Source organism: Schistocerca piceifrons, chromosome 2 (assembly GCF_021461385.2).
Source record: "Schistocerca piceifrons isolate TAMUIC-IGC-003096 chromosome 2, iqSchPice1.1, whole genome shotgun sequence".
In the NCBI taxonomy this organism is placed as follows: Eukaryota; Metazoa; Arthropoda; class Insecta; order Orthoptera; family Acrididae; genus Schistocerca; species Schistocerca piceifrons.
In genome coordinates, this window is record NC_060139.1 from 859,714,470 (window position 1) to 860,291,185 (window position 576,716).

The 576,716-nt window shown below is 39.7% G+C and overlaps 1 protein-coding gene across 1 annotated transcript; it reads right to left on the minus strand.

The window, feature by feature from the left end:
* Positions 1–40,166: 40,166 nt before the first annotated feature.
* LOC124775938 (NFX1-type zinc finger-containing protein 1-like) lies at positions 40,167–386,988 on the minus strand. The gene is made up of 17 exons (XM_047250783.1): positions 385,222–386,988; positions 384,938–385,056; positions 377,495–377,814; positions 349,031–349,114; positions 348,472–348,743; positions 311,750–311,893; positions 297,335–297,528; positions 275,165–275,183; positions 263,883–264,139; positions 241,568–241,883; positions 237,002–237,259; positions 189,042–189,270; positions 173,972–174,137; positions 153,908–154,019; positions 143,548–143,765; positions 130,025–130,299; positions 40,167–40,891 (listed from the first exon to the last, which is right to left on the minus strand). Exons 1-17 carry the CDS (start codon positions 386,986–386,988, stop codon positions 40,167–40,169), a joined length of 5,475 nt encoding a protein of 1,824 aa, XP_047106739.1.
* Between the last annotated feature and the right edge of the window lie 189,728 nt (positions 386,989–576,716).

Here is a 576,716-nt window from a genome sequence, read left to right on the forward strand (position 1 = left end):
TGCTGAAAGTCATCACACGCTTCCTAGCGTAAATAATTGTGCAGTTAATAGCAAGTCAGACAACCAGTAGTGTAAAATACTCTAGCCAAGTAGAATCATAAAGAACGGGACATTTGAGCGTCCCCAAAAAAGCTTTCGGGACAGCGAGACATTTTGGTAAAAAACGGGACTGTCCCGGGAAAAACGAGACGAATGGACACCCTAACCTAGGATCTCCTACAGGGTTGTAGCGTGGTGGAAGAAGGTGAACAGCAGGTTGCAACTAAGGAGCTTGCTAAGGTGCAGAGACTGGCCTGCTTAGCATAACAGGTGGAATTTGCAACACACCAACTGCTGGGATGGAAACCATGCAGGATATGCCTCCATTACACCTTTGGGTCAAAATGGAGGCAGCAGCTGGTGCATACAGACTCAAAACTGGTAAAAACTGGATCTCATTGGGATATCCAGAATCGCACACTAAAACAGTGAGGTAAATATAGGAATGGTTGGGGAAATGCTGGACGACTACATAATAACCTCCAACTGCTTCAACAAGCCTTACAACATAATAATTGGAAGCACAGAACAGTGAGAAAAAACATTTCGACACCGTACTGGGGACATTGTCTGGTTCATTGGTGGGTCAAAATCAGACCTAGGCGCTGGGGCTGGGGTGTACAGGGTTCAGTCAAGACTGGAGGGCATCATCTGTCTAGGAAAACTGGCCTCAGTATTCCAAGCCGGAATCATTGCAATCAGGGCATGTGTGGAGGAGAATATGCTTAGGTGCTATAAGGACCATAGCATCTACATCTATTCAGACAGCCAGGCAGCCCTGAAATCATTGGCAGAAGGTCTAAGATTGTTGCAGAATGTGACAGGGTCCTGGTGGAGCTAGGGGGAAGCAATAGGGTAAACCTAGTGTGGGTTCCTGGCCACTCAGGGATCGGTGGCAATGAACAAGCTCAGGTTGGCCATGGTGGGAAAAAGACTCCATTCATTGGACCAGAACCTGTCCCGACAATCACCAAGGCTACGATCGAACTAAAACTATGGAACTGGCTCAGAAGACAGCATTCAGAATACTGGAACAACGTCTATAAGAAAAACGAAGCAAGGTAATGATGCCAAAGCCATGTTTTAAAAGAAGCTCTGTAATCCTGGGCTTGCCGGCCGCGGTGGTCTAGCGGTTCTGGCGCTGCAGTCCGGAACCGCGGGACTGCTACGGTCGCAGGTTCGAATCCTGCCTCGGGCATGGGTGCGTGTGATGTCCTTAGGTTAGTTAGGTTTAAGTAGTTCTAAGTTCTAGGGGACTTATGACCTAAGATGTTGAGTCCCATAGTGCTCAGAGCCATTTTTTGTAATCCTGGGCTTGTACAAGAAAGAGATTAAACTCATGGCTGGGACTTATGACAGGCCATGGGAATTTAAAAAAACGCCTACATACAATGGGTATAACGGAAGAAGACCCTAAATGTAGGATATGTGATGAGAGTGAAGAAACTGCATCACACCTATAATTCGAATGCACTGCATTGGAGTGCAAAAGACACAGAATTTTTGGGGCAACTAGACCTGAAGAAATTGTGTCTAACAGAAAACTGGTAAAGGGACTTCTTGCATAACTGAAGGGCATTGGTTGGCTTTTCTAGGTATACAGGGAGCAATACCGCACAATAAACTCGGTTTTGGTGCGAGCAGTGGCTGGTTAGACCAAAGCTGTTTTAGTTGGCTTCCCTGCTAAAATCAAATCAAATCCACCCTGGGAATGGGGAACAATCCATTTCTCCAATTTCCATGTTGCAAAAACGTCACACCATTTTACGAACTTATTTTCATCCTGATGAAAAATGAAAACTACTGATTTCAATTTTGCATGATTTTTTTTAGTTCCAAAATGTTTCTCAATCGATTTTGAAGAAAATAAGCATTAAAAAAAGACAAAAAAAGTTTTTCTCACAAATTGTAGTGTCAGATCTTACCTTCTTAATAAATCATTTACCACAGACATTGTGAAATGATGCTATATGTCAAGCATGCGCACTTCATTTACAAATCTAGGAACCGATCACTATGTTTTAGAGCATACATCACTGTGTGTGAAATATAGCTGAAAGTACAAAAAGAGTTTTTGAAATGGTAGTGACACTTTATTAAATGGACCAGTGACATAATCAAAAGCCACTGGAGTTCGCACAGGTTTAGCCTCTTGTTGGAGAGTTTTAATAGAGGTTTCTTGTGATAGAACTGATCCAAAAATCTTCATATATGAATCTGTCAGCCTGATGCTGTTCATAATAAATGAAATGAAATGATAATATGACATTGATAGCCGGGAATCCCCACCTGGGGAAGTTGAGCTGCCAAGTGCATATCTTTTCAAGTGACGCCACATGGGGCAACTCGCGTGTCGAAGATAATGAAATGATGGTGATGACAACACAACACCCAGTCCCCAATTGGAGAAAATCCCTGAATTCACCAGGAATCAAAACCAGGCCTGCTGCTGCTTGGCAGTCAGACGGGCTGACTATTCAGCTAAGGGGGCAGACTTGTTCATAATAATAGTTATTTATTCAGTCTTGAAGGTCACCTATGTTTACATGAGAAAAATGAGTTTCCCGATTTTCTTGCTATAAACAATATAGGTCATTAAACTGTAAAAAATACTGTATGTAAAAAGAGCACAGCTACTTCAACTTCTGGAGTTAGATTTTCGGTAGAGATTCTTATTTTCCTTTGGATTTGCATGTTTTATTCAGCACGGTATAAATAATTATCTAAATATATTCACAATTGCAATTATAAACAACCATCAGCTGTAGAATAGAATGACGAAAATGAACATTAGTGCTGGAGAAGGACTCGAACCTGGATTTCCTGCTTATCGCGAGCGACTGACTTACCATCTGGCTATCCAAGCACGACTGGCAGCCAGATCAAAACTTCCATGTCTTCAACCACATGTTTACAACCAGTACTTGTACGTCCATTATGTATATTCCCAAACAGGTGAGACATTTTACTTGAAAGTCGCTTGCCTGGTGTCGGTGAATAAATAAGGTATGGCAGGAACTTCGCATCGTAATTCAGAATAATACAGACACTGCAATATTGTATTGATCCGCCAACACTGAGCAAGTGACTTTGGGCAATGCAATATCATGTTGATTCACCAACACTGGGCAAGCAACTTTGGGCACTGCAATATTGTACTGATCTGCTCACACCGAGCAAGTGACTTTGGTCACTGCAATATCGTATTGATTCGCTGACACCGGGAAGTGACTTTGGACACTGCAATATTGTATTGATACGCCAGCATTGGCAAGCGACTTTCAAGTAAAATATCTTCCCTGTACAGGAATATACATAATGGATTTACGAGTACAGATTGTAGACACTTGGTTGAAGACTTACGGAAGTTTGGGTCTGGCTGTGAAATGTTCCAGCACTCCCTGGTGAACAAAAGCCTGCACATGTTGTGCGTGATGTCACAACAAGGTGACAGCAATAGTCTGTGGAAGCTTGTAAACATCAAGATGCCCATTATTGTGTCGTAATTTAGCTCATTCGTGGGTGGAGTTACCGTGTGTTAAACATGAATTCTCTTTGTTTTCTTGGTCTACAGTAGACTGGATGGTTTGTGTGTGCCCTGTCAAGTCTCATTTTTGTTATAATGCTGTTCTGTTGTTGTGTGCTGAACTGTGGAGGCAACTATGATAGAGGCCCAAAAGTTTCTGTATTTAAATTTCCAGAGGACGAAGAAATGAGGAAAAAATGCTTACGAAGAATTCACAGGAATCACTTTACTGATGCTCCAGGTTCAAGGATGAGTATTTGTTTTGTTTAAGTTTTTAAAAGAATTTAATTCTAATGAGAATCTGGGACTACTGAAGAATGGGATACAACCCGTCGGCTTTGACCAGTGACATCAGAATTTACCAGAAATCATTTGTTAGACAGATTTAACAGCAAAGAAAGAGAAAACAGATGGTAGAGGTATATTGTGGCCAGAAGTCAACTGAAGTATGGGATACAAATTTTACAATTGTTGTCTTTTTTGCCTGCGCTACCACTAATAGTCTGGCCTTAAGTAGATAGTATTACTACTGAAGGAGCAAAGATCTACATACATGATATTTGTATCTCATACTTCAGTTGACCTATGTAGCTCAATTGAAGAATAGGATACTACTGCTAAGGAAAACGAGGAAATCGAAGTACGTTACATTGGCAACTTGTACCTCACTTCAACTACGTGAAGATGGAAGAAGATGACACACATAATTTATTTATTTATTTTTGCCTTCGATGCTAATAATCTAATTGAAAGTTATCATAGTCTTGCTAGCAACGACAAGAAAACCAACTGCAGTGAAATTTGTATCCCATTCTTTAGTTGACCTATAGAGGTCAGCTGAAGAATAGAACATTAGTACTACCGAATGGGAAATAACAACATTTATAACGTGCATAGTCTGTACTTCAATTGACTTGTGTTCGTCAACTGAAGAATAGGATACTTGTGCTACTGAAGGCGAAAAATAGTGCCACACAGAACATTTGGAAATTTGTTATAAGGTCTTATGGCACCAAACTGCTGAGGTCATCAGTTCCTAAGCTTACGCACTATTTAATCTAACTTAAGCTAACTTACACTAAGGACAACACACACACCCATGCCCAGGGAGGACTCGAACCTCCAACTGAGGGAACTGCGTGGACCGTGACAAGACGCCTCAGACCGCACGGTTACCCTGGGCTGCAGAACATTTGTATCCTGGTCTTCAGTTGACCTATATTGGTAAATCACATCACTGTTAGATATATTGCTTCTTTCGTCTAGCTACCACCAGTATCCCGTACTCCTCCGCAAAAAACGAAGCTCGCCTAGAAAGACATCAACAAAAATTACATACCCACATATGCAAGAAACACTAAACATTACAAACACACACACACACACACACACACACACACACACACACACACACATTCATATCAGTGAAATGAAGTTAAAACAAAATCCATAGAAGAAAATTATGTAACATGAAAATGAAGAAAGACGGATAAACCCCAAGAAATCCAAACCAATATTTTAACCGTCTTGACCAACCCCACACTTCTCCTTAATTATCAGTTAGCCCCCATCCCAATCTGAAATTAACTAACAAATTCTGGATGATACATTTTCCCAACAAGGTTAAGGAAACACTTAAACGGGCAATATGTATTGGGTACACTACACCTCCATGAATATTCATCTAAGTGACTCTATAATGTCGAAATCCACCATTTCCCCCTCCCTACAACAAATTTTATGGCTGACCAATAAACTTCTACACTATTGGTACAAGCCCCAGTTGATGAAGATCTGAATTCAATCTTATGATTAACAACAAGATGCTTAAAACCCCTAGTCCTCAAATCCCTATATGAAGAAAAACCATTGGAAATAACTACGGAACCCTCTGCAACACTATCTTTAATTAATTTCACCAAAACTTCTTTGATTCGATTAGGAACTACTTTAAAAATTACATCATCACATTCTAGACTTGAAATTACAGCCCCCCAAACCCATAATCGTACTGCAGGTTCCTCCTGCCTACAATGGGCGCACACTTACACAACATTCATGCACTCACAGCCAAACAGGATACCTCAAATACCAACAGTATGTAATTTTATGATATCCCTCAAGGCGAGCTTAGATTTCTCGAACCATATTCCTCGTCTAATTGAGTGCCATAACTGATCCTTGCAACACCTCCATAGGAATAAGTCGTGAGTACAACGAGCAGACACACTTAGCAGGCGCATATGTTCGCTGCATTAATGACATCGAATGTAATTGGCAACAAGACCAGATATTTGTAAAAATCAATTGGTTCCCATCATGTCTACGCCCATAGCCTCCTTTAAGTCATCCAGATTCAATGGAATAGATAAATCCAAACCTACAAACAAAAATGAAAAACTAAAAATTCTCCTAAAATAAAAAAAAAAAAAAACTATTCGTCCAAATTATATCAAACTCACTAAGAATGAAATCAAGTACTGAATGAATTGCAAAAAAACCCATTATTTAAATCAATGCACACAAAAGAAATTTTATGCAATGTCTAGCGCTACCTTTTAAAACCACATTCATTTTTTTCAATGTGCAATAATGGCGCTTATCCACAGTAGACAACCCGTTTATTATCTATGGCCTGAAAGTAAACACATAATATCTATGAGCAACCTATGGCGTCATTGGTCAAAGCCGATGGGATATATGCCATGCTTCAGTAGATCCAGAAAAATAGTTATTTGTGCATTGTAAGATCAGAAACATTTTTCACTCAACATTAAGCCCAAAATTACTAACAGGGATTTTTTTTTTACAGGCAGCTTACTGAAAGTTTGGGTCTACTGAAGCATGGGATGCAACGTGTTGACTTTGACCAATGTTTTTCATGTGCATTGTTTGTGGGGAACATATAAGAATAGGGGGCCATTGGGGAGGGGAGAGGGGTGGGGGGGTGCTATAGTCAAAATCGATGAGTCACATTTTGGCTAAAGAATTTCAGATAGATGTTCAGTGCCCTATCTTTTCTTCATTAAGTATGAAATTAAATTGTTGGTAAGTAATTGTGTGCGCAGGTTTCTGCTAATATACAGCATGTAAGTGGCAACGTTTAAGCTTTGTTAACACTGTAAGTTTTTGTGTATGAATTGACTGTGAACTAGTAGTTACACAAAGGTTCACAAATACTCCATAAAAGCAGTATCCTTTAAAATAGTTCTTAGTTATACAGGTTACAGAAAGGTTTTGATAGCTACACAGATCCACAACTTGTAGTAATTATATTACTTTCTTTCACAATAGGTTCTGTAGAGACTAGTGCTCTCTCCTCACTCTCTCTCTCTCTCTATGTGTGTTTTTCTCTTCCTAGTGAATTCATGAATATGTCGCTACACCAGATTTCTGAGATTCATGTTAACAAACCATAAACATTTGTATTATCACCATCATTAATTTATAGCATTTGAGCACTTCACAATACCAAATACCTTTAATATATTATGAAACAAGTTCACTTCTTTCCTCTTCCAGCTGTTGTTATTTGTTCTCTTGAATTTATTGCCGTTGTGCATTGGCGTATGTTCCACATCCCCCCCCCCCCCCCCCCCCCCCCCAATGTTATTTTGCAATGAGAGGATTGTTGTGTTTTTACAGCTTTACAGCAGGACACTAACTTTATATAGGACATATAGCAATTTTGATAAATCTATTATTTGTGCATTTCCCATTATTTATTCATTCATATTTACAGGTATGCCATGTCCACTTTCAGAAAGATGATGTTCTGTGGGAAACACAAATTTGGGATGAAAGAACAGGACAATTATTATGCGCTTCCCTCCAGCATCCACATTTGGAGCCTACTTATGAAAAGAAGACAGCAGACGTGAAGGGCCAGACGAGAAAAAGTTTAGGTTAGAAAATGAACAGCTAGCAGCAGCACTACAGCATAGTTTGTGTACTAAAAAAGCCTACGATGAAGCTTTCAGCTACCTGAAGAATTACTGTTATGTGCCATGGAAGTGGAATTGTCCTATGGGTGGAGTGTAAGTGAAAGGAAGAATGAGTTCATGTATTTTTTGATCACAAGAAACCCAGATCATTGATATCTCATTCTGTTGTTGTAGATTTAGATTTAAATCTTTCATTCAAGAATAAATTGCAGCTTAAGGTATTAGGAAATAGGTCTTCTCCTAGATCAGTAAATAATATATAAGAAATTGTGAGTCTGTTGCAAGAGTTTTCAGACATAGATCCTAGGTGATCAGAAAGCTGCATAGAGAATATAGTGGCCATAGTGACAGAGAGTTTAGGAGTGCTAAAAAGTAAAGGGGAGGTGTGTGAAAAGGAAATGTTGGAATTTATGTCTGAACAAATTAAGCTTTTAAATATCAAAAAATTTAATCGTAGGTTTCGTTCCACATTCATGATATTTTGTTGTTTATTGCTTTCTATTTCTTCTCATACCTGTAAGTTTGTATGTAACAATTCATTACTGAAAATGCCCCGTCTAAGTACCCAATGTAAAATATGCAGCAGTTATAATGTAAACCCATCACATAAAAAGTTTGGGGAAAAATGTGTGGCTTAAAATGAAAAATGAAGACAGAGATATGTTCTAGCCTCAGTTTCCAGTCAGAGAGGAACTGGAACAAAATAAGTATACAGTAGCTTCTTTTAAAACACTAGAAAAAACTTTGACACACATTACAGTTCTATTGTTAGATATGATCATACACTTACTCTGAAATCACTTTGCCCTACATCATTAGAGAAACAGAACATGAAGCTAGTGCTACAAATATTCAATCAGCATATTTCAGAGGGCCTTGAGGTAGCTAGCAGTAAATTCAGTTTGCAATATGGGTCATCAACAGCTGAGTTCATTAGAATAATATCAAGATGGTTTGAGGTAATGAATGCCAAATCAGTGTTTCAAGGGAAACACAAGCAAAATCCATGTATAGATCCATTAACAACTGATCAATCAGGCACTGTTTTGAACATTATTGTTTATACTTATGTTGTCATAAGCATATTATTTAAAGATCATGAACAATATTTTCTTTCCTGGCAATCAACGTGCTACTGCATCTCCAATATCACTTTCTACTATCAAAGAAACTGACATTCTATTATTTGATGGATTTTGCTCCAATGGACATTCATCTCTCACAATAGTGAAAAATGTTGTTTGGGTTGGTATCAACATATTTTTGAATAACTATTGTAAAAAAAATTAACGGCAACAAAATTTCAAAGAATACCCAGTGAAAACTGTGAACTCTTTCTAATTAATTGTTCCACTTAACATAAATAGAACTTACTATGTGAAATTGTTCTTTTGCATTTACCTTAGTTACATACGTGTAGCAATGAAACAATCTATTTCAGACATGTATTGTTATGTCACTGGTGCAGAGTGATAAATAAATAATTTCCTATCATAATGTTTCCTGTCTTTCAGTTTGCATTAGTTTATATAGTACAAGATGAGAAACAAAAAATAAAATTTCTCCCTAATGTACTTACATTTTCTTTAAATTTACTTTACTGGCATATTACATATTTGATTCTGTATTCAACAACAGAGGCACCTCTGTAAAAGGTGTGTCAGATAGATCTCTGAAAACTGGCTTTATAATGTCCTTAGCAGCTTACAACCAGTAGTGCCATTTATGAACTTCCTTGAAATCAATACAATTTTTCCACCCACTGCACTGTTATTTTGATGGTACATTTGTCTCAACAAATCAGCAGGAAAAATTCCATGCCTGTGTGCCTAGCTGTTACCAAACGAAAAATCTTTAGCTTGTCCATTATTATATATTTCAATAGAGACTACACTCTTTCAGGTATTAAATAACTCTGGCATCAATCACAATTTGCTTTTGACTTTTAATATGCATTGAAATGAGGTAAGCATTCTTTTTTTCATCATAATTTCATTAACCCTTTGTTAACTGTGCTGGGATTCCATATACCCTAGTTGATATATTTCTCAACATTGCCATGGGATGACACATAATTTGTTCTTGAACACTTGAGCAGCTTACTTTTATAAACTTAGTGGTATTATAGAAGTAAATGTCAATTAGTTTGGTTTGTGGTGGAAGACAGAGGTGTTTTTTTGTTTGTCCATTATCTAGTAAATCTTTTCTGAATTTACCTTGCGCCTTTTTTGATGAACAAGCATAAAGTGTGTTTAACTATGGTGTCAATGTAAAGATTATATTATGACATAGCTCAATCTGTTACCATAACCTTTATTTGGCTTTAATATTTGTTGTCTTCGCCAACTCTCAGTTGAATTCTCTCTCTTCATAACCTAGACCATGGGCTACACTACACAACTAAGGTTGGGGGGGTGGGGGGGGGGGGGGGGGGGGGAGAGTTAAATATTATACATCACTCTCTAGTCAAACATATCAGTACTACTGGGTAAAGCAAAAAGTATAAAATTTCCTTGCAGCAAACTAGCTTCTGCTTTCATTTCTTCAACTGTAGATAAGTTATACACCCACAGCATGAGACAAAATTCTTAGAACAAGGTGTGGACGTCAGTCAACAGATGACACATGAAAATTATCATTATAATGCTTAAATGCAACTTTTAGTTGTTACTTGTGAAAACTGTGATGTCTTGCTTATTAATATTTGTAAAAGATACATGACTTCTTGCCCACCTCTAGCGGGCGGGAAAGGTTTTTCAATAATGAAGAAGACAAGTAATGAACATGGTTTGTACTAAATATTATGTGTAAGCTAATTATACAACTACAACGAGGACAATATGAGTTTATTCATTATTGCTCTTGCTTTTGTCAATGAGAGCATTAAGGAAAAGAAACCATTCCGTCTTCATAACTATCAGAGGCAAGGAAGTGAAATTTTTATAGATAATCAGTGATTTGATCTTATCTATAACATAATTTGAAAATATATACTGAAATACAGTTAGCCTACAGAAAAAAAGCGAATTTGGTGAAATTTATGAAGTAGACCTGTCATAACTTTCTGGAAAAAACAAACATATGCAGCTTGAAGAAGGGGGCATTTGAATGGAGACTTGTTTCTGCAGAGGAGGCTATTCAAACGGTGAAGAACAATAACTTCAATTACTCTTCTTTTTGCCACCTTAAGATTACTGCATTTAAAAGAAGTTTTTCACCATCATTTTTTGCTTGTATTTAAAAAGCATTTTCTGTGTTCACTGGTGTTTTCTCTTTTTACACATTTTGAAGTCCACTGCTTTTACCTGCGTTGTTAGAGGAAGTTAGACTTGGAAAAAAAAAAAAAAAAAAAAAAAAAAAAAAAAAAAAAAAACAACAACAAGTTTGCACATTTACTTTTAGTGATTTCTCGGCTTTCACAAACTCGCTTTTTTTACTTTTTTGGCGATCAGTCATGATTAACGGGAAATTTGGTTCGAGTTCCAGTCTGACACAAATTTTCATGGTCGTCATTCCATTCTACAGCTGATAGTTGTTCATATATGCAGTTGCGAATACATTTAATGTATTTCATAATGGCTGTAGTTGCTGCAGTGCCTGTTCGTTTATATGTGCACGTTTGTCCAAAGGAACTTTGCATCGTCATTCAGAATAACACAGACACTGCAATATCATATAAATAGTATACCTAATTCAGTTCTGAGAAAGCTAGCAAATTTTGTATTGTGGGCATACACAGCTGTAGAATTGTGCCATGAATAAGACTGCTTCAGCTGTATGATAAATCGTTATTTATGATACAACTAGTTTCACAATGTTAGAGTCACATCTTCAGGGATACATACTAGGGTTGACTGAAAAGTAATGCCTCCTCCTTTATAACTCTTCAACAGTTGGCAGCATTGGTATGTGGCAGGTACTGTCTTATTCCGTAGCCTCTTTTCTATAGCTCCAGTTGGCGGGAAGCCTTAACACTGGACGGTTGTGTTGTTACAGTGTAAAGTGTGGAACCCTGAGCAGACGGTCAGTCAATGCAATTTAAGCAACGTGCAGTCATTGAATTCTTGGCAGCAGAAGGTGTCGCCCCAAAGGAGATTCATAGGAGAATGAAAGCAGTTCATGGTGATTGTGTTGATGTGAGTACTGTGTGTCATTGGGTGAGTAAGTTTAAAGATCTTGAGGCGGAAACATCTGACCTGCATGACAAAAAAAGAGTTGGATGTCCTGTGACAGCAAGCACTGAGTTTCAGAAGCAAAATGTTGACAGATTGATTCAGGATGATCATTGTTATCACTCAGAGAGAAATTGCATGGACAATTGGCATTTCACAAGAACATATGAGTCACATTATTGCTTTGCGTGGCTATCGGAAGATTTGTGCACGATGGGTACCCCAGATGGTGACTCCTGAAATGATAGCGCACAGACTTGAAATTTGCCAGGAACTCCTCTCGTGTTACGAGAATGAAGGTGATGCCTTTCTCCATTCAATCATGGGACATCATTATGCTTCTGATGGAGATATTGAGAGAACTGTGTTTGCAGAAACAGAAGGTCAACTTCTTCCGTGACGGCTTCACAAAACTTGTTCATCGTTGGCAGAAATGTATCCAATTGGCTGGTGATTATGTGGAAAAGTGAATATTGGTAATTATAGATCACATTCTAAGGATTATTTCTGCGTTTTATTTATTAAAATATTCCCATACACACCCAATTAACGAAGGTGGAGGCATTACTTTTCATTTAACCTTTGTATTTACTTCATAATTACATAAAATGGTAATCAATACATGACCCAACATTCTTTGTCCAATTGTGATAAAATGTTTAATTGTCAAGAGGTTGGTAGTTCCATTTAAGATAGGGCAGAATGCAGGGAACATCATCCCAATACAGGAAATTTAAGCTGTAATGTAGTTGTGACAACAAGTCTGTAGTGACCACCTAGGGAAATTGAGCTGAAACCAGTCCGGCATGTAAAATACGGCTTCAGGCGTAAAATTAGTTTTGCTTTATTTCAGTTTCACGTAAGTTAACTATCAAAATTTTACTGGCCCAGTGGCAAAGTTTTATCATGGAATCTGCTCAAGAAGTATGCAAGTAAACAAAATCTGAAAGGCGTAACTTTGACACTGTTGGACAATTGCAGGTAGAAAGTAGAATACTGTTAACACATTTTCTAAAGAATTTTTATTGTGTTTACAGTAGAAATCTGGCTGTTTGCTTATGTTAATTAAGTAATTCCTTTTTCTTTTACAGAACAGGTTTGAGATTGTGAAGAATTGTATAGCTGCCTAAATGTTATTTCAAAACTACTACAGAATCCCCGTGCCAATCAGGTTACTGCAAGTGCCAAGAAAATCCAGTTGATCATCTCTGCAATTAAAACGAAAGAGGGCACTGTGTACACTGACCTATGCGAACAATTGAAAGCTGATTCAAATGTGACAGTTCTTTGTCGCAAAGGTTGCGTATCAACATATACGTCAAAATGGCATATCACAACGTTTATAAAACACAAAGTTGTGGGAGAGTCTGGGTGTGAAACACTGGAAGAACATCGCTGTTCCAAACTACCAGGTTTTGATTGCCTTCAAGAAAGGGACAGCAAACATCTTGTTGTAATAATAAACATCATGAGCGGCAGTGTTGCATCTTCGTCACTTAATATGGGCCAAGCAGTTTCCAACGGAAGGCAGTAGATGCAGACATTCGAAGAAACATGGCCAGGAGAGTTTCACAATTCCATTCCAAAAAAGGATGTAATGCTGTTTGTCATGAAGAAAAAAGTGAAGGTCGGTACAGAGTTTGTTTTCAACACAGCATTGATTTACTCAAGGGTGACTGTCTTGATGTCTTCTTGATTAATTTATGTTGCAGGCTTGTTGCACCACAAACTGGCACCCTTCCACATCTCCCTCTTCAGAGATTAAGGATGGATGAGATTCACTAGCAAATCAAAGTTGAAAGAACTGAGACACTTTTGTCATCTCTGAATGCATTTATTGTAGATGGGTATTCTGGCAATCACTTGGCTTACAAATAGGACAAAAGATTACTCATTTTGTAGAAACTAGAAAGCAAGTCCAAATGTCAGTTCACTCTGTATACAGCTCTCACACCATAGCAGGTACTACTGAACATGACTGAAAACAAATTGCAAGTAATTATGATCCTATGCAAACATCTGTCTGACAGGTGCCTTTCTATCAAAGAGGCCCACAAGCTCATTCTCACTAGTAAAGATTATGTGCCTATTGAAGTAACAGACAGAGAATCAAAGCCAAGAATACACTTGTACATTTAACATGAGGAAGTAGATTTTAGAACTGCTCCACAGGCATTACAGCTAACAAAGGAGACTGTATGAGTAAGTGATCACATTAAGGTAATATCAGATGACACTAATATGTTAGCTCTTCTGCTTCACTACTATGCTGAGAATTTAACTGCAAGCAAGATAACCATGGAACGAAGCAGCCTGAGAAAGACGTCTATTGATGATGGAGCAACAGCATTGAATCATGCTGATATTTGCACCAACCTCCTTACAGCGCACACACACACACACACTCTTATCTGGATATGATATTTTTGGGAGCTTTCATGAAACAGGGAAAAAGAAAGCAGCTCAGAAGTTGAAATAGGGTTATTCATCTTTGGATACCCTAACATCAGATCTATCGGACATAATCAGAGAAGTGACTGCTGTTATTGCACCATGCTACAGTCCCAAAGTAAAAGAGGGTATGTCCAATATGCAAATTTTTGTTTGAAGTACAAAAATTGCAAAACCGAGAATCTGATCTGCTTCCAAATCGGAATTGTTGCCCCCAATGAATGAAGCCTTCCATGAGCAACTTAAACGAGCACACCTACTGTGTGAAATTTGGAAATCTGCAATTGATGAATGACCAGCCCTGTTGGATCCTCTAAAATATGGATGTAGTCCTGAAGAAGTGTCAAAAGTTTAATTTCCGTGGACACTACTGGATATCATATCCGTAGCTCTGGCAGACACGTAGCTCTGGCAGACACGTAGCTCTGGCAGATACTGTTCTGACGAATTGATGTGGGTGCTCCCAGAGGTCTCTATGCAGTGCAATGGTGCTGCAGAAAAGTGCATCTGTTCAGTATTTTGCGGTTGTACTGGTGATAGAAACTGCGCAATATGTTCACAAAAAAATCCAACTTGACTGATACGTCAGATGATGAAAGCATTTATGATGGTGATGAAAGTGATTGAACATTTACCAACTCACCCTGAAATATCAGTTGGACCAAAATATGTTATGGGAATACAATATCAGAAAAAAATCTTTTGATCTAATTTTTAATATTGTATTTAATTCCAATGTATTTCATGTTTTCTTTCTGTTTTTGGTATTTTATAGCTATAATAATTTGTCCAGCAGAGCCGAAGTTTCACCTGTCAAATATTGTTTTCACATTTTTCACTAAGATGCCATCATAACATGTTGAATGTAAGTGATTTCCACCTCAGAGGGAATTCTTTAAATCTACCACCAGGCTATCTTTTCACATGAGGGACATGCCCTGCTGTAGCAGGGAAAAGAAGTAATAAGTGGAAAAATGCTGCTATTGGAGCACAATATGCTCTTGTTCATTAAAAGGCATTAACTGAACAGTGGTGTACCAGCTGCCCCATTCTAGCTTCCTCAGCACCTTTAAAAGTTTTCATTAATACTTTGATTTGCAAACATATTTACAATTTTTTATGCTGAGACAGGAGACAGTCACAGTGGGAAAGAGACAGAAAAGTGATAATACTGGAAGATAGTAGACAGTGTTTGTGTATAGAAAGAATGGAGGAGACAACGGCAGTATGAGAAAAAGAGAGGGACACAGTGACAATGGAACATAGTTGACAGTAACAGAACAGTGCTAGGAAAAGAGTGAAGGAGACAGTGCTAGTGGGAGAGGAATAGATATATGGAGAAAGTGGAAGTGGGTGAGAGCCAGTGATAATGAGAGACAGAGTTTATGATAATGAAGAAGAAAGGGATAGTGACAGTGAGGAGAAAAAACAGCAGTGGGAAAGAAGGAACGAGATAGTAGCAGTAAGAGAGAGTAAGTAACAATGACAGTGAGACGCCAGTAGCAGAGCAATATAAAGGAGACTGGCTGTGGGACAGTGACAAAGAGACACACATTGATAATGACAATGAATTGGGCTGAATGAGTGAGTGAGAATGGGCAAGTGGAAACAGCTAGGTATAAGCGACTTACTGCGATGGGCTAGTGGGCATGAGAGAGTTACAGTTAGGGAGCTTCTGGGTGTAAGATGTTAACGGTTAATTTGGTGGGAGGAGACCAAACTGCGAGGTAATCAGTCTCATTGGATTAGGGAAGGATGGGGAAGGAAGTCAGCCATGCCCTTTCAAAGGGCATTTAGGGAAATCACAGAAAACCTAAATCCAGATGGCTGGATGCAGGATTGAACCGTCGTCCGCCTGAGTGCAAGTCCAGTGTGCTAGCCACTGTGCCACCTCACACAGTGTGAGATATAAGTTGCTTGTGAAACAGAGCATGAAGATGTTTGCATCCCAAAATTTTTGGGAAAATTTTTAAAGGTGCTGAGGAAGGCAGAATGAGGCAGCTGGTACCCCACTTTTCAGTCGGTGTCTTTTAAACAGAAGCAAATTTGTCTTTTTTGTGCTCCAACAGAAGCATTTTTCCACTGATTGTAGTAATTTACCTCAATTTTTGTTAAGTACATAATTTATTAAACTTTAGTAACAATTTATTAAATATATGATCATTTTTGGTTTAACACGATCTCAGTGCACATTTTAGTTTACTGTGAGTAGATTTGAATATATGGGGCAAAGGTGACATTACCTCAATTTTTTGAAGAAAATTAAAGGCATAAACAGTTTCTATAATATGATAACACCACATTGATTCAGTCACACGAGGGATAGATACTAAAAAAGATATTATAGCCCTATTACAGTTTACCAACACTTTGTCTTACGACGTTTTTTCCTTGGGCTGTATATGGTAATTCTTTCCTATTGTTAATTTTTGGTGCAAGCTATTGCTACTTTTAAGAATTTTCAAATACTTTTTTATGTTTGTTGGATGGTGATTCTGTGCCATATGTGGTACACAAATGTTATGTGGGAACCATTACTTTTTAATGCCCTTAGATGTTGAGTACTTCTGCTTCTGAAGTTCCTACATTTTTAGCCCATATATAAAGATTGTCTACAATTGCCGGTTAATTGGTAGATCCCGGATTGGTTATACACTCAGGTGACAAAAGTCATGGGATACTTCCTAATATTGTGTCAAAACTCCTTTCAACAAGTCTTTGGAAAACCCCTGCATATTGAGCCGTCCATAGTTGCGAAGGTGTTGCCAGTGCAGGGTTTTGTGCATGAATTGATCTCTCAATTACACTCCTGGAAATTGAAATAAGAACACCGTGAATTCATTGTCCCAGGAAGGGGAAACTTTATTGACACATTCCTGGGGTCAGATACATCACATGATCACACTGACAGAACCACAGGCACATAGACACAAGCAACAGAGCATGCACAATGTCGGCACTAGTACAGTGTATATCCACCTTTCGCAGCAATGCAGGCTGCTATTCTCCCATGGAGACGATCGTAGAGATGCTGGATGTAGTCCTGTGGAACGGCTTGCCATGCCATTTCCACCTGGCGCCTCAGTTGGACCAGCGTTCATGCTGGACGTGCAGACTGCGTGAGACGACGCTTCATCCAGTCCCAAACATGCTCAATGGGGGACAGATCCGGAGATCTTGCTGGCCAGGGTAGTTGACTTACACCTTCTAGAGCACGTTGGGTGGCACGGGATACATGCGGACGTGCATTGTCCTGTTGGAACAGCAAGTTCCCTTGCCGGTCTAGGAATGGTAGAACGATGGGTTCGATGACGGTTTGGATGTACCGTGCACTATTCAGTGTCCCCTCGACGATCACCAGTGGTGTACGGCCAGTGTAGGAGATCGCTCCCCACACCATGATGCCGGGTGTTGGCCCTGTGTGCCTCGGTCGTATGCAGTCCTGATTGTGGCGCTCACCTGCACGGCGCCAAACACGCATACGACCATCATTGGCACCAAGGCAGAAGCGACTCTCATCGCTGAAGGCGACACGTCTCCATTCGTCCCTCCATTCATGCCTGTCGCGACACCACTGGAGGCGGGCTGCACAATGTTGGGGCGTGAGCGGAAGGCGGCCTAACGGTGTGCGGGACCGTAGCCCAGCTTCATGGAGACGGTTGCGAATGGTCCTCGCCGATACCCCAGGAGCAACAGTGTCCCTAATTTGCTGGGAAGTGGCGGTGCGGTCCCCTACGGCACTGCGTAGGATCCTAGGACAAGGGAGGGGATCCCAACTCCAAATATGTGTGAGAATTAATGAGAGTTACTGCAGAACCAGCGTCCACTTGCATGCGAATGTCTTTATCCAGAACACAAACAGTAACAAACAACTTATTTGTTTGAGAAAGCACACAGTTAACATCCATGTCCGATACCTCGTCCTCAGGAACTTTAGGGGACTGACACACAGAACCACTGTGGCCTTTTTTCCTACATGAAGTACACGTGGCCCAACGTTTTGGACACGCGGCCCTGTCATGCTGTACAAAACAATGTGGACAAGAAGGAAGTGCGGAACGAACCGGCTTCTGTGGTTGCTGTTTTCGCTGCGATCGTTGCGGCCCAACGTGATGTTGTTTATGTGAGTGAACCGCCGCCACATCTTCGTTCTCCTGTGAAACAGGCAAATTGTCCGTGTTGAAAGTTGACTGTACAGTGCCTACATCACACCATGCGTCTATTTGCGCGCCAGCAGCGTGACACTCTTCAAAGGATTGAGCGATGCTTAGAACTTCCGACAACGATGGGTTTGGCAGTTGTAGGGCACATTGCCGAACTTCTTTATCAGGAGCAAGCCGTAGAACAGCATCCCTAACCATTGAATCAGCATAAGACTCATGATGAGTGTCCGTGACAAACTGACATTTCCTACTCAGACCGTGTAGTTCAGCCACCCAAGCCCGGTACGATTGATGGGGCTGTTTACGACACCGGTAGAATGCCACGCGGGCGGCAACGACATGGGTGTTTTTTCGGTAATAGTTAGACAATAAGTCACACATTTCTTGGAAGGACAGAGAGGCAGGTTCCCGCAGAGGCGCTAACTGAGATAGCAGCTGATAGATCCGTGGGGAAATCAAAGATAGAAATAACGACTTACACATAGGAGCGTCGATAACGCCGAAAGCCAAGAAGTGTTGCCGCAAACGCTTCTCATAATCCTCCCTATCTTCAGAGGTCTCGTCGTAAGGAGGGAATGGAGGTGGAGAAGGGGAAGACAGACGATGAGTAAGCGACATCGACAATGCCTGAATAGCAGCCGTCAGCTGTGTTTGTTGTTCAATGAGCGCTTGCATAAGCTGTTCCATTTCTGCCCCGTCACGAACACACAAATCCGCAACGCAGTGAAAATATCCAACCTCGTCGCCAAAAAGTGCTATAACCTTTAATCACCAATAATTGCGTGGATATTCAAACACACTCACTTAGAAACAATAGCTCATTACATGATAACAACTCAGTATCTCTTGTTCGACTGCCATGCCGTGACATGCGGCTGGTGCCGTTTGTAGCTAGGTGGCGCTCCCGCGCTCAGTCGAGTTGCGGAGCGCCTCTATCGCCGTTTGCGCGTACTGTCATGGTGGCACTGTTAAATGTCATGGCACTGTCACAACATGCATGCAAATTTTCAAAACTGATGTAGGTTCTGGAAATTTATCCTGAAAGTTTATGAGATGTACTACACCAATTCTATTACTTTTACTTAAATTCAGCTGATTTTCCTCCACAAAATCATACAGACAGAAAAACATCTCCTAGTAGTTCTGCTCCATCTGCCCAAGTTTTCTATTAAACGCAAGCACTCTCTTGTTTAGAAAGATGATAACGCTACTTTGGTTATGAAGTGACATGTTAAGATCATTCAGTTTCTCAAAAACGTCACCCAAGTGACAAAACATTAGAGGCCTTTTTCATGCAGAAACTGAGCCACAAGTGTGGGACTGCTGTTCAATTGGGAAAGGCGAAGTTCATATTGCAGCTCCACATTGCGACAAAGAACTTTACCATGAGGCAACCAGTATACCTCCGAAAGTGCTATAGAAATTAACCATGAGTAGAACCCATTTCCTCGCAAAGAATGGAAAATAGCCTGCTGTTTAAAGTGAGTGATTTCACCAAATTTACAACAGTGACTACATCACTGACTTTCTGTTGTACTACTTTAGAAGCCATTGGCTCCCTGTGTATCACACAATGTGTGAATTTTACAGAAGGAGAAACAGCACACACTCTTGTTATGAATTATTTTTAGTTGCATTTAGTGCTGCTACTCAATCAGTATATACCCCAACACAATTTGTCTATGTCAGATTATTGTCAACAAAACAGGAATTCACATGAAAGACAATATCTTCACACTTAGTCCTACCTTCTAGAGCTTTACAAAACAGAAGTCTTCACGCATTTACTTTTTATAGCAGTAGCGTACAAACACAAGGCACTGGGAAAGATTTTTGATATCAACGCTGTCATCAAGTTGCGGTGTGAATTTTGGGCTGATGAAAACGTGGAAGCAATTTATTTTTCATGTCAGTCACTATTGCATCAATACAACCGGCCATAGTATCATGTGAGAGTGGTATTGGCTTCAGACTCATGCCAAACTTTTCGCCTTGCATGATTTTAACAGCTGTGGGAGGATGTAATTTCTTGACAATAATACATGCTGATTTGAAGGATACCTCTAGGGATGTTCCTACACCTTCCTTAGCAACTGATACTTTTTGTTTTTTGTTTTTAGCGATCTGACATTATCTTTTTGTTGTTGCTCACGACACTTAAAAGTTTGCAAAGTTGTATTAACATGGCCTGCACGTTTTGTCTGCAGGTATCTCTTTAGTTTTACAGACCTCAAGCTATCATTAGTTCAAATTCCCAAACAAACAACACATTGTGGTCCATTCTCATTGCTCAAAAGAATGCTGGTAAAGCCTACTGTCAGATAATCGACTTGATATTTACGCACTTGGGCTCTGCATTTAGAACTAATGTTTCTGGTAGGATTGGGAAAAACATGAAAGAAGAGTGTACTTCAATTAAATTTGAATCTTTTTCCTTATTAGAACTATATACTTTCAAAGGAGATGATCAACTCAATGAAACACTTCCCTGGGATCTCTTGTTGCCACTGAGAATCAGCCACTCATGAACGGGAAAGGCAGAACTTGTATCACTTTCTTTTGAATTGTTAAACCAACTGAACACGAGCTAGTACTGAACTTCTAGCTATCTCACTGCCTTTGAGCTGACTGGAAGCCTAGCTGAAATCGCGAGGAAAGTCAAAATGGCTGTAAATAACCATCTATTCTTGTAGTCAGTGCTGCAAGGAAGTGGCAGTCATGTTGTCAAGCAGCTTATTGTCATTAGTGACTATTAAATGTTTGGGAAGTGGCTAACCCTGGGGATATGTGATGAGATTTGATTCATCCCTTTCCCGCTTACAGGATCTACTGCTCAGATCTTGTGAAATACAACAGCAAATTAACAATGGGTCAGCTAGCTAACTTGGTCCATAGAAATGAGAATCTGATGCTAGCATGATTTGTTCACCGGAAATCTTTTTCTTACATAATATGAAATACATATATTTCAATGAAAGCCAGTGCTCCCCCCCACACACACACTGAGGGCAGCTGTCTAGGGTTGAACCAATAGGGTTACAAGCACAGGAGAGGTAGTGCAGGCGATGTTGCGCTATTAAAAGGTAACTGTGTCAGTCATCTGCTGACATAGCCCATTAATGCCAAATTTCACCACACTGTTGTAACGAATTCGTTCATCGCACATCCCACAATAATTTCAGTGGTTATTTCACACAGTGTTGGTTGTTCATTACCACTGACAACTCTACACAAACGCCGCTACTCTCGGTCATTACTTGAATACCGTTGGCCACTGCATTGTTCATGGGGAAAGGTGATGCCTGAAATTTGGTATTCTCGGCACACTCTTGACACTGCGGATCTCAGAATATTGAATTCCCTAATGATTTCCAAAATGGAAGTCCTATGCGTCTTAACTCCAACTACCATTCCGCATCAAAATTCTATTATTTCCCATCATGTGACTATAATCACATTGGAAACCTTTTCACATGAATCACCCGGATACAAACGACACCTCTGCCAATGCACTGTCCTTTTATACTCTGTGTACGCGATACTGTCGCCATCTGGATATGTGTGTTTACCAGTGTTAGTGTTTTGTCTTTCAAGTTCTGTATTTTGCTATTGATTCTGTATGCTATGTTGAGAACCATCCTTTTAGTATGTTTTGCTACCCTGTGTATTTTGTTGTTGTATGTGTTATCTGTTGCTTATTTTCTGCTGATTTGTTGTGTAGTGTACTGTGTCTGTTGCCATAGCATAAATATGTCTCAGTTACGTAACAATATGTCATTAGCTATATATGCAAACCAACACAAAAAAGTTGAACCTTAATTATCATTCCTTTATATGTACAACTTTAAGCTGAAATTCCAATGTTGTCATCTCTTCATAATTTTCAGGCTGGACAAGAAAACAATACCACTGAAAATAGAAAAAAAGTGCTGAAATATGTTTGGGTAAAGAAAAACTAAACAAACATTGTCTTGCATATGGTGGACTCTCTCTCCAATTTTTCTCAGCCAGCACAGAATGAAAGAAGTGCATCAGCATCCCAAAAGCAATTATCAATAAAATAGTTCGTGAATTTGATTAGTCACAATATGTTAAAAATAAAAATTTCTCATGGCACATCTTCAAAAACAGGGAGTCATCTTATACTCAGGGTTGTCTTATAGTCAGGTAAATACAGAAACCCTATTTTTGCTGCTACATTTAGAAAATGATTGGTTACAATACTTGTAACCTGCAGATTATCAGGTACATTATTATCATTTAGTTTAATTGTTGCAGTATCTTTTACATGAACCGGTTGTCCTGTCTCCTGTTTCACAATATGCTATTTAGTTTTAATCTTGTTATTTGTATTATTAACATCCATCAGGGTGCACACATTTATGGACGTTTCAAGGAGTTTCCCCAATAGTATGAATAATAGAGTAAGATTCCACACATATAGCGGATTATGATCAGTGATGGATGTTGTACAAGAGCACATGAACTCCCCAACTTTTGACACCTTGCGCAGATTTATTGGTTATTTTTCTTTGAATGCTGTTAAACATAAAGTAGATGAGGTAATCTGTAATACATGGCACTAAATATATCGTGCTACGCTACATTGCAACTTCACACTTAGTGAAACCTGACATCAGGGCCACAGGCACATTTTAAGTTGTGCATGTTTTGAGGAGCTTTTGCACAAGCGCAACTGGCATGACATAATTGCCTTGATGGCCAAATACATACAGATTTGATAAACAACATGCTCAGTTCACAGCCTCAGCTAGCCCTTACTACTCAACTTGAAGTTTACGTCAGTGCCACCAGGTAGCACCACACTGCAGCAGCCTTTCATTCCCATTTGTCTGGAATAATTCCGTTTCGTGGTAGCACATTCCTCAGGTATGTCAATTCACTCACTGTTTAGTAAAATTAGACCAGAAATCAGTATACCTTGTAGTTACACTGAATGAGATATTTAATATTAAGTTACGGATTTTATCATACGGTAATCCTTTTGAGGTGCTGAAAACTATTAAAGCATATCATTCTCAATTGTGATACTGCAGCATTTATTCATGCTTCTGAGATCTGATGACCTAATGGTGGGTCTGGTTTATCTATTCTGTAGACCTACATTGTGAAAAGCTGTTTCACTGGTTTCTCTGATAGTCACTTAAATGTAGATTTGAAGACGGTGTGCTTTTAGCCCTTATGGTTTTTAGCACCTCATCTGTAATCTAGTCAAGTGATCTTGTTGATAGATAGTGCTACTTGAATTTCGTAATTTCCGCAAATGGTAATTTGTCTTTGGAGTTGTCTACTGTGCAGGAATTGGTTTTCTTTCTTGTGCAGTCTCAACATGAACTGTTGAGTCTGTTTTTAAAACATGAACTCTATTGAATCTGTTTTTAACTGCTAACAGAAAAGAAAATTACCAGGAAAAATTAGCTACAAAGGAACTAGGGTCTCCCCGATCAGATATGTTGTCTGAGAAAGTGACGAAATCAAATAAGTGTGACTACAAGTTGTTTGCCATATATATTTCCATACGTTTCCCCAACAAATTTTGAGATCTCAAGGTAAGTAAGTACATAAGTTGGAAAAAAAAGTAAGGACTTCCGTATTTCTAAACGTGTGACCAAAATCTTAAACACTAAAATACACTTCTTTTGTAATGAACTATTTTTAAATGGATAAAGCAAACCAGATGGTATACATGTTTCATTAAGATCACTGATATTACTTTGTTTCAATAAAACAAAACACATTTGGTGACAAAAATACACATTTCATTGGAGATGCAAGACAGATTTAAAATACCTTACTGGTTTCAGAAACAACCTCAAAGAAAAAGTAGGCCTCTTGATAGAAGTGTATAAGGCAGGGAAGTTTTGTGTCAACCAACACCATAGGTGACCGCCAATAAAATGTTGGTTCTATTATGTTTGTTATTGTTGGCTATTACCCACTGTGTTATGTCTTATTCTACAGGTATTGTATGGTTTTTCTTTCAAGAAATATGTGAGTACATAGCGTACAAACTGCCTGTGACTGCCACAATTTTCTTCTTCTTATCATCCATACTTTCTACTATATAAACTACTTTCAAAGTTACAAAATTTACTAGAATAAATAAAGCATCTATAAAACACCACACTGTATAATGTACTTGCAGTGAGACAGTCCCAATTCCTGAAATCCATTGCCTATGGCCTCTGGCCTGCCAAGAAGCACCAGAGTTCTGAGTCCATCGTCAAACCATAAAAATCCACCACATTACACCACAAACAAACAGACCTGGCCTGCTGGCAGATCTGTGAGACTAGATCTGACGAGCAGGGTGTGTACACTTGTGTTGCCACATAGTCACATGTCACAGACATCATGCTGGTGAAATGAGACTGGTTAAGGGAGGAGAAGGGAAAAGAGAGGTAGGAAGTGACAATAGGTTATAGAAGAAGTAGGAATAGGACTTTCTCAGAGAGTGTTGTTGTGAATGTGGAAAACAGATTTGATCTGTTGTCACAGTTGGAGCCGACCGCAGTGGCCGAAGCAGTTCTAGGTGCTTCAGTCCGGAACCGCGCAACTGCTACGGTCACAGGTTGGAATCCTGCCTCGGTCATGGATGTGTGTGATGTCCTTAGGTTAGTTAGGTTTAAGTAATTCTAAGTTCTAGGGGACTGATGATCTCAGATGTTAAGTCCCTTAGTGCTCAGAGCCATTTGAATTTGAATCACAGTTGGAAACTGATGAGCCACAAGCAGATGTAGGAATAGACAAGGACACAACAAAAAACTTTCAAAAAGTGTTTATAAAAGTAAGAAGTCACAAAAAATTGTGAAAAGGAAGAAATTTTTGTTGTTAGGTATTTCACATGGTAGAGGTGTTGACCAAATATTGCAGCACGAACTAGGGTCAGGTTACCACGTCACAAGATTTTTTAAGCCTAGTGCAAGTCTGGGTCGGGTGATAAGAGGATGTAGGTTCACTTTGCAAAGACTTCACAAAGGAAGACACCATGATAATAGTGGGTGGGGTGGGCAACAGTACAGATAGGAACCCTAATTATTCAACTGAGAGTTACCTAGGAAAGATAGCTTCAGCAACAAGACATACTGGTGTTGGGCTTGTGTTTGTCATGAGGTGCCATGATCAGCCTCATTTAAACTCTTCTGTTAGGGGAGTTAATTTAGAGGTGGAAAGGATGCTTGGATCAGGTATTGGGTCTCATACCAGTGTGGTTGCTGTTGACTATCAGTAGGTGGGACTATGCTAGGCATAGCCTCACCTCAGCAGGAAAGGGAAGGGAAAATTGTCTGGACTAATAACAACGTAAGGGGAGCACTAGCACAAGTGGTAAAGTACCAGTTGTTACAAGTGACAGAACAGCAGTTTTTTTGGAATAGTGTGGGGGAAAAAAAAAAGATGTTCAGAGACAGGCTGAAAGCAAATTTTAATGTACACAATTCATGCAGACAGTTTCTGATTGAAACTAAAGATACTCAAAAAATGACAGGACAGTTACGTTCATCCAGTTGTAATACAGCCAGCGTACAAAATCAGTTATGTTTATTGTTCTGGCATAACCACAAGTGTCAGAACGAAGACGAAGAACAGAAAACCAGAGAAGGCGCTTAGGAAACGTCTGCCAATAGCCTGCTGACAAGGACTGAGCCACACCAGGAACACCCCCTGCGAAAAGTGAATATAAACGCTGCTCCTGCCAGCCTTGTCCACTCAGATCGGACTCAGTAGCGCAGTCTTCGTTCTGGCACTTGTGGTTATGCCAGAACAATAAACATAACTGATTTTGTACACTGGCTGAGTTACAACTGGATGAACGTAACTGTCCTGTCATTTTTTGAGTATCTTTAGTTTCAATCAGAAGCTGTCTGCATGAATTGTGTACATTAAAATGATGTGAGTCAACTTGCCTGAACATTTCATATAACACAGGACACTGAATTATATTGCATGTTGCCCATCATTTGCCATTCTGTAAATACAAGTTAAGTACTGTCATTCTGCTTTATAGAAATAAAACTACTAATGTTATTTGTTTGAATTGTTGTATAGCATTCGAGAACACAGCATCCTATAGGCATCCTATAGGCACCCTATAAGTGATGAGTGGGCAAGATCCAACACTTGTTGCATCAAAATATCTGAGGACTATGCGGTAAGCTTAATGAGTTGCTTATTTGTGGTGAAGAGTTAGAGTTGAGCAAACCGGCTGATATAATCTGCCTCGCTGAACATCATGTGACCACTGGTATAGGTATGTTAAATGTTACAGGATTCAAGTTAGATTCTTACTTCTGTAGAGAAAATATGGAGAAAGGAGTTATCACATTTGTCAGAAACTGTTTTGATTTCAAGAACACTGATATTAATAAATTTTGATCACAGTAGCTCTTAGCAGCTTGCACAACAATAGTAGTATTTCACAATAACTCCTTTATAATAGTAAGTATATACAGATCACCTTCATGAAATTTTAACCTCTTCATAAAAAACCTGGAAGCTCTGTTGCCCCACCTCACAGTCAAACCACAAGGAAATAATGGTTGATGGTGATTTTAAAGTGGATTTATTGAAAAGCTCTGTCAATGAAAAATTATTGCAATCAGTAACACAGTCATTCAATTTAGTTCCTACTGTGAACTTTGCAACCAGGATGTGTGAATGCTCTGAGACTGCTACTGATAATATCTTTGTAGACAAATCTAGGGAAAAAAAGTCATATCACAAAACCAATAGTAAATAGGCTACCTGATCATGACATGCAGCATCTTGTGTTAAATGTTGAAATTTGTCAGGATAAAAAAAAATCTATTAAATCTGAGTACAGGAACGTTATAAACAGTCAAAAATTGAGAAATTCAAGAAATTGCTCAGAGACATTAACTGCAAAGATGTTTACAATACTTCTGAAAGTGTTTCTGAAGAAGAGAAATTTGTTAACATCGCTTTCCTTGCCATTGCCAGTCTACATTTTATATCCTCTCTACTTCGACCATCATCAGTTATTTTGCTCCCCAAATAGCAAAACTCCTTTACTACTTTAAGTGTCTCATTTCCTAATCTAATTCCCTCATCATCACCCGACTTAACTCGACTACATTCCATTATCCTCGTTTTGCTTTTGTTGATGTTTCATCTTATATCCTCCTTTCAAGACACTGCCCATTCCGTTGAACTGCTCCTCCATAGAAGAAATATTAGTTAGATTTTCCAGGTTTTAGGCTGCAGGGTGGTGGTGGTGGTGGTGAATACATGGCCAGTCTGAAACTTCCTGGCAGATTAAAAATGTGTGCCGGACCGAGCCTCGAACTCGGGACAGTTTTAATCTGCTAGGAGGTTTCATATCAGCGCACACTCCGCTGCGGAGTGAAAATATCATTCTAAGTTTGTTTTGTTTGCAGAAGATACAAATACTGAAATAAGTAGCAAGTCAAGTACAGATTTAGAAATATCTGCTAATCAAATTTTCACTGACGTTAATAAGTGGTTTAAAGCTAATTCTTTGTCATTAAACTTTGAGAAGACCCACTATATCCAGTTCAGAACCAATAAGAGATATCCTTCCAGCATGTGCATAACATAGGAAGAATGCAGATCGAAGAGGCTGACAGTGTTAAATTTCTGGGTTTGCAACTCAATCATAAATTAATTTGGGAAGGGCACATCACAGAATTGCTGAAATGCCTAAACAAAACTGTATTTGCAATGAGAATGAAGTCATATGTAGGAGATATAAATATAAAAAAAAACTTGCATACTTTGGTTGCTTTCATTCCATTATCTCATACAGGATCATATTCAGAGGTAAATAATCAAACCAAGCAAAACTTTTTAGCATGCAAAAGTGTGTAATAAGAATCATTTGTGGTGTAAATTCAAGAATATCATGTAGAAATGTGTTCAAGGAACTATGTATTCTAACCATTGCTTCTCAGTATACTTATTTATTCCTTAATAAAATTTGTTGCAAGTAATATATCTCGATTTCCAACCAGTAGCTCAATACATAGTATCAATACTAGGAATAAGAACAATCTACATAAAGACCTAATATCACTTGCCTTGGTCCAAAAAGCTGTCCAATATTCAGGAACACACATATTCAATAAATTGCCAGCAACCATTAAAAACTTGGTTTGAGATAAATCACAGTTTAAACAGAGTTAGAAAGATTTTTTGATAAGCAACTCCTTCTACTCTATACATGAATATCTTAACAGGGACTGTTAGACCATATTAAATAAAAATGTGTGTTAAATTTCACTTTTGACAGGACTTGGTCACAGCAATCAAGATGAGATATTTTGTGCATGATAAATTTATCAAAAGTGCATAAAATGTTTCATTAATTGCATTAATTCTGTAAATATTAGCAGTTCCAGTTTACTGTGATGTATTCAACTACACTCCTGGAAATGGAAAAAAGAACACATTGACAGCGGTGTGTCAGACCCACCATACTTGCTCCGGACACTGCAAGAGGGCTGTACAAGCAATGATCACACGCACGGCACAGCGGACACACCAGGAACCGCGGTGTTGGCCGTCGAATGGCGCTAGCTGCGCAGCATTGGTGCACCGCCGCCGTCAGTGTCAGCCAGTTTGCCGTGGCATACGGAGCTCCATCGCAGTCTTTAACACTGGTAGCATGCCGCGACAGCGTGAACGCGAACCGTATGTGCAGTTGACGGACTTTGAGCGAGGGCGTATAGTGGGCATGCGGGAGGCCGGGTGGACGTACCGCCGAATTGCTCAACACGTGGGGCGTGAGGTCTCCACAGTACATCGATGTTGTCGCCAGTGGTCGGCGGAAGGTGCACGTGCCCGTCGACCTGGGACCGGACCGCAGCGACGCACGGATGCACGCCAAGACCGTAGGATCCTACGCAGTGCCGTAGGGGACCACACCGCCACTTCCCAGCAAATTAGGGACACTGTTGCTCCTGGGGTATCGGCGAGGACCATTCGCAACCGTCTCCATGAAGCTGGGCTACGGTCCCGCACACCGTTAGGCCGTCTTCCGCTCACGCCCCAACATCGTGCAGCCCGCCTCCAGTGGTGTCGCGACAGGCGTGAATGGAGGGACGAATGGAGACGTGTCGTCTTCAGCGATGAGAATCGCTTCTGCCTTGGTGCCAATGATGGTCGTATGCGTGTTTGGCGCCGTGCAGGTGAGTGCCACAGTCAGGACTGCATACGACCAAGGCACACAGGGCCAACACCCGGCATCATGGTGTGGGGAGCGATCTCCTACACTGGCCGTACACCACTGGTGATCGTCGAGGGGACACTGAATAGTGCACGGTACATCCAAACCGTCATCGAACCCATCGTTCTACCATTCCTAGACTGGCAAGGGAACTTGCTGTTCCAACAGGACAATGCACGTCCGCATGTATCCCGTGCCACCCAACGTGCTCTAGAAGGTGTAAGTCAACTACCCTGGCCAGCAAGATCTCCGGATCTGTCCCCCATTGAGCATGTTTGGGACTGGATGAAGCGTCGTCTCACGCAGTCTGCACGTCCAGTACGAACGCTGGTCCAACTGAGGCTCCAGGTGGAAATGGCATGGCAAGCCGTTCCACAGGACTACATCCAGCATCTCTACGATCGTCTCCATGGGAGAATAGCAGCCTGCATTGCTGCGAAAGGTGGATATACACAGTACTAGTGCCGACATTGTGCATGCTCTGTTGCCTGTGTCTATGTGCCTGTGGTTCTGTCAGTGTGATCATGTGATGTATCTGACCCCAGGAATGTGTCAATAAAGTTTCCCCTTCCTGGGACAATGAATTCACGGTGTTCTTATTTCAATTTCCAGGAGTGTATTTTGACAATCTCCTGACAAATGACCAGGGTATTAAGTATTGTATTCAAATGTTTTATGTTAAACTTTCTGAAATGTTCCACACGCACCAGAATCATCTCATTTTTTGGGTCTATAGAACAAAACTGAATCCAATCCAATCTAATCTGTGATGATAAATCCATGCAACAGATAATGTGCACAAATACTCTGAGAATAAATACTAATCAGGGTAGGTAGCAACTCATCGTAAAGATGATTGCTGAGCCATAAACAGGTATGTGGGAAAGACAATCACACACTCACAACTAAATTTTTGGCCACAGCCTTTGTCGGAAAATGAGAGTACACACAAACACACACTTTCACACAATCACTCAGACACAGCTCATGCACACATCACCTCCACCTCCAACTGCTGCGTCAACTGTCTCTGAGAATCAGATCCAAATGAACGACTCCTCACATCTCCCTGCCTCTCGTTGGCAGCTGCTAGGCTAGTGGCACAAAGTGGTGGCAACACTGATTGCAGGCTGTGGGGAGTGGCAGAAAATGAAGAAACAGTAAGAATGAGCAAGTAGGGAAGTGGCACATGTACTCAGCTGCATCCAGCCAGAAACAATGCATGCATCTCATCTCAGTAAATAAACGATTTCATCTACTGAGACAAAAATGAAATTTTTTTTCAGTGTTTTTTTTTTTCTTTTCCATATTTCCCTGATTTCTCTGACACATTTGAAATTCCCTGATTTCCAGAACTTGTGGCAACCCTGGAACATTTAACAAAGAAGTGTATAAGAAGTATAAGTTGTTGATTGATTGATTCTATTTCATGTTCCATAGGTCCAACTGTGTTGCGTTCACAAGTATGTGGAACAAGTCAGTTTTTTTACAAATACAATATGATAATCTTATAGCATATACAGACATTTGTTTCTCTCTCTTTTTCTGTTTTTATAAAGAACTGAATAAAGCTGGTATTACTGGAACTCAATGAGAGACCATTATCCTTGAGACAATTAAGCACATCTGAGAGTATGTGATTAATGGGTTCCTCAAGATTACTATCTGTTCTACTGCTCATAAAAATTGTGGTGTCATCAGCAAAATAAAGCAAATTTACACGGCAGGCTTGTACATGATGATAGATCTTTTATAATAATAAATAATAGTAGCCCCAGAATTGAGCCCTGAGGCACTCCACACACAATGGAATTCCATTCAGAATGTGCAGAAACACCACATACTCCACCTGAGCTTTTCAAAACAGCTTTTTGTTTTCTGTCTTGTAGAGACAACTGTAGCCAATCACCTGAAACATCACTTATTCCTACTAATTCTGCTTTTTGCAAGAGAATGTGGTGATCAACACCATCAAATGCTTTAGACAAATCACAGAAGACACCATTTTAGATGAAATAAACCAGTAGTATTCAATTGTGATCAATTTATAGAAAGAGTGTACCACAAACCCAAAAATGTGTTAAATCACGCAGGCTGAAATCATCCTTTGGAGAATTAACATAGAAAAGCAGTAAAATGAGAGTCCATTATAAGGACACTGGATTCATGTTAGAACCAAAAGCTATATTTTAATTGTATAGTAACCAACAGAAATAATTAAAGTATTATTAATGATGTATACTTCATGAAATTTCATGATTAAAACTGAAATATATTAACATTTTAATTATTTGAAAAATGTAGTCATGATTTGTAAAGCTAAAATCTATAACCAATTTTTTGAAGGCATATAAATTTCAAGTGTAAGTTCAATTTAAACAATATGTTAAGTGCTCACTTAATTGCTGTCTTATAAAAGGACCAGTGCCTGTAACTGTGATGTCATCTGCTCTTCGACAATCAGCAAGTTAAATAATAGAAATATAGCCACTAAAAGCTGGTTACTTTTTATCCTTCGTACATGAGATTTTAATCCCTTTAGTTATCCATGGCTTACTTATTTTGTTTTAAGTGGACTTTCTGGATAACTTTTTAGAAAAGCTAATTTCAAATATTGACATAAAGTTTGCTAAGGATTATGCTGAATTTCATATTAGCAGCTATTTCTAAATGTACCATATCCCATACCATCATCCTTACCTTATTCTTAAAACATTGAACCATATTCTCACTGCCTTGTGTGAACATGTCTCAAACAGCTGTAAGGTGCTACAGTTTTTATTGCCATGAACTATGTATCATAATCAAATAGTGAATAATTGTTACACATAAATTGTTTCAAGAATGTCCTCAAGATTTTGCTGTGCATGAATTGGAAAAATTCACTACTGAAATCAGATCAAAACAGCCAAATAATGACTCTAATTCATATTTCCTGTCAGAATATTTAAAAGGACTTACATTGAAATCTACACAAATTACAAGGTGTACAACTTTGCTTCCGAAGTTTGCCGACAGGTGGCGACAATGGTAAGTAGCGGTCGAAAGAAACAGATCGCAGACATCAGGCAGTTGGCTAGGACCTTGGTCAACATAACCTCATTCAAACATTAGTTGATTTGTGTCTGCATCATGAAGTTGTTCTTGATTGAAAATGTCAGTTTACGAGCCTAATTCTTGTCATTTGCGGGATATGTTACTGTTTTGTTTTAATATGAAGAAAACAGCGGCTGAGTCTCATCGAATGCTCTCAAGTATGTATGGTAAGGACTATTAGTGAAAGAACGTGTCGTGAGTGGTTTCAACGCTTCAAGGACGGTGACTTTAATGTCGTAGACTGGCATAGTGGTGGAAGAGAATATTTTCGAAGATGTCGAATTGGAGACATTGCTGAGTGAAGACTTGCGTCAAACTCAAGAAGAATTGGCACGATTAGTGGGAGTGATATAGCACGCCACTTCAAAACGTCTCAAGGCTATGGGCATGATTCAGAAAGAAGGAACTTGGGACCCGTGTGAGCTGAAACCAAGAAACGTTGAACGGTGTTTGTGAACATTTGCTTCAGAGGCAAAAATGGAAGGGATTTCTGCATCGCATTGTGACTTAGGACCAAAAATGGGTTCATTATGATAACCCTAAACGCAGAAAATCATGGAGATAGCCCAGCCATGCTTCCACGCCGACGGCCAAACCGAATATTCACAGCTCCAAGATCTCGTTCTGCATTTGGGGGGACCAGCTTGGTGTCATGTACTATGAGGTGTTACAACCAAGTGAAACAATCACGGGTGCTTGTTATCGAACACAATTAATGCATTTGAGCAGAGCATGAAAAGACAAATGGCCGCAATACAGCGAGAGGCACGACAAAGTGATATTGCAGCATGACAACGCTTCGCCCCACGTTGCAAAAGAGGTCAAAACATACTTGGAAACATTAAAATGGGAAGTCCTATCCCACCCGCCGTATTCTCAAGACATTGCTCCCTCTGACTATCACCTGTTTAGATCAATGGCACATGGGCTGACAGACCAACAGTTCCGATCTAATGAAGAAGTCACAAATTGGATTGATTCTTGGATCGTTTGAAAAGATGAACAATTTTTTCGATGCGGGATTCATACACTGCCCAAAAGATGGGTGAAAGTATTGGCCAGCAATTGAAAATACTTTGAATGATACACATGTAACCAATTTGTTTCATTAAAGCCTCAAATGTTGGGGAAAAAATGGCGGAAGCAAAGTTGAACACCTTGTATTAAGTGTTTCTCCTTGTCTGACAGGTAGGTCAATAATGCAGCTACATTTCACTTAAATATTAGAAAGTTTAAATCAAACAATGGAAGATCCAGGATGGAATAGTCAAAGACTGTCAGACAAGCTTTTGGCCTTCAAAGGAATCAGACAAAACAAACACACACACAAACAAACAAACACACACACACACACACACACACACACACACACACATCCACACACACACGAGACCACAGTCTCTGGCAGCTGAGGCCACACTGGCACGGCCGGACAAAAGACAACTTGTCTAGTGCAGTGGTAATTTTATTTATTGTACAGACCAACCTGTAGAGAACATTAAGTGAATACCATCACTTTCACATAAATTAAACAGTTTAAGCAGTGCAAGCCAGGAAAGTTCTAAAGAGGCACAAAAATATTATTTTTTTCCATATTTAATTAACGTTTGGACTGGCATCTCATGGCAATGATGGGAGCTGTGTGCTACTGTCTGCCCTTTTTGCCCTGAATTAGTCTATCTACACTCATGCTCATAAATTAAGGATAATTGCAGAATGTGGTGCCACACAATGTGGCATTACACAAAACTGGCACTAATAGCATAGGCACATAGGGAACACACACGGCACAGATCTGCAAGTCCACAGTATTGGAGATAAGTTCAGAAAACCGCCCTGAAACACATGTGGTACAAAATGCATGTACCCCAACATCAATATGGGATATGACCACCATGCACATGTACACAGGCCGCACAACGGGTTTGCATACTCTGGATCAGGTGGTCGAGCAGCAGCTGGAGTATAGCCTCCCATACTTGCACCAGTGCCTGTCAGAGCTCCTGAAGTGTCCTAGGGGTTTTGAAGACGTGCAGCGATACATTGACAGAGAGCATCCCAGATGTGCTCGAGGGGTTTAGGTCTGGAGAACATTGTAATTCTGTCAGAGACAGCAAAGGACTTGGAAGAGCAGTTGAATGGAATGGACAGTGTCTTGAGAGGAGTATATAAGATGAACATCAACAAAAGCAAAACGAGGATAATGGAATGTGGTAGAATTAAGTCGGGTGATGCTGAGGGAATTAGATTAGGAAATGAGACACTTAAAGTAGTAAAGGAGTTTTGTTATTTGGGGAGTAAAATAGCTGATGGTGGTCGAAGTAGAGAGGATATAAAATGTAGATTGGCAATGGCAAGGAAAGCGTTTCTGAAGAAGAGAAATTTGTTAACATCGAGTATAGATTTAAGTGTCAGGGAGTCTTTTCTGAAAGTATTTGTATGGAGTGTAGCCATATATGGAAGTGAAACATGGACGATAAATAGTTTGGACAAGAAGAGAATAGAAGCTTTCGAAATGTGGTGCTACAGAAGAATGCTGAAGATTAGATGGGTAGATCACATAACTAATGAGGAAGTATTGAATAGGATTGGGGAGAAGAGAAGTTTGTGGCACAACTTGACCAGAAGAAGGGATCGGTTGGTAGGACATGTTCTGAGGCATCAAGGGATCACCAATTTAGTATTGGAGTGCAGCGTGGAGGGTAAAAATCGTAGAGGGAGGCCAAGAGATGAATACACTAAGCAGATTCAGAAGGATGTAGGTTGCAGTAGGTACTGGGAGATGAAGAACCTTGCACAGGATAGAGTAGCATGGAGAGCTGCATCAAACCAGTCTCAGGACTGAAGACCACAACAACAACAACAACAACAGGCAGGCCACTCCATTCACCTGATATCTTCTAAGTACTCCTCCATGATGGCAGCTCGGTGGGACTGTGCGTTATCATCCATCAGGAGGAAGGTGGGACCCACTGCATCATGAAAAGGTGGACATACTGGTGCAAAATGACGTCCCAATATACCTGGCCTGTTACAGTTCCTCTGTCAAAACCATGCAGGGGTGTATGTGCACCAATCATAATCCCAGCCCACACCGTCAAACCATGACGTCCACACAGGTCTTCTTGTGGCATTGTACACTGTGGATGTCCCGTACTGTAGTGCCTGGATACGTTTCCTGTCTGCTGGAATCGTTGGCATAATCTTGAGATCACCCTTTGTGGCACAGGGAGGGCCCACGGTATGACATGCTGTGTTTGACCAGCGTCCAGTCGCACTAGTATTCTACCCCCCATAACGTCATCAATATGTGTTCTTTGACCCATTTTCAACACTTAGTCATTATTAGCACATTTGAAAATGTCTGCACACTTACTCTCTGCACCATACTCTTGACATGCACCAACACACCTCTGTGTATGTGGACTGCTGCCAGTGCCATTGTGCGACCACTGCAGGTCAAATGCCCCACATGGTCATACTCTGAGGTGATTTAAACCCGCAAACCATCCACCAGAGCATTGTTTCACCATGTATCAGCATTATCCTTAATTTATGAGCATGAGTGTATTAATGAAAACCACATCAAAATCCTTACAGCACCTCCTGAGATTAGCTTGAATACACAGACAGAAACCACAGCAGGAGACTTAATTTATAATCTGCATTGAAGAAGAAAATATGTACAGAAGTATAGAGTCTGGTAATAATTATTTTGAATGGCTCAATGGCCTAGTGCAAGTCTTTCACCACTTCATGTACATACTGGACAACACTGACTTCATCCATCAAATTGCATGGGCAGCACAAAATTTGTGAACCTCAGAACAGTAAATGACAATAAGCCACACAATGGAGTAAATGGAGTCTCAGGATGAGAGGACAACCACCACTGCCATGTGGAGCAGCAAAGATCAAGTATTCACTCACATCATCGTAATAATCACAGAAAGATAAACAATGTGATGGAAACCACTCATATTGTTCTGCAAACAAGACGATTACAGTTGTGGCATGAAAACAAATATGAGCCAGGCTATCAAAAAATGAACACTGATGTGAGCAACGGATGTTGAACTGTGAACCAGGAGTGACAATAACTGAACCACTTTACTAGTGAAAGCCGCGTCCAAAGCCCTACCATAATTCCTGAGATTAGCCTTCCCCTAAAGACTGAAAAAACGTTCTGGGGTACTTTAATTTATAATCTGAATGGGTGATTTCAAATTCTGAAATTCATTCCTAGATGGCAATGGCACTGTTTTCAAAGCAGCAGGGAACTTCAGTTCATCACAGTTAGTCAATTTGTATAAAATATTTATACACATTAGACACAAACCTTCCTTGTAAATCAGTCCATCTATTAGTGAGAATTGTATCAAAACCATTTCCTGATATTAGCCTGTACATTCAGAGAGAACTGCAGTAAGGGACTTCAGGATTGTTCGGACTGTGTCTACAATCATACAATGTGTCAGTATACTTAACCTGTTTGGAGCATGTTTTACATCTGTTCCTCACAACATGTTTTTTCCCTGCAATTAGTCCCCCACTTTTGCACAAAGTGTGTTTTATTATGAGATCTCTCTTCCACATCTCTTGGAATTTGCAATGGAACAAATAGTCCCTTTATTATTTTTATTCTACAGGGTGTTTCAAAAAGAACTTTGCAACTTTAAAAACTCATATAAATTTATTGAAAGAAGAAATAGAGCTGGTTTTAGTGTTATTTTGTAGGGAAACACATGAAGTTTTTTTACCTTAAACTAAAGATATTGTATTTGGTTTCCATTGGTTGTCGTGCACACATCCCATCGAAAGTGAATTTCTTCCAAAACTCACTGTAGCATTGCAGATGTAACTTGCTCAGTGGCAGTGTACAAACACGATATAAAAATTGAGTTGTGTCAGGTCTGGGGAATGTGGGGGCCATGCAACTGGTGCATCATGGCCAATCTGGCCAATCCACTGACTTGGAAACAGGTCACTGAGAAAATCCCAGATGTCTTCCAGATAGTGGGGTGGTGCACCATCTTGCATGGAGTAAACATTTCGTTTTTGGTCATCCTCACTGGTCTGTGTTATTAAAAATTGTTGTAACATATCCATGTACACTACCCCGTTGATGGTTCTCTCATGGGGGGTGGGGGGTGGGAAAAAAAGGGGGGGGGGGGTGTGTGCCATGAACTTTGTTTTTCCTCAATGCCCAACAAACATTCAGTTTTGGGCTATCACAAAAACGTTGCAATAGTTGATGTGGATGTATGGAAATTATGCTGAACTGTTGTTGCCAACTTCGACAAATCTAAACAAACAGCTAGCACGCTCAGGTCCTGTGAAGGCAGCCATCTTTAACACTAGCGCTCCTTACGGTGCAAATCGACACTAGTGAACTATGCGAGACAAAACTTGATTAATTTCCCTACAAATTGACACTACAATCACCTCTGTAAGTACTATGAAATAATTTACATGAATTTTCAAAGTTGTGAAGTCCTTTTTCAAACACCCTGTATAATCACAATACAGCATCATTTAATTCCCCGAGTATTTGTTGTATAGCTGAGAATTAAAGAGGTAGCATGTCAGTTAAGTGGGAGAACAGTGTTTTTAGGCCAGCGGACAGTCTTTTGTTCACATAAAGAACATGACAGCATCTGTTAATGCCTATCAATCCTAGAGATACTCATGTTGTATTTGAGAATTGGCAGCAGTTGTGAGATTGCTTGCTGGCTTGGATTTGATGCTTGTACTATTATATTATGAAATAGTGTGGATGTGTAACTAAACTCTCATCCAGCCTTCCATTTTCTGATCATCACACCTTGTGAATAGCAAGAAATTGTGTTTCCTTTACTCAGTTTTGTAGGTACAACTTATTTAGGAATGTTCCTACTAAAACCTTAGTGTGCTAGTGGAATGCATTTTCTGACTCAATAAGGTTTTAGCTAAGGCAAAGCTATTGTAATAATTGTTCACATAAATATGAAAGCCAGCAAATACTTTGTCCTCAAACAAATGTAAAACAACCTAGTCAATATCAGATTTTCACGCCATATTGTCAAGCATCCCTGTGTACATAACGAACTAATTCATAAAACTATCCATATTGTTCAGCATGTGCATTCTGATGCTATATTTATGCCTTTTGTTTTGTATACGTTGTCTAAAGGACAATCTCCCCTTCCAAAGAATCAATCAATGATTCATCTAAAGATAGGTATCTTCCTGAGTATACACTTGAAACATTCTGTTGTTAAAATAATTTAGAATAAGCTATATTTTGTATAATCGATCATCTAGTTTTGGATGTCTTGGCAGCATATTTTTTGCAAAATGTAAAGAGCATAAGATGATCATTTATATCAATCTTTTCATGCTCATCGTTATTCTTCTACTTTGAAACAGTGGATGTATCTTCCAACTGTCCTGTGATCAGATGGATTTCACATTATACACAGGTAATGAAATACCCAAGACGACAAGCATTTATTCTATACTAACAGGTTTTCAGCTACAAATCTTAGACCCAGCCCCCATAATATTGCTCAGAAATATATTGACATTGTTGTCATACATTTCATCAACTATACATTACAGTATGTGTTTTGTAAACAGTAGCTTAAGGAAATCCATTGGTATACTGCTAGTAGGATGAATAAGTAAAAATTCTGATTTTCTTAAACAGGTGATAACACATGTCATGTGGTGCATCATCATGCCAAGTCTCATCTGTTTCACTAGCTTCTGCAAGCATTGGTTCTTCATAATCAACAAATTCATCATCATTTTCACCCTTACCTTCTGATTCTGGATAATTGCAAAATATATCTGAAAGAACTGGTACCATACTATCATCACCAAGGTAAGCTTCTGCATTTTCAAGATTCTAAACACCCTTTATCTTTGATCTCAAAATCACTAAGTAACTGATCACCAACAATTTTTTTTATTCTTCCTACTCTTTTTAGCATTATAGGCCCTGGCACTAGTTCACCACTGTTCCTGGAGACTTTCTTGCTAGTAAAAACATCTGTTGAAGCTAGACTGAACAATTTGCCTCTGGATTTGCATACTTACAAGCAACCTCTGCAGAAATGCTTATAACCATTAGCAGCAGTGGGCTGGTGGCTCATGCTGATGTTTCCCGAATGGATTATGGAGTACACAAAATAGTATATCTTTTAGTTTTTTTTAAGATTAGTACAAGTGTTTGATTTTCACTTGGTAGTAAACATTGTGTAAACAGTGGCACAGTATGCATCACATACAGTGAAGGTAAAGACATTAGTTGGAATCTAATAAACTATTTACATTCACTGCACAATGATCAAAATAAATGAAGTATTGAGCAAGTGGCTTTATTTAATCCTGGAACAAACTGCAGTTTACACAGTATAAAAAAAGGGAACACTTGTAACATGAACATTCACACTGACACAGTTTTCTGTAATGATTGAATCTGTGCATAGGCTTCTAACAACATAATCTGCATTAACCATACATAAATAAAGTTTATGCACACACATATACACACTCCTAAAAAAGTGTTCACATATTAGGATAAGCTGGACGTGCTGACCCATCAAGTTCCCCAGCATGACGATTGCCCGTATGTAGCCGATAGCCTACACCACCAATTGTAGCTTTGCAATCTGGACATCTTCCTTCATGTACTGCTCCTCCACAGTTTCCAATAACATAGTAATGTCCATTTTGGCATTTGAACCAGTGACCAGATCGTTCACCTACTGCTTTCACAACTTCTCTCCTTATTCTTTCAATATCTCCAGTGATGACCTTCAACTGTTTGTTCAGTTTTTCCAAAACTTCTTTCAGTTTCTGGTCCTGTATAGGTGTATATCTTTCAATAGATTTTACTTCTTGCACAGCTTTCTTGTGTAAATCCATAACAACACCATCAGATTGGGATGTTTTGAAACTGTCGCTGCTCTCAATACTACGGAACTGAGCTACTCTCATAAATCTGTTTATTTCTAAATTAAAATCATTTACCTCCTGTTGGCTCATGTTTGTATTCCTTGTTCTCATCAAATAAATCAGCCTGTCAAATTGCTTCATAAGTTTTTTACATGGTTCTCCATTCAAAGCTTTATGAAAGATGTTCATGGTTTCGAGAAGTTTTGAGACAAACTCTACTTTAATGGATAATGAGTCAAGGCCCGTTTTTGAAAGGAAGATTTGTCTTTTCCTCCGTACATTTTGTAGGTTAGAATGCAGTAATGTTAGCATCTCCTGTATTTCAGTACTTTCTCCTGTAAAATCAATACAAGTCATTACACAAAATAGAGAAACAGAATTAAATATATATATCATATAGAAAACTCTTGCACAATAAAATAGTAAATTTTGAGAACACAATTCAAACAGGCTACATTAAATCAATGGTAGACATTGTGCACTTGAAACAGTACTCACCCAGGTCAAAAGGCTTTATCAGCAGTGTTGAAAAAATACTCTGAATGCGAAGGAATTTCTGGAGCCCTCTTTGATGGCATTGTTTACATAAAGCTATATGCAGCTTTGGCAATTAAAAACACAAACTTTCGGCAAAAGCTGTGTGTGTGTGTGTGTGTGTGTGTGTGTGTGTGTGCGCGCGCGCTTGTGGGAGGGAGGGGATGGGGGGAAGGAAGGAGTTTATCTACTATAGCCTCCACCAGCACTAAGGCATTTATAACTAGCAACCAACTTCTTCATTCCATTCACATAAAAAATCTGTCACCTAAATTTGCAAACTACTGCAGAATGATCTTTTTGGCATCTGTTGTTACATTGGAAATGGCTGATAAAACAGAAGTAAAAACTGTTGGACATTTGGAGCATTTGCAGCCATTTTATGTGGTGAGATCTTTTGTTTGTTTTGCCATACGTGAATGCACACTGAAACAAACAAAAAAATCCTTTACTGAGCTTGCCACAGCTTATGTTTTTGATTGCTTTATGTCCTTTAGTTAAGGTCTCATAACATATCTCATAAATGATTGTGTTACAGTGGGGCAAAAATTAACAAGCAATGCCCTGCCTATCCCAAAACATGGTGTGCAAGCTGAAATGATGTGCTCTAACTTCACATTTTTTGTGATGTTGGATGTGACCATTTTGTGGGCCTAGATGATAGAGTAACATGAGCCACACATTTAGTCTTCAGTGACTGTGTGGATTGAAAATTCATTACCTTCATTACTGTAGCACTCACAGAAATTCTGTGCATCAGTTATTCAACTCATTTTGTTCAGCTCAGTCAGCATTATCAGCATGAGTACAACATCTGTTAGTTTAATTACTCTGTGAGAATTCTATAAAAAACATCTGTATGTTACAGCATCCAGAGGAAACTCATTAGAGAATGATGAAATCACCAAGTTTCTATATTCTTGAACTTATTCATCGACTTTCTGCAGCAAGTCTTAAATGATGACAGTTGCAGTTTATCATTAACATTTGTTTGGATATCTTTAAATACTCTAAATCAGTGGTCACCACACTTCTTTGCTCAAGAGCCAATACTGACATTGTGGATGGCATCTCGGGTCTCATACTGTATTAACCTTATCATGAATAGGTAACCTACATAAATTAGCATGTTATGAGCTCCCAATTGACTAGCTATAGAAAGGGCACAATAAGTTGTCCCCTGGCTCCAAGTACTGATCATTAAAAGATGACATCATTCTGAACACTTCATACCGACTGTTCTCTGTTTCGGATTGCTCCCACCCTCAGTGATCCAAAGCTGAGGCACTTTGATTGCCTGACAGTGTGGTGTTGTCCTGTCTCTATGACTGGATGATTTAACTGATTAATAACTGTAATAGTACCTACATTTAAATGCATTACGCAATATGAGACACAATCACAAATGTTTACAAGATTTTGAGAGGCACACAGGTCTGTGAGTTGTCAGTACTGGAATACAAACTGTAAAACTTCCCCCTCCCACATCCTCTAAGCCTGCAGTGGCCACACTACTTACCTCATTGATCTGAAGTAAGTGGCCAACATTACTCAGCTGACTTCAGGAACAGGAATTAAAGTTAAGTGCATCTAAAAACAATACTGTCCTTGTAAGTATTTTTGTTTGTTAATGAGCAGGAAAACTATACTATTAAGAAGCTCTTAATGTTTGTTGATGTTACTAGATTAAGTTGTTAGCTGTTGGATGCATATAATTATAAAATACGGCACACAAATGCATATAATTGTAAAATACAGCACACAATCGCAGACCACCTGAATACTGCGATTCGGAGCCACATGCAGCCCATAGGTCGCAGTTCAGTGACCACTGCTGCAACTCATTTCTTTTACCATTCCAGCACTCATAAACTGTATTGTCAATACATCTTGGCTGATTTTATTTCTTTTGCACATATAAGACAAATCACTGTATGTATTTCACACTCTGCAGGATTTTCGCCTTACCTAAGGCATTTTAAAGAAGCATAAACAAAAACAAAAATGAATGCTTCCATTATGGCATCTTAGGGTAGCTAACAGATGCAAGTACCCAGTGCACATCTGGCAACCATAGAGATTAATCTAAAAAGGTGCTAGTTTAATAAAACAATCCGTGTATTTTCTTGGTACAACTTTATCCCCAGGTAACTGTGTACACAAGCTAACAGTGTCAAACAGTAAGCCATTATCACAATTATTTGAACATGTTTCTCTCTGGTTACGTCAGAATAATTCCAATACCACAATTAAAAGTCACATAAAAAGGAAAGTCTTGAGGTATATAGCAGTCCAAAGATGTAGTTAGTTTCAGGGAGAGGGGAGGGGGTATTGTATGAGTACAATAGCCATTTCATCAAAGTTCCTATCTCATCAGCTGGTTCATGCTCATACCATGATGGCAAAGAAATCAGGATAATTTGATAATTTATTAATAATCGTATTGCAGAAACACTGTTAATTAACCTCAACATATTAATAAGATTTAATGTCTCTGATTGAGGTGCTAATACGTACAAGGCATTTCAATCATTACAGAATTACACATGCATTATACATACTTCAAACATAGTGCTCAAACAGAAATTTTGAAATGGTCATGGGAATTTGCTACCACCAAGCTTGATGTAAGAAATGCAGATTAGATGAAACACCCATTTACTGCTGATGCTGCTGTTGTGTACAGTAAGGTGTCAAAGTTGAGAGACTGTAGGAAGATACAAGGTGACTTAGACAAAATTTCCAGTTAGTGTAATGAGTGGCAGCTAGCCCTAAATGTGGAAAAAAGTATGTTAATGCCAATGAGCAGGCAGATCAAACATGTTGTGCTTGGATACAGTATTACAAGTGTCCTGCTTGACAGAGTCAAGTATTTAAATGCATGGGTGCAACGTTGCAAAGCGATACAAGATTTAACAAGCATGTGAGAACTGTGGTAGGGAAGGCCAATGATCGACTTTGGGTTCTTGGGAAAATTTTAGGAAAGAGTGGTTCACCTTTAAAGGAGACTGTATATATATGATGCTAGTGTGATCTATTCTTGAGAACTGCTCAAGTGTTTGGGACCTATACTGCTCAGATTAAAGGAAGACACTGAAGCAATACAGAGGCTGGCTGCTAGATTTGTTACCGGTAGGTTTGAACAACATGTGTTATGGAGATGCTTTGGGAACTCAAACGGAAATCCCTGGAGGGAAGGCAATGTTCTTTTCCTGTCACCAACATACACTGTACATAAGGACCACAAAGATAAGATACAAGGAACTGGAGCTCATATGGAGGGATATAGACAGTCATTTTCCCCTCACTCTATTTGCGAGTGGAACAGGAAAGGAAATGACTAGTAGTGGTACAGGGTACCCTCCACCACACACCATACAGTGGCTTGTGGAGTATCTATGTAGATGTAGATGTAGAAATACTTGAAGACAAGGGCATCTTTAAAAAGCCACAGTAATTATTACATCAACATTGTAAGAAAACTCGTGCCATATTACAGCCATTCAATAATGCAAGAGAAGTGCTTGAAGCCAAGAAATATCTTAAAATTCAGTTTGTTTTGTTGCGAGAATATAAAATTAAAAGTCATTGCAATGCAGGACTTGATGAAACAAACGGATGTTTCGATAAAATAGTTTTCATGTTTGGTACACACTGTGTGCCCAGCAAATGCAAACTGAACTTACTTGCATATATACCATGTGCAGTGTCAGTGGCATTTGATAGTTTTGTTTAACTTTGGTATTATTATGAAACTAGAGTTTCTCCCAACATATAAAACGTTCAAATAAATGATTTGAGTGCAGCCGAGTGATATCTTTGAAAACCACCGATATTTTGACAGGTGCACACCCCGTCACTTTCAAGGAACAAACAGAACAAGATAGTGTTGTACAAAAAAAATTATAACCTCAGTATATGGTGCACATGCTCAAACACAACACACACACACACACACACACACACACACACACACACACACCATAAGCACTACTGCCACCACACTACCAAAGATTACGAATGTCATAAGTTATTAATACAGAATATTAATCACCAACAAGTGAGTAAGTGGCATCAACCATTGACCTGGGAGACAGCAAGATTCCATGTATAATTTACGCCATAACATCTCTATTTATAAAGTCACTTGGTGGTTTAATTTCAAATGCTTTTTTAATAATGCTATCACAATAAGAAGTAAATGTCGGAATTTTTGTGTTGTTATATACCACAGGATGACCAGTGCCAAGGGAGTGCTCTCCAACAGCAGATTTGCTCGGCTGTTGTAAGCATGTGTAATGCTTATGCCAGTACAATGGTCTCCAGTGGACCTGATGGTCTGACCAATTAATGATTTGTCACAATTTCATTGGCAATGTAGTTGCCCCATCTGGAGGAGACCATCCAATGTCTGTCTTGCTGAGTGGCCACACCTTTGAGGTAGGCTGTTGGTTAAGCATGATATGTGGAGGAATGTTGTCTTGCAAGTGACAGGAAAATAACAGATATGGCAGACATATGCCTTATGCAAACAGATCATCTTTTACAGTCCCTTAAAGGGCCCAGTCCAAACCTGTTGGAAATGGCACCAGTGTAAGGCATAAATGCCTTAGACTTATGCGCCATGTTGTTATTTTCATACTCACCTGATTCACGGTTGGTCAGTAGCACAATGTGGGTCCGATCTGTCTTTCACTGCAACCATTCTGGTGTAATATGACTTCAAGGTGGGCTAACTCAGCTGACAAACTTTCAGGATCTGAGATGATGTGGGCCCTATGAACCATGGTTCAAAGTCTGATGGTGACAATCAACTTAAAAATTCAAATTATATGTAAAAATAAAGATGCTGTTACTTACCAAACAAAAGCGTTGGTATGCTGACAGGAGACAATAAAAAACACACAAACACACACACAAATTTCAAGCTTTCACAACCCAAGGTTGCTTCCTCAGGAAAGAGGGAAGGAGAGGGAAAGACGAAAGGATGTGGGTTTTAAGGGAGAGGGTAAGGAGTCATTCCAATCCCGGGAGTGGAAAGACTTACCTTAGGGGGAAAAAGGGACAGGTATACACTTGCGAGCGCGCGCAGACACACACACACACACACACACACACACACACACACACACACACACATCCATCCGCACATATACAGAGACAAGCAAACATTGTAAAGGCAAAGAATTTAGGCAGAGATGTCAGTCAAGGCGGAAGTACAGAGGCAAAGATGATGTTGAGTGACAAGTGATGTACGAGGGGCGGCAACTTGAAATTAGCGGAGGTTTAGGCCAGGTGGGTAACGGGAAGAGAGGATATATTGAAGGGCAAGTTCCCATCTCCTGAGTTCTCATAGGTTGGTGTCAGAGGGAAGTATCCAGATAACCCGGATGGTGTAACACTGTGTCAAGATGTGCTGGCCGCGCACCAAGGCATGTTTAGCCACAGGGTGATCCTCATTACCAACAAACACTGTCTGCCTGCATCCGTTCATGCGAATGGACAGTTTGTTGCTGGTCATTAACACATCAAAAGCTTCACAGTGTAGGCATGTCAGTTGGTAAATCACGTGAGTGCTTTTACATGTACACCTTCCGGGTTACAGGACTGGAGTAGGTGGTGGTGGGAAGGTGCATGGGACAGGTCTTACACCGGGGGCACTTACAAGGGTAGGAGCCAGAGGGTAGGGAAGGTGTTTTGGGGATTTCATAGGGATGTACCAAGAGGTTACGAAGGTTAGGTGGACGGCAGAAAGACACTCTTGGTGGAGTGGGGAGGATTTCATGAAGGATGGATCTCATTTCAGGGCAGGATTTAAGGGAGTCGTATCCCTGCTGGAGAGCCACATTCAGAGTCTGATCCAGTCGCGGAAAGTATCCTGTCACAAGTGGGGCACTTTTGGGGTTCTTCTTTGGGAGGTTCTGGGTTTGAGGGGATGAGGAAGTGGCTCTAGCTATTTGCTTCTGTACTAGGTCGGGAAGGTAGTTGGGGGATGCGAAAGCTGTTTTCAGGTTGTTGGTGTAATGGTCCTCTCTTCCCATTACCCACCTGGCCTAAACCTCCGCTAATTTCAAGTTGCCGCCCCTCGTACATCACTTGTCACTCAACAACATCTTTGCCTCTGTACGTCCACCTCAACTGACATCTCTGCCTAAACTCTTTGCCTTTACAATGTCTGCTTGTGTCTGCATATGTGTTGATGGATGTGTGTGTGTGTGTGTGTGTGTGTGTGTGTGTGTGTGTGTGCAAGTGTATACCTGTCCCATTTTCCCCCTAAGGTAAGTCTTTCCGCTCCCGGGATTGGAATGACTCCTTACCCTCTCCCTTAAAACCCACATCCTTTCGTCTTTCCCTCTCCTTCCCTCTTTCCTGACGAAGCAACCTTGGGTTGCGAAAGCTTGAAATTTGTGTGTGTGTTTGTGTGTTTTTTATTGTCTCCTGTCAACATACTAACGCTTTCATTTGGTAAGTAACAGCATCTTTATTTTTAGATATATTTTTCCCATGTGGAATGTTTCCCTCTATTATATTCGTAAAAATACAAATTCGTTAGAATTGGCTTACTATAAATGGTATGTACCAAGGTACAATCAACCTTCCTCCTGATCAACACATCAATGAATAGAAGGCAGTCATCTTTTTCCACCTCCATCCTGAAGTGAATCTATGGGTGGACTGCATCATGATGTTCTAAAAGGTTGTTTAGTTCCAATTCCATGAAGCCAAACAAAAGTATCATCTACATACCTGAAAAAGTGCACAGGTTTCAATCCTGCCATTCTACGGCTTATTCCTTGAAATCTTCTATACACAGATTGGCAATAACAGGTGAGAAAGTGCTGCCTGTCATTAACTACATACGTCTGTTCACAAAACCGGTCATTTAATCAAAAGTAAATGTAAGTCAACACATGCCAAAACAGGTTCATCAATACAACACTAAACCTACACTCAATAAACTGTAAGACAGATGAATGCAAGCGAAGACAGAGACCAAATCTAAACATACTAAAATATCAGTCATTCAAATGCAATCCTTCTAATCGACATAAGAAATCTTCTGAGATCTTCATGTTCTGCACGCACTATCCTATTAATGTGCTCAACATAGTAGTAAGGTGTTTTGCTACACAGTATGTGGGAGAACCATTGTTAACGACATTAGGGCTAAGAGGTATCCATTCCTTGTGGAGCTTTGTAAGGCCATATAATCTAGAGGAGGCAGCACAATAAGATTTAAGGACCTTGATTGTCCCTTGTGACAAGAAACCTTTTCTCCAGAGTATGTTAGTCTTCCTCTCAACACTTTTTGTTGGCTCAGTGCTTTGTGTGTAATGCCCTGGATCAGATCATGAGCACTCTACCTTTTTAATGTAACACCACTTGTCTAACACAACTGTACACCGCCCTTGCCCCAGATAAAATAACTTTAGTGCCCCACCAGAGATCATCACGATGGAGGCAGATGAACTGGTGTGGGTAGCACAGTGGTGTATGTAGTGTGGAAACCTGCACATAATAGGGGCAGACCCCACTGACAGGAGTTTTTACCAGCAGATGGCAGTAAGCTGACTGGGGCAGTGCTGGTGCTGAGTTCAACCACCACGGACCTCACTTTTCACTTCGTGCCAAATGTTGTTACCAAGTGCTCAGTCGTGAACTGCATACTGAGGTTATAAATTTCTTTGCACGGGAAAAATTGCTGGCTACTGATCTGTCAAAGGCAGTAGACTTTGTAAATTACAATATCCTATTATGTAAATTAGAACGATATGGTGTAACAGGAAACAAAAATTATTGGAACACACAATGTTCTATCTTAGGGCCCTTATTTTTTCTTGTGTGTACCAATGATCTTTCAACAGTAATATTTCTGTTTTCTTTTTTTTTAATGGATGACACAAAAAATGCAATAAATACAAAGTCAAGTATAATCTTAAAAAGATTGACTAATGAAATTTTCATGGACATTAATAATTGGGTCCTAGCCAATTTTTTGTCACTAAACATTGAACGAACACATTACATAAAGTTTACAACTCGTAAGAGGTTTCCTGACAGTACATACCCAAAAAATGACAAGAAACAGACAGAAGATGTTGATAGTATTGATTCTTGGATTTAGAACTTCATAATAAATTCAATGTGACGAGTATACCACAGAGCTGCTGAAGCACCTAAACAAATCTCTATTTGCAATGTGAATGTTGTCAGACATAGGTGATACAAAAATAAAAAAGCCAGCATACTATGCTTACTTTCATTCCATAATGTCATATGCGATGATTATTTGGGGTGACTCATCAAGCCAAGCTACAGTTTTCCACATCCAAAATATTTGTAATAAGAGTTAGCTATGGTGTGAACTCAAGAATATGCTGCTGAGGCCTGTTTAGGGAAATAGCAATACTAACTACTGCTTTCCCATATACAGTGTGTGGACAAAAATATGTAAACACCACACATATAACACATATCTTGCCTAATACCATGTACGAAATCTGTTGTCATCCTAAACAGCTTCTAGTCATCTCTGAATGGATAAATACAGGACCTACATGGTTTTCGAGGGAACTGTATACCATTCCTCCTGCACATTAGTGACAAGTTGAGGTAACAATAATGGAGGTGGATCGTGATCGCATGCCCTTCTCTCCAATGTAGACCACAAAGGCTCAGTAACATTTAGATCTGTGACTGCAGTGACGGGAAATAAGACAATTCATCCTCATGCATATAAAGCCAGTCCTGGCCAATGTGAAGCATGTGAACATGGGTTCTGTCATCTTGAAACACAGCATCACTATTGTGGGACAAACATGGTGGTGTTATAGTGTAGTCATGTTTTTCAAGGAGGGGCCTTGCACACCTTGTTGTTTTTCAAGGCACTATCACAGCACAGGGCTCTAAACTGATGTTTGAAGCACCTTCTTGCTTCCACTGTTGAAGAGCAATTCAGGAATGGTGACTGCATCTTAAACACGTTTGACCACCTATTCATAATGCACAGCCTGTGGAGGAGTGGTTACATGACAATAACATCCCTGTAATGGACTGGCCTGCACAGAGTCCTGACCTGAATCCTATAGAACACCTTTGGGATGTTTTGGAACCCTGACTTCGTGCCAGGCCTTACTAAGCAACATCAATACCTCTCCTCAGTGTAGCACTCCATGAAGAATCGACTGCCATTCCCCAAGAAACCTTCCAGAACCTGACTGAACATATACCAGCGAGAACCTGACTAAATGTATACCAGTGAGAGTGGAAGCTATCATCAAGGCTAAGGGTGGGCCAACACCACATTGAATTCCAGCATTACCGATGGAGGGTACCACGAACTTGTAAGTCATTTTCAGCCACGTGTCTGGATACTTTTGATCACGTAGTGTATGAGGACGCAGGATGTCTGTGATGCACCACTGTGTTATCAGTCCCCTCAGTCATCACCAGCCATGACCTGAAACCACGTCTGATGGCTCCTCACACCACAACTCCAGGAGTGACACCATTCCAAAATATAGCAACAATGGGACATCTCTGCAGGTCACTGCCATACTCGTCAATGACGAGTACCACATTGCATCCCTGAACACTGTTCTTTTTGTTGCTATTGTGATCTTCAATCTGAAGACTGGTTTGATGCAGCTCTTCAAGCTACTCTATCCTGCACAAGCCTTAACAACTCTGAATAACTACTGCAACTTACATCCTTCTGAATTTGCTTGCTGTATTAATCTCTTGGTCTTCCTCTACAATTTTTACCCTCCACGATTTCCTTCCAGTACTAAACTGGTAATCCCTTGATGTCTCAGAATGTGTCCTATCAACTAATCCATTCTTGTAGTCAGGTTGTGCCACAAATTTCTTTTCTCCCCAATTCTATTCCATACCTCCTCATTAGTAACACAATCAACCCACCTAATGTTCAGCATTCTTCTGTAGCACCACAATTTAAAAGCTTCTATTCTCTTTTTGTCTAAACTGTTTGATGTGCATGTTTCACTTCCATAAATGGCTAAACTCCATCAAATACTTGCAGAAATGACTTCCTGACTTAAATCTATATTTGACGTTACCATATTTCTCTTCTTCAGAAACACTTTCCTTGCCATTGGCAGTCTATATTTTATATTGCTTCTACTTCAGCTTTCATCAGTTATTTTGCTGCCCAAATAGCAAAACTTGCCTACTAATTTAAGTGTCATATTTCCTAATTTAATTCCCTCAGCATCACCTGATTTAATACAACAACATTCTGTTATCCTTGTTTCACTTTTGTTGATGTTCATATTATATCCTGCTTTAAAGACACTGTCCATTGTGTTCAACTACTTTTCCAAGTCGTTCACAGTCTCTGAAAGAATTAAAATGTCACTGGCACACCTTTAAGTTTTTATTTCTTCTGACTGAACTTTAATTCCTACTGCAAATTTTTATTTTGTTTCCTTTACTGCTTGCTCAGTGTACACACTGAATAACACTGCGGGCAGGCTACAACCATACCTCACTCCCTACTCAACAACTGTTTCCCTTTTGTGTCCCTTGCTTCTTATAACTGCCGGTCCGCCACCATAGCTGAGTGGACAGCGCACCGGCTTGACACGCCGGAGGGCCTGGGTTCAATTCCTGGCTGGGTTGGAGGTTTTCTCTGCTCAGGGACTGGGTGTTTCTGTCATCTTCATCATCCTCACCAACACGCAAGTCGCTGAAGTGGTGTCACCTCAAAAGACTTGCACCAGGCACTCAGGTCTACCCACTGGGAGGCCCTTGCCACATGACAACCCATTTCATTTATAACTGCCATCTGGTTACTGTAAATGTTGTATGTAGCCTTTCGCTCCCTGTATTATACCCCTGCTATCTTCAGAATTTCAAAGAGAATATTCCAGTCAACATTGTCAAAAGCTTTCCCTAAGTCTACAAATGTAGGTTTGCCTTTCCTTAACCTATCTCCTAATATAAGTCGTAAGGTCAGTATCGCCTCACATGTTCCTACATTCCAAATTGATCTTCCACAAGGTCAGCTTCTATCAATTTTTCCATTCTCCTATAAAGAATTCATGCTAGTATTTTGAAACCACGACTTACGAGTATGCTGAACACTATGTGATGTCATTCATCAGCAGTCCATGCCTCGTAGTCACAACATCGCTCCAAATGCAGCCCTTTGTGTTGTGCTGTTATCAGTAAGGTATGTAGTTTTTAACAGTTGAGTGTTGGATTCTGAGAACTATGTCATCAGAAGTGCCAGCCAACTGCAGAGTAAGAAGCTATTAATCGATGGAGTTCGTCCAGGTGGCAATCATAGCCATTACAGTTCTAGTGAAGGAACATCAGACTGGGATCTGAGAGAGAAGTGAATGGGAAACGGGAGTATTAATTAGTTTGCTGTTGAGTCATGTTCTACCTGAATGTGAGTCTTCATCGCTGTTCGTGAGCTTGATTGCTGGGGGCACAGGAGAGGTGGGTGCGTAGGTGGGTAGGGGGGGGGGGGGGGGGTGATGGAATGGGGGCCCCAGAACACCAGAATTAGATTTAACCTTCGATTTATCCTTCTTGTTCCTGTAAGGTTTTGACTTCTGTGAGAATTTCCCTGCCTTGTCTTCTGGGACAAAAGAAGACCACTCTTTCCTATGACCTGTACCATGTCACTAGTTGGTGGTAGATTGCTGGTCTGTTTCATCCTGGGGAGGGGAGGGGGGGAAGGGGGCACTTGGCAGGTGTCTTCTTCCCTAATGATGGCAGAAGAGAATAAGGCATACCCGGCTGCACCAATGGCGTGGATACCACCAGTGTTGTGGGTTTAGGGCTGGAGGGAGTTGGCTGGGGCCAGGAGCTGCTGTTTGAGACCTCATCATCACACTAGGTATGGATTCTGACACAGTGCTTGCAAATTTAGGCATCGTATTAAGCAGGTGTAGTTGCTCCAACTTTTTCTTATCTTGTTCAGACAAGCAATCAAGTGTTTTATATTCCTCGATTTTGTTTTCCTCATGTTGGTGCACGATGGATTGGAAATCTGGGAAGTTTACACACGCAGGGGGCTGTTCACAAGGGTTGGCCTCATGTGTTGTCCTTCCACACACTCAACAAGTAGCCTCATTAACGCAACAAGAGAACATGTGTCCAAACCCCTGTACCTACAACATCTCATAAGAGGCAGAAAATATAGTCTGATATCATACCTGGAAACCATGATCTTCACTTTCTGAGGTAAAACATTAAGACTAGGATGGAAGGTCCAGTGCCCACCCTGTTATTCTTAGGTGCTCTCTGGAACACAGCAAACAATATGGGCTCTATGCCACTCTAGGTTAGCACAGAGTTCTGCATCTGTTCGTAGCATCAGGTCCCAATGCGAGATGGCACCTTGAATCCTGTTGAGTTTGTTATGAAGTGACACTTGAACTGTTATATCCCCAAGCTTGTCACATGCCTGAAGTAGTTAGCATTAGCATTCAATATTTCAATCAACAAAGGTCCATTTCTCATCTTCTCTACTGCAGCGACTTTTCCAAACTGATCTTTAATATTTCCAATGAAAAAAAGTGGCTTCATTGTTGCAAAAGGTCCTCTGACAGTTCTGAAGGATGCCAAAAACTGCTCAAACTGTCCACCTCCATTTCTCCTTGCTTGACTCTCATCCCATGCCATGACCAAAGAAGAACATACCACCATGTAGTAAGCCTCTCCATTAAAAACTTGTGTTATATGCACTGAGACAGCCATGCTTGTACGGCCACCAATATGTGTGAATTTGTTCAGTTTCATTGCGGATCATCTGCTCTGTTGCTTCTCACTCTGAATGGAGGTTCTTCCCATTGGCACCAGTCCACCACAACAAAGGCTACCTAGCATACTAGCTATTGCCTGCAATCCCTGTGCCTCAGATTGAACATGCACCTGCTCCTCGGCATACGTTGGGATGTTACAACTAATGAATTAGTAGTGCGATCCCTCTGCATTGATAGGGGGCAACACTGGTGATGATACGTGAAGACACCCGTTTCCCCACTTCATGACAGATTGGCTACCTCTATGGATTTTGTGTGTGAACCTAAATCCATTGAAATAGTAGGTGCAGAAGATCACGGTGCATGACAGACAGATTATGCACCACATAAGGTGCTCTTCCTCAAATGGCCCACTCTTCTACAAAATTTCGAAAAGTTTATGCAAACCCTAAAATGTTATGCCAAAGAGTTTGAAGGAAAGGTGAAATGAGCAAAAAATTGGATGAGTAATCACCATAAAAAAGTCTCCTCTTAGCTGCCTCTTATGACAGAAGGTATAACTGTAAGTCTATTATAGCTCTGACACCGCAGGGGGAAGAAATGGGTAAGATTAGCTACGTTACGGTAATAAGATGACTCCCTGATCCCCATCCTTCTTCCTATGGGCAAAATCACATTAGGTACTTACTGGACTAGAAAGAGATAACTGACATAAGGCAGTGCGAAACAAGGTTTAAAGACTGTTCCTGTGCCTCATAGCACTGAGCCAGTGAACACAGTGTAAGTATAGAAAGGGAAAAAAGAAAACACCTAAACATATAGGTTACTTGATAATATTTTCTCCAGACTAGAATAGGTGAATGTAAAGTGTAAAAGAATTGTAAATATATTAGTGCTTTTGTTATAGCCAGTTGCTCAAGCAGGAATCTAGTGGGCCACATTATTTCTAGAAGGGAGGAAATGTAACAGTACAAGCCTAGAAGGGAACCTGTTGGTATCTTCAGGCCACGAGCTACAACCAGCCACTGCACCATTTCTCCACACTGTCAGGTTCTTGAATAACAACCAAGTTTTCTGGGCAATAACCAGCCTTTACAAAATTGTCATGACACTGAAGTATGTGGTAGCACACATCTTCTGCATTAAGATGCCCCTCTGGTCACAGATGTACCCTGGGTCGGCCAAGTAGGTCACTGGGACTGCTCCAGCCATCAGTCTCGGTTTTCATCACCCAGTGCAACACACCCAACTGTCGTGTCGCCAGGTGACCAGGCTGCCACACTGGAAGCCTTCATCTGGCTGCTGCCATGAGCCAACCGAGCTGTGGGGCTATGACTGCCACCATCATCTCAGCATTGCTGAGTAAGAGTACTGCTTCCCAGAAGTGTGTGCAAACTCCAAGGACATCCTCTGCACCCACTCCACAAATCCAGTGAAACCATGGGTCGATGTCAGGCTGTGCCCAGGAGGAGGGTGCACATCTGTTAAAGCTTAATGTAATAATAAAGAATTCACATGTTCACAGATTGTTTGCTGCTGCCATGCAAAATGGACTACTGTCTCCCTCACCTGGTATCCTAAGGTGGGAGAGCTGAATGCCTACTGATTAACCCAAAACAGGGCTCTTCCAATCCTCCATAATGACCACTGCCACACCCAGATGGTAAAGAGTCATTGCACGTTTACTACAGCAATATCCATCTTAGTAGTGATGATCACTATGTTACACCTATACAGAGCTGCTCAACTCATGAGGGGACCATCAGAAGTGTAAATAATGGTTTTTGATAGGTCTCGGATATGTTGTAGAGGGACATTCGATGAGTATGACGCTATCCGCTTTTGTAACAACGGGCTTTGGTTTTTGAGAAAATTGATTTTGAAGCTCACTGCGTGCCATAATACACGCAATGTTAGCCACGTTCCAACCAAGTGAGCGTGGAGCAGCGGTTAAGGCCTACAGCTACCACACTAGAGGTACCGTGTTCGGGTCCTTTCCGTGTTTTTGCATCTTTTAATTAGAATAGTCTCACATTTTTCCATTTTATTTTACAGAATATCAACAAACAGTGTATGTGCATTGTGTGACATTACTACGAAATATTCAATTTTGCCATAGTAGTTGAATTTTCACATCATTATTACAAAATGTTACTCGCTATCGCCTGCATCACTTGCTATGCCACAACAGAAATCCGTATGATATTTGTCATAAAAGCAACCGAAAGACAATGTTTTACAGCACCAATCACATTTCATAGAAGCTACTGTCTTGCAGGCACAGAGTTTTTAAGAACAATACTGAAAAACGTTGTTCATTTACATTCAAAAAGGTTTCTCTTTTATCCGTTAACTTTGGTGCGGACCCTGCATATTTGATCGTATTCGAAACAGCAGGTGTCCTGAACTGATGCAAAATTAATGAGTGTAGTTTTATGGAATTGTCCCTAGACGTGATCGCTCTGATGGTCTTCAACAAATCGGGAGCATTCTGAATTTTCTTCGTGAAAATTTTAACCTTTCAGTAAAAATATATGTCACAAGTGGAGTAACTTTGGTCAGATAACTTTACAGTGTAGGTGTACACTTTCCTCTCATCCATGAAGATGTGATTGTATACAGTCAGATCAGTCTGCCCTCCTCACATACAATGATATACAGAAATTTTTCCTGTTCCACATACGGAAGAATCACAGATTTTAAAAAGTTTTCATACACCAGTTTTGTGAACTTTCATGCAGGACACAATTACATTTTTAAATTTGAGCATTAATACATCCACTCTTTTCTGAATATTAGGGCCAAATTGTCCCAATGGTTTCTGCATACATAAACAAAGTATGGGATCACCTTTCCTGTTACAGTTAAGAATGTACTATCCTATGTACATATGGCTTATCCTGTTTAAATCTTTTCTCTGCATGAGAACAGTTCTCACCCCTTTCTCTAAGAAGGATGTATTGTATGTTAATTGATATTGACAGCCCGTTTGATCGTGTTGATTATGTAGTCGAGGTTAAAATTACCGATAATTATTTTCCTTTGTGTGCAGAATTCTTCCACAGCTACTAATACTTCATCCATCATTGCACATTCTTTGGAACTGATGAACTTCATAATCTTCCTTTGCCTGATTTTATGCTTTCGTTTCAATCGTTCGACCCAATCTGAGCTGGCCTCGAAATTAAAGGTGTCTGATAAAAGTGGAACAGCAGCATTCATCGCCCACTGCTGTAAAGTTCTGGTTGTCACCTGCTCATGGAAGAAATTATATTATTTTCACAAGCCAGTCTCTTTCTTACAATGTATTTGCCATATATTTTGATACGATTTATCAGTTCCAAATTCTGTCTCACTTCGACGAACTGTTCATATGGCTCACGATTGATTGTGTTCCACTTATCGTGGTGAGTTACACCTCGTGTCACATCCTCTTTCCTTTGATATAGCATTGATTTATGTTTTAACTGAGAGACGCAGTGGGAATGCAAACTCTTTAGGCTCCATTTCAGATGAGCTACTGCAAGAGCAACTGCTCATTCTTTATAGGACAGAGGTACGTAATCATCTGGTTCACGTGCGAATTCATTGGCGATGAAATCGCCACCTCCCTCTAGTCCTGTATACGACAAAGTAGGTAGTTTTATATTATGTCACTTTGTTTGCAAGAAAGGGAACACCCACACGAAAGTGAAACTTAGCACTTCATATTCAACGATCCATCTCTCGGCCAACAGGTCTTGTATTGCGATACATATCTCATTGCCAATTGCAACTGAATTTGCAGAAATCGTGCTCGACGGTGTATTTGTTAGAAGATTTAAATCACGAAGGAACTTTTTGGCGTATTTGATGACGTTAGTGATTTCGTCCCTTGATTGTTCATTCAAATTCTCTACCTCTGATGTATCTTCTTCTGGCTGCACTCCTGTACTCACACTTGGGTCGTCCATTTCACTGTATTCTTTGAACATGCACAGCACTAACAGCACATTGCGAGCAATGGACGTTGAAGACAAATGCAAACTGGCAGTTCAGGAGCTAGGTCGCTGCTGTTTGTTTGACCATGGCGATACATGTTCATAATACACAGTGGACTGTCCATGCGAACTCTGTGTATCATCAAATTATATTGCCGTAGCCAAATAAAAGGAGCTCACCATGGTGATACACTGTCACAAGACACAGAGTTCACATGGGATGTTCGCACAGACAGTCCACTTTCTGTTTGACCAAGCCTACACAATTTAAACTTCTTAATAAGTTCACACAATGTATACTGTCTGTTGATATTCTGTAAAATAAAATGGAAAAACGTTCGACTATTCTGATTTACAAAAAAGCAAAAACACGTAATGGACCCAAACACAGTACCTTCAGCATGGTAACTGTAGACCTTAACTGCTGCACCACACTCACTTGGTTGTATTATGGCTAATGTTACATGTATTAAAGTGCACAGTGATCTTCGAATTCAATTTTCTCAAAAACCAAGGCCTGTTGATAAAAGAGCAGATAGCCTCATACTCAGGACATGTCCCTCAATAACATATCCGAGGCCCTTCAAAATCCATTATTTATATTTCTGATGGTCCCATTGTCATATGTGGCTGGCCTGAATCCTGATGGTGAAAGGAATTCCTACCACTAGTATTTTGACAAGGAACGGCAGAAGAGTCACTGAACACCAGGTTTTGTATCACTGTCTGGGACAAAATTCAAAACCTCCATGCAGTATCAGATGGAGTGAGCACATGTTGCACTGTTGATAGTGATCCACTCTTTGGATGGGATGTTAAGCTAAATGGACCTCTAGCTGTTATTTGATACGAGTAGGCTATATGCCTGCCCCAGGTTTCACCCTCTCCTTTCTCTCACTATCATACTGCATTACATCACACAACACACACACACACACACACACACACACACACACACACACACACACACACACACGTGCGCGCACACACGAGGAAAGGCCTCACTGTGTGTGGAAGAAGAAAATCCTTTGTGATCAGGTGGCTGGAACCTACCCCTCAGTGTCTCCCAGTCAACAATGCCATATTACTTTCTTCTATTTACTAAAAATTAGCATGGGTAACTAAAAAGTCAAGGAAAGTTCTTACACAAACAAACAAAGGTTAATCTTGTTACAAAATTAGCAATGAATTTGGCAGTGGTAATGTGCCCAAAACTATGTGGAATGGAAGTGAAGACTAGGGATGTAAAAGTAATAACTATGTTTTGAATCATATTCTAACATGACTATTTATCCAGCTGTCCTTCAAGTAGAATTAAAATGCACAGTTCCAGAAACTTTAGAGGTAGTGAGGGATAAGTAATGCACTTGATGGCATGTGTAAAGTATAGGTATTATCCCAGTGTGGAAAAGACTATATGAGAAGAAGCATAATTTTCTATGGGATATGAACTTGATACTAATAACAAGAATTATCTGAAGTGGTCCATCATTGACAGCAGAGCTAATATGAGGCTAAATAATCATTCCGTGTGTTTTATTAGAGTATATTTCATAAAAGAGAATAACAACAATGTTTATGCAAACGAGTAGCCCAGATGCTAAAGCTGCTAAATGCCTTTTTAATTGATTTTGCGTTGAGAACACGACTGTACAGATTTCTTCAGCGTCTATACTATGAAATAGGTTTCAGGGTGCAAAACCTGCTATAAACCACTGAAATTGGCTGTAGAAAATTATGTTTGGTTGCAAAGGCCGCTAAATGGCCAGCATTTGCAATGCTGTGTGATGTCTAGATGCAAGGAATACCACCTAACATAAGACTTACATTCAAAGCTACCTTTCACTTTGTTACAATACAAGGGATTCAGAGTTAGGTTGAATGCGCTGCAGTGAATGCGTATGCAACAATGAAGCTCTCACTGCTCACGCATTTTTGAAGTACACGCCTGTCAAGCACAGATCAGCTGATGAGTAGGATGTTTGTTGATGTATTTGCGTGAGTGTTTTGAAGAAAATAACTGATTTTGTGGACAGTTAAATGCAGAAGATGGTGCAAATAAAGTTGGAGCAATTGAAACAATAGGTATCCTGCAAGAATCAAATCCATCACTGTAGTTGCAAGTGACCAGAATGAGACTTAGGGTGACAGTCCCTCCTGGAAAAGGAAGAGGTGTCCTGATCAGTGGAAAAGAAATGGTTCCAAAACAAAAATGTAAGAACATGAAAAGTATTATTAAGGCAATGTTATGCCATGAATACTGTTTCGACACTAACTATTATGCTGAACATGGAAGGATTGGTGAAAGTTATTGGTAACTAGCTTTTCGAGATTCAAAAAGCCAAAAAATTGTGTTCACAAAAAGGAAAAAACAAGAAGATTTGTCTAGTTCATGGAGGGCTCTTCTACAACTCTGAAGCTGGAGATGGGATTAGCATCCTGAAGACGAGAAAAAATTTCCACAAAGGAAACGACCAAACACCAATCACAGCTGGTGTAAAACTTGAAGATGTCAAAAAAGGTTTTGGAGCTCCATTTTGGTGAAGACTGGGTGACCAACAACAAACTCAGATCCTACACCGAGGTGTTATATGAGCAGGAAGGCACTCCTTGAGTCGCTCCTGCCGCTGCCAGAGATGATTTTGAGTTGATGAGCAGGGTTGAGGTCGATGTCACTTGAAAGCTATTTTCAGCTAATTTAATTTTATAGAATTTTTTGTCACTGGTTTAACAAAGATGCAACTTTTCACCTATTTTATTATTTTCTAAAATTTTGGTGATGTTTTACTAAGACGCAATTTGGAGCTTATTTTATTTTCTGTAATACCTTGTGATGTCAAAAACACAATGGTGTATTTTTTTTTTTTTTTTTAAACTTAATGTCGAACATTCATATCTGTTCTCTTTCTGATGTTAAGTAAGTCAGCTTTCCCTGGTAAAATAATGTCACCTTCGTATTTTTATATGCCGATTTTGGAGACTGTTCAGACTTTTCTTTAAATAAAATTCCACCTTTCTGTCATTCCTAACATATCACCAGATAGTGGGTTTTGCAACCAAATGTTTGATTTGTAATTAGATCCATACACTTGCAAAACCCGCTAACTGCATAAATCAAGGGCAAAAACCACAAAGTCAATATTTCACTTAAGATTTTAACATATAAAACATAATCGCAGATTTCAGTCATCAATACCATCCAATTAATTATTTTTTACCTTTTTTTTGGAAAAGAAATGAAGTCTTTAACTTTGATAGTTTTTTTGCGATTATCTCAGTTTCACTTATCATGCAATTAGCGTCTTTTGCATCTGGGCTACTCAAACATTCTAAGCTCTAACTCAAATTGTACAAGTGATTGAGCATCGGTGAAGTTTTCAAAAGACATTGTTGAATAAAAATGATGTAGGCTGTTTCTTACAGTAAAATGTGACTTTGACACAGGTCAGTAAACTTGCTTTGATGCTCATGCAGCCTGTAGATCACTTACTGTATTTTACAACTAGTAGTTTTTGGGCTTATCTGTGGAGGCATTTTAATGGATATTAGTTTTTGTAATTACTCAGAATGAACACAGTAAAAGCACACTGCAACCCAATAACATGATTATTATTTTACAACAAAGCTATCAGTGTCCTACCCCTCACAATAGCTTGCGATTCACCAGTTTTTCATGTCTCTTTTTTTTAATGGTAGAAGGCTTGTGAAGAACACACACAGTCATTTAACATCAAGAGAATTGGTTTAGGTAAATGGAACATGAATTATGATGATGGATATAAATTGTGGTGTAATATGTTGTTCCACCTCTTTCTTACAATCAGATGAAAGATGTTTGAGTAAAAATGTTGTTTAGATAGTTAGCATGTCAAGAGCTTTCCACTGTGTGCGCACTTATTTTATAAATGTACAGGGATGTAGCGAGATGCACGAGCACAGGACATCACCATGCTTACACTACACTTGTTCGTCCTCTGTTAGAATATTGCTGCGCGGTGTGGGATCCTTACCAGGTGGGATTGATGGAGGACATCGAAATGGTGCAAAAAAGGGCAGCTCATTTTGTATTATCACGTAGTAGGGGAGAGAGTGTAGCAGATATGATACGCGAGTTGGTAGGAAGTCATTAAAGCAAAGACGTTTTTCGTCACGGCGAGATCTATTTACAAAATTTCAGTCACCAGCTTTCTCTTCCGAATGCGAAAATATTTTGTTGAGCCCAACCTACATAGGTAGGAATGATCGTCAAAATAAAATAAGAGAAATAAGAGCTCGAACAGCAAGGTTTAGATGTTCGTTTTTCCTGCGTGCTGTTCGGGAGTGGAATGGTAGAGAGATAGTATGATTGTGGTTCGATGAACCCTCTGCCAAGCACTTAAATGTGAATTGCAGAGTAATCGTGTAGATGTAGATATAGATGTGATTGGGCATCTCCACCTGATGCGAAGGGGTCATTTATGATTTGGTGTCTTAGCTTGGCAGCATTTTGGAGGGCAGAGAACAAGAGGCACTGTGTACAATGACAATGACCAGAAACAATTTAAATAAGCAAGAGAAATGTCATTCTATTCTGTTCTGCTTTGAGATTCAGTTCAGTGATGTCTTCTGGTTAATAAGATACCTGTCTGCCAAACGTTGTATTTGTTACATAAGATAGTTAGTTGATGTAGATGTGAGATCTCTTACAGCCATCGACCCTCTGCAGCTGGAGAAGAAGTCACACACTTATCATGAAGAGCATCAGGATGACATCATTAGTGAAGTTGTTGACTCATTTATAACCTGTAAGTCGAGTCGTACACTTTATTTTGGCAACTGTGACAGGATATAAGAGATCTTGAAATAAGAGAGCTTTTGTGACAGTAAAAAGAACTTTCAATAAATACTAGAAGAACATATGACATTGCCTAGAGCAACACAAGTAAACAGTGAAGAAGAGGCATGTACACAGTGTTATCTAATGTAATTACAATATTTAAGTAGGAGTAATTCCATGATTTGTTAAACAACAAATACACGTGAATTATCACAACAGAAGGGATAAATGAAATAAGATGACCACAGCAACCAGGTCTGCAAGAAGAAATATTTACATGTCAAAATAACATTCAAAAAATTAGTCAAGAAGTATTACATTGATGAAACGGAAGATTTCAGTATGCTGATTCTCTGAAAGCAACTATGCAGCAGCTGACCAATGCAACAGCAATGCGGCGGCTTTGCTTCGCAGGGCAGCAACCAGTTAGCTAACTATGGGATAACTGCACAGCTGCTGGTTGCGACATTACTTCACCCATGCACAACACGGTGGCAGGATGTGTTGTGTCCAGTTAGGTAAGCTGTAAACAACACCAAGCAAAAATTTTTTTGTAGTGATCTGCTTTTGAAGTGTTGTTGATATACATTCTACTGATTCTTCGAGTTGGTATCAAAACAGAATCACAGGATTCCAGTGTTCTTTGTGTGTGTGTAGATGTCATTATTGTATGCCACCTGCTGCCAACAGCATGGAAAGCAGTTTAGCAGAAAGGTTTGAAAAACAAAAAACTAGTTGAACTGTCCAACAACATTAGAACACAAGCAGAAAAATTAGATAAGTTAGACAAAATGTCTAGTAAAATTACTACCCACAGCCAGGCATTAGATGAGGTATCTACAAAAGTAGATAAAATTTCTAAATTAAAAGAAACCTAAGGAGTTGCTGACTGAAATAGAAAAACAATGAAACTTAGTTAGTAAGGAGGTTTGAAAACAGTTTTAAGAGGGAGACGACAAGATGAAACATAGAGCGGAACTGTTCGCCCGAGAATTCAAAACTATACACTTACGTCTCAGAAACACAAAGCTGAGTGGGATCATTACAACACATTATAGGTTTTGGCAAAGTAATAGGTATCCCAAACATTTTGACTAGTTTGTGAGAGTTGGCTGAAAAAAGGTATAAGAGAAAGAAGACAAATTCTTTGGGCAATACTGTGAAACATCAGAATGAAATTCAAAAGCTGTGGCAAGCCTTACAAAAGACACAACAAGAATTAAGTGAAAGGGTGGCTGTAAGTAACATCTGGTTACCAAATGATGTAGTACAGGAACTTCAATTTAGAAGTAGTTTGGGTTCATGTAAACATTATCTGAAGTTTAAACCTGATCATGAAGAACATATTACTTACTTTCAGTGAGTATATTCTAGATCATTACCTAAGTGGGAAGATCAGAAGACAACAGACTTTGCACTTAGTTATTTGGTGGGGGACGCAGCTGAATGGGGGACAGCTCATACAGAGGATTTTAAATACTGGTATGATTTTCAAGGGGAATTTAAGAATAAATATTGGTCCTCTAGTTCAGAATCGTTAGGCCTGAAATACCATAATAGTTTTTGGGCTAATTATAAGGATTACACTAATTGGCATTTAACTAGTTCTAAATATTTACTGGTAGATAACACAATAGAAGAAGCATGCCTTGTGAAGACATCAGTATACTGCTGACCACATTATGCATGGAACGAAATTTGGTGTAGTGGATGAACAACTGTTAGTGATTTGTTGACCTGGGTGTTAAGGGTAAGACACATTGAATAAAGAATGTAAAAAAGATGTCCAGGGAGAGAACTGGGGCAATACTGATACAGAAGGTAAACGTTTTCCCAACTATCTTGCAAGAAAGGTGGAAGCTAATTCACTCACAAGAGGATGGAAGGAACAACACACAGTTGTGAGCATTTATACAAAATGCAGCCAACAATGATAGGGGTAATACAATACCTATGAACACATCTATCGCCAATAATGGGGCACTAAAAGGAAATTATCCCATTATTATAATGGAAAACACTGAATGTCCTGGGACAGGGGATATGATTCAGAACATGACTATACAATCACAGGCACATAAATCGAAAAGTCTATAGCCGTTTCCCCAACAATACCTATGTAAGAATGGTTACTAGAAGAAAATCAGTAAACTGAGGAAGACCAACCAAAACCCATAATAGTTGGTGAAATATATGGAAAGAAAGCAGGTACTTTTTATAGATTAAGGCACTGAGATTTTTCTGATCTCACAGGAGTTTTTACAAACAATGAGAAATAAAGACCTGTGGCCTATACTGGCTATTCCAGGTGCATACACCACAGGCATTTCTGGAAGTAAAGTTAAGTTAATTATACAAGAAACATACATACCTATAAGTATACGAAATTGTTAATTTACACAAACTTTACTGATGGTACAAAATGCTAATTCACAAATATTATTTGGTGTGCATTGGTTAATGAAGTATAAAGTGACTTTAGACTTTGATGCAGCATTATTGTTTTGGAAAAATGATGATTGTCAGACAATACTACCTTTCAAGGCGAATCCAGCAATGGGTAAAAAAGACACTTTGGTATACAATATATGTTTAATTGCAAATGAGACATTGATGAGCCAGGAAGAACCTGCATCTAGTATGCAGATTAATAACAGCCAAATGTATAGTACAGCTTATGAATCTATCCTCTTAGGGGAGAAGTAAAAAACAGAATAATACAATATTCTATGAAAATGTATACACCGGTCTTCCCTGATAAACTGTGAGCAATATGTGATTACATTTGTCATTTTAAAATAAAAGATAAAATAAAGATGTCTTTTGTAAGCCCTATCCTCCATCTTTAAGTTTACAACCAGCAGTACAAGAAGAAATATATAACATTACAGAAAATAAAATTACTGCACTAAGCCAAGTGTCTGCAACAATCCGTTGTTAGCTGTTAAAAAAGCCAGCAGTAGGGTATGATAGGGTATGGCTGGTCTGAAATGCGTGTACTCTACACATGCATGTAGAAACCAAAAGAGGTAGACAAACCAAATATTTCAGTTCAATCAATCTGACAGCTGGGTACGAGCAAGTAAAATAACATGAAAATTCGAAATGTTATACAGTTTTCTTGTTTGATGGAAAGTCATACCAAAAAGTGCTACGTCTTGGCCTAAATATTTCAATTTCAGTATGTATCCGAGCCTTAGGTGAAGGCTTGGGGAAAGAATTATTACATGCTCTAATTATCTATGTAGATGACGTATTATTGGGATTCAAAATGGATCTAACACCCAGATACTGGGAAGTAAAACTACGTGAAAATTCATAATGTTATACAGCTTTCTTGTTTGCTGTAAAGTCATATCAATTAAAAGTGCCACCTTTTGGCCTAAATATTTCAGCTACAGTATTTATCCAAGCCTCGTGTGAAGCTCTGGAGAAAGAGTTATTGCAGGAACTACTTGTCTATGTATATGACATCTTATTAGTATCCAAAACTTGTGTTGAGCATTGTATCTTACTAACAAAAACTCTACAGAAGTTCTATGAGAAAGGTATTACTATTAAGTTAGTCAAGTCTCATTCTGGCAGGGAGAAACTGTTGTTATTAGGACATATAGTAGCAATACATGGCATTAAACTGGATCCAGACAGGATAGGAACCATAAAAAGAGTGTCCTGAACCTCAAAACGTAAAACAATTATGGTCGTTTCTCAGATTAGCTGGATTTGATCATTGACATGTGCAGGGTCTGGTAATGAACAATCCATGACTGTTATCAGTATTAACACTAAGATCTAAATCGATGTGTGCTGGTAATGAACAATCCATGACTGTTATCAGTATTAACACTACGATCTAAATCGACGTGGGATGAGGGAGCAGACGAAGTTTTTATGGATATTAAAGAAGCACTAATGAATGTAAGGCTCAATTACAACACATAGCTTGGGTCATTCAACACTTCATTTTGGCTACCAAGAAGCATAGAAGCATGCTAAAGACATAACCAAAATGGAGATGCGATCGTTGAAGAACCTTGTAATCATAAACTGAAAAGCCTGAAGTAAGAAATATACATGCACAAGCATTGTAATATGAAACTATAAAATTAAGTATGATTTTAATAAAGCTTAATCATGTGATACATTAAGGTCCACTTCTTCCTCGCAATCAGACACAAGATGTTCATGTAGAAACATTGCTTAGGAAATTAGCATTTAGGAAACTTTCCACTGTGCATGTGATGGTTTGATAAATGTACAGTGTTGGCATCAGATGCACAAGCACAGAACATCACCAAGGCGAAACGGCAATTGGGTGTCTCCACCTGCTATGAAGGGACTGTTTATGCCTTGGTATCAAGGCTTGGTGGTGTTGTGGAAGGCAGAGAATAAGAGGCACAGCTTACAATGACAATGCCCAGAAACAGTTGAAAGAAGCTGAAGCGAAATGTCATTCTCTTAAGTTCTGAGATCCAGATCAGGGAGGTTCTGATTAATAGCAGAACTGTTCACCAAAAAGTGTTGTATTTCTTACATAAGAGCAACAAAATACAGAAGCATTTTTTAAAATGCAGTTACATCATTTTTTAGTGAGTGGGTGTAGATGTGAGGTCTCTTACAGCCCTCAACCTCTGCAGCTGGAGAAGTCACACAGTACAAGGAGTGGCAATGCATAGCAGTTCCACAGCTTTAAGAAGCTACGAGATGGCAACCATAAGAAAATAACTAAGGTAAAAGTTACCATGAAGAGCACCACCGTGACAGATTATTAGTGAAGTTATTGACTCCATTACAACCCTTACCTTCTAGTCATAACGCTTAAAACTGTATTTGTTGCCAACAATAGTTGGCTTATGTTGTAGCTAGAGCCTGGATTTTTATGTAATGACTTGTGCTTTTTCTTCCATGTATGCGAAACGTGTAAATAAGAACAGTAAATGTTCACAAATAATGTTGCCCGCAGTGATAATTTTTTCATATTTTGCTACAATTCCATATTTTTACAAATTTTAACTTATGCTACATGAAGTTATATCTAACTGCTTTTTTACCCTTCTTCATATTTTCCATCCACTCAGTAGGCTGCTCCCTTGGAAAAATAACCAAATCCAATCTACCATAAAAGTTGAAGATAAGGGATAAATTATCGTTCAAAATCATGTTCTAGTGCAATAAAACATGGTTAATTGGACCTTGACTTGGATTATGAGGCATGTACTTCTGCTTAACTTTGTAAGATTCAGAATTTCAGTTCTTAAAAGAAATGTAGATACAATAACATTACTGTGTGTAGCATTGTAGCAGCCATTATTTCTAGTAAAGGGCTTTTTATGCTGCCAAGATTGGCAGTGCGACAAATGAAAGACTGGCAGTCTGAAGTTTTCCAACTAATATAGCTTCCACTGATTCAAAATCATAAGTATGTACACTAAGAAAAGTTTGCTAAATAGTACTTCTTAAGAGTTCATGACTATTTGTGTTCTTGATGCCTCCTGCTGCAACGAATTATTATATAAATTGCAATCTTGATGGACAACACTTTTGCCATTGATGGAGAAGTTGTTCTATGTCAAGTGTGCAATACGTAGACTGGGTGTTCTATGAAGTTCCTACTTTAGCAAGACATCCATTGAAGAAACAATGGATGTGTGTGGACATTTCACTGACAATTGCATTGTTGGCAAACTCAAAAGTGAAGATTACTGATTTCCTGCAGAATGTTAAAACACACAAATTATTCAACAGCAGCTAGTTTTATGAATGACAGTCTTAAAGTGTAGAGGACTGAGGGAATTCAGTAAGAAAAAGTTCTAGTCATGCACTCAGATACTGCGGCCTAGAACCTGAAGGCAGCATCTGCCCCACCCGTATTCTATCTGCTCTTAATCTGTTTCATCTGTTTGCCCCACACACTGTCACATATCACCAAAGAGGTATCCAGGAGAAAATAAAAGTAATGTCACCTATCAAGAAAGTGTTTCTCAAACACCCACATCATGTGTTGCTCAATAGATAACTGTTCCGAATTAAGAATTGCCACCTGTGTTTACCCTAATGAAGTGAGGTGTACGGATTGAAGCTGTTAGTTTTATAATGAATTTTTGAAGCTATGAAATCTGTGACTGACTCATTTACAACAGTCTTCAGTTTCAAACAAGAGGCTCAAAATGCTTTCACTGAACCTATGATCAAAAATGTTCTGCATACATCCAAAGCAACTTTGACTTCTTTGCCAGCTTCAATAAAGAACTAGTATATATAAGGTTCCTTTTGAAGAAGTTGTTCGAAATTGCTAAGATTGACAAATGCAAGTTGACTGACATTATAATAGGTAATGAACAAAGGATTGTGAATAACATTGATGCTGTTCTGACAAGAAGTCCAGGCTACTCACTTTTGCTACTATCTGCCACGTGGGGGAGAAGAAGATGCTCCAATGGAGATCTTTCCAGAAATATTTCATATCCTAAAACTTGTACCATGACTGTCTTGTGATGTGGAGTGATCATTTCCCTCCAACAGAAACATTCCTTCTGATCGGTGACATTCCATGATTGTGGAGAATTTGGAGGTGTACTTGGCTTTTGTAAAAAAAAGTTAGGGTTACACATTATTGCCATGTGAAGAACAGCTTATAACAGGAGTTTGTACACCATGCCCACCTAGTGCACAACTCGATGAATCACTCATACTGCACCGTGTAGCGGAATTATCCGTAGTTCACTGACACCAATTTTAAGCATCTAAAGTTTGGTTTACAATGGAGCAAATGGAAGTGAATACGTGCAAATGAGCAAATGCAGAAAATTCACTACCATTCGGTTGTATACGGGTAGAAACGTTTATACTGGAGGGAATGGAATAGAACACAAGACAGCCAACATTGCTTATGAATGCTGTGTTATTAGTTTTTGGAGCTAATATTTGGCATACATGATACAACCCCATGTTGTTAGAGCCACAACATGAAATGTTGCTATTCAGTGAGGATTTTGCATGGCGAGCACACTGCCCTTGACGGAGTATGGAAAATGGAACAGGGAAGGAAGAATTTAAGTGTCTCAATTTGTACGGAAGCCTTATGTGCATGGAATCATGCACGTTACCAGAAATGCATCTCCATCTCTCCTTAGCACTGGTTCAAAATTGCTTATATGTCGGCTGCCATTTTTCCCTGGCTTTTCATTACCACTGATGGGAAATTTACTAACAGAACACTAATTAGTGACGTTGAGCAACATTTCAAGACCTGACGCAGCTAGCATTTCTACTATGCATGAAAGGTCTAATGGTCATATCCCCCCCCCCCCCCCCTCCTCCTCCTCCTCAGACCACAACTTTTTCACTATGATTTTTAGCCAAGCATTGATTCTCACAGATGGTGGAGTGGCCACGAAAGACGTGTGCTTCAGATTCCATGTTAACCTTCAGGTCTCTATTTTCCGATTAGGTGACTGGGGAAGGTTAGCGACATATAAGTAGCTGCAGTGACGTGCAGTTTAAAGACCTGCAAGAGGTCTATCGGGTACACCAGACAGAATTTTCTTTTGCTTGTGCTTGTTACCTTGTGTGCTCTGGTGAAAATTTGGCTTAAACTATACAAGCATTTTTTTTGAATAACTTCATATCAACAATTCAATTCTTGCACACGTAACTCTAATAACAGTGGCTGGCAGAGAAAATAAAATCATGGCAGTGTTTTATGTCACAGATGGCTTGCTTCAACGAGGACTTGTAATTTGTTGAAATGAAATGTGTCCTGCAGTACCACATTTTATAACAATTCCTGTAGGCCATTCCATATAATAATGTGCGAATGTTGTGCATTTGATTATTCCCTATAGTCATCACAAAAATGCGAAGTGTCTATTGAATGACAAAAACAGACATTTTTCTTGCACCAGGCACACCGGACAAAAGAAAAAGTAATGCAGTTAGGCACTTCGCAGTAACCAATAGTTTTATTTAGACAGAACTGGGATGGAATCAGAAACGGTCCCAGCCGTTGTTCTGCATACTGTGCTCCATACCACGTGTACTTGATCAAATTCATGAAACATGGCAATGAAAACTGGTAATGTGAAAATGACTGGAGCTTAAGAATAATGTTCCACTGATAATCCTGAAATGAGAGAGAAGTATGGAAATTATGTTGTCTGATAATTTCCTGAAAAATACTTTCCACTGTTGAGCGAGAAAAATTCTTTATCGATAGGTTGAATCGCACTAGTTGTTCCAGGCGGAATCCACATTACATCTACAGAGTCTTCACTGTCCTCCAGAAAAACAGAGGTGTTGCTATGTCCAGACCATGAATCCAATCTTTCCAATTTTTACAGATTTTGATATGTCGATTACAAGATTTTTGCAACTAAACAGTCTATTTTTTTATTTTTGGTCCCTATTTGCCTTGCTGTTCTTGAAGACATATAAGGAGCGGCAGACACAGTAAACCATTCATACTTATCACTGGCATTATTGTATATGAATGTGTCGCATTCCTTGATTGGGCAACCAACTCTGTCTTTTTGTTCACCCCGAAATGATAAAGTACAGTGTGCATTTTCACGAAACCTGACTGACCAGCTTTATCAACAGCAGTTGCAGGGATAACACCAAGTTTTGTCTTTATCTCAGCTATGAATTTCTCTACAGCAATGTCTATCACTGGCAGCTGCTTTACACAATTACGTGACGTAAACTTGGAAATTTTGCGACTTCCTAGTCTGTATGATTTCTTGACCCTGTGTAGCCAGGTCAACGAAGCTTGGAAATTAGCAATGTTCATGTCAGATGCAATTCAGAGGGCCCAGTCCCATAGATCTCCACCGGTAATGGTGCATAGCCTCTCACGAGCTGTTCTAAATTTTTCGAACAGATTTTCATTCAGATAGTTTTGAGTTTCCGTTTGGCGCATATTTCTTACTTCATGTAATTCATTCTTCCATTTACACAGTCCACGCTCCAATTGTATGAAACGAAAACACCTCTGCACACTGCTTAACTTCAAGTGTTTTTTTCCCTCCTTCATTTAACCAATATTTCACTGCCTTTTCTTTGCCGTTGAAAGCTGTTGCAGTAAGTGTTTTTTTTTTTTTAAGGCTTGGAAGGTGGTGTTCTTCTAGGAATTCGGCAATTTTCAGCTTTTTTTTTTTTTTTTTTTTTTTTTTTTTTTTTTTTTTTTTTTTTTTTTTTAAAGAAATAATACTTGCAGTATCTCTCAGCAGCTAAAATTTTGCCAGTGCATTTCTTTTATTGTCTTCTTCCTGTACAAAAAATTTCACGATAGGTTTTGACATGTCTTACTGGACCATTCCCTTGTTCGTAATTTCAGTGACAATGGACGTTTTAGACAATAAATGACATGTAAAATAATTTTCTTTTAATACCGCAGTTTAGATTTTCAAAATAAAAAATTAAGTAAAGTAAAATGTAGCTTCTTAATACACTTTTAATGTTTCTGGTATGTTTAAGCACATTAAGATAATATAGTAGGCTATGGTGTAATTCAGAATTTGATTTCTGTTAAAATTATTGTCTTATGTTGAATGCTTAATAAAATATTTTCTTACATATTGCACCAAATTTCATTACATAAATATGTACATAGTTTTTGTGTTGGCATTACATAAAAATCCATGCTCTAACAGTATTCATAAGACAGGGCAGTAAATATTACACGAAAACATATTCCTAGTCTCTCCTCATGTTTCTAGTGCAATGCTATGTAACATTAGCATTGGACACTCTGTTTCATACCGTTAGCACCACCATTTTCAACTAGCATTGGACCGCTCATGTTTCTGTATCACCTTCGGTTTACTACCATAGCACTTGTGTCTGGAAATCCATTATCATCCTTATTAGTATCACCAACACCTTTAATCTCACTTCTGAATGGTGTACTTATAAACAAAGTCATGGAATGGCTATAGGCACCTGCATCTACCAAACTCTTATGGGTTATTGTGAAATCCTAGGATCATAAGTTTAAGAGTCATTAACAATAACTTTCTGATTTGATGAACAGGGAAATAGTACCATCATTATTCCTTTAGAGGACTGACATTCCATTTCACTGTTTTACTTTATGCTGCCCAGTGATCAGTTATTCATAAAATAAACAACATTCCAATGGCTCTTTAAAAACTTCTGTAAACATCAGATTTATCACGGGGTGCCCCCCCCCCCTCCCCCTCAAAAGAGATAAGTCTATGTTTAATGCAAAATATTTTTTGGCTGTTTGTCTGTGGGCTAGGCAACAATAATGCGCTTCTGGCTTGATGAGTTGCAGAAAAGATTCTAGTTCAGTAACAGGAAATGTCACAGGGATTAGTGAGTGAAGAACTGCTCCAGAATGCAGCTGGGGTGTGCCGAGTTTAATACAAGACACAAAAGAAAGACCCTGCACAAAGAAGAAGGGGAAAACACTAACAGAGAATGACCATTTCCAAATATAGGCAGAAATTACCAAAGTAATGGCAGTCTCCTCATTTACATGCTGGCACAGCCACAGTTTGTTGATCACAAGCACAGTGTAAAATGAAATAATTGCAAAGATAAGTGCACATTCCAGTTTTGCATCATGTAAATTATGAGGCTGACAAAGTTGTGAATTTTTCCAAGTGTAGCTTTTAAATCAGATGCATGACAAATATATGTTACATTTTTGGAAGAACACTGTTAAAATGAAGTTCATGGTAGTTATGCTAAAGAGATGTAATAAGCACTTACGCAGATAATGCTGATTAAAAACAGTTTCCTTTTAGTATTTAGATAAGTAATGGATATACTTTCATATACCATATTTTATTAATTAATTTCACAAGTTTGGCATGAAAGGAAGGTAATATAAATAATTGATTAAATATCCAAATCATTCACGTTTTTGTGTGACTTAAAACTTAATCTTCAAATCTACTTCAAATGTCAAAACTAAAACATTACATTTATCATGCTTGTGAAAAGTGTCCAGTTTTAAACCAAGCATGGCAAACCATTAGAGATATGCATTTTTGTCATTGCCAAAAATTCATAATTATTTATACACAGCAGATTTGTTGTTTGGCCTGGTTTGGCATAGGCATAGGGATTATACAGGGACCCTCAACAAATATAGTAAATGAATCTTTCACATCAGGGACATTTCCAGAGCAGTTAAAACAGGCAAGAGTTCTAACTTTGCTTAAGAAAGGTAATGCAAAAGACATAGAAAATTACCGAACCATTTCCCTGCTGTCAGCATCCTCAAAAATAATAGAAGCAATTATGAAAGTCAGATTAATGAATTACCTGAACAAATACAATCTTTTAAACGAAGCACAGTTAGGTTTCCGAAGTGGCATAAATACAGAGTCAGCCATAGTAGAATTCACAAAAGTTGTACTTGATGCTCTTGATAAAGATGAGTGTGTCACAGACATATTTTTGGATCTTTCTAAGGTGTCTGATACAGTCGACCACAAGATTCTATTAAATTAGACGCATTATGAATAAGAGGGGTAGCTAATGACTGGTTTCGATCACACCTTAACAGATAGGGTACAAAGATTAGAGATAACACACACTTCAAATAGATCTAAACATTTAGTAAAACACTTATCAGAATCAAAATACATTAATATAGGGGTTCCACAAGGTAGCATATTAGGACCAATACTGTTCCTGATATACATCAATGACTTTCCCAGTAGTGTTACTCATGGAGGAAGAATCCTCTTCACTGATGGCAGCAATATTATAGTCACTGAGAAAACGAGAGCACTCCTTGTCAAAAAAGCAAATGAAACTCTCAAGGAAGTTTATGATTGGTCAATAAGCAATAAAGTGACATTGAACATAAAGAAAACTAATGCCATTAATTTCAGTTTGAAGAGGAAAAATGACCATGTTAAATTAAATGTAGATGGCACCTGTATAGACTGTGTAACAAATGCAAAATTTCTAGGAATGAATATTGATTCTCAGTTGAAGTGGTGCAAACACACAAAGGTACTTGCAAACAGAATGTCATCAGCATGTTATGCCCTTAGAATCCTATCATCAGTGTGTAACATGCAGTGTCTTTTAGTTACATATTATTCATATGTACACTCAGTTCTTAGCTATGGCATTCTTTTTTGGGGAACAAATGCAAAAATATGAACACATTTTTCAAACTCCAGAAAAGAGCCATAAGAATTATAACCGAAAATACTAGTTGAGCTCATTGTAAAGATCTGTTCAAAACACTATGGATTTTAACAGCTCCATATCAACACATTTACTTGTCAGTTGTATACATCAAAAATAACATTGGTAATTACTGCACAAACAGCTTTGCCATGACCATGTAATGAAATCCTAAACTCAGATTGGAATGTATACCGCAGAGACAGGCTGGACAGTGAAGGGGGAGGCGTGTTTATAGCGATAAGAGGTGTAATAGTATCGAAGGAAATTGACGGAGATCCGAAATGTGAAATAATTTGGGTGAAGGTCATGGTTAAAGCAGGCTCAGACATGGTAATTGGATGTCTCTATAGGCCCCCTGGCTCAGCAGCTGTTGTGGCTGAGCACCTCAAGGATAATTTGGATAATATTTCGAGTAGATTTCCCCACCATGTTATAGTTCTGGGTGGAGATTTTAATTTGCCGGATTTAGACTGGGAGATTCAAACGTTCATAACGGGTGGCAGGGACAAAGAATCCAGTGAAATTTTTTAAAGTGCTTTATCTGAAAACTACCTTGAGCAGTTAAACAGAGAACCGACTCGTGGCGATAACATATTAGACCTTCTGGTGACAAACAGACCCGAACTATTTGAAACAGTTAACGCAGAACAGGGAATCAGCGATCATAAAGCGGTTACTGCATTGATGATTTCAGCCATAAATAGAAATATTAAAAAAAGGTAGGAAGATTTTTCTGTTTAGCAAAAGTGACAAAAAGCAGATTACAGAGTACCTGACGGCTCAACACAAAAGTTTCGTCTCAAGTACAGATAGTGTTGAGGATCAGTGGACAAAGTTCAAAACCATCGTACAATATGCGTTAGATGAGTATGTGCCAAGCAAGATCGTAAGAGATGGAAAAGAGCCACTGTGGTACAACAACCGAATTAGGAAACTGGTGCGGAAGCAAAGGGAACTTCACAGCAAACATAAACATAGCCAAAGCCTTGCAGACAAACAAAAATTACGCGAAGCAAAATGTAGTGTGAGGAGGGCTATGCGAGAGGCGTTCAATGAATTTGAAAGTAAAGTTCTATGTACTGACTTGGCAGAAAATCCTAAGAAATTTTGGTCTAATGTCAAAACGATAGGTGGCTCAAAACAAAATGTCCAGACACTCTGTGACCAAAATGGTACTGAAACAGAGGATGACAGACTAAAGGCCGAAACACTAAATGTCTTTTTCCAAAGCTGTTTCACAGAGGAAGACTGCACTGTAGTTCCTTCTCTAGATTGTCGCACAGATGACAAAATGGTAGATATCGAAATAGACGACAGAGGGACAGAGAAACAATTAAAATCGCTCAAAAGAGGAAAGGCTGCTGGACCTGATGGGATACCAGTTCGATTGTACACAGAGTACGCGAAGGAACTTGCCCCACTTCTTGCAGCTGTGTACCGTAGGTCTCTAAAAGAGCGTAGCGTTCCAAAGGATTGAAAAAGGGCACAGGTCATCCCTGTTTTCAAGAAGGGATGTCGAACAGATGTGCAGAACTATAGACCTATATCTCTAACGTTGATCAGTTGTAGAATTTTGGAACACGTATTATGTTCAAGTATAATGACTTTTCTGGAGACTAGAAATCTACTCTATAGGAATCAGCATGGGTTTCGAAAAAGACGGTTGTGTGAAACCCAGCTCGCGCTATTCATGCACGAGACTCAGAGAGCCATAGACACGGGTTCACAGGTAGATGCCGTTTTTCTTGACTCCCACAAGGCGTTCGATACAGTTCCCCACAGTCGTTTAATGAACAAAGTAAGAGCATATGGACTATCAGACCAATTGCGTCATTGGATTGAAGAGTTCCTAGATAACAGAACGCAGCATGTCATTCTCAATGGAGAGAAGTCTTCCGAAGTGAGAGTGATTTCAGGTGTGCCGCAGGGGAGTTGCTATTCACAATATACATAAATGACCTTGTGGATGACATCGGAATTTCACTGAGGCTTTTTGCGGATGATGCTGTGGTATATCGAGAGGTTGTAACAATGGAAAATTGTACTGAAATGCAGGAGGATCTGCAACGAATTGACGCATGGTGCAGGGAATGGCAATTGAATCTCATTGTAGACAAGTGTAATGTGCTGCGGATACATAGAAAGAAAGATCCTTTATCATTTATCTACAATATAGCATGTCAACAACTGGAAGCAGTTAATTCCATAAATTATCTGGGAGTAGGCATTAGGAGTGATTTAAAATGGAATGATCATATAAAGTTGATCGTCGGTAAAGCAGATGCCAGACTGAGATTCATTGGAAGAATCCTAAGGAAATACAATCCGAAAACAAAGGGAGTAGGTTACAGTACACTTGTTCACCCACTGCTTGAATACCGCTCAACAGTGTGGGATCCGTACCAGATAGGGTTGATAGAAGAGATAGAGAAGATCCAACGGAGAGCAGCACGCTTTGTTACAGGATCATTTAGTAATCGCGAAAGCGTTATGGAGATGATAGATAAACTCCAGTGGAAGACTCTGCAGGAGAGACACTCAGTAGCTCGGTACGGGCTTTTGTTAAAAGTTTCGAGAACATACCTTCACCGAAGAGTCAAGCAGTATATTGCTCCCACCTACGTATATCTCGCGAAGAGACCATGAGGATAAAATCAGAGAGATTAGAGCCCACACAGAAGCATACCGACAATCCTTCTTTCCACGAACAATATGAGACTGGAATAGAAGGGAGAACCGATAGAGGTGCTCAGGGTACCCTCTGCCACACACCGTCAGGTGGCTTGCGGAGTATGGATGTAGATGTAGAGACAGACTCAACTTACATTTACCAAGAAAAAATAAACATAAAACTCAAAACAGCATTTTCTACCAAGGAATAAAACTGTGCAATAAATTACTAAAAGAGATTATAGAAATTGCAAAAATATGCTTATTTAAAAAGGCAGTTAAAAAGTACCTGTTATGCAATACATTTTATACATTGAAGGATTACTTAGATAAAACAAGAGTAGGGGTTTGATAAAAAAATGTAATACAAATAAATAATAATAATAATGATGATTATAAAACATCCAACATTCCACATAACACCTTCACTTTATGTTTTTTCCCTCCTTCTTTCCTTTCTAGAACTACTTACCCCCACACTATGCACGAACACCTCTACCTCTTTCTGAGCTCAACATCTCACTCATGATGGAGGGATGCTGACTCAGTTTTTCAGGATAGCAAATGGGAAGTTGTGGTAAAGAAAATGGCCCAGAGATCAACAGTGTGTGTGTGTGTGTGTGTGTGTGTGTGTTCTGAGTAAAGTGTTACGAAACAATGTGTGTATAGTGTGTGAAGTGACTGACAGTGAGATATGAGTGAACAGTGTGGCATTACATTATTTAATAAGTTATTTGTAAGAAAAGTATTGTATACCAGGAGTAAATCTAATGATTGTCTCTTAACTTGAATTCTGTAAATATATGTGTATACAAATTAGCTTATTTTAAATTGATCTAACCTGGTAAATACTTTGACATGTCCTATATTCTTGTAAAAAGAAATCTAAGGTTGAATTAAGCTGCTACTACTACTACTACTATGTAAGATAAGCTTCCTCTTCTGGCTCCTAATAGCAACTCCATCTTTGCTTATTAAAACTTCAGTTTGGTCTAGAAGATTGCTCCCAGCCACCATTTCTAAATTCATGGTGTGTCTAGAAACTACATAAAAATCTGTTGCAATTTTCCCATTACCAGTCTTCTGTAAAATACCCTTATGGAGAGATCACGTTTTTCCCAAATCCTGTCAAGACTACACCTGCATCCTGCAGTCTTGGGAGCTTTCACCATCTCAGAAAAAACTTGTCATAATGAATTAAGTTGACTGTCACAGTTAATTAAAGTCTCCATCTCTCAGTTACTTATTTGTATATTTTTAAATTTACAGCTGTTAATAAGCTTTTTAACAGTGTTTGCATTCATTGTATTCTTTTGATTGTTCTTCTTCTTCTTCATACATTCAGATGAGATATGGCCAAACTCACTGAAATTGAAGCATCTCTTTCCCTTGCTCTTGTGGCTTTAAAAAAAAATTCCAGGTATGGGGAGCAAGATGGTGCCAATAAGCTCTTGATAAACTAATGGTGACCACACCGTAGGGGGCAGAGCAACAGCATACCCCAATAATGACTTTCTTCCCTCTCACCTGAGCTATAGAGCTATATACCAGCCATAAGCAGTAGTTTAGCCTCAGTTTTACACATTGATAATTTATATGGAATAATATTCATATACACTGAAGAGCCAAAAAACTGGTATACCTGCCTAATATCGTGTAGGGCCCCCCGGAAGCACAGGGAAGTGCCGCAATGTGATGTGATAGGAACTCGACTACTGTTTGAAGTAGTGCTGGAGGGAACTGACACCACGAATCCTGCAGCGCTGTCCATAAATCCATAAGAGTACAAAGGGGTGGAGATCTCTACTGAACCGTATGTTGCAAGGCATCCTGGATATGCTCAATAATGTTCACGGCTGGAGAGTTTGGTGGCTAGTGGAAGCATTTAAACTCAAGAAGAGTGTTCCTGGAGCCACTGTGTAGCAATTCTTGACATGTGGGGTGTCACACTGTCCTGCTGGAATTGCCCAAGGCTGTCGGAATGCACATTGGACATAAGTGGATGCAGGTGATCTGACAGGATGCTTACATACCTGTCAGCTGTCAAGAGTCTTATCTAGACGTATCAGGTTCCCATATCACTCCAACCCACACCATTACAGAGCCTCCACCAACTTTAACAATGCCCTGCTGACATGCAGAGTCCATGGATTCATGAGGTTGCCTCCACACCAGTACATGTCTGTCTGCTCAATACAATTTGAAAGACACTCTTCCGACCAGGTAACATGTTTTCAGTCATCAACAATCCAATGTTAGTGTTGATGGGTCCAGGTGAGGCCTAAAGCTTTGCGTCGTGCAGAGATCACAGGTACATGAGTGGGCCTTCGGCTCCGAAAGCCCATATAGATAATGTTTCATTGAATGCACAATGACACTTGTTCATGGCCCAGCACTGAAATCTGCAGCAATTTTCGGAAGGGTTGCACTTTTGTCACATTCAACGATTCTCTTCAGTCTTTTCTGGTCCTGTTCTTGCAGGATCTTTTTCCAGCCGCGGCGATGTCAAAGATTTGATGTTTTACCAGATTCCTGATAGTCACGGTACACTCGTGAAACGGCCATAGGAGAAAATCCCCACTTCATCGCTACCTTGGAGATACTGTGCCCCATTGCTTGAGCACCGACTATAAAACCATGTTCAAAATCACTTAAATCTTGATAACCTGCCATTGTAGCAGCAGTAACCGATGTAACATTGCCAACTGCAGTGCCATATTCCGCTTGTTTACATATCTCTGTATTTGAATACGCATGCCTATACTAGTTTCTTTGGCACTTCAGTGTAATTACACTCTGAAATACACTGAAGGAAAAAAGTTTTAAAACCAGAAAATAATTAATGTATAGTAATGACATTTCAGAAATACATTTGCTAGGCAATATATTTAAGTGATCAACATCGCAGGTTAATGTAAGTGTGATATCAAGCCTTTGCAGTTGTGAAATTATGATACATTAAGAATGTTGAACGCAAGCATGCAAATATGCTTGCATTGTGTTGCACAGGTACCAAATGTCAGTTTGTGGGATGGAGTTCCACGCCTGTTGTACTTGGTCAGTACATACAGAGATGGTTAGCACTGATTGTGTATGATGCCAGAGTTGTCATCCAATGATATCCCATATGTGCTTGATTGGAGACAGATTTGGCAATCGAGCAGGCCTAGGCAACATGTTGACACTCTGTAGAGCATTGTGGTTTACAACAGCAGTATGTGGGTGAGTATTATTCTGTTGGAAAACACCCCCTTTGATTACTGTTCATGAATGGCAGCACAACACATCGATTCACCAGACCAACATACAAATTTGCAGTCAGGGCATGTGGGATCAGGGCAGTGTTCCAGCTGTCATATGAAATCGCACACCAGACTCCAGGAGTACGTCCAATATGTCTAGCATGCAGACAGATTGTTTGCAGGTCCTCAACTAGCCTCCTCCTATCCAACACAAGGTAATCCAGATTTCATCAAAAAACACAATAGATCTCCATCCTGTCCTCCAATGATCTCTTGCCTGGCATCACTGAAGTCACAAATGGCAGTGGTTTGGAGCCAGTGGAATGCATGTTACAGGGTGTCTGTCCTTGAAGTAACTGATTTATGACAGTTCATTGTGTCAATGTGGAGCTGACTGCTGAAATTGCTGCTGCAGATGCCGTATGAAACATCAGAACCCCACACCAAGCACAATGGTCTTCCCTCTGCGTATTGCTATGTGGCAATATGGACCGTGGTCTTTCTGCAACCACACATTCTCATGGCCACCACTGCCAGCAATCGTGTACAGTGATTACATTCCTGACAAGTCTTTCAGCAATATTGCAGAAGGAACATCCAGCTTCTTGTAACCCTATTACACGACCTTATTCAAACTCAGTGACGTGTTGATAATGGTGCCTTTGTCACCTTAAAGGCATCCTTTACTAACATAGACTCACCAAGTCCAATCTCAAAGGCAACTAATGCTCATGACTGTTACAGCATGTATTTAAAGCATACCTGATTGGCATCCTCATAGTGGCACATCTTTTAGATGTAGAAACATGCCTACCAACTTTCGTTTATGTCACACTACTTCTTCTTGGTGTTGTAATTTTTTTCTGTCAGTGCATCAAGTATTTTAAAATTTGCGATTTATAAAACTCAATAGCATTAAACTTCAATACATGGTTAAAAATGAACAAATCCTTGAGATTTTATGAAATTACTGCAGTTCCCTGAGACTTCCCAAGTTTCTCCAGGTAAAATGTAATTACCTGATTCTCTCAAGCATTTCCAATTTCTTCTGAAAATGTTCCAAAAATATACTCTTGTAGAGATCTAATGGTTTTATTTGACACAAGGGTTACATTTTATTTACTTTTCTGATGTCGGATATTTCTCATTTTGTCTCAAGATTTAAAATTTTTCCTTGCTTTTCTCTGTTGCTGGTAGTCGTCATTAAATTGTGAACTCCCATCATGCATCCAAAATCAACACAACTACAAATCACAATGTCATTGTAGGCAAAACGTTGCTCAGAAAAGTTTTTCATAAATGTCACAAATTAGGTGTCATCACTGGTTCAAGTGAAACCCACATGAGCAACCAAAAACTGTAGGAAAGATGGTTCCAACTTGCAAGTAGAACTATTTATTATTCTCACAGAAACAGTTGGCAGCTCGTGGTTTTGCGATTAGCATCATGGACAACCATCCCACTTCCACATTACTAAAATGCAATCGCAGAACCTAGTACCAGTTGTATCAAAGCAGCAACAAAAATTCAATTTTCAATATTTTGCATAATTGAAGATCTTTGTGCAGGAAGGGGTATAAACCACATTTGTAATGCTGTGTAAGGGGGAAAAAAAATTCCGCCTCTTCTGGTAGACAGAGAAATCCCATGCACGTATACCAGTCTCTATAAGCTTTAGAATATTATTCATTGTATTACTTTGGTGGAAGAAAGGGTTAAATACTGGAGATATCCCTGTTTTGCTCCAACATAGTTTTATGAACTTTCACAGTCAGGCATCAAGTAACTGTTGATGTGATGAAAGCACATTTCCAGATCAGTTAACAGAAAGATGGGGACAAATAGTGATGAATTTACTGATTTTACGAATTCTGGAAGAAATGGACAGTGACTGACCCAGGAAAGTGTGCAAACAGAATGGTAAGAAAGGATGAGAAATCCAAGTGCTTGGAAGAAAAATATTGCTAAATTTGCGGTGATCATGCAAAAGCCTATATTAGATACAAATGAAAGATAATGCCAGGACCAACACCAGCTAACAACTGTAAATATAATGAGAAATCTCTGAGTAGCCTTAGTTAGTGATACTTGTAGCAAGAGGAAGAGTTAAATGCGGTGAAAGATTCCATGAGGTTTCGGTTGTGGATCAAAAAATAGTATGCGTTCAAATTTTTAGCGTAATTAAATAGTATTCCATAACATATGTGCTCTTTACTCAACTAGATAACATGGAGGTAGTATATATAGTTTCTTTTTTATGTTAGAGGTGGTTCAAGTGAAAATGAGCTTGGCAAGATGGGGTTTTGTTTGCTGTTGGCTAGAAGAGAGTCAAAAGGATTGCAAGCCATATTGCTAGCAATTTAACCTCTACAAGTGGCGGCAGGAGAAAACATAACAGAGCAAATGGTACTCCAGAAAATATAGAACAGCAGATTGACAGCCATATCAGGAGCTTTCCAAGGCAGTCTTCACATTATAGCAGGAATAAGAGCACCAAGTATTCTCTCTCTCCATTATTAAATATATTACTGAAGTACATGATGTACCTGAAAACGTACAAATCTGAAGTGTACCAAATACAGGAAAAGCGACAGGAAACTCAGCCCATCATGGGTTACAATTTTTATCACAGACATTTCCAAAACAACTTTAATTATACATTTGGATGTCCCCAAACAGACACATGCAAGATAGGTGATACACTACAAATCAGATTATTGGGACAACAATGGAAGATGAAAAGTAGAAATTAAAAGCTGAAAATCTGGGACATTTAACTTAAGCAGAAGTGTTTTATATAGACATTAAAGAAAAAACAAATGAAGCTGAAACAAATAAATATATAGACACACTCTTATTTGACTATCAGCAAAATATGCCATTGCCTAAGCAAACTATGACACTGCCTAAATTGCCATCCTCTGATGCCTTTTCTTCTCATCAGACCTGAATGTTTAATCCTTGTGTTTCTTCAGCAAGACATAAACTATTCAGCTTTATCTGTATGATTGAATTGAATTGAATTTTATTTGATCCTGTAAGATTACATTGTGTACAGTAAATGTACATGTAATATAGGACATGTCAAAGTATTAACATTCATTATCACTTATTTTTCTACACCTTTAGCTTACATTTTTACATCACTGATAATGAATAACAATATGTACAAATTTAATGGCATAAGTATTCTGCAACACTGTAAAACTCTTTTTCAATGAGATAGTCTTTAAGTTTCTTTGGAAAGTCATTGTGAAGTACACTATCCTGCAGGTTTTTGGGCAGACTTCTTAGTAGTCTGATACCAGAGTACTGGGATTCTTTTTCTAGCATTGCCAGTCGGTGGGGTATGCTCCATACTTCATTCTTCCTTCTTGTATTGTGGGTGTGTACACTAGCATTTGTAATCCAGTCCTCACTACCTTTTGTGATGTACATTATTGTTTTGTATATATACAATGATGAAAAAGTTAAGATACCTAAATTCTTGAAACAGTTTCTGCACGTTTCAGAGGTCTTTCTTCTTAAAATGGTCCCAATTGCTTTTTTTTTTTGTAATTTGAACACTCGTTTTGTCTCTTGTTTGTTTGAGTTTCCCCACACAGTCACTCCATACTGTAAGTATGGTTCGAAAAGTCCATGATACACTGTACACAGTATGTTTTTTCCATTTCAGTTCATTATCCACAAGAATATCTAAGAATCTAGCAGATTCTACTTCTTCCAGCCTTGTTCCATCAACCTCTAAATCCATGTCTACAGCCTTTTCCTCGTTTTTAAAAACTGCGTACATAGTCTTTTTTAGATTTATAACCAGTTCATGCCCCCCCATGAACCATGGACCTTGCCGTTGGTGGGGAGGCTTGTGTGCCTCAGCGATACAGATAGCCGTACCATAGGTGCAAACACAACGGAGGGGTATCTGTTGAGAGGCCAGACAAACGTGTGGTTCCTGAAGAGGGGCAGCAGCCTTTTCAGTAGTTGCAGGGGCAACAGTCTGGATGATTGACTGATCTGGCCTTGTAACAATAACCAAAACGGCCTTGCTGTGCTGGTACTGCGAACGGCTGAAAGCAAGGGGAAACTATAGCCGTAATTTTTCCCGAGGGCATGCAGCTTTACTGTATGATTAAATGATGATGGCGTCCTGTTGGGTAAAATATTCCGGAGGTAAAATAGTCCCCCATTCGGATCTCCGGGCGGGGACTACTCAAGAGGACATCGTTATCAGGAGAAAGAAAACTGGCGTTCTACGGATCGGAGCATGGAATGTCAGATCCCTTAATCGGGCAGGTAGGTTAGAAAATTTAAAAAGGGAAATGGATAGGTTGAAGTTAGATATAGTGGGAATTAGTGAAGTTCGGTGGCAGGAGGAACAAGACTTCTGGTCAGGTGACTACAGGGTTATAAACACAAAATCAAATAGGGGTAATGCAGGAGTAGGTTTAATAATGAATAGGAAAATAGGAATGTGGGTAAGCTACTACAAACAGCATAGTGAACGCATTATTGTGGCCAAGATAGATACGAAGCCCACACCTACTACAGTAGTACAAGTTTATATGCCAACTAGCTCTGCAGATGACGAAGAAATTGAAGAAATGTATGATGAAATAAAAGAAGTTATTCAGATTGTGAAGGGAGACGAAAATTTAATAGTCATGGGTGACTGGAATTCGAGTGTAGGAAAAGGGAGAGAAGGAAACATAGTAGGTGAATATGGATTGGGGGACAGAAATGAAAGAGGAAGCCGCCTTGTAGAATTTTGCACAGAGCACAACATAATCATAACTAACACTTGGTTTAAGAATCATGAAAGAAGGTTGTATACATGGAAGAACCCTGGAGATACTAAAAGGTATCAGATAGATTATATAATGGTAAGACTGAGATTTAGGAACCAGGTTTTAAATTGTAAGACATTTCCAGGGGCAGATGTGGACTCTGACCACAATCTATTGGTTATGACCTGTAGATTAAAACTGAAGAAACTGCAAAAAGGTGGGAATTTAAGGAGATGGGACCTGGATAAACTAAAAGAACCAGAGGTTGTACAAAGATTCAGGGAGAGCATAAGGGAGCAATTGACAGGAATGGGGGAAATAAATACAGTAGAAGAAGAATGGGTAGCTTTGAGGGATGAAGTAGTGAAGGCAGCAGAGGATCAAGTAGGTAAAAAGACGAGGGCTAGTAGAAATCCTTGGGTAACAGAAGAAATACTGAATTTAATTGATGAAAGGAGAAAATATAAAAATGCAGTAAGTGAAACAGGCAAAAAGGAATACAAACGTCTCAAAAATGAGATCGACAGGAAGTGCAAAATGGCTAAGCAGGGATGGCTAGAGGACAAATGTAAGGATGTAGAGGCCTATCTCACTAGGGGTAAGATAGATACCGCCTACAGGAAAATTAAAGAGACCTTTGGAGATAAGAGAATGACTTGTATGAATATCAAGAGCTCAGATGGAAACCCAGTTCTAAGCAAAGAAGGGAAAGCAGAAAGGTGGAAGGAGTATATAGAGGGTCTATACAAGGGCGATGTACTTGAGGACAATATTATGGAAATGGAAGAGGATGTAGATGAAGATGAAATGGGAGATATGATACTGCATGAAGAGTTTGACAGAGCACTGAAAGACCTGAGTCGAAACAAGGCCCCAGGAGTAGACAATATTCCATTGGAACTACTGACGGCCGTGGGAGAGCCAGTCCTGACAAAACTCTACCATCTGGTGAGCAAGATGTATGAAACAGGCGAAATACCCTCAGACTTCAAGAAGAATATAATAATCCCAATCCCAAAGAAAGCAGGTGTTGACAGATGTGAAAATTACCGAACTATCAGCTTAATAAGTCACAGCTGCAAAATACTAACACGAATTATTTACAGACGAATGGAAAAACTAGTAGAAGCCAACCTCGGGGAAGATCAGTTTGGATTCCGTAGAAACACTGGAACACGTGAGGCAATACTGACCTTACGACTTATCTTAGAAGAAAGATTAAGGAAAGGCAAATCTACGTTTCTAGCATTTGTAGACTTAGAGAAAGCTTTTGACAATGTTGACTGGAATACTCTCTTTCAAATTCTAAAGGTGGCAGGGGTAAAATACAGGGAGCGAAAGGCTATTTACAATTTGTACAGAAACCAGATGGCAGTTATAAGAGTCGAGGGACATGAAAGGGAAGCAGTGGTTGGGAAGGGAGTAAGACAGGGTTGTAGCCTCTCCCTGATGTTGTTCAATCTGTATATTGAGCAAGCAGTAAAGGAAACAAAAGAAAAATTAGGAGTAGGTATTAAAATTCATGGAGAAGAAATAAAAACTTTGAGGTTCGCCGATGACATTGTAATTATGTCAGAGACAGCAAAGGACTTGGAAGAGCAGATGAACGGAATGGATGGTGTCTTGAAGGGAGGATATAAGATGAACATCAACAAAAGCAAAACGAGGATAATGGAATGTAGTCGAATTAAGTCGGGTGATGTTGAGGGTATTAGATTAGGAAATGAGGCACTTAAAGTAGTAAAGGAGTTTTGCTATTTGGGGAGCAAAATAACTGATGATGGTCGAAGTAGAGAGGATATAAAATGTAGGCTGGCAATGGCAAGGAAAGCGTTTCTGAAGAAGAGAAATTTGTTAACATCCAGTATTGATTTAAGTGTCAGGAAGTCATTTCTGAAAGTATTCGTATGGAGTGTAGCCATATATGGAAGTGAAACATGGACGATAAATAGTTTGGACAAGAAGAGAATAGAACCTTTCGAAATGTGGTGCTACAGAAGAATGCTGAAGATTAGATGGGTAGATCACATAACTAATGAGGAAGTATTGAATAGGATTGGGGAGAAGAGAAGTTTGTGGCACAACTTGACCAGAAGAAGGGATCGGTTGGTAGGACATGTTCTGAGGCATCAAGGGATCACCAATTTAGTATTGGAGGGCAGCGTGGAGGGTAAAAATCGTAGAGGGAGACCAAGAGATGAATACACTAAGCAGATTCAGAAGGATGTAGGTTGCAGTAGGTACTGGGAGATGAAAAAGCTTGCACAGGATAGAGTAGCATGGAGAGCTGCATCAAACCAGTCTCAGGACTGAAGACCACAACAACAACAACAACAACCAGTTCATTTTCCAACAGCCATTGAGCTGTGACATTTGCAGATATGTATGCTCTTCTTTCAAGCTGTTCCATATTTTGGTCACTATTTAGTATTGTCATGTCATCAGCATACAATATTTTCTTTTCTTCCTCCTCAACACCTATATCATTAAAAAACACATTAAATAACAATGGCTCCATTACCGAACCCTGCGGCACTCTATATTTGATGGGTTTGGTTTCTGATTGGTACGAGTTCCCTAATGATACATACTGCTTGCGGTTGCACAAGTATGATTTTATCCATTCACCTGGTTGCCCCCGAATGCCATAGTTGCTTAATTTTTGTATCAGCATTTCATGGTCAATGGTGTCAAATGCCTTTGAAAGATCCAGAAACATTGCAGAGACAACCTTTTTCTCATCTAAGGACTGTAAAATGTATTCTGTTAGACTGGCAATTGCTGATTATGTAGATTTACCCTTTCTGAAACCATGTTGTGAGGGTATGAGAATGTTATGTTTGTCCAAATAGTTAACTAATCTGGTATACATAAGCATTTCTAGGATTTTTGAGAAACCTGATATCAGTGAAACTGGTCTATAGTTGTTGGGATCATTCTTATACCCTTTCTTGTACACTGGCACTACCTTCATTAACTTCAGTTTTTCTGGAAAAATTGCATCTCTGAAAGAACAGTTTGCTATGATCAGCACTGGTGTTATTATCTCCTCACATACCAGCTTTATTACATGATTTGATATTTCATCATCACCAGCTGATTTCTTGGACTTCAGTTTCTGTATAGTTTTCCGCAATTCGTCTTCCGTGACTGGTCTTAAGAACATAGTACTGCATGATCTTTTTGGTACCTTAATACCCTTCTGTTTTTGACTATTTCTTTCCAATTTTAAGTTTTCTACTACACTGATATAGTTATTATTCAGTGCGTTTGCTATTTCCATACCATCTGTGACCACTGTGTTGTCTATTTTAATTGATCTAGTACCTTCTTCTTTGTTTGACCCATCTTTTTCCTTTCTTTCAGCATTGATTGCATTCCAAGCTGCCTTTGCCTTGTTTTTTGAGTTCGCTATGGTGGTGTCAATTGCTCTTGCTTTGGCTTCTCTTATTGTTTTTCTATGCTTCTTTTTTAACATTTTATAGTTTTCAGCTTCGCCCATCTGTCTCACATCCTGAAGCTTCCTTTGCTGTTCTAGTATTTCACTGGTAATCCAGTGTGTTTGATCTTGCTGCCTTTCTTGTCTCTTTACTTTGGGAAATGCTATGTTAAAATGGTACTTCATTGTTGAAATAGATGCATCATATTTTTCGTTTACACTCTGGGCCTGTAGGGTTTCATTCCAGGTTTCCTTACTTAACATTGTTCTAAAGATGTTGATATTTTGTTCACTGATGATCCTAATTTCTTTGGTTGTTTGTTTTGGTTCTGATACTGTGTCATTACTTCTGCAAAAGCTGATTAGTTGTCCATGATGATCAGATATTTCTGTATGAACTACATGTGACTCATAGTTACACATATTAGTAATTACGTTGTCAATAACTGTCTCACTTTGTGAAGTCACTCTTGTTGGTGCAGTTATTGTTACTTTCATGTTATGCTGTATTAACAATTCTTCAAAATCCTGTCTTATTTTGTGTCTTTTCCCATTTCAATGTTGAAGTCTCCACATATAATAAGATTTTTCTTCATATTCATTCTCAATAAACTAGCAATTTTTTTCAGAAAGTTGCTAATATTGCCACATGGTGACCTGTACACACAAAACACTATAAAATCCTCTGCCACTATACCAGTAACTTCAAAGCCTTTTTCTCTAGCTATGGGCAATGTAGCAGCTTCACTGTTTACATTCTTTGATAGAGTTCCTATTTTAATATATATACAAACGCCACCTCCCTTATATTTAGATCTGCAGAAGTAACTAGCTAGATTGGAGACCTTTATTGAAACATTATGTATTTTACTTTCAGTTAGTCCATGTTCACTTATGCATAATATGTCTGGTCTTACTTCACTCAGGAGTACTTCTGCTTCTAATTTTTTGTTACCAAAGTATTGAATATTTTGATGAAGTACTTTTATGTAATTTTTCTTTCGTTGGTTTACATGTTGTGAGCTGTATTCTGGGGCAAATTCTTTAGTATCGTCTTTTTTTTTTGTATAGTGCTTATATTTTTCTTTTCCAGTTAGAGTGTATGATTTTTCACCCCCTTCAGGCCATATTAGTTTCCCTTGCTTCTAATGATTTTGCAGACATCTGCAAACATTCTGCTGAACGTTACAGACCCCAGTCTATTTAAATGCAAGTCATTCTTTGCTAGTGAGTTTTCACATAGGAATTTGTTTGGGTCTATAAAAATTGCCCCAAGATGATCACATTGTTCTTTAAGAGCACAGTTTATTTTGGCTATATATTTTTCACTCACCGATTCTGTTTATGATTCCACTAAGTATCAGCCAAGATCCTGCATACATATTTCTTGCAGAACGAATCATGTTTCTTGTTTCGTTTGCCATTTCTTCCTCACTGCTGCTCCTTAACAAATTCGTTCCAACATGTATAAACACCCCTTTATAGTTATGTCTGGTTTCAGAATCTGGTTCTGTAGTATGTCTTGCATTTACCATATTTTTAAAATGTTTACCGAGTTGTTGCGTTCTAATTCCAGGTCGTACGTCGATCTTGCAATTGGGGACAGCGATATTCTTCAGCAGTGAATCGCCAATTACTAAAAAGTCATTTTCCTTTTGTTGCGTATCTGTCGCCTTGTTTTTGCTTTCGCTGTATGTCACCACCTTCCATTTATATTTATCTTCTGGTTTTTGGCTTACTGAGTTTACTGAGACATCAAAGGGAACACTTGAAATGTTGTTGGTTTTTAAAGTCTGATCAGTCACTCGTATTTTCGCGATCTTCTTGCTTTTCCGTTTGATAGCTTTTACACACAACCGACTTCTTTTCTTGTATTAATGTATTGTTATCTTTCTTGATGGTCGAAAGTTTGGTTTTTAGTGCCTCAATGTCACTTTGTAGTGACTTTATAATTTCGTTTTTTGTATGAACTGCACTTACAAGATCGGTCGTTTCGTCACGTAAACAACTGTGACATGTCCACGGAAAATCATCGCTGATGAACTTTAGGTTTACTTTCGTGCACTTTTCGTGTAACCAGTAGTTGCAGTTGATACAAAGAATACCCTTCATCACACGCTTTTCACATTCTCTACACGAAGAACTGTTCGTTTTTTGCCTTTTTACCAAGAGAGAAGCGTCACTACACTTTCCTATCAGTGCCATCTTGAACAGTGTGCATGGAAAAGAAAGGATCAAATGAAGTGATTTCTTTTTAAAAATACTAATTTGTTAATGTGCTGGAACCATCTATTAAGACTCCCAACACTTTTACAGATAGTTGCAGTGCACAAAATAAAAATTAGGCTGTGGTAAAGTATATTTCTGCCTGCATAAGGCAGCTAGGTTGGAAAATTTAAAAAGGGAAATTGATAGGTTGAAGTTAACAACGAACGAAAATACAGATTCCCATTTGCCGAAAGGCAAACATGTCAGGTTGCAGACAGGCGCAATTAAAAGACACTCACATATAGCTTTCAGCCGCAGCCTTCATCACTGAAAGACAAAGGCAAAGACACACACACACACACACACACACACACACACATACACACAACAAACAAGATGCCTTGTGCACACACAACTGCCAACTCCAGCATCTCAGGCCAGAATGCAACATCACATGGGATGCAAGCAGCAATCTAGAGAGAGTGGGGAAGAGGGAGGGGATAGGATAATAGTGTACATGTGGGAAGAGAGAGACAATAGCTGTCTGGTGGAGTGTGTATGGACTAGACTGCCAACAGCCACAGCATCAGGAGGTTGTGGGGCAGGGAGGTGGGGGAAAAAGGAGCAAAAAAGGAGAGGAGCGGGGAAAGATGAGCGGATGTGTTGGCAGAGGGCTGCAAATGAACCGCATGAGAAATGACAATGGAGAGGAGATGATAGGACTGAGGAGGTTGAAACTGTTGGATGGAGGGTGTGGGGACAGTATGTTACTGTAGGTTAGGTCAGGATCATTATAGGAGTGGAGAATGTGTCATAAGGACAACACCCATCTGCGCATTTTGGAAAAGCTGGTGTGGAGGGGAGGATCCAGATGGCTTGGATAGTGAAGCAGCCATTGGAATCAAGTGTGTTATGTTCAGCTGCATGCTGTGCCACAGTGTAGTCTACTTTGCTCTTGCCCCCTGTTTGGCGATGGCCTTTCATCCCGGTGGACAACTGGTTGGTAGTCATACCAGTGTAAAACGCTGTGCAATGATTGCAGCAGAGCTGGTAAATGACGTGGCTGGTTTCAAAGATGGCCCAACCCCTGATAGGGTAGAGTAAACCTGTGACATGACTGGAATAGGAAGTACTGGGTGGTTGGATTGGACAGGTTTTGCCCTCATGATTACCTATCATCGTGCCCTGAAATGAGGGACATCCTAGCTGAGAGTGGTGTTCCATCGCCCACTCAACCACCACAAGATCCTAGACCATCCCTATGCCACTCCCAAACCCACCCCCTTGCCCAAAGGATCATATCCCTGTGGAAGATGCAGGTGCAAAACCTGCCCAATCCACCCACCCAGCACTTTCTATTCAAGTCCTGTAACAGGTATATTATGCCCCACCAGGGGCTACGCCACATGTGAAGGCAGCCAAGTCCTTTAACTGTTCTGCTGCAATTATTGTGCAGTGTTTTATATTGACATGACTACCAATCAGCTGTCCACCAGGATGAAAGGCCACCACCAAACTGTGGCCTAGAGCAAAGTAGACTACCCTGTAGGTGGCGCAGCATGCCGCTGAACATTTAATTGAGTGCTTCACTACCACAGCCATCTGGAGCCTCCCCCCCCCCCCCCCCTCCCTCACCAGTTTTTCTGAACTGCACAGATGGGAGTTATCCTTACAACACATTCTCCACTCCCGTAATTATCCCGGCCTCAACCTGTGGCAACATACTTTCCCCACACCCTCCACCCAACAGTTTCCACCCCCTCTGTCCTACCATCTCCTCCCCATTCTCATCTCCCACCTTGCTTATTTGCAACCCTCTGACAATGTGTTCGTCTGTCTTTCCCCTCTTGCCTCCTTTCTTGGTCCTTTTTTCCTCCACCTCCCTCCCCCATAACCTCCTGACACTGTGCCTGATGGCAGTCTAGTCCCTGTACGGTCCACCAGACAGTGTTCGTCTCTCTCCCTGCCTGTACACTACTATCCCTTCCCTTTACCCACCCCCTACAGATTGCTGCTTGCAGCCCACATGATGTTGCACTCCAGCCCCAGATGCTGGAGTTGGCAGTTGTGTGTTTTCCTGACGTAGGCTGTGGTCAAAAGCTACATGTGAGTGTCTTTTCACTGTGCTTGTCTGCAGCCTGACACGTCTTTTTTACTGTAAGTAGCAGTTTGTCTTTTCCTACATTGTTGATGTTCCTGCCTGGAGTTCCCATTGTTTGATTGGTTGAAGTTAGATATAATGAGAATTAAAACTCAGTGGCAGCAGAAACAGGACTTCTGGTCACGTGAATACAGGGTTATAAATACCAAATTAAACAGGGGTAATTCAGGAGTTGTTTTAATAATGAATAAGAAAATATGAATGCAGGTAAGTTAAAATGAACATCGTACTGAATGCAGTATCATAGCCAAGATATACAAGAATTCCACAACCACCACAGTAGTACAAGTTTATATGCCAACTAGCTCTGCAGATAATGAAGAAGTTGAAGAAACATGACGAGATAAAAGAAATTATTCAGATAGTTGAGGGAGATTGTGTTTGGGGAATGGAATTCAATAGTATAGGAAAAATTGTAGGTGAAAATGGACTGTGGGAAAGGAATGAGAGGAAACTGCCTGGTACAATTCTGCACAGCGCATAATTTGATCATTGCTAACACTTTGTTTAAGAATCATGAAAGAAGGTGGTATATGTGGAACTGACCTGGGACACCAGAAAGTTCCAGTTGAGTATATAACAATAAGACAGAGATTTCAGAAGCAGATTTTAAATTGTAAGACATTTCCAGGGACACATGTGGGCACTGACCAGAATTTATTGATTATGAACTGCAGATTACAACTGAAAAATTGTAAAACGGTGGGAAATTAAGGCTATGGGACCTGGATAAGTTGAAAGAACCAGAGATGGTTGTGAGTTTCTGAGGGAGCATTGGACAATGATTGACCAGAAGAGGGGTAAAGATTACGGTAGAAGACAAATGGGTAGCTTTGAGAGATGAAATAAGAAGGCAGCTGATAGTCAAATAGGTAAAAAGACAAGACGTAGTAGAAATCCTTGGATGACACAGGAGATACTGAATTTAATTGATTTGAGGAGAAAATATAAACATGCAGCAAATGAAACAGGCGAGGGAAAATACAAACATCTAAAAATTGAGATTGACAGGAAGTGCAAAATAGCTAAGTATGAATGGCCGGACAAAAAATGTAAGAATTTAGCATCAGATTTCACTAGGGTACAGATAGGTACTGCCTACTGGAAAATTAAAGAGGTCTTTGGAGAAATGAAAAGCAGCTGTATGAACACCAAGAGCTCAGATGGAAAACCAGTCCTAAGCACAGAAGGGAAAGCTGAAAGGTGGAAGGAGTATATGGAGTGTCTATACAAGGAAGATAAACTTGCAGGCAATATTACAGAAATGGGAAAGGGATGTACATGAAGATAGGATGGGGAATATGATACTACAAGAAGAATTTGACAGAGCAGTTGAGACAAAGCCACAGGAGTAGACGACACTCTGTCAGACATAATGATAATCTTGGAAGGGCCAGCCATGACAAAACTCTTCCATCTGGTGTGCAAGGTACCTGAGACAGGTAAAATACCCTCAGACTTCAAGAAGAATGTAGTAATTCCAATTCTAAGGAATGCAGGTGCTGACACATATGAATATTACCAGACTACCAATGAATTCTTTACAGAAGAATGGAAAAACTGGTAGAAACCAGCTTGAGGGACTAGGATATAGTTGTAGGTAAACAACTAGAATTCTCTCAGATACAGATTTATTAGCACTTTGCTTCTACACAGATACAAGTCCGGAGGCTAACTGCCGTTAGTGGCCAACATCCTGCCCAAAGCCCTCTCCTCAAAGATAGCACACTTATACACTGAACAAATACCGATATTTATGGCGCTCTACGCCACATAGCCCCCTTCTCCCCCTGCACAGTATGGAGTACGTCCCTGTGAATGGGGGGGATGAGAAGTTAGGAAGGTAACGTATAGTTCTTCCGCATCAGGCGGAAGTGGCCGACTGGTAGGAGACCGGAGGGTGAAACCCGGTACGTCGATGGCGAAGTCAGCAAGCGATGCCGGCGGCTGAAGACGACGTCCCATCCTGGAGTGGAGGTGTAGCACTTTGTCAGCAGGCAGGCGGAGAATCACCTTGCCAGAAGTCCTAACAAAGGCACGTAAATTGCAACACGCAGCACTTCTGCTCAATTTAAAGTGGCGCACCACATGAGTTTCTGCACTTCCTCCCTCAACATTGTCACACGCAAGTACCACACACATGGTATCGCCATCTACGACAACAGATAATTTATGTATGTCATCAGGGTGTACACGTGTTGTGAATTCTTGGGTGGCATCTGTACGAGCAATGGCAGGGAGGCAGGGAGGTGTGGAAAAGCCATGGCAGCGGGAAGCATCTGCTAAGAGGGGGGGTGGACTGTGCAGCGACAACCTCGGGCAATCAGCTGACGGACGAGGGAGCGTAGCGTGGATTGAATGGCGTGACAAAGAGCTGTCACACGAAGATGGTAACACAACGGTAGAATACGAGTGGTTGGCAGTTCAACTGCGAGGGCTGTGAGGAGTGAAACTCTGAAAAGATTGGCCACTCGAATTAGATGAACACGGAGAAGAAGCAGTGCTCGTCAGAGAAGCACGCTGTGGAGAATCAATACCCGAATGTATGGTATGAGAAGATGGATGGCCGCTCGAAGCAGGATTGGGAGAAATGGGGGCAGACTCAGCGAGGTTCACCTGAGGCTCAATGAAAGCTGGTTCCACTCGGTTGAGTGAGACCGTGGTTACAGAGTCTTTTATGAGGAGATCCATGTTATTCTCGGAGCGTTTGACGACCTTGTAAGGACCTGTGTAGGGCGACTGAAGTGGGGCTTTGATTGAGTCATCTCTGAGAAACACGTACTCACAAGAGTCTAGCGTGCGCAGTACGTACAAGCGCGGAGGTGTATGAGTAGCCGGAGGTGGCGGCTGAATTTTGCTGCAGTGCAAGCGCACTCGCTCGAGAAGTGAAGGGAGTTCAGAGGGCCGTGGAAGCGGGGTGGGAGTGACTAATTCTCCAGGCAAAACCAGGGGTTGGCCATACACAAACTCGGCTACGGAACCCTTCAGGTCTTCCTTGAAAGTCGCATGAAGGCCAAGAAGCACGAAGGGCAGTGCTTCTGTCCATAGTGAGTCACGGCAATGCAAGGCAGACTTTAAGGTGCGATGCCATCGCTTGACAAGCCCACTGCTTTGGGGGTGGTATGCAGAAGTATGAATTTTGACAATACCACACATTTTGCAAAAGCCAGAGAAAACTGAAGACTCGAATTGTCGTCCCTGGTCAGTGGTGAGGTAAACAGGTGAGCCAAATCTAGATATCCACGAATCTAAGAATGCTCGACTTACTGTGTCAGAGGTAATGTTCGGAATAGGCACAGCCTCAGCCCACCGAGTCATCCTGGCAATAGCTGTAAACAAGTAACAGAAACCCTCGGAGGGGGCCAAAGAGCCTACGAGGTCCACATGAACATTGTGAAACTGGCCTGGCGGTTGGGCAAAACAGCCAAGGGGTGGGAAAGTGTGCCTGGAAACTTTTTTCTGTTGACACAACACTCGTGCCCTGGCCCAAGACTGACAGTCGTGGCGCATGTCTCTCCAGACAAACCGTTCAGCTACCAGACGGGTGGAAGCTTTGACACCGGGGTGTGCTAATGTGTGTAATTTGTCAAAGACCTGGCGTTGAAGGGGCTTAGGAATGAATGGCCACAATGTACCAGTCGATTCATCACACCACACTATGTCAGATATGCCAGGGAAAGTAAAGCGTACCGGTTGGAGAGAGGAGCTGTGGTCTGAAATTAACTGCATGGTATCGGGGTCTGCCGATTGCAACCGAGGTAGGTCCGTTAAGTCAATTAAGGTTGTGACAGCACTAATGCGCGAGAGAAAATCAGCAAACAAATTGTCTGCTCCTCGGATGTAGCGAATGTCTTTTGTAAATTGCAAGATGTAATCGATGTGACGAAAGCGTCGTGGGGGCGGATCAGCCGCAGGATTTTTTATGGCAGGAACCAACGGCTTGTGATCAGTGAGCACAAAGAAATCTCGTCCCTCAACATCAGTTCTGAAGTGTCTTATGGCCTCGTAAACTGCAAGTAACTCTCTGTCGAATGCTGAGTATTTCTTCTGCGCGTTGTTTAGCTTTTTTGAGAAAAATTGCAGGGGGGTCGTAAAATCATTGTATATGTGACTCAGTACTGCGCCGACAGCATTGTCACTAGCGTCAGTAGTGATAAACATTGTGGCGTCCGCACATGGGTGAGCAATAGTGGCAGCGGAGCCCAACAGCTGTTTGAGTTTGTTAAATGCTTTATCCATGTCTGATGTCCATGGGACCTGGCGGGTGCCAGAAGTTTGTGGGCCAGCGAGAGTATCTGTGAGAGGAGCCTGCACCGCAGAAGTGGCTGGCAAATTTTTACGGTAATAATTAACTGTTCCGATGAACCTGCATAATTCCCTATAGGTCTGGGGGTGTGGCATCTCAAGGACAGGCTTGATCTTGTCCTGCGGTGGTGTCAGACCGTCCGACAACACAACATAACTTAGGAATGTGACGGATGACTGGTGCAATTGAGTCTTTTTATTGTTCAGTTCAATACCAGCGGCTGCTAAAATATCTGTCATGACTTGAACACGCTCCTCACTCTGTTCCAAAGTAGAAGCAAAAACCAATATGTCGTCCATGTATACAAAAGAAAAGTCTAAGAGGGGATAAGGTTTGATTGATGAAACGCTGCCACGTTTAGCAGGCGTTTTTCAACCCAAACGGCATAAATTTGTATTGAAACAGCCCGAAGGGAGTGGTTATGGCAGTCTTTTCAATATCCTCCGGAGCCATAGGAATCTGATGAAATGCGTGCTTACAGTCCAAAACAGAGAAGTACTTTGCACCTGCGAGCGCATGATTGAAGTCCGCAATATGTGGGACCGGGTATTTATCAATGATGGTGTGGGCACTTAAATGCCTATAGTCTCCGACCATACGCCAAGTACCGTCTTTCTTTTGGTCAAACAGGATAGGATTAACCAAGCAACCGGAAGAAGGTTTAATCATTCCCTTTTGTAACAGATCATCTAATTGTTCTTTTGCAATTTTCATAAATTCCGGCTTGAGGCGGCATGGGTGTTGCGATATGGGCGGCCCATCGGTTAGACGTAACTGATGAACTGTGCCATTAGTGATTACTGCAATACGTGATGCGGCACGACAGTCAGATGTCCGTGAAGCGGAGCAGGCAGTGGCGGACGGGCAAAGCGGTGGTGCTGGGGACACGGAAGTACAGGTGTGCCAACTGCTCGCAGGCTGCGTAAAGGCCGCACGCGTGTTAACATGGGTGAGGTTGGTACACTGGTTCTTGGTAGCGGGCCATGCCGCTACGAGCGCTGTAGGCACGAGTGGGCGTGGCCGAACAGCAGATGGCCGTAGTTCATTGCCACGAGCTTGGGAAGTTAATTGTCCATTTGGAACGCAAGGAGCATGAGCACTCGGGCATACACTGTCATTACAAGAGGGGGTGCTGACACAGTTTACAGAGTTCACAACATTGTCATTAACGTGCGCGGGCACAGGAACACCAGATTGGCACAGACTGACCTTGTCTGTATCCGACGAATCGTCTGCTTGTAGTGTCGCGAGGCGTTGTGTGGAGGCCAACTCGTGGTGTATGTTGCGGAGATGCAGCAGCATTTCCATACGTTCCATCTGCAACTTCGAAGACTTGGCGCACTCCACTAGCCACTTGTTTGTCCAAGATTGCAGCTCCAAGGATAGGTTTAAACACTTCTTAGCACAGCACACATGTTTGGTGTTAGCCGAACTGTCACTCAGCAGAGCGAAATGAATGTATTTGTTTAGTGGGGGGTAAAACACAGTATTTTGCACAAAATCTAGTGACAACTGATAGTGCTTGAGGAAATCAATTCAGAGAATAGGTTCTTCAATTGTTGATACTAAAAATGTCCACTCCAGGCTGCACTAGGGGGGAAGGTTTCACTGTATACAGAGTAGAACCCGAACACTGTAGGGTAGACAAGTTCACTGCACGAAGCACTGTTTTGTGTGGTTGCACTTTATTGGTTGCTAGGCGAACTGGCAGCAAAGAGGCGTCTGCGCCAGTGTCTACTAGAAAACATACACCTGATTGTAAATCGTGAACATAGACTCAACCACACTACTGTTGTTGTCCGAAACGGAATGCAACGTTGGATGGTGCCCGTTGTTTACATCACAGGAGGTGGCACTGTAGCCTACCTGCGGTTGGAGTTTGGGTAACAACAAGGTGACTGGCATCTGCGAGCTTGCTCCCCGAATCTAGCGTGGAAGAAACAGTAAGGTTGGGCGGGCCTGTGCTCCTGTGAGTAGTTGCTAGGTGACGGAGTATGTGACCCAGAGTCTCCCACAGAGGCCGATGCACTGTCGTTGCGGGGAGTTGAAGGTGCAGGCAGGGCGGCTAGTTTAACAAACTTGTTATTAGCAGCACCAGAGAAGGGCGTGGTGTCAGAAAGCTTCTTAGTGCAGTCACATCCAGAATGCAGTGCACGGAGCTCACGTTGCCTGGCAGAGTATGCTCTGTCGGCGGTGCGTAAACGTTCATTTACTGCCCTATCTTCATACGCAGAGATTGCAGTCTAGACAGGCAAAGGCAGCTTTTCCGTCCCGATTTCTGCGAGCGTGTCATCAGACATAGCTTGCTCATCGACGAGAAGACGAATGCACCGCTACAGCTGGGACGGAGACCTGTTGCCAAGATGCTCTTCGTAGATAAGCTGTCGGATGTTTTCTCTCTTGGTTTTTGAGATGTGCTCCAGTATCGTCTTTTTCGCCACAGCATACTTCCCTGCTAGGGGGGTGGGGGTGCTTTGACCAGATTGTAAATTAAATTGATGCAGTCATGAAGATGGTTCATGAGGCAGGCGAAGCGTGCGTCGTCGTCCAAAGCACAGACATTGAATGTTTGCTCAACCAGGTTAAACCAAAACTCCAGGTGAGCGGGTTTGAAGTCTGGTAGTTTCGGCAGATTCGGTGCTGCAGTCACTGCGGAGGTGCGCCTATTTCTTCGGACGGAAGTAGAGCATGCAGAAGATAGCGAGTCCGAATTATTGGCGTCCCGTAATGCGGGTATCGCGAAATTCATTTGACGCCGGGGGGCAGCTGAGAAGCAACGGACGCTCGAACAGTGTGAGAATTGTAGTCAAAATGTGCATTCTCATTGACGTGGTAGCTCGGAGAGAAGCCACAAGTACGTAAGTAGGCCGGTGAATGTCCGTTATGAACACTGTATTCACTTGACCGTGAGTGGTGGGGCTGGTTGTAGATGTCCGAGTAATTACTGTCCAGCACAGAATTGTTGATTTGATTAGAAGCAACACAAGGATCCCACACATGTCCACTAGGATGCACATTCAGTGTGATATTTGCTGTTTGGCGAGCATTGAGCACCTGTTGACTAGCCGGCACGGAAGGATACACATGTGGCAGGAACTGATTCGAGTTTGAATTTACAACTGGATTTTGCAAAGTAGCAAAACTTCGCTCGACGCCATGAACTGTATTGAATTGTGCGTTTGACACAGGAGTAGAAATGTTCCGAACAACACTCTGTGGAGAACACGTGGAAAGGTCTAGGCTAACAAAGCCAGAGTCCGCGACCATTGGCGGTTGGCAGAAACTGGCGGCACTCGATGAATTCCACTGCAGGTTCAAGCTGAAGGATTCTGAAGAGTCTTGTGGCATGTCCACTACGACGGCAGGAGTGCTGGAGAGATGTTGCTGAAATCCGGGCGGCGGTGAGTGCTGAAAGGCCATTGTCTGAAGCTGAACAACGGCCCTCGCGATCGTGAAGAAAACCAACGCAGAAGGCGCGTAAATAACCTTCGGGCGGTAACTCGGACGTGTATTACACAAAAAATGGGGTCACCAGTGAGGGGATAGGATATAGTTGTAGGTAAACAACTAGAATTCTCTCAGATACAGATTTATTAGCACTTCACTTCTACACAGATAAAAGTCCGGAGGCCAGCTGCCATTAGTGGCCAACATCCTGCCCAAAGCCCTCTCCTCAAAGATAGCACACTTATACACTGAACAAATATCGATATTTATGGTGCTCTACGCCACAAGATTTTGAGAAGATCTGTTTGGATTCTGGAGAAATGTGGGCACATGCAAGGCAATACTGACCCTACGACTTATCTTAGATGATAGATTAGAAATGCCAAACCTACGTTTATGGCATTTTTAGACTTAGAGAATACTTTAGACAATGTTGACTGGAATACTCTTTTTGAAATTCTACAGGTAACAGGGGTAAAATCAGGGAACGAAAGGTTGTTTATAACTTGTACAGAAACCAGGCGGCAGTCATAAGAGTCGAGGGACATGAAAGTGAAGTAGTGATTGAGAAGGGAGTGAGACAGGGTTGCAGCTTATCCCCAAAATTATTCAATCTGTATATCGAGCAATGAATCAAGGAAACCAAAGAAAAATTTGGAGAAGGAAATAGAGCTCAAGGAGACGAAATAAAAACTTTTAGGTTTGCCGATGACATTGTAATTCTGTCGGAGACAATAAAGGACTTGGAAGAGCAGCAGAATGGAATGGACAATGTCTTGAAAGGTGGATATAAGACGAACACCAACAAATGCAAGACAAAGATAATGGAATGCAGTCGAATTAAATCAGGTGACGTTGAAGAAATTAGATTAGGAAATGAGACACATACAGTGGTAGAAGTGTTTTACTACTTGGGGAGTAAAATGACCTATGATGGCCGAAGGATATAAAATGTAGGTTGACAATGGCCAAAAAAAGCATATCTGAAGAAGAGAAATTTGTTAACATTGAATATAGACTTAAATGTTAGGTAATGAGGAGGTACTGAATAGAATTGGGAAGAAAAGAAATTTGTGGCACAACCTGACTAGAAGAATGAATCTGTTGATACAACACATTCTGATACATCAAGGGATCACTCATTTAGAACTGGAGGGAAGTGTGTGTGTGTGCGTGTGTGTGTGTGTGTGTGTGTGTGTGTGTGTGTGTGTGGGGGGGGGGGGGGGGGGGGGTGTTAAATTGGTAAAGGAAGATTGAGAGATGAATACAGTAAGCATATTCAGAGGGTGTAATTTGCAGTAGTTATTCAGAGATGAAAAGGCTTGCACAGGTTAGAGTAGCGCGGCGAGCTGCATCAAACCAGTCTTCGGATTGAAGACCACAACAAGAAGCATGGGGAGATTTGAAAATGTACACTGATTTCCAGAACTAGGCCATAGCTTCCTGCCTTGCAATGGATGTTTTGAATTACACTGAACAAACTTAGGGAAAAAGGAATGAATTTATATACCTGAAGCATATAAAAAAAAAACTGGTTAAGAAAATGTTGTTAATGAAGTTCAGGGTCACTGATGTTGAACAGGGTCATTTTCAAAACTATGTCAGTTAGCTAAAGCTAAAATTCCTTAAAAGTATGAAGAGAAGGATGAATAAAAAATTCAATGTATCTAGATATCATGTGTTCTGCAATTCAAGTGCATCAGATGCCTTGCTATGTTGTGACCACCGGAGTGGACTGCACTATGAAGAGTTTTATTTGATGAAGTCTGCACCACAAATAACACTCACTGCAAAGCCTGTGTATAACAGTAGGCATCCTGTTAAAGATGCCAAACTCAAGAGTACAATGAAACTAGAACGGAAGATGGAAGAATGACTGTTCTGGCTGTACATAGCTGTCAATAAGAAATGTTCTTTCGCCTCTGTGTGGTGTGCTTCATTGATGACCCTTACTTTGGATTAGGACTCAATTGTGGTTTCAATGTGACAGTGTTTGGAGGAGATCCCAGTTATATCACAATCTGTACATCACAATGGCTTCAATTGGCAACATGAAGGCCATTGCCTATATCGACAGGAACTGGAATACAAGCGGTACATCTTTCCTAAGATCTCTATGTTCAGCAAACAGCAGTAAGTCAGCTACTCATAAGGCATTCATTGGTGTTATCGGAGATGTTGGTCAGGATCCAATAAAACTGCAAAATGCAATAGCTGGGATTACATGTTGAGTTTGATAAACAAGTACTTTTATTTGGACAGTATGTCATCAGTGGTTTGAAAACAATGAAGAAAAGCTCAATAGTTGGGACAAATTCCACAATGATTTGAAGAAAAGATTTGGTGACAATCAACAGTAAACCCACTTAGCAGAAATGTACCACAATCTTCTGGTAAAGGATGTCACAAAATAATAAGTCATCATGTGGTGCCAGAGCATTGAGGAAATGCAACAAAAAGGCAGATGAAATGGTCAGCTCCCAAACGTGGTCTCTATGGTTGTCACGGAAGACCACCATAACCTTACTTCTCCCATATACCAGGTAGTAAGAGAAGACATACAGTAGTGTATGGCAGCCAGAAATGTAAGACCAAGTATACAAGAGACAGCAGGCAAGAATGTCGAACCCATATGTCAGGAGGTGAAAGAGAATAATGAAGAAGAGGTGTATTGATCTTTGGCATCCATCTGCATCACTATCTGAACACACCTTGAAGAATGGACTAGGGCAAGTCAGTCTTATTGTGCCACTATTAAATGACATCCCAGCATCTAACCAACGCAGGTAGATGCAAGTCGCACACAAACTAGGATGCCCCAACAGAAGAAAAACCACTGCTCTGTTTTCACTGTAGACACATTATACACTACTGCAGAGAAAGAAAACAGGTGTTCAGTGACTATTATGCAGCCAGATGTTAACCATCACAATAGCCTTATAGATGCCAGTCACCTGCAAATGATTATAGTCGACATATAAGCCAAAACTCATTGGTGTCTTATTGGACGAGGTCGCTCCCCAACATGCCATAGCCATTCCCCATTGCCGTACAGATATACCAGCTGCTTGCCTAGGCATCAAAATCAGGAAAACTAAGTGAGGCAACCATCTATGAAGGTGAGGCCGCCACAGACGGAAATCCTCAATAGATGACAGTTAATAAGGTGACACGAAATCTCACCAGTATCTTTATCAATCGCCAACCAGTCCAGGTGCTAGTGAGCTTCCTTTTCTGCAACACTGAATGCTTACCGACACATCGACAGTCAATCAGTCAGGGCAATAGCTGACTCAGCTTCCTACTTTTCTGTAATGTTGAATGCTTATCCTCACCAGCTAATGATGTTCCGTGATACAAAAGCAATTGTGCTGACGGTTGTGAATGGTAAATACATCCAGGCAATAGGAACATGTATTGCAAGAATAACTATCAATGACAGAACACGGCCTTTTGAATCTGTCACTTTAACAGAATGCCGTCGTGTTATTCTTGGGTGTGACTTCTTTTCAAGTGTCGAAGTGTTCACACATTGTGCAACATCAGTACTTCAGATTGGTAAAGCTATTCCAACAATCACATATAAATAAGATTGCTAAGGGCAGTTGTTTGACTTTGAAGACATTGTCCTGCCACCATCAATAAGAAGCATTTCAGTCCAGTCACCAATTGAGATGAACAGTTAAACTGTGAAGCTTCTGTCAACTGCAAAAAGTTACTCAGACTCACTAAAGGATTCTACATGCCATCGCAGGTCATAAGCACTACATATAGTCAAGGAAAACTTTGGATCACTGTCATGAGTTGCCACAGCTCATCCCTAAAGGTTTGTGCTTAGGGACAGTCAAACCATTCTAGGAAAGGCAGATGTAGGGAAAAATTGCAAAGAAATTAAAATTTCTTTTATTCTCTAATTTATTAGATTGATTCTTTAAGAATAACAATACAAAGTTTCATAATCAAATTCTGTTTAGAAATATGTTTTAAAAAAGTTTTCTTGGGCATTTGCACCTTCCATGCCCCTTCTTTCTAGGCTGTGATACACACCTTCTCTACATTTGAAATTTTTTGTAAGTTAATTTTTCGTTCACACAATCTAAACAAAGTAACTGCAGATGAATCTATAAGGCTGTGAGAAAGATTATCTTTGCTTGTTCCTTTGTTTATAATGTGTTTTTTTAATAGCATATGCTACAAACTTATTTCAGTTTTTAGTTCTATACAAACTTATTTCAGTTTTTAGTTTTGCATATATCAACCTATTTTGCTCGAAATGGGTCATAACAGTGGATGCATATTCAAAAAAAATGAGGAAACAGTGAATATTGCGTGTAACAGGTACAGAAAATTTAAATACCAGTGTTACAAATGCTGCTCCTAAGTGTGAAGAACAATTTTCGACAAAGTCACTGAGTTCATTGAAGAAGAAAATTAGTAAAGGAATTGATGATGCTGTGTACGGTGCCAAAGATGATTTTTCCAGTAGATTTAGGGTAACTGACTTAGGAATACTTGTCCTTATGATTAACGTTTCACGTGCATGTGGTAATTGTGGGTAAAAGGGCCTTAGACTGTATGATGACAGTGACAGAACTGGCATTGTAAGTAATATAAATATTTTGCGTAAATTTTGTGAATATGATGTTCAGTTCAAGGCTTCTGCTCTCCACAGGAAGATGTACGAGCGACTACAAGATTTTCTTATGCCACGAGATGCTTAAGTGTAGGCAGAGAAGGCACAAATTTGCTTTGTGGTTTGATGAACAGTGACTAGACTCAGTGATTACAACAGAACACTCCTCAGCGCTCTTGAAGTTGAGTGCAAGGAGGACATAAAAGCAGCTAATGAGGAAGCTGTAGATATTAACAACGAAGGGGAAGAAGGACACTGTGTAGTAAAGACCAGTCTGTGCATCTATTGTGATGGGACCTGGATGAAGAGGGGCCATACATCACTTCACGGCATATCATATGTCATTAGAGTGGATACAGGGAAAATCTTAGACTTCCAAGTAATGAGTAAATATTACTCTCAGTGTGACACAAGAAAAAACAATGATGACAGTGAAAAATAAAGGTGGCAGCAGGAACACCAGAGAATGTCTAGCAAGAATTACCAGGTGTCAAGTTGTGGGATGGGAAAAAGCTGGGATGAAACTAATATTCCAAAATTCATCTGAACAATTTGGTGTTAGGATGTGAAGTGTCTAGGTGATGGAGATTCCAGTGCTTTCAAGACTGCCTTGGAGAGCAATCCTTATGGCTCAAAAACTATAATTGAAAAACTAGAATGTGTAAGGGCATGTTCAAAAATGAGTTCAAAAACGAATGAGAGGTAGACTTCTCAGACTGAAGAAAGCAATGAAAGGTAAGAAACTAGAAGATAGAAAGCCACTGGGAGGTGTTAAACAGACAGACACGGAAATTCACACTTTACAAATATATTATGGAAAATGTATCAGGGATAACTTAAATAGTGTGAAAACAATGCAACAAGCCATATTGTGTGAACAATATTCTTTCACAAACTTTCCACAGATGATAATCCCCAACATTCCCTTTGTGACAAATCATGGTGCAACCATCTTCAGGCAGAAGCCAGTGGAAAGCCGTACACCCACAAACATGGTTTGCCACTTGCTGTTTTAGATGTTACAAAACCAATTTTCAGGTACCTAGTCAACCCTGTACTGCTGAAAAAATGCGTACCTGGGAAAACACAGAATACAAATGAGAGCTAAAATCACCTTATATGTATGTGTTGTCCAAAAAGCAATATTCGTTTCCTCAATTGTTGTGAAGATATCTGCATTTGATGCCTGTCTAGTGTCCAATAGTGGAAGTACTTGAAGAGCCTAAGCTTCCATCCAGGTGCATTCTCACTGAAAATACTCAAAAAGATTGATGAAGTGTGAAAGGACAAACCTCAGCCAGCGGAAGAAAAAATGCAAAAGTTGGCTAGGCAAAGGACGCAGAAGAAGAGATTACTCCAGGAAGATGAGGAAGAGAATAAAGATTATTGATATCAGCATTAGTCACTAGACATATAGCAATATTGTCAAAAATTGGAATAACACAGAACTGAAAAATTAATATCAAAGCAACTATGACCGCAAACAAAAATTTGTTCCACGTGATTTATTAGCCTCTTATGCAGATGTAAACTGTGAAATTCCAGTTTATTGCTGGATTAGCTTACAAGAAAAGGTACAATGGTAATTAAAAATTCAAATTCTTATAAAATGTATGTCGAAGCGTATTTTCCAACAAAAATGACACAGGATATCAAGCATTATGCTGTACATAATAATCTCAAGTCTTAGTAGTTTCACTGTAATATTTTTGGAGATATAGATGTTCAAGTACACAAATGCATTTTGCCCTACGTCTGTCTTTAATGTCATCGACAAAGAATTGTTCTCCATTACCAGGACGCTACCACTGAAATGCCAACAGGATCTGGGCTCACTAAGGAACAATGTCAGCAAGTAATAGTCATTTTGTGTCAGTTTTTGGATGTTCTTAAATCTATAGTGGTGAAGGAACAAACAAGTGGCCCACAATAAAACATTGTATGAATACTGAGGATCATCCACCAATTAGTCAGCACTAATACAGTATAGCTATCTAAGCGACTGATAATCCAGGAGGATGTAGAGAATATGTTGCAAGATGATGTCGTTGACCCTTCAGAGAATCCTTGGTCCTCTCCGACGGTCCTTCTGAAGAAGAATGATGGTACATGGTGTTTCTGCATTGGCTATTGACAGATGAAAACAATCACGAAGAAAGATGTATATCCATTGCCATGCATTTATGACAGCCTGGACTGCTTGAAAGAATCAAAGTTTTTATCTATTGTGGACATGCAGTCAAGTTACTGACAAATTGAGGCTGAGAAAGGCAACTGAGAAAAAACTGCTTCATAATTCCTGATGGGCCTCTATGAGTTACAATTATGCCAATTTGGCTGTGCAACGCTCCAGCCCCCTTTGAATGTATGATGGACAATCTGCCTTGACACCTTAATGTAAATGTGCCTTTACTATCTGATGAGTTTGTCATTTTTTGAAGACATTTGAAGAACATCCAAGCCAACTTTAAAACCATGCTAAAGTGTGCTCAGATTTTACGTCTCCACCCGAATCTGAGAAAGTGCTTCTTCATCACACAAGAAATAAAATTTTGGGACACCTAGTGAATGGTGATGGAGTCCTACTGCAAGGAGATGCAAATTTTCCTGGAACAAGGCAGAACAACGAGTTGAAACTGACGGATAGCTACCTGCACTGATTACTTCACCCGCTATGCTGTCACCAAAGCTGTGCCGGATGAGGAAGCACTGGAAATTGTGAAGTTCCTCGTAGAAGACATCATTTTGAACCACAGAGCATTTCATGTGATGATCTCTGTTCATGGAAAAGTTTACCAGCCAAGATTTGCATGACAAATAATTTCAAGTTGCAACATAATTCACAGGATGAAAACTGCCTACCACACAGCACAAATGAATGGCCTTACAGAATGATTTATTGAGACTTGGCAGATATGCTCTCAATGTATGCTGATGTCAAACAGAGAGATTGGGATGCAATACTTTCCGTCAAGACATCCGCATACAACACAGTGTAGCAAGACAATACAGGTTTCACACCATTCTTTCTGCTCCATGTTTGTGAGGCTGAAATGACAATGGATACACTGTTCTCATTTCAACCAGATGATACTCAGGATGAATACATGGAACAACCTGATTGCCAGGACTGAAGAAGCAAGGGAATGGACCTTGGCTGCCCTGAAGAAAGGCCAAGAGAGCTATAACGCTAAAATCCGCCGAGTGAGACACACCTTGGGAGACAATATGGATTGTTATGCCCGTGGAGAACTGGTACTATCAGAAAAGCTACTAAAGTGTTACTTTGGGCCATACTGTATCCTTTGTCACTTGTCGGAAACTCACATAAGAAGTCGGGAATTATGACTCTTCATCAAGAAGACAAAAGTGTGGAGATGTCATTCATGTTCTCCATATGAAGCACTGCTATAGTTTAGAGGTTATTGGTATTAGCACAAAATAGACATATTTTGAAGAGATTATTTCTTTTTGTGCCATATTTAAGTATTTGCCTTACAAAACCGTTAATTAAGGCCACTTTTTTGCACATGTGATTTGCATTCCTTAATTTTGTTCATTAGCCTTTGTGTTCCAACTTCCTCTTCTACTTACTGTGTTCCGTCTCACTTTCAATCTTCAGTTTTTCTTCTCTTCAGTTCATCTGCTAGCAGTAGCATCAATTTCATTCTTTTCATGAGTTTATTTGTTATTATGCTGCAGATAATCTTCATATTTATTGCCAACATAGCAAAAATGTTGAAAAAGACATGTACTGGCTATCTCTTCCATACAATCTTTGTAGTATTTTTTATGGGTCGTTTGGTTAGTAACATTAACTCTGTACTTCGTGCTGTTACAGAAAGAAACAATTTCTTCTTTCTTTCTTTGCTTCAGCAAGCAAAGTATACATGAGTATCATTCTTGTTTTTCTTTCCTTGATATATATTCAATCAGTGACAGGATTGTGGTGAAGTATACTTCAATGTTTAAGTTTTTCACCACAGCGTAACAACGCCAGCCACATGTGCTGGTGAAACGTCAGAAAAATCATCAAACAAATATCAGCTGAAGAACCTGAGACAGAAGCCAAAAGGGCGTTTGTCATCAAGTGATTTACTGTAAACTTTGCACCCTTTTGAACTAAGGCACTCGTGAGCTGTCAGGCCAATAAACCAGTGACAGCTCATAGGTACACAAGCTGACTGTCAACAAATTTTAAAATTCAGATAAATATAAGAGTCCAAAATTAATAGAATCTGCTGTATAACAGTTATGCTTATCAACACATTTATACAACTTGAGCCACTTTCAATAGTACTAATAATATTAATATGCATAACTTGTCTGAAAAAAAAGGAAGAATTTTTTTTGTGGAATTTTGTGGTTTTGTACATTATTAAGTACAGTTTATGGCAAGAATGAAACAATGTTTAAGCTTTCACTACTCTCTGTTTCACATTTTTGTATAAGTGGGAGTTTTATTGCTTTTTTATTTTTTCGGACAAATATACAAGATCCCTAAGCCATGTATTAGCTAACGAATTAACTTCCAGTCTGAAAATCGCACATTCTTATGTTGCATCAACATAACAACTTACACTTATTATACACTTCCCTGTTAAAGGTTTGCTTGTAGTCACGCTTATTTGATTATGTCAATACCTCAGACAACAGATCTGATCTCAAATGCCCTGTTTTCTTTGTGGCTAATTTTTCCTGGTAATTTTCTTTTCTGTTAGTGCTTAATACAGGTTCTACACAGTTCATGTGACACTCCACAGGAAATCTGATTTGTGCATAGTAGAAAACCAATCCCAAACACAACCTGCTGTTTGCAGAAATGACTAAATTTTAGTAGTACTGTCTACCAACAAGGTCCATTGAGTAGAATACAAATAAGGCGCTGACAAGGGAAACTCCCAATTGCAACAGTTCAAGAAGTACAATAAAGAGAAGCTGTGAAGAAATGTAGCGTCCTGGTTTAAGTTATTACGGTATATGACTACCATGTGGCCGAGCTGTGCTCAAACCCTCCTTGTGCATTTTCTTATTTTTATACAACATGATGAACTGTCCATCTGGTCACTGAAATGCTCTTTCACTTTCTGTAGTCTTGGCAGTTGTCATACTATACATTGGTTACATCCATACAAACACCCACACCGAGCATATCTCACTCACTTACCGGTTGTACAAATTAGATGTGTCGATAAGACATTCCTATCATATGAAACATGTACTGTCACTAATGTCGTGTATGACACTCCAGGTGTGTTTTCTGGTGGAGGGCTCGTTCCACTTGTCACCTTGTCATCAACCGTTTGCAGTCCCCATTCGAAAGCCACTTCCTTTAGGCTTCTAACAGAGTAGTTGTGCAGACTCAACTGTCATTATAGGTCTTTACCTTACACCTTGCTGTTGCAAATGGATGTTACACCATGACACAGACACAAATTTGAATAAAGCGAACAGCAGAAAAAAAAGAGAAGAAAGAAATTTGCATGAGGCAGGTCTGAACATTGCAACCACAACACCACTTGTCTACATGGTTTCTCTATATTGCACTTCTTATTTTTGGAACGTTCACTGTTTCTATTTTGCTTTTTTTCACAGCCCAGTACACTTTCTTCCTCTTTTCATGCTTGATCTGTGTTCAGATTTTGATGGGTTGTCCACTGGGTCATCTTACCACTGTGGTCTGAAAGTGCTGTGATGGGGAGTTTTCCTTGTGAGAGCCATTAGGCTGAAAAGGACACCATCTTCGACCCCCAACATTTAAAAGAATATCAGAGCAGCCAGTGAGACACCTTTTCATGAATTTTCAGATATTCGTACAATGTGGGCTTACAGTACAGATAAATCCGACCCACCATAAGATCAAGAGATGTCAGAAGCATGAACAAATGCTACTCTCACAATTGACGATGATGAGCTTTTTGGTTCTCAGTGCCTCAGATGAATTACTCTAGGATAAAATCCAAAACTTAATGTACAATATATCTTAATATGAATCCCACAAAATACATTTTTATATCAGTATAATTACAACATATACTGAAGACTGATCTAATTTTACTATACAGTGAGTGAATTCATCTGTGGAGTGTGCTACTGCCTAGCGTGATTTATGCCAGGCGAACGTACATAAAAGTCTGCTGCAGTGTGCTACCACCTCGTGGCATTGACATAAACTTGTAGTTCAGTGGTAAGGGCTAGCAGTGCTTGCAGTAAACCATGCGCATTGTTTATCAAATCCGTATGTATTTGGCCTGAAAGGCAATTACGTCATGTCAGTTGCACATGCACAGATGCTTTGTAAAACGTGCACAAGTGAACGTGTGCTCATGACCGTGATACCAAGTTTCACCAAATCTAGAGGCGCAATAAGTAGCAGAGCGAAGTAGATTTAGTGCCATGTATTTCAGTTTACTGCATCTATATTACGTTTTACAGTATTCAAAGAAAAATAACCAATAAATCCTCAAAGTGTCGAAAGTTAGTGCATTCACATGGATTCTTTCATAGCAGTCGCCAATGCCGATGACACAGGTCTGCGTTGAAAAAATTGTTTCAAATTTTTATAGTAATTCTTATAGTATTAGTTATGCTGCATACAAAAAAATTGTGAAAAAATTCCATCACCCTTTGTTTACCCACAAATCACACAAGAGGATTTTTACTTTTAAGGTGTTTTTAACATACATACAAACTGTAACCTCCCAGTCACACCTAAATAAAAACTTTAAAATATAACATTTTTAGCCTAATAAATTAATTTGCAAATGTAATTAGTCTAAATTTAGGCTGCCATCATGAGACAGCCCTTCTTTTGTTAAAAAAAGTGTACAATAAAACTGGTAGAATCCAGTTCATACTAGATTTTTGCCAGTATGCTGTCTGTGTCAGTACCCCTTCCAGGCTTCCTCCTTCCCCATCCACCCACTATCTACTCTCTACTTCAAGGTCAAGCTACTGTCAGTGTGGATGTAACCTCTCTGCTGAGCATATTTCCATTGTTTCTTCATTGAAGAAAATTTAGTTGTGTGTTTATAATGGCTTCCAGAGGTTGTGTGAACTCTCCTGATTGTTTCGGGTATATTTTTGGGACTTATACTGTTAAAATGCAACAGGGAAACATCTGTGATTTTGTTAAAAAGATATACTCTGCCTACTTTGGTATGAAACTGGGTGGTCAAGGCAAATCATGGGCTCCTCACAAAGTGTGTTCTGTGTGTGTGTGTGTGTAGAACAACTGAGACAATGGTTTCACGGTAAGAAGAAATCATTTAGTTTTGCAATACCTATGATTTGGAGATAACCCAAAAAATCACAACAAAGACTGTTATCTTTGCTCTTGCTTTGTGCAAGGTTTTAATTTGAAAAATAAAATGGAGATTTGGCATCCAAACATTCTCTATGTGCCCTATTCCTCATAGGCTTCATTTTCCCATACCTTGTCCTCCAGATATACTTGAAAACAGAAACTGATGTTGATCAGTTGTCTCAAGGCAGTGATGATGATGACAATGGTGGCGGCTATGAGTGACCCCCCCCCCCCCCCCCCCTCCACCAACAAAGAGGCAAAACTCTTCAAAAGTTAGAAGTAAATTATTTGGTTAGACACTTAGGTCTTCCAGAGGATTCAGCCGAGGTTTTAGGGTCAAGGTTGATAGAAAAAGGGTTTTGCCTGCTGGAGCATCCTTTCCTTGGTACAGGAGTAGAGAAAAAGAGTTTGTGCCTTTTTTCTCTCAAGTGGGTGACCTCTTCTCTTGTACTAATGTTGCTGGGTCGATGGAGGCATTAAATATCAAATACAAACCCAATGAATGGAGACTTTTCATTGATTCTTTCAAACGAAGCCTGAAAGTTTTTCTTCTGCACAATGGCAGCATACCAGTAGGACATTCAGTTCATTTGAAAGAATGTTATGAGAACCTTGAATTGGTCCTTAACAAGCTTAAGTACACTGATCATAAGTGGACCACTTGTGGGGACCTGAAAGTGACCTCTATGCTACTTGACCAACAGAGTGGCTACGCAAAGTTCCCCTGCTTCCTCTTTGAACGGGACAGCTGTGATAGTAAACATAAAACAGAATGGCCAGTAACAAAAATTTTGGTTCCTGGAGTTTAGAATGTTGAGAAGTGAGTTTAGAGGATCCTAATAAGATTTTACTTCCACCACTTCATATCAAGTTGGGACTGATGAAACAATTCGCTGAAGCATTGTCTAAAGAAGGAGAGTGTTTTAGCTACCTTTGTGAGTAATTTCCTGGCTTCTCTGAGGCAAAACTTAAAGGAGGAGTATTTGTTGGACCTGATATAAGAAAACTTCTGAAGGATGAAAACTTCAAGTTGGAAATGGAAAACCAGGGAAGGAAAGCAAGGAAATCTTTTAAAGAAGTGGTAACCAGCTTTGTTGGAAGTAAAAAAGACCCGATCTACAAGAATACTGCTGTCGATCTGTTAACTAACTACAAACTGCTGGACTGCAACATGAATATTAAAGATCATTTCCTTCATTCTCATCTGGACTATTTTTCGGAAAACCTTGGAGCTGTCAGTGAAGAACAAGGACACGATTCCATCAAGGCAGAAAAGAAATGGAACAAAGATGTCACGGGCACTGAGATATGAACATGGTGACTGATTACTGTTGGGTGTTAAAAAGAGAAAATTCTCAACTCCACAGCAGGAGGAAAAAAAAACAGTTTGGGAGGAAAAAGGAAATGTTACTACATGATGGCTGATTACTGTTGGGTATTAAAAAGAGAAAATTCTCAACTCCACGGCTGGAAAAGTACATAAAACAGTTTGGAAGGAAAAAGGAAATGTTACTACAAAGATTTGTAATAGTGTTGTAATAAAGCTTTATTAACTTTTCTTAATCTATGTTTAAGATTAACCTATGTTTAATGCAGTTTAATTACACTGTACACAAATAATACTTATATAAAAATGGCCTTTTAGGATTTTTCCTAGAAGTCTTACCTCTTTTTGTAGACAAACCTTAAATTTAAAAAAATCACAATATCATTTCTGAAATCAAAAACTACAGAAAAATCATTTATCAAAACAAAAACTTTTTTTGCAAATTTGTGTAATCTTTACAAACAACTAGTCAAATAATCTGTTGTAACTTCCTATGATTTATCTGGAGAAAGAGAAGCCCTTTTGACTCAGCAAAAGAAAAAATCAATAGACTGGTGATGTAGGGAAGAACTAGCTCCTTAGTTACTGTTAACGTGGATCTGATATCAAACGAAGACTCCCTAATTAAAAGACAAATCAAGAAGGGTGTAGCCAATTATCAGCAGCATACTCTTCTGCCACTGTCACATTATTTCCCTGTGTGGGCACAGAGATAACCAGGATTTGTATCACAGTAGTAACATAAAACATTCTATTTGAGATTATGAAGCAAGAAAAATTTTAGTGCAGAAAAAACAGTTTTGATTCTCACATAAATTATTTATCATCACTACAGTTACAAACTCTAATGATGAGCAAAACAAGACCAGTAGAATGTAATCCGGTTTTTCATCATTTATAGATATTGTAACTTTGTCAAATCGGGCGCATAAAAAATCTTGTTTCATTTCCTTTTTCGTTCATTTAATAGCATTATGCCATTCCACAAGGTTGATGATTTCATGTTGCCAAGAAACAGTGTTATAAAGCACTGGAAAATTGCAGGAAAATTTGATAATACAAATGGAACTTTCTTGAACTAGACCTGCCCTGATGTGTTACAAACAAATTAAACTTTCAACTTTCCTCTTCAACATCAATGTGAAAAAATCAATTTGTACAAAACACACAGAAATCCTATGGTTTATCTATAAGATCTTGTATAAGGGACAATGGGTAGCAATGTTTTACTTTAATTTTGTTTAGTTCTCTGTAGTTTATACAGATATGATGCTCCCCAGTTTTCATTTTTTTCAACCAACATGTCTAGCATATTCAGATGAACTTGAATCAATTGTTCCTCAACCATGCCATACCTGGACTTGGTTATCAACTGATGATCTTCTGTGTCTGTTGTATACTGGTAGTTGTTCTTTCCCAACACTCTTTATTCTGACACTGGAGGTTTTCTGAATATAATGGTGTGTAATTAATCACTAAGTCTTCAATATGTTCCTTTATTTCATTGGTATTTCTGGTTTGTCTGCCATACAGGTATGCATGGGCTGTACTTCCCTTTCTGGCTTCCTAATTGTAATTCTGTACTTGTTCATTAAAACTTCATTTAGCTCTAAATTCATATATATCAATTTTCACAATCAGTCTCAAAAGCACCTATAAAATACCCTTGTGGAGAGAGGAAGCTTGTCCCAAATTTTGTAAAGATTACATCTATATCCTTCAGTCTTGGAGCATCCATAGTGTAACTGATATTATATACCTCTCTAATGCAACAAGTAAAATAATGTAAGAAATTTTTTTATAAATTATTGCAACCAGGAAACCTAATACTTGAGTTTGCATGAAAAAAGATACAAAAGTAACATTAAGAGTAATAAGAATAATGTTATTTAAAAACAAAGAATACTGTGTAATTTTATGTAAGCTCTGTACTAGTTGTATATAAGCTATAACTTAGAAAAGTCTTGTTTTTATTCGTGTTTTTATGTCTTCTCTAGATGACTTGTGTAAGTGTGGATTCTCTTAAAGTGGAAAAATATATGTATAAAAAGGGACTTCGTATTATTCTTTTACAAGAATTAATCATCTACGAATGACCAAGAGATGCTCACTTTTTCATGCACTTAACGCTGACTAGCTTTACCATGGCATATTAAAAAGAAGACTGAAATTATTATTACATCTTTAAGTGAGAAAATTAACTAATCTTTTCATGTAGTAAAAATTGGTAGAATTTTAAACCCTAAATAATCAAGATAGTGTGGGAGTTCTTTCACTAAAGTGCAAGAAAAAGTAGTTAATGTAATAATATTTGATTAGAGACTTCTATTCTCATGCCCATGGCAACAAGAACATGCATGTTCCTTGATCTGGCTCATGATAGATTTAAATGTTATTTTTTAATTTTAGCTGTGGGTCAGTGATAACTAAATACTGGGGACCTTTCACAAGAAAGCAAGTAATAAGTTAACAAGAAGGACAAATAAATGTAGGTGCCCTTCATTTTTATGATGTTCCTTCAAAGTGGCACTATACTGCAATAAGAAAAGTATTATGCATTCACCAGGCCATTTCATAATAGTACTGAATAAATCCCAAGAACATAAGGTAACTTAATAAAGGTCTTGTCAGAGTAAATTAAGTTCACTGTCACAGTCAGTTAGGACCTTTACCTGTCATTTACATATTTGGACACCTTTAGATTTGTTGTTGTTGTTGTTGTGGTCTTCAGTCCTGAGACTGGTTTGATGCAGCTCTCCATTTCAGGAAATTGTTAGTAATGAATGTACTGTGTCTGTAGCTACCGATAATTTTTTAGGCAAAAGTTTAGATCTGTCTCTAATTCCAAAGAAATGACGATTTTTCACCAGAATGTGGGAGGACTTGGTAATAAAGTAAATGACATTACTGTTCTGTTAGAGGAACCACAAGGAATAAAAGATACTGATGTATTATGTTTTAGTGAACATCATGTGAAGGATACTGAAAGGTTGCAACTAAGTGGTTACTGTCAGGCAACGCATTACTCTAGAACCATCATGGAAAAAGGTGGAGTGGTAATTTATGTAAAAAACAACATATCTTACAATGCATTAGATTTAAAGAGCCATTGTATAGAGCAACAAATTGAAGTATGTGGTGTTGAGATTACTGTAAATGACTTCACGGCTGTAGTGTTAGCACTGTATAGATCTCCCTCAGGGAATTTGAATGTATTTCTTAAGCACTTAGATTCTTTATTATCCATTCTGTACTCAAAGTCCAAGAACTTGATAATTACTGGTGACTTTAATGTTGATTTCCTAAATGAGAGCAATAGTAAAGCTGATTTAGTACATTTAATGGAGTCTTATAATCTGATGGCAATAGTAGATTTCCCAACTAGGATTACTGTTAACAGTAAAAGTCTGATAGATAATATATTTATAGATAAGTCTACATGGAATGAGATCACTGTACATCCAATCACTGGCCTTTCTGATCATGGTGGTCAATTGCTTAGGCTCAATTACATCAGTGTGTGCAACAGTTCCGAGCATTCTTGGAAATCTTTTAGAATAATAAATGAACAGGGCCTTAAAAAATTCAATGATAGCCTAAAAGAGATAGACTGGAGCCGAGTTTATAGGGAAACAGATGTAAACAAAAAGTACAATTCATTTTTAAATGAATTCATGTCTGTATTTGAGTCCATCTTTCCCAAAAAAGTAGTTAGAAATAGTCATATAGGCAATGCCAAGAAGTCTTGGATCACTACAGGGATAATAACATCTTGTAGAACAAAGAGGATGTTATACAGTTCTCTCAGGACTTGTAATGATCCAAAGAAACGACAACACTACAAACTTTACTGTAGCATTCTCAAGAAGGTTATAAATAAATCTAAAAGTATGTGCATAAAATCAGAAATTGAAAGCTCAGAAAATAAAATTAAAACTATATGGAATGTAATAAAGAGGGAAACTGGCAGGACAACAGGGAACATGTCTCAGGTAGAGATTAATACAGGGGACAGTATCATAAAGAAACCTGAGTTGGTTGCAGAAATATTTAATAACCACTTTTTGAGAGCAGCAGAGAAGACAGGCTGTAATGGTTCTATGGAAGAATCATTGTCCTTCTTACAGAAAGCTATTAGCAACAGAATCCCACAGTTATCCTTACCTCCAGTTACTGTAAGCGAAGTCATAAAAGTAATTAGATCATTAAAAAATAAAAATTCTGCTGGTGTGGACAATATTTCTAGTAAAATACTGAAACACTGTTATAAATTTGTTAGTCCCGTCTTATGCAACATATTCAATGCATCCCTACAAGATGGGATTGTCCCTGACAGACTTAAGTAGGCTGTAGTGATTCCTCTCTTTAAAAAAGGGGATAAAAGCATTGTTACAAACTATCGCCCAATATCCCTATTAACTACCTTCTCGAAAATTCTAGAAAAACTCATGCACAGGAGGATTGTAGACCATCTCAACATCCACAGTATCTTAAGCAAAAATCAGTTTGGGTTTCGTGCCGGTCTTTGTACTGAACAGGCAATATTCTCTTTCAGCAACCAAGTTTTGGAAGCCATTAACAAAAAAATGTCTCCAGTGGGTATTTTTTGTGATCTTACGAAAGCCTTTGACTGTGTAAACCACCAGATTCTTTGGAAAAAGGCAGAATACTATGGTTTAGGTGGTACTGTTGGCTTGTGGCTACAATCATATCTACAGGATCGGAAGCAGACTGTAATGCTAAATGGCTCTTCTGGAGAACCTGCCTCGTCTGAATGGGGCACGATAACGTGTGGTGTGCCTCAAGGCTCCGTTTTGGGCCCACTGCTTTTCCTCATCTTTATTAATGATCTTCCTCTTTGTTCTGAGACAAACAGCAAATTTACCCTGTTTGCCGATGATACCACAATTCTAATTGACGATTTGATTGATCATGATCTTGAAAAAACTACAAATACTGTTTTTAATGACATCTTAAATTGGTTCTCCTCAAATGGTCTCTCGCTCAATGCAGATAAAACTCATTATATGAGGTTCCATACATCACAAAGTAATCCCGATGAAATTAACATAAAATGTAGAGATCAACCAATACAGAAAGTTGAAGACACAAAATTCCTGGGTGCTTACATAGACAGTAAATGTAATTGGTCGGTTCACATTCTTCATCTATGTAAAAAACTTAGCTCGGCAACATTTGCATTACGGGTAATTTCTTCAGTGGCTGAAGTTGACACTATTAAGGTTGCCTACTTTGGCTACTTCCACTCATTGATGTCATATGCTATCATATTCTGGGGGAACCAACCACTTGCAAAAAAAGTTTTCACCATCCAAAAAAAAGCAATCAGAATAATGTGTGGGGTCCATCAAAGACACTCTTGCAGGCACTTGTTTCGGAAGATAGGTATCCTAATAACTGCCTCACAGTATATTTTTTCCTTGCTGACCTTTGTGTGCAAAAATTATTCCATCTATCAAGACAACAGTAAATTCCATGGTTATAATACCAGAAACAAAAACAATCTACATTTAGAAATGAAACGTCTCACTCTGGTACAAAAAGGAGTTTACTATGCCAGCATTAAGCTGTTCAATGCTCTACCACTACATATCAAATGTGTTCATACAGAACTGCCAAAATTTAAACAAGTTCTCAAAGATTACCTGACAGAGAAATCTTATTATACTGTGGATGAATACCTGAAAGAAAATGTATACCATCACTAAACTTATTGTGTCTAGAAGTAGTTCAATTGATTTTATTGTGCATTTGGGCATTAGCGCACTTTTTGTAACAACAGATTGGCTGTACATGTATTTACTCTTGTAGGTCTAATATCTGATTTAACTTTGTGCTCTTATCTTTAACCTTTATTTGAAACTCCTTTTTCTGTCAAATGGTAGTTATGTTATCTAGCTGACATTGTATCTGTTACTTTATTTATAGTATGTCTTACTTAAACTATGTACAATTTTCCATTGAATTGCCCTTGTATTTATTGTAAGTTTAAATTGAAACCTGTACAATTTGACACGTTCCATATCCTTGTGATTGACTCACTAACTGGATCTACGGAACAAGAAATAAATAAATAAATAAATAAATCTGTCCTGTGCAAGCTTCTTCATCTCCCAGTACCTACTGCAACCTACATCCTTCTGAATCCGCTTAGTGTATTCATCTCTTGGTCTCCCTCTACGATTTTTACCCTCCATGCTGCCCTCCAAAGCTAAACTGGTGATCCCTTGATGCCTCAGAACACGTCCTACCAACTGATCCCTCCTTCTAGTCAAGTTGTGCCACAAACACCTCTTCTCCCCAATCCTATTCAATACCTCCTCATTAGTTATGTGATCTACCCATCTAATCTTCAGCATTCTTCTGTAGCACCACATTTTGAAAGCTTCTATTCTCTTTTTGTCCAAACTATTTATCGTCCATGTTTCACTTCCATACACGGCTACACTCCATACAAATACTTTTAGAAACGAGTTCCTGACGTTTAAATCTATACTCAATGTTAACAAATTTCTCTTCTTCAGGAACGCTTTCCTTGCCATTGCCAGTCTACATTTTATATCCTCTCTACTTCGACCATCATCAGTTATTTTGCTCCCCAAATAGCAAAACTCCTTTACTACTTTAAGTGTCTCATTTCCTAATCTAATTCCCTCAGCATCACCCGACTTAATTCGACTACATTCCATTATCCTCGTTTTGCTTTTGTTGATGTTCATCTTATATCCTCCTTTCAAGATGCTGTCCATTCCATTCAACTGCTCTTCCACGTCCTTTGCTGTCTCTGACAGAATTACAATGTCATTGGCGAACCTCAAAGTTTTTATTTCTTTTCCATGGATTTTAATTTGTTTTGTTTCCTTCACTGCTTGCTCAATATACAGATTGAATAACATCGGGGAGAGGCTACAACCCTGTCTCACCCCCTTCTCAACCACTGCTTCCCTTTTGTGCCCCTCGACTCTTATAACTGCCATCTGGTTTCTGTACAAATTGTAAATAGCCTTTCGCTCCCTGTATTTTACCCCTGCCACCTTCAGAATTTGAAAGAGAGTATTCCAGTCAAATTGTCATAAGCTTTCTCTAAGTCTACAAATGTTAGAAACGTAGGTTTGCCTTTTCTTAATCTAGCTTCTAAGATAAGTCGTAGGGTCAGCATTGCCTCACGTGTTCCAATATTTCTATGGAATCCAAACTGACCTTCTCCAAGGTCGGCTTCTACAAGTTTTTCCATTCGTCTGTAAAGAATTCGCATTAGTATTTTGCAGCCGTAACTTATTAAACTGATAGTTCGGTAATTTTCATATCTGTCAACACCTGCTTTCTTTGGGATTGGAATTATTATATTCTTCTTGAAGTCTGAGGGTATTTTGCCTGTCTCATATATCTTGCTCACCAGATGGTAGAGTTTTGTCAGGACAGGCTGTCCCAAGGCTGTCAGTAGTTCTAATGGAATGTTGTCTACTCCTGGGGCCTTGTTTCAACTCAGGTCTGTCAGTGCTCTGTCAAACTCTTCACGCAGTATCATATCTCCCATTTCATCTTCATCTACATCCTCTTCCATTTCCATAATATTGTCCTCAAGCACATCGCCCTTGTATAGACTGTCTATATACTCCTTCCACCTTTCTGCTTTCCCTTCTTTGCTTAGAACTGGGTTTCCATCTGAGCTCTTGATATCCATACAAGTGGTTTTCTTTTCTCCAAAGGTCTTTTTAATTTTCCTGTAGGCAGTATCTATCTTACCCCTAGTGAGATAAGCCTCCACATCCTTACATTTGTCCTCTAGCCATCCCTACTTAGCCATTTTGCACTTCTTGTCGATCTCATTTTTGAGACGTTTGTATTCCTTTTTGCCTGCTTCATTTACTGCATTTTTATATTTTCTCCTTTCATCAATTAAATTCAATATTTCTTCTGTTACCCAAGGATTTCTATTAGCCCTCATCTTTGTACCTACTTGATCCTCTGCAGCCTTCACTACTTCATCCCTCAAAGCTACCCATTCTTCTTCTACTGTATTTCTTTCCCCCATTCCTGTAAGTTGTTGCCTTATGCTCTCCCTGAAACTCTGTACAACCTCTGGTTTAGTCAGTTTATCCAGGTCCCATCTCCTTAAATTCCCATCTTTTTGCAGTTTCTTCAGTTTTAATCTACAATTCAAACGAATAGATTGTGGTCAGAGTCCACATCTGCCCCTGGAAATGTTTTACAATTTAAAACCTGGTTCCTAAATCTCTGTCTTACTATTATATAATCTATCTGAAACCTGTCAGTATCTCTAGGCTTCTTCCATGTATACAATCTTCTTTTATGATTCTTGAACCAAGTGTTCACTATGATTAACTTGCGCTCTGTGCAAAATTCTACTGGACGGCTTCCTCTTTCATTTCTTAACCCCAATCCATAATCACCTACTACATTTCCTTCTCTCCCTTTTCCCACTACCGAATTCCAATCACCCATGACTATTAAATTTTCGTCTCCCTTCACTATCTGAATAATTTCTTTTATTTCATCATACATTTCTTCAATTTCTTCATCATCTGCAGAGATAGTTGGCATATAAACTTGTACTACTGTAGTATGTGTGGGCTTCATGTCTATCTTCGCCACAATAATGCGTTCACTACACTGTTTGTAGTAGCTTACCCGAACTCCTATTTTTTTTATTCATTATTAAACCTACTCCTGCATTACCCCTATTTGATTTTGTATCTATATCCCTGTATTTGCCTGACCGAAAGTCTTGTTCCTCCTTCCACCGAACTTCACTAATTCCCACTATATCTATCCATTTCCGTTTTTAAATTTTCTAACCTACCTGCCTGATTAAGAGATCCGACATCCCACACTCCGACCCGTAGAACGCCAGTTTTATTTCTCCGTAGAACGCCAGTTTTATTTCTCCTGATAACGATGTCCTCTTGAGTAGTCCCTGCCCGGAGATCCGAATGGGGGACTATTTTACCTCCGGAATATTTTACCCAAGAGGACACCATCATCATTTAACCATACAGTAAAGTTGCATGTCCTTGGGAAAAATTACGGCTGTAGTTTCCCCTTGCTTTCAGCAGTTTTACAATTGTTAATAGTACTCTTACCAGATTATCAATTTATTGTCAACTTTTGATTATTATTCTCCTTCATGCACTGAGACGAGATAAGGCCAAACTTGTTGCAATTCAAGTGGCTTTTCTGTGCTCTTGTGGCTGCAATTACTTGACTTGTGGCCATAGGCACCACAGTTGAAACACTTTCTGTTTGGATCAATATGTGTGGTTTTAGTGCTTCTGTTACATGAGTCTTTAGTACCTTTGTCATTGGAGTTTCTGAAATTTTAAATCCTGTAATTTTAACTATTTCTTTTTGGCATCTCCTTTGTAATGCCTCATGTTTTCCTTCAAGTCTTTCACATTCCCAGCACTATAAAGCAGAAATTTTGGGCCTGTTACTTTTTATCCTGTCTCTCAAGTACTGAAATAAAGGGTGAATACCAACAACAGCACAGCTGGTAACATCAATAAGAGAAAATATTCTTAAAGAGAGACTTCTTACTTCTTCTTTTGTCTAGACAGCAGTTTGTGGACCTCTGCTGCACTTGTGTTTATGCTGAATTCTTCTTGCAAAGCTTTCTTCTGTGCAGCCCTAATATAAGACCTTTCATGCACTGAATAAAAAGCTTAGCAAAACCTTTCTACATTAATTAATTTTTATTTTAAAAATTCGATTTTCTTTCATCACAAGCTCCAGTATTTATGTGGACATCCTTCACTGCCACTAAGTGACTGAAGAGAACCCTAACGTCATGAAACCAGAGAGGAAAACTACATTGATTCTGCGAATGTGATGAGAACTGTGCTTCCCTTTAAATAACTTGTTCCTGCATTGTAGCAATATTATGAGAAGGAAAGTTACTACTCACCATATAGCGGAGATGCTGAGTCGCAGATAGGTACAACAAAAAGACTTTCACACTTAAAACTTCCGGCCAATGGCCTTCATCAATAATACACACACACACACACACACACACACACACACACACACATTCATGTAAATACAACTCACACACGACTGCAACCTCAGGCAACTGAAACCACACTGCAAGCAGCAGCACCAGTGCATGATGGGAGTGGTGACTGGGTGGGGATAAGGAGGAGGCTGCGGCAGGGAGGGGGAGGGATAGTACGGTGGGGATGGCGCACAGTGAAGTGCTGCAGATTAGGCAGGGGACAGGGGAGAGGAAGGGGAGGAGAGGTGGGGGAAGGAGCGGAAAAGGAGAAAATAAATTAAAAAATAAAAAGAAAAGGACTGGGTGTGGTAGTTAATGAGGGGTGGCTTGGGGGCAGTGGGGGTGGATCAAGATTGGATGGAGGAGTGAACTGAGTTAAGCTTGGTCTTGTCTTGGTCTTAGGTTGAGTCTGATTGATAGGGTTGGTAGCGAAAAAGTGTTTCCACTGTAGCAACTAGGAGAAGGAGAGAAGGTCTTTTAACAAGTCCTGTATGATTGAATTTGGGAGTGGGCAAAAGGCGAGGCCTTTGGAAAGGGCTGACATTTCTGTGAGGCAAGGCTTCTGGAGGAAAGGTTCATGACTGTGTTGCAGGTCTGTTTACGTTCTGGATTCTATGTGGTGGTGGGAGTGAGTTTTGGAGGGTGGGGTAAGTGTAGTAGGTCTGTGAAACAGGGTTTGTCAGCTATGAGGGGGTGCTGGGGAGGATTGGAGGTTGTTGTAGAGGTGGCGACCAATGGTACTCCAAGGCGGGAGAAGGAAGTGAGCAGGATGGAAAGCTTTTTGAAGTGGTGGAATTCATGTTGCTCAAGATCCTGCAGGGCAAGAGTTTCAATTTGTGTTATGGGTTTGAGGAATTTGGGATGAACATGCTGCCAAACATGATATCCTTGATTTCAAGGGCTGCTTCACAGCTTGTGCCGTATGGATCCTTCCCACCAACACCTGCTTTTCTGAATTGCACAGGTGGGAACTTTCCCTGCAATAAATCCTACAATCCCATAACCCTCCTGGCCTTAACCTTCGTTAGTCGCTGTCCTCACCCATCCAGCCCCTTCCCTGCTCCCATTCCAGCACTATACAGCTGTCATTCCGCCACCAAACACAGTCTTTTTATTTTTTAATTTATTTCTCTCCTTTTCTGCTATTTCCCTCCGCCCCCCCCCCCCTCCCCACCACTCCCCTGCCCTCTGCCTAACCTGCAGCAATTCACTGCCATCCCCACCACACTATCCCTCCCCATCCCCACCCCAGCCTCCACCTTACTCCCTTCCAGATGCCACTCCCATCAAGCACTGGTGCTGCTGCTCCCAGTGAGGTTTCAGTTGCCTGAGACTGCAGTCGCGTGTGTGAGGTGCATGTGCTGGTGTGTGTGTGTTTATTGTTGACAAAGGCATTGGCTGAAAGATTTAAGTGTGAAAGTCTTTTTGTTGTGCCCATCTACAACTCAGCATCTCCGCTATATGGTGAATAGCAACTGTCCTCAGATAATATTGTTACATTCCATCCTGGATTTTCCATTGTTCCGGAATTGGGTTTTTTTGTCTTTTCCAACAAACTCAATCTTTATCAGTACCCATTTGGACTGGATCATCATCTTCATCATGAACATGATCACTCTCTTTACATTCTATGGTGTCTTTAGTTCTCAATAAGTTTTTCTGTGTTCTACAATTAATAACAAAATTCAGATGCCATTTCATTTTTCGTCCTACTACCTTTACAATACAAAATACATCGCAAATTTCTGTGAACTTAATTTCTGTAAATGACTCTTCAATGAATGATTTCTTAGCTTAAAGTTCCCCAGCTTTTAATTACAACTAAAACCAGAATATTCTCTTTAGCATTCTGTCATCTGTAAATGTTTTGAAAATTAAATTATCTAAAGATTTAAGGGCTTTTAGTAGTACAGAGGCTATATTTCTATTAACTTTTCAATTTCCTCTGATACTTCCATCTGCAGATACATTTTATTGTTTCACTTTTCGGTATGTTTCAAAAACCCCAAATGAATATGTTATAATGACCAAAATTAGTGCATAGGTAAACCTGTGATTGCGAGTTCCAACTCAGTGTTCCATGTTTAATTTGTTTAGTCTAATTTGTTTCATCATTATGAGTTGGGAGAAGTCAGCAAGTTTCATGCTGATATGGTGCACTACCAACTGCTGTGGAACGAACATTGTAAGAAAATTGTAAATTGTTTTGTTTGCTGTCAGCACTGGGCATGCATAAATGCTGACACATTTTAGGAGAACTTCATCACAATTTGCAATGAGAAAGTGAATGTTATCTCAAAATTTGTGTTTCATCATCATGGAGATTTTGCCACTAATATCTTCCAACATGATATTATATCAAGAAAATAATACATAGTGCAATGACTTTATGCCTAATGAGTTGTATATGTGGGGAAAAAAGGATATTACTTTCATGCCAAATGGGAATTTTTTGTAACAGAAAAAGTGGCACATGCATTTGTTTATTGCATCAAGCTACTATTGCATTTGTGAAATATCTGTGCACCCAAGTGTCAAACCGAGTTTCAATCATACAATGAACTGAGAAAAGAAAAAAAATTAAGGAACTTAGTATCCGTTAAGTTTTCAGCAAAATCTGTTCACAAAACCAGCTGTCAAATGTGTTGTTGCCACTCTTGCTTCTTACTGTGTCTTGAATGTATTGCCAAAAGGAGGAAATACTTTAATGAGGGTGAATTCGGAGATAAAAATTTCAAGGTGCTGCTGAAGAGTTGTTTCAGAATGTCAAAAACAAGTCTGAAATCATGGATGCCAATGAATCCCTTCAACTTTCATCAAGGACAATCACAAGAAGAGTTGAAAACAATGTCCAATGATGTTTTTTCTTTATTGAAAATTTACTTGGATGAGTGTTGTTATTTTGCAATGTAATTAGATAAGTCCTATGATGCAACAGGCACTGCTCAGTTGCCAGCTTTTGTAAGGATGATTTTTTATAATTTTATTGTCAAGGAAGAACCTTTGAAAGTAAATTCTTTGGAAAGAGGAGAAGATACTTTTTTTACTGTGAAGCAGCTCATCTTATCTGAGAAAATAACTATCTACAAGTTTGTTTGCCAAAGAGATGAAAGTTTTCAGCAGTTTATAACATACCACTATATTTTACACCAACAGTCTCTGTGGGTAAAGTTTCTTCTCCACAATCTTTTACTGGCTATCAAACTGTTTTTGCAAGGACTAGAAGAGAATAGTCTGTTAGCTTATACTGCAGATCCTTTCCAGCTTATGAATTTTGTGTCTTATCTGAAAACCTTAATGGTTAAATTTGAAATTTCAAGCTAATGCAAATGTATTGCTGATATGATATTTGAAGCAAATTCTTTGAGAAATACCCTATATTAGTTAATGTTGCACTTACAATAAAGGCTTTCTTTACTTCTAGTTACCTTTGTGAATCATTAGTTTCATAGATGAATTTATTAAAAATAAGTGCAGAACAAAGCTGACAGGTGAATGCCTGAATTCCTGTAATTGACCGTGTAACAAGTTATATACCAAATACCAAGGACAATGTTAACAGAACATCTATGAGGTTTCACATTAGCGCTGCCTTAAATGATGTAAGATAGTTCTTATGCTACGAACATAAGAATATATTTGTAAAATATTGTGAAATAAAATTCTCATGTTTAATACAAATAGTGAAGATATGAAACGTTTATGGTTAAATGGTTGTTTAACAGTATCATAAAATTACAAATGTAGCAATTATTGTACTTTTATAAGAAATTGAGCACTTTGATACATTGATATGGAACAGTAGATTGCAATGCCTTTGTGGCTACCTACCCTTGGACTAAATTGTACTGTTATATTGGATAAAATAAATTTGTAAAGCATTATAAATCACTTAAAGTAATACAAAATATTTAAAAGCATCAAATTTAGTACATAATACAACTTTGGCAGTTCTTGTAATACAATCAGAATAAAGCTATAGGGAAACCCAGTGTGTTAGTAAGACAGTAATTTTACTTACTGGACAATCCTGATAACAGTACAGGTTACTATTAAGGAATCAAGCATTAGAGGCCACCTGATTTCAAACATACAGTCATAAAATTCTCCTCAAAGCTGTAGAAAGTCAACATTTACTTTGTGTCTATTTTTACTCAACATAGTAATCAGTTTCATGAGACTTTAATGAGTTATGATTGCAGTACCTATATTCCAGCCAAATGCGCTAACTTTTAAGCAAACACACAAATCCTACAACATGCTAGTTTCTGGTTTTCATTTTACGTCCTTTATTTTGAGCTAATCTTAATTTGAGCCCATTTTGTGTTATAGACAAAATCTTTTCTTTTCTATCCCTATTAACAAAGATGTAAGGCACTTTTCAATGGTTATTATTTGCTATATCAGGAATTAAACTTACTGGTCTCTTGGAGGGGACTGAATATGACTATAATGTCATGTATATCATATTACCTACAGTGACAATCATACAAGGGATATCCATAATAAGCTGGATACTTGGTGATTTGCCCCCCCCCCCCCTCCCTCCCCGGCACCTGCCCACCTCGTCCCTAGAAGAAGACAGGGACTGTTGCCCTTCTTGAATTTCTACTGGTAGACCCATATGTCTCAGAGTGTATTTAAAAAACATACAAGCCACTTTGACTATATTGTCTTTTTAACAGTATTAATGTTCACTCAAGACTTATAAACGCAAAGTAGAAAAAAAGAATATGAAATTCATAGTACCATATTTAATACACTATAAGATGCCCTTTTTTCTTTGAAAAATTGCCTCCAAAATCCAGATTCATCTCATGCTTGAAATTAATATAAGAATGTACAGTGTTTGATTTAAAATTCCCACCAGTTTTAAAAATGGCCATATATTCAATGCTGCGGAAACCTATCTCTATCTGGCAACACTGGTTCAACTGGAGCAGCAGTGCACCGATGCAACGAAAATGAGTTGCGAGGATTCACAAGCTTGCTGATGATGTCTCCCTTCTGCCCAACTGTCACAAGCCTATGATGCATCATTGCATTCGACAGTGCCAGTGAACTTGAATTGAAAGTTAGCTATGTTATTTGTAACAGTGCAATATTTCTGTTAGTAGCTAGCTTCCTAACAGAAAAAAATAAAAGGTGTTCATATGATGCGGGCTATAAATTGAAACTAATAGCATATACAGAAGAACATGGAAACCTCTTGGAGTCTCGATAAATAAACCATTTAAAGTGAATATGAGAGAGGAATGGAACAGCTGGATGATGAATGAAACCAAACATGAATTCACGCTGAAGGGAGCTTTAAAACACCCTGCAATCAAACAAGTATGTCAGTGGATAAAACGGCCATGGTCTAGAGTGAGAGAAGACATTACTGTTAAATCTTTCAAGAAGTGCAACATAAGTAATGCCCTCGATGGCAGTGAAGACCATCTTACATATGAAGAGGACAACAAAGAGGAACAAGAAGAAAATTCAGATGATGATTTTCAGGGATTTTAAAGATCAGTTCAGTTTTATAAGCTAAGAATTTTTTTAGTCTCGCTTTGCAATCTAAAAATAAAAATGGTAAAAAAGTTACTTAAAAAATTGGGAAGTGTATATAAGAAGCTCAATACACATAAAAATAAACCACTGCAATCAATATTTCAGTACTTACGTCTTACTATGTGTGGAACAACTATTCCTTTCAATGTAGTATTCAGTTGTTCCCTCTTTGCATCATTATCTTTCAGATTACCAAAGACTTTTTTCTTTATATTTTGGATGTCAATATATGAAATTTTCAAATAATTTAAGAATCGCAAGGTTCTCTTTATTGATGTTTTACAAAGCGGGCAGCTTTTGAGACCTATTTCAACGTTTTGCTGTTTCAACCACTCATCCAATGCCTTAGACTCGATAGTATGTTTGCAATCCTCCAGATACACAAATCTGAAATCACAAAATATTACTGGTGCTTTTTAAAAAAGATTTTCAAAAAGAATTTAGTAAAAAAAATCTCAACTAATATAGTGACATGAATGATAGCTTCTAACAATGTAGCCTGCATCTAATCTACAATGTTAAACTAGTGTTAAAGCACTCTTGCAAAAATTCTATTATGTTTTAATACTATGGATATTTGTCATTCACGGCCAACTTGGGATAACTACATTGGCACTTTTCTAATTATCAGAAACTATTTCTTTGGGATGGGAAACACAGAGGTATTAAAATTTACATGACAGTACCCACATCAGTCATCACTGCAAATCTTTTAGGGATTTGGTCTAGACATAAAACTTGTAAATGTCATTGGAATGATCATTAAGAGTACCAGATCAAAAATTAGATTTTGAGGTGATATGTCTGAAAAATTCAAAATCTGAACCAGCCTCTGACAGGAGATGGACAGGCCGTAGCTGCACTTTGGAGAAAGTAATGTGAAACTTGAGTAGTAAGAAATGCCAACCAAATACCAAGATTGGAAGAAATACCAAACTTAATTGTATAGGATTTGGAGATAACCCTGCACTACTGACAAATAATGTGGAGGAGGCTAAACTTCACATTGTAATACTTGAAACAATAACACATAAATGATGCCAGCCTTCAAAGTTGAAACATCATCTGCTCAACTGAACATTAACAAAGAAATTAAGACTCTTAACACGTTGAAATACTTTGGTGAAATCAAAACCTGGAGCTTGAACAAGAGGGGCTCAACAGAGAGTTGAACAACTAAATTGTAAAAGCACAAAAAAGCATCTGGCCAACCTACAAGAAAAAATCTCTGTCACTGAACACCATATTCAAAAATGACTACTCCATTATAAAGCCTGAAGCAATGTATGCAAGCGAAACACTATTCAAGTTAAACACTAAATCAACAGCAAATAAACTACAGATGGGAGACAAGAATCATCAGAAATGCCATCCACAAAAAAACACCAAATAGATGGGCGATGAAGATTGCTACATAACAAAGTGATGTATCGGGAAAGTGAGTCAGTAACAGATACCATGCAAAAAGGAAAGGATACCACTTTCTTCCATACATAAAGATTACCAGAAACCAGGCTAGCAAAACAACTATTCAACTTCTTGTGAAAAAATGAAATTACAAATAATTGGTTCAAAGAGGAAAAAAGATGGTTTAGAAGAGTTGAATATAACAATGCAACCAACTGTAAACTGGGAAGGCAAGATGATTATAAAGTAAGGGCAGAGAATGATGAGGTTTAGGGAGCAGAGATGAAGCAGAAAAGCCAAATCTCTAATTGTAATATTTAAGTGTATATGGACTTATTCAAGTGCTCCAACATGGTTGTAAACTACATATAAAATGAATCTTCAGCTGCAAATTTACTGTAACATTTTCTACTGTTTAGTTAGTCAAGTAAAAAGAATGTTTTTGATAGGGAAATAGATTCTCATGTACACAATAGGTTGCCTGTGTGTCATAAAACAAAGGAATACAACAGAGTGCTAGCCCGTGGCTCTGACATGTGCATCAAGTCATTTTCCCCCAAGGATTATTGTCTGTGCCACCAACTGAGTGAACTTTCTAGGCACATGTCCCTTCACCTCATTACAGTTAGAAAAATATTTCCCACAGTTGTGACTAGTGCTTCCTTATGGTGGTTTCCAAAAACAAAATGCCATGTACAACAAACAGTGCTAATTTGCATTTTTTCATTCAGTTTGGTTCCTGGTTTCCTAAAAATGAATAAATGCACTGAGATGGCAACTAATATATTTTGTCCACCACTTTCACTGCATTCATTTGGTAGTGTGAGTGTGTGTGTATGTGTGTGTGTGTGTGTGTGTGTGTGTGTGTGTATGGGGGGGGGGGGAGGCTGTTTTTCAATGGTCATCAATCATCTTCATTTATACTCCGCAAGCCACCCAACAGTGTGTGGCGGAGGGCACTTTACGTGCCACTGTCATTACCTCCCTTTTCGGTTCCAGTTGCGTATGGTTCGCGGGGAAGAACAACTGTCTGAAAGCCTCCGTGCGCGCTCGAATCTCTCTAATTTTACATTCGTGATCACCTCGGGAGGTATAAGTAGGGGGAAGCAATATATTCGATACCTCATCCAGAAACGCACCCTCTCGAAACTGGCGAGCAAGCTACACCGCGACGCAGAGCGCCTCTCTTGCAGAGTCTGCCACTTGAGTTTGCTAAGCATCTCTGTAACGCTATCACGGTTACCAAATAACCCTGTGAAGAAACGTGCCACTCTTCTTTGGATCTTCTCTATCTCCTCCGTCAACCCGATCTGGTACGGATCCCACACTGATGAGCAATACTCAAGTACAGGTCGAATGAGTGTTTTGTAAGCCACCTCCTTTGTTGATGGACTACATTTTCTAAGGACTCTCCCAATGAATCTCAACCTGGTAACCGCCTTACCAACAATTAATTTTATATGATCATTCCACTTCAAATCGTTCCGCACACATAGTCCCAGATATTTTACAGAAGTAACTGCTACCAGTGTTTGTTCCGCTATCATATAATCTATCTGTCCAATCATCACCTTAACAGCCCCTTGCATTAATTTAATCGCAAACTTCTCACACCCGTCTCCTAGGTGGTCTTCCATGTTTCCTTCACTCAGCTCATGTCCATTCTGTCGTGGTGCATCCGCTTATGCCACCACCATAGCTGCAGAGTTCATATTTTGCACCTCCAGTGAGAGACCACAATGTGTGTGCCTGTTTTGCTTGGTGCCAGCAGTGGCAACAGCTGGGTGGACCCAGCAGCCTGCTGCCAGTGTGGTCCAACTCTCTCTTGCATCATCCGCGTACTTTGAAGGTTCAACTTGGTGATTACGGCTGTTCTGTAATTTTGCTGTAATGAACTGGCCACTTACTGGACTTGGGCTGGACTGTTCTTTCCGTGTTTAACGTCCACATGCATGTGTAACTCTGATACTAAGTAACAGTAGCTGTATTTTCCAGTGTACTTATTTGTTGTAATAGAAACTGTACATACTATAGTTTTTGGCCATGGAGTTTTTCTTCATATCTGCAAGTACAATGAATGCAATGTTGGTTCATTTGTTACAACAGCAGCAGATTGAACAGCAACGAGAGCAGTTTAGGGTTGCTTCACAAGTTGGTTATGAGATTGCAGGTTATCTTAGTTGAGGAGGTCCTGGCTATTGCTTAGGCATTTGAAGTGTCACAGGCTATGACTGAACAGCTTGAAGACATACTGGATGTAGTGGAATTGTGTTCAGTACCACAACAATGGTGTAGTTCACAGACTACCACGTCATTTTCTTCAGATCCACACCATTCGCAATTGGCCTGACTATGGCTCTTCCCAGTATCATTTCTGAACACATGCCCATAGTCAAAGTCTTCCCAGTGTGAGGCCTGCCATAAACATGCATATTTGGCAGCCATCTGTCATGGCTGCTCGCTTGAACAGTTTTCAGATGTGTAGTTCCTGGAAGTTCACAGTGTCACACCCGTGCATAGCCAAGAGTTCAGTGTTCCCAGTAAGATTAATCCTACTTTGCTCATTCAGCAACAGCCATTCCATTTCCAGGTCAATACCACGGCCTCTGGTGTTTGGTTGTTGTGATTAGCGAATTCCTGCTCAAAGCCAGTTCCTGATTGATAATGAGTGTCAGCATATTACATGGGTGGTCATGTTTTTGGCTGTCAACAGGGAGATGTCTGAAAACTGTTTGGTCAGTTTCTGGGTTTTCAATTGAGGATGTTGTGCATCTCGTTTCCAACTTCATACTGTTACAAGGGTTGGACAACCTATGTCACAAGTCTGGCTCTCTGTTTTTGCTGGGATTGGGTGCTGCAATAAAACTATGGGGCCCATACCACCCTTAAACCAATTGTCAGTCCCAAATTTAGTTGTGATATGCCTATTCCATTTGCTCTGCAGCTGTCAAGGAAATACGGAACAGACTACAAGACCTGGGCCTCACTGAATCCATTACTCCTAGCCAGTGGGCTATGCTGCCGGTTGTTATTCAAAAGCCTCAAGGGGGCCTTTGTGCAGGAATTTTAAGTCCACCATTAATAACCAATCAGTAGTAGATTGCTATCCTATTTCCCACCCTGAAGAAATACTCGCTAAACTGGTGGATACGCAGTTTTTTTGTACAATTGAATTGGCGGAGGCATACCTGTAGATTCAGCTGGATTCCACCTCTTCGCATATTATGGTTAACACTCCCTTCAGTTTGTATCATTATATAAGCCCACCATTCATCATTGCGAGTGCTCCCACTGTTTTCCAGAGACTTTTTAGAAAAGTTTACACAAGACGTTCCACTTTGTGCAAACTATCTTGATGACATTATCCAATTGTTTTTGTGCGAAGTCAGTTATTATTCATAATTTCTCCCTAATACAGCAGATATAAGTCATTCATTGAACAAGTTGCATAAAAAAGGTGTTCTTTTTGTTCAGTCAGCGATTGTGAGAGAGTATTACTAAAGACATCGCCATGCCTCGGCACCTTTACACTGGGTAAACCACTTGTCCTTACCACAGATACTCCCCAATATGGAGCTGTGGTGGTTTTGGCTCACAGAAGCACTGACAGCTCAGAACAGCCTATCGCATATGCTTCCAAATCGCTGACAGCCACTCAACGCAATCATACTCTGATATAAAAGGAAACTTTAGCCATCATGTATGCAGTCTGTCAGTTCAATGTTTTCCTGTGTGGCAACATATTCCATCTCATCACCGACAATATGCTACTTGTGGCACTACATAAAAAGTAAAATCGTACAGCATGAGTGGCTAGGAGGCCCCGAAGGGCAAGTTCAGCTTTCTAATTGGAAAACTTATTCCTATCCTTCATGCCAGCAGACACCTTTCCATCATGATGTATTGGAAGCATATCTGTGCAGGTGACTGTAGTGTGTGTGTGTGTGTGTGTGTGTGTGTGTGTGTGTGTGTGTGGAGTGTAATGTCATGTTCTTTTTGGAGATGATGATAGAAGGGAGAGGGTGAAACTCAATGATGACAGTTAGCCTGCCCGTGCTGAACAGCACCAAGGGGCCACTGAGCTTAATGTTCCCCTCTGATGGATGGATCACCATCAACAGTGTCACATGCCCTCGTGACACACAGTGAGAGGTTTGGAATTTAATCAAAGACATTGGTGCAAAGACAAGTGATGGGGGACTTTACGCCACCAACCCTCCTGTCTCCTCTGCCTTAAAAGCAAAAGGAAAATTGTCAACAGCACATGGCTAACCTGGACAGTCACCCATCCAAGTACTAGCCATGCTCGACAATGCTTAATTTTAGTGATATGACGGGGGCCAGTGTTTCATATTTGGCACATGTGGCACTATTTTGTCCACTGTTTGTGGCTACCTGACAGGACCATGCAATGACTCCAATGTTTGGCTTTGTTTTTGAGTACGTATCACTATGAAATTCCTCACAGATCCACAACACAGCATGTTAGTGTGGATGCATTGTTGCACCAGCCTATGAGATCCCATCCTGCCTTTGAGATATCTGAAGTTGTCCATTTTCAGATTGAGGCTCAATTGCAGCATGTGGTGGACAGACTTCCAGTGATGGCCTATTGTGTAGCACAAGACACCTGGCAAGACTCTATGGCCTGACAGGTGGTTGATTTTGAGTGCAATGGTTGACCAAAGTGCTTGAACACCAAGGAGCCTCTTCCATTCTCCATGTATTTCTCCTCTGCCATTGGCTGTCAGTAGTTGTTGGCACTCTCCTCCTTATCACCAACACAGGTGTCCCACAGATTATCATCCAGTCCTGTGGGCTTGTATCTTTACTCTTTTACACCAAGGCCATTAGGGGATGACCTGCCATCACACGGCATTTTGTTTACTGATCTAGCATCCATTAAGACGATCATCTGTGAATGAAAACAGTGCACAGAACAGTAAGTGCCACAGCCATGAACTTCCACTCCACAGTCCGTACTGAGTCAGCCTTGGGACCATGTTCACAATGATATTGTGAGCCCCTTGCATCATTCCATAAAGTTGGTGGTGGTTGACACATACTACAATACCCATATGTGCTGTGCATACCCTCTACCAACACAGAAGATACCGTATGGAGTCTCAGGTCTTTGTGATTGAGAGTTGTCTTTTAGATTAGATTAGATTTGATTTACTTTCATTCCAATTGATCCGTAGTGAGGAGGTGCTCCAGGATGTGGACCATGTCAGAAAAACAACAATACACGACAAATATTTACAACTAAAACAAGTAAGCTAATGTACCATTCCACAGGTCCCAAGTGGAATGATCGTCATTTTTTAATGAACACTAAGAGTCATTTTACAAATACTAATGCACTGAATTTAAAATAAAAAAGTTTTTTATTTATTTATAAGGTAATAAACATGTAATACAACTACTTTGATACTTATTTACAATGAACACATTACTGCACTGAAATGGTGCAGAAGTTAGATTATACTTACACACACACACAAATTTTGAATGAACACATTACTGCACTGAAATTGTGCAGAAGTTATGTTGTACTTATATACAAATCAGTTGGTTTTACTAAGAAACTCATCAATGGAGTAGAAGGAGTTGGCCACCAATAAATCCTTTAGGCTTCTCTTAAACTGAATTTCATTGGTTGTTAAACTTTTTATGGCTGCTGGCAAGTTATTGAATATATGTGTTCCTGAATAATGCACACCTTTTTGTACAAGACTAAGTGACTTTAAATCCTTGTGAAGATTATTCTTATTTCTAGTATTGATTCCATGAATTGAGCTGTTGGTTTGAAAAAGTGATATATTTTTAATGACAAATTTCATTAAGGAATAAATATATTGGGAAGAAGTAGTTAGTATCCCTAGTTCCCTGAACAGGCTTCTGCAGGATGTTCTTGAGTTCACACCACATATAACTCTTACTGCACGTTTTTGTGCCCGGAAAACTTTAGCTTGGCTTGATGAATTACCCCAAAAAATAATCCCATATGACATTATGGAATGAAAGTAAGCATAGTATGCCAGCTTTTTCATTTTTATATCGCCTATGTCTGACAAAATTCGCATTGCAAACAGAGATTTGTTAAGACGCTTCAGCAGTTCTGTGGTGTGCTCCTCCCAGTTGAATTTATTATCAAGCTGTAATCCCAAGAATTTAACACTGTCCACTTCTTCTATCTTCTTGTCATCATATGTTAGACATATACTCTTGGGACATCCCTTACAAGTTCTGAACTGCATGTAGTGTGTTTTTTCAAAGTTTAGCAACAAAGAATTGGCTAGGAACCAGTGATTAATGTCCACAAATATTTTATTGGCTGATCTTTCTAAGACTACACTTGATTTGCTATTTATTGCAATGTTTGTATCATCGGCAAACAAAACAAACTTGGCATCTGGTAATGCCTGGACGATCATCCCCTGTAGTGGCCTGCAGTTCACATCACCAGTGTTCTGAGACTTCCAGCCTCAAAATGTATTGCCCATCTCACATCTGCGCTGTTTCACCCATGGTTGAGTGGCAAGGTAGTGTATACGGTGTACATTTCTAAGACACAGTTACAAATGTGCTTGTCAGACTATGCATTGCTTTTGTTTTTTAACACCTGCAGGAACACACCATTGCACGGCTGAAGCCTGGCAGAGTCCCCCCATGGCTGACAGCCCCAGATTCTGTTGCACCTGTCTAGCCCTACACCACAGCCCGAAATAAGCATGCAACTTTGTGATATGCCCCAGTCAACACTGTCTGAGTGCATACTTTCAGTTGGCAGTCTGGATGGGCACCAGCGATCGTTTGAATGATTTACAAATTTTGAATGTTTACTGTAAACACCACAGAGATGTCGCTGTCCTCCCATCAGGACCAGCTGCATCCTTGATGAGTTATCAACCAGCTGCTAGTGTCACCCCACACCCAGGGCCAGATACCACAGGGGCACATCCAATACATGTGCTGTTGGGCACTGGCAAAATTGACATGTGCCTGCCAGTCACGTCAAGCCCTCAGTTGATGTCTGACAGCAATTGTCTGGATGTCATCATCCCACAGGATCACGCTGTGGCCCTTCCCCAATTACCGCTGTCCCGCCCTCGCCACTGACAGTACAGTTCTAGGCCAACAACATGTGTGGGGTCTTTTATACGCCTGGTTCCCTATATACTGCAGGCCACTTCTGGCCATATGCTGTGCCAGGCTGGAGAAAGTTGATGTGAGTTCCCACAGTGGCTATGCCTCTTTGGATGCTTACAATCCAATGTCCAATGGAGGTGAACATTGTCAATATGCAGCTGCTGCTGCTGCTGTCCCAATGTCTCCTGTGTGGACCTAGTGGTCTCTTCAGCTGTGCCAGTCTGTATGCAGCATTAGTCCTGCCTGTTTGGTCTCCTGTCTTTTCCCACTGACACCTGCAGCACAGATCACAGAAGGGGAGGAGAGAGATGGTGGTACATCCACTTATATCGCCACCACAGCTGCAGAGTTTGTATTTGGCACTGCTGGCAAGGGATGAAAATGGGAGTGCCTTCTTCAATTGCTGCCAGCACCGCTGCATGTTGAGTAGATGCAGCTGCACACCAGCAGCGTGGGCCTGCTCTCCCATGTTGTTCATGTTCCATAAAGGTTCAACTTGCCGATTAGGACTACTGCATGATTTTACTACAATGAATTTTACTGGTTACCCGATTGGGCACGGATTGTTCTTCCTCTGTTTAATGTCCATTTGTTAAGTCACTGTGATTGTATTACCCTGTGCACTTGGCTGTTGTAATAAGAACTGCAGATACCACACATTCATAGATAATTTTTGGCCATCGGTTATCACCCACTCCTCACTTCACCCATCACTCACTTCTGACATGTTGCACTATGGAAATGCAACAACTTCTTTGAAAGTCTTCTGATGCACCTTTACCCACTACCATGTTTGTCATCTTTTTTGAGTGTTATTCATGTAGTTTCCTGAACATGTAAATGGAGTTGTCTTTGTCTCCTGCTATCACGACCTGGTCTTCGCTGAAGAGGCGAGTATGCAATATTTCTTGTCCTACACAGATTTCCATTCCACCTCATTTCTTCTTCCAATTTTGTAAAACTTCTTTAAGTCAATACTAATGACCACCCTTGCCTTAGACCCACATTTATGGAGAATTCTAGGGATATTTTGTTACCTACCTTAACCATACAGTTGCAACTCTCACACAAGCTCTTATTGACAGAATATACTACCGACACCAAAATTCTGCATTGCTACCCAAAATTCACTTAGTGCCCCTGTATCATATGCCTTCTGCTGATCGATAAATTTTAAGTGAACCATCATTACCCTTGCTAGCCTCGTTTTGATCGGGTGTTTAATGAGTGAATATGCCATCTGTACATCAGTGTCCCACTCTAAACCCATTTTGCTTCTGCAATTCTGTTATTTGTGCTTCTATTAATAATGCTAATTCCTCTATAATTTGCAAAATCACATTGGTTTTCTTTTTTAAATATGGATGAAGCAATCGCCTTTTTCCATTCATTTGGCAGTTTCTCAACTTTTAAACATCTACTAAATATTACTGAAACTGCTGAGGAGACTACCTTTAAGGTCTACCACAGCTTCATTTCCAAGATTGTAGCTTTCCTACCTTTCATTTGTTGAGAGAGCTTTACTTACATCTGCTGAGTCTACAAGTGTGTTTGCTCCGTTTTATGATGAGTTAACATGATGGTTTTCATAACCGGCTATGAATTCTGCCCTACTTTTGATTAGAAGATTTTGTAATAGGTTGTCCACTCCTCAGTAGAGATACGACTCATTCCTCCAATGTCTTTATGTCGTGTTCACATTCCTCTGATTAACTTTGATGCTTTATCAACTTTTGTGTTTCCTCCTTCTAGGTTGATATCTTGGCATCTCTCTCCCTAGTACTCACTTTTACCCTTGGATTTATTTATATCAGCATAAATACTGTAGTGTAACACAGTATATAAATGAAACAAATTTTAAGACAATTTTATGGAAATGGGAGAGGTGATTCTGTGAGGACAATTTGACAGTAATTGTAGCAGCTGTGTTGAAACAGGGGAATCAGACATGGTTGCAGCCTAACCACCAATGTTATTCCATCTTTACCTTGGACAAGTAGTAAAAAAAACCAAGGGCAATTTTGGAAAGAGAAATAAGATTCAGGGAGAAGGAATAAAAACTTTGCGATTTGCTGATGACACTGTCACTCTATCAGAAATGGCAAACGACTTGTTTAGTTGAATAGAATAGGTAAAGTTTTGAACACAAATCAGTGTAACTGAAATAAATAGGGGGATGATGAGAGAATTAAACTAGGAAATGAGACAGTAACAGTAGTAGATGAGTTCTGCTATTCGAGCACCAAAATAACTGATGATGGTCGAAGTAGAGAGGATATTAGATGCAGTATGGCAATAGCAAGTGAAGTATTTTTTTTAAATGAAAAATTTGCTGACATCAAATATAAATTAAACTTTGGAAAGTTTCTCCTGGAAGTGTCTGTCTGGAATGCAGCATTGTATGGAAGTGCAATGAGGAGAATAAGCACTACTGACAAGAGTATAATAGAAGCTTCAGTAATATGGTGTAACAGAAAAATTCTGAAGATTAAATGGATAAATTAAGTAACTAATGAAAAGATATAGAATCAAATTGGAGAAAAAAATAGATTTATGGCACAACTTGAATAAAGGAACGGTTAGTGTGAAAGGACACATCTGGGGCATTAAGAATCATTAATTTGGTAATGGAGGACAAACTTGGGGGGGGGGGGTTGCAAAAATTTAAAAAGAAAGACAAAAGTTGAGTACAGTAAGCAGGTCATGATGAATGTAGGTCACAGTAGTTATGCACAGATGAGCAGACTTCAACAGAGTTGACTAGCAAAGAGAACTCTGAAGATGGCTGAACGTTATACGGCCGAAATATTAGAAGAAGAAGGAGATTTCTTGCGGCTGCACACCCGAAACTTAATGGAACTGCGTAAAACTAGTCTTTAGACTGAAGATCATAAGGACAACATACCAGACCTAGTCTTAGGATGGACCCCACCTCCAGTCACACATCAATCATGAACCCTGTGTCACGTGTGGAAAGTGTCAGTAGATTTCTTGAATCTATTTCACATGCACTGTGCTTTTTTGTGCAAAACTATTTCTTACTGCATTTCATGTCAGCTTTATGATAATATTTTGAGCAATTTCATTCCTTTTCATGTTTCAAGTGACTAATTTTTGTCTTGTGATCCCGTAAATTATCAGTGCATGCTGGTGAGCTGTGACTAGAGTTCATGTAAACCATTAATCACTATCAGTTTTGTTCCCCATAAATCTCCTGAGTAGAGTAGTGACTGCTTCCTGACCCATAATAGATGCAATAATGTGATTCTAGAGAACATTTTTTTTTTTTAAATTTAGTAGTTGCCTAGTTGCATATTATTAATTATATGCACTTATTAATGATAAACACTTGAAGAGAGACAAAGAAATGCAGATGGTCGCATTTCACATTTGTCATCTAGCACTCACCATTGGCACTAATCAGAACCAGTGAATTTTTCCTTAGTATTTTTACAACAATAAAACAATTGTATTTTTTATCTGTTTTATTTCAGTTCATCTAGCATAAAAACAAAGAAACAACTTAAAGTTGCTGATGTGCTGACAACAGGCATGGTAACACCAATAACTAATTGAAAACATAGGAAATTGTGGCACTGAAAATGGAAATGCAATGTGGCTAGGCCCTCCTGTCGGGTAGACTGTTCGCCTGGTGTAAGTCTTTCGAGTTGACGCCACTTCAGCGACTTGCGTGTCGATGGGGATGAAATGATGATGATAAGGACAACACAACACCCAGTCCCCGAGCGGAGAAAATCTCTGACCCAGCCGGTAATCGAACCGCACCATTAGGTATGACATTCTGTCGCGCTGACCACTCAGCTACCAGGGGTGGACAATTGTGGCACTGAAACCATTACACACTGACCAAGCTCCACATGTGATGGATTCTTGTCCAAAGTTTGAGATATTCTCTGTGGTAAAAGGCTCTGAAACTACTGAGAGAGATGATTTTGAGCCAACAATATCTTCAGTTGCATGGAAATGATGACATAAAATATAGTAAATTTCAACAGCAAGAAGGTAATAGGGTATTACAACATTTAGCTTTGCAATCTTCAATACATCAATAAAATTTTAATCATATAAGGCTACTTTCACTGCAGAGTCACCAAACTACTCGGTGAAGTTCTCTAAGTTTCAGTTTCACCCAAATCATATATTAACTGGTCCCAACTGTGATTAAAGCATTTCCGGATAGTTAATATTAATACTTTTCCTTCAGTTTTACCACCAAAGAGCTGACAGACAAGACAGAAGAGGTCACGAGCACTTAGGAAATGCCTGTTTCCATCATTCAGCTTACAACCTCTATAATACGTGAAGCCGCTTTCCTGAACAATTTTACTGGGTGGTAGGATCTCTCTCTCTCTCTCTCTCTCTCTCTCTCTCTCTCTCTCTCTCTCTCTCAGATGCAATGTGTTTTGACAAAAGATAAGCCCAGTTAGTTTTCAGCTCTTTCATCACATTGAGGTAGGATCTTTCTCTCAGAAGCTATGTTTTTTGACAAAAGAAACACCCAGAGTTTGTTTTCAGCTCTTTCATCAAAGTATTAAAGATGCACAACATAACAGTGAATATTAAATTACCAGACTTCACAGTTCCAAAATTAATTCCAAAAGGCTGATTCATTTTCAAAATGAAGTCTATATACAATGGTAGTAAAATTTATCATTGTTGTTGTTGTATTCGGTCCTGAGACTGGTTTGATGCAGCTCTCCATGTTACTCTATCCTGTGCAAGCTTCTTCATCTCCCAGTACTTACTGCAACCTACATCCTTCTGAATCTGCTTAGTTTATTCATCTCTTGGTCTCCCTCTACGATTTTTACCCTCCACGCTGCCCTCCAATGCTAAATTTGTGATCCCCTCATGCCTCAGAACATGTCCTACCAACCGGTCCCTTCTTCTTGTCAAGTGGTGCCACAAAATCCTCTTTTCCCCAATTCTATTCAATACTTCCTCATTTATCATTACAAAAATTATTAAAAAAATTAATAATAAAACAAAGAAGTAAAAAATACTTCATTCTTTTCACAGAATACAAAATATGAAATTCCATATCGAAAAATATACCTGGCATCCTCTTCATCTTCTGAGCCAAAGAAAATTGTTGTTAATTCTTCTTCATTACAAATTCTACATAAAGGAGGGCATGGTTCACCACAGAAGCCAACACAATCATGGCCACATTTAAGCTTTTTCTCGCATGGTTCATAACATGGAGAACGATTACAAAGCTCATAGCAAAGCTTTGTGCATCGGATATGTTTACAGCGCCATTCACACGGTTCCTGAAATTTAATACACATGGTTTTAAAATGATTACTGACATACTGTAGAACAATTTACTTTCTTCTCTGTACTGTATTATCAATTCAAATATTCAGTGACATGCTTCAAAATAAATATGGCGCAACATGAATATCTTAATGGAGATAGCATGTCCATCAATTTTTATCAATACCGAGTGCTCGCTGGTCCCTACCTCCCCTATACAGAGCCCCTACTTACTCCTGAGGTGCCACATTCATCAAATAGACAAGCAAAGATACATTTCTTGCAGAGGAGTCACTATCCATTGGAGGGAATATACTTGAGGCATCTTTGACTTCTCTGGGACATGACTCAGCATTTCACCCAACATACCAGTTTGAAGCAGCCTCCAACCCCTTGACATCAGTCAGTATGATTTCCAGCAACTTACAAACAGCAATCAAATCATTCCATGTTCTAAACCAGTATTCTAAATGGGGCTGCATTATTACTGGCTCAATATTTATCTGAACACCAAAAAATTAACTTTAAATTAGCCTCACTCATATTATTTTAATTGCAACATCTGTTCCACTTGAGCAATTGCAGGTTCCCTAAAGTATCTAAAGCTAATAACACTCAAGTAAGTTGTTTGTATAAACAACAATTGAAAAAAACTCAAAAAATTGCAGGTATTTTTTAAGGAGACAATGGGTCTTGAACATTTGTTGAGGTTATGCTCACTAAGCGACTCATGTAACAGTGTCCAGAACAGTGCTAATGTATGAAAAATGTCCACAACATACATTACTGTTTAAGCAAGCAACTAAATTAAACATTATGTGTCAGTAATAGTATGTGCAAAATACAATAATACAATGCAGCAGTTGAATTCATAAGAACTAAGTTTACACAACAATCATATAATTTCAATCACCGATTTAACTGAATTTCATTAAAAGGTTACCGTTTTTACAGTGTCATTCTTTCTTGCCGTATAAATAACATTTAAAATATGTGATGCCATTACTGAATTTTGCTTTTCTGGAATGTTCAACAATTACTCCAATGAAGAGTGAATGTACTGCTATTCAGCAAAATGGCCGAACCAACGTTCATGATGAAGAGCAGTGTGGGCACCCGAATGCATCATATCCGGATGGAACATTCACTCACTACATTGTTTCCGTACACTTCGAACACTTCACGATAAATTTCTATAGGTTTTAGGCTTTTTGCCAACAACAACCGTATCACAGACCACACCTCACAACTGGCAGGATTTTTTATTGCAGCGCACAGAGCAAATGAAATTTTGACAGAAAAGTTTGGCCAGACTGCTACACTATTAAGGCCTAGTTACAGAGTCCCTGGCTAGCAGCTGCTAAAGTTCTATTCTAGAAGTAGTGTGGAAAATGTGTTGCACGAACAGATAATAACACCTAACTGGAGAATAAATGCAGGATAACTAATCTGGTGATTGTGGCAGTGTTACTGAAGTTAACCAGAGAATAAGTTTTGACACTGGCAGGAATAGTTACAGAATTTGTGATGACAAGATTGTCAGAAAGAGGAAGGAGAAGAAACGGGGACACAAACAAATTACGGAAGAATATGATAATTCCAAATTTATATAAAAATTTCGTACTACTAATTTCGACCTCATGCTTCAGAAGCTAGAGAGTATGAATGAAACGTGAAACTATTTCCTAACATAAAACTTTTTGCTTGTAGTAGGCCTAATAGGCATTTGATATTGGTACTTCGTGAATTATAATCTGTTGTGTTATAAAAATGACAATTTGTGCCAAAACAGTCTCGTTTATTTGGTGTGTGTAACAATTGCTGCAATATTAGGTGGGTTTATTTCGTTTTATCTAGCAGAAAGTGACAAAACACATGTAATCAGATCAAAAAACAACACTAGTCTTGGGCACCATTTGTATTAACAGCTTCTCTAGTATTGCTGTTGTTGTTGTGGTCTTCAGTCCTGAGACTGGTTTCATGCAGCTCTCCATGGTACTCTATCCTGTGCAAGCCTCTTCATCTCCCAGTACCTACTGCAACCTACATCCTTCTGAATCTGCTTAGTGTATTCATCTCTTGGTCTCCCTCTACGATTTTTACCCTCCATGCTGCCCTCCAGTGCTAAATTGGCGATCCCTTGATGCCTCAGAACATGTCCTACCAACCGATCCCTTCTTCTAGTCAAGTTGTGCCACAAACTCACCTTCTCCCCAATTAGATTCAATAACTCCTCATTAGTTATGTGATCTACCCACCTACTCTTCAGCATTCTTCTGTAGCACCACATTTTGAAAGCTTCTATTCTCTTCTTGTCTAAACTATTTATCGTCCATATTTCACATCCATACATAGCCACACTCCATACAAATACTTTCAGAAACGAGTTCCTGACACTTAAATCAATACTCGATGTTAACAGATTTCTCTTCTTCAGAAACGCTTTCCTTGCCATTGCCAATCTACATTTTATATCCTCTCTACTTCGACCATCATCGGGTTTCTTGCTGCTCAAATAGCAAAACTCCTTTACTACTTTAAGTGTCTCATTTCCTAATCTAATTCCTGCAGCATCACCCGACTTAATTCGACTTCATTCCATTATGCTCGTTTTGCTTTTGTTGATGTTCATCTTATACCCTCCTTTCAAGACACTGTCCATTCCGTTCAACTGCTCTTCCAAGCCCTTTGCTGTCCCTGACAGAATTACAATGTCATCGGTGGACCTCAAAGTTTTTATTTCTTCTCCATGGATTTTAATACCTACTCCGCACTTTTCTTTTGTTTCCTCTACTGCTTGCTCAATATACAGATTGAATGGCATCGGGGAGAGGCTACAACCCTGTCTCACTCTCTTCCCAACCACTGCTTCCCTTTCATGCCCCTCGACTCTTGTAACTGCCATCTGGTTTCTGTACAAATTGTAAATAGCCTTCCGCTCCCTGTATTTTACCCCTGCCACCTTTAGAATTTGAAAGAGAGTATTGCAGTCAACATTGTCAAAAGCTTTCTCTAAGTCTACAAATGCTAGAAATGTAGGTTTACCTTTCCTTAATCTAGCTTCTAAGATAAGTCGTAGAGTCAGTATTGCCTCGAGTGTTCCAACATTTATATGGAATCCAAACTGATCTTCCCCGAGGTCGGCTTCTACCAGTTTTTCCATTCGTCTGTAAAGAATTCGCGTTAGTATTTTGCAGCTGTGGCTTATTAAACTGATAGTTCGGTAATTTTCATATCTGTCAACACCTGCTTTCTTTGGGATTGGAATTATTATATTCTTCCTGAAGTCTGAGGGAATTTCGCCTGTCTCATAGATCTTGCTCACCAGATGGTAGAGTTTTGTCATGACTGGCTCTCCCAAGGCGATCAGTAGTTCTAATGGAATGTTATCTACTCCCGGGGCCTTGTTTCGACTTAGGTCTTTCAGTGCTCTGTCAAACTCGCCCATTTCATCTTCATCTACCTCCCCTTCCATTTCCATAATATTGTCCTCAAGAACATCGCCCCTGTATAGACCCTCTACATACTCCTTCCACCTTTCTGCTTTCCCTTCTTTGCTTAGAACTGGGTTTCCATCTGAGCTCTTGATATTCATGTAAGTGGTTCTCTTTTCTCCAAAGGTCTCTTTAATTTTCCTGTAGGCAGTATCTATCTTACCCCTAGTGAGATAAGCCTCTACATCCTTACATTTCTCCTGTAGCCATCCCTGCTTAGCCATTTTGCACTTCCTGCCGATCTCGTTTTTGGGACATTTGTATTATTTTTTGCCTGCTTCACTTTCTGCATTTTTGTATTTTCTCCTTTCATCAATTAAATTCAGTATCTCTTCTGTTACCCAAGGATTTCTACTAGCCCTCGTCTTTTTACCTACTTGATCCTCTGCTGCCTTCACTATTTTATTCCTCAAAGCTGCCCATTCTTCTTCTACTGTATTTCTTTCCCCCATTCCTGTCAATTGTTCCCTTATGCTCTCCCTGAAACTCTGTACAACCTCTGGTTCTTTCAGTTTATCCAGGTCCCATCTTCTTAAATTCCCACCTTTTTGCAGTTTCTTTAGTTTTAATCTACAGTTCATAACCAATAGAGTGTGGTCAGAGTCCACATCTGCCCCTGGAAATGTCTTACAATTTAAAATCTGGTTCCTAAATCTGTGTCTTACCATTATATAATCTATCTGAAACCTTTTAGTATCTCCAGGGTTCTTCCATGTATACAATCTTCTATCATGATTCTTGAACCAAGTGTTAGCTATGATTAGGTTATACTCTGTGCAAAATTCTACCAGGCGGCTTCCTCTTTCATTTCTTAGCCCCAATCCATATTCACCTACTACGTTTCCTTCTCTTCCTTTTCCTACTGTCGAATTCCAGTCACTCATGACTACTAAATTTTCATCTCCCTTCACTACCTGGATAATTTCTTTTATTTCATCATACATTTCTTCAATTTCTTCATCATCTGCAGAGCTAGCTGGCATATAAACTTGTACTACTGTAGTAGCCATGGGCTTTGTGTCTATCTTGGCTACAATAATGCGTTCACTATGCTGTTTGTAGTAGCTTACCTGAACTCTTATTTTTTTATTCATTATTAAAACTACTCCTGCATTACCCCTATTTGACTTTGTATTTATAACCCTGTATTCACCTGACCAAAATTCTTGTTCCTCCTGCCACCGAACTTCACTAATTCCCACTATATCTAACTTTAACCTACCCATTTCCGTTTTTAAATTTTCTAACCTACCTGCCCGATTAAGGGATCTGACATTCCATGCTCTGATCCGTAGAATGCCAGTTTTCTTTCTCCTGATAACAACGTCCTCTTGAGCAGTCCCCGCCCGGAGATCCGAATGGGGGACTATTTTACCTCCAGAATATTTTACCCAAGAGGACGCCATCATCATTTAACCATACAGTAAAGCTGCATGCCCTCAGGAAAAATTATGGCTGTAGTCTCCCCTTGCTTTCAACCGTTCGCAGAGCCAGCACAGCAAGGCCATTTTGGTTATTGTTACAAGGCCAGATCAGTCAATCATCCAGACTGTTGCCCCTGCAACTACTGAAAAGGCTGCTGCCCCTCTCCAGGAACCACACGTTTGCCTGGCCTCTCAACAGATACCCCTCCGTTGTGGTTGCACCTACGGTACGGCTATGTGTATCATTGAGGCACGCAAGCCTCCCCACCAACGGCAAGGTCCAAGGTTCATGGGGGGGGGGGGGGTCTCTAGTATCAGACAACGACATTTTGTTTTTTCATGTAACAAAACGTGCCGAACTTTGATGAGGTAATAGATTCTTTCGCAGAGAGAAAAGTATGCCACATAAAGCTGTGGCAAGATTAGAGAGGAAAAAAAGCTAGGACTTAAAGATTGAAGAAATGTATGCTGTCTTGCTTGTCTCTTGTCTTTACTTGTTTTATGTATCCTATATTTAATTTTATGTCACAAAAAACAGCAAGTTATTAGCTAATAGGCAGTAAAGACTGCAAATTTTATGAAGAGTTCTTGTTCCGCCGGTTACAAATAATCCCATCCAGTATTAATTGCGAGATTTTTTTTAAAGAGGAGCAGGATGTCAAACAGGCCGACTGGGAACAGGAGAGGCACCACAGGAGATTTTAATTTCCACTGGCCTGAATATAGTTTGATGGCATCCATTACAATTACACGTTTGAATTCCACAGAGTGAAATACAGAGGCGTGCGATGGAAGAATGCTGTGTGAAGAGGCATGGCACTGCACTTCGGCACACTTACGACCAAATAACATGTCTTACGTTCCATCGAACACGAATGTTTTATGTATCAGACTCTTCAGAAAGATGTGCGCTACAAAATTAAGATATTTTTGAAAAGTCGATTTTGAAAATTTTTGGCATCCTACCTAAAACGCTCGAGGGAGGAGCAGCGCCACTATCTAACATCACCATGGTTCAGAAATAACATAGATCCAGAGCTGATGCACAGAGCATTCTGAGTTGTAGTGGGGAAGTGGTAGTCCCCACAAGGCCCGTGTTTACGTTAAGTGGTTTTGCTGTTTCCTCTTCATTTGTTGCTCTCAGGTCAAACGAAAAGAAAACGGATTTCTGTGGCTGGGAGCTATCAAGTGAATTAAAATACATTCACATAATTATGGAAGAGTCTCCTCGGTGTATGGGACCTCATCACCATCATCATCATCATCATCATCATCATCATCATCATCATCATCATCATCTTGGACAGTTCCAGCCACTGGCTGGGTCTGTCGGGAACACAAGCCTCTCCATCGTGTTCTGTCTTTCCACCATTCCCCCTCTTCCACCTTTGTCCAGTTCTCTCCTCTTCTCGTCACACATTCCTTCACTCCCTTCACCCATCTATCTCTTGGTCTTCCTCTGGGCCTCTTCCCCTCCAGTTGCAGATCAAACATCCTCTTTGGAATTCTTCCCTCGTCCATTCTCTTCATGTGTCCATACCACTGCAGTCTTGATTTTTCTATCCTGTCCTGTACTGGTTCCTCCTTTAGTCTTTCCCTCACATACACATTTCGCAATCTGTCTCGTCTTGTTACACTCAACCTGCTCCTCTGGAACTTCTTTTCACTAGCCTGTATTATACTTTTGTCGCTTTTGTGCATTACCCATGTCTCACTTCCGTATGCCAATATGGGGACAAAGTAAGTTCGGTATATAATTCCCTTGGATTTCTGTGGCACCTCCTTGCTCCAAATAAGCCCCCTAATGCATTTGTAGAACTGCCCTGCTTTTCTGCACCTTTCATTCATTTCCATTGCGTTTCCCCCCTTACTTTCAATCATGCTTCCCAGGTACTTGAAGTTCTCTACCACTTGTAGTTTTTCCCCTCCACAAGTTATATCCACATTTGGCCTATTCTTCTTCCTTGTTGTGACAATTATTTCACTTTTCTTTGCAGAGAAATGCATTCCATATTGAGCTGCCGTTGCCTCCCATGCATCTAACTGCTCTTGCACCTCCTTATCACAATTTCCCCATAACATCAGGTCATCGGCAAAAAGCACTGCTTTCATTTTATGATCTCCAATTGCATCTGATACTTGCTGTAGGATTTCATCCATAACAATAATAAACAATAAAGGCGAAAGTGCACTTCCCCGTCGCAGCCCATTTTCCAGCTTGAACCATGCAGTACGTTCCCTCCCCACTTTCACACAACTCTCACTTCCCTCATACGTTTTTCTGACTTTTCGTGTTATCTCTCCATCTATCCCTTTTGCGTTCAGCACATCTCAGAGCTTGTCCCTACAGATACTGTCATACGCCTTCTCAATATCTAAAAAGGCCATGATTAAGTCCTTCCCGTACTCATAGTGCCTTTCCTGCAGTTGCCTTACCGCAAATATGAGGTCTGTTGTTGATCTTCCTGGTCTGCAACCGTACTGCTCCTCTTGCAGTCTACTTTCAATACTGCTTCTTATTCTCTTCTCCAGGATCTTCTCATAGATTTTTCCACAGTGGCATAGCAGGGTGATTCCTCTGTAGTTCTCACATCTCCTTTTATCCCCTTTCTTGAAGATCGGGACTATAATTCCTTTCTTCCAATCCTCAGGAATTCTGTTCTCCTTCCACACCACCCTCAGCACTCTGTATAGCCACTGGGTTCCTACTTCTCCTGCTGCTCGTATCATATCCACTGTTACTTCATCCCAACCTGGTGCCTTGCCCCTTTTCATCCTCTTTATGGCTTCTTCCACTTCATTCCAAGTTAGATCATCAATTTCCCCACTATTATAATCGTCTGCAGCCTTAGGCTCTCCAACGCTGTTAGTTACCCGCTTGGCGGCATTCAACAGATCTTCAAAGTACTCCTTCCAAATCTTTTTGAGCTCATACATTTCCTCCACAACTCTTCCATTATTATCCATGATCCTCAGGCACTCGCTTCTGTCGTTCCTCTTATTTCTTACCATGGTGTAAAGTACTTTTTTGTTCCCTTCACTGTCCTCTTCTAACATTCTTGTCCATTTTTCCATCCACTTCTTCTTCTCCGCCCTTACTATGGTCTGTGCCGCTTTCTTGCTTTCCTTATATTTTACCCTAGCTTCCTCTGTTCGGGTCTGGAACCATTCTCTGAAGGCTTTGTTCTTTCGAAGTACTGCCTCTTTACATGTGTTGTTCCACCATGGGGTTTCCTTACTTCTCCTCTTTGTGCTAGTTCTTCCGCACACAGTCTCAGCTGCCTCAACTAGAGCCCTCTTAAAATCTCCCCACTCTTCTTCCACTGTTCTCTGATCTTCCTTTGGCAGCTTCTTCCTGACCAGTGTCTGGTACTGGGTCCTCCGTTCATCCTCTTTCAGCATCCATGTCTTCAACCTTTTCTCCCGTATATCTGTTGCCCTCCTATCTTTTTTCTCTCTCAGGGTGGCTACCAACAGCCGATGGTCACTGTCTAAGGCCTCAGATGGAATGACCTTAACATCTATGAGGCTGCTCATCATCTGCCTATCCACTAGTACATTCATCAAAATATGTTATTAGTTTCAGATTTTAGTTTCCGATTTTATTTTGTTTCCACCTTTCTGACAGTCAAGCGTTAATCGCCTTGCAGAGCAAAGAAGTTATTTTTGTCGGTTTTTAAAGAAATTTGACTTTTGTTAATCTTTTCCGCTGAGGCAGTCATTTCAACTGTTCGCTATATTTCAAGTTCACGTTTTCATCTTCTAGAACGTATGGCATTATGCCATAATAAAGAACCAAACATGAGATAATACAGTACTGATACTCCAAGAAAATTTAAATCAGAATCTGGACATACGAATGTGCACTTTAAGCCTAATTATGCATTTTAGTATGGTCCACAAAATTCCCATGCTCTTGGAGTATCCTCTAATGTCTTGTTTCTTTTGTACCACAATGTAAGATGTTTTAATGTTTTAGACATACAAACATACGGGCTTCCTGTGCCATCGTAGCTGCGCAAGCACAGCGACACCTGTTACCTGGCGCACTCTGGCAACTGCCGAAGCGAATCTATTTCTAACAGGTTGCTGGAAAATATTCTGAATGGTTGTTTGAAAAGCATTACTTTCAAAGTAAATTTCCTTTTACGCAAGATGAACTCTGTGCATGAATGTCCGATGAAAAACTTAAATCACAGAGCGTTTGACTCTCATTCAAAAGTCAAATCTTCGAAGATGACCATTTAGAATATTTTAGAGCCCAGAAGATCAGACATTTGTATTGTTGTTATAAATTTTACTGTCACATTTGTGTGATGTATCTTAAAGTATAACACGTGCAAAAAATATCAACATTATGTATGAAAGCTTAGCTACTCTTACAGCTTATTAATGTTAGTGACCACATTTATACATCTACATGGTTACTCTGCAATTCATACTTAACTGCCAGGCAGAGGCAAAACTATGTATATTAATTTAAACCATTACCTTTTCCTATTTGTGTGTATGTGATACTTAACGAGTGATGTTGCTATTGGTTGACTACATCAAGTGTCCTATGCTCTGAATATCCGTTGTCATTGACTGGCAAGATCGCTTGACATGAGCTGCAACTGGCTTACAAAAGTGCATTGCAATCTCGATTTTGAATTCGAATTTATACTTTTGTAATACGAAAATATGCAGTGTACATGTTGCTGCACATCAGACAACTTTCCAAAATGGGTTTTTCCCCAAGTTTCATTTTCTAAAGTGCCGGGAAATTCTATGCCAGTGTATAAAACCACAACCATTGAAAGGATTGATAAGTTTTACAGTTCTATGAAAGAGTATAGTGTTACTTAACACACAAAGAGTGTATTTTCATCCAGGAGAAAGTGTATTTTTAACCGAGAAATCCGGGAATTTTTTTTCTTCGTCCACGTATACACCCTGAAAAATGGTACAAACTTTAGATACTAACTGTTACGACTGTTTCTGACAGAGAGAGAGAGAGAGAGAGAGAGAGAGAGAGAGAGAGAGAGAGAGAGAGAGAGAGAGAGAGAGAGAGAGTGTGTGTGTGTGTGTGTGTGTGTGTGTGTGTGTGTGTGTCCGTCCACATGCACGTTTCTAAGAGAGGAAGAGACATTGGACATAGTTAGGTATAAAAGTCATTCGGATTTTAAAAATTGCAATTGTCAAGAATGGTACACACTTTAGTAACTAACTGTTAGCACTGCTTCTGACAATACTTACCCTGCAGGGTGTACAAGGAACACCGCATTTCAAACTGCAACGTGAATGCTTGCATCGATATTCGCACTTCTGCTTACAAGGCGGGCAACTTTTTGCACAATCAACATTGCAGCTGTAAGTAAAAAGACAACTCATTCAATGGACATATTATGACAAACTGTAATATTACAGCCATAAATACAAACAAAGTTTTATTTATATACAAATAATGATTGAACAACCATGAGAAAGATATTGTCAAAAGTCAAACAAAAATGAATGAAAACTTCGCTAGCTCTCAGATGAATCACTTTTTGTAGAATGAATTTGTTTTATTTCTGTATATGATTACAAAATCATTAGGTCCTTAGACCACCAGTTTCAATCAGCAATTACCATCTTCAGATCTGTTTTAAAACATGCCCTAATGTAATAGAAATGCTTTAAAACATCAGAAGATGCTCATCGCTGACCAAAACTGGTAGTCTAAGGAGCTAACAATTTTGTGGTTATAAGACAGAAATAAAACAAATTTATTCTACACTTTCTGGACCACAGTTCTATTTGTGACCATGTTGCAGCTTGTGAATCCTTTTTGAGTTAGAGTGTGTGCGCGCACGCACCCATCCACCCCCCCCCCCCCCCCCCCCCCACCCACACACACACACACTGGTGAACTGCAGTCCTCACATTCCGAATTTAGATGGCACAATGTAGATGTGTGTGTGTGCGTGTGTGTGCGGACACATGCATGTATGTGTGCGTATCTGTATGCATACTTTAGGTCAGAAAATGATTCATCTGAAAGCTAGCGAAGTTATCATTCTTTATGGTGTGCCTACTTTCACTAGGTGGTGAGTTGTTAGCTTCACTTCTAAATTATCTCCACTCAGCCAGAATTTTCCTTACCATATTTAAAAAGATATTTAACTCATTAATGTAGCTTAAAAAAAAACGAAAATCCAAATTTCAGTGTAGATTGCGGAATACTGATAGTGCTAACTCATGAAATAAAGCAAGTAGCTATAAGGCTGCTGCAAGTAATAGGTGGTGGAATAATCATTCATAATTTGTATAAAAAGATAACAGTGAAGTATTCAACAACAGAAAATAACTATGAAGCACAACAGAATGAGATGCAAATACACTTACCATTAAATTCATGAAATAGCTACATGCCTGACGATGTAACACTCAAATTAGTATCAGATGGTAATTATTTCCCTTTTCCAGGAAAGTGTTTCTTGCTATTACAAGTCTGAATTTTATTTCTTCCTTACTTTAACCATCGTAAGTTATCTTGGTCCACAAACAGCAAAACACATCTTCAACTGTTGTTCAGCATCTCATTTTTTAACCTAATTCCCTCAGCACTGCCTGACTTAATTTGACTACATTCCATTATTCGTGTTTTACTTTTGCTGAGGTTCATACAATATTCTCTTCTAAACACATTAACCACACAGTTAAACTTAGCTTCCAACTCCTTTGCCATGCCTGATACAAATACACACTCATCATGAAATATCAATGCTTTTATTTTTTCTCTGTGAACTTTAATTTCTTTTCTAAATTTATCTTTGTTTCCAATTATTATTTGCCCAAGGTACAGATTGAATAACATTGGGGATAGGCTACAACTCTGCTTTACTTATTACTGCCTCATTTTCACCTGTTCAACTCTTATAACTGCATTCTGGTTGTAGATAAGCTTTCACTCTCTATATTTTATCCACGCTAATCTCAGTATTTAATGGTGTGTAATTGACACAGTAATATGTAGCATATCAGTAGGTATTTTTCGTATCTGCTATGAGGCAGAGATGATGTTAATTGGGATGTTTATTTAACCCTTGAACTGAAACATAGCCTGAGAGACCTTTAAGGGTTTTTTAAATGTTCCCTGTCACATCACTGTTCTGTTCGTCACTATCTCTTCCACAGTACCTTCTCACTGTCAAATCATGTACACAACAGAAGCATTTTAGAGATGAAACTTTCAGAGTGGTTGCCAGAGAGCAGTAATGAATCTGAGGTGGAAAATGATTACCCAGATGCTGATTCTGACGTTATAATTACCTAAGCAAGAGAAGATTATTAGAGAAGAAAAAACAATAACAACCGGCTCATAATAAGTGAGAGTAGTAGTGATGATGATGATGATGATGATGATAACTGTGACAATACTGGAAGATGAACAAGAAATAATTGTTGAGAACACACATGGAAAACAGGTGGCATGCCAGATAAAAGAAATAATGATTTTGTGTGGAAAACACTAGAACCAACAAAAACACCAAGCCATAACATAGTGAGACAATAAGCTGGACTGACGAGTGAAGCTACTAACTTAGGTAATCTCAACATTCCTGCAATCTTGAGTGTTTGTTTGAACAAGCTATGATTGACAGTGTTGTTTGGCATACAAATAATAAACTTTTGTCAGTGAGAACCAATCTGAATGACACAATGAACTAACTATTGTAACACCATTTCTGTAGAAACTCATGCCCTTTTTTTGGTGTGGTAATGTTTGCATCCATCTTGAAATCTGAATATGAAATGTGATCTCTCCACTTGCCAAGGACTGACTGAAAGCCCAATATTTAGAACGACATCTGTCAAACAGTTTGATATATTGATCAACTGCCTACGGTTTGATGGTTATACCAAAAGTAAGGTGAGGCAACAAGTGACTGTGAAAACAAAGATGATGTGACTTACGAAACAAAAGTGCCGGCAGGTCGATAGACACACAAACAAACACAAACATATACACAAAATTCAAGCTTTCCCAACAAACGGTTGCTTCATCAGGAAAGAGGGAAGGAGAGGGAAAGACGAAAGGATGTGGGTTTTAAGGGACAGGGTAAGGAGTTATTCCAATCCCGGGAGCGGAAAGACTTACCTTAGGGGTAAAAAGGACAGGTGTACACTCGCACACACACACACACACACACACACACACACACACACACATATCCATCTGTACATACACAGACACAAGCAAACATTTGTAAAGGCAAAGAGTTTGGGGAATACAAAGTGAAACTACTTGCAAAAACAGAAAGAGAAAATAAGATGACAGGAAAGATTTCGAAATGCAACAGTGACAATAACAAACGTAATTGTTGGGTTCAAATTAATGATATGAACATAATAGAGGGAAACATTCCACGGTGGAAAAATATATCTAAAAACAAAGATGATGTGACTTACCAAACGAAAGTGCTGGCAGGTCTCTGTTACTTAGTTTTTCACTCTTATTACGTCATACATGACGTTTAGGCAGTAATCCCTGTCTTGCATATTATCCTGTCTTTCAGCTTTAAGCTCTCAGGTTTTCAAACCTCATATGATGCGGTCCCCAACAATCGGTCTTTCCTTCTCATCTCGTGTGATGTCTCCCTTGACTCACAGTTTTGGGTGACTTTCCTAAAGTCTACCTCTTTTTCCTAGACCTCTCCAGCCTTTTCCTTCACCCCTCTTCCTTCCCCATCAGCCCTTCTGCCTGAAGAATGAGCCACCGGCTCCAAATGCTTGCCTACTTACAACTCTCTTTTAGGTGTGTGTTCTGCCACCGCTTGGTGAGTAGATTTTTTATTTATCCAATTAAATTATTACCTTAAGGTTTGGAAGATTTGATTAATGGTGAGGCAACACACGACCTTCACTTTAAAGCCCTAATTGGAGTAAATTTCATTAGATTAAAAATACAATACCACCATTGTTAACTATTAGCCATCAGTTTTATCATGCATTTCACTATGTATAACACTCTTCCAGCCATATTGTGTAAACTCTGTGCATTGAGATTGTAAGATGAATATACATACAGATTTGAGTTTGAACAGTTTCAGGAGACTTACAAAAGGATATGGAAAAAAATTATCTTTCGACATAATCAAGTTACTAGTATTAACTGAAACATTTCCAACACAGATAATCTTACATTCACTCCTAAAGCAATCAAATTATTATTCTGCACAAGGTTTACACTATCATGGCACTATACAGTAATATTTTAATCACCAAAATCTTTCTCTAAATCTAGAAATGTAATAAATATAGGAAGTTTGTGTGGGTGTGGCCACAATCTCCAGCAAGAATATGCCTTCTTCTATCTGCAACCTATATTTATATACATGTGGGACACCTTTCACCTTTTACTTTAAACCATCTTCAGGAGATTTAATATGGAATAATACAGTTTTTGTACATGCAATACTTACAGGTCAAAAAACAATTCACACCATAATTGTTACATTAATAAATTATTACTTACACTTATTCTTTTTTTTGTCCTTAAAACACTGACACATTTTCATGTCCCAATGATATTCTTATCTTGTAGCTTTCATATTTCCTAAGCTAACTGCTGTGGAACATTACTATTGGTGGAATGCAGATTTAATAGGGGTCAGAAAGTGGATAAAGAGTTTTAGGGGTTTGGATGATTGGACATTTGGTTTAGAGGTTATATGGGGAGGATCAGGTATGAGCAAGAGGAAAGGCATTATTCTGACGATTGTCTGATGGAGTGTTAATCTACATTTTACCTATTAAGACAAATATTGAGTTGTTTGTTGTGTACACCTTGTCATTCAAAAGGGTTTCTCTTCAGCTTTTTTTTTTAATATGATATATATTTTTTGGACCACCTTTACTTGACAAACAACTCACTATTCACAATCGTAGATGAAATAGGTCCGGTAAGTAGTGGTTGAAAGAAACAGATCGCAGATGTCAGGCAGTTAGTTTGGACCTCGGTTAACATAACCTCATTCAAACATTTGTGTATGCATCATAAAGATGTTCTTGGTCGAAAATGTCAGTTTATGGGCCTAATTCTCGTCATTTGCAGGAGGTGTTAATGTTTTATTTCAATATGAAGAAAACAGCAGCTGAGTCTCATTGAATGCTCTGAAGTACATATGGTAAGGATGCTATTAGTGAAAGAACATGTAGTGAGTGGCTTCAACGCTTCAAGAATGGTGATTTTAACATCGTAGACCAGCATAGTGGTGGAAGAGAGAATGTTTTCGAAGATGAAGAATTAGAGACTTTGCTGGGTGAAGACTTGCATCAAACTCAAGAAGAGTTGGTGCAATTTGTGGGAGTGACACAGCAAGCCATTTCAAAATGTCTCAAGGCTATTGGAACGATTCAGAAATAAGGAACTTGGGTCCCGTGTGAGCTGAAACCACGAGACGTTGAAGGGCATTTGTGTGTTTGTGAACAGATGTTTCAGAGGCAAAACCGGAAGGGATTTCTGTATCACATTGTGATCGGGAATGAAAAATGGGTTCATTACGATACCCCTAAATGCAAAAAATCATGGAGATATCCTGGCCATGCTTCCATGTCAACGGGCACACCGAATATTCACGAATCCAAGATCATGCTCTGCATCTGGTGGGACCAACTTGGCGTTGTGTACTATGAGGTGTTAAAACCAAATGAAACAATCACAGTTGCTCGTTATTGAATGAAATTAATGCGTTTGAGCAGAGCATTAAAAGACAAATGGCCGCAATACAGTGAGAGGCACGATAAAGTGATTTTGCAGCACAACGCTCGATCCCACATTGCAAAAGGGGTCAGAACGTACTTGGAAATGTTAAAATATGAAGTCCTACCCCAACTGCTGTATTCTACAGACATTGCTCCCTCTGACTATCACCTGTTTAGGTCAATGGCACATGGGCTAGCTGATCAACACTTCCAATCTCATGAAGAAGTCACGAATTGGATCGATTCATGGATAGCTTCAAAAGATGACCATTTTTTTCGATGCAGGACTCGTACACTGCCCCAAAGATGGGAGAAAGTAGTGGCCAGTGATGGAAAATACTTTGAATGATGCATGTGTAACCAATTTGTTTCATTAAAGCCTCAAATGTTGGGGAAAAATGGCAGAAGCAAAGTTGTACACCTTGTAAGTTGTGAACTGTTTTAGAGTTGTATGACGTCATGTCCCCCCTACTGGCCACCAGTATCCCTGGTAAAAGGTGACAGTTATATTATATTCTTCAATACTTATCAAATTTGCTGGTTTTTGAAGTGTAAACAGAGTATAATAAATGCCTCTATAAGTAACAACACTGCCTATCTTCAGTATCAGTTTCTGATGTAAACAATAGGACCATTTCATCACAGCAGCATACTGTGAGAACAAATATTTTCTCTTGTTTCTATCTCTGAAGATTCTCACCTGATAGAATGATCTCCATTCCAGACGCAGCACTACCACTGTCACTCTAGTCTGTGTAATTTCCTTGATAAATGGTTTGCTTGGTACAACCAGTTCACTGTTGGGTATTCTTTAAGACACACCCCATCTTTCCTTACGCTGATAGCTTCAAAGGAACATTCACTGTTTGGTATTCTTTAAGACATGCCCCATCTTTCCTTACGCTGATAGCTTCAAAGGAATACTCCCCCCCACCATTAACCATGGATCTTGCCAATGTGTGGCGGCCTGTGTGCCTCAATGGTACAGATAGCTGTAACATAGGTGCAGCCATCACAGAGAGGTACCTATGGAGACCAGACTAATAGTGAATGCATTACTGTAACCAATTTACACATACACACAAAACCAACACCCACCAAATTATTACACGTTTGTATGCATAATAGCTCCAAAGATGATTAAGAGGTTGAATGAGGTAAAATAAGTTATTCAGATAGTTAAGGGAGACCGAACTATCAGTTTAATAAATCACAGCTGCAAAATACTAACACAAATTCTTTACAGACGAATGGAAAAACTAGTAGAAGCCGACCTCGGGGAAGATCAGTTTGGATTCCATAGAAATGTTGGAACACGTGAGGCAATACTGACTCTACGACTTATCTTGGAAGAAAGATTAAGGAAAGGCAAACCTACGTTTTTAGCATTTGCAGACTTAAGAGAAAGCTTTTGACAATGTTGACTGGAATACTCTCTTTCAAATACTGAAGGTGGCAGGGGTAAAATACAGGGAGCAAAAGGCTATTTACAATTTGTACAGAAATCAGATGGCAGTTACAAGAGTCGAGGGGCATGAAAGGGAAGCAGTGGTTGGGAAGAGAGTGAGACAGGGTTGTAACCTCTCCCCGATGCTATTCAATCTGTATATTGAGCAAGCAGTAGAGGAAACAAAAGAAAAGTGCGGAGTAGGTATTAAAATCCATGGAGAAGAAATAAAAACTTTGACGTCCACCGATGACATTGTAATTCTGTCAGGGACAGCAAAGGGCTTGGAAGAGCAGTTGAACGGAATGGACAGTGTCTTGAAAGGAGGGTATAAGATGAACATCAACAAAGGCAAAACGAGGATAATGGAATGTAGTCGAGTTAGATCGCGTGATGCTGAGGGAATTAGATTAGGAAATGAGACACTTAAAGTAGTAAAGGAGTTTTGCTATTTGAGCAGCAAAATAACTGATGATGGTCGAAGTAAAGAGGATATAAAATGTAGATTGGCAATGGACAGGAAATCGTTTCTGAAGAAGAGAAATTTGTTAACATCGAGTATTGATTTAAGTGTCAGGGAGTCTTTTCTGAAAGTATTTGTATGGAGTGTAGCCATGTATGGAAGTGAAACATGGTCGATAAATAGTTTAGACAAGAAGAGAATAGAAGCTATCAAGATGTGGTGCTACAGAAGAATGCTGAAGATTAGATGGGTAGATCACGTAACTAATGATGAGGTATTGAATAGAATTGGGGAGAAGATGAGTTTGTGGCACAACTTGACTAGAAGAAGGGATCGGTTGGTAGGACATGTTCTGAGGCATCAAGAATTTAATACTGGAGCGCAGCGTGGAGGGTAAAAATCGTAGAGGGAGACCAAGAGATGAAACACTAAGCAGATTCAGAAGGCTGTAGGCTGCAGTAGGTACTGGGAGATGAAGAAGCTTGCACAGGATAGAGTACCACGGAGAGCTGCATCAAACCAGTCTCAGGAATGAAGACCACAACAACAACAACAACAACAACTAGGGAGATGAAACTTTAATTATAATGGGAGACCAGTATTTGATAGTACATAAGAGACAAGAAAGAAAAATATCAGAACATGTACTGATGGGAAAGGAATCATAGAATTTCCCACAGAGCTTAATTTAATCATAGCTAATATTTGGTTTAAGAATCATGTAACAAGGATGTATATGTGGAAAAGACCTTTAGACACTGGAAGGTATCATGTGAATTATACAGGGTGTACATGAAGTCTGGGAACACTTTCAATTGTTTATTGCACAAGAAACAAACATTAAACAGCAATCACACATATGCCATGTTGAAGAGAAACCCCGAAAGTTATTTTTCATGTATACCGCCACAGCATAGTTTGGTAATTTGCCGCTAGTCAGCACTAGTCGCAAGGCGAGTTCAGGTGTGGAGTGAGCTTTCTGTGTGTTGGAGTTCGACAACAACAAGTGTGATACAACTGTGCAATGGATGTTTAGAACGAAGTATGGTAAGAAGCCATCAACAAGGAAGGCCATTTACTACTGGCACAACAGATTCATTACAATGGGTTGCTTGTGCCCGGCAAAGACAAGCGGACGTCCCAATGTGATTGAAGTGCATGTGGAATGCGAACGAGAGCACTGTAACTGGATATTCCTACTTGGACAGTGGCTGATGCCTCAAATTGCAATCAGACTCTCCATTCGTCTTTCAGCAGGATGGGTCTCCACCCCATTTTCATCGTGAAGTTCGTGGATGCCTGAACACGGAGCTGCCAAATGCTACAGAAGGGGACGGCTGTTTCATGAAATGGGCTCCCCCATCACCAGATCTCACTTTTTTCTGTGTAGACACATTAAAGATCTGTTATATGTACCGTCTCTACCAAGAGATGTAGCAGAGCTCCGGGAGAGAACACGGGAAGCGACTGCCACAGTCGATGGTGCCCTCCTAGGACGGGTATGGCAAGAATTCGATTACTGTATTGACGTCTGCTGGGTCACTCATGGTTCGCATATCAAATGTTTGTAAAAAAAAAAAAAAAAAAAACTTCAGAGTTTCTCTTCAAAATGCAATATGTATGACATCTGTACAATGTTTAATTCTTGTGCAATAAATAATTGAAAGTGTTCCCGGCCTTTATGTGCACCCTGTATAATGGTAAGACAAAGATTCTGAAACCAAATTCTAAACTAAAAGACATTTGCAGGAGCAGATGAGGGCACCAAACATAATTTATTAGTTATGAACTGCAGATTAAAACTGGAGAAACTGCAAAAAGACAGGACATTAATAATGATAGAACCTGAATAAATTGAAGGAGCCACAGGTTGTTGTGAGTTTCAGAGGGAGCATTAGGCAATGCTCAACTGAAATGGGAAAGGAATACAATAGAAGACAAATGGGTAGCGTTCAAAGATGAAATGGGAAAGACAGTAGAGGATCAAATAGGAAAAAGACAGGGCCTAGTAGAAATATTTGGATCACAGAGACGATATTGAATTTAACTTATGAAAGCAGTAAATGTAAAAATGCAATTAACTGAGCAGGTGAAGAGGAATACAGGCTTCTAAAAAATGAAATTGACAAAAAGTGCATAAGTAGGAATGGTTAGAGGACAAACATAAGGTCGCAGCTTACAAGTTATCGGAATGTTAGATGCCACCTACAGTAACCCCCCCCCCCTACACTATTCAGCAGTCTGACCCAAAAAGTGTAAAATACAGGAAAGCACAGGAAACACAACAAGCTGTAGATTTTGTGCCAATTATTCTCTGCTACTATTTTAACCAGTAATGTGTTACAAAATTTTATTTACTGCCATTTTTTTAATGATTATCAATAATGAATCTCACATTAGGACGTGAATATCTTTTTAATGTGGTTTCACAGAAGACTTTTGCTTATTTACACCATTGGACATGATCAGAACAAAGAAGGAAACACCCATGATTACCGTGAAGGTGGTGGCTGAGTGCTAACACAGCACTCAGCCACAGCCATTGTGATAATCAGAAGGCAGTGGCTGAATGCTGACACACGCAAATGCGAGTGCAGGTTTGCCTCTTCATTTGGGTCATGTCCAATGGTGTACAAACACTGAAGAAAAAGTCTTTTGTGAAACCACATTAAAAAGATATTTGTGTTCCAATGTCAGACTTATTATTGATAATCATTATAAAATTATGGTAAATAAAACCTGTAACACAATATTGGTTAAAACACTGAAGATGGTAGTCTTTGCAAACAGAGAAGAATAGACACAAAATCTACAGTTTGTTGCTCACAAGGAGGTCACTCAGTTCAGGGATATCCTAGGCAAGAAAGAAGGCAGAAATTTTCATCATGTTACGTGGCCTCTTGACGAAGAATGTTTATGTCTGACATCAGGTCGTATGAACCTAAGGCTGTGCACCTAGTATTGGTTAGGGTACTTCACAAGGAGGTAACAACAATTCCTGAAAGCACATTATATGGACAGCCATCTCCAAAAGATGTGTTTATTTGTATAAATGACTGTGAAATTAAATTAAAGCCGACATAATACATCACAGTGAGCAGAAGGAAGGTTGCTACTTGAGCCACTACCATCAGATCGTTATTATCATGAATGCAGTGACTCAGCATACTTTTCCACCATTCCAAACAATGTGAACCTGTAATACAGGTGGCTGTGACTCAACACACCAACACGTGTTTTCTGCTTTGATCCAAGGAATGACTTTGAGCAGGAATATATGATTCAATTTTAGCAGAAATCTGTATGAAGATCGATGTTAAAGGTCATGATAACATCAAAGAAAACTTAAAGTGTGAGGAACGTTGTAACATGGAAGTGTTAATGATGGGAAAGCATTATATTGAGAGAACATGAATTCTGTTGGGACTGACCAAAATAAACTTAAAAAACAAGAAAACATAAAATGATGTAATTAAAAAATAGGTTTTTACTGTATAGGAAAATTAAAGGGACCTTTGGAGAAATGGAAAGCACTTATAAACTTATATGAGTATCTAGAGCTCAGATGGCAAAGTAGTATTTAAGCAAATAAGGGAAAGCTGGAAGGTGGAAGCAATATACAAGAGCTATAAAAGGGATATGAACTTGAAGGCAGTATTACGGAAGAGGAAATAGGTGAAGGTATGAGAAGCATATGTCAGAACACTTGAAGACCTAAGCCAAAACGCACACATGAAGTAAATGGTATTCCCTCAGAGGTACTGAGAATTCTGGGAGAGCAAGTCATGAACACATACTCCACCAGGTATGCAAGATATACAAGAAAGGCAAAATACTCTCAGATATAAAGAAGAATGTAATAATTCAAATTCTGCAAAAGGCAGGTGCTGACAGTAGTGAATATTACTGAATGTCACAAACTACCAACATAAATTATTTAAAGAAAATAGTGGGAAAATTGTAGAGGCCGACTTCAGGGAAGATCTGTTTGGGTTCCAGTGAAATGTTGGAACAAACAAGATAAAAATGACTCTCAAAGCAGTGGCAGGAGAATACACATTCAAAAAAAGGAATTATGTATGTAACCTTTCAGAGCCACTGGCTCCTTCTTCTGGCAGAAGGGTTGAAGGAGGAGGAAGATGGGTGTAGGAAAAGGACTGGAGAGGTTTAGGAAAAGGGTTTACAGTTTGGAAAAGTCCCCAAATGCTGGGTCAGGGGAGACTTACCAGATAGGATGAGAAGGAAAAATTGATTTCTGGGGACTGCAATGGATGAGATTTGAAAACCTGAAAGCTTAAAGTGGACAAAAGGGTAATACACAAGCTAAGTGCATTGTATGTGATAGAGGTGGGAGGGGGACAGCAAAAAATAGGCAGGTCAGAAAATGAAAGACATAGAAAACTAAAATGGAGTGAAGAATGGTGTAGTTACTGTGAAGAAATGCCAAGACGGAAGAAATTAATGTAAATGGAGGCCAGGTGGGTGGCAAGAACCAAGGACACGCAGTTCCCACTTGTGGAGTTATGAGAAACTGGTGTCTGGAGGAAGAATCCAGATGCCACAGGCCCCGAGATCACAATTGTTATGTTGTAGAGCATGCTTTGTAACAGGATATTGTGTACCACCAGTACACACCATCTGCCAATGGCCATCCACCCTAACCGACAACTTGGTGGTGCTTACACTGATGTAAAAGGCTGAACAGTTTAAGAATGGTTAGTATATGACATGTGTCATTTCCCAGGTGTCCACCACTGAACAGTTTAAGAATGGCTGGTATATGACATGTGTCATTTCCCAGGTGTTCACCACTGTAGCTGAGTGGACAGCATGCCGGCTTGTCATGCCGGGGGCCTGGGTTCGATTCCCGGCTGGGTTTGAGATTTTCTCCGCTCAGGGACTGGGTGGCTGTGCCGTCTTTATCATCATCATTTCATCCTCATCGATGCGCAAGTAGCCAAAGTGGCATCAACTCAAAAGACTTGCACCAGGCACTCGGGTCTACCCACTTGGAGGCCCTCGCCACACGACATATCATTTTCATTTCACAGGTGGCTCTCCCTTTGATGGTATATGTTTTGCCAGTAACAGGGCTGGTATAGGTGGTGGTAAGAGTGCGCATAGGGCAAATCTTGCAGTGGGGATGGCCACAGGGGTAGGAGCCTTAGGGTAGGGACATGAGTGCAGAAGTAGCTTAGGGCCTGACAAGGATACTGCAGAGATTGGGAGGACGACATAAAGCTATTCTAGGTGTGCTGGCAAAAACTCAAGACAGAATGGACCTAATTTCAGGGCTTGATTTTTAGGAAGTCATGGCCTTGTCAATGTAGCTGATTAACACATTCGAGACCATGATAATACTGAGTGACAAGCAGTGTACTCCTAAGTTGTTTTTTTGGAGGGATCAGCAGTACCAGGATTGGATGTGATGGCCTGGGAAATCTGCTTTTGAGATAGGCTGGTGGTATAATTATGTCCAGTGAAGGCTGAGGTGATATGTGTTCTCCTGCTGCCACTTGGTGAGTAGATTTTTTTATCTATCCAATTACATTATATTATACTGACAAAAAATTATTATTTACATTGTTATAATAATGACTCTGGAACTTTTCTTGGAAGATAGGTTAAATAAAAGAAAAATCTATGTTTTAGCTTATAAATTTAGAGAAAGTTTTTGAGCATGTTGTGTGAAATACACACTTTGAAATTCTTAAAGCCCTGGGATAAAAGTACAGGGAGCAAAAAGTTGTGTACAGATTTTACAGAAACCAGATGGCAGTTATAATAGTTGAAGCTCATTAAAAAGAAACAGTAATTAAGAAGGGAATGAGACAGGTTGTGGCGGTTTCTTGATGTTATTCAATCTATACACTGAGAAAACTGTAAATTAAGTCAAGGAAAATAATGGAAAGGGATATAAAAACTTTGACGGGATTATAGTGTCATCAGCAAATCTCAGAGATGGCAAAAGACTTTAAAGAATAGCGAACAGGATGGACAGTGACTTGGGAAAGGGTATAAGGTGAAAATCTACAAAAGTAAAATGAGAGTAATGGAATGTAGTTGAATTAAGCATACAATTTAAATTAGGAAATGATACACTAAAAGTAGTAGATGTGTTTTGCTACTTGGTCTGTAAAATAACAGATGACACCGAAACTAAGAGACAATATAAAATGCATGAAAAAGAGAAGACTTGTTAACACAGAATATAAATTCTCATAATGTTAAGAAGTATTTTCTTTACGCATTTGGAGTATAGCCTTGGACAGAAGAGAAATGTGTATGTTAAACACCTCAGACAAGAAGAGAACTGAAGCTTCTGAAAAGTGGTCCTACAGAAGAATGTCGAAGATTACATGGGCAGATCAAATAACTAATTAGGAGGTACTGATTGGGGTAGGGGTTAATAATAATAATAATAATAATAATAATAATAATAGTAAAAGAATAAAAGAAAAAATAGGCCTCCGGTATGTTCTGCCAGTCGTAAAAGGCTGAAAAGAACAAACCACTAATAGGGCTAACCCCCATTTTAGTGTGATTAGTTGGTTCAGGACAGAACTAATGAAGCCTCGGACAAGAGCTGTCGTGGTCGGGGACGATGCTTGAACCCTATGCCCATCAACAATGGTAACGACACTGCTAGCCACACGGAAAATGACTTAAATCCAAATAGAGGTGTTTTGAAGGATATGCTCCCTGCAACCACTCTAGTAGGAAAACAAAGACAGAGGATGAGATGGTTAGATGAAGTTAACCGACACCTCATGTTCTGTTATTACCAAACAACAAACTTAGGAACCAACACAACTGGATACAGATCACAAGTATACACAACATTTATTACCAGATACCCAGAATTAAAATTTTTAACAGAACAATGACTAGCTGATCAGATCCGTGTAATAATAAAAAATAACAGGATACCCCAGTCAGAATTAGAAAACATCAAACAACAAGTAAAACAAATACTGGAACAAAATAATGTGCAATCAGAAGAAGAAGAAAATACAGTAATGGACTCAAACATCCCAGAGCAAACAAACAAAGAACAATACGCATCAATTAAACAATCAGACGAAAACGAAATCTTAAGACGGCCACCAGAACAAGCACAAATAGAACACGAAGTGACACACATGTTAGATATAGAAGAAAAATTTCAGCCAACATATATAGAAAACAAAGACACAAATACAGACATTAGGCCGTTCTTGCATAGACCACCAAATAACCCACAAGTCGAAACAACAATAACAACTATCAACACAATCATACACAGTAAAATAAATGAAAATACAACTATGAAAGAGTTACAGCTACTGGTTTATATAGGAGCACTCACTACACTAATTATACACACTAGGCAGAGTTCAGAACAAACCAACACACAGAAAAAACCCACAAAACCAGCATGGCAACACAGGCTACAGATCAGAATAGAAAAACTGAGAAAAGACATGGACAACTAACACAATTTATAAGAAATGAAATATCGGACAAGAAATGAAAAAGGTTAGGTAAAATCTCACAACAAGAAGCGATAGAGCAATTAGATGAAAAGAAGCAGAAATTACAGGCATTGGCCAAACGACTTAGAAGATACAAAAAATGTGAAAATAGAAGGAAACAAAACCAAACATTCAACACAAACCAAAAGAAATTTTATCAGACAATAAATAACACACATTAATATAGACAACCCACCAAACATAGCAGACATGGAACACTTCTGGAGCAACATATGGTGAAACCTGGTACAACATAACAGACGTGCACGGTGGGTACAAGCAGAAACAAACACATACAAGATGCCTGAAGTGATAATTTTGCAACATGAAGTCACCCGAGCAATTAATTCTACGCATAATTGGAAAGCCCCTGGAAAAGATAAAATAGCAAATTTCTGGCTAAAGAAGTTCACCTCAACACATTCACATCTAACTAAATTATTTAACATATCTAAAAACAAAGATGATGTGACTTACCAAACGAAAGCACTGTTGATAGACACACAAACATACACACAAAATTCAAGCTTTCACAACCAACGGTTGCTTCATCAGGAAAGAGGGAAGGAGAGGGAAAGACGAAAGGATTTGGGTTTTAAGGTAGAGGGTAAGGAGTCATTCCAATCCCGGGAGCGGAAAGACTTACGGGGAAAAAAAGGACAGGTATACACTCGCGCGCCCGCACACACACACACACACACACACACACACACACACACACACATCCATCCGCACATACACAGACACAAGCAGACATTTAACAGTTACATTGCAGACCCATACACATTCCCTGATACACTTACACATAGAATAACTTATCTGAAACCTAAAGATCAAGCAGACACAGCAAACCTAGCTAAATATCACCCCATAACATGCCTACCAACAATATACAAAATATTAACTTCAGTCATTACACAAAAATTAATGACACATACAACACAGAACAAAATTATAAATGAAGAACAAAAAGGCTGTTGCAAAGGAGCACGAGGATGTAAAGAGCAGCTGATAATAGATGCAGAGGTGACATATCAAGCTAAAACTAAACAAAGGTCGCTACACTACGCATACATTGATTACCAAAAAGCTTTTGATAGTGTACCCCACTCATGGTTACTACAAATATTGGAAATATACTGGTTCTGCCTTGCTCTGAACCCACTATCCAACATGCTAAACAATACAAATTATGGATACAATATTACTGGAACATATCCACACAAAATCACACATTTGCTATACATAGATGATCTAAAACTACTGGCAGCAACAAATCAACGATTCAACCAATTACTAAAGATAACAGAAGTATTCAGCAATGATATAAATATGGCTTTTGGAACAGACAAATGTAAGAAAAATAGCATAGTCAAGGGAAAACACACTAAACAAGAAGATTACATATTGGATAACCACGACTGCATAGAAGCGATGGAAAAAACAGATGCCTATAAATATCTAGGACACAGACCTAGAAGCACTCAATACACTTACACGATCACAATGCCACAAATATAGAATACATCACTTACATTCAGCAACAGAAAGATTCACATTAAGCAGAAAGGAAGGAGGAAGGGGATTTATCGACATAAAAAACCTACATTATGGATATCAATATAATAGAGGGAAACATTCCACGTGGGAAAAATTATATATAAAAACAAAGATGAGGTGACTTACCGAACGAAAGCGCTGGCAGGTCGATAGACACACAAACAAACACAAACATACACACAAAATTCAAGCTTTCGCAACAAACTGCTGCCTCATCAGGAAAGAGAGAAGGAGAGGGAAAGACGAAAGGATGTGGGTTTTAAAATGTTTCCTGATGAGGCAACAGTTTGTTGCAAAAGCTTGAATTTTGTGTTTGTTTGTGTGTCTATCGACCTACATTATGGACAGGCAGACAATTTAAGGAAATCTTTATAGAACGAGCAGAAACTACCAAAAAGACACAAAGCAATCACTCATATAAATGCATCGGCTACACCATTGCAATTTCATAACCACTTCTACAACCCTTCAGATCACTTAACATCAACAGATACGAAGAAAGTAAATTGGAAAATCGAAACACTACATGGCAAGCACCCGTATCATCTAACACAGCCACACATCGATCAAGGCGCATCCAACACATGGCTAAGGAAAGGCAATATATACAGTGAGACGGAAGGATTCATGATTGCAATACAGGATCAAACAATAAACACCAGATATTACAGCAAGCATATTATTAAAGATCCCTATACCACAAGAGATAAATGCAGACTTTGCAAACAACAAATAGAAACAGTAGATCACATCACAAGCGGATGTACAATACTAGCAAATACAGAATACCCCAGAAGACATGACAATGTAGCAAAAATAATACATCAACCGCTTGCCTTACAACATAAACTTACAAAACAACACGTTCCCACATACAAGTATGCACCACAAAGTGTACTGGAGAATGATGAATTCAAATTATACTGGAACAGAACCATTATAACAGATAAAACAACACCACATAACAAACCTGACATCATACTCACCAATAAAAAGAAGAAATTAACACAACTAATCGAAATATCCATACCCAATACAACAAATATACAGAAGAAAACAGGAGAAAAAATTGAAAAATACATCCAACTGGCTGAGGAAGTCAAACACATGTGGCATCAGTATAAAGTTGACATTATACCAATTATACTATCAACTACAGGAGTCATACCACACAATATCCACCAGTACATCAATGCAATACAGCTACATCCAAACTTATATATACAACTACAGAAATCCGTAATCATTGATACATGTTCAATTACCCGAAAGTTCCTAAATGCAATGTAACATATACCGTACAGTTAAAAAGGAAGTCACGCATGATCAAGGTCCGCGTCACTTTCCATTTTTAGCCAGATGTAACGTCTGAGAAAAGAAAGAAATAATAATAATAATTGTTACAGTATGACTAAAAGAAGGGATCGGTTTAGAACTCATCCAGAGGCATCAAGGGGTCATAAATATTGTAATGGACGGAAGTGTGGTGAGTAAAAATTGTAGAGGGACACCAATGCTGGAATCCAGGACACAGGTTCAAATAGATGTGGAATGCAGTATTTACAGAGGAGAGAAGTGCCTCATACAAGTGTGGATAACTGCTTCAAACCAGTCTAAAGACTGAACACCACCACCAAAACAACAACATCAACTGGCCACAAACAGGATTATGGCACACAATGTTCATAATGATGTATGTGTTCTGTATCTCCTGTCAGATTTATTTTTAAATGGCAAAAACAGTAACTGTCCTCAACTTCTGTCGACTGGTAGGATAACTTTTTTCACAATTTGGAAAATTTATTCTTAAATAAACTGCATTATTAATGGTCATCAGTTATATATCAAATCTTACCACATGAAAATCTGTGTATTACAAAACAACTGTTAGTTATTGACACTGAGCTGACTGATTCTTCATATAACCAATTATCAACTCTGTTTTGTGGGAAAGGGAGTACTGCTGGGAAGCTATCAGCTTAATGGAACAAATCTATGCTCACATACAACAAATCTACTCTGTCAAAGTCTAATAAAGTCAGTTTTAATGGCTTCAAAGAATCGCCTCATGTACCCACAATTCAGTAAGTTGTTACAACCAACAGTTGTAAGAATGTGATATTTATTACCTTTTTTAGGTTGCAAGATGTAAAACACTTGATATGATAAGTTACAAACTCTGTAGCTTATCAATATATTAAATATGCAAAAGAGATAATAAATATTAAATCCTTGAAGATACTGACTGTAGCAACTCACTGTTCTGTGGGTATATGAGGTGTCACTTTTAAGCCACTGACAGCCTTAACGGGCTCTGGCAGAGTGAATTTGTTGTAAGCAAGCATATCATTGTTCCTCTTGACGGAATACTTTAGAACAGTGATGCATTCTGTCTGCAATTCAGATTTAAGAGTTCTCTAACATTATATCAAAAGTATTTTGACATGTTCTATTTGAACTAATGTAGTGTATCTCTACTGTAATTTTACAAGTCAGTAGGTCTCTTATTTCTTGCATGGGCAAGGTTTAAGCAATTGTGCAGAAAGTGCCTTGCTTTTCAACATTATTTCACTTGGTCGGCACATAGATCGCCCTGAAGTAATTTTTTTTGGTACTGCTGTGATCCAAGATCTTCGAAATATACAAAAACACTGCTACTGCCAATAGTGATAAGTGGACCATACACAAAGTTAATTTTAAAAGAGCTGGTGGCAATAATCAGCTACAAGTTCATACTTACCAAACCCAGACCCAGAAACAATTATTAGCCCCGTAAGTTGTTCACCATTTAGCAACACTCATGGTAACATATGTAGCTTCATGATATATATATATATATAAAATCTCCTTGCTGTGAGAGAGCGTGCATGAACCAGGTTTTAACAGATTCCTCTAAGCTGTTCTATTACCTTTGCTCAGTCATACATTTTTTCTGCTCTGAGGTACAAAAATACAGTTTGATGAAAAGAAATATTCACAGATTGAGTTATTGCACTGATCCATCAATACAACCTTTTTCTTCACTGCCATATGCCAAGAATAGTTCCCTCTCGTTAAAAGACAAAACTAGCTTTGATTTTGTTTTCTTTATCCTGTTATTTGATTAAAAGACTACAATTTTAGGAATCGGAATCGTTTATCGTAGGAGTGAGTTGGGTTGGGTTGGGTTGTTTCGGGGAGAAGACCAGTCAGCGAGGTCATCGGTCTTATCGGATTAGGGAAGGACAGTGAAGGAAGACGGCCGTGCCCTTTAAAAGGAACCATCCCGGCATTTGCCTAGAGTGATTTAGGGAAATCACGGAAAACCTAAATCAGGATGGCCGGACACAGGATTGAACTGTCGTCCTCCCGAATGCGAGTCCTGTGTGCTAGCCACTGCGCCACCTCGCTCGATCGTAAGAGTGACACACTCCATGAAAATTACTTTAATGGGCCTACACAATATTCAACAGCAAAGTCTGCTAAATTTAATACTAATTCCTTCCAGAAACTGAGGTTCAATTCCACATTTTATTAAATATCATAGTTCTTGGTTTTCTATATTTATCATCAAACAGTAAAAAATATGGGCCACATAATAAACATACCCGTGTCCACATATTTGCAGACGACCACACTTTTCCTGGCATGGCAAATGTAAACGACCTTGATGGCATTTACCACAAGTCCCAGCACAGATGTGTTCACATTCCAGGACTTCCCCACAAGCCATTTCACACCTCGATAACAACTTGGCACTGTATGGTGATAATCCTGAAATTAAAGTAATGATAATATCTGAGAAAATGAATCAAAAGAACAAAGAAACAACAAGACTTGGATGACAAGGTTGTGCAAATGAATTCATAGGACATTCACGAAACACTAAGAACTGAAATTTTGCATTGTGGCTACACGAAAGCCATTGAGTAATGATTTAAAATATCCACAATGATTTTCCTTGTTAATCCGATTCTGCGCTGAGGTTGCTATGCATGCCTGTGTGATGGCACTTGGCTCTGTGATAAGCTGGTTTGAATTCTGCTCATGGGAAATTTTCATTGGCAGTATTTTGTTGGTAAGTGGAGGAGTAGTATTGGCATAAAGTTCCTGATCGCAAGTCTTTGCATCAATGGTTTGGATTTAAGTTCCAAATCTTTCCACATTATCTCATGAAGTGAGGCATGTGATATTGTTGATTGTGATCCATCTGTCAGATGGAGACATTAAGCTCAGTGGCCCCTTGGTGCTGTTTGAGAGAAGTAGGTTATGTGCTGGTACTGAATTTCACTCTCTCCCTTCGTTTCTTCCATAACAACGGTGCCCTGTACAAGCATTAATCACAGTCATCCATATGTTACAGGTACACACTTGACACTTTGTAACAAGTTTGAGGAAGGCAACAGCAAAACACCTCCGCAAGGACCTTATGTGAATCCATGATGCAGGATTCCAGCATCTGGTGCCCAATGCTTAATCCATGAGTATGTGACACTCTTTGGCTTCTGATTGTTCTACTTAATTGCATATCAAACAAGCCAATTAAAGTATCAAAATTCAGCAGGAAGAAAAAAATAGTAATGCTGTCATACAGGAAGTATGTGTCATAAGGACAGCATGTGGTTCTACAAACCAACAGGGGCAACCATACAGTAACAAATTTGTAACACCAGCCTTCATCTACAATTTCCTCGTAATTGGCCAATGAACTTTTCCCAGTTTTTACACTAAAATACTGCACACTTACAAATCTTAACAAAGGGTTGCATCTTTTGTTCTATGGATCCTATTAATGAATCATTCCAACTGTAAAAACAAAGCATAGCCCAAAAAATTCAGGAAGCTGAAATCATCAAAAGCTCCCCAAAAAATACTTTTTGGCATTTATAATAATGTCCAAACTGTTTCCTAACACATATTTGTTATACAGATTAATCAAGATTCTAATGAAAATGCTTGTAGTAATACTGAAAACATAAGTTCATTTCTTACAATAATAACAAGAACAACAGGAATACTGTTGTTGCTAACTGGTTCTTTGTGTGTGTAATGGCTTTGTGACTACATGATGATGCGAGTTATTCATAAAAGTGTCTCATGTTCATTTCAACCACTGAAATATTTCGTATACAGGACACTGACAAAGCTTATGTAGTAGCTACTAATTACAAATAGCCCCCAAAGCACTCTTGTCAGACACAAACAGTAGTTTGTTAAATTGTTTTCTATATACAGCACAAGATAACATATTCTTTGAACATTCTCTGGTTTTACAAGGAAAATATTTTCACACATGATCCATTACTAATTTCCTTTTGCAAATTTGTTGAGATTTAAGCAACAGATACTTTTTTTATAGGTTGGATTTGTATGACTACCTGTGTGGTACCAGATCCTCCACAAACACTTTTCAGAGAATTCCCGAATTTAATTTTGGTCACACAGTAGAGTAGAAATAAATACTGATGACCATAGAAGAGCCTTACATGCCTGAGTCCACCAAATACAACTGAAGTATGACACAACAGTGGTAGTCTGATAAATGATTTTTAAACATCAACAGCCATCCACCGAGTGTGCAACTCATTCCAAGGTGGAACTTTCGTTTTTATAGAGCTTTTGAAGTATTTCATGGTTATTTATTTAATTTTGTCAAGTTAGGTCAATATGTTATAGTGATGGCTGTCTTAAGAGTCTCCTGCTCATACAAAATAAACTGAGGTAGACCCAACTAATGTCTTGTTAATCAGCTGTAAAACTCAGGATCTTTAAATTATGTGAGAAAGATATGTGTTATGACTTGAGTCCTATGAATGTTTAACTTCCTTTCACCAGTTATTACAAATGGTGCTCTGATGTTGGTTGTTATCTGAATTTATGCACCTGCAGTTTGATCTGATGTGAGACTACAACAAATTTTCTGACGATTGAAATGGGAAGGGAATGTTAAAACCTTAATGTTCCAGTTTGTGGTTGAAAGTTTGCACCATTAATGCCTTGCTGTCCACTGTCTGCTACAGTGCCTAGTACTGAAATTTACAACTTATGACCCTTTTTTTGGGAGTTGCACGGTTCACATTGGTAGCAGAGTTCTTATTATATGAGTGGGATCTTGTAATGTTTGTGCCATCCTCACGATAATGATAATCAGTTCACTTCTGGAAGCAGATCAAAGAAATCCCTAGGCATTCTGATGCATTACTGTCTTTATCTACAATCCATCACACTATTCAAAAGTACATTTTGTAATTTCATCTGACCATCCATCATCTGTTACGTTTTTGTCTCATTCTTTCCCTATTTTTTGAAACCCCGCAAAGAAGTTCCATATCTATCTGCCAGCCATTTGCCTGGTTACATGTCTCACCATCCACCATTTAAGTTTCATTACAGTCACAATTAAATGTAACAGTACAATTTGCTTTCTGATAACAGTGCTTTGTTTTCAGTATCTCATAGAACTTTGTATTATAAAACTCTCCACTGCTCATTAAGCAACACTCAATTTTGGAAGTTTTCACACATAAAGCCAATGTCTCCTTACAATGAGCAAACACTGCTAATATGTACTAATTATAAACTCTCTTTTTCAGATTAATTCATTCATTTACCATGTACAGTACATCCCATCAAGAAGGGGAAGCTTCAGGGATGTGGAATGAGTCAAAGAACTAATAAAAAAACTGTCACTATACTTAGTGCTATTCACACTTATGCTAATTGAATAAGTCAGTAAGAAAGCTGCTACTGTGAAAAAACCTAATGTTGCATCAGTTTTATCCTAAGTGATATAACAACCACTGCTACTTGGGGTGCAGCTAGAAGAACTTCTCCATCCCTGAATCTAGATATTTAGATAATGTGTAAAAAAAAAGTGCCTAATGAAGTCCATTTTTATTTTTATTATTTTTAACGGGCAGATTTTCCCAATTTCTTGCTTTATGTTAGACATGAGTCTGTGGAACATCTTACCACTCCATTCTCAACCTTGGACAAGGATACAAAATATACATGAAAATTATTTTTGTATCTTGTATTGTGACTGTATATATCACCGTTCAGGCCTGGTAGTTTAGTGGTAAAGTGCATGCCTGAAAGCTGAGAGGCATAGGATCTAATCCATGATGGATCAAAGATTTTTCAGTCCGCATTTTAACCTAGTCTTCGCCTTTCAACAAAGTGAGGGGTTACCAGAAACAACATATGTTTTGGAATCTCCAGTTGGATAAGTGGGGTAGCTTAGGGACATGCAAATTGCCAAAGTGGAGTCCAATAAAAGATTTGCACTAGGCCATTGAGCCACACGGAATTATTATCATTATAGCTGAAATTGACTTCTGTAATCAGTAACTCATACCATTAAGGAGAAAAACCAGTGCCACAAAAAAAAAAAAAACTAGTGCACCTGAAAGATGACATTGATTTTGATCTGATGAAGGCACATGCCACTTGGAGGATAACAGATGCAGAGTCCATGCAGGATAAGGTTGCCGATGCACAGTGACCAATTTTCATCCAAAGCACTTGGCGAGTTCATCATTTGTTCAGGAGGGGAGATCAACAATGTTTGCAACATTTTGGCCAATCAGCGATGACAGAATTGAAGAGCAAGCCCTGCAATCTTTCTCAAATGATTTTACAGATATTATTAGCTAAAAAAATTATTTTTGCATTACTTATAGTTTCAGATATCAGGTTCTTGATGATGTGACCATCACTTTGTTAACTGTCATAGTTACTGTGATATTTACATGTGAGTAAGACACTGAGAGAAATTTGAAAAATTTTGCAGTTAGTGCATATTACATAATATGTTACTGTGTATGAAATTTAGCTAATACATCAAATTTTTCTTTACACTTGGGTGGAGCTCTCCATCTGTCACCAAGCTCAAGAAAATTGATCTGCTGTTGTACACTCATTTGCGATCATGCGGGCTCATGAATCAGCCAAATTGAAATATCCACAACATTTCTCACATTTCATAAATGATTTGAGATATCAAAAAGAGATTTTGGAAAATGACAGCACACAAAGAGGAAAGCATTATGCCATATGTTTATTATGCAAAACTTCATTATCTAACGCGTTATTCCACTAACTATAGACTTTTTTCAATGAAAGAATGTAATTTTAAAGGGCCATCAATAGCTGGTGAAATGAGAAATGCTAAGGGTTTGGGAACAACGTAAGTGAAGAAATTACATTAATTAAACAAACACTGTTTTTTAGCCTTGTTTCACAATTCATTATTAATGTTATTGCACAACCTAGGTTTCGGTTTATAAGCCCATTTTCAAATACATTACTGATTCCTGATTCCCAAAGATGATAACGCACAATTAAACATGATGACAAAGCAAAGATAATCATCTCAACTCCTTAAGGTATCAATCCATTGCTTAATGTACAATTACATCCATGACCATTTTTAACAAATTACAAACATTAGTGCACACTTACCAATTACACTACAATGATCGGGCTAAAGTCATCGTGCATCAGTCAAGAGCTTTTTAAACATGATGGACTGGCACCCAAAGTTTTGCTTCTATCCTGGGGCTGTGATCTCATCTAAAAGAGGTGAATAATTGAATTGGGTTTGCTCGTTTAATAATAGGTGTGGGATATACACATCTGTTTTTTAATTTCTAAAATTTCTAATTGGTTGAGTTTGGCCCTCTTTTCCTCTGTGCGTAGGACTTGTTCATCTATTGTGTATCTGTGGTTATTGTTCAGGGAACGTTCTGCAAAGGCTGAATCAGGCTTCTTCAATCTCCAAGCTTTTGTGGTGTTCTTTAAGCTTGGTGCAGATTACCCTCCCCGTCTGTCCAACGTAGCAAGACTAACACTATCGGCATGTGATTTTATAAACCCCACTTTTTGTGATAGCTGGTTGGTCGTCTTTTGCATTGAACAAGAAACTACGTATTGTCTGATGGGCATAGAAAACCTCAGAGAAAGCCTTTGCCTTCAAGATGTTACTTATGCTATTTGATGTTTTCCCTATAAAAGGTAATTTGCACCATTTCTTTTCCCATATGTCTTGTGTTTCTCATTGTGTACAGTAGGGACCTGGCGTGCTTCTTCTTACCCAAAATTTTATCAATGATGTTGGGGTCAAATTCACATAATAATGAATTCATCTTTAAATGTAATTATTTCATGTTCTCCACATGCACTGTTGCAACAATAAATCTTGAGATAACTGAAAACCTCTAAGAGGGTGTACTAATTTCTTTCAGTTGTGCATATCAGGATATGAGTGTAAGAATGTCACGATCTTTAACATCTATGGTTACTGCACAGCTACAATGCTGCTGTCATGCAGCGTGTCGAACAACCTACTCTGTGATTCTGCAATGGACTCAGCTCCAATCGCAAACTGGGCTACTTTCAAGCCACACTAATCCAACCAGTTGGATTCATGTAGCCTCTCTTTGGCCAAGATGTCATCTGTGATATGCACGAATTCATTCACTCCAGGCCTCATGCAGCCAGCTGCATTGCCTTACAACTCACCTACTGCGCATCAAGTTGTGCCATGTGTGGAGCCAAACTGCACTGCTGTTCTTCCTCTATGGATGTCACCATAGCAACCTACTGGACTGGGGGCTCATCTCATCATTTAGATCAACCAAAGCATGTGGTTCACCACTGTGGAAAGCATTTTTATTTCGAATGTCATCTGTGACAGCACAAAGTTCATGACACAGGTTACTCACTTGGTTGAGTACATGGATGCAATCAGCGATATCAGCCTTGCACCACCCTTGACCAATAAATACACAGCTATTAAAACAGAACTCCTCTACTGTCTCTTCTGAAGGTACAAGCATACGGAATAGGTTCACAGATATGTGAGTGGCTCAAAGACTTTTTAAGGAGTACGTTGTCCTTGACGGCGAGAGTTCACCAGAGACAAGGGTGTCATCAGGAGTGCCCCAGGGAAGTGTGATAGGACCAATGTTGTTCTCTTTATACACAAATGATTTGGCAGATGGGGTGGGCAGCAATTTGCAGTTGTCTGCTGATAATGCTGTAGTGTACTCTAAGCTGTTGAAGTTGTGTGACTATAGAAGGATACAAGATGACTAACACAAAATTTCTAGTAGGTGTGATGTATGGCAGCTAGCTCTAAATGTAGAAAAATGTAAGTTAATGCAGATGAATGGGAAAAACAAAGCCATAATGTTTGGATACAGCATTAATAGTGTCCTGCATGACACAGTCACGTTGTTTAAATATCTGTATGCAAAGCAATATGAAATGAAAGAAGCATTTCATGACTGTGGTAGGGAAGGTGAAAACTTTGTTTTTTTGGGAAAAGTTTAGGAAAGTGTGGTTCATCTGTAAAGGAGCTTGCATATAGGACAGGATCCATACCAAATCAGATTATAGGAAAACATTGAAACAATTTAGAGGTGGGCTGCTAGATTTGTACATGAGTGTTACAGAGATGCTTCAGGAACTGAAATGGGAATCGCTTGAGGGTAGGCAATGTTGTATTCGAGGAGCAGTACTGAGACAATTTAGAGAGCCAGCATTTAAAGCTGACTGACTTGTTCAGGTTGTGCCAGAGCAATGTGCTGCGCACTTGCTGCTGTTAGATCGTTTCATTTTTCAGTGTTTTCTGCTGGCTTAAGCTGTTATTATGGCCTAGAGTATCTTTTTCTGATGTTTGCATGTCAGCTACAGCACCTTTTCTAGTTAAATAGCACATATGACATGTGAAGTTGTCACAATATTTCTCTGCTGTGAAGACGATCAATGCTTGAAACTGGTTGTGAATAAACATATTGTAAGACAGCACAGTGTGTGCCCTGCACTTCTCCAAGTGTTAGCATTTACTTAGACACTGAAGGGACATCATTTAGTTCCAATATGATGCCTGTATAGGAGTTTAAACTGACTGTAAATCACTCTCTGGACATGTATGTAATGAGTAAGTGGATGAAGAACAAAACCACAGTAGTTTAATAAGAAAATTTGGAAAATGCTGAAAAGATAAAGGCCAGGTGTGAGCAGGACTCACACCCTGAGGGTTCCCCACAAACTTAATTATTTATACAAACAGTTCATCCATTCTGTGAATTGAGAATCCTATCGAATTTTGCCTGTTATAAGCACTGGTGCTCACAAGATATTCATCCCCCAGGGATTTCAAGGCTTTTGAGAATGTTTTAACTTCAAGTTTGAAGTCAGATAACAAATGACATTGACAGAATTACAAATTAACATTTTTTCCCTTTTCTTGTGATTTGAATCCTGGTTTACTGCTAAATTTCAAGTTTCTAGGCCAACAGTAAGTGCCCTATATGCTTTAATGAGTGAGTTTGCGAGTATCAAACTACATGACATAAATGCACAATAGCACTGACTTACATGCTTAACTTTTTTACACCACCAAAGAACCATAGACCTCAGTAGGTGACATAAATTTCAACTTCATCTTAGAAGCTTACATTTAATACATTGCCAAGGGACTATATACTTTAGTATGTGACATTCAGTTCAACTTGATATGTCTATCTGTTCCTGGAAAAAGGAGGGGGGAGGGTTATGGCTTAACAGACTGATAACAAATGACAGAAAACATTTTTAATTACAGATTCACAAGGTTTGGATTTTTTACTTTACTTGAGCAGTGAAATCTTACTTCTTGCCAAATTTAAAGATTCTAGATAATGGAAAGTACCCAATGGGTTTTAATGAGTGACTTAGCAAGGATCAAAATATGTGACATAAATGGCCATATCTTTTGGTTGCACTGACTTAGAACCTTACATTTATTACACTGCCAAGGTACCACAGATCTTAGAATGTGACATTAATTTCAATATTTCATTCTAAATAAAGACACACATCAATCTCTTTCAGATGTATGGTGAACATGTAATAAAGTCCAACTGTAGTTCCAAGTAGTTGGAATACTGATTTTGAAGACATTGGTGCCGAATCAAGTTTTCAGAAGATTTCATCTAGCATGGAGTTCGACAATTAATACAACTCAGATATGTAGTTTATTATTAACATATGTATTATACACCAAACTCTCACAACCTCTTGCCTCCCTCTCGATATCAGTGACCCTTTCCCAACCTACCCTCCCACACCCAGCCACCTTTCTTTTGTCACCCATTCCGTCTGAAACAGCCCTTCACTGCAGTAACTGCAGAACTGCAGTCCCAGCACAATGTATTCAGCCATCACAATGTAGCATTACAGGTGTGTGCATGTATGTGTGCACTCTAGTGTAGAAAAAGATTTTTCCAAAAGCTAGCAAAGTTTTCAGTCTTGTTTACATGCCTATTGATGACACAGCACCTTCACAAATTGGTGAGTTGTTAACCTTAACTCTACACAAAATAAATCTCTACTTATTTTCTTGCAACAACAAACACAATAATATTTCCAAGTGCAGTCCCAGCAACTATATAAATAAGGTTGGTTGAACAGAATGGATAGTGTATTCGAAAGATGTTATAATGAACATTGTCAACATAAGTAAGACAAGGGTAATGGAGTGTAGTCAAATTAATTCACATGATGTAATAGGAATTTGTTTGAGAAAGACAGCACTAATAGTAGTAGAGAAGGTTTGCTATTTGGCATGCAAAAAGGTACGAGTAAACTTGTTGTTTCATTCAAGATTATTTTTGTGTACTGAGAATTTTAATTGTCCTATTACACTAGTTGATAAATTTAAACTTTTTTCCTGCATCTGGTTTGTAAATGGGTGTATTTACCTAATTTTGGGGTGCTGAATATACTGGTAAAACCAGTTTTTCTCTGTGACACCACATTTCCTAGATACACAGCAGAATAAAAAAAAAAAAAAAAAAAAGGTAATAGCGACAATGGACACCATTAAGTCAAACAAAAATACACATTCAGAACGTTTGAAATCAATACTATTTTGTATGTATATATGGACATGATGCCAATAAAAGGTCCAAATTAGTTCTGAAGATATTTTCACTTTTAATCGTCTTTGGTTTTTTAAAAATGCGATGACAGAGCTCTTGTTTTTTTGCTGTTTCATCACTCTCCCCAGCAGTAGTCACCCAACGTCAAAGGGTTCCAATGGCCTTAGTAACAGTGTTCCATGGTAAGAATGTGTTTGTGAAAGTATTCACCATGCTCATTGCTTATGGCTCCCAAATTTTCTGGGAAGAAATGAAGGTAAGAGTGAAAAAAGTGAATTTTAACAGACATTCTACACCCCATGTTCTTATAGTTGTCCAACAAATCATTCACAATGGTAACATAGTTTTTGTCTTTTCTGTTATCCAAAAAGCCCTTCAAAATTGCTTTAAAAGAAGATCAAGCAGCTAACTGGATCTATGAGTTTGGTATCAAAGGTTGGATCTTTCAGCAATTTTCTTATTTGTGGTCCAACAAATATTCCCTCTTTCAGCTTTGCCTCAATTTGTGAAACTTTTCTTTTAAGAGATTGAAGGACTCATCTTCATTATCCAAAGCTTTTACAAAGTTCTTGATAAGGCCCAACTTGGTATGAAGGGGAGGAAAATGATTTTATCGAGCTCAACCAATGGGGTATTGTTCACATTTATGTTTCCAGGAACATATGACTTCCTTATAGGCCATTCCTTGACTGTATAGTGGTTCTTGGTGTCACAGCTGTCCCAAAGACACAAAAAGCGGCAGTATTCACGAATCCAGCCAGTAAACCTGTAAGAAGCGCTACAACTTTTAATCACAGCAAAACTTATATTTGATTCCTCTAGCAGCAAAGGCATGGTTTCGTAAGTTTCTATCATTGCTACTGCGTAAGCCAAAGGTATCAATGGAAATGCATTGCCATTATGCAGTAGTACCACTTTCAACCTGGTTTTACTGGAGCCAATAAATAGTCGCCACACCTGTGAATTATGCTGTACACCTAGCTGCATCATCAGACCACTGACATCTCTACATACACACATTGAATTCTGCATATCAAAATATTGAGTGGAGGATGCACCTCTTGGTCTGAAACAGGAAATTTTTGTCCCTGGAGGTAGAAGGTTCCGTTGTTGCAGTCTCGACTCAAAGAGTTCGGCTTGCTGTTTTGAAAGTTTTAGATCGTGAACCAAATTGTTCAATTCCTTTTGATTAAAGAGCTGAGGCAAACTGTTATGATATTGAGGGCAGTACTCTTCTATATGTTCACTACTTTCTGATTCACTTGACATTGAATTTCCCACACTCATAACAAAAGTTGTCGGGGTGTTTAGACAGCAACGAGATTTACTAGTTGCCATTTTTCTTAGTGCAAGTTTTAAACACAATAAGTTTGCACTGTCTTTCGCAGGAAACACTCACTGAGGATGTTTTTCACACCACTGGATTACCACATCAACCACTTACTGACAATTTGTGCATCTTCTAGCACTCCTCTGCAAATCAAAAACAAACAATTCAACATCAAAGCAGAAGAACAGTAAAAAGTGAAATACTGAATACAAAAAACAAAAACCCTATAAAAACTCAAAAATGGTGTGTGGTAGAACACTTTGAAAGGTATATTCGGACTAAACACGAAAATACATAGTAATTGATGTATCACATCCCAGATGCAAAATGGTTGTTGACTAGTGTTATTTTCCTTGGGGATCATGTGATATTACTTTTGTTTCTTTTGTACATTTGCTATCCATTGTAATGAGGTGGTTTCCATCAGTAAGAACTGTTCCAGGCAGTCAAATATCAACTGACATATTTCTTATGACTGTGTCTCATTTACCACTCGAGACGTGATGCACTCCTCCTCAATGGGAGTCTACCCTATCTTTCTTCTCCTGGGATATACCAATTAACTTTCTGACATATATTTCATATGTTTCCAATAATTTTTCTATGGAAAGAGGGATTTTAATCATTGATTACTTGTAGTTGTGAATGATGACAGCTGCCAGAGACAATCATATGCATTTGGCACCACAGAATGAATGGCAGTGACTTGTACACAGCCCTGGACAAATCTACATTGTGGGCCCCTCGAGCCTTCTAAGCAGTGATCAGGGTTTCAGCTCTAGTGATGTCACCCACAGATGGAGGATGAAACATCAGTGAAGAGTTTTGTGTACTGACCACAGCCTCTTGCACTAAAAATTTTAAGATATTCACCACTATCTATTAGGATTTCAACTACCTTTTATGTCTTAGTACCAGGTGTGGCTGACTGCACTCTATGACAGACATGATGATGATGTGGCATGGAGTGTCATACATGCACAAGTAAGAAGAGTGCAGACCATTTACAATATTTGGTCTGGCCCAACATTAGCTTTTCGAATGCAGGTTGCGTTGATAGACTGTGATGTTGATTGGTGGTGTAGCCTGATATATAGCTTTTTTGAAAGGTGGCTGGCTGGGAGCTGCAGAGTACATCAAACACTTCAGTTAATTCAACAAATTTGCATTTAAAATTCAAATGTCTCTAAGCACTATGGGACTTGACATCAGAGGTCATCAGTCCCCTAGACTTAGAACTACTTAAACCTAACTAACCTAAGGACATCACACACATCTATGCCCAAGTCAGGATTCGAACCTGCGACCATAGCAGCAGTGCGGTTCCGGACTGAAGCGCCTAGAACTGCTTGGCCACAGCGGCTGACGTTGCATTTAAAGCTGATTATATGCATGGATACCAAGGTCTGATATTCTTCGATGGCTTGAAGTCCAACATTGAACATCAACAAAGGTTTTCATTCCCTGGCTTGGACATCAATCTACATCTACATCTACATGGTTACTCTGCAATTCACACTGAAGTGCCTGGCAGAGGGTTCATTTAACCATTTTCATACTACTTCTATACCATTCCACTCTCAAATGGCATGTGGGAAAAAGGAACACCTAAATCTTTCCGTGTGAGCGCTGATTTCTCTTATTTTATTATGATGATCATTTCTCCCTACGTAGGTGGGTGTCAACAAAATATTTTCACATTTGGAAGAGAAAGTTGGTGATTGAAATTTCGTAAATAGATCTCGCTGCAAAGAAGACCACCTTTGTTTCAGTGACTGCCACCCCAACTCGCATATCATATCACTGACACTCACCCCCCTATTGCGTGATAACATGAAACGAGCTGCTCTTCTTTGCACTTTTTCGATGTCCTCTGTCAATCCTACCTGGTTAGGATCCCACACTATTCTTTGTTTAGTGCCAACTGCCACTTTTCGCACTATACAAAAATTCTCTCTAGATCATTTTTAATTGGAATTGATCATTTGATGATTTTACTAGATGGTAAATTACAGCATCACCTGCAAACAATCTAAGGGCACTGCTCAGATTATCACCTAGTAGATCACTTATGTAGATGTAGACGTAGAAATTTCATAAGTTGGTGTAGATTTGTTAAAATGTAAAAACCAGTTGGAAACCAATATCTTCAAAATAAAACAGGTTAAAATGAAATTTTTTTGTCATAGTCCCATTCCATCAACATGAATGTCCCATTTCAACACCTGAAGAAATTATGTGAATAAAACACGTAAGATTATATAAAACTGTTAATACTGATTTGAATACTGACTCATACTTATCAAGCACACAAGATTTCAGAGTCCAGTTGGATGTAATGTCACATGATTTTTTTTACAATGGATGTAATGTCACATAATTTTTTTACTATGTTACTGCATATGCATTTTATGTCCTGTGTGCATCCCATCTGCCATCCGCCTATTTTTACTTATTTATGAACTACTATACAACATTTCTATAATTTTATGTTACTAAAATTATATTTATGACTATCTCATTTTATGGCCACAGAAAGAGAATCCCTGTTTCAATAGCAATTCGATCTTGAAATGTGAAACATGTTAAACTGTTATGTGTATATGCACGTTAGATCACATGGAATGACAGAGATGGTCCACATTTCCTGAGATTTGTTGCAATTAATCTCAGTGTGGCACCTGCCTTAAATCACTCTAAACATATACTCTCAGTTATTTAATGGAGATTACTATTTATAGGGATTATTGAACAACTTTGTAATCAAACAATGGATCTGTCCATTCGTTTATATGCAAAACATTAATATTTGTCTATAGTGAAAGTCAACTGCCAGTCTGTACTGGAAGCACTGACTGTCTGCCAGTCTTTCTACACTTCATTACTATTTTATAGTATTGTGACTGCTCCATACATAAAAGCATTATCTACAAACAGTACCATGGAGGTTGTCCTGTAATACACTCTGGGACATGCTCAAGGTTACTTAAGCTACTTAAGGTTTGTCTCAGTTAAGAATGAAATGTTCTGTTCTATTTGCAAGAAACTCTTTGATCCAGTCAAAAGGCTGGTTTGATATTGTGTATGCTTGTTTTTTTGTTCATTAGGTTGTAGTACGGAACTGTGTTGAACACCTTCCTCAAGCCCCAGAACACGGCATCAACCTGGGCATCAGTACCTATAGCATGCTGTATTTTGTTGATGAACAGAGCAAATTAGGTTTCTCACAATTGTTGTTTGTGGAATCCATGCTGATTCATGCAGAAGAAATCTCATAATATGTGAGCATGAAGTGTGTTCCAAAATACTACAACAGACTTAAATCAGTGGTATAAGACTACAGTTGCTTACATCTCAGTCTGAAGACCTTTCCTGAAAATAGTAATGACATGTGAATTTTTCCATTTACTTGATATGCTTTGTTCCTCTAGCAACATAAAATAAGAATACTGCAAGAAGAAGAGCAAGTTCTTTCGTGTACTCTATGTAGAATCTTCTTCATACCCATCAGGTACAGTTGCTTCTTCCTGTTATACCACTACCACTTACCTTCATATCTGACAATGTTGTGATCATGCAATAACTGGAAGGAGAGATCACAGCATTATCCTTCTCAAAAAAATTACCCTAATTACAGTGTGCCCACAGGTACTGCTTAAGCAGTCATTCTCTCAAAGTCCCTTTATATGAATGGATAGGAAGAAACCTTAAGAAACGTTGGAGACTGGCAACTTAGAAGAATATTGGAACTAGGAAACTGGCCATTAGTGCTTTTATTTAAAGCATTACTTGATGTATCCTCAAGAACAACACACTCTAAAAGAAGGGCTGAGTTTCAAGATTTATTCCTCCAAAATAATTCTAGAAATTGAAAACAGAAGGGAGAACCAGTCAAGGGGCAGGTCACAGTACGTCTGCACATTTTCCTCATATGAAATGAGTCCAGTTTTCAAATGAGGTGACTTGCGCATTGAGAAAATAGTGGCCTGGTGCCATCTTTTTAACATAAGTTGGGGCCTGAGCTGTGCTTGATCTCCAAAGTGTTAATTCATTGTGCCACAGAACGTATCTTCGGCCATGTGCTCCACACAGGTTTGTAGAGTGTAGGTATTGATGGAGAGTCCCTTCTGATCTTAATGGAAAGAACTGGGTCAGATTGGTAAATAGTGAGTCACAGCAATAATGGAAAGGTTAAAAAGACAATAACTCCACTTCATTTATAGGACTGCTGCTGACTGAATAAGTGCTGACTGCCTTTCCAATAGCATTAAATAAATATTTAGTAGACTTATGAAGTATTTATAAGATACTTTTTACAATTTTCCATAGATCACTATGTAAAACTTTTACAACTATGTGTAAAGCTGTTGTAAATAACTGTGGACCCAAATTTATACACTATTGAAATATTTATCATACCTTTGCTTCTCAGATAACATGGAATTTCAACAGCATGACCACATACTGGTCTAATATGACTGTGTACAAGTTCCTCACACTGTGAAGTGCATGGATTGCGGCACATGCTCTTACAATGATGTCCACATGGGAGAAGTCTTTTGCAAGTCTTTCTACACATATTACGTGTGGGTTCTTTAGAACATTCTGCAAGAACTTCATGTCCACAGTCTGGAATAACTTTTTGTACCTGTAAGAAGAAATCAATCCTTCTTATTCACTACATCAGATGATAATTAGTCATTTTCAGTAGAATACAGTTTATAAGACACCAAACAAGAAACATGAATTGTCCCATTGAGTCTGTAAGAGATGAAGGACATATGTGTTACTTCTTTTTCAACAATAACAGTTTTACAAATAGGGGATGAGCACATAATATTTTAACAGCTTTGCAGTGGAGTAAACAGATAGGTAGAATGGCATAACTCTAGCAACTCTGAACTCAAAAAATTCTCAAAATAAGGGACCTAATTTCCAAGGCTTTCACACAACATGTGTTGATAAAAAAAAGACTCTTAAGGAACAAGTCAGAGTTTTTCAGCCACAAACATAACTGATATTCATTTTTTACATACAGTAAGATTCAACCATTAATTAAAATTTCTATTTAGTAAAAATGAACGACATCATATCATTTTGCTTCCTGGATCAATACAAATTCAGTCTCACAGTTATCTTAAAAATGTAAATTATTTTATGTTTCCCTCTAGAAATCACAATTCTAATACAGTTTCATTTGAACATTTGTTTGTCAACATAGCCTAGATCTGACTTACAGCTTTCAAAATTAGGAAGCAATTAACACTCACTAGGAATCAAAAGAGTAAAAATAAACAGTGCGAAAATTAAAGCATGTGGTTAATTGCATAAGAAACTCTCTGCAGCAACTATTAATTAGGTGATCTCTTTTGATAAGATATGTTTGGAGAGTTTTCCCCTCAGATAATATGATTCACTAAGGTCACCCCCCCCCCCCCCTTTCCATCTGAAATATGTCAGAGAATTCATATACAATTAATTACTGCAATGGTTGACAAATGCATAATTTATGGCATTTAATCAATAGCAGGCCGATTTCTTATTGGCTTCTAACAAACAGTTCAACAAATAACAAACTCTTAAAAGTAAGTTAAAAACTAATCACAATGTTAACACTCATATGGTGTAAATGAAATGATAGGCCTCTCCACACACACACTAAAATTCGAAGATTAGAAGAGTCATGAGCATTGTTACCCACAAAACATTATTTGTTTATTAACAAATTTGTTGGTAGTTCAATGTGTCGGTGTAGTCAGAGTGTAACCAAAAAGTTGCTGGCTCAAATCTCATTAGTAGCTTACTTTTTTTTTAATTCCATATTTATTAACAAGTGTAAATATGATTAATAAATAAGGAATAATAATTTCTTCATAAAAATAACATACTTCTATTTTTAAATACCAGTTGTATGAAAGTGCGAGCGTTCACAATAAATTAAAATTTGGAACAAAAATGCAGAACATCAAATGAAAAGCAAATAATTTTTGATAACTAAAGATGGAATAATATTATTTGATGCTTAAAATTTTTTTCATTTTAAAAAGGACAAAATAAAAAACATTTTTTTACAAAAAAAATTAGGCTTCAATATTTGTTAATTAACATTTGCAATCATTAATAACTATGCTATGTACTGAGCTAACAATGAATTTGTTAATAAACAATAAATGATACTTAACAACATTGCAAATTTTCTAATCTCCAAAGGTGTTTTTGAGAATTATGCCATACTGATTAGGGAAATTGGTGTCTGGGCATTGAATTTCAAATCCTATGACTATAAATAAAATTGAAGACACCTGAGCTATTTGTAAGGCACCCTTGTCACATATGATACAGAACCATTATTGGTCATAGTATATACAAATGATTTAGGGACTGGAAAACATAGTAATTATTTTCTGCAAAATTTGCATATATTTTCTGCAAAATTTGCATATATTTTTCTGAAATTCACACACGAATTTAAATAGTTGTCATGCTAGTGGAGTGAAGACAAACAAATCCTTTGTTCTTTGAAGTTGACTGATAACAAAAATGTTAATTGGGAACTTTTTGACTGGAATGTTTGCTTTTGCAAAAACTTCATCACCTTTTCTTATGAAACAGCCTTTATTTTTGTCATTTGGCTGTAGTTAAGCTTTCAGAAATGATTGTTCTGTTGAAAAGCAGTGGCATTTTTCCACCGGTGAACTTAATGCGTCTCCGATTTAAAGTGCTTCTGGACATTATTTGCCTTTTCCTGTGAAATTAAATGACTGCAAAATCTGCGGACTATTAATTTTGACCTTTCGTGTGCATTCACAGCCATGCAACACATGCCTCACAATGCTAAAATAGAATTGACAAGACATTCAGCAAAGAAGTAGAACTGAATGTACAGTAACATTATTTTAATGTTAGGGGAAGAATTTCAGCACAGTTGAAAAAATGTTAGAGATTTTGTTTTCCCATTGCTATAGTGCAGAGAGCAGGCTGTAGTGCCAGATGGCTGCAAGGATAAACAAACTAGAATTTTGACCAGCAGAGAGGCAAAGAGTGGTGCAGAGAAACAAGCCCTGCTTCCCTCTCACACGGTCGCAGTCTGTTACAGAACTGGCACATTCTCACAGGGATCGCCAATCTCTTCTGGTGATGTAAGAGTCATAACTGAAACCTGTGATGGATCAGGACTAATTGCTTCACTTACTTCAAAATAATAAGTGAACACCACAAGTAAAAGTCATGTGGGCTCCCGTCAAAAATTGTATCTAACTGGCAAAATGTGTCGAAAATGCAACAAAACAGTAAAGAATGCTACTATCTGTGCGCTGTGTAAAAGTGTCTTCCATTTCTGTTGCAGAAAAATTGATCCTTCAGTGAAAGAAAATCCATAACTGCTAGCACTCTGGAACTGCATCACATGCTACGATCAAAACAGTGAAAGTAAAGGACAGTGACTTAAATTGTGAACTATCACTAATGTGCGAGAAGTTATTTGATGAATTTCGCCATCTCAGTAAAGAAATTGACTGACTTCAGAAGAATGTGGCTAATTTACCCAATACAATAACCATGTGCTCTATGTCAAATGTGAAGAGAGTTATTCTTAATTCTAGAAGTGTTGCTAATAACAGTATTGAAATGAGCCAAACTTGTAAAACTAGGATTGTGTATGTCAATCAAGAATGCATTTTGTGTTATACCAATAATAAAGAGCCTGAAAAATATGAGATAGAATTAGATAAGATGGTTAAAGTGTACACTATTCACCAGGTAAGCCCAACAGTTTGTAGTGTAATTACACAAGACAAGATGAACTATACCGTTACTAATCTCGAAAATAACTCCGATAATATAAACAATTCGGGCATTCAGCGATCAGGAAACAGAAATCAGGATGGTGTAATTGATACTATGAATCATATTGAGCTTCAAAGTGTAGACAAAAAAAGGACTCACGGAAATGCGTAAGATAAGGTTTATTGTCCTTGGTGACAATCATGGTTGTGGGATTGCTACATGGATCAGTTACAGAATATCTGAAAAAGCAATAGCATTTATTAAGTCTGGTGCGCCCACATCTGAAATAGGAAATCTCGTCCACCTGTCTGAAGTAGGCAAATTAACCCATAATGATTTTATTGTGTTGTTTGGAGGAGCAAGTGACGTATTTAAAAATGAAACTACAGAAGCTACTGATGCATTAAAGAAGTGTTTAGGACACTTGACTCATACAAATGTTCTGTTAATGACTATTCCATACCAATATGACCCACCTCCACGGTCGTGTGTAAGCCGAGAGATAAGTTCTGCAAACGTGTTACTCTCCAAAATATGTACACAATACGAAAACGTAGAAGCTATTGACCTAAGTGGTATAGGATGTAAATTCCACACTAAATATGGACTACACCTAGATGGGCTAGGGAAGCAGCTTGTTGTGGAAAAAATAAACATACATGTTGTCAAGAAATTGGAGATGAGACATGCAACATCAAAGGAAACAGATACATCATCACATCATCTCTGTTCGCCAAAACAGCAATCATCTCCCTATTATGCAGAAGTGGTACACAGCACACTGGAAGAAATGAAGCAGATTCCATCAATGGAGAAGAAGACTCCAGGCTCCCACACAGATGGTTTTTTATGGAAAGATCCTTACCAAGCAAGAATGAGGTCAGTGACATAATAAAATGCTCTTAGGAATCTCAAATGTTAATGTAAATTCGGGTACTTGTAATCACATAAATTACAGCAACAAAAATCTTTCTGTTTACCATCAAAATATTCAGTCAATAACAAATTTTTATATGTAGAGATCTTACTAAATACAGAACTTAACTTTATTAATGTTCGGCGCATTACAGAAAACTGGCTAAATAATAACTAAATTGACTCTTTTTCTATACCAGCATACACACTAGCAAATTATTTATGTAGAAACAGCTATAAAAATGGAGGTACCGCAATTTTCATCAAGCATGGTTTAAAATATAAATCAATCAATAAGTTTCAACATCTCAGTGCAGAAAGAGACTTTGAGCTGACACTTATTGAAGTCAGTGAGGCAAATACAGTTGTAGCATGTATTTATCGCTCCCCAAATGGAAATTTTGATTCATTTCTAAATAAGCTTGTATATGTACTACACAGTCTTCATCTAGTACAAAAAATCAAAAGTGCTTTGTGGGGACTACAACATTGATTTTCTTGGAAGTAGCAAAGAAAAGAACTATTGCTCAACCTCACAGATACTTTCAAATTAAAACAGACTATAACAATCCCAACAAGAATTACAAAAACTACTGCTACTGCCTTGGATAAGATATTTGTGAATATAAATTTTACTGAAAATTGTATAAGTATAAGCCTTAGTGATCACGAAGCTCAAGTTGTCACGATCCAAAGCCACTTACTGCCCACCCAGAACTATAAAAGAAATATAACAGCAAGACAGTTTAATACGCAAAACATAGGTACATTCAACTCTCTGTTATCTGGGGAAAGGTGGGAAGAAGTCGTGCAAATAGATGACACCAACAAAAAGTTTGAGAAAATCTCTAGCATCTTCATTGATTACTTTGAAATTGTATTCCCTCTCAAAACACAAGAAATAGGAGGCACAACGAAAAAAGCAAAGCTATGGATAATAACAGCGATCAAAATATTAAGTGCGAGGAAAAGAGAATTACTCAAATACAGGAAAAACAATAATGTACCCCCTGTTTTAAACAATTACAAACAGGAATACATTCAAATCTACAGAAGAGTGATGCAAAAAAAAGAGCCAAGCAGTATGGAAAGTCATAAAGAAGGAAGCAAATAAAGTGTCCCATAAAATGTAAAATATCTCTTAACAATGAGGACAAGAGTATAACTGATGCCCAACACATCACAAATCTTTCTAAATGTTGCTTTGTAGTTCTCACAAATAATTTAATAGTCAGTGACAAAACAGATACTAGAAAGAAACAGAAAAAAAAGTGCACTCATGTTCGTCTCAGCACTCATGTTCGTCTTCAATCTACATTGAGGGAACAACCCCAGATGAAATCATAAGTGTTGCATCAGCTCATAGGAAAAAGTCATCAGGAATTGATGGTATTCCTGATTACAACATAAAGCAATGTATTAAAAACATTTCACTTCCTCTCGCAGATACAGTAAATTCATCTTTTGTGACAGAGTCATTTCCAGACAGTTTAAAAATTGCTAAAGTGATTCCTATCGATAAGAAAGGAGACAAAACAAATATAGAAAACTATAGACCAGTTTCATTATTATCAGGCTTTAGTCATATCACAAAAAAAGTAATGTATAATAGGTTAATAAAATTCTTAGAGAAAAACAAAATTCTCACTAATTCTCAGCATGGATTCGAGAAAATAAATAAACAACTAGTGCAATCTACGATTTTATAGAAAATGTCCTCCAAGGAAAAAAAAAGAGCCACTGGCATTTTTTTAGACGTAAGTAAAGCCTTTGACATACTGAACCACAACATACTGTTGGAGACGCTCCAAGTATATGGCATTAGAGGCACTGAACTAAAATGGTTCACTTCGTACTTGACGAACAGGAAACAAAAAATACAAATAAAACATGAACTACAGGAAAACAGGAGGACCTGCTTCTCAGATGCATAAGTTCTAAAGAAAGGAATCCTGCAGGGATCGATTCTTGGGCAAATCCTCTTTCTCCTGTATATAAATGATCTAGACCGGAACACTGAGTCACAAACAAACACTTTTTTTGCAGATGACACAAGCATCCTAATTACAGGAAATACCCCAAGTCAGCTTCAAACAACTGTTAAGAAGACTACAGAACAGCTAAATAGATGGTCTGAGGGGAATAAACTTATGATAAAGACCAAAAACCAACATTCCTAAATTCCTGTTTAAAAGGTGATGCAAGCTGCACCAGTGTGACAATAAACCCCAACAAAATTTCATCTTCTCTGGAAACAAAGTTTTCAGGTTTATGGCTTCAGAATAACTTCAAATGGCACACTCACACAAACATAATTAATGGAATATTTAATAAAATATGTGAAGTCTGCTTTACTCTCTGTCAAAGCAAGTTATAGCACGGTCCGAACTGCCTACTAGGCCCAAGTCCACAGCATCCTCTTGTATGGAATTATATACCACCTAATTCAGTCGTCTTCTTAACTAAAAAAAGAATAGTAAGAGCAATGCAACAAGCTCAACAAACCGATTCTTGCAAACTTCTCTTTAAAAGTCATCAATTCTCCCTCTTCCCTGTATGTATATACTAGAAATCTGTAAATGTATTAGAAAGAATTTAAAAGATGTAAGTGTAAATTTTAATAACCATGTACATGATACAAGACAAAAGAAAAAGTTCCGTGTATAGTCAATAAGGACATCGGCCTATAAAACCTCCACAGTAAAAGATGCTGTACAATTTACAATAGTCTTCTGTATAAAGTAAAAGACATTTCATCATTCTTACTCTTTTGTAAAACCCTAAGGGCATTCTTATTGGATCATTGCTTCTATTCAGTATCAGAATTTCTAGATCATTTAAGATACAATAGACTTGAAAAAAGACAGTGCAGCTACTGCAAGAACCTTTGTGGATAAAGCTAAAATTCATGTATCTGCTGAATATATTATAGGATGAATAAATAAATAAATAAAAGATTTTTTTTGCACAACACAAAGCATTTGGGAACACTTTCGCGCAAGTCCTTGTTGAGGTTAGCAGAGTACTGTTTGCAACATAGCAGTGTTCAATGGAATGACAGTTCAAAACACCCGCCATGAAATTTGCCACAAGTGTCTGCATTATACCACCTTGTGAGCTTTAACATATGTTTTTCTATGTTATAAAATGCTAGGTCCAATGGCATTAAGCAGCATGTCTCTTAAATAGATCATTCAACAGCCTGCAATTGGTACGGCACCAGTTCACTGAGAACACTGATATGTCATCGTGTTCATACACTTTTTATTTTGCTAACAGTCTCTTACGCACTTTATTTTTTCAAATTGGGCTTTACTAGATGATGGAGAATACAAGTAACTGGAAATTGGATTCATTTTTGATATTTATATGCAGAAAATGAAGTTATTTCAAATTATCTCTGATAAAATAGTTCATCTAGATACAGTTCACTACAAAACAGCATCGATTAAGTAATTTAGCATTTTGAGGCTGAATTCACATCTATTTTGCTTATGTCATAAAATGTGAATTTTCCAGTCCCTGGAAACTACCTGGTCCTTACAAAAGACATGGTACATGCTATCACCAACACTCCACTTCCTCTCCAGATGATGCAGCTAGCTACAGGTAGATGGTGTCCCAAGAAAAGTGTGATTTGCTTAAGAAACCTTTTGACACATGCCTAGTCCCAAAGGATCAAATCTCCATCATAATGGAATGAGTCAATAAACGAAATTAACACCAGAAAAGTGATAATAGATCAATTAAAATGTACATGAATCCTATGTCAACAACAAGCTAGGAGTATATATTAGCATAATCAACAATCTAATACAGGAATTAGCTTATATTTTTCCATTAACTCCCAAACAAAATAGAAGTGAGCCATGAGGAAATTCTTCAGTTCTTGAAAGGGTCAGGATTAGTGCTACGATTTTTTAATTTTTGTGATAGATTATCGAGAATGAATGCAGCAGAATGCTACACACCTTTCTGCGCAAGAATCACGCAGGTGTGATCCAAATGCAGACTGGATTTCTGCCTCATATTAACTGAATGAAAGCTGCTAATTCTTGCCAATTAGCTCACATTGCTAACAACAAAATACATTAAAGAAAAATAAATACTGAAAGGCCAATGTCAAAATGTCAAACTACATCTATAATGAGTTCACTAATGATGGTGGTGACTTGGAACTCACTCCCCACTTCCTGCTGCTGTCTGCCTGTACCTCTGCCATTAAAACTACATCCTAGGGGATCTTCTTCTTTTTTGCATGAATTTAGAAGTAATGTAGGCTTCATAACTATTGTAGTTTACTGCATGTTTCCTACACCTGCAGCTACAAGAGACTCCTCTCAACTCCAACAATCTACACTACTGGCCATTAAAATTGCTACACCAAGAAGAAATGCAGATGATAAACGGGTATTCATTGGACAAATATATTATACTAGAACTGACGTGAGATTACATTTCCACGCTATCTGGGTGCATAGATCCTGAGAAATCAGTACTCCAAACAACCACCTCTGGCCTTAATAACGCCCTTGACATGCTTGGGCATTGAGTCAAACAGAGCTTGGATGGCGTATACAGGTACAGCTGCCCATGCAGCTTCAACACGATACCACAGTTCATCAAAAGTATTGACTGGCGTATTGTGACGAGTGAGAGATCTGGAGAATGTGCTGGCCAAGGCAGCAGTCGAACATTTTCTGTATCCAGAAAGGCCCATACAGGACCTGAAACAAGTGGTCGTGCATTATCCTGCTGAAATTAGGATTTTGCAGGGATCGGATGAAGGTTAGAGCCACGGGTCGTAACACACCTGAAATGTAACGTCCACTGTTCAAAGTGCCATCAATGCAAACAAGAGGTGACAGACGTGTAACCAATGGCACCCCACACCATCACGCCAGGTGATATGCCAGTATGGCGATGACAAATACGCGCTTCCAATGTGCGTTCACCATGATGTCGCGAAACACTGATGCGACCATCATGATGCTGTAAACAGCACCTGGGTTCATCCGAAAAAATGACGTTTTGCCATTCGTGCACCCAGGTGATCTCATTGAGTACACCATCGCAGGCACTCATGTCTGTGATGCAGTGTCAAGGGTAACCGCAGCCCTGGTCACCGAGCTGATAGTCCATGCTGCTTCAAATATCGTCCAACTGTTCGTGCAGATGGTTGTTGTCTTGCAAACATCCCCATCTGTTGACTCAGGGATCGAGACATGGCTGCACGATCCATTACAATCATGCGGATTAGGTGCCTGTCATCTCGACTGCTAGTGATACGAGGCCGTTGGGATCCAGCACGGCGTTCCGTATTACCCTCCTGAACCCACAGATTCCATATTCTGCTAACAGCCACTGGATCTCGACCAACGGGAGCAGCAATGTCGCGATACGATAAACCACAATTGCGATGGGTACAATCCGACCTTTATCAAAGTCGGAAATGTGATGGTACGCATTTCTCCTCCTTACATGAGGCATCACAACAATGTTTCACCAAGCAATGCCTGTCAACTGCTGTTTGTTTATGAGAAATCGGTTGGAAACTTTCCTCATGTCAGCACGTTGTAGGTGTTGCCACTGGTGCCAACCTAGTGTGAATGCTCTGTAAAGCTAATCATTTGCATATCATAGCATCTTCTTCCTGTCGGTTAAATTTCGCGATTCTTCTCCTAGCACCCTTCTGACCAGCTGCCAGTTCCCACTACCCTGCCCCCCTTCTCCCTATTCATCCTATCTAGCTCCTCCCTTCCATTTACCGACTGTATTTGAGAGGAGTGTGTATGTATCTTACAATTCTAGGAGAGGATTTCACTGAATGTCCAATAACTTCCCCACAGCATTCGTCCCAAAGAAAATGCTTTTCCCAGATCTCATCAATGTAACCCAAAACAACAAAGCCCACACTTCTTATGAATGGTAAAACCTTTGCAATTGTCAGAAAAAGGTATATGTTTATGTAACCTAAGTTATGCCACTACAGTAAAATGATTTTATGAACTAATAACAGTAATTCCATATTTTACTCTCTAGAAAGAATGTAATACCTATTACTGATACTCCACTACTACTACTACTACTATTACCACTGCTAATATGTCCACACAATTATGAGTTTAAAATAAAAATTTCACATGTCCACTAATATACAGGGCTATTACAAATGATTGAAGCGATTTCATAAATTCACTGTAGCTCCATTCATTGACATATGGTCACGACACACTACAGATACGTAGGAAAACTCATAAAGTTTTGTTCGGCTGAAGCCGCACTTCAGGTTTCTGCCGCCAGAGCGCTCGACAGTGCAGTGAGACAAAATGGCGACAGGAGCCGAGAAAGCGTATGTCGTGCTTGAAATGCACTCACATCAGGCAGTCATAACAGTGCAACGACACTTCAGGACGAAGTTCAACAAAGATCAACCAACTGCTAACTCCATTCGGCGATGGTATGCGCAGTTTAAAGCTTCTGGATGCCTCTGTAAGGGGAAATCAACGGGTCGGCCTGCAGTGAGCGAAGAAACGGTTGAACGCGTGCGGGCAAGTTTCACGCGTAGCCACACGGAAGTCGACGAATAAAGCAAGCAGGGAGCTAAACGTACCATAGCCGACGGTTTGGAAAATCTTACGGAAAAGGCTAAAGCAGAAGCCTTACCGTTTACAATTGCTACAAGCCCTGACACCCGATGACAAAGTCAATCGCTTTGAATTTTCGGCGCGGTTGCAACAGCTCATGGAAGAGGATGCGTTCAGTGCGAAACTTGTTACCAGTGATGAAGCAACATTTTTTCTTAATGGTGAAGTGAACAGACACAATGTGCGAATCTGGGCGGTAGAGAATCCTCACGCATTCGTGCAGCAAATTCGCAATTCACCAAAAGTTAATGTGTTTTGTGCAATCTCATGGTTTAAAGTTTACGGCCCCTTTTTCTTCTGCGAAAAAAACGTTACAGGACACATGTATCTGGACATGCTGGAAAGTTGGCTCATGCCACAACTGGAGACCGACAGCGCCGACTTCATCTTTCAAGAGGATGTTGCTGCACCGCACTTCCATCATGATGTTCGGCATTTCTTAAACAGGAGATTGGAAAACCGATGGATCGGTCGTGGTGGAGATCATGATCAGCAATTCATGTCATGGCCTCCACGCTCTCCCGACTTAACCCCATGCGATTTCTTTCTGTGGGGTTATGTGAAAGATTCAGTGTTTAAACCTCCTCTACCAAGAAACGTGCCAGAACTGCGAGCTCGCATCAACGATGCTTTCGAACACATTGATGGGGACATGCTGCGTCGAGTGTGGGAGGAACTTGATTATCGGCTTGATGTCTGCCGAATCACTAAAGGGGCACATATCGAACATTTGTGAATGCCTGAAAAAACTTTTTGAGTTTTTGTATGTGTGTGCAAAGCATTGTGAAAATATCTCAAATAATAAAGTTATTGTAGAGCTGTGAAATCGCTTCAATCATTTGTAATAACCCTGTATTCAGTGAAAACTGAACCCTACACAGTTAGCAAACTTTTCTGGAAGTCATTTATCATTTTTCTTCCCCATCTATAAAAAGGTGTGAGGCCACTTAAATTTTATTTCTGCACTACAAGAGAATGCAAACAGTTTTGGTAATTTTCCGTGATGAAATTTTATCTTGTTATCAGTTTACTGCCTAGTAGCAGTGTTGTCTTGAAGCTTTAACATATATGCTGTCTAGAGGACTAATACATTTCAGCAGCCGGCCATAATGGCCGTGCGGTTCTAGGCGCTACAGTCTGGAACCGAGAGACCGCTACAGTCGCAGGTTCGAATCCTGCCTCGGGCATGGATGTGTGTGATGTCCTTAGGTTAGTTAGGTTTAATTAGTTCTAAGTTCTAGGCGACTGCTGACCTCAGAAGTTAAGTCGCATAGTGCTCAGAGCCATTTGAATACATTTCAGTAACTATTTTCAGCTGAATACTGTTCATCTGTAATGTATGTAAAATACACAAAAATATTAGAGCACTGTGGAGGTAAGGTAAACATTACTTATAGTAAAGATAGATTGTTGACACATCAGAAAAAAAGTTGGGAAGATTAGCCAAGCAAACAATTCTATCAATGACACATAAATTCTTTCTGAGATATGACAATTTCTCATGAGATTGTCTTTTTACTTCAAATGGAGATTCAGCATAAAAGATTAAATTTTGTTGTGATAAAATACTTCAGCACAAAAGAGAAAAATTTGCCAAAGTTGCCAAAACATAAACAAGCAAAATAATATGCTAAGCAGTTATCAGACAGGACAAAATGCATTCAATAAAGGGGACATTCGTCCAATAACTAAAATAGGCTATATGTAGCTGGATTACAAAAGTTGTCAAGTACTCTTTGTACATCCTACCAAGAAGTGTGGAAGTATGTGTTCAGAACATAAACGAAAAGGCAGAACGAATATTCAGAGCAGCTAATAAGAAGTGTATCTGAGGACATGGTGCGATGTTGGGTGAATCATAGAAATAGTTCCACGAAAATTACACAGAGCAAATGGTTGCCCATGCCTAACATCAAGAGGCATAAGTCCCAGTAATGTGAACAGAAATACTTCAGTCAGAAATTAATGCTAACTGCTTCAGGAACTGTATTATTATTATTACAGTTTCCATTGGCAGCACTATTAATTTCGCTCCTGAAGGTTAAGTACTGGGCGGTCTTCCTATTTGTCTGTCATACAGAATGTAGATGATGTCTATAATCCATGCTGTGCATCAAGAATTACTGTAATTTTTTTGTAATCATCTACATTATTTTTTATGGTACGCATCATTTTCATTGTTTCTATAGTAGACAACTTGCACCCAACAAGGCTAGCATCAGCATCTGGATCAGATGACTTCTGAAACAAGTCCAGTGATGTATGGCTTTTGCCCCCCCCCCTTGCCTTTCGCATGGGTGATACTTCGCAGAACCCCTCCAGGTTTAGCATTCATGCTTGCACCAATGTGGTTCTCTCTTTACATCACATTGCTTTGTTAATAAAAAACATAGGTTTTTTAAAAATTAAAGGATTATTTCAGTTGATTTCTAAACGTCAATAAGCAAACAGTATGTAATTACAACAGATTTTATATGGAGCATAAGCCCATGGTAATTTTATATGTATGACCAGATGGCGTATCTAATTATTATATCAGGCACTTTCAAAAATCCACCTTTCTTTCTGGTGTACTGCTCGTAAGCAAAGCATGTGATCATATAGCATTTACTACACTCGCCATCCAGTGGTGAGATAGGTAACTTTGTAGGAAGTCTGCCACCTCTATTTAACATTTCCCTGGCTGTGTAGGCATGTGAGAACAAGTTTGCCACAAACTTGCATGGACGATACAAGGATTTTATCAACTGTGTGCTTTTTATCATTTGTGGGTATTTTTTCAGCTGTGTAGATTTAAACAACTGGATTTTTATCACGACATGTATACATGGGGAGTGACTTTTATGCTTTGACTTCATGTAATGTGACATGGAAATTTTATAACAAGTTCCATAAGGTATGTGGAAGAAGAGGTGAAGAAGAGGTTCATAACTTTCTGAACAGTATGGCGGCGAGCTGGTATAACATGGGCATACAAAAACTGCCATAGCATCTACAAAAATGCATCATCAATAGAAATGGTGGTTATGTCAAAAAATAGCTAAATGTTCAAGCTGTAAACTATTGTAAACCACTGTAGAAATAAGCAGGTCTATATACTTATAATAAAAATAGGAGATCTTACTTTTGGGATTACCCTTGTACAAATTGTAGCCTCCCTTCACTCCACCTCATTATCTTTACGTTTCCCCTTAGATCAGATGATGGCAACGTAAGGCTGTTAAAACCAGTCATCTTAGAAAAATAAAAGTGTCTACACTGTGATCACAGTGTACAAAGAGTGTTCATTTTCACTGAAATTATGAAATACAGTACCTCTTTTATCCCCTCTAGATGTATTGAAGGGTGACTATGGAACTATCAATGAGTGTCATTCCATCTGCATCTGGCAAGGGAACTGCCGGCAAGGAATACACAGCATCTCCAGCCAACCAATTCCGTGAGATTAGGTGCCAGTCAATTTAAGCCCAGGTGGCCACAAGCTTTCTCTCATTCTCTTCAAGCCATTCAATGCCACATTCTGATCTAATCAACACCTCCCTAGATTATACAACTATACTTACAAATTCTGCTGGATAATGAAATGGAAGGCTCTTGTTGTTGTACAAGCCAATTACACTGTGTGCAAGATTGCTCCACTGAAGTTAAGCTGTGAAGCTTATGGATTAGTATACTTATTGAAGCAAGTAAACTAACTATTATAGTGTTTTCCACTGCTGTATTAGAATCACTACAACAGTGTTAATACACAGCAAACTGGTCTGTATTCAGTTAAACTGCGTGCACAGTTAATTAGTTGTGCAAATTCTTTAATTTTCTTGTGGCTTGCGACAATTATTTTTACAGTGAACTTTTGTTTCATGTAGCATCATCCTTTTGCAAGTGTAATATACAATTGCTACGACAGACGAGGGAGTCACAAAATTGGTAACGAGGTTACCTTCATATCAAGGTGTAACTACCAGGGATACAACATTTTTTGAACTGTGGCAGCAACAACTTGATCAACATCAGGAACTGGTAAAGCTTTTGATGAGTTCAATGCTGCAACAGTCAAAAGTGTTGTCAGCTATGCCAGCTTTTCCACCATTCAAATGATGCATGGGAAAATTGGGTAGTGTATGAGAAATGGCTAGTACTGCATTTTCAGGCAACTGCTATTAACTGCCCAAATGGCCAGTAGAGATTTTGGTTGTCAGCCAAGTGCTGGTTGTATTACTTATTACAAAAATTGGATCCATTGTCAGATTTTTCAGTGCTGTCTCTATCAGGTATTTCTGCATTACTTTTGGAAAATCTGCGCACCGAAATGCACATTGTAGCAGATCTGATTCTAAAAGTTATGCTTTGTAGACTGGTTCAAAGTTTTAACTAGAAAGTGCAAATTTACATGTAAATGTAGAAAATACTATGCTGAATGTTTAATCTGAACTGTGATAATCCTTCTGGTGCCTAGTAAAAGTGTTGTTCTGGGGTGCAGCTAATGATAGTTTCAGTCGTTCACTAGCAACTGTAATATGGTGGACCAGGTTGTATATAACGAATAGTGTGCTACCACTTTCTAGCAGCTGACTTAATATCTGATTTTGTATAGTTTTGAAACATCGATCACATGATTACCTTTTGCTGACTTTTTTTAATTCAATATGACATCAATAATAAATTTCAGTAGATTGAATTGCGTGCCTCAGCGATACAGATAGCTGTACCGTAGGTACAATCACAACGGAGGGGTATCTGTTGAGAGGCCAGACAAACGTGTGGTTCCTGAAGAGGGGCAGCAGCCTTTTCAGAAGATGCAAGGGCAACAGTCTGGATGATTGACTGATCTGGCCTTGTAACAATAACCAAAACGGCCTTGCTGTGCTGGTACTGCGAACGGCTGCAAGCAAGGGGAAACTATAGCCGTAATTTTTCCCGAGGGCATGCAGCTTTACTGTATGATTAAATGATGATGGCGTCCTGTTGGGTAAAATATTCCGGAGGTAAAATAGTCCCCCATTCGGATCTCCGGGCGGGGACTACTCAAGAGGACATCGATATCAGGAGAAAGAAAACTGGCGTTCTACGGATCGGAGCGTGGAGTGTCATATCCCTTAATCGGGCAGGTAGGTCAGAAAATTTAAAAAGGGAAATGGATAGGTTAAAGTTAGATATAGTGGGAATTAGTGAAGTTCGGTGGCAGGAGGAACAAGACTTCTGATCAGGTGACTACAGGGTTATAAACACAAAGTCAAATAGGGGTAATGCAGGAGTAGGTTTAATAATGAATAGGAAAATAGGATTGCGGGTAAGCTACTACAAACAGCATAGTGAACGCATTATTGCGGCCAAGATAGATACGAAGCCCACACCTACTACAGTAGTATAAGTTTATATGCCAACTAGCTCTGCAGATGACGAAGAAATTGAAGAAATGTATGATGAAATAAAAGAAATTATTCAGATAGTGAAGGGAGACGAAAATTTAATAGTCATGGGTGACTGGAATTCGAGCGTAGGAAAAAGGAGAGAAGGAAACATAGTAGGTGAATATGGATTGGGGCTAAGAAATGAAAGAGGAAGCCACCTGGTAGAATTTTGCACAGAGCACAACTTAATCATAGCTAACACTTGGTTTATGAATCATGAGGTCCGGCCCCGGTAGCTGAGTGGTCAGCGTGACAGAATGTCAATCCTAAGGTCCCGGGTTCGATTCCCGGCTGGGTCGGAGATTTTCTCCGCTCAGGGACTGGGTGTTGTGTTGTCCTAATCATCATCATTTCATCCCCATCGACGCGCAGGTCGCCGAAAGTGGCGTCAACTCGAAAGACCTGCACCAGGCGAACGGTCTACCCGACGGGAGGCCCTAGCCACACGACATTTCATTTCATATAGAAGGTTGTATACATGGAAGAACCCTGGAGATACTAAAAGGTATCAGATAGATTATATAATGGTAAGACAGAGATTTAGGAACCAGGTTTTAAATTGGAAGACATTTCCAGGGGCAGATGTGGACTCTGACCACAATGTAATGGTTATGACCTGTAGATTAAAACCGAAGAAACTGCAAAAAGGTGGGAATTTAAGGAGATGGGACCTGGATAAACTGAAAGAACCAGAGGTTGTACAGAGTTTCAGGGAGAGCATAAGGGAACAATTGACAGGAATGGGGGAAAGAAATACAGTAGAAGAAGAATGGGTAGCTTTGAGGGATGAAGTAGTGAAGGCAGCAGAGGTTCAAGTAGGTAAAAAGACGAGGGCTAGTAGAAATCCTTGGGTAACAGAAGAAATATTGAATTTAATTGATGAAAGGAGAAAATATAAAAATGCAGTAAATGAAGCAGGCAAAAAGGAATACAAACGTCTCAAAAATGAGATCGACAGGAAGTGCAAAATGGCTAAGCAGGCATGGCTAGAGGATAAATGTAAGGATGTAGAGGCTTATCTCACTAGGGGTAAGATAGATACCGCCTACAGGAAAATTAAAGAGACCTTTGGAGGTAAGAGAACCACTTGTATGAACATCAAGAGCTCAGATGGAAACCCAGTTCTAAGCAAAGAAGGGAAAGCAGAAAGGTGGAAGGAGTATATAAAGGGTCTATACAAGGGCGATGTACTTGAGGACACTATTATGGAAATGGAAGAGAATGAAGATGAAATGGGAGATACGATACTGCGTGAAGAGTTTGACACAGCACTGAAAGACCTGAGTCGAAACAAGGCCCCCGGAGTAGACAACATTCCACTGAAACTACTCACGGCCTTAGGAGAGCCAGTCCTGACAAAACTCTACCATCTGGTGAGCAAGATGTATGAAACAGGTGAAATACCCTCAGACTTCAAGAAGAATATAATAATTCCAATCCCAAAGAAAGCAGGTGTTATGTGAAAATTACCAAACAATTAGTTTAATAAGCCACAGCTGCAAAATACTAACACGAATTCTTTACAGACGAATGGAAAAACTAGTAGAAGCCGACCTCGGGGAAGATCAGTTTGGATTCCGTAGAAATACTGGAACACGTGAGGCAATACTGACCTTACGACTTATCTTAGAAGAAAGATTAAGAAAAGGCAAACCTACGTTTCTAGCATTTGTAGACTTAGAGAAAGCTTTTGACAATGTTGACTGGAATACTCTCTTTCAAATTCTAAAGGTGACAGGGGTAAAATACAGGGAGCGAAAGGCTATTTACAATTTGTACAGAAAGCAGATGGCAGTTATAAGAGTCGAGGGACATGAAAGGGAAGCAGTGGTTGGGAAGGGAGTGAGACAGGGTTGTAGCCTCTCCCCGATGTTATTCAATCTGTATATTGAGCAAGCAGTAAAGGAAACAAAAGAAAAGTTTGGAGTAGGTATTAAAATCCATGGAGAAGAAATAAAAACTTTGAGGTTCGCTGATGACATTGTAATTCTGTCAGAGACAGCAAAGGACTTGGAAGAGCAGATGAACGGAACGGATGGTGTCTTGAAGGGAGGATATAAGATGAACATCAACAAAAGCAAAACGAGGATAATGGAATGTAGTCGAATTAAGTCGGGTGATGTTGAGGGTATTAGATTAGGAAATGAGACACTTAAAGTAGTAAAGGAGTTTTGCTATTTGGGGAGCAAAATAACTGATGATGGTCGAAGTAGAGAGGATATAAAATGTAGACTGGCAATGGCAAGGAAAGCGTTTCTGAATAAGAGAAATTTGTTAACATCGAGTATAGATTTAAGTGTCAGGAAGTCATTTCTGAAAGTATCTGTATGGAGTGTAGCCATGTATGGATGTGAAACATGGACGGTAAATAGTTTGGACAAGAAGGGAATAGAAGCTTTCGAAATGTGGTGCTACAGAAGAATGCTGAAGATTAAATGGGTAGATCACGTAACTAATGAGGAAGTATTGAATAGGATTGGGGAGAAGAGAAGTTTGTGGCACAACTTGACCAGAAGAAGGGATCGGTTGGTAGGACATGTTCTGAGGCATCAAGGGATCACCAATTTAGTATTGGAGGTCAGCGTGGAGGGTAAAAATCGTAGGGGGAGACCAAGAGATGAATACACTAAGCAGATTCAGAAGGATGTAGGTTGCAGTAGGTATTGCGGATGAAGAAGCTTGCACAGGATAGAGTAGCATGGAGAGCTGCATCAAACCAGTCTCAGGACTGAAGACCACAACAACAACAACAGATTGAATTTGCAATCAAAAGCTTAAAAGATGCTTTACAAACGAAGTGTAAACACTGGTTTTTACATTCCTTATAAATTTCTTTGATAAGAACCAAACACACATTTTGGGTATACCTTATAACAGGAAGTCATGTCATTGCTGGGGATATAACTTTTGTAACACTCATTGTTCAGCATGATGTAAAAGGAAATCTTCGATAATAAAAGTTTAAATGAGAAAGAAACAAAACCTACACCTAACACTGAAGACATGTTTGACAAGATGATGTACATGAGATTCACTAATACTCATATTTCTAACATGTCTTTTCAAGGTTATACGAATCTAAACTTTATTCTGTGCAAAGAAGTGATTCTAATATATAACAGAAAACATTAAACGCAACCCTGATGTCATCTACATTATTTACAGAACCTATTCACACTACTGATTATCCAGACCAGCAGTTTTCTGCAGTAAACGACCCTTATCTTCATGGAGAACAACACTAAAAATCAGATGAGTATTTACAATACTCTGCTTTGTTAAAATTAACTAGTACGTGATGCAAACATATATACAAATAAAGTTTGTAGGCTTTTCACATGAGTCACGAATTTTAAATTTTGAATCAATTAATCACATAACAAGCAAAATATCACATTATCCAAACTGTTTTACATTAGATGCACACTGGGAGTGTCCTCATTATGAAGCAGAATGCCGCCAATTTTTCGAGAAGGGCACATTGCAGAGATGTGTCAAATTGCTGCCAGTATGAGGCCAAGTCCCTCACTAACTCAGATTAATAATATTACAGTGTTCTTGTAGTAGTGCCTAGGAAGATATAACATGCAGAGCTACAGGAAGAGCTAGTGCCATTTCTCTTTGATACTGTTGCATCAGTCTTGATGACCAATCAATCCAGATATTTCGGCATTGGTGCTCCACCAACAGACAATACGCAGTCAAAATGGATGTCATGAAAGTCCATTGTCAGGTCACATGCAACTTTCAGTCAATGTAACAAAACTGCTAGGACAGTGCCTTTCCTGGTGGTCGCCAACCAACACATGTATGGAAAACATTTTGGACTGGAAGCATGCTCCATATCTGGGCTTTTTGTTTAGCATTCTGTGCTTTCTGTTTAACTTTAACCATTTCCAGTCCAATTTTTCTATTCGATGCAGTCACCCAACTCTTATTTACTTTACTCTAATGGAAATGTTAGAGTTGTAGAGAAAAACTGTAATGTCAGACACAGTCCAACAGTGGATCCGAAAGAGTAAGCAGGATGTGAAACAACAGTCCCTATCTGCTCTCAGTTTGCATGGTTGTTTGAGACACGGTAGGAGAAGACTGAATTTTCATGCCCACAGAGTCTTGAAACTATCAGTGGGGCCAGTAGTTCTTTAACTCCTTAATGCCTGAATAAATTTCTTCAGCAAGAAAAAAATAAAAAGTTATGACCCTCTAAAAGCACCCAAAACACTCAGGGCATGACTGCACTTGTCAGAAGTGCTGGTTGCTTCATATGGAATCTGCACCTACCAGCACTGGCACTCGAAAACAGTTAATCTTACACTTATTAAGAGTTGCACTGATTTGATACGAATTAGCGATACCTGGGGTTAAGGAGCTAAGGCGTGTCAGATTCATTTAGCTCACTGAAATGTAATTAAAAATTGAAAAACAGATTGCTACTTACAATAAAAAAGACATGTCAAGTTGCAGACAGGCACAATTAAAAAGACAGTCACATTAAGGTTTCAGCCACAGCCTTCGTTAGTAAGAGACACACACCATTCACGTACATACAAAGCAACGCACACACAACTGCCAACTCCAGCATCTCGGGCCGGAATGCGGCATTTTGACCCGAGATGCTGGAGTTTGCGGTCATGTGTGCGTGAAGTGTGCTTGCTTGAGTGTGTGTGTGTGTGTGTGTGTGTGTGTATGTGTGTGTGTGTGTGTGTGTGTTCGAGGACTGCATTGTTGCTGGTTCCAAGAGACAGTTGTGGTACATGCATACATGTGCTTTGTACTTTATGAAAGTGCGTATCCCACAAATTATGTATCTCTGTTGCTTGTGTAGTATTTGTCACTTAACGCCACCATCAGCCATGACAACTCAGAACAAATGGAATAAAAATTCACTAAATAAATGGCAACAATCATGTTAAACGGTCGCAACAGAGTGCTCAGCACAGTGTTGAACACTTATTGGCTGTTGGATAATGCATGATGTAGGTGCACAGAACAAGCCTAAACTTGACCGCTGTCATTCAGCAAATAGTGTGATTTCAACTATTGTTGCTGCTTGGCTGTCAAAAACACACACTGAGGTGCTAAGGACACCACAAGCCAATCCCAACGTAACAACAACAGTAATACCAAGTGTCAGTTTCTTTAAATTTTATAGCCATTTAATTTTTGTCGCATTTCAAGCTATATTAAGTGATTCCATTTTTGTCTAATACTGTTATTCTACATGCTTTCCAAGTGAAATAAAACTCTTGAGGCAGTTTGCCTTCTGTTTGTGTACGAACAGCTCAATCTACAGTACACATATGTATGAATAAAATAAAAGATGAATACAGAGATTATTTGAATAAGTTTGAGCAAAAGAAACATGAATTAAATGCACAATCATCTGAAAACTGCAAAGAACTGGAACATGAAACTGATACAGAGATGGATGGTAATGATAATGAAATTAAGTTTCAAAAATAGCAATTTCTACTTGGGAAAAGACAAATCAACAAAATGGATAAAGAACCCTCAACCAAGAAAAAGTACATAATCTTAAAATATTATTATTCAGCTATAAGGTGGGAGAGATTCAGCAAGAATTGCAAAATTGATCTATGAGTGCTTCCTTTTGTTTTTTGATGAAGGTATGTTCAAAAAAATTTTGTGGATATACTAATGTGTACGTAGGAAGAATTTTGAACAATTCTGTCCAAAGATACTCTAAGCAGGCAAGAGAGAAAGAAGGTAGATAAACTTGCACCTATTACAGAAATATTTTAACTGGTCCAGGTGAACTCTTAAGACAAACTTTACCTGCATCTGATTCTTCACTAATCCCAGTTGATAAATTTTGGCGTTTCATGGAAATACTTCAGGGTTGCTGATCACAGATGACTTGAATTGACAGAAATAATTTCTGTCCCCTGGATAATAGTTGTTCTTATGCAGCATTCCATTTATTAACTGGAATTCTCCTTTGGTGAATTCCTCCTCCTTCAAGGCATCTACAGTTTTCAGCCGTGCTAGATCTTCCCTCTGTTCAGCAGCAATGTCATTTAAAGCAGTGATGACTGAGATTTAATCCAAGCTTCTGTGTTCCACCAGAGGATTTCTTGAAGGGCAGCCTGCATTTTTTGTGCTTGCGTCTGCTTTTGTATACCACTGTGGCGTAATACCACTAAAGCCTTAGCGCCCATCTTGCCAGTCGACCTGACAGATCCTTTAAGGGTCATTCCATGTCATTTAAAGCAGTGATGACTGAGATTTAATCCAAGCTTCTGTGTTCCACCAGAGGATTTCTTGAAGGGCAGCCTGCATTTTTTGTGCTTGCGTCTGCTTTTGTATACCACTGTGGCGTAATACCACTAAAGCCTTAGCGCCCATCTTGCCAGTCGACCTGACAGATCCTTTAAGGGTCATTCCATGTCAGTTAAACCAGGGGCTCCAGCTCATAGTCTTAGATTTGACTGAAATTCAGTACACTAATTCTACCATGTGTGGAACACTCATGTACAAAGTATTAGTTTCCTCTGCCAATTAGTTCCAGAATTATGACTCGAGAAAGAAGGTGGCGTGACCCAGAAATTCCAACCCGCATCTGGCAATCTGTCTTCAGACCCAACTTCAGGTCTTAATAACTTTGGAACTATTCCACACAGTCCAGTGAAATTTTTACAACCCAGTAACATCAATTTAGAGAACACACTCTATGAATCAAAACACCAACACCATATTTCTGAGGGAAAATAAAAAATTCCAAAATGTGATTAAAAAAATGTAATACGTTAAAAGGTATATATTGTAAGTGCCCTCTATGCCAAATATAATTCACTCAAAAAGGGTATAAATTTTTTTGTGGTAAGCTTAATGTGGCCTAAACACACATAGAACTCATCGTGCCCATATCAGTCACAAAAACTGAGTTACATGCACACGAAAATACCAAAATTTAAAAAATAACCTGAAAAACATGGGTTTTCGAAGTGTGGTAGCACAAAAGGGATAAGTGGTATCCTAGCCAAATTTCACACACTGCATAAGTAGACCATAATGATATATATATCAAAGTTTCAGCATGTTATTGCAGGACATTTGTGTCCAATGGAAGTTGACAGATGTATTTGGTGATGTGGCCATTGTTCCACAACACAGTTTTGTAAAAACATATCATAAACTGTTCTGCCTCTTCTTATGCTGTCCCACAACTATTTAATCACTAAGCATCAACATATAGACAGATTAACACAACCTATCATTAATGTTCACTTCACCTTAACTGCTAAAAACCAGTCGATTGTGCTTCAAACAGTTCTCCCACATTTTAGCTACTGTATCTGTACATTGAATGGCAAATTGTACTGTCTTCCTGACCCTGTGGTAGGAACTGGAACTGTCATAAGAATATGTTCAAAAGGAATCCAACACCTGTCTGCCAAATGTGGCCAATGAAATGATCTTGCTGGTCCTACTGGTGCCATGAAGTTCACAAACACATCACCTTCTGCTTGACTGCACTCTGCAACACATCCTAAGTACCATTTGTCATCATAAACAGCAATAAGATAGCAACCTGGTTGTATGTTGCTGCTTTTGCTTCTAAATCCTGAGTCAGATACACTGTGAAGACACATGCTGTGAGTCCGCTGGAGAGAAGTGATGATGGCTCCTTGTGCCTGCAACAGTTTTAACGTGTTCTAGTCTGCTTTTTAGCAACTCTTCGACTGATTTCAACTCATCTTTCGAAACATAGAATGATTGTATGCCAGAGATATTTTTCTGTACCCAGGTAAATAATTGAAGAGGTGTTAGAATGTGACCTTGTGTAGGGTGCTGCAGACTAGCTCGTGATGCCATGCGCTTAATGGTAGCACCAATACCATCACATACATTTTTACCATGACTTGTTGGGAAAAAATTCCATTCTGCGTGAATCTGAAAATCATGGTAATGCGTGCATAAATTTTAGAGATTTTTACAGTTTTTGTACTGACTACCTGCCTCATAACTGAAGTATTTCGAAAAATGTATGTGAGGCAGCTTGTTTTTCACATATGCCATGACAGTGCAAATGTGGGCATGAACTGCAATGTCATCATGGATTAAACAGTCACTAAAAACGCACTGGTTCATGACAGACACATCACCTGATTCACCTCTATAGTAAATCGCAAATGACTGGAGAGTTGTTTGACTGTTGTCCCAATGATATCCTTGGATGGCATCTTGAACTATAAATGCATATTTTCAGAAAAGTCTAGTATTACTATAATTTCATCTTGTTTCAAATTATCCTCACAAAACTGGAGATAAGCTGATTGCACTGTTGCTGTGAAGCTGTGTATGGTCAGTTTGTCTGTTTTTTGACAACACATTTCAACAAAATCTTCCACTGTACTTTGCTTTGTTTCAAGACTTGTGCAATCCATGTGTGTCCACTGTTTATAAGAAACAAGTTCATCGTCATCCATAAGGAGTTCACCATACAGTTTGTTATTCATGTGTTCTGCAAGATTTGCCTTACCAGGACACATTTCACACCTGTAGACACTAGCAGCTTCATTGCACCTTTGTAATCCAGACCAGAATCCTTTATAGCAGCAAACATCAGCTTAGCATTTTGATGGGTCTCACATACACAAACATTGTGTGCCCCCCTTGCACTTACAGGCACAACCCATTTTGGCCGAAGATTGAAAAAAGATGGTAAACCTACTTTGGTATTGGGGTACTTTTCCTTGAATTCTGCACATAGTTCTGATATGTTGCATAGCAACAGTCTTTTTTGCATCTGTACACATACATTTCCCATTTTCATCATTACACAGTCTTTTTTCCAGGCATTATTCGGCTGTAGTAATTATTTTCATAAAACTCCGACACTAGCACCTTTATTTTGGGACTCAATTGCTTACCCTGAGTCTGCTGAAGTTGTGGAAGCACTCCTTGGGTTGCTTTTATTTTCCTAGCTTGCTTTACCATAGACCAGCTGGAAGGTGCAAGGGTTGCTGAAGTTGTGGAAGCACTCCTTGGGTTGCTTTTATTTTCCTAGCTTGCTTTACCATAGACCAGCTGGAAGGTGCGAGGGTAAGAATAGCTACTTTTTTCTGGCATGTGGATACGGCACATTTTTCTTTCAAATCATGCACAATTTGTCCAAATCAGAGCATTTCTGGCATGATTTCTGTTCCTTTGGAGCAGATAGTTCTTCCTCTTTCACCATTAGTGTGTCAGCTATTTTGTGTTTTAATTCCATTAGAGCTTCTTGTAGTTTTCTTCTACCATAGCTGGGCCTGTCTCCTTTCCCAACTTTGTGTGTCTTTATGGGAGACAAACCAAGAGCAGTCACTGAAGTATTTCATTGCTCATCCGCTGTGGATGTAGGTGGCTGATACTCTTCGTCACTGTCATGTAAATTATCAGAATATTCTTCACTTTTTAGCAGTGTAACACACCTAGAACATAACTTTTGCCCTGGTTTCATGTTAAGTCCCATGCACTGATTCACTTTCAATATTGATTTTATATCAATTTCTCTGAGGCTACACTTCACTGTCTTCTTATGAAACCGAAATGGATCAAAACAACTTCTTTGTAGGAAAGAATTCTTATCCAGAAACACTTTCATATGATGATAACAAACAGTAAAGTTTCCAGGAACTGTACTTCTTGTGCCCACAGGGTGTATCCCGGATCTCCATAGCAACAAATATTGGTCCGATTCATCCAGTACAAAGCAAATCCCACATTTTGTTCCACATGTTGTTTTATGACATTCAGATGCTTATGCTTTACCAATACTGCAACTTGTTTGAACAAATGCACCACTAGTACACTCTTCTACCTACATACCGACTTTCCACGACAGTACTGACCAGTTTGAACTAGAATCTTAAAAACATGAGTAACTTGTACTTGTTGCTTGTTTCCTTTGTTGTTCCTGCCTAACAATGACTCATTCTGTCCCTGAAAACTACCATTGTTTAACTTTCTGTTGCCTAATGGTTCCCAACAATTGCTGCAGCTTTATCTGAAACAAGCTGTCTGCATCATCACTATTACTTGCTAAATCATGTTAAAAGAAACATAACCAAATGCATCTCTGTCAATTTTTATTGTACACAAATGCCTTGCAATAACAGGTTGAAATTTTGCCACATATTATATTATGGTCCACTTTTGCAGTGTTTGAAATTTGGCTTGGATATCACTTGTCCCTTTTGTGCTGCCGCACTTAGAAAACCCATGTTTTTCAGGTAATTTTTCAAATTTTTGTATTTTCGTGTGCATGTAACTCTGTTTGCGTGACTGATATGGGCAAGATGAGTTCTGTGTGTGTTTAGGCCACATTATGTTATTGTTGTGGTCTTCAGTCCTGAGACTGGTTTGATGCAGCTCTCCATGCTACTCTATCCTGTGCAAGCTTCTTCATCTCCCAGTACTTACTGCAACCTACATCCTTCTGAATCTGCTTAATGTATTCATCTCTTGGTCTCCCTATACAATTTTTAGCCTCCACGCTGCCCTCCAATGCTAAATTTGTGATCCCTTGATGCCTCAGAACATGCCCTACCAACCGGTCCCTTCTTCTTGTCAAGTTGCGCCACAAGCTCCTCTTCTCCCCTATTCTATTCAATACCTCCTCATTAGTTACATGATCTACCCATCTAATCTTCAGCATTCTTCTGTAGCACCACAATTTGAAAGCTTCTATTCTCTTCTTGTCCAAACTATTTATCGTCCATGTTTCACTTCCATACACGGCTACACTCCATACAAATACTTTCAGAAATGACTTCCTGACACTTAAATCTATACTTGATGTTAACAAATTCCTCTTCTTCAGAAACGCTTTCCTTGCCATTGCCAGTCTACATTTTATATCCTCTCTACTTCGATCATCATCAGTTATTTTGCTCCCCAAATAGCAAAACTCATTTACTAAGTGTCTCATTTCCTAATCTAATTCCCTCAGCATCACCCGACTTAATTCGACTACATTCCATTATCCTCGTTTTGCTTTTGTTGATGTTCATCTTATATCCTCCTTTCAAGACACTGTCCATTCCATTCAACTGCTCTTCCAAGTCCTTTGCTGTCTCTGACAGAATTACAATGTCATCGGCGAACCTCAAAGTTTTTATTTCTTCTCCATGGATTTTAATACCAACTCCGAATTTTTCTTTTGTTTCCTTTACTGCTTGCTCAATATACAGGTTGAATAACATCCAGGAGAGGCTACAACCCTGTCTCACTCCCTTCCTACATTACGTTCACCACAAAAAAATTATACCCTTTTTGAGTGAATTATATTTGGCATAGAGGGCACCTGCAATATGCACCTTTTAATGTATTAAATTTTTTTTTATCACATTTTGGAATTTTTTATTTTCCCTCAAAAATATGTTGTTAGTGTTTTGATGCATAGTGTGTGTTCTCTAAGTGGATGTTACTGGATTGTAAAAATTTCACTGGGCTGTGCGGAATAGTTCCAAAGTTATTAAGACCTGAAGTTGGGTCTGAAGATAGATTGCCAGATGCGGGTTGTAATTTCTGGGTGATGCCACCCTCTTTCACAAGCCCTAATTCTGAAACTAACTGGCAGGGGAACTTGAAATTTTCTACATGAGTGTTCCACACTTGGTAGCATTGGCGTGCTAAATTTCAGCCAAATCTGAGACTATCAGCTGGAACATTTTCTCAAATGGGTTGAATTGACATGGAATGACCCTTAAGTGAGTCAGCCAGCATAGAGAATGATGGTCCATCACAATGGTGAATTGTTTGCCAAACAAATACAGCCAGAACTCGATGATGGTCACTGTAAAAGTTTGATACTCATCAAATGAATACTGGATAAGATATAGTCACTTGTTTTATTCCACGTATGACTGCATAGAGTGAGTATCAATTTATTCTGAGCTGCTGTATCTTGGGCAATATTGCGCTGAAAGAAATGAAATTTGGCCATCTTGTACAAAATTATGCATTCTCTTAACAATAATTATTCAAAGAATTATGAGCCATGTTCATATAGAAAACTTTAGGAAAATTCGCCTGAAAAAATTTCAAAGTTTGGGTTCTTATAAATCAGGCACTGAAGGTGCGATGAAAGTGAAACTTGGCATGTAGTAACCTAATAACACATCGTTCTCAGTTATAAGGTTTCATTTATATACCATTTTTCAGTACTGAATAAATTAAGTGCAAAGTTAAAGATTTTGTGAAAGGGTAAAAAATGCGGTATTTTTGACCTGATTTTGCAAAAAAAAAAAAAAAAAAAAAAAAAAAAAAAAAAAAAAAAAAAAAAAAGGTTGGGGGCAAAGATTGCAGTTTGAAATAAATGCAAACTTTGCATTCTTATGTCTTGCAGAGCAAATGAATGCTGAACGTGGAACCTGCTATGCAAAACACCAGTCTCATTCAGAACAATGTGTTTTAAGTCCCTACCAGAACAGTGGGTTTAATATACAACATTGGCTAATGATGCTACATACATTGAGGCAAAATAGCCAGAAAAATTGTGTTGCAAAACTTTAGCTTATTGTATCTTGTTCATTAACTTTGGACAAGATAACTTAGCAACTTAAGATATTCCAACATAAAATATTATTCACAAAGTGCTTTCTAAATTTCTACAATATCAGTTCAAACTTGATTTTTGCAAAGATTACAAAAATAGATCACATTCAATTTGTTTTTAGAAAATCTGTTTTCCATAATTGATTTCAAACTAATCACAGCTGGAAAGTGCATGTTCTCAAGCATTCAGAAAATCAAGTTCGATTTTCCAATGTATGTTAATAACAACTGAAAACGGTGGGCAAATTTGAGGAACTATACCATGGCGACATGCTAAATTATAGTGACTGGTTTTCTGTGTTTCATTGCATGTGGTTTTTATTTTTAAATTGAAACATAATATCTCACAATATTGCACAGTGCCATTGTCACTACTGTTTCCACAACATGAACCAGCAACCCCGTTGCCACAGGAGTCACACAAGGTAGCAGTGCAGCATCAGCCATGAGCAGGTTTCTTCACTCAGGTTACAAAGCCTGTAATTTTCTTTCTCAATTTAGGATCTAAAACCTTGAGATGGCAAAATGAACAAGCCAGGCCTTGAAGATGCATAAATTTTATCAGGGGCTCATTCTGGTTTGTTGATATGTCTATAATGTTGCCTATCCACCATTCATTAATCATACATACAGACAATGTAATGACCAGGAAACATTTCCGTCAAATTTAGATTTAGAATGGCTGTGCTAGATACCTTGGCTGCAAAATTTACTGTTATGAACTGAGCTGGAGCCAAGTGGCATAAACTGATGGTGGTCTCTGTGCTGCTGTCTCGTCATATTTCATCTTGAAACATTTTAGTTTCTCCAATTTATTGATTTGGAACATACATGTATTTGAGACCATGTATAGTTTGGCCAAAAAAGTTGAACAGATCTGTAGGCATCAATAGTTGATTTTTTCAATGTCCTTTATGGGCCTGCACGAGTAGCCAATTGCTTGGTTGTGTCACCAATCCCCCTACATGGAGATTTTCCATAGATGGTGCCAATAAAGGTCTATTCTGCATCAAAGATAAAATTGTTTTTGTGGTTACACAGATTGACAAAACTCTCATAATTTTTATATTGTACAGCTGAGCCACCACTGAAATAATGTATTCTGGTAACCTTTGTTTGAGTTGACGAAAAGGCAAAAAATTTTCAAATAAACAAATGTAACAGATACCGTATCATGTTAAAAGTGATCAGAAATAATGTGACATTTAACAGTTTTCTACGAACAGCTACAGGAGGGTTGTAATACGCCTACAAAATAGTCCTTGGTGACTATAATGCCAAACTTTGCAAAGAAGAGGCTTTCAGAAGCTTGTTTAGTAAGGAAAGTCTGCACGATGAAACTAATAAACTGTAAGATTGGTATGAGGGTTCTACATCTACATCTACATCTATATGGATACTCTGCAAATCACATTTAAGTGCCTCACAGAGGGTTCATAAAACCACATTCACAATTCTCAATTATTCCAATCTCATATAGCATGCGGAAAGAATGAACGCCTATATCTTTCCGTACGAGCTCTTATTTCCCTTATTTTATTGGGGTGTCGTTTCTTCCTATGTAGGTTGGCGTCAACAAAATATTTTCACATTCAGAGGAGAACGTTCATGATTGGAATTTCATGAGAAGATTCAATCGCAATGAAAAACACCTTTCTTTTAATGACGTCCAGCCCAAATCCTGTATCATTTCAGTGACACTCTCTCCATATTTCGCGATAATACAAAACATGTTGCCCTTTCGATGTACTCTGTCAGTCCTATCTGGTACGGATCCCACACCACGCAGCAGTATTCTGAAAGAGGACGGACAAGAGTAGTGTAGGCAGTCTCCTTAGCACATCTGTTACATTTCCTAAGTGTCCTGCCAATAAAATGCAGTCGTTGGTTAGCCTTCCCCACAACATTTCCCATATGTTCCTTCCCATTTAAGTTGTTCGTAATTGTAATTCCTAGGTATTTAGTTGAATTTACAGCTTTTAGATTAGACTGATTTATCGTGTAACCAAAGTTTAATGAATTCCTTTTAGCACTCATGTGGATGACCTCACACTTTTCATAATTTAGGGTCAATTGCCAATTTTCGCACCATTCAGATATTTTTACTAAATCATTTTGAAATTTGTTTTGATCTTCTGACGACTTTTTACTCGATAAATGACAGCGTCATTTGCAAACAACATAAGACGGCTGCTCAGATTGTCTCCCAAATCGTTTATATAGGTAAGGACCAGCAGAGGGCCTATAACACTACCTTGGGGAACGCCAGAAATCACTTCTGATTTACCCAATGACTTTCCGTCAATTACTATTAACTGTGACCTCTCTGACAGGAAGTCACAAATCTAGTCACATAACTAAGATGATATTCCATAAGCACGCTATTTCACTACAAGCTGCTTGGTTGGTACAGCGTCAGAAGTCTTCCAGAAATACAGTATTGATCTGAAATCCCTTATCAATAGCACTCAATACTTCATGCGAATAAAGTGATAGTTGTGTTTCAGAAGAACGACATTTTCTAAACTCACACTGACTGTGTGTCAATAGACAATTTTCTTCGAGGTAATTCATAATGTTCGAACACAATATATGTTCCAAAATCCAGCTGCAATCGACGTTCATGATATGGGCCTGTAATTTAGTGGATTACTCCTACTACCTTTCTTGAAAACTGGTGTGACCTGTGCAACTTTCTAGTCTTTCGGTACGGATCTTTTGGCGAGTGAACGGTTGTATATGATTGTTAAGTAAGGAGCTAACACATAAGCATACTCCGAAAGGAACCTAACTGGTATACAGTCTGGACCAGAGGACTTGCTTTTATTGAGTGATTTAAGTTGCTTCACTACTCTGAGGATATTTAGTTCTATGTTACTCATGTTGGCAGCTGTTCTTGATTCGAGTTCTGGAATATTTACTATGTCTTCTTTTGTGAAGGAATTTCGGAGCACTGTGTTTAGTAACTTTGCTTTGGCAGCACTATCTTCAATAGTACCTCCATTGCTATCATGCAGAGAAGGCATTGATTGTTTCTTGCCACTAACATACTTTACATACGACCAGAATCTCTTTGGATTTTCTGCCAGGTTTTGAGACAAAGTTTAGTTGTGGAAACTGTTATAAGCATCTCGCATTGAAGTCCGTGCTAAATTTTGAGCTTCTGTAAAAGATTGCCAATCTTGGGGATTTTGTATCTTTTTAAATTTGACATGTTTGTTTTGTTGTTTCTGCAACAGTGTTCTGACTCAGTTTGCTTCTGAGAGCTAATTAAAGGCAATAAGTACAAGTTTCCCAGGGAAAAATATCTACCAAGGGACCTGGAAAATACCAGGAAAAACTGAAGAAAACCAAACAGATCATGTAGTGGTATCAAAGTGGTGTGAATCTGATATGGATAATTTCCCCACTGTCTGAGGACCTATATCAGATTCTGACCATTATCTAGAAGGAGCCAAAATGAGGCAGAAACTTACTATGGCTGCCAAAGAAAATATTACCAGAGTAAAGGAATAGAATATAGAACAACTGAAATATAAGTTTACCGAGGCCTACTGTTCAAGAATATCACAACAGATTGAGAAAGCAGTTACAAACAAAAGATGGTGAAGAGCATATAGGCTAAGAAAGGCACTCTACTAAAAATTGCTAGAGGAAAAAAGGAGACTTAGAACTGAAGACTAGTATGCTGATGAACACGCACAGCAGTGGAACAGGAAGCAAGACTGAAGTGCTCACAGTGAAATACAAGATCATATCAGGCATTATACAATGAAAAGAGAATAGAGGCAGCATGGGTCTGTAGGAGAAAAAAGGGAAAGCCACAAGGAGAAAGATAAAGAGGAGATGGAAGAGCACTATCAAAGAAATGAGAGCAGAAAGTTTTACAAGAAAATTAATGAAGGAACTCAAGAACATACACCAAAAATAACAGCATGTAAAGACAAAGAAAATATTTGCTGGTTGATAAAGAAGGTGTTCTGGATAGATGGAGAGAATACTTCAAGGGAAACCTGGAGGGCAATCCCTCAAGGAGTGTGCAGCCACTCTATTACACTGCAGATCCCACATCTGAGGAGGTACAGAAAATAGTCCACTGTCTAAGAAACATAAAAGCACAAGAAACGGATGCAATAACAGCAGAACTGTTGAAAAAATGGGAGAACTGGTCTCCATAAGTGAATCCACAAGCTTATGAAGTTGATATGGAATTGGGAAAGAATCCCAGAAGAGTGGACCTTAGCGGTAATCCTACTAATTCACAAGAAAAGAGACAAGACTTGTTGTTTGAATTACCAAGGAATTACCATGCTCAATGTAACTTATAAGATTATCCCCAGTGTTATTTACAACAAGCTAGTTCCATATGCAGAAAAGATTCTTGCAGAAAATCAGTGTGGATTTTGGCCTAACAGGTCAACAACAGATCAGATATTTGTGTTGAGCAAATACATGGAAAGGCGTATGATATTGAGCGTCCTAACCTCCATGTACACTTCGAACAGGCCTTTGATAGTCTTGACAGGGCAGAAATGCTAAATGATTTGCTACTGTTTGGTATACTATCTAAGCATGAGCGCTGACTACGTGAGTGCTCTGGGGCTCTAGCACCCACATAAATTATCATGTAGACGCAGTATACCCACAATAATTTTACTTTGAGAAAAACAAAATGAAATAAACATTTCTCACTTGCTAGTATCAAAAAATATAAGCAGTTTAAAGTTTGAGATGGAAGTTGAAATTTCTAACCTTTAAAATGTAATTGCTTGTTTCAAAAGTGTGTGAAGGTAACCAAGCAACACACTACCCATTTCTTTGCCTGTTTCTAGCCAAGTGAAAGGCAGTCCCTACAATAACAATGATAGTATATTGTGAACAGAGTCCCACCTTTTCAGCTTGCTTTGATATTTTTTTTAAAAATGACACACTATAATGCCCTCAGTCCATTAACTAACAATTATTTTAAAATAACTACCTGCACTAAGAAAGAATAAACTGAAACACAAGGATGTCGATTGTGACCAACTTAGTCAGTACTGTAATCAATTTTCTACCTCTTTTGTTTTGGTCGGATAAGAGATTCAGGATTCAGTGAAGTTATTTTCATGTAATCTGTATTGTTATTGTTTGTTTGTTCTCCGAGCCACAATGGCTTGGAAGGAATGTGGGAGCTTTGATGGTAGACCAGGATGTTCTCCATTTCAGAAAAACAGGGTGTTACCTTGTTACTATGGTTGCCATCCATCCCTATATATTTGGATAGTTATAATTATGAATCTTCTTGTCCTGACATTCTGACAGGACACATTTTTGTCTCAATTCGGCAAAATACTGTTACAAGCTTGGCTCAATCACTGACGCAACGCTATCTGTTAGCACAACATGTAAATACAACCTCAGTTGGTTTTATTTATATCAACAAGTTTATGCTGCAAGGTCGTTTCACTGATGGCATTGAATGCTGCATTTCCTATATTGGCGATGCAGATCTAGAGCCATCATTTGAGAAAATACCAAACTTCTCCAGCAGAATGGGGCTGGAACAATTTAAGCAGCAACATGTGGAAGAATTGGGCAGTTCCCATTTGAATAGCAACCTGATGATACGATTCTTTCTAAACGTGATACAAACAAGTGCAAGTTTAGTAATGTTTAAAGTGTTTACTGTGGGTATATATGGCGTGAAATGTATAGTGACGCGTACTTCGATGAATGAAGTGTTATTGTCAACTTTTAGCATCTAATAAGCTTATCTCATCATAGCTTATGAAAATGCCCAAGGATGGAAAGAACATTGTCACTTTTCGGGTGATTAGATAAGAGTGGTCTTTTGTCAAGAAAGAACATACGGATCAGGAAACATTGTGTGAAATCTGTAGCTGTTTCATCCGAGTAACTCACAAAGGTAAGGCAGATGTGAGGCTGTAATGATTCGAGAATTTCCAAGTAAATTCTAGAACCACTTGCTCATCTAATGTCTCGAACACACGATATTTTAAAAATACGCATGCGAGAACATACATACTGTGCGACACAAGTTTGTGTGTGCAGGCTGGGAAGGAGTCACGAACACAAGGTAAACGTGACGACCGAACGGCATCAACAAGTGTTTGCCGCTTGCGCCACGGAAGCTGTAATCGAAAAACAAGAAGTAATTATGTATTATTCTTTGCTGTTTTAGTGACTGTGATTATTGTTAAAGAAAAATGAACAATTGATTATAGACTTTTAAGTACTTCACGTATTGGACCCGCTAGAGGCAAGACGGGTTCAGAAATTATGTGGTTGTTAAACCAACTATATTGCAGATGAATTTTGAGTCTAAAGCAAGATGAATCGGTTGACCTGTAAACATTCAAATATTGATGTGAGAAATGGTGAATATGTTATTTATGAAAGTTGAAATATACCAAGACTGAACTAAATGTATTCTTTTAGTACTAAGTTACTTCAAAAATAAAGAGAGAGTCTTATAAATTCCCGTAACCAGCATTATTCTTTGGAGAAGAAGGTTTTGGAGACCAATGGAGCTGGCAATCCAGAGAAGATGATTGGCTGGGCAGACCATGTAAGTCAACCGATGTGAGAGAGGTGTGGGTTTTGCTTGCAATCCAACGTGACACCGCTTCTTATTGTCACACATCATTAGAAGGCGTCACATTTCTATGAAGAATCATACAAATAGATTTGTGGTAGCATAGACATCAAAGCCTATTTCTACATTTATAATTAAAGAAGATACCCAGGAAGAATTGCTCATTGCTGCCAAGAACTAACAACAGCTTATAAAGTTGTCAAGCATAATCAAACCCTCAAATCTCTTGACCGTACCGTAAAACTAAATGCTGCAATGTATCCTGACTCCAAAGTCGCCGCAAAACAGTCTACATTGAGGACCAAAGCTGCGGCGATTGTTAAAATATTCTCGGATCACACTCCTTGTTTGAATGCATAAAACAATTGCATGAAGTTTTGTTTTTGGCACAGGCACTGAAGCATAAAACCACAATGCTCCATAGATGTTTCCTTTAGTTATTCAATACTTTACTGAAACTTACAGAATCCAACAGAAGCAGTTGAAGTTTAATTTGCTGAATAACAAAGCATCGGAGACAACGGCTAAGTTTTGTCTAGACACTTTAAGCCAACTGCAAATTCCGCTACATAAACCAATCACTTTCTTTGGAGACAATACCAATTCCAACTTCAGAGGGCCAGTGGAATGTGTTTCACCGAATTAAAAAAGAACTAGGAAAAAATGTAGAAAGAATCGGATGCTGTAATACTATACCAACACTGCTGAAGTCAACTGTCAACATCGGAATAATTGTCATGAAAGTACTTAATTATTTTTCAATATACACAGTAAGGACAGAGAAGCTGAAAGAGTTCTCGTTATACATAGATGTCAATCATCAGACTCTTCTATCTCACTCAAAAACAAAATAGCTATCATTAAAGCCCACAGTTGAGACACTTCTTAAGCTTTAGATTCCATTAAAACAATTTTTTGACAACAAAGACAGGGAAACTAAAGTAGTTTCAGATTTTTTCAATAGTCCAGTCAGTGAAATGTACTTCATGTTTTTGCAGTCAAACTTGGCTCTATTTGAAAAAAATAGAAAAAGCATGAAAAGAAAGCAGTGTTGATAATTGAAAAATGAAATATATTAATTGACACTCAAAGATGTCTGAATGAAATGACGACTGCCAATTTTATTATCGTGCAAACCAAGATGAATTTGAGCAAATGAAAGAATGAGAATGCTAACCAAGAAATAATTAATGTTATTTAGAAATTTGAGGAAGAGACAATGGATTTCTATACCATAGCATTTGATTACTTAGAGAAATGGGCTATTTCTTTTAATAAATATCAAGTATTTGATGGATGACACTATATGATACCTAGGCAGCACTTCACTGTCCGCCATCCCTGCCCCAGCCTCCTCCTTTCCCCCACCCAGTCGCCACTCCCATCATGCACTGGTGCTGCTGCTTGTAGTGTGGTTTCAGTTGCCTGAGACTGCAGTCCTGTGTGTGAGTTGCGTGTGTGTGTGTGTGTGTGTGTGTGTGTGTGTGTTTGCGCGTGCGCACGTATGTGTGTCTATTGTTGACAAAGGCCATTGGCTGTAAGTGTGAAAATCTTTTTGTCATGCCTATCTGTGACTCAGCACCTCCACAATATGGTGAGTAGCAACTTTCCTAATAATATTGTTACATTCCATCCTGGATTTTCGATTGTTTGACTTTTAGAAACTAAGCATGACTCGGAAGAAAGAAAGTCTAAATATTCCATGGAAGACAGATTGATTTACTTTCTTAATGAAACCGAAAGCCTGAATGAAAATTCCATTAAAATTATGCAAGTATTTGTTTTCTATTCCCGCACACAATACCACAGTGGAAAGAGTATTTTTGCTGATGTTGGCCCAGTGGACTGATGAAAGAAATTGACTGCTCCCAGAGACTGTGGAATCCATCTTACAGTGCCAGTTTAACTACAATCTGACTTGCATGGAGTTTTATAAATAAGTGAAAGGGGAAAAAAAACTTGCTGACAAACATGAAGTCTCCTGATAAATATGGCATACCAACTACATCTGCTGCAACAAGTTCCATGTAACTGTGTTCAAAATAAAAAGTAATTATATTAAATAAAATTTTTACTTCACTTTCACACCCCCACCTCAGTGTGTCTAGAGAAGGCCGCAGCTAGCTGTGACAGCCCTAAGTGTGAATAGGGTCTACTGGCCGGATGCATGGAGCAATTTCTCTTCTGGAGGCAAAAATTATCAGAATTTTCAACCATTGCATGATAACTGGAAGCGTGTGAAAAACTGAAATACACTGAGTATTAATATTGTGAAAAGGAAAGTTGCTACTCACCATATAGCGGAGATGCTTAGTCGCAGATAGGCACAACAAAAAGCCTGTCACAGATATAGCTTTCGGCCAGTAAGGCCTTCGTCAAAATTAAATGACAAACACACACACACACACACACACACACACACACACACACACACATGACTGCAGTCTCACGCAAATGACGCCACACTACGAGCAGCAGCACCAGTAGTAGTGACTGGGTGGGCATAAGGAGGAGGCTGGGTCGGGAAGGGGGAGGGACAGCAGGGTAGAGGTGGCAGAGAGTGACATGCTGTTGGGGAGCATGCAGGGATGATGTGGAAAGATGGTAGGGCAGCTATGTGCAGTCGGGAGGTTAACAGAGGACAGCAGAGAGGTAGAAGGGGGGGGGGGGGGGGTAGCAGAAAAGGAGAGAAGTATAAAGACTGGGTGTGATGGAGGAATGAGGGCTGCGTAGTGGTGGAATGGGAACAAAGAAGGGGCTGGATGGGACAGGACAATGACTAATGGAGGTACTGAGTACTGTTTTTTTACATATCTTCAAATTTGAACAGTATGTTTGCTAGCAGCAATGGATAAATTTGTCATACATTTTTCATCAGTTATCACAAGTGAATATTACTGAGAGTGAACATATTGAAAAGCATGTTCAGTCGAGAAAATAAGGGATCCAAGAACATATATTCTGCCAGTTCCTGTACTACAACAGCAAAAAACAAATAAAAGTAATCATTTTGAAAAATATCGAGGCTCCCCTGAAAATATATATCACATTCTGCCATCAATATGCACCCACAGAAATCTTGTATAAAGTCAGTGCCCATGCTTCTAAGTATATTTCACATATCCAGGAAACATGGCTGGTTCCACAGCTGCAGTGCGAGTAGATGGAGAACTCAGTAAATGGTTCAGCTTTAATAAAGGAGTCAACCAAGAGGATGCCCTTTCTACAATGCTTTGTAATCTGACTCTTGAAGTGCCATTCTAAAGCTTCAAATATCTGGTTATGTAGGTACAAAGTCAAACCAGATATGTGCATATGCTGGTGATGTAGCAATTATTAGTACAAGAAGTGTTTCACCAGTGACAACAATAGGTGAGCTGAAAGAAGCCTCACCATCTAGAGGTCTTGCTATTAATGAAAAGAAGACGAGATACGGAATTTCACCATGAAGGGAAGTAATTATTTGGATAAACTATCAGCAGCTGATTTCAATTTTGAACATGTGCAGAACTTTAATTGTCTGGGATCTAACTTAATACGATAAACTCCTTGTCAACCGAAATAAAGTAGCGCATCATAAGTGGTAATAGATGATTCCACATGTTTAAGAAATTATTGGCCTTTAAGTTTATAAGGTCATGATCAGGCCAGTTGTAACCTAAGGATGTGAAACATTGACAATAATGAATGCTGAAGAGCAGCAGCTCAGGGAATTTGAGTGTAGAGTTCTGTGAAAGGTGTATGGGGCAATTCAGGACAACAATGTTTTATGGAGATCTAGAATGAACACTGAGCTGGACTGCCTTGTACAAGCAGCTGATATTGTAAGAATAATAAAAAGTAGGAGAATAGCCTGGCCATCCTTAGGATGGATACTGGACAAACAACTAAAAAAGGTTTCTGAATGGAGGCCAACTGCAAGAAGACAGAGAGGATGGCCACAAATATGAGAGGATGGCAGAGAACTGTGCTGGAGAGAGCAGAATGGAGGAAACTTGCTGAAGATGAATGCAGGTTTGTAATGTCATGAGGAGGAGGAGAAGAAGAAGAAGAAGAAGATGAAGAAGATGATTATTATTAGAGACGTCACTGATATGAATTGAGGTTGAGTTGAGTGGTATAAATTGATGATGGTCTCTGTGCTACTTTCTTGCTATCTTTCTTCTTGAAACTTTTTGCTTTCTCCAATTTCTTGATTTGGAACATACATGTATTTGAGGCCATGTATATTTTGGTCACAAAAGTTAAATATATTTTCTGGCATCAATTTGATTTGTTAATGTCCTTTATACGTCTGCACAAGTAGCCAATTGCTTGTGCTGTGTAACCAATCAAATTGTGTGGAGATTTTCCATAGGTGGTGGCAATAAAGCTCCATTCTGCATCAAAGTTTAAATTCTTTTTGTGGCTACACAGATTGAAAAATTCTTGTAATTTTTATATTGTACAACTGAGCCATCACTGAAAGAATAAATGTTGGCGGCTTTTGTTTGAGTTGAAATATATTTTGGTGACCTTTATTTGAGTTGACAAAAACTTGATCAGTTTTCAAATAAACACATGTACAGATACAGCATCATGTTGCAAGTGATCAAAAGTAATGTGACAACTAACATTTTGCAATATGCCCTCACTGAAATAGCAGATAGAAAAGGATGTAATATAACTTGTGAAACTTCCCAGTGAAATCCCTGAGCAGCTTTTTGAACAACAAACAAAAAATTTTCAGCAAAGTCCATCAAAATAGTCAATTCAGTTTCTTCTAAGTCACCCTTCGACAAATAATGACTCCAGGGTTTACATATAATGATGGCTAGTCAACCTCCAATTTTGGTGGTAAGGTTACAAGTCAACTGTTAATAAACTTGTTTCCAACATCTCATGGTCAGTGTGGACCTACTGTTTGAATTCTACTGATTCTTCTGGACTGTAGTCAGTACACAATTTTTCCAAGTGTGTGGACAATGCTTCTTCTCCAGGACAATTTTGGCATCTTTATAACACATAAGCATCTCCGCTATATGGTGAGTAGCAACTTTCCTTCTCTGGTATTGTTATGTTCCATCCTGGATGTTCCAGAGGTCTAATATATATTTTTTCAAGAGAAATTCATGACCACGAGTTGACATGACCCGTATCATTTGAGGTGAAATCACCCTTCTTTAATTGAACACATCCAACTAAATTCACCATCTCCACAGAATTTTCAACTCCATCCATAAATTAATTAGCCAAGGTTTTGACAACTTTAACATCTGGTATAGCACAAATGCCTTTACCCTTCTTTAATTTTTGGGCTGGCTTGACAGTGTGTTCTGAAGCACCAAACTTTGGTACTATTTTCTTTGCTGACTTACTTTCTGGGGCCATAGTCAGCAGCTGTAGTTTTCTTGGCCTGTTGAATATATCAACTGCCTTTCTTCGTCCATCAAAGAGATCAACATACTCTTTAAGAAAGTTGCAACTTATTTTTTTCTTCTGCAGAAAATCCAGCAGTAGATGTGATCTTGTCTGCAATCAGACTTTTCACACATTCAGTTTTCCTTTTTATGTAGCTAGGTTCACCTCTAGCAGTTAACCTCAGAATTTGCAATAGAGAAGTGCCTAGAGAAGTCAAACCTTGATTTAATGTTTCAGAGGCATCCAATTTAATTCATCTGAAGACAGAGAATCTTAATGTTAAACTATAGTTCGATGTACTGCTCTTTGCATCTAGTGCAAATTTTATGGCCAGGTATTACATTCTTTTTTTGCCGCTTTTTTGAAAGCACTGGACATTACAATGCAATTTTTCTTTCCAAATGGATTGCAACCGAATTTCTGTGCTATTTCATGCTTGTCGAGGTATTTTGCTTTGTGGTGCAACCAGACTTGGTCATTATCCACATGCTGGACCTCTCATTGCAGAACAACAAGTAATTTTTGCTCTGCTGACCAACTGTCCACAGACTCAAGCCCAATTTTTTTCAAATAAAATTTGGCATTGTGGCATTTTGATGATAATTTTTTCCAGTCACATATTCAGGCACTGGACCATCATTTATCAACACACTGGGATCCACTCCAAACAGAATTTACGTTACTGGTAAGCAATTCCACTAAGTTTTACAGCACTTTGTAAGGAGCATTATAGTGAGGTGAAGAGTGTCATGCAATAGCAATATGCACATATACAGATGGTGATTCCACATAATTAAGGTACCAAAGGGCAATGAACTGTACTCAGATGATTCAAGTGAAAAGGTTTCCCATGTGATTATTGCCGCACAATGGGAATTAGCAAACTTTGAATGTGGATTGGCTGTTGGAACTAGATGCATGGGAAATTGCATCTCAGAAATCATTAGGGAATTAAAAAGTGTGCCAAGAATACCAAATTTCAGGCCTTAACTCTTACCACGAACAATGCACTGGCCGATATCCTTCACTTAATTACCAGGAGCAGCAGTGTTTGCGTAGAGTTGTCAGTGCTGACAGACAAGCAGCATTGTGTGAAATAGCTGGAGACGTATGGCAAATGTATCTGTTAGGGCAGTGTACTGAAATTTAGTGATAATAGACTAATGGCAGCAGGAGACGACTGACGCAACTAACAGCATGACATTGCGTGTAGCGCTTCTCCCTGGCTTGTAATCACATCGGTTGGACCCTAGATGATTGGAAAACCATGGCTTGGTCAGATGAATCCCAACTTCAGATGGTAAGAGATGATGGTAGGGTTCCAAGCATGGCACAGACTCCACAAAGCCATGGACTCCTCAATTTGTCAATAAGGAATAATGCAAACTTGTGGTGACTCCATAATGGCATGGGCTGTATTTACATGGAATGGACTGAGTCCTCAGTTCCAACTAAACTGATCACTGACAGGAAATGGTTACGTTTTACTTGGAGATCATTTGCAGCCCTTCATTCATGGACTTCACATCCCCAAACGATGATGGAATTTTTATGGATGTGAATGCAGCACATGGCCAGGCCACAACAGCTTGTGGTTAGTCTGACGAACTTTCTGAAGAATTTGAGTTAATGATTTGGCCACCCAGATCACTCGACATTCTCATTGAACAGTTATGGGACACAATGAAGAGGTCAGTTTGCGCACAAAATCTTGTACTGGCAACACTTTTGGAATTATGGATGGCTATAGAGGCAGCATGGCTCAATATTTTTGCAGCGGACTTCCAACGACTTGCTGAGTCCATGCCACATCAAGTTGTTGCACTACGACAGGCAAAAGGAGGTCCAACACGATATTAGGAAGTATATCATCACTTTTGTCCTCACAGTGTATAATTAACAAACACAGCCTCTAACAATAAGTAAGCAGCATGCCAAAAGAGGCATTGCTGTGGGCTCAAATTGAACAAAGACACTGCATTAACTATTCTCTGGGTTAAACAAACAATGAAACATAGTACACTGTACACTGTATCTTGTGAGTACACAGTGGCACACAAGTAAACAGTCAAAATTTTCACAGTGAGCAGGAATTGTTTTTGTGGACCAGCAGGCAGTCTCATCTTAGGGGATGGGGCCGCACACCAGAAAACCGGTCAGTTCAGCTGGTGGAGGCCTGGATAAAGGGAGAGTCAGCATAAGGCGTCAGGTGAAGGTGTCTGCTGGATCTCAGTTTTGCAGCTGAGTCCATGTTCACTGCTGGAAGTCCACTGATTATTTACTTCAGCCATTTCAGTGATAGGTGGCATGCGAGATAGGATCATGGCAGAAACTGTGAACAATGTCACCGTGGACCAGCATAATATAGCATATACTACTTGCCAATATACAAATTAAAAAATACATGTAACAAAACACATACAAGTTTCCTCCTGTGTAGCCTTTTGCCATGGTACATTTCCTCAAATCTGTCCATCATTTTCAGTTATTGTTAGTGCATAATGGAAAATCAAACATGATTTTCTGAACACTTGGAAACATGCTCTTTCCAACTGTCATTAATTTGAAGTCAGTTATGGGAAATAGATAGAAAAAAGTGAATAAAATGTGATCTATTTTTGTAATTTTTATTAATATCAAGTTTGAAGTGATTTTGTAGAAATTTAGAAGGCAGTATGTGGATGGTATTTTTTATTGGAAAACCTTATGTTGCTAAGGTCTTGTGTCCAAATTTTCATGTTTATTATGCTTTTAATAAACAACATATAAAAAGCCACAGACAAAACTTTAGCAGCAGTGCAATTATCCAGGCTATTTTGTTTCTGTTTATGTAGCACTCTTAGCCCATGTTGTAAATTAAACCCCAGGGTTCCAGGGAAGGAGGTGGGGGGCTTAAACACATTATTTCAAATCAAAGTGATTTTGAAGCTCTGAAAATGGTATTTGTAAAAGAAGTGTCAAATATGCCCTGTTTTCAATGAATCTGTAGATTATTGTAAAATATTTGGCGAATGAAATTTTTATTCCATAACCTTGTGATACTGACCTACTGCATATTAGGTCTCATTGCTCTATGAGATTTAAGATTCCAACATTTACATTTTTTCAAGCCCCAATTTTTGTGGGCAGCTTTGGTTAAAATTTTCTAGCATTCTTCGCCAGTATAGATAATTAAATAGAATTTTTTTGCTATTAAAACCATTGTCTTTCTAATGAGCCCAATTTGAAAGTTTTATAGAGCACACCTTTTTGCAAAATCAGGTCAAACATAGTGCATTTTTGACCTTTTTACAAAATCTGCAACTTTTAGCTCAATTTTAGCTCAAATGGTAGAAAAGTTAAACTTTGTATTTGAGAATCTTGCATTGTTGGTTATTACATGCCAAGCTGTACATTTGTCATACCTTTAGTACCAGAGATAAAAGAAGCCAAACACTCAAATTTTTTCAGGCGATTTTGCCTAAAATGTTCTAGCTGATTATGGGTTGTAACATTCTGTTCATTATTACTGTTAAGAGAATGCATAATGTTGTACAAGATGGTCAAATTTCATTTCATTCATACAATATTGCCTGAGATATAACAGATCAAAGTAGCCTGAAATTCACACTTGCTCTTTGCACAGTCACGCACAGAATAAAACAGTTGACTATATCTTGGCCAGTATTGATTTGACAAACGTTAAACTTTACCCATGTTCACTTGGGACACATGCAAATGTTCACATACTATTTCATCAAAATCTGTGATGGTCAACCAGGAAAATGTTCCAAAATTAGGTGATTTGACATGGAATGACCCTAAAGCAATACATTGTCCAAAAGGCATAACTTTAAACTGATAGATGGCATCAGGAGTTATAAAGTAATACTTTTCATGGCCAGTCTCATTAACTTCGATTTGCCAGGAGCCTGTCAGCATATTCACAGCTGAGAAATACTTTGCTCCTTTCAAGCACTCTAGGATGTCACAAGGCCTGACAATGGGCAGGTATCCTGCTTCATGATTTTGTTCAAGTCCCCATTACTCAACAAAGGAATGCCATGTCCCATCCTTCTCCTTCACAAGGACACACTAGAGGACCAGGAGCTCCCTGCAGATTCAATGACATCATCTTGCATCATCTTATCCACTTGCTCCTGGCTCATCTGTCATTCAGCCAGCAACACTCTATATGAGCACTGTGTTAATACAGGTTTTTGCACTGGGCTGCTTGGTCTATCTTGTCTCCACTATGGATTTGAGACCCTCTGAAAACTGATGCAGGATGGCTATCACTCATTGCTGTTGTTCCTCAATCAGGCCAGATACTACTGGCAATTCAACAGTAACTTCCTCCTCTGCATTGCCTTTAGTGACAGCAGAGCAAGTTCTTCATTGAAGACACTAAGTTGCCCTGCCTGGGCTGGTTCACCTGTCTGACAAAAATAACTTTAGTGATGAGCTATTGCTGCTCACGACAATTAGTGACCCGAAGTTCTCCTTGGCCATCCGCAACACTTGTGATCATTGCTGGCTTCTAGAATTCTTTTGTGAGCCTCAGTAGCTTTTCACAACTGACAAAAGCTTCACAGTTTAACTAAGCATCTCAAATGATGAATGGAGCTCATCTCACTGATATCAGCAGGATAATAATATCTTCAACAGCAAACAACTGCACAGAGCAATCTTTGTTGTATGTTCTTACTGGAAGAGTTTCACCTGTGTGGAGCTATGATCTTCCACAGCTTGTGATGCTTGCAAGAACTCCCAACAAATAACAGCATTATGACTACATTTTGCTATATTGAGAAATTCCAAGGCCTGCATTCTAATTATCCTTGCAATACATATTCCAGTTGGCTAACATATTTCCCTTTTGTAACTTTTGGCACAATCTTTTTTTTTCATGGAGCAGAGTCTTCTTTAGCTGATAATGACAAGCATCCAACATCACAGAAAAGGAAGCACTGAGTCGACTAGTGCCTGGACAGGTTGCCAATCAATGATGATGTCACTGATATTTCCTGGCATCTTGGCGATTGTCATCAATGAAGGATTATGGTCTGCAGTGGCCTCCCTTCCACAGATGGTTCCCTCACACAGTTTTTCTGAAGTATGCAACAAAGCGAGCATCCTGTACCTATGAAGGGCGATGTGGAATGGTTCACACCACACTACCTTGTTCAGGGTATGGCAACAGGCTTTGTCCCACAAGTCAACTATAATCATCTGCCGCTGGCTGGTGTGAATAGAACTGTTGTGATGTTTGACATCTGGTGGCATAGTAGTAATTGAAAACTTGCCTTCTTTCTCTGTAACAGCGTAGAATCTGTGCAGGGAGTCAGAGTAAACACCCCACTTTATTGTCCTCTGCCCTCCAAATGGCTGTTCTGCTAGGCAGCATTCTATTGGCATAGTAGTTGGTTGTACCTGCGTTGGGTGGTTCACTGGGTTGTCATTTGATGGCTGTGGCCTAAGCTTGAGTTGGTAGAGTCCATTCTTCCTAGTGTGTTCAGCTGGTGACGGAGTGCTCAAGACTAAAGCACTTCTTGAAAATTCTCTACTACCCCCTGATATATCAGGTCAATGTCCAATGCAGCCATGTCTTGCATCCTCAGTCTAACATTTCTGGCTGCCATGCTTGGTTGTATCTCTTTTCTTACTATCTTGCATATGAGTTCATGGTGGTACTCCACACCTGCCATAGGGATCACATTCAGCAGTCAGCCATCTCTTTCATCAGAAATGTGTACTTGCATGGTCTCTGTCTCTCTCTTTTTATTTACGTTGCATTTCCTCAATTTGCTGCCACCACTTGATGAATTACTCTGTCACTGTGACATCCTCTACCAGAAGAGCCTGGTACACGTCTTCTATAATTTCATCCATCAAGTGTGGGATTTTGTTAGCTTCTGTCTTATGATCAATGATGCGCCATGGGGACAAAACATTTGGTATGTACAAATGGGTCATTTCTCCATGATGTTGGACCCTATTCTTCAATTGGTCTTTTGCTACGCAGACTTCTTGCTAGCTTCTGTTTGGCCTGGAATTTGTGCCAGCTAGTGAGTTTCTCTTTGTTGTTCTCAAACTACTACTGAGCTGTGCTGTTCAAGTAAAAGTACTTCTTCCCCATACACATAATGACATCCCACCTGTTGTATTTGGTGACTCAATTGAATCCTTTCAGCCATTCTATAGGGTTCTGACCAATGTCTCTGGAAAACACTGGATGCCTGAGTGCAGCCCACTTACTGTTGTTTTGGAATCCATCTCTCTCCTAAATAATATAGAGTTTAGCAACAATCTCGTGCTTGTATTCTGGTTACTGTCCACGTAGGAAATGGCTTTTACATAGCCTAACTGGAGCCTTAGGTATGTATATGTTTCAAAGTACCTGGCGTCCCAATCAAATAATGTCACGTCTTTAAAAGTACAATCAAGTCCAAATCTGAAGGCAGGATCATCAATGAAGTACAACACTTAAAACTGAAACCATGTTTACTACTCACAGCAATCTACAAGCAGAACAAAACAGAACTCCTTGAAGGATTGTGTAGCTATTTACACAAACAAAGAATATTCCAGAATTCTGGTATTCATACAAACACTGAATACAACAAAACATAATACATTTGAAAAACGTTCAAGTAATAATGAATACTAAGTAACAAATAATTCCTGATTGTTAGGTTTGAATTGGTGACCTGTAGCAAGCCAGCCAGCACAACTAACCACTATTCCTGCAGCAGTATCGCTACATCTTGGTTAATATATGACAAACTGGTTTTTACTCAATTAACCTGCATGCAAAGTGAAGTAGTTGTGGAAATTCTTTAATTTTCTACTGGCTCAGGACAATCAACTTACTTTATTGTAAATTTATTGACTTTTGTCTCATGTTGTTGTGTAGTTTTGAGGGTGTAACACACAATTGCTGCCATAGAAGAGTGAGTCACAATAGCACCATTGATAGTACAAACAACAATATTCCTAACAGAAATAAAAATATTCTTCCTTCACCAAATGTAAGTTATTCACAAATTGTATAAATTCTGAAGCAACTACTCTACTTACCTCAACTGCACAATTTCCACACTGCTCAAAACAGAGAAGATGACATTTGTGCCCACATTCCATTGTACGCTTGCAGTTCCTACGACATTTCACTTCTGATGGATCAGAACTGCAATGTATCTGATGCGTATGTCCACAACTTAGTTGTACTTTGACTTCGACAACACATTCTCCACATTCCTCATAACACTTCTTGTAGCACTTGTGATTTTTTTTGCAACCAGCATTGTTTTTTTCACAAGGTTTATTACATTTGTACTGTAAAAGAAATCTGTTGAAGAACATTAAAGAAATCAAACCAAAATAATTTTTGAAACAGGTTTAAAAAATATATTTAGAACAGTGTTTTGTTCTATGTTTAAGAGTAATTATTGCAACCTAACTTGCACAGCGCAATAGCCTACTGACGTATTCTTCATTAAGATTAGTTAACAAGAACGTGACTGCTCAAGAACAATCTAGTTTCAAGAAAAGTGAAACACCAAGACAAAGAGATGTGATCAAAATGTAATTTATTCCACTGATTAGGGACATGACACTACACGAATGATTAGGCTTAGAGACCTGTACATGCACTGTGACTGTGAAAATACAGTACAGAGTAGAGCCACTGTGTAGTGCAATCAGAGCCGCTAGATGTCATGGTGTGGAATAAAAGAATGCCTGAACATGTTGCTGGGTAATACTCTGCCACACAGTTTGTAGGCGCATACATGAAGTACTGACTATGGCTGCAGGAGGGCCTAAACTAACGTATTGCTGACCAACCATATCCCAAACATGTTCGATGGACGACATAACAGGCAAACGGCAGGCTAGGGAAGCAGTCGTACCCCTCCTTCTTCGAGGAAGGTTTGCTTATTCTTCACCACATGTGGCCAGTCATCACCCTGCCGAAACATGGCACGTGGGATGGCCTGCAGCAGAGGCAGTGCACTGGGTTGTTAAACCTCCCTGGTGTAGAAGTAGCTATTCACATTGTCCTCAGGATGCAAGAGTTGAGATCGCTTGTTATCGTCGCTGGTGCTCCAGTCATCCAACTTGGTATTTGTCCTTTATGATCTCCAACAATACAGTTTGTCTGATTGTATTCACCACGGCAGCATCAAATGCATATGGGGCCATCACTCTAGGACAAGTTCAAGTGGGACTCATCCGAAATCACTACATTTTACCACTTAGCATGACAGTGTCAGCTTTCATGTACCCATTGCAGTCTGTGGTGTTGGTGGATTCTGGTCAATGTAAGTCGATGCAATAGCTTGCATGCCACAAGTCCATCATGCAGAAGATGGCATCAAATTGTCGATGCAGACATGCCCACACCCGTTACAGTGCTGCAACACTGTGGATGAAGCTGTTATGTCTGTAACAGCCACATGGACAGGATGGCGGTCATCTTGTGCTGTCGTCACATTGAGTCGTCTGGTACTTTGTAGGCACTATGTACGGCCTTCAGTTGTGTATGATGGAGGTGGTGATTATTGTATATGTAAGAGCACAAGCCAAGCTCTGAAATAATAAAAGGATGAGTAATAATACATAATCAATGAAGAAAAGATACCACAGTGGGAAACATTCACTGGCATCAGAATGGTCTAATGTTCACAAGACTGAACTGAGTAAAGTGAGCAAAAAGAATAATACCAAAGTACTCAGTGCATGACAGATATTGTGCACTGTGAGAGAAAAAGAGAGAGGGCTACACTACACAACTGGAAACCAATGAGAAGCCTAGAATTACACAATATCATAAAGGACAGGGCATCTCTCTACCTGAAATCAACCTTTGAAGCACACAACAGAAAAAGTGGTAAGTTGCACTCCATGAAAAGTGAGGAACACTTGACATGTTGAAGACAGGTGGGGTAGGAAGAGAAAGTTAATGGAACATGAGAACACAAGGTCTTCATAGTCAGTCAGTCAATAGTTCACTTAGTGACACAGTCAGTTCTCAAGTCTCGGGTGTTTGTTTAGATGGCTAATCTCAAGTGACTCAGAGAACAGTTAAGAGCACAGACTGCACTAGATAAGAAAAGTCAATTTCAACAGAGGTCACAAATTCTTTGCTTGTGTGATATTATGGGAATTTAGGCCACGTTAATGAATAATATTTGATCTTGAGTTTACCTCATTAGGTTATTTCTCAACAGTATTTAAGACAGCTATTCAAATACTGCTTGTATGGCCTTTGGCTGATGTTCCTCAGTCACCAAATCCCTTGCAATGCCCATGCCTGGGATTCAACTATGTTTCAGGGTGCTCAACAGCTATAGTTATCAGTGCCCTTGCCAAGTATGACAGTATACACTTAATGAGGCGACTGAAGTCTTCATTCCTATGGAATCGTTTTGGACATCCAGAATGGGATTTTCACTCTGCAGCGGAGTGTGCGCTGATATGAAACTTCCTGGTAGATTAAAACTGTGTGCCGGACCGAGACTCGAACTCGGGACCTATGTCTGGAAACATCCCCCAGGCTGTGGCTAAGCCATGTCTCCGCTATATCTTTTCTTTCAGGAGTGCTAGTTCTGCAAGGTTCGCAGGAGAGCTTCTGTAAAGTTTGGAAGGTAGGAGACAAGGTACAGATAGAAGTAAAGCTGTGAGGACAGGGCGTGAGTCATGCTTGGGTAGCTCAGTTGGTAGAGCACTTGCCCGCGAAAGGTCCGAGTTCGAGTCTCGGTCCGGCACACAGTTTTAATCTGCCAGGAAGTTTTATGTATTAGTGACTTCAATGTCTGTCTGGCATTACAACACAAATGACAGCCACTTATCAGTATATTTAAAATGTGTAATAAAAATCAAATATGGCTGCAGCATGTTTCCACAAATATTCATGATCTTTCCTCATAATGTAATAAAACTATAATATACACAGCCTGCTCAAAAAAAGTGAAGTACTGAGGAAGAGAGGAGGAAATGAAGTGAACTTCATGAATTGAGAGGGTGTGTGACATTATTTCAGTGGTCACAAAATCAAGTCAAATTTACAAAGAAGTTGGCGGTATGAGCCCACTTATCAGTATGATGTTGACCCCCTCTGACCTGGATGCATACAATGACTTGGATTGGAAGGGTGTCATGAAGCCATTGCATCCTCTCCTGAGAGAAGCTGGCCTACAACTGTTGTGCCTGGTCCTTTACATCCTGGATGCTGCTACTGGGACAGAGTTAAACATCCAAGCTGGTCCCACACAGGTTCAGTCGGGAACAGTATTATGGATCTTGCTGTCCACAGGAGTTCCTCAGCATCACACAGACAGTTCACAGAGATGTGTAATTTGTGGATAAGCATTTTCTTGTCGAAAAATGAGAGCACAATACTGTCGTGAGAGATAACACATAAGGCGCCATATGGCTGAGCTGTCAAGAGTTCTCTCTATCACCACCAGCGAAGACCTGAAGTCATACCCAGTGGCTCTCTACACCATGACACCAGGAGCAACATCACTGTGTCTCTCCATATTATTGGAAGAATGGGGCCTCTCCCAATTCACAGACATACTCGCTGATGATGGGTCATCCAAGTTAGTGCAGAACCATGCTTCATTACTGAATGCAATGAAATAGCTCTCATCAGCAGTCCATGCTCCCTGATCATGGCACCACTCCAAAACACAGCTGTTTGTATTGGGGTGTTAACATCAGTCAATGCATTGGGTGGTAATTCCCTAGTCTGGCTGCTGCCAGTCTCCAATCAATGGTGCAGCATGAAACAGGGTGATGAAGGAATCCATCACTTGTTATCGGATGGTAGGCAAAGACGTGAACCTCAATGATGAGTTTGCCTGCCCTCACGTTCCTATGCAGCCCATCATCGGGCCAATGTCACATCCACTTGCCCCACAAATCTGGATATTGCACGACCACCCAGGTGGCAAAATGAGCACCCACAATGAGGCCTCTTTCAAAATGTCAGGTGCTGATAATGTTGTTCCACATGAGTTCAAATCATTTGTGTGTCCCTGATGGAGACTGCTCTACATCTGATGCTGTTCATGTCCCTTATACACAGCTTTCCAGACCTCGTAATATCACTAAACATGAACAACACTAATGCACTTGGGTGGCTGTCCTACCAGTCAAAAACAACGGAAAACTTGATCGTTTGCAAAGCATTTTCCCAGGTACATCTTACTGATTGTCCACTAATAATAAATGGAGTAAGCCTCAAATGGTCTGATAACAAGTAAAAGTTGGTTAACAGTAATGTACAAATACATTAAAAATATATCTTAAAAGAGAAATGGCCACACATTCAGCTTAAATATACAACTCAGATGATCACGGTTAGTTTGATCACTGATTAAAGGATGAAAGACTCACTCTGAAGCACATTAAAATAACTTACCCAGTAATTTGGGCAGGAGTGTGAACAATACAGAAAAACTTCCTCGCTTGATGATTACAGAACCATTGTTTGTCCACATTCCAACATAATGATAAGATTATCACACTACATACTGAGAAGATACTATAGAATATACAGTATTTCAGCAATGTGTATGCTTACATTTCATGGTCAATCATGGTGATATATATATAAAATTACTAATTGCTACAAACCTCAAGATGGTCTGGATCATCTCCTGCATGGCAATTTCTCACACAGCTATGTCCACAAACAAGCCTGTCTTCACATGGAAATGGACAATGCAATTTTTGAATATCTTGAAAACAAAGTTTTTTAGTTTTGTGACTACATGGTTCCAGTACAGCTTCCACTACTTCCTGACACTGGTACTCACTAGCATTGACATGACAAGCTAAGGTCTTTACATGTGTACAAGGAAGCACCTTCTCCATAGGCATCTTACAATCTCCACAATCTTGGAAACATTTCTTAAGACACTTGTGGCCCAATGGACATTGCTGCGGAATCCTGAATAACAAATAAAACTGGAATAACTGAAAATCATAATCATAATGAGTACTTGCCATGATTGCCCTTATAAATAGGTGCCAACATCAATGTATTTGACATAGAGTAATTTCAATACTTTTTCGGAAAAACACAGCTAATCTGTCTCTGTGAGCAATAAAAATACATCCCAGAAATACAATGAATGAGCTATTTAAAATATTGCAGTGCAATTTTGCGAAGAACAGAATGAATATATCTTTACCATCAAAAGGCAACAGACTGTACATCATTTAGTTTCTTCCTTACATTTGTCTGTATGACATCTTAAATTTTTGGTTTGTCTTTGAGACACATGAATGTACACAAACATAAATGGAGACACACACACACACACACACACACACACACACACACACACACACACACACAGAGAGAGAGAGATAGAGAGAGAGAGGGGGGGGGGGGGGGACTTTGACACCCTCTAGGAAGCTCACAAAAATATTCAGAACACAAAGAGATCTGACAATTTAACTCTATCATGATATTTTGATACATTTCTGAGTAAATGCTGTGGCTGGCATTGATCGGAATACAATCTCTCACTATTATTACAGGCAAGGAAAAATTCACTCCATCACCTATAACTGTTACTGAAAAGATGGGGTTGTCAGGTTCGGTAGATGCTGCTATGGAATACCTCAGACCAGACATTTCAAGTAACTTCCATAATATGAATTTGATCCTCACTACCCCAGCAGAAATAATGTCCATCATAAAATCTTTAAAATCATAAACATCTAGTGGGTATGATGAAATATCAACAAAAGTTAATTAAAGATTTGATTCTGAGCTAAGTAACATATTAAGCTATCTGTGTAATGAGTCGTTTATCAGTGGAATATTTCCTGAATAGTTGAAATATGCTGAAGTTAAGCCACTGTTTAAGAAGGGAGATAAAGAAATAGCATCAAATTTCTGTCCAATTTCACTGTTGAAAGCATTCTCAAAAATTTTAGAAAAAGTAATGTACAATAGGCTTTATAACCATCTTATCTCAAATAACATACTGTCAAAGTCACAGTTTGGATTTATAAAGGGTTCTAATATTGAGAAGGCTATCTACACTTACAATGAAAATGTGCTTAATTCATCAGACAAAAAATTGCAGGCAACTGGTATATTTTGTGACCTGTCAAAGGCATTTGACTGTGTAAATCACAATATCATTTAAATAAATTATAATATTGTAGTGTAACAAGAAATGCTGCAAAAAGGTTCAAATCTTATATCTCTGGCAGGAAACAAAGGGTGTTATTAGGAAAGAGACATGTATCAAGCTATCAGGCATCATCCAACTGGGATCTAATTACATGTGGGGTCCCACAAGGTTCCATTTTGAGGCCCTTACTTTTTCTTGTGTATATTAATGACCTTTCATCAATAATATTACCAGATGCCAAGTTCGCTTTGTTTGCCGATGATACAAACATTACAATAAATAGCAAATCAAGTGTAGTCTTAGCAAGATCAGCTAATAAAATATTTGTGGACATTAATCACTGGTTCCTAGCCAATTCTTTGTTACTAAACTTTGAAAAAAACACTATATGTAGTTCTGAACTTGTAAGGGGTGTCCCATGAGTATATGCCTAACTTACGATGACAAGCAGATAGAAGTGGACAGTGTTAAATTCCTGGGATAACAGCTTGCTAATAATTTCAACTGGGAGGAACACACTACAGAACTGCTGAAGTGTCTTAACAAATCTCTATTTGCAATGCGAATTATCAAACATAGGGGATATAAAAATGAAAAAGCTGGCATACTATGCTTACTTCCATTCCACAATGTCATATGGGATTATTTTTTGGGGTAATTCATCAAGCCAAGCTAAAGAGTTCCAGGCACAAAAACGTGCAGTAAGAGTTATATGGGTGTGAACTCAAGAACATCCTGCAGAAGCCTGTTTAGGGAACTAGGGATACTAACCACTGCTTCCCAATATATTTATTCCTTAATGAAATTTGTCATTAAAAATATATCACTTTTTCAAACCAACAGCCCAATTCATGCAATCAATAATAGAAATAAGAATAATCTTCACAAGGATTTAAAGTCACTTAGTCTTGTACAAAAAGGTGTGCATTACCCAGGAACACACATTTTCAATAACTTTCCAACAGCCATAAAAAGCTTAACAACCAATGAAATTCAGTTTAAGAGAAGCCTAAAAGATTTATTGGTGGCCAACTCCTTCTACTCCATTGATGAATTTCTCAGTAAATCCAACTGATTTGTGTGTATATCTTCTGCACAATTTCAGTGCAGTAATGTGTTCATTGTAAATGTGTGTGTGTGTGTGTGTGTGTGTGTGTGTGTGTGTGTGTGTGAGTGTGTGTGTGTGTGTGTGTGTGTAAGTACAATCTAACTTCTGCACCATTTTAGTGCAGTAATGTGTTCATTGTAAATAAGTATTATAGTAGTTGTATTACACGTTTATTACCTTATAAATAAATAAAAAACTTTTTTATTTTAAATTCAGTGCATTAGTATTTGTAAAATGACTCTTTCATAAAGTGTTAATTAAAAAATGGCTATCATTCCACTTGGAACCTGTGGAATGGCACATTAGCTTATTTGTTTTAGTTGTAAATATTTGTCATGTATTGTTGTTTTTCTGACATGTTCTACATCCTGGAGGACCTCCTCACTATGGATCAATTAGAATGAAAGTAAATCTAATCTAATCTAATCTAATACTTCACACAGTGACATATGACTGTAAATACCTTGCAATGTTCACACAATCTTACCTCCAGCTACAAAAAGGTGGTAATGGAAACCTTGGATAAATATTATACTTACTGCTGTTTTTTTATCAGCTCTTTGTGACTGTATTGAGGACTGATGATTTCTTGGTAGGGAGGAAATACCATGTTATCTCAGATGTAGAAGTAATTTCAGGAGTGCCCCAGAAAAGTGTGTTGGAACCCTTGTTGCTTATGTTATATGGCAAATAATATTAAGAGTGACATCAGACTCTTTCAGATGTTGCACTTACCTATAATATAGTACTGTCCGATAAGATAGCATGGTGCAAAGAATAGAAAGTTGTTTTAACCCTTTCCCCACAGTGTCATGAAAGCAGATGAAAAACCTGTGTGTGGTGCCTTAACAGATAATTTTAAATTGAAAAGTGAACCCGTATATATACAGGCATAGCACCTGATGTGTAGCAGCTGCCATCCATTTATATAAGAGTACAGCAGTGAAAGGGTTAAATGTTCAGAAAAGCAAATTTTGCACTTCACTATACACAAAAATATACTATCCAATGATTACAGTACCAAAGAGTCACAAATAGAATGAGTCAACTCATACAAATACCTGGTCTACAAAGCAGAGTGCATATAAAACATCTGCTATCCTACAATATTGTTGAAGTGTATGGGACTCATACCAAATAAGACTAACAGATAATATTGAACAATTTCAAAGAAGGGCAGCACAGAAAATCATGTGTTTATTTGACCCACACTAAGATACTGAAAACCATGAGACTTGAAGATCTACACCAATAGCAGTCAAACTGGTCCCTACTGCCCATTAGCGGGTGTTCCAGCTTTCATGGTGGGTGGTAGGAAGTTAAAGATATCTTCATTAGGTTTTCATAAAATTCTGACACAATGTATTTCGTAAGTAAATATTATTATATGCTTTCACTTGTGGCAACTCTACTTTATAAATTTTATGACATGAAGTTACTTTCTTAGTTTATAAATGGCCATTACTGTGGAAATAGTGGGTGGTTTAAAAATTTTATTACTAACAGAGATACAAAAGTGGGCGGTAGGTACAAAATGTTGACTACCCCCTGTATACACAAAGTATCCTGCAAAAGCGTACATACAAATATTCAAGATGCTATATTACATAAGGAATCCGGGAACACCAATGTTCCACCCATGCATGGCACCTCTAGCCCTTTAACTGCTCTGGACGTGTTAACGCACATGCCTTTGTACCTGTCCCTGTGTGCTCTAAATGTGTTTACGCGCGCCACCAGTCCTTCTACCTGGTACTCTGGACGTGTCTACGGGTAGACATACTCAGAGTACCAGGTAGAAGGACTGGTGGTGGGCGTAAACACGTTCAGAGCACACAGGGACAGGTACAAAGGCGCATGCATTAACACGTCCAGAGCAGTTAAAGGGCTAGGGACCACAAAGAGAAAATTAGACTCATGACAGTATCCACAGAGGCATTTAAGCAATCATTCTTCTCATACTGCCTGTGTGAATAGAACAGAAGATACCTTAATAAATGACACAATTAGCAGTACCCTTCGTCATGCGCCTCACATTAGTTTCAAAAATATAGAGGTGGATTCTCAAGAATGGTTGTCCCTGGATAAAAGTTTCAGGCTGTAAAATAAGGCATGATTCGAAAGACAATTTTTCTTCCAAAATGGAAGTCAAAAGGGCTATAATATTTCCCAGATGATTATACCTATACTGTTTCCATCACATTCTACTTGCTGTTCTTACTTCATGACCCAAAATGTGTAAATAAAATTTTTGTATTATTCTGATGCCTGATTTCCTTTGATAAATATATACACTAACAAGGTGAGGTCCTGAAGGGTGGGATTGACTTTTTGAAACCATTTATATGATGATGAAGGTTAGTGTCCCAGGTATCACATCCTACAGCCATTTACCAAAGTGGACCACTGTTTGCAAGCAATAGATGAAAATGGATTTTTTGTGATCCTTTAGAGCCTTAAATTGAGTAGTGCTGTCCAGAGTGGTAGGGTAGAGTAGTGAATTAGCTGCATTCCAGACATGTTGATAGTTGTGGGTTTGAAACCCCAACAGGTGCCTCAAAATTTTTATTTTTCTATCTTTGTCAAAGCGACTTTGATCATTATTTATATTTAGGTAACTGGTTTAAATATAATTTACTTAATACTAATCCTCTGCTATGTCATTTTACTCATTGTATTACCTTTTTTATTCGCTTCTATTTTTTCTGCGTATCACTTTTTTTTAAATTTGGAATCTTTGTGTGTGCTCTTTTAATTATTTTTATGTATTAACTTAAATTTAATTTTTTCCATTTTGTATTATATTTTTGTCCAGGTTACAGGATTCATTATTCCTATTATTAATTTTCCTTGAATTTCATTATATTTATAATCCTTTCTTTTGTTTAATAGTTATCTACATTTTTTGGTCCATAGTGCAACTAGAATTTATGTTTATTTAAATATTGTGATGCATAACTAAAAATAACTAAATTCTTCATCCGTGTGCCCATTATTACCCATAGTTGCTTTATTACAATATTGAAAGGTGCTTTGCAACTACAAGGAGATGCTTAATAATAATTAATATCACATGCACCAAGATTCTAAGAGAAAAGAATGATAGGAAGAAAAACTGAGAGCACGCAATGAAGTAAGTGTATTTCTTTATTAGCAGAAATCAGTACAGGATTAAAAATACAAAAAAACTACATTTAAACCAATTAACTGAATAAAAACAATGATGAAAACCATTTTGATAAAGATTTAACAACTGAAGCACCTGACGGGATTCAAACTCACAACCTTCAGCACGCCAGGAATCCCTTTGCTACTCTGGAAAAAACTATTACATTTAAGATATCAGTGAAATTATTTTAAGCTCATTACTCACATACAAGGATACACTTTGGTGAATAGCTGCAAGATGTTATATATGGGACACTAACCTACACCACTGTATACAGGGTGAAGTGATTGGCACCCACAATGTCAAATGAGATTAAGACGCAAAGAGTGGCTCAGTAAACTTTCACAGTGAGTACTCGATGATATTTATATTGGATCTACAGCCAGAATATAACATTACCTTGACACAATATTTCGGCAGTCCACCTAGTCACCATCTTCAGGTGAGTAAGCAAGCCATCACACTAACTTTCCGGAACTCAAACTGCATCAGTAGCTATTTTGGATACCTCCAGTAGGTCCACCATGCATGCACGAATGTAACTGTCCTCTAGTACAATGCACGAGAGCGTACCAGTAGTGAAGACTCACTGAAACAGTAAATCAATATCAAACACTGTTAACACCTTTTGATGACTGAATCAAAGATAGTTATTTCTAAAGTCAAACAAAACAGTGTTCCATCTGTTACTTAAATGATACCCCTTATCTCTCCTTATAATATTGTCAGATAGCAGGATTCCAAAAGCTTCTTGCACTACACAGTCCCAATAACACAACGCAGGGGCAACCTCTTATGTCTCATCATACAACATTTTATATCCTTTGGTAAGACAATGTTCCCCAACAGCAGATTTTTCTGGGAGAAACAAATGTGTGTGACGAAGGTGCTCCACGTATCGATCCTGGACCGTATGAATCATTTGTCCAACATAGACTTTCTTGCAATTGCAGGGAATTATGTAGACAGCACACTTCCTCAAAGCCAATCATTCTTCACTGAGCCAAGCAGCACTCTAGTCTTAGCTGGCAGATGAAATACACTTTTAATATCAAATCTCTTTGAAATTCTTCTTTTTTTGAGGGTATGCTTCCTGCGAAAGATAGGAATGCCACTGATTTACTTGTATCTTTTGAAAGTTGCCATAAAGGTCCAGTCTGTAGAGCATGATGGATCTGATTCAGTATAACCATTCTGCTTGGACACTGCTTTAGATGATCCAGATGTTGTGTCAAACTATCTGCATCTGAAATGGCATAAGCTCTTTTTACCAATGTATAGGACCCCTTTGCATTGGTACAGCAGATCACAACTTGATGCATAAAGATATCAGTCCATATGTGTGGGCATACGATAAACACTGTGTCCTAATGTCCCATCATCCCTCCTGTAGACCAAGACATATAAAAATGGAAGTTTTCCATCCTTTTCAACTTCTATCATGAATTTAATATTGGGTTGCAGATGGGAACGATAAAGAGCATGCCTCCCATGTGGCTACACAATAAACGTATTGTCGACATATCTCCAAACACAAGTTGGTTTTAACAACACTGTCTTCAGTGATGTGTCCTCAAAATCTCCAATAACAAACTGATGGCTATGGGGGATAATGGACTCCGCATAGCCACTCCATCTGCTTGTTAAAAATATTTGTCATTAGATAAAAAGTATGTTGATGTCAACACATACACACAAAGCTTTGTTGTTTCTTCGTCAAATACTTCACCAATTAGCTGCAAAGAATCTTCAAGAGAAACTCTGGTAAAAAGTGACACAACATGAAAACTAATGAGCAAGTCCATGGGACTGTGACACAAAAACTTCAAACACTGAATAAAAACTACAGAATTGGAATTATAATGTTTGCATTTTCCGATACTGGGAATCAGAATGGATACTAAATACTTGGCTAAGTTGTTAGTAGGAGCACCCAAATTGCTGACATTAGGCCAAAGAGGAAACCCTTGCCTGTGTAACGTAGGCAAACCATATAATCTCAGCAGGATTGCAGCACCAGGTTGAAGTTTTTTAAGAACATAGTCAGATAATGAATTCTTCTTCAAAAGTGAAAGCATCTTGCATTTTATACATTAAGTTGGATTGTTCTGTTATCTTCAGTATGTCAAGTCTGCAAGTAAAAGATCCATTTTTCCCAAATAATAATTCTGTGGTTACTTGGGGAAAATGGATCTTTTACTAAAAGACTCAGCGTACCTAAGATTACAGAACAATCCAACTGAATGTATAACATGCAAGACGCTTTCACTTTTGAAGAAGAGTTCATTATCTGATAATGCTCTTAAAAACTTTGACCTGGTGCTGAGTCCCACCAAGATTATACAGTTTGCCTAAGTCACAGAAGCAAGGGGTTTCTCTGTGCCCATCGTTGCAATTTGGGGCTCCTCCTTACAACTTGACCAAGTACACTTGTGTCCAAAACTATAGTAACAAATGGAAATTTTGCAAGGCTGCATTTATTTTGCCACAAAACAGTATCAACAGGTAAAGTAGAAACAGTGTAAAGAATACAGAGTGTAAACAACTGCACATTCTGACAAGCTAATGTGGTCAGTATGGGGTTTAACCATCTCTAAAAGCAATATCGGCTTGACAACAATTGAGCATCCTGTGAATGCTGTCATCAATCTCATGTTGAAGCAATAATGCCCATTCTTCCTGCAGGACTGCACGCAAGTCTTAGAGAATGGTTAGTGGAAGCTGATGTGATGCATTCCATCTCCCCAGTGCATCCCAGACATGCTCTATGGTGTTCAAATCAGAAGAGCGAGCAGGCCACGCCATGCATGCAACATCTTCCATCTTCAAGAAAACATCAGCGACCCGTGCTCTACGAGGTTGTGCATTATTGTCCATCAACATGAAGTCTGTGACCACAGCATGTTGCAACACTGCACATGAGCTTCCACGATCTCATCACAATACCTTGCAGCAGTTAAAGCTACCCGATTCACCCATACAAGTTGATGAAGAGGTGTTTGAGTGGTCATCATAATCCCTGACCACACCTTTAAGGATCCTCCTCAATATCAGTCTCTTTCTGCAATGTTTGGGTCTCGAAATCATGTTCCACATTCTCTTCAGATGTGACTCCATCGAGAATCACTCTCTAGATGAAATTGGGACTCATTTGTGAAAAGAACATTGGTCCACTGTTTGACCGTACAGGTAGCATTTTGATGACTTCACTCTAGATGTTCCCTTCTGTGAAGACACATCAGTGTACAAATACAGCAAGTCCCCAACAATAAAGGCCATCTGCCAAAGCCTTCTATACACAATTGCCTTGATACAACACATTTAGTGGATGCTGCAAGGTCAGGGTCAGTAGCCATGCAGTACTAAGGCGGTACTGTCGTGCCCTTGCAGCCAAAGAACGGTCCTCCCTTTCTGATGCCATGTCTGTTGGCCATGCCCTGGTCTTCAGGATAGAGTTTTGGTCTCTCACATCATTTTGCGACTATTTTGTTCCCATTCTTCCTATGGCCCTCCACCATAGAGAGGCTGGTAGGCATCTTCTCTGTGCCATACTGCACTGTCTGTGACTGTATACACAGCAATTGTGAATGCAGGACTACCTGACAAACACTACCCTGTTTGATAGGTTCCCTGACATCGTCATTGGCATGGTTGTCCACTGACCAGAATGTCATCTTCGATGCAGAACACGATCGTGCTGACACCTGTTGATAGTCTGCATGATTATATTGTGAATTAGACACAGTATGAGGAAACTGGTTTTTTGCTTTCATTTCGGACATCAGTGTATTTAGCATCCATTCTCAGTCCCTATGTTGGAAAATGTGAACATCTTGTTTCCAATTCTCTGGTTTTTATTTAACATTTGAAGTCTTTGAGTCCCAATCCCACAGATTTTCTAGTTACTTCTGATGTTGTGTCACTTTAACCAGAGTTCCTCTTCAATATTCTTTGCAGTTTTTAGTGAAAAATTGGACAAAGAAACAACTAAGCTTCGTCGCCATGTGTTGACATCAACATACTTTTTATTTAATGGCAAATATTTTTAACAAATGGATTGAGTGGCTATGGGGAGTGCATCATCCTCATAGTCACCAGTTTGTTTATGGAAGATTTTGAGGACATGTCACTGAAGATGGTGTTTTTAAAACCAACTTGCTTTTGGAGATATGTTGATGATACACTTACGGTATAGCCACATGGAAGGTATGCTCTGGATCGTTTCCTAGATATTTTTAACTGTCTGCATCCCAATATTAAGTTCACGATGGAAGTTGAAAAGAAGGGAAAACTTCCATTTTTGGATATCTTGGTCTACAGGAGGGATGATGGGACATTAGGATATAGTGTTTATCATTAGCCCACACATACAGACCAATATCTTCATGCATCTAACATTGGTAAAAGAGCTTAAGCTATCTCAGATGCAGACAGTTTGACACAAGAGCTGGATAATCTAAAAGCAGTGTTCAAGCAGAATGGTTATATTGACAATCAAGATCCATCATTCTCCACAGATTGGACCTTCTCAGGAACTAACAAAAGATACAAGCAAATCGGTGACATTTCTACCTTTCGCAGGAAGCATAAATTCAAAAATTAGAAAATTTTTGAAGAGATTTGATATTAAAAGTATATTCTGTCCACCAGCTATAGACTAGAGTGCTGCTTGGCTCAGTGATGATTTGGGTTTGAGGAAGCCTAGTGTCTACAAAATTCCCTGCCACTGTTGGAAAGCCTATATTGGACAAACAATTTGTATGGTCCAGGATCGATGTGTGGAGCACCACCACTACACACATTTATTTCAGCCAGAAAAATCTGCTGTTGCAGAACGTTGTCTTACCAAAGGACATAAAATTTTGTATGATGAGACACAAGTGGTTGCCCCTGCATTGCATTATTGGGATTGTCTAGTGAAGAAAACTATTGAAATCCAGCTGTCTGACAATATTATAAACAGAGACAAGTGGTATCCTTTAAGTAGTAAGTGTTAGAGCCCTGTTCTGTTTGGCATTAAAAAACAACGGTATTAGATACAGTCATCAAAAGGTGTCAACAGTGTTTAATATTGATTTATCGTTTCTGTGAGTTTTCACTACTGGTGTGCTGTTGTGGTCGTGCAAGAGGGCAGTTACATTTGCACATGTGGAGCGGACCTACAGATAGGGTCTAAAGGAGCCAATGCTGCGGTCCAATTTCAGTTCTGCCGAGTTAGTGCGATGGCTTACTATCCTGTAGATGGCAGCCAGGTGTACTGCCGAAATATTGTGTCCAGATCACATTATGTTCTGGCTGGAGACCCCATGTGACTATCATAGAGAACGTCTGAGACCACTTGTAACAGCAGGTGAAATGTAACAACAAAGATACCAGCACTTTTATGTCTCTGGCTGGAGACCCCATGTGACTATCAAGACAAAAAGTGTTTATTCTCCACAACATGATCGCTGTTCATTCTATGTTTTCTGTAATTATTCCTTGGCTTTGTCTTTCGATCTTTTATTGAGCTGTGTGTATACTTGTACGCTTTATTACTAAATGGTGCCACTAAAGTGAACATACTTAAATCGCGACATTTTGGTGCCCTGACATAACCTCTGACATTAAGTGCCACTTTGTACAGTCACACTTTGAATTTCAAACATGAGACAACTGTGCTGTGCACCTTCCGCATACAGACTGTAATTTTGCAATGCCACAAACTGTTGATCTGTCCACAAGTGCATTATTAACTATACCATGGTAAAAACCACCACCATTCTGGCAGAAAAACCCAGTATTATGGTTTGCACAACTTGACAGCCAGTTTGTGACACCTAACAGAGCTGCTGATGAAACTAAGTACAGTTACGTTGCTGCTTCATTGAGTGATGATATGGCTACGGAAGTATAGGACATTTAGACTTTACTGCAATGCAACGGCTCTCCTTCACAGCTGCTATTCTGCCTGCAAACTCTATCAAGTAACACACTTAATGGGGACATTCTACAGTACATCTGGCTTTTGCGCCCAATGCCAGCAGTGCAGAAGATACTTATACTATTTGCCGGTGATCTTGAAGCACTTATACAAACTGTACACCATTTCGCAGAGATGTATCAGTCCACATATAAAGCAGCCATTTGGCCACAGTCAGACAATAATCTCACACTATCGCAGGTGCAAATTGCTGAATGTACTGTGCAAGTCACTGCTGTGCAAAAATAGTGTTCATCGCCAGTCACAGTGCCACCACTCGCTGAGGGAATGCGATTGATTGCCTTCAGCCTCAAAAGTTTGTTGGTACTACAAACAGTTTGGCTTAACGTGTGCAAACACAGTCCCCCTTGTGAGGCTCTTCCACTGCACTTAGGTGAAGCTGACCCCTGTGATTACTCGAAATGCGAGTAACTTGGGCACTTAATTCTAGGTAGTTGGCACTGCACTCATGCTTAAGGGCAGCACTGGCTGATCATACAGCTACCACAGCACAGATAATAGGGCTTGTGAACCCAGATGTATCTTTATTACTGGGACAATGGACATGCACACCTGTAGCCCTGTCTTTTGGTAATGCCGCAGCATTGACATGCATGGCTCGACTGGTGCCGTCAGAGTATCATTTGGAACATGGAATAGCACATCGTGGTCTTCAGCAATGAAAGAAGATTCTGTCTGCACACAAGAGATTGTCACTTGCATGTACAGTGCAGACCTGTTGAGCACTGCCTCAGAGTGCATTCGTCCAAGACACGCTGGCCCCACCTCAGGGCTTATGGTCTGGGGTGCAATAAGCTATAACTTTCATTTCTTGAGAGGACACAAACCAGCGGTCATTACATGCAGAACATTGTTAGATCCATTCTTGCAAAGGTAATGCGATGTGTTTTTCTGACAGGATAATGCTCGCCCACACACTGTCTGTGAAACTCTACATGCTCTGCAAGATGTGCAGCAACTTCCCTGGCCAACACAATCTCCAGACTTGTCTCCAGTCGAGGATGTATGGGATATCATGGGATGACAAGTGACTCATGAGACTCATCACCCAACAACTTTACAGAAGTAAGTGAACAAGGTGAGCAAGTGTGGTGTAGCATATCTCAACGTAGTATTTGCCGTTTGTATGATCAACTGGATGCAAGTGTCAGTGCCTGCATTGCTGCCCTTGGAGGATACACCATGTACTAATACAGGTGTTTCAGCATGGGTTGATAACTGGTATCTCAGAACCACTTGTGATATCTGTAAATGTAATTATTTCATGTATTCCTCATGCACTGTTGCAACAATAAATCTTAGAGTTAATTGGAAACCTCTAAAAGGTGTACTATTTTTTTCTGGCAGTTTATATAAAGACTATGTTAAAAAACTATTATCTACAAAAATTGGCGGCAGCTCAACTCACTTTTACTGCATCTATTTAACTGAAAAAGAGATGTGACAGTACTCAGACATTTCAATATCAATTTCCAATTAGTGGGAAGACAGACATGGAAAATTTGACATACACCTACATCATCCCAGTGGTCAATTTTCCCTGCAGTGTAACTTCAAATTGAAGCACTCTAATTGACAACATTTTTATAAATCAAGAGAAATTGGGAAGCATCATCATTAGTAAAATACTGAATGGACTCTTTGGTCATGATGGTGAGAAATGTACTATTAATAAAATGAATATTTGTGAGAATAAAACTGAGTCCAATAGAAGATAGCCAGACCTATAATGATAAAATGATTAAGGCCTTTTACTCACGCCTCCAAAATATGTACTGGAAGTCACATCTGTTCTGAAACAGATGTAAATTCGAAATGTAGTGTTTATTTGAAATCGCATCAATATCCAAACTGTCATGAAAAAAAGAAGTTTACAAGAATTGGCCTAAAAGAACCACAAAAAGGCATGGATCCTAAAGTACTGTAAAATATTAAGTAAAGTATTCAAATTGTCAAAAAATTTGTATTTTAGCTGCACTATCAACCACTTCTGTAATAAAATTCAAACCATCTGGGACATAATAGGGAGTGAGACAGGTATCAACTGTGCCAGTAAACCCAAAGATTTTGTTTTAAATGTTGTTGATAAACATAATCAAACAAAAGGTAATTGCAAAACCTTCTATTACCCTTCCATAAGTGCTCTTGAGCAAATAATGTGCAATGGCTCTCTAGAAAGTGCCATGGAAATACAGAAACACAGTTTTCTGATTCCTGTGAGTTTAGTGTACGCTCCACAATCAGAAATGAGTTAAAGAAAACCACTGCCTCTCTTAAAAAGTAAAGGACCATCAGGTGTAGATAACATTTCCAGTAAACTGCTATAAGTCTGCTCTGATTAATTATTCAAAGTTTTTGCCCACATACATTTATAAGGGTGTCTCCCAGATGGAATGAAGCTTGCTATAGTGAAGCCACTCCACAAAACGGCAGACACAACACACGTCACAAACTATCATCCCATCTCTCGAAGACAGGAAATAGAAAATAGTTCTCAAAGAGGGGAGCAAATCAGGTGAGGAGATAAAGTCTGACTGGGGCACTATACTCTATAGAACCCCCAGTGAGCTGTTCTTGGCCCACTTGTTTCTCACATACATAAATGACCTGTGTTAGTCACATGAAACATGCAAGTTCATCGTGTTTGCTGATGGTACTGTCACTGTGATAAACAACAAGTAATCCATCAATCTGGATCAGTGCTTCACAACCTTTCTCAGACCATTACCCCTGAACACAATCAGATATTAGCTAGTACCTCACCCCTCTAAACTTCAGAATAAAACAGAATTTTCATTGAACACTTACTTTCAAAATGTAGGTGTTCTATTAAACCACGAACTAATGAGTCAATGAGACAACTGGAACTGCGTATTTCTAACTACGAAGTAATTCTCAGCACAATGTGAATGCTACCTACATGTCCATCTCAGAGAAGGAAATAGCTGCATTGAGGGTAGAAAATCGTTAGAAAAAATGCTCCCTTTGCACCACTCCTCTCAGTAGCAACACTTCCTTCACCTAGATCCTGCACTACCACTTAAAATCAACCAAGTTTAAATTCTACACCCTACTCCATTTATAAAGCACTTGATTGCTCCACTTGTTACTGCTGAACAGAAAGAAACTGGAAGACTCCAGGCTGCCAGTGCTTTGTGTCTGACCACCGTCACTAATAATAATAATAATAATAATAATAATAATAAAAGTAATGATAGTAAATATTACAACGTTCTAACAACTTACAGTGTGAGTGTGAATCTGGGTTGTTTCGGTTTATTCCTCCAAACCACCTTCCATTTCTTTATGAGATGACTTACTTGGGATTTTCAGCCTCTCTACTTTACTGGATAGCCAGCTGCTGGAAACTCTCTTGACTTCTTTTCCATTGAATAACGCTAGGTACAGGAACTTTTAAGCCTCTTTCTACTTATGAAATAAGTAGACATGCAAACTTCGCTTTTTGTCAATCAACGATGTATTTGACTTTCAAGCACAACAAAATTCTCACTTTAACATAAATATGTAACTTCCAGTAAGTCTCTCATACAGTCGAACATCAGAAACAAATTAATTTACATTTAAAAGAAAGTCGACTTATATACCGTGACTTTTCTTAACGTGAATCATAAAATGAGTCTTGCCTATAACAAGGCTGAGTCAAGAGTCTACAAGAGTACTTTTTCACCTGTTCTTGTTTTAATAACAATAGTCAATGACACAAAAAGCACAGAGCTGCATATAAACTCCATGGTTCTTCCTTACACATGCACTAAAACCTCTATAGATTGCACAACAGGTACTTGTCGGTGCCGTTCAACTGCCACGTCTACTTCCTTTCCACGACTGATTTTAAACCTGCACACACAAATATGTGATGCGCAGTAGGTAGGATTCTACCATCCCACACTCAAATCTAGAATATCGTGTGTTCGAGACAGTAGAAGGCTGAGTGGTTCTACAATTTACACAGAAATTCTCGAATCACTACACTATCTACAACACAGAAAAGACATTTTCATAAGATATTCAAGCATACATGAGGTATATGTCTCAATTTCACTGTCAAAGATGCACAGTACAAAGTAAGTGTGTAATGGGTTTACTGTATGAGGAAGATGATGTTCACACATTCATTTCACAAGCTGTAATCTCCACCATATTGCGTCACAAGTTAATGCTAGTGTTAACGTTTTTCGGACAACATGAGACAGTGTGGTACTGGGGTGCAGACTCTCACGTCTCTCGCAGTTGACTTATGTATTGTGTGCAGCCAATTCTCTTCTCTGGGTAGTCAACTATGTCGAGCTCCCAAAAGGTTCTTTCCCAAAGTCTATAGAGGATTACAGGAATTTATTAAGCTACTTCTCTATTCTTAAAATAATCTGTGTACTTGTGGAAAACTTACAGTTCATTCTTGGTATATTTTCATCTCTCAACACAAAGCAACATTTACTCTTTTTCACATAAGTAATTAAACTTTGGCAAGCCAACTGGTGTCTTTAAGCAACAGACTTGATAAAACATAAGTTCAATATCATAGTAACAATCGAATAATTTATGGACATCACATGTTTCCTGCCTCATGCAGAGCTAAGACGTGAAGCAAAATAAAAGTCTTTAGTCTCAAGCGAGTCCAATACATGAATGTGCATAGAAATCTATATTCAGTTGTTCATTAGTATTTTTTACAACTAACACACCAAAGAATACTACATAATTATTCCTTGGGTTTTCATCACGTCTTCTGTGGTGCTGGCGGCAAACACTTGTCATCGTCAGTGACTTGCCCCTCTTACACTCTTCTAATAACAAACTTCCGACCTGTACATAAAAACAGGTGGATCGGTAGAAATGTTCTCACATGCTCCAGTCCTGAATCCCTGAACCTTACACCAATAACCTGAAAACACCGCAACTACCCTCCCGACCTGGTACAGAAGCAAATAGCTAGAGCCACTTCCTCATTAACTCAAACCCAGAACCTCCCACAGAAGAACCCCAAAAGTGCCCCACTTGTGACAGGATACTTTCCGGGACTGGATCAGACTCTGAATGTGGCTCTCCAGCAGGGATACGACTTCTTCAAATCCTGCCCTGAAATGAGATCCACCCTTCATGAAATCCTCCCCACCCCACCAAGACTGTCTTTCCGCTGTCCACCTAACCTTCGTAACCTCTTGGTTCATCCCTATGAAATCCCCAAACCACCTCTCCTACCCTCTGGCTCCTACCCCTGTAACCGCCCCCAGTGTAAGACCTGTCCCATGCACCCTCCCACCACCACCTACTCCAGTCCTGTAACCCGGAAGGTGTACATGATCAAAGGCAGAGCCACGTGAGAAAGCACCCATGTGATTAACCAACTGACCTGTCTACACTGTGAAGCTTTCTATGTGGGAATGACCAGCAACAAACAGTCCATTCGCATGAACGGACACAGGCAGACACTGTTTGTTGGTAATGAGGATCACCCTGTGGCTAAACATGCCTTGGTGCGCGGCCAGCACATCTTGGCACAGTGTTACACCGTCCGGGTTATCTGGATACTTTCCACCAACACCAATCTATCAGAACTCCGGAGATGGGAACTTGCCCTTCAATATATTCTCTCTTCCTGTTACCCACCAGGCCTCAACCTCTGCTAATTTCAAGTTGCCGCCGCTCATACCTCACCTACCATTCAACATCTTTGCCTCTGTACTTCCGCCTTGACTGACATCTCTGCCCAACCTCTTTGCATTTACATGTCTGCCTGTGTGTGTACATGTGCGGATGGATATGTGTGTGTGTGCGAGTGTATACCTGTCCTTTTTTCCCCCTAAGGTAAGTCTTTCCACTGCCAGGATTTGAATGACTCCTTAACCTCTCCCTTAAAACCCACATCCTTTCGTCTTTCCCTCTTTCCTGACAAAGCAACCTTGGGTTGCGAAAGCTTGAAATTTGTGTGTGTGTTTTTTATTGTTTTTATTGTCTCTATCAATATACCAATGCTTTCGCTTGGTAAGTTACAGCTTCTTTGTTTTTAGATATATTTTTCCCATGTGGAATGTTTCCCTCTATTATATAAATATACATTTGAGAGTGACAAAAAAATAACGATGTAGAACCATCACATATCAACAATGTAATATGTGCTTCTACTCAGATGTACATATATCTTTATTCCCCTACATCCCTTGGCAGTTCTGACATCACTTCAGGTATCTAATTCGCAATTCTCCTGTTTGTGTTTTCACCTTCACCTTTCAAGCCCTAGAAGAAAAATCTTAGCAACACCTATGGAACAGCAAATGGTGAAGAATCAGTTGCGCTTGTCTGTGAGGGTTGTCTGAAAGGTGAGATGTGTGACTAGTGCTAGTCTTGCTTGTACTTACTTTACCCACCCCTTCCAAAAGTGATACAAACCCTCCTATTTACGTTACATCTCACAAAAGTTATAAAATATTCTATAAAAATAGAAAATTAGACAATACAATCAAATAGTTGTTTAGTTAATCACTTTACACTATATTTTATACACACAAAAAATATTCTGTTTAGTTTATGTCATCTAGATATCACTCTGCTTGAATAGTACCATGATATTATCTTCATAATAGTACTATATTCTATTTATTTCATTCCATGTTTAGAGATTACTGTTTATCTGTGATTCCCTTAAATTGGTCTCAATCTTGTAGTCATATCCGGTTTCATATACACTAAACTTATAGGATAGTTTAAGAATTCAAGAATAGATTACAGAATAGTTTAAGATTTGAAGGGAATTCAGTGCAGGAAAAATAGTACAGAAGAAACACTGAAAATAACTTGGGATCTGATGGTTATCACTCCGCCCGTAAACACAGAATGTTAACATCCCTGGGAGACAGATGTGACTCTGCCTGGATACCATGGATCTGACATTAACCTCACTCGATTACTTACGGACCCATACTTCTCCTTAAATTTTGTATGAAAGCCTCCCCACAACAAAACAATTACCACTTTGCTAGGAAACACAAGTTATTCTACTTTCTACTTTGTCATGGACAAGTTTTAATTCTTTGCACAAGTCATCCATAACCTTGCAAGCATCATAAAGTTCAGACAAAGCAACCGTTGAAATGTTTCTGGAGATTTTACTCTCGGTAACTTCTCGATCTTTAATTAGTTCAAATGGTTCCGCCACACTACTTACATTTATAATGTCCAAGTTGGCTATTTTTCCTTTAAAACTTCATCCTATTTTATCTATTTGCGAACTAACAACATGTGTAGTAACACCTGGGATTTTCGATTGAATAATTGACATTACTTCCTTAGGTCGATCTGTGCTCTCCTTCGAAGTATTCATTTTTAGTCTTACAGAATTAAATTTAACATCACATGTATTTTTACAAAATTTTAATTTTTCACTAAACTCAGATTCTATATTATTACACTTATCTTCAATGTCAAATTCTAATGTTTTAGTAAAATCTTTAAGTTGCTCATCCTGTCTCTGGTTAAATTCAGTAAATAGTTGATTAACATGAGTATTCAAAGGACTAGTGAGTTCACTCTTTAAATCTAACTTCAGATTTTCTACCTTATTATTTAAAGAGTCGAATTTAATCTTTAACAAAACTATATTTGCTGCTTGACTGTTCAAGGTTTCACTTTGAGCATCTAATTTTTCACTAAGAGTGGCTGAATCAGCCTTCTGGTCATCCAACTTTGCACTTTGGTCATCTAACCTAGCATTTAACTGAGTACTTACTGAGTCTAACTTTAGACTTTGTCCTTTGATTAAATTTGAAACTTCAGTCCAGTCTGGCATGTCCCTATTCACTGTCATGGCCATGGCTGGTCCTGAAGTTTGTTGCTTTTCTTGATCCACAATTTTATTTATCTTAGACCTAGTAATCATCTAAAAGAAAATTCACCACTGAGTACAATAACTATAATAACAGTTTATAATTCAACTGTCCCCTCCACTTTTACCAAATAATTATTGGTTTTTGCTCACCCGGCATAGAGTTCTAGCTGCGTTAGTGAGCGAATGTGTAATCAGTGCTGGTGGACAGCACTGGTGCCGGTGGCATCGAATGTTGGTTTCAGCGTTGTCGTCGGCGAGCAGACACGGAGTCAGCACCGGTGAGCAGCAGCTGATGCAGTCGGCGTCGGTAGCCAATTACTGCGTCGGCATCAGCGCGATGTACGTGTGTGAAGACTGCTTACTCTCCACATCCAATCTTCTTAGTCGAAAAGTTGAGGTCTTCTCTCCAGTTTTCTCCACTATTACTTTCTCATGTCTTTTACTGCACTGCACTCGCAACTTTCTTCTATTGGTTTGTTGGACTCAAAACGATTACTGGAAACAGTTATCGTATCTTGTTATGCATAGTTGCTATGGTAACGCCTAATATCTTCTTTCCATTTCTGTCTTTAAATTTCCATTTCTGTCTTTAAATTCCCATTTTCTTCGGGTCTTGTCACCTAGGTCGCCACGTTCTAATGTTTTTTGGACAACAGAAAATAATATCTTTTTATTTCTGTAATCTATTGATCACATACATGAACTTTAGTGTCAACGTACTTGTTGATTGACGATGTACTAGAACTGCTATGCAGAACAAAATTCTCTTCTTAGACATATAAATATCCTCGTCGTCTCACTCGTATCTCAAGCTTTAGAAATAATTAAGTATATTGAGACATAAGAGTTGGTTTCAAAACCATATGAAAATATGAACATGCGCCTTGACTTCTCCAAGTCCAAGACATGAATGAGCATAGAAATCTATTTTCAATTGCTCATAAGTCTTTTTTACAATTAACACAGGCACTAACACACCAAAGAATGCTCCATAATTATTCCTTGGATTTTCATCATGTCTTTTTTATTTATTAATTTTTTTATTTGGCCTTTGAGTGTGTACTCAATTTAGCCATCGGCAACCCATAGTGACAATGTACACATAATTGAATAAATAAATACAGAAATGCATATTTACAAGAATAAAAAGCTTAACTGTTACATGTTTGTACATAATGTTTTAAAAATTGAATTGAATTGAATTGGAAAATAATTAAAAGTGCCTTGGCTTACAATTCACACCAATTCTGAAATATCTTCATCAGCAAGACATATTTATAATTTACGTACACCATTAAAACCTACAGATTGTGACCAGTACTCTTAATGAAGTTAACTATCACTTTATATAGACGAACGTCTTTAGTACACAAAAGAGAAGAAGCTGATTGAGGAAGATGGTAGCCCATACTCAGCAATGTCTTCAGAAAGACCAACCATTCACGGTCAAATTTGGGGCACATAAATAAGATGAGGTTGACATCAGCTTCCGACTCAGGATCACACTCACATACTGGTGAACTGTAAATGTTGATCCGATGTAGACGTTGTGGGAAAGAGGCATGATTGAAGCGGAGTCTTATGATGGTAGAAATTGTGGATCGGTCCAGATGTGTCCTCGTCTTCTGTAGCACTGATGGAAAACACTTGTTGTTGTCGTCAGTGACTCGCCCCTCTTACAGTCTTCTAATAACAAACCTCTGACCTGCACACAGGAACAGATGGATTGGTAGAAATGTTCTCACTCTCCCGCACTCGTACCTAAAATATTGGGTGTTCGTGGTGGTGGAAGGCCGAGTGTTTCTACAATTTACACTGAAATTCTTGAGGCACTACATAGCCCCTGTAAAAGAATCTAATTCTTGGTGACTAATGCAATCATTATTATAGTCTTATTAAATAGTGATGGCAAATATCTTTTAAAAATAATTTAGCTTCAACATAGAATCACAGATGAACCCTTTTCTTTTATCCCTCTGAAAATTTCCATTTTACCCCTCAGGGGGTAATTACCACCACATTGGGTACCACTGATCTAGAGGCTGATGTGGAGTGCCCCCAAGAGCCTATAGCCATAATATGTTCACAAAACTTTCAATACTTTCTAAAACTTCTAAATATATTTATTTCATTACGAGTTTCATGGCTACAATCCTGTGCATTATGAAACCAGTGAAATGTACGATAATCACCATACAAGGAAGAAGGCTCACCTCCATTCCAATCTGAAAAATCTAGCTGTTACAGAAAGATGCACAGTAGTCCAGTGTTAAAATCACTACCAACCTACATCAAAGACCTACATAGTAACAGTTGATTATTCATAAATAAAGATGTATTTTCTAGAAGAAACTTTTTATTCATTAGATTTTTCAACAGAGAAGTATAGTCGCTGAATGCATATACATTTACTGTGTGTTTGTTAGGTTTTGTACACCATGTGTTAATTCTTGCATGATGTCATATCACTTTGCTTCTATTTTGTTCTAGTTTTATATTTTGTATTTTCCCTATAACTGTTTTTGTAAAATAACTGTACAATGTTCTTTATGATCTACACTTATATATTCCTTATCTAGTTCAACATTGTAGCATCTTATCACATAAAAGCACCTACGGAGTACATATATAAATAAAACAAAACAACTATGCATGTACTCAACAACTTGTAAATGACTGTGATTGAAAGTCTTACCTTTCACAAGGAAAGTAGCACTTATAATTTTCATGGAATCTGTTCCTTACATGACACACACTCTGACATTTGTGGCCACACTGAAGATCTGCCTCGCAAGGAAGGCTGCAACCTCCTTCAGGAACAGCCTTAAAGTCAGCTGCTGAGGCGACCTTTGTTTCCTCAGTTGGATGTATCTGACATTTTAATGTCAGATGAGAGCCAAATGCATCTTGTTTCATGAGTGTTTCGTTTATTTTTGGCCATATTTGGCTGCTCTTAGTTAGTGTGTCCATGTTACCTACGCAGTAAAAATAACACAACTCAAACTGCTAAAATCACCAAACAAGGAAGCCTTTTATTCACTAACTGTAATTTGTACATCAATGCATAGTGAAATACTCATTGGGATACCAAACAAAAGGTACTGGAAACTTTTTACAGTATGAGTTTTTTTTATTTACTTCACATAAGTTTTAGTTCATTTATATTACCCCCTCATGTTTTCCGTTTGGTGGACATTAACATTTACTGCTACTATCTAGTTTTGGATCCAGCTGTTTATAATAAGAGGATTGTATGTGCCACTGATGATTGAATATATTAACAGTGTTTTTCAAAATATCAATACTGTTTTATTTCAATAAAATTTTAAATAACAAATTATGATCTGTTGACGTAGAGATGCAATGAGCCAGTGGAAAAATGCTCCTGTCAGAGCACTAAAAAGGGGGAATACGTTACTCAAAAAAGACTCTGACAGAAAAGTGGGGAACCAATTGCCTCAAGCCTCATTCCACCTTCCTCACAAACAATTTTGGCTTGTGAACATATTCTCATGTTCACGTGCCAAAATTTTTGGAGAGTAAAGCAGAATGAGGATTGGGGCAGCTGGTTCCTCACTTTTCTGCCAAAGTCTTTTAAAGGGGAACATATTCCCCTTTTTTAGAGCTCTGACAGGACTTTTTTCCACTGGTTCAGTGCACATCTCTATATTACCAAATAATCAATTGTCATTTAAAGTTTCATTGAAATAAACATACTGTTATTTTAAAAAAGCAATTTTAATCGTCATTCTTCCTTACCCACTAAAAATTTTGGCATGTGAACATTCAAATATGTTCACATGCCAAAATTTTTTGTGAGGAAGGTGGAATGAGGATTGAGACAACTGGTTTCCCATTTTTCTGTCAGAGTCTTTCACAGGGAAAAATATTTGTCTTTTTGAAATGATAAGTAAATCAAGACCATACGCTGTCAACAGGCATGGATATACATCAATGGGGACAGTTGGGCATATTTGTAGAGGTGTGAATTGTCCAATGTACAGAGACAGTGCCATAAAGTTCTATTGGTGAAAAAATGCTGACTAAAAACATAGTTTGGTAACCTCAGAGCCCTTGAGATGACCCAAGCACTCTTGCCATGTGTTCACTAATTCAGTTAAAACTACATTTACACCTCAGACTAGACATTATATGGATATTTATGTGCAAAACAATGGATACTTTGAGCCTTTGAGTGTCAGTAACGGATAATAATATTGAAAAAAAGTTTCAAGGTTCTCCGAGATCATCATCTTAAAACATATGCCACTAATGGAACTTATAGAAGTGGCCATCTCCATAATTTGTACTTTTGTTACCAAAAAATCCCCAGTTAAAAACTTTTTTTTTTTTGCAATTTTCTGCACTTTGAATCTCTGGATCTTAGCAACTGGTAATAACACTGAAAAAAGTTTCAAAGGTTCACAAGAATAACATCTTAAGAACATATGGTAAAAATTTTGATGATCTCCCATGAATAGAAATGATACAAGTGGGCGTTCCCATAATTGGTGGTATCAGTTCCTAATTTTTTATTTTCATTTATTTATTTATTTATTTTTGGGCGTGGCGGGAGAGGGGGGGGGGGGTTTCAGAAACTGCCTGTGAACAAATGGTGCTTTTATAAGCCACATAAGATCCACCCTACACCACACCTAACACAAAAGGACCAACCGATTTGCTATTTTGCCTGGACTGGAGAATGAGTGTAGTATTTAAATTTTGACCCTGTATTGTAGAATAGGTACAGTACATCCATTCTTCTGATAGGTGTACAAATGGTTGCTAGGCCAAGGGCTATCCAAAATCCTTGGCCCCTTATCTTCGTGAACAACAGAACTTGAGATATGAATCCATGTAAATCGCATGTTCATCTGTGGCTTTTTGGAAAATATTGGTACTGTGAACTGTTGTGCACAGAATGATAACAGTTATTCATATATAACATGAGGAAGGTTTCTACGAGGGGTGTTCAATAAGTAATGGGCCACTTTTTTTCTGTACATATTTATTGTTAAGAGTCATAATTTGGTGAAAATATACATCAACATGTCTTGTCCATGTCCTATTTTCCTACATAGTCTCCATCACATTCTATGGCCATACGCCAACGTTGTGGAAGAGCATGTATTCCCTGCCAGTAAAAGCTCTTGTCCTGTAGGCATAGCTATGTTTTCGCTGCATGCCTAACACATTCGTCATCTTCATCTTCACTCCTGTAGAGTGGTGATGCACCAGTCAGCACAAATAATGGCATCCGCATCATTCAGCATGTCTGGGACAGTGGCTGTGACTGGACATCCCGAGCATGGCCGATCATGGAGGACTGTTTCTACATTTTCTGAGGCTGTAACTTTCTTTACCCATTGCCCCACTGTACTCCTATCAACTGCAGCATCAACATACAACGCACACAAACATTTATGGATGCTCACCATGGTTTCTTTTTCTGCATACAAGAATTCAATAACAGCACGCTGCTTGTAACGTGATCATATGTAGATGCCATTTTGCCACAATAGTATGGCCCTGCCATCTGCCAGAATAGTTCGAAACTTCAGTGGCACACAGAACAACCAACAAATGTTGTAAATAGCCTTTTGCTATTCAGAGTAGGAATTAAAATCCATAGAGAAGAAATAAAAACTTTGAGGTTCACCAATGACATTGTAATTCTGTCAGAGACAGCAAAGGACCTGGAAGAGCAGCTGAACGGAATGGACAGTGTCTTGAAAGGAGGATGTAAGATGAACATCAACAAAAGCAAAACAAGGATAATGGAATGTAGTCGAATTAAATCGGGTGATGGTACGGGAATTAGATTAGGAAATGAGACACTTAAAGTAGTAAAGGAGTTTTGCTATTTGGGGAGCAAAGTATCTGATGAGGGTCGAAGTAGAGAGGATATAAAATGTAGACTGGCAATGGCAAGGAAAGCATTTCTGAAGAAGAGAAATTTGTTTACATTGAGTATAGATTTAAGTGTCAGGAAGTCATTTCTGGAAGTATTTGTATGGAGCGTAGCCATGTATGGAAGTGAAACGTGGACAATAAATAGTTTAGACAAGAAGAGAATAGAAGCTTTCGAAATGTGGTGCTACATTAGAATACTGGAGATTAGATGGGTAGATCACATAACTAATGAGGAGGTATTGAATAGAATTGGGGAGAAGAGAAATTTGTGGCACAACTTGACTATTAGAAGGGATCGCTTGGTAGGACATATTCTGAGGCATCAAGGGATCACCAATTTAGTATTGGAGGGCAGTGTGGAGGGCAAAAATCGTAGAGGGAGACTGAGAGATGAATACACTAAACAAATTCAGAAGGATGTAGGTTGCAGTAAGTACTGCGAGATGATGAAGCCTGCACAGGATAGAGTAGCATGGAGAGCTGCATCAAACCAGTCTTCGGACTGAAGACCACAACCACAACAGTCAGAATCTGATGCTGGACATATCAAATATCATGGGGCTGTCTTACAGGATGTGTCAGAGGATTTTGTCCAATGAACTGCACAAGCAATAGTTTGCCGCAAAGTACATGCTGAAGATTCTCGGCAATGAACAGAAACAGCATCGTGTGCAAGTCTGTAGAGAACTTCAAGACTTGAAAGTGAAACAGACTTTCTTTCGAAGGTTATTACTGGTGTTGATAGCTGGGTTTATAGGTATGAGCCCAAAACCAATCAGAAACAAAAGATTTCATTGTCACACTGTCCCTGGAAAGCCTGGCAAGTGACTAGTAAACTGTTTATTCAACATGGAAAAAATTGTCCATAAGGAGCTTGTCACTCCTCATCAGTCCATCAGTGCAGTGTTCTACTGTGATGTCCTGAGGTAAGTGAAGAAGAGCAGAAGAAGAAAACATCTGGAAAAGTGGTGCCCAGACGATCAGCTCCTCCATCATGACAATGTTGGGTTACACACTTTCTTGATATCCAGGAGTTTCTGAAAAAAAAAGGTTCCTCATCTGCTGTTCACCTCACAAGGCATTGAGTGGCTTTCTCTTATTCACCAGAGTGACAGTCAAGTTAAAAGGCCAAAGATTTCACCCAGTTCCCAGGAAACATTCATTATAGGGAGCTTTCAATTCATGAAAAACTGCTGGGAGTGATTTATACATTCCCAAGGGGCTGCTTTGAAGGTGGTGTGAAAAGATCCAAGTAAAGTGTATTTGGATTTTACCCAGTACCTCCACTTCTCCTAAAAAGCATGGGAAAACAGCTTTTTATGAGAGAGGTGGCAAGTGTTTTTCTACAATGTTCAGCCACCTGGGAGACAAATAGAATCCTGAAAAAGAGCCCATCGGAGTAGTCAAAAGTCGAGCATTCTAGTAGTTTGAAGAGGGTATGATGCGACCTGAAAACTCAGAAGACCATCAGCCCAGTAATAAGCCTGCACACCTCATTTAGTGCCATGTCAACCACTTGGTCACGACCTGTGCCAGAAATTGCATGTGAATTTTTTCATGGAGTAATAGGGTAATAGCACCATTATCTTCCTTATGATGTTATAACCAGTGCCCATGATCAGCCATGTCTTATTAGAGTGCTTCTTGGATGTCAAGGAATCATCAAGTGTAACACTTAATATTTTGGTTAAGTTTAGCAGGCACTGAGTTCACAGTGTGTCTGTTTTTTTTTTTTAAGACAGGAAAAAAAATATTTTGATTTTAACTGGGTTTGGATGTAGCTGTCCAATAAATTCAACACAGGATTTTAATACTCTACTAGAAATAGTCATTACTAGAAGATAATTACTTTTTAGTGACCTAAAAGCTTTGTAACCCTTTAAAGAAATGTAAACACACACACACACACACACACACACACACACACACACACACACACCACTGTAAGTAGTTTTTGCTAAATTTGAAGGCTGGTGATTTCAATTCATAATTTTTCTTAAACAAATTTTTTGTATAATGCTCTAGATATGTACTACTTTACTTTTGTTTTATGCTCAATGCATGTGTTTACATGTTATGATAATGGACAGGAGGATTTTGCAATATGGGAGGTAATGTAGATTCCAGTTGTTTATACCAGCTTGTATTCTGAATGAAATGGAACATACTGTTCTTGGTGCAAGAGACCTTAATACCAATTGTTGTTCATCTTTTCACTTTCATCCTGATCAATTTAGGTCTCAATTCTTTGGAGGAAAACAGAACTCTTTGGAGATTTAAGAAAGATGTTCATTTTTGTAGTTATGATTTGTAATTGTACGAGGGTGGTTCAATAAGTAATGCCCCACATCTTTCTCTAAGTCTACAAATGCTAGAAATGTAGGTTTGCCTTTCCTTAATCTATTTTCTAAGATAAGTTGTAGGGTCAGTATTGCCTCACGTGTTCCACCATTTCTATGGAATCCAAACTGATCTTCCCCGAGGTGGGCTTCTACCAGTTTTTCCATTTGTCTGTAAGGAATTCGTGTTAGTATTTTGCAGCTGCGCCTTATTAAACTGATAGTTTGGTAATTTTCATATCTGTCAACACCTGCTTTCTTTGGGATTGGAATAATTATATTCTTCTTGAAGTCTGAGGGTATTTTGCCTTTCGTATAAATCTTGCTCACTAGATGGTAGAGTTTTGTCAGAGCTGGCTCTCCCAAGGGTATCAGTAGTTCTAATGGAATGTTGTCTATTCCCGGGGCCTTGTTTCGACTTAGGACTTTCAGTGCTCTGTCAAAATCTTCACACAGTATCATATATCCCATTTCCTCTTCATCTACATCCTCTTCCATTTCCATAATATTGTCCTCAAGAACATCGCCCTTGTATAGACCCTCTATATACTCCCTCCACCTTTCTGCTTTCCCTAGATTCTGACTAGCAGTAATATTTTCAAAAGCTGGTTAGTTGATTAATTTCGGGGGAGGGGATGAAATAGCGAGTTCAGCAGTCAGATCGGATTAAGGAAGAATGGGGAAGAAAGTTGGCTGTGCCCTTTTAAAGGAACCATCACAATATTTTCCTGATGTGATTTAGGGAAATCACAGAAAACATAAATCAGGATGATCGGATGCGGGTTTGAACTGCCATCCTCCCAAATGCAAGTCCAGTGTGCTAACCACTGCCCCACCTCACTCAGTTTTCAGGAGTAATGCGAGCTGATGGCCATCCTGAATGGCAATCATCATCAAACAGTGTTCTGCCATCTTCAAAATGTTTGAACAAGTCCTATCATTGATTGTGACCTAAGGTATCTTCTTCAAACGCTTGCTTCAACATGTTACATGTTTCTGCACACACTTTGCTCCCAGATACCTGTCATTGTCAATTTCACATGACATGCAACACACAACACTGGGGAACTAAAGATAACAAAATGACACAAAGGTGCTTGAGGCACTGACTGACAAAGGATATACAAGCTACCACCTGGTGGTGTTCTGTCTAAGTAACTAGACTTCACGAGCTAAATATACATTCCAGGAACATTTGGGTAGCACCTCATATACTTGCTGTTGTACCAGTGCTGTGGCTTGCTGACTTTTTTAATATTTCTAGCACACATTGGCTGGTGATCCCATGATGGCAGGTAGCCATAAAACCAGCAGCCTGTAGCCATAATCTGAAACTGCACTCATTACTCAAGACTTAAACAGATTGTCAAACTGTCCTTTAACAAACGGTACTTGCTAGCAATCTTATGTTATTAACATCTAAAACCTGGCCACATTCTTAATGCTCTGCTACCACAGATTTTACATGTGTGGCATTCACGCTCTTTAAAGTATTCTGTTATTGTCCTCATTGTTTCTCCTGCAATTTCCTTTGTCACAATCAATCATCACTTTACAGACTCCCACTGCGTAGATGTGATCAATCACATCTGTTGTAGATTGGGAAAAGTTGTTTATTTGTATTAACTGAAAAATTTAGTCCTTATACGTTGCCAACTAAGAAATTCGCCGGTATAGTCTAGGTACTTTAGTAATGACAACCTTACAGAATAAGAAGGAGCTTTCTCATTCTTCTTGTTTGCATTATTATTACTGCTTTGTGTAAAGGTCCTCTTATGGAAATATTTATAGGAGAGGGTCAGTCCGGTAGAACCCAAGACTGAATTTAATCCTTGAGAGAGCATGCAGATTTTTATACCATGAGTGGGCATGCAGGCATACTTTATACACATTTAAAGGATAGCTGTCTTTACATTACCAATGTAAAAATGTATGAGGAAAATCACAGTTTGATCTTAATTTGATTAAACAATGATAACACAAACTTACACTGATCAGCCCGAACATTATGACCACCGACAAACTGTTGGTATAAACCTGCCCAGGTGATAGCAGCATCACCTGGTGATGAATCACTACTCGTCAGACACATGCACGGTGGGTGCATGTAGTATCAATGAGAGTGATGTATGTGTAGAGAATGGGAAAGCCACGTGATCTATCCGTGGGCTGGTGGTGATGGGCCAGAGGCTTGGCACGAGCATTTCGAAAACTGCACAACTTGTCAGGTGTTTGAGTAGTGCTGTGGTGAGTGTCTTCAACATATGGGGAAACCAAAGCGAATCCATGTCCAGACATCATGTGGTTGGATGGACATAACTCATTACAAATGCCAGATGTTGTAGGCTGGGTAGACTGGTAAAACAGGACAGGCAGCAAACGTGGAGGAACTAACATCAGACTTTAATGCTAGGCAGTGTAGAAGTGTGTCTGAACACACAGTGCATCAAACACTCCCACCTATGAGCCTCCACAGCTAGTGACCCATGCAAATGCCAATGTTAACACCATGACATCGGCAACTACGATTGAAATAGGCATGTGACCACTGGCACTGGACCCTGGTGCAATGACAGAGAGTTGCATGGTCTGCTGATACCTTCTTCATCATGCTGATTGGAGAGTATGAATCTGTCATCTTCCAGCTTCTTGACCCTGTACAGTGGCCGGAGACAAGTTGGCGGTGGCTCCATTATGCTCTGGGTAACATTCACATGGGCATCCATGGGTCCAGTGGAGCTCATGCAAAGCACCATGATGGTCAAGTAATATTGTACACTGGTTGCTGACCACGTAAACCCCTTCATGATGATCATATTTCCCAATGGCAGTAGCACTTTTCAAAAAGACAATGCACCGTATCTCAAGGCCAGGAGAGTGACAAAATGGTTCAAGGAACACTGTGGCGAGTTCCGACCAATATGCTGGCCCCCCAACTTGGCAGATGTGAACTTGAACCAAAGCACCCGAGATGTGATTGAAACTGGTATCAGAGCTCATACCCCCTCCCCCACCTGGAATTTGGAGCCATTAGGTGACTTATTGACTTGTGTGTGCAGACGTAGTGCCAACGCCCTCCAGCTACCTAACAAGGCCTCATTGCTTTAACGCCACAACTTTTTGCTGCTGTTATCAGTGCCACAAGTGGACATACAGGCTGTTTGGAAAGTGGTCATAATGTTCTAGCTGATCACTGTACATTACATGAGCTAAACCACTGTTTAATTAAACAATAATAAAATAAACTTTCATTATATCACTCTGGTGCATCATACAAGTGTTACGGCACAGTAATGACCCACTCAGAGCATTAAACAGCACATTTGCATCAGATCACTACCGAACACTTATTTCATTACTAATTATTGTGTAGGCAACTGCCTTATTAGAGGGTTGTGCACTAGCTCGCAGTCTGGGCAGATTTCGAGATAACATTTAATGACACAAAAAGTGTTTTTATTCTTAGGCATTGTGGTATTGACTAATTCACTCTCTTTACACAGTACACATGAGAAATTAGCATTGGTGGAATCATATACAATGCCAAAATCAGGAAAGATGTATGGCAGCATTGCTCATTTTCATACTTGTATATTGAAGAAGCAACGAGGAGGTGTTTGTCAAGGACAGAAAATTTGCACATTACAGCTTGTTGATTACACAATACTAGCTGCCAAAAGTGAATGGGGCGCTTAATGAAGTGGAACATATGTTAGCTGATAGCTACAACATGCACATAAACAAATATCTACATGGAGATTTCACTACTGTTCTCATCTCGGACAGTACTGTTAACAGCACTAATAAAGTTACTGATGTCTAGCTATTGTTTGTTTCACACAGTAACATTCCCAATAAGAATGAAAGAACATACTGCAAAAGGAACTCTGAATTTATTCCTCAATTTCATATCGTTGTGAAACACTTTATCTAATCCTGACAGTCAAATAGTAGCAATTAAGTATCCCCAACAATTGGATTTTTCTAAAAAGGGGAAAAGTACGATTTCACACAATCACAGATGCTGATACAGTAACATTATTCAGGGAGAATTTACAGGATGAGCAAAGGTAAGATGTTTACCATAGACATATGTCAGATGATAAATTTAATTTTTTCCTTAAAAGATATTTTTATAGCACTACAAATCTAGATTTGCAAAGGATGTGAAAAAATATGTGGATAAGATTCAGGATCAAAGTCTCATGTGCCAGCAGGAAAAGGCAGCTTTATTTAACAAAAAGTACTAGTTCTAGTCAAGATTTGAAGGTGCACTGCAAGCAGTATTTCATGAATCTTCACCATGTACAAAAGAGGGGGAGGGGGGGGGGGGGGGGGAAGGGGTGGCAGAGACCATACAACATACACAAAAAACTCAAAATTTCAAGAACAGAGCAAAACAATGAAGCGTGAAACAAATAAACTACTGTATTTACTCGAATCTAAGCCGCACCTGAAAAATGAGACTCGAAACAAAGGAAAAAAAAAAATTCCTGAATCTCAGCCGCACCTGAAATTTGAGACTCAAAATTCAAGGGGAGAGAAAAGTTTTAGGCCGCACCTCCAAATCGAAACAAAGTTGGTCCATTGTAATATGAGTCACAATTTAGGTCGAATGAATGACGATACAGCTACAGTAGTTTGGTTCGAGTCGTAAGCTTAGCAGTTAAGCTTTACCAGGTAGCCATTGCTATGCGTCAGGCGCTCCGTCAGTATTTATACGGGTACCCTTCCTTTTTCACACGCTTCGTCTGGTTTGAATCGATTGCTTATTTTGCTTTGATCTGATAAGTGCTGTTTTCTTTGTTATAGGTGTTTACGCCACTCTAAGCTGAAAATGCATTACTGTACTGTGTCATGCACTGTTTGTAGCATTCTGATAGTGCGTGTTTACGGCCTGTTGCCGCTCGCGGCATGGCTTGCTTTTGTGCGCGCTACCGCCGCTTACAATTAAAAAAAAAGAGAGAGGAATCGTCTCATTAGCGAAACAATGGCAAGAGACTGCTATTTGTTGTTACTTACACTGCTGCTTTCTTTGATAATGATCAACAAGAACCAAATAATAGACTGCGTATGATAGAACATGTTCTGAACGAGAGTTGGGCGAAATTTTTTCTCCGTTTGAAAATCTTTGTGGCCGCTTCTTTAGTACATCAAATTCTGCACATAAATTAGTCATCTTAGATTTAAAAATCTAGTCAGTTGCCGTGTTTAATTTCTGACTGTCACTATTAGGCATAAAAATAATACGAATATAAACATGACACGATACGTATATTCTTCCGCGTTTGCTGTTGTCTTGCTCTAGTTTCGTAGTTTATTAGGAAGACAGGATTTAAATGAGATAGCAGCAAACACGAAAGAATACATGGCAAAATGTTTATATTCGTATTATTCTTATGGTGAAGAGAATAGTGCATGTGATTCACATTTCATCAGGTTCCTATTAGCAACCATCTCTTCTCACAGGTAGGAAAAAATTCAGAACGTAGAGTTGGCCATATTGACAAACATCCCAAACAGTCTTGCCAGTCGTATTTTCGTAGTACATTGAAATTCTGCTACATTCGAAGATGAACAATACGGAATTTGTATTTACTTCGTTGGATAATGTATGAAAATGGTCGAAACTCGGGCCGGAGAAAAAAAGCTCGTCTTCCACCTTTTTTTAAAATTTATTTATTGACGCAGAGGTTTTGGCGCCAGTATTTATCTTTGCATCTACAAAGCATGCCTGTGTAACGCTACATATATATTCGACGGCAGAAGTTAGTTGTGGCGGCACCTGCTAACATTTTTCAGAACTTCCGCTTGCTTTGCACTCGATTCTAAGCCGCAGGCAGTTTTTTGGATTACAAAAACAGGAAAAAAAGTGCGGCTTAGATTCGAGTAAATACGGTAAGTAAGGAAAACTGCACTGAAAGTCCTAGATGGCAGCAGTAGTGAGAGGTGATGCTAAATTGAAATCATTACCCACTACTCAGTGAATTTTTCTTAACGGTAGTTAAAAACAGAGCGATAACAAAAGGATTACTGAAAGAAGATCCATTAGATTTACTCAGACCAATGATTCCCAACCTTTCTAAGACCATCACCTCTGCATGTAGTCAGATATTAGTTAGTACCCCCCTCACCCACCATAATTGATATTTTTGCCTAACAAAATTTTATAATGACATAGAATTTTGTTTGAACACATTTATTTTTAAAATTACAGAAGATAAATGTTATTTACTCTTCATAAATCATGAACTAATGAGTCAAATAGTACTGCTTATTTCCAAAATCTTTTTTATAGAATGATGGAAGTAATTCTTACTGCATCATGAGTGTAACCTGCAGTTCCTTCTAGGAAAAGAAAACCAACTATCCACATTAAGGGTAGACACTTGTTGCAAAACACGCTTCCTACACACCACTCCTTTCTCTAGGGACACCCACTTCATTCATGTCCAGCACCCACACTTAAAATCAGTCAAGTTAAAATGGTTACATTGCACTCGCTGTTTGTAAATCATTTGTTGTTGGATCCCTTCATTCTGGACCAGCAGAAACTGAAAGACTTTAGGCTGCAAATGCTTTGCGTATGGCCACTGGCACTAATAATAATAATAATAATAATAATGATAACAATGCCCGCCCACAATGGTAACGACACTGCTAGCCAACTGGAAAATGATTTAAATCCAAATAGAGGTGTTTTGCAGGATATGCTTCCTGCAACCACCCTAGAAGGAAAACAAAGACAGAGGATGAGATGGTCAGATGAAGTTAATCAACACCTCATGTTCTGTTGTTACCAAGCAACAAACCTAGGAATACAGATCACAAGTATACACAACATTTATTACCAGATACTCAGAATTAAAATTTTCAACAGAACAACGATTAGCTGATCAGATCCGTGTAATAATAAAAAATAACAGGACACCCCAGTCAAAATTAGAAAACATCAAACAACAAATACTAGAACGAAATAATGTGCAATCAGAAGAAGAAGAAAATACAGTAATGGACTCAAACATCCCAGAGCAAACAAACAAAGAACAACACGCATCAATTAAACAATCAGAGGAAAACGAAATCTTAAGACGGCCACCAGAACAAGCACAAATAGAACACGAAGTGACACACATGTTAGATATAGAAGAAAAATTTCAGCTGACATATATAGAATACAAAGACACAAATACAGACATTAGACCATTCTTGCATAGACTGCCAAATAACCCACGATACAACAAAACAATCTATCAACACAATCATACACAACAAAATAAATGACAACACAACTATGGAAGAGTTACAACTACTGGTTTATATAGGAGCACTCGCTACACTAAATATACACACTATGCAGAGATCAGAACCAACCAACACACAGAAGAAACCCACAAAACCAGCATGGCAACACAGGCTACAGATCAGAATAGAAAAACTGAGAAAAGACATTGGACAACTAACACAATTTATAAGAAATGAAATATCGGACAAGAAATGAAAAAGGTTAGGTAAAATCTCACAACAAGAAGCGATAGAGCAATCAGATGAAAAGAAGCAGAAATTACAAGCATTGGCCAAACGACTTAGAAGATACAAAAAAAGTGAAAATAGAAGGAAACAAAACCAAACATTCAACACAAACCAAAAGAAATTTTACCAGACAATAGATAACACACACATTAAAGTAGACAATCCACCAAACATAACAGACATGGAACACTTCTGGAGCAACATATGGTCAAACCCGGTACAACATAACAGGCATGCACAGTGGATACAAGCAGAAACAGACACATACAAGATGATACTACAAATGCCTGAAGTGATAATTTTGCAACATGAAGTCACCCAAGCAATCAATTCTACTCACAATTGCAAAGCCCCTAGAAAAGATAAAATAGCTAATTTCCGGCTAAAGAAGTTCACCTCAACACATTCACATCTAACTAAATTATTTAACAGTTACATTGCAGACCCACACACATTCCCTGATACACTTACACATGGAATAACTTATCTGAAACCTAAAGATCAAGCACACACAGCAAACCCAGCTAAATATCGCCCCATAACATGCCTACCAACAATACACAAAATATTAACTTCAGTCATTACACAGAAATTAATGACACATACAACACAGAACAAAATTATAAATGAAGAACAAAAAGGCTGTTGCAAAGGAGCACGAGGATGTAAAGAGCAACTGATAATAGATGCAGAGGTGACATATCAAGCTAAAACTAAACAAAGGTCGCTACACTACGCATACACTGATTACCAAAAAGCTTTTGATAGTGTACTCCACTCATGGTTACTACAAATATTGGAAATATACAAAGTAGATCCTAAATTTATACAGTTCCTAAAAATAGTAATGAAAAATTGGAAAACCACACTTAATATCCAAACAAATTCAAATAATATCACATCACAGCCAATACAGATTAAGCGTGGAATATACCAAGGAGACTCAGTAAGTCCTTTCTGGTTCTGCCTTGCTCTGAACCCACTATCCAACATGCTAAACAATACAAATTATGGATACAATATTACTGGAACATATCCACACAAAATCACACATTTGCTATACATAGATGATCTAAAACTACTGGCAGCAACAAATCAACAACTCAACCAATTACTAAAGGTAACAGAAGTATTCAGCAATGATATAAATATGGCTTTTGGAACAGACAAATGTAAGAAAAATAGCATAGTCAAGGGAAAACACACTAAACAAGAAGATTACATATTGGATAACCACAGCGACTGCATAGAAGTGATGGAAAAAACAGATGCCTATAAATATGTAGGATACAGACAAAAAATAGGAATAGATAATACAAATATTAAAGAAGAACTAAATGAAAAATATAGAAAAAAACTAACAAAAATACTGAAAACAGAATTGACAGCAAGAAACAAGACAAAAGCTATAAATACTTATGCTATACCAATACTGACCTACTCATTTGGAGTAGTGAAATGGAGTAACACAGACCTAGAAGCACTCAATACACTTACACGATCACAATGCCACAAATATAGAATACATCACTTACATTCAGCAACAGAAAGATTCCCATTAAGCAGAAAGGAAGAAGGAAGGGGATTTATCGACATAAAAAACCTACATTATGGACAGGGAGACAATTTAAGAAAATCTTTATAGAACGAGCAGAAACTAGCAAAATAAACAAAGCAATCACTCATATAAATACATCGGCTACACCACTGCAATTTCGTAACCACTTCTACAACCCCTTAGATCACATAACATCAACAGATACGAAGAAAGTAATTGGAAAAAGAAAACACTACATGGCAAGCACCCGTATCATCTAACACAGCCACACATCGATCAAGACGCATCCAACACAAGGCTAAGAAAAGGCAATATATACAGTGAGACGGAAGGATTCATGATTGCAATACAGGATCAAACAATAAACACCAGATATTACAGCAAGCAAATTATTAAAGATCCCAATACCACAACAGATAAATGCAGACTTTGCAAACAACAAATAGAAACAGTAGATCACATCACAAGCGGATGTACAATACTAGCAAATACAGAATACCCCTGAAAACATGGCAATGTAGCAAAAATAATACATCAACAGCTTGCCTTACAAGATAAACTTATAAAACAACACGTTCCCACATACAAGTATGCATCACAAAATGTACTGGAGAATGATGAATACAAATTATACTGGAACAGAACCGTTATAACAGATAAAACAACACCACATAACAAACCTGACATCATACTCACCAATAAAAAGAAGAAATTAACGCAACTAATCGAAATATCCATACCCAATACAACAAATATACAAAAGAAAACAGGAGAAAAAATTGAAAAATACATCCAGCTGGCTCAGGAAGTCAAGGACATGTGGCATGAGGATAAAGTTGACATTATACCAATTATACTATCAACTACAGGAGTCATACCACACAATATCCACCAGTACATCAATGCAATACAGCTACATCCAAACTTATATATACAACTACAGAAATCCGTAACTGGTAGGGAACCATTGCCTTAGACTCAAGAATTGTAAGCAATTACTCTTCTGGTTATGGTGGCATTTCAACTATCGTACTAAAACACTGTGCTGACTTGATTGGGCCTCACTGAGCTTCCTCCCTAACCAATAAAGAAGTCACAGTGTATTCCATCATTTTTTGGCCCGGGATATTTTAAATTAATTGTACAATATTTCAGCTAACAACCTTTCAGCCATTCTCAAGATGAGTCACTTGCTAGTTTTTAAACCTATTTATACACTACAGAATAAACACACATGCAAATTTACTCTACAGCAGGTCTATTCAGGAGGTGGCTCAGAGAGCATGAGCACTCATGCTCGCTTGCTGCCTGGGCAGTGAAGGCTTGTGGTAAATGGTGCACTTGGTCATTATGTACTGCAGAGGAAGTGGAAACTGTGTGCTCTCTTCAAATGAATGACAATACATTAAGTTTGCCATAGTTTTGAATGCAAGTTTATACACATAATGGCACAGTGCACATAATGGCACAGTGCTTAAAATGGAGAGTAGCTCCTTTAAAACGGATAAAAAGCAGCATTATGGCTGGTTTAGGAGCTTCAAAGCGAAGGTAGACACATTAGTATCAATTTTAATAAACATTTTTGGAACAGTGATCAAAAAGCTCGAAATTTAGTGCAGACGTCAATGCAAGATGCTTTTAATAGTTTCCACAATGTAACATCGTCTCAAAATATGGTAGAAAACCCAAAGAGATTCTGGTTGTACACCTGTGGCAAAAAACAGTCTATACCGTCACTGCGCGATGGCGATAGAAATGTTACCGATGATGTTGCCAATAAAGCGGAATTGCTAAATACAGTTTTCTGTAATTCTTTCACGAAAGAAGACGAAGTAAATAATCCAGAATTCGAAACCAGAACAGCTGTTAGCATGAGTGACATTAAAGTAAATATCTTAGGTGTTGTGAAACAACTCAAATCACTTAAGAAAGGCAAGTCTTCTGGTCCAGATCGTTTACCAATCAGGTTCCTCTCAGAGTATGCAGACACAATAGCACCTTTCCTAGCAATCTCATACAACCCCTCACTTGTCGAAAGGTCTGTTCCTAAAGACTGGAAAGTAGCACAGGTCACATCAGTATTCAAGAAGGGAAATAGGAGTAACCCATTGAATTACAGACCCATATGACTGACCTCAATTTGCAATAGGATTTTGGAGCATATACTGTACTCGAACATTATGAATCACCTTGAAGAAAATTACTTATTGATACATAACCAACATAGATTCAGAAAATATTGTTCCTGTGCAACACAGCTCTTTATTCCCATGAAGTAATGAGTGCTGTCAGCAAGGGATCTCAGATCGATTCCATATTCCTAGATTTCCAGAATGCTTTTGATACCGTTCCTCACAAGCGACTATTAATCAAATTGCTTACATATGGAGTGTCGTCTCAGTTGTGTGACTGGATTCGTGATTTCCTCTCAGAGAGATCACAGTTCATAGTGATAGATGGAAATCATCGAGTAGAACAGAAGTGATATCTGGCGTTTCGCAAGATAGTGTCATAGACACTCTGCTGTTCCTGATTTATGTAAATGATCTAGGGGATAATCTGAGAAGCCCCCTTCGATTGTTTGCTGTCTAGTAAAATCATCTGACAATCAATTCCAATTACAAAATGATCTAGAGAGAATTTCTGTATGGTGCAAAAAGTGGCAATTAGCACTAAACATAGAACCCACATGGGTACTAAAAGAAATATGATAAATTTTGGGTATACGATAAATAGCACAAATCTAAGGGCTGTCAATTCGACTAAATACCTTGGAATTACAATTACGAGCAACTAAAATTGGTTAGACCACATGTATAATATCGTGGGGAAGACGAAACAAAGACTGTGATTTGTTGGCAGAATACTTAGAAGATCCGTCAAACCCACTAAAAAAACAGCCTACATTACACTTGTCCGTCCTCTGCTGGAATATTACTGCACGGTATGGGATCCTTACCAGGTAGGATTGATGGAGGACATTGAAAAAGTGCAAAGAAGGGTATAGAAGTAGTATGAAAATGGTTCGATGAACCCTCTGCCAGGCACTTAAGTGTGAATTGCAGAGTAACCATGTAGATGTAGATGTTCATGCACCGTATTAAATTATACGCATGTATGATCCATATCATATGTTTGGCAACTCTGGATATCAAAAACAAGTGGAGGTCATGCAGCAATTGCATGTTACTAAAGCCAATGAAAATTACTGAGAAAAGTTATTAAAAAAACCGAGGAACATTCCCCTTCTGGTTCCAAAAATCTCAAACTTCGATTCATTGATGAATAACACCTTTTTCCACTCTTCCTATGTCCAATTACAATGTATTCTAGCCCGTTCAAGTCTCCTCTGTTTATTTATGGACCTTAAAGGGGGTTTTGTTGCCGTGACACATCCTTTCAAGACAGCTTCAGTCAGTCTCCTCTTTACTGCTGCAACAAATATTGTTGCCGTGTTCATTTCTACCAATTCTGCACGAATTTGTGGCGCTGTTTCGAATCTGTTTCTCTTACTGGTAATTCTGATATATTTATGAACACTTTTAGTTGTTTTATGAGGTCGTCCTGGTCATGGTATGTCCTTATTGTTACCTGTTATCTTCTGGTGGTGAAGGGTGTATTCCGCTCCCCCTGTAGACACTCTACACTGTTTAGCAATTTGGCGAATAGATAAACCCGCTTGGCTAAGTGCTACAATTGCAGCACGTTTTTCTATGGCTATCTCCACTCGTGGAGCCATACTAACAATGTGCACACTTCAGTGTCACAAAGGAACTGACGTGCAGGAACCACATGTTATGTATTGTAGCAATGCCTGCCATTCGCTGCAGACATCACATCACTGCAGGGAACAACAGAGGCGCACCTAATGTGGTATCCGTTGGCAAATAGGTAAACAAAAATATCAGATAGGTACATAATGTTAACGTACACAAAATTGTTTGTTGGATACTGTTGTATCTCGATGACTACAAACAAAAATCATGATGTGTACAACTTTTGTACTATTCCTTTGCTTCCTCAACTGTACCCAAAGTATTAGACCTAAACTACAGAGAACTAAATGTCATTTAGTGGGTGTATTGAAATTAATGAGCGGTAGTGTACCTAAAGTCAGTGATGTGTGACTTATTTCAGAAAAGACATCAGTTATTATATAGGAACAAATCTCTAGTACTCTGTTGGAAAGACCATCAAATCCAGATGAGCATTTATTTTTGGGAAAATTTATAATTTTCTTGATTTCAGAAGGAGAAGTATGTGAGACATACATGATTTTATGTAAGTTGTCTGTCCAACATACCACTCTGATAGTTCTCTTGAACTGCTTGTCTTTAATTTTTTCTGCTACATTTATGAAATGATTATTAAGCATACCTACTATCTGTGATCATTTATAGCCCTCCCATTCAAGTCAATGGTGATGTTATCCTGTTATGCAGCCCATTGTCCTGTCTCTAATTTCACTACCTTTCATACAGACTCAAGTTTGTTGTCAGAATTACTGAGTTCGACATACTGTGCATGTTCCTCGGTTTTTTTAATAACTTTTCTCAGTAATTTTCATTGGCTTTAGTAACATGCAATTGCTGCATGACCTCCACTTGTTTTTGATATCCAGAGTTGCCAAAAATATGATATGGATCATACATGCGTATAATTTAATACGGTGCATGAACATCTACATCTACATGGTTACTCTGCAATTCACACTTAAGTGCCTGGCAGAGGGTTCATCGAACCATTTTCATACTACTTCTATACCCTTCTTTGCACTTTTTCAATGTCCTCCATCAATCCTACCTGGTAAGGATCCCATACCGTGCAGTAATATTCCAGCAGAGGACGGACAAGTGTAATGCAGGCTGTTTTTTTAGTGGGTTTGACGGATCTTCTAAGTATTCTGTCAACAAATCACAGTCTTTGTTTCGTCTTCCCCACGATATTATACATGTGGTCTAACCAATTTTAGTTGCTCGTAATTGTAATTCCAAGGTATTTAGTCGAATTGACAGCCCTTAGATTTGTGCTATTTATCGTATACCCAAAATTTATCATATTTCTTTTAGTACCCATGTGGGTTCTATGTTTAGTGCTAATTGCCACTTTTTGCACCATACAGAAATTCTCTCTAGATCATTTTGTAATTGGAATTGATTGTCAGATGATTTTACTAGACAGCAAACAATCGAAGGGGGCTTCTCAGATTATCCCCTAGATCATTTACATAAATCAGGAACAGCAGAGTGTCTATGACACTATCTTGCGAAACGCCAGATATCACTTCTGTTCTACTCGATGATTTCCATCTATCACTATGAACTGTGATCTCTCTGAGAGGAAATCACGAATCCAGTCACACAACTGAGACGACACTCCATATGTAAGCAATTTGATTAACAGTCGCTTGTGAGGAACGGTATCAAAAGCATTCTGGAAATCTAGGAATATGGAATCGATCTGAGATCCCTTGCTGACAGCACTCATTACTTCATGGGAATAAAGAGCTGTGTTGCACAGGAACAATATTTTCTGAATCCATGTTGGTTATGTATCAATAAGTAATTTTCTTCAAGGTGATTCATAATGTTCGAGTACAGTATATGCTCCAAAATCCTATTGCAAATTGAGGTCAGTCATATGGGTCTGTAATTCAATGGGTTACTCCTATTTCCCTTCTTGAATACTGATGTGACCTGTGCTACTTTCCAGTCTTTAGGAACAGACCTTTCGACAAGTGAGGGGTTGTATGAGATTGCTAAGAAAGGTGCTATTGTGTCTGCATACTCTGAGAGGAACCTGATTGGTAAACGATCTGGACCAGAAGACTTGCCTTTCTTAAGTGATTTGAGTTGTTTCACAACACCTAAGATATTTACTTTAATGTCACTCATGCTAACAGCTGTTCTGGTTTCGAATTCTGGATTATTTACTTCGTCTTCTTTCGTGAAGGAATTACAGAAAACTGTATTCAGCAATTCCGCTTTATTGGCAACATCATCGGTAACATTTCTATCGCCATCGCGCAGTGACGGTATAGACTGTTTTTTGCCACAGGTGTACAACCAGAATCTCTTTGGGTTTTCTACCATATTTTGAGACGATGTTACATTGTGGAAACTATTAAAAGCATCTTGCATTGACGTCTGCACTAAATTTCGAGCTTCCGTGAAACTTAGCCAGTCTTGGGGATTTTGCGTTCTTTTGAATTTGGCATGCTTTTTTCGTTGCTTCTGAAACAGTGTTCTGACGTGTTTTGTGTACCATAGTGGATCAGTCCCGTCTCTTATTAATTTATGTGGTATGAATCTATCTATTGCTGTCGATACTGTATCTTTGAATTTGAGCCATATCTGGTCTACCCTTACATAATTAGCTTGGGAGGAATGGAGACTCTCTCTTAGGAAGGCATCAAGCAAATTTTTATCTGCTGTTCTAAATAGATATACTTTGCATTTAATTTTAGTGGTTTTGGTTGATATGGTTTCGAGCCTCGCTACACTGACCTTGTGTTCACTAATCCCTGTAGCCATCATGATGCTCTCTATTAGATAAGGATTATTTTTGGCTAAGAGGTCAAGTGTGTTTTTGCAACCATTTACAATTCATGTGGGCTCATGAACTAATTGTTCAAAGTAATACGATCCACCCTTCAGATCACACATATATTGCACAATCTTTAGAAACGCTTTACTTTTGTTACGATTTATCTTTTTTATTGTATTAATTTTTATGCTTTGTTTAATTTTTGGCAATTTATTTCAGCAATACAATTTTGAGTAGCTTACTTGCCAGTTTGTCCAGCCGTGGAATTCCCCAATTTCATTGTGCTTCAGCTGTATAAGTCATGTTAGGTTATTCCCTGAGAAGAATCCCCTGGGGAATTCACCATACTGACTGCTTTGCACCCTGCATGGTGCTCATACATAGTGAAAATGATTAGTTACCTTGTTGGCTCAGGTAAGGACAGTGAGCAATTCATAAGGTGTTAAGTATTGCAAAATTGTGTCAATGGAAACAAGAAATAGTGATAACGATCCCACTACAACTAAGAAATCTACAGCAGTTGTGTTTAAATGTAAGAGGTGAAAACAAAAATAGAGAAACGTCTGGGAAACTAATCCTGAATTGAAAAGTTGGTTGTGCACTGTTGAATCAAACTCTGAAAAGGAAACATGTAGAACCTAAATGGATAATTAAAAAAATCTACTCACCAAGTGCCGGCAGGAGCACATGCACATAAAAGGGTTTAACTTTTACAAGCTTTCAGAGTCAGTGGCTCCTTTTTCTGGCAAAAGAGCTAGAGGGGAAGGAGCAGGGGTGAAGGAAAAGGACTGGAGAGGTTTAGGAAAATTGGTACAGTTCAGAAAAGTCACCCACAACCCTGGGTCGGGGGAGACTTATTTGGACAGATGAGAAGGAAAGACTGATTGTCCAGTTGTTAGATATCAAAATTCCTTCTCATCCTGTCCAGTAAGTCTCCCCTGACCCAGGGTTCTGGGAGGCTTTTCTGAACTGTACCCCTTTTCCTAAACCTCTCCAGTCATTTTCCATCATCCCCCTTCCTTCCTCTTCAACTCTTCTGCCAGAAAGAATGAGCCACTGGCTCCGAAAGTTTGTAAAAGTTAAACCTTTTTCTGTGTGTGTGTTCTCCTCTGCTACTTGGTGAGTAGACATTTTTATCCATCCATTTATATTATATTGTCAATAATTGATTATTTTCATTGTTATAGCTGTAGAATCTGTAACATTTACTTTTGTATCTGAATTGCATTTTAAAAGTAAAAAATTGTCAAAAAAGCAAAGGTGGTGCTGTCTAAAAGACAGACAACTTTGCTGTCATTTGTGAAGTCAGCTGCAACTGATCTTTAAATAATCAGGTTCACAGTGCTGCAATTAAATTGGCAGGCTTCATGGCAGAACACAATCATCCTTTCAACATTGTAATCACCTATAGGGTGTAGTTAAGAGTCGCTTTTCTGATTCTAAAATCACTGGCTCTACACATTTGCATCACACTAAATGTTCCCAGATCATATAGAACATTATAGGAGAGAGTCATAAGAGCCAACTTGCAGAAAAACTGAGACATACAAAATTCAGTGCTCTTACTGTTGGGTCAAGAGACATAGGATCTGTTAAAACATTGTGTGGCATGGTTACATATTTTGATAAAGACACAAATAAAATTGAAAGTAAATTTTGGAATACTTGTGAAAATTTTAAGCAGGGTGAATACGATAAGGTAGATGAGGAAGCAACAAGGTAGATGAGGAAGCAACAAGTAAAAGCCTTTATTCTCAAGTAATGCTTTCATTTTCTGAGTACAACATTTATGAAAACAATATTATAGGATTTGCTTCTAATGGTTGTAATTCTATGATGGGATCAAGAGACTCTGTTGCTATTTGGTTACCTGAAAAATGTCCTTAGACTAATTGAGGGGGTCAGCACAACAGTGGTCTAAGCCACTTTTTTAAGAAATAGAGAAACAGAAGGTCAAAGTTATACAATTGTGGTTTATCTTGGAATTTCGAAATCCCACTTTTTTTGGTAGTGATGTATTCAATGACGATTGGTTAACTTAAGCACAATGTTATAAAGTCTTTTGTGAATTAGTTTTAGAAATAGTGCAGTTTTTATGAGGCACCTGCAATTTGTTTTCTTGGTTGGACCACTGTTGCATTGACATTTTTGTGTACATGAGAAAGAAGAAAACATATTATTTGAATAAATGTAATGTAATTAATCATATGTTCATCCTAATAGTTCTTTTACAAGTTTTAATATGAATTTAAAACACATTACACAAAGTAGTTCTGTCAGTAAAATATTAAGATTATAAACTTATCATTACAAGCAAGAGCTTTCTTTATCAGTATACTTTTTCAGTATGTGTTTTGCAAGATTACACAGTAGGCCTACTATACATAATCAGGAATATCAAAAATGTCTTCAGTGTCATCCTCCACAGTATGTTGTATATTATCATCTTCCTCAGTTCTCTTTTGAGATACCAGAGTATTGTAAAATGAATGGTGAATGGGTAGAACATATTTCAAAAGGTCATTAATATCTTGTAAGTTTCTTTGGGTTTATTGGCCTTGGGTTGGAATATTTTGGTACTAGCTGAACATGTTGTAGTCCAAGGGTGTGTTTATTTTTTCTCTTTTGTCCTTTAATGATACTCACATATGCACCTTGCTCTATACCATCTGAATAACAATACCTGACACAATATTTCCATGGTTGTTCAACAGAGACTTTCAGCATTGAAATGCGACTGAAAGCAACAGGTTCTTCATCCCCAGTAAATTTACAATTAGTTATTTTATCAGTTAAAGGCTTTGAACTTACGAAATCAACCTGTTGCATTTCAGTTACATTAAATTTTCTTTTACCTGTCCTAGTATTTCTTCTTTGAGTCCAAAGTCCCTATCACAGGGTAGGTAGCTATGACCTGATATTAGATACTTGTGAACTAATTCCTTAACATATTGTTTGTGAATAAGTTGCAACCAAAAACATACTAAGGATGTATTCTTATTTTGAGCAAAACAGTTATCAGAATACATGATTAATTTATCAATATTTTGAAGATTGTTGGAAGTATATTTAATTAAACATGATATTATTTCATCAGCACCCCGTCCTACAATATGTTCTGGCCATACATACATGTGCACATCATCTGAAGTACAATCATGCACACAACAGTTGTAAGTCCACAACTGTCTCTTGTAGAAAACTTCACTAGTGTGTAGATGGGGAGTAGGCAGAGCTTGTTGTGAATCAAATGCTGTCACTTTCACAGAACTGTGGTCTTTAGAATAAGCTGTATCAGTCTTTATATTATTATATGCCTGTTGTGCTTTTAATTGATGCAAATCTAACTCTTTTTGGACATTAGCTTTTTCAACATCTTCCTCCGCATGTGAAAGTTTTATGCGCAATGAATCACACACCTTGCATGTGTCAGTAGATGGTGAGGAAAAAGACAGGTTGAATTTTGTATTTAAAATATCCCTGTAAATATACTCACTAACAATATCTTCAGGATTATGTACCTGTTGCATCCAAGTAACATACAGTTAATACATCATAGCTGCATTAAGATCTCATGCAATGGAAAACTATTAATAGGATTTACAACTAAATTGGACTGATGATCACTACCTTTATTGGGTCTATTTCCAAGTCTTCCACGACCATCTTGTTTTGGTGTCTGTTTCCATGAAACTGCCCTCGAAAGTCTACCATTACTGATTCCAAGATAAGAAATCAAAGATATGAAAGCCTGTTTGCAAACTCTTTCATCACAACCATCTAACGAAATATAATACTCACGGGTGTGTTGTCTCCTGCTCTCATTTCCACTTGCGCCATATATTTTCTTCACTAGGTTTACTTTCACACACACACTAATATATGCATTTTATAAACTAGTTTTCATTTGTGGACTTTCTTGCCTGTTCTCCCTACATATTCTTCTCCTGCATTTCTTTTCCTCTTCTTTATGTTCCTATCCCAGGAATGTATACCCCTTGCCCTTTTCCTTCCACAGTTTTCCACTGTTTCTTCATTATTTTCATTGCTCGAGACATCACTCTCGCCCTGAATGTCAGCCATACTTGATGTTATTACACGTGATCCAGATACTGACCTGTCATTGGCTGTTTGAGGTTGGACCAATGTTGCACTCAAACAAAACAAAGTTTGTTTGAGGGAAGAAATTAGTGGCTTCTAAATAATATGTACGAGGTGATATTGGTCTATGCCGCATGATAGAAAGGTAGTTCACCTCACTAGACAACAGATGGCACCAATACCTCATTTTCCGTATTGGAGAGGGTTAGACCACTGTTGCACCAACCTCCTCAATTGTTCTCAAATGCAAATGTATAATTATTCTCAAATGTATAGTACTTGCTTCACATATGTGCCAGTCAGTGAAGACTGTAAATGTCATCCAAGACATTGTGAAAACCTGGCTAGAAACTTTCATAACCATTTTAAAGCTAGTGTTAAGACACAGGCACAACTGCTTGAATTTCAAAAGTTTTTAGATATCAAAGTTCATAAATTGGAACATCCATCACAGTCAACATAGCTGCCTTTGTGGACCACTGTAGTGAGAATTTTAGAACAGTGGAATGTTTTGCATATCTATTTTGATTCTAAATACCTAGAGGAATAAGTTCACCAGTCACTCAATGACAATTTTTTGAAATTATTTTATTTTACAGAAAGTCACAGATTAGTATTTCCAGAGTGGTAAAGTTGTTAACTGTGGTGTCACCGCCAGACACCACACTTGCTAGGTGGTAACTTAAATCGGCCGCGGTCCATTTAGTACATGTCGGACCCGCGTGTCGCCACTGTGTGATCGCCGACCGAGCGCCACCACAAGGCAGGTCTCGAGATACGGACGAGCACTCGCCCCAGTTGTACGGACGACATTGCTAGCGACAATACGGACGAAGCCTTCCTCTCATTTGCTGAGAGACAGTTAGAATAGCCTTCTGCTAAGTCCATGGCTACGACCTAGCAAGACAATTCAGAAACCCAAAATATACAATGATTTGTTACCACTGCTTGCAGCCCGGTCTTTTAAACAAAGGAAGAGAAAAAAACTCCCTCTCTTACAAGTCTTATGCCAAAATTGCCAAGAATAGTCCCTCTATATGATGATGACCATCTACAACAAATTTATGACAACTGGAGGAAACTTCCTACAGCTAAAATAAATGAAAATATTAAGAACTACTCCGAAATGGACATGTTTTGGCGGAACGTACTCAATATAAAATAATTATTAGATGAGAGAGAATTCCCAGCTCTGCCAGAGTTTGTGCTCTCATGTGTATCCCTTATACATTCAAATGCTGACCGCAAAAGAATTTTCAGTAAGATCCATTTATACAAAAAAGAAAAATAGGAATAGGCTCATCACCTCCACAGTGAATGGATGTTTGCTTGCGGCAAGTGAGTGAGGAGTACCAGTTCATGCAAAAATTTTGTTCCTATGGAAAATGCTCAGTAGTATGAAGAAAATACAGTTACATTCGTACCATCTACTTCCAGTTCTTATGTTCATGACCCTCCAAAGGAGGAAGATGATGGTGATGATACATTCTACTTTCAAGTCTTCTTCCATGGTAAGCAAATAACGAAGCAATTTTTTCATATAGTTTTATGATCCCCATTTAATTTTTATAAATTGTTTCCTAATAAAAAAATTAAGGATCAGTAGCATTAAAATTTGGAGCAGTTTGCATGAAATAATGACACTTATTTTTATGTGGTACCAGTATAAAGCACAGGCTGAGGCTAGCCAGGAGTTCTATCCAATGCACTGCAAGAATCATAACAGCACTCTAATTTCATTATCATATTGAAATTATTCTTCAAGTTTGTCGGTAGTTGCTAAGTGCATTCATTATGAAATACGGGACGATGATTACAGGATGGGTAATTTGCACTCAATTTTAAGCAAAGTTTCACAAATCTCATTATTTCTGAGGTCAATGCAGATACTGCATTCAAAATGGGTTGTGAATGGCATTACTAGTAAAGAAGTGATAAATTAAAATGGCACACCTGATGTTGAAGTGTTATTGCATACCAATGCAAACAGAGCTCGTTTTTCACACATCTAAGTGCCTATCACGTCATACCCCCGAGAACTATGCACCATACAGTGATATACTCTCATGTTCAGAAAAAAAGAACAACTTGAATGACCAGAGATAGGATGTTTCTAATCACAGGACATGTACATTAGTATGTTGCAGAAATGATTAGTATTTGAACCATGTCGGACCTCAGGTTCATGTTCAACATCAATATTGAGGTGCAACACCATCTACTGTAAAAATGTGCCTGCAGTTTCCATTGTCGCTATAAACCGAAGGTAATGGATGATTGTGACTTAAGCAGACATGCAGGATGCCTCGCAGGTGTCTGCACAAATATTACCGTCAAACCAGTGAGTTTGAAAGACTGTGCATTATTGGTATGAGAGAATGTGATCCATCTATCCAACAAATTGCTGTTCATGTGGGATGAAGTGTTTCAGCAGTGCAACAGGTACATGCAGAATGTTTCACGGAAGGATGTAGAACATAAGGTGATGGGTCAGGTCATATGAATCAGAACACCCCCCCAAGAAGATCGACACCTCATCCGAATGCCACTGCCGGTCAGATCTGCCTCCTCCTCGGCTCTGGCATGACAGTGTGACACATATACATTATCAGGGGTGACAGAGTCCACAGCTGTTTATCACAGCATGGGATACATGTGCATCCTCCACTTCTCCACATACCTTTGATGAATATGCAGAAGCATGGTACACGGGGCTAAGGTGTACGGGGTGACACAACTGGGGTCAGGAATGGCATCAGATAGTGTTTTCAGATGAATCCAGGTTCTGTTTGTTTGAAAATTATGGCCGCATTCTGCATGTCCAGGGCACTGTGACTAGTGTGACATATTTGGCTATACCACAGGAGGACATTCATGCCTCATATACATCTATGCCATCACGCATGGAACTGGGCCTTATATACATCTATGCAGTCATGCATGGAACAAGTTATCAGGGCCCATGGCAGACCCTGTGTCCACTAGGTAACCAGACACATGCTGAACTGAGGTGACTGAAATGCTATCATTTATATAGAACATACTAATGAACATGTCCTGTGAATATGAATATCCTATCTCTAATTTGTTCAAAGTGTTCTGCTTTTTTTCTGAGCATGAGTGTAATTTTGCAGGTGCATTCAGTGGTGTATGTAGATACTGTCTGCAAAGTATGTTGCAAATAACATTAGTAGTAAAAAGTAAAAAACTAAAATGTCACGGCAGATGCAGATGCTAGACCACATCAACAGCGAAAGTGTAGCAAGCAATAAACCTTTTTTCCTTCCATCATTTTGTGGGGGCTGTCAATGAGAAAAAGTTTCTTATACGTTTGAAGTTATGTGTGAAGTTTGTTGGAAGTTGCTAAGTGTTATTATTTTTGAGTAATGGATAAACGAAGTTGGAATATTTGACTGCCATCAGATTCAAAACAAATACTTAGTTTCTAATTGTAATACTTATTATAGAGTTAAACTTAGCTTAATCTTACTGAGTAGATTATAACAGCATGTTAAAGTTTCAAATTCAGTCAATAATTATGTGAAATATTGAAAATGAACTTTTTGTTGCCCCTGGAAGCCACCAGCCCCTGGAAGCCACTAGATAGGCCAATTGCAACAAAAAAACCCAGGACGGACACCCAAAAATAGACTTTATATTTTAGGTTGTAAATAAGCATGATCCCTTAACAAAATGTACGATAATTTCGATGCAATTGTGTGATCCAGTAATGTTGAAAGGTTGATAATGCTCTTGCCAACACACACATTTCTCTTTTCCTTTCACAAGATATTTTAATCCCCCTCATGACACATCATTTTTTACATGGCTGTTTAATTTCCTTTCTGATTAGTTTATGAGGAACGCTATTTACAAATTTATGTCAGTAGTTGGTTCATTATAAATGTTATCCCAAGTCATTTTTTGTAAACTATTCTTAAATGCTTTTACCTGCCATCTGGTTCCACCTCAACAGTTGCAGAATCACTGCAGAAAGTCTACACACAGGAGCACGGAAATACCCCCATCATGCGATATTAGTTGGAGGTGACTTTAACCTACCGGGTATAGACTAGGACATCGCAAGTGGTGCGAAAGTCTTGTGAAGTAGTTATGAATGCATTTTCTGAAAACTGCCTGGAACAGCTATTTCAACAATCCACGCACAACAGAAATATTTCAGATCTTGTAGCAACAAACAGGTCCCACTTTGTCGACAGTGTCAGTACAGAGACAGGGATAAATGATCATTATGTTATCATAATAATAATGGTTACTAAATTTATAAATCCATCAAAAAGACTAGGAGAGGTTTTATGTTAGGAAGGGCAGATAAGCAACTGTTGGCCTCCTACTTAGGCAATGAATTGACATCATTTGGTTCCACTGTAATGAACACAGATGAATTATGGGCATGGTTTAGTAACAGAATTTGGACACTGCTAAGGAAGCTGAGATTGTTGCACCCTCAGTTCAAAGTGCTTTGATATCAATGTTGAACGGGAACTTGTGGGCAATACATCTGGTGTCTGTTATCCAAACAGTGAGCTCAGCCTATTGGAAGAGAGACATAACTTTATTGAAAAGGAAAGAGACAAAGGAAAGAGACAACTTAAAAGTGAACATAGAAAAAACTAATATTGTTCATTTTAAACCAAGTGGTCCAAACAGAGAAAATGCTGTGATTGATGAAATTCTACCAAAAACCTGTACAGATTGTAACTTCTTGGGTTTATGCATAGATGATTGGCTTCCATGGAAGCATCAAGCTGATTATGTCTGTAAAAAAATAGCACCCAGTCTTAATGTATTAAAAATTACCACATCTTAATTCTGAAACCCTAAGGACTGTATATTATGGATTAGTGTGCCCTTTCTTGTCTTATGGAATAGTACTGTGGCATGGAGCATGCCAAACTAATATGAAAAGGGTTTTCATACTGCAGAAGCGAGCCTTCAGGATCATAGCAGAAGTAAAACCAGAAACTTCTTACAAGCCCCTATTAATTAGACACAATATTCTCACAGTTTATGCCATGTATATACTAGAAACTATAATGTTAGTGAAAGTAAACACTAAGATCACAAAAAGAAACATGGATATTCACAACAATAAAACAAGGCATAGAAAATACTTTCATATGGTTACCACAACATTAACTTTAACAGCTAAAAGCCCCTATGCTAAAGGAGCTGTTTTTAATAACTTGTTACTAAATGATGTTAAGATATAGATGTGGGATACTTTTAAAAAGCAAGTCACACAGTGGCTTATCCAAAAATGCCATTATAACTTGAATTTATTGTGAATTATAATGTAACAAGAAATAACATAAAACTAAAACAATGTAATTGTAAAAACTTTATACTTAGCTGAAAACGCACATGTATGTAAAATTATGTGTTATGAGCAATAAATTGAATTGAATTGAATTGAAATGAAGCTCTGTGTGTGAAATTCTTATGCATCTATATGGATAATAAATAGAGATGGCACCAGTAAATTGTACACTAAACAACAAGCTCAGTTGTGATTTCTCTTTGTTTTTGTCTCCAGATATGACAGACAGCAAACTTGGTGGATATTTCACTCAATACTCCCCTTTGACATTATCATCTGTGGTAATGCAACTGGGGTGAAAAAATTATTTATTCTACAGAAGCAAACAGTAAGAACATAGTGTAAAGTTGGTAACCGGAAATTTTGCAGAAGCCTCTTCCAGGGACCTAGAATTCTAACACTTACATACCAATACATGGTATATTAAGAACAGTGTGATTTTCTCATATTCTGCAGAACTCTAATGTCTTTTTAAACACTTAAACACGTATTAACTCTTGACAGTGACATTACATAAAGTCTCTGTTTGAAATATTAGATAAGCCTAACAGCTGAATGGTATAAGACGAGGAAAACTGTATAATAGGTTCCTATACTTATTGCCAACAAAAAATGAAAAGGACACATCAAGGACCTCACTTCACTACGTGTAAACCTGCCCCCAGACAAGAATGCCTTTGCAATCTGCTTGATAGGTGTTCTATTGGGCAGCCAGGTGCATAGTTCTGTATGGTCACCGAGTTACTTATACCCACTGTTCCAGTGTGTATCACGGATCACAGTCCAGGTAATCATAATACAAGTTGCACGCATCCATTGGCAGTATACCTCCATCCATACTAATATTTGTACCCTTGGATATGTGTTGAGCAGAGGAGTGTATGTGAGACAGTGTCTTCTACATGTCAGAGCAGGAGGGTGGTTATGGATAGTATGTCTCCTAGTGAATTGTTATCCACCACTTAACTGGTGATTTGCTGGACTATGGTCCAATCTAGTCACTGTTTTAATCTGAAACAGTTAACGGAAACCTACATTAACCACAATCCTTCAGATCTGATTCTCAAAATATGTTCATGAAACAGTTTCATGAGAAGAGCCCAGTGCTTACACTGCCTTCAAGATGTAGTATCCACTCACAACTGGCTGTTATCAACTGTGGTGATATTACATGTCTTGCCTGGATGTACTTGACTGTTACCTGGAAGACACAGTATGACGACCTCTTAATCAAGTGAAATACCAAACTAATCAATTCACTTTGGTGACAGGAACTTTCTCTTCAATACAACACATATCTAATTTTGAACTGCTCATGAGTGTATTTTGTTGAGATAAATACGAACAGAAATAGTGAGGTATACGTAAAGTCCTGGAAAATGCCTTGTTCTGTTTTTACCTATTCTGATTTTCTGGATGTGAAACTTATGGGGTGGAATTATGTGTTGTTACTGCTCTACAATGATATGCTATTTCATTATGTATAAGGGGCAGTCAACTGAAAACGAGACAGATGGAAAAATGTAAACAGTTCTTTATTTCAAAAATAACTGCCAGAACTGTTAATACATTCACCCCACTGCGAGACAAGATGATCGATGCCTTCATGGAAAAATGTTTGCGACCACCTGCAGAAGCCTGATTGAACCTTGATGTGCACATCTTTGTCTGAAGCAAATCTACGGTCAGCAATATCTTCCTTCAGGGCTCCAAAAGTGTGGAAACTGTGTGGGGACAGATTGGGACTGTATGGAAGATGTGTAAGGGCTTCCCAGCAAAGCTTCAGCAGCATAACCCAAACAACCCTGACAGCACGTGGGCAGGCGCACATGATGTTCTTGATGGAAACAACTGCTTCACAGCCTATGCCACCTGGACTCTTTACACCAGCACAACCTTTTCCAAACTGCGCAGCCAAGAGATCTCCCTGTTAGTCTGTTTCCTCCACCCTCACATCCACTTCCCTTCTCTTGCTCCAGTCTTTCAGACAACTTCTATCTTACCAGAACATCTGCTGTATAGTTCTCTCGCTTTACCCCCCTCCCATATGCCCCTAGAACAACCCACCGATACTACACCTAGCAGTCCACTATCCTGTCCCCAAGTTCTGCACTGGCATCCCCTACCACTAGACTGGCAAACCTCCCTCGCCCCACTCCCATCCTAGCAAAGATTGCTGCTCACTTCAGACATTGTCGTAGTCAGGATTTAGTGCCCAGAGATAATACTGGTCACGTGTACGAGTTGTGATTGTGTGAATGTATTGGAGTTGGCTACATCTGCTGATAAACTTATTTCCATATCTGACTAATATCTAGCAGGGTTTTTCATTGTGCCTGTCTGCCACTTAATGCCTCTTGTATGTGGTGAGTAGCAATCTATCCTTTTCGTATTGTTGTTATGCCATCCTGGATTTTCCCTTATTTAAATACAGTTATGAGATACCCCACACACATGTTTGTCTAGTCTTCTTCCTTTTCTTTTTTTCACTTCATGTTTATATGGTCATGATGATGGTTTTTCAATTTTTAAATAATTTTTTCTCTCAATTTTTGGTCATTCTGCTGCCTTGCTCATTCTAATTTCATATTTATTTCTACTGGAAGTATATTTCCATTTGTGATTGTTAAATTACCACATTTTTGAATAACAGTATAGTAGGATTATGTTATTACCTACCAAAATTGTATCTAAATTTCATTTGAGATATTATATGGCAGCCTTATGAAAGTTACCACAATAAGCATTTAAAAGCTGAATACAAACTATTCTTCATATCACATTGTAATGACTACATTTTTTATACAAAACAAGACTTACCAATTATGTAAAAGCCTTCTTTAGCTCTTGAGAGGGCTACACATACTCTGTTTTCAACTTTAAGGAAACCAATCTTGCCATCCTCATTGCTCCGTACCAATGACAGTAAAATTATTTTGTTTTCTTCTCCTTGGAAGTTATCTACAACAGTTATTCGAATGTTTTGTAGTGCACCAGATTCCCTTCTCAGCTGTAAAATTTAATGCAGTGGCAGTGAGACACCATTTTCCATGTACATTATACCAGTCTACACTACAATGAAAACTCATTTTACAGCATCACTATTTTGTGCAGTACCTTTAAAAATTATTTTTAGTTTACAGAGAAGCTTACGTTTATATAGGAAAATGTTTATTGTTTTCTGTTCACAATCATAAAATCAGTAATTTATGTTATGTTTGACAACCCTGGTAAGTATCTGTAAGTACTGTCGTATATCAATATATCCTCTTGGGTCACTGGGGCAGGACAATATAGTTGCATGTGAATGTTCATTTCTGTTTGTTCATGTTTGTTATCTCTGAGGAAGGACATTGTCTGAAAGCATATCCACATGCTCAATCTCATGTATGTGCTTGTCTATCACTCAATGCCTCAGTTATGTAATCAGCAGTTGTCTTTACTCTTTCCATGATTTGTATTTCAACCAGGAATTTTTCTATCACATCAGCATGATTAACAGGATAGAAAGGCCACAAACATAAAATAAAACTCTACGTTAATAAATACATAACATTGAATACAAATTAATCTCAGGACTGCGTATTAGTACCATTACTCGATAGCCCTAAATGATTTCCCACATCGTGTGTAGTGTTTTACTTCACTGCTTGTGTTATTCTAGGGAGATTCTTCATTACCTCTTGATATTTTTTGGTCATGCCTTCGAAAGGCTATGACAGACCTCTTCCCTGATCGTTTTGTAATTGCTGTAATGTAATGCAATACTACTTCCCTAATTGTTCTTGAGTAGTATATGAAGACCACTGATATTCATAACTCGCATACGAGGTGCTACCCAAAATATCTGAGAATTTCATTGTATCAGTCAACCCAGAAGCAGAATAAGATTCTGCCGCTAGATGTATCGAGGTGCACATCATAACTACTGAGACACAAAGTTGCGTTGTCTTTGGTACACACAGTTGTGAATTGCAGTGGTGCATGTCGGGATGTGTTTCAGTGCTTCTGCAAATTGTGAAATGGATAAAGTGAAGGAGCTACAGATTTTCATCAAATTCTGTTTCAAGCTAAAGAAAACTGCAGCCGAAACCTGCCACATGCTGACAGAGGCATTTGGTGAGAGTGCACTGAGTCAAGCAAGAACATTTAAGTGGTTCAAGAACATCGAGGAAGGGCAAGAATTTGTGGAAGATGGCAAAACATTCTGATTGACTTCAACATACACAACACCAGAAATGAACATGAAAGTAGGTGATGTGATTCACAAAGACCAAAGGCTGATAAATCACGATGTTTGTAACAGACTCAGGCTGTGTTATGGCACATATCAACATATTATAGCCAACAAACTAAACACAAGAGGAAATTGCAGCGAAGTTCATCCCTCACCTTCTCAGCATCGACCAATGAAACCTCAGGATTCAGACATGCACTGAGCTGCAACCGAGAATTCGAGAGTGTCTAAAATTCTTATCCAGTTTCATAACAGATGGTGAATCTTGGGCCTACAGTTATGACACTAAAACAAAGCAGCAATCATCACAATAGTAAAGACCATCTTCTCCAAGGTGATAAAAAGCTCATAAAGTTCATAGCAACATGAAGTCAATGCTGATCATTTTTTTTTTCAACATTCAGGGAATGGTGCATTAGGAGTTTGTTTCAATTGGTCAGACTCTCAACAGGCAGTGATCAAAAATGGTTGGTACCAACTGCCAGAGTTATGGAAAAAGAAAGACTGGTTGGTGCATCATGACAACACACTTGCACACTCCTCACTGGTTGTGAAGGAATTCTTGGGCAAAGGCAACACTGAAATGGCTTCCCATCCTCCCTACTTGCCGGGCCAAATCCATGTGATTTCTACCTGTTCCCTGAGAACCCCACTGAAAGGGCGATGCTTTGACTCGACTGAAGACATCCAAGTGGAATCACAATGGACCCTTCACTCCATGGACTTCCAGGAGTCCTTCCAAAAATGGGAATAATGCTGGAATTGTTGCATATGTGCACGAGGTGTCTACTTTGAAGGTGATGGAGGACATTAAGATGCATTGTATAGTTTTCTGATTTTTACAATGAAATTCTCAGATATTTTGGGTAGCACTTTGTATTGTCCATAAATATAACTACACATCACTAACTGGATGACATTACATTTGTATCAACATCAATACCAGTGTGAAGTTTGTACATAGAACAAATGAAGCAGCAACACTTTCTTGGTCTGAATCATGACAACTTTTTTCTAAATTATTGGCAGTTCTTCAACTTAGGTTGTTGGTAATCGGAACTTCCATATTCCCACTCATGCAGGTACTTCCTCTCATTGAGTTACTCAATCAAGGTCCCATCTTGGAGACAAGTGTTGTCTTATGGCATAATTCTCAATATACAAATAAAATAACACATCTGCAAGATATATGAGCTTTACTGTACAATAACTCATTTTATGGTTTTTAATTTGTGAATGTCATTCTGTGGTAAGGATATTTAGGGATACACATAGCTCCTCTGGAATGATACGTAACACAAGTGTTACACAGATACACAAAATTTCATTTTTCAGTGACAACAACACTCTCATCGCAAAAGAGTAAAACTCCTAACATAAAAAGCAAATGAAACAATTAATGAACATCTACAAATTTTCAGTGTGCGTTAACATAACCCTGAATGTAAGGAGAGCCTTAAATGATGATAGCTGTTAGCGAAAGATCACTTGGATTGGTAATGCTACAAAGACGATTACCTTGAAAACTACTGCACACTAATAGTACTCTCCCAATACTTTACAAATAAGTGCAAAAACTGAAGCTAGTTTTCCTCAGCATTTTTAATAACTGCTATGAATTTGTGATTAGGCACTACTCAGGGAATGACGATGATGACAGAAGTAATTTCCACAATTATTAGTGTGAACAGAGTAGCACAAGTCGCAATTTGTTGTTAGTATAGACACACGTATACTCCATAACTGAGGGGTCACTGTGGATAACTGTTATGCGGAGAGCCTGGATTTGATTCCCTGTACTGCCAGACATTTTTCTTTGGTTGGAGGACGAGAATGGGGCACACTCAGCATCAATTCAATTGAGAAACTACATGACTAGGTAGTAGCAGCTCCAAGTTATAAAAACTGACAACAGCTGAAAGAGAAGTACAAAGCCTCCACATTCCTAATACATCCAATGAAGCCATTGGCAGGGAATGACACAGTGCTCAGTGGGCACTGATGGACCTGCCAGGGCATGTGGCTGGAATTTACATTTCATATATAAACATTTTCCTCTGGAATACAAATCTAAATGACAATTTACTTGAATATTTTAAATCTGTAGAAAATACTATTTTACAGTATTATTATTGAAGCTTTACAAAAAATAATTTGCATTTCTTTCAACCTGATGGTACACAATATACATAACCTAAGGTTTGCATGAATTAACAAAATTCAACATTTTTGATCTGAAGAAAGAAAAATAGAACTTATTCAAATGTTTAAATCAACAAGACAAAAACTTTCAATTGGAACATACTGCACATCAATAACTGAACACTGGTAACATAAAAGTAGTGTCTTATATAATCAAATTGTTCCAAATTACCATCTTTCTTGTTCAGTAAGTAAACATATCTATTTAAGTTTAACTGAACACAAGTAATGTCATTTAATCACTTTTCTTTGTGTTATTGTATGTTAGGTTTGTTGTTGTTGTTGTTATGGTCTTCAGTCTGAATACAGGTTACTCTTGCCTTGCACAAGCATCTTCATCTTCAAATAACTACTGCAACCTACTTCCACGTGAATCTGCTTACTGAATCCAAGCCTTGGCCTCCCTCTACAATTTTAACCTTTCACACTTTCCAAATTGACTATCCTTTGATGCCCCAAGTTGCATCCTATCAATTAATCCCTTATTTTAGTCAGGTTGTGCCAAAAATTTCTCTTTTCCCTGAATTTGATTCAATACCTCTTCATTAACTACTTGATCTATCCATGTATTATTTGGCATTCTTTTGTAGCACCACATTCCAAAAGCTCCAATTCTCTTCTAGTCTGAACTGCTCATAGTCCACATTTCACTTCTGTACATCATGTATATATGTTTCATTTTTTCTCCATTGAAAATGACATGCTTTGTTCTATTCACTAGGAATTCTCCAATCCAGTCACACAGCTAGTCCGATATTCTGCAGGTTTGTATTCTGTTGAATAAGCAAGTATGGCAAACTGTCTGAAACACCTTCCAGTAGTAAACGAACACAACACTGACTTGGACACAAATAGGTACAGCCTTCTGAGTTTTGTTGATGAACAGAGTGAGCTGGGTGTCACACGATCATAGTTTGATTCCTATACAGGAGACTGTTTCTCTCCAGAAAGATCATACTACATTAGTATAAAAACATGCTCCAAAAATTGAAAACAGATTGAATTTAGGGATATAGGCCCATAGTTGTGCACATCTCTTCCACAAATCATCTTGGAAATTCGAATGACCTGCACTTTTTTCCAATCACTCAAATCACTTCATGCTTACAGCAATTTACAGTAAAATTCTGCTAAAATAGGAGCAAGTTTTTTCGCTTACTGTATGTAGAATTGCAGTAGCTTGCACTGATATCTGGCATATCCCAGTCTCATATGTCACACATTCGCACTTCCTACTAATGCAACTTCACATATTAATAGATCTTAATGTGCACATGACCCCCCCCCCCCCCCCCCCCAAATAAGAAAAAAGTTAAAAAGGAATGAAAAACATTAAGCCTATTATTTAGAGTATTCTTGTCTCAATATCCAGCTAAAAGACTTAAGACTTCAACTGTGTGATTTGTAGTCTTATTAAAATTATTTTGCACTGATAATATCCTTGTATGACTCAACTTCAATTACATTTCATAGCACATACTTCTTTCAGGGACCCATCTAGCTAGCCAACCACATTAGTGCCTGTTTCCATAATGTGGGGAGACACACCTGCCAGATATTTAATCCATCTCAAGGACAGGCAATGGCAACCAGTGTGCTGGCTGGAATGAATGTGGTTTCTATGCAGTTTTCCACATCCACTTCTAGCTGTGCCATCTGGATCCTTCCTACAAACACCAGCTTTTTTTTAATACATCCTACATTCCTGTACCCCTCCCTACCTTCAACCTTTGTTAGGTCACTGTCCTTCGCCTAACCTATACGTAGGTGATACCCTTCCCTGTTCCCATACCAGCATTAAATGGCCTTCTATTACACCAACGCACCCAGTCTTTTTACTCCTCTCCTTTACTCCCCCCCCCCCCCCCCCAATCACCCAAGTGGCTCTAGCTGCCCCACTCTCCTCCCCACCTCGTCCCTGTGTGCTCTCAGAAGCAGTACTCTACCGTCCCCCACCCCTACCTTGCCTATCCCACCCCTGGTTCCTATCATGCACTGTCGGTCAGAGTCTGGCCCCAGCAGCCAGAGACGGTGATCATGCGGGCGTGAGTTACGTTTGTGTGAGTGTGTGTATGTTGTCTAATTCTTGTGTTGTGCCTGTCTACTTCACTTCATACTTCTTTATCCACACATATGAGGTCTGTTCAAAAAATTCCGGAAAATTCATAACGTCGCACTGATGGTGTGTTGAGTGAAATGCGGTTGGCATTCCTGCACACGCCTGTGTTTAATGTGTAGCTGCCGGAAGTTTCATTGTTGTAAGCCTGTTAGTTCTTGTTTAGTGCTGTATTGAGTAGAACATTGTGTCACACAGTTTGTGATAATCGAGATGTCAGAGTTAAAGGAGCAACCCGTTTGCATTAAATTCTGCATGAAACTCAAGAAAGCCTATACAGAGACACAAGAAATGATGCAGGAAGTCAATGGTGATGAGTGCTTAAGCTACAATCAGTGTTACAAATAGTTCACACAGTTTAAAAATGGCCAGACGCAAGTTCAAGGTGACCCCATTCAGGATGCCCTTGGACGTCTACCGACGAATCCTGACACCGCATCTTGGAAAGCATCGTGCTGCTGCTAAGTTTGTCCCGCAGCTCATGACTCAGTACCAGAAAAACCTTCGCCTTGCAACCTGCAAAGAGCTTTTGGATTGTATGAACAAGTTGTTCCTTAAGAGAATCAGAACTGCTGATGAGAGGGTGGTCTATGATTATGATTTTGAGATTGAGGTTCAATCTTCACAATGGATTGGGAAAGGCTCAAGACCAAGAAAAGCTCATCAAGCCATGTCAAATGTCAAAGCTATGCTGATAGTTTTCTTTAACTTTGAAGGATTAGTTCATGATGAATTCATGCCACAGAGACAAACTGTTAATCAATGGTACTATTAGGATGTGTTGTGATGCCTGCAAGAAAATGTCAGAAGGAAACACCATGAAATGTGGCAAGACAATTTGTGGCTCTTGCATCACCCAAAGTCGAAAACTCCGTTGAAATGACAAAGTTTTGCAACAATAGAGGAGACAAGCAAAGAAAAAAGTTTGTGGACAAACTTCTGGAATTTTTTGAACAGACCTCATATTATAAAAGTGTATATTTGTAAGTATGTGTGTCCACATATCCTCCTAATCCACTGGATGACTTCAACCAAACTTGGTACACAAATCACTTACCGTCTGGAAAAATAAAGGTTTGAAATTACGTATAAAGTTGGTTGCAAGTCACAAAGTGCTCTCATTCTCAAGAACCACCTACCTATCAAATTGGTGGGGTGGGTGTGAAAAATTAAGTATAGCTCACTGTGTGCAAATAGCCATTTTATATTCATTCAGTATTTGGGAATGAGAGCACCTAAGTGACTTGCAACCAACTTTACACATACTTTCAAACCTTTATGCGACTTTTTCTTGATGACACCCCCCAAAAAATGATGAAAGGAGAAAAAATTATCGCTTACTACATTTTTGCTGTTCAGTAGTACAACTACTGCATCAAGTATGACCTTTAATTTATTAATTTTTTACTAATACCTCTATTTGGAGCACATTTTGTAGACACTATTCAGATATAGCACTGAAGGTACTTGCAAAAATATATCATTGTATGAAACAGAGTTCAGAATATATTATGTCAAAAACACTGAGATGTGTGAAAAGCTGCCATGTCATGCATGACATTTTAATTTATTGCTTCTTTACTACTAACTCTAGTCGCAACACATTTTGCAGGTGGTGTCCACATATACCATTGTGTCTACCGCAAAATTTTATCACTGTATGACACATACTTCAAGATATACGATGCCATAAACATTGAGTTGCATGAAAATGAAACTGCAGGGCAAAATTCACCAGAGATACAGCTGAAATATGTGAAATAATATTTGTGATATGTACTTATGTGAGCAAGGCCATGGGTAAAAACCTCTTCCTAAACCCCTGGATCGATTTCAACCAAACTTGGCACATACATTACTTACTAGCTGGAAAGACATAACTTGACAGTAACAATCAGCAACTTCCTATTGGTGTGGGAGTGATAATGTGCATAGAGAAGGGGTCAGGAGGAGATGGACAAAGAGGGGGAAGGAGGAGGTGGTCGCAAGTAGTGGGGAGTATTATGTGGTCAGAGAGGGGGGAATAGACAGAGATAGAACAGAGCAGGAGACGGAGAGAGGGAGAGGGGGGAGGAGATGATGAACAAAAGGGGGGGATGAAGAAATAGACTTACAGGGGGTGAGTAACAGATAGAGGGGGGTGGGGGGGAGGGAGGAGAAGATGGGCAGAGTGGCAAGGAGCAGATGGACAGGGGCAGGAGGAGATGGACAGAGAGTGGAGGGTGGAGGAGGTAGACAGAGAGAAGATGAAGGGGTAGATGGGTAATGAGAGAGCCGAGGAGATGGACAGAGAGAGGTAGGAAGTGGTGGACAGAGAGAGGGGGAAGGATGGGGTGGACTAATAGAAGACGAGAATAAATACATAACAGGGCAATGCCGGGTACTCAGCTAGTGAATTCATATTTTGTAAGGTGTTCAATTAGAGTTACAAATGTGTAAAAATTTTCCACATTTTGTAAGCATTCCCAAAAGAGGACATAAACAATGTTATTTTCTAAAAGTAAGTAAGAAAGAATGGCTCTCTCACTCTTATCTTGTAAATTGGCTCAGATTTCATTAGCTACTATTACTTTTTCTCTTGTTCCATCACTATTTTACATCATTTAAAAGACCACCTCCAGTCACACCCTGTATGTATTGCGTATCCTTAAAAGTTTGCTACATTGTAAATCATCGTTTAGTCAGACATGCAGTGTACAGCAGTTAATGCAATATTCAATCACAATATACTTTGACACCAGGTGCATTGTTGCGATAGTACGGACTCTTGTAAATTCTCTAATTAAATATTATGTATTTCTGACCAGTACTTTTTCATGACACTTTGCAAGTATTCTTACATGTTTTGATACAAGTTTATTTTATAAGCCCATGACTTGCTGTCTTCTTTGAAGAGACTGCATACAATTTCAATTCTTTCTTCACTCGGGCTGGTAGGTATCTCTCTGTGGTAATCAGAATCATATCCACTGAATGTACAGGATTTCTTTTTTGAATTCCAGCTCACTGCATTTTTTTTCTCATGATGTGATTCAAAGGAGTCAATGGCTACTCAACAAACAATAGCTCAATTAACCATTACGTTGCTTTTCTGTAATTTTTTCTGCCCAATTTTTCACTGTATCTTCAAACTTCTTAGATCGGTCCTGTAATTTTAACTTCTACTTTAGGCCCCCAATGCTGAGGCTTGTTCCTGCAATTCTTACACCTTCGATGTGCACTTGCTTCACTTACATGACTTGAAAACAATTCAACTTATGTCACATGTTCCAAACCACATAAACTTAATTCCCCATCAGCATTTGACAGACCAAGGCAATAATATAAAAAAAGAATCAATTTTCTGATGTTAATTTTTGATTCTTCTTCTTTTATTCTGCCTCTTGGTTTAAAATATGAATTTAAAAACTAACTTAATGAAACAATCATTCAGATATTCATTACTTCAAGTTACAGAGATCTTATAATGGAAGAGGAAAATTACAGGTGTGGAATGAGCCAAGATACACGTCAACAAAGTAAAGCACCTGTTACAGTTCTGTATCTACACAGAACTGTAAATGCTGACTGAGTTATACTATTAAGAGACAATTTACAGGATGAGTAATGGAAACAAATTCTTACATCATCTTGAATCCAATCTTCCTTTACAATGGGCCAAGAACATTTGCAATGGAAACCAAAAAAAGGGTGGCTGACATCTAGGATCAAAAAAATCTTGTGCTGAAAAGAGAGATGATTATCTAATCCAGAGGAAGAGATTTAAAAATGCCTTACAAGCAGTACTGCAAATTCTTCAGTGTGCTATAAAAGAAGCCAAAACGATGCACAAAAACTTCAAAATTCCAAGAACCAGGCAAAAAAAAAAAAAAAAAAAAAAAAAAAAAAAAAAAAAAAAAAAAAAAAAAAAAAAAAAATTGAAGAATTATTAGGTATGAAACACATAAACTTGGCAAGGCAAATGATACTTAAGACCCAGATAGCAGTAGCAGAAAGACAGGTGATACAAAATTAAAATCAGAGGCTACTCAACAGTATCTAAAATCACAATGACAAAAAATTGTCCATCAAAAGCACAGCAAAATAAACTTAATTAGATCGGCAAAGCATATGTCACCACCAGACATAAGTTTTAGCAACTCATCTGTTAGAGAAATAACTAAAAAGTAGCACCTCTTCTGGCTATGATGTTATCTCAGCCAAGGTAACAAAATCTTGTACTTACTCGGTAGTATTACCCTGGAGTTACCTCTGTAATCAGTCAATGAGTCAAGTAGCATCTGGAGTACAGAGTTTTTATTCACTGCAGAATTCTCATATATCATGAAAAAGCATCAATTTATATCATAACAAGCTGGAGCCACTCCACCTGCTATGTTTCCACTCTTGCTAATAATTAATATTTTCTCTTTATTCACTTCTCATCCTAGTATCTACGTGGTGCATACATAGTATGTATCTGAATCTATCAAGACATTAATTACACTTAGCCTCACATATCTTTATTACTTGAACCGTTATTTTCAATGTGCTGACTTCATTAGTGTATACAGGTCCACTGGAAACCAAATTTATTAAAACCTTTTAAGAACTGTGAACTTATTACTACAGTATGCTATTGCAGGTTTCAAGTGAGCTTATATGTCACTTTGGATAGATTGACACCTCTCATAGAAACACTGGTATGTAGACATTATGGTAACATATTTTAATTTTCCTCAAACTAATAAACTTATCAGATAATACTACTACTACTACTACTATGTGATTGGGTCCAGTGGACTGCAAGCATCTACAAGTTTCCTCCTCCACTGTATTCTGTCAATTGCTGCTATCCGCCATCAGTTCACATCTACTGACACTTGGTTTAAATCTTCATGTGGTCCATCCCTCCAATGATTCTTGGGTCTCCCTGGTGGTCTCTTTCCTGTAGGTGTGAAATCCGGGAGCTTCTGAGGTCATCTGTGATCCTCCATCCGGGCCACATGGCACTGCATTTGTTTGGCTTTGACAGTTCCTGCTATATTGGGCTGCTGGTATAGTTCTTCAAGCTCTTGGTTGTATCTGATCCTCCATTCCCCTGTATCTGCATCCAGAACCAGACCGAAGATCTTCCGAAGCACTTTTCTCTCAAAAACAAGGAGCTTATGGGAGTCCTGTTTCCGGATACTCCATGTCTCACAGCCATATAGAACAACAGGCTGGATCAGGGTTTTGTACACTCTAATATTGAACTGTCTGGAGAGATATCTGGACTGAAGCAGGTAATATTAATGTTTAAGTTCAAAAGCACACAGATTTTCCATTGCAGTTTTAGCCATTGTACTTTTTAGATTCCAGCTTGTACCATTACACTTTTGTTGCCCTAATTTTTATGAGTTGAATGAAACAATTCACTAAATAATGAAGGAGTTAAATAAGAAATTGCATAATTCATCATAATTTTTAACATGGCACCCATACCGATAAATGGGTTATTCCTCACTCAGGAATACAGTATGATTTCATGAACCTTTACATTTTATTAGCTCACTACATATTTTGTAAAGCAAATTACTGATGTAACACATAACTCAGTCCAGTTAGCTAAATTTGACTTAGCAGATTTTTAAACCATTATGTGGTTTGTGAAAAACTAAAATGTTCATACACCAGTCTTTACAAGGCCAACCCCACATCAAAATTTTCAGTACTTTTCCGGCAATCGCTTGATTCACATAGTAGTAAAGTTTACAACCAGTAGCTAAATGAACAACATCTATGTGAAGAGTGTCTTATGGCTGAATATCAGTATCCCCACATCTCCACAAAAGTCAGTCTACAAGTTACATCGACGTGAAATGCTGGAAGGCTGTGACCCGTTTACATTATATCAGAATTGGTTCCAAGTCTGTTCCCATTTGATATACATGTAATATCATATAGAGACCATCATTCATACTCCCAGTATAACTCAATTAACTTTCGAGTTTCAACCAATGATTTGTGTTACCTTTCATGCACTTCTCATTTGAGTCAATTTATGAATTACTGACACTTTAGGCATGCACTGTGTCTACTCAATGGATATTTTAGTATATGTGTTGCTTATCAAGGACCACTGTGTGTGAACTTTTTTCATAAAATAATGTCAGTGCTGTGAAATTATAAGAACACGGTTCAGTAGTGTATGTCATCCTAGTTAAGGGGATGATGGAAGAACCTACCTGTAAAGAATATTCTTTGTGAGAAATGGAACTGGTCATTGTAAAGCTGATAAGAGACAATAAATGTGGAAACAGTCAAAGTTAACTAAAAATAATGTAATGTACATTATTAGACCAATTTGCAATATGGACTCTGTAGGTAGGTGCCCTTCCAAATTCTGAAGAGTATAAGTTTGTCACCTATGAAACTGAGTTCTTGTGGCTTGAGCCGCCTCAAAACTGAGAAACTCATTTACTTAAAAACTGGTAATTCTCCAGTCTTTCTGCCTCTCCCTCCCCGTCCCCCTCCTGTGGGTGCCCGTGCATCATAATTAACACCAATACACAAAAAGGGGCATAAGTAACTGACCTCTAACTATGCTCAGTTTGGTTTCTGTAAAGGCTTCTCTATTGAGAATGCAATACTTGGGATACTGTAAAAAATTCTAGTAGAACTAAACAACAAAAATTACCCTGTTGGCATTTCTGGGGCTTTGCTAAGGCTTTTGACTGTGTGGATCATTAAATACTGATTTCTGATTGGGAAACTAAAATGGTATGGCATTAGAGTGGGGAAACATTAAATATGATATGCCATAAGGTTCATTGCTTGGCTTACTCCTGCTCTTGGTCTACATAAATGATTTAAATGGGACACTGAAGAACTCTTCAAAACTTGTAATGTTTGCTGAGGACACAAGTATATTGATGAAAAGTACCAACACATTCATACCACACAGAGTTAGATGAATAATGGAACAGGCTAACAATTGGTTCACAGCCAATACACAACTCTATTCTGAATCCCAGAGAGGGATGAATAGTCAGAAACTTTAATCTTCAAAAATCTTATATTTTGAAATTCTAAAGTAGAGATCAATGGGCATACACTCAATATGACACCATGTATGAAGTTTCTATGTAATAAGCTGTGGTGGGATCAGTTAGTGGACAAGTTGACCAATACATTCAGTTCTGCGTGCTCTGCTCTCAGAAATCTCTCTCGTGTTGACCAGCACAGAGGACTGCCAGCATACTTACACTCAATTCTGACCTATGGAAAGATCTTCTGGGACATTGCAACTAATATGAAGAAAGCATTTATTCTACTGAAGAGCCGAATTAGGATACTGTACAAAGTTGGCAACCAAACATCTTGAAGAAGCCTTTTGCCTTTTCAGGGACCTAGGAATTTTTACACTTAAATGTCAATACATGTACTACGTGATGATATATATGGTCAACAACAAGAAAGAATTTAGGATGAGCTCAGTAATTCACAATGTCAATGTTAGAAGTGGAAATAATTTCCATTCTGACTATTCATCCCTCTCTGGGATTCAGAGTAGAGTTATGTATTGTGGTGTAAAAGAAATCAATAACAGGTTGGCAGCGGGTATCAGGCAGGAAACTGAAAATCTCAAAGTATTTAAATGCAAATTGAAAGAATCCCTCATTAGCCACTGCTCCTACAATTTATCTGGATATCTGAACCCAGGAATGTAAATTCTGATAAAATCTAATGTTTGTACAGATAATGATTTTGTCAGTATATACACAACTAATATTGGTCTGTGGTCAAAACATGTTATTTGAAGTATTATGTAATAACAGCATCTTAGTAGTATAGAAGGAGGGACAGTGACTTTTATCAATGTAATTGTTTTTCCCCTAACATACAAATACAAAAAATTTACAAGTAATCATCTTTGATATCATACTATCATTTCATCTTTGTCTCCATTTGTCACCACAATAGGTAGGTCCCTCAGAACCTGGATTTTGAGTGAAGCGTCCCTCTCCTACAGCCTAATCCTCTTTACTCCCTGAAGAAGGCACATTCAGATCCAAATGACAAGAACACGTTTTTTATTTTTTAAATTTATTTTTTATTTATTTATTTTTACAGAAATTTCATGTTCCAAAGGCAAGGCAAGTCAGTCATTTTGTTTCCTTGTAACATGAGAAATATTTGGGTAGAATGGGTGAATATTATTTAAACTTGTATTGCAGTCAGTATTTATAAATATTCTATCTGAAGGGTCGCCGATTGACTGAATTCATCATCCAAAGAAGCTAGTGATAACAAAATGTTTCTTCGCAGAAATCGAGATATCAGAAGGTGAAAAAAGATTCTGAAAATACCAAAATAACACACTAAAAACACTCTCTCATGATCTACAACGCACCATAATTTTTTATGTCTCTCCTGTCTCATTATTTTATAATGCTGACTTGTATGTTCTTATTGTGACTATTCTTTCTGTTGCTGGTTAAAATGTTCTCACCATAATAAGTTAGTGACTGAAGCTATTATACCGTGTGCACTCATCTCCATTCCAAGATTACTAACCAGACCAGAAATTTTATTTACTTTAAATAGTCTAGTGTTCCTTTGGTTTTTTTTATTTCAACCATGTGCATTTCATGGAAAAGCTAAACAAAATATCTTCCTCAAAATATCAGAATAAAACCAAGCATAATCACTTACTTTCCTCAAGTAGAACATTTGCCCAGAGTAAGTTGTCAATATGGTAATTTCAGTTTCTTCATATCCTTGAAGTAAAAGGTATCTGCAAAGAGCGATTAGGAATTCTGCTTCAAACAAATTTCGGCAGCTGACTATTTCAGACACCTGAAATAACAAAACAAATGATGATAAAAATGATGATGCACTGGCAAGTCATTCTATGACATTTAAAATCAGTTTTCAGTGAAAGGTGATACATAAATGCTTTCAGTATAGCAGCTCCATGTAAGTCTACTACATTAAATACTTGTAATTTTCTCCAATACTTTCTCAAAGTACCTATGGGAAATATTTGTAACATGCAATGAAGGCTTTCACAACCAGTTGTCTTAACTGCTGATGAATCTTCCAGGTTGTATGACTGTGCTTCATGAAACATTTTTGTTCTTGACATTTTGTCCAGAAATGTGTTTGATATCTGTAAAGACAAAGGTGCACTTGGTTCCAATGAGTCTTACTGATTCAGCAGAACCAAAAGCAACTCTTTAGGTACCCAATGCAGCTCTGGACAAAAAGCCATAAATCAAAAAGGTTCATGTGTTCATGGACCATGACCATAAAACTGGGAAGGTTCACCAGCAGCTAAAATTGTAAAACTATCTCCCCCCCCCCCCCCTCCCCTCTCACTCACACACACACACACACACACACACACACACACACACACAATAGGTCAGTGTTCCTTTATAGCAGTACATGTCCTTATGTGGCCAATAAACATAAGGATATGGTAGAAGCAATAATGAAATTAGTATGGATACACCAAAAATGAACCAAACACGAAAAGAGAAAGTATAATAATGACTGATTATTTCCACTGAATGTAAAATACAATCAATGTCTGTACAGGATATGTGTGAAAGACAAAGTCATGTAGCAGTGCAAACCCACTGCTGACAGATGGAAAGATAGGTGATGTTCACGATGTCACAACAAAGATTATATTGAGCTGGTAGCAATATTACATATGAAGTTATGATTATTGATACCTATTAAATACCATATTTACCCTATTATAAGGTGAGATTTTTTTCCCACATTCATCTTTCAAAAAATACAAATACAGATTATTGCTGAGGTTAATATTTTAACATTGCTTAATAGAGTATATAGGAGTCATATTTACAGATGAAGCTTTGGCTATTGAGGTCACATGCTCATTTATTTTGAAGATTTCAGAAGGGCAGGGATGGGCTAATGATACTCGCGTATTAACACGCTCAAGACTTCCTGATACGTCGAAACACTTGATACAGTATCGGCTTTGCTCGAACAATCACAACATTTGACTCGTGCAACACTGATGCAAGGGATATGCAAGAAACTATGAAGTAGCCAATATAACAAACTACCACTCTGCTTAAAATTTGATGACTTCAGGAAACACAGAAGGAAATAGCACTACATTCTGTAATCTTACAAACTCTCGTTGTATTTTTTGTGGCGGTGTTCGTAGCGACAAACACTTGGCTGTAGAAATGGCTTACGAAATCACCGCCACACTTTTAATAGCGGGCCGACCGGTCCGCTGGAACAGTAAACAGAAAGATGAAAACCCAAACACTCTGATTAAATAAAAGTCGGTACTTATCTTTATTAATGAAAATACAGAAACACAGTAGTGAACTCTGTGTCTACAGAAATCTGTCTAGTTTGAGTCGGAGCGGCTAGGTCAGCGTCAGCTGACGACAAACAACAACTCTGCTGCGATGAACACACAACTGACTAGCAAGTACACAATTCGGTGGCGAGTATACAACTGAGCGGCGAATACAGAACTGTCCTAGTGCTCGCGACTCCAGCGCTTCAGAAACCAGAAGCCAGCGGTGGCTCGCGCAGACTTGCGGCGATTTCCTGTCTCGCTGGCGCTGCTTATGCGGACGGCGTCCGGACTTTGATGCTGTCAACCTTTTGGCAGCGGGCTCGGGTGGCATTACTGGCTAGGATATAACACTCCTCCCCCCCCAAATCGCCGCACCGTCGTTGAATAATGACGTGGTGAGCGTCGACGGCGGGGGAGGGGTCTGGCCGCAGGCGTAGCAGAAGAGACCGGGGCGGAGACTGTTGTCGGTGGCAGTCCCCGGTCCGCACCCCAGCATTGGCTGCGCGGGGCCTCGGGAAACACCGACTGAAAACCGAGGTCAGGGTGCACGCCTGTGACCACAGGTGCAGCTTCTGGTACTGGACGCGACGGGGCGTCGGGACCCACGAAGAGAGGCAGCGTCTCCTGACACTGCGTCGACGGCTGCTGAGTGGGCACCGGACAAGGCACTGTGGTGTCAGACTCCTTGGGGGTGCCCAAGGAAAGCGGCTGCAGGACAGGCTGCACAGCCACCGCTTGGGAAGGCGGCCCGGCTGAGGGGTCGACGTCCATCAGCTCCGAAGGCGGTGGCGACGGAAGAGGGACCGCAGGCGCCGGAGTGACCACCTGGGGCGCTCCCGGATGAAGCTGCGCGGGAGGCATCAACGGGACGGGCTGTCGGCGTGGTAGCGGCGACGGCTGCTGCTGCTGCCCTGGGGCGGCAGCGAAGTCGGAAGGCACGGGTGGAACCCGCCGCGGACCAAATCTGTGGACAAAGAACGAGCGGCAGAATCCGGGCGGCCAGCGCGGCGCAACTGGTTCTGATGCCTCCTGTGCACCCCAGTAGCACCTTGAACAGTATAAAAAACGCGACCCTGGACACTTATCACGGTACCACGTTCCCAACGACGGCGACCGTGATAAACTCTGAAAAAAAACGGCGTCGTTGCGCTGAAAACGCGTGCGATGCTCAGAAGCGGCGGGTCGATCCGGGGGGTGCAACAACCGTAGTAGGGTGCGATGACGACGGCCGTGGGGAAGCTCTGCAGGCGAAGGGCCGTCGCGTGGCGTGGTCCGGTACGACGACAGGAACGTGATGAGGGCCTGCTGACGAGAGTGCGTAGCACGAAGGCGGTCCATATGATCCTTGAATGTGCGTACAAAACGTTCCGCTGCACCATTCGATTGAGGGTGGAACGGTGGAGTAAGAACATGGCGAATGCCATTGGCAGAACAAAAACTTTCAAATTCAGCAGAGGTAAATTGTGGACCATTGTCAGACACTAAAACTTCTGGAAGACCCTCAATACAAAAAATTGAAGTCAACGCCTGTATAGTTTGTGCAGACGTTGTAGACTGCATGGGCACAACAAACGGAAAATTACTAAATGCATCTATCACAATGAGCCAACGAGAATTCCAATATGGACCAGCGAAATCAATATGTACTCGCCGCCAGGGACCGGCAGGGCGTGCCCACTCAAAATAGCGTTGAGGCGGAGCAGCTTGGTGTGCGGCACACGTCGAACAATCTGTAGACATCTGCGTAATCTGCTTATCAATGCCGATCCATGTACAATGACGGCGGGCAAGCTGCTTGGTGCGGACCACTCCCCAATGACCTTGATGCAACAAGTCGAGGACCTTGGATTGGAGCACTTGGGGAACCACGACACGAAGCTGGTCATTCTCGGTGCGTAACAGCAAAACTCCGTGCGAAACAGACAACAGATGACGTTGCGGATAATAGCGACGAACCACAGGATCCGATATGTCCTTTGCCTTGGATGGCCAACCACGTTGAACAAAACGTAATAGTAAACTCGGATGAGGATCCGTAGCTGTCTCACGTGCCACCTGACGATAATCAATCGGAAAATCCCGGAGGGATTGATGCTCATCGGCGTCAATCTGATGGCAAGAGTCGTCAGAGGAATCGAAGACATCATCCGCAGCAATCGGCAATCTAGAAAGCGCGTCAGCGTTTGCATGCTGAGCTGTAGGGCGATACAGTATCTCATACCGGTATTGTGATAACAAAAGAGCCCAATGTTGTAGTCTCTGAGCTGTCCGCTGAGGAACTGGTTTAGACGGATGAAACAGTGACGTCAGGGGCTTGTGATCTGTTACTAAATAGAATGGTCTACCATAAAGGTAGTGATGGAATTTTGTGACACCGAACACAATAGCCAACGCTTCCTTGTCCAATTGGCTATAATGACACTGAGCTTTGTTGAGCAATTTAGATGCGAACGCAATAGGACGTTCGGTGTTACTGACTCGGTGAGACAACACAGCACCGAGGCCGAAAGAAGAGGCATCACAAGCTAACACCAGAGGCTTGTTAGGGTCGTAATGGACCAGACAATAATCATTCAATAAAGCCTCTTTAAGCTGCTGAAAGGCTGATTGGCAATCAGCTGACCACACAAACGGAACAGTCTTACGGCGGAGACGATGCAACGGTGCAGCAATCTGTGATGCATTAGGTATAAATCTAATATAATATGTCAATTTGCCAAGAACTGCTTGCAATTCATGCAGATTGCGAGGGGCGGGCAAATCACGAATAGCTGCTAAATGTGACTGGGAGGGATGAATGCCTTGAGCATTAATAACATGTCCCAGATACTCCATCTCCGTAAGGAAAAATGAACATTTATCGATGTTGCAACGTAGGCCTGCCTGAGACAACACTTTAAACAAACACTCCAAATTACGGAAATGTTCAGCAGGTGTCCGACCGGACACAACAATATCGTCTAAATAGTTGCAACACGATGGCACATTAGCCAGAAGTTGTGACAAAAAACGCTGAAAAACAGCTGTAGCTGACGCACAACCAAAAGGCAAACGCAGAAAACGGAACAACCCCAACGACGTGTTTATGACAAAATACTGTTGTGATTGCTCGTCGAGGGGCAATTGCAAATATGCTTCACGGAGATCAATTTTGGAAAAGAAACGAGCTTCCCCTAACTTATCCATCAGCTCGTCCGGTCTAGGCAAAGGAAAAGAATCAATGACAGTCTGAGGATTAACTGTCGACTTAAAATCAGCACACAAACGTAACTTGCCAGACGGTTTCTTTATAATAACTAAGGGAGAAGCCCACTGGCTCGCTGAAACGGGTTGAATAACACCGTTGTTTTGCCAACGACGAAGTTCATCTTCTACAGGTGCCCGGAGGGCGTGAGGCACTGGACGAGCACGACAAAATCGAGGCTGAGCATTATCTTTTAACGTAATATGAGCGGCAAAGTTCGCAGCACAACCTAGTTCGTCTTTAAATATGTCACTGTATCGTTTACACAAATCGGTTATGCTGTCTTGAGGAACAACAACAGAATTAATTTGCAACACATTGTCTTGGATAGACAGGCCAAACAAGTCAAAACAGTCTAATCCGAAAATGTTTACACTGTCTGTAGCGCGGAGCACTGTGAATGAAACTGTTTTTGTATTGCCACGGAATGTGGCTGGCACGCTACATACACCTAACACAGGAATTTGTTCTCCACTATAAGTAGCCAAAGAATGTTTTGCCGCCGAAAGTTTAGGGCGGCCGATAGCCGCATATGTAGCACTATTGATGAGAGTCACAGACGCACCAGTGTCTAATTGAAAATTGAAGGTCTTATCCTGGATGTGTAGCTTCACAAATAGTTTATTACACTGTCTCTGGATCGGTGCAGTGGAGGCGGAAGACACAAAATCAGCGCGTTTAGCGCGTGTTCGCTGCGTACGACAACTCGTGGGTTGGGCGGGTGGAACAACAACTCCCGCTTCACTTGCAGTCTGTACATTACTTTTTACAGCGTTTGAATTACGCTTGGGTCGCATAGCAGAGGGCTGGTTGGGTGGCTTATTGCGAACAAGTTTATTACCCACACGAACCGTGGAAGAGTCTTTAAACGCGACCTTCTGGGCGGGCTGGCTTTGAAGAACATGAATATCCATGGGCTGGGCAGCACTAGAATTGGTCTTGCGTTTACGCAAACAAACAGTCTGGATGTGTCCTTTCCTTTGACAAAAGTGACAAACCGCGTTTCTTAACGGGCAACGTTCACGAGGATGAGCAAGAACACACTTAGGGCAAGACTTAACTCTATCATTTTGCACACGCGGCTGACGAATGTGTTTAAGTATGACGCGGCCGGCTAGTGTTTACAGTCTGACTCTGCTGGTGGGTCCGCGGGCGTGACATAACTTGCTTAGCACAGGCAATTTGAGAAATACATGGCTGATCTAACTCACACTCAGCATAGTCAAAAGTATCTTGGGCTTCAATGATGTTCATCACAGTCTCTAATGACGGGTCAGGCAACTTTAAGATAGCAGCACGAATACGAGAATCTGCATTGTTTTGAGTAATAGCGTCTCGTAACATGACATCACTGTAGGAAGCTCCACACACACAATTAAATCGGCGCTGACGGGTGAGGCCCCATAAATCTGTTAACCACTGTTTATTAGATTTATTAGATTGATGTGGCAGTTTCTTTAATCTGAAGAACTTGAACCTGGCTGCTGCCACATGAACTCGCGACTCGAAATACTCAGCAAGCTTGTTAACAACAACGTCATAGTCTAAAGCTTCTGGCTTGGATTCCGGGAACAACTTACAAAGTAGTCGATAGACTTCCACGCTTGCAGTGGAAATTAAATAAAGCTGCCGCTCAGTACCCGTGATTTTGTAGACTGTCATGTGCGCCTGCAACTGCGCGAAATATTCTCGCCATTCTTCTCTTGATGCATCAAAAGCACGGAAAGGTGGTGCTGCCTGTGCTTGTTCCTTTTGTGTTGGAGGATTAGCCGCTTGTTTGGCGATTGCTTCCACCAGACTTTGTATTTGCTGACTCTGTAACAAGATCAACTGTTGTAATTCGGCAGACATAGTGAACACAAATTAAACCAGCCCCCAAAATTTTATTGCTATAATTAGTATAACCAGAGACAAGTTGAACCAGCCATGCACACGAGTTCGGAAGCCCTCGTCGCCAGTTTTGTGGCGGTGTTCGTAGCGACAAACACTTGGCTGTAGAAATGGCTTACGAAATCACCGCCACACTTTTAATAGCGGGCCGACCGGTCCGCTGGAACAGCAAACAGAAAGATGAAAACCAAAACACTCTGATTAAATAAAAGTCGGTACTTATCTTTATTAATGAAGATACAGAAACACAGTAGTGAACTCTGTGTCTACAGAAATCTGTCTAGTTCGAGTCGGAGCGGCTAGGTCAGCGTCGGCTGACGACAAACAACAACTCTGCTGCGATGAACACACAACTGACTAGCAAGTACATAATTCGGTGGCGAGTATACAACTGAGCGGCGAATACAGAACTGTCCTAGCACTCGCGACTCCAGCGCTTCAGAAACCAGAAGCCAGCGGTGGCTCGCGCAGACTTGCGGCGATTTCCTGTCTCGCTGGCGCTGCTTATGCGGACGGCGTCCGGACTTTGATGCTGCCAACCTTTTGGCAGCGGGCTCGGGTGGCATTACTGGCTAGGATATAACAGTATTTCAACAGGTTTACAATGAAATCTCTGATACATGTATGAAACAGACATTACTGTTGCTTTTTAAGTAAAGGTAACAGTCAAAAACAGAAATATTGTCCTTCAAGAAACATTACCTGATTCACAACAGAGCTTAATATTTTATTTGATCATGAGAGACTGTAATTATTTACCAAGTGGGTTACAAATGAGAATTTGGTTGCTGTTCACATATCAGAAATCCAAGTACAAATGTTACCAACTTTTAATCAGATTTAGAGCAAGATGGTGACCTTCAGACAAGAAGGAAAATTAATCCTGAATGAAACACCTAACAAATGAAATAAATCAATTTCAACTAGCTAACTGTTGTTGAAAGAATACATTACAGCAGCAAGACCCATCATGGAGATAGTAACAACAAATGTTAGTAGATCGCAAGATTGAGAAGTGGACTAAATCGTGATTGTGTTCTTTTATATGTGCATTAATTGCTGTTGTTAGATATGACTTGCACTGGAGAAGGTATTGCCATGTGTTTCACAGTTCTTCAAGCACAGCAGCACTGTAGAAGGGTTGGAGGGGTTAACAGTGATACAAGCTTGGCTGAGAACTAAATGAGAGTGGGGAGAGAAATAATGAGCAGGCAGCAAATTATTTCATGTTGACGACCATGGGAATCTGTAAGATGTACTTTGGTTTTATGAATTTCTACTACATTTAAACTACAGCTTGCCTGAATCCATTTGTAGTCTGAATTAACTGACTTTAAAATTGGACAAATACTCAACAACAGTATTCATTTCTGTAGGGGACAGTAAAAGTCTACATACGCACCAGTGGTGCATTTATGCTGCAATGTAGTCAACACGCAACATGACGTATGATGGGAATAAAGGGGTGTGTCAGCTGCAGCCAATGAGAGAGAGGTGGGCAGACAATATGTTTAGAAGCGAGATACATTGTAACATTCTCACATCATTATGGAAGCAAAATCCAATATTTATTTGGATAAAAACAGCTGTTCTCTCAGGTCCCACAGTAACAACCACCTCATAAATGGCAACATATTTGGAAGAAAAAGCCAAATATTTGTGATAGTGAAGATACAAATTTCACAGCTGTGCTATTAGGATGATGATTAAAAATAGTGACACCACAGATGACAGTGCTAACAAGTGAAAAATGTGCAAAAGAAATGGTCCACAAATTAATGTAAATCATTTATTTTTGTTTATTTCTGCTCATATTATCAAAATGCAGACAATCAATAAATGGCATACATTTAGAATTGGTATAATGTTAACTTTTTAGGCAGATACTTTATGTCAGTAAAACAATCTGTAATTATCATTAGTCAGAATATGTTAAAATTAAATTTTTCTCAAGAAACTTCCTGGAAAAAAAGAGGTTATCTTATAATTGGGTAAATACAGTATGTTGATTTCGATAAAGTAATGGAAAAAAAAAAAACTTTGGCACACAAAGTAGTTGGCATTATAGGCGGTGTTTCAAAAAGATTTATTCGATTTTACAGAGTTATGTTTTCTACAATGTTAATTTGATTGGAAGATCAAGGTATTTGCAAAGAAATTATTTGCCTGGCTAACTACCATATAATCACAGACCAGAGAGAAAGAAAATCTTAATGTAGGTAAGTGATTATAAATTAGCTACATATTGATGTAGATCCAATACACACCCAGTTAGCCTACCACATTAAAGTGCCCATTTATGATAAAAGAGGTGGCACTCTGGCCATAAATTGAATAAATGATAGGGGTTGGTGCGACAGCCAGTTTGGCTGAGTTTTTTTAGGAAGTTTTCTACATCTGTCTAGGTAAATACCACATTGGTTCCCATATCCCACTTCACTTAAATGATGAGCAAATGCTTTCAAAGTACCTTAGACACAGACAGAAGGGAGTATACAGATTCCTCTCATATGGGAGGGAGGTGGGGTGTGGCATTTAACAGTAGCTTTAAAGTGCCATTAGGAGTGACAACCTCATCTTAATAAGAGCCTCTTTATAGGTATGGTTGGTTCTACATGGAACTGGAGAAATCCCATAGCAGTCCCAGCTCGGCACTGGCTGGATACAAAGTATGAAAAAGTAAGAAATGAATATAGATAAATAAATTCTGTGCAGATCAGGGCACAGAAACATGTGCTTGTGAGCTAATATTGCTTGTTAGAATATACAGGATAGTTTACAGGATGACAGTAAGATGGTATTGTTAACTTATAGTGATTTTGATGGAAAAATTCTTGAAGAGATCTAAAGGGTAAAGTGACTGACCACTTATAATTTACTATCCCTACATATTAAAAATTATATAATATTCTACGTATTTTGATACAGTTTTCAGTAATAGACAGACTGATTCAGAGGGAGGTTTGTGTATATAATTTAAAAGCCATGGTAGATCACTATTCAGTCAAAAATTTCTCTCCTCAAGTTGCTCAAGACAGCAGTGCTCTTATAGACAATGCATTCACATAAGAAGAGGATGTCAAAGAAATACTTGTCTATCATGTGATAAACAGATTGTCAGATCATGATGTACAGCTGCCAAAATTACATAACTCAGATCCATGTACATTCAATACACACTCAAAGAAAAAGTGAAGCTGATTATTGGCAAAACAACTGAAAATTTTCAAGAAAGCTTAAAAATGTATGACCAGGCTGAAGTTTACAATGAACTCAATGTATGCTCTAAATTCTACATATTTCTTATGACACTGTATCCATTTTAGGGTTTCATACCTCAATCGGAAAAAAAGGAAACCTTACAAGATCACTTTGTTGTCGATCTGTCTACCTGGTCAATGGTGAAAATCTCTTTTTCTCAGCAATGGGCAGATATATCAAAGTGAAATTTATGTCACATACTATGATATATAGTCCCTTAGTGGTGTAGTAAGTATAAGCTTCTACACTACTGGCCATTAAAATTGCTAAACCAAGAAGAAATGCAGATGATAAACGGGTATTCATTGGACAAATATATTATACTAAAACTGACATGTGATTACATTTTCACGCAATTTGGGTGCATAGATCCCGAGAAATCAGTACCCAGAACAACCACCTTTGGCCGTAATAACGGCCTTGATACGCCTGGGCATTGAGTCAAACAGAGCTTGGATGGTGTGTACAGGTACAGCTCCACATGCAGCTTCAACACGATACCAAAGTTCATCAAGAATAGTGACTGGTGTATTGTGACGAGCCAGTTGCTCAGCCACCACTGACCAGACGTTTTCAATTGGTGAGAGATGTGGAGAATGTGCTGGACAGGGTAGAAGTTGAACATTTTCTGTATCCAGAAAGGCCCGTACAGTACCTTCAACATGCGGTCGTGCATTATCCTGCTGAAATGTAAGGTTTCGTGGGGATCAAATGAAGGGTAGAGCCATGGGTCGTAACACATCTGAAACGTAACATCCACTGTTCAAAGTGCCATCAATGCGAACAAGAGGTGACCAAGACGTGTAACCAATAGCACCCCATACCATCACACCAGGTGATACGCCAGTATGGCGATGACAACTACACGCTTCCAATGTGCGTTCACCTCGATGTCGCCAAACATGGATGCGACCATCATGATGCTGTAAACAGAACCTGGATTCACCCAAAAAAATGAGGTTTGGCATTCATGCACCAAGGTTCGTTGTTGGGTACACCATCGCAGGCGCTCCTGTCTGTGATGCAGTGTCAAGGGTAACCGCAGCCATGGTCTCCGAGCTGACAGTCCATGCTGCTGCAAATGTCGTCGAACTGTTCCTGCAGATGGTTGTTGTCTTGCAAACGTCCCCCTGTGTTGACTCAAGGATCAAGACATGGCTGTACGATTCGTTACATGAAATCAAGTCTGTATGGGATACCATTAAAACACAGACAGGGAAAGAAGCCACAGAAGATGAGATCGTTTCTGTTTAGGAGAAAGGGAGCATTGTAAAGACAGTTCATGTGTAGCAGAAGTTTTTAACAATTACTTTTTGAAAATAAGTGAGGATATTTGTGCAAATAGTTCAGAAGAAAAAGCAAAACCTTATGCCAAAGAATCACCATATAGGACATACTGTAAAATAAAAATTGCAAATAGTTCAGAAGAAAAATGAAATTTTATGCGAAAGAATCAACATATAGGACATTCTGTAAAATAAAAATTAATCTTACATTCACATCTGAAATGAGGAAGATCACGACTCTAAAAAATAAAAGTTCCTATGGGTGGATAATGTCTTCAATGAGCTACCAAAAAGTTGAGGCCTTATAATATGTAATGTTCTTGGTCACTTATGCAGTGCGTCATTAATTCAGGATATTTTTCCTTAGGCCATTGTTAGAGGGGTGACTCTACAGATATCAATAACAATCATACAGTGCCAATAATTACATATTTATCTACAATTTTTGAGAAGATAATGTACTCCAGGGTTGTCACCCAACAGTATAGTAACAGGATGCTTAGCAAATCACAAATTGGATTTCAAAAGGGCCACTCTAATGAGATATTTAGCCCACTAAACACATAATAAAAACTTTAAGTGATAAAATATCATGTTACGATCTTCTGTGACTTATCAAAGGCATTTGACCGTATCAACGATAATATTGCATTAGAAAAATTAACTATTTATGAATATATGATTCTGCACATGCCTGGAATAGTTCTTATTTATTTTGGAATGCCGAAAGTTACGCCAAGCAATGAAATATCAGCAGAGAAAATAGTAAATGATGTTTTCATGAAAGTTACTGAATGGTTTCATGCAAGTAGAACCTTTAAAAAACACTGATCATCCAGTTTTGTACTGACAAAACCACCCCACCCCTTATTAACCTTAATAATAAAGAAGGTAGAAAATTCCAAGTTCATGATGAACTGTGAAAACCACACAGTATGTAGCTTCAGTTAGCCATAAGAGTAACTGTCAATTTTTGGGGTGCAGAAGTCGGTAAGTAAACATATTTTGCATAGTCTGCTTCACTTTTGTCTTACTGAATAACATTTGGGGTCATGGGGATGAAATTCCTTATTGCGGCAAAAAGTATTCATTACACAAAAGAAAGTAATTAAAATTACGTATGGGATTTACACACATACATCTTGCAGGCATCTATTTAAGCAACTGGAAACAATAACCAAAGCCACTCAGTGCACTTATTCACTTTTGAAATCTATTTTAACAATCCAGTTGAGCCTGAGAGTGACAAGAGACATTCACAAGTACAGAACTAGTAGGGATAATGACTTGCATTACCCTTACCTAATCTAATTTTAGTACAGAAATGAGTGAAATAGACAATTCTTTGACAATCTACCCATGGAAACAAAATATCTGAGGCAGCTACACTGTTATCGGATGTAGATTAAAGATTTTTCTCTTTAACAAATCTTTCTATAACGTCGAGAAACATTTGATCAGATGACATGTTCCATATCACATTTACTGTGAAAATGATCTGTTGTTGTTGTTGTGGTGGTGGTCTTCAGTCCAGAGACTGGTTTGATGCAGCTCTCCATACTACTCTATCCTGTGCAAGCTTCTTCATCTCCCAGTATCTACTGCAACTTACATCCTTCTGAATCTGTTTAGTGTATTCATCTCTTGGTCTCCCTCTACGATTTTTACCCTCCACGCTGCCCTCCAAAGCTAAATTGGTGATCCCTTGATGCCTCAGAACATGTCCTACCAACCGATCCCTTCTTCTAGTCAAGTTGTGCCACAAATTTCTCTTCTCTCCAATTCTATTCAATACCTCCTCATTAGTTATGTGATCTACCTATCTAATCTTCAGCATTTTTCTGTAGCACCACATTTCGAAAGCTTCTATTCTCTTCTTGTCTAAACTATTTATCGTCCACATTTCACTTCCATACAAGGCTACACTCCATACAAATACTTTCAGAAACGACTTTAAGACATTTAAATCTAAACTCGGTGTTAACAAATTTCTCTTCTTCAGAAACCCTTTCCTTGCCATTGCCAGCCTACATTTTATATCCTCTCTACTTCGACCATTGTCAGTTATTTTGCTCCCCAAATAGCAAAACTCCTTTATTACTTTAAGTGTCTCGTTTTCTAATCTAATTCCGGCAGCATCACCCGATTTAATTTGACTACATTCCATTATCCTCGTTTTGTTTTTGTTGATATTTATCTTATATCCTCCTATCAAGACATTGTCCATTCCGTTCAACTGCTCTTCCAGGTCCATGTCATCAGCGAACCTCAAAGTTTTTATTTCTTCTCCATAGATTTTAATACCTACTCCGTATTTTTCTTTTGTTTTCTTTACTGCTTGCTCAATATACAGATTGAATAACATCGGGGATAGGCTACAATCCTGTCTCACTCCCTTCCCAACCACTTCCCTTTCATGCCCTCCACTCTTACAACTGCCATCTTGTTTCTGTACAAATTGTAAATAGCCTTTCGCTCCCTGTATTTTACCCCAGCCACCTTCAGAATTTGAAAGAAAGCATTCCACTCAACATTGTCAAAAGCATTCTCTAAGTCTACAAATGCTAGAAACGTAGGTTTGCCTTTCCTTAATCTATTTTCTAAGATAAATCATAGGGTCAGTATTGCCTCACGTGTTCCAACATTTCTACGGAATCCAAACTGATCTTCCCCGAGGTCAGCTTCTACCAGTTTTTCCATTCGTCTGTAAAGAATTCGTGTTAGTATTTTGTAGCCGTGGCTTATTAAACTGATAGTTCGGTAATTTTCACATCTGTCAACACCTGCTTTCTTTGGGATAGGAATTATTATATTCTTCTTGAAGTCTGAGGGTATTTCGCCTGTCTCATACATCTTGCTCACTGAATGGTAGAGTTTTGTTAGGCCCGGGTCTCCCAAGGCTGTCATTAGTTCTAACAGGATGTTGTCTACTCCTGGGGCCTTGTTTTGACTTAGATCTTTCAGTGCTCAGTCAAACTCTCCACGCGGTATCATATCTTCCATTTCATCTTCATCTACATTCTCTTCCATTTCTATAATATTGTCCTCAAGAATATCGCCCTTGTATAGACCCTCTATATACTTCTTCCACCTTTCTGCTTTCCCTTCTTTGCTTAGTACTGGGTTTCCATCTGTGCTCTTGATATTCATGCAAGTCATCCTCTTTTCTCCAAAGGTCTCTTTAATTTTCCTGCAGGCAGCACCCTTAGTGATATGTGCCTCCTTACATTTGTCCTCTAGCCATCCCTGCTTAGCTATTTTGCACTTCCTGTCGATCTCATTTTTGAGATGTTTGTATTCCTTTTTGCCTGCTTCATTTACTGCATTTTCTCCTTTCATCAATTAAATTCAATATCTCTTCTGTTACCCAAGGATTTCTATTAGCCCTCGTCTTTTTACCTACTTGATCCTCTGCTACCTTCACTTTTTCATCTCTCAAAGCTACCCATTCTTCTTCTACTGTATTTCTTTCCCCCATCTTGACAATCGTTCCCTAATGCTCTCCCTGAAGCTCTCTACAACCTCTGGTTCTTTCAGTTTATCCAGGTCCCAATTCCTCAATTTCCCACCTTTTTGCAATTTCTTCCATTTTAATCTACAGTTCATAACCAATAGATTGTGGTCAGAGTCCACATCTGCCCTGGAAATGTCTTACAATTTAAAACCTGGTTCCTGAATCTCTGCCTTACCATTATATAATCTATCTGATACCTTCCAGTATCTCCATGTATACAACCTTCTTTTATGGTTCTTGAACCAAAGATTTCATCAATCTTTTATCTCATTATACATTTCATCAATCTCTTTGTCATCTGCGGAGTTAGTTGGCATATAAACTTGTACTATTGTGGTAGGCGTGGGCTTCGTATCTATCTAGTCCAGAATAATGCGTTGACTGTTCTGTTTGTAGTATCTTACCCGCATTCCTATTTTCCTATTCATTATTAAACCTACTCCTCCATTACCCCTATTTGATTTTGTATTTATAACCCTTTATTCACCTGACCAAAAGTCTTGTTCCTCCCGCCACTGAACTTCACTAGTTCCCACTATATCTAACTTTAAGCTATCCACTTCCCTTTTTAAATTTTCTAACGTACCTGCCTGATTAAGGGATCTGACATTCCATGCTCCGATCCGTAGAATGCCAGTTTTCTTTCTCCTGATAGCAACGTCCTCCTGAGTAATCCCGACCTGGAGATCCGAATGGGGGACTATTTTACGTCTGGAATATTTTACCCGAGAGGACACCATCATCATTTAACCATACAATAAAGCTGCATGCCCTCGGGAAGAAATTACAGCCATAGTTTCCCCTCGCTTTTATCCGTTCACAGTACCAGCACAGCAAGGCCATTTTGGTTAGTGTTACAAGGCCAGATCAGTCAATCATCCAGACTGTTGCCCCTGAAACTACTGAAAAGGCTGCTGCCCCTCTTCAGGAACCACACGTTTATCTGGCCTCTCAACAGATACCCCTCCGTTATAGTTGCACCTATGGTACGGCTATCTGTATCGCTGAGGCACACAAGCCTCCCCACCAATGGCAAGGTCCATGGTGGGAGGGAAAATGATCTATGGAACACATAAATAACTGGAGGTAGAACAACCTACATTTGCTCAGATGATATGTTCCATATCACATTTATTGTGAATATGATCTATGGAATGCATAACTAACTGGAGGCAGAAATGTAGGATACATATTAACTTCCACATGTAATAAAGTTTTTTTATTTTCAATAGAACCCGTGATTTTACATGGGTCTATCTTTTAAAAGCATATACCTACAACTTTGGGCACTTCATAGTCAGAATGAACACAAAAAACTCTACACAGTGTTATTTATTATCATCATGAAAGATTTGATACTACGGCTGTAAAAGTACGGACTAAATTTTCTACCATATGTATTCTATGGGGAATTGCAGATGGATAAAAATCAAACAGTTATTTTGTAAAAAAAGAGTCCTGAATTGAATCTTCATCAAATGTTGCAATAATTTGTTGTTCTGTTTGGGGTTCAGGCATGCATGCCATTACAATTAGATCAAACTCAAACTCTGAATACCTTCTGACACATTCATTGGAGGAATTATTAAATGAACCTCAGGTCCAAATGAGTCGCTTTTGACAACCTGGATGTGGAGAGTTATTTGTGGATCTGTAACCAATTTCAACAATTAATTTATCAAACAGCTTTTTGATAAACTGGTGCTCAATAAGCTTCATATATTTATTTGAATTCACTATAAACTGCTTGCGACACCTAAAAGTTTCAATAGTCACTTTGTTGTAAGAGGGCAGTTTTTTAAATAATTTGAGAACTTTGATGATTTCTAGTACTAGCTGTCATTCTTCTCATGATATATTTTGCACCAGACTGGATAAAAACACAACTTAGCTTCTTATGGTTCTTGCACATTAGCTACCCTTGCTAAAATTTCTACTGTACAATTTAATTTAGTTGCAATACCTATTTAAAGTTTTAATACTAATGGAATTTCCTGGGTGGTATGACATAAAATAGGGGAATGGCAACCACTCACCTATAGCAGGCTAATGTGTGGTGAATACCGTATTTACTCGAATCTAAGCCGCACTCGAATCCAAGCTGCACCTGAAAAATGAGACTCGAAATCGAGGAAAAAAATTTTCCCGAATCTAAGCCGCACCTGAAATTTGAGACTAGAAATTCAAGGGGAGAGAAAAGTTTTAGGCCGCACCTCCAAATCGAAACAAAGTTGGTCCATTCTAATATGAGACATGATTTAGGTCGAATGATTGACGATACAGCTACGGTAGTTTGGTTCGAGTCGTAAGCTTAGCAGTTAAGCTTTACCAAGTAGCCATTGCTATGCGTCAGGCACGCCATCCGTATTTATACGGGTACCATTCCTTTTTCACGTACTTCGTCTGGTTTGAATTGATTGCTTATTTTTCTTTGATTTGATAAGTGCCGTTCTCTTTGTTATAAGTGTTTACGTCACTCGGTGAAAATGCATTACTGTACTGTGTCATGCATTGTTTGTCGCAGTCTGGTAATAAGTGTTTATGACCCGTCGCCACTCGTGGCATGGCTTGCTTTTGTGCAAGCTACCGCTGTTTAAAAAAAAAGGAGAGAGAGAGAGAGAGAGAGAGAGAGAGAGAGAGAGAGAGAGAGAGAGAGGAATTGTCTCATTAGCGAAACAATGGCAAGAGACTGCAATTTGTTGTTACTTACACTGCTTTCTTTCATAATGATCAACAACAACCAAATAATAGACTGCGTATGATAGAAGATGTTCTGAACGAGAGTTTAGCGAAAAATTTTCTCCATTGGAAAATCTTTGCAGACGCCTCTTTAGTACATTACACTCTGCACAGAAATTAGTCATCTTAGATTTTAAAATCTAGTGAACTGCCGTGCTTCATTTCTGACTGTATCACGATTAGGCACAAGAATAATACAAATATAAACGTGACATGATATGTATATTCTTCCACGTTTGCTGTTGTCTCACTAGTTTCGTAGTTTATTAGGCGGACAGGATTTAAATGAGATAGCAGCAAACACGAAAGAATACATGGCAAAATGTTTATATTCGTATCATTCTTATAGTGAAGAGAATACTGCATGTGATTCACAATTCATAAAAGTTCCTATTAGCAACCATCTTTTCTCACAGGTAGGAAAACATTCAGAACGCAGAGTTGGCCATATTGACAAACATCCCAAACAGTCTTGCCAGTCGGATTTTCGTAGTGCATTGAAATGCTGTTACATTCGAAGATGAACAATACAGAATTTGTATCTACTTCATTGGATAATGTATGAAAATGCAGTGGTCGAAACTCGGGGCGGAGAAAAAAAGCTCGTCTTCCGCTTTTTAAAAAAATTTATTTACTGACGCAGAGGTTTTGGTGCCAGATTTATCTTTGTGCCCGCAAAGCATGCCTGCGTACCGCTACATGTATTCGACAACAGAATTTAGTTGTGGCGGCACCTACCAACATTTTTCGGAACTTCCGATTACTTTGCGCTCGATTCTAAGCCACAGGCGGTTTTTTGGATTACAAAAACCAGAAAAAAAGTGCGGCTTAGATTTGGGTAAATAAGGTAGACACAAGTAACAGAAAATACACTGCTCAACAAAAGTTTGGAATACTACTGTAAAATGTAGTCTGTGATAGTGAGGTCTCATTAACCAAGGCACTTCATGCATTAGCCAGTTAGAGACCGTATTCTGGACACAGTTTACTACTGGCATGATTTGTGACCATTTCCCAGTCATGAAAAACATGCTGCTGCCGCAGCGCCACACTGCGAGCAGTCCAGTATCAACAACAGTTCGTGTTCAGCATTGCAGAATCATGTCATATATATGCATACAACACTTTGATAGGGTCAGATAGTGGCTTTACTTTCAGCATGTCATACATAGCAAGATGTTGCTGAATGGTTAGAAGTCACTCACAGTGATGTCTCTAAGGTGTGGAGAAAGTACAGAAAGATGGGAAATGTGAACAGACCTCCAACTGGTCATCCTCATATGATAACACTAATGCAAGATTGTTTCCTCCAACTGCCAGCTCACAGGCACCCACCATCAACTACCAGAAATAACTGAAATGAGTCCTTGCGTGCATTTGTATCTCACAACAAAATGTGCACAGTAGATTGCGGAACCGACGTAGTTGAAGGACTTGGGCTTTTACAGATCAACATTTGATGATTGCAGAGAGGAGTAACATCATGTCTGCTGACGAGATGAGGACTGGTTTGTGACAGGACACTAGACGTGTTAGGGTTTCGAGAAGTGTTAAGATGACACCAGGAATGCCAAAATATGATCAGAAAGTCGCCCCATTTGCAGGTGTAAAGGTAATGTTCTGGATGGCAATAATGATGGGATGGCAGTCCCCTCCAATTCCCATCTACGGCAAAGTTGACCAGTCCCCGATACTTCCAAGAGGTCCTACAAATGATCATAAGGTAATACAGATGTGAAGTCAGTGATAACTTCATCCTAGGCGATGACAATACAACACCGCACCATACTCTAGGACTGTCTCAGTGTCTTCAAAACTGCAACATCAAACAAATGTACTGTCCAGCACAGTCCACAGACATGAATGCAACTGAGTGTGCATGGGACATGTTGAAGGTGGCCACTGCACAGTGTTTGGATCCTCCTGACAATCTTTAGAACTGAGCGAGGCAGCGTAGTGATTAGTGCGCAGGACTCAGTTCAAACTCGCATCCGGCCATCCTGATATAGGTTTTCCATAATTTCCCCAAATCACTTCAGGCAAATTCCAGGACAGTTCCTTTGCAAGGGTACTGCTGACTTCCTTCCCCATCCTTCCCTAATTTGATGAGACTGATGACCTCACTTGGTTCCCTCGCCCCCAATCTACCAACAATCTTCAGAACCTCAATGAGGCTGACATTGTGGAGTGGGTCCTCATACCCCAAGATGGTCATGGTCATGGTCTCACCTACAGAATGCCTCACAGAGTGGAAGAACTTATCTGCGCGCGGGGAGGTAAATACTGATAATCATCATCATGAGTTAAAGATTTTCACTGTTTTTGTTTTTTAAAAAATGTACACTTAGGAGAGAGCCTACTTTGTTTTGAAATGATTTTTTGTAACTAACCAAAATTGTTCTTGTTTTCAGAAGTAAGAATGTTTGTTTTCTTAATAAGGTATTGTACAAACCTCAATGGGTGTACTATAACAAGACATTGTAGTGAACTCTATGACAATCCAAACTTTTGTGGACATGATTGGTATTCTCCAGCTTTCGAGCTCTGCTTCTTTTTCTAGGACAAAGTACACTCATTCACAAACACACTACAAACACATCCTAATGCACACCACTGCCGTCATGGTTTCTCTCTTATGCTTGGGTCTGGGTGCCCTGTCCTTCCTTTTTAACCTTCCCAAAGAAACTATTGGTCTGAAAGGTACATAGAGTATCACTTCATTTTATATCCATCTACCAGTAGTACTGCACATTTTGCCTCCTTTTCCACAGCAATCCTCTCAGCCTGCAAGGTCTGGGCATTCACAGAGGGTGGAATTTATGGTAGTTGGGAACTCCAATGTTAAGCACATGATGGGGCCACTTAGGGGTAAGTCTACAAAGGAGGGGAAGGAAGCTGGTGTGCATTCTGTGCGCAGACTGCGAAGAGCTATACAGATGTGGGGTGGGTGCTTCCGGACACCTTGGCGAGTGCAGGGTGCAGCTAACTGCAGGTCATGGCTCATGTTGGTACTGATGATGTGTGTCACTTTGGATTGGAAGAGTTTCTCTCTGGTTTCAGGTGGCTAGCTGAAGTAGTAAATACTTGCTTTGCTTGACTGTGAGATAAAGGTGGAGCTCACCATCTGTAGCATCGTTGACAGAACCGACTGTGGTCCTTTGGTACACAGCCAAATGGTGCGTACGAATCAGAGGCTCAGACAGCTCAGAGACCATGTAGGCTGCAGATTCCTCTTCTTGCGCTGTAAGGTGGTAGCTTCCAGCTTCAGCTAAGTAGGTCAGGAGTCCATTACACACAGGAAGTGGCTATACTGATAGTGAGGCCTATGTGGAGGGGTCTGGGCAGTTTTTTAGGTTAGAGGGCTTTGGGAAACTGCAGAAAGAGCTTCAGTTTCAAAGGGTGCAGCAAAACCGAGGAACAGGGTAGACACAGCAAACTGTCTCAGCTATGTTGACAAAGAAGCACAACCCCAAGAGCCAATAAAACGCACTGAATCTCAAATCATTAGTTTCGGAAGCTGCCTACAGTTGGAAATAATTTCAGCTAAGATTTAGACAAAGGATCTAACTGTGTTTACAAAGGGCAGATTAACTGTAGTTGGTGGTGGAGTGTTTACTCCTGTCAGAAGTAATTTACCCTGTGGTGAAATTGAAGTAGATAGTTCCTGTATGTTAGTAGTTGCTCCTATGAGTCATACTTGTCAACTGGAATAAATTAATAATTGGTTCCTTTTACTGACCCCCCCCCCCCCCCCAACTCAGATGATACAGCTGCTGAACAGTTCAAAGAAAACTTGAGTGTCGTTTCAAATAGGTGTCCCACTCGTACCATTATACGAGGGTTGTCAACAAAGTAAGTTACATTTCTATTTCTATCTGCGGCAGTGCTACTATCGCAGTTCCGAGCATGCACGGCAGTTACTCTGACTCAAGAAGAAGACATGTGCGCCATTTTCAGAGCGCTGCTGCCGATGTGTGCTTTGTAGTGCTTCTTTATAATGTCACCCATAGTTGAAAATGCTGCCGATTGTGAAATCAGATCTGTGATTTGTTTTCTAAATGCAAAGAAAGTTAAACCATAGGAAATTCATCAGCAAAGCTGCGAGGTTTACACACAAAATGCTATGAGTGATTCAATGGTTAGAAGATGGGTCAGACTGTTCAATGAAGGACGTGATCAAGTGTACAACGAAGAACGAAGTGGACACCCATCTGTGGTTACTGACGAACTGTCTAATGTGTTACGACCATTTAAACTGCGAAAGTAGACAAACAAACTTCACACTTCCTTATGGGATTACTTACTTGGGATTTGCCGCCACTCTTTTTTATTGGATAGCCGGCTGCTGGAAACTCTCTTGACTTCTTTTCCATCAAATAATGCTAGGAACAGGAACTTCCAAGCCTCTTTAGGCTCATGAAATAAGTAGCCAAACAAACTTTACTTTTTGTCAATCAACGATGTATTTGACTTCCAAGCACAATAAAAAATTCTCACTTTCCACAAAATATGTAACCTCCAGCAAGTCTCTCGTACAGTCGTACATTAGAAAGAAATTATTTTACATTCAAAAGAAAGCTGGTTTAGACACCATAACTTTCAGAAAAAGTGTCTGAAAGTATGTCTTGCCTCTAACAAGGCTGAGTCAATAGTCCACAATACTACTTTTTTTCAACTGTTCTTGTTATAATTAACGATAATGAATGACACATTAAGCACAGAGCAGCATAAAAACTCCATGGTTCTTCCTCTAAAACATCTATGGATTGCCCTACAAGTACTTGTCAGTGCCATTCGACCACCGTGTCTTTCTTCCCTCGACTGATTTTAAACCTGCACACACAATTAAGTGACATGCATTAGGCAGGATTTTACCATCCCACACTTGTATCAGGAATATCATGTGTTTGAGATGGTAGAAGGCTGAGTAGTTCTAGAATTTACACAGAAATTATCGGATCACTACATTTCCCCCCTCTCAACACCCGATATTTTATATGTAATCATTATACAAGTAATATCATTCATAACAACATTTCATATCTTAACAATATACATTGTTACACAGGTTTACATACACATCTCTCCTTTCCATAACAACAATCTTTCTCTTATTGTTTCTATATTCTTTTCTTATTTTACTTTGTTATTAAAATATGAGTATTTACTCGTGGTTTTGGTCAGCTTTACTAATATTTAGGAATAGTGAGGACTTTTTCTCTTTTCTTTATTTTCTTTTTCAATCAAAAATGTCAGGTGTATAAGACACATGAATAATCTATTTTCTATTCTTATGTTTTTGTACTACCTTTTTCCTAGTAGGTACTATTTTCATTAGTTGTAGCTTGGAGGAACTCTGGGTGAAATAAAAGTGTTCTTTTGACACTCATTTATTTCTACAAAACATAATAATGCTAATCATTCATAGAATTTATACTTTCCAGAATAATTCCTATAAAATTTGTAACTTTTGTAACAATACTGTCCCCTTCTCCTAGGATCAGCACCAATTCTTTGCTTGTGGGTTGACCTTATGAGAGCACTTCCTCCTTGCAATCTGATAGTTATACCCCTTACAAAACATCTCTACTTTTTAGGCCACAGATCATCCTATCTCCTCATAGGTACATTTGCCCTTTATATTTAGTGAATGCCGTGTATGCCCCTTTATCTTTTCTGAGTAAGCCTAATGGTCCCATTACTCTAGTGTACATTTCTATGTATACCGTAATTAAGTATCTTCTGGTACAGATATAAATTTAACTTAAACATTACATTCATTCTTTAATATATCATTCACTCCCTAGAGTCCTCCTCTACTTATCAACTTTTATACTTTCAATAGATATTATGTTTATTTTTTACAACTAATGTCCCACTATCCTTCAATTCATCAGAGTTTTTAGGGCACTGACATTGGTCACACCTTATTTCTTATTTATCTATTACTCATTACTATTTTATAGTTGTTCGTTATGTATGGGCACCTCCCCTTATGTATATTCGATGTAGAACCATCATAACTCCCCATATACGTGCGCAGAATTCCCTATGTACACACTTTTTCCCCTACAACACCTGGCGGTTCACACATTGTGACAGAATTTGTGTTATATAATTTAATGTTTGCGTAGTAGTGTATATTTCTGTATATGTGGATGTGTGTTCGTGTAGTCTGATTCTTCGGCCTTCTTATCTAAAGATAAGATGTAGGTTATAAGTAACCACGGAAATAAGGAAAGACTTCAGAAATAGAAGTTTATGAATATGAAAAGAGGGAAAAGATAGACAGGTCCTCAAGACACGAAGTACGAAAGGAAAAATAGATGTGGTTGCTAGGATCGAAAACGAGAAAGAAGACAGCCCCAAAGAGAGGAAACCCTTCCCACCCCCCTTCACCAGGATCCCTACCTCTCAGGTACTTGAGTGAAATGCTGAAGGAGGTTTGGTGTTAAATTGTCTCCTACAGAACGGACTTGACCCACCTTCACCATCTTGAGGTCCCTGAAGGAAATCCTAGCAACTCTATGGAAACGGCAAATGAAGAAGAATCAGGCACACTTGTTTGTGAGGGTTGTTTGAAAGGCGTTTTGTGTTAGTCATGATTTATCTGTTCTTGTAAATCAAGCTTTTAGCTACAATACCCACCCCTTTCATAATTTATGCAAACCCTCCCATCTATATCACATCTCGTAAAACGTATAAAATACTCTATACAAAATAGAACATCTATACACTACGATATAACAACTGTTCAGTTAGTCACATCTTATTATATTTTCCACAAATATAATACTCTATTTAGTTTATTTCATCTAGATATCACCCATTTTCTGTGATTCTCTTAAGTTGTTCTCTATTTTATGGTCATATCCGGTTTTTTAAGCAATAAGATTATAGGATAGTCATAGATTTTAAAAGAATTTAGTACAAGAAAACTATTTTGGGAGAAACACTGAAAACAACTCGGGGTCCAACGGTCATCACTCCGCCCATTAACTCAGAATGTTAATGTCCCTGGGGGATAGATGACAGAATAGTTTAAGATATTAAAGGAATTCGGTGCAGAAAACTATTTTGGAAGAAACACCGAAAACAACTCGGGATCTGATGGACGTCACTCCACCCATTAACTCAGAATGTTAATGTCCCTGGGGGATAGATGACTCTGCCCGAGTCCCTTGGATCTGATATGAACCTTTTTTGAACACTTGCAGACCAGTACCTCTCTTTAAATTTCTTTTGAAAGTCTCCCCACTGCAAATCAGTCAACACTTCACTAGTTAACACCACCTTAGGTGAGGATACCCTTTTTTCTACTTTGTCTTGGATAAACTTAAATTCTCTCCACAGGTCGTCTATACCCTTTCTGGTATAGACGGTCCTTCAGACGAAGGAATAAGTGATACGTTCCCAGATGTTATTCTCTCGGTAACCTTTTGATCTATAATTTCTCCAAATTGTTCCTCCAAAGTAATTACATTTATAATATCAGAGTTAGCTATTTCCTCTTTGAAATTCTGTTCTACATTATCTACTCGTATACTGACACCTGTAATTTGCGAATGAATGATTGGTATTAATTCATTATTCTTATCTACACTCTCTTCCAAAGTATTCATTCACTGTCTTACATCATTGTATTTAATATTGTACGTGTTTTCAAAAGATCCTATCTTTTCAATAAGTTCTGATTCTACATTATTACATTTGTTCTCAATGTCAAGTTCTAACCTTTTTGATAAACTGTGAAAAGTGTCATTCTGTTTCTGACTAAGGTCAGTAAACATATGATTTATATTAGTGGTCAAAGAATTTGTGAACTCGATCTTTAAATCTACTGTTAAATTGTCTACTTTATTACTTAAGGCACTGCATTCAGTCTTCAAAGCACCCATGCCTTCGCATAGATTACCAGATTCTTTGCTTTGAGGATCTACTTTGATGTTTAACAAACTTAGATTTGTCATTTGAATTTTCAGTTTCATTCTGACCCTTTAATTAAGAATATATTAAGTCTAGGTTTTTTATTAGAGTCACACTCTGAGCATTTAACTGAAAACTCAATGAGTCTAATATAAGATTCAGAGCATTTAAAGTTTCACTCTGAGCTTTGATTAAATTTATCAACTCAGCCCGGACTTTCATGGCCATTGCTGGGTCTTGAGTTTCCTCAACCTGTTGTAGATTTTCCATACCTTTATATGCTTTAGCTCTCTTAATCATTTAAAACTAACTTCAAATATGGTAATTACACAAATAAAAGTTCACTCAACAGTATTTTGTACCACTTCGTACTAAAGTAATGAAGTTTCGTTTCACGCTCACCTGGCATAGAATTCTCGTAGCGTATGTGAGCGGATGTGGAGGCAGGTCAGCACTGGTGATCGGCAGCTGGTGCTGGTGGCGTCATATGTAGGTTGGTTTCCACATCTGCGTCCCCACAATGTGTGTGAGAGCTGTATACTCCCAGCACTGGATCTTCTTGATGTAAATGCCATGCACCTCTTTCGAGTGGACGCCACTTCAGCGACTTGTGAGTCAATGGGGATGAAATGATGATGATAAGGACAACACAACACCCAGTCCCCCTGAGCAGAGAAAATCTCTGACCCAGCCGGGAATCGAACCCGGGCCATTAGGCATGACATTCCGTTGTGCTGACCACTCAGCTACCAGAAGCAGACATCATCTTGATTGAAGTGTTCTAGGCATACTTCTTCTTAGACAAATAAATCATCTTTGCTGTTTTATCATTGTGAATTTTTCACGTCTTCACCACTTTTCATTCAAATTTTGCTCCATAGGATACTTGAACATATTTCAATGTATCAGAGAAAGTCCCTTGTGTTATTATGTTTGGTTGCTATGGCAACACACACAGCTTCTTTTCTCATATTTGACTGAAAATTGCTGTCTCCCCTGCCCACACACACAGGTCGCCACGTTCTAACGTGTTGTGATGACTTTCTTAATAGACCTTCTCTTCTAAAACTTTGCTCTTTCGGCAACTCCGTTCATGTATTTAACTTTCGTGCACATTACAAAATTCTCACTTTCCACAAAATATGCAACCTCCAGCAAGTCTCTCGTACAGTTGTATGTTAGAAACAAATTATTTTACTTTCAAAAGGAAGTCAGTTTAGACACCATGACTTTCAGAAAAAGAGTCTGGAAATATGTCTTGCCTCTGACAAGGCTGAGTCAAGAGTCCACAATACTACTATATTTCAACTGTTCTTGATGTAACTAACAATAATCAATGACACAATAAGCACATAGCGGCATAAAAACTCCGTAGTTCTTCCTCTGAAACGTCCATGGATTGCCCGACATCAACATGTCGGTGCCATTCGACCTCCACATTTACTTTCTTCCCTTGACTGATTTTAAACATGGATACATAAACAAGTGACGCGCAGTAGGTAGGATTTTATCATCCCACACTCATATCTAGAATATCGTGTGTTCGAGACGGTAGAAGGCTGAGTGGTTCTAGAATTTACACAGAAATTCTCGAATCACTAGAACTGGTTCACACAATTGAAGAGAAGATGAAGCAAAACTAAGTTTACACTTAGTGTCCTTGCTATGGAAGTTCCACAGATCTCACAATCACTAATTCACGAAATTGCTAGTGAAAAACTGAAACTTGAAAACTTTGCTCACGTTGGGACCCAAAAATCTTACTGAACAACACAAAAGACAATGGATGGGCAGTGCACTTCAGTTTTTGACACGCTAGAATGAAGAAGGAGATGGTTTTCTTTCTCAGATAGTCACGGAGGATGAAACTTGGGTATTTACAACACCCACGAAACAAAATGGCAATCAGTGGAATGGAGGCAAACTGCAACCCCAATGAAGGTTAAGCCTAAGCAAATCTTGACACCTTGGGATAGAAAAGGCATTTTTCTGATTGATTTCTTACCATGAGGCCAAACAATCAGTGCACATGGTTACTGCAAGAACATTAAGAAATTGCGCCGCGCAATACAGAGCAAGCGCCGAGGATTACTGTCAAAAGGTGTTGTTTTTTTTTCCATGATAATGCCCGACCTCACACGGCGAATGTGACCAAACAACTCTTATGGGAATTTCACTGGGACATGTTTGTTCATCCTCCATACAGCCTGGACCTTGCTCCTAGCGACTTTCATCTCTTCTTACATCTAAAATCTGTCCTTGGTGGTCAACACTTCAACAATGATGATGAGCTGAAAGAACTTGTTACCACATGGTTGAATACACAGGCAGCAACCTTCTATGAAGAACGCATACAAGAAACTTGTGCCACGCTATGATAAGTGCCTACAAAATTTTGGAAGCTGTGTAGAAAAGTAGTTTAACAGTTGTAGATTTTTTTACAATAAACATTTTTTCTGTATCTGTACTAATTTGTCTTATATAACCAAATGGAACTTACTTTGTGGACATACCTTGTAGTTGGTGCTGACTTCAATCTACTCTCAATATGATGGCGAAAATACATGTTTCATGTCAGTGGTCGGTATAAAACATCATCTGAAATTGCACTGAATGCTTTCTAAGGAAATTAATTTGAACATCTAGTTCAGGAGCCCAACTGAAGTGTACATGATCGCAAAAAAATGCTTGACCTCTTAGCAACAAATAACACTGACCAACTAGGAAGCATCGTGATGTATACAGGGATTAGTGACCACACGGTGGTTGTAGTTAGATTGAATACCGTAAAATCCAAACTCACCAAAATCAAACGCAAAATACGTCTATTTGTAAAAGCAGATAAAAACTCGCTTGGCACCTTCCTATGACACAGTCTCCACTCCTTCCATTCTGACTATGTAAGCGCAGAACATATGTAGTTTAAATTCAAAGAAATAGCATTGATGGCAATTGAGCAATACACATAAAATAAATGGATATGACATTGTATTTATCCCCCATGGTACCAAAACAAGTCAGGAAACTATTGCAGAAGGAGTAAAAGAACCATGCCAAATTTAAAAGAATATAAAATCCCCACGATTAGTGAAGTTCTCCAGAAGCTCGAAATTTTGCAAAAACATCAATGTGAGTTGCTTTTAATAGTTTCCACAACAAAACTCTGTCTTGAAATCTGACAGAAAACAAAAAAATAGATTCTGGTCGAATGTAAATTACACCAGTGGCAAGACCTTCACTGCATGATAACAATGGTGATGTTATTAATGACAGTGCCATTAAAGCAGTCACTAAACATGATTTTCTAAAATTCTTTCACAAAAGAAGATGAAGTAAATATTCCACAATTCACATCAAGAACAACTGCCAACATGAGTAACTCACAAGTAGATATCCTTGGTGTAGCAAAGCAGCTTAAAACACTTAAAGAAAAACAAGGTGTCTGGTCCAGATTGTATACCAGTCGGGTTCCTTTCAGAGTATGCAGATACAACAGCTCCATATTTAGCAATCATATACCGCCACTTGCTTGTAGAAAGAGCCATACACTAAGACTGCAAAGTTGCACAAGTCACACAAATATGCAAGAAAGGAAATAGGAGTAACCCACATTGAATTACAGACCCATATCACTAACAGATTTGCAGTAAGATTTTGGAACATACACTGTGCTCAAACATTATGTATCACCTTGCAAAAAATTATTTATTGACAAACAGGCAACATGCATTTAGAAAATGTTTTTGTGAAGCACAACTAGCTCTCTATTCTCACAAAGTAATGAGTGTTGTTGACAGGCGGCGTCAAATAGATTACATACTTTAAATTTCCAGATGACTTTTGACACTGTTCCTCACAAGCGACTCCTAATTAAATTGCATGCCTATGTAGTATCATCTCAGTTGTGTGACTGGATCCATGGTTTCCTGTCAGAAAGGTTACAGTTCCTAATAACTGAAGGAAAGTCATTGAGTAGAGCAGAAGTAATCTGTGGCATTCCCAAACAAAGTGATATATGCCCTGTGTTGTTCTTGATACATAAATGATTTAAAAGACAATCTGAGCAGCCCTCTTAGATTGCTTACAGATGATGCTGTCATTTAAAATCATATGAAGTCATCAGATGATCAAGATAAATTTTAAAATTATTTAGACAAGGTATCTTTATTTAGACAAGATATCTGTATGGCGCAAAAGGTGGCAATTGAGTCTAAATCATTAAAAGTGTGAAGCCATCCACATGACTACTAAAAAGAATCCACTAAATTTCATCTAAAAGCTGTAAACTCAGCTAAATACTCAGGGATTACAATTACGTAATACTTAAGTTAGAACGATCACACGAACAAAGTAAACCACTGTGGAGAATCCTTTACAAAAGTGAAAGTGAGAGACACGTAACAAACTTTGCTTCGTAAATGAGTCAGTGTGGTATTCTATCATGGGCCACTTTCTGGAACACTTCTGAAATGAATGGAATGAGTTATCAGCTACAACTTAATTTGTGCTGTCAGACCTCTGCAAAATGTGAGCACACAGACATCAGAGGTTTACTGGAGCAAAATACTTTATTGCAGTCACTATATTTAGCAAACAATGTGAACAGGTAGTGCAGCAATTATTACTGTCCTTCGAGTATTCATCAGAATCTAAACTCTGAAGTAAATCATTCTTGAATGTACGAATACTCAAGAAGAAGGCAGCAAGAACAAACATAACACACAGCACATAGGAAACACATAAAAATTCACAGCAAGGAAAAAAAATATTACACAGGGACATAAAAAGTTCATAGGAAACACAACACTCCTGCTGGCTAGCGCAGAAGCTGCTTAGCAGCTGTGATTCTCTTGTTACCATGCATATGTGACACTACACCACTAAACATAGGGGCCTCACTTGGCACGAACTTGATTTTTGACTGTGGCGATGATATACAACAACATAGCAGACACTACATCAGCCCCTGTGATAGGAGCAGAAAGTCATCTCGGAATGGGGCACATAAACACCCTTTTCACAGCTGGAACTGGTTTTGCGCGCTTGTCATTGGTCTGTATCGGCTGTTTGTTGCCCCTGTACTGGAGATTCTGACATGGCAGTGGAAAATGTGGATGGTGACTAATCCCTGGAAATGTACACGGGCTTGAGAGAGTTGATGGCAATGGTTATTGGCTTTCTGCTTACCATGATGTCCAGCATCTGTGTGCTTCTCCACAGAACATGGTATGTGCCATGGACCGCCTGTTCAGAGCATCATGTGCGAGGACCTTTCTAAGTTGCGGGGCACATAAGTGGTCAGCATACCAAATCTGGAGGCTGTGGAAGGTCATATTAAAGTGATGTGGTCCCTTAACTGCTGAAGAAATTCCAGTTGATCTTGCAGTGCTGACTGGAGTGAACTGGTCATAACAAATTCTCTGGGAAGACGCAATGGTTCACCATAGACCAGTTTTGCAGCCGAGGAGTCCAAGTCCTGCTTATATGTTATTTATAGTATCAGGACAACTATAGGGAGGGCAGAAGTCCATGGTGTTCCATGGCACATTAGAGCCACATTCAGAGAATGCTACCATCTTTCAATCATTCCATTACTGATGCAGTCATGGCTGGTAGTCTTTTGATGAACATCCCCACAGAACTCTGCCAGCTGGATGAATAAATCCAATGCAAACTGGCTGCCACGATCAGTGGTTATGCATAGTGGACAGTCAGTGGTTATGCATAGTGGACAGCCAAACCTAGTTAGCCAAATTGATCCGAACGCAGACGCTAAGGTTTACGCTGTGACATTGTCCACAAGTTTGCACAGGTACAAAAAAGAGAGGTTGCATCTGGAAAATCTCTGAGGGGCAGGACAAGTTACAGCATTGACATTGGAGGCATGTCTATGTCAACTTTCAGAATCTCTCTCCATCCCTGCCCTCACAAAATTTTGTGACACAAGGGGAAATATTAAGTGGGCTCCGGGCTGGCACAGACTGTGCAAACTGTCAAAGACTTGCTGCTGAAATGCAGTCAGTATGAATGGTTGTGGTCTTCTCTCTGAAAAGTCACAATACAACTGAGACTCTTTGCCAACAACACTGACCAGCTGCAACTTTAACACCAAAGTGGTATTGTTGATGAAAATCTGGAGCTCTCGGTCGCTCTGCTGTGTCTTGGCCATTTCCGAAAAGTCCATCGGTCGGAACGCACTATTGTCGCATAAAAAACCATTGGTCGCCACATTCTCAATGCTGTAAATGTGCTTTATGTCCATGCTAAATAGGCTTATAAAGGATGATTGAACTGATGGGGACAGCAGACGATGCTATTCTGTTTGAAAGCATAGATCAGCGACTAATGATCCATGAAGATTGTACACATCCTTGCTTCTATTTGTTGCTGGAAGTATTTAACAGCCAGGAGGTCGTGAAAGCACACACTACTCTTCTGTTGCAATGGTGACAATTTGTGTGAGAAATACGCAAGCGGTTCTCACAAGTCATCCAACAATTTTTGCAGTGCCATGCCAATAACTGTTTGACTTGCATCTGCTACCAACGCCAAAGGCATGTAAAGCTTGGGATGCACCAGGTGTGTGTGTGACCACCATTCCTTGCTCTGCAGCCTTGAAGGTGGAGCACATTGCTTCCGACCACTGCATTGGGGTACTGTTTCTGAACTTTGGACCGGTGAATGCCACACTGTGTAGTTCTTGCAGTTCTGCTGCACACAGTTAAATGACGGTGATAAAAAGTTTAGCATTCTTAGGAGTCGTGTAACTATTAGGTCATTGTCAGTCACAGTATCTGTAGAATTACTTTGATCTTCTCTGTTAGTGGTAGGGAGCCTGCAGATGACATTAGATGGTGTAGGAAAGTTGTCTCGTGTTAATACATTGAAAGATCTGCCTCAGTTGCGAGAATTTTCTGGTCTTTACCCAGGTTTTGGCTAAAATAACCTAGCCTTCTTCAGAAGCATAAAATTACTATAACATGCCAGAGTAAGGCACAGTCAACATTAAAAATTAAAGCCTATAGTTCCGTGGTACCACACTGAATAAAAACTACTTAACTGAAGTCCAGCCCTGTCATCACTTCACTGCGTGGTCAGTTGGCAGCAGCAACTATTAGTGCCAACGTAGTTGCTGCTGCCAACCGACCGCGTGGTGAAGTGATGCCGGGGCTGGACTTCAGTTAAGTAGTTTTATTTTGACATGGTACCACAGTACTATAGGTTTTAATTTTTAATGTTGACTGTGCCTTACTCTGGCATGTTACAGTAATTTTATGTTTCTGAAGAAGGCTAGATTATTCTAGGCGAAACCTGGGTGAAGACTAGAACATTCTCGCAACTGAGGCAGATATTTCAATATATTAGTGTATCACAGTTGCTGACGGGGCTGCAATATACTAAAAATGCCTCATGTTACCCAAACACACACTTGGCCTTGTTTAACACCACACCAAACTGCTCCAGATGTTTAAATACCTCTTGACGATGTTGGTGATGTTGCTCCCTGGTGGCAGAACACACGAGTTTATCACCTAAAGGAGCAAAGCAAAATGGCAGTCCTTGCAGAATGGAAGCGATAAATCTTTGCCAGTTTTGGGTAGCATTTTGTAACCCAATCCATTAACACTGTAAACCAGCTGATTGTTGGCTACATCTGCAAAGAGTTGCTAATGTGCCAAGAGGTCAGGTCCCGTAAGCAGCTCCATATAGTTGGAAATGGTGAAGTCCCAAGTGAATGGGTGGCGCAGTCCAAAAGTCAACTTGATCTGCTGCATTGCATACACTTAGGTTAGTGGGTTATTAGCTGCTGATAAATGGAATGCTATTGATGGTCTATAGCTGTGCACTGAAGTTCTCAGTAGTATGCTTAAATCTGAGACATTCTCTATAAAATTCTTCTGGCTGGACCTTCTATCATTAATGAACAGGTACCATGACTTTCAGGACATTCAGTTTTGCCCAATACTGAGTGCTGCTGGCATTTGAGTGTGAACATGGTGCAATACATTTTTGCGTTTGTTCACCGAACCTACGGTGGGACCAAGTACATGGGTTGTTCCGTGCTCAATGATGCAGCACTAGTCAACGATCAGCTTTGGGACCTCCGGATTAATTCTGGTTTTGACCTTTCATATGTATTCGCTTGAGGTTGTGCAGAAATCACATCTTGTACTTCTGTGGCATAGCAATGGTCAAGCTGACTCACGAAGAGGGCAAATTTTTTCGAGTCATAAGTCCAGCACAACTAAAACTGGTTTCTACTTGGGTGAACCAAAGGATTGAGTTGTTCAGCCAGAACGGATGCAAACAGTCTGCTAATCTACAAACTGTTGGCACACTGGTCATCTTGTGTAATAATTAAAGCCAATGGTGGTTGTTCAACTTTCTTCAGCTCAGATTACATTGGGGTCACAAACTATCAAGTAGATCTCAATTTAAGCTGTCCGACAGATGCAAAACATGAACACAATGAGACAGGAAGTTTACCGGAGCAACATCTTTACTGAGTAACTGGCCATGAGTTTTGATCAGAAAGTAAACTCTGAAGTAAATCATTCTTGAATGTATGAATACTCGAGAGAAGTCAGCAAGCAATTACTATTGTAACCCGAAGTGATAGAATCAAGAACTGAACATAAACCACAGAACACACAAAACATATAAAAATTTGCAGCAAGGGATAAACTATACACAGAGACATCAAAATTTATTAGAAAACCTACACCTCACGGCTGGCATGGAAGCTGCTTGACAGGTGCGATTCATCTGTTATCATGCACATGTGATACTACACCACTAAACACATGAGCACCACAGGTTGATGCAAACTTGACAGTTGACTGTGGCAGTGACACGCAACCAAGTAGCAGACACTAAAGAATGACATAGGTCAGAAATTAGTTGGTTTGCGTATCTTCAGTTTTGAAATGGTTGTTACTATAGCATATGTAAGTCTGGCAGGTAATATGCCCCAAGTCATTGGTTACAAAGATAGTTTCTTGGTAATCCTATGAAGTTGGCATAATATTTTAATACTCTTATAGAAAGACTATCATGGCCAACAGAATTACTGCTTTTAGTGACCTGATGAATGTTGTAATCTCTTTAGGGACTGTTGTGCAAAACTAATGTTTGTTGGTGGTGAACGCAGTGTCTACATAAGTAAAGTCTGCCGCAGCTATTTTCTGGGAACGCAGTTCCATTTCAGTGTCTAGGTTTGTTTGCTTCTTGTTACATATTGCAAATATCTTTTACTTTATTATTGGAGTGTTATATTTTTTTAACAAAGTATATGAGTTTTGTTTTTTTAATGACACATTGAATGATTTTACAACACCAGTGGTAGGGGAGTAGCAAATCTTGACTGCTGCTTACCCCTCTTCCTTCCCCTTCAACTCTTTTGCCATAAGGTGAAGGCATTGGCTCTGAAAGCTTGTAAAAGTTAAACCCTTTTGTGTGCTTGTTCCCCCGCCACTGCTTGGTGAGTAGATTTTTTTATCTATCCATTTACATTAATTAGTAAGTAAACTTTACTGTTAATATTTGACCATCATTGTCAGATAAGCCACTGAAAATTGGTTTTGTAGCTAAATCACTGCAGGCTGCTAGGTCTAAAAACAAACTATCAATGACTGTTGCACTATGTCCTTCAATACACTTAGGAGAATTTACTGTGGAAAATAATCCTAAGCTGGACGTAAACAACCTTAGGTGACCTCGGTTAGTATTACCTTAGAAAATCAACATTAAAATCTCCACAATGATTCACCAGTTACATCTGTGTAACTATCTGAGAGCTGATCATACATCCAGTAAAATCTTGATCTGATTTCAAAATCAAAGTTGACAACTTGCTGTAAATATTCAGAAAAGTGAAAATTGTGCATTTCAAAAAATGTGAAAAATTAATATCTTTTAACTAAAACATCAATGAATGACAACTGGAATCAGTCAACTCAAGCATATACCACGGTGTTAACATTGTGAGGATAAGAAATGGAATGTTTACAGTCTCAGTCATAGATAAAGCAGGCAAGATACCTCAGTTCATTGGTAAGATAATGGAAAAATTAAGTGAACCTACAGAAGTGATTGCTTAGAAAACACTAATGAAACCCATTCTAGAATATTGCTCAAGTGATTAGGATCCTTACCAAAGTGTACATACAGCAGATAATAAACATGTGCTGTACAAATGATACCAAGCGTTACTTGTTTTGTAAATAAAACCTCCTTTTCCTGCTGCCCCTTAATTTACTTATCCCAGATGCGTTTCGCATTTTTCTCATTCAGAGGCATCATCAGTGGGATGATTTGCTGATCTGCATTTCCTCTCATCTGGTCTGCGTTTCCTCTCATCTGGTCTGGAGGTCACACTACCACTTTATTACTGACTTATAAGCACAACTTTGTGTTCTGACCTTCTTCACATTGTCCACCATGTTGCTCCTTCTTTTTTGTGGTGTACTATTGTTCTTTTGCCACTCGATATAACTATTTCATCCGACACTGCTTTTAACAATGTCTATATTGCAACTCCATTGAAGCTGTAACATTGATGTTGTTTAATAGCACCCCACGAAAGTTACTTATGAAGTTTCCAGAACCAGTATTATCTGTAGAAACTAGGAATATACTACAGTCCCCTACACACTACTCCCACAGCCACTGTGAAGACATTAGATTAATTACAGCATTCAGTAATCCCACACCTTGTATTAAAATGTTATGAGAAAAAATCCTAATTTGTGGTACAATGGGAAATACTTTCTGCCATGCCCTCCCCTGTGGCTTGCTATAGATGTAGACACACATTTCATTGAAACAACACAGGAAAACTTCAGACTTCTTTCAAATAATATTTCATGTGCATGTTTTAGTTTCCATTTTCTAATTTAATCATGAAATGGAAATGAGGGTATGGCATAGTTGGCTGGGAGGCCCTTATTCGGGGAAGTTTGGTCGTCAAGTGCAAGTCTTATTTCATCTGATGCCACATTGTGCGACTTGCGCACCGGTGATGAGAATGAAATGATGATGAGTACAACACAACAGCCAGTCCCGGAGCGGAGAAAATCTCCAACCCAGCTGGGAATCGAACCCGGGCCTGCTTGCATGGGAGGTGAGCAAATTACCACCCAGCTAAGCAGGCGGACATTTAATCATGAGATTTTATGTCACAACAGAGTTTGTGTATTACATTGAAAGTTTATCACATACCTCTTCTTCATGAAATCTGTGGTTGATGAAAAACAGGTTTTTTGTGACCCCTTTCACCTTCTCATATTGGTAAACAGATGGTGCACTCTTTAATGTTGGATAAATCATTGGAGTGATAAGATTTGCTATTTCCGGCCTCATCCTGTGCTGAACTTCCAAACAGTCATATTGCATTCCATTCTGAAGCATCCGTTCAAACAACGAAATGTCAAAATTAAAATTTTTTGCTAACTCAAAGACTGCAGTTGAAGGTCGCAGCTGTTTGTGATCACCTGAAAATTAATAAGTTTTTTTATTGGCATCAAAATTTCCTAATATATGCAGGCAATTTTACACATCTGTAATTTTTCACAAGCTGTGCTTCAAATGCAAGGAATTCAGTAACAAAATAGACTACAAACTCTTGTTTGTGATACAATTCAATAAAATAAACACTGAATAATCATACACTATGTTACATAAAACAAAAAGACATTCTGTTAAAAAGTCATCTCTCTCTGAACCATTAGAAGTAGTTGTAATATTGAGCAGTTAGTTATCTTTTGTTTATCATACTTACCTATGAGAATGAGATGTTCACAGGCCTTTGTTAAAGAAATGACAACATGTGACTCTAGCACTTCTGCTGCTTCTTCAACTATTACTGAAAGGAAAAGAAAATTTCAATTACCAGTTTATTAAGTTACTCTTTATCAAAAATTTCTTAAAATATTATACCATGAGAAAATTATTTACATTACTATATTGTTTAACAACTACATTTACAGGCACTTAACTATGTACTGTATACTGCAATCAAGTCAAAAAATGGGAAACTAATTAGTGCAAAGCTGATGTCACACAGAAACAGGGCAAGTCGGACCATACATGGGGGGAGGGGGAGGGACCGGGGGGGGTGGGGCAAATTTGGAGGGCGCTCAATCTGGCTGGAAGTCCAGAGAATGCCAACAAACTGTATTATAAAATATAAATAAAAAACACAATGTAACCAGTCACAAAACTTTAAGTATTTATTTACAATGTGTTTAGGAGGCTTCATTCTATCGTCAGCTCCTGATGATGAATTCTGAGTTTTATTATGTAAAATAAACTGGATATTTATTTGGTCTGTTCAAAAAATTAATACCTGCTATTGTGTACAAGAAGAGGATCTATAATACTAAAATTAAATATAAGATGGTTTGAAGGAGCACAAAATTGATGCTGACCATGTGGACCATTAAACCCCTAACTAACCTGTTTCCACCAGTAACAATTCATTTCAGTTACTCTATACTAAGTCAAGTTTTAATGACTAACTTTATCTGATGCTGTTATTACATAATGTAATTTTCAAAGATTGGAGAATGCTCACATTCTGATGAGCAAAAACAGTTAATAAATCACACAATATGTGACCAGTGACAGTTTTATCTACACAGTGAGTGAGTTTCCAGATATAAATTCCCACATAATATAACAAACATATCAGTCAATGAAGTTTTGTAATTCAACTCTGTAATTTTGTTAGAATTTCTGGAGTAGTAGATCATGGTTGTTGCATAAAACTATTCATTAAAATTTTGTCCCGGTATGCGGGAGGTATCTTCAGATATAAAACACTGGCAATTGCATCAAAGCTGAAGGGCCCTCAAACTGCTTTTGATACAGTATATTATTTATTTCTAAAGGTGTTTCCCACAGACAAGGACAAAACACTAGTGAATAGATTTGTGCATCAAGCATAGCCACTCAGAGAGGGAGTTTTAACAGAAGTAAACTCTGTATGTGAGGAACCTTTGTTTTGTTATCAATACCGTAATATTTTCCAAGAGTTAAATAGTCCTTGAGCATCACTTCATGTCTGATGTTTCATAGGCTCTCAGATAGATGTTAACTCTCTCATTCCAAACACACTATCACTTCATAAATTTATTCACAGAGTAAAGTTTCCGAATAAACTAATGGTGACTTTAATTCTGGTGCTTCATTTTTCTAATGAAAATCTGATTTAGTATGCCTTTTTTGAAACTATGCCTTCTGATTTGTGCATCATGATTGGTTTACCTGGCACCTTTTAAAGCCATTTCCTATAGATAGAACAGTTTTTCTCTGTATTTAGTTACTAGCCTTGCAGTCCAGTTCTGTGGAAAAAAAGCTGGAAAGTTTTCCAAAGTTAGCATTTCTTCGCACTGTTTATAATATCACAAAACTGCTGCCTAATAACACATTTATCTATTCATACACAGACACAAGCAGACATTTCTCAAATGTCTGCTTGTGTCTGTGTATGTGCGGATGGATGTGTGTGTGTGTGTGTGTGTGTGTGTGTGTGTGTGTGTGTGTGTGTGTGTGTGTGTATACCTGTCCTTTTTTCCCCCTAAGGTAAGTCTTTCCACTCCCGGGATTGGAATGACTCCTTACCCTCTCCCTTAAAACCCACATCCTTTCGTCTTTCCCTCTCCTTCCCTCTTTCCTGATGAGGCAACCGTTTGTTGCGATAGCTTGAATTTTGTGTGTATGTTTGGTTTGTTCGTGTGTCTATCGACCTGCAAGTGCTTTTGTTTGGTAAGTCTCATCATCTTTGTTTATATATATAGACACACACACACACACACACAACAATGGTGCCCCTCCTGATCAGTAATACGGGATTCTTGATCTTTGTTACATCATCCTTTCTGGCCTTAGGTTACACCTTATTCTCTACACTGTCACACTGTTTTTTAGTGTGTTTGTCAGTCTTCATTATTTTGTTCACAGTCTCCACAGCATTGAAGCTATTTCAGATGGTTAAACTGATGTTATCAGACTTGAAACATCACTCACAGATTTGGAAGCCTTGTCTCCAATCTAGTTTTTGGATCTGGCCCTAACATTACTATTGCTGCCTTCAACTTACAATAGAGCTAACTCCTCTTGTATCACTACCCAATCAGCTTTAAGTTCTGGGATTCGCTGTGAGCCATATCCAATCAGCTATAAGTTTCAAGATTATCTCTGCTAGTATTAGTCCAGTAAAAAAAAGGTAGACTGAAGGAAAAAATTGTGCAGTAAAGGAGTTTTGTACAGTGGTAGGGGTGAGCGTCATGAAAAACATGCTAAAAATGCTGACTGGTGGGATGTGAGGATGGGGGTGGAGGGTAATGGGAAAAGGTCACTTTTTAAGTTTTTCTTGAATATCTCAAAAACTGCAGCATCTATCAAAATTGTTTCCCAGCACAAAATTAAAATAAATTAAATTTCCTACAATTTCTCTAGGACTGACAGTGCCCAAACAAAGGGGGTGGAAACATCACCGATTATTAAAAATAATGTTTCAACACTATAAAATTAATATATATAGTTAAATAACATGAGTTAAGAACAAATATTAAATGAATGTACCTCATGTCAGTGCAGTAGAATCGTATTCAGAGATAAATTGTGTCATGTGGGTGTAACAGTGTGTATAGACATGTGTGGAGTTCAGAAGTGTGAGGGAAGTTAGTTTGCTGGACTCTGGTCACGTACTTTCCTCCTTCAAAGTTCAGCAAAAAAACCGAGCGCGCAGGCACTTCCTCATCCTCTCTGCTGCACTATGCCACAAAAACCAGCTGCAAGGTGTTCACAAAGTTATAACGACCCTTCTACAGCTCACTGGTGACACTGTATGCGACATGCCTGGGAGTGTTTATTCCTCCCACTCCCATGCTCACACCACATCAGTCGGGATTTTTAATATGTTACTCATTACACTCCCCACCCCCTTCCACTGTGAAAACATTGTGACTACACAAATTTTTCCCTCTCATTTTCCTTCACTGACTAGAGTGTACTGTATGGAAATAGTGACAGTCACTGCCATCTCTAGAAATGACCAACATCATGCCTCACAAACATCAGTTCACAACATCCCGAATGAGAATAATGCTGACTTTCATTACACTTATTTCAATTGCTGACAATTTGGTGGCATTTTGCAGACTTGCACATTTTGACAGCAAAAATTTGCTATTGGGATCTGGTTCTACATCTATACACTGCAAACCACCTTCAGGTGCAATTGTGTACCTCAACAACTAGCTCCCAATATTTATTTATGTGAATGTTTTCTTTTCTTCATTAGTAATAAGAAATGTGCACATTGCCACAGATGACAGCAAAGATAGGCTTTTAAAACCATCTTTGTCACAAAAGAGCAATGTCAGAAGAATATTCAATTGTTTAACAACTTTTGTTTCAATCTCGCTTTAGAGGACTTATAATTTTAGATCTCACACAAAAAGGACATGTAATTTTTACTCGTGCATCAACAATGTGTGTAGTAAGTGCTATGTGTGATAAAAAAATGCAAGAAAATATATATATTAAGAGTTATCGTAGCCGCAAGAATGTTTTTATTTGTTACGTCAATATTTGTTTACAAGCACTACTTTTGCCTGCAATCATAAGAAGAGGGAGTAATTTTTTCCACTCTGCAAGACATCTAAAATATATATATGTGCTGATGATCAAGATTTAGTGGATGGACTGTATGATCAGCAACCACAGAAAATTAGAAATAAATTAATGATGTCAGCATAACTTAATAGAGACTTTTATTAAATATACACTATGATCAAAAGTAACTGGACACCCCCAAAAACACCGAGCGAGGTGGCGCAGTGGTAAGACATTGGACTCGCATTCGGGAGGACGACGGTTCAATCCCGCGTCCAGCCATCCTGATTTAGGTTTTCCGTGATTTCCCTAAATTGCTCCAGGCAAATGTCGGGATGGTTTCTTTCAAAGGGCACGGCCGACTTCCTTCCCCGTCCTTCCCTAATTCGAATAGACCGATGACCTCGCTGTCTGGCCTCCTTCCCCAACCAACCAACCAACCAACCAACACCCCCAAAAACATCTGTTTTTTATATTAGGTGCATTGTGCTGCCACCTACTGTCAGGTGCTCCATACCAGCAACCTCAGTAGTCATTAGACACCGTGAGAGAGCAGGATGGGGCACTCTGCAGAACTCATGGACTTCAAACATGGTCAGATGATGTCTGTATGCGAGATTTCCACACTCCTAAACATACCTAGGTCCACATTTCCAATCTGATAGTGAAATAGAAACATGAAGAGACACATACAGCACAAAAGCATACAGGCCGACCTCATCTGTTGACTGACAGAGACCGCTGACAATTGAAGTGGGTCATAATGTGTAATAGGCAGACAGCTAACCAGACCATCACACAGGAATTCCAAACTGCATCAGGTTCCAGTGCAAATTCTATGACAGTTAGGCTTGGTTTTCATGGTCGAGCAGTTGCTCATAAGCCACGCATCACAATGCCTCGCTTGGTGTAAGGAGCGTAAACACTGGACAATTGAACAGTCAAAAAACATTGTGTGGAGTGACGAATCACAGTACACAATGTGGGGATCCAATGGCAGGGTGTGGGTATGGCGAATGCCCGGTGAACGTCATCTGCCAGCGTGTGTAGTGCTAACAGTAAAATTCGAAGGTGGTGATGTTCTGACGTGGTCGTGTTTTTCATGGAGGAAGCTTGCTCCCCTTGAGGTTTTGCATGGTACTATCACAGCACAGGCTTACATTGATGTTTTAAGCACCTTCTTGCTTCCCACTGTTGAAGAGCAATTTGGGGATGGCGATTGAATCTTTCAACATGATCGAGCACCTGTTCAAAATGCATGGCCTGTGGCAGAGTGGTTACATGACAGTAACATCCCTGTAATAGTCTGGCCTGCACAGAGTCCTGACCTGAATCCTATAGAAAACTGCTGGGATGTTTTAGAATGCCGACTTCGTGCCAGGCCTCACCGACCGACGTGAATACCTCTCCTCAGTGCAGCACTCTGTGAAGAATGGACTGCCATTCCTCTAGAAACTTTCCTGCACATGACTGAAAGTATGCCTGTGAGAGTGGAAGCTGCCATCAAGGCTAACGGTGGTCCAAAACCATACTGAATTCTGGCATTACCGATGGAGGGCGCCACAAACTTATGTCATTATCTCTCATTGTGTAAATTTCATGCCAGTTCACACTCTTTTATGTTAGCTGTTGGGCTGTCTCCCTGTATGGTTATTACAAAATCAACCAACAGACCTAACATGGTTGGTGACTGATTTTCCAGCACAAAGTCATAGCTGAACATGAACAGACTTTTTCTAGTGTATGTTAAATGCACATACACAAAAATTTTGTCATTACTGTGTAAAAGAAAAACTAATTTTTGTCTATTTTCATATAGCATTAGTATGAGTGCATCAAAAGCTATTATTATATGAAAACGAGGAGCAGACAATTAAAAAGACCAATTTATCCACCAATGGGAGACGTAAGTGAGCTGGTTCACTATGCAGAGAAGCTACAAAATTTGTGCAATAGCTTACATGCTTACACTTAGTAGCGTCTCTCTTGTCATATTTAGCTTTCTTTCCTTTTCCCTTCGCCATTTCCCTAGTAGAAAACTTATTGATCAAAAGGATTCAAAAATCATACCAACGTTATGAAAATTCCAATCATTTGTGTTGTAATACTTTTCAACAAATTGACAGGAATTTATCGAAAAGCGATTTCACAGCAACTTGCAGGTTTCAAGAGCAAGATTTATTTGCATAAAAATTTTTCTGCTGATTTTTATTAATTTTTTTGGTAATCAAAATGGCTGACCAAAAATTACCCACTGTTGATTGTAATTCAGAATGTGCAATCGGCCAAAATGGCGGTGATTTGCAAGAAGCTGACATAAACCAGATATAGATATCACATACGTAACAAATGACACGACAGATACACGGACAAACTATGACAACACCATGATGATTGTGAACAAAACAGAGGAACTTCAAACAGCAATGTATTTTGACAACATAGGACGGACACCGATTATTGGTAATCCGAATATTACCATGCAAAGTACAGCAGACAGCAACGATAATAGTATCCCCGTTTGCTGTTACAGCAATTACTGACAACTATGATTACAAAATTCAATACAGTTACACAACAGCTTAGTAACTTGAACATAAAATGTTGCGAATTGTTACAAGGGTTTTCAGATTCCAAAACAGAACAAAAACAGGTGTTGGAAGATATCCAAAACCGTGTCACACAAAAACTCAATGATCTGACAGAAAGTCTACACACAGAGACATCTGAAAATTTAAAGGAAATGAAGAAACAATTAAAACAGGAGTTAATTTCTGATGTTAAGGAAAGTACTGAGATTTTGAACAAAAGGGTAAGTTCAATTAGTGACAAGCAAAACACACAGAAAGTGAATTAAAGAAAATAACGGACATAAATAATAGTATAAGAGCAAATCAAAACCAAATGTGTAATACTATAATGAAAGTGACCACTGTCAACAAGCTACACAAGGACTATGAAGGTTTACCACTGGCAGTAGAGGAGTTAACATTAAGAGCAGAAAGCTTGGAATTAGAGTCTGAATGTGCCAAAAGAAAAAGAACTCAGATAAGGAAAAATTTAGACAATATAACGAAAACAGCAGAAGCAGGTACCTTAGATCAAAGTAGTACATTAGCGCAGAAGGTAGTATCGGAATGCAAAGTATATAGACATGGTAGAAGAGTCCATGAAGAAAAGGGAAACCGAATCATCAAATGAAGTAGGTCAGGTTGCTAATATTCAACTACCTGTGCCAAAGATTGATGCATGTAATAGTTCTCCACATCTTGTCACAAGCCCAATAGCGAGCATAAGTAAAGACTGTAAAATTTTGTAATTTACCTGCAGCAGTCCCTGCAACATATGCACAATTGCTACACAGTGCTTTGCACACTTGTAACAACACACCGATGTCAGATAATGCTGCATGTTTAACATTTATCTTCGGTGGTGAAGGGTTGCTTAGACATAGGCAGGTTTCCATGTATTCGACAGATAGAAAGCGGATAAATCCAGTAGTTTTTATCAGTGCGTACCACAATGTATTTCTGTGTTAACTGGACAGAAGCTCAAAAAGATTTGTTGTTGGCAATAGCCAAGGTGACATTCTTTTGTGGGCCACTGAAATGGCAGAATGTTGTCACGGCTGAGAGCAATTTGAACATGCTTTCTTAGACAAGTACTGGTAGGAAGCAATTCAAGAAAGATTAAGATGTGAAGCCTTTAACCTGGCTCCATTTAACAGCAAGCATGGAAGCTTGTGGGGTTATTTGGAAAAGTATTTAAATAAGACCAGATATTGGACCAATCAGATATCACAGGTGGATGTATTAAAGAGCCGACTTCTGCTACACATAAGGGAAAAATTAGTAACCACAACTCCTAGTACTTTTTGTCAGTTTTGGATTCCACTAACCTGTTTTATGAAGAGGCACCATGGCAACACAAAGCAGCAGATAAACACCTCAACCTGTCTTTAGAAAGCAAACTGTAAATAATAATGTTACTACACAACAAGCATGGCAACCATATATGACGCAGTACGTACAAAAAGGTAATGGAAATGGGATAAACAAAAGATTTAAGCGAGGTTATCAGAACGACATGAACAATTACAACGGACAAGCAAACTACAGTCTGCCAACCTCAAGGCTAGCCGCCGCCTGTATGTGATACCAGCCAGCTTATGCAGTGGCAAGCGATCAGCAAAAATCAAATGCCATGTGGTGTGCCACAGCCAACCTTTGGACAACATAACAGAGCGAACTATAGTTTCACACGAAGGTGGGTCACGCGCAGCCAATGACACGAATTGGTGTAAAACAACACACACTCAACAGCTAGCTGAAGTTACTTCAGTCACCAAGGTCAATGCTCCTGCACCGGCAGAAAACTCCAACTGGTTGCAGTGAGACCCCACAGCCTGGTTGTAGTTTATGCAAAGGAAAATGGTAGCTTCTACAAATTCTCAAAAACACACATTTCATTGTGTTGATATACAATGAAATTCAGGGTGACATATTCTTTTGCGGAACCACAAACACTGATTTGCTATGAAATAAATTATGTATCCAAAACACTCCTACTGGTTTAACTTACAAAAAAAAAAAATTATAAGAAGCATCCAGAAATTCTCAAAAATAATCCATCTCTCACGTAACTGTACAACAAAATCAGAGAATGACTGTTTTGAACAAGGATAGGCTTACTGTTTTCAAAAAGTTTAAAAGAGTACAATTAAGTTTAAGCCTGTAATTAACAATAACAGTAAGAGTTTATCGCAGCAATCATAAATGTTCAAAATTTCACAACATATCACAATACAAATGGGTATTGATTCAATCAATGTATATAAATAAACGTGCATATTGCATGAATTTTTTGCTTAGCCGATTCTGTGCACACTTCTACACTAGTATCCCAAAGAAGAACACTGCAGCTTTAGTTTATCTCAGTTAAATTCACTAAAATGTGCAGTACATACAAAGCACGTCTTTCGCCTGTTGCCTATTGAAGTTATTTGTTGAATAAAATATAACAACAAAGGGTTTCTAAATTATAGCAATAACGGAACTTCCTGGATGCAACACTATGTAAAGTAAGTGACTGACGTGTGGGGCATAGAAACACATAAGAGGATATTATATTCACACTAGCTTTTCAGCTCTTGCTGTTTTTGCAGTAAAGTACATATGCCCACACACACAACCACACAGACACCCAAACACACACTCCCGTGCCTGCAGCCAAACTGATATTGTTTATCCTTAGGCCCATCCCAGAACCACTCCCTTGAATCTACCTCTCTCCACACCCTTACCTCTCCTTTCACTCTTACCTTGTACATGCTTCCTGAAGTCCATAAACTCAAACACTGTGGCCAGTTACTGTGGTCCTAATGACAGGATCTCAGTCCACTTTGAGCAACACCCACAACCTACCATCTTATATAAAAGAAACCACCATATCCTCCACTGACTTGGCACAGTTTCTGTTCCTTTATGACATGGCACACTGCTCGTCACTGTTGAAGCCACCTTTCTCTACACTAACATCCCTAATGCCCACGGCCTTGTCACTAAGGAACACTACCTTTACAAATGCCCAACACTCCAAACCTACAACCTTCTTCCTGGTCCTTATCCACAATTACTTCTCCTTTGAAGGCATCACCTATAAACAAATCCTTGGTACTGCAATAGGCACCCACTTGGCACCATGCTATGCCAACCTAATCATGGGCCATTTAAAGGAATCCTTCCTAACCACCTAGAATTCCAAACCCTTTAACTGGTTCAGGTTCACTAATAACATCTTCATGATGTGGACCGACAGTAAGGACACCCTATCCACATTCCTCCAGAACCTCACCACCTTATCCCCCATTCGCTTCACCAGATCCTCCTCAACCCAACAAGCCACCTTCCTCGATATTGACCTGCATCTCAAGGATCATTATATCAGTACCTCCATCTGTATCAAACCTCCCAACCACCAGCAATACTTCTGATTTGATAGCTGCTACCCCTTCTACACCAAGAAGTGATACACATACAGCCTAGCCACCATCCATGGCTGTAGCATTTGTAGTGACGAGCAGTCCCTCTCCTAACATACCAAGGTTCTCACTGAGGCCTTCACAGACTGCAGTTACCTTCCCAACCTTGTACAGCGATAGATCTCCCATGCCTTGTCCCTTCACCCTTCAATCACCTACCACCTGTCGCCATATCCACCGTCAAGCCAAGAAGGACCAAAGGACCACTTTCCTTCTGACTAAGTACCAGCCAGAACTGGAGGAGATGACACACTTTAAGCCAGGGTTTCAACTACTCTTGCTCTGCCCTGAAATGAGGAATATCTACCCACTATCCCCCACCATCACCACCAGCAGTATTCTGCCACCCATCGAACCTATGCAATATTTTTGTCCGCCCCTCCTTCCAACCCGATGCCTGATTACTCATGTCCCTGCAATAGATCTAAGTGAAATACCTGTCCCATACATCCTCCCACCACCACCTACTCCACTCTGGTCACAGACAACACCTATCCCATCAAAAGCAGGGCTACCTGTGAAAGCAGTCATGTGATGTACCTGCTAAGCTGCAACCACTGTGCTGTTCTCTATATGGACATAAAAATCAACAAGCACGAATGGCCACTGACAACTGGACCACCCAATTGCTGAACATGTTGCCCAACACAATGTATGTCACTTAAATGACTGTTTCACAGTCTACACCATCTGGAACCTTCCTACTAACAACAGCTTTACTGTATTACACAGGTGGGAAATCTCCCTGCAATATATTATACATTCCCGTAACCTCCTGGCCTCAACCTTCACTAGCCCCTGACCTTCACCTCACTAGTCCCTTCTCTCCTCCCACTCCAGCACTAAACAGCCTTCTATTTGATCAATGTACATACTTGTCTTCCCTCCTCTACTTCTGTCCTTTTCCGATCTGTCCCTACCCACTTCCGCTCACTGACAAACCTCCCTACTGCACTACTGCAACTAACAACCCTATCCTGTACTCACCACATCCCTGGACAATCCCACAAGCATCATTACACCTTCCCCAACTCTATCCTGCTATCCCTCCCCTTCCCTGCCCCAGTCTCCTCCTTACCCCCACCACCCACATATAGCTTCTCCCATCAGGTTTGTTTGCTGTATGCAGTCCAGCCTAGAAAATGTAAGGTGATGCAGTAGGAAACAGATTAGCAGAGGTTTAGGCCAGGGGGATTGAGAAGGTGCAGGATATACTACAGAGACGATTTCCACTGTATGGTTCAGAGAAACTAGTGCTGAATGGGAGTAACCAAATGGCTCATTCTGTGAAACAGCTGCTGAAGTCATTTGTGTTGTGATATACAACATGTTCAGCAAATGGATGATCAAGTTTGCAGTTGGCCACAGTTTGGTTGGTTGGTTGGTTTAAAGGTGGGAGAAGGGACCAAACTACGAGGTCATTGGTCCCTTGTTCCTAATAAAACAATGCCACAAGTGTGAGAATAAAATGGACAAAACAAATAACACAAAATACAAAGAGTCTAAAAGCACTAGGGTGGAGGACACAGAGGGACAAAGGACATGCACTAAAAACTACATACATGGATAAAACATAAAACTAAAGCTGCTGTGGAGGCATTGTCGCCCAACACCAAAGGCAGGATGCTGGGAAAGTTAAAAGTCTGCCACAGAGCGGCTAAAAGTGGGCAGTCCAGCAAGAGGTGGATGACAGTCATTTGGGAGCCACGACACTGAGGTGAGTCCGAGTAGGTAACCCTGCATTAGCAACGTTTGGCCAATACGGAGCCAGCAGAGGACAACTGATTCCCAGTGAGAGGCCTGCATGGAAGACTTCCAGACATTCATAGTCTCCTTAATGACACACAGTTTGTTGTGCGTGCTGTTATGCCATTCCATCTCCCAAAGCCGGCAAACCCTGCGGTGTAAGACAGAATGCAAGTCAGCTTCGGAGATGCCTATCTCCAGAAGCGGTTTCTGCGTCACCTGTTTGGCCAGCCTGTCGGCAAGTTTGTTGCTGGTGATTCCGACATATCCTGGGGTCCACACAAACACCTCTGAATGGCGGGACTGTTCCAGGGTGTAGATGGACTCCTGAATGGACGCTACCAGACGGTGGTGAGGGTAGCATTGGCTGATAGCTTGTAGGATGCTCAATGAGTCAGTACACAGGAGAAATGACTCACCGGGGCATGAGCGGATGTACTCAAGAACACGAGATATGGCCGCCAGCTCTGCAGTGAAAACACTGCAGCCAAGTGGCAAGGAGTGCTGCTCAATATGTCCTCCATGAACAAATGCGAAGCCTACGTGACCATCAGCCATTGAGCCGTCGGTGTAAACCACTTCCGAGCCCCGGAACACATCAAGAATCGAGAGGAAGTGACAGCAGAGAGTGGCAGGGTTAACGGGGTCTTTAGGGCCATGTAAAAGTTCCAGACAAAGCTGCAGCCGAGGCGTACACCATGGAGGCATACGTGAACAGACCACAAGTAGAGGTGGTAAAGGGAAGGAATCCAGTTCAGAGAGAAGGGACTGCATGCGAACCGTAATCGTTAGCCCCGATCTGGGCCGCCGATCTGGGAGATGGACTGCCGTGGACGGGAAAAGGAGACGGTAATTCGGATGCTCAGAGGAACTATGAATTCGTGCTGCATAACTGGCGAGCAGTTTTGCACGTCTGATCTGCAGTGGAGGGACACCAGCCTCCACCAGTACATTGGTCACCGGACTTGTCCTAAAAGCTCCTGTCACTAATCGAACCCCAAAGTGCTGCACAGGGTCGAGTAAATACAATGCTGAAGGCGTTGCCAAACCATAAACCACACTCCCATAGTCAATTCGGGAGTGGACAAGGGCTCTGTAGAGCTGCAGCAGCATACAGTGATCTGCACCCCAATTGGTGTTGCTCAGGCAATGGAGGGCATTGAGGTTCTTCCGTTCTTCCAGCACTTTTGCTTAAGCTGACGAAGATGTGGGAGCCAAGTCAATCAAGCGTCGAAAACCAGTCCTAGGAATTGATATGTCTCCACTACAATCACTGGATTGTCATTAAGGTAAAGTGCGGGTTCTGGATGAACGGTACAATGCCGACAGAAGTGCATGACACATGACTTTGCGGCTGAAACCTGGAAGCCGTGGGCTAGAGCCCAGACTGCGCTTTGTGAATGGCTCCCTGGAGGCGCCGCTCAGCAACAACAGTACTGGAGCAGCAGTACGAAATGCAGAAGACGTCTGCATACAAAGAGGGTGAGACGGAGGGCCTGACAGCTGCTGCTTGACCGTTAATGGCCACTAAAAATAGAGAGACACTCAATACAGAGCCCTGCAGGACTCCATTCTCCTGGATATGGATGGAACTATGGAAGTCACCAACTTGGATATGGAAAGTACAGAGCGACAGGAAGTTTTGGATAAAAATCGGGAGTGGTCCCCAGAGACCCCATTCGTACAATGATGCAAGGATATGATGTTGCCATGTAGAGTCGCATGCTTTACGTAAGCAAAAAAAGACGGTAATCAGGTGTTGCCGCCTGGAAAAGGCTGTTTGGATGGCAGACTTGATGGACACCAGATCGTCAGTGGTAGAGCGACCCTGGTGGAAGCCGCACTGACATGGGGCCATCAAGCCCCATGGCTCCAGGACCCAACCCAACTGCCAACATACCATACGTTCCAGCAGCTTACAAAGAACATTGATGAGGATGATGGGGCAATAGCTATCCACATCAAGTGGGTTTTTACCAGGTTTGAGCACCTGAATGGTGGTGCTCTCCCGCCATTGCGATGGAAAGACGCCATCGCACCAGATCTGGTTGAAGACGATGAGAAGGTGTCGCTTGTAGTCAGATGAGAGAGGTTTAATCATCAGGCTGTGGATGCGATCAGGCCCAGAAGCTGTGTCGGGGCAATGTGCAAGGGCACTGAGGAGCTCCCACTCTGTAAATGGGGCGTTATAGGATTCACTGCAGCGTGTAGTGAACGAGAGGACTTTCTCTTCCAGCCACTGTTTGAGTGTGCGAAGGCTGGGGGGTAATTCTCTGATGTAGAGGCTCGAGCAAAGTGCTTGTTAATCACATTTGTGTTAGTACATAACTCGCCATTTATGGTAACACCAGGGACTGCTGTTGAGGCCTGGTACCCGAGAAGATGTTTGATCTTTACCCAGACTTGGAAAGGTGACGCGTGGCACCCAATGGTGGAGACGTATGTCTCCAAACACTCCTCCTTCCATTGTTTGATAAGGTAGCAAACACGGGCACAGAGCCGTTTGAAGGCTATGAGGTGCTCCACGGAAGGGTGCTGCTTATGCCACTTGTAGGGCTCACCGACGCTCTTGAATTGCTTCAGCGACTTCCGGCGAATACCAAGGGACTGCCTTACACCTCAGGCACCCTAAAGAGTGAGGGATCACATTTTTTGCCGCAGAAACAATTTTGCTAGTCATCTGCTCAACCATCACATTGACGTTACCGTGTGGGGAAGATTCACCGTGTGGGGAAGATTCAGCGGTGACAGCAGAGGTGAAAGTTCCCCAGTCCGCCTTGTTAAGTCCTGGGCTGCAAATTGATAAATCAATGGCCAAGTATCTACCATGAGCCCCACTGAAATGTGTGGCAGCCCCAGTATTTAAGAGGCAGAGGTCAAATTGCGACAGTAAAGTTTCAACATCTCTGCCTTGGCCAGTAAGCATGGTACCACCCCACAACGGGTTATGGGCTTTAAAATCTCCCAGGAGTAGGAAAGGTTTAGGGAGTTGATCAATCAGTGCAGCTAATACATTCAGGGGTACTGCACCATCTGGACCAAGATATACATTGCAGACAGTTATTTCCTGCATCATCCTATTTCTGACAGCCTCAGCTTCAAGAGGGGTTTGAAGGGGCACATGTTCACTAAAGATCGAGTTTAGGACATAAACGCAAACTCCACCTGACACTCGATTATAGTCACTATGGTTCCTGTAACATCCCTTATAGCCACAGAGGGCAGGGGTCCGCATTGCTGGGAACCAGGTTTCCTGGAGGGCAATGCAGATAGCAGGTGTAAAGCTTAACAGTTGCTGTAGCTCAGCCAGGTGGTGAAAAAAAACAGCTGCAATTCCACTGGAGGATGACATCGTGAGACTGGGAAGGCACAGAACAGTCAATGAGGCAGTTTACGCCTCAGAGTCACCTGCTGCCACCGATTTATTGCCTGAGCAGTCTCTGTCCATTGTGTCTGAGGGTCTGGTGAGATCTAGGTCCTCAGCAGACGCCAAAATCTCCACCCTACCCTCAGCCGCAGACCTTGTAGGTAGCGGTGGTGTGGATGCTACCGCAATTTCCTTGGTCTTAGGGGTTTTCTTTTTGGATTTCCCTCGCTGCTCCTTGGGTTTCCCTCGCTAGGAGGACTTCACTGGCTCTGTCTCCGGGACTGAGGATGAGCGTGAAGCCCTACGACCAGCTGCTTTTGGGTTCTTCAGCCACTGCCAGGTGTCTTCTTTCCCACTAGAAGAAACCTGGGAAGGGAGTGAATCAAGGGACCCCTTCCTAGTGAGAGAAGCTGAAGACGAATTACGCTTCTCCAGCTTAGATGTGGGGATGGACATCTCCGATGGTTGGGGGGGTGTTGCTCCCAAAGTAGGTGGTGCAGGAGCAACAGGGAGGGAAATGCCCAACCACCATCAAGGTGGCAGGTGCAGTCTTCTGGATCTAAGAGGTGACTTGGGTTGGTGGAGATGATTGTGCCAGAACTGCTGTAGCGGCAGCGTAAGACGATGTCATATGCACAGGATGCAGGCTAAATTTTCTCTTAGCCTCAGTGTAGGTCAGTCGGTCTAGGGTCTTGTACTCCATGATTTTCCTTTCTTTCTGGAGAATCCTGCAATCAGGTGAGCAAGGCAGTTGACACAGATGGGAGGGGGGCACATGGAGTATTGGGATGTGATGGGCGTCCGCAATCTTGGCATGTGGCACTATAAGTACAGTGGGAAGACATATGGCCAAACTTCCAGCACTTAAGCACCACATTGAGGGAGGGATATAGGGCTTTACATCACACTGGTAGACCATCACCTTGACCATCTCGGGCAATGTATCACCCTCAAAGTCCAAGGTGAAGGCACCGGTGGCAACCTGATTATCCTTCGGCCCCTGGTGGACACGCTGGATGAAATGTACACCTTGCCACTCAAAATTGGCATGCAGCTCATCGTCGGACTGCAGAAGAAGGTCTCTGTGAAATATGATGCCCTGGACCATATTTAAGCTCTTATGGAGCATGATGGTTACAGAAACATCCCTCAGCTTGTCACAAGCGAGTAACTCCCGTGACTGGGCGGAGAATGCTGTTTTGATCAAGACTGACCCAGATCTCATTCTGGACAAGCCCTCCACCTCCCCGAACTTGTCCTCTAAATGCTCAACAAAAAACTGAGGCTTCATTGTCATGAAAGATTCCCCATCAGCTCTCGAACATACAAGGTACTGGGGCAAATAAGATACACTGCCATCCTTAGCCTGACATTCCTCCCATGGTGTGGCCAGGGAGGGTAATGATTTGGGGCCGTACTTCTGTGCATTGAATTGAGCTCATGATCACTTTAGAGACTACTGGTGTTTCACCACCAGCAAGAGATGATAGACTATGCTTCATCACGTGTCATCCGTCCTGATTCCACCCACTCCAACCAGGGGCCCTCCCCATGGGCGCCACCCAGCCGCAGCAAAAGCCACCTGGCAGGATGGCCATTGCCGGGAGTCCTGATGCCCCAGCTGGATGGGCATCTACCCCTTGGCATACATGGGGAGCCAATGGCGCAGACATCAGCAGAGCGATCCCTGTGTGATCAGGGGACTACAACCAACAGGGTATATGGCGGCCCCATCACAACGGACTGGCTACCGTGCTGGATATCTGGTGCAAAGAAGTCCATAGTCACTGTCGACGCAGAAATCGACACTGCATAGTGCATGGTGGAAAATGTGCCCAGGATGCTATCCTTGGCCAAGAGATGGAGAATGGGCAGGACTGCAATGCGACGATGAGAAAGTGGGCTAAAGATCTCAGTGCACGATGGACACGATGCACCTTGTAAGGCGCCCTTCCCCAATTGGCTCACTCTTTGGCAAAATTTTGAAGAATGGAGGCCAAACCCTACAGGGGACCATGACATAAAGGCCGAAACATGTGAAACTCTTTTTAGTCACCTCTTACGACAGGCAGGAATACCTTGGGCTTATTCTAACCCCTGGACCCACAGGAGGGGGGGGGGGGGGGGGGGGGACACAGTTTGGGAATGGCCATTCATCTGAGTAGTCCGTTGGTTACTTGTCATGCCCACAAAGATTGTTCTACACCAGTTGCAACAGAACTGATATATAACGTGGCTGCTTTCACACATGGCCCTTCCTTTTATTGGGTAGGAAATGCCTGTGACTGGACTACGGCAGGACGTGGTGAGTGGGTGTATGGGAGAGATCTTGCATCTGAACTGATTACAAGTGAATGATCTGTGGGGTGCAGGATTGGGAGCAGCACTGGAATAGCAATGGAAAAGGATATTCTGTAAATTGGGTGGGGGACAGGAGACTACTTTGGGTGATGTGGCTAGGATTTTGGGTTTCCCTCATCTCAGGGCATGAGGAGAGGTAGACGTAGCTCTGGTGAAAGATATGGCTGAGCTTTTTAAGGCCAGGGTGATACTGGGTGATCAGAGAAGTCTTGGTTGTTGGCTGGTTATCAGGTGTATTATTGTCAGAGGAAGAGGTGGCACAGGTTCAAATGGCTCTGAGCACTATGGGACTTAACATCTAAGGTCATCAGTCCCCTAGAACTTAGAACTACTTAGACCTAACTAACCCAAGGACATCACACACATTCATAACTGAAGCAGGATTTGAAACTGCGATTGTAGCGGTCACGTGGTTCCAGACTGAAGTGCCTAGAACTGCTCGGCCATAATGGCCAGCTGGTGGCACAGGTGGGTAGGATATTGTCTTGTCAATAAAGGATCTGTATATTTCGAAAGCTTCTGCTTTCCACTGCAGATGCAGCACCCACAGGTGATGACACTGTATGGTAGAGACTTTGCTTACCAGTTGTCAAAGTGGAGGTTCTGTATAGGTGGTTGGTGCACTTCATATGAACAGATATAATTATAGAGCCATCTGAGAAGTGGAGAGATGGCTCATGGAGTTAAGAAGAACCAGGTGAAGTGGATTTGGTAGTCAGTGTTGAGGTTATTGTGGAAAAAGCAAAGGTTGTTCTTGTCATGAGTCAGTATCAAGAAAATGTAACGCAGGAACTGAATCAGACAAGGGGTTTTAGTTCTGACTGGATAGGAAGGATTCTTCCAAATGGTCCATAAATAAGTTGGCACTGGATGGTGCCATGCACAGGTTTATTTATAGATTTGGCCTTCAAAGGTGAAAAATTTTGTGTCAGGGTGTGGTAGACTAAGAGGATTAGGAAGGAGGTACTGGGTTCGGCATCAGGATGTTGGGAAGGGTAGTATTCCAAAGACAGTAGTTTGTTCTGTGTGAGCATTGTATCCAGTTACAAAAGGATGATCAGACCTGTATGACTAGGTTTACTGGGCCTGGGTAAAAGATAGGAATGTGGAGCATTGCTGGTGTGAGGAAGGAGATGCAGTCAAGTGTCAGGATTTGTGGTGGACTTACAGGATTGAGGAGCTGCCAGGGTCCTGTTAGACTTATGGGAAGGGATCATAAGATGTCGAAAAGGTGGTGGAGATCTTCAGCCATTTATTCTCTATGATTCATGATCACTGGGTGAAGCCATTGTCTGTGGGAAGGCTGATAGGTCTGGATTGGTTTTCAGGTTACGGATAGCTGTGCGTTTTGTAGGAGTAATGATAAACTCAATGGGGAGGCATTTAGGAAACGAAAGCGAGGCCAGGTCGGAAATGAAGAATTTCTGAAAGGTTGTACCAAGGGATGACTGTGTGGAAGAGGACGCAGATCTCTCTTGGAGGCAGTTGGCTGTTGTCAATGGGGTGCATGGCAAAGAAATGCTTTCACTGCAGAAAACATGTAAAGATTCTTTACAAGTCCAAAATGGCTGAACTTAGGTTTTGAGCTAAGGTGAGGATTTTAGCAAGTACTGAGACTTCTGCCAGGGTCACAGTTTTGGCAGAAAGATTGGAAACAGTATTTTGGGACTGGTACTCAGGAGCAGTGTTTTTCATGGAGGGTGGAGGAATTTTTTGGTTATGTGGAGGACAGTAAGTCAGAAACACATGATCCAGGAGCTGTGAAGGGTTGACAGTAAAGGAGGAGGGGGGGGCTGGGATCAAAAAAGGTAGGCTCTTACTTGAATATAGGTAATTCTAAGAGGGCTAAAGACAAGAGTAGCAGAACAGCTTCCTCAGATGATAATGGGAATGCTGTTCCAGTTTTCAAAGGGCAAGAGTTCCTATTGCAATGATGGCATTCAGAAAATTGTGGTCACAGAGTAAAAAGATTTTGCAAAAGAGTAGAGGCCGTCAAGTATAGTTTGAGTTTGCGTTCTATGATTATGAAGGACCAGACTGGTGAGAGTGAGGAACTGATGGAATTGTAGAATGTACATTCTTGCAGATGCCAGTTATAATGGTAATCTGATTAGGTGGGATAGCATGTGCCAAACAATAATTCAGAAAGAGGAAGTGTGACTGGAGTTTTGCTAGGACAAATCCATAATTGTTAAAGTGCACTTCAGTGAATTTATTCGAATACACCACCTGGAAGACAGTCTGGCTATCTGCTGACGAAACCACTGATTCTTGCGGCTGGTATATGGTGCACGTCATAGTAGGAAAACTCTCTGCTGATAAGGCTGGGCGACGACACCTCATACTGTGCAAGGAAGTGGAACGAACGCCACACACCACGACTGCATGCACAGTGCACGAAGCATTGTTTAAGTTTTGGCAACACTGAATAGTTTACAATAAATTATAGGTAATATAAGAGTGCAGTTTTTCATATCATATCCTGAGCCAATAGTTAGTTTTTCACATCATGCCCCAAGCCAATAATAAAAGAATTTGTAAAATCCTTTGATTTTCTTTAGGCGTGCTATGGAGAAGTGAAGATCAGAAATGTGAGGAGAACAAGGTTTTGGCCATTGTGATGGATAGTGCCGCATACATGCTGAAGGGCACAGAATGGTTGGTTGGTTGGGTGGAGAAGGGACCAAACTATGCGGTCGTCAGTCCCTCTGACCTTAGATTAACTAAAACCGATAAAATCCTACATTAGGAGAGGGAACTACAATGTCCATAAAATGATAAACTAACGACATGGAAGGAAGAAAAAGGGTGGAAGAAGAGGTGAGGGAAAGAAAGTGACTAATCACAGGGGTGGGAAGGAAAAAGCACAGGAGACAAGAGAGATGCTCAATGCATAACAGACCTCGTAAAGAAAGGAGTGGGAAGGCAGAGGGCCGGGGAGAACCACCAAGCTCAGTTGAAGCCAATCCAGTCAGGGCGAAGGGGGGAGGAAGAGGGCCTGCCACCCCTCCACTCACCAATAAGGTGGAAGGTCCCTCCCTTAAATAAAGCAATAAAAACCCCCATCACGAATAAAACTTAAAACGAGATCCTCCGGTGAGGCATTGTCAGCCAACACCAGGGGTAGCGAGTCTGGAAAGCTAAAAGTCCGTCGTAGGGTGGCTAAGTTACGGCAGTCCAATAAGATGTGAGCCACAGTCAATATCGATCCACGACAGAGAGGAGCGTCCTCATGACGGAGGAGATAACTGTGAGTCAAAAAAGTCTGGCCAATGCGGACCGTCATAGGACGACAGAGGCCTTACGAGAAGCCCATAAGGAGGACCGCCATGGAGTTGTAGAATCCTTAATTGCCCTGAGCTTGTTCGGCGAAGAAAGAGTGATCCATTCTGCATCCCAAAGGCCCAAAACCTAATGCCAAGCAAAGGTCTATTTCTGGAATGCCAACAGCAAGAGATGGCCTGGTAGTAGCTAATTTAGCCAGTTGATCGGCAAATTCATTGCCAGGAATCCCAACATGGCCTGGGGTCCAAATGAAAACCACTGAGCATCCACCTTGAGCGAGGAGAGAAAGGGAGTCCTGGATAGCAATGACCAATGGGTGGCAACGGAAGCACTGGCCGATAGCGCACAGACCGCTCAATGAGTCACTACAGGATAGCCCCGAGCAGGGGCGGATATGGTCCAGTGCACACAAGATGGCTACCAATTCTGCAGTAAAAACACTACAGCCATCTGGCAAGGAACGAAGTTCTGTGCGTTGCGCATAAGCGTAAGCAAAACCAGTGCAGCCAGCAACCATGGATTCATCAGTATAGATCACTTCTGAACCCTGAAAAGAACTGAGGAGACAGGAAAACTGGTGGTGAAGAGCCATAGGAGGGACAGAATCCTTTGAATCAAATGAGAGATCAAGACGAGCTGCGGCCGAGAGACACACCACAGAGGGGTAAGTGGGTGAGCGGAGAAGAAAGGCAGTAAAGGCAATTGCTGGAGCTCAGAAAAGAGCTACTGAATGCGGACAGCCATGGTAGGCCCACATCCTGGCCGCCGCTGCGGCAGGGTGAACTCCATGTCTGAATAAAGGAGACCATAATTAGGGTGCTTTGGGGTACAGCGAATGCGGATCACATAAGATATCAGCTGCTGCTGGCACAAAACTCACAGTGTTGGATCCCCGCCTCTGCGAGAAGGCTAAGTACGGGGCTAGTCCGGAAGGCACCAGTCGCAAGTTGGAACCCACAGTAGTGGATGGGGTCTAGTATCTGCAGTGTCGAAGGTGACCCAGAACCATAGACACAGGACTTCCATAATCGAAATGAGATTGTACCAACACTTGACACAATCGCAGGAGAACACAGCGATCTGCACCCCAGGAGGTATTGCACAGACACCTAAGAACACTGAGATCGGACCAGCATGTCCTCTGCAGCTGGCGAAGATGAGGGAGCCATGTCAATCGGGCATCGAAGGCCAGACCCAAGAAGTGATGGGCGTCCACCACCTCGAGGGGCTGGCCATCAAGGAAAAGTTCCGGACGGGGACGGACTGTACAGCGACGGTAGAAATGCATGACACAAGTCTTGGCCACCGAAAACTGAAAGCCATGGGAGAGAACCCATGAGTGTGCCCGACAGATTGCCCCCTGTAGACGGCATTCTGCAGTGCCCGTTACAGGGGAGGCAAGGTAGATACAAAAATCGTCAGCATACAAAGAGGGGAACACTGTCGGCCCAAGAGCTGTCACCAGACCATTAATGGCTATGAGAAAGAGAGGGATGCTCGGCACGGAACCCTGTGGAACCCCATTTTCTTGCCGGTGGGGAGAGCTGTAGGAGGAGCCAACTTGGACCCGAAAAGAGCGACAAGAAAGGAAGTTACGGATAAAACCGGGCAAAGCGCCACGGATGGGTAAAAGCCGACCGGATAGCAGACTCCAGGTGGACCAAGTTATCCACCATAGAGCGGCCACAGCGAAAACCACTTTGAGTCAATGACAAAAGGTTGCGGGATTCTAGGATCCGAAACGGCCACCGACTCACCATGCATTCTAGGAGCTTGCAGAAGGTGTTAGTAAGGCTAATTGGATGGTAGCTATCCAACTGAAGAGGCAGCTTCCCTGGCTTCAACACCGGGACAACAATGCTTTCCTGCCACTGGGTAGGAAAGACTCCCTCACTCCACAGACGGTTGAAGAGAGTCAGTATATGATGGTGGCCAGCCACCGATAAGTGTTGGAGCATTTGGTTATGTATCCGCTCTGGTCCAGAAGCTGTGTCAGGACAAAGGGCGAGGGCGCTGGCAAATTCCCACTTGCTGAATGGGGCATTATATGGCTCCGAGCAGTGAGAAACAAAAAACAAAGGCAGTCGTTCTGAACGCTCTTTCAGGAGAAGGAACTGGATACTGAGCCGATGCTGAAGCTTGAGCAAAGTGTTGTGCGAAATTTTCTGCTACAAAGTCCGGATTGGTAAGGACAACACCATGCACAGAAAATTCCTGCAATCCCAGTGGGAGGACAGTGGCCAAAAATATGCCTGAGTTTCGCCCAGACTTGTGAAGAGGGGGTGTGTGGTCCAATGGCAGCTACATATCATTCCCAGCAAATCCGTTTCTGAAATTTTATTAGGTGGCGGGCCCAAGCGTGGAGTCATTTAAAGACCAGAAGAGCAGTAGAATGGTGCCACTTGAAGTGTTGAAGAGCACAGCGGCAGTCTTTTATGGCTGCAGCAATTTCCGGAGTCCACCAAGGGACTGTCTTCTGGCAGGGGAACCTGAGGAAGAAGTGATTCCTGAAAACAGCTGCTGAAAGGTTGGCGGCAGTCCAAGTCTGAGTACACTCATCAACGCTGGCATGTGGCATTACAAGGGGGGCGGGAGCAGAGGAGAAGGCACCCCAATCAGCCTTACATATGACCCACCTGGGAGAGTGACGGAGTGAGAGACACTGAAGGTAGGTCAAAACAATCGGGTAAATGGTCGCTGTCACATAAGTCATCGTGGACGCCCCATTGAATGGAGGGAAGAAGGCCGGGATTGCAGATGGAGAGGTCAATGGTTGAGAAAGTGCCATGTGCCACACTAAAGTGTGTGGGAGTGCCTGTGTTTAGTAAACAGAGGTCAAGCCCTGCCAGAACAGCTTCAACTGTCCTGCCCAGGGCAGTAGTCGTATGACTACCCCAAAGAGGGTTGTGGGCATTTAAGTCCCCTAATAACAGGAAGGGAGAAGGGAGTTGTTGAGGAAGGGTGGTGAGGGCATGGGATGTGGGTTTTACAGATTGTGATTGGAGTGGCCAGATGGACCCTGAGAGCAATGGCTTCCAGAGTGGTATGGAGGGGAACCCACCTGAAATGTCCTTGCGGACTAAGGCACAAACACCACCAGAAGCCCGCAAGGGGCCAATTTGGTTCCGACAGAAAGTGTGGAACCCACGAAGGGCGGGTGAGTAAGAACTGACAAAATGGGTCTCCTGGAGTGCAATACAAGCAGCAGAGTAGAAGGAAAGAAGGGGAAGCAAATATCCACTACAATTCCACTGGAGGATTCTCAATCCGGAGTCCAAAGTGGAAGTGTATGGTCCGGAGTCGGTCACGCCACCGAGTCGCTATCCGTCACCGATAAGGATGGGGTAATATACACGTAGATGGGGTCAGACTCTGTTGGTTCACTGACTGTAGGAGGGGAAGGCTGCACCTCAGGGGGGTACCAGAGGGGCCTTGCCCTTGTTCCTGCTTATTCTCTTGGGAAGGACGAGAAGGGCAGACTTCAGCAAGGGCACACATGGAATTACACTGGGCAATCTCGGCGCCCACTGGCTGCGGATCACGCTGCTGATGTAGATTGCCTTTCAGGGGGGTGGCAACAAGAGGAGTTCCGGGAGGGAGCTCCACTACCAGCGGCTGCCGAAGGAGGGGAGCACTTCTCCAGTGGGGGAGGGGGAGCAGCACCCAAAGGGGTGGGTGTGGGTACTGAGGGGGAGGGGAACTGGGAAAGGGGGGAGGAGGAGGAGGAGGCTGAAGGCATGGGGCAAAGGGGGTGGGCTGTGAAGAGGAGGGGGTAGGAGGGGGAATGGGCGTAATTGAAGCAAAAGTAGAAGTCATAGACACGGGATGGAGCTGGTCATATTTCTGACGAGCCTCAGTGTAGGTGAGCCAATCTAAGGTTTTGTACTCTTGAATCCTTCTTTCTTTCACAAAAACTGGGCATGTAGGCGAGTGTGGAGAATGCTGTCCATTACAATTTACACACATTGGCAGGGGAGCATGGAGTCACCACAGAGGGGATCAGTGGTGCAGCAGGAAGACGTGTGCCCAAACCGTAAGCATTTAAAGCACCTCATTGGAAGCCGAATATAAGGTTTTACATCACACCGATACACCATTACCTTGACCTTCTCTGGGAGGACATCCCCCTCAAAGGCCTGGATAAAGGCGCCCATAGCGATGAGATTGTTTGGAGGGCCTCGCTGCACATGGCAGATAAAACGAACTCCTCGTACGGAGCTCCTCATCAGTTTGCAGAAGGAAATCTCAGTGGAAAATAATACCCTATCAATTCAACTTCGTCATACTTATCTTCAATAATCTCCACGAAAAACAAAAGCTTGGTCGTGGCAAAACTACTGCCATCCGCCCTGGTACAAACCAGGTACCAAGGGAAAGGTTTCAGTCCAACCCGGTGAGCTTGACCCTCCTCCCAGGGGGTGGCCAGGGAGGGGCAGGCCGAAGGATCAGAAGGAGGAGTGTCATGTCTGCTACCACTCTTAGAGATGGCCATAGAATGGCCAGGATGGTGAAGCTTTTGTCGCTTCATGCGCAAGACGTCCGCCCTAGTACCACCCACTCCGATCAGGGGCTCGCCCCGTGGGCACCACCCAGCCACAGCAAGAGCCGTCTGGCACAGCGCCCATTGCTGGGAGTTCTGGCGCCCCAAAACGATGAGCATTGACTCCTGGGCATACACGAGGTGTTAACAGCTCAGGTACTAGTAGTGTGATCCCTGTGGTTTCAGGGGGCTCGGCTAAGTGGGTACTTGACAGCCCAACCACACAGACTGGCTACCGTGCTGGTGACCCAGCAAGAGGGAGGCCAGGGCGTAAAAGGAAAGGGGAGGGGAGGTGGAGAGAAATCTGCACCATGGAAGCTACGTAGGGAGTTCATCTCCAAATGGCTCACACTGAACGGAAAATTTTGGAAATGGAGATCAAACCCCAAGGGGACCAAAAATGCTGAAAAGGAGATGGAAACAGCAAACTAAACAATAGCCCAGACCAAAACAAAGCCAGGAGTATAGCCAGGTTGACATAAAGAAGTCCACTAAGAGGGAAAAGAGGGGGCAGGGACAAAGGAGCAAGGATAGGGAGGGAGTGGAACAGGGATGGTAATGTAGCCTGGAAAGGAAAGGAAAGGAAAGGAGACTGCAATAGCTCGGGACCCCGTGCGCGCCACACACATACCCACAAAAGGACTGTGGGACCCCAGGGGGGAGGTGGGGGCGGGGCGCAGAGTGTTTCTGGTTGTTTTACCCTAAAATTATTCACCTCACATGTCTGGCTCATTGCATCCATCGAGTCACTGAAGAGGCCAGAGCCAGACTGCTAGAGGTCAACAGCCTTATATTTTTGGCAAAGAAGGTTTTCATCAAGGAACCAAGTCAAGTGAGAGCTTTCAAGACTGCTTACCCTGACTGTCCTCCTGCCACCTGAACCCGTCTTGACAAGGTGGGGAACGTGGATTTCAGCTGCTATTATGCAGACAACCACAGAAACGTTGAAGAGGTATGGATGCGTATGTAGTTCTGGATAAACTGAATAAGCTAAGAAAACGAATACAACATAAAATTCCAGTATTAAGCTTATTTATCTGCACAGCAGTTTTCAGCTTGAAACCGACATTCACTAGATTACTACTTTCTAGTTCCAGGTCCTAAAGGGCTTTGAAGATAGCGAAAATTTTGCCATACCAAAAGCCAAGGACGTCCTGAGGAATTCCAGTGTGTTACACTCATTCAAGCGCACTTGGGTGGCCTTTCAGACCTAACTGACAAATTTGAGCCTCGTAACATCGAAGTTATGAAGACAGTGGCAATCAGAGAAGGACTCAAGACACAGAGCAAGAGATGGCCAGGTCCGATCAGTGAGAGACTTAGGAGAAAAATGGTTGCAGTTCTTCATAGAAACGCTCTGAGAATCTCGATGATTTCATGTCGTCTGATGTCACCGCTCTTAAATTTTTTTCCTGTAGTGTCATGTGATGTTGAACGATCATTTTCAAGATTGAAAATGTTATTATCTGACCACAGGAAAAATTTTTATGTAGACAATATGGAAAAAATGTTGGAAGTTCAAACAAACTCTAATTTTCAGAATTTACCAAACTTATCGTATAAGTACCTATGTTATACTTCATTTTATTCATTGAATTGTAGCCATTATTGAAAATATTTGATGCTTATTCATTAATTTTCCCAAGTAAGATGCATATTTTAAAGAATTTAAGAGAAATATATAATTACAGAATTTTAGCTGCATATTTAAAGGCATATACTTGCAGGTAAGAGCATATTTTAACTGCATATTTCGAGGAGTTTTGGCACATATTTCGTGGGTTTTAAGTGCATATTGGTCCGAAACACCAGCTATTAGAATATGGAGTATAAAATTTGTTTGATTATGTCAATATTTTGACTCTCCAGAATATGACAAATGTCGTAAGTAGAAAGTGAATGACAAACAGTACGAGGAAAAATGGGCAATTATTTAATGAAAGTGAACTGAAAGCAAGTGATACAAGATAAAGGGTAATTTTGAAGGAAAAGGAGGATGGAGAGGAAGAGAAGGAGGAAGAGGGGAGGAAAAAATACCACAGAAACACCCTAATCAAGCATAAAATACCACATTTTCCCTATCCCTACTTATTAGCAAATGTTACAAAATAATTTAATGATGATGAACGGTAAATTCACTTGAGAAAACTATAAAATTCTGTGACAGATTTGCTAGCCAGTACTTATTCTCAGGAGGCGAAAGTTTGGCTTTACTCACATATAACAGTACATGGAATTACCCTAGTTCTTGCAACTATTAGTTCCTTCCTGGAGAGGAAAAAGGGGTGGGTTGGGAAAGTTTAGAAAGGAAGTGCATGTCACTCAGTCCCAAGGATGAGATGGAGCACACCTGTTGTGAATATGCAAGGAGAGGAAGATGAAAATGGAGGAGGGAGCAGTTCTCATAATTTCAAATTACATAGAACCAAAGATTGAAATTTACTTTTTGCTACACATCAAATAACAGTTTTCTTGTTAGTTTCGCTATGTTAAACTTAACATGCTGAAAAACAAGTGGTCTATGGAAATGTAAGTATAATTATCAATGGAGTCTGTAAAATCTGTTTCACTTCGTTGCTCTATTATTTAACTCATCTCACATCTCTGAATGCATATTTCATGATGGAATCCTAGTAACATAAAGAATGAATGAATGAACAATTGTACGTGCTCCCAAAACAGTTATCTTCCACTTCAGGATGGTATTTGTGTGCAAGTGCCAGAGATTAGGACAGAATTCAACAAGTGAGAGTGTAGCCTCAGATCTCCGACTTCTAAACTGAATGCTTACTACGTTAACATTTATCAAATTCCTAATGGTTTTCCTGTAGTTTTATTTCCCGTGTAAAACCTAGTACTTGTCAACACATTCACCTGCTTTCCGTGCCTCCCTATTGCATTCCATTCACTTGCTAATGTTAAACTGCCTTCTCCTTTCTGAAACCTTATTAACTTATGGATTTCCACCTGCTTTTTCCCCCACTTTGTTCATAAAATTCTACCTATAAAGTGGCCACTTTTGTAATGGTTACTGGTCCTCTTCAAATTTTCATTTTGCGAAAAATAATCACATCTCTCCCGTTTGGTACTGTTATATTCATAATGCCATTAATTCAATGTTTGATCTCTTGAGAAAAAATTAGTGATTCTGAAAGCTAGAGACAGCCAATTTTTCTTAACTTATTTCTCAACTACAAGCAACTAACGATGAATAAAGATAAACCCAGGAAACAGCTACAAAACTATTACACTGAAGAGGGATTAAATCTGAGTTTTTACTTACCTATTCGTGGTTTCAGTTCCTGCAACAAAGACTGCTTCCTTGCAGCACCAGATGTTGTCAGGCCAACAACAAGGGCATCTTGCATTATACAGAGATCCGCAATATCACGTATTTCATCATATCGCATACACAACTGTTTGTATTGTGCTTGTAACTGCCACACCCTCTTCATGAGAGTTGAGTGTAAACATTGACACCAATATTTGTACAAATACCAACGTTCTTCTATGTTAAGATCCCAGAGGTTGTGAACACGTGTCAATCTCTCAGTAAGATGTCCATCCATACTGACATCCTGTGTAAGGCGGTTCTTGAAGAACCTATAAAAGATAATGTGATTTGTATCATGCCTAGTGCAAATTCAATGCATTGCTAGTTCACGGTTACATAATTCAAGAAACTGAGATTCACATTCAACTACCTGTCAACATCTTATGCATACTTCGGTGTGTGATGACAGAATGGATAATGGTCCTAAGATTTTTGATTTATATTAAAGATTGTCATTTTTTCTCTTACTGGAGGGCAGAAACTTTTGTGTTCTGAGGTACCAATGAACAAATATAAATAAACAAGTTAAAATGAATGAATGGTACATTTCAAGTAGTTGAGTTTCAGAAACAGAGGGAGACTATTTGAGAAAGAATGTGGGAAATGGTGCAAGGGAGAAAACTTTTTCAACACTGACACATTCTCATGTGCCTCCCAGTAACATATGTCCTCTGTAACATTTAGTGATAGTTCAGCATGAATTTCATATGAAAGAATAATTCTTTTCTTCTGTCATTTCAACTCAATATGCAAAGTGATTTAAGATGACCTGTATATTCACCGAAGGTGTTTCCTTTGTTTCTTGTATCTGAATGTGTTATTGTTTCTAGTATCTGAATGTGTTACTCAGAGAGTGGAGGAGAAATGTGTCACTTCAGGGGACATTCACATTCATCACAGTGCATGAACACAATATGATGTTGCTGTCAGATAAGTCAATTGGCTGAGTGTGTAGTCCTGACCTGAACTCAAAAAGGGTGTTCATACAAACATCTGGACCCAACCATCTGGCTCTCTCTTCCTCTGTTCACATCATTTGAAAAACTTAGTTGATTTTACACATTCCAAAGTTACTGGGATGTACATTTATGACCACAGTTACAAACTCTGAAATTTTCGATGCTTGAACTTAGTATACGCACGATGGAGGCTCCTACAGATAACTCAAAATTTTGTTTACAGTACTGCCCCTTTAGGCTTTAAAACTGCTTAGTGTAATGAGCAATGTCATCATTGGTTTTTATGGATATTTATGGTTGCATCTTCATTCTTTAAAATTTACAAATCTGACAGGAAAAATGAATTAATTTTCATTTTGTGTGAAGTTGTTTGTGTGAAGTTAAATGAACAATACGTAAGTCCATTACACATTTTTTGATAGACATAATTCATCAGAAGGGTGGCTTTTGGTTGATAATATCAATTTTATTAGTTCTGGCTAGCTCACAGTGAACTATGTTTCATCATGAACAACCTTTTCTTTCCAATTTTCTGTGCACATGTAGCATAGTAAAAGGCATGATAAGTGTAGAATGACTGTGACTACTGAAATCTTACTTTCCATACAGTAATTATAATCATTGCCCATGGAGTTAAGCACAAGAAGTACTGGAAAAATCAGAAAGCAGGGGAATAAGTTTCAGCAAACATTAATTTTTCAATGTTTTTCTATCTATAAAGCAAGATATATATCATGAATCAGGCTTCCTAGAGCTATAAACTTCAGACACCAACCCCCTTCATGATTAAAAGTTTTACAGATACAGAAGTGTGAACAATAACAACAGTTGTTATTGTTGTTGTGGTCTTCAGTCCAAAGACTAGTTTGATGCAGCTCTCCATGCTACTCTATCCTGTGCATGTCTCTTCATCCTTGAGCCTACATCTGCAACCTACATACCACTGAACCTGCTTACTGTATTCATCCCTTGATCTCTCTCTCTCTCCCTCTCTCTATGATTTTTACCCCCACCACCATGCTTCCCTCCAGTACTGAATTGGTGATCGCTTGATGCCTCAGAATGTGTTCTACCAACCGAGCCCATCTTTTAGTCAGGTTGTACCACAAATTTTTCTTCTTCCCAATTCTATTCAGTACCTCCTCATTAGTTACATGATTGACCCATTTAATCTTCGGCATTTTTCTGTAGCACCACATTTGAAAAGCTTCCATTATCTTCTTGTCTAAACAGTTTATCACCCATGTTTCACTTCCATACATGGCTACACTCCATTCAAATACTTTTCAGAAAGGACTCCCAGACACTTAAATCTATACTCAATTTTACAAATTTCTCTTCTTAAGAAACACAGTTCTTGCCATTACCAGTCTACACTTTATATCCTCCGTACTTCAACCATCATTTGTTGTTTTGCTTCCCAAATAGCAAAACTCAGTTATTGCTTTAAGTGTCACATTTCCTAATCTAATTCCCTCAGCAACACCTGATTTAGTTGGACTACATTCTGTTATCCCCATTTTGCTTTTGTAGATGTTCATCTTGTCCTCCTTTCAAGACACTGTCCATTCTGTCCAACTGCTCTTCCAAGTCCTTTGCCGTCTCTGACAGAAATATAAAGTCACTGGCAAATCTCGCTGTTTTTATTTCTTCTCCCTGGACCATAATTCCCACTTCAAATTTTTCTTTTGTTTCCTTTTTACTGCTTTAATAGTATAAAACAAAAAATTTATCCCTGGTTCAATGATGTAAACATAAACATGCACTGGTTTTGTGTCCCTCACTTACATTAGTATAAGCAACATTGCACAATTTTTTCGAGCTGGTGTTTTCAGTCACTAAATGAGGACAAATAGTATAAGTTATATGACAAAAATGTCCTCCACCAACATCCTCTCTTAATTCTCAAGTGTTTTGAATATGGACAAAGAGAGAAAAAAGGCAAACACATGACGCTGTATGAGTGCGTCCTCTAAGGAAGTGTTTCTGTTATCCATGCCATATGTATAAACTTACTTTTTGAGTACAATATTTAACTTGTCACACCCACCAACAGTTTTAGACCATAAGTACAGTATATTAAAAGCATACATGATCTGCTATAGCACTACAAATCCTTAATTTAAAACTTTTCTTACAAAATGTTCACCATTATCATAGAATTTAATTTTACTGACAATATGTAGGTTGATATTAATAGTATTTCATTTCTCAGCTTCAGAAAGTCAGAATATGACCATATGATCACAATGTAAGTAAATAATACACTCCAGTTTTCAAGTAATTGCAATATTCGATTTGACAAACAGGCAGGCAATGAAAGAGACAGCAGTAAGTCATCTGGAAAAAGCAGGACTGTTATCTCATCTACTCTCACTGTATGTGGGATACAACATGAGACTTACAACAGGGCTCATAATATTTGAAGTGTCTAGGTTACTGCGCAATACAGAAGTGCCATATGGTGTGGTTGATTAATGGGCGAGAGCCAGAAAATATATCCGGCAATTCAAAATTAAAACAGTTTTAATTTGCCAGGAAGTTTTATCTCAGTGCACACTCTGCTGCAGAGTGATAATCTCATCCTGGAATTCAAAATTAAATTCATATTTTGTCTGAGGATTATTTCGGGCGCCTTTTGAGTTTCACTCTGGGAGTACTTTGTGTGTGCAAAGCATGCAAATCTGCACCGCAGTTAACACTCAGCGCTAGGTGTTAATTTGTTTGTGAAACCACAAAGAACACAGCGCTAGTGTTCAAATCAACCTTCAGGCTGCCTGCCTCACTCTCTAAAAGTGCGAAACAATGTAAAGCCCAGAATGGAATGTAACAATATTATGAAAAGGATAGTCGCTACTCACCATATAGCAGAAATGCCGAGTTGCAGATAGGCACATCAAAAAGACTGTCACAAATTAAGCTTTCGGCCAACAAGGCTTTTGTCAAAAATAGACCACGCACACACACACGCACACACACACACACACACACACACACACACACACACACACACACCACAGCCTCTGGCAGCTGAATCCAGACTATGGGTAGCAGCAGCAGCAGAGCATGAGAGGCGAGGCAACTGGATAGGGGTAAGAAGGAGGCTGGGGCGGGGAGGGCGAGGGATAGCAGGGTAGGGGTGGGGGATGGAGAAGTGCTGCTGGGGAGCGTGCAAGGACAAGGTGGAGAGAGAGCATGGCAGCTAGGTGTAGTCCAGAGGTTAGATGGACGGCGGAGTAGCCAAAAAGCAGAGAAGTAAAATGACAGGGTATGTTGGTGGAATAGGGAGCTGTGTAGTGCTGGAATGGGAATAGGGAATGGGAATAGGCTAGGTGGGTGAGGACAATGACTAACAAAGGTTAAGGCCAGGTACTCCAGGGAGAGTTCCTACCTGCGCAGTTCAGGAAAGCTGGTGTTGATGGGAAGGATTCATATGGCAGCAGTGAAGCAGTCATTGAAATGAAGGATGTCATGTTGGTCGGGATGCTCAGAAACAGAGTGGTCCAGTTGCTTCTTGGCCACAGTTTGCTGGTGGCCATTTATGCAGACAGACTGCATGTTGGTTGTCATGCCCATATAGAATGCAGCACAATGATTGTAGCTTAGCTTGAAGATCACATGACTGATTTCACATCTGCCTTTGATGGGATAGGTGATGTTTGTGACCAGACTGGAGTACACTGTGGTGGAAGGATTTACGGGACAGATCTAGAATCTCAGTCTATTACATGGATATGGCCCATGAGGTAAGCGGTTGGGAGTAGGGGTTATGTAGGGATGGACGAGTATATAGTGTAGGTGCAGTGGACAGTAGAATACACATTGGGAGGGGTGTGAAGGTTAGTGGGCAGGACATCTCATTTCAGGGCATGACGATAGGTAGTCAAAACCCTGGCAGAGTATGTAATTCAGTTGATCCAGTCCCAGGAGGTACTGAGTTACGATGCAAATGCTCCTCTGTGGCTGGGGGAGACTTCATAGGATGGTGCCATGCGGGTGCCTATAGCTGTACTCCGGATTTGTTTGTAGGTAATGCATTCAAAGGAGAATTAATTGTGGGTGAGGATATAGTTGGTCATGGCAACTCGGAGGGAAGTTGTTGGATGTTAGTGTAAAGGGAGGTGGCATCAATAGTGATGAGCAGGGCACCATGTGGTAAAGGAACAGGAACTGTGGAGAGTTGTTGGAGGAAATAGTTGGTATCTTTTATATAGGAGGGTAGGTTCCTGATAGCAGGCTGAAGTTGTTGGTCTATGGGAGCAGAGATCCTCTCAGTGGTGGCACAGTAACCAGCCACAATGGGGCATCCTGGGTGATTGGGTTTGTGGACTTCACGAAACACGTAGAAGGTAGGAGTGTGGGAAGTGGTAGGGGTGAGGAGAGAGATGGACTCTGATGAGTGGTTCTGGGATGGGCCTAAGGATTTGAGGAGAGGCTGGAGATCCTGCTGGATTGCTGGAATGAGGTCACTGTGGCAAGGTTTGTAGGTGGATGGAGTCCTTCTGCCAGGTAATCCTTGCATTTCAAAACAACAATGGTGGAACTATGTCCACAGAGGGATTTGGGCAATGATGGTGAGGCAAGGTTTGAGTTTAATAAATTCTGGAAAGTTAACAGGGGATGATTTGGGGGCAGTGGGGGTGGATCACGGTTTGATGCAGGGAACCCACATGACACCGTCCTATGCCAACCTATTCATGGGCCATCTAGAGGGAATCCTTCCTACACACCCAGAATCCTAAACCCCACAGATTCACTGATGATATCTTCACAATCTGGATGAAGGGTGAGGACACTCAATCCACATTCTTCCAGAGTCTCAACACCTTCTCCTCCATTTGCTTCACCTGGTCCTACTTCACCCAACAAGCCACCTTCCTGGATGTTGACCTTCACCTCAAAGATGGCTACATCAGTACCTCTGTCCATATCAAACCTACTAACCAACAGCAATACCTCCATTTCGGCAGCTGCCATTCATTTCATACCAAGAAGCCCCTTTCGTACAGCCTAGCCACATATGGCCACTGCATCTGCAGTGATGAGCAGTCCCTCTTGAAATATACCGAGGGTCTCACTGGGGCCTTTACAGACCGTAATTATCTTCCCAACCTTGCACAAAAACAAACCTCTTATGCCTTATCTTTCCAGTCACCCACCACTTCCCAAAGTCTCAGCGTCCAGCCACAGAGGAGCCTTCCCCTTTTAACTCAGTACCAATCTGGGACTGGAGCAACTGAATTACATTCTACACAATATACTTGTCCAGTCCTACGCAACCCCTGCTCCCAACCCCTTATCTCATCGCTCATATCCCTTTAATATGCAGAGATGCAAGACCTGTCCTACACATCCTCCCATCACCACGTACTCCAGTCCAGTCACAAACATCACCTATCCCAACAAAGGCAGGGCTACCTTGAAACCAGTCATGTGATCTACAAGTTAAGTTGCAACCACTGTGCTGAATTCCATGAGGGCATGACAACCAACAAGCTGTCTTTCTGCATGAATGGCCACTGACAAACCGTGACCAACAAACAACTGGTCTACCCTGTTGCTGAGCAAGCTGCCCAACATGACATTTTTCATTTCAATGACTGCTTCACAGCCTGTGCCATACAGATCCTTCCCACCAACGCCAGCTTTTCTGAATTGCGCAGACGGGAACTCTCTTTGCCATATATGCTACGTTCCCATAACCCTCCTTGCCTCAACCTTTGTTAGTCATTGTCCTCGCCCATTTAGCTCCTTCCCTGTTCCCATTCCAGCACTACACAGCCCTCTATTCCACCAACACCGCCAGTCTCCCTTTTTACATCGCTCCTTTTTCACAACCCCCATCCTCCACCTAACTTCCCGACTGCATCTAACTACCCTACCCTCTCTCCATCTCGTCTCTGCACACTCCCCAGTAGCACTTCACCATCCCCCACCCCTAGCCTACTATCCCTCTCCTCCCTGCCCCAGCCTCCTCCTTACCCTTACCTTTTGTGTGTGTGTGTGTGTGTGTGTGTGTGTGTGTGTGTGTGTGTGTGTGTGTCATTTATTTTTGAAAAGGGCCTTGTTGGCCAAAAGCCTACTTTGTGACAGTCTTTTTGTTGTGCCTGTCTGCGACTCAACATCTTCGCTATATGGTGAGTAGCAACTATCCTTTTCATAATATTGTAAGCAAATATTTGCAATGAGAATGAATGGCTGACATTAGCTTACAAATTCACTTACAACATTTGATTATTGGTTTTATAATAGTGTGTATGATAGCAGTTTTACATACAGGATATTATTTTTGAGGAAGCCTGTGAAGCCTGTAGTACAGTGCAATGAAACAACTAGCCAAATTATCTTTTGACAAATATATGTGGAGCAAAAAATACTTAGTAGTAACATATTTTGTTGAAAAATAGGACACACATGAACTTCAAGATGTTACCTGTAGAGGCCTGTGTTATACAGCCACAGCTGCTGATACTTCAGGAAATCCTCCTGGTTATCTTGTGAACGCTCCATCTGCTCTTGACAATATTGACTGTGTGCACGAAGATGTGATAGCTGAAGGGCATATTTTAACTGTATTGTGCTTACAATTTGTATAACCAGATCGTATTCATCATGGAATACATTAATGTTGTTGTCATCATCATCATCTTCAGCACCCATGTTATCACCAGCTTCACTACATAAATCATCAAGACTTGTACTATTACAGGAATTTGCCTGACCCTGCTGAAATTCATTATCTGGATTGTCATTTCCATCTCCCTTCAACCATTCTATGAAAAGTTCATCACTGACTGACTGTTTATCTATAAATGATACAAGTTGTTTATCAGTAAGTCCCATTTCCTTCAATGAAGAAACACTGACTACCCCCCAGTTGTTAGCCATTTTCTCTATATCTCGTTGCAGAGAATGAATGTGACTGATGACATCTTGCATTTGTCTGAATATCTCCCTGGTATGTGATGTAGATAGTTTCAGTGCACGAGTTCGTCTAATTTCTTTCAGATTATATGGCTCTAGAGCTTTCGACTGTGATTGACCACCAATTCGAATTATTCTTGTTGTATGTTGTAAAGTGCCTTCCAGGACTTGATCCAGAGCATGGTTAGTGTAGCAAACTACAAGAATAGGTCTATGGTTAATGTTCCATATGTTTTGGTTGTTGAGAAAAGTATGCATTATCTTCAATCCCAGGAAAGTTTTGCCTGTTCCTGGTGGTCCCTGTATTATAACAAACTCCTTTGTCAAAGCAGATTTGAATGACTTATACTGTGAAACATCCAAATTCAGTTCATCTTCTGTAGGCCAAGCATCCAATTCAGTAACAGGCACTCTGAAGTCATCAATGTTGTACACTGCTGAATCTGGATTTGCATATATATACTGGGGTAGACTCACTTCTGTAATCCCATCAACAATATAAGGCTTCATTGGAAATTCTGTAAATGGCATATTCTGCAATGCATTTAATACCTGCCTGTATGGTTCAAAGTAAACTTCGCTTTCTGCTACCGTAAAAAATTCATAGAACATGTTTGAGTCTATTTCGGCACAAAGTTCAACCACAACGCAACCCTTCTCTAGCTGTTTCTTATCCCTGTCCAGTACTGTACCAAAAAAGAAGGTACCAAAATTATCTCGTGTAAAACACAACAAAGAACCAAACATAAAACGTTTGGAATGTTCCCAATGAATATTTTTCAGCTTCCTTTTGGTATCAAAATTTAATAACACACCTACTTTTTCTTTAACAGTTACAGTGTTTACGAACTGAGCATCACGATATATTCGCACATTGTCAATCCTCTTAAATCTTTTCTGGCCTTGAAGACAATGTTCCATATATTGTGCTATACCCTCACGTAAAGGACCCACAAAGTCTTCTCTCAACAAGCGGAACTGGACGTCTAGGTAATGTTCAACATCAATATATGCCCCTTTGACGATGCTAGGTCGCAAAAATGGTTTGTTAGCAAAATCTTCAACAGTTGGGAATATACTGTAGTGTCTAAAATTATCAGGGGGCTGCAAATATTGGAGCTGCTCCATTTTGCTACTTGTTTTTATTGGACTGTGTTCATATTCTTCTCTCTTGCTTTTTAGCTGGGCAATAACATCTTCAAGCTTCTTCTTAATGTCATCACAGTTTATGTTTTGGTATCTCTTAGCTCCTTCTATGGACAGTTCTGTCATAATAAACAGATTATTAAATTTTTCACATGCAGTTTGTGGGAGTACATTAAGAACTGTTTCATAAAATATTAGAAGATTTTCTAAGAAAGGCAATATTTTCGATTTCCTCGACTGCTGTTCAGTTGGAATTTTGTTGATTTGTCCTTCGAGCTGGTTTAAAAAATATGGCTGGCATGCTATAATCAAAACAGTTGTTTTGTTGTGTTGAAACCCAGCTGCACAGACTTTTTCTGCGAGGATTCTTATTGTAAGGTGTATTAAATCAGGGCTCATTTTCTTTTTTAACATTTCATCAAACCCAGTTTTGGAGCTTGCTAATTTTACAACAACATCTATTGGATCTTTATCAATAAGATTTTCCAGAAACTTATATCCAGTCCCTTTAATTGAGGTAAAAGATTTCTGCTTGTCTTCAAACCATGATCTGTTCCTAACAAATCTAGAACTAGTTTCATCAATACAATGTCTGTGAATGCCCGTTTTGTATACGCCTCCTGCAGTGACAGATTTCTCATCGGAATGTTGGGCACCGGTTTCAAAACTAGCTTTTGTTGAACTATTGAGCTGATCACGGGAACTCCACTGAACAGTATTTTTCTTTTTTTTGCTGTCATGTGATAATAAATGACAATTACTTCCCGACTGTTTTACACTGGTACCAAACCACTGAGTAACACCTAAGTTCTTATATTTTGAAGGCAACCTGCCACGACCACTTTTGTCAACATTACTGCATGTTTTCTTATTATTTTCTCGCTTTTCAGTTGCAGCAGTAGAAGAAAGACTGCCCAAAAAAAAACTGTGTGTATCTCCTTCTTCTTGCCTCCTGTCTTTGGGTTCAAATGTCTTTCGCGGGGCAGAGTGAGGACATTTGTGATCTCTTATTTTTCTTCTGATTTCTTTACTGGCAATATCACACACAGAAAACAGTTTGTCTGAGAAACCTTCTGCCATATCTGCACCAATGAAACTGTCCTGGAATAAATAAAATAAAATACAATTAAAATAATCTATTCTCAAAACACATTTTTACATACTATGTTCTAGTAGAAATGTAGATGAATAATGTTTCTATTAAATTTCTCAAGCGTGATTTCCCTCAATGTTAGAAACAGTACACAATGGCCACTCAATTTGCTGAGAATATATGTCATGTTTTCATATAGTATGGAAGCTTATACAGTTTTGACAATTGTGTTATTATTTGTGTGTGTGGTTTGGTGTTACATTCATGTTTAATCAAAATCTCTCAGTGCAGTATGTGACATAACTATCTTATGCACTGTTATTTTTAGCAAACAAGAGGAACACTTATTCGGCCAGAATGATGATGATGATGATAATGTTTGATTTGTGGGAAAACTCAACTGCGTGGTCATCAGTGCCCATACGGAGTCCCAATTTTTTTGTACACAGTCCAATGTAGCCACTGTCACGAATGATGATGATGATGAAATGATGAGGATAACACAAACAGCCAGTCCCTGGGCAGAGAAAAATCACCAACTCAGCTGGGCATCGAACCCGGGACCCCGTGATCTAGAGGCAGCAATGCTAGTGTACTGTGATAAAATTAAGTGTGATTAGATTTGTGAGATGACGTGTCGATTGTCTCATATTTGTGTTTAACAAGAATACGTTTGTCTATGTTTTAACATATTAACACTAGACAGTGACTCAGAATTACCCTACATTCACATGCAGCTCAGCAATAGCTCTGTAAAGTCTACCTTTTCAAGCTGATCACCCTTACCCATTAGCAAAGATCGTGAACGAACTTTAAGCCTTGTCCTTATTTCAATTAACAGTAGCAGAAATTCTAATATGGATCACTACAAGTGTAACCAAAACATGTGCAATAAACAGTGAAGATAATAAGGGAATAGGCCCTTCTGAAATATGATACTACAGAAGAATGGTGAAAGAGAACTCATGAAGAGGTGCTGAATCAAATAAGTGAATGAAGAACTTTACAGCAAAACTTGACTAAAAGACGGGTCAAGTTGACAGGACACTTCCTGAGGCATTAAGGAGTATACGCTACTATGGAAAGCTGCATCAAACCAGTCTGCCCAAAATGAAACCCAGGAACCTCACCGAATCTTTAAAATTTAAAATTCTGTCCATCATTTTACATCTACATGGATACTCTGCAAATCACTTTTAAGTGCGTGGCAGCTTTCCGTACAAGCTCTGCTTTCCCTTATTTTATCATGGTGATCATTTCTCCCTATGTAGGTGAGTGTCAACAAAATATTTTCGCATTCGGAGGAGAAAGTTGGTGATTGGAATTTCGTGAGAAGATTCCGTTGCAACGAAAAACGCCTTTCTTCTATTCTTCTAATGATGTCCAGCCCAAATTCTGTACCATTTCTGTGACACTTTCTCCCATATTTCGCCATAATACAAAACATGCTGCCCTTCTTTGAACTTCTTCGATGTACTCCGTCGGTCCTATCTGGTAAGGATCCCACACGGCACAGCAGTATTCTAAAAGAGGACTGACAAGCATAGTGTAGGTCGTCTCCTTAGTAGATCTGTTACATTTTCTAAGTGTCCTGCCAGTAAAACTTAGTCTTTGGTTAGCCATCTGAGTGATTGAAAACACACCATGAATGGGAATTAAAAATAGCACATAAAGATTTTTCGTTGGAAAATGTAAAGCCAGTATTAATTGACCTTGTAGAAAGTTAAAAAGTTGCCCACAAATGATCACACTGTTAACATGGATGCATTGCCATTAACTGCTGTAAAAAAAGATACCATGTAGCAAAGCTGGAAGTTATACCAGAAAAATGATTTGGATTATTTTGTCTTCAGGTAGTATTTGTAGTATCTTTACCATACAGCCACCAATCACACAGCAGACAGCCGCAGGTTGCAGCTTTCTCAATATGCCCACAACTCACCTGCCAGTGCAGTATTTGGCACAGCACTGCTCCTACCTATTGCTCATCTCTGCAGGCCACATTATATAAGCACAACTTCCCATTATTCCTCTGCTGGGCAACCAAGGCGTCGCCCACTGCATGGCCAGTCAGTCTGTGAGCTCCAGTTCCAGTTCAAGAGTTTGACAGTGACGCTCACTGAGCGTCATTCATCAGAGCACAGCACAGGCAGTCAGAACCAAGACCTTGATAGTGTAGCAGATATGGACTTCTATGGCAGGGCTTCCTTACTGTAACTGACTGTGTATTCGACTATACCTTCAAGAACTGCCATTGAGTAGTCCAGTTTTACATCACATTAGGAAGAACTCTCAGTTTTATTCATTCAGAAGCTGTTCAGTCGCTCTTCAGAACCTAATGTTTGGGTGTATTCTCTGTCACAATAACAGTTCTATTGTTCTTCGTTTTCTGGGTGCACCTCCCTTCTTGTGGCATGTTACCACCTGCATCACCATATGAAAAAATATTGTAGGTCTTCTCAAGATCGAAGAAGATACCTGCTAGTTAGTGCCTGCTCAAAAAAAAAAAGATACGTGTTAGGTGGTGCCCGCTCGAAAGAAAAAAAACTGAAGTTTGCTCAAGAAAACCTGTAGTATAGCTGCCTCCAGCAGGACTACGTTACAAGTGATTGAGTGATACGAAGTGGTATCCAGAAGTCCCCCAAAAAATATTAACCCATAAAAATTGAATTTTTCTTCTCACTGCATCCTCCCCAACTCTTATTTATTTTATGCGTGTAAGATTGTAAGGCATTACAGGTTATTATGCTACTGTTTTAAAAAAATAAAGTACAATATGAAGTCACTTGACAAGTTTGCTATCTTTTGCACTAGTTTTTGGAATTGCATAGGTGTCTGTTTATGGTTGTTCTGTGAGGTATTTTTAAAAATATTGAAAGAGGCCCTTGAATGTTTCACTGTAGAAAACAGTTTTTCTTTTTCCATCTTTCTCCTTGCATTTGCTGAACACCATGCGAATCCTTTGTAGATTTCATTCTGCATTATAAAATGCATCTTTCCATTTAGCCTCTCCACTGTGACAGATGATGATAGTCACCTGGCCAACTGGCTGTCTCATTACATTTCTTCTGTTAGAAAGGTGAGTCTGCAGTTGTTCTCCATGTTTGTTTGTGTCTACTGAGTAAAGAATATAATAGCAACTTCAATTAACCAGAAGAATAATTTTTTCACCCCTTGTATGACCACCTCGTAAAACCACAGTGACCAAAGTACTGATCAGCCATTTCCACTCTCCCATAAACACCGTGTATTCCAAAATGACAATGGTTTTCAGGAACTTCACAGGCTCTTTCTTCCTATGACCAGTGATCAATTGGGCTGGAGAACCAAAGAATGTACAGCATAATCCATATCACTTCAGGCAGGGGGTTACCTTCACAGTCTCTGATGCTATTGAATTTAGCATATGTTAAAATTCAGGAGTAAGTAAGAAACATGTATTTTTGTTTTCTCCAAAAAAAAATCCTGCCCTGGGATACAGGCCTCCAAAGTTAACACTGTGAACACCATTCTGAAGATGCAAATTTCGGGCAAATTTTTAAAATGCTGTATATCTGTAACACTTCTAGATAGCTTGTTAGATTTTTTATTTGATTGATAATTGCTTTATGATTACAATGGTATCCTCTGTTTGGACATGTGGTGCCGATGAGGTCGACACCAGCATCGATATACGTTTGTCTCTAGACTCCGAGCATCGTCTTTGGATGCTGAGCATTGTCATTGAGCTGATCCGTCATGTCAGTTCATTGTGAGCCTTTGATGTGCTTAGGTGAATAAGGGAACTACTGTTAAATTGGTGTTGTTTGGTGTAACCAACCCGAACATCCACTTCACTGGTGACCCCGAGTTGTAATGTTTTCCGTTTTCGCCATTTTACTGTGTCCGTGACCTCCGCGTCGGTTATTTTCGCGTGTATTACATCGACACAGCATTCGAACAATGACTTCAGCCCAGCGCCTAATGCCGAATTTTGTGATCGACATGCATCATGTTGCGGGCGATGTACACCCGCCAGGACTGCAACATGATGCCTCTCACTCGATGATTACGTCGATTTCGCCGGATATTTTCGAGCTTGCAACAATAGGTGAGGTTAGGACTGTGCATGTGCCCTCCCTCATTGACAGTACAGTTACCTCTTACAGATCTTCGTGCAGTGCAGGAGCAATGCTGATTTCTGCAAATGCTTCGTTGGACAACCTACCACCGCCAGGACAATGATTTGCCACGCCACAATCCATGCAGTACCACATGGATACCTGCCACGTGGCCGGAACTGCTTCGTTCAAAGGTCAACCTTCTCAGCATCCAACCACGCACACGCCTGCCTCGGTTCAGCATCAGCACGTGCCTTCCTGCTTCAATACCTTGGCCTGCAACAGGAACAATAACTTGATTTCTGTGCCTGACCCTCCATCTCCGTCCCACTGTTAAGCCTCAGTGTTTTGTGCCACGACATTCACCTTATCCACACACCGTTTTGGGTGGAGTGACTATGAACAGTGAACATTCACACATTCCGTCCCACGTTCGACATCATTTCCCACACTGTGCTTCTGGACAGCCCGCACCTCCGCAGCCTCCCAGCAACACAGGTGTCCCCGGCTCTGATCATACATGAAGCTTCCCACAGACTAACACGCGTTCTCAAACTTTGAACTTTTTCTCACCTGTCGCCAGCGCGCCAGCTCCAGTCGAGCTTCCGCTATTGTTCTCGGCACATTTCGGTGCCTCATCTGCCTTGGTCTTCCGCGACGCGTCAATCCGAAAACACCCGCAATGTGTTGAGCTACCGCAACCGCAATCGACACATTACGGTTTCTCACCCGCGTCGGCCTTCCGCGGCGCGACGGATCACACTCAACCACAACGCATAACCTTCACACTGCCACCCAACCAGCCATCGTCGCCACATCCCCTGGAGGCACACTATCCTGGAATACAACAGCAACAACAACTCGTTTCAGGCAGTGCCCTGACGAACTCAACTCAACCTGTTCTTCCGAACATTCTACAACGCTTACCAACGCTGCTGCCGTTTAATCCCAACAGAGCAACAACGTGGTTCAAAATTGTGGACGAAGTGTTCAATCATTACAAACTCGACAAGTCAACCAGGTTTCTGTGCCTCATCACCCACCTGCACGACCAGGAGGACTTGATTACTGACCTGGTCGATGCTCCGGTACACTCTAGCCAAAAAGACAGTTCTACATCGGCTTGCACGCTCAACTGAGGCAGCAATACGGCAAGTGCTCCACGTCGAGCAACTGGGCAATGACAAACCTTCCCAGCTCTGGAGACAGCTAAGTGCCCTGGTCAGTGCTGATCTACTCTCTGACACAGCTCTCCTCGCCATCTGGTCAGGTAAACTATCTCCTTACATCGGCTTTGCTCTGGCTCAGAGGTCTCTCGAACCTGTCGAGCAAAGAATGACAATTGCTGACAAGCTACACGATGTATCACTGCTCCATTTCGCCAGCCACTGCCTACCTGACAAGTCTCAGGTTGAGGCTCATCGTCCTGCGGCTGGACGTGGGTGGGACCGCACTGTGCCGACTGTTCCGCTCGCTCTGGGAAGCAGTAAACAAGCTACTGGGACGTCACCAGCTCCACCCATGGTCACGCCCCCCCCCCCCCCCCCCCCCCCAGGCAACTGAGCCTGCTGCGGCCACCGAACATAGGCCACCACCACTGGCAACGAGCGTTCCGCAGGAAATGCAACCACACTACCCATACAGTTACCTCCACATACGGTTTGGTGAGGCGGCACGGAACTGCAGACCACCTGGCTACTTCCCAAATGCCAATCGCAGGTAGGTCCGGGTGCTGCCTCCTGCGCACAACATGACAGGCACCCCCCAACGCTCCATTCTGTCTGGGAATGACCAGATAATTGCAGACGACTTTACATTAAAGACATTTCGTCGCGATACCTTTCCCTAGTGGAGACAGGCGCCAATGTTTCGCTGCTGCCTACGTCCTTAGTGTCGTCGAACATCCGCCCTCATCATACTTCACTGCAGGCCATGAATTCAACTAAACTACAATGCTCAAGTTCAACTCCCAACGTCGTCTCACTCTCTGTAAACTGCAAACTCGAGTGGACTTTTTTAGTGTGCGAAATTGATGAACCTATATTAGGCACTGACTTCTTGCGACACCACAAACTTTCACCGGATCTAGTGCAAAACACCGTGTTTCATAACCCGTCCAAGACTCCCTTCCCCTGTGCTCCGTCAAGCAAATCTCCCCGTGAGACATCGGTCCAGGCTCATCTCATTCGTACATGCTCGTCTCTGTCGACAACATTACAAGAAACAAAGCACAGGTGCCATGTAGAGCTAGAAAACGTCACTCGCCTATGCAAGGAAAACTTCGAGCTCTCCCTCCGGCTCCACGAAACTCAGCTCCAGCTCTCCGATGCAGCAAAGGAATTACAGGCACTACAGCAAGGACAAAGCAAGGTCAGTAAGTGCGCCAAATCTGCTTGCAATCCTAGCAATCGAGCTTCAGTGATTACCACCCGCTACCCGTCGCAACTATGCTATCAAGACTGCCATACCACGTACTGACAGCTCTGCCGGGCCACACCCTCGTAACATGGCAGCGTTTGACACTCGGCCGGTCACAAGTGGGCATGCGCAACAAGCGTCATGTGTTCCCGAACTGACGGCTCCTACCCCGCCCCTCGCAGACAGCACCTCAAACTATGCAACTTCGGCTCCTGCGCGCCGCCATGCGACTGCCACTGATAACACAAACAGTGCACTCATGCCAAGCGCTTCGCCCGCGACCGTGCTGCCACAGGTCACGCCCTCGGACAATGGACTCACTAACGGCTCACAAGCTCTACCAAGCTCACCTGAGCATTGTGCCACTGCTTCGGGCCAGCAGCCATCTTGTTGCGTTGACTCCTGGGACACTTTGCCGCCTCGGCTCCCGTCGGATCCACTGAGAGGCTCCGAACACCACGACCATCCCTCGCCTGCCCCGCCCCCCCATGCATTGTAAACAAACTGCCTCCCGTGCTACCGGCAACATTTCCGTCGTCACCCACGGCATGGTTCACAAGCTTCGCCTCACGCGAGGTCCCCCGATCTCCAGTAAACCACGTCGACTTTGTCCCGAGCACCTCTCCGACCTTAAAAAGCAGATTTCTCAACTACTAAGCTGCGGCATCATTGAACCCTCTGGCAGTAGCTGGCCTACGCCCATACATATGACATCCAAGAAAGACGGGTCCTGGCGCATGTGCGGAGACTACCGTAGACTAAATGCATGAACAATTATGGACACCTACCCCATACCCAACATTGCCGACTTTACCAGTTCCCTCGCAGGTGTGACCACATTCTCTGTCATTGATTGCAAACGGGCCTACCACCAGATCCCCATGGCACCTCAAGACATCAAGAAGACAGCAAACACCACCCCGATCGGGTTATTTCAGTTTTGATTCATGCCCTTCAGTCTGAAAAACGCAACACAGACCTGGCAACACTTCATTAACAAAGTGCTATTCAACCTAAAATTGTGCTTTGCATATCTTGATGACATTCTTGTGTTCAGCTCCTCTGTCGAGGGCAACATTCGACATGTGCAAACTGTCATTAACACTCTCGCGGCAGCAGGCATCGAGACCAATCAGGACAAATTGCAGCTACATCAACCCGCTGTCACTTTTCTTGGTTTTCGAGTCTCTGCTGACGGCATTTCGCCGCCCCCTGAGAAAGTACAAACAATACTAAACCTACCCAGACCTTCATCATTCAAAGAGCTCTGGCACTTTCTGGGGACGGTTAATTATTATCGTCGACATCTACCTCGGGCTGCGGAGATTCAGGCTCCACTGATGGATGCCTTGGCAGGCATCAACACTTCTGGATCTTGGTCCATACCATGGACCCCTGCTATGACTGACTCTTTCACTGCCCTCAAAAATCTTCTTGCCGAGGGATGCACCATCGCGCATCCTCATCCCAATGCGCAGCTTTTCATCACCACAGACGCAAACGATACTGCCATCGGTGCGGTCCTTAGCCAGACAATTGACAGCCACACATCGCCTCTGCAGTTCTTCTCGCGCAAGCACAACGGAAATATTCCGCCGGCGGCCATTACAAACCCGCCAGCTGATCCGACCCCTCGCTGCTTCAGATACATGGACTTCATATCTCAGTTCACCACCGATGTCAGACACATAAAGGGTGCTGACAATATAGTTGCTGGCCGAGAGGTTCTAGGCGCTTCAGTCTGGGACCGCGCGACCGCTACGGTCGCAGGTTCGAATCCTGCTTCGGGCATGGATGTGTGTGATGTCCTTAGGTTAGTTAGGTTAAACTAGTTCTAAGTTCTAGGGGACTGATGACCTGAGATGTTAAGTCCCATAGCGCTCAGAGCCATTTGAACCAATATAGTTGCTGATTTCCTTTCACGAGTCAACGCCGTCCATTTGCTGTTAGACCTCTCTGAACTGCCTAACCTCCACCCCGCTGACGACGAAACACAAAACCTGATTTCAAACTCTACTTCTACACTACACTTTGTACGCACCACCTTCCCTGGCATCTCTGGTGGGATCTGGTGCGACGACAGTACGAGCACGTTACGCCCCCTCATCCCAACCACGCTCCGTCGAGCTGGCTTCAACGCATTGCATAATTGTAGTGCTTTGTGTGGAGAAATGTCAACAAGGACTGCCAGCAATGGGCACGCTCCTGCGTCGTGTGCCAATGCTGCAAAGTACACAAGCACACTTCACCCCCCCCCCCCCCCCCTCGGCGCCTTTTCGATCCCTCCTGGGTGTTTCCAGCATATTCATATTGACATTGTCAGCCCTCTCCCTCCCTCTAACGGCTTTTGTTATGTTCTCTCATCTATCGACCGAACAACTCGCTGGGTCGAGGCTGTCCCTCTCCCCAATCTTACAGTAGAAAATGTTGCTCGAGCTTTCTTCGAGTTATGGGTATCGCGTTTCGGATGTCCAGCGATCATCATGACTGACCAGGGCAGAAAATTTGAGTCGGTCCTGTTCAACGAGATATGTAACATTTGCGGCATCCGGCGTATCCATACCACAGCATATCACCCGCAAAGTAATGGGCTAATTGAGTGCTGGCACCGCACTTTCAAGGCAGCTCTTCGATGCCACGACTCTCTACGGACGCAGACCCTTCCCCTTGTGCTACTCGGCATTCGTGCGATCTATAAGCCGAGTTTGTATACGGGCAGAACATTGTTCTCCCTGGCAAACTTGTGAGCCCTTCCACTTCTCTCCCTCAGTCTGACTTACCTTCCTTCGTGGACCACATCAGACGCCACTTCATCAACCTCCATATCCCTCCGCCTGTCAGCCACTCCCACCCTAAGGTTCATGTCCCAAAATCTCTGGACAACTGCGAGTATGTCATGCTCTGAGATACACTGTCTGTGTTCCACTCCAACCGAGTTATCCGGCGGTCAGCCATCACCTATGACATCCAGGTGAAAGATTCAGCTGTTACAGTCTCTCTCAATAGACTTAAGCCTGCTCATGTTGAGCCTTCTTCCATCCCCCTTCAGGCCACGACCACACCACTCACTGTCGTGGCTCATGACGCTCCAACCACTCCCTCCAAGTCGGACTTACACACTCGATCGAGTGGCTTCCAGTTCTAACCGTCAAGCTCTCCTCCGACCTCGCCCCCTACTCCAGTCTCACACACTCCGTTGAGTGAGCACATGCTCCCCATGTCGAGCTTACCTACAATCACGTCCTCGCCGTCAGGTCCTTCGCCGGTCCCTTCGACCTCTCCACCGTCGCCTGCCTCGCCCTGTTGAGGTTTCTCACCCCCCCCCCCCCCCCATCTTGAATGTGCCCCCGCTTGAGGTGTTTGTGCCTGTACCCCTGGACATAATCCACAATATCTCAATAATACTATGCGATTATACACTGTTCGTCATGTGTTTCCCTTCATCCAGTGATCATGACACAACCTCCGCCATTCCCTGCCACCTGGTGAAATGTGTTCCCCTCTCGCCCGACGTCGACCTGGACACGCTTCGTGTGTTCGCCACGCCCACCGGAGACATCATCGTCATCGCTGCGTTCCACCAGCAAACTGTCGGCCTAACTGTCGCCGCACGACCAACACGCCCAATATGACACCCGGCACGCTTCAACGACTTCCAGGCTCGGTGGCCGAACCTTCCTTCACGACCGACATCTACCCACGCAGCTCCCCGACGATGCTGTCGAGCTGACCGTGGTCCGGCTCCCGTGGACCACCAACCCTGCTGAAGCCTTAGTCACTGCCCCCCCCCCCCCCCCCGCCTATCAAGAGTACTCTATACTGCTGGGGGGGGGGGGGGGCGGCTATGTGGCGCCGATGAGGTTGACACCAGCATCGATATACGTTTGTCTCTAGACTCCGAGCATCGTCTTTGGATGCTGAGCATTGTCTTTGAGCTGTTCCGCCATGTCAGTTCTTTGTGAGCCTTCAATTTGTTTAGGTGAATAAACGAACTACTGTTAAATTGATGTTGTTTAGTGTAACTAACCCGAACATCCACTTCAGACATATCTGTGAAAGTTCTTTTACTGTCACCCTTTGAATTTTTTTGTAATTTACTGAAAAATTTTTTTTTTTTTTTTCAAAAAATGCCAATCCAATAAAGTGAAGATTTTTCTCTGTTGATTAGTGCCATGTAGTACTATTTTATCTGTAAAGCAGATCTTCCACTTTTAAGATGGACAGGTTTTATTTTTTAAAAAAAATAATTATCTTCTAAGGGTAATGTATGTCTTCACTGAAGTTGTTTCTTACTAATTTCTTTGTTACAATGTTTACTTCTATTGTCATTGTTGCAGTTATTTCTTATCACTTTCTTTGTTGCAGATATTTCTTACACTTTGTTGTAGTTTTTTGTCAGTTTCTTTTTGTCATGGTTGTTCATTGCAGGTTCCTGTATTGTAGTTGTTCAGTCTTCTAAGAAATCTGAGACCATCCAGTGAGTTCTGTGTTTTCATGAGGAATTTGCCAGTTGACACAGTTGCAGTGTGTTTTGTGAAAAGGACTGTTTGAAATGTCTTCTGACTGGGCAAGAGGGAGAGTGAAGTGTGCTGACTGTTTGCATATCCATAAAAGAATGATATACAACACTAACAAAAAAACAGACTTTGCTCAGGTTTGGAATAAGTGTTCGCATTTGAAGACTGTTTCAAACTGAAGATGTTTCCAGTGACGACTTTTTGTGTTCTAAATGTTTTGACAGAATAACTACAATGATAGTATCTGAATGAGGTGAAGCCTCCCATGGTGCAGATGATGCAGATTTTGAATCAATATAGGAAGAATTAAATAACCTGAATCAGCAAGTCAACTGCAGAGGTAGGTGTAAGTCCTGTTAAGAAGTCGTGGTCAGTGAAGTCGAGTCATAAGCTCTATGCATCATGAAAGTGCAGAGAAATTACTAAAGCTATGGATGAATACACTACAGCAAAACTTACCACACTCTTCAAAGTAGAAATTCCATCTTCAGACAAAATGAACTAAAGCACTCTTGCCAGGAATTTTTCACAAATATCAATTCAGTTGTTCAATACTGTGCATCCTCCAGTGAAAATGTGCAAGTTGTAATTATTATTCCAGTGAATTTTTCAAAGAAAACAATTTTGAACCATGTCCCATCAGTATCATAGTACATGGTGGACAAATCAAGAAATGTGAGGTCTGTAAAAACAGTCTTTGGAAGACCAGATCCCTATTATGGTCATCCTGTAGAAGCAGCTCAAGTTCAAATAGTGCAGTCATTTTATCTGGAAGATAAAACTTGGTTTTCGCCAGTGTGCCAACAGTAAAGATGCTATAACTGTAACAGTTGAAGGTCAAAACTTGTGAAAGTGAAGAGGTACATGACTCGCAGTATTAAAGAAACTTTTGCAATTTATAAGAGCAACTATATAACTTCACATATTGGAAGATAAAAATTTTATGCACTACAACCTAAGTGGGTAATTCCACACCCACCTAGAGATGTCTGTCTGTGTGTGTACTGTGCGAATTTTGAACTTCGTGTGATAACACTGAAGACACCTTGGTTGGGCATGTGAAGTCATTAGTAGTCTGTGACATAAAGCGAGAGATTTGTTTGTTTCAAGAATGTGGTGACTGCCCTAGAAAGGGAGGACTTTCTTTACAGACACTTAACCTGGAAGACACAGCAGATAACTCTGCAGAAATTGTGTATGTGACATGGGAGGAAAATACGCTAATTAAGAAAACTGTTGCCCTTAATAGTTTCATTGATTAACTTGGTAAATGGTCAGTGAAAGCTGTAATTATCCCACAAGAAATACAACGGTATCATTGGACTAATGACCAGGTTTCAATTTTTATAGGAGTGGGAAAAAAAAAAAAATAAAAAAAAAAAAATAAAGAGACCACAAGTGTTGCAGTTATAAATGATGACATAGGACATGACTCAGCACATGCTTTGCTAGCAAAGCGCAAAATTCTTCAAATTCAAATAGGGGTAGAGGAGATCATCATCATTTCTGATGGTGCTCCTACTCATTTTAAAAATTGTTACCAGTTGTTTGAATTGAGTGTCGCTTTTGCCAACTGACTGGGTATACAGTGCTACTGGACTCCCGTGTTCAGTAGCACTGTATACCCAGTCAGTTGGCAAAAGCGACTTGTGATGGTGTAGGAGGCCTGCTGAAGCACCATGCTACAAAACATAATTTTTCCAGACCAAATACAGCTGCAATTCAGAATGTTGAGGATTTTACGAGAGTCGTCAAATCTTACACATTCACAGCCCTCATTCTTTCCCTCATTCTTTTGTCCAAAGAGGAAATCGAAGAATTCCGTGAGCAGAAAGAAGAAGAAATTTTGTTAGTTTGGCCAACACCTCAGAAAGAGCAGGATAATATTCAGATTCAGAACCTGAGAAGGGAGATGTTTGTAGCGTGTGTGTATGACTGTAACTGGTGGATTGCACAGATTATAAGACACCCGTTATGAGTTAAACGAAATTGTAGTGACCTTTATGCTACCACATGGACCAGTTGCTGGATATAGGTTTCCAGCTAAAGGACAGCAACAATGCCATCAGTGCTAACTTCCTGTTCACAATGTTTTGAAAACTGCAAGTGCTCCAGTTCTTATTGGTTCAACAGGAAGGCATCACTCTACATCAAAGGAAGATACTGAAGCAGTGGAACATATTTTTAGTTCATTGACTGACTAATTTCAGTATAAAACACAATACACAGGAGTTGTATAAATTGAACCTGTAAGTCTTTGGACCTTTCACATACATTTTGGAACCATTTAAAATGCTTGAAAAATGAGTCTCTTACTCATCTTTCAAAACTAAAATTACGTTAAATAAGGGTAGGTTTTGATTTTTATGGGCCTGTTATGTAATAATGTGGTAATAAAACAAGTTTTAGGTGTGGCAAAAATTTCAACTGTTTATAAAACCTGTTCAACCTGAAAGTGGAAGCTCTCCTTTTCAGGGAATGTAGAACTATATAGTACTAATCAATAGAAAAAAATCAAAATTTTATGGATTGGCATAAAAAAGTGCTCCTTACTTATTCCTTAATTGAAAAATATGCTAAATTCAATAACATACAAGACTATGAGGGGAAGATTTTTTTCCTAGCCTGCCTGAATTGATATGGACTATGCTGTACTCAATGAAGTCACTAACCTCTTTTCATGGAATGAAACAGACATAATTTTCATCTCACTTTCATAGGCACATAACTCATATTCAGCATGTTTTATCTTATTCAAATCACAGGGAAATTACTTCCCAGAGGCCATAACTGTACCTCTTGGATGAAATTTCATTTCGTGCAATTCCCAAGAAAGTTGAGGGCAGTTGAGTAGCCTGAACCAACTGCTGAAGTTAGCAATTGCAGTGGACTTTCTTGCTTCCCACTATTGAACAGCAATTCGGGCATGGTGATTGCGATTGCATCTTTCAACACGATCGAGCATCTGTTCATAATGCATAGCCTGTAGCGTAGTGGTTACATGACAATAACATCCTTGTAATGGACTAGCCTGCACAGAGTTCTGACCTGAATCCTGTAGAACACCTTTGTGATGTTTTGGAATGCCGACTTCATGCCAGGCCACACTGACCGACATTGATACTTCTCCCCAGTGCAGCACTCCTTGAAGAATGGGCTGCCATTCCCCAAGAAACTAGAACTCTGTGCAGGCTAGTCCATTACAAGGATGTTATTGTCATGTAACCACTACGCTACAGGCTATGCATTATGAACAGGGCCTCCCATTGGGTAGACTGTTCACAACGTGCAAGTCTTTCAATTGGACGCCACTTCGGCGACTTGCACAACATGACATCCAGTCCCTGAGTGGAGAAAATCTCCGATCCAGCCAGGAATCAAACCTGGGACCTTAGAATTGACATTCTATCGCGCTGACCACTCAGCTACCACAGGTGGACAAGGAAGTCCTTAAAACTTCAATGTAGGTCAGTGCTGTGATAGTCCCATGCAAAACAACAAGGGGTGCAAACCCCCTCCACAAAAAACACAACCACACCATAGCATCACCACCTCCAAATTTTACTGTTGGCACGACACACGATGGCAGATGACGTTCACCAGGCATTCGCCATACCCCCACCCTGCCATCGGATCGCCACATTGTGTACTGTGATTTGTTACTGCAAGCAACATTTGACCACTCTTTATTGTCCAATGTTTACGCTCCTTACACCAAGCGAGGTGTCGTCTGGCATTTACCAGCATGATGTGTGATTTATGAGCAGCCGCTCAAACATGAAATCCAAGTTTCTTACCTCCTGCCTAACTGTCATAGTGCTTGCAGTGGATCCTGATGCAGTTTGGAATTCCGGTGTGATGGTCTGGATAGATGTCTGCCTATTACACATTACAACCCTCTTCAACTGTCAGCAGTCTCTGTCAGTCAACAAATGAGGTCGCCCTATATGCTTTTGCACTGTACGTGCCCCTTCATGTTTCCACTTCATTATCACATTGGAAACAGTGGACCTAGGGATGTTTAGGAGTGTGGAAATCTTGCATACAGATGTATGACACAAGCGACACCCAATCACTTGAGCAAGTTGAAGTCCGTGAGTTCCACGGAGTGTCCCATTCTGCTCTCTCTCGATGTCTAATGACCACTGAGGTCGCTGATATGGAATACCTGGCAGTAGGTGTCAGTGAAATGCATCTAATATGAAAAATGTATGTTTTTGGGGGTGTCCGGATACTTTTGATCACATAGTGTACAAATATACTTTTAAAATGCATATATTGAATGATTCCTTTATATTCCACCACACAAGAAGTAAATTGAGAGAAATCATTCAAGTCATGATAAACCACAAAGAAGAAGGTGAAGATGGAATTGCCACAGAATTGTGGAAACTGGCTGATGGAAATATGTTGCAGATATTAAAATACATAATGCAGAATGTATGGCTAAGAGAAGACATTCAAGGAGTGCACATTAATTTTCCTTTACATAAAAAAGGAGATAAAATTGATGCCAACAACTACAGAGGGGGATGAGTGTAACCTGTTACATACAAGATCCTTTCCGAAGTGCTACTTATGAATAGTAGGCTAGAGAAACAGATACGCAACAAGACTGGGTACTTTTGGAGTGGAAGGCCATATGAGGAGCAATTCTGAGTCTTACGCTTATAATCCAAGAGAGAGTAGCAGGATCCATGCCCTATGTTGCTGCATAAAAGCATATGTCTCTAGTGATGGAACACATGGTGAACATGATGAAACAAGAAAAACAATTTAGCAAGCACTAATAGACAAAAAATTTAAAAGTTTCAGATGTGAATGGACAAGGAGATTGTCTATTCTGAAATCCGTTCAACTGTGTCCTTTCAAAGACCACGAGGAAATGAGTAGGACTTGAAAAATGTGGAGTAAATAAGCAAGTGCAATTGGGCAATAAAAACAAGAATCTTAGAATTCAGGGTTTAGCCTTCACTGATGATCTTGCAATATTGCCCTCACAAAGAGTAATGAGCAAGAAAAATCAATCTTTGGAAAATAATTGCAGAAGACATTGGTCTTTAAATATGACAAAGTTGCAGACATGCACAATGAGTAGAGTGTTACACATTTAGCATTCTTCAGCTATCTCTGGCCACTCTGGCCAAAATGCCAGAGATAGTGGTCATATGTGTGTGAGGTGTGCTTGCTTGTGTGAATGTGTTTTTTTTTCTTTTTTGAAGAAGGCTCTGGCTGACAGCAAAGTGTGCAACAGTTTTTTCATTGTTCATGTCTGCAAATCAATGTGTCATCTTTATGGTGAGTAGCAATCCATACTTTTCATAATATTGTTGATATTCCTGCCTGGACTTTCCATTGTTTAGTTTTTAAGTATCTTACAAAAAACAGAATGTATGGCAAATATAAATGATACTTCAAATTTCATGAACATAAACTGAGGAAAAATTAAATGTCTGTACATTCAAGTAATGTGATGAGGTAATAAACTCAAGGCAAGGAAGATGGATGTCTGCCCCCAGTAGCTGAGTGGTCAGCGTGACAGAATGTCAATTGCAAGGGCCCGGTTCGATTCCCGGCTGGGTTGAAGATTTTCTCCGCTCAGGAACTGGATGTTGTGTTGTCATCATGATCTTTTCATCCCCATCGACACGCAAGTCGCTGAAGTGGCATCAAATCGAAAGACTTGCACCCACCAAACAGTCTACCTGACAGGAGGCCCTAGTCACACAACGTTTCCATTTAATGAAGATGGAAATGGCCTTTCAGTTGAGAAGAGAGTGAGTACAATAACAGATGTGTCTACTTTCAAGAAAAGTTACAGATCTATGTTACAGCAATAAAACAAGAATCTTTATACACAGCTGAATGCCTGGATCTGACTAAGACAGGTGAAAAGGAAAACATGAAAAAGAAAGAGGGAAATCACAAGAAAAATATAGGGACTAATAAAACACATCTGTGAAAACAGGAACCATAGTAATGAAGATTTGTATAAGAAAACTGAACAACTAAATGTAAAATGAGAAAACACAGACTGATGTTTCATAGCCATCTGGTTTGGATGAATGAAAACAGTACATGCAAGAGAATTCTGGAACATGTCAGCCAAAAAAAAATCAGTCCACCTAATTTTCAACATTCTTCTGTAGCACCACATCTCAAACGCTTCAATTCTCTTCTGTTCCCGGTTTCCCATTGCCCTTGTTTCACTACCACAATGCTATGCTCAAAAAATACATTCTCAGAAATTTCTTCCTCAAATTAATGCCTAGTAGACTTCCCAAGTGGTTAAGAATGCTCTTTTCGCCTGTGCTAGTCTGCTTTTTATGTCCTCCTTGCTGTATCCATCATGCGTTATTTTGCTGCTTAAGTAGCAGAATTCCTTAACGCCTTCTACTTTGTGACTGCCAATTACAATGTTAAGTTTCTTGGTATTCTCATTTCTGCTACTTTGCATTACATTCGTCTTTCTTTGATTTACTCTCAGTCCATACTCTGCGCTCATTAGACTGTTCATCCCATTCAACAGACCCTGTAATTCTTCTTCACTTTCACTGATAGCAATGTCGTCAGCAAATCTTATCACTGATATTCTTTCACCTCATATTTTAATCCTTTTCTTTCATTTCCATCACTGCTTCTATGATGTGAAGATTTAACAGTAGGAGCAAAAGACTACATCCCTGACTTCAGCCTTTTTAATCTGAGTACTTCATTCTATAGCTTAACCATATTTTTCTGATAATTTTGAACATCTTGCTCCATTTTACACTGCTGAATGCTTCTTCCATTTCAACAAATCCTATTGAGCTGTCTTGATTTTTCTTCAGTCTTGCTTCCACTATCAACTGCAATGTCAGAACTGCTTCTCTCATGTCTTTACATTTCCTAAAGCCAAACTGATAATCATCTAACAGACCCTCAATTTTCTTTTCCATTCTTTTGTCTTTTCCATTCTTTTGTATATTATTCTTGTCAGCAACTTGGATTCAAGAGATGTGAAGCTGATGGTGTGATAATACTCAGTAATCTTTGGAACTGGTGTTTCTCCAAAACTCTGATGGTACATCGCCAGTCACATACATGCTACACACCAATGTGAATTGTCATTTTCTTGTCACTTCCTCCAATGACTTTAGAAATTCTGGTTGAATGTTGTCTATCCCTTCAGGCTTATTTGATCTCAAGTCTTCCAAGGCTCTTTTAAATTCTGATTCTAATACTGGATCCCAAATCTCTTCCCTCGACTCCTGCTTCTTCCACTGTCACGTCATCAGACAAGTCCTTCCCATCACAGAGGCCTTCAATGTACCCTTTGTGCCTACTCCCCCCCCCCCCCCCCCCACCCTCTCCTTTGCACTTAACAGTGGGATTCCCTTGCACTCTTAAAGTTACTACCCCATGCTTTTAATTTCATGTAAGTTCAGTTTGACATTTCTACATGCTGAGTCAGTCCTATCAACAATCATTCCTTTTTTGATTTCTTCACAGTTTTCATGCAGCCTCTTTTGCCTTAGCTTTCCTGCATTTCCTATTTATTTCATTCTTTAGTTACTTGTATTTCTGCATTCCTGAATTCCATTGAACATATTTTTGCTTCATCCTTTCATCGATTAACTGATGTATTTCTTCCACTACCCATGGTTTCCTCGTAGTTATCTTTGTTGTACCTATGTTTTTCTTTCCAAGTTCTGTGATCACTCTTTTTAGAGATGTCCACTCATCTTACACTGAACTGCCTAATGGGCTATTCGTTATCACAATATCTATGGCCTCACAGAATCTGAAGCATAATCTCGACACTCCTTAGCATTTCTGTATCACACATCTTTGTGCACTTATTTTTCCGGACTAGTCTCTTAAACTTCAGCCTACTCTTCATCATTCCTAAATGGTGATTTGAGTCTATGTCTGTTCCTGGGTATGCCTTACAATCCAATATTTTATCTCGGGGTCTCTGCCTGACCATGGTGTGACCAAACTGAAACCTTCCCATAAGTCCCAAACATTTTCAAGTATACCTTCTCCTTTTGCAATTCTTGATGAGTGTATTCACCATTACTAGCTGACATTTATAGCAGAACTCAATTAGCTTTTCTCCTCTCTCATTCCTACTATGAAGCACATACTCTTCTGTAACCCCTTCTTCTACTCCTTCCCCTACAACCACATTCTAATCCCCAAGACTCAAATTTTCATCTCCCTTTATGTACTACATTACCTGTTCAACATCCTCATATACTTTTTCTACCTTTTTATCTGCTTGCAGCATCGTGATGTATACATGAACTACTGTTGTCAGTGTTGGTTTGTTGTTCCTGTAGGTTTTCTGTTGATTCTGATCAACCCTATCACAGAACTGTTAACAGAAAATCACTATACTTTTTTTTTCCTTACAGGATGAAGCTCCTCCTTGCCCATACTAACGTGGTGGTGACCATCTCAAAAGACCTACTGTCACCTCCATGTTCGTTAGTTACTAATCGAGGACTTCATGGGATGTGGGGCCATGATGTTATCTGTACATACGTCATGTCAAACAGTGGCAGAAATAAAAAAATCAAGGAAAGCGACAAGGGAAAAAAAACCTCTGTGATAGGCTGGATGGGCAGTAAGAGCAGTAGCGGATTTCTAGCTGTCTGCAAAATATCAAGCAAGGGCCGGTTATTTTAGTAGTGGGGATCATGCAACAATACCGTGTCTTGGCACAGTTCTTCTGCATGTGGTCTTTTTGAGCAGTTCTGCCTCCTCATGTAGATTTCAGAAGATTCTTCTGTAAGAAGACAGTCAGCTTCTTGTGCTTTGGCAATGGCTGCTGCTGTCCTCTCCTTGTCAGTGGTCACCCTCGCGGTGTCAGGTGCTGTCGCCATAACCAGAAGGGTGAAGGGCATCACCTTGCTGGTGCCTGTCTGATGCAATGCTGTTGGTGCAGCTGCGAGGGCAGCACTCGGCACTCGGATGATGGCCGCCTTTTTGGCGGCACCCATGTCCTACACTGCTGCTGATGCTGTCGTAGGAGCTACTTGGATACTGTGATGCTCTACCCAAAGCTACTGCAGGGCTTCCTTCTTCTCAACAGCCAGAGTTGCCATGCATTTGATCCTATCTGCCACCACGGCAGTTTTATGGGCCGTGACTGCTTTGCCGAAGACACTGTGCACAGCTACACGCACGTCTTTGGTCATCTGTTGCTGCATCATCTTTCTGGTCTGGTTTCTTGACCCCTTCCTTCTGTTTACGGCCAGTCCTCCCCACCATCGGTGGGCAGTTCACCTTGCTGCTTCTACGGATTCTTTGTTACCTGGCATCGACACCTTCTTCTTCTTTTCTTGCTTGGCCTTGTAGTTAGGGCCAACATTCCGCCATTGGTCTGGCTGCTGCTTCAGAAAGCCAGGTAGCTTTGCCACTTGGTGACGTAAGAGTCCACCACATTAAGCACACATCAGAGTATCTTGCTTGCTCCTATCACAAGTACGACTGTCGTGCTCTCTGGAGCACTTGACACACTTGGCGCAGTTGTGGCAGTACTTGGCGACATGCCCAACTTTCTGCCACCTGAAGCACTGTGGCTTCATGTTCAGGTCAGGCAGGGGGACTTCAGACTAGACAGGAAAGCTTAGTAGCTTCTGCAGGTGGAAAATGCTATCTGCATTGTCGGCTGCGTGGATAGCGACAGTGAACAATCCTCCTCTAACTGTGGCCTCATCTAGAACCCGCAGTAGTCCCCTGAAGAGCGCTCTGGTCTGCTTCTCACATGGCTTGTCTTCTTCACTGGAGGTGTTTCCTCGACAATGGGGGTGGCCACAGAGCTCTTGAGTACACTGTGGTTGGCCACGTTCACCGCCTACAGCTCTATACTGGTATTGTCGTCCATGGACTTGTTGTTGTTGTGGTCTTCAGTCCTGAGACTGGTTTGATGCAGCTCTCCATGCTACTCTATCCTGTGCAAGCTCCTTCATCTCCCAGTACCTACTGCAACCTACATCCTTCTGAATCTGCTTAGTGTATTCATCTCTTGGTCTCCCTCTACGATTTTTACCCTCCACGCTGCCCTCCAATGCTAAATTTGTGATCCCTTGATGCCTCAGAACATGTCCTACCAACCGATCCCTTCTTCCAGTCAAGTTGTGCCACAAACTTCTCTTCTCCCCAATCCTATTCAATACCTCCTCATTAGTTACATGATCTACCCACCTAATCTTCAACATTCTTCTGTAGCACCACATTTCAAAAGCTTCTATTCTCTTCTTGTCCAAACTATTTATCATCCACGTTCCACTTCCATACATGGCTACACTCCATACAAATACTTTCAGAAACGACTTCCTGGCACTTAAATCTATACTCGATGTTAACAAATTTCTCTTCTTCAGAAACGCTTTCCTTGCCATTGCCAGTCTACATTTTATATCCTCTCTACTTCGACCATCATCAGTTATTTTGCTTCCCAAATAGCAAAACTCCTTTACTACTTGAAGTGTCTCATTACCTAATCGAATTCCCTCATCATCACCCGACTTAATTCGACTACATTGCATTATCCTCGTTTTGCTTTTGTTGATGTTCATCTTATATCCTCCTTTCAAGACACTGTCCATTCCGTTCAACTGCTCTTCCAAGCCCTTTGCTGTCTCTGACAGAATTACAATGTCATCGACGAACCTCAAAGTTTTTATTTCTTCTCCCTGGATTTTAATACCTACCCCCAAATTTTCTTTTCTTTCCTTTACTGCTTGCTCAATATACAGATTGAATAACACCGGGGAGAGGCTACAACCCTGTTTCACTCCCTTCCCAACCACTGCTTCCCTTTCATGTCCCTCGACTCTTATAACTGTCATCTGGTTTCTGTACAAATTGTAAATAGCCTTTTGCTCCCTGTATTTTACCCCTGCCACATTTAGAATTTGAAAGAGAGTATTCCAGTCAACAATGTCAAAAGCTTCCTCTAAGTCTACAAATGCTAGAAACATAGGTTTGCCTTTCCTTAATCTTTCTTCTAAGATAAGTCGTAAGGTCAGTATTGCCTCACGTGTTCCAACATTTCTACGGAATCCAAACTGATCTTCCTCGAGGTCGGCTTCTACCAGTTTTTCCATTTGTCTGTAAAGAATTCGCGTTAGTATTTTGCAGCTGTGACTTATTAAACTGATAGTTCGGTACTTTTCACACCTGTCAACACCTGCTTTCTTTGGGATTGGAAGTATTATATTCTTCTTGAAGTCTGAGGGAATTTCACCTGTCTCGTACATCTTGCTCACCAGATGGTAGAGTTATGTCAGGACTGGCTCTTCCAAGGCCATCAGTAGTTCTACTGCATTGTTGTCTACTCCCGGGGCCTTGTTTCGACTCAGGTCTTTCAGTGCTCTGCGAAACTCTTCACGCAGTATTGTATCTCCCATTTCATCTTCATCTACATCCTCTTCCATTTCCACAATATTGTCTTCAAGTACATCGCCCTTGTATAGACCCTCTATATACTCCTTCCACCTTTCTGCTTTCCCTTCCTTCCTTAGAATTGGGTTTCCATCTGAGCTCTTGATATTCATACAAGTGGTTCTCTTTTCTCCAAAGGTCTCTCTAATTTTCCTGTAGGCAGTATCTATCTTACCCCTAGTGAGATAAGCCTCTACATCCTTACATCCATGGAATTAACACCCACTTATTGCTTGCAGCAGCCAGTGATGATGTCACATAGTGCTGTCCATGCTGTGTCTGCCATGAATGTACAGAGGCGGTGCAGGCTTAGTCATCATCATCATCATCATCATCATCATCATCTTCTTCTTCTTCTTCTTCTTCTCTCCTCTTTTGCTACTCCATATCAGTGCATTTGGCAAGCCGAATCACCGATCCACCCTTGGCAGCATCGGTTTTCACATGTGCTGAGCAACTGCTCTTACTGATACTGTGGCACAAGAGACACGACTGTTAAAACAGCACACGAAAGTTTACTCCTCGCGTGCACAACAGCAGAGGCAAGCCTTGTCAGACCTCTGCCAACCCAACTAACTGAACATGCAACAGCAGCAGCGTGTTCATTATGGTTGTTCAAGCTAAACTTGATAGCTTGTACTTATCAGACCAGAAATTCTTGTCTTTCCATTTCACTTCACTGACCACCATTATATCTAAACTAAGTCTTAGCAGTTCCCTTCTCAGATATTCTAGTTTCCCTACCATGTTCAAACTTCTGATATTCCACATCTCAACTCATACGATGATATCCTTTTGCTGGTTATTCAATCTTGTTTTAATGGGCAGCTCCCCCTTGGCAGTCCCCTCCAGAAAATCTGTATCGGGACTAGTCCAAAATCTTTTGCTAACGGAGAGATCATCATGACACTTTTCAAGTATTACAGGTCACATGTCCTGTGGATATGCATTACGTGTCTTTAATGCAATTATTTCCACTGTCTTCTGCTTCCTAATGCCATTGCTGATTCTTCCACATTTTAGAGGCAGTTTCCCAGCCCAAAGACGAGAGTGCTCTGAATTTCTACCCGCTCCCCGGCCCTCTTTGACAAGGCCGTTGGCAGGATGGGGTGACTTATTATGCTGGAAGTTGATAGGAGGCCTAAAACATTAAATTCAAAAAATTAAAAACTGCACCATCACCTCCAAAATAGCCTCTTGGGAGCTGTGAATACACCAATTCTAACGTTTTTGGTCACTTCTGAAATGCATCCCGTATGTCTTTCTTTGTCAGGACGTTCAATACCCTCCATGATTCTAATTGAAATTCCTCCACTGTATGAAGTCCACACCTCTTCGACTTTCATCTTGGAAAATAAGAAGTTACACAGAGCTAATACGACAGGTGGGGAATAACTCTCATCGAGTTCATTGCCAAAGTTTCCCGGAAAATGTAGATGATACGTAGTAGTGTACTGTCATGGTGCCATATACGGTCATTTATATGCCAAATCTGTTGATGTTTTCTCCTGGTATCTTTCCTCAAACTTCTTAGAAATTGCAGTAGAACTCTTTATTGACTGTCTGACCAGAAGGAACAAACTCTTTTATGAATAAACCTGCCACTATAAAAAAGTGGTCTACTTGGACTTATGTTATTCTTGTCAAGCTTAATGTGACTAAGATGGAGGTCTTTTCCATTGCAATAATTGCTTTTAGTTTCAGCGTCACAGCCATAAACCCAACTTTCATCAAGAACAATAACCTTTGAAACAAATTTGGATCTTCTTGAAGTATTTATCATTCCCTGTAGATTTCCATACGATGATGGTTCTGATAATCTTGAAACAGTTATGGCACTAACTTCACCACAGTCCTTCTCGTGTTTAATTCTTATTACAGGATATGTTCACATGTACCGTAAAGTATTCCCAATGTGTTGCAGGCATCTCTGATGATCTGCCTTTGATGTTCCAGAATCAGATCCCTCACTTAATGATTATTTTCTGGTGTAATACTATTTTACAGCCAATCGGAATTGTTGCGATAGTCATTCACCTATTTTTCAAATGGTTGTTCCTTCAGTCAAAAGTTTTTGTCAGACGTGAAGGGCTGTCTTCAAAATTTGAAGCTTTTCTGTAGTGGTTTCCCCAATTGATGTTCACCTATTTTTGAAATGCTTGTTCCTTCAGTCAAAAGTTTTTGTCAGACGTAAAGTGCTGTCTCCAAAATTTGAAGCCTTTCTGCAGTGGTTTCCCCAAGTTTGAAGCAAAACTTTGTACAAATATGCTGCTCTTTCAGGTCAGCCATTGCAAATTAATGAAAACATAATAACTGAAATATGCTCACCAGCATCGAGTCAGATCCCTCAGTTCACAGCTACTTGCCACAAAGATTGAAGAAGCACACAATTTAAATTTCAAGAACTTTTTTATACCAACTCCGTAACTCCTGAACCCACACTATAAGTGACTTCGGAGCTGTCTAGATTCTAAGGGTACACTTATGTTGCTGCTCACACATCATTGGTAGTGCCTAGCAGTGACAAAACAATCCTGGTAAATTTCACACATGTATGTAAACTGCAGCACTGCTGCTTGTTCTGCTGCTCACTCTGAAGACATCAACTTGCTTCAAGTTTCAAGTAGTGAACTATGCTACCCTCCTGAAGTTTGAGCTGCCATTGGATGCTTCAGGGTCATTCTAACCTTGGCTTTGATAATTTCACTGTTGCTTGTTACATAGTTTCTTGGGCACCATAAGCATGCAGCTGTGTTTGTTGTGAGCTCTGTAAATAACTTCAAGTGCAAAAATTATAGCTGATGATGTTATAGGTATTTATTTCAGCCATATTTGAACACAACGCTAGGGAATATACAGAGCCCTTTCACCTCACATACACTGTAACAGCAACTGCTTGCAGGCTAGTCAGGGAGAGGACTGGTACAAACCAACTAAAAAAGATCGTTACTCCTCCATCAGCAGCCTCCCCTCTTAGCTCACCTTTTCTTCTTTTCTTCTTTTCTGTTGATGTTAACAGAAAGGCATCAGATAATTTAAAGCATTTTCCTACATCTTCATCTACTAGCCTTCTCTGCAATTCACACTTGGGTGCTTGGCTCAGGGTTGGTTGGTTTAAAGATTAAAGGGACCGAACTGCAATGGTCATCGGTCCCTTGTTTCAGAAACACACCGAGCACAGTGAAACCATCCATTAATAATTCTAAGCACTAAAAGAGAAACTCCAGGGGAAGAATAGCCCCAAGGTCAATAATAAAGCAACATGGAAAACGGAGCACAGCAACAAAAACAAATTAGAGAAGAAAGGCAGAACGAACTAAAAGTGTACAGCAGAGGATCGTGGCTGGCTGATCACGAAAATAAAAGGATGAGCCAGCCACTCTGCAACACGTTAAAACCTCCAGCCTAAAAGATTAGGGTGGAGTCGAATTACAACACAAAACTAATTAAAAGATACAGCTCAAAAGAGGGTGATGTAATAAAATTAAATGGACCTATAAAAGCCGCTTGCGGGAATAAAACGTAAAACCCGATCTGCCATAGAGACACTGTCACCTAAAAGAGATGATAAATCACACTGGAGATTAAAAGTTCGCCTGAGAGCGGTTAAAAGAGGACATTCCAACAACATATGGGCCACCGTCATGTTTGCACCACAGTGACAATGAGGGGGGTCCTCTCGACGCAGCAGATGACCGTGCGTCAGCCAAGAATGACCAATGCGGAGCCTACACAGAACAACAGAATCCCTGCGAGAGGCCCACATGGAGGAACCCCACACAGTCGTGGTCTCCTTTACTCGCCGCAGCTTGTTGGATGCAGACAGAGTGCGCCATTCGTCTCCCCACATCCTAAAGACCCAACGGCGCAACACCGATCGGAGATCAGTTGCCGGGAGGCCGATCTCCAACGTCAGTTTGCGGGTAGCTTCTTTGGCTAACTTGTCGGCGAGTTCGTTTCCCACTATTCCGTGTCCTGGGGTCCATATGGACACCACTGAACGTCCACGCTGTTCAAGAGCATGAACGGACTCCTGGATGGCAACAACAATGGGATGGCGTGGGTAGCACTGGTCAAGAACCTGCAGACTACTGAGAGGGTCACTGCAAATGACAAAGGGCTCTCCAGTGCTGGTACGAATAGGGCACGAAAAATGGCTGTTAGCTCTGCAGTGTAAACACTGCAGCCTTCTGGCAAGGAGCGCTGGTCTACATAGTCCGCATGAGCATAAGCGTACCCCACACGGCCATCAACCATCGAGCCATCTGTATAGACAACCTCCAAGTCATGGGATGCGTCGAGGAGAACAAGAAATTGGCGGCGCAAGACTGCAGGAGGAACCGAATCTTTTTGCCATCGTGAGAGGTCCAGCCGAAGCTGCGGCCGATGAATACACCAAGGTGGTGTATGTGGGCGGACCTGAAAAGCAGATGGAAGAGGTAAAGACCCGAGTTCATTAAGGAGTGACCAAACACAGATCCCAATTGTATGGCCTGATCACGGCCGCCGGTGTGGGATATGGACTGCCGCATTAGCGAAAAGGAGATGGTAGTTAGGGTGATGGGGCGAACAACGAACGTGGGCCGCATAGTTGGCTAAGAGTTGTTGACACCGAACGCGAAGTGGAGGAACCCCAGTCTCAGCAAGTAGGCTGTTAACAGGGCTGGTGCGGAACGCTCCTGTCACCTGTCGAACCCCACAGTGGTGAATGGGGTCCAGCAGTTGCAACGCTGAGGGCGACGCTGAGCCAAAAACCACACTCCCACAATCCAGTCGGGACAGCACGAAGGCTTTGTAGAGCTGCAGCAGTGTATTACGATCTGCACCCCACGCTGTGTTGCTGAGGCAGCAGAGGGCATTCAGATGCTGCCAGCACTGACGCTTGAGCTGACGAATATGTGGAAGCCAAGTAAGCCGGGCATCGAACATCAATCCCAGAAAATGATAAGTGTCAACAGCCCTGAGCATGGCATCCTGAAGCTAGAGCTCAGGGTGGGGATGGACAGTTCGACGCCGACAAAAGTGCATAACACAAGTCTTTGCAGGAGAAAAGTGAAACCCATGGGCGAGGGCCCACGCCTGCGCCTTGCGTATTGCTCCCTGCAACCTATGTTCTGCAACACTAATGGTGGAGGAGCTGAAAAAGATGCAGAAATCGTCAGCTTATAACGTGGGTGAGACAGACGACCCCACTGCTGCTGCAAGGCCATTAATGGTCACAAGGAAAAGTGGCACACTCAATAAAGAGCCCTGTGGAACGCCGTTCTCCTGGACATGAAGTGAACTATGGGATGTGCCACGTAAAACACGGAATGTCTGAACAGATAAAAAATTCTGAATAAAAATGGGGAGAGAGCCCTGGAGACCCCACCCATGCAACGTGGCGAGAATATGGTGCCGCCACGTCGTGTCATATGCTCTGGAGAGGTCGAAAAAGACGGAGACGAGGTGTTGGCGCCTGGAAAAAGCAGTGTGAATTGCAGACTCAAGGAAGACCAAAGTATCGGCAGTGGAACGGCCCTGACGGAAGCCGCTCTGGCACGGAGCCAGAAGACCCCAAGACTCGAGCAGCCAATACAGCCGTTGACTCACCATACGTTCCAGTAGCTTGCACAGAGTGTTTGTCAAGCTGATGGGCCAATAGCTATCCACATTAAGCGGGTCCTTGGCTTCAGCACCGGAATGATGGTACTCTCTCGCCACTGCAACGGAAAGACACCATCGCCCCATATGCGGTTGAAGATGGCAAGAACACATCGCTGACAGTCTGGGGACAGGTGTTGGAGCATCTGATTGTGGACGCCATCTGGCCCAGAGGCTGTATCGGGGCACTGTGCCAGGGCGCTTTGGAGTTCCCACGAACTAAACAGGGCGTTATACATCTCAGGGTGGCGAGAAGCAAAAGAAAGTTGTTTGCCTTCCTCCCGGCATTTTAGCGCACGAAAGTTGTTTGCCTTCCTCCCGGCATTTTAGCGCACGAAACGCAGGTGGGCAATTCCCTGACACAGTGGCCCGAACACAGTGCTGAGCGAAATGCTCGGCGATTGCATCGGCATCGGTGCATAGACGTTTGAATAAAATGAGGTTCTCCAAAGACGGGTGCCGCTTATGTCGCTGAAGAGCCCGCCGATGCTCTTTAATGGCTTCAGCAACCTCCGGAGACCACCAAGGCACTGACTTTCGCCGGGGGCACCCTAATGAACGAGGAATGGTACATTCCGCAGCGGAAACAATCGCTGCAGCCAGTGTCTCAACCGCCACATCGATGGTACCGTGGGGGAGAGATTCAACAGCGGTTGCAGAGGAGAACACTTCCCAGTTTGCCTTGCTAAATGCCCATCCGGGCAAGTGTTCATAGGAGCGACGCTGGGGTAGTGAAAGGAAGATGGGAAAATGGTCACTACCACACAAGTCGTCATGGACTCTCCAGTGGACTGATGGTACAAGCCCTGGGCTGCACACCGACAGATCTATGGCCGAGAATGTGCCATACGCCACACTGAAATGTGTGGCAGCGCCAGTGTTTAAGAGGCAGAGGTCGAGTTGGGAGATGAGATTCTCGACAGCTCTGCCTCGGCCAGTAATCTTTGTTCCACCCCACAGGGGATTGTGGGCGTTAAAATCCCCCAGGAGAAGAAAAGGTGTGGGGAGTTGAGCGACAAGTGCAGCCAATTCGGCCAGGGGGACTGTACCACCTGGAGGGAGGTAGACACTGTAGACGGTTATGTCCTGGGTAGTCCTTACTTGGACAGACACAGCTTCCAATGATGAGTGAAGGGGCACGGGAGCACTATGTACAGAGGTAAGGACATACACGTAGGCTCCACCTGACACACTATTGTAAACGCTACGGTTACAGTAATAGCCCCCGTAACCACGAAGGATAGGGGTCCGCATTGCCGGGAACCAGGTTTCCTGGAGGGCAATGCAGAAAGCAGGTGTCATGCTTAGAAGCTGACGTAGCTCACAGAGATGGCTAAAATAACTGCCACAATTCCACTGGAGGATTGTACAAAGCATGTCCTGTAGGGGCATGAAGACACTGAAAAAGCAAATTACTTCACAGAGTCACATGCTGCCACCGACTGAGTGACTGACGTCGCAACTTCCACCATTTCTGAGGAGACTGCGAGATCCAAGTCATCAGGGGACGCAAAGAGCTCGACCTCATCCTCAGAGGCTGAACTGACAGCAAGTGGTGGTACGGGAACCACAGGGTCCTTATTCTTTTAGAGAGCTTCCTCTTCTCTCTCTTTCTCGGGAGGAGGGTGCGCATGCTGGGAGGGCTTTCCTGACGTATTGTCAGGAACAGAGGAAGAGCATGAAGCCCTTCGACCAGCAGCTGGTGGTTTCTTCAGCCACTGGCTGGTGTCTTGTGAGACATTGGTAGAGTCCTTGGAAGGGACTCCCCCAAGGGACCCCTTCAGAACTAATGAGGCCAGAGGAGGCTGTTGCATCTCCGGCTGAGTAGCCGGAGAGGGCTGTTGCATCTCCGGCTGAGTAGCCAGAGAGGGCTGTCGCTTCTCTGGCTGAGTAGCTGGAGAAGGCTGTCGCTTCTCCAGCTGAGAGGTGGGGACTGACGACCCCAGTTGTTCGGGCCGCACTGCTCCCAAACTGGGTGTTTCAGGAGTAGTGGAAGACAGAGTGGCCCGTACCAGCGGTGGGGCAGGCGTAATGTGATTGCTCTGTGGGCCAACGGAGAAGGGAGTCTTTGCAGAAACTGGCGGTGGCAGTGTGACAGTAGCATAACTCCTCAACATAGGTGTGGGAATGAGTCGTTCTAGCTTCTTCTTTGACTCTTGGTAAGTTAAACGGTCCAAGGTCTTAATTTCTTGTATCTTCCGCTCTCGTTGGTAGACTGCACAGTCTGGTAAGCAGGGAGGATGATGCTCCCCACAGTTAACGCAGGTGGGAGGCAGAGCACATGGAACATCAGGATGCGAAGGTTGTCCACAATCACGACACGTGGGGCTGGCAGTGCACCTGGAGGACATGTGTCTGAATTTCCAGCACTGGAAGCATCGCATAGGGGGCAGGACATAGGGCTTGACATCACACCGGTAGATCATGACCTTGACTTTCTCAGGCAAGCAGTCGCCCTCAAAGGCCAGGATGAAGGCACCGGTAGCGACCTTATTATCCTTGGGCCCCCTAAAGACAAGACGGACAAATTGTACACCTCGTTGTGCCAGGTTCTACCATAGCTCGTCATCAGACTGTAGCAGAAGATCTTTATGAAAGATAATCCCCTGGACCAAATTTAAGGACTTATGGGGAGTGACGGTAATGAGGATGTCACCGAGCTTCTCACATGCGAGTAATGCTTGTGACTGTGCAGATGAAGCTGCTTGTATCAGAATGGCCCCGCTCCTCATTTTGGAAAGAGACGCCACTTCCCCAAACTTATCTTCGAGATTGTGCACAAAGAAAAGAGGCTTAGTCCCCAAAAACGAATCCCCATCAGTTCTGCTGCACGTAAGGTATCGCAGTGAATACAGCTCCTGTTTGTCTGCAGCCCTACGTTCCTCCCATGGTGTGGCTAGGGAAGGGAACGATTTGGGGTTATATGTCACAGCGTTAAATTCCATCTTACCATGCTTAGAGACATTGGCAGTTGGGCGACCACCAGATTGAGATTTCACCCGCTTCATTGTGGGGCATCCGCCCCGATGCCACCCACTCCGACCAGGGGCTCTCCCCACGGGCGCCACCCAGCCACAGCAAAGGCCACTTGGCAGGATGGCCGTTGCCGGGAGTCCCGATGCCCCAGAGAGACGAGCATCTACTCCTTGGCTTATGTGGGGAGGTGTCTGCTCAGGCATTGGCAGTACGATCCCTGTGTTGTCAGGGGGCTACAACCTAGAGGGTACATGACAACCCCACCACAAAGGGCTGGCTACTGTGCTGGATTTTGGGTGCCATGGGTAGTCCATAGTGATCGTGGGTGCAGATGGTGACGCACTAAGGGCGTAACTTACACAAACCATCAGGTGTGTATGCCCAAAATGAGGGATGGAGGGTGCAGTTACAACGCCAAGACGATAAAGAGTGCCAAGGTCTTACGGCACAGAGGACTGGTGGTGCACCATGTTAAGGTGTCCTTCCCCAAAAGGCTTGTACTTCTGTTGAATTTGGAAAAATGGAGGTCAAACCCCAATGGGGACCATCACATTAAAGGCCGAAACAGTTGAGACTCCTTTTAGTCGCCTCTTACAACAGGCAGGAATACCGCGGGCCTATTCTAACCCCCGAACCCGCAGGGGGATTGGCTCAGAGTTTGTTGAACCACTATCCGACTATTTTTCTACCTTTCCACTCTCAGACTGAGTGTGGAAAAAACAAACACTTACATCTTTCTGTGCAAGCCGTTGCTCCTCTTGTTTAGTTATGATGATCACTTCTATCCATGTAGGTGGGCATCAACAAAATATTTCTGCATTCATTGGAGAAATCTGGTGATTGAAATTTTGTGAAGAGATGTCACTGCAATGAAAAATGCCTTTGTTCTAAAGATTGCCGTCCCAATCTGTCAATCATATCCATGACACTTTACCCCCATCACACGATAATACAGAACCAGTTGCCCTTCTTTGAACTTTTCAATGTCCCCTGACAGTACTACCCAGTACTACCTTGTAAGGACACATATCATGCAGCAGTAATCCAGAACCCGACACGCAAGTGTAGTGCAGGCAGTATTCTTAGTAGATGCGTTGCATTTGGTAAACCCAAAACTTAACAGATTTCTTTTAGTACTGTGGATGAATGTACCTTTTTTATTATTTCAAATTAATTGCCACTTTTTGCACGACTCATGTATGTTTCTACAATTTGCAATTGGTTTTGACTTTCTGACGACTTAACTAGATGGGAAATGACACCGTCATCTGCAAACGAGCTAAGAGGGTTGCTCAGACTGTCTCCTAAATTGTTTAAATAGATTACAAAACAGCAGATGGTCTACAAGTCCACCTCTGTAGCCTTGTCATGCCACGCGGGGTAGCCACGCAGTCTAAGGCGCCTTGCCATGGTTCGCGGCGGTTCCCTCGTCGGAGGTCCAAGTCATCCCTCGGGCATGGGTGTGCATGTTGTCCTTAGCGAAGTTAGTAAGCTGGCACGGTAGCTTAGTATGTTTGGTCAGAGGGCTGGCTGCCCTCTGTAACAAAAAACTGAGTGAAGGAATCAACAATGAACCTGAAAAGGTGTAATCAGACATCCACCCCAAACAAATGCAACGAACAATAACAAAATAAGATTTTTAAAAATGTGGTCAGTGTAGCTGACTGCCATGTGGAGGACCTGGGTTCGATTCCTGGTACTGACAAGGATTTTTCCTTGGTGGTAGGGCTGGTAAGGGGTGCACTCAGCCATGTGATGCCAATTGAGGAGCTACTTGAGCAAGTAGTAGTGGTTCCACAGTCTGGAAAAGTCTGCAAACTGGCCAACTGTTTTACTCAATGGCTTTCTCTGTCAGTTACAACTAAGTGTGACCTTTCTGACAGGAAATAATAAATTGAGACTTACAACTGCACTGATACTCCATAGGTAAACAATTTGATTGGAAGCTGCTTATAAGGAACAGTATCAAGAGCATTCCTGCTGTAATGCCACTACTAGTTTTTGGGTGTTATCACTGAAACTAGCCATTTGGCGTCAGCAGTGGGAGGCATTAGGTGGGCTCTTACACACTGGTATGTAAACTGCAGCACTGAGGACTGTTTAGAGAGCACTGTGGTGGCCCGGTGTAATGTTAAGCTCCCTCTATACAGCTTAAGCGTTTTCGTGGATTTACTTGTTGAAGAATGCTGGTTCTGCTTTCTTGCAGCGCCGATGTCTTCTGCTAGCACCGGATGCGTCTCCGAAGATTTCACTGCTAGGAAGGGGAAATTTTCACTCTCTCTCTCTCTCTCTTCTTATTTAAAAAATACGCTACTCTTGGAATATCATTCAATGCACCAGAACATATTTATTTCCACTTTGTACAAAAAAAAAACAGGTGGTCAGGTGGCTGTGCTTCAATAAGAAAGACTTGTTTCTGCTCTACCTGCTGCTTTTATGAGCAATATTTAATTGTTTTAAATAGTTCCTTGAAGGTCAGCCACATTACCAGTACTCCAGTTAGCTGCTAAAATTAAGATTCATCCCATTTGTAGAAATGTATATCACACACTTAACAGAAAATATGCGGCAATAAGCTATGCAGTGAAAATATACAATAGTTGTCACTCTGGAGTGCAACTGCAGTGTAAAGCAATTCAGAATCTTTACCAACATATAATATGATCTACAAAGGCAAGGAAAAACAGCCATGGACATGCAAGAATAGTAATATTACGTCTCAAATTCAGGAAAATGGCAGCCTCTCCAGAGATTTACAAACATACATACATAGTTTAGAGTAGTTGCCACAACTTCTGTCTTACGGTCTTACAACTACAGCAATCAAGCTTCTTACAACTACAGCAATCAAGCTTTATATATTTATCAGTACAATGTATATTTTTAAAATGTACAGGATATTATATATTTTTAAGATGTGGCCAACCTAAAGCTGACTAGTCCTTGCAAATATTAATATGTGATGTAAAAAAAGGATTTCCCTTGACAAGCTTTGGAGAATCCAGGTTTCAGAATCATGTCTAATTTATACTCATGCAGTTGTAATGGATACTGCCAGTAAATTTATTACTTACACTTGGACAAACGTAAGGATTTTTTCATCAAACTTCATAAACACCATTCTCAATATTATTCTTGACTGCTCTACTTCAGGTGCCTTCCTCCTGAGCAACAAAGCTTGCTAACAGTAATGGCACGTATGCATCATCAGATTGAAAAATGGAATTAATATTCTTGCATCGCGGACCCACAACCTTGATAAATGATGTAAAAATACTAAGAGAATTCCTGTTTTACAAAGACGTCCATGCCAAAATGGCCAGCAGCAATACATATTGAATAAAGTGACAGCCATTTGGAAAAATGATTTCAAAAACGAGTTTACTTTGATGGAAACAATACTCATGTATTCTGGAAGTATAGCACTGACCTCTCCATGAGAAGTAAAAATCCTCCCATCTCAACTGGATTTGGTTGTACCTACACATCTGAATACTGACTGCTGAAAAGGTAGTACAGCAAAGTAATTTATTTTTTTCCAGGTGTCATTTTTACAATGATAAAGATTTGCCAGCTTAATAAAAAGGGAAAAACACAATCAAGCCATAGTTACAGGCAAATAAAAATATAAAAACATGTTTAAAAAGTTTTGGAAAGGTGGTCAGAGGGGCTTTGTTGAAGAAATAATCTCAGCATTTGTCTGAAATAATTTAGGAACCCCCACAGAACACCTAAATCAGGGTGGCCTGTTAGAGGACAACAATCAATCTTTCCAAATACTGAGACCAGTGTCTTAACAAATGCACTACCTCATTTGGTTTACACCCACTGTATAATAACTAATTTCCAGTAGTATCAGCAAAAAAGCACAACCAAAAATGCAGATCCTTGTAATATGTCTAGGTGGCATGGGAGGAGAGGTGAAGGCATACTACAGTAATACTTGGTCAGAGCAGAATGTGTATAGTTTGGAGATGTGGCCAAACTGTAAAAATATTTCAGTCCCAATACATTCAATCAATTTTATATGCTGATTTTATGTATAAAGTGGAATGTGCCTAACGTGAACATGGAATGAAAATTTTAAGACATAATTAATAATTCATTGTATGACACAAAAGAGAAGCTTATACAGTACTACTGTATTCACGTCTATAGAAGGCACTACTTTTAGCCACGGTTTAAGTCACAACTGCTTTTTGCTGCTAGACGCCTTTAAAATAGGATTCACGAAAGTGTGACAACATTCTAACCACAGAAACAAAAGATTTTTTTATCGCACTTTTCATTGGCATGTGTGGAACTTTATTCTTTTGACCCTTGCAAAAGCTGGTACTGGGGTAGAGGGATCCCAATGAGGCTATGAATAAAATTACTCAATCTGTCATAGAACAAATGAAACACTGCCTTCTCTACTAGAATGTACAACAATCTGTCTTTAGTGCTTAGAAAGGCGGTAAAGCCCTTTGTTTAAAAAATAAAGATGTGATTAAACTTACAATCACATGGTGAAGCAATAAAAATTCTTGTATGGTGAGTGGTCTTAAGGAAGAATTGCTGGGCTCTTCCAATACCCCCCCCCCCCCCCCCGCCTAAAAACAAAAACCACCTTTTCCTAGACAATGCAACCTGCCACCTGCAAGTCAAGTTATCACACACAAAACTGGCTTGTTTCCCACCAGGTTCAACCAGCCTCACACCATCTATGGACCAGGGGGCTATTTACACATTCAAGTTCCATTATAGCCTTACTCTTAGTACTGAAGAAGCCGAATGATCATTTGCTCTTGCATCATCAGTTTCTGTCCTGGAACCAGTTAATTTGTTTGGCTTGGAAGTAAGGGAAATAAAGCCTGAAACTGTCATCAAGTGCTTCAACAAAGCAGGGTCTGAAGGTGATGACCAAGATGCTCCTGCACTTATCCAAACTCAAGAAAATGTTGCAGCAACTGCTGAATTAACTCAAATGCAAAACATTTCACACAGTCCACACAACTATATTCAAAGTGATGACTTTCTGTCAGCTCTCTCCACTTTTACTTTGGCAACAGATCTAATTCAAATCTACAACACAGAAGATGATAAGGAAGAAACAAAGGAAGAAGAACAGGAGCACAATTATGTAGCCTGAAGAAGCTATAGCATGCATAAATGATGTTATGTAATTTGCAGCACACTACTGTACAGTGCAAAAAATTGCACAGAAAAAAACAGATTTGACCAGGAAATTGAAACAGGTCTCCCTCGTTGATATGTGCTGAAAAAGTGAAATGTAAAGCAAATAAACACAGGATTAATACGTTTGTGGAACAATACACAAATTTGAAGTCACAGTAAAAATGCACACATGTCATATTAATTATGAATTAGTGTAACAGCCTGGTGTTCTGTTGTGCAATGTACAGAAAAGTGAACATCCACTGAGCAGGAGTAAAGGTATGTGCAATGCAAAGTCCCACACTCATGCTATGAGCATAGGGGAACAGATTCAGGAACCCTGCAAAGACCAGGCAAAGGAGAGGGGGGCCTCCAACCCCCCCCCCCCCACCCCACCCCCCAATTACCTAAATAAAATTACACATGACTTACATGCCATGCAGTGAAACTGAAAAACATTTTGATTTTCAACCATGACAAAAAAGGGATGCACACTACCGATACTAAACATCGCCGCCAATAGGTTTAAACTATCAATAGCACTATCTGGTACTGTCCATTCCTGCTTTAGCCAAGACCAACTATTGTGCACTGTTGGCTTCCATTGAGCTCAGTTGATGTTTTGTTAAGCACTTGAGTTCTTGCTTCAGTTGAATTTAATGTCAGTGCTGCTGTTTATTGTACTGTGTACTGTTGTGTTAGTTTCTAACTCTTTATAGGTTTGCAACAACAAAAGAGAGGAGAACCGATTTTGATTTGTAAATGAAGTGTTGTGTTAAGTTAAAAATATGTACATGCTAATTACCTATCTATAGCAGTTTAATATTAGCACAGGAGTCATTATTTGGAGACTGGTAGAACTTTCGGGGTGCAATATTTCAGTATGTCACAAGGTAGTATACTGCCAAACATCATTACTTGTCTCTGTTGCCCAAAAATTGTGCTGATCAGCAAAAAAATATTGCTCAAAATTACATCATTAATGACCCAAATAGCTAAATACCATCCAACTGGGAATCCCAGGCAGTATTCGATTATGAAAACCATTAAAGATATGGAACATTAGGGAGAGATCTGTGGAGAGCAGAATGGGTATGTGATGACAGCACATTCTAAAGTTTGTTCATTTCTAAAAGATATTTTTAACTGGTTGCTTGAATTCGTCTGAGCTGTCTGCACCCTGCATCCCCACCCTCTTTTTCAGCCAAAATCTACTTAGGCTCTTGTAACCTCATACTAATTGAAGCCACAAATTCCATGCACAATTACATCTTATAATATGCATGCATTCATGGACTATAAGATGACCAAACACGCACAATTAAAGGAAAAATGTGCAACCTCAGAATTCCATCTTTTGTTGTGATGCAATGTATTTTATTTCAAAACAATATACAACAATCCGTTTTTTCCAAATCCCTGGATTTGGTGGTTTAAATCATCTGCCAGCAATCTTGAAAATGTTTTTCGTGTGGTTTCCCATTTTCAGTTTAAGTAAATGCTGGGGTTGGTCCTATACTACAGCTCATAGCCAATTCCTTCCGAGTTCCTTTCTTTCCTGAAAGATTCCAATCCCTCAAAAATACTTCAATGAAAAGAACTGCATCGAAGGCAAGCCAAACGTATCTTCAACAGACATACTGATGTATCATGTCTTCAAGTTTTATGACAAGAACATTGTTCTACTGTGAAATGCCTTATTTCTAATATCCTTGGAACAGTGACTCCAACCATCACAACACTAACGATTTATAAATTAACATCAAACGAAAGGCAACACATGTTGTACAGTGTAGTTAATTGTTAGTTACATGTTCCATGGATCATTTGAATGATTCTTTTACTGAAATGATGTAAAACGAGTCAGTTTACACATTATGTATATGATGAACACATCATTATTTTATTCCTACTCATGCAACTATACTTAAAACAAGTTTTTTCCCCCTACGATCCTCAAACTGTAGGTTATGGTATTTGTATATTCTGTTTTTTTTTCTAATATAATAGACCAAGTATTATTTGTATGAAAGCCTCCCAAAAGAAATTATGCACATAAAATTAAATAAGCAACAAATATATTTTCAGAATAAATGAAAAACATGAGCCTCTTTAAGTTCCTCCTTAACAAATTGCTGACCAAATTTCATCCACATCAGGATTCACACTGGCTATCTCAGAGTTGAGAGCCAGTGTACTAGCGGGCATTACCGGCCCAGCTACAAAGGGGAGGTGGATGTGTGTAAATAAGTACATAATTACAAATTAATACTTTTGTGAATGCTACTTGACATATTTTATGTACCCTAGTATGTTTTGTGTAATCTAGAAAATTGTCTAATTTGGAAATTTATTCAACAGTATTACACATGATGAGACTATTTGTCAAACTCCATGCTAAACACCAAACCACATCACAGCACCTCATGGTGTGAAGGCATGCAATGCTTTATGATGATTGAGCAACCCATTAAATGCAGACATGTTGTTTGGCAGCTTCTTTGTTGCTATTTCACATGAATAGGCCAGGTTTTGCAATCACCATTCCTGTTATATCATGTTATCTATAACAACAAAAATGAAATATTTCTGCATTAATCAGCCACCTAAATGACAGAGATACAGTAAATACCTGAAAATTCAATAAAGGTCTGGAGATGGAACAAGTAAAGAACCTCCACCAGAACTTTATAAATAAAGTAGTGCAGAATTCCCATTGTGCACCTCAAGCTCAACATATTGCCCTTCTTAACACCTTGCTGTGTCTTTGTCTAAGATGATTTATCAGTGTTCTGATGCAATGCTGATCAATGACAGGCTTTTACGTCAAACTTCTTAAAATACATGAGATGTAAATTTTGAAATTTTCAGTTGCTGACACACTTTCACCTGCTTAATTAGAGACACAAATGGCTGTGACGAGGGAATTTGGATCCTTCATCAGATTACTTACTTCTGTTATGAATCATATCCATTTCAACAGTTTTTTAAGGTACTTATTTAAGGGGAGGGGGGGGGGTGTACTGATGAAATTTTAAATAAAAAAAAATTGCAGGGGACTGAAAATCTCTTGACATGCTGAATGCATACATGCATGCTTTGCTAAAAAAAATTTTTTTTTCATCACTTTTGAATTTTAGATTGTTGAAAAAAATCACTATATTTTCGAACCCATACATGGAGTTGTTGGTTATCGCATAACGTATTCACAAAAAAGTTTGTGACCACAAATTTTTAAAACTTGGACAAAACGCATTTTGTCACTTTGGCCATTGTGATTTTTCAAAGAAATTGAAGTAGGCCTATAGTGACCTCTTTAACACTATAGACACACGAAAAGTGTGAATGAATTACAAAAATTTTGTTATAATGCACAACAAGATTTAGGGTAAAAGAGAATTACTACGACACAATGTTTGGCCACAAGACGACTTGATACATTTGAAAATGGTATTCTTCCTTTTCAATTTACATATTACATCACACAACCCTCTCTCCGCTGCATTCGCATGGGCAGGTCATTGGCCCTGAGTACAGCTGGCCACTTGGAACAAATTTGGAACCCTTTCTGGCTGCCAGGTGGCTGTCATCAATCATGGGCTTCCATGTCATATTACAGCTGGCTAATTGCAGGGGCGTTACCGCTACAGTGTACGTATGTATGAATAATATTAGATAAAGCAACTAAACTGTGTTCGAATGTTGATCACCTGCTCGCCCTAAGAACCTCACACCCCTCCACCACCCATTCTGGACCGGAAACCTCAATAACTCAGTCCGCCGTGAACATGAATCTGTATACTGAGATTTTCACTCTGCAGCAGAGTGTGCGCTGATATGAAACTTCCTGGCAGATTAAAACTGTGTGCCAGACCGAGACTCGAACTCGGGACCTTTGCCTTTCGCGGGCAAGTGTTCTACCAACTGAGCTACTCAAGCACGACTCACGCCTCGTCCCCACAGCTTCACCTCTGCCAGTACCTCGTCTCGTACCTTCCAAACTTTACAAAGCTCTCCTGCAAACCTGCAGAACTCGCACTCCTGAAAGAAAGGATATTGTGGAGACATGGCTTAACCACAGCCTGGGGGATGTTTCCAGAATGGTTTGCAGGAGAGCTTCTGTAAAGTTTGGAAGCTAGGAGATGAAGTACGGGCAGAGGTGAAGCTGTGGAGACGGGGCGTGAGCCGTGCTTGGGTAGCTTAGTTGGTAGAGCACTTGCCCGCGAAAGGCAAAGGTCCCGAGTTCGAGTCTCGGTCCGGCACACAGTTTTAATCTGCCAGGAAGTTTCATCAATCTGCATGTCTTCTGGACATTGCAAAAAATTATAAATTACTATTTACTTTCACCAATTTCAGATGTACATATAGATTAAGCACATATACGATTATGGAGATACGTACAGTTTATGCCCATATACAGACTTATTCATATGAAATTAATGTTTCAATTAAACTTCTGCACTGTAAAACACAGATGATGTGAGTTACCGAACGAAAGTGCTGGCAGGTCGATAGACACACAAACAAACACAAACATACACACGAAATTCAGGCTTTCGCAACAAACTGTTGCCTCATCGGGAAAGAGGGAAGGAGAGGGAAAGACGAAAGGATGTGGGTTTTAAGGGAGAGGGTAAGGAGTCATTCCAATCCCGGGAGTGGAAAGACTTACCTTAGGGGGAAAAAAGGACAGGTATACACTCGCACACACACACACACATATCCATCCGCACATACAGAAAATGTCTGCTTGTGTCTGTGTATGTGCGGATGGATATGTGTGTGTGTGCGCGAGTGTATACCTGTCCTTTTTTCCCCCGAAGGTAAGTCTTTCCGCTCCCGGGATTGGAATGACTCCTTACCCTCTCCCTTAAAACCCACATCCTTTCGTCTTTCCCTCTCCTTCCCTCTTTCCTGATGAGGCAACAGTTTGTTGCGAAAGCTTGAATTTCGTGTGTATGTTTGTGTGTCTATCGACCTGCCAGCACTTTCGTTCGGTAAGTCACATCATCTGTGTTTTTAGATATATTTTTCCCACGTGGAATGTTTCCCTCTATTTTTTTTATATATATATATATATATATATAATTTATTTATTGTCTTTTTCAAAACATAAAACTGAAAAGTGATGACAAATGTTGTTTAGCAAACTGGATTTACTCACTGAATTCAGCTAGCCAACATAAGTAATGAAGAATATTTTCACCTCCTTCAGACTTTTTTATGAATGGAATGAAATTTCACTGGTACCTAACCTTAAGACAGGCCATCTAATATCTGTGATCTGAACTTTATTAGTAAGGTTTAACAAAGTGCCCACAATCACAATGAAAATAAACCAAATCACATTAGGAGTGGGGAACTGAGAACTCTGTATGATAGACATATAAAACTAGCATTCTATGACAGCAAAATTATGTTCATTAGAAATGAACCATTTCCTCATCATCTTGGTCATTATCGCGTATGTTCATTTCAATATTAGACGGTATCATGCCAATACACTGATGACTTGAGACAGTTCATGCACCAAAACCATGAAAACATTAGCAAAATCAAATCCTACAAACAATCAGGACTTCCATGGTGATTGGAGTTTTTAGATCTGGAATGTCCACATCAAACGTGCAAAAAATTTGAAAATATCAGAACACAGTGGCAAATAGGTTTTGATCACGGATGTAACTTTAACTACTGAATGAACAAAAACATATGGAAAACAAGTCTGTCATTGCAAATGACACTCACAAACAAACTGTCACATTTCAGCCTATTAGGCCAAAAAAGACCCCCTGAGAATTGCAGTGGGCTAGGTGCTGCAGTTTTATGCGCCTACCTTATCAACCAACAACAGAATGTGATTTTGTAAATGTCTTTATGACAAAGCCTCAGTGTTGTCTCAGCTGTATAGATGATTACTGTTTTTGCATGCAGCCATTAGACTGACAGTAGCTATTCTAGTTGTCAGGGACCTCCTTAGCCTAGACCCTGGGGTACCCTACAGTTCACTCTGTTACTGCAACCTTTAAAAACATGAAACAAAAAATAATGGATTCTAGCATACAGCACAATCCAAGACACTGTCCCCTTTAATGGATCGTCATCTCCACTAAACCTATACCGGCCATATAAACAACAGGATCTAAGCCACCACCTGTAATAAATAAATGACATAGGCCTATCATGAACAAAACATGACCAACATCCATAATTCAAACATATAAGCAAAATCATTCCTGAAAACATCAAATGACATAACACTTCAAAGAATACATCAATTTCTTTTACATTCATTTGTCTGTGTAGACACGCAAAAGTTTTCTAGGTTGCTGAAAGAGTTGTGTATTTAAATAGACTACAGTAATGCTTCTGACTGAAAGCTTGCTACTTCCACCTGTAAAGCAGTATCTAAGGTAGGCAGATTAAAATGATTATACAGATATAAGCTTAACAGAAATGAGAGTTTCAGTATTTTAAAGTTGGATATAGCTACCCTACCTACTTCAAACTTCCATTAATTATGTACTCTGGCTAGCATACTCTAAACAGATATTGATACAATCAAGTAATGCATATCTTCAATAACAAAACGGTCAAAGCCTATCACTGGGCAGTTGATGCTAAGCTGACAAGTTTTCATAAGTATCTCAGTAAAACTGAACAAAATACGAAAGTATTGTAAACAGAGTCTTACACATGTACAAGCAGCATTTCAAGCAGCCTCTTTGGTAATCATCTTTCAATCTTGCACTCAGCCGAACCCGGTTGACACTTCCAATGAGCTAACATGTATCATCTATTACGTATACCACTGTATGTAAGGAAAGTCAGCTGTTAACAGTGGATGAAGCCTAACAGGGGCAACAGACACTAGCAGTTCATTGGGAAATATGGAGCACAATTCTGCAAAATACGGAAGAAATGTGAACTGTCAAATCAGTATTCCAATGTTTCCAGACACATGGGAACCTCACATTAGTATAGCATGAATAAAATACAGCAGTCACGGGAAGTTACAAGAGAAATAGAGGAGTCTCAATATTTAAGCCACTATAAGAAATAAAAGATGCAGCATTTTGTTAAACCTATGTCTAGCTGCAAGCTGACAGAACACGCCAGTTCATTAGAGGATGAAACTATAATCTAAGCATCAGTGATCAAATGCTGAATACCACTTTTTTTCTTTTTTTAAAATATCGATCCTCTTGAGCTTTGCAAGTGTATCCGTAACTTTGATTTGTAGGCATTCATCTTTATAGAACAGTAACAGAATGTGAGATTAAGTATCTTTTTTCCCTTCTGAAGCTGTTGACATGATTATACATTGTTTTTATATTAATATACTGTGTTATTACTATTAATGCTGCAAAAGCTTATCAGTACTGATACCTGTAAGATAGTTCTATCACAATGTTTTCCATGGATCATAAGATCTCTCCGAATCATTACTAGTCAGGCACTTAACACACAGTATGGTAGGCAGGGCTACTACTGTGAATCTACTACTAAATCTGTCATCTAGTGCACTAACACAAAACCTTTAAGGCACCATCATAATTCAATTAGTGATGGGTGAGTTCTTTTGCTTCCTTTTAAGACAATGGGAATTTTGAAGGCAACGTTACTATTGTAAGAAAAGAAGAAGTTCAAAAAGCATCTTAAATCTATCCCAGATTAAACTTTGTAGACTTGCTCCATATGTGATGACATACTCTATTATGGTTCATATGGGGAATACTCGACAGATAACTGAAATAACGTGCACAAAAAAGAAAAACGTCTCCTGACTTAGTACCTGAAAATACGATGTATTATAAGTAATACAATCGCACGATACTGACGCCATAATTAGTTAAAATGCAAGAAACTAACAATTCGCACATGTGTATTAACAAATAGCTAAGGATAATCATTCCATTACTACATTCCAGTCCATCCGGAAATTATATAAAACATAACATCCGTCGTTGATGTTACTTCTTCGAGATCGTGAATCATATCGTTTGTTAAATAATTCTTTGTCATTCAGCCAGCCAACCAGCCTTGGCCTGGGGCAGACAGCGTCAAATTTACAATAATATTACCACTTTAAAATTAATAAAATATCGCAATTTAAACAATGATACTAAAGTGGGTGAACTTAAGAACTAGATTACAACAGTATGACAATTATAAAGTATCACAGTTGCTGTTATTTTCATTGGCACGGAGTTGCAGCTCAGGTAGACGCTGTTCCATCACCAGAGAAGCATTTTTATATACTGTAGAGAAGTTGTACTTTTAGTATACACAAAATGTTGGACCTAAATATTTCGATGGCTAATGGCTGTATACCCTTCGGTAGAGCATTAAATAATAATTTTACGGCCACTATAGGGAAGCCTGACAAGCGCAGCAGCGATGTCAGAAAGCTGCCCGCCTTTTTATATTATCTACGAAAAATATAAACGCTACACAGCAGTGTCGAGTAAACTGTATGTACCATTAACACGAACGGAATTTTTTTACACATGGAAGACAACTTATCGCACCGGTAACGACATTCTAGGTTCATTTACGAAAAACAAACTTGATTTTCATGGTACTCACTCTTTTTAGTGGCCTACTGATGCTTTACACATCGGACACAGAAAACCAAAATCTTATGTGAATGCTACGTATTTTCATTGCCTCATTTTCCCTTTCCTGGCATCCGTTTCCACAAATTCAGCACTACAACTCACAAAAGGTCCTTTGTGAAACAACAATAGTTCATTTACATTACTTGTACAATGGACTGGGATTCCCCTACCACCGATCAGGGTTACTTTCAGATACTTATGTTCTTAAATCTTTGTTAGTGCTCTGAAAGTACTAATTCCTTCCAGAATGCTTCCGATGAAGAAAAATAGTTAGCAATCGCGATTCTTCGAAAAAAGTGACTTATTCAGAGTACAATGAAAATATATTTTTCCTCCACAGATTATTATACTATCCTAAACAGTGTCACTAACTCTTCAAAAACGAAATCAGCAAAAAGTGTCTACAAAAACTGCCAGAAAATAGCTGAAACAAAAAAAGTGAATTGTTGTTCAATTTTATGTTACGATGCGAGCTAAGGCCCGACACAGGCGTGTGTCAAAGTACATACACCGAACGTAGAGGCGTAGAGATATTAACAACTTGGTCTAAAGTTCGGTACGAACTAGTGACTAGAAGTAATCTTGAATTAGAAGACCGGTGCACAGATGTCAGCCGCTTATAACACCATCCTGCCCGTCTTCATTAGCAGGCAACCTGGCGGTTCTTCGTTGGTGGCGATGTGCAAGTGCCGCTCGCAGCGCCAGCAGGAAAGTTCCAGGCGTCGGCTCTGGTAGTATCAATAGGCTGCGATACTACATTTTATTTTTGTATCAATTGTACTGTTATAGTGTAAAGATTTTAAGTGAGGGAGGGACGTATACGAAAATTCAGTAAAGTAGATATAGTTGGATAGCTCCAAGTGTATGAAGAACAATTTGATCAACTCTTGTACACAGACAAGCCAGAATGTAGTCAACGTTGATATTACTGATATTTTCATGGATTTTTTTCCACTTCATATTAAAGATCTTGAAAACTAATTTACTTAGATTTACTCACATGAGGTATTAATTAACAATAACTTCAGGAAATAACTGTTCCACCGGATTTTGCATCATATCTCAAATATGTGTACGACGTTTCATTTTAATAGCTTTAATAGCCAGAGAGGAAAGCGCTAAAGAATAAAAATTTAGAGGTGTGCCTCGTGCACTTATTTAGAGAAACGATTTCTGGATGCATAATGCAGATACAACAATTTAAGATTTTATTTCTGTGATACACACATAAAATATGAGCCTTTCTTTAAAACCCCGATATCTTGTGGCAAAAATGAATTTAAATAAACATCTTCATCTTAGTTTCTTCTGTATAACTTCCTTTTTCTCATACATTACTTTGTACATTTAGCAAACTGCTGCACTGAACACATGTTCGCTGTTCCTCTCCTCAGTTCAGTTGTTGGTACTTTGTTTATTACAACTGTGAAGTGTATGACTCTTGATTCATCACACATAAATCAATGTCTGCTTTGCATAGAACAGCTTTCTTTATGATTGTAAAGTTACGATACTTGCTGATGTCACCTGTGCTGCAACAGTGTTTAATAAGGCTCTCAACTGCTCAACTTTATTCGATAACGATAGAAGCCGAAGCAATGAATTAAAATTTGTACCACAGCTGGGGCTTGAACTCAGGTCTCCTGCTTGTTAAGTGGATCTACTAACCACCACACGACCATAGCACTGGTGCTAGGAGAGCTACATGGACTACCTCATCCAATGCATTGTATTAGGTTAGTCGGTGCAGCTGTGGTAGCTGCACTGTTATGGTGCTGTAGTGGTTAGCACATCTGCCTAGGAAGCTGCAGACCTGACTTCTATCATTTTACAAATATGTAACGGAAAATCACAAAATATTCACGACTGTTTCACAAATTTTAATTCATTACTTCAGCATCTTAATGAAGATAAAGTTGAGGAAAAGATAATTCCATGTTTATTTTTTGTGGTTATGTTTTTGGTCTTATGTATGTGAATGATGACAAGCCCATAACATACATCAACACAGCTTTAGTTTGCTTTGTTTTGATTTTTAATTCAGTCTAATAATATATTTTCATTGAATATTGAAGCACGTTTTGAAATCCTAGATGAGTGTAAATAATTTTCCTTTAATCAACATTGATTTTAGTGCTTTCCTATTGTCATGAGAAGAACTGTAAAGAAGCCAAATGATTGTTAAAAAAGCCATACTCCAGGTGGATTATTCATTTGTCTGCTGAGTGATGTTGAAAAGAAGTGAGAGGGAACTCAAAGAAAGGTCACTGGGCAACATTGATCCTACAGCAACTTTATCTTCAGTTAACCAAAAGAGAACTAATTGTATAGAAGAAATGTTTTTGTAAACATCTCTAGTGTAAATCGCCAGTTTTGAGAACAGTTCACGATAAAAGGGACTATAAATTGGAAATTTTTAATAGATTCACATGTAATTTGACTTTGTACCAGAAACATAAAACGAATTCGCACATTGGCAGTAATAACTGAGCATTTGACCACACTATAAAATAAACAAAAAATGAAAACTAGGGAAACAACCACCAATTGTCAAGTACTAAATTAGTTAATCTGTATTAATTACTTGGGATATCTGCCACACTATGATGCCATTTGAGTTTTGGCCTCTCTAATGCATCTTGAGAAATTATTCGAAAAACTAAGACAGCTTCAATACATGTTTTATTTTAGTTGAGACAGTGTTAAGATACACACTGAAAGCTTCTCTCCATTACAAAATTACTAGTCCTAGATGCCTCAAGGTATTTTCTATCAACTGAAACCAGTACCTGCTTTTAGTTAAGTTGGGGAAAACAGTATATTTTGTTCCAATTCTATTCACTACATCTTCATTGGGTATCCAAAAAAGTAATTTAATCTTCAGCTTTTTTATGTAACATCACAATTCTAAAGCTTCTATTTGTTGGGGATATGTGAAAAAACATTTTCCAGTGTGCATAGTGGCACACAAAATATGATGTGCAGAGTGTATTAGACTCTATGGAATATATATGTTCCGTGTTTGTTGATGGGGCAACGTAATATAATTTGATAGTCAAATGTATTAATATGTCTTGTGCGAATAAAGCATAAGTTTATTTTGTCCCTTAAATCGTGTTACCTGTCATTTAGCTGCGTTAACCTGCATAAACTACAACAGGTTATGGGCCCAGGTACTTGATTAAAGCGAAATAATAAGTTATAAGGTGACATGTATTTGCACAAAATGTGCGCGGAAGTTCGTATAAACTTGGATTGTGTACGCTATTCGAAGAAGAAAATAACTGTAAAATGAGTACAACACAGATACTGCAAATGGAGCGGCTTGTAAGGCGCGAAAATTACGCGATCTGGAAATTTTCCATTGAGGCGTATTTAAACTTGGATGACTTATGGGACGTCGTAAATGGTAAATTGGCACCTACGGAATCAAGTTTTGCTACTAAGGATCGGAAGGCGAAATCAAAACTAATCCTTTTGATTGATCCAGTGAATTATGTTCACATAGAAACGGCTACGTCAGCAAAGGAGGTACATGGGACGAACTGTAAAACGCATTTGAAGATGGTGGTTTTAACAGAAAAGTAGCATTACTTCGTGAGATGATAACCACAAGATTGAATAAGTGTAAAAGCGTCGATGAATATGTGAATAAAATAATTTCAATCTCCAATCGTCTGAGGAATATTGGTTTTGAAATTGCGGATGAATGGATTGGAACTTTATTGTTAGCTGGACTATCTGAGAAATATTCGCCAATGATTATGGGTTTGGAAAGTTCGGGAATATCCATTACAGCGGATAGTGTTAAGGTAAAGATTCTACAGGACATGAAGAATGAACCAGATTCTAATGCTTCAAAATATGAAACAGCGTCGGCTTTATACTCTAAGTACAAGAAGAAGAAGCCAATAAGATGCTTCAGATGCCAGAAAATTGGACATATTGCTTCAAAGTGTAACGAAAAGTTAAGTATAAAAGAAAAGAAGCATGTTAATGCTAGTAGTCCTGGGAGAAAGACTACCGATAAAGTAAAGGCATTTTCTTTGTTTTTTACTCTTTTAATGAAGGGAGTGACGATCATGCAGAATGGTTCCTAGATTCAGGAGCATCTGTGCACATTGCCAAAGCTCCGTCTAGTTTGTATGATGTTCAGTCATGGACTGACATTGGAATTTCTACAGTTGACGGATCTAAGTTAAGGTGTGAACTCATAGGAAAAGTGCATCTTAATTTGCTTGTGAATGGGGAAAAGGAAAACGTTACTGCTCATGATGTACATTATGTAAAGAATATTGCAACTAATTTGTTGTCAGTAAGCGAAATAGTAAAGAAGGGTAATAAAGTTATCTTCGATATAGAGGGAGCCGTTCAAAATACTGATGAAACAGTAGATCACTCTGTTTATGCTGCAAAAGGTTTCTTGTGCTATAGGAGACTTGGACATCTGAATAGGAAAAGTATGACTTTACTGAAGAATATGGCAACTGGGATGGAAAATTATGGAATGAATAATGTTCAATGTGAGGTGTGTTTGCAAGGGAAGCAGGCTAGATTGCCATTTAAATCGAATCAGAGCAGATCTACTGAAGTCTTGCAACTCATACACTCAGATCTCTGTGGACCTATGGAGAACGAATCCTTAGGAGGTAGCTGCTATTTCCTGACATTAATAGATGATTTTTCTAGATACATGCATGTTTATTTTATAAGTAACAAGGATCAAGTGAATGATGTATTTGATGTTTATTGCAAAATGGTCGAGAGACAGACTGGGAAGAAAATTAAAATCATTAGATCAGACAATGGATCAGAATATGTAAACAGACAGTTTAAGGAACAGTTGAATGGAATGGGTATTAGGCAACAGACTACCATTCGCTACAATCCTTCTCAGAATGGAGTTGCAGAACAAGCCAACAGAACCATTGTAGAAAAGGCAAGAAGTATGTTAAGCGATGTTGAACTACCTAAGTGTTCTTGGGTAGAGGTTGTGTCAACAGCAGTGTAGTTAATTAACAGTTCACCTACCAAACCTATGAGACACAAGACACCTTATGAAGTATGGATTGGGAAGAAACCATATCTAAAGCACTTAATAGTCTTTGGATGTGAAGCCATGGTTCAGATTCCAAAACCATTAAGAGGAAAGTGGGATGCAAAATCTCAAAAATATATTTTTGTTGGCTACTGTGAGGATTCAAAAGGCTACAGATTTTATAATCCTGTGAATAAGAATATAACAAGTAGTAGAGATGTAGTATTTTTGGAGCATTATAGACCTAAAATAAAGGAAAGTAGTCGAAATGACACAGTAATGCAACCAAGCATAATGTGCGATAGTGGTGAAACAGAGATGGAAACTGAAACAGAGGAAGACGAGAATAAAAAGGAAACTGATGTGCTACCCAAGAATCAAATTGAGGAAGAAGATTCAACAGAGGAAGTCAGTTTCAGGCGGTCTTCACGTATAGCAAAACCAAAAGAATATCCAGATTATGAAATGCATGCTGCCCAAACAATCAACAATGAACCAATCACAGTTGATGAGGCTTTAGCAAGTTCAAATGCTCAAGATTGGAAAAAAGGTCATTGAAAAGGAGCTGCAATCTTTTGTGGATAATGATACATATGAATGGGTTGACATGCCTGAAAAAAAATCCACTAAGAACAAGATGGGTGCTTAGTATTAAAAATCCTGAGAGTGCAATACCAAAATTCATAGCCAGATTGGTAGTTAAAGGATATTCCCAGAAAGAAGGAATAGATTACAATGAAACTTTCTCACCAGTGGTGAAGTATTCAACATTAAGATACCTTTTAGTTCTGGCAGTAAAGGAAGACTTATTAATTCATCAAATGGGTGTGAAAACAGCCTACCTGAATGGAAGACTGGAAGAGGAAATATATGTGATTCCACCTGATGAAGTTAAGCGACCTTATAAGGGGAAAAGGAGAATTTGGCGTTTGAAGAAAGGCATACATGGATTAAAGCAAAGTGGCCATTGCTGGAATAAATGTTTGCATAAAAGTTTGATAAAACTAGGCATGTTACAGTCAAAGGCAGATCCAAGTATATATCATAAAAGGAGTTATGAAGAAATTGCAATCATGGCCATATGGGTAGGTGGTTTTTGAATTTTAACCAATAGCGAAAGCCAAATGGATTTTTTTAAAGATCAGTTACGGTCAGAATTTAATATGCATGATTTAGGGAAATTAATCAATGCTTAGGCATGAAGATTCTAAGAAGTGTCAACAGAGAAGAATTATGGATTGATCAATCTCTGTACACAAGAAAGATCTTAGAAAAGTTCAAAATGGAAAATTGTAAACCTTTTTCTACTCCTATGGAAAACAATGCAAAACTGCTAATAACTGATGATGACAAGAAATGTAAGGAATGTGTACCCTATTTGGAAGCTATAGGAAGTCTACTGCACTTAGCACAGTCTTCCAGACCAGACATTGCATTTGCCACAAATGCAGTAAGCAAGTTTTGCAGTGATCCAAGAGAAAAGCACTGGATGGCAGTCAAGAGAATATTCAGATATTTAAATGGAACTGCTAATTATAAGTTAAAATATTCTAAAACTGGAAATGTAAATTTAGAAGGATACAGTGATGCAGACTGGGGAAATGAGTTGGAAAGCAGACACTCCATCACTGGAAGTTGTTTTAGACTAATGGGAGGATTGATATCATGGTCTTGTGAGATACAAAGAACTGTTGCTCTGAGTACTGCAGAAGCTGAATATATGACTGTGTCCTCCACTATCCAAGAAGCTCTTTGGATCTGTACACTGATGACTGAAATAGAATCTCCTCTGACATTAAAGCCAACTGTGATATTTTGTGACAATATGGGAGCTATTAAACTTGCAAAAAATAATGTCACCAGTGTAAGATCCAAACATATTGATATAAGGCATCACTTTAAAAGACATCATGTGGAACAGGGGAATATAATCCTCAGTTATCCATGCATGGAAGAAATGTTATCTGATCTCCTAACCAAGTCTCTCAGTAAGGACAAATTTCAGAAGCTTGTGAAACATTATGGTTTAACCTGGGATGTATAGTGTTGAGTAGCTGAAAAATATTTGCTCAAGGGGGAGTGTTGGGGATATGTGAACAAACATTTTCCAGCATGCATAGTGGTGCACAATATATGATGTGCAGAGTGCATTAGACTCTAATATATATATATATGTTCTGTGTTTGTTGATGGGGCAATACAATGTAATTTGGTAGTCAAATGTATTAATATGTGTTGTGCGAATAAAGCGTTAGTTTATTTTGTCCCTTAAATCGAGTTACCTGTCATTGAGCTGCATTAACCTGCATAAACTACAACACTATTCTCCAGTTCTCTTTACTGCTACAATACTGTTTATCATCTACAACACATTTCACTTGCATTCAATGCTCCTTTCCAAAGAAATTCTTTACAATAGACTTTCTAACATTTAAATTTATAAAAGTTCTTCCATTCCATCATTGCAGCTGATGCACCAATCAGTGTAAGATTTGAGATAAATACAGTATTGGCTGCAGAGGTTTTCATTTGCAAATTTCAATGGCGCGTTTCGCATATGGTAGGCATCCACAGATTATTTAAAATGTAAAAAAATACAATGATAGATGCAAGGAAATGTTCCGATCCCAACTAGCGCAAGAACATACTCTGTGGGAAAAGTTTTTATAGAAGCTGCTCACGGTGCAAGACGTCCACAAAAACGATCACACGATCCGAATACCTAGGCAAAATGCGATTAAGACATCAAAAAGTTGAAAATTCCAACTGTTTGTCAAGAGTATTCCTGAAAAGAAAAGAATGAAGAAAGATTACAGCGAAACAATTTTAAGGTTTGAAAAACTATAGTTAATTAAATTTGAAAAGGGTGGCTAAGCAGACCATGAAAATAAATACCGAAAAATCCTTTGATGACCTTACTCGTTGTGACCACACAAGTTGGAACAGATGCACAGCAGAGCTTCATGGAGTGTGATCAGACATGTATGAGCAGCCTCACTGACAAACAGAATGGAGAAAAGTATGGTAATGAAATGCAAGTTGTGCAGTAGTGTCATGTAGATAGCATTGACCAGTCTATACGATATCTGTTGTGCAGGACTGAATTCAATACAGAATGTGAGGTAGGCCTATAAATCAAAATGTACATAATTACTAAAATGAGAGCCCTAAAATTAAGAGTAAAGTTAACTGGCACGTATCTGATAAATAATTATATTGTATGAAAGGGCCATAAATGTAAACGAACAATAATTAAATTATGCCGTGAAGATAAGGGAGTCAAAGAAATAACAAAAGAGATGCCAGTATACTTCACAGCAACAAGGCTAAACTTATTTAAAAAGGGACATCATTAATTCGAAAAACGATTTTTGCTGATAATCTGAACATTGAGGTGGCCATCAACAAAAAAGTGCGTTTAGAGATCTCAAACTCCTCATGTAAACTGCGTTTCCATCCCTTATGGGCAAAATGCAAAATTTGCGTATTGTTAGTTGGTGGGCAAATGCCAGGTGCCATTAGATGTTCTGCTAATAGCACGTGTTGTTCTATCTGCCACCTTTTTGTGAGCAGGTGTTCCTGAAATCTGGTTTTAAACATACTTTCCATTTGTCCAATATATTAAGAGCTGCACTGGATACATTCTAAGCTATAAACCTTATAATACATAATTTTCTGTGCTTGTTCGTTGTAAATAAGATGATATCATGTAGATACCCCTAGTGAAAGCTATACGTGCATTTGTATGGCGTAACAGCTTGTCTGTCTCATAAGACTTGTTGCCTAGGAAATGGAGAGTGATCCGCTTTAGCTCTGTTTTAGGATGTTCCTTGGTAGACGAAGCATTCGATTTCTTTTCTTTATACAGCTTCTGGGCTAAAGAAATCTTGTAGCCATTTCTACTTGCTATAAATTCTAAATTATTCATTTGTTTACTGATAACTTCTTGACTAAGAGATAGACCAAGGTTGCAATCAATCATGAAGCAGTAAAAACTCAGTTTGTAATTTCGTGCATGGCAAGATGAAGCATGTGTGATTGAATCAGTTCTTTACTGATGGCATCTTGACCAAGAGGTAGACCAAGGTGCAAATCAGTCATGGAGCAGAAAAAACTCAATTTATAACACCTTGGATGAAAAGATGAAGCATGTTTGATTCAATCTTATGTGTAGACGAAAAAAATATCATTACTAATCAACTGTAACTGGAGTTCTAAGTAGTTCAGTTCACCCGAGTCATCCAGGACTTTACATGCAAATGACGTTTTTGGATGCAGTTCATTTAATTCAATGGTAAGTTGCTGTATTTCAGAAGAGTGGTCACTTAAAAGAATGAATATTTCGTCCACATAATGTTTGTGAACCAAAATCTTCTTGTACAGTGTTGAATTCCTCCGTAAATAATTTTGTTGATGGTACTTGACGGAAACATTGGCCAAAAGACCCATGAGGCAAGTACCCATTGCTAATCCATCATCTTGTTAGCAAAGAGAATTATTAAAAGAGAAATAATTATGAGAAGTGGAAATTCTACATAATGTAATAATTTCGTTCATATCAAGGTGACCCTGCTTGAAAAAATTTTTTGGATAGTTGAAACAGATTTGTTTAAGTGCACACTTGTGTAGAGATTCTTCATGTCTAGAGACAACAGAGAAGAATCATCCAGAATAGAATGTTCATGTAATAGGTCCACCAGCTGCTTCCTATTATGAATAGAGAAATTATGAAAGCAAATCCTCTTTTCAAAATACATAAAACAAATCGTGATGCAGTTTCTCCTGGGTTATCACTGTCATTATTTACTGGACGAATAGAGAAATTTTCTTAAACGGTATTTACTTATGCTGCTAGATATCGGGTCCTAGGATTCATTACTTTCAATCTAAGCAACTCTAAGGTGGAATGACGTAGGAGCAAGCATCTAGGCAGTTTCTGAGCTCGTTTGAGTAAGAAGAGGAGGCTTCTTCAACAATTTAAGGTCTTTTCTGCGTAATTATCTTTATAGATCATGACTGCAGTACTCCCTTTACAGTACACATGATAAAGAGATTTTCATCATGCAGTTTTTTTATTAATCAGTTTTAAAATCCTGTATTCAGATAGAGAATAATTATTACTAGATGCCTTAACAGTAATGCTATTAGCTTTACAAGCAGTTTTAACATTTTCCGCTTTTGTGCAATCAATGCAATCAGTAGCTATTTTGAGATCTGCTAATAGAGCCAGTTCATTCTATCATTAAGCTGGAGTTGGATGTTATATTTAAGGACTTTCTCTAAGAAAGTAATTTACTAAGCATTAAACTGTACATCAGTTAAATTTACTATATGTTTGGCAAATAGGAAGACGTTATCAAAGGATTTTGTGGATGAACAAATGGAGGAAGTACATACACATCTAAGATTATGATCATGTGATTGATTGATCGGCTGACTACATTGTCAAATTTTTGAATTTAAAATTCTTTGGTATCTCTTTTGTTATTTGTTTGACTCCCTTGTTTTTGATGCATAATTTAATTTTTGCTCGTTTAAATTTCTGATGACCTTTCCACATGGGATAGATGTGAGTTACCTTTACCGTTATCTTTAGGTATGAAATTTTAGAAATTATGTACATTTTGATCTATAAGGCTTCTTCATGTTGTTTGTATGCATATGGTACTGTGCAATGGATAATGTATCGACTAGCCAACGCCATGTGTATGATTCTACTGCACTACTTACACCTGAGGCCTGAATACCATACTTTTTTGAATACTGTGTTCTTCAGTGGCGCCACTGATACAGCTCCATGAAGCTCTGTTGTGCATCTGCTGCTAACTTGTGTTGCGTACTTTATGCTTGGCAATGAGAAAGACAATTAAAGGATCTTTCGTTTCTATTTTCATGGTATGCTTAGCTGCTCTTTTCAAACATAATTAATTACATGTTATCTATCGAGCCTTAAAATTTTCGTTGCAATCTTTTATTGTACTGGTCCTTTCCAGGAACCCACTTGACAAGCATTGGGAATTTTCAGCGTTTTGATGTCCTAATCTCATTTTACCTAAGTATTCACATCGTGTAATCATTTTTATGGATAGCATTGTGCTGTATGGAAGTTCGCATAAAAACGTTTTCCATAGAATATGTTCTTGCAGAAGATGGGATCAAGACCTTTCCTTATATTCTGTTTTTATATTTTTCTGCATTGTAGATAATATGGAGATGCCTACCGCAGGCGAAATACATCACTGAATTTTGAAATTGAATAGTTCTGAAACCAAGACTGTATTTTTATCTCAAATCTTACACTGGTTGCTGTATCAACCACAACAGTGGAATGGAAGAAATTTTATAAGAATCTGTCTTGTCGGGTTGACAAAAGGGCATCATGAAAGATCTATGAACATTTCATTCAATAAGAGATGTATTTCCAAGAAGCTTATTCCCATTTATGTTCACAAGTATCAATGTGCAAAAAGAATTATGGCTGATGAAGTTAGGCACTGGCATAAGAAAAATAATATTTTGGCTTTTAACGCTTATTTTGATGCCACTATCTGTTTAGCGCTTCCAGTTTTGACAGTATAACGAGGATTTTAAATTTTACAGTTTGGAAATGCAGTCAGCTGATAATTCAACCATAATATATAAAATGTTGGGAATGTATATCCTCAGTCAAAACGTTTTTCCATCTTCCCATTTGCCAAACATATAGTAAGTTTAACTGATTTCAGTTAAATGTTCTGCAAACCACTCTGTTAGAGAAAGGTCTTAAATATAACATCCTGCCTCAACTTAATGACAGAATGACCACAGCTCTGTTAGCAGATCTCAAAATAGCAAATGACTGCGCTGATTGCCCAAAAGAGGAAAATGTTAAAACTGCTTGTAAAACTGAAAGAATTATCGCTAAGATAGTCACTAAAAACTCTTCTTCCACTGAATATAGCGTTTTTAAATCGATTTACAAAAAAACGGCATGAGTAAAAACCCATTTTTAAGCATTTTGATAAAGGGAATACTGCAGTCATGATTTACAAAGTTGATTATGTAGAAAAGATAGTAACTTTTTTAAGAAAAATAACATAAACAAATAGATGTAGGCACTATCACTTCTTACCCTGAAGGATCTCAGAAACTGCCAAGGTGCTTTCACATACATCAGTGCACCTGAAGAGTTGCCTAAACTGAAAGTAATGACTCATAGGGCCCCATATCTAAAAGGCCAAGTAAAGACCCATAAAAAATTGCTCTATTCGACTAGTAATGGATAGCAGTAATAACCCAAGGGACCCTGCATCAAAATTTGTTTTATGTATTTTGCAAAAAGAATTTGTTTTCGAACATAATTACTCTATTCGTAATAGAAAGCAACTGGTGGACCTATTAGATAGACGTTCTTTTCTGGAAGGTCCCTCTCTATTGTCTCTGGACATACAGAATGTATACCCAAATGTGCCTTTAGCGGAAACTATTTCAATTATACAATTCAACTTTTTAAAGCATGGCTGAATTGATATAAATGAAATCATTGAAATTATTACATTACTTAGAGTTCTTAGTTCTCATAATTATTTCTCATTTAATAATCCTCTTTATAAAAAAGGTGATAGATCATCAATGGGCTGTTGCCTCATGGGTCATTTGGCTCTTGCTTTTGTCAGTTACATTCAACAAAATTATTTCAGGAGTAGTTAAACACTGTGCAAGAAATTGTTTGTTTACAAACGTTATATGGATGACATATTCATTCTTTCCAATGGCTACTTTTCTGAAATACAACAACTTGCCAATAAATTTACTGAATTGCAGCCAAAAATGTCCTTTACGTGTGAAGTCATGGATGCCCTGGATGAAGTAAATTTCTTAGTTCTCCGTTTACAGCTGATTAGTAATCACATGATTTTTTTTGTGTTTACAGAAAGCCAACCACTAGCGATTCAGTCGAGCACACCTCATCTTACCATCCATGGAGTTATAAACTGAGTTTTTTCTGCTCCGTGATTGATTGTATCCTTGATCTACCTCTCGGTGAAGATGACATTAGTAAAGAACTGATTAATTTAAAATTTATAGCAAATAGAAACTTCTACATTATTTCTTTAGTTCAGAAGCTGTATAAAGAAAAGAAACTGAAATAAATTGTATGCTTCGTCTACAACTGAACACGATAAAACAGGTAACATATAGCCCCACCCCATTTCCTGAGCGATATATCTTATGGAATGTCCGCCCCTGGTAGCTGAGTGGTCAGTGTGACAGAATGTCGGTCCTAAGGGCCTGGGTTCGATTTCCGACTGGGTCGGAGATTTTCTCCGCTCAGGGACTGGGTGTTGTGTTGTCCTAATCATCATTTCATCCCCATCGACGCGCAAGTCACCGAAGTGGCGTCAAATCGAAAGACTTGCACCCAGCGAACGGTCTACTCGATGGGAAACCCTAGTCATACGACATTTACATTTAAATCTTATGGAATAGACAACCTTTTTCGATGTACAAATGAAAGTATAGGTTTCACTGGTGGTACTAGCATATGACATCAATTTCTTCATAATGAAACGGCCCAGTTTTATGACAAGTAAGTGGTTTACAGATTAGAATGTGCCCATATGGCTCTGAATTTATATGACAAATGGTCGGAGATTTTCTCCGCTCAGGGACTGGATGTTGTGTTGTCCTAATCATCATCATTTTATCCCCATCGACGCGAAAGTCGTCGAAGTGGCGTCAAATCGAAAGACTTGCACCCAACGAATGGTCTACCTGATGGGAGGCCCTAGGCACACGACATTTACATCTTATAGAACAGACAACCTTTTTCGGTGTACAAATGAAAGTATAGCTTTCGCTGGTGGTACCAATATATGACATAAGTTTCTTCACAATGAAAGGGCACAGCTTTATGACAAGTAAGTGGTTTACAGACTAGAATGTGCGCATATGGCTCTGAATATATTGGACAAACGGGAAGAATATTTAAAACAGGTTTCAGAAACGCAAGCTCACAAAAAATGAGCAGATAGAATTTCACTCACCATTTGCAGAACATCAAAAGGCATCAGGCCATTGTGCACCTACTAACAATAATACGCAAATTTTGCATTTTGCTCATAATGGATGGGAACTCAGTTTACTTGAAGAATTTGAGATCACTAAACGAATGTTTTTTTTTTTACACTACTTGTCCTCAAGGGCCAATTATCAGATTTTTCTGCATTCTACATTTGTCAGTAAATAAAAAAGTCGTGTGACTAGGGCTTCCCGTCAGGTAGACCGTTCGCTGGGTGCAAATATTTCTATTTGTCACTACTTGCGTGTCGATGGGGATGAAATGATGATGAATAGGTCAACACAACACCCAGTCCCTGAGCGAAGAAAATCACCGACCCAGCCGGGAATCGACCCCTGACCCTTAGGATTGACATTCTGTCACGCTGACCACTCAACTGCCAGGGTCGGACATTTGTCGGTGGGGCTGCTCATATATGTTTGCTCCTGCTCCATGAAGCTCTGCTGTGCATCTGTTCCTACCTTGTGTAGCTTCCTTTACCTACAGCAAAGAGTAAGGGGAGCTAAGGATTTTTCGGTATTTATTTGCATCGTCTGCTTAGCCGCCCTTTTCAAACGTAATTAATTCCAGTTTATCAAACCTTAAAAGTTCTTCCCAGCTAACTTTCACAGTTCTGGTTCTTTTCAGGAATCCCTTAACAGGCACTGTGGATTCTCAATTTTTGATAGTCTAATCGCATTTTGCTGATGTATTCGCATCATGTTGTTATTTTTGTGGACCGCGTGCTCCGTGATTTTTTTAAATAAGTTTGTATAAAACTTTTCGCGTAGAGTATGTTATTGGGATCGGCACGTTTCCTTACATCTATTTTTGTAATTTCTGCACTGTACATAATCTAAAGATGCATACCACAAGCAAAACGTGTCATTGAAATTTGAAAATAAAAACTCCACAACCAAGACTGTAAATTTACCCCAAATATAAATAAAATATATGTAAAATGCTGACGAGCAATAGCAAGAAAAGCTTTTATGAGAAGAAGAGGACTATTTTGACATCTAATATATATATATATATATATATATATATATATATATATATATACTGCTATCGCTTGTCTGCATTTTCTATATGTCCTTTTTACTTCTTCTATCAGCATCTAGTTTGCCACTCAGACAACGAAATCACCTATTACTCTTTGTGTCTCATTTGGTAATACAATTCCCACAGCTTATCCAGATTTCGTTCGAATACGCTCCATTACCATTGTTGCACTTTTGTTGACCGTCCGCTGTTACCGAGCGGTTGTAGGCGCTTCAGTCTGGAACCGCGTGACTGCTCCGGTCGCAGGTTCGAATCCTGCCTCGGGTATGGATGTGTGTGATGCCCTTAAGTTAGTTAGGTTTAAGTTCTACGGGACTGATGACTTCAGATGTTGAGTCCCATAGTGCTCAGAGCCATTTGAACCATTTTTTGCACTTTGGTTGATGTTCATGTTATAATCTGTTTTCTAGACACTACCTATTCCATTGAACTGATCTAAGTCCTTTGCTTCCTTTGACTTAATTACAATGTCTTTGAGAAACCTAATGTTTTTTATTTATTCTCCTGGACTTGAGTTCCTTTTGCTAGTTACTCCACAGTTCCCCTTACTGCTTACTCAACGTACATATTGAGTGATATGGAAGATTGAAGAAAGAGAGATGGAGAGCAGGCTTGTTCTTCAGGCACTTTCAACAGGAGATAGTTAATAGGTGAGCCTACATTCAAATCTAATTTCAGTACTGGTATGATACACGCCTACTTTACAAAGTTTGTGCCTACTGTTTTACCGATGCCTCTTCTTTTAGTCGTCTTCTTGTGTCTCCCAGCTTCTTGAGATCTCTCGATGAAGAGATAAGATATAATAAGTTTCGTAGTGATACAATGAAGTTACCCAACAGTTGGTGATTTAACTTTTGAAACTGCCAGTTTATTGGCATTTATGGAAAGAAAAGCACTCACATACTCTCATGCAGTCACACGTAACATTTTGTATGTGTAATGTGACTTACTGCGTCTCAAATAGTTCTGATCAATTAATTAAGCTGCATTAAAGTGTTGCTAGGCAATGTTACCATCAGGGTGATATGTGTCTTAATTAGAACTGAACCTCGATATTTTAAATAAACTTTCGGTTCATTTTTGTCAAAATCAGTACTTGTCTCCAAATTTACTTCAAACTTAGTGCATTAAGTCCAAGCGCATTGGCAAATATTGTATACGATTACAGGACAGCTCGATTACGCACTGGTGTGAAACATATTTTAAATCGAATGCTTAAGTTTCAGTTTTCCGTAATGGGCTAAACGACTCTTTTGTAATAACATGATCTCACGTAACTGGAACTGGATTTGTGTCCATCCAAGTCAAAATCATAAAAAATAAAATTCACTGCACAGGTCAATGAACTTGTAGCGGCGCTACCGCCCGCTAATTCAAGCTCGCCGGTGTGTGTGTGGCTGTGGTGTGTGCGCATGTGTCAGTGCAGTGCTGTGTGGTCGTAATTGCTGTACACGACGTCTGTGTAGTTACGTGCCCAACCTCTAGAGGCGCTGTGTTTTCTAGCTTTTATATACGTTCTGTTTATTATTATTATTCCTTGCTTTTTGAGTTAATTGGTAGTTCCATGCCTCCTGGCTTTCGTGGACGAGTACTGTTTTCTCTCCAATAACTACGGAAGTTTTCCCAGGATTAAGGATCCTTCTGTAGAGGCCGGAAGCAAATTTCGTAGCTCTGATCAGTCCATGCAGGCCGGGCGTCGTCAGATACGCACTCCCAATAAAGTTATTGTTGCTGAACTGAAGGTCCTTATTCTTCTGAATCACGTTAAGCAAAGGTCGGACAGCCACCAGTTTAGCTGAACCCGACAAACTGTACACACGCACTTTCGCACTCTAAGTGATAACACGTCTCAGAGTAAAAGCTGCACATAAATGCACACTTTTTTATGCATACAAAAATCAAAACACCTTTAATTAAACAGATAAATTACGGCATGTATTACTAGTTAAACATATCCGACTCTGAATTAACTTCAAGACCTAGTATTTCATAATCAATAAAATTTACCGCCTGAGAGAAACTATTAGTTTGCTAAAACGGATTCAGATTACAGTCAACTCGTGTCTGGACGATGAAGTCACAAATTGACACTTGCTTGGAATGTACGAAATACCTGTACTGAAAAATACTGTTCGTTGAGTGATTTACTGACTTTTACGACAAATTTGGTACCGCATTGCATTGCTACACTTTAGTGTCGCGATAAGATCGATGTCGTTACAGGATTCACTGAAGCGTGCTAGGGTGGTGTACTGTGCTGTTATACCTTAGTTCAGGCATTCCAGGATTCATATGTCTGTGCCTGATATTGTCTTGTCAACAGAAAAACAAATTGAATGCACAATTCTTCCAGTTCTTTGGCGAATGTGTTTCATAATTTGTTTAATAAAGATTAGTTCTCTTGAATTTGGATTACAGCATTTGTTGTCTGTTCAGAGGCTTGAAGCTGCTCACTGCAGGTTGGCAATATTCTCATCGATGTTTGCCTTGTGATGTACTGCTGTGTTTAAAAGGTTTTACTCATCAACTGTCAAGTGCTGGTTTATTGTCATAAAAAGTGTGCTACAGATTTGGCTGTGCACATTTCCCTTGTTGTGCAGATCTGCGTCTGCATCATAAATACTGTGAGTATTGTTCACCAGTATTTGTTTAATGCATTTTTCGTCGTATACATTGTCATGTAATATTGAAATTTGTTCTGTGACATAACTGTCCTCAGTTTATATTAGACAATAGTCCTGCCACCTTCCTACCACCTTACCTTCATGAGATTTATATTGATTTTCCTTACTGTAATGGTTATCAGTTCATCATTAAATTCAAATAATTATTTCCATATGTTTTGTATCATAGTTTCATTGTCTTCAATACATTTTTTTAATTGTGTTTCCCCGCTTATATCGTCGATTAGACAGTTACGTCAGCTACTTTTTCATTCCTTTCTCATATTTCCTCTAGTTTTGATTATGCCCATTACACACACATTAAATATACTTTCTACTGTTAATACATAAAAATTTCCTTCAACAATTCTTGAATACAAAATATTTATGCCTCTAGAGAAGCATTCTTTTAAACTTAACTAATCATCATGAAGTCAGTTAATCTTGCTTTATCTTGTTCTTCAATCTATTAACTGCTTTTTTTCTTTCCAGAAATTATCTTTTCTGTGAAGTTTTTCATTTTAATCTTCTTACATTATGTTATTGTGGTGTGTTTGTCATAACACATACATTATATTTAATAATAACTGAATAAAATAATTATCTTAACCATATATAATATAATGAACAAAATAACACATTTTGTAGCTCATTCTGTGGCTCAAGTCTAATATTGGTGTCCTGTTAGTAAATACTCTTCTCATTCTCTTTTCCTTCATTTTCTCTTCATAAATGGTCCATATTTTCTCATTGATAATATTTCTTTATCTCTGTGTGATGGAATAAACCTTTGATCACATCAGAATCAGTCAGCAAGTATATAACTTCCTTCATGGGGAATTTGTATGATTCTTCATAGTCCAGTATATAAATACTGCCATTTCTTATTTAACTTTTTCTTTATTGAGGCTTTGGATGGTTTTCCAACAATATTTCTTCAAGAGCATAGGTTATTAAATCTTTACATTTTATCGAATTTGGCTTTTCATAGTTGAGCTTGATGTTGTAGATTTCAGTAAACTTTCCTTGAGATGTCTGCCTTAGTGAGATTGTCTCCTTCAAGTTGTGGCCAGTACAAACTTCTGGTATCAAGGGATGTCAGGAAGCAGGCACCACAGAATTTCCGAATTAACTCATCCAAATTCTCAGGCCTTGCCTGTACCGGTATGATTATCTTGTTATCTCTCTGGCGTTGTGAACTAATCTGATGTCACCATCTGTTTTGAGGACTGCTAAAAGAGGGCTATGATATTCGGAATGAGAGGGCTGTATAATTCAGCACTCTACCATTTTCTTAATTTCTTTCTTGACTGCCTCTCTCTTTGACCAAGGAACAGAATAGGAAGTGCAACAAAAACGTTAATGTGGATACATCTTAATGTTATATTCAAAACCTTTGAGTATTCTAGGATGTTTGGTAAGTATGGGCAGATAATTACTTAACAAGCAAGAGAAATCTTCTCGTTGACTTGCAGATAGGTATTTGGCTTCGGAGATCTTCTCCTGAAGTGTAACTTGACTTATTTCTTTTCCAGTATATGCAGTACAGAAAATATCATCAACTAAATTACAGTCAATATCAATCTAGTTAACCATTAACTTCATGCAATAGTGATCTGGGACTACTTTGCCCTTTATCACAGAGACTGCCAAAATGTCGCCATCAAAGTCCAAGCTATATGTTCCTTCTTTTAAACTGATGACTGCTCCAGCATCACACAAAAAATTTAGACCCCCAAACATATGGTACGGTCATTCTTGAAATAATTATGAAGGTATTTTCCACTGAAGCCCCCTGCATCATAATGTTGACTCATACCTGCTTTGAGACCTTCTGCACTTTCGCACTAAATACTCCAGATACAGTGCATCCAGTAACAGGAAATTAAGCAGTTTTGCTCCTCAACTAATTTATTAGGAACAAGCATGCATCATTGCGCTAATGGTTGCTCCAGTATCAATTAAAATTTCAACATCAATTACTGCTTGAACTACTGCCTGCAAAACTGGTCCACACTTATTCAAAATGTAAGGTGTTTCTTCAATCAGTTCCTCCCTTAGGTCCAAATCGTCATTATACCTCAGTACATTCACTTTAAAATGATGCCTGCCCTCCTCATCCTCTCCAGTCATCCTAGGAAGGCTTTAGGTGACCAGTTCTAGTTTAATTTTTTAGTTGATGTCATATTCGGTGGTTCATGTACTTCAACAATGCATACAGTATGGTTGGAATTTGGTGGTTGTTCCCTTAGCGACTTTATTGCTCCATTGCCAAGTGGTATCAGTCCTTGCAGTTGATGTGCTTGTTGAGTTACATTTGTATCTACCCATCGAACAGGTGTCAAAGGGTCTGTACAAGGTTGTATACTATCAGGATTTTCTTCAGGGTATATATCGCGTCTGCATGAATTATCATACTGATTATTCAAATCATTCTGTTTGCTCTTACGATTTGGTTTTCCTGTACTAATCTGTTTCACCTGATGATTATTATTTCCATAGGTTTCTTTAGTATAATAGGTGTTACATTTATACTGATTATTATTATTGGCTTTACTATAGCCGTACGATGTCGCTTGTCCTTCCTGTAGTATGGGTTTAGGATTTCCATCTCGGTTGTCATTATTGTTAATGTTATTATTATTATTAAATTGCGACGTAGAAATTTGATTATTATTCCATACTCGGGCACCTTCGGGTATCATATCGATCAAATCGACTACAGACAGAAACTGTTCCACATCATAGTCAGGGACATTTAAAAGTTTCTCAAGTATATGACTAGGTAATCTTTCTTTCAAAATATGTATCACTTCCCTATGAGAAATAGGATCATTCCAGTACCTCGTTTCATTAATGTAATTTTCGAAATACTGTCTTAATGAACCTCGTTTACTATTATAAAATTCCGGTTATACACCTCCTTTTGCAGCCTCTCTTGTTTGATACTCGGCCAGTATTTCGCTAGGAAAAGTTGTTCAAACTCCGTGTATGTATTACAACTCTCACTCGCTTCTGCAGCCCACAGTGCTACTTCACCTGTGATCTTGGACAGAATAAATTGAAGTCTATCATGTTCAGACCAACTGCAAGGAAAAATACGCTTAAAGTTGTTGATGTAAACTTTTGGATGGATGTCATCTTTTTCAGTCGAAAAGCTAGGAACCAGTCTGCTTTTGAGTATGATTGTCTCAACCTTTAAAGACGAAAAGTACCCTCTTTGGACAAAAGTGTCATTTTACTTCACTACAGGATTTATTATTCCTAAACATGTCTTTGGAATAGTTGCCTTTAGTTAATACATTTCATGAAGATTTTTGTTCTAATTCTGACAATTTACAATTTGTTTCACTGTGCCACTTAGGTAATTCCTCAGTTACTTAATCTTTAATAGCCTGAAACTCACTAGTAAATGTTCCTCATTTTCAATTTGTTTTTTCTTAACTACCTCAGCTTTTTTCAACTAGAGAGTGGTATTAACTTTCTCTCCGATTTCCTTATTTTTAACTTCTATCCACTCAGAAAGACCATTATCTTATTTTTTAGTTGGGTCCTTTAAATATTTATCTATGCCCTTGCAAGTGTTTATTTCGAATTCTGACATATTTTTAGACAGATCCTCAGTTTGCACATTGGTCTTCAAGTAACTACTTTCACAGTTACAGATTTTATCTGATGTTCATGTTATAATCTGTTTCTAGACACTACCTATTCCATTGAACTGATCTAAGTCCTTTGCCTCCTTTGACTGAATTACAATGTCTTTAAGAAACCTAACGTTTTTTATTTATTCTCCTGGACTTGAGTTCCTTTTGCTAGTTACTCCACAGTTTCCGTTACTGCTTACTAAATGTACGTATTGAGTGATATGGAAGACTGAAGAAAGAGAGATGGAGAGCAGGCATGTTCTTCTGGGACTTTCAACTGGAGACAGTTAATAGGTGAGTCTACATTCAGATCTAATTTCAGTACTGGTATGGTAGACGCCTACTTTACAAAGTTTGTGCCTACTGTTTTACTGATGCCTCTTCTTTTAGTCATCTTCTTGTTTCTCCCAGCTTCTTGAGATCTCTTGATGAAGATATAAGATATAATAAGTTTCGTAGTGATACAATGAAGTTACTCAACAGTTGGTGATTTAACTTTTGAAACTGCCAGTTTATTGGCATTTATGGAAAGAAAAGCACTCTCATACTCTCATGCAGTCACATGTAACATTTTGTATGTGTAATGGGACTTACTGCGTCTCAAATATTTCTGATCAATTAATCAAGCTGCATTAAAGTGTTGCTAGGCAATGTTACCATCAGGGTGATATGTGTCTCAATTAGAACTGAACCTCGATATTTTAAATAAACTTTCGGTTCATTTTTGTTAAAATCAGTACTTGTCTCAAAATTTACTTCCAACTTAGTGCATTAAGTCCAAGTGCATTGGCAAATATTGTATACGATTACAGGACAGCTCGATTACGCACTGGCGTGTAACATATTTTAAATCGAGTGCACAAGTTTCAGTTTTCTCTCATGAGCTAAACGACTCTTTTGTAATAATGTGATCTCATGTAAAGTGTAACTGGAACTGGATTTGTGTCCATCCGAGTCAAAATTTAAAAAAACCTAATTCACTGCACAGGTCAACGAACTGTACACGTGCACTTTCGCACTCTAAGTGAAAACTCGTCTCAGAGTAAAAGCTGCACATAAATTCACACTTTTTTATGCACACAAAAATCAAAACACCTTTATATTAAACAGATAAATTATGGCATGCAATTGTTAATTAAACATTACCGACTGTGAATAAACTTCAAGAACTTGTATTTCGTAATCAATAAAATTTATCGCCTGAGAGGAACTATTAGTTTGCTAAAACGGATTCAGATTACAGTCAACTCATGTCTGGACGATGAAGTCATGAATAGATACTTGCTTGGAATGTACGAAATACCTGTGCTGAAAAATACTGTCCGTTGAATGATTTACTGACTTTTACGTCAAATTTGGTACCCCTTGCATTGCTACACTGTGTTGATATGTAGATCATGCTTTAAAATTCATATAGATTCCTTGGACTGTAAACAACTATGAGATGGAATATACAAATGTTATTATACAGATATTAGTTATCTTGTACTCATCACATAATTTTGTTACACGAGTTACATATAACAGAAATTAGTTGTTCGCTATAAGACGCTCTTGGTTTGTTCACCTTCATATTTATAATAAAAGATCAACCAGTTTTCGTTATCTATTAAGTCATCTGCATCACAGAACTCACTTTCTTTCTACCATGGCTGTACCCCTTCCTTAAAATTTATTTTCATGCAGATCCTTTGTGTCATGTGGTACACTGTTGAGAGTAATTTCACCAACAAGTAAAAAATTAGTTTTGGTTTTACTTAACTGAGTCCATCGAATGTCCAGTAAGTACCTGTTTCTGTCTGCACATGAGTGCACATCTGGTCTAATTTACACATGTGGACTCTGTTTGACATACATAAGTACTCTTTACATGTATTCACTGGGCTCTGTAAGTATTTTGTACACCACAATGAGGTATTGTTTCCAAGTTAAATTATTTAAACCAAATGTATGTCTAATGGTTTTCTTTTTCGAAAGGAAGACCTCTTGACTCAACAGTTGCCACAAAGAAGTTTCCCTTTGCATAAATGTGCATGGAAAAATGCGTAGTATGTTTCGGACCTCACTTGGGAGCAAAAGTATTTATGAACAATCCCTAATTTTTTGTATGACATTTCTGATCGACAGCTCATAAATTATCAGTGGAAGTACAATTTATTTTTCCAAGAAACTAATTTCCTGCAATTCTGCCTGAACTATCAATGACACTGTCTGCCAAGATGATGAAATGGACGGAGTGTTGTGTTGTTATTGAAAATTTTGCTGCCTAAACACTTCTGTGTTTAGAGCTCACATAATATAACTCCTGTGGAAAATCACATTCTCATTCTCAGTGAGTCTACCACCCTTTTCCCCATGGGCAGCCGTCTCGGTTTACTCTTCCTTACTGAGTTGTGTGCTTCGTCTATTACGAACAAAACATTCTCTGGCCACATCAGTGTGTGCGGCAGCCGACTCAGTATAGTGGGAATCGAGGTGTGCACACACCCACTGCTCTGCAATCTTTCACAAACGATTTTAAAGAAGCTATTCAGTAAAAGATATTGATTCTCTTCCATGTATTTTGCTATTTTTGACATTATGTAAGCAATTGAAGGAAACTCGAATAAAATAATAGTAGCTATGAGGTTGTGTTTGATGCATGTTAGATCATATATTGCTGTGTACAAAATGTAGTTAAGCTTCGAGCGAGTGCGCTGTTTTATAAGACAAGCAGGCATGCGGCGTACTTCGTACACATGTAACGAATAGGAGTCCTTATGTTACAAAGGTAAACATGTTTGAGCAAAATCACAGTTTAATCTTAGTTTAATTATACAACTATAAAATAAAGTGACACAATATGAACTATATCACTGTTTAATTAAACGATAATGAAGAAAAATTTCAATATATCACTCTGATGCGTGTACTAGTGTTACCCCAAAGTAACGACGCACTCGAAGCATCAGACAGCGCAGTTGTATCAGATCACAGCCAACCACTTATTTCATTGCTGATTATATCGTAGACAGCTCCCTCATTGTAGGATTGTGCCACTAGTTCAGGATTTGGGTAATTTTCTTGCATGGATCATAAAATATTTTCTCGCCTAGCTCGCTGTTTATTTTATATTACTGCTGTTCTCTTGTACCTACGACAGGACAACTGAGCACTGTGTTAGCTGAACCAATAATGAAGGGATAGGTACAGGCTTGCAATTGTAAAGCAACAATGTTTCGCCGGCTCTCTTTGCTTTGTTTTATTATTACTCGCGTACCTACTAATATACGAGATAAAATATGTTGCTACGAAAAGAGCCCCGAAATACCTTTTAGTGATGCTGTGCTGTGACTTTCTTTGGATCATTAATTTTCAACAAAACAAAATATATTATGTTCTTATTATTCTGGATCTGGCTTTCTATTAAGGGAACATTTTTTGGTCACTGTAACTCGCCATAAAGTTCACCATATCTTCCGTACTTTACCGTTATTGAAAAGGTTAATGAAAATTATTTCGTTATCAATACTGATGTTACAGTACGGAATGATTGTTCAACATCAAAATTTTGCAGTGGATTTTTGTTAACAGTAAAACACCAATAAGTACCACGACTAACACGAGAACTTGAGACTATTATCATAGAAAAAGATGTTTTTACTATAAGATTTGCCAGACCAGAACTACGCACAGCAAGATTTCTTTTATGTTGTGAAGGTAAATTATCTTTTTGCACTGTTATTAATATAGCATTAGCAGCACACGTCAACCTGTCCGTTTCTTTGCGGTATGATTGGTTTCATTTAATGCAGTTTGAATGCGCCGCGGCAGCGGCTCGTTCGTTCGTAGCGCAGCTCTTACGTAATGACGTACATCTCTCAATCTTGATAAAAGAATGCTACGCAAGCGTACAATATAACGTCACAGGCTCTTCCTACTCACGTAACTCAAAGAAGACGATAGAGAAATTAATGTTCGGTCATTACTATTTATACTAGTCACATATTCTCATCTTCGTTTGATATTTAGTATCGTCTGTGGCGGTTTCAGTACTCGCCGACACAGATATTATCTTTAAAAAAATCAGTTCATAATTCTATACAAGAGCAAAACATGACACATAATCCTTTCTCTTTATTACATAAAATTCACACAATCGTTGTCCACACAATTACAATTATCCAGTTCAATTATTCTTTTCTCCTTTTCTTTTTTACCCCATATAAAATGTCTTTTGCTAAGAGACGTTAAATGCCCCCTGGCAGCAATTGACTAATTTTAAGAATGTTCGGCAATATGCTGCCACTAACGTCCGTTTCGTCATTGTTTCTCACCTTATTTGGAATATTCGCTATTCACTCGTTTGCTCTTTTACACTATAATTTTATGTACACTCTTTATAGTTTTCTCACACTTTTCGAGGTGACCGTAAACCTAGTCCCAGGGTCATTACAGTTTTCTGGCTCCCCCATTCGGGCTATGTGCGGTCAGAAAACCTGGGAAAACTGCGCCGGAGCCATGGTCATCTCGCCTGGTTTGTCATAAAACGCAGTCTGATTGTTCATCAAAACACGTTGGTATTTATCAAATGTTCGCAGATAACAAAGGTTATTTATGACAAAATGTTAAACTTTTAGTCCCCTTGTTGAAAATGTACCTTCTAAACTCTTTCACATCCGTGGTAATGTTTGTGTTCCGTGTCACACTGAAAGTCAATCATTAAATAGTTTTACAGTAGTGTAATGGGTGGTCTCTACAGTTAGTCACGACTAATGTTCTACCATGGTATGGCATTCGTGTCAGTTTGCTTCACTAATATGACGAAAACATATAACGTCTAACAAAATAATATTTTGAGTTTATACACAGTAAACTAAAGAAAAAAATGTTTGTCACGTAATTTCGTGTCCAATAAATCATTTTCATGTTAGTACTTTAACAGCGTTGTTGGTAATGTTCGGTTGAATGTCGACGATGTCGTACGGAGCGGGCGGCGCGAAGCAATTGTTGCGTAGCGTCGTCTGGAACGCGGCGTGTCAACGACCGCTGGGGTCGACGTCCTGCTCGCCGTAACACCGACGGCGTGTTAGGGTGGCGCCCGCTCAGTCGCGAACTGCGCCGAACCATTCACCAATGTCGGCGTGTTCAGGTGTTTCCCGCGACCGGCTGGCGGGCGGCACGGCACCCGTCTCTGCTTCTCCGCATGACTCCCCGTCACAACGCATGAAACAAATATTCCACAACGGTGTACTGTCTTTAAAGATACAGATTATTAGCTGTGGAAGAAAATGCAACTTGGTTAAAACCGTTTATTGTTCAGTAAGCCGTCGTCTCGCTGGTCTGCACAGGATGTTTTGGCGTGTTAACGGGTTTCTTGTGGCTTCACAACTGAATCGCATTGTGACACTGCTATTTAGAGTTCGTCACACGCACGTTGTACTACACACTTTCACTTGTTCTCACGGTCGATACGCTGCCAGAGCGTCTCTCAACACTCGAAAATGTTTCGGTTCACACAAATTAAATGTTTCCGTTGAGCGATGTTTGTTTGAATCGACTCAGAACGCATCACTAACTACCGTTTTTATACAGAGTAAATTTATTGTTCGTTGAACACTGCACTATGACAGTTGGTCACTCAACACTTGACTTATTCCGACGTATATATTGGTGCAGATACAACAGTCATTTTCTGTCCCTGCTACACACAATATTCCGTCCTGTCCTAGATTGTTCATGCACACAGTTTATTTTTAATGCATAATCACTCTCATCTATATTGAGTCCATTGTGTTTACCATGTCATTACACACTTTTAGTATTGTTACTAGGCATATTTGGCTTTTTTTTGTAATTATTTAAAGGTGTGTGATTTTAGGTACATAGTTTTCTTTTCCGTTTTCGGTGTAGCTTGCCAGGTTATCACCCATGTAGCAAAAAGATTTTACCATGCGCATGACAGCTGGCTTGGGCATATTGCTCAATAAATACTTCATATAGTATTAGTATTTTTTTTAAATGATCTGTCGTACAGGAATACAGTGTAGTTTCCGCGTAGATTGACTTGATTCGTGTACCGCGTAATTAATATTCAAGGACGTGTACCAAGTACACGGGCTTCAATTGAAGCATCGATACATTCAAAGTGTAGGTTACACGGAACGGGTTTGTCTTTGAATTCTGCTCCAGTGTCGTTCTCAGATCACTATTGGCAGTAACACTACATCACATAATTGTTCATACTACAAAGTCATTTTTTGTCCAGTAGAGACTCTCTCTCAGGGTTCCTTAATTCTAACACAATTACACCTGTTACATTACTATATGATATCTCATCATTAATTGTACTTACTTACTTACTACAAATGAGTCAGCCCCCGGTAGCTGAGTGGTCAGCGTGACGGAATGCTAATCCAAAGGGCCCAGGTTCGATTCCCGGCTGAATCGGAGATTTTCTCCGCTCAGGGACTGGGTGTTGTGTTGTCCCAATCATCATCATTTCATCCCCATCGACACGCAAGTCGCCGAAGTGGCGTCAAATCGAAAGACTTGCACCAGGCGTACGGTCTACCCGACGGGAGGCCCTCGTCACACGACATTTCCATTTTTACTACAAATGAAAAATGATTCACGAAATTATTCATTACTTTGTCAACAAAAAGATTGTTCATTGCTTGATGAGCATATAGTATTTAATGACACTAATTGTCTGTAAACAAAATCTTCAATTTGCATGCCATTGCTCAGTTTATTGATTCTACTTTCATGCTATGCTTTCTTATTTATGTATTGCTTTCTCAAAATTTTAAATACACACAAATTATTTCTTAAAGCTAACATACTTATACTCTAAAACACAACTGAAATCTTCTTACTGCTACTATTTACTGCTACTATTTACATCTGACAGGTCATTGAATAAATAATTTTACTATTCCACTCTAACATCTTCCAAATCTCTTTAGCCACTACTTCCCTCCTCGACCAACTGATGGGAGTAAGATGCGCGACAGTACGTTTTGTGGGACATCACCTTTATGTGATAGTGGTACCCCTTGATTATTCCTGGTCGGTCGGTAAATACCATGGTATATTCCGATAGCAGCTGCGTTAACTGTTGCTTAAACTTTCAGATTCCTGTACTTTGGTTTGAAATGCATCAACATTTGTTTCAAAATTTCTATCTTCCATACTAGGATAATAAAGATCTGTCACATGTGAACAATCATCTAGGTGTAGTACCCAGGGGTTCCTACATTTGATATTAATTCGGTTGCAACATGGTACAAGTACCTCCTTCGATTTCATCATAGACAACTCAATCCTCCTACCTTTATTAACTATGCTTAGTTTTCCCGAGGAGAGGTCGATCACTGCGTCCCTCTCACGGAGAAAATCTACTCCCAGAATGCAGGACACCGTTAACCCTTTAACAATGAGGAACGAGCTCACTATGGCTTCGCCCTCCTTACAAATCTCTACTGCACTTGGTGCCTAACTAATTGACTCTGTTCACTTATAGCTCCACACACCTTGCAATTATTAACCGGGAAAGTCGGTATGCTACGTCCCTTCCCCAGCGCATTAAACAATTCTATATTCATTACACTCACTGAGGCACCTGTGTCGATGATTATATTCACTGCAACATCACTGATTTTCGCTTCTATTATGGCTTGCACATTTTCGTTGCTATCTTTATTACATTCATGGGGTTCGGTCAGTAGATCTTTATCCATACTGATACCGTCGTTGTATCGCAGCATATGTATTCCAGGCATATTATTATCATTCGTGTTGCTCTCACTCCACCCCTCGGCCAGCGACGGAGAGCATATCGTGGCCGACTCTAGTTTGTTGGATGGCTTGCTTGCGAGGTACTTGGACGGCTATTGTCCGTGACCTCTACTATGTGTACGTTTTGATTTGTAGGCCGCCACGACTGCGCAATAGGTGCGTTTTGCAGTGGTGGTCTGTTGTTATCGTACCGGTCATTACCTTGCCGTTCTCGGCTTGGTCGCTGATTCTGATTCCAATTGCGATTACCGTCGCTGCAATTGCTATGCCACTGACCTCGCGCATTTTTCCAGCGGTTGGTCCAGGGCGGTCCGGAATCGTAGCGGTCGTCAAATCGACGCTTTTTATTATGGGACGGCTGCCCATAGCCGTTCTGACTTCTACCATTATTACCATTTTGCGAATGCTCTTGCCGCTTGTTACCGCCCCCACCATTTCCATGGTTGTGGTTTTGTGCACTATTATTTCTGTCATGTTTGCACCCTGATCCATTGTTCCATGAGTGATGACACGCTGCTTTTGCGTCTTCCTGGATTAAGTCTATTGAATCTAGAACAGACAGGAAATGTTCCATGTCGTTCTCTGGTACTTGTATTAGTTTCTCTTTCATATGAATGGGTAAATGTGATTTTAGGAGTCTTATTATGTCTCTTGGTGAGATAGGCTCATCCCAGTAGCGCGTCTTGTTTATATACTTCTCGAAATACCGTCTCAGATTCCCAAGACGGGGTGAGTACGGTTCGGGATTGTATACTTCTTTTCTTAGCCGCTCTTGTATACAAGGCGACCAGTATTTCGACAAAAACGCCCTTTCGAAATGTTTATACGTCATGCAGCTGTCTGCTACTTCCGTAGCCCACAACGCTACATCACCCTGAAATAGACTTGGCCACTGTTTCTATGTTTCGATACGGTGTATAGATACGAGGAACTGTTTCAGTGTTTCGGAACGGCTATGGTTCACTGTTTCGAAAAAGCGGTGTTTCATTCCGCCCCTGCCTCGGATAACCGAACCAGATTCAATCTCGAGCCAGACACAGAAACTGTATCGTTGTTTCAAAATAAGACTGTTTCAGTCCACCTGTGCTTGGAACAGGCTAACTGTATCGAAACAGTGATGTTTCATTCCGCTCTGTGTCGGAGGAGATTCGGGCTCGGCACAGGTACTGAAACATATTTAACATACCACTTCATGAAACACTTTCAAGACTGTCGAAATCTTTTTGACAAGCAATAGCATGAAGCTTAAGATTTTCGAAAATACAGTTTCGTTTCTAGCTGACTGTCCTATTCCGAAATGGCGTAACATCTGCTTTATAAACATTAACCAAACAATAAAATAACGCACGCTATTCGCATTCAAAATAATAAATGTGTGAAAATCATTCAGTTAAATTATAATTTTTTATAACATACGCTTCTCTGTTCATATACTGTAATCATATTAAGAAACGCAAGTAAGCCTACCTCATTTTGAACAAAAAAAGGCGTAGAGTGACAGTTATTAGACATATACATAAATTTGATGTAGGTATGATTGCAAGCAATCTGTTTGACGCATCACTGAAAGTGTAATGGTGAATGGGAAGGTCAGGGAAGCATGGTGAACTTATAGTAATGGTTCGAAACACGTTGTGAGACAAAATTTTTTCTGTTATATTTTGTTATTAATTCGAGTTACTCGGCGTTCTTTGTGAGTCTATAGTCACTGTGCCTGTTATCCACAATGATTCCTTTTGTGTGTATGGAAATTAGCAGGATGGTTATCTTACCCATACTAATGGAATGTGGGAATCCCAGTGGCGTATCCGTTGTTTCTGCAGTTTGCTCCCACCTCCATTCGTCGTGGTTCTTCTGTCTTCAGCTATGGCGTTACGAAGCACGGTGTGGGATTATTTTATGAAGATGAATCCTGAGGAAATTAAGTGTAACTTGTGCTCGGCAGTGTTGTCGTTTAAAAGTAGTTCAACGTCTTGCTTAAAAAGATCTTTGCGACATAAGCATCCAACAGTTAATTTAAGTGAAACTCGTTCGAAACCAGTTTCTATGAATCTGGGCAGTGAAAAAGTCAATTCAACTTTCACAGCAACTGTTCAGGAATCTTCCGGTTCAGTTCTGGGTAGGTGTGGTAGACAAACAAAGATTACTGGATTTGCACCAAGATCAGCGCCTTCATCCAAGTGAGCCATCATACACGAACAGATTTTAAGACTTGTTGTTAAAGAATATCTTCCGTTTCGTGTAACTGAGAGTGTAGAGTTTAGAAAAACGACTTATTTATTAAATGAAAACTGTATACATCTCTGTAGAAAAACCGTCTCCAAAAGCTTAATCTCTCAAGTGTTCGACAACACACTAATATGAGAAAAATCTGCAGTGCAAGCTGCATCCTCCATCTGCATTACGACTGCTTGATAGACATCTGTGAAAAATGACAATTATATTGCAGTGGCTGCTCACTTCATTGATGAAAACTGCAATCTGTTATCTAGTTTTAAATTCCATAACAAGCTTACAGTTGAAAACATTTCCATTGAATTACAAAATGTGACTTCTGCTTGGGGTATTACCAATAAAATTATAGCTTGCACTACAGATAATACACCTAGTATGGTGAAGGCAGTGATGATGCAAATGGTGGCATATACCTCGCTTTGCACATGTACTGAATTACATTGTGAAAGAGTAAGCCTTGAAGCAATTACACAGACAAGGACAAAAGTGAAGTCAATAGTGGAATTTTTCAAAAGAAGTCCTCAAGTATTTGAGAAATTACACAATATTCAGAAGCAAATGGGCTCCCGTATTTTAACGGCGAAACAAGATTGCCCTACGAGATGGAATTCCATGTATGAAATGGTTGACAATATTTTGAAAATCATGTAGCCTTTGCACCCTCGCCATCCTCTGTTTGGATCACAGACAAAACTGTCCAATGAAGACTGATCAGTTATTGAAAAATCTTGTGAAATACGGTCTCCCTTTGAGCAAGTCACAACAGAAATTAGCAGCAAAATAAATGCGACCTTGTCAAAAGAAATCTTATTAAGCATAGATTTACAAAGTCAATGTCTGAGACTGTGAAACTCAGATTACAGCAATGAAGCCATTGATACAGTAACTGTTAAACTTGAAGATGGAATCTGTACCTGCCCCGTTCAAAAGTTTGCAGATAAAGCAATTGGATCCTCGCTTCACGGAGCATGGGTTCATAAAAACTTGGCATCAATTAAAAGTAACAAAAGATGCCATAATTAACAATTGCTGTTTAATACAACAGAAACCCACATGGTGTTCTACAGACAATCCACCACCAGCAAAACCATTTGAGGTGAGGACATTCAACTCTAGTTTTGGCAACATTTGGCAAGATTTTGACCAAGCTGTAGGAGAGTTGATCCAAAGCGTAGACAATCCTCATGCTACAAGTATAGTAGAGCTTGATAAATATATGAAGATGCCAGATCACAGTATCCATTGCTGTGGTGGAAAGAAAACCATGTGTTGTTTCCTCCACTGTTCGAAATAATGAAACGACGTCTTTGTATTATGGCTACATATGTTCTATGTGAGCACATATTTTCAAAGCAAGAGCAAACAATAAGAGGCAGACGATCCCGTCCTTCAACCGGAAAAGTATCAAAAATGATATTTCTAAACTAGAACTTAGAATAGGTACAATAGATCTACTCAAAAATAAAAAAGTAAAATTTCAATTGATTTTGTTCTTCTCTTGACAGTGTGCACTGACTTTGTATCCGACTATATTTTGTCTAGTCCACTAAATCCTACATGTAGCTACCTTACAAGAACATATTTCTCAAATTTGTTGCACACAGGAGACACGTTTTTGTTCACCAGTACGTTTCTTGTGTGTTTGAGAATAATCATCTGATTTATGTCTGTATATGTTTGTGTGTTTATTTTTGTAAATGCATTATGTTTGGTTAGTACACAATATAGGCGTCTTAATACTTGTGTATCATAAATAATTCTCAGGCAGTTCAACAATGGTACTTTGATACTTTTGTTTTTGTCTTTCGGATACTGTGATAAAAATTGCATTCCAACAGCAATTTAACTTCATCTCTGATTTCCTGTCGAAGTTTACAATAAAATGAAAATATATCTGCTTGCTGTGAGTATTTGAGTGATCCCCATATGACTGTACATCAGACAAACTTCTTTAGCAAGAATTGTAAGCGGTGTAGAGCCAGATTTGCCATGATGTAAGTATCACAAGGGCATCGCACTGTATGAATTGTTTTAAATGTTAGTCTGGCTTTTATGCTTCAAGGAAACATACCGATCTCTGCATTTCAGTTACGTTGAAATATTTTAACATGTTTTCTGGTTCTATCAAGTGTACATATTAAGAGCTGTATTCAGCTGACTTGTGAATGTTTGATGAAAAACTGCCATACTTGACCATTGCGTTATATGCTCTAGTCTGTTATGATAATTTTTTTATCTACGTGCATCAGTCACTTTGCAGACCTGCTCTGTGTGACAAAAAACGGAAAATTTGACTAAGAAAAGTGTGGGTGGCACACTCATGAATGTTAGTTCAGTGCCTCGCTTCCCTGAATGCTATCTCAATAAATTACATCTCATGATATGCCTTTTCAAGAGCACACACGGATTTTCACTCATGAAACCTATCAACATTAACAGCTAGAATACAGGGAAACGAGTTTGGCAAAATCTACTATGTCAAATATACAAACTCTGTCCTCAGCCCATTGAAAAGTATGGAAGTCACATGACACGAAAGCAGTGCATTTGCTGCAGGAAATACGAAACTGGCAAGACACCTAAGTGAAAGTTTCATACTTTCTGCGATATGATTAGCGCTCTCGCACCTCATTTGTGTTTATATGGACATACTTATACAGTAGACATTCAAGATGATAAAATGTGTAGGTCTATTCGATTACAAAACACAAACTGTTTCACTGTTTCGGAGCAGTGTATCGAAACATTACACTGTACTGTTTCATTTGTTTCGAAACAGTTACGTGTTTCAGTTTGCCCATCTCTACCCTGAATGTATGACATTAAGTATTGAATTTTCTGTGCTTCGTTCCACACACTAGGCAAGATATTTTTAAAGCTTTTTATGAATACTACTGGGTGTACTGACTTCCATTCAGTAGCAAACGTTTGAAACTGCCTTTTTTTGATCAAACTTTCTTCAACCAATATTTTTGGACTATACTGGTTTGCTCCTGGGACATAGGCTGTGTGCTCCAAACCGGAACTACAGCTCTTCGTATTATCGCCTAAAGATTCACCATTGTTGCGTCGCGCGTAAGTTTGTTGTTGGGGACATAGTTTCATGTTCAAGATGTTTGCTGCTCTGTTCTAAACCCTTTTCCAAGTCGGATATCCGTTTGGTAATATTCACTTGCCACTGTGGAATATCCTCATTGAGTATTTGTTTGATGGTTTGTACGTCGTTCTGTACTTGACTGTTTACTGCGGCACTGAACGATTCGGAATCTCTATTCTCTATCTGCCATGGCTGCTTGTACCTTAGAATCAATATTTTTGTCGATCTCGCTCTCCTTCGCTTCTAACCATGAGTTGAATTCGGTTTCAATTTTAGTTGCTTGTTCGTTCCACTTCTGCTCTACAAGCTGTGTGGAGTCTATTTCTAGCTTTTCTAATCGGTTGACCAAGACACGCATCTCGTCTATAATGTTAATGTTTGCCACTTGCAGGTTGTTGACCTGTACAGTCAACTCCTGCACGGCCTTAGGTATCGACTCATAATTCTGTTTCATACAGGCAATCTCTCTTTTCATAATTTCTAACGATTGCACAAGTTGCTGGTCACGCTCAGCAAGCTGGCGATCCCGCTCAGTTTGCTGGCGATCCCGCTCGGCCTGCTGGGCAAGAAACTTTTCCTCTAGCTGGCGATCTCGCTCAGCTTGCTGTGCGAGAAAGCTCTCAATTTTTTAGTCCTTTTCAGCTTGTTGTTGCGCAAATTTTGACAGGTAATCCAGCACGCGCTCTAATATTGCCTGAAGTGAATACCCACCAGGCATATTACCACTCTCTGGTTCCTGCTTTTCTGGGGGCGGTACAATTTCTTTATCTACATCTCCTTGAGCACTGGTGGACGGTGGCACCGGTTCCTTTGCCCCTGCCCCCACATTTTCACATGGTATATCCTCAAAGAGAGTACTTGTATTGCTTAATGCACCCGTTTCTACAGTTCCTGCACTAACTAATGGTTGTCCCTCAGTATCCATATTGCTCGGACGTTGACTACGCAATTTAACCATATTCATAAATTATCTACTCGAACACAGGATCTAACAGTTTTGCCACTTGCACAGAAAATATGGTAATTTATCTACAATACACTGCACACTAAACATTACTATCTACACTCAACTTTGCCCTGTCATAAATAATAACGCCAAACTACGCACACCACTAGCGATATGAGATCACTTCACTGGAGTTAAGCTTCTACGAACAGAACAACTACACTGTAGTCTTACCTTTAGTTTATCTGATTTCGGGGTTCGGCTGCCCCTGGATTATGTAGCTGTTACAGTTTCTCAGTACTATCAGGATCTTTTCCCCTGACTCGATTGCATTGGTGCGTTTTTTCATGAAAGAATTTTTGTACATTCGTTAATACATGGCATTAATCATGAGACACATACAGACATTTATCACTAAATACATATATGTGTACAACAAAAGACAATGAAAGAAAACACATAAAACAGTTATTATTTTCGTGGCCACTGCAAATTCTGCCCCACGCTTTTGGGCGACAGTTTCGCCGGTTCTGCTTTGTTTTATTATTACTCGCGTAAAAACTAATATATGAGATAATATATGTTGCTACGAAAAGAGCCCCGAATTACCTTTTAGTGATGCTGTGCTGTGACTTTCTTTGGATCATTAATTTTCAACAAAACAAAATATATTATGTTCTTATTATTCTGGATCTGGCTTTCTATTAAAGGAACATTTTTTCGTTACTGTAACTCGTCATAAAGTTCAACATATCTTCCTTACTTTACAGTTATTGAAAAGGTTAATGAAAATTATTTCGTTATCAATACTGATGTTACAGTATGCAATGATTGTTCAACATTAAAATTTTGCAGTGGATGTTTGTTAACAGTAAAACACCAAGTACCACGACTAACACGAGAATATGACACTGCTATCATAGAAAAAGATGTTTTTACTATAAGGTTTGCCAGACCAGAACTATGCACAGCAAGATTTCTTTTATGTTGTGAAGGTAAATTATCTTTTTGTCCTGTTATTAATATATCATCAGCAGCCCGCATCAACCTGTCCGCTTCTTTGCGGTATAATTGGTTTCATTTAATGCAGTTTGAATGCGCCGTGGCAGCAGCTCGTTCGTTCGTAGCGCAGCTCTTTACAATGAGTACATAATGGCGTACATCTCTCAATCTTGACAAAAGAATGTTACGCAAGCATACAATATAACGTCACAGGCTCTTCCTACTCACGTAACTCCAAGAAGACGACAGAGAAATTAATGTTCGGTCATTACTATTTATACTAGTCACATATTCTCATCTTTGTTTGATATTTAGTAAGTATCGTCTGTGGCGGTTTCAGTACTCGCCGACACAGATATTATCTTTAAAAAATCAGTACATAATTATATACAAGAACAAAACATGACACATAACGCTTTCTCTTTATTGCATAATGTTCACACAATCGTTGTCCACGCAATTACAATTATCCAGTTCAATTATTCTTTTCTCCTTTTCTTTTTTACCCCGTATAATATGTCTTTTGCTAAGAGGCGTTACAAATGGAATGGTACAAAACAAAAGTCTGGCGTGCTTTATACATAGTCGTGCTTCCTTGAGGGTTACCATATTGAATTTTTCTTTCACTTGATATCAGGTTTGTAACTATTGTCTCTACTGTTGAAAAAATGGAATTGCATTGATGCTCTCACTTCTGCTCATGTTTGACAACAACAGAGTACAAATGAAATATGGTTGAGATATCATAACGAGTTACTGGCAAATGGTACCACAGAATGCTGAGAGTATTCTGCCATATACTGAACATGTGAAACTTTCTTATCTACTGTAATGAGTAACCACAAAGAAATAATTTAATTGTTTTACAGACCATCAAAAGCTGGAGAAATGAGAGTTGGTATGAGTTTGCAACAACTTAAGAGAAGAGACTACATGCTTATTTTTACACGAAACATGAGCTTTTGATAAGCTAGTAACCTGACTTGTTGTCAGTTATTTGTTCAAGAATAAACTGTTTCAGGATTCTGTCCAATTAAAGCTGCTTCAGCATTTTAAAGATTTGAAACTGCGTAATCTCCACTGTGCTTTGCACAAGTAGTTAATTTTAATATGGCAACTACAGCAAAAAAGAGAAAGGTTTACAATTCAGGCAGAAATAAACCGTTCCTTCTGTAGCGATTTTGGTGTAATCCTGTAACTCACTGCATTTTTAATAATAATTGGGTGATCTGCAGAATTATTGGTTGTACTGGCATTATCTGTTAATATGATCGTCTCCAAACTTGCTAGCTGTAGCTTACAAGTTCTGCGTGTGAGAGTAACTTTCAGCTGTTGAACTGCACGTCTCCAACATGCGGTGGCTACTCACATTGGAACCTCCACCACTACCATTGTTCACAACCCTACCATGCTATTCTGTGTGCTCCCTGCCAGTATGGCTCGGTGGCTCAATGATAAAGTGCCAGCCTACTGATCCAAAGTCTTGTGTCCGATTCCAGGTCAATCCTAGGATTTTCATCTGGTGCTTTTCACTTCCTCCAGCTGAGGCAATGATTGAAAACATGAAAAGATGTCGAGTTGCACCGTGGCTTGGAATCCATGTTTAACAGTGGGTCTTACTATGAAGTGGCTGGATATGTCATCTTGAAAGTTGGAGAATGGCAAAGGCAAAGCACCTGTAATAGGATCCTGAGTAGTAAAGCAATGTGGTGTTCCAACCATAAGTATGAGCACTTTACTCACACAATCCTTCAGTTATCTTATCAGACATAATCCCGTACCAACTTATTGCATAACCTTTTTTATGGGTATTCCAGCACAATTTACTATTGAGGTAAATGCCTAACAATTTTGCAGAGTACTTGAGTTTATTTTGTCCATTATTAATATTTCTAATGGAAAAGCAGGCATGTTCAGTTTTCTATCACCCAGTGTCAACCGATTTTCCTGGAACCAGTGAGCTGCCTTTGCCATCATGGTACTTTTCATTTGTTGACAATATACACATCATTATGTGATATGATGAAAGTTATATGTCATCATCATATGTCATAAATTTTTGTCATAATAGGCTGGACAGGTCATTCACACAGACAATGAAAAGAAAGGTGCCAAGACAGGTCCTTGTGGGGCTCTGTGATTTACTGTGAGAAGGTCAATTTTTTTATCTGAATTAACAACAAACATTTGGTTTCTGTTTGTCAAATACAGTTTCAGTTCTGCTAGTTCAATTTTAGGTATTCCATCTTTTTCAAGCTTTTTGGTTTAAAAGGTATGTGAGATAGTGTCAAAGGGCCTGGTCAGATCTACTACAGTGGCAGAAGCTTACTGCTGATTTTTAAAACTTTGTTGTACTGACAATAGAACTTCTTGAGCTGCCACGGTTGTTAATAGCTCACTTTAGAACCTATATAGGGCCTTGTTAAGTAGGTTGTTACAGTCACAAAACACTTAATTCAGTAAAGTTTCAGTATTGTTGGTACTATTGCTACAGGTATGTAATTATGGAATGAATTTCTGTCATTTTTCCATTTTTATTTGTGGGCAATACTATTGTCAGTTTCTTCCAGTTTTTAAAAAGTCGGTTCTGTAAACATTTTATTTATAAATATCCTATTTATAATGTAAGCCAGTGGTATGACTGTATTATTTATTTATTAGTATTAAATTGGGGAATCCACTCATTGGAACGAAATGTTACACTGATGGTCCACATCAATTGTTAAATGAAAAATACGAAATTTTTTGCTTTGGAAGAAGCTGGCTTGATTAATTAGCCTGGGGTCACGAATACGTCATTATACGTGTATTCAAGAGATATGAAACTGTGACAGACATTACTAGTCCCAACTACATGGGCTGTACCATTTCTTACTTGCTCCTTAACAACATTCAATTCTTTTTCTGCATTATCCGTTTGAGTAGTAAACTGAGAGTATTAAACTGTCCTTCCACAGAGGCAACTCTTCTGTCAGAGTCCTTTGTATTTGTCCTAAATCAGTCTTTGTTGCCTATACTGAAGTACTTTGTTCTGTATGTATCTCAGTACTAGTTTGCTGTCTCGCCACTTTTAGCTCTGACTCTAACCCTTCTGTGGTCTGACCATCTTCTTAGAAATTCATCTACCTCTTTTCGTGTTTGGTAGAAAGAACCTCTCTACTTGTCTTACTATGAGCTGAAGTGTTGATTTTAAACTGTTTTGTTCTAATTGCGGAGTATTAACGTTCCCAGTCAATCGTTTTACCGATTCAGAATAACTTTAACTGTGTTTTGTAATCCTGAAATTTCGTTTGTTATGCTCTCTAGGATGTTTCATAACACTTAGGTTATGTGACTGGGAAATTCTGGTTTCAACTGCTCAGTTTTATTTTCGATCTTATCACTAATCTGTGTGACCTGAGTAGTCAAATGGTTTTGTTGTCGCTTCTAAGTAATAAAATAGTTGCCCATATACACTTGTCTTTGATTCATAGGAGACACCTCGTTAGTCAACTTACTGATATTGTTACGTAGTCCCTACTGCAGTTCCTAATCTCTGTAACATTTCCATAACAGGACCGGGTGTTACAATAACAGATTCAGCAGTAGTTCCTTTCACAATAGGCGATATTCATCTCACATGCTGAAGTGGAAAGGCCATGTACATTTTCACCTTCGAGTTCGCTCTTGGGTACTTAAACTGATATATTTCTGCATTTAACGAATGCATTGTAGTAAGCTGACGCCTGATCCTAATCATGTTAGCTATCCCTGATCGTACTTCAGTGACCATGTAAACAAGTCACAGATAGTATTTGCGTGCAGCACCATGTTATTGACGAAAAACATTTCTTTGAAAACAATTGCAAATTACTACTGAAAACTGCGCTTGCTTACTCATGAATATCTTGGGAAGTGTATAATAACTATATAATAATTACAATTCGTAAATAACAAATGCTCTACTAAAAAGAACACATATAAATGGATTTTTACCAGTATGAAGGCGACACTACAAAGTATTATGGCATGAAGTGAAAGAATGCATTATCCTGTTTTGTCGTAGATGGTAATACAGTATTTTCAACAATTTCTTTTCTTATGTATTTTTCCTATTTTAGTCCTTCTATTGTATTTTATTGCATTGTTCAGTTCTTTCTTGACTGTTACCGTAAGATTTCTTTCTTTTTGTGTTCAATTCTCATGCAAGTTGAATGAATACATGACAAAAATGAAGTCATGAAATATATATAGTCTTGAATAATATTTGCTGTATACAAAACATTTTATATTTATAGTCCTGCTTCGGTTGGTAGTGTAACAAAATGTTAAATTGATGGACTAGATCAAGTGTTAAAAGGAAAGCTCAAAATACTGTATTGTGCTTTAGAAGTAGATGGCTTGTTTAATAATTCTGGGGCCATGAATTTTAAATATCTCAAGTGTGCCAATCTTGGTTGCACTGGCAAATCGAACTTCATAAATATAAAACAAGCAGGTTATACATAATCACTACAGTTAGTAGTTATTGCAATCAGATATCCACAATGGCAGCTAAATAGATGATGTCCAAGTAATCTAATTCTGATCATGAAACAAACTCAACTGACATGCATTATCAGAAGACAATACTGCCCAGGGTTTCCTGCAAACACCGTTCTGCAGTGTTTCGGATAACAGGCGCATCACAGTGTGGGCGTAAAATGGCATAGCAACTGGAAACACACTCCAAAGCTGAAGCATGTTTGACAAAACATTCTTGTGGGAAAAACGTCTAAATTGCACACAGATTCGCCCTGAAATACTGACGATGTAGGAACCAAATGCAATGTCGCGTCCAGCTGTGGTGAAATGACATCAATTTTGACGTGGGTGATGATGAGTGGGAAGCAATACAGTGGACTTTGATCACAAATGACAATGTCAAGCAATTGGGGAACTGATTTGAAGCAACCAAAGATTTTCTGAATATGCCCACAAGGCACTTCTCAAATGGCTCTGTGGCCAAGGAGTGGATTTCTAACGTCGAGGAATTGAACATTGGCAGAATGTCCTGGTGGTGACTGTGTAACCAAATGCAATGTCGCGTCCAGCTGTGGTGAAATGACATCAATTTTGACGTGGGTGATGATGAGTGGGAAGCAATACAGTGGACTTTGATCACAAATGACAATGTCAAGCAATTGGGGAACTGATTTGAAGCAACCAAAGATTTTCTGAATATGCCCACAAGGCACTTCTCAAATGGCTCTGTGGCCAAGGAGTGGATTTCTAACGTCGAGGAATTGAACATTGGCAGAATGTCCTGACCATTGTTTACCGGGTGGTGGTGACTGTGTTGAAAACTGTAGTGTCTTGTATCTGTGTAGCGTAACCATTCAATAAACGTTACTTGGCCTTCTGTAATAGTGAGTAACTTGCTTTTTGACGGGGGTGGGTATACAGGGTGTTCCAATATGATTTTTACAGTTTTGATCATAATTTTTCAGTAGTGGGGATAGGTATACAGGAGCCTTTAGCATGCCCACCAATGGACATCACGATGGGGATGGATAAGCTAACGTGGTTATGAGGGTGGAATAGCGCACTGAACTGCTATAAGGGACACGTGCAATGCATAGAGTGGTTAGACCCCTTGATAGATGTGAATACCTGCGGGTGACAGTAAGCCAGGCCAAGCCCGCCCAGCTAGCCATGCGGTCTAACACACTGCTTCCCAAGTGGGAAGGCGTGCTGGTCCCTGGCACGAATCCGCCTGGCGGATTAATGTCAAGGTCCGATGTGGTGGACAGCCTGTATACGGTTTTTAAGGAGCTTTTCCATCTGCCTCGGCGAATGCAGGCGGGTTCCCATTATTCTGCCTCATTTACAATATGTCGGCGATTGCTGCTCAAACACTGTCTCCACGAACCCGTACACCGTAATTACTCTACCATGCAAACATTGGGGTCTGGAACGAGATGTTCCCGGCAGGGTCCACTGACGGCCAAACCACGCAACCACCATAGGTTTGGTTTGGGGCGGCAGTGGGGTGAGTGGATTGCTGTCGCCTGTTGTGGGGTTGTGTACCACTGAGGGCTACAGTGGGGACCAAGCCTCTCTTTCGTTTCTAGGTCCCCAGCTCAATACATACATACATACAAGCCAGGCCAGGCAGTTGTAACACTGAGTTCAACCACTGCAGATCTCGCTTTGTGCCATGTGCCGTTTCCGTGTGCTCAGTCATGAGCCGTCTGTGCTTGCCGTATGTCGTGTTCATCCTCATGCACATCTCCACGCGGCTTCAGACTTTCTACTTCCCCTTAGATTCACTCACATGCTGAGTTTTCATTTTCTACTGTTGTCTAGTTTCTGTCAGCCCAAACTGCATGCTGTGCCAACAGAACTGTTTAGTGGCGTTGTCACGTCTGTGCAGATAGTAAAGTGGCGACGAAGGCGCCTGCTGCGCAGTTTTCTCCCCTATCCCCAGCACCTCGGAGGCCGTTTGCTGGTTTCAACGATTTTATGGTAAGGTGAAATATTACCTGTGCCAGTTCTTGCTGCACTGACACGTAAGGTGTATCCTCGACATAGTAAACAAAGCCGTCTTGTTATTTTCGAGCAGTACAGGGCTGCACGAAGTTATGCAAAATCTGAGGCCCCCACTGAGCCCAAGAAAGTCCTCTTTGACGATTCTTTTTGAGTTATCATTTTTCTGACTGTTTTGATGCTGCCCACGACGAATTCTTCTCCTGTGCCAACCTCTTCATTTCAGTGTAGCACTTGCAACCTACCTCTTCAGTTATGTTAGACATATTCCAATCTCTGTTTTCCTCCACAGTTTTTGCCTCCCACGCTCCCGCTGGTACCAAGGAAGTAATTCCCTGATGTCTTAACGATGTCCTACCATCCTGTCCCTTCTTCTTGTCAGTGTTTTCCACACATATCTATCATCTCCGAGTCTGCACAGAACCTCCTCATTCCTTACCTTATCAGTCCACCTAAGTTTCAACATTCTTTTGTAGCACCACATCTAAAATGCTCCGATTCTCTACTGTTCTGGTTTTCCCACAGTCCATGTTTCACCATCATAAAACGCTGTGCTCGAAAAGTACATTCTCAGAAATTTCTTCCTCGGATTAAGGCCTATGTTTGATACTAGTAGACTTCTCTTTGCCATGAATCCCTTTTTTACTAGTGCTAATCTGCTTTTGATTTTCTCCTCGCTCCGTCCGTCATTGGTTATTTTGCTGCCTAGGTAGCAGAATTCCATTCGTGACCATCAGTCCTGATGTTAAGTTTCTCGCTGTTCTCATTTCTGTTACTTTCGTCTTTCGTCGATTTACTTACAATCCATATTCTGTATTCATTATACTGTTCAGTCCATTCAGAAGATGATGTAATGCTTCTTCACTTTTACTCAAGGTAGCAATGTCATCAGCGCATCATATCATTGATATCCTTTCACCCTGAATTTTAATTCCACTCCTGAACCTTTCTTTTATTTCCATCATAGCTTCCTCGACGTGCAGATTGAACAGCAAGGGTGAAAGACTACATCCCTGTCTTAGACCCTTTTTAATCGGAACACATTGTTCATGGTCGTCCACTCTTGTTATTCCCTCTTCTTACATATTGTGTATTACCCGTCACTCCCTATAGCTTACCCCTATTTTTCTAACAATTTCGAACACCTTGCATCAGATGGCATGTCCCCAGACTCATACATTCTACGCACCAACGTGAATAGTCGTTTTGCTGCCACTTCCCCCAATTATTTTAGAAATTCTGATGCAATGTTATGTATTCCTTTGCCTTATTTCATCTTAAGCTTTCTTAAATTCTGATTCTAATACTGGACCCCCTATTGCTTCTAAATCGACTTCTGTTTCTCCTTCTATCACATCAAATCTTCCCCCTCATAGAGGCCCTCAATTTACTCTTTCCACTTGTCCACTCTCTCCTCTGCATTTAACAGTGGAATTCCCGTTGCACTCTTAATGTACCACCTTTCCTTTTAATTTCACCGAAGGTTCTTTTGACTTCTCTATATGCTGAGTCAGTCCTTCCAATCATCATTTCTGTTTCGATTTCTTCACATTTTTCATGCAGCCACTGCGTCTTTGCTTCCCTGCACTTCCTGTTTATTTCATTCCTCAGCGACTGGTATTTCTGTATTTCTGAATTCCCCTGGACGCTGTTGTACTTCCTTCTTTCATCTACCAACTGAAGTATTTCTTCTGTTACCCATGGTTTCTTCGCAGTTACCTTCTTTGTACCTATTTATTTCTTTCCTCTTCTGTGACTGTACTTTTTAGAGATTCCTCTTCAACTGTACTTCCTGCTGAGCTATTCCTTATTGCTGTATCCATAGCCTTAGAGAACTCCAACCATATCTTGTCATTTCTTAATACTTCCATATCCCACTTCTTTGCGTATTGGGTCCTCCTGACTAATCTCTTAAACTTCGGCCTACTCTTCACCACTTGTGATCTGAATCTGTAACTGCTCCTGGATACTCCTTACAATCCAGTATCTGCTTTCGGAATCTCTGTCTCACAATAATGTAATCTAACTGAAATCTTCCTGTATTACCCGGTCTTTTCCAAGTATACCTCCTCCACTTGTGATTCTTGAACAGAGTATTCGATATTACTTGCTGATATTTATTACAGAACTCTTCCTCTTCTCTCATTCCTTGTCCCATACCCATATTCTCCTATAACCTTTCCTTCTACTCCTTCCCCAACTACTGCATTCCAGTCTCCCATGAGTATTACATTTTCTTCCCCCTTTACATACTGTATTACCCTTTCAACATCCTCATATACTTTCTGTATCTCTTCATCTTCAGCTTGCGACGTCAGCATCTATAACTGATCTGTCGCTGTCGGTGTTGGTTTACTGTCGATTCTGATAAGAATAACCCTATCACTGAACTGTCCACAGTAGCACACTCTGCTTTACCTTCCTATTCATAATGAATCCTACTCCTGTTATACGATTTTCTGCTGCTGTTGATATTACTCGATACTCATCTGACCAGAAATCCTTGTCTTCTTTCCACTTCACCTCACTGACCCCTACTATATCTAGATTGATTGAGCCTTTGTATTTCCTTTTTCAGATTTTCTAGCTTTCCTACCATGTTCAAGCTTCTGACATTCCACACCCCGACTCGTAGAAGCTTATACTTTTGTTGGTTATTCGATCTACTTCTCATGGTCACCTCCCCTCTGGCAGCGCCTTCTGGAGATCCGAATGGGGGACTATTCCTGAGTCTTCTGCCGAAGGAGAGATCATCATAACAATTTTTCAATTACAGGCCACATGTCCTGCGGACACACTTTATGTGTCTTTAATGCAGTGGTTTCCATTGCTTCTGCATCCTCCTAACGTTGATCATTTCTGATTACTCCGTCTTTAGGTGCTGTTTCCCACCCCAAGGACAAGAGGGTGCCCTCAACCCCTATCCATTCCTCCGCCCTGTTTGACAAGGGCGTTGGCACAATGAGGGTGACGTCTTATGGCGGAAGACTTTGGCCTCCAATGCTGATTACTAATCAGAATTTAAGCGGTGTCGGTTTCGAACTCCTAATTACTAATCAAAGCTACCTCTAGACCACGTGTGCAACAACCGTATGTGGTGCAGGGCATGATTTCAGTTTACCCGCACCAGACGCGCCTCACGCAGTTATATGCGACTTGGATCGACGATTTGTAGTGTGTCTCGCGCAAATGTTTTGAGTGTCCCAAATATACTACCTAATATGCAGACGTGCTATTTCTGGATGTGATCGTCCGGTTGGCGCCTGATCCTCAGATCCGAACTGTAGTATTGACCTTGCACAATCCTTCTTTAGCTGACGTTACCTAGACTGCGGAATCGCACGAGGTTACAGTGGCGGCAAGCGACGTCTTTACCGACAACTGGCAGGTGATGCAATTAAGCGTGCATAGTAAACAGCTCTCGGTGCGTCACGGGGTTCCATAAACGACCATACCACTAACCGGGTCGCCGAGCGTTGACCCGTTGACAATTTCGATGCATCGCTCTGATCGAGCTCGTCGGGTTCGCACAGCATCGTAATTGTCGCCTGTGGCGATTTTTGGGTCCTCGGCATTGCTGTTCTTCCGCTAATGAGGGAGCCAGATCCTGGCCTGATTATCTTCGACGAAACTGCCTGCACATGGAGGCCATGTGTGGAGTATGCCATCGGGTGGTCTATTTAGCAAGTGTTTGTGACACTCAACGAGCCATGGGTCACTGATTGGACCACTATGCTTTTCACTGGCCTCTGGGACTATCTCCAACACTCTGAACGTGTCTCCCCAGTCACGTATTCTGCTGGCGTTGGTAGTGGATGGGCGACCAGCTTAAATTCAAGTAGAATCGGCAGCGCTGGTCTGCCTCATTAAGTTAGATACATACAGGTTCTTGGGCTGCCCAGAGTTGCAACTGGCGCTCCATCAAGTTCTGTCTTACAGTAGACAGTATATTCCTTTGAGGGACAATTCGTCGTCTCTGCACACTAAAAGTCTGTTGAACGGCAGCTTACATTGTAGGTGGTCAATTCCCTACTGGCGCAAAATATTCTTGGACTAGACTTTTTTCTGTTTGTCTCTTCCAGCTGACAAAGTTAATCTAGTGTCTCAGTCGGTACCTTTTCTCGATTTGAACTTCTTCCTTAGGTCATACCACCAGGTGTTTGAGAATATTGTGGGCCAAGGAAGATATTTCGAGTCACACGTTTAAGCTGTTAGTTGTGCCTACATATTCTCGCCGCAGCCCCCTTTATTTCACCACGTGTGGCAAGATCAATGCCTCGGTTTTCCTATTTCGTCGAGTCAATGGACAACCCAATTAGAGGTGATTCAGAAACCTGATGTCGCTGTGTGCCTTTGTGGTGATTTTAAACAGACGTTCAACATGCAATGTGTCACTGATTTTTATCCACTTCCACAGCTGGAGCTGAGTTTTGTAAATTCGAAATTTGTGGTAGAGTCTTATGGGCCAAACTGCTAAGGTCATCGGTCCCTAAGCCTACACTCTACTTAATCTAGCTTAAACTAACTTACGCTATGGACAACACACACACCCATGCCCGAGAGAGGACTTGAACTTCCGACGGGGGGCCGCACGGATCGTGACAAGGCGCCCTTAGACAGCGCGGCTACCCCGCGCGTCGGAGCTGAGTTTGATGAAGTTGTTGGAGGACCAGTATTTTTCATGTGTTGACTTGAGCAATGCAGTTGCCAGTGGATGGAACTTCTTGGACTTGGTACTCAACACTGTCTTTCAGATTTACCAATTTAATTGCCTGCCTTTTGGAAACTCATTTGCGTTGGGAATTTATCAACAATATTTGGCGCAGGTCATTCAGGACATTCCCTGTTGCATTAACTGTCTTGATGATATCTGAGTTGTGGGCTGCTCAGGAGAGGAACATTTATGAAACCTGCAGAGAGTTTCAAAATGTCGTCTAGAGAAAGGTCTTCGTTGCAAGTTGGAAAAGCGCAATTTTTGCTCCTTAAAGGAGCATGTTTTGGGAAAAGTGCTTAGAAGAGATAGTGTGTCCCCGTGGACAAACACATCACCACCATCGTCAACCTGCTGGTGTCCAGGAACCTGAAGGAGCTACAGCCTTTTTTGAGCAATATTTCGTATTATGTTAAGTTCATTTCCAGAATGTGTGCATCTGCCATTCTCTTAACTGACTTTGTCAGAAGGGCGTTAATGCGGTCTGATATGCAGATTGCCAAAGCGTTTTTCATTCCTTCAAGAAGAGTTTGCGCGCTGCTCCCTGTTTGGCTTACTTTATGCCAGGTAAATCTTTAGCCCTGGTATCTCAATACGGCACTGGTGCAGTTCTTTCCCATCGGAACCAGGATGGCACTGCTTAAGCGTTAAAGATGCTTTCCAAGCACAGTGTAGGTATTCATAGGTGGGGCAGGAGGCATTGGCTGTTGTTTTTGGTATTAAGAAGTTATGTATTTTCTTTTATAGGGCAAGGTTCCTCCACATTACCGATCACAGGCTGCTGGTTTCCTTATTTGACCCTCATTCAAAGCTCCCAGACTGCAGAAGTAGGACCCCTTTCTCAGTAATTAATGTTGTGAAATTCATTACTGCTGCAGTGCCCATGATGCAAATACTGATGTGCTATTGTAGCTGCCAGCAGGACCCGATCCTGAGTTCGAGTGGCAGGAGGTTCTGTGTTCTTCTTGGGTAACACCTAGCAGCAAACTTTATCGGATTTTTTATTGACACTGTGAGAAGTCGCGACTACCATGGCCGCCAAACTGCTTTTCTGGAAAATCGTCTTAGCTGTCCATGTGGGTTGGCCAGTGTGTTTTCTCAGGTACAGACTGGCATAGCGTACATGTCTTTTTTACATGATCAAATGAACGTTGTGCAGGAGGCCTAATACTTACCAAGAGGCTCTATACTGTCTAGTGTTCACCACCCCTACCCCCTCCAGTGTTGTATCGCCAGATACTCCAGTTGCTGCCTGCATTGTACTAGGGTCTGTTCTGTACTGGCCAACAGTCGATCACAGTATCGAACACCTGGTGTGAGGTTGCAGGGCCTGAGTATAGAACTTGAGGTTTTCCCCTTAGCGAACCACAGAGCACCCTCAGGCAGGTTACATGTTGGTTTCGAAACTTCGTTTTTCAGCAGCATGTGGTTGTTGGTGATTGGTTGCCTGTCAAATCAAGATCAACCAGTTAGCGATGCTATTGGACAAGTTAAACAAGGAATTGAAGGATTAGGTGACAATGTTTTGAAAGCTATTGAAGAAAATAGAGATGTTAAGAAAAAAATGAACCCATAACGTCACCATGAAGATTTTGGAGATTTATCACCAATTACACAACTACATGAGTGGTCTGAAGATGATATTGGTAAATATGACTTTACATTAAGTGGATCAGAAATTCAAGATGCATTGAATAAACATGAAGAAGAGAAAAAAGCCTGAATATGTTGAAAAATTAAAATAGATTTGGACTAGTAAAAAAAGAAGTGATGAAATTGTTAAAAAACAAATGTATGTGAAAAAATGTTAAAGTATCTTAATCATAGTGAGGATCCATCTTTTCGATTAAGACCTGTTGATAGATTTAAATTTGTTGGCCTTTTGTAGTTGAATTCGATTGAGACAAATTAAAAATAGGTGGAAAATGATATGAAGGAACAGATGGATTAATGTCTTTTAACTAAAAAAACAAATTTCTGTTGATGATTTGAAAGAAAAATTTGATCTGTGATTTATGAAATTATGCAGATATATTGTTCCATTTAGGAGCACTTTATTCTGAAAATAGTGTAAATAATATCAAATCAAGTAGAGGCAAAAAATAAAATAAACTGACAAAAGAAATTGTTAATGTCCCAAAAGTATGTCAAGTACCACCAGATTCAAATTCTTCAGAAATAAGTTCACCTGAGAAAATGGGTAAAGAGTTGATTAAAAAATATGCAGAAAAACCAGTTTGAATGAATGATGTTAAAGATTTAATCGCTAGATTAGCAGTAATTTATGAAGAATTAGCAGGAAATAAAAATTATCACAATGAAAAAGTTGGAGTAATACAGATGTTGACAAAAAAGTTTAGTGATTTTATTATAAAAAATCCAAAAGATATTCTATATTTGATTAGATTTTTTATTAATTTACCACATACATTTTGGAAAAGTTAAAAATATGGAAAAGGATTAGTCAATTGGGTTTATAATAATTTCCCAATGTTAGAAATGCATTTAGCAAGATATTGATAGTAGGGACCTTTTACTAAACTAGAAGAAAGATTAGCAAGTGGTGATCCAGGAATAAATAAATTAGATGACTCTTGTAAAGAAACATGATATTGCCTATCATGAACATAAAGATTTAGAATCTAGACATCAAGCTGGTAAAGAACTTCAATTAGCAGAGAAAAGAATGTACATATCAGATGGTACTTTGAAAGCGAAAATGCAACTACTGCTGTTACAGGTCACAATGTATGAAAAGAGAAAATTGGGAATAGGTTTGGATGTTGCGTCAGCTGAAGGCTTAAGCCACAGGCTTGATGAAAATGGGTGGGGATTGTAAAAACTATTAATACATTTTTAATCTATATAAATGAATAACTTTAGCATTAATTGTACGTGACTACCAAGTGGCAAAACTAAACCAAAATCAGTTAGACTTAAACTGAAAAACGATCAATTAAATAGTATTGCACCATTTTAAGCTGATGTTCAAAAAAAAAAAAAAAAAAAAAAAAGAGAAAAAATTGGTGGAAATTTACTTATTATGTTAGGTATTCCTGTTGTGAAAAAGATTACTGAATATCTAACAAAAAAGAAAGAAGGAAAAGGACTAACACAACACAAAAGTGGTTTTCGTCCTTTAATTTTAGCAGCTTTACTTTGTCTTGGAACAATTGGATCACTTGCTGGCAGATCTGCAACAATTGCAAATGGAGTTATAAATAAAAAGAAACAGGATAAAGAACTGTAAGAACAAAAAAGACATAATTTGGAAATGGAAAAGGAAGCTGGTGCTGGACTCAAAAAATAATAAAAAAAGAAATAAATAAATTCGAAAAATAATCAGAAAGTATAATAACCCTTTATCTAATTTTGACATAGAAAATTTAGCTAAACAGTTACAAATCAGTCACCTTCATGGTGTTTTTATGATTGATGAATTACCTAATGATCTAAACAGTAATGAATGTGGAATAGGTAATTTAGATGCATCTGATTATATTGGTACTCACTAGATTTGTTATTATAAGAATCACAATAAAAATTTGTTTTTTATTCATCTGGGGGATATATTTATGAAGAATTGGTTAAATATCATGGGTTCAAATGAGCCATATTACAAAGGGCAACAAAGTCTAAATTTTGATGAAGTAATATGTGGTCATTTGTGTCTGTTTTAAAACTATTGTGTGATAATTATAATTGTAATTGCATTTCGAATCTAATAAATGGACATATTTGAAATAAACTACTGCCTAAAGGTGGATTAAATTATGGGAACTTAAAGAATGGAGATCTAGAAAAAACTTGGAAGTGAAACTGATCCAAAACTAGAAAGCTCAATCAAGCTGTTTCATAAAGAACTTTGCACCATTTTTAAAGCAACTGAAACTTATGTTGGTTTTTAAGGTAGAACAGTTGTAGATATAAAAGCTCTGGTAAATGGTTACTAAACAATACATAGAAAAGAATACATTACAAAACCTGAATACACAAGTATTTTAATACATTCCTGTAACTATGTCACTACTGCGCAGCTCAATGATAAATTAAATGGATTCATCCACACAAATATAACACTACAACAAATTTCTTTACAAATAAGGAAGTAGAAAAAAGTTTTACATATTATTGTCAAAGGTAGATTTAACATCATACGTAAGTCAAATAAGTGATCTCCAGAAAAGAATGTGTGACAAATATAAACTCACACTTGATGTTAATGCTGGTACAGATATATTGAAATACAAAGTTAGGTATAATGGAAAATTTAGAGAATTATTTTATTTGGAGCCAATGTAAACTGTGACCTGTCACCTACTGATTTTAAAATAGAGATAAAAAGATTCAGTGGTGAGGAACTGCAAATTTTATATCCAACACAATTCAATAATCAATCAATTGAAATGAAATGGAAAGATAAAATTTTAATACCTCTAAATCAATTTGTTAAAATTGTACCTGTTTCAGGTGAATATAATGATGATGGAAGAATGGAAACATTTGAAGTTACATTATTAAATTTTTAATCTATATAAATGGACAATCACAATCACATGTATTGTTTAAAGTGTAAAGCACTTACTGAAACAAAATATCCTCACAGAGTAACAACGAAAATTAGCAGACAAAGAATCCAAGTTCTTTGTTCGATTAGTAAAAGTAAAAAGAGTAAATTCTTTTAAAAAAATTTGTAGGCGATACTCTAAATACGCACATCGAAAATGAACTATGTCCATCTGGACGAGTGACAGCTAAAGCATTCAGACTGCATCCTATTCGTGAGTAAATTATTAATGAAGTACATAAACCAATGAGAAAAAATTTTGAAAGAAGAAATGTTGTTTCCTTTGCTATGGACGATTTATGCCAAGCTGACTTAGTTGGAATGGATTTGGGTAATCTGAAATGAATTTCAAAAGTAAATAAAGAATATAAATATCTATTAACTGTTATTGATGTTTTTCAAAATTAGCTTAGGCTGTTCCAGTTAAAGATAAGCCAGGCAAGAATATAGTTGCTTTTGAAAAAGTATTTCAGTTGAGAAGTCCAAAAATTTTGCAAACTAATAATGGTAAAGAATTTTATAATATGGGTTTTCAAGAATTAATGAAAAATACACAGTAATCATTATTCAACTTTTACAGAATTAAAAGCATCTGTTGTCGCAAGATTTAACAGAACATTAAAAGAAAAAATGTGGAAAAAACTTGACTTACAGGTAAATTATGAATGGACTGAATTGGTATCAAAATTAGTTGATGAATATAACAATGCAAGACATTCATCTAAAAAAAATGAAACCAATAGAAGTAAATGAAACTAATTTTAAGATTGGCACCATTGTAACGAATGATAGAAAAAGTTGCAGACTTAAGTCTGCCTTAGCCGACACTAAATTAAAAAAAGGCAGTTAAGTTACAATTAGTAAATTAAAAGGAAAATTCGAAAACTGATTTGCAGCCAATTGGTCAATAAACATTTTTGAAATTCAAGATGTTATTCATTCTAATCCAATCACATACAAATTAAAACTTCAGGAAGGTGAAGAAATAAAAGGAAATTGTTATGAGTTTGAATTATAGAAAACTCAACATAAATATTGTTGAAAAAGTCTTGAGAAAGAAAGGAGGTAAATGTTGTGTTAAGTGATTGGGTAAATAATGACAATGCAATTATTTAATGCTCAATTTTAAAATCCATTATTTCTCTTATAAGCACATCTTCACTTTAATATGTGTCAAAATGATTTCCTTGAGAAATTATTTATGATATTTCTTTTGTTTTGTTATATAGATTTATAGAGTTTGGATTTATGATTTTCAAAATTATTTCCATTTCTGGATAATCTGCTTGTGATTCATTTAATCTAAAATTTGCAGAAATATTTTGAGTTCTTGTAATGTAATATAGAAAATTCCACATATGTTTTTCTTGATTAAAGTAAATTCGCTATATTTATCTTGATTAATGATTTGAGTGGAGATATGATAGTCAATAATTTCATTTCTCTCTTGAATTATACCTCTAGCTATGTCAAATAGAATTCTATTACTATTTTTCATACTTTCAACTTTATTTTCTATGTAATTAATTTTATTTTGTAATTTGTATTCACTATACTTTCTAATTGATGTTAAAGCTTCATGAGTAACCCATTTTTAAACCTTTTCGCTTTTTCTTTCTTAGTAGTTAAATGAGAGAATAAAGACTGCATTCACTGATGAAAATTGTTCGTTTTTCAATATAAGTTAGACCCTGTCGGATAGGGGATTAGAAATATTTTCATATTTTGTTTTACTGTCCAATTTTATATTTACTATAATAGTTTGATCGGTATTTGTATACTCAAGAATTTCAGCAATGTCTATTGCCATGAAGCATGGACAATTTTCTTGGTCAGTCCCAACAAAAAGTTCTTTATTGTTGTATGCAAGCTTGTTGTTGTGTAGATCTATAATCGACTCCATTTAAGAGTAATAATTTTTATTAGTTTTTAAAAAATAAATAAATTTATTTTGTCTGAGTTTTTCAGTGTATTCAAGATTATAATGTTTTAAGCATTTTTACTAAATTCCTTTTATTATTATAAACATTTTCAGACAGTACACTTATAGCTTTTGAAAGTCTATTTAATTTTACTATTTATTTCATTCCAGCTGAATGTAGGACCTGAAATTCCATAATGAAGAAAAATATTATGACCCATTCAGGTCTAAAATATTGTATTATTTCAGTCTGATGCAATCAAAGACTACCTTAGCAGTCGCTGATGCAGCATATTAATATCATTAATCAATTGTTCTTGAGTAAAGTTATTCAAAATATAGAAATAGCCATGCCTACAGACAATCCTCAAGTTTCTTTCACTCTTTGATGTAAATTTATTGAGTTAGGGTCATATTCAAGTCCCAACATTTCTTCTTTATTTGAATGTTTGTCTACAGTTCCATATAACTGTCTTTGTAAATTTCTTCTTTGTATTCTAATGACATAATAGTCATATTCTTATTCATCATCGAATAATTAAAATTACAGATGTAGGTCTTAAATTAATATCTTCAGTTGGTGTAGCTACATGTGGTTGTATTTTGTAAATTATTTTGTCTTTCTGATTAATTTGTTGTCTTGAGTTTCGAATGTCTTCTCTTCTTTTCCTCAGAACACACATAGCCATTTCCGTATCAGTCTGTAAATCTTCAATTAGGGCTTGTAATTTTTGAGTTGTTGATTGTAGTTTATATTAACCATGTTTTCTGATTGAAGGTAAAAATTCTTTAGTTAAATAGTCTGTAAATTTTTCACCTGCAGGTATTTTAAATCTCAATATAACTTCGTACAGAGTTGATTTGTTAATATGAGTAGTTTTTGGTTTCGTATTATAAAGCATCTTTGATTGACCAACTGTTAATTCAGTATATGTTTTTGTATCTTTCTTCTCTATATTTTCATGTATTGCATCTCTGGGTCTTTTATATTCTAAAATTCTAGCTACATCTATTCCTTGAAACCATGCCTTACTCTCATTATCAATTATAACAAAACTTCTTAATGTTATATGTAAGCTTTTTGTTAAGTAGATCTATAATCGACTTCATTTGAGAGAACTAATGTCATCAGTTTCATAAAGAATAAGTAAATTTATTTTCTCTGTTTAATTTTCCAGTCTCTGGGAAGCAGAGAACTGAAATTCCATAATAAATAAAGCATAAAGTGTCTTTTGCTTTCAAAACATCTTTTTGATTGGCCAAAGTCACAGGCTTGGAAGCCAGCATTTGCAGACACAAGGAATCGAAATGTCATTGAAACATGATAATTGTGCTATATTGATATGTATCTAATGTCATTATCTTTGAGAAATTGAGTGAAATGATCCTTATTTCTTTTTAAAATTGCAGTGCAGTAATTCCATACAAAAAAGTTAGAATGTCCTTAGAAATTCCGAATTTTCCGACCACTGACCTTTTTTTAATCCCTTATTTCAGAGTGGCAAATGTTGCCATGCTAACTTTCATTAATAAGTTAAATAAAATTAAAATTTGGTGTAAACAGTGATCGATTTATTCAACTGATGACTCTCACGGAATCCCACATAAAAGATCAGTTTTTCACTAATTTAAAAAACTAAAAATAACCTGACAAAACAACTTATTGAGCTCATTGACAATGAGCTGAATGAAAAACAACAACTAATTGAGATGATTTATCTCACATGTAAAAATTTTAATTGTGGACAATTGTATGCCTTGTATTTAAGAAATGGAATGTGTGGAAATAAAGATGTTGAATATATTAAAAAGGTAAATCCATTTAGTGCACATTTCTGGAAATACATAATTCCAGGTTACATAAATAACCCGAAAAATTTATGATATATTTACATGATAAATTGGTCTTGGATGATATACTATGAAGCCATAAGATATCTGAAGATTTTATAAGAGAATTTCAAGATCAATCAGATTGGAAAAATTTATCAATTGAGCAAAAATTATCTAAAAATTTTAAGAGAAAATTTCAAGATAAATTGATTTGGATTCATATATCAGCATCCCAAAAATTGTCTGCAGATTTTATAAGAGAACTTCAAGATAAAGTAAAATGGAATTGTGTATCATTAAATCAAAAATTATCTGAAGATTGTATGAGATAATTTCGAGTCAAATTAAACTGGGAAGAAATATGATATCAACAGACACTGTCAGAAGATTTCGTGAGAGAATTTCAGGATGAATTTGATTGGAAAGGCATATCAAATTACCAAAAGCTGTCTGAAAATTTCATGCGAGAATTTCAAGACAAATTAGATTGGGAAGCTATATCATACACACAACAAATGCCAGAAATTTTATGAGAGAATTTCAGGATAAATTAGATTGGAGAAGGATACCAAGTTGCCAAAAAGTGTCAGAAGATTTTATAATGAAATTTAAAGATAATATTAATTGGAAATAAATTTTAAAAAGGCAAGAAATATCTGATTCATTCATACAAAACACATTTAAACCTTTTGAACTAATTAAACACTCTGAAGGTAATGAATGTCCTATATACTTAAGTAATGAAAATCATCACTTTATAAAAACAGAGTGTAATCATATTTTTCATAAAGAATGTATTGATGATTGGTTGAAGGAAAATATCCAATACGTAGAAGATTTCATAAATTAAATATTGAAAGTAAATTTAATCATCAAAGTTGAATTCCTGTAATCTCTGTGAGCACACTGAATGGACTGACTAGCAAGTTGAATTTTTGTGGAAGGGACAGACAGAGACACCTCCCATTTTAAAATTTTATTATATTTTAATTGTACATAAATGAAGATATTTCTGCTATTATGTTTTGTTAAAATAGTAGTAGCAAGAGAAATGAGCAAGGTAGCTAAATATTTATCTGATTATGGACTGATTATGGAGCTGCAGATGGTCCGGTACCGCCTAGACTATATGGACTCCCGAAGGTTCACAAAGAGGGGGTACCATTACGCCACATTGTCAGCAACATCAGGGCACCTACATATTTGTTGGCCAAATACCTGACGGGAATATTAAGTCCTTATGTGGGTAAATGCCCTCATCACATTCGTAATTCCGTGGATTTTGTTAAACGCCTTGATAGCTTCAGGTTGGATGAGTCAGATATCATGGTGAGTTTTGATGTCGTTTCCTTGTTCACGAGGGTACCCCTGCGAGAGTCTCTAGAATTGATTAGTCAGAAGTTTGACGAGAAGACCACTGAACTTTTTAGGCATGTCTTGACTTCCACGTATTTTTAATGGAGAATACTACAAACAAACGGAGGGAATCGCCATGGGTAGCCCACTCTCACCGGTGGTAGCGAATTTGTACATGGAGAACTTCGAGGAGGAAGCCCTGTCGTCATCCGAATGGAAACCTACTTGCTTTTTCCGTTACGTGGACGACACGTTCGTCATCTGGCCACATGGTATGGATAAACTCCTTGACTTCCTTACACATCTAAACCCCAACATCAAATTCACTATGGAGACTGAAACGGAGGGTAAATTACCTTTCCTTGACGTCTTGGTCAAGAGAAGGGCTGACGGCACCCTAGGTGATGGGGTGTATCGGAAGACAACGCACACTGATCTGTATTTGCACGCAGACAGCAGCCACCACCCTTCACAGAGGAATGGGGTACTTAAAACTCTAGTACATAGGACGCGCACTATCTCTGACGCAGAGTGTCTACCCCAGGAACATCTGAGAACTGTATTTCGAAAAAATGGGTAGTCAGCGTGGCAGATTCAACGTGATCTCCGACCAACCACTACAGCACAACCTGTGGAGATGGATGAAATCACGAGGGAGGAGGTAGGCACTGTGTTTATTCCATATACAGGGGCACTCTCAGGGAAAATCGCCCGCATTTTGAAGAAACACCGGGTCGGAACTACGTTTTGTCCTCCGAATAAAACTCGTGCACTGGTGGGGAGCGCCAAAGATGACCTCGGTTTGAGGAAGACCGGCGTGTATCAGATTCCGTGTCAGTGTGGCAAGTCGTATATTTATCAGACGATGCGTACCGTCGAAGATCGATGCCGTGAACACCAGAGGCACACTCGACTGATGTATTCGAGCAAGTCGGCGGTCGCTGAACGTTGTTTGTCGGAAAATCACGCTATGGAACATGAACGCACGAGGATTCTGGTACAGACGTTGAGATACTGGGACAGCGTTGTTAGAGAGGCCATCGAAATTCGCACCAATGACGACCTCATAAACCGTGACTGTGGCTATAATCTTAGCAAGGCTTGGGAACCAGCGATTGGGTTAATCAAGAGTAAACCGAGCAAACGTATAGTTGTGACGACCGCGGCGGACAGAGCCATCACACCGACGTCATCTCAGACGCCGTCGCAATCTGTTCCACCGCGCGACCGTGGCGCGGGGTGCGGACAGTGGAGTGAGCGCGCCACGGGCGGAGGGTATTTAAATCGGCCCGCGCTGGGACCGAACCCAGTTCCCCCTGAGCAGCCATAGCGTACGGATCTCCGTGCCGGCACGTTCACAGGAGCTCAGTCCGTCAGTTCACCTGATGATGGCGACATGTATGATCGCCGAAATATTGTGCCTGTTGGACACTGTAGACCGGCAGTACACCCGTGAATATTTTGATTAAATGTTGCTGTTTCTGTTAGTAGCACGGACCGCCGATTGCATCAACATTTCCCCTTACACTTCTCTGTCCACCGCAAAGACCAATATTGTCATTTAGATTTTTGTTCATCCTTTTCAGCAACTGTTTTTGAAGAATGCCGATCTGAAGACATAGCACACTAGTTTCGTTAAAACAAATTTTAACGCAATTGGTGGACTACTTCTCCACATCGGAAATCCTGTTCTTTCATTCACACCGCCCCAATGACACCGCACTTCTTCCGTGTGCCGCCTTTACTTGCCTCATACAGTCATAGAGAAAGATTGGCTGCGATGAAACTTCAAAAAATGGTAAGACTCTTTCACACAGCGAAAGTAAAATTATGTTTTACTATAATTTAAAAAAAAACCACTTTCAAATATTTGCCAAAAATTGCGAAAAAATATAATGTAAAATAAAAATATCGGTATTGGATGTTGCCAATTCAGTGTCGATACATCGATATATCGGGAGAAGAAATATCGCATATATACGTCCATATCTTTTTGCGAATATATCGATATTTTCTCAACAGACCTTGTGTACGTCTGCAACCAGTGTACGATACTCCTTGGCCATCGTGGTGCCTTGTACATGCTTCACTGGATCTATATATGCCCATGTAAATGTTCCACGGAGCATAATGGAGCCGCCGGCAGCTTGTCTCCGTCCAGCAGTACAGGCATCAAGGAGCTGTCCCGTGGAAGACGACGGATTCGTACGCTTCCATTGGCATGATGAAGAAGGTACCGGGATTCATCAGACCAAGCAACGTTCTGCCACTACGCCAACGCCCTGTGTCGATGATCACGAGCTCACTGCTGTCGTGTTTGCCGATGTCGTGGTGTTAACATTGGCACATGCACGGGTCGTCGGCTCCAGAGGCCCATCGTTAGGAGTGTTCGGTCATCTGTGTCTTCAGACGCACTTGTTGCTCTGACAGCACTGAAGTCTAATACACTACTAGCCATTAAAATTGCTGCACCACGAAGATGACATGCTACAGACGCGAAACTTAACCGCCAGGAAGAAGATGCTGTGATATGCAAATGATTAGCTTTTCAGAGCATTCACACTAGGTTGGCGCCGGTGGCGACACCTACAACGTGCTGACATGAGGAAAGTTTCCAACCGATTTCTCATACACAAACAGCAGTTGACCGACGTTGCCTGATGAAAAGTAGTTGTGATGCCTCGTGTAAGGAGGAGAAATGCGTGCCATCACGTTTCCGACTCTGATAAAGGTAGGATTGTAGCCTATCGCGATTGCGGTTTATCGTATCGCGACACTGCTGCTCGTGTTGGTCGAGATCCAATGACTGTTAGCAGAATATGGAATCGGTGGGTTCAGGAGGGTAATACGGAACGCCGTGCTGCATCCCAACGACCTCGTATCACTAGCAGTCCAGAAGACAGGCATCTTATCGGCATGGCTGTAACGGATCGTGGAGTCACGTCTCGATCCTTGAGTCGACAGATGGGGACGTTTGCAAGACAACAACCATCTGCACGAACAGTTCGACGACGTTTGCAGCAGATTGGACTACCAGCTCGGAGACTATGGCTGCGGTTACCCTTGACGCTGCATCACAGAGAGGAGCGCCTGCGATGGTGTACTCAACAACGAACCTGGATGCATGAATGGCAAAACGTCATTTTTTCGGATGAATCCAGGTTCTGTTTACAGCATCATGATGGTCGCATCCGTGTTTGGCGACATCGTGGTGAACGCACATTGGAAGCGTGTATTCGTCATCGCCGTACTGGCGTATCACCCGGCGTGATGGTATGGGGTGCCATAGGCTACACGTCACGGTCACCCCTTGTTCGCATTGACGGCACTTTGAGCAGTGTACGTTACGTTTCAGATGTGTTACGACCCGTGGCTCTACTCTTCATTCCATCCCTGCAAAACCCTACATTTCAGCGTGATAATGCACGACCGCATGTTGCAGGTCCTGTACGGGCCTTTCTGGATACAGAAAATGTTCGACTGCTGCCCTGGCCAGCACGTTCTCCAGATCTCTCACCAATTGAAAACGTCTGGTCAATGGTGGCCGAGCAACTGGCTCGTCGCAATACGCCAGTCACTACTCTTGATGAACTGTGGTATCGTGTTGAAGCTGCATGGACAAGCTGTACCTGTACACGCCATGCAAGCTCTGTTTGACTCAATGCCTAGGCGTGTCAAGGCCGTTATTACGGCCAGAGGTGGTTGTTCTCGGTACTGATTTCTCAGGATCTATGCACCCAAATTGCGTGAAAACGTAATCACATGTCAGTTCTAGTATAATATATTTGTCCAATGAATACCCGTTTAGCGTCTGCATTTCTTCTTGGTGTAGTAATTTTAATGCCCAGTAGTGTATTATTCAGTCACAGTTCGCCGCCTATGCTGCCTTACCAGGCTGCCCAGCCTATGCTGTAATGAAGGGTGGCCGCCCAAACCCACAACGTCTGGATGTGGTTTCACCTTGGTTTCGCCATGTGTTGAAGACATTTCGCAGGACAGAGCGGACCAGGTTGTGGAAAGGGGCCAAGGTCGATTACTGTTAGTTATAGAAGAACACACAACTTATTTGCTCGAACCAATGCACAGTTTTCTCTTTAAAACAACAAAGATGAGTTCACAGCTGAGGGCCCAAGTAACTTCTCTAGAATAAGTTTAAAATGACTGCTTTTAAAACACCAGAATTTAGAGTAACGGTTGAAGGCATTACTTGAGTGAAATTACAATATCTTCCGGATAAAGGCCATATTAAGCAAAATTCAAGTTAATTTTTCGGTTGAAAGCCCATTAAAAAGTTTCTTTACATAATAAAAAAAAGAGACATTAAGAATAAGCCTTTACACAGTACAAAAGAAAAACATCTTAAGAAAACTTGAAGTATCTTGTCGGCTAAAGGCCCAAACAATTACTCAAGAATAATTAAAGACAACATTAAGACAAAGATTTACAGAACACGGCTGAAGGCTGTTTCAAGAATTAAAATAGTTAAAGAGCTTACAGACAATAATTTACATATTAAAGCCACAGATTCTGAAACAAACTCGGCTGAAGGGCTAAATACAGAGCAACAAGCATTGTAATTGAAACACGTCTGAAGGCCTAATCTTAAAGTTGTTATGCAGTTCGGCTGAAGGCCATATACTAAACATAAAACAGACAATATTAATACACAGTTGAAGGCCTGGCACGGTACTGGCGACCAAATAAAACGACAATCACAAACAACAAACGGTGATCCTCAGAAGTGTTCCAAGGGTCGGCCTGGGGAGGAAACTCTAACCGCAGTTTAGGTGAGACAGCCAGCCAAGTGTAACACTTAACAATCGGGTTGCAGCACGATCTATGGACGGCTGACGAACCAACCAACCGCCTAACCAATTCCGTTCCACCCGACCAACAGCATGACAACCAAAAGTACCAGCGAAGGCGAGGATCGCAACAGGATTATGTCTTAATAATTGGCGTATAAACACAGTCAAGGCACAACAAACACTCAAAGAGAAAAGGAGAACAACACCAAGCTGTCGAACTACACGCCGTGCCGGACAGCATCAACACAGCGAGGAAAACACACTGCCACAAAACTACTCTAACGACCAGGTCAGGTAACCGGAACGTTAAGGCCACACGGCAGAAGATACCGCTGGTGCACTTCACTAATAAATTATAATCATTTCAAAAGTTAAACACTATACAGGGAGACGGCTACAAAATTTTGCTGACTCCAGCACACCATCACGTTGCTGCTTGCGGGTTAAGCCCAGGATGCAACAACCAGCAATCAGTGAAGAGATGTCACAACGACTGAGCTTTCATCACAGGTTCACTGATACTCAACTCCAGTACGCAGGTGCGGTGGGCGACGAACTTACCAGTTCTCGCAGCTAGTGCCACACAATTCCGACCGTGCGTGCATGCTGCCAGCGGCCCAGACCTGACCACATGCTTCAGAAAGTTCCTCGCTACTCTGCCGCAACCGGCCAACTCCCCCACACCTGGAAACGGTCAAAAGATCAAATACACGTCCGCCGATGAGACGAGCAAACGAACGACCAACTAACTGTCATTCCTGCTCCAGTTTTCTTCACTCCGACGGTCCACGGGTGTCACCAGGGGTCAGCAAGTACTGGCTGTCCGCCTCTCACTGGGGCTCCGTGCCCGACGTTCCTTCGTCCCCGACTGCAGCTCCGTGCCCAACTGCTGCTCCTTGCCTGGCTAACTTCCAGGCACACGACGACCTGCAAAATACTCTCGGTCGCTCCATTGATAGTACTACAGAGCACTTATCGATAAGCGCTGCTGCTGCCACTCACGGGCAGGTAAGGCAGGAAGTTAGTGACGCCAGTAAATGGAATAAGAAAACGAGGTGGCAGTAGATAGCAAACAATACGAAATGAACACGAGCCGCGCACGACCCAACCTCCCCCCACCCCTCCTCAAACACCAACCCGGGGGTGGAATACCAAAATGAAAGTGACCGGCAGCTTCTAAACGAAAGCAAAAGACAATGGCCATGAGAAAGCCGCAAGCGAGAAACTCGCCCGGACCCATCCACGCAGAGGGAACACGTCCACTGGCTAACCGACATCCCTGCACCAACCTAAGTCCCACAAGATGAGCAACTCAAGTACCATTGCTAGCTCAACAGCGAAAGCAAGCGAGACACCCGCTCGAAACCAACCAGGCAGAGGAAACAATGCCGATAGGCAACCCGACATCCCTGCACTGAAGAAGGTACCGAGCTAAGTTTCATAAGATGACGAACTACAAGAACTACTTGCAGTTGATAACGAAAGGAGCTACTAGAACTAACGCATTAACTATGCCCCACCCTAACCAACTGACTGTCACTCGATTGAGTACCTTCCAAAACACCAATGGTATGCTCAAGGCCCCTAACTGCCTTAAACAAATATTCCAAGGCTGCTTCAATCTCACCCACCACCGCTGGCGTAACGCCAACCAGGTGGAGAACGGTAGTACGCAAGCGCACCACTAAGTCTGAAACACTGCCCACAATCAGGTGGAGCATTATGGCCAACTCATAAACAAGGTGCTCCTTGCTCAACAGGCCGACCCCCAGACACTGCCTGACCGCCATTTAATACTTCACCTGAAACAATTAACAACCAAAGCAATATGATGCAACACTAACAGAAATAAAATTCGAAATAACAGTAACTGAAATGGGAGTGGCACAAACGTAACCACGCTCTGCTACAAGTTGAAATCTATAGCGAATGTCCCGACAGGTCTTGTAGCTTCCGAAATGCTCGTGCCGAGTCTCTGGACCATCACAATCTGTCCTCGGTCAAACTCAGGTAGGTCGCGTACCTTCCCCATTCTACTCATGGACAGCAAGCTCACTGATACTACCTGCATCGTGTGTGCGTCTGACTAGCAGTCATTCCTCGCCAGGTGATGCTCATATTGCTTGCTGGTCATAACGTTCTGGTTGATCAGTGTATATGTCACATCGTTTTTTTCACGTAAAATATTGTGCATAACTAATTCCATTATGTGACTAGATAGTTTTTCGATATGAACACTTTGTTACGCAATTTTTTATGACATAGCAGCACTACTGGTCTTTACGTGTACTTTTCTGCATTGCTCATTGTTTGTCCATGAAGCTATGTCCGATACGTCACAATGTTTTTCTTTCTTTCGTATAATTGATCTATTGTTGCATGAAATCTTACGTTACAGTTACACTGAGTTTAACTATGTGTATGAATCAGTGTTCCATCTGAAAAAAAAATTGTACCTAATGGCCGACATTACAGTGAATGCACAATCAGTCCACATACTACCCTGTAAAAAGTTATACATCTTCTTTGGGGAGTCAGTATGAATCCCTGTAGCTATTTAAATTCAGAGTGCGGTAATGTTGTCAAGTTTCCGACACCTATCGTGAAAACATGAATGTGTATGAGTTGGGCATTAGTCTCGATTTTATACGTATAAAATAACTAAATGTGAAGCTTCCTGTGATTACTGGCCAAAATTTGTTACCACAGCTTGTAGCCTGTCCTTCTGGCATATGTGGTTGTATGAGTGCATAACTGTTTGTGAGGGGACTCCCTGTGTGTGTATCTGTGATGAGTGGGGTTTATGGAGCGAGAAGCTGCCAGCATCGTAATCACTCTACAGTTCTGCTGTATTACCATTTGTAGTGACTTGCTGGTGACAATTTATCAGATCACACTTTAGAGACTGATACACTACTCCTACTAAGTGAGCCAGCCAGTGACCAGAAACGATCTAAAATGACAGACGGGGGGGAGGGCGGGGGGGGGGGGGGGAGGAGGGGGCTTGTGGATTTGACATGTTTTTTGTGTGCCTTTTCTGTTTTTTCCCCTTCCACACTCATTTTTGCCATCTTTATCATCTTTTTTATCATGTCACTATGGGAGAAGGCCACGTAAGTTCATTCTGGATAATGCAATGAGTATCCAGAACTCTAGTCATCCTTGGTGAGGGACTTGCATGTTGTATTTTGCAGTACTGTTAGTCTTCATTTGGGTGGTCCTAGCAGAGCCAGAATACCTGTGGGGGCCAGTGAAGGTAGAGGCGGGCTGACTCTCAGGCAGCCTTCCGGCAAATTCTTTAGGGTCTGCAAACAATAGGGGTTGCAGTAGGGGGACAAGGAGGACACCGCCCCATACTACATTGTTGCCAGGTGTATCCAACGTGGCGGCGATGACGTCATCCAAGATGGCAGCATGTAGACCTGGTAACAGTACATGATGTCATTCAAGGTGGCGGATTTTGGCGGGAAAATAGGTCAATTGGGCTATCTCCACTAACCTAACCCTCCAAAAAAAATGGTGGGAAGTTCCAATTCCAATAGGATAATGCGTCACTCCTAAGAAAATCGCTGGAAGATAAGTCACTTGAGGTTTCGCTGATAATCTAAGAAAATCATGGCAAGGAGGTCAATTGGGCTACCTCCACTAACCTAAGTCAGCCGACCGCCACTTCCTCCTACGAACTGGCGCCAAGTTTGAATTTAGGCAGTAAACAAAGCTCACTTGGGTTTTCGCTACCAACCTAAGAAAATTGTTGCAAACGAAGCTCACCTCCAATAACCTAATTCGCCAGACCGCTACTACCTCTTCCTAGGGGTTGGTGGGAAAAGGACTCAGACCACACTAGGCTGATCGAGAGAGGAAGGAATGTACTTTATTTATTTTGGAGCAGTTCATTTAGGCATGGAGTATATTTATCATAGAGCACACGCTCTGACATGTCCCACAGCATACAGACCTGCAAACTACTCCTACACAACCTGTGTATAAGACTCTACACGCATATGCTTGGTAATTGTAAACAGTAAAAAATAACCCATTGCACAGCCTACAGACATGCAAACCACTCGTATATAATGCAATACATTTATGGCCATAGAGCCAAACAACTCTTAAATAATAATAATGATCCATCTAAAAGACTCTGCTAGCTAACCGTCAACTGACGAAATAATACAACAGTTTTATTTACAGAATTAGAGGCAGCACCACCACCCATTGTATCACCACTGAGTCCAGAGCCCAACTGACTTAGTTCATATCTATGCCACTAGAGGACGCTATAGTGGCGTCAGGTGATGATGCAAGTACAGCTATCCCTGATGGCGGCAAACAGTGTGCTCTCCACGAGGTCTAGTACCCAGTACCACCAGCGAAGGACACTGGCCTCCTTCTCGTGATGTAAATCAAGACGGTGAGGAAAAATGGTGGGAAAAAGATTCAGCCTGCTCTGGGCTGCTGGGGAGAGTAAGGATGGAGTGCATTCTATTTTCAAACAACTTATTTAATGATAGAGTATATCTATCACACTGATACAAAACATCCACGCTGATGTGCCTGGGGTCATGTTGCACAGCCCACAGACACGCAACCAACCCGCTATTTCAGTACACAATAGCAAACTGCTCCTAAATAATTCTTCAGACTGATGTGTATACACACTCAGTACTCGCAAACTGTCCAAATAGCGCATAGCATGGCCTACAAAGCCACTCGTGAACTAATGCAATCAACATGCGCAAGCACAGTCCACCGCCTCCTGTCCAGTAAAGTACACAGGAGGTAGTGATAAGTGACGCATCCATCAGAGGTCAAACCGCGCACAGCCCCTGCTCAGCTTCCGCAAACATGAGGTGGTGGCACCCCCATTCATATGTAACACATGAGAAATTCCTATCCGCTAGACACTGATGATGACGCGATCGCATGTATGTTGGACACGGTCGTCAACTGTCTACCATGTGCAGGCCCCTTGCCCGCATCCCGCAAGCGGCAGCAACCCCATTCATATGTAATACCTGAGAATTTCCTATCGAAATACGTGTTCACCTACACACATGTGCTGACGGGATCGGGTGGGAGCGCAACCGCGAGCTGCAGCCGAATGCAGGCAAAAGTTGTATGTAGGTGCCATTATGACCGGGGGCTTATTTACATAGCGTGTACTCCAAGCAGAGCCGCGTGTGTGGGGGGTTCCTCGCTACCTTCACTCTAACTGCAGTCCGGTGAAGACGCTGCAGAATTCCATTCCACAATAGCAGAACTTGCTTTCCCCTTAGCGATTCTAATGGACCATAAGTGACGTTTGGCTGACGCTTCACCGTGCGTCACTCTAACTGCAGTCCGGTGAAGACGCTGCAGAATTCCATTCCACAATAGCAGAACTTGCTTTCCCCTTAGCGATTCTAATGGACCATAAGTGACGTTTGGCTGACGCTTCACCGTGCGCAGCTACATACCACCTCGAAGTGAGGCAGCCGCAACTTGGGTCCTGCGCTCTCCGTCACAATCCCCGAACCGGCGTCGTCGAATACCGGTGAAAGTTGCATGCCTCTATACAGTCACCATTATACTGTCATAGCATTCCAAAGCACGTTCACGTCATTCGAGGCGTCTCCAGGCGCCAATTGTCTATACCACTGAGGGCAGAAAAGTACAGAGCATGTTGGCACATGCGTTCAACCTCAGGAACCTGCCCCGGCGTGACTGACACATCGCCATCTAAAGCATTCTCAGTGTTATTCTTACATCACATGGCCTTGTGAAAAAAAGAAACATCAGCCAAGTCCAGCTCTCCGTAATTTTATAATGCACCAGAAATAGTTAACACTTGCTTTCTTGTTGTCTCAGCTCGTTTGCGCCAAAATTCCTACCCTAACAGAACCTGTTTACCCAAATATCTCCCAATCCAATCTACCTCCCAGGCATAACGTGATAGCTTTCCTGCTCTCAACATACACAAATGTTCTCACCGCTCCTATATCCCACCACAATCAATGGAGCATTCTCATTGGCGCTTATCGAATTTACCTGCCAAATTAGTGATGCAGCCGGATCGAAGCACAATCCATTTTTTCTTTTCGAGGCTTTCTGTGGTTATTTTGCGCAGATCGCTAAATTGCACTGACAGTTAAATACGCCAAGTTGCCTACACATTATCAAATACATACGACATTCACAAGAATGTTTGAAGTGAGGAAGATATTTACCAGTGTAACTAAAATTAAATATTACCGTTGCTGCTACATTCTGACACTGGACAATGTACAGTTAATGTCTCCTCTTGAATACTGTGTCTCAGTATCTAAAGCGCATATAATTTTCCATGTAAAAAATTGCTCACCATTATCCACGTACTCAATCTATATGTCCCTCACGATAGGACACGCAGTCATCCTCTCTAGTCATCCCATAACATACACAATAGTAATTTTACAATGCACAGTTTACAAAGTGTTAGCCACACTAACTTTAAAATACAATATATGCACATTTTACACAAACAGCGCTGTTATCTTTTATATTTCTTCAGCACCCGAGAAAATTATGGTATGCCCACACACACACACTGCCTATATGTCACGATACTCCCCCAGTCCTAGCGAAACACTGTCATCCTGTTCTTTCTTTCTACAGACTCTACAATCAACGGTAATAAACTATTTTACAGTGTACACCATTTTGCACCGACAACTAAACATCGCAATGTTGTCTGCAGGTCATCAAGCTCTGAGCTCTGAGCACTATGGGACTTAACTTCTAAGGTCATCAGTCCCCTAGAACTTAGAACTACTTAAACCTAACTAACCTAAGGACATCACACACATCCATGCCCAAGGCAGGATTCGAACCTGCGACCGTAGCGTCGCACGGTTCCAGACTGTAGCGCCTTTAACCGCTCGGCCACCCCGGCCGGCACAGGTCATCAAATACATACTAGACTCACAGGAATATTGGGGCGTCAAACCGATCTCCAGCCAGGGAATATGTCACCGAGTACCGTCTCGATCTAGTAAACATGCAATTCGTATCCCCCAGCATACCAAATCATACCCTTTACATCAGTGAACTGAAGTCATTCTCAGAACTTTTGTGCAAGGAGAGGCTCGTCTCCCCTCGGCACAAACGCGTTATTGTTTCCGATTTCTTGCTCGCATTTCTACAGACACCTCCAGACTCGTCGATTACAAGAACACCCATATTTTCACTATAATATTAGACCATTTTAGCTGTACCTCTCGAAATCAAGCACCAGGAAACATGCTACCGATCACTCAAGCAACATAGACTGGGAAGTATTTCTCTACAAACCAGAAACTTTAGCTAGGTGGAGCCTGCTCTAGACAACTCAATAACTAGAAACAAACAGACGAAAAATGATATTTGCACTCTCGAATACCATTGTCGGTGATGTAACATATCCCAAATCATCGCTATAATTTATAAGCCAACTAAGATCTTTCCCAGGTCTAGAGAACAGGCAAACGTGAGTCCAGCACACCACAATCGATCCTCCCTCAACTAAATAAAGGCACTAAATGTGCATAATCAGTCAACCGAACAATTTACATAGGCGAGAATAACACTCCACCGCAAGCATACCATCTTCTCAAAGTTCCACTTGATCACGAAAGCTGTCCAACACATACTAAGTATTAGTTCACTATCTGGCCGTCTAGACACGGCAAACTTAACTCATATACATTCCTACATTCCAACAGACCTCAGCATTTACACGGATGCTGCTATTAACAGGAGACGTGAATCATTACCACCACGGACTTTTCATACCCAGATTCATTCTGGGGAAACGGTTCCATATATGTTTATCATTATACTTATAATTAAATGTTACGATCGCGCTCTCAATTTAACAGCATTCCAGAATGAGCGAAGTATCGGAAATACACCCTCTTGTCGGCAGTGGCTCTGGAAATAGCTGTACTTTCCATAGAACTAGACACACTCTTCCCTTTGCTATTACAGTACTCCAAGTAAAATCCATACCCTCCCTACAACAGCACATAGACATTTCCTTTCCACAGGCACATATACTTTATAAAACTGCTGCTCAAATGCAAACATATCACACACCCAGCACTAATACTAAGTATAATATTACCTTCTCAATAACTGTATGCATAAGATACCAAATAATACTGATCGAAAATCAACGATGGGTGTGCATGTCTCTTAAGTTCTTCTTTCGAGTCCTACCACTGTGTCGTAGACGTATTCGAGCAGATGTTAAAGAGAAAATTCCGATCCCAGCAACTACTCCACGTTACTCTAACAATCAGTCATGGTTCTATACGTGCACACAAGTATCCATGTTAAAACTTACGCCCACATTAAGAATCGAGGTACGACATTACCCCTGAATGAGGTGGTGTTTTCCGGACAAATACCGTGACGGTGATCTTAGAAATGTGTCTATTAACAGCCAACCATGCAGCCTAGCGATAAAATCACTGAACTTTGAATGTGATTCCGCTAAGGAACGCGGTATGCACGTGGTATTTGCGACTCCATCACACGGCACCCAGCTAGATAATTCTTCAGTATTTTTAACGCATTCTGTCCGTGATATTCGCGGGTTTATAGGCGGTGACAGACAATAGTAATAGATGATGTGCTGACTGAGGTCGTAAGAAGAAATATGTACGCTAACTTCTAAGATGTCTAGCCTTACGCTACATATTAGCAATTACGTCCATTCAAACACATACTTGCATACGCTCACACCCACAAGTCAATCATATTTCACGCACTCTCATATCTCTAAACGATTCACCTTCCTCGAACGCGTCTGCTTAGTAAAATTACAACCTCGTTTTAATCACACCCTACACATCTTGCAGTCGCACCCATTTCTACAGCTTTCCACAAGTGCTCGTTCCAATTTAAGTCCGAACTGAGCAGAAGTCGGAGAAAGACATATCCAACACCTTCTGCAACCCGTATAGAAACAGTTCGAGCTGAGTTACTGCAACAGGACCGTGTTTTGACCATTTGGTGGAAATGCGAGCAATGTGGTACGTCCCCAAACTAGATACAAGTACTGCACATCCACGTCCATTCAAATCAATCATCCCAAAATGGAAGAATTACGAACTATAAAAGCTCATACGCATTAGAAGTCACCAAGGCACTGATGTGGGCGCAATGACGCATAGCTGCGGTCGGCCTCCAGTGCGAAGAAAGAGATTTCACAATACTTCCCCAGAATAGCGTAGCGTGCTGCCATCGAAGCAATCCTAGCGGTATAGCCCCTTCCTCTCGGTCTCTCACCTCAAACTGCTACTGTTACACCTGCTGGGTCTATAACACGATTCTATTAAATATACAGACACCGCAGAGACCTCTTTAAAGTTTCGTCACCTATACTCTAAGCGAATAAGCGCATGAGACGCTTCTTCTGCCCTGATTCAAACACTTGTTTTCTAACACGCTGTTGTACATTGCCAAACATTTCGTTTTCTACCATGACTTCGAGGTGTGTGTCAGATTCTAAACTGACATTAAGACGCTCCGATTCTCGACCTCTCACAGAAAACTAGACATCACAGGGTGTAAACAATATTCTTACGGCAGATAGCATAACAATGGATCATTTTTAAATAAAACACACTTACAACATAAGGAAATTAGAAGAGTTTGGCAGCGTTGTGGGGAGTTTCCAAACTACCGTCCGAAAGTGATTGACGACCTCGACATATAAACTCATGTCACAGTGACAGAACAGATGTTGGCTCTGCGTTCCATTTCCACTCATTCCTCATATTGCATTCATGTACACAATCCGTGTTTCGCTGCTAGCAACCCCCGGAAATTGTCGTCTATCTACGAAAACTTTTTCCCCAACTCAAACAAGCCATATCAGTCAATCATTATCTGCTAACCAATGCAGGGATGAGGTGGAAAAGGCACCATCCGTGTACTCTAATAATAAAGATGAAACCTGATAGTGTGAACAATTTTACACAATCATGTGACAGCATATTTCCTCAATTTCAGTATCATAGCTAAACCATCCATTCTCTACTTGGCGAGTATCATTGTGAACATGGATAGATGACTACTCAGGACGCCCATTCACAGTTAATTCTCGAACACTTAAATCATCAAAGTATACAAGACATCGCTCTACATATTTCTAAGACCTCGAGCACAGCACTTAATTTACGACCCCTCTCTCTGCGTATGGGAGTGACAGAGGATTTTCAATTCTAAATTATTGTTCTAGAGTCTAGTATATGTACCTGGAAGGTATTGGTAAGAGAGAGAGAGAGAACATAAACACATGCACTCCTAAGACTACAACGTTCTGCACTTAAAAACGCGCAATAATGTTAGATCTATTACCTTTCCCGCCTATCAGACAGACATCCTTCTTCACAGTTTCTCTACACTGAACTATCTTATCGAATCGTAAAATGAAAAAACTACTTCCGTAAAACATTTACTTTGCATCATACGAGCACAATATAGCTTTGCGAAGACGTGTAGTGTCCGCTCTTCACATCCGATCACAGTTCAGGAATTATACCATGCCTGCATCAAAAGCACAGCAGCAGCGTCCGACATGTGAAAATTACAAGTCATTCGGCCATTAACTCTGTAGACACAACGTATGTAAGGCAAATGTGTACAGCGGGATTGTAGCGTGTCATAAGCTCATACCGACAACTTAGTTATGACGCTGAAGACTCGATTTTACACACACAAGATGCGACAGGGGCGATCGCATGAATCAAAGCTCGTTTAGTGGAGTGCGTCAAGTTTTTCACACATGAGGTGGAAGTCCTCTGATGACAGACAGGTTTACCTTCAATGGTCTCAAGTAGACAGTGCTTTAAAACACGTAGCTGTATACGAGTAGAATCCGGGCTATGTTAGGTGACTGATGCATCCAGAAAGAACACTTGAAAAAAAAAATGACGTCGATCAACTTATCATTCTTTAGAATGAATCCGTCAACCATTAAATCGTACTGTGATTGCATTAGTTCTTGAGGGACTCTGTAGGCCCTACTATGCGCTATTTGGACAGTTTACGAGTACTGAGTGTGTCTACACATCAGTGTGAAGAATTATGTAGGAGCAGTTTGCTATTGTGTACTGAAATTACGGGTTGGTTGTGTGTCTGTGGGCTGTGCAACATGACCCCAGGCACATCAGGTTGGATGTTTGGTATCAGTGTGATAGATATACTGTATCATTAAATAAGTTGTTTGAAAATAAATAGAGTGCACTCCCTCCTTACTCTCCCCAGCAGTCCAGAGCAGGCTGAGTCTTTTTCCCACCATTTTCCCTCACCGTCTTGGTTTACGTCACGAAAAGGAGGGCAGCGTCCTCTGCTGGTGGTACTGAGTACTAGACCTGGTGGAGAACACACTGTTTGCCGCCATCAGGGATAACTGTACTTGCGTCATCAGCTGGTGTCACGGAGGCGTCCTCTGGTGGCGACGAACTGTACTAAGACGGTTGGGGTCTGGAGCTCGTGGTGAACGCACTAGGTGGCGCCATGTTAGATTACGGTACTTGCGTCATCACCTGACATCACTACAGCGTTCTCTAGTGGCATAGATATGAACTAAGTCAGTAGGGCTCTGGACTCAGTGCTGAAAACACTGGATGGTGGTACTGCCTCTAATTCTTTAAATAATACTGTTGTATGATTTCGTCAGTTGACGATTAGCTAGCAGAATCTTTTAGATGGATTATTATTATTATTTAAGATTTGTTTGGCTCTATGGTCGTAAATGTATTGCATTATTTACGAGTGGTTCGCATGTCTGTAGGCTGTGCAATGGGTTATTTTTTACTGTTTACAATTAGCAAGCATGTGTGTGTAGAGTCTTATATACAACTTATGTAGGAGTAGTTTGCAGTTCTGTATGCTGTGGGACATGTCAGAGCTTGTGTTCTGTGATAAATATACTCCATGCCTAAAAAAACTGCTCCAAAATAAATGAAGTACATTCCTTCCTCCCTCCATCTGCCTAGTGTGGGCTGAGTCCTTTTCCCACCAACCCCTAGGAAGAGGTGGTGGTCTGGTGACCCAACGTGTTGGGTATTCCTATTTTTCCAGAAGAGGACGCTAAGCAACCTGCTGGATACCACTCTCTGGTGCTGGCAGTTCGATGGACTTTTCATCTTATATGTGTAGCCGTGGAGAGGACTTTTCCCGCACCAGTGTAGACATAGGAAATCGATTGAGCAGCTCATGACGAAGCTCTGTGATGGCAGTGAGCCTTGTCCTGAAACTGTCAGGACAAGACCACATTGGATGGGTATATGTGGAATTTTCCACTACACCTTGAATCTTGCGATTGGTGGATGTTCCCACGGCCGCTGTCGACTGGGAACTTTCGACAGTGGTGGGGATCGCGGGTGGCTCAATTTGGAAAGAGTGAGTGTGGTGCACAATGGGTAGGTCACTCTGCATCTAGCCCTGGTACCGTCAGAGTACAAGATTTCGTATTTGGCATTCTTCTCTGCATCTCCTCCTATAGACACTTTATTGCGAGCTGGGAAGTGCACTGTCTCAATCACCCAGACAGAAGTAATTAGTGACAAGTTATTCTTCACAGATAAAGCATGTTAGAAGAGTCGGTGGCGCAGATTTCATCGGCTGCACCACCTGTTTGCTGTTTGCTGACTTCGTACTGCTGAACACTTTTGTGGTAAAGTATCTTGGCTGCTCCAGCATTGTAGGGACTTTTTAAAAGTTTTTGCACTGAAGTTCTCAGCAGTGCATGTTCTCAATGTCACCAATATCACCCAAATTTCTTTTTTCTTTTCTTTCTAATCAGAGTTCTCACTACCGATCACCATACTGTTAGATAGTCAGGGTGTAGCATTTAATGTACAGACTCAAGTGGTTGATGAGATCCATCTTTTCATTATTTGAGATTAGGAGCCCCTTCAAGTACGTGGCCAACTTCTTATTCAATATTCCAATCTTTTACTCTTACTGTGAGGGTTTATTGTAATGTATAGTATATTTTTTCATGACTTTAGATCAACAAACCACATTATTATACTTATACTGTTCGTCATTCAATAGTCAATTAACAGTTGTCATTCCTTCCAATAATGATTAATGACTACTAAGGAATCTAATTACTTGATAATTTATTTAAATTATCTGGTGTGTGAAACTCTTTGTAACTATCATTTACAGGATCACTTCACTAATTTATCCTTGCACTTTAATTATCGTCATAGTTAGAAAGGTAGGGATTGAGTGTGTGATCGAACCACAAACAGACTCTTTGGAATTAAAGTGTCCGCAAAACATTTCTTAGCCTCGGCACCTCGCAAAAATTAACCGTTACTTTGAAACCTCTGCAGCAGTGCAGTGAGCTGCTCAGTTTCTGTACAACTACAATCAGCATTACCAATTGGCTTCTGGTTATGACTTACATAACCTTATTCTGTTCTAGATGATTAAGTTCCTGCTTTATTTTATCTCGTGATACAGAAAGAATGTAGTGTGCGTTGATATATTGCGGGATCACATTCAGCATCAGTGTAAGGTGCGACATCTAACCTCTAACACTGATTCTTGCTTTAGAAATAATATCTTCAGTAGTAAAGAGATGGTGGCTCGAGCGCAATTTTCATATCAAATTGATATGCAAATTAATTCCCATATGGCAGATATCACACGAACTCAACTAGCACTGTCAAAGACTGATGATGATTGTGGTGGGGGTTGGGTTTTATATACCTCCATGATGTCATGTATTTTCCTCAGCCCCCATGTGGGTCACCACATCCTTCTCCCTCCCCAACCCTCCCCCTGCCCCTCCCCCTCCCCCACCTACTCTATTGGCAGGAATTTCGAATTCTGGCGAGAATTCCGAATTTTCTCTGTGAATTCAATTGTCAATTCAGAGAACGTAATATTAACGAGAATTGTTTATAAAATGGCTATAGGTGGTAGAAATCGAAAAAATAGGTGAGTCATGCTCTTAGGACATAATATGCATTTCATAGGACAGCGATACTCTTGTTCAAATTCCGATCACTTCATGTACTTTCAAGGGACAGCGATACTCTTGTTCAAATTCTGATCACTTCATGTACTGTGCTCACAAAGTCATTAAGACCCTCTGAGGTGCGACGCTGGGTGTGAGTGCAGTATTGGTGGGCCAGGATTCATTCCCTTCCTGCCGCCTCGTGTGACCTTGGAGAGGGGCGAGCCTCGGTCCACATTTCATGATTGCAGCCTCACCCTGCGGGATACTACAGGCCCTACCTCTCACCGCCTTCCCCCCCCCCCCCCCCCCCCCGCTCCTGCTCTGCTTAGGGCGCCTCACCAAGTGCGTTTGTAACTCTCAGGAGGCCTTCGATGACACAACCCATGCCACATGTGCCACTTGCCTCAGTGTCCAGCGGTCTGCCGGTGACCACTTACCTCCTGCCTCCCTAACAGTCCCCCAGCCCTCGACTTCCACGTTACAGGCGGGGGGGGGGGGGGGGGGCAGGAACCAGCATATTTGGAAATCGGAAGATGATTGTATTGTAATGTACAATGCCTTTCTCAAGGCGTGCTCCGTTGGGCACCTACCATGAACAATAGAGTTGTTTTCGAAGGTTAGCGTCTCCCCCCACGACTCTGTCCTAACTAAAACAGCAACATATATTTCGAGGGATGAATCTGTTTCAGAGTGAACTAAGGGTGTTTTATAAAGATAGCAGATGTGAGCAGTTGTCCATGCGCTTGCCAGTGAACAAAGGATATTTTCAGATGGGGCCTCTATCTGTTTCACAGAATTTTTCTGTCCACCACAGCAGCCAACTGAACCAAGCCTGCTTGAAGAAGAAAAAGGAGGTGAGGTTAGCGTCCTCACCACGCAGCTATAATCTGACTAACAACAATATGTATTTCGAAGGATACAGCTGACATCGGAAGTATCAAGCTATTGGTTTGTCTCAGAATGAACAAAAAGTGTTTTTCTAAAGCCAGTGGCTGCGTCCAGTTTTCCAGTCACTTGTCAGCAAACAGAGGATGTTTGTCTCAGATTTTTTTCTCGTTTACAGCCATGATCTGTTCCTCAAACACCAGCACCAAGCCTTCTTGGAGATAAAAAAGAAGGGAAGTTATAACTTGCTGATAAGACATTCTGAGTTCCTATTGGTCGTCTGCAAAATAGAGGCTCGAAATTGGAAATTTAGGGTAAGGTCTTATGGGACCACACTGCTGAGGTCATTGGTCCCTAAGCTTACACACTTCTTAATGTACCTTAAACTAAGGATAACACACACACCCATGCCCAAGGGAGGGATAGAACCTCCAAATAATAGAGGGTCGAGTCTGAAGGTATATAAAGTCCGACCCCCTCCACAACCGTCATCAGTCTTTGACAGTGTCTAGTTGTGTCCGAGTAATATCTGCCATATGAAATGCTCAGCCAGCAGTGATGTCAGCAGTAGTGGTGGAAGCAGCCAAACTTAGGTCAACTGCAATGTAAGTGTTTACAAAAAAAAATTATGAGTTCAAGTTGCGACAGCTATAAAATGCAGTAGCGGAAGTATTCAAATTTTTCGAGATTGTGATACCTTTTCGTAACAAGTGGTTATAAAAGTTTTTTTCTTCCTATCGCAGCATTCATTCCCGAAATGTTGGCAGAACTAGAACGCCAGCTGGAAGCGGAAAGTCGCCAGCAAGCTCAAGAGGTTGTGCTACCATCATGTAAGTAAATTTCCAAATTCTGTTTGATAGGCTACTTGTTCAGAGAACAGCTCTTGATGTATTCAGATCGTAACAAATGTTTATAAAATTTTTTATCTCGCTGTTGCAGCATTAGAGCAGCAGCTGATGGTCATTGAGCTGCTGCTGCTTGAGGCCGAAATGCAGCAAAAAGTACAGTTGTAATATATTGACGTACGTGTTTTTCTTTTGTGAGGCATATATTATCCATTGTTATACATGTTGCTATAGATCAAGAGAAGGATGGGATTCTAGTAGGGGTATGGATTGGAAATGATGACCAGGATTCATCATTTCCATTTGGTATGAACTTTTTATTTATTTATTTATTTATTCGTAGTTATCATAATCAATATCTCGCTGTAGGCAAATTCAGTACAAATTTATTGTTGTTGCTGTTGTTTCTTATAATCAATATCCTGTTGTAGACGACTTCTGTGAGATGGATCATTGGCTCCACAACAACAACAATGCTGGCGAGGGTGAAATACCAGAGTGGCAGCATGAGATGGTGGTTGCTGAACGGAAGTCTGATCTCTCCCTTCTGGGACAGGAGATGGAGATATTTGACTGGGCGGGAGAGCTACCAGAAAGATCGACTGAACTGCTCAATTCTAGGCCCAGAGTGAAAAAGTTGATTATAATGTGACCATCATTGTTACAGCATATAATTATTATTCAGGAATGCTGATGCACTTAATTGTCATTGCTTGTTTACAGCATATATTAAAAAAAAGTTGAGCACTGCACTTAATTTTTTTCCATTATTCGTATGTTACAGAGGTGTCACCAACACTGTATAACAACTTGCTGTGGCTTGTGCACCCAGGGCAGTGGTTGTGCGGGCAGGTATCAAATACTCATCCAAGCGACGTGCACCACCATACAAAGCACCACTTGTTGTCTTGTTACAGGTGGCCACAGTTGCGACAGTGCTGGCCTCCACACTACCACATACCCTCTGGCGTTCGTGGGTGATTTAGTCAGAGCAACGATCTCTCCCCACCCCGTCCTCCCAAAAGGTTGGCGATAGTGAAGGCTCCAGTATGCCTCAACATCAACAAATGCCTTCTCCACAGCGTGGGTGGTCCCACTGGAGCTCACTGCAGCCACATCCTCCTATTCTGGCTCCGGCTATTTGCCCTCGCCAGCAACGAAAGGTATGTTTACCTCGTTGCACACCTGTCCCCCCTGAAGGTGGCTCCTTCCCAGCGCCCTTATGCCCTTATCCACCAAATGGCCACAGTCATCTCCTATTTGTAGTATTAATGATAATGAATCTGTGGCTAGTGGTAATGCTCTATCCCATTCTGATAGTGAAGGACATTAGATCAGCATTGTCATGACCCCTCTAGAATACTCGGTGGTTCCTAGGGCCTTTGAGGGGTGTATCTCTTTTACTAGAACTGAGAATCCTCTTAGGGGGTATTGCGACGCAGCAAGGTTTCAAGAAGCCTGCCTCCTGGTGCTGAAGGCAGAGCTCATCAAAGTCCTAGATGATCTGATATATAACACCATTAAATGTAATGCAGTACACTGCAGCTAGTTACTCACCCTCCCAAACAGCAGGGTGCTGCTGAGGAGAAAAGCCTGCACTACATCTGGGGTGATAATAGCGTCATGTCTCAGAATACATTAATCGCCAAGTGGGATCGTGAATCCACTTTGGGTGTTATACTGACCCAATTTTCAGAGATGAAAGTAAGATGGCCAGCTAAAGCATTCATCCAAATACTGCAGCTTGACATCCATATTCATGTCTATGATCTATTAAATGGAGGGTCCAGTTATATAATCTCCATGAGTTTGGAGCAAGAAGGGTGTCACCCCACTCGCCATTGTTGGCAGATGTATCCAAGATGGTGGCTGTGACGTCATCCAAGATGGCGGATTTTGGTGGGAAGTTTGAATTTTGGTGGGAAGAAGGTCAATTGGACTACCTCCACTAACCTAACCCCTCTCCCCTCCCCTCCACCAGAAAAATGATGGGATGTTCAAATTCCAACAGGATAATGCATCACACCACAGTTATCTCTACTAACCTAAGAATATCACAGGAAGATACATCACTTGGGCTACCTCCAATAACCTAAGTCATGTGACACCACCTCTTCCTAGGAACTGGCACCAAGTCTGAATTTTGACTGTGAAATAGGTCAATTGGGGTATCTCTACCAACCTAAGAAAATGGCTGGAAAGAAAGCCCAACTCCACTAACCTAACTCACCTGACTGCCACCTCCTCCTAGGGATTTGACGGAAAAGGACTCGACCAGTGTGGGAAATAAGTCTATTATTTTGCAAGTACTATTTTATTTCAACAATTAGAGGCACTACCACCATCCAGTGTGGTCACCAGGGGGTCCAGACTCCAACTGACCTAGTACACAGTACCACTGCCAGAGGGCACTCTCATCTCTCCTGTGACATAATCCAAGATGGTGGGGGGAAATGGTGGGAAACAGTGTGGTCGCCATGGGGTCTGGACTCCAACTGACCACAGTACCACAGCGAGAGGGCGCTCTCATCCGTGACGTAATCCAAGATGGCCGCCATGTCATGAGTACCGTTATCCAAGATGGCAGGAAACAGTGTGTTCGCTATGAGGTCAGGGTCTAGTACACAGTATCACCATCAGAGAGCATTTTCGTCCATTCTGTGATGTAATCCAAGATGATGGTCCTGGGATGGGGGAAATGGTGGGGAAAGGATTCTGCCTGTGATGGACATAAGTCTTTATTTTACAGACAATGTCTCCACCACGAGATCTAGAGTCCTGCTGACCTAGTACACAGTACTGCCACCAGAGAGTGCTATCATCCCTCCTGTGGTGTAGTCCAAGATGTTGGTATGGAGGGGGACAATGGCATGAAAATGTCTCAGCCTATGTTGGGCTGCTGGAGAGAGTAAGGAAGCAGTGTACTTTATTTACTTTGGAACAATTTATTTAGGGAAGGAGTACATTTATCAACCTGCTACAAAACACACGCTCTGACATGCTAGGGGTCATGCGACATGGCCCACAGATCTGTAAACTACTCCTAAATAATGCAACAGACACGCTTGCTAATTGTAAGCTGTTGAAATATTGCATTCCACGGCCTACATACATGCAAACTACTACACCGAAATAATTTCAGTACTCAGTACACAGACCTGCAAACTGCTCCTAAATAATGCAGCACACTAATGTGTAGACACGCTCAGTACTCGTAAACTGTCCAAATAAAGCATAGCACAGCCTTCAGACATGAGCGCAAAATAATGTAACTGCGCACAAACAACGTACGCAGGCACTGCCCGCCACCCCTTGCACAGGAGGCTGAGAGTATTGAGAAGTATATTTCACTCTCCAAGCGAATGACGCCAAAAATTGCGCTCCACTTCTTTGACATGCTACGTTTTATACAGGCTCTACTCCAGAAAACTTGTTGAAACTGTACCTCTGGAGGATATGCATATCACCCAATCTGCAATCCCCAATGAGGTAAAGTTATAGCTTGTGACTACAAAAGGAGTTTTCCCTTATGAGTATCTGAATAGTAAGGCGAAACTCGACGAAACCAGGCTGCTCCTCATATCTGCATTTACCAAGTACTCTCACAGGTGATGCCATAACTATTGCAGATTATGAGCATGCCGTGAATGTCTGTAGGGAATTCAACATTCCAAATTTGGGTAAATATGCAAGACTGTACATGGACACCAACGTGCACTCGCTTGCGAATGTTTTTGAAAAGTACTGCTGAGTATGCATGGCCACATACTCTCCAGACTCCACCTTTTATTACTTGGCACCTGGGTTGTCCTGGGATGCAATACTCAAACAAACGAAGTGTAGCATCAAACTTTTGACATATGCTGCCATGCTTCTTTTCTTGAGCGCAGGATCCTTGTGAGACTTTGATAGTGTGTCCATAGCCACACCAAAGCTATTAATCCAAATATGGGAGCGAGGTTCAACACATCTCTCGATTCAAGTTATATTCTATATTTGGATGTGTATAACTTATACAGGCATGCCATAATGCTGCCACTGCCGTTTGGTAGGTCTCAGTGCATGCCCAAAAACGAATCAGAGGGATTAGGTGAAAAAATATGGGGTCTGGCGGATGATTCCGATGCAGTATATGTGATGGAGGTAGACCTCATATAACCTGTTAGTACGCATGAAATGACAAATGACTTGCCATCCAGAGCAACAAGTTCCATAAGGAAGCACTATCTCTAATCTGATGACCACTGTTAGACACAAGCAGAGGTATGTAATTAATTATCATAACCTCCAGCAGTGCCTCAGCTTAGGGATGGAGCTAGGCAGAATCACCCAGGCTCTCTCCTTCAATCAGTCCCCCTGGTTGAAGGAGTATATTGACTTAAATACCGGAAAGAGGGCGGGATATGATTAGTGATTTCGAAAAAGATTTTTATAAATTGATGAATAATTCTATTTTCGGTAAAGCCGTGCAGAATGTAAGAAATGAAAGTGATATATTGATTAGGCCCCATGGGATGGGCCGTGGGTCGTAAGAAAGTACATCGTCAGACCAAATTTTAAGTGGATCACTATTTTCAATGAGAACTTTGTTGCTGTGGAGATGTCAAAGGTTTCAGTAGAGCTTACAAAACCAATTTATACGGGTATGTATATACTGGACATCTCCAAATTCCATATCTATCACTTCCACTATGAGTTTGCTAAAACTCATTTCATGGAACTGAAGTTACTTTATATGCATACAGATAGTTTCATCTATTGGGTGAAGAATTGCAACCCATATGAATAATTAGATGTCATGGTAAAGAATTCGACACATGAAATTGTTACTGAAAAACTGAAATTTCGAAAACTTTTCTCACGTTGGGTACCCAAAATTCTTACTGAACAACACAAAAAACAACAGATGGGCAGTGCACCGCAGTTCTTGACACGCTACAAAGAAGAAGGCGATGGTTTTCTTTCTCGGATAGCCACGGGGGATGCCTAAGCAAATCTTGACACCTCGAAAAATCATGTGCAGCGTTTCCTGGGACAGAAAAAGCATTTTGCTGATTGATTTCTTACCATGAGGCCAAACAATCAATGTACATGGTTGCTACGAGACCGTTAAGAAATTGCACCGCCCAATACAGAACAAGCGCCGAGGATTAGTGTCAAAAGTGTTGTTTTTTTCCATGATAATGCCCGACCTCACACGGCAAATGTGACCAAACAATTCTTATGGGAGTTTCACTGGGACGCCATTGATCATCCTCCGTGCAGCTCGGACCTCGCTCCTAGCGACTTTCATCTCTTCTTACATCTAAAATCTGTCCTTGGTGGTCAACACTTCAACGATGATGAACATGTTACCACATGGTTGAATACACTGATGGCAATCTTCTGTGAAGAAGGCATACAAAAACTTGTGCCACGCTATGACAAGTGCCTGCAAAATTTCGCAAGCTATGTAGAAAAGTAGTTTAACAGTTGTAAATTTTTGTACAATAAATATTTTTTCTGTATCTGTACACGCTTGTTTTATATGACGAAACGGAACTTATTCTGAAGCCATACCTCGTATATGTAATGATTGCGTGGGATTTCGCCTATCGTGCGGCGCTTATACGTTTTTGGGAACAGGTGGCGCGCGATCGTGTCCACTTCCAAAGACACATAGCAAACATGGCTGAAATTATATCCCATGTGATTGAACAAAGCCACAGGTATAGGATCAGGGCAAAGCTACATACTATCTAAGTAGGAGCTACGTAGAAAGAAAGAAAAACACAGAATGTGAGGTAAAAAATTCATTTATTTTCATTACTCCAACTTAAAAGTAATTTTACATTTTCGTAAGCAGACACAACACTACTTTCACACATCTCCTTCTTCTTGAGCTGGTGGATAGCAGGGCACCTGTAAAATTCCATGTCATGAATAGATGCAACCTTGAAGATCCGCTGCATCCCTGTGATCTTCTTCTCGCCTTTGACGTAGATGTGGTCTCATGACGATCAAATATTCGAAACGACGTCATCATTTCTTTATAAGGTATACCAGAATTGTCCCAGCCAGTCCATTAAAGAAACATGTTAGCCACTTTACATTCCTCCATGCTTTAGCACAAATCACATCCTAAAACGGCCTTGGTGATGCAATTTTTGCCGAGAATGTCTCTATTACACCAGCATCTTCTGTGTATACGATGAGTGCAACATCTTTAAATATGAGTTGTCTACACTCATCATCACAGAAAGATTGAATGTCGGTAACGACGTTCACACTGCAAGTTGTCATTGTGAAATGCTCTGGGTATGACACAGCACTTGGTCATTTACACAGCACGCTGCACAACACTATGAAGTGAGCTATAGTTAATCACGCGAGCATGTAGAACATGAGCATACGTTGCAGTGTGTTCTGGGAAATTTGATGAGGATTCAAATTCGATTCGTGCATTCATTGGTCCTGATTTAATTATCTTTTTCTGATTAGAACAGTCTATGACGATGATTGGTGGCAGCTCCTTGAATTTGCGAGGACTGAGTAGGCATCCTTCCACTTCAGCACCTTCGTAGTAAGAAGCACGGAACATTGCGTACGTGTTAAATGCTAGATTGTATACATACTGATCCACTGTAACAGTAAATTGTCATATGGATATAATTCTGAAATAGAGCTGTCAAATAAGGCGGAATAATTTGCTAAATTCCCCCTTCTATTGGTCTGAAATGCAAGTATGATGAATCTCGGTGTTTCCAGCTGCACAGAGGTTTTAACAGCTTGTGTTTGTCTGATCGATGTCAGTTACACTGGATACCCAAAGACCTTCCATGAGAGGAGAGTTAATCGCAGATATGTACCGGTATTCAGAATTTTTAAAAGCTTCAAGTGCTCTCGTCTGCCACAGTGATGTGTGGCATTTTTCATATAATTTTATTGATGGTGACCTGATTGTCCTCTTGAGCTCCTTCAATGTCTGAGTTGCTATCCGTTGTACTCCATACCAGAATAAATTCTTGTTTAGCATTCATAATAGTTCCCTGAATGTCCTCAAAGTACCATATAACACTTTTAAAGGTATGCATGCAGTAAATGGGCGGTACTCTTCTGCTGTTCTGCCCACAGGCTCGTCTATGAATCATCCTGCATTTTCTATACCATTCAGATCCGAGGGTGATGATGAGACATATGATTTAAGTATTGATGCTATGCCATCATTACGTGTACGATTAATATCCCATTAAGTTCATATCGTACTTCCTGCAACAGGAATTCCGAAGTATTATGTAATAAGTTTTGATCCTATTGTATGACTACCACCTTTTTTTTTTAATTATCCATGCAAATTTGTGAAACACTTGAATGGAAGAGTTAAATCGTCTTGGTGTTGTATGACAATTCTAATTTCATCGTTCTTGTTAAATGTCTTTGAAACATAAAGTTTATGCGAGAAGTATTCTTGGGATATGATTCGCTCGTAATAGTCCACTGGGTGAGATATATTGAGCGACGACGTCATTGCGAGGTTTCAAGCCTACTGATTTAACAAACTCGTAGTTCTCACTTGTTATAACCTTGCGGTTCTAATGCGAAGTATACGTTGGTTTTATACCTTAGCCCCATCTTGTCTTAGATGTAGTCGTACAATGATTTCCTCACTACGAAATTCAACAAGTTAGTTATTCTGATCCACAATACGCAGCTCCAGATAGTCCAGTGTCTGAACTGTCACTGGAAGGTATAAAGCGTTGGTAGGAGTCTCAACAATCTTATATCCTATTCCAACTGAAGGGAAGAATCCGTAAATTGAACGAACCAATCTATCGTTGAGGTATGAGTTCGTTGCAGTGTTACACTCATTACGGATTGTACTGACAGGAAGAATACCCACTGTCTGATCAGATTTGAAAAATTTTTTAAATCCTCTTCTAAACCTGCCCCTTTGTGAAATCCAGTAGTGGGCCTATTAAACCTTTCTGCTTAAAGTCAATGGATGCATTCACCGTCCTTATTTCAGATTTAAGTGTACTGATGTTTGCACGGAGCTCAATGCCTTTCCCTGACCGTTTTAAAACTTCGTTTAAATCGTCAGTATCGTATGCACCATGTTCAATTTTCACAACTTCGTTTTCACCATTAATTTCCAAATGCGGTTAATTGTTAGCGTTTGTGACGATGTTGTATGTCTCCAGCCCAATTAGCGCGATACTCCAATCTCTAATGCTTACATAAGTTAATGGGAAATAATTTGCACGTAATACAGACCATCGTTCTTTCAGAGTCAGAATGTACGACATTGCATCTAAACATCAGCCGGTGAATGGATACTTAATACCCGTTCTTATATATCATTCGTAAACGTCAGGAGGAACATGATGCATAGATGACTACACAGGAATGTATTAAAGTCTTGTTAGCGTCGAAAATTGTAGGAAACATGTCTTCTGTCTGTTAAGCAGGTCACCGAATGAGTCGAAATAGTAGACGTTATTTGTATTTCTTTTTTTTTTAACATATGCTACCCAATGAGTCCAGGTCCTCCTGCTACATCCACATTCTCAATTCCGTTTTCTCCTGATTTCCGCAATGTCTTCGGTAATGTATTCCTTGTTAATACACCTCGGAATGTTGAATTTCTTCAGATCTGTATTTGTAACCTCCCAGTTTGGTAGGACTGCTAGGCGGCTATTTTTAATTGATGAAGAGACCTAGTCCTTTCTTGTACGGTTTCAAGCATAGCCCTTTTCCGATGGCTGCTGCCTCCATCATGCGGTTATGTCTTCGTGTCTCCTGCGGTTTCTCCTGAGAGTTTTGTGCATTCTTGACTGTCTTGGCAATGAACGCAGCACCCCCATCCGCATGTGTTAGCAGTGACATGAGAACATTTGTCTTGCCGCAGTTGGATGGACCTGCAATTATTGCGGGTATGTTATCGGTAATGAGTACGCCATTCTTCTTCTAGTCTTATTGCACTCTGTCACAGCTCCAGTCGCTTACAACAAAGCCTTGATGCTTCACCAGCCTGCCATGATACCTACTATCTCAGCTACTGTCATGAAATGGGATTTTACAAAGAATTTAGTTAAATGACATAATTCTCTGCTGTTGCATGTTTGCTGTGAAGATACTGGTGACAATAGCTTTAGTACTTGCAGTATAATGAGAGGTAAGAAATAAGAAGCACATACATGTTTATATACACAGGATGCGCTACATCAATGGGCTCTTTCTTTATCGTAACACCTATACAGAATCTAGAAAGTAAAGTCTTATTCTAAGCACAGAATTAAGCATGTATTTCTTTCAAACTTACTGACAGTGCATTAGTTTTCGCTAGCAACAGATTGTTCCAGTGTTCGAAGTTCTCTACATGCACACTGTTAATACTTAAGATATTCTGCAATGTCTCTGTGCACAGCTTTAACACAAGGCAACATCTGTTCAATCTTTCCAACACATTGGGTAGCACCTTTTGTAGATCGCTCAAGTTTTTAATGGTGGAGCACTGTAGATAAATGGACGTGACACCTGATTTCACACAGAGTGTAATGGATAGAGTTAGAGCAGCACAGTAAATACCTGGAGGAGGACGGCTCGGATGACACTCGATGGTCAAATGCTGCTCGATGTAAGATTTTGCACAACACAGTTCATCTCATTCCACCTCCGTACACCGCACTTGAATACTTTTAGCTGCACTCTCGATCTCTATGACAATACCCGACTCTGTGCCAGTGGTTGTTTCTATAGCAAAATGTAAACCTTTTGAACCACTAGCGGTTAAATTATACACTGAAGAGAAGAGTAGTGGTGCACAGGGCTTAACTGGTATCTCCTCATACAGTACATCCTCACTTCGTCCATGGCAGTACCACTGGAATATTCCGCGATGGCACGTATGATGGATACGTGAGTGCACACGTTGTGCGGGGAGGGGGGTGGGGGGCATTAGAGCGGCAGTTTTCCGCCACAGAGCAACTGGCTGACGGTTGCTACGGGCCTATTACGGGGCCTTGGATAAACCCGAGCGGGAGCTTGGCAGGGGAGCGCGTGGCTGTGTTTGCGCGATTGGAGGAATTTATACGCCAGAGAAATACTGATAAAAACAGAACTAAGAGTGACGTGGAGGAGCGAATTGGAACTCATGGACAGAAGAATATGTAAAGCTAAATTATCTAGACGCACCACAAAAATATGTTATAGTTTAAAAGTTATTGTTGTCATCAAAATTGTAAATTTATGAAAGTTTAAAAGCTAATATCGTGGCAATGCTTTGGCCGATTAATATGAACAAAGCGTTGTGGATGCGGCTAGTAGAGCCGATTTAACAGAATATGTACCATTTTTGGATGAGAGGTCAGAATATGGGATTGGATTGAGTGAATCTGTGTTTTTGGTAACAAATAAATTTAAAGAGACGAAACTAGTGGCAGCATTCTAAAGTTTAAAGAAGTAGGTGAGTAATTAAGCGAGTATTTTTATTTGTTTCTTTATGTTTAGTATCAAAAATCCGGGAAAAGCAAAATCACGCCACAAGAACATTGTTTGTGAAAAAACTGTGGCAGATACTAAAATTGGACTTAAAGTTATTGCCCAGGAAATTTCCATATTTTTGCACGTATCGTATGTGATTTTGTGTTTAGTTTTAGAATTTTCTTAATATTTTTTTGTCAAACATTGTTCTGAGTTAGCCAGTCGCTTCGAGGGTGTATAGGGCGGCCATCTGGAGTTGAGTTCGAGCGACGCTAAGAGCCAGACGTGCCGCCCATATTAGAAATAAACTACTTATTCAAATTATAAATCAACTTCAGTGACTCAATATTTCAAATTTCACTGCCTGCACTGTTTTTTTTATATTTTATTTCATCTTAAAAACTGAGTTAACGACAGGTGTGAGCTCGCACCCTCTGACGAAAAACGTAGCCAAACATTGAGCCCAGCCACATCTTTGGGGCCGCTCAATTAAGCTGAGTATATATATATATATATATATATATATATATATATATATGCTGTAGCACGTGGGGGCTCGAGCTAACTATTCAATCTAAACTAACTTTTTTTATCAAAAATCGGCGAACAGCACCAACACCAACTATATGAATATTTTCATCATTTTTAGCGAATTTTTACTATGTGTAGTGCCCAGTACCATCGTAATATGGGGGCTCGTTGGGTACTGTCGTAACTGAACAGGCTCGGTAGGCAGTGCAGAAATGGAAAGTGAAGAAGATTCAGAGAAACGCCTTACCGATCGCCGAGCAGTACCCTAAGTCCGACGTCGACCACCAAAGCTGGAGTTGAAGTACCGCTGGCCACCAAACATCGACGCGCTGACTTCGCCGCCACTCTCTGGAGCTAGGGCCGCTTACGCCGCTAACCTGCAAGTCGTTCCATGCAACCCTGCACCGCACCTCACCGCACGGCAGCCGACAGCACCAGGCAGCAGTTGTCACGCAGCAGCAGTCTCAACAAAGCTAAGTGTTGGCAGCAGGCGCACTAATTTCTCAGTTTTCTATCTGATAGTCAGTTTGGCTATGGAGTCCGAATTTAGCGAGATGGTGATAAAGTAGTCAGCTAGTGATGTTGAGTTTACAGCGAGTGGCAGTGAGCCTCAGAGCCCACATGGACAGGGAGAGGAAGCAGAAGCTAGTGTAGTGGCTATGTTTAAATCTTTAATCAGCCAAATGGGGAATTCAGAAATGAATCAAAAACTGATATGGGAGATTTCAAGACTGAATTAAAAACTGATATGGGGGTTATGGAAAGTTCTTTAGGGGCAAAAATCAGAAAATTAAATGATCAGTTGGGGGATTTATCAGAGAAATTTGAGGAGGTAAAAGGAAATTTGAATGCTAAGATTGATGCAGTTGCTGTTGAATTAAGGGGTAGAATTGATTCAGGCAGGCAGTTGTGTGACACAAAGAACGATGAGACAAGGCAAGCTCTGATTGATGTGGATCAGAAGATTGTGGCTAGTGGTGCTAAAACCAGAAGTTTATTATTAGGTCAACTGGCAGAGACAGTTAGCGACCTAAGAAAGGAAATTGAAAACGTGGCTGCTGTTGCTGTAAAGAGTAATGTAGAAATTGACAAAGGTTACAGTAGATTAAGTAATGTAGAATTATGTGGGGCTAATGGAAGTATGGGGTGGCGTATGGTACAAGTACCCAGTGATAAGACTTTTTCAAGGGAAATGAAGCACTATGCTGTAGATTTTCTGGCAGCATGTGAGGATTGTTTTATTGATGGTATGAGTGACAACGGCAAAATTAAACTGGTAAAAAGATTGTTGTAAGGTCCTGCTCAGACATGGGTAAATCAATGTAGTGAACAATTTAAATCATATAGTATACCTGAACAGATGTTTCTAAATAGGTCTTGAAGCCAAGCAAAACAATGCAGATTACAGATTTTGTGAATGGGCCAGTTTACAGAGGAGGTAGGGAAATTATAAGAGAATTTTGTCAGGAGGAATTAAGAAGGTAGGTACATCTGGATAGGCCATTGGGAATTTCGACTGAGATTTCTACTCTAAGGAGAAGGTTACCTGAAAATGTACAGTGGCAATTGAACATTGTCCAACAGATTATATAGAAAATTTCTTGGGTTTTATTGAGAGGATGGACCAGGCAATGAGCTATCAGCCAAACTCAGAGGGTAATAATTCAGGGAATAATCAGAGGAATAATGGAGAGAGAAGAAATAATGTGAGTTGGGGTAATAACAATGATAAGGAAATCAGAATGGTAAGTGAAGAGAACACAGAATTCAAAATGAAACTTGGAGGGATAAAAGGGAAAGATTTAATGATGATGTCAGGTATCAGAGAGGGACATAGGGAAATAGAAACAGGAGTGATGAAAGGCCAATGCAGGAACAGATATATGGAAGAGGAGAAGTTAATGCAAGGGGACCACAAGGACAAAATTCTTTAAAATGAGATTTATTCCAAACAGGGTCCAATTTTGGACAATAAACCATGCAGGAAAGAGGACCAGGAGATGGGAAAATAATTGTGGGAGAAATAATGGCGGATCTTTTAATAGTTTTAGGCAAAATACTGGGAGGTATTTTAATGAAAGCAAAAGCAGTGGAACAAGGGAAGAGAAAGTATGGAATAAGAATTATAGGCAAACTAAGAGGGGGTTTGTTGATCATGATAAAAATAAACAAGTGAGGGAAGAAACGATTTGTTGAATGGAGGCAGTTATGGGTAATGACGAAATTTTGAAGGCTGGTTTAATGAGCATGATAAGAGGAGGGCCTTTAGAAGTGAAAACAACAGGAAATGTAGGAATCAGGAAGAAGAAATAAATGTTGGGGGTTTGTTAAATAAAAGGGATCAAAATGTGAGGGATAATGATTCAAATAGTATTGGCTTGGCAATTATGTTAAGTAATGAGTCTGTATCAGCTGTGTAACCTGTGGGAGAAAATGTGTGCTGTAATGTTGAGAGTGTGTATGTGAATGACAGCAGGAACAGCAATAAGGTGATTGCAATGGAACTTTCACCACTGGTAGGAGGTGTAAATTATGTGGAGGACGCAGTGCCTGATTCAAATATTGTTGTAGATGGAGATATACAGGAAGGTACGTGCTCCAGAAATTTGAATGTATTAAAAAGTGAGCAGGCAGTAGATCCTGTATCAGATGGTGTCATGGATAATGATGCTGATATGTGGCACAAGGCTGCAAAATGTGTTGTTAATATATGTGGAGGCACTTACTCCAGTAACGACAGGGAACGTGCCAGTGAGCAGGCTACAGTTTCTGTAGCTGTTGAACAAGCAACAGTTGTGGGTGATGTTTTTATGTGCAGAATGGAGCTGCAGGTGTTGATATTGTGGTTGGAACTGTGAGGGATTCTCTTGATTCAAGTAAGTTTATGTCTCTTGCTAATGGTATGAGTGAAGAAGCTGGGCCGACACATCTTTTCAAGGAAGCATGGGAGAATGAGGAAGACAGTTATTTTTATTCTGATGATTCGATAGACAGGGCAAAATGGTTTCAGAAATGGGCACTTGAGGATTGGGAAATTAGCAAGTATGATTATGCCAGGCAAATCAGGGATTTATGGTGGGAAAGTGAGGTGTTCAAGCATACTTACAAGGAAATAGTTAATGGGGATAAAGATGTTAAGTCACTGGATGAAGAATGTGTATTTATGATGGGAAAAGATGGTAGAGGTGATAATAATACCGTGAATAATGATACAATTAGTGAAGAAGGTGAGGATGTTGATGAAATTCAAAATTTCATAGTGTATAATGATGAACAACAGATAGCCATACATGAGGAGCTAAATAATGAATGAATGGGGAAAGATGAGTGTGATTATGATGCTGATGACTGGATTAATTTTGCAATGTTGCACCAGCAGCTGATACCAGAGACCTGGAAAGAAAAAAAATGTAGAATTGCTGGAAATCTAGGGGGTTGAGTGTAGGAAACTCTGGAATTAAAGAGGCCTTTGATATAATACCTTCAGGGGATAACGAAATTGAATCTTTTAGTGAAGAGCAGGTGTGCACCTTGACTAAAGGTTGCATACACGAGATAGAGGAGGACTTGTTGGCTGAAACAGAATTGAAGCATGATTTTATTGAAAAGGTGCAGCCAGTAATAACTGTTGGTGTGGTAGGGATCTGTGAAACTGGTTTGGTGGATACTGAAAGTTCTGTGTCTGGGGTGGGAGAGAGATTTTATGATCATATTAAGAACAGGGAAACAGTGGAATTTCCAGTCACAGGGGTGAGAATTAAAAATGCTACAGGAACTTTCAGTAAACCAGTGAGAAAGCAGGTAGTTCTCGATGCAAACATTCGTGGTGAAGTATTTAGTCACTAATATTTGATGATCCCAAATTTAAGTATGAACCTGGTTTTGGGCATTGAATTCCTGAGTAAATATGAGATTGTAGATTTTAAGGATAAATATGTAGCTTGTAAGGACCAAATGGTGGAACTGAATACTGTTGTGGGAAGAAAATGGATTAAATTCAAAAATGCACTCAATGATCAAGAATTGGTGGCTAGTTTGCATGTCATACAGTGCTTAATGGATGAGATGGAGGTTGAGAAAGAGATAAAGAATGAAGTAAATGATACAAAGGGGATTTCTGAGGATGAGAAGGCAGAATTATATCAATTACTGAGTAAAACTAAAGATGTGTTTTCTGAAAAACCAGGGAAGGTGACTGATTTTGAGTATTTACTCAGGGTGAATCCGCATGAGCCAAATAAGGTCAGGTCACAGTCTATAGTACTGGCAGAGAGTGAGGCAGTTAGAGGAGAACTGAAACGTATGTTAGAATGGGGAATTGTAGAACATTGCAGAAGTGAATATTGCAACCCAAAAGTAATTGGCAAGAAGAAGGGCAAATCGATGTGCTTGGTTCTAGATGCTAGGAGGTTGAACAAAATAATTGTAAGGGAAACTGACCACCATGAGAACATGGATGAACTGATTTTACGGTTAAAAAATGTAAAACTATTAACAACTATGGATTTGATGGCTGGGTTTTGGCAGGTGTCTTTAACAATGGAAAGCAGAGAGTATACCACCTTCCTGTTTGAAGGCAGGGCCTACCAGTACAAAGTATTTCCTTTTGGACTATGCATATGTGTAGCTGTATTCGTGAGAGTGCTTAGGTATGGGCTGGTAAGTGAGCTCATAAGAAACTGACAACTTATGCAGAAGATATCCTGGTTGCTGCGTCAACTTGGAGAGAGCGTTATGGTTTGTTGCAAGATGTGTAGCCGGCCATTGTGGCCGAGCAGTTCTAGGCGCTTCAGTCAGAACCGCGTGACTGCTACGGTTGCAGGTTCGAATCCTGCGTCGGGCATGGATGTGTGTCATGTCCTTAGGTTAGTTAGGTTTAAGTAGTTATAATTTCTAGGGGGCTGATGACCTCAGATGTTAAGTCCCATAGCGCTCAGAACCATTTGAACCATTTTTTTGCAACATGTTTTCACAGATTTGAGAAATGGGGGGTGACTCTGAAATTGAAAAAATGCGAGTTTGTGAAGACAGACATAAAATTTATAGGACACGTATTGTCATCAGAGGGTCTTGTACCCAATGAAGAAAAGATAAAGGCAATAGCAGAGTGTGCCAAACCGAGAAATCACAAGCAATTGAAATCATATCTCAGAATGGTAGTGTTCTACCGAAAGTTCGTAGATGATTTAAGCCTTAATTCACCAAACCTATCATTATAGTTAAAAAAAAAAAATTCACCATGGGTGTGGACAGCTGACTGTGATGGGACTTTAATAAAATCAAGGATAGTTTAAAGTAACAATCTACTCTATTACCCAGATATGTCACTCCCATTTTACCTTGCCACTGACAGCTCAGACTGTGGGATAGGTGCTGCTCTGTTTCAAAAGAAGTTGGTTGACAGAAAGATGGAACACAGTACTACATTGTTTGCAAGTAGGATGCTGACTAAGCATGAGTGGGTCTATGGTATTGTTAGCAGTGGTGTGGGAGTTCATGAAGTTCTGGACATACTTGGAAGGGCATGAGACCATTGTAATGACGGACCATAGGTTCCTTAGTTATTTACAAGATTGTAGCCTGTTTAATAAGAGGCTCACTAGGTGGGCAATGTTCTTACAAAGGTTCCACGACCAGGTAGAGTATATCAAGGGCACTGAAAATGTAGTCGCAGATGTTCTCCCAAGCTTGCCAATTTGAAGTGACGGAAACATTGAAGAGGAGGAAGAGAGTACAGAATTTAAGATGATGTATATGAGGCGTGTGGAAGGAATAAAACAGATGAGGAGCACATGCAAGGACGTGAGGCGAATACATAATGCGGATCCAATTTTGAAGCTAGTTAAGACCAGACTGGGTACAAAGGACCATGAGAAGTTGAAAAGATTTTACAAGATATTTACAAGGGTCTCGTTCTGCAGAAATAACGAAAGCAAAGAGGACTGGCGACTGTGCTGGCCTAAGGAACATGTCCAGTGAATAACAGATTATGTCCATCTGAGCCATGGGCACTATGAGGCACAAAAATGTATAGGAATACTACAAGACTATGTGGTGTTCAGTAACATGGACAGTAGGGTGAGAAAACAACTAGGCGCTTGTGACAGGTGCCAGCAAGTAAAACACAGCACCATTATCAATCAGGGGGAGATGCAAAACATCTGACCCAAGAAACGCTAAAGAGCTGCTAGCAATTGATGTGTTCAGCCCGTTACCAACTAGTAGGGGTGGGCAAAAGTACATTCTGCTGGCAGTCGATGTATTCTCCAAACACGTAAAGATGTATGGGATGAAAGAGGCCACTAGTGGGACTATGAGTAAAAAACTATGATTAAAAAACTGGAGTCTTACTACAGTGAAATTGGTAAGCTGAATGCAGTGCTCTCTGACAGTGGGTCCCAATTCGCCTCCAAGGCATGGGAGAACTTCATGGAGCAGAGAGGTGTGAAACATATAAGGACCTATGTTTACCACCTGGCGGGAAATCCAGCTGAGAGGCATATGCGCGAGCTTAGGCGATTGTGCAGGACATACTGAAGCCACAGACATTCCATCTGGGCAGAATATGTGGCCAAGTTTGAGGATATCATGAACAGTTTGGGTTCACACCTCATGAAGTAATGTGGAATAAAAGGGCAACCAGTTTGATAGCTGAGGCCGTGAGCTTTCCACCAGGCACATCTATTTCTGAACAAGAGAGACAGGAGCTAGTTACTGGACAGCTGGCAAAAGGGGCCTTACAGAGGCCTTACAGAGGAAACAGAGGCATGATTTAAGTTACAAGCCTACAAGGGTGACCTAGTATTAATAAAGACAAAAGAATGGTCAAAGGATTTAGATGGTGAGATCAAAAAGCTTTTTGAATTGTGCCATGGCCCATTTGTTATCGTAAGGTGCTCTCACCCAAATGCTTACAGCTTGGAGTATCCTAAGTCACATAACGCATTGGGACTCAGGAATGTAACTGAGCTGCGACTGTACAAACAGCCACTGTAATCAGGTTGAATCCTTATTTTTATAGTAAGAATAGGTGTTTACTTAATGATGCTTATATATTGAGGATAATTTATCATGCATATGTTAGCTAAGTCTTTTTTTTTTGCAAGGGACTCCTTGCTGTGTACTATTTACATATGTGTTTAGTTTTAAGAGTTTTCTGGATGGCCTAGTGGTTTTCATGTTTATCTTGATAAAAATGTAGTGGTACTTGAAGTTGTTTAATAGCTGGTTGACACAGCTAATTCTCTCATAATGACTAGTGATACAGGCTACAACAGCTGTAGTCACTGCAGAGAACTTATATGTACGTGACAAGATAAGAATGTGAGAGAGGGACATTGAGTGACATTTTTCTTATTGTTTATAATGATATGAATATTGATTCAATTTTTCATGACTGGTGATTGTGATTTGATCATACACCAATTTTTTTTTTTTTTTTTTTTGGTGCATATGGATGGAGATAGTTCAGTATGGGACTGACTGATGAGGATAAGGAATTGAATGGTATACATATTATATGTTCTTGTATTCATTGAAGAAAGTTTATATTTTGGGGGATATCTAATTTGTTTTTATTTTTGTTTATATTTTATGATTACTTAGTTTCAGGGAAATATAGGCTGATTTGTGGATTATGTTGTGCCATGGGGTATTTTATACATTTGATTTTATTCAGTTTGCAGTGCTGTAATTTTCATTGGTCATTGAGCAGCAGTTAGATGATTGTTTGGGTTAAAACCAGAGACAGGGTTGTTGCTGGAACCTACCATGGAAACCATCATATAATAAATTTTTGAGTACTAAATGTTCAAATGTGTGTGAAATCTTATGGGACTTAACTGCTAAGGTCATCAGTCTCTAAGCTTACACACTACTTAAGCTAAATTATCCTAAGGACAAGTACACACACACCCATGCCCGAGGGAGGACTCGAACCTCCGCCGGGACTTTGAGTACTAATATGGTCACATATTTTGTTAGTTTCACTTTGGTTAGAGAAACCTTGCCTCAATGCTGTACAGTTGCAACGATTTGGGCCACAGGGGTAGGTTTACATCTGACCAGTTCTTGGAACCCAGACACCTTTGCTGATAGGTAACTGATCGCGAGAATTTTGTTTGTTCCTGGTAGAATCGGGTTAGCTGACTGGCAGAAGAACTTGAGAAATGGCGCTTGAGGTCTGAGCTGCAGCACTGACGCAGGTCAGAGGCACACCACAGAAGACTACAAAAGGTGTAGTGGTTACTGTATGTGCTTCGTAATTTCTACTAAGAAATATAGTGCATCGAAATAAAAAAAAGGACAATATTTAGAGGACTTTAAGAAAAATTGCTGGTCGACCTTCGATTAATTTATGTTTTGTTACTTACAAAATTTGGCCAGTCATTACGGAAATGCTGATGAAGAAATGTATTTATTGTAAGTTTAGTCAAGTTAGGGTAGGGAGGGTGGCGTATAAGGTAGTATAAGGACTTGTTCATTTCGATTTTTCTAATATCATATATAGAGTTTATTTTCGTGTTTTATTTCTTTTCCAAGTTCGCAGATTGGGTTTGATGCTACTTGCGACACCATGCACTGCGTTTATGGAGTAGGAAGTGGGGGTAATTGTGAGCGTACAAGCTGAGGGGGGAGATTAGAGTGGCAGTTTTCTGACGCAGAGCGCGTGGCTGGCGGTTGCTACGGGCCGATTACGGGGCCTTGGAAAAACCCGAGCAGGAGCTTGGCAGTGGAGCGTGTGGCTGTGTTTGCGCACTTGGAGGAATTTATATATCAGAAAAATATTGATAAAAAAAAGAACTAAGAGTGTCATGGAGGAGCGAGTTGGCATTCATGGACAGAAAAATATGTAAAGCTAAATTATCTAGACGCACCACAAAATATGAAATACTTTAAAAGTTATTGTTGTCATAAAAATTGAAAATTTATGAAAGTTCAAAAGTTAATATCGTGGCAATGCTTTGCCCGATTAATATGAACAAAGTGTTGTGGATGCGGCTGGTAGAGCTGCATCGAGCAATCGTAGCCGATTTACCAGAATATGTATCATTTTTGGATGAGAGGTCAGAATATGGGATTGGATTGAGTGAATCTGTGTTTTTGGTATCAAATAAATTTAAAGAGACGAAACCAGTGGCAGCATTCTAAATTTTAAAGAGGTAGGTGAGTAATTAAGCACGTATTTTTATTTGTTTATTTATGTTTAGTATGAAAAATCTTTGATAAGCAAAATCACGCCACAAGAACATTATTTGTGAAAAAACTGTGGCAGATACAAAAATTGGACCTTAAATTATTGCCCAGAAAATTTCCATATTTTCCAATGTATCATATGTGTTTTTGTGTTTAGTTTTAGAATTTTCGTAATTTTGTCAAACATTGTTCCGAGTTAGGCAGTCGTTTCGAGGGTGTACAGGGCCGCCATCTTAGGGGAGTTCAGTATGAGCGACGCTAATAACTGGACGTGCCGCCCATCATGGGGTAGTATGGGGTTGGTAGCCACGATCGGAGATAAGCATGTATGTAGCGATGTTCGAAAACGATCAAGTTGAGCACAATATAGTGGTTTAGGACAGCAGACAACAGTGTATTTTGTGAACTGTGTACAGACAGTCGTGTGCCGTGACCGCTACAAATGAATTTTACAGTGATGTGTTGTAGAATCAGTTATTAATGGCTGTGCTTACGTAAAAGCCCCTCAGACTACATTTTAAGTATTTAGTCAATACATTGAAGATGATTCGCGGAAAATTAGAAATAAACTACTTTTTCAAATTACAAATCAACTTGAGTGACTCAATATTTTAAATTTACTGCAATACCTGCCTGTACTGTTTTTTTTATATTTTATTTCATCTTAAAAATTAAGTTTACGGCAGGTGTGAGCTTGCACCCTCTGTCAAAGAACGTAGCCAAACATTGAGGCCAGCCACATCTCTGGAGTCGCTCAACTAAGCTGAGTGTTGAGGGTAACAAACATATATATAGCACGTGGGGGCTCGAGCTAACTATTCGATCTAAACTAAATTTTTTTATTAAAAATCGGCGAACAGCACCAACACCAGTTATACAAATATTTTCATAATTTTTAGCGAAATTTTAAGTGTGTAGTGCTTAGTACCATCGTAGAGCCCAGTAACCGACCTGCGTCATGCTGGTTAGGACCCCCGGTGCACTTCAGCGAGTCAGGGGCTGGCTGGGTGTCTTCAACCGACCATAACAGCTGATTGTCTTACTCCATCAAGCTAACCAGGTTTGCAACAGGATCCCAGGATGTTGCCGCTGCTCCAGGTCCCGACGGGCTGGGGCACATCGGCATTGCAGACCCTGACAGGCTACAGGACGTCGCATCCACTAACGAACAGAGAAGAAAAACCGTTACAAGCGATGATAGTAGCACAGACTGATATTCCTCACATGACAGTACTCAGACATCAGAGGGTACTTACTCTTCTGCACCTTCTTCCTATTCTGTTTCTGCTGTGGCTGTGCGGCGCTGGATGATCTCGGTTGGTGCTTCATGCTGATTGACTGACTGCAACTGAAGCTGCGGGACTGCTGGGCCCACCTTATATCCCCGATTTCAGCAGATGCTCCGTTCCTATTGGCTACTGCCAATTTCAAGCACCTCTGGTGGTATAATTGTGTTAGGTGGGTGCCCTTGGGCTTTCTTTGTAGCAGCACCGGTGTTGAACTCCCAGAAAGGGCACTGCCATTTTTAATTTTCCGCCAATTCCCGAGGGGGGGGGGTAGGGGGGGAGGTAATACGTCATCCCAGGCCTGGGACAATGAAATTCCCGCCAAATTTCGTAATTCCCCCAAAAACTCGAAATTCCCGCCAATAGGGTATGTGAAAGGGGGGGGGGAGATAGGGGGATGGGTGTGGTGGGCGAATGGTGCCAACGTGCAGGCTGAGGGAAACACATGACGTCGTCTGGGAGTGGGGGTGTATGTGGTTGGAGGTAAATAATTGATCAATTTCATTAATTTGCATATCGTCCCCCAGCTCCGTACCACTACCATCATTTTTGTGCGACAGCAGATTTAGCTTTCTATTGAGATTGTCAGTTTGAATTTGATTCAGGGTCTCATGAATGGTGAAGCCGAAAGCGGCTAGGACATCCGGTCCCAGTAAATTCGTTGCCTTATTTGAATTTACCACTACAAATGTAGCCAGTTTTGTGAATTTCTTAAAAGATATATGTGTAGAAAATTGCCCTTCACAGCAGTCTCATGATTGTCGTAACTAAACAGAGAACTGTGAAAATTTTTTAATCTGCACATGTTCGTTATGAACATTACTTGACTTTTCACTGTTAACCAATGCCATACGCTTGAGTGTCTGCAATTTTTGACGATATTGCTTCGTGTAACACACATCGGCCCTGTGTTCTGTCTTTCTATAGTAATTACAACGTGTATCGCCATAGAAACGATAGTGTCCTTCAAGTTTTGTTACACAACGTGAGCAAGACTGCTGTTTAGAATTTCTAGACTTATTTTCTGAATACTTCAGTCTAGTAGTGTGAGAAGCCTGTGACTTGGTCATCTGGCCTAGCTGTTTGCTTGGCCTTGCTGGTTGTCGTCATGTAATGAAGATGTCAGTGTCTTTGCACTGTATTGCTTCCTCAGATACATGCGTTTGCACGTATGCCCATGGCTAGGAGTCTTGTTAGGAAAACAGATCCTCTTTCGTTTATTGTAAGGGGAGTATATGGTAAGCGTGTTACGAATTATTTAGTCTGCATAAGATTCTTTGCATTGGTAACTTTCACAATGAAATCTACATTCCCACGTGGGGCCCCGTAATTGAGTAACCAGCTCTTTATTGTTTTTATTTGACCTCTCCAAACGTTGAAAAAATCTATACCTGGCAGCAGCAACATTAACTTGCAAACAAAAATATTTCGCAAGCATTTCCTTAATGTCAGAATAAGATAGAGTAATAAATTCACCCGTAGGTGACAATTTCTGAAGAAGTTGAAATACAGTGGGGCTTCCATATGCTAATAAAAATTGTTTTCGTTCCATATCACTCGGTATCTGATGCATGATGTAGCACTGTTACACTGAATGTAGTTGTTTTAGGACTGAAATTTCTGATTAAATGCCGGAAAGAGTGGTTGCGGCATCTGTAATTGCCAAGGTTGTTGTTTTTATAGTCCATTGATCTTGCTTTCTTCAAGTCTGGCCACTAGTTCCACCAAGAGCTCCTGGGTTGCTGAGCAGATTAAGGTGAGAGGAGGATATGGACAGTCACAGGGAGAAGGATGAGATGTAGAGACAAAGAGGGAGAAAGAGACAGGCAGATAGAGGATGGAGCATGAGGTGGATAAAATGAGAGGAGGTGGAGGAGGACGAGGATGAAGAAGAGGAGGAGGAGATGGACAGAAAGAGAGGAGAAGGAAGAGATGGACAGAGGGAGTGGGGAGGAGGAGACAGGCCAAAAGAGGGTGGAGGAGGAAATGAGAAGAGATTGGGGCAGCTGGAGATGATCAGAGTGAGAAGGAGGGGTGGTTAGAGAGAGGAGGAGGTGATGTACAGAGGGAGGGAGAGGAATAGACAGACAAAGAGAGGGGAAGACGAAGATGGAAGGAGAGATGAAGAGGAGTAGATGGACATTGGGAGGGGGGAGGAGATGGACAGACAGAAGAGGATTGGGAAATGGAGAAGGAGCAGGGACAGAGAAGGAGGAGGTGGAGATAGACATAGGGAGAGGGCAGGAGGAGACAGTCAGAGAGAGGAAGGAAAAGAAGAAGGAGAAGAGATGGGGAGAAGGAGATGGAGAGATATAGAGGGAGAAGGAGACAGTCAGAGAAAGGGGGAAGATGATGTACAGAGAGAGGTGTACGAGGAGATGGATCGAGAGGGGAGGAAGGTGTTGATTTGTCCAATGTATGTGATACACGTGGAGGCGGGCGAAGGTGTGTGTAAAAGTCTGGTATATATAAAAATGGGTGTATGTGTGTGTTTATGTATGCATGTATGTTCCACATCCTAAATCACTGTTGATGCAATGTTTCAGTTATACTACCAGGAATGATACCAGCTGATGTGTTCTGTGAGTGACCGCAGAAGTGACTATAGCTTTGTTTCAAAGCTGTGGGTGGCAAGGGCCGGAATATCCTCATTATATGTCAATGAGTCTTATTCGCATTTCTCTAACTAGGTTTAGGGTCTAGAGTGTAATTACTTGTAACACAAGGATGCACTAAGTGGAAACGAAATTAATATTAATAGCTACGAAATTATTTGTGTTTTACTGTCTTAATCGGACTGAAACCTTGAAAGTGTATTCATCAGACGCGATTCACAATTCTGGAGCTTCTCCAGTGATTGAGTTGGCAAAGTATCTTTCCTATACAATACTATCATTGAGATCACTGTCACTGGCACACCCGCCAAAAGACAGGCTTGACGTGGCTTCTTGTTGTCAGCTTTTCTGACGGATATTCTGTCTTTGCTCAAAACTTGAAGACTTAAGTTGAATTCGAATATTCCGTATGGCGAAAATCTGATGTTTCTATTCTACAGCTCTAACATTCAAAAGATAGTTACAATAAGCGGCCGGAAAGCGCTTGTGAAGCAACAATTAATAAAGCAGTCATAATTAGTGGAATCTGACAAACTCCATCTGTCATCTGATAATTGTGAAAATCTACTTTTTTCGTCTGCACAACACCGCAGTTTGAACTTAAGGGTTTCGTACGATTCCTATACTTAATTTCGTTGTGATCGTTTTCAATGACAGTGGAGGAGGAGCAAAACCATCTGACTTGAAATATACTTTTCCAGCGGGATTTCAATCTTTGGCTACAGTTGCAGTAGAAGTATATTTACATGTATGTGTATGTGTGGCGTCTGTTCCTTCAGACCCTACGATTCGAAACAGATTGCCTTGTTAATCAATTAAATGTCCAAGGAAGGATGTACAGGCTGCCACAGGGCGTTAAAATGACAGCTACGGCGGCAGATGAAAATTTATGCCTGACCAGGTTCGAACCCGGATTCGTGGTGTCTTTTCTTTCCAACAAGTCTGAAAGAACAGACACCACACATATATCCATACACAGGGTGTTTCAGGAAGAATAGTAGATATTGTAGCAGGTGGTGGTATAGACGAATTGCATAAAACATTCCATGTAAATGAGTCCACTTTTTATTGCGTACAGCCGGCAGCTGTGGCCGAGCGGTTCTAGACGCTTCAGTCCGGAACCGCGCTGCTACTACGGTTGCAGGTTCGAATCATGCCTCGGGCATGGATGTGTGTGATGTCCTTAGGTTAGTTAGGTTTTAGTAGTTCAAAGTCTAGGTGACTGATGACCTCAGGTGTTAAGTCCCATAGTGCATAGAGCTATTTGAACCATTTTTTGTATTGAGTACAGAGATACTGCTGTTAGTATGTAACCCTAAAAAACTCAAAACAAAGGTAAATGAGGACGTTCCAAGTTTGTTTTCAATAATTCCCCCACCAATTTCAATGCACTTTTGACTTCCCTTGATAACACCATGTGTAGCTCTTCTCAGGTCGTCTTTGCGTTATTTTATGAGGGCTGCACAATTCATAACCCGAACGATCAAATCGACTCTTGGGTTTACTTTTTCTTTATAGACTTCGCCTTTCATCATCTACACAAGCAAAAATGCAAAGGGATAAGGTCCGGAGGCCTTGGTGGCCAAAAAAAGTACCCATATGTACAGAGCCATGTTCCGGGAAATGTTAGGTTTGGATGATGTGTCACCTGACGACTAGAATGTGCAGGAGCCCCGTCATGCTAGAGGAACATACGCTTTCTTGTAGCCAAAGAAACCTCTTCCAATAATGCTGGAAGCTCATTTTCAAGGAAGTGTAGACAACAGAGTCCTGTAATGACCAGCAAACGAAACGAAAATGCATTGAACCCAGCTGTACGTACTCAAAAAAAATAAAAAAAAAAGGACACATGTTATATATCACTTTTTCTGCGATTTGTCTATACTACCACCTCCTACAATATTTAGTATTCCTGAAACATCTTGTATAATTATTCAGGTCTCGGTGGACCACAGAAGGTTTTTAGTGCTAGACGCACGTCATTGTCCTAACCCTCGCAGGAATACAGTGTGGCTGCGAGCGAGTGGAATAATGGACGGCGGGGTACAGCATATGTGGTATGCGGCAAAGATGGGAATTTGTGTTTGACTAGCAGCGTGTGTAGACAGGTCCTGCAGGCAGGTTGCCCGGTGTGTTCCGATAGTGCAATGGTCAGCGCGTCCCCTAGTAAGCAGGATGTCCAAGTTTGAACCCCGGTAGGGCACAACTTTTCTTCTGCCGGCGTTACTGTATTTCAACGCCCTTTGACAGTGTGGACGTCTGTCTTTGGATATTTAAGATGCAATTGTTTTCTGAGGCAATACGGGTGATTTGCGAAGATTTATCTTGCCATCAATGTAACGGGACTGCAATGGCATCCATTCCTTAGTCATTGCTTTGTGATAGCTCTAACCCAAGGCGCTAACCCATGTTATATGCATGCGAATCAGATTCTAGCCCACATTTAGTCAAGTAACGAATGGTCAGTATACAAGTATTTACGAACAGTAGAGGCAGGATTGCAGCGAGCTAATCGCTTTACCAAGTACAACGTGGAGTACCTATGTAGCCAGTTATTTCAGCTGCATAGCGGACGGTAATACTTGTCAAGCAATTCACTGCAGAATTGATATAATACCCGCACGATGATTTCTGTAGTCACACTGTATCACTGCAATAACACGAACTCCTCTCTCTTAATTCCACTGAGCATGCACTATGACTGGTGCTTTTCTGATGTAAAGCCCAACAGCTGTATCTCTGTACTTAATAAAAAGTGGACACATTTATATGGAACTTTTTATGCAATTCGTCTAAACTACCACCTGCTAAAATTTCTGCTATTCTTCCTAAATCGTAGGGTCTGAAACAACAGATGCCCCCCCCCCCACACACACACACATACACACACACACACACACACACACACACACACACACACACACACACACACACACACACACAATCGGAAAGTGTTTGACATCTGACCTACTCATTTCACTAGATATAGTTGTAATTTTCCGAACAATTTATGTTTAGTACGTGACAGTGATTTGGAAAACTTACGTTTGCAAGTTGGTTACTTTATGCGATAGTTAGGGTGTCTCTCATTGTTTACTTTGTGGGAAACCTGCTTCTTTCTGCCTCAGCCTATACTACAGCAATGTGTGAATGCTCACATTGTTAATACCTCACTGAATGTACTACTGCGACTGTAGCCAAAGATTGAAATCCCGCTGGAAAAGTATATTTCAAGTCAGATGGTTTTGCTCCTCCTCCACTGTCATTGAAAACGATCACAACGAAATTAAGTATAGGAATCGTACGAAACCCTTAAGTTCAATCTGCGGTGTTGTGCAGATGAAAAAAGTAGATTTTCACAATTATCAGATGACAGATGGAGTTTGTCAGATTCCACTAACTATGACTGCTTTATTAATTGTTGGTTACAGGCGCTTTCCGGCCGCTTATTGTAACTATCTTTTGAATGTTAGAGCTGTAGAATAGAAACATCAGATTTTCGCCATATGGAATATTCGAATTCAACTTAAGTCTTCAAGTTTCGAGCAAAGACAGAATATCCGTCAGAAAAGCTGACAACAAGAAGCTAGGTCAAGCCTGTCTTTTTGCGGATGTGCCAATGACAGTGATCTCAATGGTAGTATTGTATAGGAAAGATACTTTGCCAACTCAATCACTGGAGAAGCTCCAAAATTGTGAATCGCGTCTGATGAACACACTTTCAAGGTTTCAGTCCGATTAAGACAGTAAAACACAAATAATTTCGTAGCTATTAATATTAATTTCGTTTCCACTTAGTGCATCCTTGTGTTACAAGTAATTACACTCTAGACCCTAAACCTAGTTAGAGAAATGCGAATAAGACTCATTGACATATAATGAGGATATTCCGGCCCTTGCCACCCACAGCTTTGAGACGAAGCTATAGTCACTTCTGCGGTCACTCACAGAACACATCAGCTGGTATCCTTCCTGGTAGTATAATTGAAACACTGCAACTACACAGAATATGTATGGCAACTATGTGACCGACGAGTTACTTCCTTGATGGTACAGAACTATCCTGCTAAATTCACTTGATATTATCGTGTCATTTAATTGAATATGTCAGTGATTTTCTATTAAGATGTGATAAAAGGACATAAGTTAATACTTTTGAGTCCACGAACGTAGTTCCACACGGGAAATACAACTACTCTCGTCTCTTGTGTTGCGATTTATCTGTCATGGAGGCTAGTGGGCCAATAAGTAAGGCACCTGTGCCACATCTCTCCTCTAGCTCCGAGGTAATTGCCGGCATGGTAGCTCTACGTGTTCGGTCAGAGGGTTAGCTGCCCTCCGTAATAAAAAAAAATCTGAGTTAACGGATCAACGACGAACTGAAACGGGTTTCTTGCGACGTCCGCCCCGAGCAGATGCATCCAATTAAAGCGATCAAAATTAGATAAAAAAAAGCGTGATCGGTCAGAGGTGATTGGCCTCTGTAATAAAAAAAAACTGAGTGAAATGATCAACTACGAAATTGAATGGATGTCATGTGACGTCCGCAACGACCAAACACAACGATCAACAACGAACAAAATGAAAAAAAAGTACCGTGCTTGTTGCCTACCAATTGCAAGCTGCTTACGTTCGCCTTTCGCTGAAAGCTAGGTTTTTAATTCTTTTTGTAGCAGAGCTACAAGGAGGCAGGTAGAAACTCAATAAGGCAATCGCAATACAACGCTCGAGGAAAAGTCGTCTACCTATTTTCAGTACCCATTAATGTCACAGCAAAATCCTTATGGTACTGCAAATATTCATAATGCCACTTTTGTTTTCTGGTCACATATTTTTTGTTGTTGTGCATACGTAATTTTAACTGTGAAGTGCCACATTTTCGTAATACTTGAGTATGATACAGGACAAGAAGTAAATACACACCTTTTCGAAGTCAAAAGTTAGTAATATCCTACCAATTCGTGTTAAAATGGGCACAATCGTGTTACAGGAACCTAATGCGTCCTGATGTTTCTGTAGTAAGTTGAATTTGATTTCTACTAGTGTATTGAATATTGTAATTGCTTTTTCCATTAGTTTATTGAACACAACAGTAACCATCAAAGAGAAATTAATCAGCAACAGTATATTCTTCCACAGTATTTAAAACAATCTGACAATGCTAAAGTAGTTTACCAATTCTATGCCTGTAGAAACCTACCGGATCTAACGATGTCATTAAACCAGTGTAGTTTGAAGAGCATTTTCGTCTAGAAATGAACTGCCTTGACGGTTGATCGATAAAGAGCGGGAAAGGTAAAAGGTTACGAGTAATGATCAGAGGGACAAGTGCCTGATAGACGACTTCCCTATGAATACAAATGCCTAAAAGATAGACTTCCCTATCAAGCTCCTGGACTGTTTTGTTTCCCAAATCAACAGAGTGCGTTACCGTGCAGTAGCACACTTGATGTAGTTTTGTCGGTGAATTTTCTTACACTGCGACCGAAATGTGTCTCAGTTGTTGGCAACAAATTTCAGCTGTGATGGACAAACACATCGGGAAGAATTTGTAGTGCAAAACACACATTCGTAGCTATCAGATGGAAAATATTGTGTTCACACTACTCTGCTCGAGTTTACGTCTTTTGGTAGGGTTCAGACTTCCATTTCTTCTTAGGAAGTTAACGATGAAGGCATCATAACTCGTCACCAGTAACAGTATTGCGTAGTATTGCTCAATGAACGACCTGATGACGTTCAAGCAAAACTGCAATAATAGTCACTCTGCTGATTATTGTTGTTTCGAATTAGTGCATGCAGTACACCTACACCAGACTTCTGGACCTTCTCTATTGAATGTAAATGTCGCATGATGGTTAAACGGTAATCTATCACCCGTTATGAAAACATAAAAAGAAGACTTCGAAAAGATCATGCAGAAGAAAAGGTAGAAGTGTATACAATAGGTGGGGGGGACACCTATCCAAAAAAACAAGATACATGATCGGGCAAAACTGTTAGAAATTGTTGGTTCCTCAATGAAACCGTTAACAAATTCGTACGATTCCGATGCACAGTTTAGTATGGTTGTGGATGTTGTTAACATGGAGTGCAGTGCAGTACAATGAGAACACGCCACCTGCTTCAGTTGTCGAGTTAGCAGAGTGCACACAACTTAGCACTTCCCACACACCTGACGTTGTTGTTGTTGTTCTTGTCTTCAGTCCTGAGACTGGTTTGATGCAGCTCTCCATGCTACTCTATACTGTGCAAGCTTCTTCATCTCCCAGTACTTACTGCAACCCACATCCTTCTGAATCTGCTTAGTGTATTCATCTCTTGGTCTCCCTCTACGATTTTTACCCTCCAAGCTGCCCTCCAATGCGTAATTTGTGATCCCTTGATGCCTCAGAACATGTCCTACCAACCGGTCCCTTCTTCTTGTCAAGTTGTGCCACAAACTCTTCTTCTCCCCAATTCTATTCAATACCTCCTCATTAGTTATGTGATCTACCCATCTAATCTTCAGCATTCTTCTGTGGCACCACATTTTGAAAGCTTCTATTCTCTTCTTGTCCAAACTATTTATCGTCCATGTTTCACTTCCATACATGGCTACACTACATACAAATACTTCCAGAAACGACTTCCTGACACTTAAATCTATACTCGATGTTAACAAATTTCTCTTCTTCAGAAACGCTTTCCTTGCCATTGCCAGTCTACCTTTTATATCCCCTATACTTCGACCATCATCAGTTATTTTGCTCCCCAAATAGCAAAACTCCTTTACTAATATAAGTGTCTCATTTCCCAATCTAATTCCCTCAGCATCACCAGACTTAATTCGACTACATTCCATTATCCTCGTTTTGCTTTTGTTGATGTTCATCTTATATCCTCCTTTCAAGACACTGTCCATTCCGTTCAACTGCTCTTCTAAGTCCTTTGCTGTCTCTGACAGAATTACAATGTCATCGACGAACCTCAACGTTTTTATTTCTTCTCTATGGACTTTAATACCTACTCCGAATCTTTCTTTTGTTTCCTTTACTGCTTGCTCAATATACAGATTGAATAACATCGGGGACAGGCTACAACCCTGTCTCACTCCCTACCCAACCGCGGCTTCTTTTTCATGCCCCTCTACTCTTATAACTGCCATCTGCTTTATGAACAAGTTATAAATAGCCTTTCGCTCCCTGTATTTTACCCCTGCCACCTTCAGAATTCGAAAGTGAGTATTCCAGTCAACATTGTCAAAAGCTTTCTCTAAGTCTACAAATGCTAGAAATGTAGGTTTGTCTTTCCTTAATCTAGCTTCTAAGATAAGTCATAATGTCAGTATTGCCTCACGTGTTCCAACATTTCTGCGGGATCCAAACTGATCTTCGCCAAGGTTGGCTTCTACCAGTTTTTCTATTCGCCTGTAAAGAATTCACAATAGTATTTTGCATCTGTGACTTATTAAACTGATAGTTCGGTAATTTTCACATCTGTCAACACCTTCTTTCTTTGGGATTGGAATTATTACATTCTTCTTGAAGTCTGAGGGTTTTTCCCCTGTCTCATATATCTTGCTCACCAGATGGTAGAGTTTTGTCAGGACTAGCTCTTCCAAGGCAGTCAGTAGTTCTAATGGAATGTTGTCTACTCCCGGGGCCTTGTTTCGACTCAGGTCTTTCAGTGCTCTGTCAAACTCTTCACGCAGTACGTATCTTCCCATTTCATCTTCATCTACATTCTCTTCCATTTCCATAATATTGTCCTCAAGTACATCACTCTTGTATAGACCCTCTATATACTCCATCCACCTTACTGCTTTCCCGTCTTTGCTTAGAACTGGGTTTCCATCAAAGCTCTTGATATTCATGCAAGTGGTTCTCTTTTCTCCAAAGGTCTCTTTAATTTTCGTGTGGGCAGTATCTATCTTAGTCCTAGTGAGATAAGCCTCTACATCCTTACATTTGTCCTCTAGCCATCCCTGCTTAGCCATTTTGCACTTCCTGTCGATCTCATTTTTGAGACGTTTGTATTCCTTTTTGCCTGCTTCATTTACTGTGTTTTTATATATTCTCCTTTTATCAATTAAATTCAATAGTTCTTCTGTTACCCAAGGATTTATACTGGCCCTCGTCTTTGTACCTACTTGATCCTCTGCTGCCTTCACTACTTCATCCCTCAGAGCTACCCATTCTTCTTCTACTGTATTTCTTTCCCCCATTCCTATCAATTGTTCCCTTATGCTCTCCCTGAAACTCTGTACAACCTCTGATTCTTTCAGTTTATTCAGGTCCCATCTCCTTAAATTCCCTTCTTTTAGCAGTTTCTTCAGTTTTAATCTACAGTTCATAACCAATAGATTGTGGTCAGAGTCCACATCTGCCCCTGGAAATGTCTTACAATTTAAAACCTGGTTCCTAAATCTCTGTCTTACCATTATATAATCTATCTGATACCTTCCATCATCTCCAGGATTCTTCCATGTATACAACCTTCTTTCATGATTCTTGAACCAAGTGTTAGCTATGATCAAGTTACACTCTGTGCAAAATTCTACCAGGTGGCTTCCTCTTTCATTTCTCTCCCCCAATCCATATTCACCCACTATGTTCCCTTCTCTTCCTTTTCCTACTCTCGAATTCCAGTCACCCATGACTATTAAATTTTCGTCTCCCTTCACTACCTGAATAACTTCTTTTATCTCATCATACATTTTATCAATTTCTTCGTTATCTGCAGAGCTAGTTGGCATATAAACTTGTACTATTGTAGAAGGTGTGGGCTTCGTGTCTAACTTGGCCACAATAATGCGTTCACTATGCTGTTTGTAGTAGCTTTCCCTCACTCCTATTTTTTTATTCATTATTAAACCTACTCCTGCATTACCCCTATTTGATTTTGTATTTATAACCCTGTATTCACGTGACCAAAAATCTTGTTTCTCCTGCCACCGAACTTCACTAATTCCCACTATATCTAACTTTAACCTATCCATTTCCCTTTTTAAATTTTCTAACCTACCTGCACGATTAAGGGATCTGACATACCACGCTCCGATCCGTAGAATGCCAGTTTTCTTTCTCCTGATAATGACGTCCTCTTGAAGAGTCCTCGCACGGAGATCTGAATGGGGGACTATTTTACCTCCAGAATATTTTACCCAAGAGAACGCCATCATCATTTAACCATACAGTAAAGCTGCATGCCCTCGGGAAAAATTACGGCTGTAGTTTCCCCTTGCTTTCAGCCATTCACAGTACCAGCTCAGCAAGGCCGTTTTGGTTAGTGTTACAAGGCTAGATCAGTCAATCATCCAGACTGTTGCCCCTGCAACTACTGAAAAGGCTGCTGCCCCTCTTCAGGAACCACACGTTCGTCTGGTCTCTCAGCAGATACCCCTCCGTTGTGGTTGCGCCTACGATATGGCTATCTGTATCGCTGAGGCACGCAAGCCTCCCCACCAACGGCAAGGTCCATGGTTCATGGGGGTAATACAAAGTAAAGAGAGATCAAAGAATGTTCTGGTGTATGTCACCAAGCTGCAGTCTGTTTCGCAGTCTCCTGATCCACCCAGAGAAAACATTTGCATGGCATCGTCGCAGGATGCCTGCAAAACCATGGCCATCGGGAACAGTAATTGAAAATGTGTGCAAGAAGAGAGTGGAAGTACTGGAGGCCCCATTACATATGATGAATGCAGAACATAAGAACGAGCTGAGGATTAAAGATTTAAAGATTCTGGCCCTAAAAGAAAAACCAAAATACTGGAAGAAGAAAAATGCCAGTAATATGTAATAGTTTTTCCTGTGACAGTGAATTTTTTAAATTTTTTCTGCTGTGTTATATTCTATCTAATGTATTAAAGTTGTCTCATAGTTCACTCTGTTTCTCTGTGTTTGTACCATTAGTGATGGCTGCTACTATTGTAATTGTTTCTGTCTAGTATCTGCTTGTATCTTATTTGGTTTGGACTAAGTTTCAACCAATCACTTAAAATTAGAATTAATTCATAAATAAAAACAGGTTAGCAATACTGCTGTTTACATGTCAGTTCCAGGCTTGTAGCCATAATGTTGGGTGCAAATTTCTACTTAAATGACTTAACAATGAGACAGACTGTTAATGAAACAAAATAATAGTAATAAAGCATCCTTGTTACTCTAACTTTGAAATGGACATATGTGCTGTAGCAGTTGTATACATGAGGCCCAATGTATTCATGTTTTGCATTATTTATACTAGAAATATCCTCACATATTAAGTTATGAGGGAAAGTGCTCCAAACCACAACTTTGGGTGTGTCATTTTTCTAGCAATACTCTTCACCTGGTAATGTGTATAATGGAAACCTATAACTTTTATGACTATACAATTTGCAAATGGAAACCTATAACTTTTATGACAATACCATTTGCAGTGAGGCATTTTGAGAAATACATTGCTTTGATGGGCACTCTTTTCTGCAAAAGTAAGCATAGGATATGTGGCTTTCCTAGCAATACACTGCACTTGGTAATGTGTATGGTGGAAACCCGTAACGTTCATCACAACAATATTTGTAGAGAGGCATTATTACTAATATGGGCACTCTTTTCTGCAGTAGTGAGTTTAGCATTGTGTGGCTTCTCTAACAATGAAATGCACCTGTTAATGTTTACAATGGCAACTTACAGCTTTATCACAACAGATTTTGTAGCAAGATATTTTCAGTAATGTGTTCCTATGATGGAGCACTCTTTTCTGCAATTTTGAGAATAGCATTGTGTGTCTTTTCTAGCAATACTCTGCACCAGTTAATGTTTATAATGTCTGCCCATAACTTTTATCACAACAGAATTTGTACTCTGGTATTTTTCAGTAACACCTTGTCATGATGGGCCACTGTTTTTTGCAATAGTGAGAATAGCATTATGTGGCTTTTCTAGCAATACTCTGCACCTATTAATGTTTATAGTGTCTGCCCATAACTTTTATCACAACAGAATTTGTAGTTTGGTATTTTTCAGTAACACCTTGTCATGATGGGGCACTGTTTTTTGCAATAGTCAGAATAGCATTGTGTGGCTTTTCTAGCAATACACTGCACCTGTTAATGTTTGTAACGTCAGCCCATAGCTTTTATCACAGAATTTGTAGCAAGATATTTTCAGTAAAGTATTCCTATGATGGGGCACTGTTATCTGCTATAGTAAGCATAACATGTGTGGCTTTCTTAGCAGTACTCTGCACCTGCTAATTTTTTATGATGACAACCCATAACTATGCTATGACAAGGAATTCCCTTCTGCAAAGGCGAACATTAAATACGTGAAAAAACTCCATCAATATCAGTGGCAGAGTGAGGGAGGGATTTTTTATCAGAAATAACTTAAAGTATGACCCTTCTTACAGACAACCCATATCATTACGGTTCCGCTTTCATATCTTCTGAAGTAGCACACTCCTTACCTAATTATTGCTCTTGCGCTGATCCCCAAAGTATTAGACATTGCTGACAAAATTCCATTGCCTTTTGTAGCAATGAGAACTTGTTTTTGGTGGCAATTTCTAAACACGAATTTGTCTTCAATTTCGTCTATTTTTTTGATACAATACAGTTGTAAATAATATTGTGTAATGTGCTGCTACAGGCAAGACTGGCTTGAATTAACAATACAATTCAATTCTTTGCACAGTTTGTCATTACATCAATATTTTTCTAGAAATCGACAACCCCAGGTCACATAAGTAATATGGGCTACAACCTCATAGCCGCAAACACTTAAGTTTGAAGCAAATCATATTGTAAACAAAGAGTAGTGATTAATATGGAAACAATTTAACAAATAAACCATCCCAAACTGACATTTTATGTTATTACACAAATGATTATTTATTTTGTGCCTATGTGTTTACTGCATATTCACAAGTTTAACCTAATCTAGGTGTTAAGATTGCATTAATAGTGAGCAGAAGCGCAGTAAACTAATCTCTAATCTGAAAGGTTCTCATAATAAACAATGTGTTCTTTTAATATTGCAAAACTGTTGGACAGTCACATATTTGTTGTTACAGTACGAAATTTAAGAGATGTTTAGGATCTATAGTGAACACACTACAGAACTATCCCATTATATTTTATCCCACTCGCTTTTACTCTCACACTCTCTTAATGTAATGGAGGCATTTGCTCTCAAATTTAAGTACATACACAGAAACTAAACATGTATATAAATAACAGAGTATTGCATTGCTTTCACAACCAATGTGATACGAGAAATATATCTTTAATAATGAATTATCAACAGTTCCACACTAAAAAAATCTCTCAGAAAAGCAGCAGCTGGGTAATTGTCTCTAGGCAGCACATCCTGTCTCTGGCACGCCACAACCTCAAATTTCTCATCAAACACCCGGTTCAGTGAGCACTTTTACGTTCCCTAGACAACAGAAAAAGAAAACAGATTACATGCTGCAATAATCAGAAAAATTAAAAATACGGCGAAATCCCGTAACTATAATCGTAATTTTTCATTCTGAACAATGTCTGAATTTATGTTATCTTATAGGAAATGTTCATTGTAGCATGGTGAACTGCTATTCCTGGTAACATGTCATCACGATACATCTGCTGTCCAGGTAGCACAGGTTCGTTTTCTTCAATGTCGGGGCCTCTCTTGTCGTGTAACTGATTTAAAACTCGAGAAATTTCTGGATCTTCTGGTGGTTCTTCACTGCTTGTACTCCTCGCAATATTATGCAAGACAGCCATACCCACAACTATTGACATTGATTTCTGTGGATTACATCTTATTCCTACAGATAATATGCGAAATCTTCTCTTCCACAAGCCATATTTTCTCTCAACAGTGTCATCGGCGCATCTGATCACTGATATCCTTTCACCTTGAATTTTAATTCCACTCTTGAACCTTTCTCTTTTCTGTCATTCTTTCTCCTATGTTTAGATTGAACAGTCAGGGCGAAAGACTACATTCGTTCTTGGTCGTCCACTCTTGGTTCTTGTACATATTGTATATTACCCACCTTTCCCTATAGCTTATCCCTATTTTTCAGAATTTTGAAAATCTTGCGCCATTTTGCGTTGTCGAACGCTTTTCCAGGTCGACAAACCCTATGAACGTGTCTTGATGTTTCTTCAGTGTTGTTTCCATTATCAACAGCAACCTCAGACTTGCCTCTCTAGTGCCTTTACCTTTCCTAAAACCAAACTGATAGTCATTTAACACATATTCAGTTACCTTTTCCATTTTTCTCTATATTATTCTGGTCAGCAATTTGGATGCATGAGCTATTAAGCTGATTGTATGATAATTGTATCACTTGTCGGCTCTTGCAGTCTTCGGAATTGTGTGGATGATGTTCTTCTGAAAGGCAGATGCTGTATCACCAGACTCATACATTCACACACCATCGCGAATAGTCGTTTTGTTGCCACTTCCTCCAATAATTTTAGAAATTCTGAAAGGAAGTTGTCTATTCCTAATGCCTAATTCGACTGTAAGTTTTCCAAAGCTCTTCCAGATTCTAATACTTATTCTGGACTCCCCATCTCTTCCATATCGACTCCTGTTTCTTCTCCTATCATCAGACAAGTCTTCCCCCTCACAGAGGCATTCAGTGTACTGCTTCCACCTATCTGATCTCTCATCTGCATCTAACAGTTGAATTACCATTACTCTCTTAATGTTACCACCCTTCCTATTTATTTCAGCGAAGGCTGTTTTGATTTTTCTGTATGCTGAGTCAGTTCTTCCTACAATAATTTCTTTTAAGATTTCTTCACATTTTTCCTGCAGCTATTTCGACTTAGCTTCCTTGCACTTATTATTTATTTCATTCCTAATTGTCTTTTATTTCCGTATTCCTGAATTTCGCTGAACATTCTTTCATTGATAAACTGAAGTATTTCTTTTGTTACCCATAGTTTCTTCGCAATTACTTTCTTTTTATCTATGTTTTTTTCCCAGCTGACGTGATTGCCCTTTTTAGTGAGGTCCATTCCTTCTTCAAATGAACTGCCTACTGAGGTATTCCTTATCGTAGTATCTACAGTCTCAGAGAACTTCAAATGTATCTCATGATTTCTTAGTACTTCCGTATTCCAGTTCCTTGCACATTGATTTTCCTGAATAATCTCTTAAGCTTCAGCCTGCTCTTCATCACTACTAAATTGTGATCTGAGTCTATATTTCCACCTGGGTACACCATCCAATCCAGCATCTCTTCCTGACAGTAATGTGGTCTAACAGAAATCTTCCTGTATCTCCTGGCCTTTTCCAAGTATACCTCTTCCTCTTTTACTTGAATAGAGTATTCAGTATTACTAACTGAAATTTACTGCAGGGATCAATTAGTCTTTCTCTTCTCGCATTTTTAGTACCAATCCCATATTATCCCATAACTTTTCTTCTGTTCCTTCTCCTGAAGCCGCATCCCAATTTCCGATTACAATTAGATTTTTATCTCCTTTTATGTACTGAATTACCCATTCAGTACACTCTTATACTTTTTCTAGAGTTAGTTTGCTATCGATTCTGTTGAGAAATACCCTATCACTGAACTGTTTGCAGTAACTCACTCTCTGCTGTACCTTCCTGTTCGTAACGAATCCTATTCTCATTATACCCTTTTCTGCTGCTGTTGTTATAGCCCTGTACTCGTTTATAAATCCTTGTCTTCTTTCCATTTCACTTCACTGACCCCCCACTATTCCTAGACTGAGCGTTAGCGTTTTGCTTTTCAGTGTTTAAAGTTTCCCTACCACATTCAACCTTCTGAAGTCCGTGCCCTGACTCGTTGGTTATTCAATTTTTTTCCCATGGCCACATCCCTCTTGGCAGTCCCCTCTTGGAGATCTGAATGGGGGACTAACCTGCAATCTTTTGCCTATGGAGAGACCATCATGTCACTTTTTTCAATTATAGGTCGCATGTTCTGTGGACACACAGTACCGGGTATATGTCTTTAATGCAGTGGTTTCCACTCCCTTCAGTATACTCATGTTGTTGATCATTGCTGAAGGTTGCGGCTTCTTCTACAGTTTCCCACCCCAAGGGCAAGAAAGTATCCTGAACCTCTGTTCACTCCTCCACCCTCCTTGATTTCTTATAACAGATACCATATTGCAGCACCTGTCTTATTCTGAATTACACGTGCATGGTTGATGACATATGGAAATGTGGGTCTGGCCGTGAGTCAAGCACGGACAGTAAAATGGTACGGCGACCGCTCTTCATAAGCAGGAATTCTAGATTCGTGCCCTGGTCCGCCACAAATTTTCATTTCGTCACTCCATTCTACAGCTGATGGTTGTTCAAATTTACAACTGCGAATTCTTATAATCTATATTCTACAGCTGATGGTTGTTCAAATTTACAACTGCGAATTCCTATAATCTATCTTACAATGGAAGTCTTTGGTCGCCATTGCTGATGACTTTTATTCAAAATGTAAGAGGTAGTGGGGTTCAAACCTGGGATCGAAGATGTTTTGATTAGTGCTCCAAAACGCTAACCTGAAACCACGTGTCCATCATCAATTGACATTAACAAACTGGAAGTTGCGTAAATAAGAATGTAATGCTGTTTTATCCGCGACTAACTGCGAGTCGTTTACGAGACATCGTATTTTGAAAAGGTTCCACACCGATACTTGTTTGTGGCAGCCAACTTGAGTAGCTGCTAGGTGTGATGTTGTTATAGTTGATTACAGTGTGCTTGTGTGTTCCTTTAGTGCATCTTGGTAGCCAGACAGTGTGGACAGTCCAAGCAGTAGGTCATGAGTGGACGGTGGAATTTACCAATGCAGAAAAAGTCGACATGCACATGGCATATGGAGAATGTAGGAATAATGCAGTTCATTCTTGTATGGTATATATGGCAAGATGTCCCCATAGACGTTAACCATTTTGGCAATTATTTATCAACCTCTTCAAACAGTTATGTGGAAGTGGTAGTGTAACGCTTACACAAGGTAACAGAAGGAAACAAGTGATGACAGAAAAGGGGAAAATTAATGTTCTTGCTGCTGTTGCAGTTGATCTACAAGTTAGCTCCCCTGCAGTCACTTGAGGATGTGGTATGTGTCAGGCACTTGTCCTATGCATTTCTCATCGATGTAGATTCCATCCCTATCACATTTCTATCCATCAAGAGCTACATGGAAACGGTTATGAAGGATCGTGCTAACTTCTGTATATAGGCATTAGGATACTCCAGGTGTATCATGTAACTTCTTTAGTGATGAAGCCACATTTACCAATCATGGGCAGGTACACTACTGAAACCTGCACTATTGGTCTGTTAATCTCCATTGTTCTCGTCAAGTGGAATGTCAGCAGCCATGGAATGTAAACGTGTGGTGTGGGGAGTGAACCAACAGCTCATAGGCCCATTTTTCATAGACAGAACACTGAATGCAGACAGGTGTCTCAAACTCTTACTAGATCATCTCCCACAGATGGCAAAAGATATTTCTCTGCTGACTAGGAGGAACCTGTGATACTAACACGGTGGCTGGCCATTCCAGTACAACAGCATATCTTCACACATTGTTTCCAAATCGTGGGATTGGGTGCAGAGAACCTGTACCTTGGCGAACCCATTCCTAGGATTTGACGCCTTTAGACTTTTTTCTGTGTAGAAAGCTGAAAGACACTGTTTACAAGGATGTACCAACTACACACAATTATATGAAACGACGTCATGCTGCAGCATCCTCGGAGATCTCCACTGAAATGGTAGTTTGTGTGAAAGCAGTCGTTCTGTACCAGACTTGGTACCATAACACGTATTCTCTGCAGAAAAATTTCTGTTGGGTAAGATCCACCTAGCTTCAGCTAGCGTGGGGAGGATACAGGAGATGTACAGTGAGAAGATGGAGAGGAAATGGGGAAAGAGAGGGGTAGGAGTGGGGAAGAGATGAACAGAGAGCAGTGGGGGTGGGAAATGAATAGACTCAGAGTGGGGAGTGAGGGAGGAGGAACAGGAGATGCTTATAGACAGCAGAAGGAGATGGATAGAGAGAGGGGAAGGGAACGATTGACAGAGAGAGAGGAGAAGAAGGAGATAGACTCAGAGAGTGGGTAGGAGTGTAAGAGGAAGAGGGTGTAAGGAGGCAGGTGCTAGTGGAAAAGAGGGGGCGGGGAGAGGTGGAATATGGGTAGCAAGTGCTGTAGTAAATGAGAGAAGTAGACGAGGGAAAGTGTATTAGGATAGACATTTAAATTTTTTTTGCTTGTTCTGATGAAACAGCAGAGATTCAGGCAATATGTGTGCAATGTACATGCATACATGTACACAGGCAGAACCATGGATAAAAAGCTAATATATTATACAACTTCTGTTGAATGATCACTCATTAATGGAAACAATTCTGATTGAGGAGCTAAAAATATATCATGAGAAAAATAGATTATGTGTGGTTCCTAAATCCTTACCCAGGATGGATTTGATAAGTTTGAAGTGCATGCATTTAGAATTCCAGTTGTAGCAAAAAGGCGAGTGCTTCTAGCGAAATGACTAAACGCCTCTGAATGGAATATTAAAATAGTACTCTTTAGTTATCAGCTTTTTGTTTAATGAAAAACGGGTCATGCAGTGCAAATGCCAATTTTTAATGTTGTCAGAAGCTGTTGCCCCACAAGCAGTATATTTATGCCAAAAAGAACACTTCAATTAAAAATTCCAGGTTATAAACCTAGTTTCTAATTTCACTGTATTTCCCAACCAAATCTAATTTCCTATTCCATAAACAATCTCCTTTTCACATTTCAAATTTACAACTGTAATAAATTTTATTCTTTATGAAAAAGAATCATCAAATCCCACTTGTCTATACTGAAACAACCAAAATCTGATTTGTTTAAAAATAACAATCTAATATATTTATTCTTTATAAATAAGATCTGTCAACTTTCCCTATCTATATTGTCAATTTAAATTTAAATAAAAGATCTCAAAGGTTCAGTTTAACTGTAAATGTTTTAATAAAAAAATAAAATTTCATTCTATACAAATACAACCAAAACCAAATGAACAACATAGCTGAGCTATTTAAAAACTTAGAAAATTATAGTAGAGGAAAGTATTGATAAAGTTATAGAGATTTGGGAAATTATTATGAAGAAAATGGTTATTCACATGTAATGAGGGAAGATCAGACAGAATTTATTATATTTAAAAGGAAGAAATTAAGAATGAAATGGAGAAATGAGAACTGAAATATAAAACTGCAAAGGAACTTCAATTAGTTTGTAAAACAGATAATTTGAAGAATTATTCCAAACTTAATAAACAAAAATTAATCGATCTTATTGTAAATACTGTTGACAGTATTAATAACAATGATAACGATAACAAGTCGAATAAAAATATCTTTAACATAGTCTCATCAAACCTGTAAAAGGAAAAAGTAAAAAAATTCTTAATTTAGAAAAAGACAATTAATCGATCTCATCAAAAAATCGGATTGAAAATTATTAATGATAATGATCTGAATAAAAAATCTTAAGTGATCTTTGTAAAATTGCAAAAACGAAAATTTTAGAAATTATTCTAAACTTAATGAACAAAAATTAATCGATATTTGGAATAGATCTGAGTATACAATTAATAATGATGGTAATGAGAATTATTTTCAAAAGCTTCTAGTAAATAAATATAAAGACATTAAACAAAAAAATTACCAGAAAAATTTAATAGGTTTCAATTTTCTAAATTGAAGATAATATTAGATCACCTAAATGAATTTATAGAAAACTTTCAGCCTCTAAATTAAAAATAATGACTTATGGAATTAATAATGATGATAATATTGTTGTACTACAAGAATTTTGTTAAAGAGAAAATAGTCACCAAATTAAATAATATTTTAATACAAAAATGAAAATTAGAGTTAACATGAAATATTATTGTAATTTTAAAAGACAAGATGAGATATAAGAATTTAATTTTAAAACAACCAATCAACTTTTAGTAAGGGCACCTGATTTAGAAGCTTATTAGCAAATATCAGTGAATAAACTCTTAACTGAAATGGAAGAATTCAAAGGAAAAAATCTGGTTGGTCTTTTAATGTATACAACTAGATTACAATTAAATGATAATAAACATGATCCAGTTTTTTGTTGTTCTTACATCGATTGGGGTGTAAAAAGTAATTAAAGATAAAAAATCTGTAGAGAATACAAAAACAAAGAATGAAATGTTTTCTGTGGGCTACAAAATATGCTTTATTTACTGTAGATAAAAAACAGAAAGAGTTAGTAATCATAAAAATATTAGATTATTATTAGATGAAAGTTTTGAAAAAGCGAAAATTCATTTCCCAGTTCAGTTAACAGATATTCCAAATTAGAAAGAGATCAATTATGACAATTAATGTTTATGCATATGAAAACAATAAAGAAGAAAAATTATTATATATAAACATTACCATACACAAAATGATTAAGAAAACATCTAATTCTTCTTTTGTTTTGAAAAGAAAGTTCTCCACATTATTGTTTGACAAAATATCTATCTATATTAATTACTTCCAAGCAATTAAAAATGATCATCAAATTTATCTTAGAGATCAATGTTTAACATATTTTTTTCACAAGAAAAATCAGACATTCATGAAAACGATTATAGACAACATAAAGGAGTAAATAATAGATGTGCCTGTAAAAAGTAAAAAAAAATTGAATTCAAAAATTATAATAATTCATTACAGGTACCTTTTGTAATTTATACAGATTTCGAATGTTTATTAAAAGATATTAACACTTGTCAGCCAAATCCTGAAAAATCTTATATGAACAAATTTAAAAACATTAAAAATTTCATTGAGTTACTCTGTTAAATATTCTAATACAGTTTTTAAAAATTCAGTTACATATACTAGTACAGAAACAGCAAAAACCTGTTGAAATGTTAAAAGAAGAATCTAGAGTAATAGCTAAATATATGGTCGAAATAATCCAATGATAATGACTGTATAATCAATTTTAAAAATTCATAACCAATTTATTTGTGAAAAACAATTTATTTTTGGTGAAAAATAAGAGAACATTCTAATTTAACATGGAATTATTGAGGAGTTGCACATGCAGATTGTAATCTTAATATCCAAACTCCTTTTTTATTCAAGTTAATATTCGTAATTTAATAACTACAATGTTCATTTGTTTTTTCAGGGAATTAGCAATACAACACAAAGATAGTGATGCTACTCTAAATAATGACCAAAAATATTTTTTTAGTAAATATATTGAAGAGGGAAAAAATTAACGATTTTTAAATGCATCTAAATTTATGGCTTCAAGTATCGACAAATTATCCTCTGATCTTACATTAGAACAATTTAGAGAAACAGGAAAATATTATGAAGGTGATAAATTATATTTTATAATTAAAAAGGAGTTTATCCTTATGAATGTATGGATTCTAGTGAAAAATTAGGAGAAACTAAAATTATCTAAAAAGGCTTGTTTTTAATCAAGATTTAATAAAGGTAACATGTCTGGTGAAGCTTATAATAGTGCAGAAACAATTTGGAAAAAAATAAATATTAAAAATTTAGATCGATATAAAATATTATGTAATAAATCTGATGTTTTAATTTTAGCAGATATGTGTCTTAAATCTTATAAATTTGACCAATCTTGGTATTTTCCTGCACCAGGATTGTCTAGGGATTCGATATTCAGAATGGCAAAAGTTGGATTAGATTTACTATGTGATTATGATACGATTTTCTTTCTTGAGAAAGGAATTAGAGGTGGAAGTTTCTCAAGTATTAAAAGAATTGTGTAAATTAAATAATAAATATGTGAAAAATTTTGAGTCAAAAGAACAATCAAATTATTTTGCCTGTTTAGATGCAATGATTGGGCAACCTCTCAGCTCTTACGTTTTGAAAATTTTAGTTGGGTAGTTGATTATAAAAATGGTTATATTTTGAAAGCTGATTTAGAATATCCAAAGAAATTACATGATTTATGAAGATTTACAATGAGCACAAGGAGAAGGAAATAAATTAATAACAACTTTAAATAATAAAGAAAAATATGTTTTAATTTTAGATATGTTAAACCACCTTTGATTAAAGTTAAAGAAAATTCTTGGAATCGTATCATTTGAACAATTAGATACATTAATTGTAAAGCAGAAATAAGGAAAAGGCAGGTAACGATTTTGATAAAGATTTCTATAAGTCTTTGGAAAACAACAGAAAATATTACAAATAGACAAATAAAAAATAAAAACAGATAGTATCTAAAGACTTCCACAAGTAAATATGAATGTTTTAAGAAAAATGAAGACTGAAAATTGTGGAAAAATATTGTTAGAACACATTAGCTGAAGATCGAAAAAATATACTTTAAAATTTGGTGATAAAGAAGAGAAGAAATGTGAAAGAGTTAAGAAACCTTTCGCAAAAAATGAAGTTACTTTCAATGATTGTAAGGTATATTTAATTGAAAAAATAAAACAATGTAGAAAAGTGGTATTCATTATATAATTCAAACATGAATGTAATAAAATCGTTTTATGTTCTGATGATGATAAAAGTGTTCTGTTACAAGATGGAATTAATACGTTATGATATGATTATGAGAAATTAAAAGATGATGAGAAGGATTTCGTATGAGAATGAAACAGTTCACAGAAGATTAAATAAAATTAAAAATAGTGAGTATTTAATTGTAGTTCACTAAATGGTATTGTTTCAAATATTAGCAAATATAATTAACAATAAAATTTTCCACAAAAACAGTCAACATTTTTATAATCTCCTTCTTTATTTTTTTGATAAATAAAAGCCATTTTCTCATCTTTTGAATATCTACAGTTGTGAACATATTAATAGGAATTTTTATTTCCTTCCACAGTTTTCACATTAAACAATTTTAATACTCCAGTTATAAAGTTATACTTTTAGTTTCTTTCTTTTATAATCATTATAACCTGTTTCTAATGGCATATGTCTCCCATTGGTTTATGTAATTCATTACCAATTAGTTCACGAATATTTAGAACTTCACATATAATTTTTTTAACGAAGTTACTCCTTTTACTTTTAAAAATTGAACAAACCATTTCGATTCTTTGTCTTCCATTTTTTGTTGTTAATCTATGAAGAGTACATGTTTCTGTAAGCTTTTTGCACATCAGAGAGTAAATGTGACTGTCATTCTTCATTTATATAGAATGAAAAAAATTATTGGTGGATTAAATCTTTTATCACTTTAGCTAATCATTCTTCTAATTTGGCTCCTGGGCCACAATAATTATAACCAGCTACAAGCATTCCATATTAAGTTTGTTAATTAATGTATTAATTAAATCTTTTCCATAATTTTGATTTTTCCAAAATGTGTGTGGTAAATTATTCAAAAAGATAATTAAATAAGGTATTCCTTTTGGATTGTTAATAATATAATCAGTAAATTTGTTAGTTAACATTCGAGTTACTCATATTTTCTCACAAAGATGATTTTTATTTCCATATAATTCTTCTCCATGAATTACTGTTAATCTACCAATTAACTGATGAATATCATCCTGCCCAATATATTCTATTGGTGTTCCTGAATATTTTACTAAACCTTCACCGAATGAATCACTAATATTTCTTTCGGAAAATCAAGGACAATATTCTTCAACATTTGCTTTAATCAAATTATTACATTCATTTCCTTTAATGATTTTATTTTATTTGGATTGCTTTTATGATGTATGGCATTTGTGTTGAATAAAATTCTAACATGATTTTGTAAATCAACTAAATTAATCTCTGCACCAAAATCATTCATAGTTATCTGTTTTGTAGTTAAATGTTTCATTAATCCATCTGTTCCTTATTATTCTTTTTCACCAATTATTAATTCATCACAATTGAATTCTACTGGTAATATACCTATAATTAAAAGTACCAACAGATATCTTAATCCAAAAACATTTTCTTCACCATGGTTGTGAAATTCTAACTTTCTTTCACTTATATTTATTTTTTAAGATCTTTAGTTATTTATCATAATTCTTAAACAATTTTTTTTATTTCTGATTCACTGATTCAATGTGTAATCTGTCATATTGTTTAACTGATGGAATATCAGTTAAATCCTTCTAAATAATGTTGATTATAATGAGCCATTTGTTTTTCAACTTCTCTATTTTCATCATTTGCTTTTAAAACTTTTACTCCTAAACCTTCAATTCCTTGGTTACCTTTTCAATTATATCACTCACTGATGTTTTTGAAAATTTTCATACTCTGTTGTTGGTTGTTTTTCAATTTTATGAACTCACTATTTAGTTGTTCCTTTACTTTCCTACTTCGTTTGCCTTTTATAACAATTTAGGCAAACATTTACTAAGGATAAAAAATACGATAACCGTTTTTTTATTTTACATTCAACATTTATGTTTATCTTAATGTTCAACATTGTATGTTTAATGTTTACATTCACAGTTTTTCTTTTAGACTTCTGTCCAATATTTTTATTCAATAGTTTTTTTTCAGTGATTAAAATTCTTACGCTTTTCTTTGTATTTACCATTATTAATGTTTCTTGTCATATCTATTGTTCTAAAACGAAATTCATTTTTATTCTAACATTTACTGCATAGTTCTATAGTTCAGCAAATGGTAATTCACCACCAACACATTCATTATAAATATTATTTAAATTTGTATCATCTTCTCTAAGTATATTTAAAAATTAAAAATTATATAAATAACTGTTTTTGAATTTTTGAATTTTTTGATTTAAATAAAAACAATCTATTTCTTTGGGTCCTTCTCTAGTAAAATGCTCTCTATCTATATCTTGATTTTTAAGAATAAAGTCATCACAAACTAGAACTGAATTATCTTCACATTTGTCTAATAGATTAATTTTAACATTATTTTCAATTAAACAAACTATTTTTCACTAACTTTTTTCTTAATTTTCCACATCAGTTTATAAAATCATGATATTGAATGAACATACAAATGATTAATTTTTCCAATTTAACCACCCTGGTGCTAGAACATAATTATCGATCATTAATGTCGTTTTTCAAAAACCACTGAGTCCTATTAATACAAATTGAATATATTGTGCTAAACGATTATTATGTTTATTTTTTAATTTGTTCTCCTGAATTCTTATTTTTGGTTTCTATTTAGTTAGATAAATTTTGCTAATATAAATGAGTACCTTATTTCAGTTGATTGATAATTTATCTGTTGTAAAGAAATATTAACTATTGCAATATGAGAAATGTATAAAAATGTGTTACTAGTTGGCTTTCATTCAGCTTTCTTAACTCTAAATATTGCACTGAAAAATATAAACTTCACTGTGATAGACAGACAACAGAAATTACTGTTGTACAATATAGTGTGAAAAATTTAAAAAAATCAAAATAACCTAATACACACATTGGAGCCAATAAAATTTTAAATAGAATTGTTACTGAAAGTGATGTTAAATTGTTTATGGATAAAGAATACCGTGTTGGTCTAGTTTTAGGATTTAATAATAAAATTACACCAGCTACTAAAAACCTGTTGTTAAGATGTTCCCTAAAATCATTCCATTTGAATTAATTAGTGTACATTTTAATTTGGCTGGTGGAATGTTTGTTAAAGATAATGATCATTTTCATTGGGAAACTAATATTATTGCTTCATTTAAACCTAATTCTGAATTTGGTGGTCCAATAATTTATGAAACAAACCATCCTAAAGTATCCAATTTTTGATACTATTCAGAATTTAGTAATAACTTTAACTGATGAAAATAATAATTTAATAGACTTTAATCATGCTGATGTAACAGTTGCTTTAGAAACGAATAAATAAATGTTTCCCTTAATAAACCTGAACCAATGTCACTGTATTCAAGTCAATGAAAAACACAAAATAATCTAAATATTCCTAACAAGGAAACAGACATTAATATTGATCTTGGTGATGGTTGGATTCATCTCAATTGCTCATAACTTTATAAGCCTTCTCATATTCACACAGATGAGATGGAGTTTTCTGCATAGGATGGGAAATCGAATATTAAAATAATTGCCGATTATGTTTGAAAATTTATTGAAATTATTATTACAATTAAAAAAGGAAACAATATTTTATATAGAATCAAACATCTTTTTATTACTTCTGTAACTCTTATTTGATTAACTTGATCCTTATCCAGTGACATATGGAAGGAAATTTTCTTAACAATGGTAAAGTTAAATCCAAACATAATGAAGTTCTTTATCCATCAGGGATTAAAGGAATTTTTTAAAGATTATAAAGAAGTTATGTGGGATGGTGATTTTACTGTTATTTGGCAGTTCTGGAAAAGGTGAAGAAGATTCCATTCTTCATTGGACTACTGTAAATGATTTTTCTGCACTTCCAAAAGAAGATAAAATTGTTGTTAAAACAAAGGAGACTTGTGTTCCCTTTCTTAAACATGAACCAGAATATTCACTTGATCTAGAACAAGAAAGACTTTAAAATCCAAAAATTCTAGTTTCTTTCTTTGAACTCCAACAACTGAATTTGTTGGATTACAGAGACAAAGAAATTTTGAACTAGATATTACTAATTACTTTAATTATTACGAATTTCGTATTCCTTACTTTATTTTCGTTGCTATCCAAACTAATCGAAAAATAGTCAGTTGAATGATTCTTCTTTATTTAATCATATAAAATTACAAAATATCTAGGTTTAAAATGGAAGAAATGATGTTTTTTTTCCCTCTAGAACTATGGAATCTTGATCCAAAAAATAACTTTTTAAACTCATACTGTTCTTTTAGAGGTTTTAAAGGAATAACCAAATTAAATAGCAATATAAATGTGAGTTCATTCAATTTTATTCAAAATCATCTTATCTAAGTAATTTATATATCTAGAAGAAATAATGCTGTAACTACTCAAAAAATAACATTGAAATGACGTGCAGTCTTCAATGAAGATATCCCAAATGATACAATTGTATATGTTATTATGTGTGGTAACAGGAATTTAACTTATGATTCACAATATCGAATGCTTTCTGAAAATTTTTAATCATAAATGAATAAAACATTACAAAAAATTAAGAAGTTTTAACTTCTTGTTTTCATGTCTTTTGAATTTGCGTAAGACCAGAGAAGATAAAAAATGAAAGCTTTAGATTTTTAAAACTTAAAACATTTTTTCTATATAAATAAAACAAAATGAACATGAATGGTACCATTATTTCTAAGACTTTCCCAGCGATTTGTTGTCATCTCGTAGAATTGGGTGTACTGCCGGTGGTCTGCATCTTCCCAACATGATATTTTGACATTGTAACTCGGTGCCTTCATCAGGTCTTACCTGAGACTGATTTACAAGCTGACCTCGTCCCATATTTATGCCAGGGTGGTGTGTGGTGCTCATCCTTGACATTTCCAAGGAGTGTCCTTATCTTGTTAGGTGGGCAGAACACACTCTTGATATTCTGTTTCTTCAAGATTCTGCTGATCTTGGCAGATATAGGCCCAGCATAGGGTAGAAAAGCTACTTTCCTGGTCTCTTCTTCCTACTCCTCTCCTGTAGCCTCAGGTCTTTTGGAGGTATGGAGCACTTTGCGGATGTCCCCAGTGGAGTATCTGTTATCTGTGAACAGTCTTTGTAGATGTTCTAATTCTGCTGTCAGGCTGTATGGGTCAGAGAGTGTCTTGGCTCAGTGTATGAGTGTTCTCAGCACTCCATGCTTCTCTGCTGGGTGATGGCAGATGTCAGCCTGTAGATATAAGTCAGTGTGTGTTGGTTTCCTGTACACACTGTGGCCTAGGGTGCTGCCTGCCTTCCTATTTACCAGGACATCGAGAAATAGGAGCTGTTTATCTCTCTACCACATCGAAATATTGTGTTGGGAACATGCAGACCACTGGCAGTATACCTGATTCTATGAGATGACACGAATGGTACCAATGAAAAACTATTAACTTAACAATTATAGTAATGGTTGTACAGATGTGTTCACTAAATTATCAGAACATAAAAAACATAAATTTCCAAAGCTGAAATTTTATCAACTAAATTGGTAACAGAGTGTTATTAATTTTAGATGATAAATATAAAATTAGTCTTCCAGAATGTTGTAATAAAATCTTCACAAATGATGGTGATAAATTACATAAAATTGTTAGATTGCATTTTATTTATCAAGGTAAAAGGCAAAATAAGGATCATCCAATTCATGTTATTGGAATTGAATAAATTTATAAATTTGTTTTGTTTTGTAATTGAATTAAATATTTCATTTACAGTAATGTTTCGAGTTTTTTTAAATAAGTCAAATGTGTTCTTCATTTTGAAATGAAACCTTCGTTTTGTGGGTAGGGCCTATAGATAAAATTTTGGTTGGGGAATATTTCGAAATCAGTAACTTGGTTTATAACCTACAATTGTTTGTTGAAATGTTCTTTTTTCCAGAACTGTAATAAATATACTACTTCTAGTAAATATTGGTATTTGAAGAAGGTCATGATATACTGCCATGAGCTTCTGTTGAAATTTTTCTACAGAAGATCCCATCATCAGATTCATAAAACATTGTACTAGGCGGCATAATATAAACAGCATCAGATTATAATATGCATTATTTCGTCACTGTTCTCATGTACTAATGTAAATTCCATTGTAAATGATAATGTTGATTACACACTGTTTGAAGCTATCACAAAGCCTATATGTAAAATGTTAAAGCATAAATGAACAGAACAAAGCAGCTGCGTTGCTGCCAATGGTGAACTGAGGGGCTGTGACGAGATTCCTATGCCACTTGTGGCATCGGAGCACTGTCAATTAAAATTAAAATGGGGGACCCAGTTATGACAAGAAACAGATCTGAGGCACTTTGTCTTAATGTTATAAAGTTATTAATCTACTTCTTCTTACATGGTAATATGAAGGCCATTTCACACGGTCATTATGGCACCATTACATCACAGCACCTTCAAGTCAAGGAGTATTGACAACATCCATCTCGTCACGGCACTTCAAGTCAATTCAAGCTACATGTTTTCAACTTGCGTGACTGTCCTCAGCTCATATTGTTTTTCAAAGGAATTGCTATGTTATCAGCATGATTTTCAACTGTTTTTATGTGCAAGACGCACATTCATAATCCAGCAGCTTATATATGTGGATACTGGAGTGTGCATTTGTACAAAAATGACATTTATTGGACTCAAATAGTTTGCAACTCGCAGGTGTAGCTTAGGTGTTAGAGAAGGAAGACAGAAGTGCAGAACGACACAGAAAAAGAATGTGGGACATAAAAATGTCATTACCTGGTACAAAAGGGAAATTAGACACACACAAGGAGCTCAAGGAAGAGGAATCTGCTTTTCATATTTTAGGAAGTTGAAATATCGGTTTTTCTTTTTTTCATTTCTTGGGTGAAATCGCACCCAGAGTAACTGAAAGGAACACAGTGTTACTCACTGCCATCATATCTTGTGAAAAATTGGGATTAAGTTTAGTTGTTAGTTCAGTGCATATTTTTGTGCAACAGTCATATCTCCCTCATATGTTTCCCTTCAAGATTCATGGGTTTTCTTTACATCCTGTATTTGGCTTTCAATAGTTCAAGTGCCTTACAGGTACTGGGGTTAGCTAATGAAACCTAGTAAATATTTACCACTGATGCTTGTATACTGTTTCACACACAATCCAGAGAGATACTTAACAATAAATAAGCCTGCCACAAAAATATTCTGAAACAGACAACTTGCAGTGTCTGAAGGTTTCAGTCCATTTCATTATGAAACACAACAAATGGCTGACAACATTAAATAAATTCCATTTACTAATAAATGTGATTATACCCACAGTACTTTTTTCACTACAGGTTGCATCCATATTGCAATCAATTTCATTGAAAAATATTAAATACGGTCCTGGTATGTATAGAAGGGTAAGTGATTTTGTACACTCATATCATACAATTCTGTCTGCTACATCACTGCTTCAATTACTCTTTCGTCATTTATTATAAATTTTAACAAAAGGAATAACGAAACGAAACAGTTTATAACAAATTACAAACAACTAATATCAACCGCTAAAATCACGATGAAACGAAATACAGAGATCTGCACATGGCCATGCATCGGGAGGAAATGAGCTTGCGGGGTTACGTGATCAACAACAGACAGTTAAAGTAAACCCTCAAAACTTTTTTCCAAGATACCAGGACGGTGCTGTGTCGTGACATGACGGGAAATGATGACCAATGGGGATGCAACCATTTTAAATGCACTGCAGAATGTTTTGACAGGACATGACGTGACATGATGGCTAATGTGAATTGGCCTTAACGTTGCAGTCGGGCTAAACCATTTTAGTCGGGTTAATCATACTGATTCACACAATTTATGGTTTACATATGCACGCGCAAGGTGGTGGTTATTAAAAATAAAAGAGTACAACACTTCCATCTTTTGAGCTGAGGTTGAATAATGCAATCATTGTCTGAGCGGTGAGTCATTTCGGTCAAACACGAGCTATGCACAACTTCGGTTTCCGTTAAGCACGATAACGGCAGCAGAAGACGAGTCATTCGGTGACAGTTGCGAATCTCCGCGCGCCACATGCGCTCGCGCCTAGTAAATGGTCCGACAGTTGCGAATCGCCGTGTATCGAACGGTGGTAGCTGCTGTGAAGAGGAATGTCTGACGGTGAGTTGTGTCTTGAAGAGATAGCCTGCACACAAAATCTTTGGAGTTGAGGTTGAATAATGTGATCATTGTCAGCGCGTTAAGTCCTTTCGGTCAAACGACGAGCTATGCACAACTTCGGTTTCCGCTGAGCACGATAACGGCAGCAGAAGACGAGTCGCTCGGTGACAGTTGCGAATCGCCGCGCGTTCCATGCGCTCGCGCCAAGTAAATGATCCGAGGTTATGAAATATTCAACAAACGCCGGCTTAATGGCTCAACTCCATTATGCCGCGCTTCGTGTTCGCGCCTCATAATTAACACGATAGCGTGCCGTGCGTACTAAATCGGTCGGCGGCAGTCAGCACTCAAGGGCGGATGACGTTTCACGTGAATCGTCATCACTGTAACTGCGTTTATTAAACAGCAAATGGCAAAGAGCTCTAAATGAAGAATACGTTTGGAGTACTTTCTCGTGGAACATTTAAAGAGAAACTATTTGCGTTTATTTCATTCATTTGCGTTGAGCGCGGTGTAACTTGGAACTTGTGGATGTAGGCCTACCAGTAACTTCTTTTAGCAACGCCAACTGATTCCTCTTGTGCAGTTCATTTATAGCGTAAATACGAATTCGTTTACGTGTTCTTAGCAGCAACGACCTTTTATTTGTAGGTTGTTTCTGTCACATTAGCAATTTTGTAAAAAACAGACGAAAGTATATTTCATGTGATATATTTTTATTGTGTAGGAGCGCTTGTATTTGCGCAAAATGTCAGCTGTGTTTTTGGGGTTCTCGTTAAAAAAACTGTTCACGTTGTTTCTTACGTATGACTGCTCTCCACTGGATTTCAGATCGCCTTTCGAATATCTGAGGTTATTCCTCGAATATGCGGAGCGCCGTCAGAGTAAATGCGCTTAAAGAAAATGAATTGTCGTGTTAACAAATATATTGACTATATCAAACGGTGGTAGCTGCTGTGAACAGGAATGTCTGATAGTGAGTTGTGTCTTGAAGAGATACAGAGGGTGGCATGAACATGTCACTATCGAACACACACAAAAATTACCAAACATTCAACGTTTTCCCGAAAAATGTGCTAGGCAGAGGTCACTGCTTTTGTGGCGGTCCTAAAGAGAAGGCGATCCTTCATAAGACGAAATCCATACTTATTATAAAAATGTATGTATGTATGTGTGCATGTGTGTATGTATGTACACTACTGGCCATTAAAACTGCTACTCCAAGAAGATATGCAGATGATCAACGGGTATTCATTGGACAAATATGTTATACTGGAACTGACATGTGATTACAATTTCACGTAATTTGGCTGCATAGATCCTGAGGAATCAGTACCCAGAACAACCATCTCTGGCCGTAATGAAGGCCTTGATACGCCTGGGCATTGAGTCAAACAGAGCTTGGATGGCGTGTGCAGGTACAGCTGCCCATGCAGCTTTAACACGATACCACAGTTCAACAGGAGTAGTGACTGGCGTATTGTGACGAGAAGGCCCGTACAGGACCTGCAACATGCGGTCGTGCATTATCCTGCTGAAATGTAGGGTTTCGCAGGGATGGACTGAAGGTTAGAGCCACGGGTCGTAACACATCTGTCATGTAGCGTCCACTGTTTTAAGTGCCGTCAGTGCGAGCAAGAAGTGACCGAGACGTGTAACCAATGGCACCCCATACCATCACGCCGTGTGATACGCCAGTATGGCGATGACGAGTGCACGCTTCCAATGTGCGTTCAGCGCAATGTCGCCAAACACGGATGCGACCATAATTATGCTGTAAACAGAACCTGGATTCATCCGAAAAAATTACGATTCGTGCACCTAGGTTCGTCGTTGAGTACACCATCGCAGGCGCTCCTGTCTGTGATGCAGTGTCAAGGGTAACCGCAGCCATGGTCTCCGAGCTGATAGTCCATGCTGCTGCAAACGTCGTCGAACTGTTGGCGCAGATGGTTGTTGTCCTGCAAACGTTCCCATTTGTTGACTCAGGGATCGAGACGTGGCTGCAGATCCGTTACAGCCATGTGAATAAGATGCCTGTCATCTCGATTGCTAGTGGAGGCCGTTGGGATCCAGCACGGCGCTCCGTATTACCCTCCTGAACTCACAGATTCCATATTCTGCTAACAGGCATTGGATCTCGACCAACGCGAGCAGCAATGTCGCGATACGATAAACCGCAATCGCGATAGGCTACAATCTGACCTTTATCAAAGTCGAAAACGTGATGGTACGCATTTCTCCTCCTTACACGAGGCATCACAACAACGTTTCATCAGTTAACTCTGGTCAACTGCTATTTGCGTATGAGAAATCGGTTGGAAACTTTCCTCATGTCAGCACGTTGTAGGTGTCGCCACCAACGCCAACCTTGTGTAAATGCTCTGAAAAGCTAATCATCTGCATATCACAGCATCTTCTTCCAGTCGGGTAAGTTTCGCGTCTGTAGCACGTCGTCTTCGTGGTGTATCAATTTTAATGGCCGATAGTGTAGTTACATATGGCTGCTGTTTGATTAATATGGTATTTGCTTGACTTGTATTTTGCAGATAGCACGAGTTTTCTACGTTTTGTAAGAACAGAGGCCTATTTACAGCCATGGGCAACTGAATGAGACATCTGCACCTGGTAGCATGTAGCCTTCCAGTTTTCCAAAGGTAGACCAACTCGTTTTTTTACGATGCTGCAGACAATTTTTTTCTCCTCCTTACACGAGGCATCACAACAACGTTTCATCAGTTAACTCCGGTCAACTGCTATTTGCGTATGAGAAATCGGTTGGAAACTTTCCTCATGTCAGCACGTTGTAGGTGTCGCCACCAACGCCAACCTTGTGTAAATGCTCTGAAAAGCTAATCATTTGCATATCACAGCATCTTCTTCCAGTCGGGTAAGTTTCGCGTCTGTAGCACGTCGTCTTCGTGGTGTATCAATTTTAATGGCCGATAGTGTAGTTACATATGGCTGCTGTTTGATTAATATGGTATTTGCTTGACTTGTATTTTGCAGATAGCACGAGTTTTCTACGTTTTGTAAGAACAGAGGCCTATTTACAGCCATGGGCAACTGAATGAGACATCTGCACCTGGTAACATGTAGCCTTCCAGTTTTCCAAAGGTAGACCAACTCGTTTTTTTACGATGCTGCAGACAATTTTCTTCTAGTTAATATAGTCTTTCAACAACTGATGTACGTTAGTGGAAAATAAGTTTGGTTGGAAACTAACTTACCAGCGGCTTCACCCGCGTACGCGATTGTCAGATATATTGCAAACACACGTATCTGATTGCTGTTTTACACCATACGACTGTTAGAGCAGATGTCAAATTGATCTGTGTTATTCAACCGTATGGAATGATATTTGGTCCCTAACACGTTGACAAACGTATTACTTCACTGCTTTGCACATTATCGCGACTTGGTTTAATTCAACCGTGTGGAATGATATTTGGTCCCTAGACACGTTGACAAACGTATTAGTTCACTGCTTTGCACATTATCGCGACTTGGTTTAATTCAACCGTGTGGAATGATATTTGGTCCCTAGACACGTTGACAAACGTATTAGTTCACTGCTTTGCACATTATCGCGACTTGGTTGAAACACTGAACAGCACAAACAGTAGACAAATTGCGCTTCATACTTCAAGGTATTTCAAGTCAACAAAATTCAGGAAAGAATTACGAACAGCTCGTTTTATTAAATTTTTACTTATCATTACTTTGACACTCCTATATCCATCTGTAGGGTGATAGAAATATCTTAATCTCACAGTATTTTTGAACAAAAATGAGTCATATATACACCAAATTTGGTTGAAACTGCCCCAGGCGTGCGTGCACCACCATAGCCCTACCTTCAGCTGTAGGGGCTTTGGGCAGTCTTATTTTTATGCAGATTACATGTGTTACGTCTGGTCAGTCTGGCATAAATTTTCAGCAGTTAGAGAGATGAGCTGATACGTTACTGTCTTTGTATTATGTCTCTAGAAACCGATCACACACACACACACATACACACACACACACACACACACACCTAAGGACGAAGTGTCACCGGACTGTCACCAGTGAGAAGAATTGCATGTTTGTCATCAGCTGAACAATTTATTGAACAATTTATTGCTTACGTTCTACTGGTTTCAATAGTGGCGACGTTCTTCACACAGAACAGAAGCTGTATATTAGATGAATAAGCAGTTCAACTTCATAAAATGGTTTCCAATTGACCGTATTGAATCTGAATTACGTATCCATCTAATGCATAGCTTTCATTATTTCTGTGAGAATAGCAACTATGACTGAAATCGGTAGAAAATAAAGAATAAACTGCACGGATGATGACAAAAATGAATAACCTTTAAATTCCTGACTGCTTGGTCGGTCACCTTATCAAACATTTCGTCACCAATGAGCCTAACGACCACAAAAACTACGGATTCGATTCTAAATTGGTCATTATCGAATACATTTACGTGTTATGGCTTCTCATCTTTCTCTCCATCTCTTCCTTACCCTATCTCAGTCCATCTTCTCAATCCCCTCTCTGTCAAACTCTTGCTCCCTCCTCTCCCTGTACATTTCCTTCTCCCTAGTTATGGTAAGTAAACATTGTTAAAATCATTTTATTTTTATACAAGTAAAGACAAATAGATGTATACAATCAGGGTGAAATTACTCTGGACATTCCTAAGTTAAGTTTAAATGTCTATCAGTATTTACCGTCATCCCACCCCTTTGGTAAGTAGGGGTTCATACTCTACATCTACATCTACATAATTACTCTGCAATTCACATTTAAGTGCTTGGCAGAGGGTTCATCGAACCACAATCATACTATCTCTCTACCATTCCACTCCCGAGTAGCGCGCGGGAAAAACGAACACCTAAACCTTTCTGTTCGAGCTCTGATTTCTCTTATTTTATTTTGATGATCATTCCTACCTATGTAGGTTGGGCTCAACAAAATATTTTCGCATTCGGAAGAGAATGCTGGTGACTGAAATTTCGTAAATAGATCTCGCCGCGATAAAAAACGTCTTTGCTTTAATGACTTCCATCCCAACTCGCGTATCATACCTGACACAATCTCTCCCCTATTACGTGATAATACAAAACGAGCTGCCCTTTTTTGCACCATTTCGATGTCCTCCGTCAATCCTACCTGGTAAGGATCCCACACCGCGCAGCAATACTCTAACAGAGGACGAACGAGTGTAGTGTAAGCTGTCTTTTTAGTGGACTTGTTGCATCTTCTAAGTGTCCTGCCAATGAAACGCAACCTTTGGCTCGCCTTCCCCACAATATTATCTATGTGATCTTTCCAACTGAAGTTGTTCGTAATTTTTACACCCAGGTACTTAGTTGAATTGACAGCCTTGAGAATTGTACTATATCGATTAATCGAATTCCAACGGATTTCTTTTAGAGCTCATGTGGATCACCTCACACTTTTCGTTATTTAGCGCCAACTGCCACCTGCCACACCATACAGCAATCTTTTCTAAATCGCTTTGCAACTGATACTGGTCTTCGGATGACCTTACTAGACGGTAAATTACAGCATCATCTGCGAACAACCTAAGAGAACTGCTCAGATTGTCACTCAGGTCATTTATATAGATCAGGAACAGTGGAGGTCCCAGGACGCTTCCCTGGGGAACACCTGATATCACTTCAGTTTTACTCGATGATTTGTCGTGTATTACTACGAACTGCGACCTTCCCGACAGGAAATCACGAATCCAGTCTCACAACTGAGACGATACCCCTTAGGCCCGCAGCTTGATTAGAAGTCGCTTGTGAGGAACGGTGTCAAAAGCTTTCCGGAAATCTAGAAATACGGAATCAACTTGAGATCCCCTGTCGATAGCGGCCATTACTTCGTGCGAATAAAGAGCTAGCTGCATTGCACAAGAACGATGTTTTCTGAAACCATGCTGATTACGTATCAATAGATCGTTCCCTTCGAGGTGATTCATAATGTTTGAATACAGTATATACTCCAAAACCCTACTGCAAACCGACGTCAATGATATAGGTCTGTAGTTCGATGGATTACTCCTACTACCCTTCTTAAACACTGGTGCGACCTTTGCAATTTTCCAATCTGCAGGTACAGATCTATCGGTGAGCGAGCGTTTGTATATGATTGCTAAGTAGGGAGCTTTTGTATCAGCGTAATCTTACAGGAACCTAATCGGTATACAATCTGGACCTGAAGACTTGCCCGTATAAACCGATTTGAGTTGCTTCGCAACCCCTAAGGTATCTACTTTTAAGAAACTCATTCTAACAGCTGTTCGTGTTTCAAATTCTGGAATATTCCATTCGTCTTCCCTGGTGAAGGAATTTCGGAAAACTGCGTTCAATAACTCCGCTTTAGCGGCACAGTCGTCGGTAACAGTGCCATCGGCACTGCTCAGCGAAGGTATTGACTTTGTCTTGCCGCTTGTGTACTTTACATACGACCAGAATTTCTTTGGATTTTCTACCAAATTTCGAGACAATGTTTCGTTGTGGAACCTATGAAAGGCATCTCGCATTGATGTCCGTTCCAAATTTCGCGCGTCTGTAAATTTTAGCCAATATTCGGGATTTCGCATTCTTCTGAACTTCGCATGCTTTTTCCGTTGCCTCTGCAACAGCGTTCGGACCTGTTTTGTGTACCATGGGGGATCAGTTCCATCTCTCACCAATTTATGAGGTATGAATCTCTCAATTGCTGTTGCTACTATATCTTTGAATTTGAGCCACATCTCGTCTACATTTGCATAGTCAGCTCGTAAGGAATGGAGATTGTCTCTTAGGAAGGCTTCTAGTGACACTTTATCCGCTTTTTTAAATAAAATTATTTTGCGTTTGTTTCTGGTGGATTTGGAAGAAACGGTATTGAGCCTAGCTACAACGACCTTGTGATCACTAATCCCTGTATCAGTCATGATGCTCTCTATTAGCTCTGGATTGTTTGTGGCTAAGAGGTCAAGTGATCCTCACAGTGATACCCAGTACTTTTCTATTCATCTCCTCCTCTGCTCTCTCTCGACGCGAATTCTTCTACCCCCTCTCTCCGCCCAACTCCTCCACACTCTCATAACTGACCATCTCAATCTCCAACCTCTCTCCGTCCATCTCCTCCTCCTTGCCTCTCTGTCAGTGTCCTCCCAGGCACTCTACCCACATCCCCCTCTCTCTGTCCATTGTAAGGAGCGTGTCAAAACTCTCCATCACCCAAAACAATATATCCAACTTAACCTATTCTTTGCATTGTGTAAGCACTCAGATATCGATAGTAACAATCTGAGGGCGAAACATGGGAGTTTTGTTGTGAGACGAGGTCTGTCTGCGAAAATGGAAGAGTAGTGGCTGTCGAGAGCTCGGAGACAGAAGACGTGTCACGCTGCCCTCACGTCGATGATGGCAGATCTTACCACACTCAAGGCCTGATTTCATTTATATGGCTAGGAGAGATCTAGATGGCTCAACTACGCTTGAAGAAGGAATTAAAGGTAAAATTCGCAAGCATACCGCAAAAGCAATTGCAGGGTTAGGCTCGTGATCGTTAGTCCGAGTTTGCAATAATCCCATGTTTTGCTTGTCAGTGAAAGAAGCCTTCTTATCTTCCAAATAATAATAATTATTCTCCACATCTAAATAATATGCTGTGGTTATTAAATGTTTATGCAATTTTGAAATTGAATTAATTTGTTAACCTGGCACTCAGCCACTGTTGACACTATGTCATTTGTCATAGTCGTTATTATTACTTGTTCATGATGATTATGAAGTCTTAAATAGAATTAATTAATGAAATCCCTTCTCAAACGTTATTTAGTAGTTAACAGGACCCAATCAAACTCCTTTTTATCAAATTCATTCTTAGTAACAATAAGCTTTAGCCGCCGCTGCTGCATGCTGCTGCGAATTGCTGTAATCCACATGTAAAAAGGCTGCTGCTGCGGTCGCAGTTTCGAATCCTGCCTTGGTCATGGATGTGTGTGATGTCCTTAGGTTAGTTAGGTTTAAGTAGTTCTAAGTCTATCGGTCTGATGATCTCAGATGTTAAGCCCCATAGTGCTTAGAGCCATTTGAACCACTTTGAGCCGTATAAAAAGGCGGTCATCTAAAGAGGTGAGTACAAAACTTGTGCCAAAACCGACACTGACACACCACAACATGTCGTGTACTCTAGTTAAGTATATTCCATTGCACAAGTCAGATTCTGTATCACTTGCAAATTTTTGTTCAAAGACGCAGTGAGATAGCTTATCCAAATGTTGGTTTTAAGTTTTCCATGTAACGATCTGTTGAGGGCTGAAATGACAGTGAAACTGACACTCATATAACATGCACATAGTGTTATGAAGGTTAGATTCCGTTTACTGATAGCTCAGGTTGCTTATCGAGACGAACATAGGCAATACTGGCTGTAGCTACGTTACACATATATTGGTTGCATATACGTCACTCCCTTCCCTCACCTGGTCCATCTCCTCATCTGCCCTCTAACTGTCCATCTCCCCCTTTTGCTGCTTATCTTCTTCTCCCCCTCCCTGTTCACCTCCACCTCCCCACTCTTTGCCATTCTCTTCACCCAAGTCTCTGTTCTACATCTACGTGTTTACTCTGCTATTTACAATAAAGTGCCTCGCAAAGGGTCCAATGTACCACCTTCATGCTGCCTCTCTACCGTTCCACTCTCGAACTACACGCGGGAAAAACGAGCACTTAAATTTTTCTGTGCGAGCCCTGGTTTCTCTTATTTTTTATCGTGATGATCATTTCTCCCTATGTAGGTGGGTGCCAACAGAACGCTTTCGCAATCGGAGGCGAAAACTGGTGATTGAAATTTCATGAGAAGATCCCGTCGCAACGAAAAACGCCTTTGTTTTAATGATTGCCACTCCAGTTCACGTATCATGTCTGTGACACTATCTCCCGTATTTCGCGATAATACAAAACGAGCTGCCCTTATTTGTACTGTTTCGTTGTCATCCGTCAGTCCAACCTGATGCGGATCCCACACCGCACGGCAATACTCCAGAATAGGGCGGACAATGGTGGTGTAAGTGGTCTCTTTACTAGACCTGTAGCACCTTCTAATTGTTCTGCCAATGAATCGCAGTCTTTGGTTTGCTCTACCCACAATATTATCTATGTGATCATTCCTATTTAGGTTATTTGTAATTGTAATCCCTAAGTATTTAGTTGAATTTACAGCCTTCAGATTTGTGTGACTTAATCGAAATTTAGCTGATTTCTTTTAGTACTCATGTGAATAACTTCACACTTTTCCTTATTCAGGGTCAATTGCCACTTTTCGCACCATAGAGATATCTTATCATTTTGGAAGTCGTTTTGATCATCTGATGACTTTACAAGGTGGTAAATGACAGTATCATCTGCAAACAACGAAGACGGCTACTAAGATTGTCTCCTATGTCGTTAATATAGATCAGGAACAATAGAGGGTCTATAGGACTTTCTTGAGGGACGCCGGATATTACTTCTGTTTTACTCGATGACTTTCCATCTGTGGCCTTTCTGACAGGAAATCACGAATCCAGTCACACAACGCTGCGATACTCCGTAGGCACGCAGTTTGGTTAAAAGACGCTTGTGAGGAACAGTGTCGAAAGCCTTCTGGAAATCTAAAAAATATGGAATCAATTTGACATCCCCTGTCGATAGCACTTCTTACTTTATGAGTATAAAGAGATAGTTGTGTTTCACAAGTACGATATTTTCTGAAACCATGCTGACTATGTGTCAATAAATCGTTTTCTTCGAGGTACTTCATAATGTTCGAATACAGTAAATGTTCCAAAACGCTACTGCAAATCGACGTTAGTGATATAGGCCTGTAATTCATCGGATTACTCCTACTTCCCCTTTTGGGTATTGGTGTGACTTGAGCATTTTACCAGTCTTTAGGTACTGATCTTTCTGTGAGCGAATGGTTGTATATAATTGCTAAATATGGAGCTATTTTATCAGCATACTTTGAGAGGAACCTGACTGGTATACAATCTGGACCGGAGACCTTGCCTTTACTAAGTGATTTGAGCTGCTTTGTTACACCGAGGATATCTACTTCTATGTTTATTACACTCCTGGAAATTGAAATAAGAACACCGTGAATTCATTGTCCCAGGAAAGGGAAACTTTATTGGCACATTCCTGGGGTCAGATACATCACATGATCACACTGACAGAACCACAGGCACATAGACACAGGCAACAGAGCATGCACAATGTCGGCACTAGTACAGTGTATATCCACCTTTCGCAGCAATGCCGGCTGCTATTCTCCCATGGAGACGATCGTAGAGATGCTGGATGTAGTCCTGTGGAACGGCTTGCCATGCCATTTCCACCTGGCGCCTCAGTTGGACCAGCGTTCGTGCTGGACGTGCAGACCGCGTGAGACGACGCTTCATCCAGTCCCAAACATGCTCAATGGGGGACAGATCTGGAGATCTTGCTGGCCAGGGTAGTTGACTTACACCTTCTAGAGCACGTTGGGTGGCACGGGATACATGCGGACGTGCATTGTCCTGTTGGAACAGCAAGTTCCCTTGCCGGTCTAGGAATGGTAGAACGATGGGTTCGATGACGGTTTGGATGTACCGTGCACTATTCAGTGTACCCTCGACGATCACCAGTGGTGTACGGCCAGTGTAGAAGATCGCTCCCCACACCATGATGCCGGGTGTTGGCCCTGTGTGCCTCGGTCTTATGCAGTCCTGATTGTGGCGCTCACCTGCACGGCGCCAAACACGCATACGACCATCATTGGCACCAAGGCAGAAGCGACTCTCATCGCTGAAGACGACACGTCTCCATTCGTCCCTCCATTCACGCCTGTCGCGACACCACTGGAGGCGGGCTGCACGATGTTGGGGCGTGAATGGAAGACGGCCTACCGGTGTGCGGGACCGTAGCCCAGCTTCATGGAGACGGTTGCGAATGGTCCTCGCCGATACCCCAGGAGCAACAGTGTCCCTAATTTGCTGGGAAGTGGCGGTGCGGTCCCCTACGGCACTGCGTAGGATCCTACGGTCTTGGCGTGCATCCGTGCGTCGCTGCGGTCCGGTCCCAGGTCGACGGGCACGTGCACCTTCCGCCGACCACTGGCGACAACATCGATGTACTGTGGAGACCTCACGCCCCACGTGTTGAGCAATTCGGCGGTACGTCCACCCGGCCTCTCGCATGCCCACTATACGCCCTCGCTCAAAGTCCGTCAACTGCACATACGGTTCACGTCCACGCTGTCGCGGCATGCTACCAGTGTTAAAGACTGCGATGGAGCTCCGTATGCCACGGCAAACTGGCTGACACTGACGGCGGCGGTGCACAAATGCTGCGCAGCTAGCGCCATTCTACGGCCAACACCGCGGTTCCTGGTGTGTCCGCTGTGCCGTGCGTGTGATCATTGCTTGTACAGCCCTCTCGCAGTGTCCGGAGCAAGTATGGTGGGTCTGACACACCGGTGTCAATGTGTTCTTTTTTCCATTTCCAGGAGTGTATATTGGAAGTTGTTCTTGATTGGAATTCAGGAATATTTACTTCGTCTTCTTTGGTGAAGTAGTTTCGGAAAACCGTGTTTAATAACTCTGCTTTAGTTGCACTGTCATCAGTGACTTCACCTTTGCTATCGCGCAGTGAAGGTATTGATTGCGTCTTGCCACTGGCGTGCTTTATGTATGACCAGAATCTCTTTGGGTTTTCTGCCAGATTTCGAGACAGAATTTCGTTGTGGAAATTATTAAAAGCATCTTGCATTGAAGTACGCGCCATATTTCGAACTTCTGTAAAACTTTGCCAATCTTGGGGATTTAGCGTTCTTTTAAATTTGGCATGCTTTTTTCGTTGCTTCTGCAACAACGATCTGACCCGTTTTGTGTACCATGAGGGATCAGTACCATCACTTATTAATTTATGTGGTATATACCTCTCAATTGCTGTCGATACTATCTCTTTGAAAACATTCCACAACTTTTCTACACTTACATGATAAGAACTAAAGGAGTGAAGACTGTCTTTTAAAAAGGCGTTAAGACCATTTTTATCAGCTTTTTTAAATAGATATACTTTGCGTTTCTTTTTGATGGTTGTAGGTGTTACGGTATTCAGCCTAGCAGAACTGCCTTTTGGTCGTTAATGCTTGTATTCGTCACAATACTCACTATCTGTCCAGGATTATTTGTTGCTAAAAGGCCAAGTATGCTTTCGCAACCATTTACGCTTCGAGTGGGCTCATGAACTAATTGTTCAAAATAATTGTCTTAGAAAGCATTCAATACAATTTCGGATGACGTTTTATGCCTGCCGCCGGCTTTAAACGTATAATTTTTCCAGCATATCGAGGGTAGATTTAAGTCACCACCGACTATAGTTGTGTGAGCGGGGTACGTATTTGAAATGAGACTCAAGTTTTCTTTGAACTGTTCAGCAACTGTATCTTCTG

Bases quoted from the DNA above. Each gene is read 5' to 3' on its own strand.
- LOC124775938 (XM_047250783.1), bottom strand. From the start codon at position 386,988: ATGTTAAAAAAGAAAATGAGCCCTGATTTAATACACCTTACAATAAGA. The intron at 385,057-385,221 runs GCAAATTCCTGT...TATGCCCTTCAG, and splicing joins ATGAATTTCAGCAGGGTCAG to CTATCACATCTTCGTGCACA. The intron at 377,815-384,937 runs GTAACATCTTGA...TATCTTTTATAG, and splicing joins TATAACACAGGCCTCTACAG to GTTCTTCAAGAACCGCCTTA.